Source organism: Ursus americanus, chromosome 4, assembly GCF_024610735.1.
Source record: "Ursus americanus isolate L20-20 chromosome 4, mUrsAme1.1.p, whole genome shotgun sequence".
Classification (NCBI taxonomy): Eukaryota; Metazoa; Chordata; class Mammalia; order Carnivora; family Ursidae; genus Ursus; species Ursus americanus.
Window position 1 is genome coordinate 32,094,253 of NC_142130.1, and position 496,094 is coordinate 32,590,346.

At 40.6% G+C, this 496,094-nt stretch overlaps 8 protein-coding genes, 1 long non-coding RNA gene and 3 pseudogenes across 29 annotated transcripts; 7 read left to right on the forward strand and 5 right to left on the reverse strand.

The window, feature by feature from the left end:
* Positions 1-1,385: 1,385 nt before the first annotated feature.
* MUC4 (mucin 4, cell surface associated) lies at positions 1,386-55,236 on the forward strand. The gene is made up of 24 exons (XM_087861378.1): positions 1,386-1,525; positions 22,588-31,260; positions 33,046-33,179; positions 34,083-34,247; positions 34,502-34,657; positions 35,653-35,783; positions 37,398-37,486; positions 39,234-39,413; positions 39,595-39,720; positions 40,516-40,635; positions 40,991-41,199; positions 41,641-41,731; positions 42,152-42,319; positions 42,872-42,973; positions 43,370-43,600; positions 44,844-44,981; positions 46,411-46,592; positions 48,309-48,468; positions 49,400-49,579; positions 50,009-50,082; positions 51,478-51,542; positions 51,626-51,864; positions 53,721-53,883; positions 54,731-55,236. Exons 1-24 carry the CDS (start codon positions 1,444-1,446, stop codon positions 54,924-54,926), a joined length of 12,054 nt encoding a protein of 4,017 aa, XP_087717504.1. The 5' UTR covers positions 1,386-1,443; the 3' UTR covers positions 54,927-55,236.
* Positions 55,237-63,643: 8,407 nt separating this feature from the next.
* Positions 63,644-72,588, reverse strand: MUC20 (mucin 20, cell surface associated). The gene is made up of 4 exons (XM_045812686.2): positions 72,395-72,588; positions 67,891-69,213; positions 65,813-65,904; positions 63,644-64,101 (listed from the first exon to the last, which is right to left on the reverse strand). The coding sequence occupies exons 1-4, from the start codon at positions 72,480-72,482 to the stop codon at positions 64,033-64,035; spliced, it is 1,572 nt and encodes a 523-aa protein (XP_045668642.2). The 5' UTR covers positions 72,483-72,588; the 3' UTR covers positions 63,644-64,032.
* An 18,322-nt stretch (positions 72,589-90,910) lies between these two features.
* Positions 90,911-91,483, forward strand: LOC123802114 (activated RNA polymerase II transcriptional coactivator p15-like; annotated as a pseudogene).
* Positions 91,484-96,095: 4,612 nt separating this feature from the next.
* On the forward strand, positions 96,096-97,915 carry LOC123802186 (uncharacterized). 2 transcript variants are annotated; one of them, XR_006782453.2, is made up of 3 exons: positions 96,096-96,160; positions 96,428-96,671; positions 97,747-97,915. It is a non-coding gene; the product is annotated as an uncharacterized LOC123802186 (long non-coding RNA). The 2 variants fall into 2 exon arrangements; XR_006782451.2 differs by lacking the exon at positions 96,096-96,160 and adding an exon at positions 96,183-96,297.
* A 16-nt stretch (positions 97,916-97,931) lies between these two features.
* Positions 97,932-156,896, reverse strand: RUBCN (rubicon autophagy regulator). 8 transcript variants are annotated; one of them, XM_045812566.2, is made up of 22 exons: positions 156,644-156,896; positions 140,446-140,599; positions 131,941-132,027; positions 130,434-130,593; positions 129,691-129,797; positions 128,497-128,653; positions 127,321-127,854; positions 125,956-126,000; positions 123,781-123,876; positions 122,978-123,093; positions 122,036-122,246; positions 121,421-121,522; positions 118,808-118,882; positions 112,499-112,559; positions 111,634-111,766; positions 110,667-110,812; positions 110,046-110,110; positions 109,329-109,567; positions 108,472-108,533; positions 107,852-108,005; positions 106,663-106,756; positions 97,932-106,435 (listed from the first exon to the last, which is right to left on the reverse strand). In XM_045812566.2, the coding sequence occupies exons 1-22, from the start codon at positions 156,706-156,708 to the stop codon at positions 106,257-106,259; spliced, it is 3,042 nt and encodes a 1,013-aa protein (XP_045668522.1). In that variant the 5' UTR covers positions 156,709-156,896; the 3' UTR covers positions 97,932-106,256. The 8 variants fall into 8 exon arrangements, with proteins under 8 accessions (XP_045668522.1, XP_087717680.1, XP_045668516.1 ...); XM_087861554.1 differs by having other exon boundaries at positions 121,421-121,525; XM_045812560.2 differs by lacking the exon at positions 125,956-126,000.
* An 11,066-nt stretch (positions 156,897-167,962) lies between these two features.
* FYTTD1 (forty-two-three domain containing 1) lies at positions 167,963-197,163 on the forward strand. Its single transcript, XM_045812612.2, has 9 exons — positions 167,963-168,216; positions 172,441-172,569; positions 182,824-182,972; positions 187,154-187,266; positions 189,084-189,180; positions 189,600-189,661; positions 191,182-191,256; positions 192,496-192,622; positions 194,754-197,163. Exons 1-9 carry the CDS (start codon positions 168,111-168,113, stop codon positions 194,850-194,852), a joined length of 957 nt encoding a protein of 318 aa, XP_045668568.1. The 5' UTR covers positions 167,963-168,110; the 3' UTR covers positions 194,853-197,163.
* Positions 197,164-197,317: 154 nt separating this feature from the next.
* On the forward strand, positions 197,318-323,118 carry LRCH3 (leucine rich repeats and calponin homology domain containing 3). 7 transcript variants are annotated; one of them, XM_045812673.2, is made up of 21 exons: positions 197,318-202,093; positions 251,319-251,463; positions 253,387-253,513; positions 256,263-256,368; positions 259,880-260,016; positions 261,287-261,396; positions 271,256-271,349; positions 272,356-272,476; positions 276,967-277,115; positions 280,095-280,171; positions 288,899-288,950; positions 289,360-289,509; positions 292,409-292,459; positions 293,970-294,023; positions 298,711-298,782; positions 302,557-302,605; positions 303,115-303,222; positions 304,754-304,872; positions 305,511-305,648; positions 313,690-313,767; positions 317,277-323,118. In XM_045812673.2, the coding sequence occupies exons 1-21, from the start codon at positions 201,832-201,834 to the stop codon at positions 317,475-317,477; spliced, it is 2,400 nt and encodes a 799-aa protein (XP_045668629.1). In that variant the 5' UTR covers positions 197,318-201,831; the 3' UTR covers positions 317,478-323,118. The 7 variants fall into 7 exon arrangements, with proteins under 7 accessions (XP_045668629.1, XP_045668623.1, XP_087717681.1 ...); XM_045812667.2 differs by having other exon boundaries at positions 320,160-323,118; XM_087861555.1 differs by lacking the exon at positions 298,711-298,782.
* On the reverse strand, positions 297,867-298,365 carry LOC123802171 (large ribosomal subunit protein uL11 pseudogene; annotated as a pseudogene).
* Positions 323,119-323,842: 724 nt separating the features above from the next.
* DRC9 (dynein regulatory complex subunit 9) lies at positions 323,843-369,242 on the reverse strand. Of its 3 annotated transcripts, XM_045812674.2 has the most exons (11): positions 369,064-369,242; positions 364,411-364,479; positions 362,895-363,165; positions 358,027-358,241; positions 355,635-355,763; positions 346,965-347,046; positions 336,678-336,839; positions 335,626-335,700; positions 326,757-326,888; positions 325,929-326,030; positions 323,843-324,316 (listed from the first exon to the last, which is right to left on the reverse strand). In XM_045812674.2, exons 2-11 carry the CDS (start codon positions 364,416-364,418, stop codon positions 324,179-324,181), a joined length of 1,314 nt encoding a protein of 437 aa, XP_045668630.2. In that variant the 5' UTR covers positions 364,419-364,479; positions 369,064-369,242; the 3' UTR covers positions 323,843-324,178. The 3 variants fall into 3 exon arrangements, with proteins under 3 accessions (XP_045668630.2, XP_045668631.2, XP_087717685.1); XM_045812675.2 differs by lacking the exon at positions 326,757-326,888; XM_087861559.1 differs by lacking the exons at positions 326,757-326,888; positions 335,626-335,700.
* Positions 369,243-369,473: 231 nt separating this feature from the next.
* On the forward strand, positions 369,474-372,916 carry LOC123802162 (large ribosomal subunit protein eL33). 3 transcript variants are annotated; one of them, XM_045812654.2, is made up of 5 exons: positions 369,474-369,539; positions 370,290-370,334; positions 370,541-370,693; positions 371,644-371,788; positions 372,846-372,916. In XM_045812654.2, the coding sequence occupies exons 2-5, from the start codon at positions 370,324-370,326 to the stop codon at positions 372,867-372,869; spliced, it is 333 nt and encodes a 110-aa protein (XP_045668610.1). In that variant the 5' UTR covers positions 369,474-369,539; positions 370,290-370,323; the 3' UTR covers positions 372,870-372,916. The 3 variants fall into 3 exon arrangements, with proteins under 3 accessions (XP_045668610.1, XP_045668608.1, XP_045668611.1); XM_045812652.2 differs by having other exon boundaries at positions 369,497-369,575; XM_045812655.2 differs by lacking the exon at positions 369,474-369,539 and adding an exon at positions 369,560-369,584.
* Positions 372,917-376,067: 3,151 nt separating this feature from the next.
* On the forward strand, positions 376,068-454,733 carry LMLN (leishmanolysin like peptidase). Of its 3 annotated transcripts, XM_045812583.2 has the most exons (17): positions 376,076-376,899; positions 391,733-391,830; positions 392,505-392,535; positions 393,641-393,723; positions 394,231-394,348; positions 396,948-397,126; positions 398,330-398,435; positions 401,328-401,422; positions 405,120-405,237; positions 406,900-407,007; positions 410,436-410,512; positions 423,750-423,860; positions 431,075-431,207; positions 432,854-433,013; positions 436,903-437,033; positions 441,109-441,319; positions 450,315-454,731. In XM_045812583.2, exons 1-17 carry the CDS (start codon positions 376,681-376,683, stop codon positions 450,413-450,415), a joined length of 2,079 nt encoding a protein of 692 aa, XP_045668539.1. In that variant the 5' UTR covers positions 376,076-376,680; the 3' UTR covers positions 450,416-454,731. The 3 variants fall into 3 exon arrangements, with proteins under 3 accessions (XP_045668540.1, XP_045668539.1, XP_045668541.1); XM_045812584.2 differs by lacking the exon at positions 406,900-407,007 and having other exon boundaries at positions 376,068-376,899; positions 450,315-454,733; XM_045812585.2 differs by lacking the exon at positions 376,076-376,899 and having other exon boundaries at positions 391,732-391,830; positions 391,915-392,535; positions 450,315-454,732.
* LOC123802120 (large ribosomal subunit protein uL15 pseudogene) lies at positions 427,570-428,006 on the reverse strand (annotated as a pseudogene).
* Positions 454,734-496,094: the final 41,361 nt, after the last annotated feature.

The following is a 496,094-nucleotide window of genomic DNA, read 5'->3' on the forward strand; positions in this document are numbered from 1 at the left end:
CTTCCTGGGCTGTACGGTGTCTGAGAGCCTGAGTTCCCTGCTTTGGGACCAATCACTCCACAGATCCCCATACTCAGGGAAGAAAGTCTTGAGGAACCAGAAGCCCAGGTTCATGCTGTGGCAAGGGGTGGGGAAGATCTCCACTGTTGTCCTTTGTGGAGCTACACCAACTATGTTCCCTTCAGAAATGGGCTCGGCACACTGTCTGGAGTTCCTGCCCCTTCTTGGTTGTGGGCAAGTCCCAATAAGTAAAAATGGGGTGACCTGAGCTCTAAGATCTCCAGGAGAATCCTGCAGTTCTTGTGGGGGCACTATGACTTCTCCCCAGGTTTTACCCTCAACCCCACTACCCATCCCAGATCCCTGAAGCCACTTTACCAGGTTGCCTTGGGCTCTCTGGACCTTGGCTCTGTGCTCCCTCTTGTAGAAAGAAGAGACCCACCATTTGGTGAGAATCTACCATGTGCCTGGTGCTGAGCAGATATTCTGAGCCTGACACCCCTTTCCAAAACTTTCATACAGGGCCTTTCTTTTCTTTCTTTCTTTCTTTCTTTCTTTCTTTCTTTCTTTCTTTCTTTCTTTCTTCTTTCTTCTTCTTCTTTTTTTTTATATTTTATCTATTTATTTGAGAGAGAGAGAGCGCATGCATGGGGGAGCAGAGAGGGAGGGAGAGAGAGAGGGAAAGAATCTCAAGCAGACTCTGTGCTGAGCACAGGGCTCGAAGTGAGGCTTGATGTGGGGCTCTATCTCATGACCCTGAGATCATGACCCTGAAATCATGACCTGAGCTGAAACCAAGAGTTGGAAGCTTAACCATAGAGCTACCCAGGACCCCTGCATACAGGGTATTCCTACCTCTCATCCCACATTGTTCCCGTCACTCCCCGTGTTTCTTAGGGTCTTCTCAAATCTCACTCTTCTCCAATTCGCATAGCCCCAGACTCACTCCCTCTTGGCCCCTTTGTTCTCCTTTCTCCCCTCCCCTTTCTTCTGAAACCACCAGCTGCCTCCCACTGTAGCAGTCTAAACCTCTGGCAGGACAGGGCAGTCTTTGGGGAGGGGGAGGGGAGGGCCCACTATTCCAGGCAGAAGGGTGGGCCACTCATTCCCAGTGTGCCCTGGTTTCTATCCCCCACATCCCCCTTCCATCCCTCCCCCTAACTGGCTCAGTCTGACCAGGCAGAGCAATAGGTGTATCAGTGTTTTCTTCTTTTCCTGGTGGGGGAAAGAGGTGGAGATTGAGGAAAGAAAAGACGGGGCAAGTATGATTGGCATGGGGCCCCGCCTTCTTTTGTCCTACTCCCTTGGTACTCTGGCCCCTCAGGGAAATACACCTGTTTCAGGCCAGCAGCCGGTGGGGACAAGTTCACCTCTATTCCTCACACCGCTGCTTCTGTGCTGAGGAGCTTTCCTGGGGGAGCCTGAGGGACTCTTTCTGGAGCCATGAGGAAGGCCTGGTGGAGAAGGGTCCCCTGGGTGTTCCTGAGCTGCTTATGCTCCTGCCTCCTTCGGCCAACGGTTCTGGGTAAGTGAGGCACCTGGGGCAGCCTTCTGGGGCAGGAAAAGGCTGACTTCAGGGAGTTGGGACTGTCATGGAGAGAGGCCGAGAGAGGTGAGGGGAGGGAGAAAGGGAAGGAGAATGAGCGAGGGAGAGAGAGGGAGGGAGGGAGAGGGAAGAGAGAGAACTGATGGGACAAAATGGGGGAGAGAGGTCGGAGAACACTAGAGAGAGAAAAGAGGAGAATGAGACAGTGCAAAGCAAAGAGGTGCATAGGGGGCATGATTTGGGGAAGGCCTGGTTTGGGGAAACCCATGGCGGGAAACAGGGGAGAAAGAGACAGGTAGGTGGGACTGCAGAAAGAGGGAGAGAGAGTTGAGGAGAGGGGCTGACAGAGAAAACAGAAAAGCTGGGTGACAGGACCTGAAGGAAAACTGACATAAAGATGCAGAGTCAGAGGAAAAGAGAGGTGAGAAGCAGATGAATCAAAGTGAGCGAGAGAGAGAGAGAGAGAGAGAGAGAGAGAATGGGGAAAAGGAGAAACTGAGGAGACACGAAGCCCTGACAGGGAGGAAGAGGAGACACAGACTGGCTTAGAAACAGGCAGGGACCTGAGGGCAGCTGAGGTGCCAGGCTGTTGGCTTCTTGCCCCTGGCCTGGGGTTGAAAAGCCTCCTCTTGGGCTAATGCTCTCAGGGCAGGGCTCGTAAGCCTGGGGTTGGCCTCGGCCTCCTCCACACAAACGCACTTCCCTTCTATGACTGGAGCTGGTGTGGGAGTGGAAGCAAGGCCTGTTGGAGAAGTCTGCCCTGCATCCCACAGGCCTCCACTGTCCAAACTGCCCCTCTCTGGCTCCAAAACCGGATATTATTCTCTATTTCTGGGTGTCTGCGTCTTCTGAGAGGCTCTGGGGGCCAGGAGAGGATGAAGGGTCCGAAGCCCAAACCAAAGAAATAATCACAGTTCTTTCCCCTGCTCGACGGGCCTGGGGAAGCTTTCAGCCAAGGGATCATTTCTTGGGAGTGGGTCAGAAGAAATATACTCTCTTATAGATAGTAAGAGACCCAGTACTGGTAAAGTGGAATGTTCTGCCTTCCTTGAAATGTGTACGGGCTTGGCTAAGAGCAAATGAAACAACTACCACCTCCCCAGCTCTCCAACCCTCCCACCACACACCCCCTTCACCCCCACAACCTACTCATCACATAGTAAGGACAAGGAGGACAGAAGGACCTCTAAAGCCTGCAGTGGCTGGTGACTTAGGAGTAAAAGAGAGGGATGTGGAAAAAAGGAGTGTCTGTGGGAGTCATGACTGTAGGCAATGGGGAGGAGGTGGCTTGGATTTAGGGGCCCTGGGGCCCAGAGTTGGCTTTGCCACTAACTGATCTGGTCACTATGTCCAGGTCTTCTTGTCCTCTCTCTCTCCAGGCCTCGGTTCCCCTATATAAAAGGTGGGGTAACGAATTGCATGACCTCTGGATTCCCAAGTTCTGAAGTTTTGATATTCTGTGATATAAAGTCAACAGATAAAGTGTTCAGTACCAGCTCTGCACCTAGCCCTACCTTAGGCGCCTCTTGCTCGGGGGAGTCAGGGAGTGTGTGGAGAAGAGCCCAGAGGGTGGGGGTGGGCAGGAAAAGCCATGGGAAGCCACGGGGTTTGAGCAAGAGAAGGAGGAAAGGACCATGAAGGTGAAGGCCTGGAAGAAGTACAGGGGTGTCCTGGAGTGCTGGGGTCTGTGCATTGTTGAGGGGACAAGATGGAGGCGGGCCTGAAAAGGAGGTGGGTGTGGGGTGGGAAGTGGTGCCCCAACCATCTGACTGAGCATTCAGAAGACATGGGAGGGAGAGACGGTCTCCACAGGACAGGTAGTTAGACCCCCAACATGTGCCTCAGGGAGCTTCTGGGCAAGCAGAAATGGGTCAGTCCCATTCCCTTGCATCGTTGAGGGTGACTGATGGGTGACCTGCCTGACAGAATCTAGGGCCCGTTTCCACACTTGCTGCCAGCACCCTCCCCCAGGGAGAGCCTCTGTGCCCAGCTGGAGGGAAAGCCCTGGGGTTTCCATGAAGGTGCTGTAGTAAGGGTTTCCTTAAGGAAAAGCTCTGGCTGTCAAAAGTCAAAGGGGAAAAGGAAGGTGGACAGAGGTGGGCTGGACAGGCAGCCAATGGAAGTAGGAGGTGATCAGTGGCTCCCGGCAAGAATGACTCAGAAAGAAGCCTGGCACCCCTGCTCCTATGCCCTACGGCAAGGAAACTGGGTTAGAATCAAACCCAGTCTCCAATCCTATCAATGTCCCAGTAATCGAGGGGCTGCCGCCCTGCCTGGGGCCACCATGGGGAGGTTACAGGCTGCCGCGAGCGCAGGCCAGAGGAGACCGTGTCACAGAAGGCCCCAGAGGGCTGGTCTCCTGCTCTCTCTCTCTCAGAGAACCTCCAGTTTGTCTGGGAGAGGCCTACCCAACTCGCCACCAAGGCCACAGGCCATCTGCTCCCACCCCCATGCCCTGCCTCTCGCTATGCCTGGGGACACGCAAAAGGAGAGAACCCCTGAACAAGAGGTCCTAACAAGAAAATAGATCAAATTTAGGCCGGTGGCTCAGCCAAAATGTACAGCAAAGAAAAGGAACTTCACGTCGGAAAACCTTGAGTGAATGTTGCCTCTTAGCCAGCCCCGGGGACATGAGAGGTGTCGCTCAAGCTTGGTGTCTCTATTGGCAGAATGAGTTAAATGTGAAGGGACTATTTCGCAGGGTTGTGGTGAGGATAAAATGAGGTTGTCTCTGGTATAAAGTAGAAGAGCCATAAAATTTTGTTTGAGGGAAGGGACTGCTCCCTTTTAGAGCTCGGGAGATTGGGGGTGAGGAGGGTGAAGCTGGGAATGGAATGGACATCGCTGTCGGTGCAGGCATTTCCATTCATCCAGGCATTTTTGAGCCTCTGAAAGGCCACCTCATCCTTTCTGTGGTTCGCAAGGGCTGGCTTGGCTCATTTAGAATCGGGCAAAGTCCCGACTAGAGCTGAGCCCACGGCTTCTCGGGGCCTTGCCCAGAGATCTCCCCACCCTTGATTTCTGGGCTTGGCTCTGGAGGCCGAGGCTGTCCTGGCACTGTCTGACGTGCGAGCGATTTATGCCTTTGTGACCAGGGGAGGCCAAGATGCAGTTGGCTCTTCATGTGCTCCAGCAAGTGGTTTTGCTGTCTATTCCCTGGTTTCGTGGCACCCCTAAATGCTTCGGACAGGCAACTACTGCAGCTCTCAGGGCCGCTTCTTCAAAGGCCAAGACTAAAGACTTTATAGGTATCTCTCCTCCTACTTCCAAACTTTCTCCTAGAATGTTCGTCTTTCCTTCTACTAGGCTGAATTCATGGCAAGCAGACCCTTGTCATCATTGTATGCCTATTCCCCAGCACAGTGCTGAGGAGTGGAGTTGAAATGAACTCGGTTTGTTGGCACTTTGTAGAGGTCCAAGTACTCAGCATCCTCCTTGAGACTCTGAAGAGGCCCCAGGAGCTGGGTGTCTGTGCTCGTGCATGAGGCCTCTGCAATCATGGCCCTGCTCAGACGGAGGGCACTGGCTTATGCTGTAGGCAGCTCAGTGTGCATTTTTAAGGCCTGCATCAATATCTATTCCCTACATAAATGCCCCCAACTAAAATAGCAACTTGAGTCCCAAAAGGCCTGTTGGCAATGGGCTTTGGGGACTTCAGGGTAGGAAAGAGCTTGGAGTTATTCATTCACTTGTTGAACTTCTACTCATGCCGACGACGCTAGACACAAAGATGAGTAAGTCATGTGTGGTTCCTGCCTGCAAAACTTTTTAAAGGTCACACAGCCAGTAAGTAGGGCCGCTGGGACTAGAATCCAAATTTCCTGACTCCTCATTTACTGGGTTTGCACTGCATAACAAAACCTGTTACAAACGAATCTCCAAACCAGCTCAGCCCATCAATGAGGACGAACTGAAGCACTTACAATGCCTGTTGAGATATTCATTCATTCATTCATTCATTCATTCATTCGTTCGTTCATTTGTTCATTCATCTGTTCATACATTCGTTAATTAAACAACTATTTAAGGAGTGCCTGACATTGTTCTAGGGCAGAACTGTGTGTACACAGTGAGAGAGGGGACAGACAGGACCCAGCCTCCTGGAGCAAAGATCTAGTACACAGAAAGAAATAAAATAATTACAGAAAAACCCCCAACTACCAATGCGGTGTTATGTTGAACAAGTGTTCCGACGAGAGTGAAATAGGGAGACTTCAGTTAGATTAGCAAGTCCAGGAAGGCCTCTCTGACCAAATGCTGCCCTTTGAGCTGAGACTGAGAAGGTGGAGTAGTAAGCCAGGTGGAGGCAGGGGGGTGGGGGGGAAAGAAGCACAAGCCAGGCAGGGGAAGACATGCAGAGGCAGGAAAGAGCTGACCGGGAAGGACTGGAAAGAGGTAGGCCTGGTCTAGATCATGCCGGACTTTGTGAGCCGTGAAATGGATTACAGATTTTAAGGAACTAGAAAGGGCAGACAGTGAGGGGTTTTAGGTAGCGGAGTGACATAGTCAAATTTGAATTTTGGAGTGATTACTCTGGATACAGTAGAGGAAAATGGATTGGAAGTGGACAAGGGTGAAATGGAGGACCGGTTAGTTGCTGGCTGCAGGAGTCTGGGCAGAAGGTGCTATGGCTTGCCTGATGGTAGCCTTGGCGATCTGGGAAGGGAATGGACAAGTGAAAACAGCAGCAGGCCGCAAGGACTGCTGCTTTCACCAGGATCTCAGAACTTTGTAATGACCAAGATAACAGGCAGCACAAAGTGCCATTTATTGAGCTTAGCTATGGAGCTAAGCATCTCACATGTAATGGGTATTACTGGTGTCTACCATCATCCCACTTTTACAGATAAGGACCTTGAGCCTCAGAGAGTTCAAGTAACTTGTCCAAGCCACACAGTGAATTTTGGTCAGTTTGACTCTAGAACCCACGCTTTTAACCACTCTGTGGCCTTGTCAGATTCTGCTGTTAATTGTCCATGTTGGGCTCAGAAAGGACCTAGTTAGGGGGTCAGAAGCACAGTGTCTGTGAGGAATCACAGCTAAACCAACCAAGTGACCACTAAATCACAGTAGTTATTACAATCTTGCTTTCTCGCTTCAGTTCCTTTTTCCCCAAGTCAAAGACCAGCTGACCTGTGTTCTGAGGTAACTGAGATATTGAAAAAGCCACTGGCATCATTACAGCTTCTTCAAGCATCTCCTTCCTTTTCCTCATTAGTAAATGGAGCCACCTCCTTTGAGCTGATCTCAAACATTTAGGTCAATCACACTGGAACAAAATTTAGAATCTGCCCTTCACAGTTGGCTCTGAGGCAAGAACTTTATCTTTCCTTTCCAACTATACCCGTTGAAGTCACACCACAAACAATGTCTATCGACTAGGCTTTCCTCACCTTGGATACCGTCACAGGTCATTTGACCTAACTTCTGCCAGCATGTGGGTAGCAGCAGCAAGGTTACACTGGTGAAAACCCCAGAAGTCAAGAAGTGTCAAAATCCAGTTTTGACCAGATGTTCACAAGCACAGCTCCGACTTCCTTTTCCCCACCCCTTCCTCTCCTCAGAAGTTCGATCTCCAGCCTCCATCATTTGGTTTTGGAGCTCATCACTCCCTGGCTCCCATCTGAGGCAGGCACATCCTCCTAGCCTAGAGTTGCCCTCAGGAGTTTGGCTACTTTCTGCTACAGTGGTGGTCATACATCTCAGGCTGCCGCCATTGTGTTTGCCTCCTCCTGGCCCCCGGACCACTGAGACAGTGACAGGAGAAACAGGTGCAGCCTTACACTCTCTCCGAACCTCAGCTGAAGGAACCAAAGACCAGGAGATGGAGACACATGAATTTATTTATTCAACAGATATCTATGAAGGGATCCCTGTATCCCAACCACCATTCTAGGTGCTGAAGATATCACAAGATCGGTAATCCTAAGGACATTCTGAGTTAGCGTCTTTCCTCATCTTGAATTCTAGGAACAATGGAGGAAAAATACTCAATGGATACAATACTGGTCACAGTTCCTGTTTCCTCTAAGATGAAAGTAGAAACACAAACCATAGCTACCACCTCCATTGTCACCTGTCACAGTCCCTTCAGCCATGGCCCCAACAGCCATTGTATCTATAATTTCACACCAACATAAGGTCCCTAAGGGGCAGTTCTGGGAACTCTCCAGCTCCCAAACCCTAACCACAGAGGGGCAGAAGCCTGAAATCACCCATAGCCCAGGAACTGTTCAGAAATTTCATTCTTTGGTCACCAAGAATTTCTGAGGGAATGACAGTCTTCAATCCTGAGAAGCACAGACCCAGCTATGTGTGAGCAACAGTTTCCATGACCCAGTTCTTCTTCTGTGAGAGGGGCTGAGGCAGCACACAAGCCCAGTTACCAGCATGAGGGTGAGAGCTGTGCTGATTCTGAGGCTGACACACACACAGATGGCCCTTGGCTCCCAAATACGGAGGTAAGACAGGCAGTCCTGACTTCCTGTGGCAACCTCTTGATAGCTTTCAGGGCACCTGCTGCCCATACATGAGTCCATTTTCTCTTCAAGACCATCCTCACAGTTGGGTGCTTCCTTAGCTCCCTACAGCCCCAGGCACAGCCTGGCAAAGAGCCCCACCAATCAGGAAATAGCAGCAGAAAAGTGAAACTTTGTGGGTGATATGGCTCATGGGTTCCTCACCTCCAATTCCAGGAATAACTCAAGACAAACAGACCAGGTACTAAGAATAAATCTCTACCCACAAGCACACACGTAAGACATAGGCTTTGTTTCTCTTCAAGGAGTGATTCACCACGTTGTGGGAATGTTATCTTCCACCAGCATCACCACTGCAGCCACCACTCCTTCAGCTGAGTCAACAACACACCCTTCACCTCCTCATACCTGTGGAGTCACCAGAGTGCCACAAAAGAGAAACAATGCCTATCAACACCATCAACCTCTGCTGTCCCTGTAGCCCTGAGAGGACTTACAAGTGTTAGAAACCTCCCCGCAGACACAGTTTAATAACTGCCTTGCTGAGAGCTCTTTCACTGCAGTGATAGCCAAGAAACCCAGGGAGGGTTCCAGGACTCTAAGGGAGGAATGTCCCACCTCAGTGCCAGCCCTGGTGCCCTCACTGGCTCTTGATTCAGGCTCCTCCTCTGAGAGAACTTCTTTTAAACTATCTGTTTTAGACAATATCACACTTGTGTCTTCTGACAGTTTGTCACCCCAAGGGGTCAACAACCATTGTAACTCACTGACATCATCACAGAAAAGGAGACACGAGGAAAATTGGCAGAAATAGCCTGGTTTCACATCATTTGCCCCTGAAAATGTGCTGAACTGCCCCCAGGGCTCAGAACACTCAGCTTGTGGCAGACTAAGAACTCAGGGACGGTCAGTCACCTTTTCTCCATCCCTTACTGCAGCTTTCCTGAGGAACGATTAGAAGAGCCCAAACTCTGGAGAGGCCGTGCCCTCAGTAACAGTTCCACAGCTGAACAATAGCTCACAATTTCCAAGCCTTGACTCTTACCTCTGAGCCTCCACCCTATCACTTACAAGGCATGTAGTGTTGGGCAAGTCACTCAGCCTCTCCAAATCTGTTTCCTCATCTATGAAATAAGGGTACTATTAACTAAAAGAAGCTATAAAGCACTATACAAATATGCAGTATCAACATTTTTACTATTTATAGAGTAAAAATGTACCTAGTGAGAGAGGTACAAAAGAAATCTCTATCCCAACTGTATGGACCAATTAACCACAAATCAGTTGACATTCAAGAACTCAAAGAGGAAACAATGTCTCCGACAGAAACATCTTGGTAATGGGCATTCCTTACAGAAACCACTCCGCAGTACAGACAGACCTACGGACAAGATTATTGAGCAGTGTTCTCAACCACAGGATCAGCCAGAACCAAATGGCCTCCCTCTAAGGACACATGCTTCAGGACCCTGATTTCCTTATCATAGCTGTGAGAGGATGACAGGAACAATTCCAGTCACCAGTCTCCATGACCCTGATAAGAACTAGACCCATGCCCTCAGGATCCAAGCAACTGCTTTCCATGGAGGGCAATACAGGCATTCTCTCAAAGATCCCTGCTAAGAAGGTGATGAGAAACTCTCCTTCCTAGTTCCCATAGCTGAAGATCAAGCCAGCAGTGGCTCAAGGTGGGGAGTGGAGCAATCAGGAGGAGCAGTTAGAGGCTGCTGTATTGGGGCGCCTGGGTAGCGCAGTCGTTAAGCGTCTGCCTTCCACTCAGGGTGTGATCCCGGTGTTCCGGGATCGAGTCCCACATCGGGCTCCTCCGCTGGGAGCCTGCTTCTTCCACTCCCACTCCCCTGTTGTGTTCCCTCTCTCGCTGGCTGTCTCTCTGTCACATAAATAAATAAAAAATCTTAAAAAAAAAAGAGGCTGCTGTATTGGTCAGAGTAACGAGGTTAACACAGCCAGGTGAACAAGAGACCATGATGGGAGCAATAATTCAGAGGAATAATAGTTGGCACCAAACTGTGATATTGGGGACAAGGAAGAGGAAAGAATCAAAGATGACTCAGGGGGTTTCTGTCCTGAGTACCTGGGGGACTGATGTTACAATTAACATTAGGAAGATAGAAGAAACGGTTTAAGGAAAAATTTCGCTTGGACATGTTGCATTTGACAGACCAGCCAGGAAATCACTGGAATGGTGAGTCTGGAAAAAGGGGTGTGAACCAGAGTAGAATTATAGATTTGTAAGGTGTGAAAGTAGATGTAGGCGAGCCAGAAAGAAAGTGCAGAAAGAAAGGGAAACGCTGGAGATGACACCCAGAAGACTGACTTCATCTGGAAGGTGAGAAGAGAAGAGAAATGGCCCGGGGAGCAGAAGGAATGGGGAGCGTATTGGACGAGCAGAATCATTCAGTTTAAGGAGGGCGATGCCATGCAAATATGAAGGGGACACTGGCTGAGGAGAGTCTTGATGCAGATGCTCAGTAAATACTTGCTGACCGGATGAGTGGATGGTGCCAGATTTCACAGAGACTAACGGGGGCTGAAGAACATTGGTTCTGGTGATTAGGAAGGAGGATTTTTTGGTGACTTTCCAGGGAAGTGTTTTTGGTGAGGTAACTGGGGCGGAAGGCAGAGTGTAAGGAGTAGATAGACGATAAAAAAGAGGTGGAGAGTATAGACCTGACTTTCAGGATGCTCATGGGTGAAACAAAAGAGAGGGGGGACACGAGATGGATGAAAGACTTATTTTAGGTCAAGAGAGACTTAAACCCATTTGTCAGCGGAAGAGAAGCAGACTCTCAGAGAGAGGTGAAGGGGTAAGCCACCTGAGGAGGGAGGAGGGGAGCAGACAGGACACCAAGTGTGTCTGTGTATGTCTCTCTGTAGCTTTTTGGTAGAGATTCAGTCTGTCTTCGGGGGCAGGATGTGGGACCTGGTGAAGGCAGAGACGTTTCCTGGTGGAGAGGGTTCTGGGACATAAGAGATCAAGTTAGATGGTCTTTTCAGTGAAGTAGAAGATGGATTGTCATAGAGAAAGGAAGGAGAGGAGAGGAAAAACCTGTTTCTCTGAAATATCAACTCTTCACACTCAAATCCCTAGCTCTCGGCTCTGCAAATATGTTATGTATTCGGCCAGGTCGAGAACAACAGGCTTCAGTTGTCTAACAATCTGATAGGAGCTAAAGAGCTGGGCTTGCATGCTGGTAAAAGAAAAGGTCTGTTGATTCCAGCAAAATTTGAACACCAAGAATAAGGCTGGGAATATTATCGAGAATCAACCTTGGTCAAGCCCCCAGATTTCAGTGCTTTACACCTTCAATAAGGTGGTTTTAGCTTACAAAAAAATCCTAAGAGCAGATACTATTATTTTATTTTAAGGTCAGTGTTCCTTAAAATGTGGTCCATAGATCATGGCTATCGAAATCACCCTGCACATGAGTTAAAGGCAGATTCCTGGACCCCACCCCACGTAGGGAATCAGACTCTGGTGGTGGGCCCCAGAATCCACTTCTGCAAGTTCCCCAGGGACTGAGATGCACCCTGTCTTCTGAGAACCACTTTCTTACCAAGAAGAGTTTCTTCTCTGGCTCTCTCCCCTACCAGGATTTCTTGCGGAGGAATAACCCACTCGAGTCAGCAAACTGTTTTCCTAAATTGCTGACTAATCCATTCAAGGAGTGGCTTAACATTTTTTGTTTAAATGGTGGTGACAGACAAATACGGTAGTGCAGTTTTGATATAACTAATGCTAATCTCTTCCTCCTAACGACAAGCCCGACAGATTTAGAGACTTGTTAAGACTGCGCCTCCTCCCCTGCAGGGTAGAACTGAGTTACCAGCCTGAAGGGGCTCACCCGCTTTCCCAGTCGCTGGAGCGAGGCTCTAGGCAACTCAGCCCAGGACTGGCAAGTCTTTTAAACAAGATTCAAAAGGAGGACACAGCCCTGTTTGACAAGATTTAAAATTGGTACTACCAAGTACAAATGTTTTCCAAAGGGAGAGAGTCCTGGAACACAGGTATTCTCTCAGATACTGCTAATGGGGCTGTAAATTAGCATGACTTCTCTGTCAAGAAATTTGGCAGTATGAATTAATGACGTGAAAGCTGTTATAACAGCATGAACCAGTAAGTCCACTTTCAGAAATTTATGTTAAGGAAATGAGCTGAAATCCTGAAAGCCAAACAAAATATTATACACAAAGATAGTCACCAAAGCATTGCTTATGATACCAACACATTGGAAATAGACTAACCGCCCACCCGTAAGTTAATTAGGGGCTGTCCCTATGATGGAATATTATTTAATGTATAAAAGTAACATCCAATATTCCATAGGGGCATGGACACACACACACACACACACACACACACACACACACTCCATCACACAGACCTACGAGCGACACATGGAACAAGCATTGAATAAGGTTTATTAGGGAAAAACTTACAAGCCAAGAATCAGTAGAGTGGGCATGATCCTTGAGCTCTCATTATCTCCAGAGGGGTGTTTGGAGCTAACTAAGCACAGGGAATTAAGTGCTCCAGGAGAGACACCTGCCCCCATGCTGCACCATTTGTAGGGAAATGGAAATGAGAATGGTGACAATGAAAGTTTTCTGTGGAGGGAATGACTTTGTTGGGAAAAGGGGTCTCCGGAGCTCAGCAAGGGAACTTTACATACAACACCCAAGATCTTGCTGTTGGGCTTAGCTGACCCAGTTCCCCCCCTGCCCCACCTCCATCCTCCCAGCCAGCACTGCCTTGCCTCCAAAAGGGAGGAAAGAAGGAACTACCATCCAAGGCATAAAAGATTTGTCTCTCCTCAGGCTGTGTTTAGAAAGAATAAATACACAAAGAGATGCTCATAATATCAGGTCAAGTTTTAAAAAAATGGATGTAAAGTTACATATGCTGGGTAAGTTAAACTATTATATATTTTTAAAACAGAAAAAAATGCTGGAAGGACACATAATAATGTGGTTGTCTATTTCTTAAATTCCACATATGAGTGAAATCATGGTAATTGTCTTTCTCTGATTGAGTTATTTTGTTTAGCTTAATACCCTCTAGTTCCATTCACATCATTGCAAATGGTAAGATTTCATTTTTTGATGGCTGAGTAATATTCCATTGTATAACAGTATCGTAGGGGAAGGGAAGGAAAAATAAAATAAAATGAAATTAGAGAGGGAGACAAATCGTAATGGACTCTTAACTATAGGAAACAGACTGAGGGTTGCTGGAGGGGAGGGGGGTGGGGAAATGGGGTAACTGGGTGATGGGCATTAAGGAGGGCACTTGATGTCATGAGCACCGGGTGTTATACGTAATTGATGAATTACTGAACTCTACCTCTGGAACTAATAATATATTATGTTAATTATTTGAATTTAAATAAATAAAAGTAAAATAGTAAAATAATGTGGTTGTCTGGGTTTAAATACATAAAAATAAAGCGATAAAATAATGTGGTTGTCTGGGTAGTGACATTATGGAGTGTGGATCTTTCAATTATCTCTGTTTTGGAATTTTAAAAGAATGAGTCAATCTTCTTTAATATATTGCAATGAAGTAGTATAACTTTGTCCACGAATATTAAGCACATCTCTTGTTAGATTTAGTCTTAGGTATTTTGTATTTGTCACTATCATAAACACTATCATTTAAAAATATTTTCTTTTGCTGATATATGAGAATAGAGTTATTTTTACGTTTTTGATCATATATGTAGAATTTTGCTAATAATTTGAAATTTGGGGGGGCTTTATATGTAAACAATTATATCATCTGCAAATGATCACAGGGTGTTTCTTCCTTTCCACACCAAAAAGAACTTCTCTATATCTTCACATCCTTGTTTATTTTTATTTTTTTGTCTTATTGCACTGGCTAGATCTCCATGTCAAATAGAAGTAATCAACATAGACTCATTACAAATTTTATTTTATTTTATTATTTTTTAATAATAATTTTTTATTATGTTATGTTAGTCACCATACGGTACATCCTTAAGATTCTGATGTAGTTTCCATGATTCATTGTTTGTGTATAACACCCAGCGCTCCATGCAATACGTGCCCTCATTACAAATTTTAAAGAAAATGTTTCCAATATTTTATCTTCAAGTATGACGTTTACTAACGATTTTTTATTGGCATCATTTGTCAGATTAATAGTTAATGTCTATTTTTAGTTTGCCAGGAGTTTTAACAGGATTGAGCGCTGAATTTGGTCATATGCTTTTCCTGCAACTGTTGTGATGATTATGTTTTCCCTTCCATTTTGTTTATACGGTGGCTATATTAATTTCATATTTTTGTATTTCTGGCTTAAACTCAGCTAGATCATGATAAATTTTTTTTTTATAAATCCAATGTTGAACTTGGCTTGCTAATATTTTATTGTGGACATTTTCATCTGTATTATTGCTGAGTTTTCCTTTCTTATACTGTCTTTGTTTGGTTTGGTATTAAAGTTATAACAACCTTGAGAAATTAGTTGTAGGGCATTCCCTCTTCTACTAAGCTCTGGAAGAGTTTGAATAAAATTGAAATTATCCAATTGCCTATAATATCATCTTGACCTACATTTTGTGAGAGTTGGGTTTATTTTTTAACTGCTGATTCAATTTAAAATAGTTTATATCAGGTTTCCATTTTTTTTCAATTCATCTTATTTTTTAATTATGGTAGAACACACATTTTTAAGTGTACAATCCTATGACGTTAAATACATTCATAATGTTTTACTATTGTCACCACCACACATCTCCAGAACCCTGTTTCATCTGTAAAACTGAAACTTCATACTCATTAAACAATAACTCATTATTTCCTTTTTTTCCCCAGCCTCTGGCAACCACCATTGTACTTTCTGTCTCTATGATTTTGACTATTCTAAGTGATTCATATAAGTGGCGTTTGTACAATATTTGTCTTTTTGTGACTGGTTTATTTCACTGAGCATAATGTCTTCAATCTTCATTCTTGCTGTAGCATATGTCGGAATTGTGTTCCTTCACTAAGGCTGAATCACATTCCATTGTATGTATTTACCACATTTTGCTTATCCATTCAATGGACATTTATCAATGAACACTTGGGTTTCTTTCATGTTTTAGCTATTATAAATAATGCTGCTATGAACATAGGTATACAAATACCTCTTCAAGGGCCTGACTTCATTCTTTTGCAAGTGGGTATCCAGTTTTCCCAGCACTGTTTATTTAAAAACAAACAAACTGTCCTTTTCTCATTGAATAGTCCTGGTTTTCTTGTCAAAAATCATTAGACAATACATGCAAGGGTTTCTTTCTGGGTCTCTATTCTATTTCACTGGTCTGTAAGCCTGTCCTTATGCCAGTACTGCAATGTTTTGATTACTGTAGCTTTGTAGTAAGCTTTGAAATCAGAAGTATGAGCCCTCTAGCTTTGTTCTTCTTTTTCAGTTGCTTTGGCTCTTCAGGGTCCTTGAGATTCCATATGAATTTTAGGATGAGTTTTTCTATTTCTATAAAAAATATCATTGGGATTTTGACAGGGATGGCGGCATTGAATCTGTAGGTCACGGTGGAATGTATTGACAACCTAATAATATTAGGTCTATTAAACTTGGGATCTGTTTTTATTTATTTATGCCTTCTTTAATGTCTTTCAGCAATATTTTGTAATTTTTATTGTACAAGTCTTTCAACCCTTTAATTAATTCCTAAGGTTTTTATTTTTATTTATTTATTTTTTTAAAGATTTTATTTATTTATTTGACAGAGGGAGAGCCAGCGAGAGAGGGAACACAAGCAGGGGGAGTGGGAGAGGAAGAAGCAGGCCCATAGCAGAGGAGCCTGATGTGGGGCTCGATCCCATAACGCCAGGATCACACCCTGAGCCGAAGGCAGACGCTCAACAACTGAGCCACCCAGGCGCCCCAAATTCCTAAGGTTTTTAAAAAAATTTTTGATGCTATTATAAACAGAATGGTTTTCTTTTCTTTTTTTTTTTAGGTTTTTTTAAAATTATTATTATGATATGTTAGTCACCATACAGCACATTGTTAGTTTCTGATGTAGTGTTCCATGATTCATTGTCTGCGTATAACACCCAGTGCTCCATGCAATACGTGCCCTCCTTAATAGCCATCACTGGGCTAGCCCATCCCCCCACCCCTCTCCCCTCTAAAACCCTCAGTTTGTTTCCCAGACTCCATAGTCTCTCATGGTTCATCTCCTCCTGTTTTCTCCACCCCCCACCTTCATTTTTCCCTTCCTTCTCCTAATGCCCTTCAACAGACGAATGGATAAAGAAGATGTGGTCCACATATACAATGGAATATTACTCAGCCATCAGAAGTGATGATTACCCAACATTTGCATTACCACCTGGAACTGGAGGAGATTATGCTAAGTAAAATAAGTCAAGCAGAGAAAGACAATTATCATATGGTTTCACTTATTGGTGGAACATAAGGAATAGTAGGGAGGACATCAGAATTGTTTTCTTAATTTCCTTTTTGGATTATTCATTATTAGTGTATAGAAATACAACTGATTTTTGTGTATTGACCTTGTATCCTACTAATCCTTCCATGATTTAGCTATTGTGGACAATGCTGATGGGTATTAAGAAGGGCACGTATTGCATGGTGCACTGGGTGTTATACCCAAGTAATGAATCATGGAAATTTACATCAAAAACTAGGGATGTACTGTATGGTGACTAACATAATATTAAAAAAATATTATTTAAAAAAGAAAAGAAAAGAAAAGGATGGTGTTAGTTCTTCATGAAGTGTTTGGTAGAGTTCCCCAGAAGCCATAAGGCCCAGGGCTTTTCTTTGTCAGGAGATTTTTGATCGCTGATTCAATCTCCTTACAAGTTATAGGTCTATTCAGATTTTTTTAAAAGATTTTATTTATTTATTTGACAGAGAGAGAGAGACAGCCAGTGAAAGAGGGAACACAAGCAGGGAGAGTGGGAGAGGAAGAAGCAGGCTCCCAGCAGAGCAGGGAGCCCGATGGGGCGCTGGATCCCAGGACCCGGGGATCATGCCCTGAGCCAAAGGCAGACGCTTAATGACTAAGCCACCCAGGTGCCCCATATTCAGATTTTCTATTTCTTTATGATTTAGTCTTGACAGGTTTTGTGTTTCTAGGAAACACATTGACCATTTCATGGAGGTTATCCAGTTTGTTGGTGTATAACTGTTCAAAGCTTGCTTAGAATCCTTTTATTTCTGTAGAATTGGTGGTAATGCCCTCACTTTCATTTCTGTTAGTAATTTAAGCCTTCTCTCTTTTTTTCTTAGTCCCCCTAGCTACACTTTCATCAATTTTGCTGGTCTTCTCAAAGAAGCAACTTCTGGTTTTATCAATTTTCTTTATTGTTTTTCTATTCTTTATTTCATGTATCTCTGCTCTAATCTTTATTATTTTCTTCCTTCTGCTGGCTTTGAGTTTAGTTTGCTCTTCTTTTTCTAGGTCCCTAAATTGCAAAGTTAAGTTCATTCCTAATAGTCTTTCTTTCTGTTATCTTCTTTTCTTTCTTTCTTTCTTTGTCTTAATTCACCTTGCCAGAAGTTTGTCTACTGTATCTTCAAAGAACCAACTTTTGGCTTTGTGGATTCTATTTTCAATCCTTTCTCTTTCATTATGTTATATTCTTTTCTTAATTAGATCCTTCATTCAGCTTTCTTTTCCTTTTTTCTTTCTTGATTTTTTTGTTCCCCTTTTCTCTGAGGGTTCCAGATTTATGCAGCAGATACTCAATTTACAGTGTCCTGACCTAAGAATGTGTCTCCTTTTCCTGTGGAGCCCTTAACACTCAACACTCTAGATTTCAGAGATTTGGGAATCCCACAGGAGCACTGACTTACCATCTCAGGTTTCAGTTCCTTCACTCCTGAGTGTTTCCCTTCCTTTCTTCTGACCTCAGTCAGCTGAGGTCATATTATCTGCCATTTGCAGGTTTTGTTGTTAAAGGCTTATCTCTTCTGCCATATTGCTGGAAACAGAGTTGTACCACTATTATAAACAAACAAAAATATTTGCTTAAAAGAATTGGACTATGCTATCATGAAACTTTTGCTGCTGATATTGATTGTAACAGAGATGATGCAGGTTCTGAAGATATATTAACTGCCAAGAATCTATAATAAATTTAGTAAGTTTGGCATGTCTATAGCTTCTGTCTGGTGGCTCAAAGTCAGATAATAGAACAATGTTCTTAGGAAAATGAAATAAGGTTGATAATAATTGTGTGGGGAATGTTTTCTAATCTAAACCTTATCTGGAGAAACCAAGTTTTGAAACTTTGTTGAAGAGAGTTCAGGCATAGAATTGGAAGTCCTATAAGCAAATCTACTCATCATTCTGAATAAAGGAAGTCTCCTTTTAAAGTTGGAGGAGACTCATTTGGGGGTTAAGTAGGGATGCAAGGACCTCCAAGTTCAGCTCTGCAGCTCAATCCATGCGTTTGTCCCCACCAGTTTAGAAGGGTGTCACCTGTCATTAATTACTATTAACAAAGCCCAGAAGCTTGCAAGCGAAACACTTATATTTTAATAAATTAGAGCTGACTCACAATCATTCTCACTAACCTGAAAGTCTAAATTGCTTTCTTAAGAAGAGAAAGTGGTAGAATTATAGTCAACTCCAGGGACTGCTCTCCAGCCTTCTTCTGTGGGAGTTCATCTCTGTGAACTTCGTCTGTTGGTTTACGTGCCTCCCGCGAGCTTCCCAGGTGCAGTGTGAAACTGGCCCCTGCACTCAGAGGGCAGAGAGAGACCCAAGGAAGAGGCAGGCCACTCCAGGTTGGTAGGTGGCAGTTCTAATAATAGCAAAGGGAACTTACTTACATACATACATACAAGCCTGTCTTGGGCAGCAGCAAGATGAACAGATCCCTGCACCTACCTGCCAAATCTTAAAAGTTTATAGAGAGGCCCTTATGGGACTCAGTCACATACACCCCGCAGGTGTTTCCAACACCCCATCACCATCTCAAGGCTGTCCTTGGAGCAGCCTCTGGAAGCGGGAAATGCAAACAGAATCCACATTCCAAGGATAAGGGAAGGGGTGAGGAGCCTGCAAGTGCCCAGGGTCCAGCTCTTGGGTCAAATGGGGGGTGGGGAGCGTGTCACGTCTTTTTGACGACGTTCACCAACATCATCCCTCCAACTAGTTATGAGCACCGAGGGTAAAAAAAAGTTGGAATACAGCTAGGGAGCTAATAAAAACCAAAAAGAATAAGGTCTTAAAAGAAAAAAAAAAAGACTCAATGTTTCTTGGTTTCTTCTTTGGTTTAAAAGACTCAAGGCCCTTAAAGATACTGAGGCTTTGTCGGTGACTAGTGGGAACACACTCAAATATCTTAAACCAAACAGGTTATTATTTAAATATTCTGCCTAACAAGTAAATTGGGGGAAAAAATAGGCATGACAGTTAAATTAACATCATGTGATAACATGATCAGGGATAGAGTATGTACACTCACTCCTTAAGTTTCTGCTAGATTGGAACAAATGTTAAAAATGAGGGGGGAAAGTAGACATTTAATTTGTTTGTTTGTTTGTTTGTTTAAAAAATATTATAGTTCAGGTTGCAAGAGCTAACATTTTCTCCCACCGGGGAGTTTAAAACAGTCTGGTAACCATTCTAGTCTAACCTTGCCCTCCTCTTCATAAGGAAGACTGCTGTGGGTTGTTATATTCCTGAGATATTTTATTTTGTAATAATCTGAGGCAGTCCTGATCAGGTGTCTTACTCTGTAGGGAATCCTGTACCTCCACTCCTTGGTCTTGTTGCAGAATTTTTCCTTTAAGTTTACCTGTAAGCATGTCTAAATCTCCAACCAGGAGCAGGTTTTATCATCCAGACCCAACCTCGGGCTCATTCAGCCTCAGTGCCACCTGGCTATTCGGGGATGTGCGCCTTGCTGTGGGACTGAGTGTCTTCCTTCCACATAGACGCTATTTCTTCTCCACAGGGAAGGAACTTGTCTTCATCTTTTTGGACCTCTCAGGGCTGTCTTAAGGGAAGAAATATTTGGCAACTTTGGCAAGAAAGACTGGCCACTTCAAATCAAATAAAAAATATGAAAGCTTAATTTTATTCTAAATTTCTTGAAAAAATTGATGATGTCTTTTTCATTTAAAAAGTACATTCACATTATAGGGTTTTCTTTTCTTTCTTTCTTTCTTTCTTTTTTTTTTTTTTTAAAGATTTTATTTATTTATTCGACAGAGATAGAGACAGCCAGTGAGAGAGGGAACACAAGCAGGGGAGTGGGAGAGGAAGAAGCAGGCTCATAGCAGAGGAGCCTGATGTGGGGCTCAATCCTACAATGCCGGGATCACGCCCTGAACTGAAGGCAGACGCTGAACTGCTGTGCCACCCAGGCGCCCTTCACATTATAGGGTTTTCTAAAAATTCACATATGTAGTTGACAAATTGACTGTTGGGACCCTGACTATATATGTCAGAGCCCTCAACCATCTAGAGAAGTTCTTTCTTCTAAATATTAATCTTACCAATGCTTTGAGTATTTTGAATTTAGCTACTCATGAAAAATCACCTTCTTCCAGGTAAGTATTTTTAAATTGGCTCTTGTCACTTTGGAGAAAAGAATTCTCTTCAAAGAAGGAGCAGTATCTTGGTCTTGATGTTCATAATACTTAAGAGAACAGCATCTCTTGGTAAATGGAAAAGGGTTTTCAGTAAAGAACCAAATACTTCAAATTTGTTGAAACCAGATTCATTGTTGTATCTCAACAACTGTATGGAGGAAACTAAAGATAGTTTTTGGAGAAAAAAACAATTCAAATTACTGAACTAATGCAAAATATTAAATGAAATTAGATTGTCATCAATGAACTTCTACTGTGATGCCTCTTTACCAATGGGTCCACCCTTTTGTTGAGACTGTCTGGATAAAGGGCCACACAATGACTTTCATGGACCCTAGACACTGTTGTCTTCCTGGGCTCCTCACTTTGTTAAAAAAAAATTAAAAACTATTTTACAACTGTGTTGGATTAAAGACAAACATGGCCAAAGATGGATTAATTATTGTATATTCACTAGTATCACATTGATATTTTTCCTTCTAATTGTTAAAAAAAATGAACATAAAAACAGTTTTGTTGATCCTAAAAGTAGTTTGGGCCCCAGGTCATGGCCCAGATGGCGATTCTAAGGTGGTGGTGTCTTTAGAAACAGCTTGCTGAGGTTTGTAGAAAGGGGGATGACCTGAGCTCAAGAACTCACATGATTTTGAAAATCAAACAGAGTTAATTTGACTTCTACTTAAAAAGAAAAAGTAAAGTAGGAAGGAAGAGTTCTGGATTGTAGGTAGAGGGACCACCCACAAGGAAGGTCCTCAGGGAGAGTGAAATGAAATAAACATAACTACCTGAAAAGAAAACAGAATACCCAGCCCCATGACAGAAACCCACACCATTCCAGAGAAGGAGTCACTTCAAACTTGACCCTCAAATTTTCTTGTATTACTGGGTGTACTTCCAAATGCTTAATACTGAATAAACAAGTTGTTTAAGCCAGTACAGGTGGTTGGCATGTTTGCTGTCAACAGTAAATGTATTTAGGCATGTCTAGGATTCAAACATATAAGCTCATGACTATTTGCCCATCCTTGCTCTCCAAAGAAGATTCTGATAGGCCAGTAAATTTTTTGTATGTTTCAGATGGGATAATAGAGAGAAATGAAGGAAGAAAAGAAGATCACAAGAATATCAGTAAGGGTGAAAACTGAAAAAGTTTTAATGGGATGAGGACACAGATTGAGAAGGAAACTGGAGGTAAAAACACTGGATTAAGGAGAAGAAAAAGAGTCTGTGGAAAGAAGAGAAGGCTACCCATCTCCTTTGCAGTGCTTGAGAAATATGTATAAAGGATACGTGACAATTTGAAATTTGTCGAGTACATGAACTGTGGGTAAATTTTAAATAAAACATATATCGAAAGTGAAGTACAAAGATAATGGCTTGTAATCCTTGTATGAGGAAAGTAGGAGGTAAACTCCACCATTTTCCATTACTACACTTCCAAACTAATTGCTAATGGAGACAAAATGCTACCACAAATATTCCTTACCATATTATTTAAGACTAGTTGTCACCTATGTGAATAGAAATCTTAGCCATGGTTAAATAAAAATTCCTTATATCCATTAATTCCTGACACTATGATACAGAGAGGGACATGTGCAAAAACAGTTATAAACTCATAGTATCAAGAAATAGAATCTCATATCTCAAGTCCTCCCATCTTATAGTAAAACGGTATGATACTCCAACCCCCACAGGTGAACATATTCTGCCAAATAGCATTTCTCACAGAAAATCCTATTCAACTGCCAGCCACACAATCTAACAATGTCAGAGAGCTAAGGGAAAGTAACTCAAAAAACAACACTGTAAGAAACACAACACACAAATCACAACGAGAAATGGAAGTTTTACTCCAGTCACCTCAAAACTTTCAATAAAAAATGGAAGAGAGGGACACTCAAAAGCACACTCTTCTTCTTCTATTCCAGGGAATACAGAATCTAAAGAAAACACTAGTCAGACCATGGAGACCAGCAGAGAATCGCAAACCAGCACTATCTCACCAGGGATCACATCAACTCCTTCATCGTCTGCAAGTGGATACACTCCTACGGATGACATTTCCCAGGACACAGCCACCTCTGCGACAGCAAGCACTCCATCTCCTTCCAGGGTCAGCCACAAGCCTTCCACATCGTCAGAAGTGCCCACGTCCTCAGCCTCCAAAGGTGACATTTCATCCTCTTCTACTGTAAGCAGCACACCTCCCATGACATCAGAGGTCCCCACAGCACCAACTACAACAGACACGCCAGGAGGAAACACAAAACACACGTCACAAACTGAAACGGGAAGTTTTAGTCCAGTCACCTCAGCAGTCTCCATGACAACTGAAGGAGAGGGCTCCTCAACAGCACACCCTTCCTTCACTTCCGCTCCAGAGACAACGGCATCATCTCAGCGCCACACGAGTCAGACCATGGAGACCAGCAGAGAATCGCAAACCAGCACTATCTCACCAGGGATCACATCAACCCCTTCATCCTCTGCAAGTGGATACACTCCTACGGACGACATTTCCCAGGACACAGCCACCTCTGCGACAGCAAGCACTCCATCTCCTTCCAGGGTCAGCCACAAGCCTTCCACATCGTCAGAAGTGCCCACGTCCTCAGCCTCCAAAGGTGACATTTCATCCTCTTCTACTGTAAGCAGCACACCTCCCATGACATCAGAGGTCCCCACAGCACCAACTACAACAGACACGCCAGGAGGAAACACAAAACACACGTCACAAACTGAAACGGGAAGTTTTAGTCCAGTCACCTCAGCAGTCTCCATGACAACTGAAGGAGAGGGCTCCTCAACAGCACACCCTTCCTTCACTTCCGCTCCAGAGACAACGGCATCATCTCAGCGCCACACGAGTCAGACCATGGAGACCAGCAGAGAATCGCAAACCAGCACTATCTCACCAGGGATCACATCAACCCCTTCATCCTCTGCAAGTGGATACACTCCTATGGACGACATTTCCCAGGACACAGCCACCTCTGCGACAGCAAGCACTCCATCTCTTTCCCGTGTCAGCCACAAGCCTTCCACATCGTCAGAAGTGCCCACGTCCTCAGCCTCCACAAGTGACATTTCATCCTCTTCTACTGTAAGCAGCACACCTCCCATGACATCAGAGGTCCCCACAGCACCAACTACAACAGACACGCCAGGAGGAAACACAAAACACACGTCACAAACTGAAACGGGAAGTTTTAGTCCAGTCACCTCAGCAGTCTCCATGACAACTGAAGGAGAGGGCTCCTCAACAGCACACCCTTCCTTCACTTCCGCTCCAGAGACAACGGCATCATCTCAGCGCCACACGAGTCAGACCATGGAGACCAGCAGAGAATCGCAAACCAGCACTATCTCACCAGGGATCACATCAACCCCTTCATCCTCTGCAAGTGGATACACTCCTTTGGACGACATTTCCCAGGACACAGCCACCTCTGCGACAGCAAGCACTCCATCTCCTTCCAGGGTCAGCCACAAGCCTTCCACATCGTCAGAAGTGCCCACGTCCTCAGCCTCCAAAGGTGACATTTCATCCTCTTCTACTGTAAGCAGCACACCTCCCATGACATCAGAGGTCCCCACAGCACCAACTACAACAGACACGCCAGGAGGAAACACAAAACACACGTCACAAACTGAAACGGGAAGTTTTAGTCCAGTCACCTCAGCAGTCTCCATGACAACTGAAGGAGAGGGCTCCTCAACAGCACACCCTTCCTTCACTTCCGCTCCAGAGACAACGGCATCATCTCAGCGCCACACGAGTCAGACCATGGAGACCAGCAGAGAATCGCAAACCAGCACTATCTCACCAGGGATCACATCAACCCCTTCATCCTCTGCAAGTGGATACACTCCTATGGACGACATTTCCCAGGACACAGCCACCTCTGCGACAGCAAGCACTCCATCTCTTTCCCGTGTCAGCCACAAGCCTTCCACATCGTCAGAAGTGCCCACGTCCTCAGCCTCCACAAGTGACATTTCATCCTCTTCTACTGTAAGCAGCACACCTCCCATGACATCAGAGGTCCCCACAGCACCAACTACAACAGACACGCCAGGAGGAAACACAAAACACACGTCACAAACTGAAACGGGAAGTTTTAGTCCAGTCACCTCAGCAGTCTCCATGACAACTGAAGGAGAGGGCTCCTCAACAGCACACCCTTCCTTCACTTCCGCTCCAGAGACAACGGCATCATCTCAGCGCCACACGAGTCAGACCATGGAGACCAGCAGAGAATCGCAAACCAGCACTATCTCACCAGGGATCACATCAACCCCTTCATCCTCTGCAAGTGGATACACTCCTATGGACGACATTTCCCAGGACACAGCCACCTCTGCGACAGCAAGCACTCCATCTCTTTCCCGTGTCAGCCACAAGCCTTCCACATCGTCAGAAGTGCCCACATCCTCAGCCTCCACAAGTGACATTTCATCCTCTTCTACTGTAAGCAGCACACCTCCCATGACATCAGAGGTCCCCACAGCACCAACTACAACAGACACGCCAGGAGGAAACACAAAACACACGTCACAAACTGAAATGGGAAGTTTTAGTCCAGTCACCTCAGCAGTCTCCATGACAACTGAAGGAGAGGGCTCCTCAAAAGCACACCCTTCCTTCACTTCCGCTCCAGAGACAACGGCATCATCTCAGCGCCACACGAGTCAGACCATGGAGACCAGCAGAGAATCGCAAACCAGCACTATCTCACCAGGGATCACATCAACCCCTTCATCCTCTGCAAGTGGATACACTCCTACGGACGACATTTCCCAGGACACAGCCACCTCTGCGACAGCAAGCACTCCATCTCCTTCCAGGGTCAGCCACAAGCCTTCCACATCGTCAGAAGTGCCCACGTCCTCAGCCTCCAAAGGTGACATTTCATCCTCTTCTACTGTAAGCAGCACACCTCCCATGACATCAGAGGTCCCCACAGCACCAACTACAACAGACACGCCAGGAGGAAACACAAAACACACGTCACAAACTGAAATGGGAAGTTTTAGTCCAGTCACCTCAGCAGTCTCCATGACAACTGAAGGAGAGGGCTCCTCAACAGCACACCCTTCCTTCACTTCCGCTCCAGAGACAACGGCATCATCTCAGCGCCACACGAGTCAGACCATGGAGACCAGCAGAGAATCGCAAACCAGCACTATCTCACCAGGGATCACATCAACCCCTTCATCCTCTGCAAGTGGATACACTCCTACGGACGACATTTCCCAGGACACAGCCACCTCTGCGACAGCAAGCAGTCCATCTCCTTCCAGTGTCAGCCACAAGCCTTCCACATCGTCAGAAGTGCCCACGTCCTCAGCCTCCACAGGTGACATTTCATCCTCTTCTACTGTAAGCAGCACACCTCCCATGACATCAGAGGTCCCCACAGCACCAACTACAACAGACACGCCAGGAGGAAACACAAAACACACGTCACAAACTGAAACGGGAAGTTTTAGTCCAGTCACCTCAGCAGTCTCCATGACAACTGAAGGAGAGGGCTCCTCAACAGCACACCCTTCCTTCACTTCCGCTCCAGAGACAACGGCATCATCTCAGCGCCACACGAGTCAGACCATGGAGACCAGCAGAGAATCGCAAACCAGCACTATCTCACCAGGGATCACATCAACCCCTTCATCCTCTGCAAGTGGATACACTCCTTTGGACGACATTTCCCAGGACACAGCCACCTCTGCGACAGCAAGCACTCCATCTCCTTCCAGGGTCAGCCACAAGCCTTCCACATCGTCAGAAGTGCCCACGTCCTCAGCCTCCAAAGGTGACATTTCATCCTCTTCTACTGTAAGCAGCACACCTCCCATGACATCAGAGGTCCCCACAGCACCAACTACAACAGACACGCCAGGAGGAAACACAAAACACACGTCACAAACTGAAACGGGAAGTTTTAGTCCAGTCACCTCAGCAGTCTCCATGACAACTGAAGGAGAGGGCTCCTCAACAGCACACCCTTCCTTCACTTCCGCTCCAGAGACAACGGCATCATCTCAGCGCCACACGAGTCAGACCATGGAGACCAGCAGAGAATCGCAAACCAGCACTATCTCACCAGGGATCACATCAACCCCTTCATCCTCTGCAAGTGGATACACTCCTATGGACGACATTTCCCAGGACACAGCCACCTCTGCGACAGCAAGCACTCCATCTCTTTCCCGTGTCAGCCACAAGCCTTCCACATCGTCAGAAGTGCCCACGTCCTCAGCCTCCACAAGTGACATTTCATCCTCTTCTACTGTAAGCAGCACACCTCCCATGACATCAGAGGTCCCCACAGCACCAACTACAACAGACACGCCAGGAGGAAACACAAAACACACGTCACAAACTGAAACGGGAAGTTTTAGTCCAGTCACCTCAGCAGTCTCCATGACAACTGAAGGAGAGGGCTCCTCAACAGCACACCCTTCCTTCACTTCCGCTCCAGAGACAACGGCATCATCTCAGCGCCACACGAGTCAGACCATGGAGACCAGCAGAGAATCGCAAACCAGCACTATCTCACCAGGGATCACATCAACCCCTTCATCCTCTGCAAGTGGATACACTCCTATGGACGACATTTCCCAGGACACAGCCACCTCTGCGACAGCAAGCACTCCATCTCTTTCCCGTGTCAGCCACAAGCCTTCCACATCGTCAGAAGTGCCCACATCCTCAGCCTCCACAAGTGACATTTCATCCTCTTCTACTGTAAGCAGCACACCTCCCATGACATCAGAGGTCCCCACAGCACCAACTACAACAGACACGCCAGGAGGAAACACAAAACACACGTCACAAACTGAAATGGGAAGTTTTAGTCCAGTCACCTCAGCAGTCTCCATGACAACTGAAGGAGAGGGCTCCTCAAAAGCACACCCTTCCTTCACTTCCGCTCCAGAGACAACGGCATCATCTCAGCGCCACACGAGTCAGACCATGGAGACCAGCAGAGAATCGCAAACCAGCACTATCTCACCAGGGATCACATCAACCCCTTCATCCTCTGCAAGTGGATACACTCCTACGGACGACATTTCCCAGGACACAGCCACCTCTGCGACAGCAAGCACTCCATCTCCTTCCAGGGTCAGCCACAAGCCTTCCACATCGTCAGAAGTGCCCACGTCCTCAGCCTCCAAAGGTGACATTTCATCCTCTTCTACTGTAAGCAGCACACCTCCCATGACATCAGAGGTCCCCACAGCACCAACTACAACAGACACGCCAGGAGGAAACACAAAACACACGTCACAAACTGAAATGGGAAGTTTTAGTCCAGTCACCTCAGCAGTCTCCATGACAACTGAAGGAGAGGGCTCCTCAACAGCACACCCTTCCTTCACTTCCGCTCCAGAGACAACGGCATCATCTCAGCGCCACACGAGTCAGACCATGGAGACCAGCAGAGAATCGCAAACCAGCACTATCTCACCAGGGATCACATCAACCCCTTCATCCTCTGCAAGTGGATACACTCCTACGGACGACATTTCCCAGGACACAGCCACCTCTGCGACAGCAAGCAGTCCATCTCCTTCCAGTGTCAGCCACAAGCCTTCCACATCGTCAGAAGTGCCCACGTCCTCAGCCTCCACAGGTGACATTTCATCCTCTTCTACTGTAAGCAGCACACCTCCCATGACATCAGAGGTCCCCACAGCACCAACTACAACAGACACGCCAGGAGGAAACACAAAACACACGTCACAAACTGAAACGGGAAGTTTTAGTCCAGTCACCTCAGCAGTCTCCATGACAACTGAAGGAGAGGGCTCCTCAACAGCACACCCTTCCTTCACTTCCGCTCCAGAGACAACGGCATCATCTCAGCGCCACACGAGTCAGACCATGGAGACCAGCAGAGAATCGCAAACCAGCACTATCTCACCAGGGATCACATCAACCCCTTCATCCTCTGCAAGTGGATACACTCCTATGGACGACATTTCCCAGGACACAGCCACCTCTGCGACAGCAAGCAGTCCATCTCTTTCCCGTGTCAGCCACAAGCCTTCCACATCGTCAGAAGTGCCCACATCCTCAGCCTCCACAAGTGACATTTCATCCTCTTCTACTGTAAGCAGCACACCTCCCATGACATCAGAGGTCCCCACAGCACCAACTACAACAGACACGCCAGGAGGAAACACAAAACACACGTCACAAACTGAAACGGGAAGTTTTAGTCCAGTCACCTCAGCAGTCTCCATGACAACTGAAGGAGAGGGCTCCTCAAAAGCACACCCTTCCTTCACTTCCGCTCCAGAGACAACGGCATCATCTCAGCGCCACACGAGTCAGACCATGGAGACCAGCAGAGAATCGCAAACCAGCACTATCTCACCAGGGATCACATCAACCCCTTCATCCTCTGCAAGTGGATGCACTCCTACGGACGACATTTCCCAGGACACAGCCACCTCTGCGACAGCAAGCACTCCATCTCCTTCCAGGGTCAGCCACAAGCCTTCCACATCGTCAGAAGTGCCCACGTCCTCAGCCTCCAAAGGTGACATTTCATCCTCTTCTACTGTAAGCAGCACACCTCCCATGACATCAGAGGTCCCCACAGCACCAACTACAACAGACACGCCAGGAGGAAACACAAAACACACGTCACAAACTGAAACGGGAAGTTTTAGTCCAGTCACCTCAGCAGTCTCCATGACAACTGAAGGAGAGGGCTCCTCAACAGCACACCCTTCCTTCACTTCCGCTCCAGAGACAACGGCATCATCTCAGCGCCACACGAGTCAGACCATGGAGACCAGCAGAGAATCGCAAACCAGCACTATCTCACCAGGGATCACATCAACCCCTTCATCCTCTGCAAGTGGATACACTCCTACGGACGACATTTCCCAGGACACAGCCACCTCTGCGACAGCAAGCACTCCATCTCCTTCCAGGGTCAGCCACAAGCCTTCCACATCGTCAGAAGTGCCCACGTCCTCAGCCTCCAAAGGTGACATTTCATCCTCTTCTACTGTAAGCAGCACACCTCCCATGACATCAGAGGTCCCCACAGCACCAACTACAACAGACACGCCAGGAGGAAACACAAAACACACGTCACAAACTGAAACGGGAAGTTTTAGTCCAGTCACCTCAGCAGTCTCCATGACAACTGAAGGAGAGGGCTCCTCAACAGCACACCCTTCCTTCACTTCCGCTCCAGAGACAACGGCATCATCTCAGCGCCACACGAGTCAGACCATGGAGACCAGCAGAGAATCGCAAACCAGCACTATCTCACCAGGGATCACATCAACCCCTTCATCCTCTGCAAGTGGATACACTCCTACGGACGACATTTCCCAGGACACAGCCACCTCTGCGACAGCAAGCACTCCATCTCCTTCCAGGGTCAGCCACAAGCCTTCCACATCGTCAGAAGTGCCCACGTCCTCAGCCTCCAAAGGTGACATTTCATCCTCTTCTACTGTAAGCAGCACACCTCCCATGACATCAGAGGTCCCCACAGCACCAACTACAACAGACACGCCAGGAGGAAACACAAAACACACGTCACAAACTGAAACGGGAAGTTTTAGTCCAGTCACCTCAGCAGTCTCCATGACAACTGAAGGAGAGGGCTCCTCAACAGCACACCCTTCCTTCACTTCCGCTCCAGAGACAACGGCATCATCTCAGCGCCACACGAGTCAGACCATGGAGACCAGCAGAGAATCGCAAACCAGCACTATCTCACCAGGGATCACATCAACCCCTTCATCCTCTGCAAGTGGATACACTCCTACGGACAACATTTCCCAGGACACAGCCACCTCTGTGACAGCAAGCACTCCATCTCCTTCCAGTGTCAGCCACAAGCCTTCCACATCGTCAGAAGTGCCCACGTCCTCAGCCTCCAAAGGTGACATTTCATCCTCTTCTACTGTAAGCAGCACACCTCCCATGACATCAGAGGTCCCCACAGCACCAACTACAACAGACACGCCAGGAGGAAACACAAAACACACGTCACAAACTGAAATGGGAAGTTTTAGTCCAGTCACCTCAGCAGTCTCCATGACAACTGAACGAGAGGGCTCCTCAACAGCACACCCTTCCTTCACTTCCGCTCCAGAGACAACGGCATCATCTCAGCGCCACACGAGTCAGACCATGGAGACCAGCAGAGAATCTCAAACTAGCCCTATGTTACCAGGAATCACATCAACTCCTTCTTCCTTTTTAAGTGGACACACTCCTACAGATGCCGTTTCCCAGGATACAGCCACCTCTGGGACAGCAAGCACTTCATTGCTTTCTGATATGAGCCACAAAACTTCACCTTGGTCTGATGGTGTACAGCCATCCAAATCCCATGCTTTCTCTGAGTCTACTTCCTCTGGTAATTTGGCCTCTGCTGAGACCACATCGAATTTCTATAGTTCAACTAGTAATTCTTCATTCACTCAATTAGCTCCTGTCTTTGTCGTCACTTGGAACTCCACCACCTTGTTCTCAGGTCCCTCTACTCCTCTGTCTATTACCAGCACCCTCCCACCATCCACAGCATCTTCAAGCTCCGCTGTGAAGACTCAGACATCAGGTAGGTGTGGTCTCCAGCATCTTGGTCTCTCAGGATGGCCCTATTGGCTCAATTCAGCCTAAGCAGTGCTTGAGAACGGATGGTGATTTAACATCACCAGGCTAGGATTAAGGACAGGTCCACAAGAAGATGAAGTGAATGGGAGTGTGGTGAGTGACAGATCACCTTTCCCTCTACCCCAGGAGACAGTTGCTTATGTGCAGGAAGCAGTTTGGGTGGGGCCAGAAGGTAGACAAGAGAGTTTCTGGCTGTCTCTCCCAGCTCCTAAAGTCTGTGACTCTCTTTGACTCTACTGCTTTCTGACTAGAAGACCCACTCCAGTTCTCTCTCCCTGCATGTCCAGGAACAATCACAACCTCACTGAGGATAGGCAGCCAGAGAAGGACAACACCATCAGTACCCTCAACAACCTTCCAGACCCATACAACCTTCTCACCTAGACCATCCATAGGCACACACTCAACAGCTGCTCCAATCCCTATCAAGCCCGAGAACAGTAAGTGAGTCTGTAGGTCTGGGGTCCCTCCACTCTGGGATGGAGAAAATTGAGCCAGATATGGATGCTGTAGTTATAGCAGCTTGATTAGATCTACCAGTGAGGGCCCTTTTGGGTAGCTGGGGGAGCTGGGTCTGTGGATCTCTCTACTGCCTCATCTGGGCCATGGGATGTCCAGCTGCTCCCATATCCCCTTTAGAGGATAATGTAACTGAATACTCAGTCTCAGCCTGCTTGCTCATAGACCGCTCTCTCAGGTCTAAGCTCTCACGGGGAAGTATGAGACAGCCTCAGAGTTGGGTGCTGAGGGCTGGCTTTGTACATGGCCCTGGGCTAGGAGGTGGAGATAAGAAATGATCCAGGTGCTGTTTGGTAGGAGACAGATCTCCTGCCTTGTTAGGTGCAATTAGAGGAATAAATGTAGGGTGTTAGACAAGGACAATGGAAGGCCCCTAGGGGATGTAGGGATGTGCTCAAGGTGAAGAGGAGGGTTCCTGGAAAGAAGGAATAGGAGCTGGGGCAGGGGAAGCATCCCAAGCAGGCAGGAGGGCTTGAAGAGCTGGAATAAAGGTGTAGACATGAAAAATAGTTCTAGTATTGCATGGGGAGGATATCCCCAAGGCGCTTGGGGGCGCTGGCAACAAGGTGAAGAGTATTGAGAAATGAAGCTGACATGTGAGGGAACCAGGGAGGACATGGTTAGATCTCTATTTATGAATGGTACTGTGGGGTTTGGGGTGTTGGATGAATTTTCAGGAGATCAGGAGAGCTGTATACAGATTGCTGTGGTTTTCCAAGCAAACCAGGGGAGGGCAGCCAGGAAAGAAAGGAGGAGACCCATTTGAGAAGTATTTAGGACAAGTTTTCTCAAACTAGAGCCCAAGGACTTCTAAGGGGTCCAAGGACAAATTCTGGGGGGTCCACCAGTGTATCTAGAGAAATACCGTCTTAGGAAACAAGTCTCATTCTATGAAATGGTATTTCAATTACTGATCTTCACAACACTGGAGGAGTTTGTCTTTGAACCCTTGAAAGAATTTTGAGAACCATAACAGATGCAGAATAACTTGGTATTCTGACAGCAGGACCTGTTTTTCTTCAAAATGGTAGGATGAGATTTCCCACTAAAGGGGTAAAATGAAGAGATGGGTTAAATGTAAGCAGACAGGGGGACAGAGGGTCCTTGAGGGGTCCCAGTTGGGTGGAGGAGCAGCTTGGGGAAGCTCTCTGTCAGCCCTAAAGAAGTCAAGGCCCTTGAGAATTTCCTGCCCTTCTTTGTACTGGCCCAGGTGTTTCCCTCTTCCCCTACGGGTCAAGTGTCGGAGACCGGGAGTTTGTCAAGAAGACCGTGGACTTCACTTCCCCACTCTTCAAGCCCCAGATTGGCTTCCCTCTTGGCTCCTCTCTCCGGGACTATCTCTATGTGAGTCCCCAGCTGCAGCTCAAAGGGCAGGACCCGTGACCTGTGTTCCCCAGACTCTGCTTCTTTCTCCAGGGGCTTGGAGATGGCCCTGTGACCATGACCCTGGCCCAGAGGAAGGGAGAATGCAGCAAGCAGCACTTGTGAGGCACCTACGGTGTCCCTGCCCTGGCGCAGTTTGCACGTACACTCTTTAATGCCCGGCTGCCGGCTGAGGACACTGGGAGCTAGGCCAGGCCCTCCTACCCTCATGGACAAAAGTGTGTTTACCTTAGTAGAGAGGTCTCGGGGCCCTGTAAGCTCTCCCCTGATCTCCGGGCCTTTATATGCGTAGGAAGCTCTACTTGGGAGACTGTCTTTTAATGCTGTTTCTATGAGTATCTCCTGGCTCCTTGGTCCAAGTACACCTTGTCTCCTGGCAGAGAGTTGGAATGGCAGTCGTGGCCCCTGTAGGTCTCTGTGGTGGGGGTGGGGGGCTGGGGCAAGACACACTAAGATAGGGCAACACAGCGTTGGGACTGAGGGTAGCAATCCTCTTAGCCTCGTCTGATGTGGATGGAGCCTCAGGATGGCTCTGCGGGGACTCACCCACAGGGCTCTGCTCTGTGATGGGACTGTCTATAGGTGGGAAGCAGGGCAAACCTACCATGTCAGGAAGGACTTAAAACAGAGGAGCGTCTGCAGGTGAGGAGCATTTGTGTGAGAACTGTGTAAAGGGGGCCCTCCCAGCTGGCAGCGAGATGAATGAGATGACCTTGCAGAAGTTGCTGACATCTCTACAGTTCTACCCAGAGAGGTCCTTGGGGGTCACACTTCTGAGGAGCTGGCCGAAGGCTGGGATGTTTTCTCCCTGCCCCCGTCCCTCCCTCCCTCCCTAAATACTAACCAGCGAACTTTTGTGTTCAGTTCACAGATAATGGCCAGATCATTTTCCCGAATTCAGAGTATCAGATTTTCTCCTACCCCAATCCCCCCCTTAGAGGCTTCAAAGGCTGGGACCCTGTGGCCATGGTGGCTCCATTCTGGGATGATGCTGATTTTTCCAGTGGCCGGGGAACCATATTTTACCAGGTGAGCCTTTCAAAGTCCAGCATTCAGGATCCCCCAGCATCCAGCAAGGAGAGACAAAGGGCTATGTGGAGGGTGTGCAAGTGCTCCTGCCGGCAGAGCCTGGGCTGTGTGGGCAGGGGGTGATGATTAAATATGAGGGTGGGGAAGAAGCAGAGCAGGACTGTTACATAGACTTGGGAATACTCTTTCACGACCATGAGAAGGCCTGCAGGTGGGACCTTCATTTCCTTGTCTTATCTGCTTTCCCTCCCTAGGAATATGAGACCCTCTATAATGAATACAACCCGCTAGTCTGGCAGGTGGAGTCTTGGATTAAAAAGTTCACATACACCTGGAACTATAAAGCCATGTGGACCCTAAAGGTCACGTGGGTCAATGCCCCTGCTTATCCCGCCCGGTGGACCTTCGGGGTAAGTGGACCAATGGATAGCTCCCTGTGAACCATCTGGAAGTCAGACAGCCTAGAACCCTGGGCAGGGGCCATTCTTCTAACATGCGCTCTGACTCAGGGATAGATTGTGAGTTATAGCACCTTCTCACCCCACCGTGTTTGCTGAGCACTCACCTAGTACTCATTGGGTTGGAACATAGGAAATGGAGTTTTGTAAGTCAATTTTGTAAGTCAAAAAATGGCTGGCTATTGGCAATTTTATATGGCTCAACCTGATATTATTACCCACATTTTAGAGATGAGGAAGACAATGGTTAGAGAGGTTAAGCAATCTGCTCAAGGTCACCCAGCTACCAAATGACAAAGCCAAGCTCGGAACTGAGGCTTTCTGACTTCCAACTCCGGCCCTCAGAAGCAAAGCCATCCAGTGGCAATTGTCATCCCACACAGTGTCCTCAGTCTTCCCCCCTGGGACTCAGCTCTTACAGCCCTTGTGTGTGGTCTAAGTCACTCACTTCTTCATTGGTTCAACAAGGTCATTGGTTACCTACTTGGTACAAGCCGTGCTTGGCATCTGCCTTCAGAGAACCTCCAGTCTCACCTCTGTGGTCCATCCACAATATTCAGGTTGAGGGGACATTTGAACAATGTCCTTAAAAAATTCCCAGAGGAAGTTAAATAGGCCTCTCTCAGCTCTCTGGGCGTGGTGGATAATCTTTCTGAGTCCTGAAGCTTTTTCACACAAACTGTCTTCTCACTGGATCCTAATCCAGGGCCCTTTATCACCCCTCCCTGGACTGAAGTCACAAAGAAGGCAAATCCCACCATGGTAGGTGCTTTGACCCCTACGGTGAAAGCTGCCCAAGTTTGGCACAATTCCAAACTTGCTCTGTGTAGGCCAGGAAACAATGATGTGTGTGTCCAGGCAGGATGGTGCCTGGGTGATGGGACATTGGGGAGGAGACCCCAGATCTCTCACAGGCATCCCTATGTTTGTCTCCAACCAACCTCCAGACCAACACTTACCAGGCCATCCTCTCCACGGATGGGAGCAGGTCCTACGCCCTGTTTCTTTACCAAAGTGGTGGTATGCAGTGGGACGTGACCCAGCGGCCAGGCAACCCAGTCCTCATGGGCTTCTCCAGGTAGGACGGGGATGGACAGTCAGCACCGAGCAGATACTAGAAAGTGGTGCAGCGTGGGGTTTTTGGTGCACACCCACTCCCCCCCCGCCAGGACAAGGTATGAATCCATCTTGCTGATGTCTCAGGCTCACACCAACTCCAGTTCCCACTCCTTGCTGTTTTACATTAAAAGATGCCCATTCACCCGGCCATTCTCTTTCCCAACTCAATCCCCATGCTTCATAATAATTCCCAGAACTTTGACTTCTCTGATTTCTACTGACATTGGCCAACCTCTCTTGACCTCTCAAGTATCATAATAATAACAGCCAACATTTATTACACTAACTACCTTAATATGCATTATTTCATTCAATTATCACAACAACCCATGAGGGAAATACTCTTTACCACTCATTCTACAGATAAGAAAACTGAGGTAAAAGTAGATCAGTAATTGCCCAAAGTCACAGAGATAGAAGTGGCAGAGAAGGAACTTGCACCTGGCCATTTGAGGCTGAAATCTGCCCTCCTGGCTTCTGCTGGGCTGAGCATGAGCCCCTCACCCAGGGGCACCAACAGCTTGTGTGGGGTCAGTGGGCAAGGCAGAGAGTGGAGGGAGGGAGCCATGGATGGGACTGTGGATTCCTGTGTGTGAAGGTGACTCGGTCTCTGACAACAGCTCTCAACCACAGTGTTTCCAGATGCTGGTTGTGAAGATGCAATCAGTTGTGAAGGTCACATAGCATTTGTTACTGGTCATTGCTGCAAATTCTCTTAGTTGGTGTTCAGGGTTGCCCCTATAATTCCATTCCCTCCCTTGCTTTTTGACGTGCTCAGAAAGAGATAGGAGTGGAATTATCCAACCAGCTAGAGATTTCCCAGCTTCCTGAGTAGCCCGTGGAAGGTGTCACACCTGTGTGCCTCACCTATCCTGTGGCAGAGAGGAGGAAAGGTCAGGAGTCACAGCTCGGAGGCACGTGCCCAGACTCCCCTTTTCCTGGAGCAGCGCCGTGAACCTCAACATCAAGGGGTGTTCTCCCATTGTATCAGGTCCTCGCTCAGTTCTGAGGGGTCTACAAATGTTACTGCATTTAATCCTCGCCATGCCGTGAGGCGGGTGCTACTGTTGTCTCTTTTCTACTGTTGTGACAACTGAGAACCAAGGAGATTAGGCAGTTTCCTCGTGGCTACTGTGCTACTGAGTGCTGGGACCAGGCATGGAATCCATGCCCGTCTAAATGCAGAGACCAGCTCTTAGCATCATGACGTACGCTCCCCTACACAGCCCTCTGTCCAATCCCCCACTGAAGAGAAACTCCTCAGAAGGAGGCCTGGACTCTGTTGTGTTCACGCCCCTGTCTCATGACCAGCTTCTCAGAGTTAGCGGTCAGATGTAGAATAAATCAGAGCCTTCCCACCCTTCGCCCCCCCCGTCTCTGCCCTCTCCGGCTTGCGGCTGGGGGCCAGAGATGCTGGCTGGCTGGCTGATGAACTGACTGGCTGACTGACTGGTATCGAATGACCACCTGGACCGAGTGACTGTCCAACCGGCTGGATGAATGTATAACTCGCCGCCTGAGGGGAGAGACCCCGTGTGTGACAGAGGCCTGCGATTCTTTCCTTTGCCCACAGTGGAGATGGGCATTTTGAAAACAGCCCACTGACATCCCAGCCAATGTGGCAGAAGTATCTACCAGACCAATTCCTGAATTCCAACTCAGGTAACAGTGCCACCTCTCCCCACATGAGCTGGACTCAAATCCTCTCTGTCCTCAGCTCCATGAGTCATGAAAGTCCTAGCGAGGCAGCCCTCTAACATCTCCAACACCCCAAAGGGTGTCCTTGCACAACGGACCCCCAAGGGTAATCAGGACTTGACACTATCCAGGTGCACCTGGTACCTTCGGTGCCCTCACAAAGTACAGTCCCAGGTGGGGCTATGTCTCCTCCCTGGGAGGAGCCAAACCCAAGTCTCTTGGTGGGGGCCCAGACCCTGGAAGTGAGGACAGGGCTATGGCAGGAGGTGGGGATATGAATGGACAGTGAAGACAGTACTCGAGGTGTCCTGTCCCAGAGCAGGAATGAGAACCCAGATGAGATCCCCGAAGGGAATCTACCGAGGGGAGGTCCAGAAGTCTGACATTCAGCCAGTCATCATTTATTGAGCACCTGCTGTGTGCTAAGAGCCAGAAATAGGAAGGGGGAGAAAAACGGAAAAAGACTGACTATGTTTGCTCTCAAATAGCTCTCACTCTGTTAAGAAGGCCAGTGCTTCAGTATCAGAAGGCCCCATGGGACATGACTCTATCTATTGTCCAGAGGCCCCAACGGGACAGAAATTATTGTTCCCAAAATGTGCCCCGAATGAAGGACGGTTTAGCATTAGAAATCAGCCATGTAGACTGTGAAGCATAAACCCACCTCTGTTTGCTCTGTGACAAGAACTTTTGGTAAACAGAAGCTAAGTCAAATCATGGGTGCCATCTTGTGGAGAGAGCTGCCCTGTCAGATTCAGGGCCCTTCTATCAAGATGCATCTGATACAATATGGGGACACAGTATGATAGTGTGTGTGTGTGTCTGTCTGTCTGTGTGTCTGTGTGTGTGTCTGTGTGTCTGTATGTGTGTTTTGGGGGAGAATACCTGATTTTTCAGGCCATTGTAGAGAAGATACGTGAACAGATAATCATAAACAATAATTATTTTTTTAAAAAACCTTAATAAATTGTAGTTATCTTGATAATTTCTTCTTTTGTGTGGGAACAGGGTCAAAATCTAATACATTATGTCCTGTTGTGCTTACTGGATGCTGGAGCCCCCTTCTCACTCCGGGCTATTGGGGCCGGCAGTATGTAACTTACAGTTAAAGGTCAATTTAGACTCAAACCTCTAGCAGGGTTTCTTCGCCCAGTTACTTCTCGCTTCCAAGGATGGCCTCCGGGCACAGAGGACGCTTCCTCAGCCTCATGGTGCTGGAGCAAGCCCCCAGCCGGCTGCTGGGCATCCGTCTCTGTCCTGGCTGCTTCGGCCAATGACATGTGTGCTGGGGGAGGGGAGGGTCGGGGATGAAAGCTAAGGGTCTGAGCTGGCGGCTGGAGGCGTCCCTTAGTGAGGTAGAGGATGCATGAGGAGGGACTGGTTTGGGGAGACTGGAAGGTACTGGTGGAGTTCAGAGCGGCAGATGGGAGGGTGGGGAATCAGTGGATTGAAGCTCAGAAATAGGGTCTGGCTCTGAGTGGGTGTGGGTGAGGCCTCCTTGCCCAGCATTTGTCCCAGGGTTTCCCACTAAGATCCAAGCTTTAAGGGCTTCTGGAGGTCACATAAAAGGGGCCAGTCTGAACTTTGTCCCACCCGGGGAATTGCTGTCCACAGTGGGGGAGGTGGCATACAGAGGGAGCGTTTATGAGTTTGGTTGCTAGAGCTTGCGGCCTAGGCCCTGGGATAACCCCTCCTTCCTTTGTTCCTCTAGGCCTCCGGGGCCTGCAGGTCTACAGCCTGCACAGGGAGGAAAGGCCCAACTACCGTCTCAGGTGCCTGCAGTGGTTGCACAGACAGCCTCAGTGGCCCACATGGGGCTGGAACCAGATCTCCTGCCCTTGCTCCTGGCAGCAGGGACTATGGGACTCACGCTTCCAACCCATCAGCATGGGTAACACCTCCTTCCCGTCTCTTGGGGCATCCCCACTGTCCCCCATAAGCCCAGCCACCTACCCTCTGCTCACACCTGACCTGTCCTTTCCAGGACACCCTGGGCCCCTCCCCAGAAACGCCCCCCATTCCCGCCCCCCCCCCCCCCACCTCTGGGCCTGAGTACTCTGTCCTTGTCGCAGGCTGGTGGGGCCTCGGCAGCAGGCAGCTGTGCAGCTTCTCTTCCTGGCGCGGGGGCGTGTGCTGCAGCTACGGGCCCTGGGGCGAGCTTCTCCAAGGCTGGAGAGTGCCCGCTCCTTGGCAGTTTGGTACGTGTGTCCACAGAGATCTCACCCCCACCTTCTCTGGAGCTCCCTACTCTTCTCTGTCGGAGACCAGGCCTGGGCTCCAAGCCAAGCAGTGGGACCCGAAGAAAGAAGCCTTTTGTCCCCATTCCCTCCCAACTGCCTCCCCTCTCTGGCCATTAATTTCCTGATCCTGGAACGTTGGGAAGCTTCCAACATCCCTTCCAGCTGACATCCTGGGGATTTACGATCGAGTGCCCCTTGCCCCATCTTCACCTGGCCCCATAGCCCCAGACAAGAGTGGGGGCATCTTTCGAGGGAAGGAGAGGGGACCAGTCTGACCCTGTCTCTCTGGATCCAGATTAGCGGGTTGTCCTCTCCCGCAGAGACCCTCCAGAGGAGCTAGAGAGCACAAGGTTGGGGGACCAGCGTAATGTGCCTCTTCCCTCCACCCCCTGCCACCCCCTACCCCCGACAATCACAGCAGTCCCCATAGTTCCTCAGACCATCAGTCACCCCCCCCCCACTACTGCATATTGAGAGCAGGGGGATTCAGCCCCACCCTTCAGGAAAGAAAGCTCTTGGGCCCCAGCCCTGAGCCCGGCCCACCTGGGGGCGTTGCCGCACACAGCTCCAGCAAGCCTGCAGGGGAGAAAGTCAATGGCCTGAGGCCACGGAGCAGGGCAGGATCTGCCCCGAGGTGTGCACGATTCCCAAGCCATGCCTTTGCTTACCCGCATCATCCTGCCCCACCAAAGCTTCCGGCAGGACCTTCTGCAGGTCCTCTGTCTCCTGGCAACGTGCTGCTCTTCTCCACAGATGAGGACCTGGAGCCACAGAACTGGTGCTGCCGCTGGAATGACAAGCCGTCCTTCTGCGCCCTGTACCAGCAAAGGCGGCCGCGCATCGGCTGTGCGGGGTACCTGCCCCCGCGGCCCGGTGAGGCTGCTGGGGCCGGGCAGCGCGGAAGCAGAGCAGCTGGGGAGGAGTAGCTTCTCGGGGCCTGGACCAGGCAGCACGAGCTTCCTGGGGCAGGGCTGCGGCCACGGGGTGGAGATGGTCCAGTGTGCGCCTATGGCAAAGGGAGGGGCTTTGTACATGGCGTTGGGGAAGGGCTGGGCGGGGCAGAGATAATGATGCGAATTTGGGTGGGGGCGAAAAAGTGCAAGGGGGCCTCCGGGGATGGTTCTATATTCCATGAACATCTCCCAGGCTTGAGTCGGCCTAGAGGGGTTGGGGGATCTCAGATCCTTCCCTGGCCTGCTGTGCCATCGTGGTCTCTCCTTTCTTCCAGCCTGGATGTTTGGGGACCCCCACATCACCACCTTGGATGGTGCCAATTTCACCTTCAATGGGCTGGGGGACTTCCAGCTGGTCCGGGCCTGGGATGGAAACTCCTCGTTTCTGCTGCAGGGCCGTACCGCCCAGACTGGCTCGGCCCAGGCCACCAACTTCATTGCCTTTGCAGCCAAATACGACACCAACAGCCTGAGCCCCATCACAGTGAGTGCGGCAGGGGCCCCAAGGAGGACAGGAAGAAGGAAGAAGGGAACAGGGCAGCAGGGAGGGAGGACGCACCTGGCCAGTGTAGTGGTTCGAGAGTCAACCCTGGAGAGTGGGATTTGGGTCAGGGCTCCATCAGCCACGTGATCCTGAAGAAATGACTGAACTTCCAGTGCCTCAGTTTTCTTATAGTGAAATGAGGATCATAATATTACCTACCTCACAGGGCCGTTGTGAGATTTAAATGAGATCATCTGAGAAATGTGTCTAGCTCCAGGCTGGCCCATGCTGAGCACCCTAAAGCCGTTAGCTAGCACAACCGCATCATCACCTCCACCTCCCTCTTCCTCGGGGCTCAGGTCCAAACTCCCTGCAGCCTCTTTTCTCAGCCCCTGGGCCCACCTGCAGGACAGGCTTAGACTTCCTCTAATTCCCTTCCAGGTCCGATGGCTCCTTGAGCCCAATGACATAATCCACGTGCAGGTCAATAACCAGACTGTGGCATTTGAGATTAACCGTGAAGACCCAGAAGGTAGGCTGGGGACAGCCGTCAGCCACTTTCTCCTGCTTCCCTGGGTCAGGCTTCAGAGGGGCACGCGCCTGGAAGCCGTGCGGAGGCAGCAGCAGTGGGGGTGGGGAGAGGGGCTTGGCACTCTGCTTCACCCCCTCTTCTTTCAGCAGCTGGGCCTGGGTAGCTTCTTCACTCAGGAGCCAGGCATTAGGCTTTCCCTCCTCACTTCTCTCCTTCCTCCAAGGCCGTGACAGCCTCACCCCTGTCTCTAGTCCCCAGGAAGGGCAGGGGATGTCCTGTGACTTTGGCTTTGGGCCACTGGAGAAGGCGTCCAGGCCACCCCGGAGCTGCTCTCAGAGTCTCCCCTCTGCACCTTGATCCTTCACTACTGCCAAGTCTTGGAATGCTGGTTTCTTCCTCCTCTGTCTCCCAACCTTCCAGGCCGGGAGATATTCAACACCACTGGCATCATAATGGCCCGCAATGGCTCCCTGGTGTCAGCCACCTTCGATGGGACTGTGACCATCTCAGTGATTGCCCTCTCCAACATCCTCCATGCCTCCTGCGGCCTCCCAGAGGAGTATCGAAACCGCACAGAAGGCCTCCTGGGTGAGAAGCAGACAGGACTCTGTGAGACAGCAGCAGGAGCAAGAGCTTGGGCCCCAGACCATGGGGTAGTTCCTCGTCCAGTTGGCCTGTGGGTGTCCCAGGCTGAGCTTCCCTTCCTCGGCCTACAGGGAACAGAACCCCGAGGGTGCGGAGAGGTGGGGAGGGACGAGGGACCTCTTCAGCTTCTTTCAAGCCTCACTTCTTGTCCTCCTAAAACTCCAGTTCCAGGGTAGCCAAGTGGGCTTTGAGGTTGGGCTCTGGGGAGGATAGAGCCAGCAGCTGCCCTTCCCCTCCCTCCAGCCCCCACTTCCCCTCTCTTCTTCCTCCATTTCCCCCTTCATTTTCCCCTCCTCCATCCTTGAGACAGAGGGGCGGGTGAGGTATGGTCCTCTCCCCTCCTCCAGAAGGACGGAACTGAGACTAGATGCAACTGGAAGAGGCTTCCCAGGCCCCCTCCTCCCCATCACATCTTGAGTGTGACTCATTCGGTGCTCCCCAGGGAAGGGGAGAGCCACAGTACCGGGGTGGCCGACCTCCTCCTCTGTTGCTTAGGAGTCTGGAATGACAATCCAGATGACGACTTCAGGATGCCCAATGGCTCGGCCATTCCCAGCAACAGCACCGAGGAGTTGCTTTTCCAGTACGGAATGACCTGTAAGTCAGGGCCTCCGAGTCCTCGGGGTAGACGTGGCCGGGCTGGGATGAAGGAAGCATTGTGTCCCTCAGCCTGTGGGAACCAGACCTCCACCCTCTGTGAGGGAGAGCTGGAAAGGCCAGGAGCAAATGCTGAGGATTCTGGTGCCTCCCCAGATTTGTCCCTTTCACCCCCATCGCACCTGCGTGTCTCTGCCTGGAAGAGAAGACAAGGGAGGGGGGGCCCTCACTCACTAGAGTAGGGCTTTCCAGCCTCAAAAGCCAGAGTCACACCATCCCTCCACATCACCCTCCCTCGCCCCAAGGCATGTGAAGTGAGGGGAAGGGGTGGACACGGCGGAAGTGTAGCTGGAGACCCATCCCTGATACCAGGCCATGGCCTCCCATGTGTTCTAGGGGAAATCAATGACACAAGACTCCTTGGCAAGAGAGATGGCCATCTGCCTGCCAACTTCACCCCTATCTTCCTTTCCCAACTGAAAAACAAAACCTTGGATGAAGAGCTGGTGGCCGAGTGTAATGGAGACATGCAGTGCCTCTATGACAGCTCTGTCACAGGAAACGCAAGCACGGGCCAGAGCACTAAGGTGCTCCTCCGCAGCTACCGGCGGCTGAACGCCACCCTCAGTGAGTGGCACGAGGCGCGGGGAGGCATTGCAGCGTCAGGTGGCAGATGAGGAGCCCCCCTTTCATGACAGTGAAGCCACGCATTTTAAAAATTTAACAGATGCTTTTTTTTTAAGATTTTATTTATTTATTAGAGAGAGAGAGAGAGCATGAGTGGGAGGGGGAGGGGCAGAGGGAGAAGCTGACTCCCCGCTGAGCGGGAAGCCCGATGCGGGGCTCCACGCAGGGCTCCCAGATCATGACCTGAGCCGAAGGCAGACGCTTAACCGACTGAGCCACCCGGCTGCTCAATTTAACAGATTCTTTTGCTCATGTCATTCCTCCCATGACTCCCCAGCTCACTCTGTGATGACCTTCGAAGCCCTTTCCAACCCGACCCCAGCATCTCTCAAACTCTTCCTCTACTTCTCGTCTCCCTGCTCCCTCCTCTCCAGCCCCACTGGCTTCTCTGTGTTCTTCCACCACACCAGGCTCACTCCCGACTCCGGACCCCACACATGCTGTTCTCCGCCCGGACGCCCTTCCTCTAGACAGCCCCACGCTCGCCCCTCACCTCCTTCAAGGCTCTACGCAAATAGAGTGCCCTTCTCAGCATGCCTTTGTCGGCTGGCCTGTCTAAAATTTCACATCTACCCATGCTTCCTATTCACCTTCCCTGCTTTCATTTTTCTCCTTACCACTTATAACTATCTAGCCTATTTTCTCATTTTCATAGACCTCTTTTTTTATTATTTGCTCACTGCCGTGTCCTACCTAGAACAGTGCCAGCCATATGGTAGGTGCTCAATCAATGTGTGAAGTGACTGACTGAAGGAACAATGAAATGGAAATAGCATTTCCACTGTATTCCTCTGTTTCCTGACAAATGCAATGCCTATCTGGAGATTAGCCTCACGGTGTCCAGCCCTCTTCCAAAGGCAAAACTCTGTGATGGTCTGAACAACCCTGTTCTCTGATTCACGTCGTACCGTGCCCAGCATAGCACTCTGATCAGGAAAGAACTGGACCTGATTCCTGTCTGGGGGGAAGATAAAGAGAAGCTTAAGGATTTGGCCAGGCGGGCAATAGAACCCCAGCTGCTTTACGGAGATCTGAAGGCAGGTACACAGAATAATTCCTGCTTCCAGAAGTGGGTCACAGCCCTGAGAACGCCTCACGCAAACCAGAGGACTAAACAGAGAGGAGGCCCGTGAGGCAAGAAAATGTCCTGCCCCAAGCCCCGAGTCCCCTCTTTGTGTTTCAGATAAGTACCCACCCTCTATCGAGGGTCAGCGTGTGGTGGAAGCCTACGTGGGGCAGACCAAGCAGATTCAGTACAGAAGCCACTCGGAGAAGGTCACATTCGCTCTGAGGCACAGCAGCGCTGACTTCAGGCTGTTTGGTAAGAGCTTGGCCGCAGGTGGGAAGGATGAGGTCAGAGTCAATCTTTAGGTAATTTTGCATCAGTATACACCGGACAGCTTCATGTCACTTTTCCTTCGGAATACCCAGGAGCAGCATTTCTTGGAATGATCGCTATGATTCCGGTAGGTGCCCGCGGTGAATAGCAGTGATGGCCTTATGGCAGTCCGGCCAGCGAGCCACACGGACTTGGGGCCCATACAACTGATTCAAAGGTCATTTCGCCTCAAATCCAATAACGTGCAATCATCTTTAACCAGCTTTATGCAATCATCAAATTTTTAGAATAAAGTATAACAACTAAAAAAAATTACTAATCTAAAGCATTCTCAAATCTCTTAAAAGAAGGATATCATATGGAGCAGGATTTAAAGATACAAATAGCTTCATTTGGTATGTTTCTCATTATTTTATGGTGGCCAACCATGTTTGCCTAACTTTGCCTCCCCTCCTTGCTTTTCTGCGCTGGGACCAAGCAAAGCCTCGTCTCTCCCTGTCCGTAGTGGTGGATAACCATGATCTGGGTCAAAAAGTCAAAGTCCACAGGATGCAGCTTGCTTTCTGTGGCTGGCACCATTTATGCTAGTGACTGATCTTTGCTAAACCAAAGCCATTAGGGACCTTATTTTGAGCTCAGAGCACCTCTCTCTGCCTTGTTTTCTTTCTCTGTGCATAAGAAGGGGCTTCTTTCTGTGCGCCCTTCGGCTCCATGTGGCATCCTCCCAGGTGCTAGCCAACAGCATCAGGAGAGTTTCTCCTCCCCTGGGCTCCTCTCCTGAAGAGGGATAGCCTGGAAGTGACTCTCATCTGTCCCCTACTATCAACAACTCTCAATCTGCTCTGTTAAGGAGAACTGCTTATTTTCCTGGACACTGTAAGATAGGTTTGGATCAGAAGAGTCCTTGCTGATAAGTAGCAATGTTTTCACCGTAGTCTGGTGTCTGGAGGTCAAAGGTCCATGAAGCGAGAGGGGTGCGCAAGAAATCGGGGCAAGAGATGGGGCTGCTGTGAAGGGGAAGCCTGTTTTGTCTGCAGTGTAGCCTGGGGAAGCATCCGGAAGATCCTGGCCTTATGGCCTTACTCTCTGTCCTTCCTGGATGTCCCATCCTGGTGCAGGCATAAGGAGATTCGCCCTTTGGGGTCTCTTCAGGGCGCAACTGCCTTCCCCTCTGTGGAGTTCCACCCTGCCATCACTTAGTGGGGTCATACTACCTCCAGCTTGGGGTGTAACTGAGATCATTCCAGAAAACCAGCCTCGCTCAAGGAAATGCCTGATGACATTTGAGGGGTGGTCTGAGAGAGGTGGAGGGAGGCCAACATAGCACTCGGGGTGTTAGATGCCAGGATGTGCCACACGGCACAACAGTCAAGTCTCCCAGCTCTCAGTGGTCTTATCTTCCCTGGGGCAGAGAATGGGACATTGCTATGGACACCAAAGTCGTTGGAACCATTCACTCTGGAGATTCTAGCAAGAAACGTCGAAGACAATTTGTCATCTGTACTCCAGCCAAAGACAGTGGTCTGTGCTTGCAAGGAAGAGAGCCAGTGTTTATACAATCAGACCAGCCGGGTGGGCAATTCCTCCCTGGAGGTGAGTGTTGGGAGGAGGGTCGGGGGGCGGTTTCCTTGTTAAGGGGAAAGGCAGTGGGAACTGAAGGGATGTCATGCTTCAGTCCCTCTGTGGTAGTGTGTGTATTGGGAGCTGGTAGGTGAGGAGAGTCAACACCAATCTCAGGCCATAAACTTATAAGAAACAGAACTTTCTTCACTGCTTATAGCTCAACTGAATTTTTGTCTCCTAGCTCCCATTCTGCCAGGCTGACAGGAGACATCCACCTCAGCGTTCCTTAAAGCTTCCCAGGGGTCCCCAGCTTCACAGTTCTAAAGACTTATTCATTTATTTGAGAGGAAGACAGAGAAAGCAAGTAGGGGGAGGCGAAGAAGGAGAGGGAGAGAATACGAAGCCGACTCCCCACTGAGCAGGGAGCCCAACGGGGGCCTCAATCTCACGACCCTGAGATCATGACCTGAGCCAAAATCAACAGTCGGGTGCTTAACCGACTGAGCCACCCAGCCACCACCCCTACCCCCCACCCCCAGCTCCGCGGTTCTAGAACAAGGCATAGAGAGATGGGGGCAGGAAGGCATCCTTGTGGTCCCTGTGCAGGAGCCTACGCAGATCACAGGCTCCATGCTCCCTCCTCTTCAGGCCCAGGAAGTTGCTCTGCGGCTTCCGTGCCTAAGGTCCCACCTGCCCAGAAGCACCACACAGCCGTTTCTCTCTGGGTTCTCATCATTGTGGTGTTGGGAAGAGAGGGGCAGGTCCCCTATGACGTTGACACCCCCAAACCCCTTTGTTTTCTCTTTTATTGTCTCTTTCCAGCTAAAAGAAGGATCTCTTCATTTTGGAGAAAATCTTTGTTCATGCAAGTTTTAACCAAGATATTTGGCCTTAGTCTATGAATCTTGCCCCTATTTGCTTTTAAAAAATTTTGTTTTGTTTTTGTTTTATTTTGTTTTGGTTGTAAAGCAGGAGCCATAAAAGAAAGTGTTTGGCTGCCAATACCCCACCCCCCCCAGCCCTTACACACACCGTTTTCCTGAAGCGTGAACAAAGAATTCCCACTGGGAAGGGGGAGAGGTAGAGGAGCCCAGGGGGTAGAAGATGGAAAAAGGTAGTTACTGGGAGAAATAGAGATTAAAATCAATATAATATTTTAGGTATCCCAAAATATCCATTCTTGGAAGTAGAAAGCGTTAGGGAGGTTCATTTTAGGGAGATTTTCAGAGTCATCTCTGTAGGGGTGTCAGAATAGAGAGACCAGGGGGCTTGGCAAGGTTTGGGGAATCGGTACCTCCCTGTGTCATTTTTCTGGTTGCTGTGCGTTCTCACTGTGCTTAGCAGTGAGGCTTCTTGGTTTGGGAGTCAGCAAGGAAAGATCCAGCAGGAAACTGAGCTTACGTAAGATCCAGCTTTCAAGGGGTAGTAAAATATTTATTTAGCCCCTGTCTTACTCTGTAAAGGGTTTCAGGCAAGGAGATATGGTGTAGCTGAGATCCCAGGGCTCGCACCAGACAGACGGGCGCTGGGGGAGGGGGGAAAGAACGGCCCGGGGAGCCCCGTCGGCTTGGCAAGAATGAACAGGAGCACAGCCTGGTCAAGAAGGTGCTCAAGTAGATGCTGGGAAAATTAAGACAAGGACTCGAGGTCCATGGGTTCTCAGACCAGAGGGGTCAGAACAGAAACACCCAGAAGCCTTTAATGGTTCAGCCTCCTGGCTACCCGGTAATCAGCAACCCATTCCAGGCGGCCGACTGCAAGTGTGACGGGAACAACTTTGGCCGCCACTGTGAAAGCTCCAAGAACCCCTGTGATGAGCCGTGCTTCGGGAATGTGCAGTGCTTTCCTGGGAAGGGCTGCGGGGCCTGCCCCCCAAACCTGACTGGGGATGGGCGTCACTGTGCCGGTGAGCTGGGGACAGGGCCCTGACAGGAGGAGGCTCGGGGGACGGTTGATACCTGGAGGGCCTAGGGCCTGGGGCAAACCATTTCTTTCCCCTTTCCTGCAAGTCTTTAGAATACTCAATACAGACGGCTATGGTGAGGGGGTCAGGACGTCTGGTGAGGTGTGAGGCTGAAGAAGAGATTGTGCAGGCACGGGGAGCGGCCAGGGCAGGGCAGGCTGACGCGCTGATGGGGAAAACTCAGGGCAAAAGACTGAAGATGGCCTGGGGACAGGGGCAGATGTCCAGCAGCCGCCAGGGAGCCAGAGGCAAGCTGAGGCCCTCAGGCTCCTCATGTGTCTTCAGAGACACAAAGCTCAGGGTTTCCACATCTCAGTTGGGACATCTGGGGGGCTGCCATGGGCATCTGGTGGCAGGGGCGAGTCCTCCCTTTGAGTCCTTCTTCCACCACCTGTTCTTGACCTCTGAGCAACTGGAGTCATGATGAGGGAGCTCACGGGAAGCCTTCACTAAGCCCCCTAGAGATCCTGAAGGAAATCTGGAGGCCACTGTGTCTTCTGAGCGGAGGCCAGAGCGCGTAGAACCACAGCTTTAATATGGTAGAAAAAGGGATGGAAGTGAGGAAAGCAGGCCGGCAGGCCCTGCTCCTGCCAGCCTTCTGGGTCCTTTCCTGATGCAGGGGGTCTGATAAACACGCCATTCCCTCAGCAGAAGTGGGAGCATACCGACCTGGCAGAAGAAAAAGTTTTCCCAGCAGAGAACTATCTGGAAAAGGGAGAGGATAGTTGGGTGTTCAGAGCGACTCAAGAGCAGAACGCAGACTGAGCGGGCTTTGAGGGTGAAAGAAACGAAGGCCATCCTAGAAGCTTTCTGGGGGCTGGGGCTCCCCACTGCTGCCCAGCCTGGTCTGCTGACCCCCCTGCTCCCCCTGCAGCCCTGGAGCCCTCTCTCCCCTGTCAGAACCGGTCCTGCCCTGTGAATTACTGCTACAACCAGGGCCACTGCTACATCTCCCAGGCTCTGGGCTGCCAGCCGGCCTGCACCTGCCCCCCAGCCTTCACCGACACCCGCTGCTTCGTGGCTGGGAACAACTTCACTCCAATCCTCCTTCAAGGTACCGTCAGATGCTCTCTGCCTCCGCATTTCTGTCACCCTGAGGGGAGATGAGGGACTCGGGGGAGAGGGGGCAGAGTGAAGTTCCTCAAACTCACGGAACTCCAAATCTCTCTGTGCTCATGGTAAGTGGCCGGCTGTGGGAGCGGGTGGGGGCAGCTGCCACAGCACGAGCCCCAGGCCCGAGCAGTCTGCTGAGGGAAGACTGAAGGGGGCCTCGTGGCCCAGAGAGACAAGGGTCAGGAAGCCTTGACCACAGTCGAATGGATGCTAGGGTGAGGGTCAGCAGACTCAGCCACTTCTCCTGATTTCTCTGGGGACTTTCTGTCACTGTAGAACGGGGCAGTCTCCCTGAGCTTCCCCAACGACCGTCTTGGGTAAGTCTATGAAAACAGTGAGGTGATTGTGAATCTGCTTCTCCCATTTCCAGAGCTTCCTGTAAGAAGCATCCAGCTCTGGCTCAGTGAGGAAGAAAATGCCTCCGTGACAGATGTCAATGCCTCGGTCAGTGCTGCAGGCCACCTCTGGGTGGGGAGGGGTCTTGGCAGGGTCAGGGCAGGGTCTCAGCCCTCATTTATGTGTTCTGCCTCTAGTCATCCATCTGGATTCAGTTGCCACAGGAGGCCGGAGCCTCCGGCCCCTGGTGAGGGTTGGGGGTGAGGAAGGCAGGAAGCCCCAGGACAGAGATCTCCAAGGGGACTGGAATAACCAGACTTGGGTCTGGGGGGCCAAGTCACCCCAGCCTCTCCTTCTGAGTGTCCCTAGAGACCTGCGCTTGGGTATTGCGTGGTAGAAACTCAAGAAGGCATTTCACCTCCAGGAAGCCTTCCCTGACTTCCCAGAGCGAACTGGCAGCTCCCTCTTTTTGGCTCCTATGCCCTTGTCCATTCCTCAACCACAGGCAAAGTCACACAGTAGTTGAATTACTGTGGTTCTAGAACCCTACATACCCGGGTTCAAATCATCGTTTTACCATTCTCTAGAGCAGGTGTAATCATTAGACAATTTGACGTCTCATCTGCAAAGCAGAAATAATAATAGTACCCATGTCAGTGGGTTGTGTCAAGGTCTAAATGATAATGTACATAAAGCATTCACCACGGTGCCTAAAATACAAGTGTTCAAAAATTATAATAAGAAGTATTATTACTACTGGGGCACCTGGGTGGCTCAGTCGTTAAGCGTCTGCCTTCGGCTCAGGGCGTGATCCCAGCGTTCTGGGATTGAGCCCCACATGGGGCTCCTCTGCTGGGAGCCTGCTTCTTCCTCTCCCACTGCCCCTGCTTGTGTTCCCTCTCTCGCTGGCTGTCAAACAAATAAATAAATAAAATCTTTAAAAAAACAAAAACAAAAACAAAGGTAGGTTTTCTGTTAAAAAAAAAAAAGTAGTATTATTACTATTGCTACCACCACAGCACTCCACACTCTGTAAGGTCAAGGCCGCTGATGCTTGTCAACTTCACCAGACTATGGGTGTTTGAGTATGGACTGTTCCCGAGTCAGCTTGACCCACACCCCCAGCACCTGACCATCCCCAAGGTCTGGCTACACATAATCAAGGTTCACTGTCCATGTGGGGAGAGAATGAGTGGGTGAACCAGGGAACAGGGGCAAAGGTAGGGGCCATTCGTCTCAGATTCTCCTGTTGTCATTGGAGGCAGGGAGGTAGGCCAAGTCCTTTACTCACCAACAAACTTTTACTAAGCAGGGACCCAGGGCCGGTCACCAGGCTAGGCTGGGGTGTGGGGATGCAGAATGAGGTGAGAAGCTCTCTGCAGGTCCTGGCACTCACGAGCAAAGAAGGAGCCAGACGGGGAGAAATAAATGCATTGAAGTGGGAGGGGTCTTCTCTTTGGACTGGACCTCACGGTCACCCGTCGCCCCCATCCTCTGCCCTAGGTGGCCTACAGACTGGGAAACCTGAACGTGCGGGCCTTTCTCCGGAACAGCCTAGTGACACAAAGGTAAGTGGGACTGTCCCCACCCGGTCCCCAGGTCTCACCCTCCGCCTCCACTCTTCGTCCCTCACTGTAACCCTCCCACACAGTGATTCTGGGACAACGCTGGCCTCCGGAAGTTTACTTAGACGCTGGAAGGTCATCTCGGAGTTCCAGTACCTCCCTCGCGGTCCTGTCATCGACTTCCTGAACACTCAGCTGCTGGATGCAGTGGTGGAAGCGTTCTTACCCCAGGCCTCGTGGAGGCGGTGGAACGGAAGTGAGGGGCCCAGGACCAACGTGAACTTCCACTCCATCTCCAGGGAAGACGTGGCCAGTTTGTCAGCTCGTGAGTTGCTGTCCTGGGGATTGTCACTGGGATAGCTGAAGGAGGAGGCAAATGGGGGAACCTATCACAGATCTTCAGCCCACACAAACCCATGGTGGGACGGTTTCTATGGAGGGCCACAGATAAGCCAAAAGCAAGTAATTTAGGCTTTTTGTTGGTCATTTTTGAGAGAGATTGTTAAACATTTTACCCACCAGCTTTCTAGATTTGAGAGTAGAGCACAAAATACTGCTTGAGGAATCCCCAGGGAGACAGCTTCACAGAACATTTACTCTTAATTGCCACCTTCCTGACCATGGCTGCTGACAGTTTTCTTTCTTTCAATAAAATTATTAACGATTTTGTTAAAATACCATTGCACTTTATAAACATCAACAGGGACTTCCCTTTTGCCTTTGCCCTCCCGCTAGAGGATATTAAGTAGTGATTGTCCCTGATTATCCTGGAAAGAGACTGAGATCAGTTGCTAAGTACTCTGGAGAAGGAAAGGAATGGACCACCCTATTTTGGGAGTGAGGCAGAGAACAGGGCAGTGACCACGCCAAACCCAGCAGAAGCCGCTCTGTGTGACTCGAGGGTGGGACCAAGCAAGAGCTGCTCGGATCCAGGCTGTGCCTCCTCCCTTCTCGGGGCAACAGTGTGCAATCCTCCAAACTACTTTGTGTGTGTGGTAGGGCGTTAGGGGTGGGGATAAGGGAACCACCCCAGACCTGACTATGAGTTTCGTTAAAGAAAACAAACCAAAAAACTCCACAATTTTTATTATACAAGTACAATATGTTTATTGTAGAAAGTTGAGGAAACACAAATTAACAAAAAGAAGAGAAAAAAATCACCTGTAATTCCAATCCCCAAAGACAAGTCTGTTTTGCACACATCCTTCTGAATTTTCTTCTATGCATAGGAATCTTCACTCATACCAGTATTTTTTATAATAAAGGGATCAAGCAGGGCAACCCTCTCAGGTCCCCTCCCTCTTCGGGAGCTTTGTATTAGCGCTCAATAAACCGCTTTGCAGCCCACCAAAAAAAAGGGGGGGGGGTCGAGTGGAACCTAATGTTTGATAACCTCATTACTTAAGCAGTTGTGAACATATTATCTTTTATATTGTGTATGTGTTCCCATTTGCTATATTATTAAACATTTTAATATAGTATACTGTATTCTATTTAAAGATTTATTTATTTATTTTAGAGAGGGGGGAGCAACAGAGGGAGAGGGAGAGAATCTCAAGCAGGCTGTGCACTGAGCATGAGCCCCATGAGGGGCTCAATCTCATGACTCTGCGATCATGACCTGAGCCAAAATCAAGAGTGGGACGCTTAACCGACTACGCCGCCCAGGCGCCCGTGGTGCGCTATATTTTAAACAGAAGGTTGTACCAATAGTGACCGTGTATTGATGCTTACTGTGTTAGGCAACGTCATGAATACTCCGTATATTTTATCTCCTTTAAAATTCGCAGCAAGGTAGGTACTATGAGTATCGTTTCCTTTTAAAGATAAGGAAACTGAGGCTGAAGGAGTAAAGGAATTTCCCCCAAAGCACACAACTAGTTAGTAGCAGAGTTTGAATTTCAGCTTAGGTCTGGTTTACTTCAAAGCATTTGCTCTTCACCAATGCATTTTCCATCCCATGGTGCTTCCTGGTTGCACAATATTCCTTGGTTAACAAACCCTGCCTATTGGACATGGCTGCTATTGTAACCGTGCTGCTCTGGACTCCGTGAACATACACATTTGTGTGAGGTTCCAGTGATCTCTCAGGATGGATGCCTGGGAACAGGAGCCTTGATGGGAAGGTATGGATTTGGTGTTCCTGATTGCTCTCCGTGTTCACTGTGTCCTTCCTGGCAGTGAACGTGAGCGTGCTGGGGGATTACTTCAACTGCAGCAGCTACAAGGACTACCGCCTGGTCTACAGCCCCCAGGGCGGCTTCACCTGCGTGTCCCCTTGCGCCGAGGGCTACTGTCAGCACGGAGGCCGGTGCCAGCACCTGCCCCAGGGGCCCCGCTGCAGGTGAGTGGGGAGACGGCAGGGAGAGCAGAGCTGGCGCATCCGAGCTGGGTGGGGAGACTGCAAGGGGGGCCCAGAAATGCCAGCATAACTTGTGGGGTCTGAAAGTTCGGATGGTTCTTTTATAACTGAGAGAACAGGGATCACGGAAAAGACATGAGTGCTTACTCTGTGCGGAGAAGAAAGACGCTATATTACCTCTAAAACTCAAACTCAGCTACGGGGTGGGTATTGGGACCATTTTAAAGAAGAGAGAGGTAAAGAGCCTGCTGCCCAAGGTAGCCAGGACCCTGTCGGGGGATGCGGGTTCCAAAGGCAGACTCTTCCACCCGATTTGGCTTCTGGGGTGAACATTCTGCTGTCTCTTTGTGGGAAAGGCACCCACTGCCTTGTGTCTAGGCCCGGCCCTGCCCCTCCTTAAGAGTACGGGTCAGGGGAGGCCCCCTCAAACTGGTGGCTTACGACCCCTGGTTCATCAGCAGTCTGAGGGGCTCCCGTGAGGGGAGTGCGTGGAGTCTGCAGGCCTGCTAAGGAGGAGAAGGGCAGCGCCTCCCCGGGGCCCTCGAGGCCCATCGGTGCCCTGTGTCTACCCTCGCACCCCCTGCCATCCCAGATCCCCCCAGCCCCTTCCCCTCCCAGGTCTGAGGAGGGCTGGGAGGAACCGGGGCTTCTGCCTGCACCTGCTCCCCGGCAGCCGGCCCCGCCCCGCTGGCCAGGTGGAGCTGAGCCCAGGTGAAGTCAGTAGCCACGCTTCAGCTCCGCCTCCTTCCCTAGAGGGGAGCCCAGACTGTCGTGGAAAACCTCCCGGGGCCGCCCCACTGTTGACCGTGTCCCCTCTCTCTGTGCGCAGCTGTGAGCCCTTCTCCATCTACGCGCCCTGGGGCGAGCGCTGTGAGCACCTGGGCCTGAAGCTCGGCGCCTTCTTCGGAATCCTCTTTGGAGCCCTGGGCTTCCTCCTGCTGCTGGGGGCCGCGGGGTTCGTGGTCCTGCGCTTCTGGTGCTACTCCGGGAACCACTACTCCTACCCCCTGGACTCAGAAAGCTGAGGCCTGGCCCCGACGGGGCAGCTGTGGCTTAGGATACCTCAGGACCCACCCCAGCCTCACCCACACACCTGCCCGAGGCGCCGTTCCCTGGAGGAGACTGGGAAAAAGAAGGTGCTTGAAGTCGACTCAGGATTCTTCAAGGCAATGAATCATAATAAAATCAGTAGACACAGAGACAGACAGGAAGGGGCCATAAAGACCACCTACTTAACGGATGGATTCTCTCACAAATGTACCCACAAGAAGGACATGCACACATCAGAGTTAATAATGGGGCGATGGCTCTAAGTTAAAAACCAGTTGTATAAAAAACCAAAAAACTCCAGTTTACTTCTAATTAAAATCTATTTAAGTAAAATCCTGACTTTTTGTGTTTCCAAAGCCATGGATTCCACTCGTGATTTTCCTCTGGTGGCTGGAGGGCTAGGCACAGGGAGTGGAGGAGCAAAGGCGGGCAGGACCCAGTCCTGCTTCGGCCCACAGCTGCTCTCCGCGGGGAAGCTTGTTGCTCTAGCCCAGGTGGACCCTTGCTTCAGCCTCCACACATCACTGTCTTCTCCCTCCCAGGGGAAGAAACACAGGCCAAAGCCTGGCCTTCCCAGGAGGATGGTGGAGACACCCCCACATGGAGTAGCCCAGACTCACCCAGGAACCCTTGCTGCCTTGCTGGTCTCTGTCCGTCAGTTCCAAGTGCCTTTACCTGTCAGGTTCTTGTCCCCACTGCCTGTGTTCCCTGGAGGAGGGATTAAACCATTCCAGCTCCCTTTCCAAGAACCAATTTGAGAAGCATGCCACGCACCCCCCTCCTTCGACCTGGAGTAGCCAATTCCTAATATACTTTCTGTCCTTTCCTGAGCCCCACTGGAGTCTTCTGAGCCTCTCCACCCCGCAGTCCCTTGGCCCCACTCTGCCCATTCCCAGCAACCTGACAAGTTTCCAACTCATCTTCTCTCCTAGCAGGCAGAACTTCACACCTCTCTGGTATAACGAGTCCAGTAAAAACTGGTCCACGACTCCTGGGTCTAGGATACCTTAATTCCAACTCTATGGAGAAACTGGGTAGCTGCCTCCTGGTCCTAAATCCCAAATCCCTGAAGGGAGAATCCGATTAGTCCAGCTTCTATCAATTGTTCATCACCGGTCCAGACAAGTGTAGGGTAGGACAGGAGGTCACATGATCTGAACCTGGCGCTCAGCCCACTCTCGAAGGTGAGCAACGGTGTTGGAGGAAGTTCAGGAGAAGAAACATGATCTCTCACCTGAGCAGAGACTCCAAACTGTCTGCTCTTCATAGAGAATGACTACTCCCAGTAGGCGAAACCCCTCCCGTATGTGCAAAGTTTTGGCTTTACCCTCAACTGCCCCAAAGAGTAATCAAACCTCCATATAAACCACATTTATTCAGGGTGCCTGGCTGGCTCAGTTGTGAGAGCATGCAGCTCTTGATCTTGGGGTCATGAGTTCAAGCCCCTTGCTGGGTGTGGAGTCTACTTAAAGCACACACACGCACATTTATTTAATCCTAGAGTTCATTATTTTTAAAAGCTTTTTTTAAAAAGATTTTATTTATTTATTCGTCAGAGAGAGAGAGCACAAGCAGGGGGAGCGGCAGGCAGAGGGAGAAGCAGGCTCCCCACTGAGCAAGGAGCCCCATTCAGAACTCGATCCCCGAACCCTGGGACGTTTAACCGACCGAGCCACCCAGGCGTCCCTAATCCTAGCATTCATTTAACAAGAATTAAGCTCATAGCCCAGATGGATTCACTGGTGAATTCTACCAAACATTCCAGGAAGAAATTCTACCAGTTCTCCATAATCTCTTTCAGAAGGCTGAAGCAGAGGGAATACCTCCTAACTCATTCTATGAGGCCAGCACTACCCTAATACCCAAACCAGAAAAAACAACAACAACAACAACAACAAAACTATACAGCAAGATCGCTCAGGAACATAGATGCAAAAATCTTCAACAAAACATTAGCAAGAAAAATCTGACAATGAATAAAAGGAATTATATGCCATGACCAAGTCGCATGTATTCCAGGTATGCAAGGCTGATTCAACATTCAAAAATCAATTAATGTAATCTGTCACATCAACAGAATAAACAAGAAAAATCATATGATTATACCAATAGTTGCAGAAAACACATTTGACAAATTCAAACACCAAAATTCTTAGCAAGCCAGGAATGGAGGGGAACTTCCTCAGGTTGATTTTTTTAAAAACCTTACAGCACAGGGCACCTGGATGGCTCAGTCAGTTAAGCTTCTGACTCTTGATTTCGGCTCAGTTCATGATCTAAGGGTCATGGGATCAAGGCCCGCACTGGGCTCCACACTGGGCATGGAGCCTGTCTGGGATTCTCTCTCCCCCTCTCCCTCTCCCTTTGCCCACCCCCTCCCTGACCTTGCTTATGTGTGCACGCACACAATCGATTTCTCTCTAAAAATAAAATTAAATTAAATTTAAAAAACCTACAGCTATCACACACTAGAGGAAAGGGGTGCTGAGGGGTGGGCAAAATGGGTGGAGATGAAGAGGTAGAAACTTCCACTTATAAAATAACTCACAGGGATGTAATGTACAGCATAGAGAATATAGATAATAATATTATATTAACTTTATATGGAGACAGATGGTAACTAGACTTACGGTGATCATTTCATAATATGTAAAATGTCGAATCACTATGTTGTACACCTGAGATTAATATAATATTGTATGTCAATTATACTTCGTGTTCAAAAAAGAAGAATGAACGCTAATGTAAACTGCTGACCTTGGGTGATAATGACGTGTCAGTGTAGGTTCATTGATTGTAACAATGCACTCCGGTGGGGGATGTTGATGGTGGGGAAGTTTGGGAGTGTGTGTGGGGGAAGGGGATATGTGGGAACTTCGTACTTTTAACTCAGTTAAAAGTTTCATTGTGACCATAAAAGTACTCCAAAAAATTAGGTTTATTAATTTAAAAGATTGTAAACATTTAAATAAAAAGAATTAAGCACATATGTCGCTAGAGAGAGATGGAGTGGGCTGGGGGGCAGTGTCCAGCAATTAGAAAAAAGGGGCTGAAGGAGCAAGGCAAGCATGGTGGACTGGTGAGACGGCCTTTGCCAGGACCATTGTAATCTCAAAACTAAGTTATGCAGTGAGGACTTTGTAACATGACTCAAGGTTTGGGAGGGGAAGGCTCGCTTTGAGCATAAGGTCCAAAAATTACATTTCATCCTCAACCCAGTGAGGACTCTTGGCAAGGGATTGACCCACGCTGTGCAAGACGTGGTTGGTATAGATACTGGGTATCCTCAAGCATGGGAAGAGGGAACCTAAAAGAAAAGCAAGATTGTAAATGGAGCAGCAAGACCACCCAAACCCAAAGTCCTTCTTCCCCCATCCATCTTCAGACATTAAGCTTCTTCTCCTCTCAGCGGGCAATGGTGGAGGGGTGGGGGTGTGGGAAGACAGAAGAAGTATGGCAGAAAACCCTGCCAGAGGCAGCAGAGACATCCAAAGCCTAAGAGAAGCTCAGGGGCTCACTGCAGAGAAGGAAGACCCCAGATTGGGAAAAAGAGGAGTGGGGACACTGGTTGAAGAGGAGGCCTTGCAAGTAAGGCTGTCAGATTTAGCAAATAAAAATACGGGAAGCTCAGTTAAATTTGAGTTTCAGAAAAATCACAACTAATTTTTTAGTATAAGATGTTCCATGAAGTGTGTGGGATACCCACATGTTTTAAAAAAGTATTCATAGTTTATCTGAAATTCTCATTTACCTGGGTGTCCTTTATTTTAACTGGTAACCTGGTCAAAATGGCTGAAGCACTGGGCATGTAGAGAAAGGGTGTCATGAAAAAGGAAGGAGGCTGGGGCGCCTGGGTGGCTCAGCGGTCCAGCATCCTACTCTTGGTTTTGGCTCCAGTCATGATCTCAGGGTCATGAGACTGAGCCCCACATCGGGGCTCTGCTTCTCTTCCTCTCCTCTCTCTCTGCCCCTCCCCTTGCTTGCGCGTGCACGCTCTCTCTCTCTCTCAAATAAATAAATAAATAAATAAATAAATCTTTAAAAAGAAAAAATAGGGAGTTGTCTGTGTGGCAAGGAAAGGCCACTTGGTGAGTGGTGCGGTCAGATACAGAACACGACTGCGCATTGTCATCAGCCCACCCGCCGGATCTGTGTGATTTGGATTCTGTCACTTATGCACCTGAAATAAAGAACTGATGGGCCCTTCTTCAGGGTTCCAGGCATGTGTTGGCTTGGCGGAAGGAGGAAGCCTCCACCCCCATTCCCAGCTGGCGGCAGGCCGCTGAGACACCCTCAGTGGGCGGGGGGCACCCTTAGAGGGAGCTGCCTGGCGAAATGCTTAGCCAGAAACACAGATTCCCTTGCCTATCCTTCCCTGCCCTTAAAGGAGCCTTCCAGAAACTCCCTCTGGGCTTAAGGCAAGCAGCTTTTAAGGACCAGATGGCAAACAATAGATAACTGGTATGATGTACCAACATAAGTATTTATTGATACCAAAATATGATGCCCACTCATTGGAATTTGGGGGACACCCATGGGATCAGTTAGCATTCACTGCTGTCCACTCACCTGTGGCCGGTCCCCCTCACAGAGGTTGAAGGAAGGACTGGCTGTGGCAGGAGCTTCAGCTGAAGTCTCTTGGGAATAGGGCCACCTCACGCTGTCCTCATCACAGCCTGTGTCTTTGCCTTCTGAGTCACAGGTGACTGTAGAGAGGCTATCTTGTTTGGGTCCACACCCACCTTTGTCTGCACGAAATACGTGCCATTTTCACCTCATAGACACACACCCTTTTTATTTTGTTTAAGATTTTATTTATTTATTTAAGAGAGAAAGACAGCCAACGAGAGGGGGAACACAAGCAGGGGAGTGGGAGAGGAAGAAGCAGGCTCCCAGCGGAGGAGCCTGACGTGGGGCTCGATCCCAGAACGCCGGGATCACGCCCTGAGCCAAAGGCAGACGCTTAACGACTGAACCACCCAGGCGCCCCAGACACACACCCTTGAGTCTTAAATAACTGGAGAATTTTCCCCAGGCCTTCTGGTTTGGAACATTACTTCTGCTAATTCTGATCATTTCCAGTAATTCTCTCCTCTCTCTCTCTCTCTCTCTCTCTCACACACACACACATGCAAGCGTATTTACACATTTTAATTCCCAAATGCTTCTAATTGCTATCGCCTATATTTTACGAACTTTGTGGCTTCCAAGAACGGTCATCAGATTTGCATGTACACGGGTGTCCTTATATGCATGTATTTAAGATTAATTATCTACTCTATCATGTATCCCTGATTCAAATAAATGCAAAGCAAGAAAAGAAAAGCTATTTAAGAATGGAATTTATGGGGGCGCCTGGGTGGCTCAGTCGTTAAGCATCTGCCTTCGGCTCAGGTCATGATCCCAGGGTCCTGGTATCGATCCCCACATCGGGCTCCCTGCTCAGTGGGAATGTTGCCTGCTTCTCCCTCTCCCACTCCCACTGCTTGTGTTCCCTCTTTCGCTGTGTCTTTCTCTGTCAAATAAATAAAATCTTAAAAAAAAAAAAGAATAGGATTTATGTAACAGGTATTACATACGCAAACTGCTCTCCGTTCATGCCTCATTATAGTGTAGCTTATTAATAATGATATCACTAGATTTGACTTCAACACTGAATACCATTTTCTCAACTTTCAGATCCCCGTGCCCATATTTCCGGGCCACCTGCTCACACGGCCCCTCCTCCGTTGTTCGGCAACAGTTGAGTGCCGTCCCTGTGCAGGACTCCACGCTAGGTTCTGTGGCTACCGCGATGAGTGCTACACGGCACTCGTCCTGAAGCATATAGGACTTCACAAACTTGTAAGCAAATAAAGCGGATGTAGCATGGTAAGACTAAGAAACTAGATCCTTCTCAGGGGATTTGAGGAGAGCCACCACAAGGAGGCACTGAAGGAACTGGCCTTCCAAGCATGGAGAGAAGTTTTCCAGATGAAGATACCAGGGAGTGGGTGGACCTTCCGGAGGTAAGAATCATGATGTGCAAATTCTGGATCAAAGCAGGTGTGACTGAGAAGTAGTGAGAAGTTTCCCGTGGAAGGAGCACAGGACATAGGAGAAGGGTCTATAGGACACAGAGCTGAGAAAGTTGGCCAAGACCATATTATGAAGACTCTTACATACAAAGCTAGGGGTTTTATTCCTTTGGTAGGAACAGGACTAGCTTTGATTTTGGAAAGGGAACCTCTAAAGATAGTATAAAAAGTATTTGGGAGCAATCACACACACACACACACACACACACACACACACACACACACACAACACTATTATTAACCAAATGACTACACTGGGATATCCTGTGTTTTGTCTTGTCTTTTTCCTTTATTGGCTATTACAAACAGTTCTGTAATGAACACATTTATTATTTCCACAGATTCTTAATTGTTTCCTTAAGATAAACCCTTTGGAATGAAATTGTTCAGGTAAAGGGATGCACATTTTTAAGTCTTTAGTCAAATTGTCCTCCGAAAGGCTGTACCAATTTCATTCACACCAACAGTGTTTAAGAGTGTTCTTCCCCCATACCTTCATCATGGAAATTATAATTTTTGTAAGTCCTTACCTATTGACATGCAATTAGCAGTATCTCACTGTATCAATTAACTTTTTTTGTTATGAAGTTTCTTTTTCATGGAAAACAGGCACTTATATTCCTGCTTCTGGACAACATTTATACTCCTACTTTCCTATGGGCATGTTTGCCTTGTTATTGCTTTGTAAGAGCTCTTTGTGTATGAAGGAGACTCTGGTTTTGCCATGTATGGTGTGAATAAGTTCTTTCAGTTTGTTTTTTCTGTACCCGTCTACCCTCCCCTGTTAAGTTTAGCCCCTGTGGGAAAGAGACCTCTTTGAATCCCCCACGGCACGCAACAATTCTTTGTTCTGGTGTAGGAACTCAGCAAACATGCTGGGAAGAATGTTTGAATTATTTTGTCCAACCTCCTTTATAAAACTCATTCTGCCTCCCTCTGCAAGAGGAAGGGGGTCAGTTGAATACACATACTCCCCTTGTTCACAGCAATATCAGAAGTTGTCTTGTGTCCTCATTCATTTCACAAATACTTACTGAGCACCTTTTCTGTGCCAGGCATTGTGCTAGATGCCAGGGATACTGGAGTGAGCGAACTCTTACATTCTAGTTGAGGGAGACAGATAATAGGACAAATAAATAAAATATGTATTATGTTAGGTTGTATGCAGCGTTAGGAAGAAAATCAAAGCAGAGGGGCTGGCCAGGTGGACCCCCCGAGACGGTGAAAGGGTAGAGGTGTTACCGAGTGGATACCTGCAGGAGAAACGCTCTGAGCGAACCAAGCAACGTGCTCCCCCGGCAGGAGCACGCTTGCAAGGCCCGATGGATTCCTGGAACAGCAAGAAGGTCAGCGTTCCTGGAGTGCTGGAGCAAGCTAAAGAGGCTGGGGAGGGGCATAGGTCGCACATAGCTTTGCGGGCCATTGTAGGACCTTTGCTTTCTATCTGAATGCGACGGGAGGGTTTGGAGCCAAGGAGTGGCAAGGTCTGCCTTTCGTTGCAGAGCCTCGGCCCTGGCTGGTGTGCCGGGACTACCGTGGGGGGTGGAGAGTAAAGGCAGAAACAGAGAGACCTGTTAGGTGGGTATGAGTAATGCTGGTGGGAGACCATGGCCGCTTGCGCCAGGTGAGAGCAGTGGAGACGGTGAGGAGGGGTCAGATTCCGGGCGTGTTTTGACAACAGTACAGGCAACAGCGTTCTCAGACGAGTTGGACAGTTGGCCGAGTTGGATGTAAAGTGAGTGTGAAGGAAATAGGGGACTAAAGACTGGTTTTGAGGATTCGGCTCGAGCAGCAGGAGGATGCAGCAGACATGATGGAGAAGAAGCAGGCAGAGCGGGTTTGGGGGAGATTAAGACCCTGACTTTGGAAATATTGAATGTAAGGTGTCTCAGACCAAGCAGAGAGGTTGCATAGCTATATATAAGAAGTGGGATTTTAGAAATGTTTTTCTTTCTCTTCCACTCCTCTTTCCATTTGTCTTTTTCTCTTGGTCCTTTTGAATTTTTCAAAATTGCAAAATCATAAGCAAGTTTTTTTTATAATAGGAAAAAAGATTAGCTACAGTTAGTTTTTTTTAGGGGCAGGGTAGGGGCAGAGAGAGAGAATCTTTAAGCAGGCTCCCCACCCAGCACTGAGCCTGAAGCGGGGCTCGATCTCACAGCCCTGAGATCATGACGTGAGCTGAAATCAAGAGTCGGACACTTAATCGACTGAGCCACCCAGGCGCCCCATAACCACATTTAATTTTTAAAAAATGATAACAACTTGACTTATGAGCTAGAGGGGAGGAATAATTGAGTACTGCAGACCTTCTTGTGATCTGCTGTGTCCAGAACTTGAAATTCAAGTCGATCCAACAAACATTCACTGATCCCACTACAGGCCAGGCACTCTGCTAGGTGCAGGGGATGCTGAGATAAATATGGGCCCTGCTCTGAAGGAGCTCAAGTTCAAAAGGCTCCAGGGCCAGCCTCAGTAAGTGCCGTAATCGAGGTCCAAACCAAGAACCAGGGGAGAATGAAGGAGGGAGGGAGTAGGGAGGTTGCACAAAATCCTTGTATCATAAAAATGTCAAAAAAACCCCGCCCCATATGAATCAAATAGCCTCTGGGCCACACTGTGTGTAATTTTAATGTCTGATAGAAGCACAAAGAAGGTGGACAGATAGGTGATCAGATCACTCTTTACTGAAACATAACACATGTGGCAAAGGAAGTCCAAGGACATCTTTGAACAAGGGAAGCCCCCACCCCCAACCATCTCTCTCTCTCTCTCTCTCTCTCTCACACACACACACACACACACACACACTGAGGCACATGGGAGCCAGGGTCCTGCTGCCATGTCTGGGGTAAGGGCTTAGGCCAGCTGACCTCCTGGAAGCTTCCAGGTGTATCTCAACACAGTAACGCAGCTCCAGTCTGTGCATGTGGACAGTGTCCCAGGCCTCAGGCAGCACTGCCTCCTCTGGCACACAGCCAAGCCTGGCTGCCGCGAACGTTCCTTAGCCCCTCCTGATGCGCAGCAGAGAGACGTGGATGGGAAGCACGTGGGTATGCAGTTCATGGCAGAGCTGGACGGCAAAAGGAGCGGGAGGTACTTCCAGGCCAAATCTGGCCCCTGAACTCACCACAGGCCAAGGACGGGAAGGGACAGTGGGAGAGGATGGACGAGGAGGCCAGCAACACTTCCCGAGCACCTGCCCCACCCCCCAGGCTGGGCATGGACTAGAGGCTTCATGCACATTATGTCATTTAACCTCACAATAACCTTATAAAGCAGGTAGTAGTAATTTCATTTTATAAGGGAGGAAAATAATATGGAATCGCTTACCCAATGTCACCGAGTTAGGAAGTGGAATTCACCCCAGATCTATATGGCTCAAAAGTTTGCTGTTTGTCTGAGCTCTGAACTCTGTGTCTGTGTCCCACTCCCAACAAGAGCTCATACCCGACACCTGCATCGTCTGCTTGCTGCCCCCCAGCTCCTGACCTGCTCCTTTCCCCCTGGCCTTTTTCTGACCCGGGAAATAGTTTCCAGTTTGAGGGCTCGGATCTGGCACCATTCTGGCTTCCCTCTTTTTTTTTTTTTTTTTTTTAAGATTTATTTATTTTAGAGAGAGAAAAAGAGAGAGGGAGGGGCAGAGGGAGAAGGGAGAGAGAGAATCTCAAGCAGACTCTGCACTGAGCACAGACCTCAATGGGCAGCTCGATCTCACAACCCTGAGATCGTGACCTGAGCTGAAACCAAGAGGCAGACCCTTAACCGACTGAGCCACGCAGCTGCCCTTCCGGCTTCCCTCTTCGAGCAGGACTCACACTTGCTACTTTGATTATCATGTGCAGCAAGCAGTTGTCATTTCTTTGGCTGTCGTGTTTCAACACCCACCCCCCCACAGGGAACTCCTTATTATGGGAGTCCTGATGGGCCCCTTTCCACTAAGAGAACTTCAAGGGCCCAGATATTCCCTCTTCTCATCCCCTGGCAGCAAGATGTGGGCACAAGAGCTAGGCTGAGCTGACCTAGTCTAACCTTCCAATGATTCACAGCATCCCCAAAAGCTCTGACCCCAGAATTCCACCACTGGGAAGCTTTGTCCAATGTTCTGGGTCTTAGGGGATTTTCCCAACTTATACAAATACATCCCAGTCTTGGTCCCCATCTAGAACATACATCTACGGAGTGTTTTCTGCCTAGCATTCCTAGTTCATGTGGGGCCTGTCCTTCTCATTCCATGTGGTTCAGTTTGAGCTGTCAGTCACGTTGGCCCTTGCAGGCCAGTAAGATGAGTCTTTCCTTAGTAGAATATGCAGATCTTGGGAGAGGGAAGTGCCTGTGACTCTGGGACTGTCACAGTCACCTTTCCTAACATATGGAGAGAGATTCTGAAGAACGAAGAGCTAAGAGAAGCAGAGAAAAAAAATCATGATGATCATATCTAAGCTGCTGGATCCAGCCATAACTGAAGCTAGCCCAGTCACTTCTAGATTTCTCAGCCAATACCTTGCTTTTCCTGTGTAAGCGACAATGAGTTGGGTTTCTGCTACTTGTAACCCAAAGTCCTGCCTATCTGCCCCTTAATATCATTGACCTTCTTCCAAGGGCTGGAAGGCCTGACCTTCCTAGGTCCTGAGGAAATTGGGGATGAGGGAAAGAATTTTTTTTACATAGCACAAAAGGGGAATTCCCACCTCAGGAAAAACAGGCAGAAGCCAAGCCAAGCAGATTAGATTTAGTCCCTAAAATTCTCCTCTACTTTCCTGGCCCAGAAAGTGCCCACTCACCTGCTGCATCAGCCTCTCTGCCACTCTGGGGTCAGTGAGGTCTTCTGGGGAGGCCACACTCAGCCGCAGGAGGAGAAAGCCTCCATCCCCACCTGCAAGTTTAGAAAAGCAGGAGATAAACGTATGGGTAAGTCAGTTCAGGAATCGTGACACGACCTGTGCTACCAGCCTCTGTCCCCACTTCTGCATCTCTGTGCCCACTCTCATGTGTAAATGTGTCCGCGCTCACATGGGATCTTACATTTACTCACCGCAAAGAGAAAAAGGATTCCCTCTTTCCATTAACTGGGCGCCTTGTAGTGTCTTCTCAACAAGAGTGAAGGAAAAGATGGCTCAAGGCCCCATGCACATTTAGAGAAGTTAAAAGAGCAGTGCGAGGAAAGAGAAATGAAAGTGAATCTAGAATGTTCTCAAGGCCTGGAGGTCCCAGATGGGCTGCTGGGAAAGGGTCCAGACAGGGAGAGTGCCAGAGAGAGGCCAGCTCTCGGAGGGGATGCCTCAGCCGAATCCAGCTCTAAGTTGCTAGAGGTTTCAATCCAGCCTTCCCGATCTAGTCGCTCTGGAGGCAGTTCTGCCTTCCGTGGAGCCCTGGCCTCCTTGCCTTCATGGCCACCTTCCAGTCATTTCTTCCTGGCAGAACACTGTTAGAATTGATCTAGTGATTGCACCTCTATATTTATAGAGATAGATATCAATATTGACACTGTATCGATATCAATATGTATCTTTCACCCTCCCTGTTTTTGCTGCCAAATACGTATTTCACGGCCGGAATAGTCACAAGGAAGTGACTTGGCCAGTTATGTGTAGAAAGAGAGCTGCACTGGGGAACAGCAGTGAGAGAAAGACGTTTTATGCTGACCCCTTTTGTACCTATTGAATTTTAAATCATGTCAAGGTATCATCTAATCAACAAATAATAAAGAAAAGCATGTTAAGATAAAAATATATTAATAAATTGAGCTTTAAAAATAAAAGCACGAGGGGAGATGATGAGATGGACTCAGCCTTCCTTTGGAGACCCACTGCTATCTTTTCCACCGTCTTTAAAGCTCTTTCCTCACTTGTCAGGACGGGTAAAAATAGCCACCCCATAAGGTCGTTTTGAAGGTTTAATTAGAAGAGAGAACACATGCAAAGCTCGTAGTTCACTGCCTGACGTCAGGGAGAACATTCAGCCCATTCCAATGCTGACCGGTTGTGAAATATTTTTATATCCCCTCTGCTGGGATACAAATGATATTCGGTACGGTGGGGTGTGGTTAACATTTTTATTTCGCCTCCGCATCAGGCAGGGCCAGCTGAGGCTACCACAGGGATGAGGCACGAGGACGGTGTCGGGAAGTGGAGGTGAAGGCTCCAGACTGAGCAGGAGCTGGGCTGACCCAGCAGCCTCTCACAAGCGGCTTCTTCCCTTGAGAACTGTTGTCTCAGACATGTAGCTTTACACCCCCAACCCGTCACCCAATTTGTTTGTGGGTTTGTTTCAAATCACTATGGCTCCAAGCCAAGCAAGCACATCCAGTAAGCCCCACTTTCATGGGGTCCCAGCTGCTCAGAGGGCAGCAGGTTGGGCCAGATGTTCATATGGTGCCCCCTGTGTGGCTCTAGCTATCCCAGAAGCTTCTAGAGTATGAGGACGGTGGCTTTTGAATAAAATTTGGGGCCCTACCTGGCACATAGTAGTTACTCAACTGTTAATGTCATGGAAGGGCAGAGCTGGAAAGGACCTCATTGTTCATCCATCACGACCCCCTCCGGTTACTGGTGGAGAAACTGAGGCCAGGGAGCAGAGAGGGAAAGGACCTGTCCTAGGTCACTAAGTTGTTAAGGGCAAAACCAGGATCTCAAACCCTTTCTCCAGATTTTTCGCCCCACGGTTTTTCCATACACCACCCTAACTCTGCTTTGTTTCTGACTGTGGTAAGAATCACTAGAAGATCATGAGGAGGCGACATCAGAGACTGGGCTCAGAATAGGCCCCAGATCCTTCCTTCCCCCCTACCCCTGAAGCACGTAGACATCCTGGCAACTCCAAACGCCACATCCCCCAGATCACAGCTGCGGGGGCCACTTACCTGCAGTAGCTTCTGTGGCCCACCTTGGCTGAGCAGTGGTGGGCAGAGCTGTTGGGGCCTTCCCTCCAGTCTTGCTGGCTAAGGCTGTGGTCTTGACTAAGGTGATGTTTGCCTCTCGGCTGCTGTTGGCCATAGTCAGATGGACAGAAGGAAAAGGGCTCCCGCTGATGGGCACAGACCCATTGGTTGTGCTATCTGTGGTAGAAGGCTGTGAGGGGTTGGAGTTCTTGCTGGTGGCTATGTGGGTATGGCTATAAGCTGTAGCTGAGGGCCCAACAGGGGAAGCCACTTTACCCACCGTTGACCCAGTCCCTGTGGAGATTGTAACCACTCCAGAGACCTCAGTATGGCTCATCGTCTCAACAGAGAGGACTGAAGTTTCTTCTAAGGGGCTGGTGCTGACAGTCACCAAAGTGCTGGGGGTCATGGGCTCGGCTGTTGTGAGTTCTCCTTCTGTGGTGCTATTAGCAGTTAGTGGGATCTCAACTGTGGTGTCAGGTGTGGCTGGTTCTGGGACACTGGTTGCTGATGAGGTCTCTGCAGATGTCATGGTCTCGGTGAGGTGCGATTCTGCTTCGGTGGAATCAGGCAAAGTTGACATCTCCGGGGGAGACAGGGCCTTTCCTCCTGTGGGGTCGAGATCTATGTCCGAAGTCCCAAGGGTGGTGGCAGTGGTTATTATTTCTATAATGCTGCAATTGGTAAACTCAGTGTCAGTGATGTTGTAGGCAAGCAAGTCTTTAGTCGAAGCGGCCTTGTCAGGTGCCAGGGACGGGGAGGTGGTGATGGCCAGAACTGAGCTGTCCGAGAAGGCGCTGCTGTCCGAGGCTGGGCCCGTGGCTTCTGCAGAGGTGTGAGCCAATGTCAAGACGTCAGTTATGATCCTCTTTTCCTTTTCTGAGCTGTCATCGGTGCAAAGGGTGTCAAAGACAGATTCCACAAGATCGCTGCCTGTAACAGTCTCAACTGTGGCCATTCCAGTTCCCATGGGGCTGCCACTGGTGGCTGATGCCTCCATAGGAGTGGTGATCACAACCATGAACTTGGACAGTGTCCTTTTTGTGAAGGCCCTGGTCTCTGTTGCAGGAAAAGTGGTCTTGGTTTCCCTGGTCTCTGCTTCTGAAAGGGTGCTGGACAGGATTAAGTTCCTATCAAAGGTCTGGGTGCTCAAGGTTTGAGTTTCCAAAGGGATGTGGCTTGGCACAGAGGTCTCAACAAGGTCAGTGGTCTGGAAGGCTCCCTCTGAATTTGTCCTGACCCCCGGAGTCATGGCAGGCTCTTCTCTGTGGTTTGTTGAAGGACCTGGTCTGCTGGTGCTGGGGCCTGTGTTGGGTAAGACCAACTCTGTAAGCCATGAGTCCCAGTGGACTAACTTCACACAAGCTCTTGTGTTTATGCCCTGGGTTCCCTGGGAGGAGGGTGGGGAGAGGAAGTTGCTTTTATGCCATTTTTCATCTAGACATTCAAGGAAGAAGGAGGTGGTATCATCAGGAAGACCAGTCCATGGAGCTGGGATCACATGACTAATGTCCTCTGATGACCCAGTGGAGGCAAGCAAGCCTCAGAATCTAGTTGATTATTGGTCTGAAGCCATCAGAGGGAATGCATGGGGCCAGGATCCAGCTTCAAGGAGGAGCAAAGAAGGCAGAAGTCCAAGTGAGCCAAGAAATACAGAGCAGGGACCACAACTCTCAGAACCTTCTGAAAGAACCTTTGTGACTTTCCCATCGATATGTTTCTCATCCAGCAGATGTTTCCCCATGGAAGTAAAAACCCTTCAAACCCAGGAAACATCTGTGGTTTTGTGTTTAGAGGCAGCTGGGAGGACTGGGGGAGAGGAACCTCCAGAGACAGAGTAGGTGATGGCAGCTGCAAAAGGGAAGGAGCAGGCAAAGTCCTTGGGAAAGGGGCAAGCTTTCCATCCCTGCTCATTGGACGTGGCAGGGATGGGACCCCAGAACTGCAGAAACGACGCACCAGCCATATTCCACAGGTAACAGGGAGCCAAGGGGGGCAAACTTCACTCTTACAGAGATGCTGCTAGCGTTTCTGCACAGGGCAGAGCATCTCTGCCCACTCGACAGACACTCGGAGGCTGTATGAGCGGGGGCTGGGTGGTGTCATTGCTTGGGGAGGCCCCAGCAGGATCTTCTCATGGGCAGACAAGCATGCCTCTCCCATCTACGGAGGGGGAAGGGCTCTCTCTGTAAGTGGGCCAAGGACTCTTCTGGGGAGGGTTGCCAGATTTAGCAATGAAAATACAGGATGCCCAGTTAAATTCTAATTTGAATTTCAGATAAACAGGGAATAATTTTAATGACAAATTATGTTTTTAGTACGTGTACTTCTCATGTAATATTTGAGACATACTTACAGAAAAAGCTTTGTTACTTGAAATTCAAATGTAAGTGGATGCCCTGTGTTTTATCCAGCAACCCTACTCTTAGAAGGAAAAGAATCAAAATATAAGCCCCCCTTTTTTGGGGTTCCGATGATTTGAGATAGTCTTTAATAGGTCTACTGGCTCAAAAGTCCCCAAGGACCCATGGAAGTACAGGACCATTTGGTCACCTCTACCCTGGCTGTCAGGATGGGGCCTCAGGTCCTCAGTTTGTCCTCTTGTGTCTCTCCCTGAACGATAATAGAGCACTGGGCCAGGAGGCAAAAGACGGTTCCAGCCCTAGGCCTGTTGCTGACTAGCTCTGGAGTCCAGGGATTGACTGGTTCAAATCCTGACTCTGTCTCCTAGCAGCCAGTCACCAGACCTCTCCGAGCCTCCCTTGTGAACGAGGGTTACCATACCTGCCTTGCTGTGGTGGTGAGGACCAGAGGAGAAGGGGGATGAGAAAGTCTTATATTCCAAAGCCTGCAGGGGGTCACTAGGAATCCCTCCCCAGCCTCGTCCTCTCCAAGAGGCGCTTGGGAGCACACAACCTTCTTTAATGCGGTGAGAATGTCAGGCTGTCCCCACATGCAGATCAGGTGAGTCACGGTATCGACTCTCATTAGTTGTTCACAAATCATGCTTTTACGGGAATATACTTTCTTCTCCACACTTCAAAGCCCACGGTACTTCTCTGAGCTTCCTCAGTCCCCACACGGTGGAATCAAAGTCTCTCTGCATCAACTCACCTGAGCACCAAACAGGTGCTCTTGGAGCCTGACCACCGACCTCCCCCGAAGTACTGTCTTCCTATTCCTGGAGCCCCCTGATATCACCCCGCTGTGAAACCTCCTTGTGCTTCCCAACCCATAGCCTCTTCACACCCCCCTGGGACTCGCACACCCCTCACCCAAGTCTCCTACCCACCAGCGGTCTTCTCAAACCCAGCAAAGCCTACCTGGCCCCGTACGGCTCTAGAATGTTGCCGCGCTCCTGGTCCATTCCTCTTATCAAACGGGCAGAGAGGAAGGTGTGTGTACTTCCGGCCCTGAGTTTGAGTCCCTGCTCTGTGCTTACCAGCCGTGTGACCCTGGCCAAGTCTCCTGGCTCCAAGCCCGCATGTTCTCATCTGTAAAATGGAGCTACGGGTACCTATTTCATAGGGTTGCGAAGATTAGATTAGACTAAACGTGAGAGTGCGGCACACGCCTGGCAGACCACGAACGCGTGCAGGAGACAACGGGGCCCAGAGGCTTCGCAGCCGAGTGGTTGAATCCTGGTGAGCCTCAGTCCCATCTCCTCTGGGGGCAGGGCTGGGTAGGAATGACTCCTGTCTCTCTCGTGGGGTTATCGCGAGGCTTAAAAAGACAGAGTGCGGGGGCGTATGGGACATCTCTGTACCTTCCTCTCAATTTTGCTGTGAAACTAAAATTGCTCTACCAATAATCTTTTTTAAAAAAGATAATGCAGGATGTTGCTAGAAGGGGAGACTATGTCAGGGGGTGGGGGTACAGAAGTCATATAGGAATCTGTACTTTCTGCTTAGTTTTGCTGTGAGCCCAAAACTGCTCTACAATAAACGTTTATTAAAAAAAAAAAAAAAAAAAGACAATGCATGTGGCCAGCTTGGCAGGTTCCTATTACACATCTACGTTAGTTCTCTTCTTTCATAAAAGCCCTGCCTCCCTCAGAACTCACCTCCCCAAGCAGTCTGTGGCAGTCAGACTTCTCACACACACAAACTGTTTCTTAAAGGAAATCTGGCCTGAGACACAAACTTGGAGGAGTTAGAACCTTGTCAAGCTACTTTCTTTGGCTTTAGTCCGATTTCTCCCCAGCGAGTACCCCCCTGGCCCCTTCCACTCCTCCACCTCACTTAGCCCCCTCCCCGACTCCCACGCAGAAAGACAAACCCACCGTCACGGCACCAGGACGTCACTCATTCTGTGGACCACGGCGTCAGACACGCGGCCGCTGACAGACTGCCATCTGCGTGCTGTTTATCAACAATAGTGATACTTCCGGTGTAGCTTTATGGCTAATTCTAACTAACCCAAGAGGCTGCAGGTACAGAAACTCACCCCCAGAGCTCTGTCAGGAGGGAAGCCCACAGCTCCTTACCTGCAGAGCTCCCAGCCTCCCAGCAGAAGAAAAGGGGCAGAGCCAAGCCCCAGAGAAAGCCCATCCTCAGGGGAGCTCCGGCCACCATCGCCCAGCACGTCTGCCCACCGCCTCGCACTGCCACCTTTTCCTGCTTCCTCAATCCAGGGACGAGGGGCGGGCCACCTGCCTTGGTGTGACTGGGTAGTTTCCAGAATGCAGCCAGGTAATCACAAACACACTGGCTGAGAGCTGGCAGCGCGCATGTCAAGGGCTGTCAGCAAGCTGACCCTCCTGCCCAGCCCCTGGCCCAGTGACCTCTCCTGTCTGGAGGTTCGGAGGAGTTTGACTGTAAGATAGGGAATCATTTCCACAGTGATATCCACCCCCTCAGTCCTGCAGCCAGGGAGGCCATGGAAGATGGTGTTTCGCATTTCCCCCCTTTCTACAACCCTTCTCCCTCCCCCACCCCTGTGCATGGGACTTAGGCTTTTAGTTCAGTAGACCTGGGTTTCATTTCTAATCGTAGCCTTTATTAGCTCTGTGACTAGGGCAAATTATCGAACCTTTCTGAAGCTCAACTTCCTGATCTGTAAAATGGGCATCACCCTTACCTTGCTGGGCTGTTTGGTGAGGATTATGCGGGGTAAAGCTCTTACACAGTGCCTGCTGCATACTTGTTGCTCATGGAATACGTATACAGCTGAGGTGCTCAATAAATGAGAGCCCTCGGGTCGTGATCTCCAGGTTATGAGATGGAGCCCACGTCAGGCTCAGCGCTCAGCGCAGAGTCTGCTCAGGACTGGCTCTCCCTCAGCCCCTCCCCTCGAAAATGAATAAATAAAATCTTAAAATAAATAAATAAATAGATGAGAGCCCTGACATCTACCCCGATCCTCAAGCAACAGAGAGAAGGGACAGCCCCCCAAGGTCTGCAGGAGACAGGATGTAGCAGGACTCTGATCTCTGACGTCTTTCCAATGAGTCCTGTGATTCTGCGTCCCTGTCAGAGTCAGGACCATGTCCAGAGCCAGACTGGAGTGCGGGACGGGGAAGGCACTAGAGGGGAGCAGGGAAACGAAAGGTGTGCAGGTCAGAGTCACAGGCCTGGGAGGAGGGAAGTGTGAGGGTGATGACTTAGGGAAGCTTACGGGATTTGACCACAAGAAGGGGAATGAGGCTGAAGAATATATTTCCAAATGCCCTAGAAAAAAATTTTTGCCCTACCGGGGGCCAAGGAATGAACTGTTATGGCCACGGCCAGCGGCGGGCAAAGTACCTTAGGGAGTTCAGGGCCAGGGTTTTGTGATGAAAGCCGCTCTAGAGTAGAGTGGAGCAGCGTCAAGAAATCACAAAATCCCACTGCTGGAAGGAAATTTGAAGTGCAGTCAGAAAACCTAAGTTCCGTTTCCAGCTCCTTCCTTAACTGTGGCCCAGGAACTGTGTGATTTTGGACAAGTTATTTGCCTCCTCTGGGCTTCCATCGACAAGGTCCTCCTGGCCACGCAGTCTGAGGTTCTGCATTTGGGTGCGAGACGCTGTCTTCTAGAACTCCGCCCTGCCTGGGATAAAGAACTCCACAGCCTGGATGAAGGAGGGAGTCATTCCAGAACACGGAGGGAGGAAGGCTCTGTGAGAAGAGGCTGAGGGGGTCCACTCGGGACACCACCTAGCACATGGAGGGGGAGACCTTGGACCCCAGTTCCAACCACACCACTGATCTGTAGAGTACTCCTGAAAGCTGAGCCCTTCCACCCTCCCATTCAACCTCAATCCTTCACTGTATCAAATGGGGGGATGGATTTCCCCTTGAGTGGTTTCCGAGGGCCACAGCAATGACCTGAATTCTGTTTGGCCTGTCTAGTAGCGTGCGTGCGATCCAGTGTGGGGCTTCCCCCTACAGAAGACGGAAGAAATTCCAGCAAAAACAAACTCTTAAATAAATACAGAGAACAAACTGGTGGTGGCCAGAGGAGAGGTAGATGGCGGTGTGGGTAAAGAAGGGAGTAAGAGATAAAAATGTCCAGTTATAAAATAAATAAGTCACGGGAATGAAGAAAGAAAGAAAGAAAGAAAGAAAGAAAGAAAGAAAGAAAGAAAGAAAGAAAGAAAGAAAGAAAGAAAGAAAGAAAGAAAGAAAGAGAAAGAGAAAGAGAAAGCAAGCAGCTCCTTTCTGCCACTTCCCTCCCCTCCTGGGCTGCCTCTCCGCCCCACCCCCCCACCCGGGCTGGGCGAGGGACTTCCTCATTCCAGTAGCCAGTGGCTTAATCCACAGACTGAAGTATTCCAGGTGCCTTTCTCATGCCCACCACAGACTTCTCCTCACCATTTCCTTTCTCTTGTCATCGTTTAAGTGATCAACAGCTCAGCTCCAGCCCAGTTGTCTATGATGGGATCTAACCAGGAACCCACTGGCGGCGAAGCCTGGCTGAATACTTCTCTGGGTTTGCTGAATTTTTCTGGTCCATCTTCCTCTACATCTGGGGGAATTTCCAAGCCTGAGCACATGACTGTTGGTCCTGGGGCCATAGTAATCAAATCCAGAAAGTTTCTGGACCTTTTTCCCCCCAGCCAAACTCAGCTCTCACCCTGAATGAGCATCGGAGGCTGGTTTCAACTTAACAAACATGTATGGGGGACCTACTATACGCCAGCGGCTGTTCTAGGCATTTGGAATATGTCACTGAGTAAAACGGATCCCCGACCTCATGGAACTAACTTCCTAGGTCAGAGAGATAGCAAACAGTGATTGAGGGCCTGCAAATTAATTGAGAACAGACAGATGAACTGGAGAAAAGACCAAGTTTATTGACATGGGCCCCAAGAAGTTGCTCAGTATTGAGTAACTCACTGAATAACTGGAGATCAAGGTGTACATACCAAAATTAATGGAGTGGGAGTGGAGAGTGGGGGGTTTAAGGCTTCCTGGAGAAGGTACGGAAGATTCTATTAGGCAGTCTGTCTCCATGGCAGCTGAATGGGTTAGAAAATCACTCAGAGGGAGATTAATGGCAGCTGTATTTTTGAAAAGTTCTGCTTTAGTCAGTTCAGAAGAGTTCAGATAACATTTCTTTCTACATCTTCTGTAGCTCAAATGTTTCTACTTTAAAATACCTTTATACTAACTCTGGGGGTCCAAATGCATCCCTACAAGTTCAAAATGTTGCGCATGCACAGATGGTTTAGATGAGATGCTGTCAGGCAGATTACCACAGAAAAGGTGGTGAGAATCATCCAAATTTGCAAGGACCTGAGAATGGGCCCTCCCCACCCTAACCCTATTCCTTGGGCTATAGTATAGGAAACTCCAGGGAGCGCTTGGTCCACCTGTTCATTCATCTCTTTATTAGGGAGTAACCCACATGCTGTAAACTACATCAATCCTGAGTAGCCTACAACTTGATGAATTTTTACATATGAAAACACTCAGGAGGTATCCACCACTCAAAACAGAGATAGAAGATATTTTCAGCATTTCAAAAGGCTCTTCATGTTCCCCTCCAGTCAATATCTCCCCCTCAAAAAATCATTCTTACCTCTATCACCATAGATGAGCTCTTCCTATTTTTTAACTTCTTACAAATGGAATTATGAATACACACTCTTTTGTGTCTGGCTTCTTTTTCTTAAAATTATGCCTGTGAAGCTCAGCTGTTGTTGTATGTGATAGTACTCCATTCTTGTTTGTTGTTAGATAGTATTCCATTGTAGAAAGTATGCCACAATTTATTTAACCATTTTTCTACTGATGGACGTTTGGATTGTTTCCAGTTTTTCACTATTCTTTTTTCTTTTTCTTTTTTAAATTTTTTAAAAGGTTTTATTTATTTATTTGAGAGAGAGAGTGAAAGAGAGATCATGAGCAGGGGGAAAGGGTAGAGGGAGAATCAGCAGACTCCCCCCACTGATCAGGGAGCCAGATGTGGGGCTCAATCCTAGGACCCCAGGATCATGACCTGAGCCAAAGGCAGAGGTTTAACCAACTGACCCACCCAGGGGCCCAGTTTTTCACTATTCTGAAGAAAGCTGCTACGAACAGTCTCGCATATGTTTTGGGTATACACACCTCAGAGTGGAACTGTTGAGTCATTGGGCATACATGTGTTTAGCTTTACTGTATTGTATCCAACAGTTTTCCAAATCAATTGTGCCAGCTTCCGCTACACCAGCAATGTATGAGAGTTCCAGTTTCTCCACATTCTCCTCAACACCTGGTATCATCTGTCCTTGTAATTTTAGACATTCTTACGAATGTGGATTTCATGTTCTAATTTTAAGCTGCATTACAGGCTGGGCTTGTAATGCAAGGCCTCTGTTTTCCCAGGACTTTTCCCAGGTGGTAGGCTGCTGCCAGGGAAATGACTTTCATAGGAGAGGCGTTTGGAAGACACAAGGAGGGAGGATGGAGGACCAAATAGAAATGAAATATGCATGCACATGTGCACACGCACACACACTCAACTAGAAAGGAATCTGTGCCAGTGTTGGCAAGTCTCAGAAACTGTCCCTTCAGTTTGGATAAACCTAACTATGGGCACCCTAGCTGGGATGAAGGGATGATGTAGGAGCGACAAGAGGAGATGGAGGTTTTGGACATTTGGAAGGAAAATCAGCACTGAGTGCAGAGAGGGAAAAGAGCCCACAGATCAGCATCTTTGCACTCTCTATGAGGCCCATGGGATGATCCCAACTGGAGATGCCACATTCCATGGAACCTCACCTGAAAAACACTTCCTAGCAAGGCAGGGAGATCCCAGGTTCTGGATGTATGAAGTACTTTCTTCCAAACAGGGCCCAGGACTGTTTCTTCCTCCAGGCTCTTCCGTCGCTGGGCAGTAGAAGAAATCTGTGGTTGGAAGAGCTGGAGCCATAAAGCCTGTGTTCCCAAAAGCCAGCAGGTGGAACACCTTTTGGGCACCATTGAAGTCCTTTTGGCCTCGCTTCCTACTCCAGCCACTGCTACAGTGACCAGCTTTCCAGGAGTGACAGGGCAGTGCCTTGTCATGTTCCATTTGTTCTCTCCCAGGTTTTCCCTGATGCCAAGCCTTGGGATGCTTCTGAGAGCTGCTCTGCTCTCACACACCAGCAACAAAGAACTGAGAGAATTAGCACCCAGCGGAGCAACCCATAAACCACGAGAATGGGAGGTGAGGGACAGACACTTCCTATTTCATCCCCAGGACAGATCGTTCTCTGAAACACTTCATAAGGCTGTTTAGAAGGTCCCACGGGATCAAGGAACCAGCCAGCCTTAGTGAGGCCAACCGAATAATGCGTCTTTGTGAAGGCTCTGCCTTATTCTCTGTGTCACTTCCCTTTTCCCTCACCCCTGCTCCTTGGAATTCTGTTCCCAAGTAAATTATTCAGTTTCTGCTTTCAGAGAAACTAAGCTAAAACAGAACCATTGGTGGATAACTGGGCTCTGACAGGGCTTCTTTTGCTATAAGCATTTACTTAGAAACCAGTGTTCGGATGAGCAAAAGCCTGGAGGGAGGCAGGAACAGGGATAATGGGTCATACCATTTAGTTGGAACATAGAAATGAGGAAGGGGACTAACAGGAGATAGAGCCAGAAATGTGCCTCGGGGCCCTGCTGTGGAGAACTTTGCAGCCATATGTGGGAGGTTAGCCTTTGTTTTGGAGACAAGGGGAAGCCAGTGATGGTTTTGAGAGAGGAATAGGCAACACCTGAGCTCTGCTCTGAGCAGTACAAGGTGGGCAGAGACCAGTCAGGGGAGACCCTGGGGCAAGACGACCAGTTAGGAAGCTATGACCTGGGACTTTGGCAGTGGGACTATTGGAGGAAGAGACATGAACCATGTGGTGAAGTAGAAGTAGAAAGACTTGGCACCTTGCAGAGGAAGGCCAGGGGCAAAGAGAACTAAAAGAAGATCCTGAGGCCCGGAGTGCAGGAAGCTGAAGGGCAGGGATCTATTCACGGAACAGGAGGAGGTGGAGGTCTGAGAGGGAAGGTAGGCGATGGGCTCAGCAGACCCCAAAGCCCCCTGGTGTCACCCTCCCGGAGCTTTGAAATCCTCACACAAGGAAACTCCCAGGAGGCCAGTCCCAACCCACCAGAGGAAGCTCCCCCTGCTTCTCTTTTCACCCTGGGAAGACAAGTGGGTGGGCACGAGGCTACAGGGCTTAGACCAGGCCATTTGGGGACTTACAGGCAGTGACATGGTCCCCGGAAAGGAATATTGAGGAAGGAGGCTAAGATCACTTAGCCGAAGGGGTGCAAGGTTCTCACTGGCCGCTTTCAAGAAATGTTTGCTATATTCATTGTAACCACCACAAACAATGAATTCCATGAGCCAGATTTATGTTTTATAATCTGTATGGCTGATTTAAATGTGTTTACAACAAGTGCAGACTGCTGTTTTCCTCTGTTTGAGCCAACAATGAAGGACGCAGGATAGAAGCCAAGAGACAGGCACCCTGGGTCCAGTGCTGCGGCCCCAGCAGGCCCGTCGGGGGCGGGGGAGGGGCAGGCAGGGAGGAGCTTCACCGGAGATGTCAGGCTCTCTTCTTGATTCCCTTCACGGAGATGGAGAGGGGCATCCCCGGGAGGCTGCTTTGGAGAAGGTGCTGGACCTAAGTGAGCAGGAAGAAAAGGCCTGTACCCTCTCCAGCTTCTTTGCATGGCCCCGAATAACAGCTAATGTCTGGTTGTACGTCGACCTTTTGCAACAGCTCCCCAAGGCAAGCTGTAGGACACAGGTGAGGACAGGGAAGAGGGAAGGAGGTGCTTCAGGTCACCCACGTAATAAGTGGTAGAGACAGGATTAGAACCCAGGTCTTTCTGGCTCCTGAGTCCATGCTCTTTCCATTGTACCATGCTGCCTTCCTTTCTGCCCAACGCTCACAATATACAAGTGGGGGCCAAGGCCTCTGCTGCAGCGCTGGGCAGAGAGCTCTGGACAAGTCAGGGCTGAAGTGAGGGCGCAGAAGAAAAACAGAGAAGGAAGGGTGATTTACAGATGATGCAGAGAGCAGCAAACCACAATCAGTGGGCCGTATCGGACTTCCTGCAGGTTCTTTGGTACCGATCACAAGTTAAGAATGTTTTTTACATTTTTAAGTGCTTGAAAAAAGTCAAAAGAATATTTCATGACACTTGAAAATTATATGAAATTCAAGTGTCAGTGTCCATGGTCAGGAAGCTTTGCTCCTAGCCCTAAAACCATGGTTGCCGTGGAGCTCTGCCCCAGGTCAGATCTCTTTACCTGCTTGGTGGTTGTTCCCTGACTTTGGGGCCTGGAGGCCAGGGAGGCAGGAGCAGGGTGTCGCCACCCCTTCTGGGGAACCTCTAGGGCACTCACTATGCTCTGCATCCAGCCTAGATGGCGTCTTGCAGGGCCTGGGGGCTTCTCCATCCTCAGCACCACCCGCAGCACCATCTTGGTATTCTGGGAAGCTGAGAAACACAAGGTGAAAGCTCGTGGCCTCATTCCTGACTCCCATAGCCCCTCCTGCTGCCTAACATCCTTAGCCCCTCTCTGTAGACTCCTGTGTTCCCTCAAAAGCCTACATGGGTCAGGTCAAGAAGCCTCTATATTGCTAGGGATGGAAGGGCAGTCAGGTGGAGCCCAATCACCCCACTTCCCACCATGATCCCCCACCACCAGCAGCTTAACCGCTCCCTTTGGGGATCTGGGAAAGTAGCTCAGAGGGGGAAAGCAGGTGGTCAGGAGCCGTGGGGAAACAAAGCTGGAAGGAACGTGTGGGCACTTGTGATCTGAAATGGACAAAATGCAAGGATCTCAGGATTGTCAGGGGAGCCATCCAGTTCACATCCTGGCCTTGGCCTGAGGTGCATGGAGGGGGCTTGCCTCCTCACAGCATCCAGCTCTGCCGGGGGTGGGAAGGAGCTTGCGTGCGAGTTACCCGGGTCGCAGAGGGCACGGTGGTCTGGGCAGCAGTCTGATGCCACATGGCAGAATTCATCACAGTAGCAGCTTCCTCTCTTGCAGTGGTGATCTGTCCCAAGGCAGCAGAGGGGCTGGGGCTGGGAGCAGCTGCCTGCAGAAAAAAGGACATTAAGAGACAGCTGTAGGGGTGCCTGGGGGGCTCAGTCAGTTGAGCATCCGACTCTTGATTTCAGCTCAGGTCATGATCTCAGGGTCATGAGATGGAGCCCCGCGTTGGGCTCCTCACTGAGCAGGAAGTCCGCTGGGATTCTCTCTCCCTCTGCCCCTCCCCCTGCTCTCTCTCTCTCTCAAATAAATAAATCTTAAAAGAAAATTAACTCAAAATGGATCACAGACCTGAATGTAAGAGTGAAAACTATAAAACTCTTAGGCGAACATAGATGTAAATCATCATGGCCTTAAGTAATAGTTTCCCAGATATGACACCAAAAGCACAAGCGATGCAAGAAAAAATATACTGGACTTGATTGAAATTTGAAAGTTTTGTACATCTAACGACAGTATCAAGAAAGTGAAAAGACAATCCATGGAATGGGAGAAAATATCTGCAAATCACACATGTGATATGAGAATATGTAAAGAACACTTACAACTCAACAAAAAAAGACACATAACCCAATTTTAAATGGGCAAAGAATATATCCAAAGAAGACAATCCCAATACCCAAAAGGCACATGAAAGGATCTCAACAACATTGGTCATCAAGGATATGCGAATCAAAACCACAGTGAGACATCACTTCACACCCATTAGGAAGCAAGCGTTGGTGACAAAGTGGAGAAACTAGATCCTCACAGATCGCTGGTGGAACTGAAGAATGGTGCAGCTACTCTGAAAACCAGAGAAAAACAGTTTGGCAGTTCCTTAGAATGTCTAACATAGAGTGAAAACTGTATGAGGCAGCAATCCCATGTCTGGGTATCTACTTAAGAGAATTGGAAATACGTGTTCCCATGAAACCTTATACATGAATGTTCATAGGAGCTTTATTCATAAGAACCCAACGTGGAAACAAATCAAATGTCTGTCAACTGATGAATGGATGAAACAAACTATGGTCCACCTACACGATGGGATATTATTCAGCCATACAAAGGAATGAGGTACGGATACATGCTACAACGTGGATGAACCTAGAAAACATTATGCTGAGTGAAAGATGTCAGTCACAAATGGCCACATATTATATGATTCCATTGACGCGAAATGTCTACAACAGGGAAGTCCATGGAGACAGGAAGTAGATTAATGGTGCCGGGGGCCAGGTGGTATGGGGAACAGGGAGGGACTGCTAATGGGTACGGGGCCACTTTGGGGAGTGAAGAAATGTCCTGAAATTAGACAATGGTGTTGTTTGCACGACTCTGAATACACTAGAAACCACTGAAGTGCACACTTTAAAAAGGTGAATTTTATGTTAGTGCATTATATCTCAGGAAAGCTGTTATTAAAAGAGAAGCACAAGAGTGAGACTGAGAGAAAGAGAGAAGAACGAGAGGGAAAATAGGAGGAGGCTGGCAGGGGTGGGGCAGCAAGGAAGAAAGAGAAGCAATAGAGAAAACAACAGACCGAAGTGTGAGAAGGACAGAGAAAAACCCCAGAGTTGGAGGAAGGTCTCCATGGTCCCTGTAGACAAAACAGTTTCATCAACCTTAATTCCGACCATTTTCTCAATGGCTCAATTCAATTATACCTGACCATTGCCTTTCCACTACACAGTGAGAGGGCTTATCTTCTTTAAGGGAAAGGCAAAGAGCAAGGCATTGGCAGGCAGGGATGTGGCTCAGGTTATCTGGTGAGTCAGTGGCTCCGGTGGGAATGAGCCCCAGGAGTTCTCACACCCAGGATTCTCAATGCTGTTCTTTCTCTACTTTACCTTGACCTACCCAATCACCTCCTGTTAGGTTAGCACCTGCGTGGGGCTTTGTTTAGGGTTAAACTTGAGGGCCTTCCACAGGTTGACAAGATCAACAGGGAGCAGGCCCCTGAGAGGATGGGGGCTGGGTGTGGCCAACCCAACCTGTTATGGAAACAGGCGCCAGCAGGTGTCTGGTGAAAGGGGAGCAGTGTCCTGGGAGGTCAGACCTCTCAAGGTGATGGTGGGCTAGGCTGAGGGGGTGGTCTCTGAATTTGGCCCAGCTTCTGCCTCTTGTTGAGGTAGAAGCCTCCTGTAAATGATTAGTTCCCCTTCTCACATCATCCCCTCTTCCCGAGTGCCTGGTTCAGTGTCAGGCTGTCACCAATACCAAGGATGGATCAAAGAGGGCTGGAGGTGAAAAAAAGCCCCAGAGACTATCCAAACAAGAATTATAGCCCATTTCTGAGTCAGAAATCAATTCAGTGGTCATGACCAGCATTTATTTTAATAAGATGGAATGGAATGGAATGGAATGGAACAGAACAGAATAGGATAGAAAAATCCACATACATTATATACATATAAGATGTTTGGAGTTCTTTTTGAAATTTTTGTTTGTTTTTATATGCATGTATTACATACTGAATCACCACGTAAAGTATATTTATTAGTGTAGATTGTGGCCAGAAAAGTTTGAAAGCCACTGACCTAGAAAAAGAAATTGTCCAAAGGTCATGCTTGAGTGGGTGACAGAGATGGGTGTAGAACCAGCAATCCTGATTTCTGCCCTGCTTTTCCCACCACACCATGCTTCTCGTTCGGAAAGCCTGCTGCGGCACTTGCTAGCAATCTCTGCCATTCTCTAAACACCTGCACGCTGCTGCTTCGGAGCCTTTGCTGAAGCTCTTTCCTCTGCGCAAAACGCCCTTCCCTCCCATAGCCACAAAAGAAAACATTCTTATCCTTCAAGGTCATGTCTAAATTCAACCTTCCCTGGGTTGCTAAGGAACAAGCTCATTATTCTGAAAATGAGAAATGAAGAATTAAACATTTAGGCAGCGCTTCCATACAAACCAAGAAATTGACAAGGGAGAAGTCTTTATAGAAGGACTCCAGCTAATAAATGCAGAAGGACTGATAGAATTAGAAGGCCAGCATTTGGCAACCCCTAATTTAAAAAAAAATGGATCTAAGCAACAATCGTCACTGGGGTTAAAGCCATTAGAGAGAGGTTGAGGGGGGATGTTTAGAATGACCTACGGCAGACGCATCTGGCTGATCAAGGCGAACACAGTGAAGTGGGGCCACGAGACTGCGGGTCTCGTTCAGGATGCAATAGGAAGCACACAGCCCCACGTAAGGTGTATTCTTGACAGACGATATGAACCTTAATTACCAGGTTTCAGGAAATGCAGGGGCCAGAGACACATCCACATGGGTTCAACCCGATGAATCCAGAGTGTAGGACATTCTATAGGACAAATGACCTGGTTTCTTCAATAAAAACCAGCATAAAAAAAGGAAAAAGGGACTGATAGCTTTGAAGAGGCTTAAGAAATATACCAGTTAGGGGGCGCCTGGGTGGCACAGCGGTTAAGCGTCTGCCTTTGGCTCAGGGCGTAATCCTGGCGTTCTGGGATCAAGGCCCACATCAGGCTCTTCTGCTATGAGCCTGCTTCTTCCTCTCCCACTCCCCTGCTTGTGTTCCCTCTCTCGTTGGCTGTCTCTATCTCTGCTGAATAAATAAATAAAATCTTTAAAAAAAAAAAAAAGAAATACACCAGTTAAATGTAATGTGTGGATCTTGTTTGGATCCTGATGGAATAAGCCAAATGCAAAAAGGTCTTTTTGAGAATTGGAGAAGTATGAATAGATATTAAATGGTAGTAAGTGGGGTGTCTGGGTGGTTCAGTCAGTTAAACAGCTGCCTTCCGCTCAGGTCATGATCCTGGGGTCCTGGAATAGAGCCCCGCATTGGGCTCCCTGCTCAATGAGAGTCTGCTTCTCCCTCTGCCTGTGCTGCTCCCCTTGATTGTGCTTTCGCTCTCTCTCCTGCTCTCTGTCAAATAAATAAACAAAATCTTTTTTAAAAAACGGTGGTAAGTAATTAAATTATTTCAGCTTTTATAAGGTATTGTGGTTATATTTTTATATGGTGGATAAGAATTTGGGCAAAATGTTGATTAGTCAATAAGAACATTGGGTTTATTATACTATTCTCTCTTTTTGTGTGTGTATGAGAATTTCCATAATAAAAATATTTTAAAATAAATTTGACCTATTCTGAGAGGCCTTCCTACATTCCCCCAACTGGAAGGGAAGGAATTAATTACATTTATTGGTATTAACTTGTTCCTTTTATTCTTGAAACCTATTGATTTTAGCTTTTAACACAGCATTAATCCCTGTCTGTTATTACAGCCTTCTTTCTGGAGGTGTGTATCTGCCTTCCCTACCAGCTCATCCAAGGTAAGAAATGCATCATTGTAGTACTGGTGTCCAATAATTTATTTTTTTCTAAGATTTTACTTATTTATTCGTCAGAGAGAGAGAGAGCACAAACAGGGAGAGTGGCAGGTAGAGGGAGAAAGAGGCTCCCTGCGGAGCAAGGAGACCAAAGTGGGACTCGATCCCAAGACCCTGGGATCACGATCTGAGCCAAAGGCAGCTGCTTAACCGAATGAGCCACCAAGGCATCCCTGGTGTCCAATAATTTTAATTTAATTTAATTTAAAAGATCTGAATTGAACTTGGGCTCCCACAGTGTCCAAGGTCAGGAGACAGTTATAGCTCGTAAGCAGTCTGACTGGTTCTATCATAACAATGACAGTATAATAAGAGACCAAGTACCCATTCATTCATTCATTCATTCATCCATCTATTTTATTCTATTGAGTGACTCTCTGAGCCAGGTACCATGGTGGATCATGGACATATATTCTCGTGCCCTGCCCCATGAGACCATGCAAAAAAACACCTTCCAGGATCTCAGTCTAGTGAACCGTGTTATCAAACTCTGAGTCACCAGAACATCGCCATGCTGTACAATTAGTGCTGTACCACAGGCAAGAGGAGAGAGCCATGGGATTTGGTGGAAGAGCAGAGACCCATCAGGAAAGGGCTTCCTATTGAGAAGGCAATAGTTCAAGTGACTCTGACCATCCTGTGGGCTTCAGACCAAGAGGCTAGTGAGAATGACAGGCTGTGGGGCCCAGACAGGAGTGGGTGAAGAGCCTAATAATAGAACCCGCTAAGAGTTTGTGTACTCCTGAAACATACCTGACAATTTTATAGAGAAGAGAGCAAGGGTGCTGAGGAAGGGTGTAGAAAGGGGACGCTGGGCAGCCTCTCTCTCCCCTCTACGGTTCCCAGTGATCCTGTTCCAGCCCCAAACTTGCAAATCCCTCTCAGCAAAACTGAAGCCCTGCCCTTCCCCAGAAGTCCTTCCCACAAAGCAATTTTATGACCTCTCTGTTGTTAATGCTTAGCACGCCCCTAGAGGCTCCCTTTCCCACAAAAAGGATTCCTACCAATAGCATTTAGTTTTCTCACAAAAGACATTCTAGTAAATACAACTTTTTCATCCCATCCCATTTCCAGGGATATTTTAGCAAAGCAAATCAGTTGGTGCCTGGCAGTTGCCCCTTGAGTCTGCCTATTTCTAGATCTAGGCTTGTTACAGCACCTCCCCTCTTGTCTCCCCCACGGTGCACATCCTAGAGCCCCATGCTGCCTCTTCTCACAGGAACCTCTTTTGGACACTCTTCTGGACTCCCCAACCAAAAGAGACCTTCCCAAGCTAATCACCCGAGGACATCTTATGTGTATGAAGGTGGATGGATGCCCAGAGAAGCTACATTAAGCACAAGTAGGTGCTGAGTAAATGAATTATTTAATTAATGAATTCATGAACATTAGCCCCCAGGAGGTGAATCATGCCAGGAACAAAAATTATTGAATGAATGAATGAATGAATGAATGAATGGAAGAGACTAGAGGCCAGGTTCCTTTGACCTGCTAGCCTGGCTCCTCACCTGTCTCCTGGTTTGGGGCCACAGGGCTCAGCCACAGCAGGAGGAGAACCAGACACATCGTTGCAGGCATTGAGCGGAGACAGAGTGTTTCAAGGACCAAGGCCGGGGCTTTTAATACGCACCCATTCCCGGAAGCTCATTTGGTGTCTGCATCCCTGGGGAGGGGCCAGCTCACACCTGGGCAGCCACTGGCAGAAGGCAGGGGTGTGGCACCAAAACAGTGGCAAAGGTGTCCCTCCTGCTTGGAATAGTTCGTACAAGCAGAGGTAACACAGGCAAGAAAAAAAATTATTTTTCCCATCTCCTGGGGGTTCCAGACCTGTGGGAGGAGAAGAATCAGAGAAAACAGAATGATATTGTTGTCAGGGATTTTGGGGATCATTAATCTGAATCACACACCCCCTCCCCCCATTTTATAGATAAGGATACTGAGGCCCAGAGAAGGCAAGAAGCACCACAAGTTCACACAGCTCAGTTATCGTAGAGCTGAGGTGAGAACCTTGACCTCCTGGCTCCTGGTCTAGTGTTCTTTCAGCCAGACTATAGTGGAGGTATTCCGAGATGCCCCCTGGGAGGTCCCATCAGCCAGGAGCATCAGCTGAGGAGCTCTACTGCTCAGAGTTGGTATAAGTTGTCTACACCACAGCGCTACTAGAATGCTGACAGAACAGAAGGTTGGGGCTAAAATTCTAAATTTAAGTGATGCCTGGGTGGCTCAGTCAGTTAAGTGGCCGACTCTTGATTTCGACTCAGGTCATGATCTCAGGGTTGTGAGATCGGCTCTGTGTCAAGTTCCGAGCGAGCTCAGCACTGACTCTGCTTGGGATTCTCTCTGCCCCTCTCCCTCCGCCCCTCTTCCCACTCACGCACTACCCTCCCCCAAAACAAAACAAAACAAAACAAAACAAAACAAAACAAAACAAAACAACACAAAACAACACAACACAACACAACACAACAGGAGAAGGTTGAGGAATAGAGATTCAAGGGGACTATCTACTACAGGAAAATGGGAAAAGTTAGTTGACCCAATAGGCCCGCTGGGAATGCCTCACTGCAGTCCGGAATGAGTTACCACCCTTGGCCCAACCAGATTTCTGTTGAATCCTTGCAAATGGCCCAGGGTCTGCGGTAAGAGCCAGTGAGTGCCTAAGACAGACTGAACAACCGTGCCTAACCACACCCTGTCACCTTCCACTATAGGGACAGGAAAGATTACATCTCACTTTCCAAACCTCCCTTCCCTTGGTCATCAGTGATACAGTTCTGGCCGGTAAAACACAGATGGAAATATACTGGAGAACTTCCGGAACCTAGCTTTCTTACAAAAGGGACAGGAGAGCTTGCTGGCACTCCCCATCTCCCTTCTTCCATTCCCCGGTGGCATGTGATGCCCGGAGCCGGGATGGCATTCCACGGCCATGAGGCAACAGTTGCACGAGGATGAAAAGGCAACACTTTGTGGATGGAAGAAGCCTGGGCCCCAGAGATATCACTGACAGCTGAGCCAGAGTCAGCCATTGCCTCCTTCGGGGCTTCTTGAGATTTGAGGACAATAAATCTCCATTTGTTTGTTGCTCTTCACTGGGGTTTCTGTAACATGTACATGAAAGCATAACCATGTGGTGGTCATCTTTGGAAGCACCCAGACCAGGCTGGAAAACCAGCGCTCAGGGAAGGCCTGGTGGAGACTGCACTTGGTGGGGGTTGGATACAATGACAGGCAGAAGTTCCTTCCATCTTAGAGATTCTGGACACTGTGAAATGGGGAATATTCTTTCCCCTTCTAACAGCTTCTGAATAGTGGCTGCTGGGGACATGTGTCTCGGGACACAGGGAAAGACTCAAGGGTTCTCGGGACTATAAATGCTTTCTGTCACTTTGTCATATCCTTAAAACTCATCAATTGATTTAATAGTACTATTTAAACAACTATACTAAGTCAACACTGGGGATTCAACAATGAACAAGGCAGACGCAGTTCTGCCTTCAAGAAGCTTCATTCTAGTGGTAAGAGACATGCAAATGGGCAATTACAATACAACATTACAATGAGAGGGAGAAGCAGAGGAGGGGGACCTAACGGGGGCCTGGGAAGTGGGGGTGGAAGGGAGTGTGCTGCAAAGACTCTCTCAGGATACTGCTTATGCCAAAACTTAGGAGAGGGGTAGGATATATCCAGGTGGAGCACTGAACAGCAAGGGAGAACGTTCTAAGAGGGAACGACGTGTGTAGAAGAGTTCATGCTATATAATTAATTCTTATCATTCATTTCAATCACTATATAGAATGGCATTATGAGAGGAATGTAACATAGTACAGCCACTGTGCAAAACAGTAGTGTGGTTCTTTAAAAAATAAAGAAAGAATTGCCATATGATGCAATTTCACTTTTAAGTATATACCAAAAGAACGGAAAGCAGGGACTCAAACAGATATTTGTACAATAATGCTCATAACAGTATCATTCACAATAGCCAAATTTCCATCAATAGTGAGTTGGTAAACAAAATGTGCTGTAAGCAGCACACAGTGGCATATTATTCAGTCTTAAAAGGATGGAAATTCTGATACATACTACAGTGTGGATGAACCTTGAAAACACCATGCTACTAGGGAAATACAAATCAAAACCACAAGGAGATACCACCTTACACCAGTCAGAATGGCCAAAATTAACGACTCAGGAAATGACAGATGTTGGCGAGGATGTGGAGAAAGGGGAACCCTCTTGCACTGTTGGTGGGAAGGCAAGCTGGTGCAGACACTCTGGAAAACAGTATGGAGGTTCCTCAAAAAGTTGAAAATAGAGCTACCCTACAACTGAGCAATTGCACTACTAAGTATTTACCCCAAAGACACAAACACAGTGATCTGAAGGGACACCTGCACCCCAATGTTTATAGCAGCGATGTCCACAATAGCCACACTGTGGCAAGAGCCCAGATGTCCATCGACGGATGAATGGATAAACAAGATGTGGTATACATACACAATGGAATACTACTCAGCTGTCAAAAAATGAAATCTTGCCATTTGCAACAATGTGGATGGAACTGGAGGGTATTATCCTAAGTGAAATAGGTCAATCAGAGATGATTACATGATTTCAATCATATGTGGAATTTAAAAGACAAAACAGAGGAGCCTGGGGGAAGGGAAGGAAAAATAAAACAAGACAAAATTAGAGAGGGAGACAAACCATAAGAGACTCTTAATCATAGGAAACAAACTGAGGGTTGCTGAGGAGAGAGGGGTGGGGGAATGGGGTAACTGGGTGATGGACATGAAGGAGGGCATGTGATGACATGAGCACTGGGTGTTATATAAGACTGATGAATCAGTGACCTCTACCTCTGAAACTAATAATACACTATATGTTCATTGAATTTAAATAAAAAAATAAAAGATATGACAACTAAAAGAAAGAAGACATCATGCTAAATGAAAGAACCACATACAAAAAAGCAAATATTGCATGACTCCACTTACACGAGGTACAAGGAATGGTTAAGTTAATAGAGAAAGAAGGTGGAGCCACAGTTATGAGGGGCTGGGGGCGGGGTAACAGAGAGCTACTGTTTAACGGGTACAGGGTTTCAGTATGGTGCAATGACAAAGTTCTGGAAATGGATAGTGGTGATGGTTCCAGAACAACGTGAATATACTTAGCGCAGGGAATATAGTCAAATATGTTGTATGGCAACAGACGGTGACTGCACTTAACTGTGGTGAGCATCTTGTAATGTATATACATGTGGAATCATTACGTCGTAAGCCTGAAACCAGTATGATACTGTATGCCAACCATACTTCAATTAAAAAACAAAAAATATGATAGAATGTTTATGTTATGTATTTGCTATCACAATAAAAATCTATTGCATTATGAGGGGTTTTTTTTAAAGGATTTTATTTATTTATTTGAGAGAGAGAGAGTGCACAGGGGAAAGGGCAGAGGGAGAGGGAGAGAGAGCATCTCAAGCAGACTCATGCTGAGCACAGAGCCCAACATGGGACTCCATCCCACGACCTCATTATCACGACCCCAGCCAAAACCAAGAGTCAGACACTTAACTGAGCCACCCACATGCCCCTGCATTACCAGTTTTCAACATTTAGCCATTCTCTTGTGGATGGACATTTATGCTGATTCCAGTTCTCCATAATTATACACCATGATGCTATAAACATTCCTGAACATTTCCCCTCCTCCACCATCTAGAAATGGAATTGTTCAGTCATAGCTTGTACACATCCGCAATACCCAAGTGCGATCAAAGATCCTGCAAGTGCTTATAGGGATCTATCTTCCCACAGGCAGTGCAGAAGGGTTTCTTGTTGTTCCATATTTTCATCAACACTTGATATTCTCACTTCCCCTTCCCCAACCCGATGGGTGTGACATCATAGCTAATTCTAGCTTTAATTTGCATTTCCATGATTACTACTAAGTTTGAGATTACTGACCATCTTCCAATTGCTTATTTGTAGCCTTTGCTCATTTTTATCACTTTGTTGTTATGAGTTTATATGAAGTTACCTTTTTCTTACTGAGAGTAAAACACTCCTTTATAAATTCCCGTCACTACCCCGCAGCAGGTTACAAGTGTTGTAAATATCTTCCTCCCGGTGTCTGGCTTGCCTTTTCCTCTTGTTTCTTTGCCGTGTAGAAGCTCTGTATTTTAATTTAAGGCAAATCTATCAGTCTTTTCTTTTGTGGCTTTTGCTTTCTGTGAATTATTTTAAGAAATCTTTGTCTAGGGGGCTCCCGTCGCTTCGGGGTCTCCTCTGTTAGCTGCGAGCGAGCGCGCAGAAGGCAGCTCGGAGGCAAGTGGGGGGCAATGCCCAAATCAAAGGACCCTGCTCCTTCAAGCTCTTCTGGCGGTGATTCTGATGGTGAGGTGAACCAAAAGTTAAAGAGGAAAAAGCAAGTTACTCCAAAAAAACCCATGAAGAAGCAAAACAGTGGTGAGACTTCCAGAGCCGTGTCATCCCCTGAGCAGAGCAGCACCATAGACACTAACATGCTTCAGAAGGGGCGGGGTGGGGGGGGAGCCGGGGGTTTTGGGGCAGGGGGGGGATGAGGTACATCAGCGTTTGGGACTTCAGAGGGGAAGTCCTGACTGATAGGAGAGACTATTGATGGATCCAGCAGGTGAAAAGAAACCTGGAAGAAAAGGTATTTCTTTAAATCCCGAGCAATGGAGCCCGCTGAAGGAGCAGACTCCTGACATTGATGATGCAGTAAGAAAACTATAACGTTAGTCACATAAAACCAATGCTGTTCTATTGTTTTAATGTCTTTCAACATTGCCTTTTGCTTTCAAAACGTTGTTTTCCACGCTGTTGTATGTTTGGATTGCAGAACAATCTGTAAGATGAAGACTTTTATTTCTATGTGCATTATCGAAAGTGTTCTGAGCGAAAAAAAAAATCTTTCTCTACCTCTAATTTTTTTTAAAACTGTATTTTCTACTAAAAGTATTTGTATTCATTACCTAAAGCTGCAGTAACACATTACCACAACGTCGGATGGCTTAGAACAAGAAAAATGTATTCTCTCAGTTCTGGAAGCTGGAAGTCTGAAACCAGGTCCTGGGAGGGCCATACCGTCTGAAGGTTCTAGGAACAGATCCTTCTTTGCCTCTTCCAGGTTGGTGGCAGTCCCTGGCCTTCCATGGTTTACAGGTTCATCATTCCAATCTCTGCTTCTGTCGTCACGTGGCTTTCTCCTGGTGGGTCTCTGTCTCTTCTCTTCTTCTCATAAGGACATCCGTCATATTGGACTTAGAGCCCCCTCCACTCTAAGGCAACCTCAATTGGACTGCATCTGCAAAGACCCTCTTCTCAAAAAGTCATATTTATAGGTACCAGGGGTTAGGATTGAACTCAAATACCCTTCTGGGGGACACAGTTTAAGCCACAACAGTATTAAAATTTTATTTTCCAAATTTAGGTCTTTAATCTATCTGGAATTAAGTTCTGTGTTGATTTGAGGTGTGGATCTAAATAATTTTTTTTCATATGGATAACCAGTATTAAACAGTCATGTACCAAATAATGTATCACTTCCCCATTAGTTTGTGATATATCAAAATGTCCTTACATGTATGGATCCATTTACGAACTTGCCATTTTGTTTCATTGTTCTAATTTGTCTGTCCTTCCCTATACAAGTGCCACACTATCTTAATTATGATAGGTTTAGAATACATTTTGATATCTGTTAGAGCAACCTTATTCTTCCTTAGAACTTCCTTGGCTATTTTGAGCTCTTTCTACTTGCATGTAAATTAATTTTGAATTCTCTTTCATATTGCTCTGGTCTGTAGCTGGGGGTGTGAATTTTCCCATTGCATCTGCTCATGCTCATAGCAGTTTATAATGTTAATTTGTTTCAATTAAATTTTTTTAAATTTTGAAATAACTGTAGATACACATGCAATTGTTAAGAAATAATACAGAGACAGTCCACGTACTTTCACCCAGTTTCCCCAGACAACATCTCGTGAAAATTTTTATACAATAGCACAAACAGGATATCAACTCTGAAAGAGTCAAGACACAGAACATTGCCATGGCAAAGATCTTTCATGTTGTCCTTTTATAGCCACATTCACTTCCCTCCAGCCCCCACCCCTCCTCAACCTCCGGCAACCACTAATCTTTCTCCGTTTCTGTAATTTCGTCATTTTTAAGAATGTCATATAAATGGAATCATGCAGAATGTAACCTTTGGAGGTTGGCTTTTTTCTTTTTTTCTTTTTAATATTTATTTATTTATTTTAGAGAGAGCACGCACAAGCTGGGGGGAGGGGCAGATGGAGAGGGAGAATACTTGAGGAGACTCCCCCACCAAGCAGGGAGACCCATGGGGGCTTGATCCCAGGACCATGAGATCATGACTTGAGCTGAAATCAAGAGTTGGTTGTTCAACCAACTGAGCCACCTAGGCGCCCCAGGATTGGCTTTTTTCACTCAGCATAGTAATTCTCTGGAGATTCATCCAGTTATTGTGTGTGTCAATAATTTATTCCTTCTGATTCGAAGTAGTATCCTGAAATATGGGTATACTATAGTTTGTTTTACCATTCAGCTGTAGAAGGATATCTGGGTTGTTTCCAGTTTTTGACTAATAACATCACCATCAGCATTCATGTACACATTTATGGGTGAGTATATGCTTTCGTTTCTTTGGGATAAATGTGCAAGGTTGAAATTGGTGGGTCGTATGGCAGTTGCATGTTTAGTCTTACAAAAAACTGACAAACTGTTTTCCAGATTGACTATACCATTTTATAGTCCCACCAGCAATGAATGAGTGATACAGTTCCTTTGCATTCTTGCCAACAATTAGAATTTTTACTATTTTCTATTTTAGTGATTCTGATAGATATGTAGTGATATCTTTTATGGCTTAGATTTTCATTTCCCTAATGATTAATTATATTGAATATCTTTCCATGTGCTTGTTTTTGCCATCTGTATACCTTTTTCAGTGAAATGTCTCTTATCTTTTGTTCATATTCTAATCGGATTGTTTATTTTATTACTGTTGAGTTTTTTCTTTAATTCTTTTCAATGGAGATGCAATGGACATACAACATTTACTGTAGAGTTTTGAGAGTATTTTCTAGATAGTAGCTCTTTGTTGAACGTGGGATTTGCAAATATTTTTTTTCCGATTTGCAGCTTGCCTTTTCATTCTTTTTAACAGGGTCTTTTGCAGATCAAAAATTTTTATTTTGATGGAGTTCAATTTATCAGTTTTTCCTTTTGTAAGTGATGTTTTTGGTGACAAATCTAAGAATTCTTTGCCTAGCCATAGATCTTGAGATTTTTTTTCCTAAAAGTTTTATAGTTTTACATTTAATTTTGAATTAATTTTTGTATAGGTGTGAGACTTGGGTCAAGGTTCATTTTTTATTTTTTTTTTTGGTTATGGATTTCCAATTGCTTCTGCACCATTTATTGAAAAGGCTATCTTTCTTCCATCGAATTGCTTTTGCATCTTTGTAAAAAATCAGTTGGGCAGATTTGCATGGGTCTTTTTCTGGGGTCTCTATTCTGTTCCATTACTCTACGTGTCTGACCCTCCACCAATACCACACAGTTGATTACTGTTCCTACAAAATAAGTCTTAAAATTGAGTAGACTGATTCCTACTTTATTCTTCTTTTTCAAAATTGTTTTAGTTATTCTTGTTTCTTTGTCTTTACATATACAATTTAGAATAATCTTGTTCATATAGACAAAAAATCTTGCTGGGGTTTTGATAGGACTTGCATCAAATCTATACATAAATTTGGAGAGAATTGACGTCTTCACTATGTTGAATCTTCCAATCCACGGACATATCTCTCCATTCATTTAGATCTTTGATTTCTTTCATCAGCAATTTGTACTTGCAGCATACAAATCCTGTACATATTTTGTTTGATTTACACCTAAGTGGTTTTTTTTATAAACTATAAATTTATAGTTTTGGTATTCATTGCTAGTATATAGAAATGAACTTAATTAAAAAAAAGAAATGCAATTGGGTTTTGTATGATTATTTTCTATCCCGCAATATTGCTAAACTCACTTATTTTTAAGATAGATTCCTTGGGATTTTCTACACATACTGAAATATGTACAGATAAAATAATATGATGTCTGAGATTTGCTTCAAAATAACCTTGATAAGAGTAGTGGGTGGGGATATAGATGAAACACAGTTGTGAGTTAATAATTGCTAAATCTGAATAATAGGTACATGGGGTTGAGTATACTATCCTCAAAATCTTTGTATGTGTTTGCAATTTTCTAACATAAGAAAAAAGTTCTCAGCTGCGTTTACCCTGTAAACATTGCAGGGTAAAGTCCTAGTGGTTGACATGTCATTCAAGGCTGTTGATGATCTGACCTTCCCCATCATTATCCAACTGTTCCTTGAACAATTAACAAAGAACTCTCTCTGTACATTTCACAGTTGTCTAAAGGCTATTTTTAGTCCCAGCTCCGTGTTTTCGCTCCTGCTGCACTGACTCTCCTCTCTTCCCCAGAGGCTCTTTCCTCTCCTCTCAACAAGAAATCCCACTCAGCCTAGGGAAGTCAGCTTCAGGACCAAGAGGCCCTCGAGGCCTCCCCTAATCACTCTGGCCATATTTATCTCCCCCCTTCTGACCTTCCAGAACTCCATCATTATCACTCATTCCAGCATAACACAGTGGTTAAGAGTTGGGTTTATGGAGCCAGGCTGCCAGTATTTGAGTCCCGTCTCCACTGTTTACTAGCAGTGTCACTTTGGGCAGCTTACTTAAACTCTCTGTGCCTTAATTACTTCTTCCATAGAATGTAAATGAGGATAGTAGCTACTGTATAGGGTAGTTGGGAGGATTAAATAGGTCATACATGTAAAGAATTCAGCAGAGTGCTCCGCACACAGTAAATATTCCATCTCCAATGATTTCATTCGTGCAGTCCTATTTTATAATGAAATTGTATATTCCTAAAGGGCAGGAACTGTGTTCAAGCACTGAGTTATATACATAGTAGATGAGAAGAATCACACAGTCATGATTTCGAACAGTTTAAATCAAAGTCAGTATTTGATTGCATAATTTGTGGATTATTCCAGTCATTGCCCTCTCTTTCACCCATTCACTGACTATACTAGGGTTCTTGGTCAGAAACAGAAACCTATTCCTGCTAACTTAAGAAACAAAGGGATATACTAAAAAGATTTGAAGGGAAGGCTACAGCACTAGATTCAGAACAGGACAAGAACCTGGCAGCCCCAGAGGCTGAGAGACAGACAGGACAGTCTCATAACCACGCTAGAATGAGCAAGTGCCAGCCCACTTCCTTGGTCTTTGGCTAACTTGTTCAAGGTTCAAAGTCTAGGGAAAGAATTCAGGCAATCCAGACTGAGCCAGGTGCCGACCCCTTGGTCAGAGGTTTAAAAACAAAAATCTGGTAAGGCTTTTGTGGGGAAAGATATTAACTAAGGATTAAAGAGAAGTCTTGTTCTGTCTATCTTTTCTCTGGGGCTCCTGAGTTGACGGGAACATTGTGGAAAGAATGCAGGCTGGATAAATATTTCTGTTTGGCTGGTAAATTCTTCATCTTTGGTTTTAAGTTTTAAGACTTTACTTCTACTTGGGTCCAAAGGGGGCATGGTATGGGCAAGTAAGTGCAAATGAAGGAGTAATTTCTGCTCATATTAGTTTTTGCTTATGACAGGAGCCCCATGCCAGAGTCAAATAGTGCTGTTTGGAGTCTTTGAAAAAGCTAGAATCTGAGAAGTCTCTGGAAAACTGGTTAGATGGAATCGCCTGGACCTTCCACTCTAAAACATGGCAGTCAAGAGAACTTATCTTGCATCCCACTGGTCCTGTCTCTGCCCCCACCCCACCCTGCCCCAGCCTTCCCAGGGACCCTAATTAATTGGAATGTACCCAGAATCCAGAGTTCCTCCAGGATGAAGGTAATGATGGGGACCCTACAAACACCAAGGATAGAAACCAAGGTTCCTAAGTCTGGATGTGCAAATCGTTTATGGGAACTCCAAGGTGTCTTCTTCCTCTGTGCTCTTGGGACAGAAAGCCTAGACAGAGACACCAGTTTTCAGAGGAACTGGGCACAAGGCTGGGAGATCAAGAAGGGAGGAGCCCTGGATATTTTCTGGCCAATTCGGGTCACCTTATCTTGTGCTAAAGGATGTTTAGGGAGTATTTTAGAGCAACAGCTGTCTTGCCTGTCTTTTAATATCTATATACTTTTTATACATTCCCTCTGCATTTCAAGGGAATTTTTTTTCCTTAAAACCAAACCAAACCAAAATTAGCTCTTTACACCCTAAAACATATGACCACTTTGCAGGTATTTCAATATGTACATAAAAAAGGAAAAACATTACCGCATAATCCCATCGTTTCAATAGAACCACACTTGTATTTCTTTCCTTCTCTTCCTCTATGTATTTTTTCTTTCCAGGGATATTTTTCTATCATTGTAATAATTATGTATATATACTTAAAATTTTTTTTATTCAAATTCCAGTTAGTTAACATACAGTGCAATATTCATTTCAGGTTGTACAATTTAGTGATTCAACATTTTCATACATCACCTGTTGCTCATCACAAGCGCACTCCTTATAGATATACTTTTTTATACATAAACTTCTCATTTTTGAATCATTTTAGACATACAGAAAGGTTGCAAAGATAGTGTGAGAGGTCTTGAAAATTTGTTTTCACTAATGTTACCATCTTAACATTTTTCAACACTAAGAAACCAACATTGGTACATTACATTTAATCAAACTTTAGATTTTATTCAGATTTAATAGTTTTGCTGCTAATGTCCTTTTTCTGTTCTGGAATCCAATTCAGGACGAAACATTGTATTTAATTATGTTTCTTCAGGCTCTTCTGGTGTGTGGCAGTTTTTCAGTCTTTCCTTGTTTTTCATGACCTTGCCAGTTTTGAGGAGTACTGGTCAGCTATTTTGTAGAAAGTCCTCAAATTGGATTTGTCTTATGTTTCTCTCATGATCAGACTGAGGTTATGGGTTTTTGGAAAGAACACCACAGAAGCGATGTGCCCTTCTCATCACATTCTGTCCAGGATGTATAACAGCCACATGACATCACTGGAATTAACCTCGATCACTTGCTTAAGGTAGTATTGGCCAGGTTTCTGCATGGTCAACTTGCTCTTTTCTCTTTCCATATTTTTTGGGGGGGGGGGGGAGTGCAAGTGGGGTGAGGGTGAGGGGCAGAGCGAAAGGGAGGGAGGGAGTCTCTAGCAGCCTCCACGCCCAGCACGGAGCCTGACCCTGGACTCAACCTCACAACCCTGAAATCATGACCAGAACTGAAATCAAGAGTTGGGCTGAGCCATCCAGACACCACCTTCCCCCCCCCCTTTGTAAGTAAACACTAATTCTAGTCTGTCTTCAAGGGGAGAGAGAATTAAGCTCCACCTCCTGGAGAGGAGGGAAGTTACAGATACTGTTTGAATTCTTCCGTAAGATTTGTCTCTTCTTATTTATTTATTCTATCATCTATTTATATCAGTAAAGATTCATATATACTTTACATATATTTTTCTCCTTTTGTTTCCATAAAACATTGTGTTTTAAGCTTTTTTTCTCTGTTACTATCATGGTCTTTGCAACCATCCTTTTAATGGCTGCATCTATTTTGGGGTGTGTTCCATTATTAACTTTGAACTCTTACAAATTATGCTGCAGCAAACACCTTTTGAAACAATGTTCTATGACTGTTTGTATTTCAGCTCTGGCACAATGTCTGGAAGACAGAAACACAGTAAGTTTATTTAGGATGTATGTATGTATGTATGTATATATGGACAGGCGGGTGGATGGATGGCTAGTCTGGCGTCCTTTTTTCCCCTGTTGAACAGTGTTTATGAGCTATGCCAATCTCAAGTCTACGTTGAATGTTGGGAAGAGAAGTTTGAGAACTTGCTGGCAATCAGGCTTTGACTTCGCGTGAACCCCAGCTAGTTTGTAACAATAAACTACGGTCCTTAGAACAAGGAAGATTTTGTACTGTAAGTTATTTTTCTATCTCTAGTTGGAAAATGTTTGGACATTTTAACAGCTTCAGCAGTTTTTCACGTGGCTTTATCATTCTTCTCTCAGCTTACCTTGTAGACATGAAGATTTCTAAATTCCTAGGGTGTTTTTAGGGCATCTAAATATCAGCATACCTCCCAGTTTAGTTCTTGGCAAGGAAAGGCTGCTGTTCGATAATAAAGCGAGTGAACGACATTTGGAATGTTACCTTCTCTGATAACGGCTACTGGACAAAACAGAAACGGTTGCACAGTAGCTGAGGGAAGAAAAGGGAGATGAGTATATTTTTATCACTTTAAGATTGAGGAAAGTAACTGTAGAGATTTGGTGCCAAGGAAAGAGATAAGAGAGCTAAAAGGGGTGGCAGAGGCAAAGTCAGGACAATCCCGTCCCTTGTCCCACAGTGTACTTCTGATCGTTCTTGATCCCATGGAGAACGGACAGTTCCTTACATTTGAAATGCCACCTGGCCATTCATGCATTCATCCCATTCATTCACTGTTTGTCTGTTGTGCTAGTAGAGAAAACGCTAAATAACAAGACCGTGTGAGAAGTGTCCTAACAGGAGGCACGCAGAATGCGCTAAGGGCTCCCAGAGGATGGGTAGAGAATAAGTCAGAGAAAGCCAGGATGGAGCTGAGTTAGCTCCTCGAAGGAAGAAGGATCAAGGCATAGTTAGGAAACCGCTAGTAGTTCAGGGAATGGCAGGAGGTGAAGTTAGAAGGTAAAGTGTGGCCATATATTGAAGATCCTGTATGTGCCAGGGGAAGGAACCAAGCTTTATCTTGTAGGAGAAATAGTGGTGCATTTTAGGCAAAGGAGTGTGACCTCACAGTAATGTTTTCCATCCTCTCTCCTGCCCCAACCTCCTCATCCCCACCATGGAGGGCAATTTGGCAGTATTTACCAAAATCACAAATGCACACACACTTTGTGCCAGTCATTCCACTTGGGAGAATTTATCCTACAGATACACTTGCACCCATATAAAATAATGTATGGCCAGGTTTTTCACTGCAGCACTGTTTGTATTAACAACAGATGGGAAACAACTTAAATGGCCATCAATAGGTAACTGGTTGAATCAAGTATTGTCCAATCATACAATGGAAAATGTGTTGCTATAAAAAATAAGGAAATTTTACTTGTACTGATACAGAACATTCTTGAAGATACTGTTCTTTTTAAAAAAAGCAAGGTACATAAGTATATATATAATATGCCAATTTTTTAAAAAGGGTTAAGAATAAGAAGTGTATATTTTGGGGGTGCCTGGGTGGCTCAGTCAGTTAAGCGTCTGCCTTCAGCTCAGGCCATGATCTCAGGGTCCTGGGATTGAGCCCCGAGTCCGGATCCCTGCTCAGTGGGGAGTCTTCTCCCTCTCCCACAGACCCTCCCCCCCAACCCTGCTCATGCTCTCTCTCTAATAAATAAATAAAACCTTTAAAAGAAGGATATATTTTGGTTTTTTAAAAAGATTTGTTTATTTGAGAGAGAGAGAGAAAGAGAGACGGAGGGGAGGGGCAGAGGGAAAGAATCTTCAGGCAGACTCCCCGCTTACAGTGGAGCCCAACGTGGGGCTCAATCTCAGCACCCTGAGATCATGACCTGAGCCAAAACCAAGAGTCAGACGCTTAACTGACTGAGCCACCTAGGAAACCCAGAATAAAAAGTATACATTACTTGCTTGGATTTCCATTAAGAAACTCTCTAAGGATAAATGGAAAAGTAATGAGGGGCTACCAAAGACGGTGAGGCAAAAACTGGGCACAGAAATGGGAGACTTTTCACCATATACTTTTTTGTGGACTTTAAGCATGTGAACGTATGAGAAACCAGATACTATTGAACAAACAAAAGAGAGAAAGAAGCAGCTCTCTCTCATTGCCTTTTCCTCTGCAGGCCTCGTTCCTGCTTTTCACCAGGTCAGGACCTCCCTGTAGTTCAATCTGCGGTTGTGGAGCTTCCAGTGGTTAAGGGAGAAATTACCAATCTTTTTAGTCCATTGCGCAGGGAGACCTGCTGTTGGCATCTAGGCTGAATTTCTTTCCTCAGATTTTAAGTGGCAAAGGCTAGGAGGTGAGGAGGGAAAGGAGAGAAAGGTGCCTTTCACTTGCTTGTTTCCCCCTCACCGCTGTGAGTGCTGAAGCCATTGGGGGCTTGCTGTGGAGACAGGGGTTTGGGGGAGAAGCTGGGAGGCTAGCTTCTGTTCCTGCTGTGGGCCAGTGGGGAGATAAAACCAGTGGAGAACTGCAAGCATTACTGTTTGAAAGGAAAACAAGTGAGAAATTCCCAGGGCAGTGAAAAAGACAGGATGTACCTAGGGTGACACGAGGTGCCAAAGGGTGTCAGGTCACCTGTGCTGCCCTGCCGTGTCGCACCCGTGCATCTTACTGCTCTGGGGCAGCCTCTCAGAAGGCTGGTCACCAAAGCTCCCACCCACCTAAAAGCCCCCCCACCATGCAAGATTTATTTTAACCCACTAATCCTCACCTTGCTGGTCTGGTAGTAAGATATTGTAACGATACTGGGATAAATGACAGAATCCATGGAAAATTAACAACTAAGTCTCTGCTGTCCCTCCAAAGCCCCCAGAAGCAGTTCACAGAAAAGACAGAGGCAAGGGTATAGGTAAAGCACAGCTGTGTGTTCACACTCCTAGAGGAGTAGTGCTAAGCAGATTCTCTTTCCTTTTTAATCACATTCATCTTTGATCCCCAGAACATCAAGCTCGCCGTGGGTAAGCGTGGGCCATCTGGCAGCTGCTATCCCTAAAATTTTAATAGCAAGCAGTTTGATATCCTGGAGACTGGGTATGGGAGAAGACTGTAGTCAGAGCCGAAGAGTCAGCAGGATAGTGTGGGCACAGTGATCCCCTTTCCCATACTCTAAGCCAGAAGTTCGTAGGAAAAAGGAAGCAGGCTTGGGCCTCACTTTAACCAAGACTATGCCTACTCTTTACACCGTTAGAGGGTATAGCAAATCTATACACGCTTGGGGCCCCAGCAAATGATGAATAACATAGTCAAGGCCACAACAGATGACTGCCCCACTCACAGCTCCCCTTTCTTTGGGGTGTGCCCTCCTACTTGGGGTGAGACCCCACACAGTCGTACTCTCCAGCCTGCCTCACTGGCAGCAGGCTCAAGAGGTCTGCAAATCCTGCAGCTGAGCTTCCTAGGGCTGTCCTGCTCTCTGCACTTCCTGACACTCAGCTGTTAATTTCTTGGGTTCTGTCATTTATCCCAATATTTCTCCAACATCTTGCCCCTCAGCCTTTCGTTTGCTGATTTAAAATGCCTGAGTCATTGTAGAACATTTGGAATGCATCTTGTTTTCAGGCCTGGGGTAATGAGCGGACAGTGATGACAAAATTCCACACCCTCGTCCAAATCAACGTAATTTCTCTCTTGAATCACTACAGCCAACCCTCTAGAAGATCCCGCTGCTTCTACTCTTGCTTTACTCTATTTATTTTCTGAAAAGTACACACTGACATTTTAACCAGATGAGTCACTCCTCTGACTAAAACTCTTCGGTGGCTTTCCAATGTTCTAAGAATAAAAGCTAAAATTTGCAGTTCCGTCCTTCTTGCAGTTCCTTGCCCAGACTCCTCCTGTATCGGCACCAACACGTATGCCAGTCCTCACCTGGAGTCCTTTCCTCCCTACTCTGCCTCACCAGGGGCCTAACTTGTCTCCAATCTAAATTATTATTATTTTTTTAATTTAGTAGCATCTACTCTTTTCCTTCATAGCTCTTATTACAGCTTGTAATTACATATTCATTTTGGTGACTTTTGGGCAATGCCTGTCTCCCCCTCAAGGCTCTAAGCGCCCTAAGGGTAGGGATTGCCTCCATTTTGCTCCCTGCCATAGCCACAGAACCTAACACAGAAACTGGCAGACAGCAAGTACCCAAATATTTGACGGATGATTAAATAGGAAGAGATTGGCATGGCTAGAGATGGCTGAGATGTAAGATAAGAACCTGAATTGGTGTGCTAATGATAGAAAGGGAACAGGGTAGATTTATTTTCAAGAGAAAAATCAACAGAATTTGATGAGAGGTTGTGGGAAAGAGATAATGCTTTATTAACTGAACATGCTACCTGACTCAGAGGAAGGAGTTGAAGACAACCAAATTCTCAAGTTGGCGTCACTAATGGTTAGGTTTGGGTAAATAGAATATTGATATTGGTTTTAGACATATCAGGGGCACATGACCTAACCGGGAGACATGACCTGACCAAGGGACGTCAAGGCAGAAATGTTCAGGGTGAAGCTGGAGTTCCAGAGGGTCAGGAGCGTAAGAGAGAAACTCGGAGCAAGTTGTTCACAGAAGTGAGAACCAAAGCATCTGATACAATTCAGATGCTGTAGAGAGAAAGATTTACCTCCCTTTATGTTTATTTTCTTTTAATCAAAGGTTTTTATTTTTAAGTACCCTCTGCACCCAACATGGAGCTTGAACTCACAACCCCGCGATCAAGAGCACGCTCCACCAACAGAGCCAGCCAGGTGCCCCCACCTCGCTTTAAAATAAGATACGTACCTCCAGAGAATGGGTAGGGGGCAAGCCTCGTGCACTGGTAACGACTAGTGCCCATATCTTTGATACAAGAAGAAAGAGAAATCCAGAGAAGCAAAGTGATCCACTCAAGGTCACACAGCAAGCCAGTGATGACACAGTCTCACACCTACTTTTCCTGACCCGGAAGGTCCGGTTTTCTTTGCATTGTAATTCAGAAACCTCCTGAGTTTTCAGACATGCCTGCTTTACAGCAGACAATACCATTTCCTGATAGTCAAGGCAGACAAATAAAAGGCAGGAATTTCATTTCCTTAGTTTATTAAAGATGACAATAAACTGTTAGGCTGTGTATGAATTACAGCGAGTAGAAATACAGTTCAGAATACGAGTTGTACATGAACAGAACACTCTATTTAGACTCTTGCTCCTTTTATGTTAATTCAACAAAAGCTCTAAAGCCTTGGCAGAGAAAGTCAATAACAGCCTCATTTAAGTGGAAAATATCTGCCTTCCACTCTTCTGCTATGTCTTGAACCTTGTCTCTACCTTGTAAGCAAACTTTTAACTTTTTCCCTTTATTTATAAAAAAGAACTTCTTCCCTCCCATTTCATTCAGAAGGAATGCTCTTCAGTGCATTCAATGCTTTCCCCCACAATAGCAGGGGGTTTTTAGATACTGCTATAAGTTGCAAAGTGCTTTCAAAACATCCTATACTCTTTCCTCTCTCTCTTTCCTCTCAAATAAATAAATAAATGGGTATTTGGACAGTGATGACAGCAGAGTGTCAGGGTCACTAAAACAGATATGCAATCTAAGGAGATGGAATGGGGAAGGTGGAGAAAAATGTGAAAAACCAGGAGCATGTAAGATTGTTGAGCTCAACTTTGGAAACTGTCAGCATTTTCCATCCTTTGGTCCTCTCCTAATACGAAACAGGCAGGACAATAATGACAGTGCATCTCTCCTCCAGTGTAGTGACTTAAGAGTAAGGAGCCAGATGTGTAATTTATACCAAAACTGGACACAGAGCTCACCATGTTTTTTACAACCCCTGAGTCTGAATCTGAGGCCTAACCCTTGGTAAAACTTGAATTGTGTGGGGCCCATTCCCAAAGCTCCTTGAAAGATAATGGAGCTCCTGGTTAGCCCCTCAAAACCGGGTTGGGCTGGAGGCCTTGGCTCTCAGAGCCTCCCTCATGAACTGACGGGAGAAGAGCCTCAGGGTCTTCCGGCCTAATCCTAAGTCTGAGGCACAGAGACCAAGGCCATGGGTCAATTCCTTCCTGCTCCCTCTGGCCCCGGTGAAGCCTCAGCTCTGGCCATTACCGTACTGCCCCTTCTACTTCCTGTGAGACTCCTGGTTGCCTCCAGCTTAGCCACTCATCTGCTTCCACCAACCATGTGCTACTTTCCATTCAGCTTCTTGGGGCAGTGTCCACACCAAGTTTTTTCGACTAGCAACCAATTATGGAAAGACAAGTATACAAGAAGTCAGTCCCAGAAAAAAAACGCTATGGGCTCTTGTTCACAGAGCTGCCAGCCCTCTGAACAGTGACGCTGACCAGTGTTATAGGCAGGGGTTGGGGTTACAGCAACATGAAAACCACAAACATATTCACGGTCCCATCAAAATGCACATTTTAAGAAAAGGTATGTGTGTGTTAAAATTAGTAACATGAAAAGAATGAATGAACATATAGCTATCACCAGGCTACAGAGTTCAGTGTATTCGTAGGCATAAAGGCTCTTGTTATCCCAAGGACAGAGGAATATTCACACTCACACTCACATCCACAAATTGCCAAGTTCTCTAACCCCACTAATACCAGAAATCTCCCCGCCCCCACTCTGACTTTAACAAAAGAAACTACGGTGAGAGTTCAGCCACCAGGGAGGGTCCCAGCTCTGCTGCAGGAAGGGGATGAGAATGGAGTGGGGCCATACTTTCACGCAGAGCCAAAATGACCATCGAACAGAGGACACAGTGGCAAGAGACCCACAAATAAGACGGTGGATAGAGTTTCTGTCTGCAGCTTAGGATGGCATCAGGGACTGGCCCGAGCTTGAAAGATCATGTCTGCACCAGAGCTAGGCTGACTAGAGACTTCATCACGTAAGAGGAGGCCAACAGCTCCTCTGACCGAATAAATGCTCTTGAAGCAATAGAGCTGCAGCCTTGTCTACGCTGGCGGAAGGCTATGAAGGGGCCTGGCTTAAGTATCAGTTCTGTTTCTTTGCTTCAAGCCCACCAGGGTAAAGAAAGTCAGTTTGTGACATCATCGATGCCTAGAGTATTTCAAACGAGGAGGTCATGGTGGCCTCCGTGAGGTCTCTGAGGATTCCAGGTAAGAATGCTGTTTTTATGGCCTCAAAAATACCTACACATGCTGGACAGAATGCCCACGATGTAGTCCAATTCTCTGCTGCTTCTCCTCAGAGCCCAGTGTGACTCCATTCCAGGACGGAGACAGAGAACTCCGTCCTCCTATTTCAGCAGCAAAGGAGAAGTGAGTTAGTTGTGAAAGGCCTGACTCAGAAGCTCCAGAACTAAAACAAAGTAAAACTGGAAATGATACTTGAAATGCAGCTGAAACCAGATCTGGTCCAAGTAGAGAAGGCCATGGATGTCAGAAGAGTTGGGTCTCACCGTCCATTCCTCTGACAGAGGCGCTAGAAGCTTCACATAAGGATTCATATGTCAGTTCTGATGGAAATACCTGGTACCTACAAATTGTCACAACAGAATGGACCCCAACAACCTAACAAAGGTTGATTTACATGGAGGTTAGACAAGTCATAAAAAAAATAATAATAATGATAATAATTATAGAAAAAAAAAAAAAACCAAGTGGGGAAAGTCCTTAAAAGGGTGGCTCAGTTCTGCATTACGTGTGACCCTGGCCCCTGGAAAGAGGGCTTAATGTGCTTTCTTCAGGTGGCCTCCAGGACAGTGGCCTCGAGGGCCAAGGCTTCGGTGGGTTCCTCCTCGTAGTCTGACATGTAAGACTCCAGGCTCTGTTTGGCCAGCAGTTCCCGCCGGGCCTGCAGCCGCTCACACCGGGGACAGCTTCCAGACTTGAAACAAGCTTTATGGTAACATGCTTTACACTCTATTCAGGTTGGGAGGGTGAGAGAAGAGAGAACAACTTGTATTATCTCAAGGTGAAAGCAAGTCACTGCCACAGCCCCTTCTCACCACCAAGGCTTGGTGCGCCCGGGCTGAAAACAGAGAGCTGCTGAGTCAAACTCAACTCTCGTTAACAGGGATGGCTGAGGGAAATAAATTAGCTTTGGGTTCAGTCTTGTTTGCCCACTCCACACCTGGCACCGTCCTTACCTTCACAGGTCCGGCACTTATGGAGCTCAAAAGGAAAGATGATGTCATCCTCATTCTGACAGAACTCACAGATGAAGCCCTTGGCTTGGCAGAGCTGGGGAGGAAAAGGACAGGCAGCAAAATCAGGGGCAGCATACCAGGAACCGGCACCAGGGGATGAACACAAGCGAGGGAAGGGGCAAAATATAAATCAGACTTTAGTGGGCTCTCAGGGGCTCTCGTGCCTTCTAGGAAGAGAGCCAGCTGGACTTAGGAGCATGACAGCCAAACTGGGGCCCGGACTGGGCAGTGTGAGACAGAGCTTTAAGGTGGGTACAAGAGAGTTTGAGAAGCTCTAACCACAAGAATGGTTTGCGATGCAGAGATTTTGAAAAGGAAGGAATGGTGCCACAAAGGGCTCCCTAAAGTCAAAACTCCAGTGTGGGTGATGATTCTATTTTGAAACAGGAACCACAGCAATTAAGATAAAATATGAAGACAAAAGTATTTCTCCAAAATAACACCCATCCTGAATCAGGTTAGAGCAAAGTCTTTCTGATTCTCCCTGCTACACAGGATCTCTACATATGCCCTGTTTTAAGCTCTAATTCTGGGACTGTCACAGGAACACAAACGGGGTATATTCTAAGATGCAAAATTCTAAAAATGGAACTTCTGAATTTCTGGCACATTGGGTATACCAAGGACAATAATAACTTGCATCTATAGAACAAAGCTTACAAAATGCTTTCACGTAAATTATTTCATCAATTCTCAAAAATCCTGAAAGGAAAGGACAAGGGTTATTATTATCTTCGTTTTAGAGACAAGAAAATTAAGGCTTACTGCAGAGAGGGCAAAGTATTTTCTTTGGTCACAGTGACTGAAAACGATGAAGCAGAGACCCTCTCCAGATTCTAACTCAGGGTTCTCCTCCCACATCAGGAGGATTCTATAGTGAAGGCCTGCTCAGTCCTGCCCGTTACCCAGGGGCTACGCCAGCAGCACATTCTCTTCGAATTTCAGGTTCTTCAGATCTGGATGTTTAGCTGTTCATCAACCCAAGGAAGAGCAGTCCTGCCCAGTTTCTGTCACAGTGCTGACAGACCATGTCAACTTTCTGGAATTGCATGGCAAGAACCCAGGCCCACCCCACTCTCCAGATCCCTAACCAAGAGCCCAGTCCCGTGCTAAAGAGAGACCGTCTCACCATGCATCGCTCTACGTGGGCAGCCCCCGCCCTGGTGAGCTCAGCAAGCCGGGGCCCCAACTCCCCCTTCCTGGTTGCAGTCAGGTCATTCAGTGAGTACAGGTGGAGATCCTCGGTCAGGTGGCCTGGAACTGTGTCAAAGGAATCCAGAAGCCTACAGGAAGTAAAGGGAAGTAAGCAGGTGCAGAAAATGAACGTTTTGTGCGGCACCTCAAAACAGAAGGATCTATATCCGGAAGCAGGATAGGGAAGAGAAGGGTCCCAGGCAGACGCAATGAGGGTGGGCAACACTCAGCCAGCCTAGGTGTTCCAGACCACCCCAGACACTCCCCACTACTAGGTGTCTGGACAGGAGAAGGGACTTTTATGCCCTTCTGCACAGTGATTCATGCCAGCTTGCAGAGAGTGTAGTCTGCGCTGGACAGAAAAACCAGAGATGGCCCCTTCCACGGAGAAGGATACAGACACAGTTACTGCTGCAGGCTTTTCATTTACCATTTCTGGAGTTTTCTGCAAATCTCTCTAGTTTCCCTCTTCACACAACAAGGGACGACTGCTGGGGCATGTCTCTTTCAGACATTAGTCCAGAAAGAGGCCTCTGGCCTGCACACACGACTTACTCTTTGGCCAGTCGGCACGTCTTGAACATGTTCTTCATGTGATACAGCTGGATTCGCAGCAGCTGAAGAGGAAGACATTGTGGTGGTTGAGTGGGGCGTAAGAGCAGGTAGGAAGAGGAGAGAAAAACCGTTGGAATGACCAGTACCCTTAAACCAGGGGGTCCAGAAGCTTTGCATGCAGCAGCCAGAGCCAAACTACCCCCTATATCTGTAACTCAACAACTTGCTTTAAAGTAACCTCCCTTCTTGGGGCGCCTGGGGGGCTCAGTTGTTAAGCGTCTGCCTTCAGCTCAGGTCATGATCCCAGGGACCTGGGATCGAGCCCCATATCGGGCTCCCTGCTCAGCGGGAGGCCTGCTTCTCCCTCTCCCACTCCTCCTGCTGGTGTTCCCTCTCTCGCTGTGTCTCTCTCTGTCCAATAAATAAATAAAATCTTTAAAAAAAAATGAAATTAAATAAAGTAACCTCCCTTCAGGGAGGGCCCCTCTGCTAGGTTGGGCTCCCAAATCACATACACAGCTGAGAGCCACTGAGAAATCCAGAATTTGAATTTCCCACCTGATACCCTCTTCTCCCTTCAGTATACGTTCAATGCAGGGAGAACTCCTATTTTTGTCACTGGGTGCCATCTATGGCTTCAGAGCTGCCATTGTCAGGTCTGAGGCTCCAACTAGACAGACAGGTGGGAAAGGGTGGGAGACGAAGAAAGTATGCAGAGAAAGCATGAGTGAGAAGACGGTTACAGGTCTGATATGATGACAGAGAGGAGTGCAGTGATCCTGGCAAAGCCTGTATGAACACAGGGAGGGATGAGGCGTGAGGAGGGTAATCTGGATGTGGCCTTTCAAGGCTCTTACCCGGACTTGATTGAGGAGCTTGACCTTCCTATAGAGGGCACTGTTGATGTCCTGCACATTGAAGAGAGGATCATTCCAGATCTTAATGAGCAAGTCCTTGGAGAAATTGCTGACATAGTACTTGCTGAAGTCCCACTTGCGCAGAACCCGGCTGGGGATGACCATCTGGGCATTTTCATGGCAGCACTGACAGAAGTACTTGCCCAAGTACTCACAGTACCGCAGCCGCTTGATATAATCTGGTAAAACCAGAAAGTCAAAGGTCAGATGTGGCTTTCCCATCTACAAGCCGGTGAGGCAGCACCCCTGTTCCTTTTCAAAGAGCAGGAAGGGATGGCCACCCAGCTCCATCCACCTCTGTATGCGCTCCCAAAGCTAGCAGAAACCCACAGAGTGGGGCCTGTGGTTTTTGTGTCCCCCACCGAAGGCCACTGAGGAAGCAAACCCTGCCAGAGATGGTAAGATCCAGCTTCCAAAACCTGGCTGAAAGTACCCAATCTTCCTCAGTACACAAGGCTGGTAACGTGCCCCCAGAAATAACTTCCCTCTGATTGCCAGTGATCTTGTCTAGCCCTACCTCTCGGATCCAGGCCCCTTCCTTCCCTTTCCCGCCTCTGCTATGTCGCCTCCTCTCACTACCTTTCTGACCAGCCCCTCTCCCGAGTGTGTGAGACAGTGCAGCCCCTGGAGGCGGTGGGGGCGGGAGAACATGCTCACCAGGGTCAGTCCGAATGCCACAGCCCGCACAGCGGTAATTCTGCTTGGCCACTGCGATCTTCCTCCTGAGGAGAGGGGAAGGAGAGGGCTTTGGCAGACACCAGCTGCACGAGGCCTCTGGCATGTCAAGGATAAGGAGGCAAACGCAGGGCTCCTGTTAAGTACGGGAAGAGGGGGAGCTCACCTGTGGTGTTTTAAAGTTGGACCAAACAAACCCATTGGGAGAACTAATTCAAACTGAGGATTCCTAGGTTAGAATTTAGGTCTAGGAAGGGACAGCCCCCAATAATGAACCACATCTCACAGAGATGAGAAATAGGACAGAGGAAAGCGTAAGAGGAAAGAAAAGCAACCATCCATCTTAAGAGAGGAAAAACCAGAAAGTCACAAAACTACTGGGAGGAAGGCAACAGATTGGGAAGGCCAGTGATAAAAGACCTCATTTCTGGTTATCTCTGGGAAGCAACAGGAGGATCGGGAGTAAGACTTGTGACAAGACGGATAATCTCCTCCCTCTGTCGTTAAGTGAACAGAACTGTGTGGGAGCTACGGGTGGAGGTGAGACAAGAAGGTGAGGAGACAGCCCTGACAACCCAGAGGACACAGACACTGGCTACTCACGTTGGGGCTGGATGAACATTAAAAATGATCTGAGGCCGGGGCGGGGCCCACTCCAGGTTGCCGCGAACACGAATCCGCAGCTTGTAGATGTCAGCATGCTGCCCATCATCTGGTGAGATGGGCAGGGAGTCAGGGATGGGCAGGAGCTGCAGCAGAAAAGCACAGGTGATCTAACACAGTCTGGAGGAACACATACTTGACCCTTTGGCCATCACAGAAAACAGTTCATGAAAGACGTTTCAAGAACACCTCACGTAATGGCTTGGAGGAACCTTGGCCCTCAAAACAAACCACTAAGGCACCAGGCTACTAGAAGTGAGGGCCTTGTGTTCCAAGAAGCAAAAGGAACAGAAATGGCATTCCGGTGTGGTGGCACCCATTGCTGATGCTATCCCTAAACCCACCCCAGGGCCCTTGCTATACTATATGCAACTGTAGAGAAAAGAAGAATATGAACAGTTCACTTTTTCAGTGTCTCAAAGGTGGTCACCACACAGGACTTCCACCTCTGGGAAGGTATTTTGACCATTGCTAGGGAAAACCCAAGCAAGCATGTATTCATTCATTCATTCACTCACTCACTCCACACATTTGTAACGAATGGCTTCTATGAGTAAGGAAGGAAACATACAGGTTAATTCTAGATGGGGGGCATGTGACAAAGGAGAACAGCATCAGAAAGGCTCATAGCCTCCTGGAGATGGACAGTGGGTGGCGAGAAAAAGCAGAAGAGGGGCGCCTGGGTGGCTCAGTCAGTTAAGCGTCTGCCTTCAGCTCAGGTCATGATCTCAGGGTCCTGGGATCAAGCCCCACATCGGGCTCCCTGCCCAGCAGGGAGTCTGCTTCTCCCTCTCCCTCTGCCTGCTGCTCCCCCGTTCGTACTCACTTTCTCTCTCAGTCAAATAAATAAAAACTCAAAAAAAAAAAAAGAAAAGAAAAGGAAAGAAACAAAGCTGACGAAATCTACCTTCTGAGGGGCATCATGCTCTGGAACTAGCCATTCTAGCTCGGAGGCAGCTGGCAGCTGCATGCCTTCGAACTGCTTCAGGAGTCCCATGGCCACTGCTTCCGCAGATGTGGAGTGAAGGAAGCAGTGAGAGCTGGAAAGGAGATTCAAGGAAGGCTGAGTGTAGAGAAAAGACAGGAAGATGGGAGCCTTCCCTCCAGGATCTGATATTACACCCTGTTACTTCTGGGCTGAGAACACTCTCAGCACCCCCAGTCAGCTTGGCTTCTCTTCTCATCATCTTCAGATACACGTAGAGAGGAAAATATATTCATTTTGTGGTCTGAAGACTCTGGCTCAAATCCCCCTTAAGAGCATTACATCGCACTGCTAGTTGGGGATTCTGTATCACTTCCCTTCTCTAAGCTTCAGTTTCTTTAACTGTAAAATGGGGGTTATAACACCTGGTTACAAAACAAATGGAGTAAAACTGCCTTGCAGACAACAAAGGACTACTTGTTGCTCCCAAATGAGCTACTATTTCCCTTAGCTGGATCTACAGTATGAAACCAGTTCAATTAGATTTCATAATCAGAAATCATGATCACCGTTGTCTCTTCTGGGACCTGATCTGCCGGGGGCCTCTGGTACCATCAGAGTCAGCAGAGAAGGAACAATCCATATGTGAGCTTTGTCTCCACCAGAGCACACCCCGACTGAACCAATGATCCCAGGGGCATGCCACTATCAGGCAGGCCCATCACTTTAACCTTGTCTTTTTGTGAATTTGGATGCTTGGTCTATGGCCTTTCCCATCCATATGCTAAGAACTGGGTTTGTTTCTCCACATACCCAAGGTTTTACTGGAAAAAAAAAAAGTACTTACAAGGACTGGGAGGAAGCGAAGGATTTGCTGTTTGAGGCTGTGCTCCTTCTGATGTCAGCATCTAAATGGAGACCAGAGATAAGGGGAGCAGGAAATGGGAAGGGAGGAGGTAAGGGATAATGGAAACCATTCCAAGCTTTTGCCAGCCCAGCACTCAGGGTAGCAACTACAAGCTACATTCTATGCAGGATAAGGAGCAGAGACCAGGTGAAGCTCTACAGGTAATTTATAGTTTGGCTCTGTTCAAGTCACAACGAGACTGAATTAGTGACATTATGCACAGCATGGAGACGGTCAAAATGGCTACAGATCCAGGTGGGAACACAAACTCAGATTTGGTGCAAAACAGTGAATGAGAAAAGGAAGCATCCTAAGGCACACAGGGACACACCCTCTATCAAGCAGAAACACAAAAAACTTACTCCAATCTCTCCTTCACTCTCTTAATCTCAAGCCCTCTTAAATGATAAACTCTCGGAGGTAAGAACTCTATCTCTTTTTTATATCAAAACCAGTACTTAACAAAGAACTTAGATCATGGAGGTAACTCATTAAATGTTACATGGAACTGGAACTTTGCTCTTAACATCTGACTACTACCACTATTGCTTCCGAATGGGAAAAGTCTTCTATATCCTTATGAAAACTTCATGGAAAGATTTCCTTTCTGTCTGGTGGAACAGGAAAGAACAGAACTTCTCTATGACATGGCAGCTCCCTGGAGACGCCTGGTAATCAACAAATGTTCATGGAGATACTCGACATGATCTTTTCTATAGAACTCTCAGGCATAATTACAGGAAACTATGGCAGACCTTCCAAAGCCTATTTCCGCTAAAGGATTTTGAAGAGGATTTCTAACAATGATATGCCTGAACTTCCAGAGACCTTGTGTTCCCAAATATGTTTGATGGGGAAAATGTGAAATATAGCACTCATGTTCAAGAAAGGCAGACGGAGTGTATTCAAGTCACGAAAACAAGACTATTGTGATAAGTCTCATCCCTCATTTCCTTTGATGTCCAGTGAAAAGACATTCCTTTCCTAATTAGAGCTACACAATGATCAATCTACTGCATTTGAGCCCCTCAATAGAGCACTGAAGTGTACATGACATCACTCGGCAACTGGCCATAAGTAGCTCAATTGTTCTTCACACTTCCTCTGTATATATATTTTTGTGTGTGCCACTAGATCATAAAATCTCCTTGTGAGGAAATGAGAGCATGTCTAATTCTTCTGCGTGGCCCAAAATACTGAATACAGGGCTCCGTATACAAGCCCTGTATACGCAAATAATATTCCTAACAAATCAATGTTTTCAAAGCTATACACGAGAGAACAGAATTGGTATGTCAATCAATTTTCATATGCTCTCTAAGCACCGAAAAATTTAAGACAGCAACAAAATTTTTGATTAGTAAATAGCAAATCCTATTTTTTTACTTACTTATTTTTTATTATGTTCAATTAGCCAACATATAGTACATCATTAGTTTTTGATGTGCAAATCCTATTTTATTTAACAAAGAAGTTCATGTGTATCATATTTTGTCTGAATTTGTACTACCAAAATCCAGATCTCAATACATTGCTAGTTGCCTATTCCATTCTAAATAGTACTAGTGAAGAAAAAAAAAATTCTAGGCAATAGTAGGCCTTCAGAGACCATTTGGTTAGTAGCATTTATATGAATAACACTTATACTGCCTTGGATGTGTACATAAGTCTTGTCTTGCCTTTATAACCCTGACTGTTTTGTACATAATAGGTTTTCAGAAAATATTTCCTAAATAAATGATTAATTGGCTAAAAGCAAAAAGCAAATATCAGCCTGTTGGGAGTGACAGAAAAAAAAAATGAGAGAAAATCTTAGCCAGATATCCTTGAATAAAGAACTAACCAATGTTGCTATTGTAGGACCAGACTCTTAAAAGAAAATTCTGCACATCAGAGAGAAGTGCTGATAATTCATGGTTGCTAAGGAAACCACTGTCTTCAAAAAACTATTTAGTAGTTCTTCAACCTCATAGAAAAGAAGTCATTTTTTCTTTGAGAGAAAAAAAAATCATTCTCTGCTCTTTGGAAAACATAGTCCAGTCACACTTTACCAAGTTTCCTCTTTTTTACCGGAGGTGCAATGACGTCCTAGCCAATCATGAATACTGCCAAGAGTGTGGGGGACCGCAGAGCCTTGGCTGTGATGATCTCACCCTGGGAGCGGAGAGGGAGGAGCGGCACCTGATATCAAGAGAGACATGCCACCTGACACTGGCCAGGTACCGTGAAGGCCCCGTGGACACTGGGCCTCTGCTGCCTTCTCCTGACTCTCTGATCAGTTCAAGCACATAACTAAGTTAATGAGGCTGGAACACCAGTCGAGGATCTGGATGAAAGTAGACCAGGGTCTAAGACAGAAAATTAACAAGTAAAGACAGAGGAGGAGGTCATTCAATTGGATGGAAGTTAACATAATTATGAAACTTTTAATTGATTCTTTGGCAAGTATCTTTTCCTAAGAGAACCAATTTCAAATGCTTCTGATGCCTTAAATAAGGCTATTACTACTGACTGAAAAAGATTCAAAAAGAAAAAAAAACCAATTACAAAATGACATGCTATAAGAAGAGTTTTTGCATGTCCACACACTGATACTGAGATGATCAGGGAAGAACAGGTTAAAATAGCAAAATCTACAAATTTTTAAACAAAGTGAGGCACAGGAAGAGAATCGACTGCAGAATTTACTGGCCAGTTTGACATCGGTTTCCTTCCTGCTTTCCTTCTAGCAGATAAGGTGATACCCAACGCATCTGGAGAGCTAACTCCAGTGCTGTAACTGCTGACTAGAGAGGAAACATTTTTAAATGGAGAATCACAATGACTCTGCTTTTTAAAAAAGAAAAAAAATGATTTAAAGGGGCAGTGTGGGGAGAAGCAACTGATTACCTTGAATTGGACATAATTTAAAAACTTGTCAGAAAACACAGTTTATGAACTTCTGTCTTTACATATTATGCCAGTTATCAATTTATTGCCTTTCCACGCCAGACCCGCCCTTCTTCTTGTCTGCTCTATGAGGATGGAGCTGCACTCATAGACAGTGGCCCTCTGCCAGACGGCACCATGTTAAGCTTTGTCAGTAGCCGGCACTGCAGGGACACTGGAGAGGAAGGGGTTCCTCTTGCTGAGTCTGGTGTGCTCCTCTAGGCAGACTCCGGTATGTAGGACATGTGACTTTCCCCTGGGGAAGCACACCTCTATGAAAGTGGCCTTCCAGCAGAGCGCCACTAGCGGAACTTCTCATAAGCAGCTTCCCCCGGCACCTCCTGGGAAAGCTTCAGGCAAGTGCCACAGGCCTGGCACCTCCCATGAACCACCTCCCCCAGCATCTCGAGACTTCTGAGCATCTCAGCAACTCCCTAGCGGCAGCTTCCACCAGCACCCCCCAGAAGGGTTTCCTGATGCTGTTGTTGGCCTGGTACCACTCATGGACAGCGTCCCCAGGCACTCTCTTCGGGTAGCTCTGCAGCCTTAGAGAACGTATCCACCTCTAGTGAGCCACGAGGTTTGGATCTCAGCCCTGGGGATGTGGTCATCTTCTACGTTTGTTCCTTCCTGGGTACTCTACGTCAGCCCCAGGGATACTGACTGCTACCTGTATCTGCTACTCCTGTATTCCTTAGAGTTCTTTTTACTCCTTATGAGCCAGTCTCCCATTACTCCAGTCCCCAGTGACACTTAATAATTCTTTATTTTTAAATTTTCCCTATTCAAATTACTCTGTGGTTTCTGTTTCCTGATTGGACCATGACTAGATACATGTATGTGGAAGACCGAAATTCTAGAAGAATCAACAAAGGAAGATAAAGAAAAACTAATAAAGCTGTAATAAAAGGGGAAGGAGGGGTGGAGAACAACAAAACCCTAAAGCTAAAGAAGCTGAAAAGACTGTCTGGGATTGGGAGCTTATGAATGATCTCATACCAGTTTGGCAGATACCATCAGAAGGAATTAACGAAGAAAGAACCCAGACACAAAAGATCACATATTGTATGATCCATTTATATCAAATGTCCAGAAAAGGCAAATCTATACAGACCAAAAGCAGATTAGCAGTGGACCGGGGCTGGGGTGGGAACAGAAATTAACTGTAAATGGGCACAAGTAATCTTACTGGGATGATGAAAATGTTTTAAAACTAGATTATGGTGATGGTAGCACAACTTGGTAAATTTACTAAAAATTACTGAAAGGAGTAGGTGTTGTTGAATACAAAGCTTTCTGTGATCACAAGGTTTATACCTACTTTATTGCTAGGAGGAAGTAATTTCCAAATCAATTTCCTTCAGAAACACTTCTGTTCCATATGGTCTGCTCAATGAGTCAGGATCTAAGACATGTGATGATATCAAGCAGAGTACTACGCTATGCAGAGTATTCGTCACAGATGAGGTCCATAATACAATGCTTAAGCACTTAACATTTTTCCAAGGGTGTTACAGATTTTATTGACCTTGCTCTGATAGTATCCTCAGAGGTTCTTCACTTTTTTTTTTTTTAAAGATTTTATTTATTTATTTGACAGAGATAGAGACAGCCAGCGAGAGAGGGAACACAAGCAGGGGGAGTGGGAGAGGAAGAAGCAGGCTCATAGCAGAGGAGCCTGATGTGGGGCTCGATCCCATAACGCCGGGATCACGCCCTGAGCCAAAGGCAGACGCTTAACCGCTGTGCCACCCAGGCACCCCTTCACTTTTTTTTTTTTTAAGATTTTATTTATTTATTTGTCAGAGAGAGAGAGAAAGAGAGCACAAGCAGGGGGAGCGGCAGGCAGAGGAAGAAGCAGGCTCCCCGCTGAACAAGGAGCCTGATGCAGGACTTGATCCCAGGACCCTGGGATTATGACCCGAGCCAAAGGCAGACACTTAACCAGCTGAGCCACCCAGATGTCCCCTCAGAGGTTCTTCAATAGCATAAATCACTTAAGATGATCAAAAAGTACATATCTGTAAACCTCTGGATATAATTAGAAAGACTGCTAATGAGAAGTATAATGATACTTTGTAGAAAGAATTTTGTACCATTAATAAACCAGAAACCAATGAAAATGAACAGAAAGCAATAAAGAAGTCTAGAGTAAAGAAAGAGGAAATGTAAACTATAATTTCATAAATAAGAATCTATATGTAGAAAGAAGGTAAAACAAGCTACTACTTTTGAAAGAACTTGTTCTGACTGCTTTCCCTCTAACTCCCATAACGTGTTAGGATTGTCGGTCACAAGAAAAAGTAGTTTTTTAGTTGAAAAATGTTTCATATATGTAAAATGTATAAATGTATAAAAATGTATAAAAAACTTTAAAGCTCTCGAAATGGGGGAAGAAAAGATGCCAGGAAGACCAAGTAAAAGTCTGCCTTATGCTTAAGGCAAACCGAATATGCTCTGACAGACAAATGGCCGGCAGTCAGTAAATGTACCCGCAAAAGGATTGTGGTTGTAAACACGTAAGAAACCAGTTAAAAAGTGATAGGATAATTACTTCTCAAGCAAGGAAAGATGATGTTAGAATAAATTACAACTGTTCGGGAACAGAGAAAAAGGAATGTAAACACTTTTATTTCTTCAAATCTTTATCTAATCTTACATAAATATTTCAAATTCTCATGGCTGACAACATTAACAGTTAAAATGGACTGTTTAATAAAAAGTCCTGAGTTTTGCTGGTATGTGTTTTAAAGCCAGTTGGAGTTGAAAATTGCTACTTTCAGTTAACCCCACCTACAGAAAGCCTACTGGTTTGAATCATAAAGCAATTACTAAAGCCAAACATTTGCAGCAGTAAACCCTAATTGTATACAAAATACCAAGAAGAGATAGCTTTCTGCAAACTGATTCTGCAAATTCAAAACTCTAAAGACACACTATGCTTTCACACCATTCTATCTGACTTTTGCTGTCTGACCCTGTAGCAGTAGCTTAGCTATTGGTTTGAACTAAAATCTCTTCACCTGACCATTGCTTTCTAAACTGTCTACTACCTCCATCAGCCACAATGACCACTCAGTCTAGAAGTATCACTGGAGGGAAGGATCAACAAGGACAATCTCAGCAAGGACGACTGTTGGGGGTCATATGAAGAAGAAAATGAGTATCTGAAATGTTCTTTGCTGGCTCAAGTCTGGTTTTTCCTAACTAGTTCTCTCAACCTTACAGACAGGTGTCACAAGATAAAGAACGTACAAAAGCTGATGCCAACATTCACACACATGCATGTGTGAGCACACCCACACTTCCAACACAGGCTACCTGAAAACATGGAGGCCATTGACACTGAGAGTCCGTTCTTTGACATGTGAGTCAGGTTAGATCCTTCGCTACCATCTGTGATAATGATTATAAAAGGGGGCCCTTTAGTATTCAGACAGGAGGCAAATCGATGAGAATGACAGTTCTATACCATACGTTCCTGGAGTCAGAACTTGACTTCGCTGCAAAAGACGAACTGCTTTTAAGACGTTACATCCACAGGTAGGTACTCAGTAGGTCTTGGGACATAGTTACTACTGCTTCCCCAAACCAGCCTGGCCTTAAAGACCTGTAAGGTAGTGCTTCTCAACCAGGGGAGATTTTGCACTCTTGTGGATATTTGGGTAGAGGCCAGGGATGAAGCTAAACATTCTACAATGCACTGGACAGTCTGTTACAACAAAGAATGATCTGGCCTAGAGGTTGAGAAACCCTCCCCTAAGGTTTTTTCCTTTAAGGATTTCCATCCTGAGCTGACTAGAGTTAGTTGACTTAACAGCTCCTCTGGGGCCACAGATGCAACAACAGTTTCCAGAGGAACGCATTTCATGCCCCTGCCAGGCAGGCTCTTTCAAATGTGGCTCCTTCCAGACCGAACAGCTTCCCCTGGCTCCTTGCTTTGCTGTGAGGAACACTGAGTAGTCGAGTGGACGGCTCCACATCCAATGAAGCAGCGCTCTGAACTTACCTTAATATCGCCCTCATGAGATTCTGTTCATCAGAGAGCTAGGGCGGAACCCTTTTATTTCCTTCTCATGTGGAGATCAAGTCAATCACATATTGCGGTATAATCAACAACATATAGTTGGTCTCGCCTAGTTTCTGGCAGAAAGCTCCTAAAACCTTCGCAATCTCCAGAGTGACAGGAATGTCTGTTATTCATAACGAGTCCCTTTCTGTTATATCTGATTTTATGCTAAAGAGGTGACACTTGGGGAGTATATCCAGATAACTTCAGGATGGGGCTGGTTGCCAGAAGAAAAACCAACCACCAGATGAGAGGATTAGAATTTTCAGCCCCTCCCCCAATCTCCCAAAAAGGGAGCGGGACCGCAGGTTGAGTTCAATCACCAATGGCCAATGATTTAAGCACTCATGCCTACCTATGAAATGAAACATTGATAAAACACTTACAATGGTGAGTTTTGGGCGAGCTACCTGGTTGGTGAACAGACTGTGGGCAGTGTAGCCCAACCTGACTGCATGGACACAGAGGTTCCTGTGCTCAGGAAAATTTGGGACCTTGCCCTAAGTACCTCTTCATGTGTCTGTTCATTTGTATCTTTTACAATAAAGTTATCTTAAGTATAGTGTTTTCCTGAGTTCTGTAAGTCATTCTAGCAAAAGTTGGGGGGGGTCATGGGAAACCCCTGAATTTGTAGTTGGCTGGGGAGAAGAGCAGGTAACCTGGCGATGACATTTGTGGTTGACATCTGCACTGGGAGTATCCTGTGGGATTGAGCCCCTAACCTGTAGGGTCTACACTAACTCCAGGAGTTAATGCCAGAACTGAATTGTCAAGATACTCAGTTGGTGTCAGAGAATTGGAGAAATGTTGTTGGAAAACCTCATATAAACAAACCAAAAAAAATGGAGTTTTAAGTGGCTGCTATTGTCATGAATAGATATCAGATATATTAAAGAGAACAAAGAAAGAAGACTTCCTAGAGACCTGGAAAAATATGTGTAAAAATTGTATTTCTGAATGGGGAAGAAATCCAGCTACCATCAGGTTTCGATTACTACTAGAAGTCTGTGCAGGTGAAAGGTGAATTACATCACTTCTCTAGATTGATATAAACAGATCTATAAAAAAAGATCTATTCATCATCATCTTACAATGAAGAATTACAGATACAATTCACCTCTATAAGAAAATAACTCATGGGGGAAAGCTTATGTCTCAAAACTGCTTTTCAGTTTGTTTGTTGCACTGATGGGAACTTAAAGAGATCTATGATTTGCAGGAATGGATTAATCCATTAATCATGGGTTAACCTGATTTAACACAACTGCCTTCCCAGATTAAAGCCCCTCCCCTTCTCTGTGCATATGCTTACAACTACAACAACAATTACGAAAACAAAGGTCTGTGATTCTGCTAAGCAAGTCAGCACTGATTGAACAGAATAAAGCTCTACTTTGTCAACTTCACTTTTCTTCCTGTTTTGCTTTTTTCCCCCCAATGACTCTTCTTGTCCTTTTCATTTAGGATTATAACAAAGCTCCTTTTAAACACTTTGAAACAATTTCGACTGTGTTATGGAACACAAGAGAACAGGATTCTAATTTCAAGCAGGTATGGGCCAGCCCTAGGCTGTGAGCAGGAGGAATTAGAGTGAAAATCCAAGAGAAAGGTGCAATTGAGACCCATCAAGGTGACTTCAACAGCCAGACCACTCCAAAGCACTTCCTTTCAATGTTCTTTTCTGCTTAAATTTCACTAACGGGGTTTTGTTTTTAGCAAGAGAGGCCATCTCTTACAATTACTAACAATGTTCCAAAATGGACCATATTAAAGATTCTCTAAACTTAAGGAAAGCTTCTCAGTCTATGACTTCAAATTGAAAGAAGCAGGCAATGAAAGTGGCTTGAAATAGTGTCGCTGCTTACCTTGGATTTCAAATTCATCAACCTCGTCAGCAGAGCCAGAGTCAGAGAACTGTGTTGAATCACGAGAACTAAACTGGGAGCTGCTAGAAGTGACCCGAAAGCCTGCTATGTTAAAAAAAAAAAAAAAGAAAGAAAGACAGAAAGGTAATAAGCAGGACAGAAAGAGGTCACCTACTCCTAGGTTCACAATGAAAGGGACCTGGTATGACTTCAACAGCAAAGTAAACAGAACCTTGGCTGGGAGCGATGCTGGGGGAAATGGAAACTAGCTCTTCGTGCTGGTTGTTCCCCATTTTATTCATGAAATTTTGAAAATTTCACATAAACAGAAGGTACTACTATCTGGGAAGTGACTCTGGGACCAGCAGCTTTAGTTCTCCTATCAGAAACCGATTTTTGGGAAGATATTTCTGAGGTGGGAAATGGATGAACTCTAGGACTCTAGGTCTGGTAGGAAAAAAATTAGGTCACCATAAAAAATCTTTCTGACAGCAGAGGAACCTCTGGCGTGGCTATAATATCTCAAAGTGGGCCCAAAAAGGAAGCGCACAAGGCCCCAAGTGTTATCCCGAAGCCCTGCAGAAGCGGAACTGAGGTGCTCGCGGCCCCACTCACTTCCGTGCTCCGTCTCCTGGTACACGGGGGGCAGGTTCTTGGTGCGGATCTGCTGGCGACGAAGGCGGATCTTCTGCTTCAGTTCCTGGATCTCCCTATCGCTGTCTTCCTCCTCTTCCTCCTCCTCTTCTAGGCCCTGGCTCATCATGTTGCACTTCATGAGCTCGATGGCAGCAATCAAGGACTCTGAGATGCTGAAGTGGGCATTCTCCTGGGGGAGGAGGCCCCAAAGGTGATTAGTGAGAGGCTAGATGTGTTGAACCCCTCACTGACTGTAATGCTGGAAAGTTGGGCTTCTAACACATGCACTGCTTTCATTCCAAACACTCAGGGGAAACGAACACTTCTGTTATAAGAAAAGCTGATGGCCAAAAAAACTGTTATACATCCTCTTTGCTCTCAAACCTGCCATGCCTGGTCTTCCTCCCCCCCTTTCTACATAAAATTATGATAGAGAAGTCCAGAATTTAATATCAGGGTCTTTCCTAAAGCCATACCCCTGTAGACAAAACATCAAGGTAAATGTAATAGCTCAGCATAAAGTGCTTTATAAGCTCTAAAATGCAACAGGGACATTATTTATTACAGATCTGAGCCTTAGAACAAAATAGAGAAGTTGATTCTGGAAATAACTTTTACCTGGGGTTCCGGGGTCAAGGAAACAATAACCACATGGCTAAAATTCAATACTTCTGTGCCCAAAGCGGGTTCTAACACAAAATCAATAATATTTTGGACTCAGTGAGGAGCAGATACTCCCTGAAAAGTGTTCTAGAGATTGAACTTGTTGAGCTTATCTTAACTCTGAATTTCCTCTTACCTGTGGTCTTTGCTCATGTTCCTGCTGTGTACCCAAAACTTCTTTAGAACAAATGGCCGCACAGCCCCTCAGGCCAGATGTCCCGACTCATGAGCTCTTCAGTAGCCCCTTAGATTCCTCACCTTTTCCAGGTCTGCACAGCTTCCAAAGTCTTGCTCAGACAGGTAGCTGATGAGGGACTGTCCTTCCGATGGTCTTCGGAACATGCCCTCCCCTGAGCACAGGTACTGACCACCCTCTGTGGGAAAACAGAATGTGGATGTGAAAAGCTCTGACTTGGAAAGCAAATCTGTAACAGACAAGCTTCTTGAGAAGTCTGATGATTTTACTGCTAGAGACAGGTAACAGGCTGGAAAGAAGATGTCTACCTTCTAAAGGAATTTCTCTGAATCTCAGAATCCCCAAGCACTAAGCCTCTTGGTTAAAGAACAGAATAAATGAATAGAGCCAGAGACAATCTTTTTGCCATCAAAATTCAAAGATGACATACTTGCCCTTCTACCCTACAAAAAAGGAAACAAAAAACCTGTGCTGAGAATCAGACAAGGGAACAAATAGCTTCCTCCTGCGGATGATTTCCATGTGGAGCTTATCTTCTGGTAATTCAGCCTCGACACTCAAAGGCTTCTTTTCAAGGTCCCTCTCACCCACTCAGAGAGCCATTCCATCTGGAGCGACGGACATCCATGGTGATAACACCCACAGCATAAGAGAGGGTGGGACCCCTAAGTCAGAAAGGAGCAAGAGAAATGGCGGGGCCGTGTGATTTCTATCATGGGGGCTGTAAATGATGAAAGGAAGGTTGAGACTGTATGGTGTGTACCCTCCACGGAGCCAACGTGAGCCAGACAGTTCAGAGCTTAGCAGGCACAAGGGGAGAGCAGAGGAAAGACACAGCTGCAGCCCTGGCCTTCCTAGTACTCACCATACTCCATGTACAGAGAGCTGGGTGTGCTGACTTCACTGCTTGGGCCAGAGTAGGGCAAGGGGCCTCTCAACTTCGACTTATCATTGCAGGATTCTAGTGTCATTGACCACCAGGGAGTAAAAACACACATACAAGGTGAGCAACACATACATTCCCAACTTCGGAGTTTCCACATTTAACTGCTCCCATTCCCAATGCCCTCCCAAACAGAAGAGAGGCGGCACACCAATGGGGAACAGTCCAAGAATGCAGGAACACATGGAAAGGAAATGGGGAGTCGGTATATTCTAAGAGGAAAAGAGAAAACATGATCCAGAATGCAGCAACACAAAGGTGAAAGAGAATCAAATCAAAATGGACTCATGAATTTAGTTCTCTCTTCTTCCATCTTCTTACCAAATGTTCTAGGAATATTGGCCAATTGTCAACCTCTTGACAAGAACTAATGTAGAAAACAGTCCTCACATGGTAAAACAAACATGGGCACACTGAAACTTTTCTGATACCTTGACACTGGGCTTTTAAACGATCTCGGAATCATTACACTCGGAAGACTAGGACACAGCCTCTCTTGAACCTGAAATGAATCTGAAATTTGTCATACCTACATATTTAACCTGCTTCTGAGTTAGCTGAAAAACAAAATAAAATCCAGCAACTTCCTTAAGAGAAACAAAAAGACCATGCTCGAGAAGCCAAGGACGATGGCCCTCTATCCAAAGGGCTTGTCCACAGGGCTTCATGCCCAGCCTTCCTGGAGAAGGAAGGGAGAGGTCTCAAGAGAAGCCTGACAAAGTAGGAAGTGGCTGGGTAGAAGTTTTTGAGGAACAATGAGAGTTAGGAGTAGAGAAATGGCATCAGGCAGGGCTCGCAGGAAATGAGAAACTGATATTCTCCAAAGGAAAACACAAAATTCCCAGTGCTACTCACAGAAGAGCAGGCAGAAGAGCAGGTGGGTGCCTGGGAATGAGCAGGGTGCTCTGGAGAGTGAATGGTCGCGCTGCATCCAACCCATATCCCCCACAGATGGCGGCAGCTCGTCAGCTGCTCCTCTCATTAAAAAAATGTTACTATGCAGTAAGAGATAACTGTGTTTTCCTTGGGTCTCCAAGATTTCACTGGTCCTGGCAGTGGGCTCTCCTCCTCACTGCTGAACTACAGATAAACCAACAGTCACCATGATGCCTTGGTAAGAAACTATGACTTGGAGGGGACCTTTGAGGTCCCCAGTCAAATTGAGTGCACAATACAAACTCCAACACCAGCGCCCTATTCCTTTACAACACGTAAAGGCCATCCGGCCTTCGCTTCCTGAGCTAACTACCTCCTGATGCTGTTCATTCGAATGAACAGCTCTAATTCTTAGATTTCCTCACACTCACTTGAGTCTTCTTAAATTTTTCATCTCCTTAAGAATAACAATGCTCTTCCAAACAGTGGTCCTGTCTACTTCCTCCTCTTTAACCTTCTCTTTCCAAGTTAACATACTCAGTGACTTCCGCCGGAGGCCACAGCTTTCAGTCTTTCCTCACCACTCTATCGTGCAGACACATTCTATTACTACTATCTCCATGAACCCAGAATTGAACACAATATTTAATTTGAACACCACCACGAAAACCAAAGAAACAGACTTCAGTCACTAGCCTGTGCAATGACTGGAATGGGGGTGGGATGGGACTTAGAGAGGAAGGAGGACAGGCCAAAGAAAAAGGAAATGGGACTCTGGGAAAGGCAGAAAACATGCATCCACATCCAAGACCACAGAAAGGGGAAAAAATACATTCTGGTGTTAATTCAAGGAAAATAAAGTGATCCACAGTAAGTACTCAGTTATTAAAAAAAAAAATCTGCCACTGATTCATCATGATGCCTTAGACAAATAGTGGGCTTCAGTTTCACCCTTGGGCAAAGCAGAATTGACAAATCTTGACTCTGCCTCCCAGAAGCTTTTGGGAGACTAAAGGAGGCATCTGGAAGTCACGGGCAGAAAACATAGGATGCAAAATATCGGTGCCATTTTAGACGCAGGTCCAAGAATCACAGCAGGATTAGCCAGCCTAGCCAGACTTGATTTGACACCAGAATGGAAAAGGAGGTGCTGAACTTAGCAAGATGGTCACAGAGGAGGAGGAGGAGGAGGAGGCAGACAGAAAGGACTGGCTCCCAAACCTGCAATGGGGTCTTCAACTATAATGGTGATATTCCTGGGGCCTCCTGTATGTAGACAGACAGGTGCAGAGGAGAGTCCAAACAGAGGAAATGAGAATAGAGTGAGAAAGAGTGTTCTTTTATCTAGCAGAGGTGGGGACTTAACTCCCAAGAGGGAACCCTAGTGCTGAAGTACTCAGCTACCGAACCGAGGTAGCTGACTCACGCGAGAAGCTACACACCACTCCCTCTCCCTCAGACACTTTTGCTGAGGTTTTCTCTGTCTCCCCTTTCCAACGCAGGTTACCGTGGTTTCTGGAATCCATGTGGATTCAAGAATGGGGGCAGGGAAGTTTTCCATGCTCAAAGACCAGTGGCCTGGACTACAGTAGACAGCAGGCCTGCGGCAGGAGATGTGAAGCAAGGAGCTAACCCGAGTACTCTTCACATCTAAGAAAGCTTGTGGGAAGACAGGCTTTGATTTGGACATTTTTTTTTTTTTTCCCTGAGAGAGTTCCAACAAGGCAAACCACATCTTGAATAGAAAACAGAAAATTTGTCACTCAGAAGTCTCAGATGAGGGCCTCAGCTCTCACCTTTCTAGAAATTACAAAGAGAAATTAATGGCAGCCCAGTTGCTAAAGGAAATCTTCCTCTTTTTTTTTTAAATTGTTTTATATTTTATTTCTGGGGCTTTCCTACCCAGAACTGGCTTTGAGCACAGAGATCCATGTTATACTTGCTGTTATGGAGGTTCTCCTACAAACGAAACCCAACCAAAGCCTGCCAGACACTAGCACCCCATGACAGAAGATGGCAGGGAGATGGCAAAAGCAATGAGCCCCACCTCTCCCATGCCAAGGGTGCCCTCTGCTAGCAGCTGGGGTTTGTGTGAGGAAGGTCTCGGTGGCCAGGGCCTCCTTATCAGGCTGCCTTCCAATCTGAATTAGTGGCACAGCAGTCAGCCACCCCGCACTGGTTTCTTGGGTCACATCATCCCACACTCATATATCCTAGTTTTAATGAGGAAACCCCAATATCACTTTGCCTCTCTCATACTTGTATTACACCTGACCGCACTTCTCAGGAATCACAGAAAGGGGAGGAATTTCATAGGATTATTTTCAAAGCTCGTTAGTATTTCCCCTCTGTCTGAGAGATACATTAAAAACTCGAACTATGACCAGTCCTACTATCCTCTGATGCTAAGGAACTGGTGGAAGAATCCAGGAAAACATTTACTATTTGGCAAACATAAATATTCTCAGAGAGATTTCCTGGGTATTCATATTACACCATAAACTTTCCTCTTTCATTATAAGCAGGACACCCTATCACGTCATCAGAAACATAACTTACTAAGTAGGGACTGGTGACTATCATTACCTGGGGCTCCTCTGGAGGCAATGTTGGTATCCGAATGGGAGCGAGTGTGGCTCTTCTTTGTTCCACTGGTGGCAGTGAGCGTCTGCCCCTCCGAGAAGCTGGACCTGCGAAGGACGCTGGACAGCTGGCTCTGCCCACCTCCTTCCTGCTCGCCTAGGGAAGAAGCAGCAGAATCTGGCTTCTGCGAGCTGCTGGAGGAGAACAAGTTGGAGCTGCTGCTCTCAGCATTGCTGCTGTGACTCTGACAGCTGGCAGTCCGGCCTCGGGGATCCAGGTTGCCAATGGCCAAGTACTCGGGCCCCTCACTGGCATCACTTGGGGAATCATTCTGGCTGCTGACCCAGGATGCTTCTAGGGGGCTGGTCAGAGTGCTAGAGCTCATCTCATTTGGGGTTGAGGGGGGATCCCTGGCTAATGCAGGGACTGAAAGCAGGGGGGCTTGGAAGGCTTGATCCTGCTCTGGTGAGACGTGCTCTCTGCTTTCTTGAGGTTTTCGGGCAGGGCCAGAGAGTGAAAAGGAAGTTGATCTTCTTTCTAGGATATAAAAAGAGGAGAAAAAGGTGAGCTAGAAATCTTTGGTACATATGAAGGGCTTCTCTACAACTAAAGACCAAACTCCTTATCATTACTGGGTGCCCAGGACTCATGGTATCATCTCAGAAAAGGTACGCCATGTGAAGTAAGCAAAAATTGCTTAGAAGCAGGTAAGCCAGGTAAGGTAAGGTAAGAGCGAAGGCTCTTGACACAGTGGCTTCATTGCTTATTAGTATAGATTTCTCATCAGTAAAAAAGCAATAATAATAACACCTACTGCATAGGACTGTTTTGAGGATCAAATGAAGTAATATGTATAAATTGATTATAACAGAGCCTGGCACACAGCAGGCCCTCAAGAAGTGTTAACTATTATTACTGAAATACCTTCTTGGCAATGTGGATTAGAAATCCAAGGGTATCTAAAACCATCTCTCTTTCCTCTATTACTTTCACGATTCTGCTGAATTATCTTAGGCTAATTACTATACAACTTTTTAAGATGTCCATTATTAAGACATGAAATTTGACAAACTGCACCAACCCACAGCTCTATCTATACCCTCCTGTGTGCACCCACAAAGTCCCCTACTTTCCAGGGCTGGGCATACATGTCATGACTACCCCTTCCTGCCCCCATACCTGAGCCGTGGTTGGGTACAGACTGGTGGAGGCTAGAGAAGGACCCAAAGTAGGAATGCTGAGCATAGCTGGTTGAAGGGGTGTATGTGGAACCAGGCAGAGCTGTCAGGCTCTGGCTCTTGGTTACCAGCAGTGGGCTCTCATGCTTTCTGGCAAACTACAAAAGAAACACGTGTCAGAGTTGAGGACGGAGGCCCTCAGGCCCTCAGGAACATTCGGCACTATAGAAATGCTAGTGGAACCTGACCTTTGGCAGCAGGCTTAGAACTGCAGCCAGAGCCTAGATACAGCACACAACTCTACTGCTCTATTAGAACATACAATTTTGGAAGCTTGAAGTCCTGTCATATACCAGAGCTTCTGAAACTGGAATCCTACGTGGGACACCAGCAGTGCTTTATCATAGAGGCGGTACAACAAAATTCTTAAGACTATGTATACAGAGTCAGAAATCAGGTAGATCAGTGTTCATATCCGGGCCCTACGACTTACAAACTTGGAGCAAGTGACTCCTCTACTCTGTCCCTCAGCTGGCTTCCTTTATAAAATGAAATTAATGTCTACCTTATAGAGTTGTGAGAATTAAATGAGATGATGCATGTATTATGCCTAGCACCAAGCCTGGCACATAGAAAGTATTTAATGGGTGGTAACTAAGAAACAAAATTGAAAAACCAAGAGAGATAGGGGATCCCTGCTGAAAAGGAGTTGGGACTGTGATTCCATTCTTGCTGCGGCACTGGCATTAGTGATGGGGTGAGTGAATTGGAGGGTTAACAATAAGCAATATCAAGCAACAGAATTTTCTTTATACTTCAAGGACGAAAATGATCCTGTGTCACACTAGGTATGACACTGTAAATCCTACTCCTGATTCAAAATCATCCTCTTTCCCCACCCCCCCAGCTTGTCAGGCCTGCCCTTAAGGAAGTACTTACTCAAGACTACGGATTTCAAAAAGGGATTTAAAAAAATAGACACCTCCCTCCTTAAGCAGACCTTAAGCTTAGACTTTTTACTTCAACAGATACTTAACGGTACATCCCCTTCTTTTCCAAGTTTTTTTTTTTTTTTTTTTAAATGAAAGCCTTTCAGTTCACAACTGCGTAAGCAAAGACAGTTTGCTACAGAGGATTATATGATGGTGAGGTCCAGGGGCCCAGCACAGACACAGATCATTCCCTGCCCCCTTACCATAGATGCATCAATCTGAGCCAGGAGGCGGGGGTTGTTCTGTTCCACGGCTTCCAGGCATTGGAGCATGGCCGTGACGTGGGCGTTGCTTAGCAGGAAAGCAGTATCTGGGGAGAGAAATGCTACTGCTGCGATGGAGCCCAACAGGGAACTCTTATCGTCCCTGTACAGCCTGGGAGAGGCTCAGGGAAGGAAAGAGACAAAAGGTGAAAATGACTTAAAGAGACTCATGCCACTGCAGAGAGAAGAGGAATCAGGGACATACAAGTATAAGAAAGGCTAAGTAACGTGCAGGATAATAGAGAGGCCACGACAAGAGGTTCAAAATCACAAAGTCCCAAATTGGAATCCTGGCTCTAGGTGATTTTGGCCAAGTCACGTAACCTCCTTGGGTTCTGCTTCCCTGACTGGAAAACAGGCGTATTAATACCCAGCTCTTAGGGCTGTTGGGAAGAGTATATGTATAAACAGCGTGTCACAGTGACTGGCACATAGGAAACTCTCAGTAAGTGGTGGTTATTCTTATCGGTTCGTACCTATGGGAGTAGGGGAAGACCTTCGCATCAAATTGGACTATGTTTTACACATAAAGGAGAAGGCTGGACACGTGCTTCGGATTGGAATCTCTATGGCACTGAGTGAAAGTATGGGGCCCGGGGTGAGAATCAGTCTATAAAGGAAGAGTAAAGTGGAAGAGATGAAGAAGTATGTGCAACGGTCCTGGCTAAGGGACCTCCACGTACCTGTGTAGAATTTTCTGATATACTGCCTGTCCCCAAGCAGAGGCCGGAGCTGGGCGGAGAGACAGTGGCACTGCAAGCTGTGCTGCAGCCACAGCTCGGCGACGGCACGCTCGCTCACACCATCGGCGCTGCTCTGGCCATTCTCGTGCAGGCTGATGAACTGGGAGGCAAAGAGGCATGGGTCAAAACATGCATCCTGGTAAAGACAGCAAGACTGAGGCCTAAGGACCTGAGAACTAAATGGAGACAGAGGAGAGGAGGCGATCAGAGGCATTTTTCCTCCAGGTAGCACTGAGAGGTTACTGAAGGAGGAGAGGGGAGGGAGGGATGAGTGGCCCCGCTGCTGGATGAGACCACTGGAGAGGAACGAAGCAGCTAAGACCTGATATGCGGCTCTAGGAGAGGACAAAGCTGCTACACCTGTCTATGTTCTAGCTCCAAAGAGACATCTAGCCGGGGATACTCAGAGGAAGAATAAACTTGACCTCTTGGCTTCTCTCACAGAGTCCACCATTTCAGTTGGCCTCCAGAAAATAATGCAACAAAAACCTGGGGGAAAGGATCTGGGAAGATGCCACCTAAGATCCTCCACCAAAGAGAAGCCATCTGAGTATCTCGTTTTGGCTCTGGTCACAGAATCCTCTATTTGGAACCCCCTTCTACTTGTCTGTTTCTGAAAGCAAGGTCTCATAGGCAGTTTCCAAAAAGAAACGACCGCAGCGACAGATTTTAGAAAAGGAAGCTAGCTGGAGGTGAAGGGGAGTGGTGGTAAGAGAAATTACATGAGAAGGACAAAGAGTCTACGTAAGAAAACCATTGGGCTCTGGACTTTTCTCACAAAAAAAGGCCAGCCTGACATCTTGTGAGTTGGTTCTGTGATCATTCAAAAACAAATAACTTCTCCTGACATCATGACTGCAATGAACCTGGCAGTGGTTGGGATATACATGAAACAAAACTGGCCAGGTATTGACAAGTATTGAAGACAGGTGATAGATATTTCAGGGTTCATTACACTACTCTCTTTAATTCTGTATTCATTTGAACCCTCCAATAATGAAGAGTTAAACAGATACATACGTTTGGCAGTGATTGATCTGGAACTAGCTGTGTAACTTTGGCCAAGTCACTAAACCCCACGAGCTGTTTCCCTGATTAGAAATCAGAGGTACTATATTGAGCCAAGCATCTCAGTCCTACTTCTCCAGCCACTTCAGGGAACCTCTTGACATTTTCCTAGGATTCTGAACAGCTTCATTCTGGTTCTAATATGCTGATCTTTCAAAAACTTTTTTACCTCCCTCCCCAGGGGAGAGAAAGTGGCCTGGAGCGATGGGTTTAACAAGGTTTATTTTTTAAAGCAAATAATCTTCCCTTCCAAATTAGTCCTACAGGAATAATTTCCTCAGTTAATAGGAAACTTGACACACACCATCCTTCTAGCCTAGGAGACTCTTCACACAGAACATCAAACAACAAAGCCTTGTGGTTACTTTTCACTCCTTACCTTCTCCACATGAAGGGCTGAGTGGGGACTGAGCCAGCGGATGTCCTTCACAAACTGCCAGTAATCGGTCTGGCGGCAACATACCTGCTGTAGGAACACATAAGGTGAAGAAATCACTACCACTTCAGACCAAATCTAGTTCTGGTGTTGACATTCAAAGGCAGGAGGGAAAAAAAGCCTAACTTTCCCCGCCTCAAAGAGGTTCTCAGCAGCATTCAAAAGGATATATACACATATTCACCCTTTTTAAGGATAATTGTTAGAAATTGTTTTAATTGTTCTTTTGAGCAGGTAATGCATGCGTATGACATAGAAGGTTACACAATGAAAATAATCTGATTGCTGCCTCATCTCTCCACCATTCAGCCCCAGAAGGTAAATCTTAAAACTGGTGAAGAGTTTAAGTTATTTGTTAAAAATCAGAGATACATGTCTTCAGTTCTTACTGCAAAATCAAGTAAGGGGAGACCTGCTTTTCCCATGCTACCAGGTCAGGAAAGGGCTGTATTTACAGTCAAAGAAATGATCAGTTCTAGATAAAATGTCTCACACTAGAGCAGGCCTGAACTGGAGAAGGCAAATGTTTACACTAGGAAAATCTAATTCTTATTTTTTGAGAATCCTTTCTGAGATTATGGGCACAGGTTAAAACTGAAATCTAAATAATTTTGAAGTACAGACCTAGCACAAGCATTAAGAGGCAGACTAACCAACACAACAAAATAAACAGCCTAGAAAGAGTCCTTAAATCGGCACTTAATACATGACCCAAAAAGCATCTCAAATGTCAGTGGGTTTCTCACCTAGACTGGTAAGGTAGAAGTGAGAATTAGAAGTGTCAGCTGTACAGGCTCTTTTGCCAACTGGAGTCATGAAGACCTTTAATATCTTGGCAGTGGTGTGTCAGTGTTTCTGATCTCTGTTCTGTGGCTTAGTGAGCAGTGAGTGGCCAGGGGTGGGCAGCAGTGAAATATCAACTCCAGCATGTCTCCTGGTTAGTTACAACTATGTGAATAGGATCTAAACTTGGTTTCCTTTCTTTAGGCAAAATTCTAGGCTAACTCAGAAATAAAATTGGGGACATCACTATAGATATCATGGACATTACAGAGGAATACTATAAACAACTCTATGCTCACTAGTGTGACAACCTAGGTGAAATGGATCAATTTCTTGAAAAACACAATTTGCCAAATCTCACCAAAAAGAAAGAGATAATCTGAGTAGGCCTGTATCTCCTAAGAAAAATGGAATCAACAATTAATAACTTTCCAAAACCAAAAGCACCAGGCCTAGATGGGTTCACTGATGAATTCTACTAACCATTTAATTATACCAATTCCCTATAATGCCTTTAAGAGGACAGAAGCAGAGGAAAATACTTCCCCAAATCATTCTATGAGGCCAGCATTATCCTAACACCAAAACCAGAAAAAAACATCACAAGAAAACTATGGACCAATATCTCTCATGAACATAGATGCAAAAATCCCCCCGAAATATTAGCAAATCAAATCCAACATTGTATAGAAAGAATTATACACCATGACCAAGTAGGATTTACACCAAGTATGCAAGGCTGGCTCAACATTCCAAAATCAACACGTCATATCACATCAATGGAATGTGATGGAATTCATCACATCAACAGCCAAATAAAAAAATCACATGATCATATCAATAGATTCAGAAAAAGCATCTGAGAAAACCCAACACCCATTCATAATAAAAACTCTCAGTAAACTAGGAATAGAGGGGAACTTCCTCAAATTGATAAAGAACGTCTACAAAAACCTACAGCTATCATCATACATAATGGTGAGAAGCTCAAAGCTTTCTCACTAAGATCAGGAACAAAGCAAAGATGTTTCCTCTTCCCACTACTTTTTAACATCTTACTGGAAGTCCTAGCTAATGCAATAAGAAAAAAAGGAAATAAAAGGCATACAGATTGGGAAGGGAGAAATAAAACTGTTTTTGTTCACAGATGACATGATCATCTAAGTAGAAAATTCTGAAAAATTAACAAAAAACGTTCCCGGAACTAGTAAGTGATTATAGCAAGGTCATAGGATACAAGGTTAATATAAAAAACCAACTACTTTCCATATATATTAGGAATGAGCAAGTGGAATTTGAAAATAAAAACACATTACCATTTACTCTAGCACTCCTGAAAATGAAATACTTAGATATAAATCTAACAAAATATGTACAAGACCTATATGAAGAAAACTGGCAAGTTATTTTTTGGATATCAACAAACTCATTCTAAAGTTTATATGGAGAAGCAAAAGACCCAGAATAGCTAAAACAATATTGAAAGACAAGAGCAAAGTTTTTCTTCAAAAAGGACTGACAGTATCTGACTTGAAGACTTACTATAAAGGCACAATTATCAAGGCAGTGTAGTACTGGGGAAAAAAATATACAAACAGATCAGAAACGGAATAGAGAGCTCAGAAACAGACACACTAAATAAAATCAACTAATCTTTGACAAAGGAGCAAAGGCAATACAATGGAGCAATGACAGTCTTTTCAACATGGTTTTGAAACACTGGACATCCACATGCAAAAAATGAATCTAGACACAGACCTTACACCTGTAACAAAAATTACGTCAAAATGAGTCATAGACCTAAATGTAAAATGCAAAACTATAAATCTCTTAAAAGATAACATAGGAGGAAACCTAGATGACCTTGGGTATGGTGATGACTTTTTGGATACAAGACCAAAAGAATGATCCATGAAACAAAGAACTGATAAGCTAGACTTCACTAAAAACTTTTGCTCTGTTACCAACAAGAGCAAAAGGACAGCAAAGAAATGATCAGTTCTTTCCTACCCAGAGAAGGAAAAGACAAACCACAAACTGGGAGAAAATATTTGCAAAGCCACGTATGATAAAGGAATGTTATCCAAAATATATGAAGAACTCTTAAAACACAACAATAAGAAAACAAACAATCTGATTTTAAAAACGGGCCAAAGACCTTAACAGACACCTCACCAAAGAAGATACACAGAAGACAAATAAGCACACGAAAAGATGTGCCACATCATATATCATCAGGGAGATGCAAATTAAAAAAACACAGCACCACTATATACCTATATTAGAACGGCCAAAATCCAAAACAATACCAACATTAAATGCTGGTGAGGATGTGGAGCAAAAGGAACTCTCATTCATTGCTGGTGACAATGCAAAATGCTATAGCTACTTTGGAAGACAGTTTGGCAGTTTCTTACAAAACTAAACATACTCTTACCATAGGATCCAGCAATCATATTCCTTGGTATTCACCCAAAGGAGCTGAAAATTTATGCCCACACAAAAACTGCTATAAAAACTTGATGTCAAATTATGCAGGGGCAAGACAACTTTCAGAGTTAGAAGGAAAAAAATCTAAAAATGTGGGTTTTATACTCATATTTACAGGATCTTTAAATTGTTAGTCCAGTATAAAGAAATTAAAACTGGAAGTCCTGTACCATGTATTATGGGTGCAATTTATTCAAGAACGATGATATGAAACTCCACCAGTGGATCCATACTCCCAGAAAAGGTTTTGGCCCTATATCCAAAGACTGTTGAACAAATGTAATTTTAGATGTTTTAAAATATAATAAAATGTTTGAATGACTCCTTAATTGCCCTCACTTAATCAGAAAATGACTCAGATCACATTGTATAAGGTTTTCCTGTCCTTATCCAAACTATGATGAAGCAGTTAAGGGGTAAATGAAATGGCAAATGCTGAATGTTGGGGGGAAAAATCAACAACCAAAGATGCCGTACAAGTGGGGGACTACTCCTACCATAATGAAAAGCTACAATAGTTAAAACTGAGTGGTGATGACACACAAATAGACAACAACAGACCATAATAAAAAGCCAGAAATAGATCTGTGTGCCAAGGGAATTAAGTATATTCAAAATAAATTACAGATGAAATGGTTTAAATGTAAAAAATTACGCCATTAATAGAAGAAACCATGAACAAATGTTTTTACTAATCATACAGTGGGGAAGTCCAGAAGCCCTGAGAGAAATGATCAATTTGACTTACTAAAAATCAGAGGGGTGCCTGGGTGGTTCAGCCAGTTAAGCGTCTAACTCTTGATTTCGGTTCAGGTTATGATCTCAGGGTTGTGAGATCAATCCCCGTGTGGGTCTCCATGCTCAGTGGGGAGTCTGCTTGAGATTCTCTCCCTCTGCACCTCCCCACCACGGGTGCACATGTGTGCTCTCTATCTAAATAAATAAATAAAAGATTCTCTCTCCCTCTCCCTCTGCCCCCCCAATCAGATATTTCTGCATATAAAAACCACCAAATGAAATGGCAAAAGACAAACTAAGAAAAAATATTTGCAATTCACATTACAGACAAAGGATTAATTCCATTAACAAAGAACATCTACAAATCCATAGGAAAAGACTAACAATCTAAGGAAAAGGGGGGGAAAGAGGAAAAAGTTCACAGAAAATAAGGCTCTCATAAACATCTTTCATGGTAAGAGAAATGTAACTTTTTATCTATCATATTGGTGATAGTTTACAGTTTAATAATACCCTATATTGGCATGGGTATGGAGAAGCAAATATTCTTATACATTGTTGGTGAGGGTGTAAATAGACATAACTTCCTGGAGGGCAATTTAGCACTATCCATCGTAATTGAAATGTACATACCCTTTAGCCTAAAAATTCTACTTCCAGAAATATCCTATGGTAAAGGGCAAAATAACCAATACACAAGGTTTATTCACTGCAGCACTAACTGCAAATGACTGCAAGTAATCTAAAAGTCCACTGCCAGGGACTGGTTAAACAAATTATGGTACATACATAGAGTGGAATTTTATAAAATGAAAGATGTAAAAAAGAAAAAGCACTTTATGTAATGACTTGCAATGAATCACAAGATCTATCAAGTGAAAAACACCAAGGTGCAGAATAGTAATTATAGCATGCTTTTATTTGTGTGAAAAGTCAGGAAGTATAGCAAAGAAAATTATTCATAAAATTCTATAAACATAAAAATTCCCTGGAAACAAACTGGTAAACGGTAGTTACCTATAGGACAGGAAAGAAACAAGATATTCACTGAATATAGTTATATGTTTTTTTTAACCATATAAATGTATTGTTTATTTTAAAAATTAAATATTTTAAAGCAAGTTACAGAATGATATATACAGTATAATCTTTATATTTTAAAAAGCACATAAATGCATAGAAACAAAAATAAGATCTACCAAAATGTTAAAGAGCAATAATACTCGGTGTTGAACTGAGGGTGATATTTACTCTCTTCAAATTCTTTTTTGGTATTTTCCAAATTTTCAACAAATAAAAATATATTACTTACATATTCAGAAAAAAAAATACACAGACGTCTTTTGTGTTGTTATTGTTATTTTTTAAACTGGGCTGCCTATATTGCCAGTAAGAGGTTTCTTCTTGGCGGTGGAAAAGAGGGGGATTTTTTCATTTCTCCTATTCAGCTAAGGAATCTTAGAGACTGAGTGTCTCCACATTTCTAAGCAGTAGAAAAGAAAAGATCAAATATGCCTTGCCTTATAGGAAAATTAAAAGGTAGCCCAGATGCAGGCTGTCAGGGAAAATGAGATCCCTCTAAAAATACGGTCATGATGTTATAGCTTTCATAAGGCACTGAGTGATTTAAAAAAAATAAAGTTCACATTCCATAACACATCCTTATGAAAGCACAGAATAGATATGACCAGCATGAATCACTGTATCCCTTCCCCCTCTCCAAGGGCACAACACCCAGAATAGCTTCCTGATGACGCAGCAGCCAGAAGCCTTTGAAAGCCTTAATCTTTAGGGAGGAAATGAAAGGGAAAAATAAGTCCTTGACACAGACATTAATTGTTAGGTCTTCACAAGGCAGAACAGAGCAGTAGTGAAACTGGTATGGATCTTCTGGTTATGATTCTCTCCATTACAGCCTGTAGTTGAAAAGTGTGTGTATGACAGATTTGCCTGGTTTACTCTGTTTTCACTTATTAACACTACTGCTATTTTTCAGATGACCATATACTTTAATATTTTCCAGTCTGATAACCACATGCTTTCACAGGTATCATTTATTAATATTTCTAACAAGATACATTAATTTTGTTTTGCATTTACCAAGCATCCTTCATTTGGAATCCCATTGACTTTACTACTTCATTATGACATTTTCTCTTTCTGGCACAGATGGGAAAACTGTCTTGTAATATGGTGAAGTGATTACTCTAGACGACAATGTAAAATTAGTAACAAGAGCCAAGAAAAGAACCTTTCTGCTATCAAGATGCAGTGTTTAACCACTAAATGGTAGCAACACGAATCTAGTAGTTATTTTGGTCATCAGCCTGGGAAACTTGTATTGAGTTTTTATACAACATGTGGCATGATTCCCAAGTTGCTGGCTTGGAAGACTGAGTGGCTGGCACTGCCACAAATTAGTGTTAAAAATAGGAGGAAGGGCAATCTCATGAGGAAAATCAGTTTGTTTTGGGTCATGTTGTGCCTGGCCTGTACGACAGACCGCTAGATGATAATGTATAGAGGACAGCTAGTCTTACAGATCTGGAGTTCAGCAGAGGTGCCTGAGCTGGGGGTCTTTAGCACACAGGTGGTAGGTAAAACAATGCAAGTGGATGAGGCTGTTTCAGGAAAATGTACAAAGTAATAAGAGATAAGGACATAGGACAGAATCCCGTTAAGTGCTAAAATCCAAAAAGAAGAGATTCCAGGGAAAGAAACTAAAAAGGAATGGTCACAGAGGTAGGAGGACTCTGGGACATTAGAAGATAATAATGCCGTACAAGTCAGGTGTGAGGATGGTCAACAGTGAAGAACATAAGACAGTGTTCAAAGGAAAAGAAATGTTCATGGATCTGGTAACATGGACATCATTTTACTTAAATTTCAGTAGCAAGATCACCAGTGGTATGGGCAAAAACCAGATTGCAGTGGGTTAACTTATTTGTTCTATAAATTCCAGCCTTCGTAGCTTTTTTCCCCCATAGGACTACATGTAACTTGAAACTTAAAAAATGAAAGAAACATCTATTATTTCCTATGTTGCACTAGGCAAATTTGTATGCTATTTCATTTAATCTTTCCATCAAACATTATATTAATAACATTATCCTCATTTTTATAGATGAGAAAAACAAGCCTCAAAAAAATTAATATTACCTAATAGCTACAATCAACTGTCAACTTACGTTTTTTAAAGCTTTTCATGTATATCATCTCATTTAATTCTCACAATAATCATATAAGGTAGGTACCAGTGTTATCTCATTTTACAAGTGAGTAAGCAGAGGCACAAAGCGGTAACTTACCCAATACCACATAGTGCTGAAGCTGAGATTAAAATATGAACAGTCCAACTCAGAAGTCTATAACGGTAACCATAACTTTTTCCCAAGGACCTGAGCAATGAGTCTGGATTTCAATCTAGGTTCTATCTGATTCCAAAGACTTTTATTAGTGTAATACACAATGCTGCCTCCAAATTCCTAGAATGGTGTTTGAATAACAATAACCATCAAGAAACTCTTTGCAAGAGCCTCACTTTCAGAACTTACTCTGAATAAAGAAAATCTAACCTAAGCCAACTTCCCCACTGAATTCTGAAAATACCCAACAGGAACATTAGTGTGAAGATACTGCTCAGAAGTAATATACACGTATTCTTAGAAGGGAAGGTAGCATATTAAATTCTATCAACTGTGAATACCTTAATGCCAATTATCAGATTAGCTCTTTTTCAATGTGACTGCTAGTCTAGTTGAGAACAAATTCTGATTAAAAAAGAAAAAAACAAGCTTGGCTCAAGGGAGAGAGCTCCAGGGAAGAATACTAGACCCTGACATGGGATGAGCATGAGTGTTCGGGAACACATGATCATGCACATATTTGTGAGGTCTGATTTTTTTTTAAGTAGGAGGATGCCAGAGCCAATGACTCACTTGTCAATTTTATCCAGATCTGAACCTTATTTAAAACACCACAAATGGAGTAATTGCCAAAGATGAAGCAAAAACCATTGAGTATTATTACATTCCACTCCTTATCAATACTCAAAGTTTATCAGAGTGCTTGAGGATATTACAGAAAATAAACTCAACATCAATAAAGTTTATATTTTTAAAAATTAAGCTATAACTAAAACTACCATTCCCAAGGATCAACCAGTTATCTACAAAATGATGCTCAGAGGATATTCTAAAAAGGATAATATTCTGTAAATACTTTTCAGATGTGTCCTAGGGTGGTCCTAAGAGAAAAATCCTAGCAATTCATCATCATTGCCCTTATTGTCCTCTTCCTCCTCATCATATAACAGATCTACCCTCAAGGGCTCACAGACTAATAGCCTTCATCTTCTCCCTGCCAACAACTTAATGCAACTGTTTCTTTCCAACAAGTGGTACAGTCAATCTGGCAAAAAAGAAGAGGTTTACATACCTGGTCATGGATGAGCCCATGATAGAGGATGCTCTGCATGTCCCTGCAAAGCCGCTCCAGGCCACCATACTTGGACCAGACATTGGGACTGTTGGCTGACACCAAACCCTCCACGGTAGTCTTCAAATTACCCAGCAGCTGCCAGTGCTCCCTCCTGCAAGGGCATCAATTATACCAATGGTTAGTTAACTTTGTTGTACTTGATCCTAACCATGTCAAAGAAAGTCTAAGCCAAGAAGCCTCCTGCCCTACGTCCTAACATTTTCTCCCCTACTAATTTTTTATTTGGGCATAAAACCCAATTCTGAGAGAACTTAAGTTGTAAAGAACACTAAGATTTAAAAAAAAAAAACACAAAACCTCACTCTTAATGTGGCATATTATGCATTGTAAGGTAATCTTCATCTATTATCTCATTTAATTCTCACATAAGTAACCTATAACCCTGTATTTCTAGGAGTGCGACCCATCAAGATCCTTTTCTGGAAAGGATAGTACATGAGAAACATATAAAGAGATGAGGGCATTTGCTCAAAACCAGAAATCTTTTTCCAAACAAAAAAGTCAAAAATGAATTTTTATTCACTATATTCACTATACAAATCACCCATAGTTTTTTAAGCTAAAATTAAGACAAAAATGTTTTGTTTACATTGAGCAACTTTGGGACATGCCCCCCAAATCAGTCAACTCTTGGCTTAATTCTTCTGAACCATCTGAAGTACTGAGAGGAAAAGTCTGAAAATTGTTGTACTGCACACTCTACCTTGCCCTTCCACTTCTTATTGGAATACTTACTACTCTTTATACTTTTCAAGGACAGTCATGGGAATAATTTTTTTCAGGGAACTTCCACCATACTATCTTATATTATTTAAATACCTATAGGGGTAGAAGTGTGCTAAATTGGAATCCTTTCTATCAGTATTCAAAACTAACTTATTTGTACATTTTCTGAGTCATTTTTAAAAGTGGATGAGTACAGTAAAGACAGATAAAATAAAATTAATGAAGCTAGGTCCAGTTATAGGAGTGTCATCTAAAAAGAGAAAGCCAGATGAATCTCAACCTGGTCTTCCGCTCTCAAGTCCTTAAAACCAAGAATTTATTCAAACTGGGAGACATCAGGCTTTCTTAACCTTACACCATTCAACATTCGAGTCACCAAACTCACTTGCTCCATTTCTTTCTTCCCCAATTTTACTGAGATATAATTGACATATTACTTTAAGGTGTATAACATAATGACCTGATATGCATATATATTATAAAATGATCACCACAATAAAATTAGTTAACATTCAACACCTAGCATATTTACAAAATTTTTCTTGTGATGAGAACATTTAGATCTACTCTCTTAGCAACTTTCAAATATACAACACCGTATTGTTAACTCTAGCCACCCGTGCTATACATTACATCCCCAGAATTTATGTATCTTATTACTGGAAGTTTGTACCTTTGGACCACCTTCACCCATTTCCCTCATTCCCCACACCCCCACCTCTAGCAAATACCAATCAATCTATTCTCTGTTTCTATGAGTTTGACTTTTTTAGACTCCACATATAAGTGAGAGCATGCAGTATCTGTCTTTCTGGCTGACTTATTTCACTTAACATAATGCTCTCAAGGTCCATCCATGTTGTCACAAATGGCAGGATTTCCTTTTTAAGGGCTGAATAATATTCCTGTGTGTGTGTGTGTGTGTGTGTGTGTGTGTCACTTTTTTTTTAATCCACTCATCTTCAGTGGATACTAAGGTTGTTTCTATTATAATTATAAATAATGCTGCAGTGAACACCGGGGTACAGATATCTCTTCAGCATCCTGTTTTTGTTTCCTTTGGTTACATACCCAGGAGTGAAATTGCTGGATCATTTGGTATTTCTTTTTTTAATTTTTGAGGAATCTCCATACTGTTTTCTACAGTGGCTGCACCACTCTATTCCCACCAAAAGTGCACAAGGGTTCCCTTTTCTCTACATTCTCACCAACACTTGTTATCGCTCATCTTTTTGATGACAGCCCTTCTAACAGGTGTGAAGTGATAACTCATTGCAGTTTGACTTGCGTTTCCCAGATCATTAATGATGCTGAGCACCTCTCTACGTACTTGTTGGCCACTGCCCTGTTCTATTTCCATACCAGTCCTTAGAGATATCTCAAGATAACTAAGATGCACATAGGACTTAAATGGACATTAAAATGCCATTTATTGTTATACTGTGAGAAACTGCCATCACAGGCCAGTTGACTGCCAACTTTTGCTTCAGTGATTCTCCATTTCCTATGCTTCCTTAGGGTAAATCTGGCCTGTTCAGATTGACAGTTTTCACATTTAGGTCTGAGAGGGTCTGAGAGCAGTTTGCTTACTAAACTGGTCTGAGAGCAGTTTGCTTACTAAAGTGATTCTGCATATCTATGGTCTGATTTATCCTTTTTTAAAAAATGTTTATCTAAATTCAATTTAGTTAACATACACTGTATTATTAAGTTTCAGGGGTAGAATTTAGTGATTTACCAGTTGCATGTAACACCCAGTGCTCATTACATCAAGTGCCCTCCTTAATGTCCATCACCCAATTAACCCATCCCCCCCCTCCCCATCCAGCCACCCTCAGTTTGCTTCCTAGACTTCAGCATCTTTTATGATTTGCCTCCATCTGTTTTCATCTTCTTTTATTTTCCCTTCCCTTCCCCTATAATCCTCTGTTTTGTTTCTTAAATTCCACATATGAGTGAAATCATATGGTATTTGTCTTTCACTGACTTATTTTGCTTAGCATAATACCCTCTAGTTCTATCCATGTCATTGTAAATGGCAAGATTTCAATCTTTTGATGGCTGAGCAATATTTCTGATTTATTCTTGATCTTACAAGGTTAACTGTCAAAGAACATCATGATAAATTCTGAAAGCAGACACCAAGTACCGCATCATCCTACCTAAGGCTGTGATTCCAAAATTATATAAAGAGTACTGAGATCCTAGAAACCTGAGCATTCAGATCTACTACCTACTTCTGGACAAAGCTAAGGAACTTTCCTTCCCCATACTATAGTGTCCCTAAGATATCAAAGCTACAAAAGAATGTGGCTCTTATTCTAAGATATACCAAATCATTTATATTTGGTATATGCTCAAACAAAAGTAAATGACACAGTTACCACTTTCAGAGAGTAGAAATGCTAAATTCAGTTGAAGCCCACACACAGTGGTTGGGTTGATCTATTCATACCTGAATCTTAGATGCAAGTAAACAGATCACCATGAGAAATCAGATACGCCTCTGCATTCTTGAACCACATTTGCAGCAAGTAAGATCAGTCTTTCTTGGGTTAAACCTGTTTGGTAACAATTATTTGAATAGTATCACCTTGGATTCATATGTAACCTTTATCTGGCCAAAGGTAAGGACTTTGAAGTATATTAGGTTCAAAGTAGTCCTTTGCAGAGCCACTTCTGCAAGTGCACACAGTGCTCTCCCTTAAGCACCATAAATTAAAAAGCAAGTCCTTCTAAGCATCTCACCCTGTGCCAAGGAAGAACCAGGCCTGAGTGGCAAGGGACAGCGTAATCCATCACTACCTGAATCACTTATAGCAACAACCTCAGAATAAAGTCCTACCTACTTTCTTTTGGGAGGATTTTGACTTCATTCCTCCTTTAAAGAGGAACAGAAATTGCTTAAGCAACTCAAATAAGGTTATTCAAGGAAAAAGTTTTCCTAAGTGCCAGCTTAGTCTCAAGCTTGCCAAGTCACAATCAGAAGTAACACTCAAGGGGCCAGCATTACCCTAATACTAAAACCAGATACACTACAAAAAAAAGAGAACTACAGGCCAATATCTCTGATGAACATGGATACAAAAATCTCAACAAAATATTAGCAAACCAAAAGCAACAATATATTAAAATAATCATTCACCACGGATCAAGTGGGATTTATTTCTGGGATCCAGGGGTGGTTCAATATTCACAAATCAGTCACTGTGGTACACCACATCAACAGAGGAAGAATTTAAAAAATTACATGATCATTTCAAAAGATGCAGAAAAAGCATTTGACAAAGTACAACACCCATTCATTACAAAAACCCTCAACAAAGTAGGTTTAGAGGGAACACATCTCAACATTATAGAGGTCACATATGAAAAACCCACAAAGAACATCACAGAGCTTTTCCCCTAAGATCAGGAATAAGACAAGGATGTCCACTCTCATCACTTCTATTCAACATAGTACTGGAAGTCCTAGCCACAGCAATCAGACAACAAAAAGAAATAAAAGGCATCCAAATTGGTTTAAAAAAAGGGGGGGAGTAAAACTTTCCATATTTGCAGATGACATGATACTATTTATAGAAAACCCTAAAGATTCCACCAAAACACTACTAGAAGTGATAAATTCAGTAAGATCACAGGATACAAAATCAATATACAGAAATTCATTGCATTTCTATATACTAATAATGAAGTAGCAGGAAGAGAAATTAAGAAAACAATCCTATTTACAATTACACCAAAATAATAAAATACCTAATAATAACCTAACAAAGTAGGTGAAAGATGTGTATTCTGAAAACTATAAAATACTGATGAAAGAAATTAAGACAACACAAACAAATGGAAAGATATTCCACACTCATGGATTGGAAGAACAAATACTGTTAAAATGTCCATACCACCCAGAGCAACCTACAGATTTAATGCAATCCCTAACAAAGTATCAACAGCATTCTTCACAGAACTAAAACAAATAATCCTAAAAATTGCATGGAAAGACCGCAAATGGCCAAAGCAATCTTGAAAAAGAAGAACAAAACTGGAAGTATCACAATCCCAGATTTCAAGATATACTACAAAGCTGAAGTAATCAAAGCAGTATGGTACAGGCACAAAAACAGGCATATACGTCAACAGAACAGAATGGAGAGCCCAGAAACAAACCCACGATTATATGGTTAATTAATTTATGACAAAGGAGGCAAGAAGATGTAACTGGAAAAAGTCTCTTCAAAAAATGGTGTTGTGAAAACTGGACAGCTACATGCTTTAAAAGAATGAAACTGGATCACTTTACATATATACAAAATAAGCTCAAAATGGATTATGGACCAACCATAAAAATCCTAGAAAAGAGCACAGGCAATAATTTCTCTGACATCAGCTGTAGCAGTGTTTTTCCTAAATATGTCTCCTGAGGCAAGGGAAACAAAAGCAAAAATCCAGTAATTCCACTACCCATATCCTTTGGGTAATATGAAAACACTACTTTGAAAAGATATATGCAACCCTATGTTTATTGCAGCATTATCTACAATAACCAAATTATGGAAGCAGCTCAAGTGTCCATTGATAGATGAATGGATACAGAAGAAATGGTTATATACACACACAATGGAACATTAGCTATAAATAAATAAAATCTTGCCATTTGTGATAACATGGATGGATCTAGAGAGTATAACACTAAGTGAAATAAGTCAGGAAGAGAAAGACAAATACCGTATGATTTCACTTGTATGTGGAATCTGAGAAACAAAACAAACAACAACAAAAACAGACAAATCAAAAAATAAACTCTTAACTGAGAACAAGCTGATGGTTACCAGAGGGGAGGTGAGTGGAGGGAATGGAAGAAATAAATGATGGGGATTAAGAGTGCACTTACCATGATGAGCACTGAGTAACCCATAGAATTGCTCAATCACTATATTGTATTCTTGAAATTAAAATAACACTGTATGTTAACTATACTGGAATTTTTTTTAAAAAGTGACACTCCAGGTGAAAACAGGAAAGTTACAAGCTAAAGTTATTTATGTATTTTTTTCATTTCAGAGAGAGAAAGAGAGTGCATGCACATGCAAGGGGAGGGGAGGTACAGAGGGAGAGGAAGACAGAATCCTAAGCAGGCTTTACACCCAGCACAGAGCTGGTGCGGGGCTGGATGTCATGACCCTGAGATCATGACCTGAGCTGAAATCAAGAGCTGGACACTTAACCAACTGAGCCACCCAGGTGCCCCACCAATGTTATTTTTTTAAAACAGTGTTATTGCCCAGGTGATATATGGAAGTGTCAAATCACTATATTGTACACCTGAAACTAATATTACACTATATAAGTAACTGGAATTTAGGGGCGCCTGGGTGGCTCAGTCTTTAAGCGTCTGCCTTTGGCTCAGGGTGTGATCCCAGCGTTCTGGGTTCAAGCCCCACATCCGGCTCCTCTGCTGGGAGCCTGCTTCTTCCTCTCCCACTCCCCCTGCTTGTGTTCCCTCTCTCGCTGGCTGTCTCTCTCACCGTCAAATAAATAAATAATCCAAAAAAAAAAAAAAAACTAACTGGAATTTAAATTAAAACATAAAAAATAAATAAAATAAAAAGTGCTATGCCATATAACTAATACATAATCACGAAAAACAAGTTAAATATATGACAAATAATAAATACATAATAATTGTAAAGTGAGATTCAATCCAAGAAAGATATATTGGCATATCTTGGATCCCCAGTGACCTTTTTAGGAAGGACATGGAGGAGCACCTGGGTGGCTCAGTCATTAAGAGTCTACCTTTGGCTCAGGGCGTGATCCCAGCATTCTGGGATCAAGCCCCACATCAGGGTCCTCCGCTGGGAGCCTGCTTCTTCCTCTCCCACTCCCCCTGCTTGTGTTCCCTCTCTCGCTGGCTGTCTCTCTCTCTGTGTCAAATAAATAAATAAAATCTTAAAAAAAAAAAAAAAAAGGAAGGACATGGAAATAGCTTCAACCTATTGGCATACCCCCTCCACAGTGTGCCATTTATCTGCAATGAATTGTGGTATCTGTCTGAAATCAAGACTGAAGGTCAGGTTGTCCCAAGTCAGATTATGATTTGGTCCCTGAAATGTGAAGAAAGGTATGTGATATCCAAATGATGGAATATCGTGAAACCAATCAAATTTTTGATTAGGAAAAGTTTCCAAAGTTAATGATATATTTAAGTATAAAAGGCAGAATATAAAATTATATTTATGATCTCAACATAAAAATACTGAGAGAAATGGAGATACGTAATAATGGTTACCTCTGGTTCTATGAGGGAAATACAGAGAAGAGAAACTGTTTAGTCCTTCCTTTTTTAAATTTTTTTTTATTTTTAAAGATTTTATTTATTTATTTGTCAGAGAGAGAGAGAGAGCACACACGAGCGTACACAAGCAAGCAAGCGGCAGGCAAAGGCAGAAGCAGGCTCCCCGCCAAGCAGGGAGCCTGATACGGGACTCGATCCCAGGACCCTGGGCTCATGACCTGAGCTGAAGGCAGACACTCAACCAGCGTCCCTGTTTAGCCCTTCCTAAACAGTTCTAGCAATTAATTAAAGATCACGAATCTGAACAAAGTTAGCAAACAAGAGGCTGGAAAGTACCATCAAGGATTTTTTAAATCCCGAAGTGTCAAGGGCATCTTATGCTGAAAGACTGTGGTCAGTGGTCAGGCAAACACCTGGGACTTTTAATACTAAAAAGAACTCCCTGAAAAGAAGTGATAGGTTCCTTCTTTAAACTAGAGGAAAACATAGTTAAGTGAAATTATTATTGGTAACGCTTAAGTAACAAGAGACTACCACATTTAATTTGTTTAATTTTCTTCTTATCTGGCTCCATATTTTCTGGTTTTAATTATATAGTATTAACTTGTAGAGTATGCAGTTAAATATTTAGGATGCTTTTAAGTAAATAATGTTTATATAAAAAACATGCTTGACTTTACTATAGTCTCTCAGCTCCGGGGCACCTAGGAGAACCCAACCATTGGCTAGTCCCATCTCTTTAATGGCTGACAGCAGAATCTTAATGTCTAGGGGGAAATAAGTAGTACTCCTAGGCATACCTGTAACTTCAAATTTATTCAACAAATGCCTCACCCATCACACTACATTTGAATGATATCAAATTTACTGAATGTCAACAATGAGCAGATTTACCAATAGGAAAATCCCTTGTAGAAACCTAAATACTGATGATATACAAACTCCTCGGTATGGAGTTCAAAAAGTCTCCATTATGTAGCCCCAATCTAAATACCAACTTTCCCTCTCAGGACTCCTCAATTTGAAAATAGTCTCTCTTCCTACCACACTCTATTATAAACATGCCAACCTCATACCTACTTGATTTTATTTATGCAGACTTTACCACTTAGAATGCTTCTCTTGCTTGTCTCATTCAGGGATTCAGGTTCAGCTCTAATTCAACCTTCTCCTAAGAAGTTCTAAATAATCTGACCAGCTCTAACTCTTTTGTTAGAAACCCCATAATATATGCTGTCAATATACCATTGCTCCTGATTATCCTTTAAAAAAAATTGCCACTTAATTGTTACTGTACGTGGTTTATTTCCTTAAGGACAGAGACCATGTCTTTTCTATGCCTTATGTGCTGTAATAACAAGGAGGGAGAAAATGTCATGCAGCAGAAAGAGAACAAGGTTCACAGTCAGGCCAATCTGAATTTGAATCCTGGCTCTCCACATACTAGCTACGCATCCTTGGGTAAGCCATTTAAATTCTTTAAGCTTCAGTTCCCCCAGTGTAATTGATAATCTACAGAAAGCACCATCATAGGGTAGATAATAATATTTCTCTTTTCTCTGTCCTTTTCTCTCTTTGAATTTCCACTGCATACATATAATAAATCCAACAACACCAGAAGGGGTACCTGAATAAAGTCTTACCCATTCTGCCTCAGAGAAAAATCTGCCAAAAACTATCGGGAATGGACAGTCTGCAACACAAATTAAGATCTATTACTGTGCTCTGCATCTAAAGAATATCTCAACTGATTTTCAACCAGGGTCAAATCACCTCTTAGTAAGCATAGATTCTAAGGCCTGATCACGCTCAGGGTACTCTTGCTTAAGCTAGAAAGCTAGGAAGACTTCCTCAGATTTGGAGGTACCTTGTATATAACAGAGACTCAAACCTGCTTTCTTATTAGAATGGTAGAAACATAAAGGTTTTATTGCAAAACAATAAAGTTAATTTCATGAGTCATAGAAGAAAGCCAATCTCATTACCTTACAGTCACATCTTACATTGTCTGGGTAGCAGAATGCTTTACAAGCAAGGAAGAGGCACACACCAACCCTTCGATAGCAAAGGCACAGGAGGAAAGACAGTGCTTCCACTGCCTCCAGTTTTAGGGATCCTATTTTAAAGTAAAAGCTAATCCTCGTTACAACTAAGACTAGATTATCTTAAATATCGCTGAGGCAAAGAAAAAGCAAAAGAACATTATAAAAAAATCATTTTTAAAAGATGACAGAATTAAGATAAAACAGATATGAAATAAAAATAAAAGTCAATGAAATAGACTCAACTATTTAAAACAAAACAGCCAATCAAGCAAAAAGGTAAGCAGAAATTATGATATTACAACAAGGATGCATTCAAGACAAGAATCATTTAAAAAGACAAAGAAGCCATAATGAAGATACAGTTCTCACTAATTTTATGTATCTAATAACATGGCCTCAAATATATAAAATAAGGGCCCCTGGGTGGCTCAGTCGGTTAAGTGGACGACTCTTGATTTCAACTCAGGTCATGATCTCAGGGTCATGAGATCCAGCCCCGCGTTGGGCTCTACTCTTCGCTCAGCAAGGAGTTGGCTTGAGATTCTCTCTCTCTCTCCCCCTCTGCTCCTCCCCATCCTGTGCACTCTCTCTCACACACACACACACACACACACACACACACACACTCTCTCTCTCTCTCTCTCTAAAATAAATAAATCTTTTTAAAAATTTTATATATATATATAAATTATATACATATAAAAAGAGAATTGAGGGGCACCTGGCTGGCTCAGTCAGTGGAGCATGAGATTCTTGATCTCAGGGCTGTGGGTTCAAGTCTCACCTTGGATGTAGAGATTACTTAAAAATAAAGTCTTAACAAAATGAAAATAGAAAAGAAAAAACAATGGTAATGGGAGATTAGTTTTCAGATAATGAAAACCAAAAGTAAAGATGTGATTAGAAGAGCTGAATAATATTATAATAATGTTGTTCTTTAAATCTAGAAAGCTACCTCCTAAAGAACACTTTTTTTTAAGCATAGGACATTCATAAAAACTAGCCTTGTACAAAGGTACACACAATAAAAAAAAGTCAATCAATCCACCAAAGCAGAAGTACAGGCATATTCTCTGGCCAGAAAGCAATAAGATAGTGAGCAAATAACAAAAGTAGAACAAATAGGGAAAAAAAACTTGGAAAATTTAAAACTCTCAAAGGACTCTTGAGGAGGCAAAAATAACGCCATGGTATTTTAGGGGATGAGGGAATGACGTTATGGTTCTTAATGCTTTCTTCGCAAAAGTATCCAAGTGAGAAAGCTCACAGGGAGACTGTCTTAGAATCTTTTAGAAATTATGGGATTCTGCTATTTTCCAGTAAAAAAAAAAAAAAAAAGTCAGTCACCTCACTCCTACAATCTAGCAGGATTTCTGTGAATTTCATAGCCCTACAAATTTTGAGGATAGTTTTCAAGTCCCTATTTAGTCACTAATAATTTATGATTTCCTTTAATAACCTTCTCTCCTCTCATCAAGTGTGGGTTAAACTTCAAGTGAGCCTGATGTAGAGGAACTAAAAACATGTAAGCATGACCTAGTTGCTTCCTGAAAAACTCAAAATTAAATCTACAACAGCACTGTTCAATTGAACTTTCTATGGTGCTGGAAATGTTCTATATGTGTGCTGTCCAATATGGCAGCCACTAGCCCCAGTGGCCATCAAGCACTTGAAATCTGGTTAGTGTGACTAAAGAATGAAATTTTAAATTTTATTTAATTTTCATTAATTTAAACTTAAATTGCCATATGTGGCTAGTGGCTATTATGTTGGACAGAGCTGGTCTATAACCACCCAGGTAGGTTGGTGAAATTTAGGGAGGAAGGATTACAAAACACACACAAAAAGATTCCATTAAATAAAAGAAGTGATAAAGCAGCTATAAAAAACAGAACAGGGGTGCCAAGGTGGTGCAGTCAGTTAAGCAGCCAACTCTTGGTTTTGGCTCAGGTCATGATCTCGGGATCCTGGGATCAAGCCCCATGTCAGGCTCCACACTTAGCACGACGTCTGCTTCAGGATTCTCTCTCTCTCTCTCTCTCTCTCTCTCTGCCCCTCCCCCAGTCTGCTTGTGTGCTCTCTCTCTCTAAAATAAATGGATAAATCTTAAAAAAAAAAAAAAAAGCAGACCAGTTGTGGGGAGGATAGACTGGGAAAAGCTTCAGCTTAGGGTCTCCGCTGTCTGCTGATAGGCCTCCCTCTCCTGGGCTCTGACAATAGCATCCCCCCCCCGCCAAAGCTTCAAGAGTATGTTGCGGGGGGAGAGGGGACAGTGAGCAATGGGGGTAGGTGTACTAATAACTGGACTAGTAGTATGGATTACTCAAAAATTATTTGATCCTCCTGCTTTACTAATAGTTTTACATAAACTGTCAACCCCTACCTTGGTCAAATAAAAAAGAGAAAGAAAGGGAAGAAAATAGAAAATGCAGATAAATATAATAAAGTGAAAATGAATAGGGAGAAAGGGGAAAAAGAGGCCCTTCCAAAGGCAACAGTACCACTGGCACCTGCCCAACTATAAGAGGCATGACCAAACTGTTAACATTTCCAGAAAATTCCTTGAATAAATACTCATTGAATGTCAATTATGTTAGGCACTGTGCTAGGCACTGAGCTTATGGTGGTTAAAGAGGAAGAGTCCCCATCTCTCAAGATATTCAGAATGAAATGGGGGAAATGGGCACTTACATAACTATGCTATGCAGAGAGAAGTGTTACAAAGAGAGATGGAAAAGGGCAGGTCAGAGATGCCTTCTAAAGGAGCATTATTTAAAAGATGACTAATAGCCCTCCAGGCAAAGAAGGAGGGACTGCAGGGAATGTGGAGAAGCAAGAATGAGAGTGGTGAGGAAGAACATGTAAGAGTGAGTGAATGCCATGGTTTTGAAACTGGGAACTTCGTAGGGATTAAAGTACAGATTAAATGTCAGGGACAAGTTTTGACTATTTTCTATTTTTCAACAAGAAAAGACTAAACATTTCTGAGCAAAATACTATAGTAACTTTGCTTCCGAAAAATTAAGGTGGTGGCTGTGTGGAGGCTGTCTGGAATTGGGGCCAGAGTTCAGATTGGAAGGTCAGTTAGGAGGCTACTGAGATAGTCCACAATTAGAGACAATAAGGGTCCTCGATGAATATATTGTTTATGTATTCCATGCCCGGAATTCATGTCCCTTTTTTTTGGTAACAGAACTCTCCTTTTCCACCGGGGAATCACCCCTCTCCCAATTACTCTGGTCCATGAAGTTCCAAGAAAGTATACCCTTGCCTCAGGATCCAGGGTTGGGCACGTAATTTAGGCCTGACTGAGCAGCATATTCCATACCCTGATTATAAGAAGGGGAACATAACTCAGGTCAATCCAAAAATAGCCAGCCTCTGAATTTTTGTTTTTGTTATACCTATTCAGATTGCTTTGTTTTATTTTGTTTTGTTTTTGTTGGGATTGCTTAGGGTAATCCTGTATAAAAGTCGGCCTTAGAATGAAGCCAACACATAGGGAAGAGGAGCCCATGGATAAGAACAAATTCTTGTTTAAGCATCTACATAAATTTGGCCATGCCTGAAGCAATACTACTCCCTGGATTTTTTAGTAATATAAGCAAATATATTTGGAAATGGAGAAAAAAATTAAGTTTTGAGGGAGAAAAATCAGGAACAAAATTCATAGGACCTGGAAACTGCCTGGATATGGGAAATGAAGAGCAAAGTACCAAATTTCACTTTGAGGCTTCTGGGTTTGCTGAGTGAAAAATGCTATTAACTGAGAGAGAGAAAAGAAGATGAAAAGGTTTTAACCAATGGATTGAGCTCAGTTTGAAGACACTAAAAAGTATTTTAATACTTGAATTTTGACTCCATCTGGATCACTGCACCAGGAAAACTTCATAGAGCTGGGTTCCAAGCTCAGACTGCATAGCCCAAAGCAGTCTAGGGTGACAGAGCAATGCTAGAAGAACCATTTCTTTCATTGTTTAGTAGTTTCACCAGACAATCTCCAAAAACTGGCACTTACTACCCAACTAAAGAAAGAGAAGCATTAACTCTAAGCAGTATGGCATTTTGCTAGAGTGATAACTAGCTAGATGAAAATGAAGGGAACCTATGAAACAACTACACTCCAAGGACAGAGTGAAAAGCTAGGCTAACACTCTGATCCTCGGTGTGCTGAACTCAAGAGGAGCCTTGGAAGGAGGAAGAACAAGCTGTACAATTGAGAACAGCCACCAGAAAAGCACATTCCCACCTTATTTCAAGAAAACTGGGGAGAAGACAGCAAGCAGACATTTTTTGCACTTAGCACATACCAGGCACTCCATGAAGAGTTTCATGCACATTATCTTAACAAAACCTTACAAGTTACCAGTCAGGAAGGCATTATTTTCCCCACTCAGATGGATGAGCCAAATTAAGCAGTAGAGATAGGATTCAAATGCAGGCCTATTTGGTTATAAAGCTTATGCACATTTCACTACATCTACCACTTCCAGAAAATATATTGATAAGTTTATCCTTTATATACAAAATATATATAAATATATAAAACACACACACATACACACACCCTTTATTTATTTTTTTTTAAGATTTTATTTATTTATTTGACAGAGACAGAGACAGCCAGCGAGAGAGGGAACACAAGCAGGGGGAGTGGGAGAGGAAGAAGCAGGCTCATAGTGGAGGAGCCTGATGTGGGGCTCGATCCCGGAACGCCGGGATCACGCCCTGAGCTGAAGGCAGGCGCTTAACCGCTGTGCCACTCAGGCGCCCCCATACACACACCCTTTATATATAAAACTGATGCCATCTTGGGACGCCTGGGTGTTCAGTCGGTTAAGCATCGGACTCTTGATTTCAGCTTGGGTCATGATCTCAGGGTCTTGGGATTGAGCCCTGTATTGGGCACTGTGCTCAGCACACAGTCTGCTTGTCCCTCTCTCTCTGCTCCTCCCCACTCATGCTCTCACTCTCTCCAATAAATAAGTAAATAAAATCTTTTTTAAAAAACGATGCTATCTCACCATGCAGATTTTTTCTGAATTGGGTATTTTATTGACGATAGAAAGTTAGATTAGCAGTGACCCAGCCACAATGCCTCAATTCTCAGGCACAAATTTGTACATGCCAGTTGTCTATTTGGAGCTAAGGAGGCCTTTGGTGCCATGAAACCTCATTAAACAACACATTCTGAGTTAACCAGCCACCAACAAAGAGTAGGCTATAGCAACAATACCAGTGACCTTGTGGGGATAGTCCCACTCCAGAAATTAAATTTTAACTAGAGTTGCTTGGTTAAGAGGCAAGCATTAAAGGGGCACCTGGGTGGCTCAGTTGGTTGAGCGACCAACTCAGGTTGTGGGATTGAGCCTAGTGTTGGGCTCCACACTCAGTGGGGAGTCTGCTTGGGATTCTCTCCCTCTCCCATTGCCCCTCCCCCTGCCCTCTCTCTCTCTCTCCGGTGAATAAATAAATCTTAAAAAAAAAAAAAAGAGAGAGGTAAGCATGGAAAAAAATAATAGAGAGAAAAATAAACCTGCAAAGGAGTTGTCCTACTGGCCTGAATGACAGGCAAAGAATGCCATAAAATTCATTATCTTATACATTTGTTACAGTATATTAGCATAATGAGAGGCAGCATAACATAAGTATAAAAAGTGCAGACTCTGGAGCCAAATTGCCTGGGCTTGAATCCCAGTTCCACCAGGATTCAATGCAGGAACTTGGCAAGTTATTTATCCTGTTCATGTCTCAGCTTCCTCATCTATTAAATGGGGATAATAATAATACCTGTCTCATACAGCTGTCATGAGAAGTAAATAAATTAATACTTGTAAGGCTCCTAAGTAGGGCCTGGCATGTGATACGTGTTTATTTAAATTCATTAAATAAATAACTAACCCAGCTAGATGGGGAGGAAATGTGAACTTGAATTTCCAACCCAGCCTCTCTCACATGATCTGGTAAAGGAAAAGAAAAATGAACCAAAAACTTTTTAAAATTCATATGAGACCTTTCACATGAAGCATTTCACGGACATCTGGAGGAAGAATAAATAGCCAAATATACACAAGCAGAAACTGAAACGTGGAAAAGGGAAGTAAGATATTCAGTTTCACTGAACTCATCATTCATACATCTCAGGCAGGAACCCAGTCTTGTTGGCCCACATTTCGTATACCAGGCCACAAGCTAACAGTGTAGATAAAAGACGTGTCAAACTTAAAAACAGCCAGGTCTTCACCTGGGCACAATATCTCATTAATTTCCCCCTGCTGATGTTTTCTCACTGAAGCAAATTCTAAATATGGGAAGCACCTATACATAGAATAAGTCACCATTTAGTCAAAGTAGTTTGTAAAATCTTAAATCCTCCATTTCTAAAGGGTATGAACTGGATGACAATAGTTCCATATAAATAAATGTGAAATTGCTTAATTGCATTGTGGGGAAGGAGAGAAAGGTTTGAAGATGAAAAGGAAATGACAGAAAGACCCTGCCACTCTGACAGAGACACGCACACAATTTCTAGTTTCATTAGCAAGCCCCCTCCCCCACACCATGGCCATTACAATCGTCCACTTTCATACACAGGCTCTCCTTCTCGTCTTCTTCCTCACACTTGTCCCCGCCAAAGCTTCTTTCTAGGCCAGTCATAATGCCTAACCTTTGCGCCCAGAAATTCTTACACCACCAATTTTAATACTGGTCCGACATGCTGTCACCGCAAGTTTCACTCGGGCCATCAACCTTGTGCCCTACTCCTATCTATAGACTCTGGCCTGTAAAATCTCACCCAGCACCTCTCAATATCCACCTCCTCTCCTGCTCCCCCTGCCCTCAGCATATTCTACCCACACTCATTAAACCCGTTCCCTCGTCCGTCCTATCCACGCCCTGCCAGTCCCTCTTCTCACAATTTCTTCCCAAACAAGTCGCCCAAAACAGTCGCCCTAAAGTCCATCAAGCCCAACACTTCTCCCGGTGCTCTCCGAGCCCTCCCAACCCTCCTGGTGGTTGGGTACATCCATCTGCCCCCGACTCTCCAGGCCCTTCCTTCCCAGCCCACCTGCTCTCCTCCGGCAGGCGCTCCTCGCAGCCGCCGAGCTCCATTCCCGCGCCCTCCGGCCGCATCCGGGGCTACGACGTCGCCTCTCTGAAAAGAGGCGTCCCTGCCACTTCGTCCCTCAGGACTCCCGAAGCCCCAGGGAACGGAGGAGGCACCCTCGGTGGGTGGGCTCAGGGTGATGCACTACACCCGGGTTGACAGCAGGCGCGGTGATTGCAGTCTCAGCTGCGGTTTCTATCCCTGCCACCCCCACTTCCGGCACCAAGAACTACAACTCCCAGCAAGCACTTCGAAGACTCGGCCGCTCCCGGCATGCTCCGCCCTGCCCAATCCAAGGCCGCGCTCGCGGCGGATGCAGGCCCTGGCTGCGTGCTCGCGGCCGTACACTAGGCAGGGAACACTAATGCTATATTCTGGAATGCGTAAGGGTGCGAAGCCTTACACACTCCCGTCACGCTGCACACTTGGGTCCCGACGGGATCAGAAGTCTAGACTAGGAATTAACGCTGGTCTTAATCCCGTACTGTTAACCCCACTTCAGCCTTCCCTGGCTTAACAGCTGTCGGTGATGTTTGGGGACCTCAAGCATTTAAATGAAGAGCTCACGAACTGAAGAGCACGGGTTGCTTTGGGATCACAAAGGAGAAGGAGGAGGGAAAAGGCTTTTGGGGAAGGTTTTCTGGAGAACTGATGTCAGAGCAGAGTTTTTAAGGATACGTATGAATTAGCCAGGAGAAGAGAAAGTGGAAACAGTGGCCCCCGCATAAGGAAGCATGCTGGTTTGGGAAGTACTGGTTCTGAGCAGTAATAAGAACTTGGGACGAGGTGGGGAACAGAATGGTGTTGGTGAACAGACACCCTAGATCATGAAGTGTCGTTCTAAAGATTCTGGATTTTATCCTTGGAACAATTACGAGCAAGTTAAGAATATGCAAATCAAGAAGTGATTTGACCAAACCTGCTTAGAAAACGACTTTTGACAATGTGGAGAGGGAATGGGGTGTGTACCATCCTGGAGGCAAGAGTGAAAGAACAGATATGAAAGGAGCTTGGAAATCCCTATAGAGGCCAAGCAGGTAATGCCAATGAGTGAAGTGAGCTGGTTGTAGCGGAATGGCAGAAACTCTCTGAACTGGAAAGCTCATCCAAAAAGGGAGGTCTCACCTTTTCTATAATTGAGTGTTGCAAAATGGGCATATAGGCCTAGAATTCCCCGATATGCTGATTTTGCAATAGAAGCTGGAGTCTGCATTTTTAAGTACACCTTCCAGTTTTTAAATATTGGTAACATTTTGTTGTTGTAAACATTACACAGGCCAAAAAGGAGTTTGTCTGTAGGCGAAATGTGCCTTTGGGTTACTAGTTTGCAAGTTCAGGCCTGAACTAGGGCAGTAGGGAACAAGGAGGTTGGGATTAGTGCAATGGTAAAGCAATAGAATCAGTACTACTCTCTGAGGGGGGGTATCTAGGTTAGTTCTGTGGAAAACTAGTTACTCTATTCAAAATAATATTTGACTTCCAGGAATTTTCAAACTTGAGAAAACTTCTGTGAATTAAAAGTGAAATGAAGGAGCTTTTTAACGCAAGTTATGACTTCCAACTTCCATTTATATAAAAAATATTCCGTTCAAATTTTCTCATATTTTCCTACTAAAGGGTTATACTTTTTTAGAAAGGAGCAGTGTTAATCATTGGGATTTCGCTTCTATCTCTACAAATGCATGAACTTCAGTTTTTGACATACAGTATGATCCCAAATTAATGCCACATGATGTTAGCATATTTACATGAAAGTCCGCTTTATCAGGAAATTCTAGAACTAAAGTTGTAGAAAGTCTCAGAGAATGCTATAGTAAAAGTTCTGGGAAAAGTTACACCCAAGTCTGGGTTTACACACATTTAAAGCAGTCAGTTAATAAATGTGATAACAACCTACATTAGCCATGTGTCCCCCTGTCCCATCCTTCTGCTTTCTCTCACCCCAGATGGCCCTATCCTGAATCCCTGCTTTATGATTACACTGCTTCCCTTTTTATGTAGTTTCTTTGTATCAATTTATATACCTATAAATTATTTTTTTTATTTTGTGTTTTGACTTTTAAAAAGGCTATTGAACTGTATTTATTCTTTGGGGCCTTAGCTTTTTACTTAATATTACATTGGTAAGATTTAGTCACATTACCGTATGTCACTGTAGTTCATTGATTTTGACTGCTATATAATAGTTCATTGTGTGAACACACCAGTTTATTCATGCTGTCTTTCATTGATAGGCATTTGGGTTGTTTCCAGGGTTTTGCTATTATAAACAGTGCTGCTATTAATACTCTTTTACATGTGCCCTCTTGTATATAAACAAAGGTTTCTCTTGGGTACATACCTAGAATTGGAATTGTTAGGTCATAGGTCTATTGTCTATCCTAGCGTTTGTTTTGAGTGGTGGCTTTGTAGGTGCACAGTTTTCAAAATAACTAATTAGTTACAATATCATAACTAACTATAATTGGTTATTTAAAATAACCAAAAAAATGAAATAATTAACTAACCAAATTAAAGTGGGCCATGCATGGAAAATGATGAGAGTATATCATGAATCAAGGCTTGTGATTAATCCAAGATTGTGCTTCTGAGACCCAAATGCAAAAATTGTCAAATACACAAAAATATCTAGCATGAGGCTTCAGTAAGTCACATAAATGTAATGGTCTTACTTAGGACTGCTTGCTGAAGTAATATTTTAAAAGTCAAAAAACCTGAAGAAGTTTGATATTGATCAATGTTTTTGTTTTCAAGATCACCAGGATTCTAGTTTTATTCAAACAGTAATAGGTCCTAGAGTACCAATGGCAAAAAGCTAAATTCACTTAAGAATCAGTTATTCAAATAATGGATTTTTAAAGCACCTTACATTTACCAATTTGCCAAAATTTGGTTTTAAGAAATAGTCTGTTTTTTATTTTTTGTTTAAATTCAATTTAGTTAACATATACTGTATATTAGTTTCAGGGGTAGAATTTAGTGATTCGTCAGTTGCATATAATACCCAGTGCTCATTACATCAAGTGCCCTCCTTAATGCCCATCACCCAATTACCCATTCCCCACACACCTCCCCTCTAGCAACCCTCAGTTTGTTTCCTAGAGTTAAGCATCTCTTACGGTTTGCCTCCCTCTTTGTTTTCATTTTACTTTATTTAACTAGTCTTCTTAAATATATTCAACCAACATCAATTATAGTCATGAATATGTTCTTTTTTTATTATATTCACTAAAATTACTCTTAGCAACGTTGTATAACATATTCAAATTTTAAAAGCTAAGAAATGGCTCTCACTGGCCAAGTCAAAAACAATTTGAGCATCAAAATGAGTTAATCCATGAAATGTATACGTATCTACACTATTTTCAAAGGCAAGCACAGTCCTTACACTCTTTACCACTTTGCTTTTCAAAAGAGAATTTTTGAACACAGGATGAGTCTGAATTTCTATGGAATTACATGCATATATAAATAAGTATGCAAATAATAAATAAATAGAAAAGGGAAGAAAGAAAGAGGAGAAGGGAAAACTGTTTTCCACAGTAAAATGTCAACTAATGTAGAGGAATGTTAGACTTAGAAAATCACTGTTTTGTAGCCACCACTAATAATCGATTCATGCAAGAATCATGAATGGATGCTAAAGCCATTAGTGAAATTTGTTCTGAAACAGGATATTTATACAGTCTCAAACTATCTCCCCACAGAGCATTTACTCATTAGAAATGGGAAAAAGACAAAAAAGAAAGGAAAGAAAGAAAAGAAAGGAAAGAAAGAAAAAAGAGGAAAAAGAGGTCCCTTTACAATGGAGAATCGAGAAAACTGGCAGACATGACCTTCATCAAGCGATCACCGATAAGAAAAAACGACATCATGTGCTTTCTAATGTTAAGTTCTGAGAAGGACACAACATCACTTACATAGTACTCATGACGGAAGTGAATAACCTGAATTTAATTACAGGCTAGCAATAAGACAAGAGTAAAAGTGGAGGACAGTCTATATAACAACAGCCTTCAATCCTCAAAAATATAAATATAAAAAACTAAGAAAAGCTGACAAATTTTATCATATTAAAGGAGACAAAAGAGGCAGGACAAAGAAATGCAACATGAGAACATGGATTCGATCCTAGATTGGAAAAAAAATGTATAAAGGATAATTATTTATTAGGATAATTGGCAAAATTTAAATATAGACTGTACATCAGAGAACAGAATTACATCAATGTTATTTTTTCTGAATTTGATCATTTTAGCATGGTTATGTAAAAGAATATACTTAGAGATATATTCTATATCACGATGTCTGCAATTTACTCTCAGATTGTCCAACAACAACAAATAAGAATTACAGCCATTTGGGGGCGTCTGGGTGGCTCGGTTGGTTAAGCATCTGCCTTAGGCTCCGGTCATGGTCTCAGGGTCCTGGGATGGAGCCCCGCCTCAGGCTCCCTGCTCAGCAGGGAGTCAGCTTCTCCCTCTGCCTCTCCCTTCCCTGCTCATGCTCTTTCTCAAATAAATAAAAAAGTTTTAAAAAAATACACGTAACTTACTGAACATCATAGCTTAGGCTACTTTAAAAATGCTCAGAACATGTCCATTATTAGCCTACAGTTGACCAACATCCTATAACACAAAGCCTATCTAATCATAAAGTGTTAAATATCTCATGTAATGTGTTGAATACTGAAAGTGAAAAACCAAATGGCTGTATGAGTGCAGAATAGATGTAAACGTATCAGTTGTTTACCGTCCAGGTCACCTGGCTAATGGAGCTGCACTGGCTGCTGCTGCCCCACGCCATGAGAGAGTATCTATGGAGTGTCACTAGCCTGGGAAAAGATCAAAACTTAGAATTCTAAGTTCAGTTTCAACTGAATGCATATCACTTTCATACTATCATAACATCAAAAAATTCTGTCAAACCATAAGTTGGGAATTGTCTGTATAGAGAAAGCAAATGTGGCAAAACTTTAATAACTGGTGAATCTTGGTGAAGGGTATAGGGGTTATTACACTATGTTTACAAAATTTTTCTAGATTTGAAAATAGGCAAGGATTTTAGTATGGTTTTGTTTTTCTCATGACTGCATCCTAAAATCAATGTAATGAAAATTTTAGTGTTTCACATGGAAATTTCTTCTTTTATAATGATTAATTTTTAATATATTTTAATTTCTGTTTTTTCCACAGTTTAGCATTTTAAGAAGTCTTTAGCCAATTTTGCCAAAACCAATTCACTGACTTTACCAAATTTACTGATTTACCAAAATTCTTTTTTTTTCCTTTTCTCTTCTTTTAATAAAGCTTATAGGGCTCCGTGGCTGGCTCTGTCAGTAGAGCATACTACTCTTGATCTCAGGGTTGTGAGTTCAAGCCCCCATTGGGTGTGGAGATTACTTTTTAAAAAATCGCATTTGATATGAACTGCTATAAGCTTTACTTTTTTAAAGATTTTATTTATTTTTTGGGGCTCCCTGCTCAGCAGGGAGCCTGCTTCTCCTTCTGCCTCTGCCGCTCCCCCTGCTTGTGTTCTCTCTCTCTCTCTTTCAAATAAATAAAAAAATGAAATCTTAAAAAAAAAAGATTTTATTTATTTTTTTAAAGTAATCTCTACACCCAACGGGGGGGTTGAACTCACAACCCTGAGGACAGGAGTCACATGTTCTACCATCTGAGCCAGCCAGGCACCCCTCAAGTGTGATAATTTTTAAAGCTTTTGAAGAATTCTGCCAGATCTTACTTGACTGGTTCTATTCTGTCTTTACAGCAACATTTCCACCCATTTTAAATATTTAGTATTAGTTCACTTATTCAATCATATGGGAAAGCTCATTGCCATCCATGGGTAATGCACAAAAATTCAGAAATTAAGAAGTTACAATGAAATTTTTAAAAATCTTATTTTGGGGCTAAGCAAATCCTTAACACATTTGAAGAATGTTCACTATGTCCTTGTCTCAGCTCTCTGAAACTCTAGCTAAATAAACCTGAGCCAAGAGAATGGATTCTCTCCTGAGGGAAAGAGAGAGATGAGAGTCCAGGCATGGCTCTTGATCCCAGAACAAGGAGGCCAAGGGGCAAAGAGAGAAGCAGCATGGGGAGAAGAAAAACTGCCTAAAGGCCCCATGACTCTGGAATCCTGGCTTTCCAGAACCTTCCTAGACCACCAAACTGTCTAATACAAATCAAGGATATATATTTTTTTAAAGGGAACCATGGTGTAAATAAGGAGAAACTGTGACTTACATAGATTTGTGTAGCTTTAGAAAATTCCACAATTAGTCATTCAGTGAATTGACTAGAATCCTTGGTTGACAGCACACCTACCCTGCCCAAAGAAGACAAAGCCTAATAAGAAGTGAACTAGAGATCCAACCTCTGAGTCCAGGAAGAATTCCCCTTCAAGTTCCTCTGTCCACACAGAGTAAGTTCTGTAGTCAGAGAAAACTGATGGTCAGGGACATGGAGACCAGTAATGCCTTCGGCTACGTCTGCACCCCTGCCTGTCATGTATCTGCTGCTATGTTCTGCTGTATCACTGCACTGTAGCAGTGGTCTGTACATAGTAGGAACTCAAACTCTAGTTGAACTAATAAATGAATGAATCCTAAGATTAAAAGGCAGAAGACTAGAACAGCTAGAGGAGCTTAGAACGAAGGAAAAGACAACACAAAGAGGAACACGAAGCTATAGCAAAGTGGCAAAGAAAAAGCCACTGCAGCAGAGATAGTGGCAAATGGGGTAGAATGAGAAGAACTGAGCAGCAAAGAGAAGAAAAACCGTACTGTGCATGCAAGTAACTTAAGAGAGTCAGGTACAATGATAATAGTTATACCTAACTAGGGGCGCCTGGGTGGCACAGCAGTTAAGCGTCTGCCTTAGGCTCAGGGCATGATCCCGGCGTGATCCCGGCGTGATCCCGGCATTGTGGGATCGAGCCCCACATCAGGCTCCTCCGCTATGAGCCTGCTTCTTCCTCTCCCACTCCCCGTGCTTGTGTTCCCTCTCTTGCTGGCTGTCTCTATCTCTGTCGAATAAATAAATAAAATCTTAAAAAAAATAGTTATACCTAACTAATACATACTATACCTACAGGTGATACAAATTATACCTAAATCCCTTTTTATATCAGTGTAATAGAAATTTTGCAAATTTACAGAAGTACAAAAATCCTCTTCTGTAAAGCAAGAGTTGATACCAAAATCAGACAGACATTATAAGGAATGGAAACTACACATCAATATCACTCATGAGGGGTGCCCAGGTGGCTCAGTTGGTTAAGTATCTGCCTTTGGCTCAGGTCATGATCCCAGGGTCCTGGGATTGAGCCCCTCAATAGGCTCCCTGCTCAGCGGGGTGTCTGCTCCTCTCTCTCCCTCTGCCCCTCCGTCTCTCACTGCTTGTGCTCTCTCTCTCTCTCTCAAATAAATAAATAAATATATAAAATCTTTTTTAAAAAATCACTCATGAAAAGAAAAAAAATATCCTTGACAAAGCATTAGCAAACCAAATCCAACGATGCATAAAAAAGATAATACACCATGACCAAGTAGGTTTCTCCTAGAAATGCAAGGGTAGTTCGACATTTGAAAAAAAGACATTTTTTTTAAACCCCATTTGGTCATCTCAATAGATGCAGAAAAATATTAGATAAAATTTGACATACACTCATGATTAAAACTCTCCACAAACCATGAGTAGAAGGAAACTTCTTCAACCTGATAAAGGGCATCTGCAAAAAAATCTAGCATAACAATGAAAGATAATGCTTTCCCCCTGGGGTTTGTCATAAGGGAAAGATCCTCACTTTCACCTCTCCTTTTAAATATGTACTGAAGGGGCACCTGGGTGGTTCAGTCGATTAAGCGTCTGCCTTCAGCTTAGGTCATGATCTCAGGGTCCTGGGATCAAGCCCTCATCGGGCCCCCTACTCAGTGGGAAGTCTGCCTCTCCCTCCCCCCAGCTCATTCTCTCTCTCTCTCTCTCAAATAAATAAATAAAATCTTAAAAAAATATATGGTACTGGAGTTCCCAGTCAGTGCAATCAGGCATGCAAAAGAATGAAAGGCATACAGATTGGAAACAATTACGCTGAGTGAAGTAATCCAGATAAAAAAAAAAAGAATATATACTGTATGATTCTACTTATATAAAATTCTAGAAAACGCAAATTAATCTGTAGGATCAGTGGTTGCTTATGTAGTGGCTGGGGAAAGGATTATAAAGGAGCACAGGAAAACTTCTGGGGATGATAGATATATTTATTATCCTCTTTATGGTGGTGTTTTTGCAGTCTATACACCATATGCCCATATAAACCGCACACTTTAAATATGTGTCTTTTATTGGCTATCAATTATACCTCAATAAAGCTGAAAAAAGAGGGACTTAGAAGAAATATCAAACTATTAAGTTAAGGGGTGAAATACATGAACTGTGCTTACCTCTGAAGAGAATGTAGATCTCTACGCACATTGTGCGAAGAGAGCCACAATGTGATGATAGAGAGGTATGATGTTAACGTTGCCAGATTTAGCAAAAGTAAAAATCTAAGACTCCCAGTTAAATTTGAATTTCAGATAAATAATGAGTAACTGTTTAATATAAATATATCCTAAATATCACATGCAACATCCTGTAGTAATTTGCTATTTATTCATTGTTTATCTACAATTCAAATGTAACCGATCTTGTCTTTTATCTGGCAATCCTAGACATTGTCTTATGTATACTGTATGAAATCAAGCTTCTAAAAAGGGCAGTTACTTGAATTCCGTGTTCATTCTGACTTGGACGAAGCTGCTGAACTATGGTACTCCAGACAATGGCTATATATTCAGTGTCCTGCTCAGTACTGTACTGAGTCACAGTAGGTGCTCAGAAAAAAAATTTTTTTTGCTCTGCAAGCTGTATGAAGATAGGGGCTGAATCCATCTTTACTCATCATTTAATCCCCAGAGCCTATTACAATGCCTGGTGCTCAATGACTATATAATTAAACGAATAATTGCCTCTCAGGCCCCTGAAAATGCGGGGTTGACTTTTTTACTCCAGCCCTTGTGGCTGGCAGATCCACTTCTTAGACAAGCCCCAGTTCTGATTTCTCAGTGTGTCTTCCACCTCACTTTTGCTGTATGTGTCTCAGGTTGCTGTTTTGTTTTCTACTGTTTTGTGTGTGCCTGACCTATCCTTACACAGTGGTTCTCGTTTCTTTGTTTTTCCCTTTGGAATCTGGGTGACTGCTCTAAGACTCAGAGCCTCAGCCTTTGGGGAAATCTCAAAGTCTGAAACACAACAGCTAGGATTGCTTAATGAAATATTGGGGCATATTCCCTTTAAAGTTAAGGAGATTTGGAGTTGAGCTTCAGTTTTGGGGAGAAGATCAGGATAAAAGGGAATCTTTATATATATTGGTGGTGGGTTGGATTTTATACATTTGGGATTTTTCTTATCTGTCCTATAAATAACTGAAGTACAAAATGCATCCAAACTCTAAATGCATTACTTTTCTTGCTGTAACATTAAGAACTTAACCTAATGTTCTTTCTTGTAGATTACTCCCACAAATAAGCAGAGATTATAGAAGTTATTTCTTTTTTTTTAAAAGATTTTATTTATTTATTAGACAGAGATAGAGACAGCCAGCGAGAGAGAGGGAACACAAGCAAGGGGAGTGGGAGAGGAAGAAGCAGGCTCATAGCGGAGGAACCTGACGTGGGGCTCGATCCCACAATGCCGGGATCACGCCCCGAGCCGAAGGCAGACGCCCAACCGCTGTGCCACCCAGGCGCCCCTATAGAAGTTATTTCTAAGGAGAGAATGATAATGTGAAGAAAAATGTTTCATGCATAGAAGGCTTTAGAACCATAAGAAATCCAAGAATAATTACGTATAATGTATTTAGTATAACTACTTCTTGTTTTGCAGATGAGTATGAGACCCAGACAGTCTCCCAAGTTCACACAGTGAATGACTGAAGTGAGTGAAAAAGGTACCACTCAGTAAAACCTAGGTCTCTCTCATACTTTTATCTCTATAACAAATCTCCCCTAGTTTTTAGCAGTCTGGAGAGAGGTGGTGGCTGTTGGGTTGAATAGTAATAAAATCAAGCACATTGTGCTGAGAGAATATATGCTACTCTCCTTGACATGCCAAATATGACACGTTCTTGGGTTCTTTTAGTCCAAACCTTCCTTTACCATTAAAGTTTCTTATACCCCTTCATAGGTGTGTTCTGGGCTGATTCACTCGTCTTCCATGGTTATATTTTTGTCTTGGGGGGAAAATTAATTACGTACAGGCTACTGTGGTTTCTAGATGCTTTAGGTCACTGGTTCCTCTCTATGCAAGAAGAAATTTTAGGAAGTGGACAGGAGGAAGGTGGCACAGATTTCTAAATGGACGGAATACCCGTCCTGGTTTTTTCCTTAGATGCAAACATCTCAGATACTTTTAATCTGTTATGAGGGTGATATAACCTAAATGCTTCCATACAAGCACAGTTGATTTGGAGGAGGAGAAAGAGGTAAGGAGAAAGAGAATATCATGTTTTGTAAATAGAGGGAAAAAAGTTATTATTCAGGAATTCATAAAATATTAAGAAGTTTTCCTACAAGGATGATTAGAAAGAAAAACGAATCCTATTAATTCCCAACGCAAATGAATTAGAGAAAAAGGCAACCAAAAAAAAAAAAAAAAGAGGTACTTACCCCTCTCCTAAGGGAAGATGAGGTGTTATTAAGGTAGCTAGTACCGTGTAAAATGTTTTGAGAGTGCCTGCTGAGAAGTGGTACAAATGCGGAAACGTTAGCATTTGCGTTTATCGGTAAGGTGACGCAACAGTTGTTACTGCAGCTTTTGCTCTGCATCCGAACGTGGCGACTCCGCCTGTTGCAGGTGGAGGAGCTGCCTGGGAGAGGGGAGCTGGGACGCAGTTCTGCGACCTAAGCTTTATAGGGTCTATCCTGCCTCTGAGGCTGCATTGCTGTGGGGTGTGAAAAGGTTCGTGTGTACCAAAGCTTAGGGGGCCCTTCTGAAGCAGGACAGAGTGGAAGGACACGGAGGAACACAATCTCATTTAAGGCATGCGATCCTGAGGTTCTCAGGGTCCAGCATCCCCCAATTTGGGCGGAAAGGCGAATAGCTAAAACAGCGGCCTTTGCAAGCGTCCAGAGCAGCAGGTGCAATGTTTCCTCCTGTCCGGCAAGGGCCGCTAGGAGCAAGCTTGGGCGCGGAGCCCCTCTCGCCGGCCGCTCGTCTCTGTAGCCCCTCCCCTCGTCCGCAGCCGCGGGTGGGAGAGCGAGGGTACCGCCAGCACGCGTGCGCGCTCCCTCGGTGCGGCTAGTCTGCGTGCGTGAGTGGGAGGTGGCAGGCCTCGGTCTGTGGCCTTCTCCGCTGACTGTTCCAGCGCGACGTCCCCAGCCATGAACCGGTTTGGTACCCGGTTAATGGGAGCTACGGCGACCCCACCGCCGCCGCCGCCGAAAGCCCGCAGCAATGAAAACCTTGACAAAATTGATATGTCTTTGGGTAAGGAGCCGAGTTGAACCGAGTTGGAGTGGGGGGAGGGTGTGGGTGGAACCAAGTACCGCGGTTTGTGGGGGAAGGGGCGGTTGGCCGCAGTTGTCGGTCGAGTTTTTCCTCGCGGGTGGGCGGAACCAAGTCCGGGCCCGCGGGGACAGGGGGAAGCGCCAGCTGGTGCGATGGTTGAGCCGGAGGGACCCGGGCGTCCCCTCGGCGGGGCTGTGTCTGAGGAGGGGCAGTGGGGGCTGGCGGCGCTGCGGGCTGGGGGGTTTGGAGGGTCGAGGAACGCTACCACTCGCGGACGATCCCGGCTCTTTGTGAGGAAAACTCTGCGGGTTTCCCCTCAAGCATGTTCGCTGTGGGCGGTGTCAGGGGAGCGAGGGGAGAGGTCCGACCGAGCCATCCTTGCTGAAGAAAGCCCTTTGAGAGCCCGGCTGGGTCTGCGTTCGGTTAAAGTCGCTGGTTCACGGGAGGGCTTGTTGGGCATTTTGTGCGGCCAGGCCTACGCCTGGCGCGGTGCGGGCAGCGCAGAGACGCCCCCGAGAGTTGGCCATCTCTGCCGGGCGCCAGACCTCGAGGCCCCGTCGGGGCACCCACCCTGGAGCGTTTGTCAGAAAATATCATCAGGCAAGGGCTTCATCAGATGGTGTTTTATTAGGAGGTGCCTAGGAAGGCGCACTCTCCTTATCTAGGCCTCAAAGTTAGCTGATAAGGAAAAAAGCAAAAACCGAGGGAGAGATTGACATGGATTAATGGGAAGCCGGGTGAAGCGTGGGGTCCAGCCCCTATAAGGAAGAGTGGGGTGTGTTGGTGAGGATTTTGCAAAAGTAGGAGGGTCGGTGATTCAGTTAAAAATTCATGCCTAACACTAGTGAGGCACTAGCCTCTGGATTAGCCGGTTCAAAAGTTACTTTTTTGGTAGAGATTCAAGTTACCGTTATCAGATGTGGTTCTGCCTGCTCTTTCTGTGGCCTATAGTTTTTCGGATAAGTGTTTGAGAAGTACCTGACAGGTGGCTACAGAGGTGTGTAACTTTTCCAAGGAAGGTATTTTTCTTTTTTGCTGTGGTTTTCCTGCAAAGTTTTTAGTCAAAAATCAAGAACTCTTGGATTGTTGTGATTACCGCACATCAGAATCTAATACGTGAGTTAAGTAAATCATCAGAAATAATAGGTTGGCCTCAAGTCTTGTCTTAGTGATAGTAGTGAACTCTAAAGAAATGAGAAATCTTTTCGGCTAAGGCCAAGAAGAATTTAATAACGGGTATTTATTGAGTGCTTACCACCTTGCAGGCACTGACCTAAACATTTTATGTGTGTTAACTCGGTTTAGCCTCATAATAACTCTATGAAGTTTGTGCTTCTAATGATAAAGAGCATGGAATCCAGAATCACACTGCCTTCAGTTCAGATCCTCTGCCACTTACTAGCCATGTGGTCACAGGCAAATTATTTCTCACTGCTTCATGCGTAAAATGTGGTAATAGTGCTTGTCTGTCTCAGAGGGTTGCTGTATTAAATGAGTCCATAGGCATATATAAACTGCCTCAGAACAGTACCTGGTACACAGTAAGCATTATATTTACATAAACACACTATGTAAACCATTGTTGTTATTCCTGTTTTACAAAAACTGAGGCATAGAGAAATAACTCGCCCCAAATCATATAGGTCAGAAAACCCTGTCTAGTTGCAGGAAGTGTTAAACCTGTATTATAATAACCAATGCATTTTTTTTAAGTTTCTAGGTTGTTTTTGTATGTGTTTTGTTTGGTGGTTAGGATGTTCAAGTGAAGAAAATGGAGGGATAATTCTCTTTGAAGGTAGAAACGGAGTGCTCTGATAGCTAAAATAGATGTTGGTTTCTTTTCTCTCCTCCAAGAATAGATAGGTTCAGGTTCCTTTTTTTTTTTAATTGAGAGTTTTACAGAAATGGGATGAAAAAATGGTACTTTTTTTTAAAAAGTTTATTTATTTTTTTAGTAGTCTCTATACCTGACCTGGGGCTCATTTTATGACCCTGAGATCAAGAGTTGCATGCTCTTCTGAGTCAACCAGGCACCCCGAGATGGTACCTATTTTAGACAATTATTATGCTTTGTGAATATTCCACTTTATCAGGTCTGCAGAGGTTTAGAATCTGATTTTTGTTTGTTAAATTGTGACTGTATGAATTATATGAATATTCTTATAGAATATCTTCCAAGGTTACCAATAGCTGGCCTCATTGCGGCTCAGTTTCTTAATTTGAAAATAGGTATTACAATACTTCATAGAATTGTTGTGAGAATTAAATGAATACTAGTGAGAACAATGCTTCTTGGTTACTGTCATGGAAGAAAATTTTTTTTTTCCCTGATACGTACCCTACCTACCTGAGTAGGAGAAAGCCATTTTCTTCTTTTAGATGGAAGAATCCACAATCATTTAACTTGAGGATTTAGATGATAAAACATTTAGATATAAAGCGATTTTATATTTTATATGTTTTTCTACTTTTAATTTTGTTATGTTTATACTTTCTAAAATGCTCTATTTTAAAATTAACCTAGTTAGTCAAAATTATGCTTCACCTTTTTTTTTTTTAATGATTCCCCAGCAAATTCATTTTTTGGTGTACTCTCGTGGCTCTGAGATTTCAGACTTCTGGTGAAGAATAAGTAGTACCTTGTTAAAGGAAAGTAGTGTTTCAAAAGTATTCCCTTTCTGTCCCCTGAGAATATAACATGTTCATGTATCTGATTTCATGAAACCTTTTTTTCTTTTTCTTTTTTTTTTAAGATTTTATTTCTGTGTATGAGAGAGCGAGAGAGCACGCACAAGTGGGGGTGAGGAGGGGCAAGACGGAGAGGGAGAAGCAGACTCCCCACTCAACAGAGAGCCCAATGCGGGACTGGGTCCCAGGACCCTGAGATCATGACCTGAGCTGTAGGCAGATGCTTAACCAACTGAGCCACCAGGGGCCCCGGAACCTTTTTATTTTAAAACAAATATTTTTGAGTGTCTTGTATGTGCATGAATTTATTTTAGAGGAAGGACTGACTTCAAGAAGATAACAAAGTACTTTGGAGAGATTTGAATTTTTTTAATGAATATTTGTGATTAAGAGTCTTAAAGATTACTGATGGGTTAGGTAGTGTAATATATAAGAAAGGATTTCCATAATATATAATTACTCCTTTTACTTCAGAAAAGACTAATTATATTAATATAGTTGTTAGGTTCTTGTATTTAGAGCAGTTTGGAAAAAATAATTGCAGTTAATTAGTTTTGTGAGATTTTATTAAGTTGTTGACCAGGTTTATTTGCTTTAACAATCATCAAAATTAATATTGGAGTTGGAACTGTGGACAAAGTATTTGGATATTTCTTAAATTAGTATTTTTGACTTCTAGTAATCTTTTAACATTTGTAGATAGAAATCTGAAGTACATTTAGCTTCCTGATCTTCATATTGTTGTGCTATGGTATTAGAGCAATGTGACGTTAGTAAATTACTTTGGGAAAGGTTGAAAGTGTTTTTGAGAACAATGAGGATTTGAAAGATCAGGTAGAAAGCAAAGTAAGGTAATCCTGAATTATTTTGCAAGAGGAGTGGAAAATTCATATTATTTTCTTTTTGTACTATACCTTTATTATGTACTTGTTTTATTTCATATTAGCTCTTGTTTGATTCTATCAGTAATTTTAAACTTAACTGAGAAAAGGAACCATATTTTACTTGTGTTTGTTTTCATTCTAGCACAGCCTGTCACTATGTTCATTGCACATAGTGTATGCTCAATAAATATTTGCTGAATTGAGGTGAACTTCTTTAGAAATATACTCTTTTAATTGAATGATTTTATTTTTTTTATGCCTATGGTTTTATTGGAAGGTGGTCATCTTTAAAAACTAGACATCTCTGTGATTATGAAAAGTAAATATGAATAATTTTTGTAAACAGGCTTATGCTTTTTTGTATGCATCAGGTTAAGAAATACTGTGGATAACAGAAATCTTCATTAATTGGTAGATCTGCTTTGGGCTAGTGAATTGAACTTTTCCTACAAAACTTCTTCAGTGCTGCAAGTATATTGACTGATTTGACTTTTTATTTTATCTTCTTACAAAAGTGCTTTCAAAGTAGCAAAGAAGTTAGGGACATAGGAAATCTATCAACTAGAAAATGAGACAGTAATTGAGTCATTAGGTTAAAATGAAAATAATCATCACATTTCGTATATCACAGATGATATCATCAAATTGAATCGAAAGGAAGGAAAAAAGCAGAATTTTCCGAGACTAAATAGAAAACTCCAGCAAAGTAGCGCTCGGCAATTCAGGATGAGAGTGCGATGGGGAATCCAACAGAATTCTGGTAAGTTTTACAAGTAAGGTTTAATAAAGAGCTATTACTTGTGGGTATGCTATCTTTAGTATATACTTAAAACATGGAGGAAATATATTAGTACCCTTTGTGATTTGTATTTTCTCTACTCTCAGGTTTTTGTTTAATCTTGAAATCTGGTAAACATTTTAAGTTGCTTTAAATAGGTGATAACCTTGTTTCTTAAAAACATTAGGTCATTTTTAAAGTACGTGAGTATATAAATAGCGTACGTTATATTTAGGCCTACAGTATTGTAAAGGATTTTACATATCATGAGGTTTTATCTCCTTCCCAGTTAGGTATTTCTTTAACAGTCTGTCCGGTGGGTAATTACATAACTCCAGCATATATCCAGTGAACGAGCATACTACTCCACAAGACAACTCCGTTATTGGAGACAACTCTGTTTACTAGGAAGTTTTCTTAATTTGAATTAAATCTTGCCCACCTGTTAACTCTACAGTTTCTTTTCTATATGAGAACTTTTTAAATATGTGGACACTATTCTGCATGGAAAATACTTGCAGACTCTTTGTATTATCATCTAGGGCTTTTAGGATTTGTTAAATACTCAAAAGGTAACACTCAGAATTAAGTGCCTTACATGTGACCTAATGATCTTGGAACTGTACATATACAGTTATTTTTGGCAATTTGGAAGCTTATTTATATACAGCCATCTTGTTCCAAAATGGATTTAAGGTGGTAACTGAACCCTGTTAATTTGATATGACTCATTAATTTTTTTAGCAGTTATATCAGTGTTTTAGAATAAACCTTTGTCCAAATTAAAAGACTCTAGATCTTTTTTTTACACATGTAACAAATGTTTGATGAACTAGCTCTTAAGTTGACTTTTATCCTGTGTGTTAAAAAACATAAAAAATAGGGGCGCCTGGGTGGCACAGATGTTAAGTGTCTGCCTTCGGCTCAGGGCGTGATCCCGGCGTTATGGGATCGAGCCCCACATCAGGCTCCTCCGCTATGAGCGTGCTTCTTCCTCTCCCACTCCCCCTGCTTGTGTTCCCTCTCTCGCTGGCTGTCTCTATCTCTCCGTCGAATAAATAAATAAAAAATCTTTAAAAAAATAATAAAAAATAATTATCTGAGGGCTGAGGATGATTATAATTAGTTCTATCTATATCTAACAGTTAGTATGCCATCATACCCTCAGAATAGTCTGTAACTGAGGTTAGACCCTACACAAAATTTTATTCTTTTCTAATTTTTTTTTTAAGATTTATCTATTCATTTTAGAGAGAGAGAGCACACACGCGAGTGTGTGTGTGCATGCACATGAGTGGGGCGAGGGGCAGAGGGAGCGAATCCCAAGCAGACTCCCCGCTGAGCACAGAGCCAGATGCAGAGCCTGACGAGGGACTCCACCCAGGGCTCAGCCCCATGACCCATGAGAGCACTACCTGAGCTGAAACCAAGAGTTGGACACTCAACTGACTGAACCACCCAAGCGCCCTTTCTCTAGTAATTTCTTAAACAGCTGAACCCAAGCGAGTAAATTTTGTGACAGATATTTAGCTATAGCAAATGAATGTTGAATTCCAGTGATGTATATTTAAAGATTCTTATAAATCTAACTCAGCATACCATATTTTATATGTGATTTGCTTTAAAATAATTTCAGAGTTCACAGAAGCCAGAAGTATATTTGTCAACACTAGCCACATGTTAAATACATGATAAATGCCCTGAAATGCCCAGGTTCTCAGGGTATTTAGAGATGTGATCTTTTACTTCAAGGAATTTCTAGTAACAGAGATAGGACAAAAAGCATGGAGTTGAGAAATGTCATGAGAGAAATTCCAATAGTACCATAGGACTTTGGATAGATTTTGTGCTAAGAAAATCAGTGGTGATTTAATGGATAAGGTAAAATAGGATCTGGTCCATGAAGGATAAGCAAAGCTTTCCTGTTATGGGGGTTATGATCTGAGCTTTAAGATAAATGATACCTAGGGGCAGCTTAGGATCTTATAAGATTGAACCTGTGCTTGTTTGTTCTCCAGTTACATGTGACAGAGCCTAAAATAGAACATCTGCTTCTGTCACTGAATGTGCAGAGAGACAGAAGATTGTCTCAGACTCTGATTGGTTAGAAGTTCAGATTTCCCCATTGTAATGTCAATGAGGATGTTAGCTTGGAAAACACATGAGATAGAGAGCCTTTGGCAGACTCTCAATAAATTATTTTTATTTATGTATTTTTTAAGATTTTATTTTTTTAAGTAATCTCTACAACCAACTTTGGGGCTTGAACTTCAACCCGGAGATGAAGAGTCACATGTTCTAGTGATTGAGCCAGCCAGGTGCCCCTCTGAATAAATTATTTTTGATGGCTGAACAAATAAGTGAATAAAATCTTCCTAATTCTTGGCCCAAAATATAATTTAGTCACTCATAAATATTTGTAAAAACAACCTGAATACTCTTCAGTGGTGGAATAGTATACAGCATCAGTTCTCAAAGTGTTGTCCAGGGGCCTGGGGAATCCCAACACTCAAGGGGTCCACAAGGTCAAAACTATTTTTGTAATAATACTAAGACATTAACTGTGTTTTCAGTGTTACCCTCTCACGAATGTTTTCCAGAGTCTACATGATGTGTAATAATAAAATTGAACGTGGTAGCAGATACGAGAATGTAGCTATCTTCTATTACCAAAGAGATTTGCAAAAATACAAAGCAGTGCTATCATTCCTTTTAAATAGTTTTGGGTTTTTTGGGGAATATAATTGTTGTTTTTCATTAAAAATATGTTATTTGCCCTATAGTGGGTTTATTATTGTTGTTTTAATGAAATAAATAGTTTTTAAATGTTTTAGTTTTCATTTCTAGTATGATAATATCAATAAACATAAACCCACAGAAACAAAAATTCTGGAGTTCTCAGTAATTAAGAGTATAAAGGAGTCCTGAGGGGCGACTGGTTGGCTCAGTCGGTTAAGCCTTTGGCTCAGGTCATAATCTCAGGGTACCGGGATCCAGCTCCACATCGGGCTCCCTGCTCAGTGGGGAGTCTCCTTCTCCCTCCCCCCACTTGTGCACTGTCTCTCTCTCTCACTCAGATAAATACATAAAATCTTAAGCAAACAAAACTGAGGTCCTGAGACCAAAAAGTTTGAGAATGGCATTTCTTTTAGAGGTAGAAGAGACAGGGGAATATTTGTATGTTGCTTTGGAAAGGAGCCAGTAATATGATTGCATTTGCTCTGTGAGTCGACATTTCCCAAAAACCCTTCAAATCTTTGTGTAAGTGATCAGACTCCAGAAAGTACTGAGGCAAGTTGATAGGTATATGAGAGAAATTCACGAAGGGAATGGGTTAAGGATTCAAACGTAAGATGAAAATTCCCATCTCTAGTTTTAATTGTTGTCAATCTTGGTCACGCCTGTGGAGCTTTATAAACTAGACTGATGCTCTGTATTTCTACTGAAGCAGAATCTGCCAAAGTTGAGCCTAGAGATATTTTTCTTAAGCTCCATATGTAGTTCTGGTACATGGCTAGGGTTAAACTGCTCTGGTACAGCTGAAAATGTGAAAGGATCTTTATAGAGGTAGTAGTCGAAGTACTAAGAATGAAGATACCCTGGAAAGATAGGAGAGAGCTTTCTAGAGGGGCTGGAACGGATGAAAACTAAGAAAAGATGGTGTGTCTGGCTGGCTGAGTCCGTAGAGCATGCGAATCTTGATTTTGGGGTTGTAAGTGCAAGCCCTGCGTTGGACGTAGAGCTTACTTTTTTAAAAAAAGAAAAAAGCTAAGGACTTACTATATTAGATGATGTCTTTAGTACCTCGTAATGCTTTTTGGAGTAAGGCACTTACAAAAGGTAAGAAGGAAGAGAATTGGGACGGTACATATAGGTCTTTCTTTCTTTATGAAATGTGACAATGAAAGGGTGAAAAATAGAACCGTTGCTAAAACTGAGGTACAGCTGATGAAGTTTGTTTAAAGGTATAAAGGGAGGAAGGAGGAATGGATGACCTAAGCTTGCTAGAAGGTAGAGAAGCCACTCATAGAAATAAAAGTGGAAAGAATAATGAGTATGGGGACGATGACTATAGCAGTCAGAAATAGAAAGTACCCAGGAATAGAATTCTATCTTACATTTCTCCTTTTAATCAGTTTTATTCTTGTTAATGAGACTTTTCTCATGAGTCTTTCTCATCTAAGCTTAAAACTTTGGTATAAGAATGGATTCCTTCTCTCTTTAATCTTTCTCTTTGCTAATTCATTCATTCTTTTGGAATACTTTCAAATTTCTTTGTTCCACTCCCCATCCTTTATCATTTCATGTTTGAGTACTACACTAGCATCTCAAGTGGTGTCATTGCCTTTTTCCTCCCTCTTTCATTCAAAGATACTCCGTCTAGACTGATGTAACATGATCATGAATTCTGTCACCCCTCATTCTTTGTCAAGTGTATTCTTTATCCCCACATAAAGCCCTTTGATTTGAGGCCACCACATTCATTTACTTCTTATTCTTTTTTTTTTTTTTAAAGATTTTATTTATTTATTTGACAGAGATAGAGACAGCCAGTGAGAGAGGGAACACAAGCAGGGGGAGTGGGAGAGGAAGAAGCAGGCTTCCCAGCGGAAGAGCCTGATGTGGGGCTCGATCCCGAATCGCCGGGATCACGCCCTGAGCTGAAGGCAGACGCTTAACCGCTGTGCCACCCAGGCGCCCCTCATTTACTTCTTAATCTTTCCCCATATCTCAATATGCTGTGGTTACCCAGGTCTTTGTACTTGTAAGTTTATGTTTATCTCCCTAATCAAATTTTGTCTGTTTTATAAAGCCTAGCTGAGAACCCACTTTTTCTGTAATAATTTTTTTTCTTTGGAAATGTATCCTAGATTATATTTTTTACCTTTTATTCTTTAGTTTTTATATTACAGTTTGGAAAGTTCAGTTTTTGGAGCCACACTAACTTGCACCTTGATTGATGGCTGTGCCATTTTCTTTTCTTTTTTTTTTTTTTTTTTAAAGATTTTTATTTATTTATTCGACAGATAGAGACAGCCAGCGAGAGAGGGAACACAAGCAGGGGGAGTGGGAAAGGAAAAAGCAGGCTCATAGTGGAGGAGCCTGATGTGGGGCTCGATCCCAGAACGCCGGGATCACACCCTGAGCCGAAGGCAGACGCTTAACCGCTGTGCCACCCAGGCGCCCCGGCTGTGCCATTTTCTAACTGTGACATCTGGGTAGTCACTGTTCTTTACCTCTTTTGCTCACCTGCAAAATTAAGATGTTAACATCAACCCCATCAAGTTCTCATTTAAAGTACTCAGCACAGTGTATTAACAGAGTTAATGGTATCTGTTTCATATTTAATACAAATAAAAATAACAAGTAGTTGTAGATTTAATTTAAATATACAGCTTCCCTCAACATGCTTAGTCTTTATTTGGTTGCAATTCTAGAAGAAAATCACACATAGAACAACAGTAATTTGGCTTCAAAGGGTACCTGGCTGGCTCGGTCAGAAGAGTGTGTGACTTTTTTTTTTTTTTTTTTTTTTAAGATTTTATTTATTTGACAGAGATAGAGACAGCCAGCGAGAGAGGGAACACAAACAGGGGGAGTGGGAAAGGAAAAAGCAGGCTCATAGTGGAGGAGCCTGATGTGGGGCTCGATCCCAGAACGCCGGGATCACACCCTGAGCCGAAGGCAGATGCTTAACCGCTGTGCCACCCAGGCGCCCCAGAAGAGTGTGTGACTCTTGATCATGAATTTGAGCCCCACATTGGGTGTAGAGATTACGTAAATAAATAAAACTTTAAAAAAACCCAATAATTTGATTTCACAGTTTAAACAGTTGTGTCTTTATTGCTTTTCCTCTGGTTGTAAAAGTAATCAGTACTTTAGGACTGAGGCAGAGTACCCAAGAAAGCAACAAATCTGGAAGAACTCCCTGTCACATGGAGTTGCCATTCTGGTGGAACCCACTAGGAAGCCACCTATGGGGGTGATGCAACTTTAATTCAATGGAGGATGAGTAGGGCCAGAACTATAGTGATGCCTAGGACTAGATCTGGGCAGATGCGTAGGGCCCAGCATTTAAGGTGTCACTCACTCAGATTTTGTGCCCTTGGTGCTTCTCTTGCCTCACCAATCTCAGCTTGCTGGGGAGGGGTGATGAGTACCACTAGGTGTTCTGTGCCCCAGAATAAGTCTTGAGGTGTACAATGGAACCTGAAAGTAAAAATCCTTTCTCTAGAGTCTCTCCAGTGTTCTCTACTTACCAAGCTTAACACTGTGCCAGATGGTAAGAGAAATGTTCCTGTAATAGAAGCAGGGCAGTAAAGAGTGAATTGGGAGCTGAAAGGCAATACGTTGGTAAATCGTTCAACCATTATAACAAGTTTTCCTGTCTTGTTGAGCTCTGTTCTCAAAATAGGTACACTACATAAAAGCATTCTGGAGTTAAGTAAGTTTGGGAATACATACACTATTATCCCCAACTTAGAAATTGATCACACACATTAGTCCTAAGACATCTTGTAGTGAAGAAAACTATTTTAACTTTTTTTAGTTTGGCCATGAAACTTTTCTGTTAGAAGACCTGTTACCATATTGCAGGTATGTAGTATTATACAGGATACCATTCTAAAGACGTTCCCCCCAAAATTAGAATTCCAAAGTAGAAATGCATAGGGCACCTGGGTGGCTCAGTCGGTTAAGCGTTTGGCTCAGGTCATGTTTGAGCCCTGTGCTGGGTTCCCTGCTCAGTGGGGAGTCTGCGTCTCTGTTTCCCTCTGCCTGCAGCTCCCTCTGCTTGGTTTCTCTGTGCCAGATAGATAGATAAAAACTTAAGAAAAAAAATAAAAATGCCCAGTATCACAATTGTAACTTAGCATGGTTCCCTGGAATTTCTGGCCATTGCAGTAAGAAATAGAAGAATTTGAGGTGCAATTAGAAAAAAGAAGACCATATCATTTATAGGTGATAATAGTTATTGCTCAGTAATCCCAAGAAAATAATTCGGGTTTTCCCCCCCCCCAAGAAAAAAATTTGAAAGACTATAGAACTAAAAATAAGTTCAGTGGGATGGCTGATTGAAAGGTATTAATTAAAAACCTCAGTAGCTTTTGGTAATCCCAGGAATGACAATATGAAAATTATTGTTAGAAAAGGGATCTTTTTTGTGATTGACAACAAAATATGTCAAATATGGAGTAATAAACTCAAAGATAAAGACTTACGTGAGGAAAAGTTTAAAGCTTTACTGAGTTTAGTGATAAGCCTTGAATAAGTGGCAAGACATACTGTGTTTATGAATATTGTAAAGATGTCAATTCTTAAAAAATTAATTGTAAATTTAATATAATTCTTTCAAAGTATCAAAGGATATGGGGGCACCTGGGTGGCTTAGTTGGTTGGGCATCTGCCTTTGGCTCAGGCCATGATCCCGAGGTCCTGAGATCAAGCCCGGCATCGAGCTCTCTGCTTAGCAGGGAGCCTATTTCTCCCTCTCCCTCTGCTTCTCCCCCTGCTTGTTCTCTCTCTCTCTGTCAAATAAATAAATAAATAAAATCTTTAAAAAAAACGTATCAAAGGATATTAAAACTTGATTCCAGGAAACCTACTTACAAACATGACAGTTCCTGAATGGAAGAATAGCAATAGCAAAAAACACATGGAAAATGTCCATTCTTCTAGTAAACTACCAAATAAGACAGGATTTTTTTTCAAATACTAAGTGATAAAGATTAAAAAGAATATTCGGCATTGTCAATGATATGGAAAAAGTGGCACCCTTATGTTCCTGGGAATATGAATAAATACAGTCATTCTAGAGGGGATTTTTTACAACATGAATCAAAATCCTTAATTTGCTCTACTATTTGATAAAGCATTTCAACTTCCAGAAATTTATATCTTTTTTTTTTTTTTTAGGATTTTATTTATTTATTGGGCAGAGAGAGACACAGCGAGAGAGGGAACACCAGCAGGGGGGACTGGGAGAGGGAGAAGCATGCTTCCCGCTGAGCAGAGAGCCTCATCCGGGGCTCGATCCCAGAACGCCGGGATCATGACCTGAGGTGAAGGCAGCTGCTTAACTACTGAGCCACCCAGGCGCCCCTAGAAATTTGTATCTTGAAGAAATGATCAGATGTATATGAAAATGTTATCTCTAGAAATCTAGAGAAATGTGAATTTGACTTGCTATTTATTTATTGATTAAACATATGTACTTGTAATATTCTTATTGCATATTACTGATACTTTGCAATTCTGTAAAATTAGAGGTAAATTTATATAATTGGTAGTTTTTTTTAATTGTGCAGTAGAAAAAAAATCCTGAAAATCATGCCCTTTTGCCCCCTGTAAGACATTTACCAGTTTTGTGTTTTAATGTAGCTATTTTATTTAAAGATTCCTTTTTTCTGCCACTGAATATAAAATCCAGCTTTTTCTGTTTGCAGTTTGGAAATGGATTTGTTTCCCTGCTATGCTCTTATTAATGAGTTAAAAAAAAGTTTGTTGCATCTTCACCTTCCCCCCCCCCCGAAAATGTTATTTATAATAATTTAACATTAGAAGTAAGTGAAGTGATCATTGTGAGATTTTTGGATCAAGTATGGCACATTAAAAAATAATACGATGAGGGGAACCTGGCTGGCTTAGTGGGTAGAGCGTGTGACTCGTGATCCTCAGGATCATGAGTTCAAGCTCCTCATTGGGCATGCAGCGTACTTAAAAAAATAATAATACAATGAACCGAATATTAAAGATTGGAAAATATTCACAATGCAGTGTTAATGCACACTTCAAAATAGTACATAGATTATGAAATATAGTTTCCAGGAAGATTGATTCAGTGCACCTTCTAGGCACTTGGTACTACAAAATTGTGAATTACCTCTCTGATAGTCTTGAGTTGTTTAAAAAACAGAAGTAAAAATGTTAACTTTTTAAATGTGTAGGAGTAAAAGAAAAGACTAGCAAAAGATGGAATGTTAGTGGTTATCCCAAGATGATGGGATGATGGGTAACTTTTATTTTCATTCAAACTTTATATTAAGATTTCTGCAGTGAACATATTCATTTTTTCATAATTAGAAAATATTTAGGGGTGCCTGTGTGGCTAAGTTGGTAAAGCATCTGCCTTTTCGGCTCAGGTCATGTTCCCAGGACCCTGGGGTCAAGCCTCACGTCGGGCTCTCTGCTCAGTGGGGAGCCTGCTTCTCCCTCTGTCCCTTGCTTGTCCTCTCTCTGGCTATCTCTCTCAAATAAATGAATAAAATCTTTAAAAAATATATTAAAATAAATAAGATACATAATGGGAAGGCAAAATCAAGTTATGTCATGTGCCACAGAGATTAAAATATATTCATTGGAGCTCAATAGGGTCTTTAGCAAAAGCAGTTTAAATACAGTAGAAATGAAACCAAATTGCAGCATAGTAAGTAAATGAGATAAGAGATAGTGACCCACTCAAGATGAGTGTCGTTCAGTAGAAATAAAATGTGAGCCACATATGAATAATATATGTTATTTAACCCAATATATCCAAAATATCTTTGCAGTGTATAATTAATACAAAGTTATTAATGAAATATTGTACTTTTTTGTTACATCTTAATTGGACTAGTCCCTTTTTCAAGCATTCAGTAACCACATGTTAGTGGGCACATTGCACAGGGAAAGTTGTTCATTGAGAAAATAATGCAAGAGAGAGGATAGCTACCAGGGAAACATGAGAATCTTAGAGTCCTTTGCAGTCCATTATAGCAACGGAACTTGCTGGTGCAGTTTGTTGCCTCTTTAAAAATGAAATAATACGTAATTTCAAAAGAAATACATATGAATAATGTAATGATAGTATGTCATAGTAATATAAGAAATATTATATGAATAATAATAAATGAAAAATAAAACCCTTGTACCTTCCACCCTGCTTAAGAAATAGAATACCCTGGGGGCGCCTGCATGGCTCAGTTGGTTAAGTGTCTGCCTTCAGCTCAGGTCATGATCCCAGGGTCCTGGGATTGAGCCCCATATCAGGCTCCTTGCTCCAAGGCGAGCCTGCTTCTCCTCCGTCTGCCTGCTGCTCCCCCTTCTTGTGCTCTCTTTCTCTCTCTGTCAAATAAATACATAAAAATCTTAAAAAAAAAAAAAAGAAAGAAAAATAGAATACCCTGTGACCGACCTGTGTGCCCTTCAGTTGCATTCTTAGATTGGTTTTCGTTTTTTTTTTTTTTAAATCCCCTACAGGTTTTGGCAAGAATAGTCTGAGCCGCAGAGGAAGAGTAATGCCTGGAAAAAGACGTCCTTATGGAGTTATCACTGGCCTTGCAGCTAGGAAAGCAACTGGAATTCGAAAAGGAATTAGTCCTATGAATCGACCACCTCTAAGTGATAAGGTAGGATGATGGCTTAATCCTGCGTCAGATACCCTTTTCCTTTACTTGTGCTAATGTTTCTGTGAATGAGTAGAATATTTTCGTTGAGGGAGTATTTTATTTGAATATTTTGATTTTTTTTAATGTAGTGCCTTGGAGCTTATGTAAAAAATAAATAAAAATTGTCATGCATGAAGAATACCTAAATTTCCACATTCTTATATAAAATTTATGTAAAATTTTTTTATAGGTTTCTGATTTCCTTTGCCTTTGTGTGTTTGTGTATGTACAGTTTTTAACAGGTTATTGATGTGTAATTTTATACTATAAAATTCATCTTTTTAAGTGTACAATTCAGTGAATTTTAGAAAATTTACAGAGTTGTACAATTATCACAACAATCTAATCTTAAAACAGTTCTATCAATCTAAAAAGAAATCTCATGTCCAAAGTTATACCTCATCATCTACCTCAGGCAACCACTAATGTACTTTCTGTAGATTTTCTGTAAATTTGCCTTTTCTGCACATTTCATATAAATAGAATCATATGATAATATGTGGTCTGGCATTTAGTTATGGTGTTTTTCTTTTTTTATTACTGAATAATATTCCATTATATGGGTATACCATATTTTGTTTATTCATTCACCAGTTGCTGGACATTTCAGTTATTTCCAATTTGGTATTATGAATAATGTTGCTGTGAACGTAAGTAAGTCTAGGTATAGGTTTTTATTTCTCTCGGGTAGGTATCAATTTTTAATTAGACTACAGTTATTTACCCATTATAAGTTAATGACTTTTCAAAGTTTAACTGAAGTTTTATTTACTTCTCAATGACTAATTTTTGAATTGGCTGATGCTTTCCTTTAAATAGTTTCACAGGTGGTTTTTCTTCTGATTCTTAAATTTAGTAAGTCCGAGCCACCAAGGAATTCCATGTTCTACTATTCTATTTTTTAATTTTTTTGGTTTCTCTGATTATTCAAGTAATACATACTTGTAAAAAAAAATTCAGGACTTCATTCTTTAAATTATGAATATGCGTATATTCTGGGTAAGAGCCACACCGTCTTAGATTCTGTAACTTTTACCACCAGTAGTTGTTTTTGCTTCTTAAACTTTATCACAGAACTTATTCTTTGTTAAAAATTGGAAAACAGGAAAACATTAATGAGATATGGATACTGGAAGGGAGGTTGGGTTTAACTGCTATCTAATTACTTGACCCAGTAAAAATATTAAACTACCACATGTGGTGGTCTTTTGATTTGTTTGAAAATAATGAAAATTGAAAATGTCAATTATAGAATGCTATGAATGTACTGAATAGTAAGATCCATTTATTCAAAGTGGAATGATTTTGGCAAAGGTAAGGTTTGAAAAGTGCTATTTCTTTTTTTTTTTTTTTAAAGATTTTATTTATTTATTCGACAGAGATAGAGACAGCCAGCGAGAGAGGGAACACAAGCAGGGGGAGCGGGAGAGGAAGAAGCAGGCTCATAGCGGAGAAGCCTGATGTGGGGCTCGATCCCGTAACGCCAGGATCACGCCCTGAGCCGAAGGCAGACGCTTAACCGCTGTGCCACCCAGGCGCCCCAGAAAAGTGCTATTTCTTAAAACCCTTTCCTCAACCTGAATACAGATTAATATTCTGAGTAGGACAAATATAGTATTTGTGAAGCAGATTATTTTCCAGCAAATTAGAAACCTAGTTACATATAAATAACTCATATTATATTTTTCTATTGATTAAGCAAGTTACCTAAATAACTTAATTGGTCTTGAATTGTTATATATACTTAGGAATTTTACATCTTTAAAAAAATGTTCTGACCATAATTAGATGTTGTTTCTTTATGTCTCACTTTCCATAGTTTATGTGAATTAGTGAGATTTTATTTGGGTAAAAGTGTACATTTTCTTACCCGTGAAGTGAATGACGGGGTGGGAAAGATAGCATACTCATTTACATAACTAGCGTTTACTGAGAGCAGGTGGCTGTGCTAACCGGGAAATGGTTGTCTTCAGGAATGAATTTTGGGTTTTTGGGGCTTTTTTGTTTGTTTGTTTGTTTTTGTTGTTTAGAGTCAGTTTAAAGTACCTGGCAGGTAAAAGTTGTGTTGAGGCTCTTTAGGGATTCTTCCAGTAACATATAATAACGTCAATATCATTCTAGAACTTTTTTCTTTCAGATTCAGAATTTCCCAAAGTTTGAGAGTATGTTAGGTTCCATAGAAATTTAAAAAAATTTTTTTAAATTTTTAAAAATATTTTATTTATTTGAGAGAGAGAGAGAGAAAACATAAGCATGGAGGAAGGGCAGAGGGAGAGGGAGAAACAGACTCCCTGCTGAGCAAGGAGCCCGCCATGGGGCTTGATCCCAGGACCCTGGGATCATGACCTGAGCTGAAGGCAGACACTTAACCAACAGAGCCACCCAGGTGCCCCTGTTCGATAGAACTTTTAACTTGACTTTGATAATGGTAAACCACTTAATACTTCTGTGAACTTAAAAAGTTGTGTTGCTGTTGTATATATATAGCAGTTATTTTCCACTAATGGTAGTGTTAATCACTTGTCTGATTTTAACAATAAAAATAAATGTCTCCATACTATGGAGTTCTGTTCAGCAATAAAAAAGGAATAAATTAATACATATGACAGCATGGATACACCTCAACACATCATGCTAAGCAAAAGGGAAACACAGTACTGTATGTTCTGTGTGATTCCATTTATTTGAAATTGTAGAAAATGCTAAACTGTAGTGACAGATCAGGCATTGCCTCGGGTGGGAGTCAGGTCAGGGAAAGGAATTGACTGCACAGGGGCACAAGGAAATGTTTTAGGGTGAGGGCACTGTTCTATATCTTGATTATGATCTGGTTGCATGATTATATGTAATTACTCAAATTCATCAAATTGTAAACCTAAAATTTTATTGTGTATAAATAATGTCTTAGTAAAATTAACATAAATACCTTCAAGTTTTTCCACTCAAAAATAATTTTTATATCAAAATTATTGTGAAAGAAAAACTTACCTTTACACTTTTTAAAACATTTATACATATATACAAACCTTAGATCCATGGAATACATTCAGCATGTATTATTGGATTGTTATTATCCTAGGCTATGTATCATTTAACTAATGTAATTGAATACTGACTATGTGCTAGATGTAAGGAATTCTGCAGTAACTCAATAGAAAATCCCTTGTGGAGAACTGAGATAAACAGTAAATAAATTATCATACAAATAATTGTATGGTTATAATATGGCAAAGTATTTTGAAGGAAAAAAACATGTGACAGCAGCATAGAGGGAACTTACATTTACCCATAAAATGATACTTGGTGTTATTATTAAAGGCAGAATACAAAGCTTGGAGTGGGTTATTAGTCTAATTTCATAGCATTTCCCTTATACTGTTGATATTCTTTATCCCTGTTTTTACATTTACTTCTTTTCCAAATGTTCATGAAAATGAAGACTTACAGTTTTGTGTTTTTTAGTCCGTTGATGTTTATGAAATACTTCTCATATGCTTAAAAAACATAAAGTAATCTGGATTAAGTTTAAGATATGATTTATATTGCCAAGAACATTTGAAAAAGCTTCATTGAAAATACAGAAATCTGAATTAGGCTTTAATGCTGGATTGAATTTATATATGTGAGCGAGAAAAAGTGGATTTTTCATACGCTTATTTTCTTGATTCCTTTTTTCCTCCGTAGCTCTCTACTCAGACTTCTTTGCTGTCATTACCTCCTCTTTTTCTCACACATTTGTTTTGGAGCTTGGCCCTCTTATTCCTTCACTTGATAATCAAAAATCATGGTTATATAAGTGATCCCCTAATTTACATTTCTGGATTCCTGATTCTTCTCTTGAGCTCCAGGACCATGTTTCCCCATAACCTGTGCATCCCCCAGAGTACCTCAAACTGAACATATCCAAAATAGAAAAAATTCATTTTTCTTTCTATTTGAATTCTCCTTTTGCTGGAAGTATTTTAAGTATGGTGTGGTTTCTGTCTTTTCAGTCACTTAGATTGGAGGTAGTTGAGTGATTTTAGCTTCTCCAGCATGCAAATCTAAGCAGTCTCTGTCCATTCTGCTTTCAGAAATGTTTATTGTAGTGGCGTATATAGCAAAAAGCAATCTGATTAACATAGTTTTTTGCCTTCTGAAAGAATATAGAACGATATTTTCCAGCATTAAAAAGGAAGGCCAACCTTCTGAGACAAAATGAAGTACAGAGAAAAGCAGTTGCAGTTCTCAAGAGACCTAACCAGTTAAATAGAAAGTAAGTACTCAAATATGATAATACTGTGTTATCCTGAATAAAGAAAGATACACTCCTTGCACTAAGTGATCAAATGAATGTATTTGTAGTGGTCATTTTCTTTTTTTTTTTAAATAGGTTTTTTTTTTTTTTTTTTTCAAGATTTTATTTATTTATTTGACAGAGAGAGAGACAGCCGGCGAGAGAGGGAACACAAGCAGGGGGAGTGGGAGAGGAAGAAGCAGGCTCCCAGCGGAGGAGCCTGATGTGGGGCTTGATCCCAGAACGCTGGGATCACGCCCTGAGCCAAAGGCGGACGCTTAACAACTGAGCCACCCAGGCGCCCCTGTAGCGGTCATTTCCAAGACAGATATTGGGGATGTCTATCTGAACATCCAACATGGAAGCATTTAGTAATTGCTTTCTTATTTCTTAGACCCAGTATTACTGATGAATTTAACAAATTGTAAACTTTTTTAAAAAGCATCACTGTACTTCATTATCTCTGTTTACATATAGAATAAAATTACAAAAGGTGATTGTTTAGGTAAAAACACCTCTGCAGGAATTATTCAAAATTGGGAATTCTGAAAGCTAAAATTGTTATTCAGTCTCAATTACTCTTAATAGAACAGTATATTTGTAGAAAAAACAAACTATAAAGAATTCTGCATGAATGCTTCCTAAGCTGAATTTTTTTTTAAGTAATCTCTGTGTGTAACGTGGGGCTGTCAAACACAACCTCAAGATCAAGATTACAGGCTCTATTGAGCCACCCAGGTGCTCCATAGCTGAGATTATTTTAATGTTAAATTGAAAGCAAACAGAAACTTAAAAATTATCACCTATTGTTATGGCATTCTGTTCTCTGTAAGGATAAAATGGGCGGAAAGGACATTGATAAACTGCTAAGTGTCTGTATTGGTTTCAAATACCATATATTCATCTCTTATAGAAGATAATTCAGAAACAAAAACTCTGAAATGAAGTTTTTTGTATAAGTGGAATGGCTGGAATTGCAGTTTTACTTAACTATCATCTCTTTCTTTTGGGAATCAGTTGGTGTAGTACCTTTTGGAAAATAGAAACTTCTCAAATAAGAACTTATCCATTACATGAGACATTAATGACCCATGTTAATTGGGCTAGCTAGGAAAATTTGAGTCTCTCTAAGATTAGAGGTAAGATTAGGCAATCTGTTACGTGTTTGTTTATAAAAAATAAATACCTAGATAAATATGAAAAATTTGTTTTCTCATATTTTACTGACTTCATATAGAACTTAGAAGGGAATTGGTGAAAGTCAAGTCAAACATAATCGAGAGTACATTGCTCTGTGTGAAAGAACAAACAGTTGAAGATTGTAAGTTTCTATGTGATTTATATTAATATATAAAGGTTTCTGAGTGAGAATGGAAGAGAAAACTGAAGATATTATTTTTCAAGATTTTCTCTTTAGTTTTGGGGCTTCAGCAGTTTGTGATGTGCCTAGGTGTGATTTTCTTTTTACTAATCCTGTAAATAAATCTGTACATACATGTTTTTCAACAAATTTAGGAAATAGCATTAAAAATGTTATTTTTAACGTCTTCAGAAGAGATCTTCTGTGTTGTAATATACAGAATTAACTAGGTTGTTATGTAGTGTGCCACAGAAAAATATTTATAAATTGAATCTCAATAGCTTTGTGTAAATAAGAAAATAATTCAGAATCTTTACGTTTAGTGTACCTCAAATGTCCAGCCTATGAATTTAACTATTTTCAGTTATTTTTTCCTGGATGTTTGGAAGTTGTTAAATGGCTGAGACTATTCACGGTGTATGTATTTTTGTTGCAGAAATAACATTCCAGCTAATTTTACCAGGAGTGGAAATAAATTAAGTCATCAGAAAGATACTCGTCAGGCAACTTTTCTTTTCAGAAGAGGCCTAAAGGTATTAAAAAACCCTTGTTTGTTGGTGGTTTCCTTTTACTCAAAGGATCTTGAACATCTATCTTTAGTAGTAATCCTCAATCATAGGCATGGCCCATGGTTGAGGTAGGGGTTGGGTTTGGGATATGGAGACCGTGACATTAGATTAGTTCTTTTTGTTGTTTATTTTTTCTGTTCTCTCTTGTTGTCATTAGTAGCAACATCTTATGAGTTTAACATGCTACTTAGGAATAAATTTGTTTTACCACTTGTTCTGAGATAGGAACCCCAACAAAGAAGAATGCCAGAATAGATACATGCCTCTCTTGCATTCATACACACACCACACTGGGTTATAAAGTTACAGAGCAGGATCGCTTCTTGGATTCAAATCCTCTGCTTTCTATGGGATCTACTGCTTTTTTTTTTTTTTCCCTTCAGGTTCAGGCCCAGTTGAACACAGAACAATTGCTAGACGATGTAGTAGCAAAGAGAACTCGTCAGTAAGTTTCAATTTGTTTTTCAAGATGTCATTTCAAAATTCCCAGAATACTAGCAACCCAGATTATTATGTGCTCTTGTCCAGAAGGAATTAAATGAGACCCAAAGTATATTAACCCTTGAGCCTAAAATAGATAAATCCATTTTGTTTTTTGTTTTTTTTCCCCGAAAGCCTTTTGCATTTTCACATCCGTGTTATGAATTTTAGCAACAAATACGTCTATTTAAAAAAAAAATAATGGCCTATTCCATTTTAATGAAACAGATCTTTATTTTCTGTAACTGCTTGTATATAAGTGAACCTATTCAGGGAATAAATAGAAGAAAATCCAATAGAGCTTTTAGAAAACTTATAAACCTTTAATTTTACAATAGGATGTTTTTTCTCTTCACATATTCTTTTTTTCCCCCAACCCCATAAAAGTTTTTAAAAAATATATCTTTTGTCTATTAGAATTGTGCTTCCAACATGTGAGTTGTAACATTCTAATTCCATTGAAAAGATCAGGTTTTGAGATTAAATTATTTAAAACCAGGACTACTTTTTGGAAAACAAAATATGTAAAACATGGTGTTGGTCCAGATGTGATGCCAGCTATAATTGAGCAGAGTGAAAGAAAAGACACTATTTGAACTTGATGTTGACAATACTCTTTTGCATGGGAGTCATGACATTAGAAACCATAAGGAAAGAAATAATCATAAGCTGTTTGCTTCTGCAATGAACAATGTTTATATAATTGTAATAATATAAATAATTGTTTGTCTTGAACTTTTGAGTATCAACCTACAGGGGGATAAAACACATAATACTTAATTTGGTTAACAGTATGGTGAAAATGTCAGATTTTGAGTAACTTGAATATAAAAGTAGAGCTGATTAAAAAAATGGGAGGTGCAAAGTGGGAGAAGAGGTGAAAGGAAGGAATAGAGGTACTACTGTCCTTTCATACAAAGTGGGAAGGGGATGGTGTTGAGAGAGATTGAAAGGAAGAGATTAAGAGACTGAAAGAGATTTAAGTATATTTGAAGTTATAGTGGAAGTAAAATAGTGATATATAGATATCAAAATGTTCAGAGGTAGGTAGGAAAACTAGAGTATAGTGTGATGAGCTAAAACTTTATCATTGCAAAATATTATTACATGAACATCTTGTATAGTGAACTGGAGGTAACTAGAAAGCAGTAAAAACAGGAAAGTTTAAAATTGCTGCCATTGGGGAGCAGGAAAGTTCTGCCTCTGGGGAGCAGAAACTGGGAGAGAAAACTGGGAACTGTTACTTTTCATTAGAAGCCTTTCTGTATAATTTAATGTACGTATATTTGTTACACTGAAAAATACTTAATAAATTGAAGTGTCTAGTTCCTATATCCAAGATGCTGATTAATTATGTTATCGTGGGGCTTAGTATTTTTTATAAGAAAAAGTGATGGCTACTTTAAAATGTATGTTTTTATGTGGAATACACTAGAGGTTTTATAAACTTTCACTTTAATGAAGTTTTTGGTTTTTTGAAACTAGATGGCGGACTTCTACCACAAATGGAGGAATTTTGACTGTCTCTATTGACAATCCTGGAGCAGTGCAGTGCCCAGTGTAAGTCCTTTTTTTATTCTGGAGAAATTATAACCTCTCCGTGTGATAGATAATAGAAAAGCATTGAACTTCTACTCGTGATGTCCAAGTTAAGATAAACTGAGACAAAGATAAAAGTAATACTTGTAGGGCAAGGTGGAAATAGTATATTAAAAAGTTAAAGTGAAAGCTCTCTTGATTCCTGGTTCTGTAGTCCCAAAGTAGCCACTTTTAACAGTTCCATGTTTTTATTTAAAAAAAAAAAAGGTGCATATATGCAAAGTACTATATACTTTTTTTTTTAATGTGTAGTAATAAATGAGGGAATGCTATATATGTACTTGCTCTTTTCTCCTCCACCCCCCGAGTGTATTTTGGACATCTTTACTTTTCAATACCTACAGATCTGCCTTTTTAACGGCTTCCTCATGTGTTCTTTTATCTGGATGACTTTAATTTAGTTAACCGTTCCATTATGTTTATTGCATTATAAACTCTCTAGGTTTGTGTAGTGTTTGATCTCTTCAGCCATTTTAATAAATGAAGAAAACAAGAGGATGAGTCTCCAATCATTCCAAATTGTTGAAAAGTTTATAGTTCTACTTAAAGAGGTATTCTGTGAGTGATTATAAATTTTAGTCTCTAGATTAGTCAAGAACCAGATACAGTAGTACCCCCTTGTCTGTGATTTCACTTTTCATGGTTTCAGTTACCCAGTCAACCGTGCTCTGGAAACAGATGGTCCTCCTTCTGATGTTTTGTCAGAAGGTCAGTAGTAGCCTAACAACTGCAGCACAATTCCTACCTCATTCACCTCACTTCATCTCATTATGTAGGCATTTTATCATCTCACATGGTGAGTAAAATAACATATTTTGAGAGAGGAAGGAAGAGAGACCAAATTCACATAACTTTTATTATAATATATTGCCACAGTTTTTCTGTTTTACTATTAGTTATCGTTAATTTCACACCATTCCTAATTTATAAACTAAACTTCATCATAGCTATGTATGTATAGGAAAAAACATACAGTATGTGTAGGGGTTCAGTACCGTCTGCAGTTTCAGGTATCTACTTACGGGCTGGGGAGCAGTCCAGGAATGTATAAAGGGGGGACTGTTGTACTTCTTTTGAGAACACAAAATAGCCCTATACGTTGGAACATGTGACAAGTCAAGATATCTTACGTACCAAATGATTTATTTTTCTTTTGATTATTAAGCTTGTCTGATTTCATTTTAATTTTTTTTCTAATAGAACGCAAAAGCCACGGTTAACTCGTACTGCTGTACCCTCATTCTTGACAAAACGGGAGCAGTCTGATGTAAAGAAAGTTCCTAAAGGTGTCCCCCTACAATTTGACATAAATAGTGTTGGAAAACAGGTAAATTTTTTTTTTTTAGTATTTCTGTGGGCCATTCATTGAGAATATTTTAATTAATTTAAAAAAATGTGTAATGAATTAAATAGGGTGTCGTAAGTCTCCTCAACCCTGGGAAGCCACTGATTGATCTACTTTCTGTTTTTTTTTTTTTTTAAGATTTTATTTTATTTTTATTATTTATTTGTCAGAGAGAGAGCACAAGTGGGGTGAGGGGCAAAGGGAGAAGCAGGCTCCCTGCTGAGCAAGGAGCCTGATGCGGGACTTGAGCCCGGAACCCTGGGATCATGACCTGAGTCGAAGGCAGACAGTCAACTGACTGAGCCACCCAGGCATCCCTACTTTCTGTTTCTGTAGATAAGCCTATTTTGGACATTTCATATGAATGGGCTCATACAATATGTGATCTTTTGTGGCTGGCTTCTTTTACTTAGCATAGTATTTTCAAGTTTAATCCATAGTGTGTGATCTTTTTATTGCTGAATAATGTTCCATCATATGGATATACCTATTTATTCATTCATCAGTTGATAGACATTTGGGCTGTTTCCATTCTGTGGCTGTTGTGAATAATGCTCATCTGCACATTCACGTACATGTCTTTTGTGTGAGTATGTGTTTCCATTTCCCCTGGATAAAAACCTACAAGTGGAATTGCTAGGTCATATCATCTATGAACTGACAGACTTGTTTTCCAAGGTGGCTGCACTGTTTACATTCCTTCCAGGATGTATGAGAGTTCTAAATTTCTCCACATCCTCATCTACACTTGTTATTATCTGTCATTTGATTATACCAAGTGCTTGTGAAGTGGTATATGTCACTGTGGTTTTGACAGTTTTTATATTATATCAACTTTGTGTCTTGTGATCTTGCTAAAATTCACTTAACTACTTTAGTAATTTTGTAGATTCCTAGGATTTTCTTTGTAAACAATGTCATCCTCCAAATTCCTTTCCAATCTTTAAACCTTTTCTTTTTCTTCTTTGTTGTGATGGCTAGAACCCTCAGTACATTGTTGAATAGAAGTGGTGAGAGCATGGTGTGCTTGCCTTGTTCCCAGACGTGAGGAGAAAGCATTAAATATTTCACCATTGAGTATGTTGTTAGCAGTAGGTTTTTAGTAGATTCTCTTTATCAGGTTGAGGGAGTTCCCTTTATTCATAGTTGAGAATTTTTATCATGAATGGATGTTGGATTTTGTCAGATGCTTTTTTTGGTATCCATTGATATAAGAATGTGTGGAATTGAAAGTATGAAGTATGGACATAAGTTTGACCAAGTTTGTTTTACTTCTTTTTATTTTATTTTGTCATGGTTTCTTTCAGAAATGGGGACATATAATTTGGGTGTGCTTTCTGTTGTCAGTCGAAAACCAGATGTTGATTTGAATTTGATTTGAATTTCTGTGAGGAACTCAGAGAAATCCAAGAACTCATAGAAATTCAAGAAAACATGTTCCCGGAATTCCTGAGTGGCTTAGTCGGTTAAGCATCTGCCTTCGGCTCAGGTCATGATCCTAAGGTTCTGGGATCAGTCCCACATTGGGCTCCTTGCTCAGCAGGGAGCCTGCTTCTCCCTCTGCCTGATGCTCCCCCTGCTTGTGTGGGCACGTGCGCTCGCTCTCTCTCCTTCTCTCTCTCCCTCTCTCTCTCTCTCTCCCCCCGCCCACAAATAAATAAAATCTTTTTTAAAAAGTAAATATGTTCCAAATTTTCACAACTGTAAATATGTCTTATGTTTATCAGAGACAGCACTAGAATTTGTGGCAGTGTTTGTAGAGTGTAAAAATAATTCAGGTAGAGAAACTCTTGGATGTATGACTTGTGGGCATTATAGTAATGTGTTTTATATAGTATATAACATAGGCATTTATAGTGGTTAGGAGATAGAGATTGTGAGACCACCAGGTTGAAATTCTGGAGCTGCAAGTAGGCAAGTTAACTAACTTCTGTAAACTTCACTAAAGTCCCCTATTTCGTATGGTTTTTGTTAAAGTTAAATGAGTTCATATGCATAAATATTTAGGAAATGTTGTTGCTTTGAATTACCATTATGATCACATTATTGTTCTTAAGCAAATATGGCTAACAGTCAAGTCGTTAATTTTTTTCTTTTGTTTTGTTTTCTCTAGACAGGGATGACTTTGAATGAGCGATTTGGGATCCTGAAGGAACAAAGAGCCACTCTCACGTTCAACAAAGGAGGAAGCCGTTTTGTAACAGTGGGATAGATCTGTGTCAAAGGGACTTTTGAGTGATGACTCTGTTTTAAAAGTTGAATTGCTTGAAGAGTTCATCACACAAATTCAAGAAACTTTATTTCAAAATATTCACAAGGCTAAATAACTCTTATTTTTATTTTTGAAGTTTTTTTTTTTTAAACATGTATAAATAACGCCCTGGAAGAATAACAGGGAATATACCTATCTGTTCTTAAGATTTCATGGTTGGCCCAGACAGAACAATTCTCTATTTGATGACTTTGGTTCCTCATGAAGCAGAAAGAAGACAGAAAGATAGAAATTGATTATTTTTATGATAGTGCTATTTAGGATCTCATCACTTTTGTCCGTTTTTTACACTTTGCCATGGTAAATCTTGGTCTTCAGAGATATGAGTAGGTCCCTTTGTTGCTGTCACCTATCCTTTAGTAGTGTTGATGTGTAGTTGACTTTTCTTCATTAGAGATATTAAAAAAAAAATCACTTGAATTCCAGTTTTGAGTTCTAAGATTTTTTGGAATATCTGGAATTTGGGTTACTTTTCAGATGACATTAGTTTAATCCTCCAGAGTTGTAAGTCTTTAATACTGAACTTTTAACAAGAAATGTGACTCTGAGCATTAGTCTTTGTTTAAAATGTTGATGTTTAAAGGATGTAAATAAATGTGTGTTTACAAAATTATCTTGGAAGAGAAAGTCCAATGGAAAAACCTGACAATTGTGTTTAGAAAATGAAGAAAGCAGGAGAGGAAGTAGCAGATTGAAGACAGGTAACTGAGGTGAAAAATTTCAAAACCCAGGACATCCATATACTGTTTGAATTTAATGTAGTCTTGAATCTAATGTCCATGAAGAATTCTTCAAATGATATTTAGAATAATTATAATTATCAAAATGGATTGAGTCCCTTAGATATTTTGATGGTAAAATCAATAGCCATAAAGTCCTAGACTACTTATTCAAAAAGTTAAATTTTATAAGCTTTTTAAGCTTGCTAATTAAACAGTATACAGCTTCAAAATCAAAAACATACTTGTATATGTCACAAAGAAAAAAAATCCAAAATGGTAGTAGAGTTACATTGTAATCTTATTTTATACCTTTCTTGTATAAAGTTCAGGCATTTATGGTGAGAGGGTTTTTTTTCCCCCCCCACACTGGAGGAGTGGGAGGAATTAATCTGTTGTGCCAAGCTAGTGCAGAAAGTCCTCAGATGGTTGTTTAAGTTACAGTATAATGCCAAATGCAGCAAAATATTCCAGCTACAAGTTCAGTCATTTTGAAGCTTAACCTTTTGGTTTGCTATAATGTTAAAACCTCTAAGTAGGTGTTAGTTTCCCTAGAGTGTACTGGTGTTGATTTTCCCTGTAAAACAAAACAAAACATTAAGGTATCACTCTTGCCTGCCTTGCATTGTATATTAGACGTCATTGTTTTCTCTCATGCTCCTTGGGTTACTTGGTTTATGCTAGCCACGGAAAAGTATCAATAACAGTTTCATGCTTATACCAAAGAATTAAATCTGATCCTTAATATCTGGTATCTTGCCAGTAAGTCTACCGATAAGGGATTATTGGAAGCCAGTCACACAATTTGAAAATAAACTCTAGTCTTCTTAGGCCAAGGACTCATTGCAAAACATTTTTGCAAGTACAAATGCTTAGATTTCATCCATTAACAGTCCATTTTATTTTAGACTGGTTTAGAATTACTGGTAGCTTATTTTAAAGCAAAGGAAAAACAACTGAGCACAAATTTGCTGTCTTTAGAACAGTTTGTGAAAATATGGTATAAAGATGCTTTCATTTTTATTTTAAATATTGTACAGAGCTATTATTAATGCCATTTTTCTTGAAAACCTTAAAAATTGTCCCAAATATTGACATTAATTGCATCAAACAACAAAGTGTCTTTGGTATATTAAACTTTTGCTCTTTGTGCATCTCTAATTTTTCTTTTTAAATATAAAATTTTGCCTTTGTTGTAACTAAATTAAAATTCTTGAGTGCTGACATGTTGTATATAAACAAAAGAATATGCTTTGTTGGAGGAAAATTTCCTTTCTTGGAATGTGGTTGTAGTCATCCTTTTTCAGTTCTTAAATTTTTTTTTTAAACAGGATACAACTTAAAATTTCCTTTGCATCAAGGTGTATGCAAAACATTGATGCAGTGCATCACAAAATGAAAGTTTGTATTTAATGAGGAGATGCTTTACACTGTACTTTTTGGTGTTTTTTGGAAAAGTTACAAATTTAGATCTATTCTGAAGCTGTTCATTTTTAACAAATAAAATGTTACAGGTCTCACATTTATTCTTAGCTATAAAGAATCACTCGTGGTTTTTAGATTGTTCTGTGTTCAAAGAACTTTGTAGTGTTTACATTTATAATTTTTAGGGTTTGAAAAACTACCTACCAATTAAATTGGTAAGTCAATCTAGACTCCTATTCTAACTGCTTTTTGACCATTTCATTCATAAGCTCCAACCAGGAAGTAAGCCAGGAGGAGTTTAAAATAATGAATCAAGTTTACTTAGAACGCAGGATTTCAAGCTAGATGAACCTTTCAGGATCATCCATTTCAACTTCTTTGTTTATATCTTAGTTAAGTGAGGCTCAACTTTTCAAGACTTCTATGTGGCAGAGTCACTTTTTGAGCTCAGGTGTTTTAATTCTCAGTTCATAATAAACTGCTTCTGTGACTTGAATACCCACAGAAAGTAGTGGAATGATGTTTGGCTAAAGTCAGATATTTAAGAAATGGTAATAGCCAGGCTTTAGCATTTGTAGCGTGGTAAGTAAATCTACTCTACCATAATTATTGAGACTTTATTACTTCGGTATTAAAGTTATGTAGATGTCTTAGAAAAGGCCAGTGTTCCTAATTAGACATTACGTATTTTTTTTCCCAATAGGCATAAATTTCACAATTTAAATTATAAACACATAATAAAATACTTTTAAGTATGAAGAAACTTATAGGCTGCATTGCCCAGTGATAGTTTTTTGTTAATATAGGTACGTATATCCTATTTTGCTGTCAGCTTTATAATTCACACAGTATACACAGTTTCATAAGATAATTTTTAATTTTAATTTTTTTTATTTTAGTCATCAGTACTTATCATGACACGAGCCCTCCTTAATTACCATCACCTATTTCACCCATCCCTCCACCCGCCTCCCCTGTGGTAACCATCAGGTTTTTCTTTATAGTTAAGAGTCTCTTTCTTGGTTTGTGTCTCTTTTTTCCTTTTGCTCCTTTGTTTTGTTTCTTAATGAGTCAGGGTAATTTTTGTCCTGATCTAGATTTACTACCATAAGGAGGTAAGAGAAAAAAATAGCTGACTTTGCACTACAAAGAATGAATACCATACATTCTGAATACAGGCAGTATCAGGGCAGAAAATGATTTCTTCATTTCTGATTTTTGAACTTTCTTCAGAATTATGGTTGTTCTATTGTCACTGTATATTAAAAAAGAAGTGATTTAATCTTCCTTTTAAAGACGGTTTTTACATAGATCAATTTGAAGTTATTCCCTTTTTAAAAGTGATAGAACAAACCCCAAGCATTTACAACAGGAATTTTACACTATTGTGGGTCATTTAATAGGGATTTAAGGATTTTCTTATAAATCGTTGACTTCTAACACCTCTTTTCCCCATCATTATGTTACTTCTATCAAATCTATTACCAAAAAGCTTGATGAAACAAGGAAGTAATAACATGCTGGAGCTGAAATTCCTTGTTCTGAATTGTATTTCAGATGAGGTTTACTGATGTTTAAAGATGAATAGGAAATTATTTCCCTAGTGTGTGTGTGTGATTTCTACTTCTATTTCCACTTTCTTTTAATGAGAAGAAAATCCTATTGTCTAAATTTTCTTGTATAAAGTTTTAAAAGTCAGTTATTAGCACTGTTTATTAAAGGAGCCAGAAAGGGAAGAACCAAACATTTATTGAATGTATTCAACAAGCCAGTTTCTGTGCTTTACATTTGAAGAGCATGAGATTGGTCAAGATTTTTTTTTTTTTTTTTAAGATTTTATTTATTTATTTGACAGACAGCCAGCGAGAGAGGGAACACAAGCGGGGAGAGTGGGAGAGAAAGAAGCAGGCTCCCAGCAGAGCATGGAGCCTGATGTGGGGCTTGATCCCAGGACCCTGGGATCACGCCCTGAGCTGAAGGCAGACGCTTAATGACTGAGCCACCCAGGCGCCCCTGGTCAAGATTTTAATCCCACTGCTTTGAGTTTATAAAAATGGAGTCTTAAAGGAGTGACCAAAACATATTTCTAGTGAGTAGAAGTGAGAAAGGACTATTTCTGCATGAGGCAGTGAGATACTAGACTGGAAAACTCTTGAGATTTGATGAAACTATTGCCCCTGGTATTCATTCAATGAGTTAACTTTCAGAGAAGCAGGAAGTTCTCTGTATCAATTCCTAACATTCAATAAACCTCACTGCCTATTTTTTTCAGCTCCTGCTTCCAGACCACAGAGCAGTTGTAGAATAAGTTATAGGCCTCTGTAGGCTTTTGCTCATAGCCTTTTTGCAACTCTCATCACCCTTATTCATTACTAGACACTGGTGAAATCCTCACAGTGATTCCATTTCCTGTATCTCATTCTCACAAGATGATCTTCTTACTTGTTTTATGGGGAAGACAGAGTAGGATGAATTCACTTATATTCTACCTTTGTAGATGAAAGCTGAAATCCTTAGAGGTCTTAAAAATTAGTACCTTGATCTACTTTTTTTCCAGCCTCTCTCAATCTAGGACTTGTTCTGATGGTATATATAGCATCTTCATTTCTCCTCCTTTCCACAGGCTTTTCTTTTGGACTTCAAATACCTATAGATTTATCTACTGTGTTCCAAAAAAAATATTTTTTTCTCTCCAACCAAGCTTTCTTTTTCATAGTAGTACGTAGCCTCTGCTGTTAGTACATAATCGTCTTCTGTGTCTGCTTCCATTCATCCTTAGCTCCTATTAAAATACTCAGCTCTGGGGTATGGAAGGTAATTAGAGAGTTTAACGAATTAATGACCTTAAAATCTAGTTTAATAGACAAAGTAACGTCAATCTATAAACTTGGTCAGAAGTTCAGAGACCAGGATTAGCATGGCATGTTGTAATTATGAGATACATGTGTAGGTAGGTAGAAAAAATGAGGACATTTTATGGAGAACTTGTTAGAAGAATTTAGTGTAAATGTAGAGGGTAATAGGTAATCAAATTCAGATGACATAATGGTACATTTTATAAAGATATCTGGTAACTTTAGCATTGTAGCATTAATATGGAGTATATGATTATGCTTTTAGTCACTGTAGTTGAAATATTTTTTTGAGGTTGAAATATTTCTTAAAAAAATACAAAATGAGGTCCTGCTCTTAAATAGCTTAAAATCTTTCTAAGAAGAACAAAACAAATTTAGAAAGATCAGAATAACAAAAAACAATTTATATATTGGATACATGTATTTTGAACTGACACATCACTTGCCATTGCAGTGACCCATGCTCATAATAGACATGATAGTCATGGAACTTGCTGCTGCAGAACCTAGAGTGTAGTATTAAGAGTTCATAGAACAACTAACTCTCTGAGCAACTGTTGCTAATCAACTTTGTCACTAAGATTAAATGTTTTTACAATCTCTTCCATCTAGTAGTTGGGGTAAGTGCTAATCAAAGTTTCATTGAAGAGTTGGGCTTTGAATGATAGGATCTCCAATCTTATTTTCTTTTGCTGGCTCATGAGCTTTTTGGCTTTGGCCTTAAATGTTCTCCCCATGGACCATTATAAATCATACCTGGGTGTGTTCATGCTGATACTCCTCCCAATCTGGAATATCACTTTCCTACTATTGCCTGTTTCATAGTCCTTCAGATTTTATTCAAAACCATTCATCCATGATAGATTCCTTTCTCTGAATTCTGATAGCTTAACCCCACTACCTCCACTCAGCTTTTTTTGTTGTTTTATTCTCTAATTGGTATATTTGTACTATTCTATTGTAATCTCCTAGGAAAAGGGCCCTGGGAGCCTCTTTATTTCCCACAAATACTAGATTGATTGTAGGGGAATTTACATCATGTAGCAGGAATGGCCTAAATGTGTGAAAAAATATGCTGGAGACTGGTTGCAGTGTAAATGAGGCCTAACTGGTTTAAAATGAAGTGGTATTTTCCAGTTTTTCAGTAACAGTGATTTTGCTTTTTATCATTTCTTCCATTCTATTTCTGATTCCCACATTTAGATTATGGTCAGATCATTTTCTTTTCCGCAATTTTGGTTCCAGACAAAAATTTTAGACTTTAATGCCGTTCATCTGATTTGTTCAATAAAATCTTGTCTGAAGGCTAAATACTATTTTAAATGTTTGTTTTATCTTTGTTAAGATCTATTTTATAAAAAGGAGGGAGGACCCAAAACATTCATGTAACCCTTTCAATAAGGATCATGAGTTTGGGAGCCAGGTTAGCACTTATTTTTCCCGCTGACAATGATTGTTCATAAATCCAGGACTCCATCTAGATCACTCCGTGTATAGAATGACAGCAGTTGGGAAAACGTGTTATAGGTCGTGTCCCAGGGTCCCCTCCTTCCGCTATGTTTCTGGTAGCAACAGTGTTGAGAAGCCTTAATTTAATGCTTAATCTAATCCTCTAGTACTGAGAGAGGAAGGCAGAGAAGTTTCTTGGAGGAGCGTTGTCTGAAAGATATTTTCGTAGAGGCATGTTAAAAATGCTACTGGGAGTCTAGAGGAGGGGGCTGCTCCAGATATGTGAGTTCCGTTTTAATTTCCCTTGAAAACCTCGATGTGGGCGGAGGCAAGCGCCTAATTGTGTGGAGGGGCACCGCAGCCCTGCCCATCAAGAGAACCGTCCGGGGTCTGTCTGCCCCTTTCCCCGCCCACCCATCAGTTCTGGCAGCGCATGCGCTGAGCCGTGGGCTGGAGAGTTGTCGGCTGGAAATGGCGGCTGCAGGCTTGGTTGCTGTGGCCACGGCTGCAGAGTACTCTGGCCCAGTAGCATCGGGAGGTAACCTCTCCGGTGTTAACTGTGGCCCAAGCTCCGGGACAGGCCCTGGTCCTGGCCCGGGTTCGTGGAGCCGCTCCCTCGATCGAGCGCTGGAGGAGGCGGCAGTGACCGGGGTGCTGAGCCTGAGCGGCCGGAAACTGAGGGAGTTTCCCCGGGGAGCGGCCAACCACGACCTGACGGACACCACCCGGGCGGGTGAGTGGGGCATGGGGCATCCTTGCCGACGAGGGGCCTGGGGCGCTGCGGGAGACCGCTCCAGCCGGTGGGAGGACTCGAGGGTAGTTACAGCAACCGGTCCTATAGCGCCTGGTTGAGACCCGGGTAACGGGGAGAAGCCGACTGCCCCAACCCGGCCAGCCCCCCGGGCCTACGGGCCAGACCCCGAGCCTGGGGCGAGGCGGCGGACTACAGCATCTCTCCGGGAAGAGGACCGTAGGGATAGACGGGTGGTGTTTTACTCTCCTAGAAAATTAACTTCTGCCGCTGCTGAGGTAGACCCTTACCCCGCCCCGGTTTCTGCAGGCCCTTTCAGATTTGGGATGCCAAATTGACTGCTAAGATTTGAGATTGTAGCGCTCTGGTAATAGATCAGAGCAGCATTGCACGCTGCGTTGCCGGGAAGCATTGATCTGAGCACTGACGTTTCTTCGAGAGTTGTTTTTAATGTGAACCCTAGGCTGTAACTTTTCTTTCTCTGCCTTTATCTAGTTGACTGACGCGAGTTACTTGTGAAAATAACTAGAGCCAACTTTCAGACTCATTACTTTTCTCTCTCCTCATGCGCTCCCAGAAAAGTTGAAGGAAGAAAAGATACATATATTGCCCACTGTATCTGTATTTAATGCTTTTTAAAAATAGACATTACATTGTTTTATACATATTTTTGAACACAGGAAAGGTAATAAGGAATTGGGTATTATTTGGTTTTCTTAGTTGTTTGTAGAGAACAATGTCTGGTGACTGAGGCGTTCAACGTAATATGTTTTTCTTGTGTTTAAAATATAGCTTCCTTAGGGAGTAGATTAAAAACTGAGTCTATTCATGTTTAACACAAAGGAGGGGAAAAATCCCTTATACAGGTTTGTATAGTATGATGTAGTTAAGTATTTGATTTTGATGTAGTGTTTTTTTGCAATGAAAGAATGTATAGTACTTTGTGTCTTACCTTTATTCCATTTTACTTTATTTTAAAATCTTTGATTTAATAATTTTCTATGTGTACTCATTAAAGACTGATGGGTATTACATATGATTCACTTGTGTTAGAAAAATAAACGGAACTGTTAAACTACTTCAAGAAACTTCTTTCCAGACAAACTTTCACTCTAGTGTAAAATGGAAGAAATTAAATGTCTAATTGTTTAATCTCTTTTTGGGAACAGTTGTACTGAAGATAGTTTGTATTTTTTAGTGAATGTTTTAAAAATTAAACTTTCTTGCTAAGGTAAATATGAACAGCCACTTGCCTTTTGCATATGTTCTGACAGACAACATCTAAAGTTGTCAGTCATACCCCAGATTTCCTGCTTCTGTTCAGAAGATGGCTATATGGCATATGATTGTTCAGGAGATGGGCAATATAGTGATTTTATATTGGTGTGAGTCATTTCAGTATTACTGCATTAAGCCTGAAGCTAAAGAGCAAGTTGATTACAGGCGTTTATCTGGTTCATTATCTCACCCGCTTTTAAATAGTTCTAGGACTAACATGTTTTGCTTTTAAGAAATATTTTATTAACTAACAAAGAAAACCCAAAGCTATTTATGAAGAAAATTAAGTGATCTCAATGAATTTTTCCCTTACTGTGCTCTGAATTATTTTATTTTTAAAAATTTTTAATTTTTTTATGTTTTATTTTTGGCGAGGGAGAGGGGGAGAGAGAATCTTAAGCAGGGTCCACACCCAGCATGGAGCAGACGGGCTGGATCTCACAACCCTGAGATCATGACCTGAGCCGAAATCAAGAGTTGGTTGCTTAACTGACTGAGCCACCCAGGCACCCCTTAAATATTTTATTTTTAAATAATCTCTACACCCAGTGTGGCCTCAAACTCACGACCTCGAGATCAAAAGTCACACACTCTTCTGACTGAACCAGTCAGGTGCCCCTCTGAATTATTTTAAACAGATAATTTAATGTGGATATCATCATTTATTGAGTATACACTGTTTGCTATTCATCGTTAGGTGTTTTAAAATACATTGCCTTGTTAAATGCTCAAAACAACCAATGGACTAAGCATTATTATCCCCCCTTTACATGTGAAGAGGCACTGGGAATTTACGGGTGAAGAATCACTCAGAGAAAGTCAGATAACTAGTATTAGTGGTAGAATTTCAGCCCAGGTCCACCTAACTCTTTTCCCTGTGCTATTACCACATAGCCCCTCCCTATGTACAGGTGGATATTAATATTTATGTATTTACAGATAGTGAAATCAGGATTTGGAGATGTTAGAGAATTTGCTGGAAGACCTGTAGCTAAAGGCCAGGAGAGGCAGTATTAGCCAGGATTTGAGCTAGTTTGAGATAACTCCAAAACCAGAGTGTACCTGTAATGTCAGGTACTTTGATGAATTCAGACACAACTTACGTTAGCTAAAATGCTTTGTTTAGATTCTTTAAAATTTAAAGCCAGGAAAATTATTTGAATATTATATCTATCTATCTATCTATCTATCTATCTATCTATCTATCTTTCTATCTATAATATAGGTAGATATTATAATATCTGTATTATAGATAATATATGAACTTATATTATCTATATATAATGTATATATCTGATATATGTGTATAATATATAGAGATATAGATATATATCAACGTTGCCATGCAGTCTGTTCTCTCATAATGTATCGAATGTATCTGGTAGAACTGCTGTCCTTCAAGAGTTTACATTCTAAGAAACAGCATATATTACCCATTACCATTTATAATTTGACATGATTAGAATTCATCAGGAACATTTTCTTAAGGTTTTCACTCTTGCTTGTTAAAAAAGGTAGATATTTAGGAAAAGGGAAATATTGATCCAGTGGACAAGGAAAATCTTAGAAGGAAATTACAGAAGACTTTTTGGGGCAGAAAGGATATTGCTTGGATTTAGGTAGGCAGAAATAAGAAGGAGAGCCATTGTAGGCAGTGGTGGACAACATGCAAAAAAAAATCCTAGAGTATATGGCACATAAGTTAATTTTGCCAGTCCATTACACATTCCCCTTTCATTTGATAACAATACTCCAGTTTTCCTGGGAAATCACCCTTCTCAGTTTTCTGGATGCCCTGTGCCAACAAAAGGGTGTGCACATGACAGGCAGGCCTCACCAATCAATGTAGTCCATCCTTCTGGCCACAGTGATTGTTCAGAGATGGGCACATGTCCAGTCAGCACACATGACTGTTAATTCTGTATTTTTTATTGGAGCTATTGAGAAAGAGGCATGCTTTGGATCCTGCAGTTGCTGAGAGAATACAGTGTGAGCCTGGAACTTCCCAATAAATGGAAGGCAGAGCCAAAGGATGGAAAGAGTGAAACTAAGTTCTGATGATCGTGTTTGAACCTTTGGATCAATAGCCAGGCCTTGAGTTAGTGCTGTCCTTGAACTTTCATATTATGCAAGTTAATAAATTCCCTTTTCTGCTTAATTTGAGCAGAATTTTTTGATACAAAATCAAGAGTCCTGATTAATACTGTGAGACTGCTCTTGATAATGTTGTGGTCAGGCCAGTTTGGTCAGAATAAATGGTTGGATTCAAGAGTATATGAGCTACGTTTTGCATATGTGGAAGCTGGATTGAGGATAGGTTTATTGGGATTGAGATAGGGAGACTAATCAACATTTATTCATTGAACAAACATTTGCTAAGGAATTTGGCAGGTGCAGATACACGAAGAGGACCAACACTTTCTGCCCTCAAAGAACTCAAGGAATCTAATGGAGGAATGAATCAATAAATGTAAGGATTACTTGACTCGTCTAGTAATAGCAAAACTTTTATGTGTAAGGCATTATACTAGCTAATATAAAGGGAAAAAATAAGAGCCTTTAACCTATAAGAATTAAGAAATCTAGTAATCTGGTTGGGTGGCTGCAATAATAATATAAATCTCTGAAGGAATAAAAAATAAAAATCATATTGGAAAATGAAAATGTACAAACCCTGATTGAATTTATTTTTTTGAAAAAAGGACAAAATGCCTCAAAAATGACTGAGCTGTTAAATCTGGAGAACTAGGAAGATGATGATGCTATTGATAATAATAGCTAACAGTTATTGAGTTGTTAGCATATCTCAGGTGTTGTTCCAAGCTATACATATAAAACATGCACATACAACAATGATATGAGTTGTAAGTACTATTTTAAACCCCATTTTACATATGAAAAAATGGAGACTGGACATTAATTTGATCAAGGTTACACAGTTAATAAGGGACAAAACTGGATTCAAATTCAGATACATCTAATCCTAAAACTTGGTTTTTGATCACTAAGCCATACTGACAAAGAAGTTTGCTACACATAATTTCTTTGGTTTGCTTGATACCTTTAAAGGGGTTGGTAGCACATCTAGTTAATCCTGTGCAATGAATAGAAATGTCAATCTGGAGCTTGCTTTTTCTTTCTTTTTTTTTTTTTTCAATCTTTAAGTAAACTCTGTGCCCAACGTGGGGCTTAAACTCATAATCCGGAGAAGGTCACATGCTCTACCGACTGAGCCAGCCAGGTGCCCCTAAATCTGGATCTTTAAGAGTGAAGTCCCGGTTACCCCATCCATTTCAGGGACTCATAATGAAGAGTTTATGAGATTCTCGGAGAAAAAGAGTACAGAAAGTGGAAAAGTTGGTCACTCTTAATCATGTGATACACCAGTATTTAAACAGGCAAGAAGTAGGGGCGCCTGGGTAGTGCAGTCGTTAAGCATCTGCCTTCGGCTCAGGGCGTGATCCCGGCGATCTGGGATCGAGCCCCACATCAGGCTCCTCCACTGGGAGCCTGCTTCTTTCTCTCCCACTCCCCCTGCTTGTGTTTCCTCTCTCACTGGCTGTCTCTCTGTCAAATAAATAAATAAAATCTTAAATAAATAAATAAACAGGCAAGAAGTAGAATCAGCCTGAGGAAAAAAATGGAAACAAAGTGCCATAACTAGACCTTTACTAGAATTCAGAGACTCCTAAAGCCAAAGGAACCATAATAACCATTTAAGTTATTTTACAGATGAGAAGCAGTCTCAGAGGTTAAATGATGTTTTTAAGGTTATATAGTGAGATGGTGCCATTTCACAGAAGGCAAATTGGGGTCATAGTTGAAGCTGTGAGAAATCTCTTCTGAGTAGAAGACAGAATACAAATTAAGGACTCAGCTTTGGGGAAAAGCCTGTAGTGGAAGGCAGGAGGGAGAGACTAAGATTACTCCAAAAAAGAAAACAAATTTTAGATGTAGTGGGTGAGCCAAGATAATGCAGTGTTACTAAAGCCACAAGAATTGAGACTTTCAAAAAGCAGATGCTTATTTCCTATGTAAAGAAGAATGATTGCTAAAAGGCTATTTAATTTTCCAAGGAAGCGGTCTATAGTTTTTCAAGGTAGCAATCTGTAAAATTGTGGTTTCGTTAGTTTTTGAAATATGCACTGGAGTGCAGGTCTTAAGTGGAAATCATATTGCTCTTGGATTCTTATGTATATTTTGTATCAACCACAATATATGTACTGTGAATTTTTCTAGAGTAGTGCTGTTCAGTTGGGTAGCTACTAGCTATAGGTGGTTATTATAGTTAAAATAAAATTAAAAATTTAGGGGCACCTGGATGGCTCAGTCGGTTAAGCATCTGCCTTCAGCTCAGGTCATGATCCCAGGGTCCTAGGATTGAGTCCCTGTGTCAGGCTCCCTCTCCCTCTGCCTCCTGCTCTCTGCATTTGTGCACTCTCTCTCTCTCTGTTGAATAGATAGATAAAATCTTTAAAATAAAATAAAGTTAAAAATTTTAAATTTGGTTCCTCAGTCACACTAGCCACATTTCAAGTGCTCAATAGCCACATGTGTCATATTGGACACAACATATTAGACAGATCCACTTCCTGTCATGTTGGACAGCACAGACAGTAGAACCTTTCCATCATCACAGGAAGTTATATTGGACAGTGGTGTTGGGGCATACTGGTTTAACTAGAATTGAAATTTGTTTTCCGTATTATTTATTTTCTAAATCATATTTCTTTTGGCAAGGTTTTTGTATATCTATGAAGACAGTAAGCCACCATGGTGTGTAGAGCTAAAAACATTGTACAATAGTGGTGAGAGGTCAGAGGCAGAGAGAGGAGGTGGTAGCAAATAGAGTCTAATCATAATTACATGATCCTTGGGAGTATCTCAGTGTTGGGGGGGATATAGAATTTTTTCTTTAATTTAATTAATTAATTAATTAATTTTTAAAAGATTTTATTTATTTATTTGACAGAGACAGCCAGCGAGAAAGGGAACACAAGCAGGGGGAGTGGGAGAGGAACAAGCAGGCTCCTAGAGGAGGAGCCTGATGTGGGGCTCGATCCCAGAACGCTGGGATCACGCCCTGAACCAAAGGCAGACGCTTAATGACTGCACAACGACTTTTTCAAATTTTTCATTATTGTAAATAACATTTTTCTTTTGGAAATAAAATCTTGGGTCATCTGGGTCGCTCAGTTGGTTTAGTGTCTGCCTTCGGCTCAGGTCATGATTCCAGGGCCCTAGGATCAAGCCCCGCATTGGGCTCCCCACTCAAGGGAGAGCCTGCTTCTCCCTCTCCCTCTGCCTGCTACTCCTCCTGCTTGTGCTCTCTTTCTCTGTCAAATAATAAATAAATCTTTAAAAAAAAGAAAAAATCTTGTTCATAGAGACTATCATTTTTAAGCATGTCATCTTTATTAATAGAGGCGTTACTATATATTTGACAGATTTGCCACTCACTGAGCATTAGGTGTTCAAATCAGGAAGAATATTCTAAGAGCCTCAGAAATGAGGAAAGAGTAAAAAACAATGAAACTAATTTTATTTGATTAATGAGACTGGTTCAGTTCAGTAGATTTTAAAAATAATTTCTTCTCATTTTGTAGTTTTACATGTTCATGGTGGTATGATGTTTTTAAAGAAGACATTAAAGATCATTCATGATTCCACTTACCAGAGATGAATTTAGTAGTGAACACTGGTTGGAAAGCTTCCATACATTTTCTTCATAAATGTACACATTCTTGAGCATTGGACTCTTGGTTTCAGCTGAGGTAATGATCTCCAGGGTTGTGGGGTGGAGCCCCACATATGGCTCTGCTCTCAGTAGTGGCGGGGGGGGGGGGGGGAGGGTGTCAGCTTGTCCCTCTTCTTCCCCTCTGCCCCTCCCCCTGCTCATGCTCACTGTCCCTCACTCTCTAGAATAAATAAAATCTTTTTAAAAAAAATGTATACATTCTTTTTAAAATATAAAAATGGGCATCACAGAAGGCTGTTTTATCATCTAACTTTTTTCACTATATGTGATACAATACCAGAAAATAGAGATCTGTAGCATAATTTTTATTTTTAAGGTTTTATTATTTATTAGAGAGAGAGAGCATGTGCACGCACACACAGGAGCAGGGGGAGGGGTGGAGGGAGAGAGAATCTTGAGCAGACTCTGCCCTGAGTGCCCTGAGTATGGAGCCAGCAGGATTGGATCTTACGACCCTGGGATCATGACCTGAGCCGAAATTAAGAGTCCCTCACTTAACTGTCTGAGTCACCCAGGTGCCCCCAGTAGCATAATTTTTAATGGTAGATACACTGTCATTTAATTTATCCTCTTGATGTACATTGTGATTATTTTCAACTTTCACTGTTAATATGGTATCCCTGAGAATAGCCTAGTAGGTATATATTTGCAAACTTGTCCAATTATTTTCTCAGGATAAATTCCTGGAAATAAAATTGATTGGCTAAAAGGTATGCACAATTTAGGGTTTTTTTTAATACACAGTGTAAAATTGTCCTTCTAGAAGAATTGTTCAGCTTAGATTTGTTTCAACAATGCATGCGTTGTCTTTACTTTGCACCTGCTGATCTTCTCATTCATTTTGGTCTGTGTCATTCTGATAGGCGAGAGATGATATCTCTTCATTCTGTACTCACTGCATCTTGAAGAATGTAGTTTTTTCTACAAGAGGAAAATAAATTCAGGGAGAAAAGATTTACTTTGTCTATTTCTACCTTGTGTTATAGAACCAGCTGGTAGCAAAGAATTGGGAACTCTTTGTGCTTATATATAACCCCTATATAATTTGAACTCTTTTATTATTATAAGAGTCATACATGTTTACTGTAGAAAATCTGATAAAACAATACACAAGGGAGAGAAAGGGAAAGAAGGGAATAGTACTACTGCATAGATAAGCACTGTGAACATTTTGACATATTCTTCCAGGCTTTTGTTTGTTTTTTCTTCCAGGGTTTTGTTTTTTTTTTTAATGTGTGTACATATGTATTGAAGAACATGATATCAGCTTTTTGTAGTTTACTTTTTTCCATCTTATAGCATATTAGAACTATTGTCATATCTGTTAACATCTTCTTATAAAAGAACTTTAATACCTGCAGAGCATTTAATTAAATCTTTGCACTTAGCCAGATCCTTTTTATTGGGCATTTAGGCTTTTTCAAATTTTTCATTATTGTAAATAACACAATGAACATTTTTAAATATAATTTTTTGCTTACATCTCTTATTATTTCCTTTCGTTAATTCCTAGAAGTAGAATTGTTCAAACAAATTGTATACAGTTTTAAAAACTTAAACAGTTTACAAACAAAATTTCAAAAGCAGTTCTTCATAGAAATAGTGTTACATATTATGTGCAGCCTGGCTAGGTTTGTAGGCTACACACAAAAACCTAGTATTTTTTTTCCTAAACATGAAAGTTGGCTTAACTTACATTTCAAACCTGTTTATACCTAACAGCTATGGTCTCCCATGTATCTCTCTCTGTATAAAGATTGGAGTACCTCTAACCTCAGAGAAGGTCTGGGGTGCAGAGCTTGAAATTGCCTCAGTAGGGAACTCGAAATTTGAAGTCTTGGAATTTTCTTAAGAATTCTACTCTATATTTTCATGCTTGTTTTAATAACAAATCTGTGGCTTCAAATTACCAGCTATTAGGACAAACCAAACCAAACTAGTTTCTGTAATGTTTATTCTGTTGGTTTTCTGTAACAATGCCCCCCCCCCCCGCCCACGAGTTCATATCCCAGTTTCAGAAGTATGGATATAATATTGTATATACTACTACTCTTTGTAACAAAGTTTCTATGAAAATATGCATGTTGAATTGGAATGTGGGATACTAAGAATACTTTTCAGGAAATAACGTTCATATCCCTCTTACAACTTTACCTCCATCTGAAATAAGAAATCCTATAGTTCTAATATATTCTCATCCACATGCTTCTTCCTTTCTCTTCTGCCTGACAAGCAGCACAATTCTTATATTGTACCAACACAATAGGGAAGACTGAGGGGGTGCCTGGGTGGCTCACTTGGTTACTCGTGGGACTCTTGGTTTCTGCTCAGGTCATGATCTCAGGGTCATGAAATTGAGCTTTGCATGGAGCTCTGTCCTCAGCATGGAGTCTGCTTGAGATTCTCTCCCTCTCCTTCCCCTTTTGCCCCTCCCCCTTGCTCACGGGGCATGTGCTCTTTCTCTCTTTATAAAATCTTAAAAAAAACGATAGGGAAGACTGAGGTAAAAAGACCTGTTATTTATCAACACATGCTCACATTCACACAGGCATGCGTGCTTTATATAGTTAGGCAGAGACCATGGGGAAATCATGGCTGTTGGTTATAAAGGCATCTGAAATAAGATTTAAATTTGTTTCAGGGGGAAATCTGGACTCAACTGTACTGGTATTTTTTTTAAATAGGAAGGGCGAATTGTAGGATGGCACCTTCAGGTGGGTCCAAAAGAGAAGTCTTGGATCACCACAAATCCATGTTGAGACTAGAGAAATGGCAGCAGTGTTGGGGCCAAGGATTTCTTAGGCTCTGTTTCTTTTTTATTGTGGTTGTATTTGTGGGCTGGATGGTTAATGTTATCAAATATTATAACATGAAATACAACTTTTGAGTAGTAGTATGCATGTTCATTATTTTTTTCACTTATGAAACAGTTATTCCACTCAAGCTTAGAAAAAAAATATGGTAAATATGGTAATTCACACAAAGGAACATTATTTTGAGTTCCTGAAGTAGCCAACAATATCAAATGCAATGTGACTAATTTTAGAATCATAGCTAGTCCTAAAAATTTAAGGTATTTCCTTATTCACTTCTAACTTTCTTCCTTGCTCTTTTAAATTTCTGGAGTTTTATTATTTGAAGAAAGTCTCTCCCCCACACACACTTTTTTTTTTTTTTTTTTTTAAGTAGGCTCCACACCCAGCATGGAGCCCATGCTGGGGCTTGAACTCATGATCCTGAGATCAAGACCTGAGCTGAAATCAGGAGTCAGATGTTTAACCGACTGAGCCACACAGGTGTCCTTGAAGAAAGTCTTAAACCAAGGATTCTAACTGATTTATTAAACTTATTTCTTGCAAAACTAAGTAATAGATTCTTTCCATTAAAACAGGTTTTAAACTTTTTTTTCTTAAGATTTTTATTTATTTATTTGAGAGAAAGAGAGAGAGAGAGAGAACATGAGCCGGGAAGGAGGAGCAGAAGGAGAAGCAGACTCCCCGCTGAACAGGGAGCCCAATGTGGGGCTCCATCCCAGGACTCCAGGATCACAACCTGAGCTGAAGGCAGATGTTTAATCAGCTGAGCCACCCAGGTGCCCCTAAATACAGGTTTTAAAAAATGATCTGCACATAATAGAGAGTGAGAAGATAAATCACAGAGTAAGCAAAAGATTTCGAGTAAACATACTAAATGATATCTAGAATATGTATAGAATTTCTACAAACAAGAAGACAACCCAATAGAAAACTGAGGAGACACTTAAACTAGTATTTACTAAAGAGGAATCCCAAATGACTGATAAAATGTGAAAAAGTACTCAACCTTATTGGTAATAAAAGGAATGGAAAATAAGACCAAAATGACATACTACTCAAAAAACTGACAATACCAAGTACTAGAAAAAGGTAAAGCATTGGGGACACACATTCAAGGCTGATGGGAATGTTAATTGATGCGTTGACTTTGGAAAATACTTAGCAAAATTGAAAATACACATACTCTATGACCCAGAAATTCCAGACTCTGAGATGTATACGCCAAAGAATACCTGTATATGCATACCAGGATATAGTAGCTTAAAACAACACCCATTTATTATCTTACAGTTTTATAGGTCAGAAGACTGGACTCAGCTGAGTTATCTACTCATGGTCTCACAAGGCCAAAATCAATGTGTTGGTCAATCTGGGGCCTATGGGGAAGGTATTTGCTTCCAGGATCATTCAGGGTTTGGCAGAATTCAGTTCCTTACAGTTACAAACCTGAAGTCTCCATTTTCTTGTTGGTTGTAGGCTTCAGGTCACTCTGGCATCTTGGAGGCTACCTGCATTCCTTACAGTGGCCCTCTCCTCCTTCAAGCCAGCAATGGTGTGTCAAATTATCATGCTTAGAATCATTGACTTTTGCTATCAGCCAGAGGGCTCATGTGATGAACTGGGTCTAGCCAGATTATCTCTCTCTAGTTTAATTCAAAGTCAATTGATTAGTAACTTTGATTATATCTGCAAAATCCCTTCTGCCATGTATGGAACAGAATCAGAGTATATTTCATATTTATAGTCCCAGGGATTCAGGTGGGAAACCTTGGGGAACCATTTTAGGATTCTTACCATAGAGATTTCTGTCTTTCTTTTTTTTTTTTTTTAAAGATGTTATTTATTTGACAGAGAGACAGGGACAGAGGGAACACAAGCAGGGGGAGTGGGAGAGGGAGAAGCAGGCTTCCCGCTGAGCAGGAAGCCTGATGTGGGGCTTGATCCCAGAACCCTGAGATCATGACCTGAGCTGAAGGCAGCTGCTTAATGACTGAGCCACCCAGGCGCTGCATGTCTTTTTTTGTTTTACAACACCTAGTACACTGTCAAATGCCCTTTGAGAATTTATTGAGTGGATGGATGGATGGATTAATGGATAAGTGAGTGAATGAGAGTGAAAAGAGGAATGATTTAGTCTATTCACTTTCTTAGCTTTGAAAATGACAACTGACTTCTGTGCGACTGGGTTTAGTGGACACCCTTAGGACTTCAGTGATAAAGTAGAATTCAATCAAAACATTCTCAAGGATAATACCAGTGAATATATTTCCCTTTGATGTCAAAAAGTCAAGCATTCAGACCCTCTTTAATTGGTGTCATAGAGGATAAGAGAGATGATGTTACATGTGCTAAAAGTCAATCCCTTGGGGCGCCTGGATGACTCAGTCAGTTAAGCATCTGCCTTTTGAATTCGGCTTCAGTCATGATCTAAGGGTCCTGGGATTGAGCTCCCTGTAGGGCTCTACTCAGTGGGGAATCTGCTTGAGGATTCTCTCTCCTTTCTCCCTATCCCTCTCCCCCTGCTCACGTGCTCTCTCTCTGCCTCTCAAATAAATAAATCTTTTAAAAAAATAATAAAAGTCAGTCCTTCAAAATATAACCAGTGGCAGTGAGAATTTCTAGGTCTGTGCAGAGTTTCAAAGTAGGATCTTGATTTGCTAATAAAAGAAATTTTAAACTCCTTGCAGTGAAATAGGCTTTCCATATATGTTCAGTGTTTATAACTTTGATAATTATGCAAGTCTCAATTGTCTAAGGAAAACCTTAGCCTAGTAACTATGTGATGCTTTTTCTTAGTAGCATTGTGATCTCTGGCCATCTCTTATCAAGTGACAAATCTCAAGGTGCTGGGATTGAGCCCGGGGTCAGGCTCCCTGCTCAGTGGGAGTCTCCTTCTCCCTCTGCTCCTCCCCCCATTTGTGCTTTCCCTCTCTCTCTCAAATAAATAAAATATTTAAAAAAGTTATTATTAATTGAAGTAAGTTGACATATATTGTATTAGTTTTAGGTGCATGCCATAGTGATTCAACAATTCTATACATTACTCAGTGCTCACAATGGTAAGTGTAGTCACCATCTGTCACCATACAACCTTATTACAATATTATTGACTATATTCCCTATGCTGTACTTTTCAACCCTGTGACTTATTTTGCCCATCGCTCCCCCCTCCTCCCCTCTGGCAACCACCAGGTGTTCTTTGTATTTTGGAGTGTGTTTCAGTTTTGTTTTTTCATTCCGTTTTTTAGATTTCACATATAAATGAAATCAAACCATTTTTATCTTCTCTGACTGACCTATTTGACGTAGTACAATATCATCGAGCTCCATTCATGTTGAAGCAAATGGCAAAATCTCATTCTTTTTTATAGCTGAGTAATTTATGTCCATGCATATCTTCTCTATCCATTAATTTATTGAAGGACACTTGGGTTGCTTGCATATCTTGGCTATTGTAAATAATGCTGCAGTGAACATAGGGGTGCATATCTTTTTCAGTTAGGGTTTTCATATTCTTAGGGTAAATACCCAGTAGTGGAATTACTGGGTTGTTTGGTATTTCTATTTTTGATTTTTGAGGAAACTCCATATTGTTCTCCATAATGGTTGTACCAATTTACATTCCTACTAACAGTGCACAAGGGTTCCCTTGCTTCTACATCCTTACCAATACTTATTATTTATCTTTTTGTTGCTGGCTATTCTGACTATGAAGTGATAGCTTATTGTGGTTTTGATTTGCATTTCCCTGATAATTAGTTATGTTGAGCATCTTTTCCTGTATCTGCTGACCATCTGTATGTCTTCCTTGAAAAAAAAAAATGTGTAGGGATGCCTGGGTGGCTCAGTTGGTTAAGTGTCTGCCTTCGGCTCAGGTCATGATCCCAGGATCCTGGGACCGAATCCCGCATCAGGCTCCTTGCTCAGTGGGGAGCCTGCTTCTCCCTCTGCCTGCTGCTCCCCCTGCTTGTGCTTGCTTTCTCTCTGTCTCTGATGAATAAATAAAATTTTAAAAAAGGAAAAAAAATGTGTATTCAGGTCCTCTGCCTGTTTTTTAAATTTATTTTTTAATTTAAATTCAGTTAATTAGCATATATTATGTGTTCCAGGGGTACAGGTCTGTGATTCGTCAGTCTTATATAATACTCAGTGCTGATTACAACACATACCCTCCCCAGTGTCCATCACGCAGCCACCCCAACCTTCTCACCCCTCTCCACTCCAGCAACCCTCAGTTCGTTTCCTGAGATTAAGAGTCTCTTATGGTTTGTCTCCCTCTCTGGTTTTGTCTTGTTTCATTTTTTCCTCTCTTCCCCTATGGTCCTCTGCCTTGTTTCTCAAATTCCACATATCAGTGAGATCATATGATAATTCTTACTCTGATTGAGTTATTTCATTTAGCTGTAGTGCTCTCTAGTTCTATACATGTTGTTGCAAACAGTAAGATTTTTTTGATGGCTGCATAATATTCCAGTGTGTGTGTGTGTGTGTGTGTGTGTGTGTGATATATCACATCTTTATCCACTCATCTGTCGATGGAGATCTGGGCTCTTTCCATAGTTTGGTTATTGTGGACATTGCTGCTGTAAACATTAGGGTGCAGGTGCCCCTTCAGATCACTACCTTAGTATCTTTGGGATAAATACCCAGTAGTGCAATTGCTGAGTCGTAGGGTAGTTCTATTTTCAACTTTTTGAGGAACCTCCATACTATTTTCCAGAGTGGCTGCACCAGTTTGCATTCCCACCAAGAGTGTAGGAGGGTTCCCCTTCTCCACATCCTCGCCAACATCTGTGTTCCTGACTTATTAATTTTAGCCATTCTGACTGGTATGAGGTGGTAATCTCATTGTGGTTTTGATTTGTATTTCCCTGATGCCGAGTGATGTTGAGCACTTTTTCATGTGTCTGTTGGCCATTTGTATGTCTTCTTTGCAGAAATGTCTGTTCATGTCTTCTGCCCATTTCTTGATTGGATTATTTGTTCTTTAGGTGTTGAGTTTGATAAGTTCTTGATAGATTTTGGATACTAGCTCTTTATCTGATATGTCATTTGTAAATATATTCTCCCATTCTTTTGGTTGTCTTTTGGTTTCGTTGACTGTTTCCTTTGCTGTGCAAAAGCTTTTTATCTTGATGAAGTCCCAATGGTTCATTTTTGCCTTTGTTTCCCTTCCCTTTGGAGAAGTGTCCAGCAAGAAGTTGCTGAAGCTGAGGTCACAGAGGTTGCTGCCTGTGTTCTCCTCAAGGATTTTGATGGATTCCATCTCACATTTAGGTCTTTCATCCATTTTTAGTCTATTTTTGTGTGTGGTGTAAGGAAATGGTCCAGTTTCATCCTTCTGCACTTGGCTGTTCAGTTTTCCCAACACCATTTGTTGAAGAGACTGTCCTTTTTCCATTGGATATTCCTTCCTGCTTTGTCAAAGATTAGTTGACCATAGAGTTGAGGGTCCATTTCTGGGTCTCTGTTCTATTGCATTCATCTATGTGTCTGTTTTTGTGCCAGTACCATACTGTTGAAGAATACAGCTTTGTAATAGAGCTTGAAGTCTGGGATTGTGATGCCATCAGCTTTGGTTTTCTTTTTCCTCTGCTCATTTTTAATCAGATTATTTGTTTTTTCAGTGTTGAGTTGTATAAGTTCTTTAAATATGGGTATTAACCCCTTATCAGATATCATTTGCAAATATCTTCTATTTAGTAGGTTGCCTGCTTGTTTTGTTTATGGTTTCCTTTTCTGTACAAAAGCTTTTTACTTTGGTGTTGTCCCCGTAGTTGATTTTTGCTTTTATTTCCCTTATGTGAGGAGACATCCATAAATATGGTGCTAAGGCCAGACATCCAGGAGATTACTGCCTATGTTTTCTTTTAGGAGTTTTATAGTTTCGGGTCTTAAACATTTAGATTTTTTCAGCCATTTTGAGTTTGTTTTTGTGTATGGTATAAGAAAGTAGTCCAATTTCCCTAGCACCATTTATTGAAGAGGCTTTTTCCCACTGTATATTCTTTCTTCCTTTGTCATAGATTAATTAACCATTTAAGTGTGGTTTATTTCTGGGCTCTCTGACCTGTTCCACTGATTTCTGTGTCTGTTTTTGTGCCATACTGTTTTGATTACTGTGGCTTTCTAGTATATCTTGAAATCTGGGATTGTGACACCTTCAGCTTTGTTCTTCTCTCAAGATTGCTTTGGCTAATTGGGGTCTTTTGTGGTTCCATACAAATTTTAAGATTATTTATTCTAGTTCTATGAAAAATACTATTGGTATTTTGATAGGGATTGTGTTGTATCTGTAGATTGCTTTGGCTAGTATGGACATTTTAACAATATTAATTCTTCCAATCCATGAGCATAGTATATCTTTCTGTTTGTTTGTGTCATCTTCAATTTCTTTCATCAGTGTCTTATAGTTTTCAGGGAACAGGTCTTTCACCTCCTTGCTTAAATGTATTCCTAGGTATTTTATTATTTTTGGTGCAATTATAAATAGGATTTTATTAATTTCTCTTCCTGCTACTTTGTTATTAGTGTATAGAAACACAACAGATTTCTGTATATTAATTTTGTATCCTGAAACTTTACTGAATTCATTTATTCTAGTAGGTTTTTTGAGAGTCTTTAGGGTTTTCTGTACATAAATATCATGTCATCTGTGAATAGTTAGTTTTACTTCTTCCTTACTGATATGGATGCCCCCCCCTTTTTTTGGTAATCTCCATATCCAACGTGGGGCTCAAACTCATCACCGCAAGATCAAGAGTCACGTGCTGTAGTGAATGACCCAGCCAGGAACCCCTGGCATGTAATTTTTCATAGTATTCTTTTAGAGTCCTTTATATTTACATTTCTATGGTGTTGGTTGTGTTTCTCCTCTTTTCATTTCTGATTTTCTTATTTGAGTCCTCTCTCTTTTTTTTCCCTGGTAAGTCTGGCTAAAAGTTTATCAGTTTTGTTTATTGTTTCAAAGAACTAGCTCTTGGTTTCACTGATTTTTTTTTTTATTGCATTTTTAGTCTCTATTTCATTTATTTTCACTCTATTCTTTATTATTTCCCTACTTCTACTAACTTTGGGCTTTGTTCTTCTTTTTCTCTTTCCTATAGGTATAAGGTTAGACTGGGATTTTTCTCATTTCTTGAGGTAGTTCTTTCTTGCTATAATGTCCCTCGTAGAACTGCTTTTGCTGCATCACAAAGATTTTGAACCATTGTGTTTTCCATTTTCATTTTTTTCATGTATTTTTTTATTTTCTCTTTGATTTTTTTTGAAAATTAATTTTTCTAAAAGTATAAAACACATCATTTTGCAAAATTGGGCACTTTGGGATAGAATAAATACTTGAAAGATTGGTTTGTTTTAGAGGAAGTGTCACTGAAAAACTGTTGTCAAAGTTATGAATAGATAACCAAATTACATGAAAAATAAACTATTAAAGTTGAGCATGTATGGTTACTTAGTGTTGTTAGTTACAAGCAACAGAAATCAGCTGTGGTTGTGAGTAGCCTACCAAATCTGTGGAAGGATTGAGGAACCAAGCTGGAAGGATAGGTAACAGAAATAATACCCAAATTAATATGGCAGAGCTTGGCCTTGGAAGACACCACTAGCACTACCACTGTGATAGATGCCTCAGTTTGCACCACCAACACCAAGGGTAATGGACAGACACTACACACCAGTACTGGAACTTTTGCTGCTGCTGCCTCTGGAAACTGGGATGTATTATTACTACTACTCTGCTTTCAATTCGAGGTTGGGCAAAGATGTGTCTGTTTGGGGGAACCTAGATTATGTACCCATACCTCTAGCCCTAAGAGAGGCTGAGAAAGCAACTCTACTGTGTGGCAGTTTTCAGCTTCTGTTGAGGAAAGAACTCTATTTCATAAAGTATTGGATTGCCCAAACATAATAATAGTGTTTAGAATCTGGGTAGCCTCTAAAAATGGCATGTGTCTACTACAAGTTGTATTTAATACTAAAATCAAGTAATCAAGTAAGCCTTTAGTAGAGTATGTAATTATTATAATGAACACTAAGCAAGCATTAAATGATAAGCAGTTTACTTTACGGACTATAATTATAATATTTTTTCTACAGACAGACTTTTTATTTCTTGGTCCAATTGGGAGAGGAGGAAAAGATTTAATAATTAGCTTTTTTTCTAGGAGTACCTTCAGTTTTTCTTTTCTTTTTTTATTTGGAGAGTATCCTGAATGTCTTTTTAGTCTGCATTAATTTGGAGAGACAGAAGATGAACAGTGTTGCCTAGCTCTTATCCTTTCAGATGTCTGCAGAGTCCCTATTCCCAATACCTGGGGATGGTATGCTATTGTCATTTTAGCCAGTGGTCCCTATAGTAAAATTTTTGCCAACAAATATGTATGTATGTGTGTGTGTATATATATAATATGCATAAAACATAAAACATAAAATTTTAAAGGAAAAATTAAATATAAATAGAAATGAAAGTTCTAATGTTTTTCCTTCATACTCCGGTGAATCATTTTGTGTATTCTCTGAATAGTAGTCTCACTCTTCTCCCTTGGAGACTACTGATTCAAATGGTGGTTAGCCTCTTACTGATCTTTAAGTAGGAAAAAGATTTGCTGTTAAGAATGTGAAAACATTGTAGGCTCTACTTTGAGGCAGTATGGAAAAGGGGAGACAGTCTGAGATACGGAGTCCAAGGATAGAGAGCTATAACCTGTTCGAAAGGAAAGGATATAAGAAGACAAAGATTGAAGAAATGGCCTGAAGCAATGCTGTACATGAGGAGAGACTACTTGCATAGCACATGTGAAACAAAACCAGTGTGTATATGAAGTGGGGGATGAGATATTTAGTAATGGCTGAGCTGCTCCCGTGGATTTGATGGGCTGGGGTGTGGTAGGGGTGACCTTACTTTGGAAATAAGGTGATTTAAGTGTTTTAGCCTTGATTCATTACTGTTAGTTGTTTGGTCTTTCTTATCTTTCCTCATTTAGAAAATAAAAAGGGTAGACTGGATTGGAGTTCTTAAGATTTAGGAGTCCTAGGGGTTTTGAGGAATCTCCTCAGGGGTTGTGCTTTGGCCTGGGTGTGAATTAAGTTGTGCCCTCTCCGCCAGACTGACTTCAGCTAGAGTCAATGTTGAATCTGTGGTATATTCATCCAACAAATAATTTTAGCCTAGACCTTGTGCCTGAGCTCCAGACTTAAGCATTTAGTTGCCTACTTGGTATTTCCGCTAGATGTTTTAAGAGGCCCTTCAGATTTTACCTTGAACAGAAAGGACTCTTGATTTGCTGCTCCTACTTTCTCCCCCACCAAAAAAACGAAAGAGAAAGAGATGGAGTGAAGAAACTAACATCAACACCCTTTTCTTCTTGTAAATGTCACTACTATCCATTTCTTGAAGGAGGAACTCATCTCAGTGAGTGTTACCACCATTTGTGCTCAGGCCCCGTCATCCTTTATTTTCTATTTCTCCCCCCCTCTTCAATCTATTAGCAAAGCATATTTACCTCAGTGGATCCTAAATCTGTCTACCTGTGTATCTCGCCTGCTGGAGCTTTAGCCCAAGCCCCATCACTGTTGCCATGAACTACCATAGTTGCCTCCTAACTAGACTTCCAGTTTCTACTCCAGTTTCTACTCTCACCTCTTGAAAGCACCCTCCATACAACAGCCAAAAATGATATTTTTTAAATGTCAGTCAGATCATGTCACTTCCCCATAAAATCAAACAAACAAAATTCCATAGTAGTTATCTACTGGCATTTGTACAAAATTCAAATGCCTTACCAGGGTCTAAAAGGCTTTATGTGTGACCTCTGCCTATTTCATAAGCCTTAACTTGACTCATGCTTGGGCCTAGCTCAGTATATTTTAGTTCACTTATACTTCTTTCTATTCATCAAACATATCAAACTTGTTTTCCTTCTGCGGCTTTTGTACTTGCTATCGTGTCTTCATGGAATGCCCTTCTTCCAAATCTTTTTGTGATTGGATATGCTTCTCATCCTTTAGATTTTAGCTCAAACATGAATAAGTACCTAAAAAACATTTAGAGTTAATTCTTAGCCCATAGTAAATGATCAATAAATATTATTAGCCCCTTTCCCCCCAAAACTCATCTCTTTGGAGAGGTTAATGATAAACCCTGTTCAAGTGTCCAGAACCACTTTCCCTCTAGTGCAACTCTTTATTTCCTTCTTAATATGTACCTATTTGTTGATTGCTTATTCCATTTTATAAGCTTCATTAGAATAACAGCCTTGTCTGTCTGTAGCCCCAGCATTTACAGTAGTGTGTGCCACACAGTAGACTTTTGAATAAATGAACGAATGACCCCTTACTTGATGTATCATAACCTTGTCTAGGTCTGCTGGCATTGAATTCATTCAGAATTTTTGTTTCTTTTTGTCTGAAAAATCATAATTTTCGTTTTTTTCGCTGGGTGGGTACCGAATTCTTGCTTGGCAGGATTTTCACCCATCCCCATTTCAGTACCTTAAAAGTATTAGTACAGGATGCCTGGGTGTCTCAGTTGGTTAAGCGTCTGCCTTAGGCTCAGGTCATGATCCCAGGGTCCTGGGATGAGTCCCGTATCAGGCTCCTTGCTCAGCAGGGAGCCTGCTTCTTCCTCTGCCTGCCACTCCCCCTGCTTGTGTGTGTACTCTTTCTCTCTCTGACAAATAAATAAATAAAATCTTAAAAAAGTATATTAGTACATTGTCTTCTGATTTCCATAATTTCTTTTTTTTTTTTTTTTTTAAGATTTTATTTTATTTATTTGGCAGAGACAGCCAGCGAGAGAGGGAACACAAGCAGGGGGAGTGGGAGAGTAAGAAGCAGGCTCCCAGCAGAGGAGCCTGATGTGGGGCTCGATCCCAGAACGCTGGGATCACGCCCTGGGCCAAAGGCAGACGCTTAACGACTGTGCCACCGAGGTGCCCCTGATTTCCATAATTTCTATTGAAAAATCAGCTCTCAGTTTATTTTGTTAATGATACATTTAAGATAACATATGTTTCTTCTCGGGCTGTTTTTAAGATTTTTTTTTCTTTGTGTTTATCCTACTTGAGGTTTGCTGAGCCTCTTGCATCTGTGGACTGAGTAATTCTTGGTCATTATTTGGTTTCAGTAGCAGGAGTTTTTCTGTTTTCTTGGTTGATAAATACTATTCGGGGTCATGATTATTCTTTTAAATTGTTCTGCCCTGCTTTTCCTAGGATACTACTACATAGCATTTTCTTTTGAAAATTTTAGGAAGCTCTGTGGTTCTGTGAAGTTTTGTTATTCAAAGTATGCTCTAAGGACCAGTGACATGGCATCACCTAGGATCTTACAAGAAATGCAGAATTTAGGAGCGCCTGGGTGGCTCTGTCGGTGGAGCATCCGACTCCTCATCTCAGCCCAGGTCTCGACCTCAGGATCATGAGTTCAAACCCTGAATTGGGCTCCATGCTGGGCGTGGAGCCTACTTAAAAAGAGAGAGAGAGAGAAATGCAGAATTTCAGACCCTACCGCAGAATTAGAATCTGCATTTTAATAAGATCCTCAGGTGATTCTAAGAACAGTACAGTTTGAGAAGCACTGCTCTAAAGTTAATCAGGTAATTGAGGTTGATCCCTTTTCCCAGAGGTTCTCTAATAGTTGACGCAGTTATTCTAACCCCATGCCACATAGACTGACCAAATTGAGCCCTTTAACACCAGTCTATTAAGAAAAAGAGAAAGGACTCTCTTGGGAAGTACAGTAGGCAGAGAAGAAAGTTATGACCCTAGTTACCTTTTCCTAGGATATGATACATATGCTTATCATCTGGTCATATCATGGATATGTATATGGCTAGAGTTAATTTTGATGGTATCAGCAAATCCTTTTGAACTGTGCCTTGGCTTATCTGGGCCCCTGCCAAAGTTATGCTGAAAAGGTAAAAAAGCCTTTGTATGTCATCTTAGTAGGTGGAAACATCCCAGCCTTTGTACAGAGCTCAATCCTCTTGTTATTTTGTCCTACTTCTATTATGAAAATTGGGGCTTTCTATCAAAATTGTTATACTGTAAGCAGGCCTTCAATTTTCATTGGTATATTTGTTTCTGATACTTGTTTAAAAAAATTTTTTTTAAAGATTTTATTTATTTATTTGAGAGAGAGGGAGAGAAAGCACAAGCAGGAGGAGCGGGAGAGGGAGAAGCAGTCTCTATCCTAGGACCCTGGGATCATGACCTGAGCCTAAGGCAGACACTTAACTGGCTGAGCCACCCAAGCTCCCTGATACTTGCTTTTTAGAAGTCTAATCATTACTAGCTCAATTGCTTATCATTGTTTAATAACAACAGGAACTAAACATTCCTGAGATGAACAGATCAACAATGATCAGCATAGGTTTATTAATTTTCTGTCTTATCATAGTACATGCTATTGTAAACACTTCCTTGTTTTCCAACATAAGATAATGACAAACAGAACTTAAAGATATTTTCTTTAGGATGTATGTCTTGATTATCCTCTCCTTTTGTCACAAAAGAAGGAAAATTTGTCATAATAAGTATTGATTTCTTCACAGCACCGTGCATGTTATATTTCCTTTTCAGGATCTTTATGGACTTAGGATTTCTTAGAGATTGAAGATGTTTACAAATGGCTGTCTCTAACTGTTGTATTCCATACTCATGTCGCTGCCTACATCCTTCGTGTGTGGGAACCCTCCTCTTGGACAGGCCTCTTTCCCTATGCCAGCCAGCACTGCTGCTGAGAACTTAAAACTTGCATTTCAGGAACAGAAAGATATTCTAGATCCATATTGTTTCCCCCTCCCCTAGGAAAGGCATTTATTATCCTTAAGGAGCTGCGGCTTGTTTTAGTGAACAGTAGGGTATGGGATTATAGCCTGTTTCCTGGAGGCTTGTTTTATATCATTTCACATGACAACTGATACCAGATAGGATGGCATCAGGGACAGCTTAGATAATTTATGTGAAGGACCAGGAGCCTTTCAAAGTCATGAATATGGACAATTTTAACCTTCATCTGACCAAATCGTCTTCTTACTGCAATGTTAAAGCTTTTCAGTTGATTCTTACTTAGGTTTTCATCTAAGTTAACAGCCTTTCCTCTCTTTCATACCCAGTATAGTCAAATTTTACTGTGTTAGTAAATAGTACTGCGTTACTATTTATTACTATACCAAACTGTATTTTGAATTAAAATACTATCAAAAGTTTTAGAGGAGCGCCTGGGTGGCTCAGTCCTTTAAGCATCTGCCTTCCCTCAGGTGATGATCCCAGGGTCTTAGGATCAAGCCTTGCATCTGCATCCCGGCTCCCTGCTCAGCAGGGAGCCTGCTTTTCCCTCTCCCTTTGCCCCTCCCCCATCTTGTGTTGTCGCACACTTTGCTCTCTCTCTCTCTCTCTCTATCAAATAAATAAATAACTAATCTTAAAAGTTTTAGAAATATCGACATCTAAATGCCAACTTGCGGCTGCTCATTTTCAATAAATCTCATTTATGTGATGCCATCGAAACTATATTTTTGAAGGTTCCTGAGTTTAATTTCCTTTCCTCGACACTAAGTCAAGTTTTATATGTGTATCCAGCAGTTTAATCAAGACCAATTTCATCAAAGATTTATTTTCTTTCTTTAAGGAAAAGGAATATTTATAGTCCATATGCATAATGACTTTATAGCAAAAGGTATTTAACAATAAGTAATTTAACAACTCTTACTTAAATTCAATATAAAATAATAATATTATCCAGAATAAATAGTATTGAGTTATTCCATATAATCTGTGCCTCTATGAGCAGTTATGCTTTTAGCAGATTACAGTATATTCTTTGCTATCTTACGTTATGCTGTCTTGTCCCAAAGGCAGTTTTTTACTCTGCCAGGTTCTTGGTATGACTCATAACTTTCCATTTTTTTCTAACTCGTTGTATTGCTATTATCATTAGAGTATCCAGAGTTTGAATTATTTTTATTCTCATATGTTTCTGACGTAAGAAACCTTACTGCCACATACTGTATCACATATACAGCTTTGTAATAATACAGTCAGTGTTCAAGTTTCTTAGTATATTTTCTAAATGTCGGCAAATACAGAAACAAATATATATCTTTTAGCTTTCTCAGAAAAGAAAAAGAAAAAAAACCTATTGCTCTTGGTTGCAAACATTCAAATTATTGTCTTGGGTTAGAAATTGGGTTCTAGGTCTGCTCCGCGAATACACAGTTCTGTTGGGCATACCCAAAGCTTACCAAAGAGTATGGGTTCTCAAAGTATGGTTCCTAGACCAGCAGCAACAGCATTAGCTGGGAAATTGTTAGAAATACATATTATTGAGTTTCATCCCAGAACTACATATACTAGGATTAAGTCGGTACATTGTATTGCCATGGTTCTGAATTGACATACCGTCCCCCCCAATATAGAAGGTAAGATGGTTGATTGCTAGCACTGGTAATTGGTATCATGTTTTCCCCAAGTTTTTTGTTAGTCATTTTTTATAATGTATGATTTAAATTCCTCCTGAATTGTACCTTAAGAGTTTTGTTTTACTTTTGTACTTTTTGATTATCATGTTAAGGTTTTCTTTTAAAACTTTTTTGGAGAAATTAATTATTTTAGTTATCTTTAGAATTTTCATTATTTAAAATGAGAAGTTATCAAATAGTAATTTTATGTTGGCAGCAAAGTTTCCATCATTAATAATGCCTTGTGTTTATAAAATAAATTTTTCTAAAAAACAGCGTTCTCATCTTTTTTCATTACCTAATTTCTACATTTCACAATAAAGTGACATGTGTATCATCCCTGTCCAGCATATGTCACCAACAAAACAGAAGTAGAACTCAGGTCTCCAGACTACAAGGATAGTTTTCTTAGCTAAATTAACGTAGTGTTCAAAGTTTGTTTTAATTTTTCATTCCTCTTGTTAAATTTTTTTAATATTTTTCTCACAGCCCAGCTTTAGAACTATGTACCACAATTTTGTCAGCCTACATGCATTTTTCAGCATCCCACTCTTCTAGGATATGTGAAAAACAAAACTGGAGGATAAAAGCTATTTTTTCCAAGTTATTCAGTGTACATTATTTTCCTGAATAAATGTATGTAAACTGATAAAGCATGATACATGGGCCTTCTTAGACTTAGACATCATTGATAGCTCTTCCAGTAAGCCTTTTTTCTTTTGTTTGTTTATTAAGCACTCAGCTCCAAACTTTGACTGCTCCCAGGCCTGGGGCTGGTGCATCCTCCAGATGGGGAACAGAAGTTGGATGGAAGGGTCCAAAGAAATATGATGCTTTGTGATGTTATAAAAATGAGACCTTTACTCTGGCAATAGGAATTCACATATCAGAAGCTAATGATTGTCAATCTGACCTAAAGATTTTATGAGCACGCAAAAATAGTTGCTTCTTTTAAAAACTTTCCATTTCTACATTTCTCCAAAAAAGACATCCAGATGGCCAATAGACACAGGAAAAGATGCTCAACATCATTCATCATCAGGGAACTGCAAATCAAAACTACAATGAGATATCACCTCATACCTGTCCAAAAGGTTAAGATAAAAAACACAAGAAACAACGAGTGTTGGTTGATGTAGAGAAAAAGGAACCCTTGTGTACTGTTGGTAGGAATGCAAATTGGTGCAGCCACTCTGGAAAACTATGGAGTTTCCTCAAAAAGTTAATAGAACTACCCTACCATCCAGTAATCACACACTGGGTATTTACCCCAAAAATACAAAACACCAGTTCAAAGGGATACATGCACCCCTATGTTTATTGCAACATTATTTACAATTGCCAAGATATGGAAGCAGCCAAAGTGTCCATTGAATGAAGAATGGGTAAATATATACTATGGAATATTATTTGGCCATAAAAAAGAATGAAGTCTTGCCATTTTCAGCAACATGGATAGAGCTAGAGAGTATAATGCTAAGCAAAATAAATTAGAGAAAGACAAATACCATATTATTTCACTCGTGTGGAATTTGAGAAACAAAACAAATGAGCAAAGGGGAAAAAGAGAGACAAATCAAGAAACAGATGCTTAATTATAGAGAACAAACTGGTGGTCGCCAGAAGGGACATAGTAGGGGGTTGGATGAAATAGATGATAGGGTTTAAGTACACTTGTTGTGATAAGCACTGGATGATGTATGGAGTTGTTGAATTGCTATATTGTACACCTGAAACTAATACAATACTATATGTTAACTATACTGGAATAAAAAGACAAAAAACTTGGCCAGTCAAGAAATGGGCAGAAGACATGAACAGACATTTCTCTAAAGAAGACATACAAATGGCCAACAGATGATGAAAAAATGCTCAACATCACTTGGCATCAGGGAAACACAAATCAAAACCACAATGAGATACCACCTCACACCAGTCAGAATGGCTAAAATGAACAACTCAGGAAACAACAGATGTTGGCGAGGATGTGGAGAAAGGGGAATCCTCTTACACGGTTGGTGAGAATGCAAACTGGTGCAGCCACTCTGGAAGACAGTATGCAGGTTCCTCAAAAAGCTAAAAATAGAGCTACCCTATGACCCAGCAATTGCACTACTAGGTGTTTATCCAAAAGATACAAATATAGTGGTTTGAAGGGGCACATGCACCCCAATGTTTATAGCAGCTGTGTCCACAATAGTCAAAATATTAAAATATTTTTAAATTCCAGGGCGCCTGGGTGGCTCAGTCGGTTATGCATCTGCCTTCGGCTTCGGTCATGATCCCAGGGTCCTGGGATCAAGCCCTGTGTCAGGCTCCCTGCTGAGCAGGGAGCCTGCTTCTCCCTTTCCCCTCCTCCCTGCTCGTGCTCACTTTTTCTCTCTCTCTCTCTGTCAAATAAATAAATAAAATCTTTAAAAAAAAATGAAGTTTTATTTTAAAATATTTTAAAATTCCAGTATAGTTAGCATACAATGTTACATTACTTTTGGGTATACAACAGAGTGATTCAACAAGTCTGTACATTATTTTATGCTCACCACAAGTGCAACTACCGTCTGTCACCATACAGCCATAATACTATTGACTGTATTCCTTGTGCTGTACATTTCATTCCTGTGATTTATTCATTCCACAACTGGAAGCCTCCCCTTTACCCATTTTCCTATCCCCCATCCCCTCCCTTCTGACAACCATCAGTTTATTCTCTGTATTTATGGGTCTGTTTCTGCTTTTTGTTTGTTTGCTTGTTTTGTTTTTTTAGAGTCCATGTAGATGTGAAATTATATGGTATTTGTCTGATTTATTTTGCTTAGCATTGTACCCTCTGTATCCCTGTTGTCACAAATGGCAAGATCGCATTCTTTTTTGTGGTTGAGTAATATTCCATCATATATATATGTGTGTGTGTGTGTGTGTGTGTGTGTGTGTGTGTGTATCTCAATCACATCTTCTTTATCCATTTGTCTGTCATTGGACACTTTGGTAGCTTCCCTATCTTGGCTGTTGTAAATAATGCTGCAGTAAACATAGGGGTGCATACATCTTTTCAAATTACAGTGTATTCACTTTCTTTGGGTAAATACCCAGTTGTGGAACTATGGGAATATATCGTATTTCTATTTTTAATTTTTTGAGGAACCTCCTTCTCTTTTCCACAGTGGCTACACCACTTTGCAATCCCACCATTGTGCACAAGGGTTCCTTTTTCTCCACATCCTCACCAACATTTATTGTTTCTTGTGTTTTATTTTGGCCATTCTTCCAGTTGTGGGGTGATATCTTACTGTCATTGATTTGCATTTTCCTGATGATCTGTGCTGTTAAAGCATCTTTTCATGTATCTATTGGCCAAGATCCTCAATTTGATTTCACAATTATATTATGAAGAAATCATTTCTGGAAAAACAATTAAAATTATAAAGAAGGTAATGATAATACATTTAGCCAAGATAGAAATGCTGCATACATTTCAGAGAGAGAGTTTTACATGAATGTCGTTCTAAACAAATGCTTATTTCATGCAGTAACAATAAATTTCAGCTAGGCATTGAAAACCAGGGTGGGGCGGGGGTGCGGGGCAAATATATGGTTCAAATTAAATACTATACCAGAATACTAATACCATTATGAAAGAAGGCTGATGATGTAATCTCAAGTACTGGACAGAAATTAATCCTATAACAGTAAATAATAAATTGAAAATTGAATTTCTTTCATTACACTGAAATTGCAAAAACATTTTTGCATAAAGTAGTGTGAAGTGAGAGTTAAAATATTTTCATTTTATGTTATTTGTTGAGGATGTAATATACCCAATAAGAAATTTCTGTGACATTAAGTGTAAATAAGGGACTTGAAAGTAGGTTTAAACATTTCATTAGAGATAAATCAAACCCTATGTACCTAAATATAATACCAGTTTATTGGAAATTCTTCCCTTTCTTACCTGTACTACTAACAATATACTAGTATCAGTATTTTAGATGAAAGTATACCATAAACAGAGCAAAGGGCACGGACTCTGTAGGTCAGAAATATTCCCAGCTTATGCTAGGAAAAAGACAGTATCACTAACAACAAAAGCCTGTTTCTTTTTTCTTTTCTTTTTTTTTTTTTAAGATTTTTTATTTATTTGAGAGAGAGAGTGAGCATGAGTGGGGGGAGGGGTTAGAGACAGGGGAGAGGGACAAGCAGACTCCCCACTGAGCAGGGAGCCCCATGCAAGGCTCCATGCGGGGGCCTGATCCCAGGATCCTGAGATCACGACCTCAGCTGAAGTCAGACACTTAACCGACTGAGCCATCCAGGTGCCCCACAAAAGCCTTTTTCTTAAGCAGACACGTAACCACAAACAGATTTCGCAAGTAATCTAGACACTTGGTCAGTCTTTATAACCAAAAAATATGCATTAGTCTTTAGTGAAAAAGGAATATGTAGAAATCCTTAGGTTCCTGTATTTTTACTTTTTCAGATGTACATGTACAAGTCATGTACTAATATTAATATTCACAAATATTTTAAAATGGGAGACAAGTTGCCTCTATTTTTCTGATAATATCTTACTCTGTTAAAAAGATTTGACAGTGGATTCATTTAATCTGATGATCTTAACCTCCACAAATACCTATTAACAACAAATTGAACCTCATTGCAAAGAAATTTTTGATAGTATCATGACCAGATTTTCTAATCCTAGCGAAGGCCACAGTGAAATAGCCCAGACTTACTGCCATTAATTTTTTGTGATGAGATTATAATAAATTTGTTCAAAGCATTCATAAAGTTCTAACTTCCGAGGTGCTGTTAAACATAAAACTATGTTATTGTATCATTTAAAAATATGACTGTTTTGATCATAAGATATACTTTTTGTTTTCCAAATGGTTAAAACCAAGACCTGCCTCATAATGAAGCACAATTTGGTATCTCTGTAAATACTGCTCATGAAAATAAAACAAGGAAGAGAAATTGTGATAGTTAAATTCATAGCTTTCATAGAAAAATAGATATTCCCTGAACTAGTCATATCAAGTGGTCATCATTCAGTATGAATTCCAATATTAAAAGTAAAGTAAGACATTAATGGATTTTCTCTAATTCCCTATTTCTGATAGTCTGCTTCAAAACTTAATTATCAGCATTTCCATCGTTGAATTCCTGAGTCCTACTTTAAGTTGTTTTTGACTTTTGTGGGTTATGAATTACAGGGACTAGATCTTTTTTTTTTTTTTAAAGATTTTATTTATTTATTTGACAGAGATAGAGACAGCCAGCGAGAGAGGGAACACAAGCAGGGGGAGTGGGAGAGGAAGAAGCAGGCTCATAGCAGAGGAGCCCGATGTGGGGCTCGATCCCATAACGCCGGGATCACGCCCTGAGCCAAAGGCAGACGCTTAACCGCTGTGCCACCCAGGCACCCCTAGATCTTGTTAATGTATTTGCTTCACTCAAAAGTCAAATAGGCTCAGTGGCGTTTTCTCTTGGAATGTGCCTCTCTCCTTTTTTTCCCCCTCTTATCTCAGTAATGACACCATAGTTGTGGTGGTCTGAATTTTTAAACTCAAATGCAGAACACTTAAAATTAGCATTAGGTTGAGATTTTGAAAAATTTTCAGCCCTTGACATTTTTGCTGCATACCCTATACACTCCCCATTCTTTTTTTCCTCTAAAGAATTGAGATTTCATCATGGCCCTTGCTTTCTGAAAAGGGATGGTAATGTTAGAAGAGGCCATTTATCTTTTCTTTCTGTCTCTTTAACTACTGGACAGTGGTCAAAGTCCTGACTTTACTAGTCCTCCTCTGACATTATGCCAGTAGGAAGGTGGAGGGTGCCTCATTACTGCTGAGTAGGGGTGGAAGTCCACATTCCCCATGTGGTCTCCACTGACTCTACACGGTGGGGAGGGGGACCACATGACCTTCTGGCAGCCATGAAAAGTCCCAGCTCCCTACCTGGCCTTTGACCACACCAGTGGAGACTAGGGAGGAGCCACAGAAGTGCTGAGTTACCTAGTCCTGCAAGGGTGGAAATTCAAAGTTTAGGCTCCCTACTCAGCCTTTTTTGGCATAAGTGGGGGTGAGGCCACAATTTTTTCTGGGGTATTTTGCTGGAGTAGGGCAGTTATTGTCTATAATTTGCCCCTTTCATGGTCCTTTGGCTGGAGAGAGTGGGCTTTTGTTGGGACTTTTTTTTTCTTCTTCTTTTTTGGGTCTCTGCCCATGGGTATTTCTGGGTTGCCAACTTGGAGACATCAACTCCAAGTCTAGGATAAATGAGGCAAAAAGAAAACCCAGGAAATTGATCACTATGTTGTTCCTTGGGTCCTGAAGTCCCTTGTTGTCTCTTTTAACCCTTTAGAGTCTTCTTATGTTTGTGTTAGATACAGTGGCCAGATACTTGCACTTAACAGGAGGAATAGGGAAAAATATATATGTTATCTTCCTGGAAGCAGAAATCTACTTAACATTTAAAATTGTATAAATATACTACCTTGATAAGAAATTAAAATTAAAAACAATTTAAAAAAAACCCATGAATTATGTACAAATATTGTGACTTTAGAATGAAAAGCATTAGAAAATACTCTCATTTATGAACTCCGTGGGTTACATAATTTTACTAATAGCTAAAATAAAATTTTTATTACATTCTCTCTCAACAAAATTTTCATGGGAATGACATAGTAGTTGAAAACATAAAGGAAATCCTTTATAGTATAAGGTGTTTTTGTTAATGTGGCAAATTTAAAGAGAAGGTTTCAAAAGTGTAACAAACTCTTTCAGGTATCACAGTATCTTTGATTAACGGGCAACTGTGTATTTCTCCTTGGTATTTGTTAGCCTGTGGGAAGCACCCTGAACAGTATCATTGTGGTTTGTTAAGTAGTTATCAAATCACATTTAAAATTAATACTTTTACGTAATTCTTTAGGGACTTGATCTTTTTATTTCCTCTTGAATGTGTATTTTAGAAGTTTTTCATAGTTTGTATTTACCATTTCTTTATATATTAAAGGATATTATTATATCCTTTTAAAGTTTACATTGTTCAGCATTAAAAATCTCTACAGAGAGGGGCGCCTGGGTGGCACAGCGGTTAAGTGTCTGCCTTCGGCTCAGGGCGTGATCCCGGCGATCTGGGATCGAGCCCCACATCAGGCTCTTCTGCTATGAGCCTGCTTCTTCCTCTCCCACTCCCCCTGCTTGTGTTCCCTCTCTCGCTGGCTGTCTCTCTCTCTGTCAAATAAATAAATAAAATCTTTAAAAAAAAAAAAATCTCTACAGAGAATATTTGTCATAATCTCGGTCCCTTTTAACATTCATCACAGTGACTGTTCTCATAGAAAGTGATAGTACTGTATATGTGGGTATTGCATAATGGGCTTTATCTGGTAAGGATGATGTCATTGCGTGGGATGGCCTGAAGGAATTATTAGAAGAACATAGGACTTTTGACTGCTAACATTTCTTAATAAATGCCATACTGTTGAAAACATTAGTTTGTGTTTGGACTAGAATGAACCTAGGTTTTCCTGGCTTGGTTCTAGAGATTTAAAGAAATAAATTTTGTCGTAATTACATAACTGAATACAATGAAATATTGGACATTTTTCTCTCTGGAAAGAGAAGTGGAATTAGGAAGGAAAGAAGTTAATAAACAACTGACATTCTTTGTTACACAGTTGTGAGACTAACTTTTGAGATTTGATGTTCAAGGATATTTGGAATTTTTGTTTCTGTCATTTCTGTATTATTTAGTTTATTGCTGAGGTATAAGATATTGTTATTAGAAAAGTTCATAATTTTAGGGTACCTGGGTGGCTCAGTTGGTTAAGCATCTGCCTTTGACTCAGGTCATGATCCCAGGGTCCCTACTCGGCAGGAAGCCTGCTTCTCCCTCTCCTCCTCTCCCTGCTTGTGCTCTGTCTCTCTCTCTCTCTATCTCTGTCAAATGAATAAATAAAATCTTTACTTCCCTACGAATTAAAAAAAAATGAAAAGTTCATAATTTTATAAAGAGATTTTTAAGGTACATACCATTAAATAGAGGCAGATTACATTGATTTTGTTACTTTGAGTACTACACATTCCATTTGTTTTTAGTGTAAGATATACGTAACATTAAATTTATTACTATCTTAACTATTTTTAAAAGGTACAGTTAAGTACATTCACATTGTTTTGCAACCGTCACTACTATAGCTACCTCTAGAACTTTTTCATCTTCCCAAACTGAAACTGTATCTGTTAAACAGTAACTATTACCTCCTCCTCCCAGCCCCTGGTAATCACCCTACTTTTCTGTCCCTATGAATTTGACTATTCTAGGTACCTTGTATAAGTGAAATCATACACTATTTGGCCTTTTGTGTCTAGCCTGTTTCACTTGGCACATACTTTCAAGGTTCATTTACATTGTAGCATGTATCAGAATTTCATTCCTCTTTAATGCTGAATATTATGCATCCATTGTATGCATTTACTACATTTTGTTTATCTGTGCATCTTTAATGGACATTTGAGTTGTTTCTACCTTTTGTCTCTTGTGAATAATGCTGATAACACTGGTTTGCAAATACCTGTTTGAGTCCCTGCTTTCAATTCTTTGGGATATATACTCAGAAATGTAATTGCTAGATAATTTTATGTTTAATTTTTTAAAGAACCACCATACTGTTTTTACAGCTGTACCATTTTACATTCTTACCAGCAAGAACAAGGGTTCCAGTTAACCCCATCCTCATCAATACTTGTTATTTTCTGGCTTTTAAAAAATATAATAGCTATCCTAATTGATACAAAGTGGAATTTCATTTTGGTTTGATTTGCATTTCTTTAGTGATTAGTGGTGTTGACTGTCTTTTCATGAGCTTATTGGCCGTTTGTGTATCTTCCATTCAAGTCCTTTGCCCAGTTTTTTAATTGGGTTGCTCTTTCGTTGTTGTTGAGTTTTAGGATTTTTTTTATAATGTATCCTGAATATTAATCTCTTATCAGATAACCCATTTATTTTTAAATCATGTTGCAGAGGGTTGGTGGTGATGTGGTTATAATCTGACCTGATTTGTAGGTATGTCTCCTGCATTTCCTCTACTAAGGATCCTTTCTTATGAATCCCTTCATGGAGCCCACATTTTAAAAATTAACTAATTACCTACCAAATAAATTTTTTATTAGAAACGATTAATTTTTCAGTTTTTAATAAAAAACAAAATAGCTAAGTAGAGATTTGTTCAGCATGAAATATCTGTTATTAGCATACTGAGTTACCTTATTTCTAGCAATTAAAATTGACCTTTTAATAATTCAGGTATTGTGTTAGATGCGAAAGACACAAGCTTTTGGTCTCAACTTAAAATCTAATGAAGAATTAACAATACCTGTGAATCTGTAGTGGGGTAATGGAACACAGTGATGGAATCCTTTGAGTGCCTAGACAAGTCAAGGGAAGTAAAATGAAATTATGTTTGAGGTGGCTCTTGAAGGAGGGACGGGAGTTACCAGAGTATAGAGACTGACGAGATCCCAAAGTTCAGTGATAACTTCCTTTGAGAGGGTCCTTAGGGTTAAGAATCACTGGAGGGAGGAAGAGCCAGCCCCTGTGAATGAGAGGAATTAAGAACATTGTGAACTAAGCAAATACCCTAAAAATGTCTTACTGTATGTATGTGTGGCTAATAAGCAGTACACAATGGCCAAAGCATCTACTTTTTAAAAATATTTTATTTATTTATTTGAGAGAGCGAGCATGAACAGAGGGGAGAGGAAGAGGAAGAAGCAGGCTCCCCACTGAGCAGGGAGCCCCATATGGGCCTCGATCCCAGGGTCCCAGGATCATGATCTGAGTGGAAGGCAGACACTTAACCAGCTGAGCCACCCAGGCACTCCCAAAGCATCTTTTTTAAAAGAGAAGTTTGGGAAAGATATTCCTTGGTCCCTTTTCCCTGTGTGTGTGTGTCTGTGTTTAAGATTTATTTATTTATTTGAGGGGAGCCTGGGTGGCTCAGTCAGTAAAGCATCTGCCTTCGGCGTGGTCATGGCCTGGGGTCCTGGGATCGAGCCCCACATCAGGCTCCCTGCTCAGTGAGTAGTCTGCTTCTCTCCCTCTGCCTCTGCTGTTCTCCCTGCTTGTGCTCACTCACTCGTTCTCTCTCTCTCTGTCAAATTAATGAATAAAATCTTTTAAAAAAATATTTATTTAAGAATCAACCGCTTAGGGTGCCTGGTGGCTCAGTTAGTTAAGCATATGCCTTCAGCTCAGGTCATGATTCCAGGGGCTTGGGATCCAGTCCCACATTGGGCTCCCTGCTCAGCAGAGAGTCTGCTTCTCCCTTTCTCTCTCCTCCTGCTTGTGCTCACTTGCTCTCACTCTCTCTGTCTCTCAAATAAATAAATAAAATCTTAAAAAAAAAAAAAAATCAACCACTTAACCCTCTGAGCCACCCAGGCACCTCTTGTTTTCCCTGCTTTAGGTAACCTGTTAATGCATAAGAGCATGATATAGAAAGACAGATAAAGAAAAAATCCTTTATAGAACTGAATAAGTTCAAGCTGATCTGTCATGATATGGAAAACTTAAGTTTAAATTCAGGATATTTGTATTAATTGATTCAGCTGAATTTAGCTTACTTTGGTTGTGATTCAGATATGCCACCACATTATTTCATCTGCTAGCTTACACGAGAATAGGGAGAAGAACAGAGGGGCAGAAGAGAGAGTGAATTAGATCTGGTGGGTCAGCGGAAGTGATCCCAGGTGGGTTAGTTATAGAAGTCAGACACTGGTCTGAGAAAAAAGAATGTTGTGTCAAGCTTTGGGCTGCTCTCGGAAGTATCCTCTGTGGAGAATGGCAATTGTAACTGTTTGAAAGAAGGGGCAAAACTGAGCAGATTCCTAAGAGCAGAGAAAGAATTTGTTGAACTAAACATTTGCAATACCACTTAGATGTTTATAATTGTTTTCTTTTAAGAGATTTAAGTTATTATTAACAAGTTTTTGTGTTATAAAGAGTTAGGGTTTTTTTCTTTTTTTCCTACCTTATCAGAAGTGAGCAATAAATACTATGTTAGTAAAATAATGATGTTCTTTTTTTCTGGATCTTGTGACTTTCACAGTCTCAAACGTTCTCATTTCACAGAAAAGGAAAGTTAATAAATTAGCTGGGAGGAAAATAAATAAATGTTTCATAAAAAACTTTTTTCAGGTTTAAGGAACCGTACTGCTGTTAGGTCTTTGGGCTCCAAGTTTGTGCCCTGAAAGTAGGAATCAACCACTTCTAATTCATAAAATCATAAAGTTCTTAAACAGATAATGGAAAAGATAGACTTGGGAAAAAGTGCCTCTTAGCATGCTACTTACCTGCAAAAAAGGGTAAAATAATTGAAAGCATCTCTGACACTGAAAGTGTTAAGAGTACGAGATTCTGAGATGTTCTGGAGATTAAGATGGTAATAAATTGTAGAACTAGGACTACAATCTGACTATATTATATGTCTCATTTAAGATAATAGTGTTTCTCTAAATTTTATTGTTTCTGGGTATGGTTTTAAAAACTTTTATTGGCAGAGTATGTGATAAACAATATTTCAAGATGAAAGCAAATGCACTTGAACAACATGGGGGTTAGGGGAACTAATCCCCAGCACAGTTGAAAATCTATGTCTAAGTTTTTACTCCTCCCAAGATTTAACTACTGTTGATGGAAAGCCTTACTGATAACATAAAGTCCATAACACATATTTTATATGTTATGTGTATTATATACTGTATTCTTAAAATAAATCTAGAGAAGAGAAAATGTTAAAATCATAAGAGAAAATACATTTACAACGCTGTATTGTAAAAAAAAAAATCTCCACATAAGTGGACCCACACAGTTCAAACCCATATTGTTCCAGGGTCAGCTGTATTGTACGAATTCAATCACAGTTAAGGATGGGCTTTATAGACTAAATAATTGAGTTTGTTTTCTAATATTATATGAAACTGAAATCCATTCTAGGCAGAAATTCATGTTCTTTCCTATGTGAGCAAAAGGATCTTTTAAGTTGATTAATGTTTTTTGCTTTCTCTACATTATTTGAAAAGGAAAAATGTGTAATATATTTCAATGATACCTAAAAATAAGAGAGGGAAATTAGAAAATTACAGGAATATATACGTGTATGTGTGTTGTAAATATATGTACACTCTTTCTCATTAAGATTTAATAATACTTATCTTTGTTGTCAAATGTTTCTTAACTTTAGCATGTTTCACTACAGATAGCCACATGTGTTTATGGTGATTTAAATCCATTAGGTGCCCTTTCTACCTATCAAATTATGACAGGTTCTAGTTTCTTTAATTGTTCTGCTGGGAGCAGAACTAGGGTGCCCTTTCCTTTAGCCTTTACTAGCATTTTTTTCACTGCCCTCCAGGCATCACTAACAGTCTCTGCGAGGCCCCTTAGGGCCACTGCCTGATGCCTTCTTTTAAGTCAATGCCAGATGTTTTAAGTTTTTGTTAGAGCAGCACTTCAGGTCCAGATGCCAATTTCTGTTTTGCTTGGTTATTGCTGTGTAACAGACCATCATAAAGCTTAGTGGCTTACAAAAAAACCCAACAATCATTTATTCTGAAAGTTTCCTATGGGTTGGCGGCTTTCCCTTCTGTCTCCTACCCCCATCCTCCAAATCTAACTTGCCACAGAAGTTTCTCTTACACAAGGGTGAGAGAGAAATAGCTGATTCAAGAACTGGGACATGGAAGGTTGCTAGATAAACCTGGAACATCTTGTGCCAGAATATGAGGAAATGCTCAAAAAAATGAAGATGGCATACCAGAAAGATACAGGAGTTCTCATAATCAAATCTGGGTCATAATGGATTATAAGCCTTTGAATAAAATGAAACTTTGAGTCCATGTAGCAAATAGGACTATAAATCAGCATTCATGTAATTCTTATAAATAGGAAGAAGGGGAATATCATAAATTAAAAACATTTTATATTTCAAAATGGAACAAAGGTCCAGTGTTATTATTTTATATGCCTTAAGCACTCTTTTACAGTTGTAACCTATTTCAGCTTTTTGTTAATTATAAAATATTTGGGGCACCTGGGTACCAGACTCTTGATTTCAGCTCAGGTCATGATCTCAGCGTCCTGGAATTGAGCCCCACGTCAGGCTCCACAGTCAGCCAGGAGTCTGCTTGAAGATTTCTCTCCCTCTCCCTTTGCCCTTCCCCCTGCTCTCTGTCTCTCTCAAATAAATAAATAAATCTAAAATATTTATCTATAGTTTGATATCCATAATAGTTTTTCCCTGAATAGTTGAATTTGATTCATTTTATGTAAGTACTTGTTTAGAAACAAATTATTTTCAATCCAGGTTATATAATACTTCTTAAAGCAGCAAAAAAATCATAAAGATAAAATTGTGATTTGGTGTTTTTTTAACTATGCTAATTATGTTACAGTCTTACTGTAGCTGAAGCACTATAGATAAAGGACAGGATTCTTACTCATTTCTGAGTCGACAGTTTTTGTTTTATCCATTTATTTGCTCATTTTTGAATGAATAATTTTCTTGAGCACCCAACTACGTGCAGTGGCACCACTAAGTGCCAAGTGTACAGAGTCAAACAAAGCAGACGTAGTCCCTTATAACATAAGAGACTCATTAATTATTTGCTGTATGAATCTAGATTCTTATATACCCCTTCCATTAATATTGAGGTTGCTTTTTACTATTTTTTAGGCTTTTTTCTTTAACATATTATTTTAAAACTTATCAGCATCTCTAAGGTGAATTTGACATTGAGGTTAAGATTTTTGTAAATGTGGAAAATAATTAGGTGTTTTATTGCAAACAATATGTCCTGGAACATTTTTTATTGAAACATTTATTTAGTTATTTTAGCTAATTGAGACTTCCATGATTTATCCCTTAGCCAAAAATTTTCTTATATTTTTATCAGGCCAAAATGCTTTTTATGCTTTGCTCAACTGAGTAATACATCCAAGGGCTGTGCCAAAGAGTGGTATAGTTGTTGGCTCATGTCACTAGCATTAGAAGAAAAGATAATGGCTGGTGAAAGACCAAGGCCACATTCAGGATATGATACATAGAAGTAACTTAATAGCTTAATTGCAAAGTTGTTTATTGTCCACTTTATGGCTTTTCACAGTACTTGGCAAATCTCAATTGAGTTTGCAGTCTAGAAAACAACCTAGGATTGAATACACAGATACAGAGATGGAAACTTAGTAGGTTTGTGTGACAGTAACTAGTCTTATGTGTATGTGTGAAATCAAAAGCTTACTCTAGTAACACAAAGATACACTAACCTTTGTGCTTATTTAACCTCACTGAAAGATAAGGAAGTTGTTTTAAACATTTTAATGTAAATCATTAAGTAAATGTTTTCTGCATTTTTGCCTTTTGGAAGTAGGGTCAACTGAATGCAACATTGCTTCTTTGTGGTGACCAAACATCCTAAATTATTGTATTGTACTCTGCTACATTTTATTACCTAGTACAATTCCATATAATTTTGGGAGTTTTGTTATTTGTTTTTGTTGTGTTGCCCTCAACCCTAGGAAGCTGGCTTTATGTGTGCCTCTTTGCGTTTTATAGTTTATGAAGTAATTTTCCAGGCATGGTTTTATTTGATTCTTAGATTAGGCAGTGACAAAGGAGATAAAGAGAAATGAGTGGGTTCAAGATACATTTGGACCAATAAACTGGCACTGTTTGTTGATAGGATTAGATTGGAAAAAAGAGAAAGGATGATTCCAGAATTCTGTCTTAATCAACTGGATAGACAGAAGCATTTCCATCATGAGATAGAAAATACTGGAAAAGTGATATATTTGCAAATATATAGCATTTCTTTGGCATTATTGTGTAAAGATAGTTCTCAAAGCTAAGAAGTCTCTTTTCTCTGTACAGAAAAACATGAGGTAATTTTGAAGCATTTGGTTTATATACAGGACTTAGGACACTGCCTATAAATGAGATTTTCCTATATTAGTTAGTCACTAAGTCAAATGTACTTAAATTCTGTATCCATATTTCACTAGTTTGAACTTGAGTGATTAAAAAAATTGGAAACTGTCAGTCTGTGGTCTAGCTGAGCACTTTACTATTTTGAACATAATTGAGATTCCAGTAGTAAAGAAAGAAAAGAGCATAGATAATCAAAGGGCTACATCTCTCAGAAATAACACAACCCTTTTAAAAATCTAAATACTCTGGGTAATTATGTTAAATATAGTGTTTCAGTTAAAAGATAAAGATTGTCAGGCAATAAAAAGAAAGCAAAATCTATGTGCTGTTTATAAGAGAAACATTCAAAACATAATGATCCAGAAGTGTTGAAATTAAAGAATAGAAAAAGATACTCTATAGATATATTAACTATATTAGTTTCCAGTGCTGTATAGTAAACCACAGACTTAGCAGCTTAAAGAACTTAATGGTTTCTTTGGCTCAGGAGTCCAGGCACAGCTTAGCTAGGTCTGCAGCAGGGCTTCAATCAAGGTGTCGACCAGGGCTGAGTTTTCATCTAGAGGCTTGACAGGGGAAGGGTCTGCTTCCAGGCTTCTTCAGGTTGTTGGCAGAATTTATTTCCTTTCAATGGTAGAATTCATGGTAGCTTGCTTCTTCAAAGATGCAATAGAGAGAGACAGACAGATATAACCACAGGAATGACATCACATCTTCTTTGCAACCTTCTGTTGGTTAAAGGCAAGTCTAACCAATAGAAGTACAGTTGATTTTTAACTAATTGGGTTTGAACTGCATGGGTCCACTTATATGCAGATTTTTTTATAGTATGGTACTGTAAATGTATTTTCCTTATGATTTTCTTAACATTTCTTTAGCTTACTTTATTGTAGAAATACAGTATATAATACATATAACATACAAAATGTATGTTAATTGACTGTTTCTTCTGTTGGTAAGGCTTCTGATCAACAGTAGACTACTAGGAGTTAAATTTTGAGGGAGTCAAAAGTTATACCCAGTTTTCGGGGCGCCTGGGTGGCACAGCGGTTAAGCGCCTGCCTTCGGCTCAGGGCGTGATCTCGGCGTTATGGGATCGAGCCCCACATCGGGCTCTTCAGCTATGAGCCTGCTTCTTCCTCTCCCACTCCCCCTGCTTGTGTTCCCTCTCTCGCTGGCTGTCTCTATCTCTGTCAAATAAATAAATAAAATCTTTAAAAAAAAAAAAAAAAGTTATACCCAGTTTTCAACTGTGTGGGGTTTGGCACTCCTAACTCCCCCACATTGTTCAAGGGTCAAATGTATATTGGTTACTTATGAAGTCCCTCCCACACTCAATTGGAGGGGGTGTTATACAAGGGCATGAATGGGCATCATGCGAGCCACATTAAAATCAGTCTGCCAAACTAACCAAATGAAGAGATTTCAAAGCAAAGAACAATACTAGGAATAAAAGTGGTAACTTAAGAATTACAAAAAATTGATTTACCAGAAAGATTTAACAATTTAAAATTTTGTAGGGACCTAATAACAAAATCCCAAAGTATATAAAGAAGAGGTTAAAGAATTACAGGGAGAAATAGACAAGATAGCAATAGTAATAGTAACAGAAGACTGTAACATACCCCTTTTAGGGGTTGTTACAAAAAAACTGACCAAAAAAAGTAAAGATGAGCCTTGAACAATGCAATCAAACAAATAGGACCTAACAGACATAACTAGAACATTATGTCCAATGTAGGATACACATTCTTTTTAGACTCACGCAGAATATTTATAAAGTTGGACCATATGCTGATCCATAAAGAAAATGCAGGCAAATATCAAAGGATTGAAATAACATAAAGAGTATTCTTTTACTATAGTGAAGTTATTAGAAATCAACAAAAAGGTAATTAGAGTATCCTTAAAAGTTCAGAAATTAAAGAATACATTTCTGACAGAATGAGACAAGTCATAATGGAAATTAGAAAATATTTCTAATCTAATATTCTTATGAAATATATATTCTCATGAGGTTCAACTAAAGCAGCACTTGGGAATTTTAAATTCTTTAAAATGTATAGCTTTAACTATGTATATATTTGAGGAGAACTGTCTAAAAATTAATAGGATAAGCATCCATCTCAGTAAATTAGGAAAAGAATAGTACAACACCTTCTCCAAATAAAAAGATGATAAAGATAGAAACAAATTAACACAGAAATTATACAATGAATAGGGATAACAAAGCCAAAGTTGATATTTTGTGGGGTTTTTTTATTTATTTATTATTTTTTAAATTTTATTTATTTATTTGACAGAGATAGAGATAGCCAGCAAGAGAGGGAACACACGCAGGGGGAGTGGGAGAGGAAGAAGCAGGCTCACAGCAGAGGAGCCTGATATGGGGCTCGATCCCATAACACCAGGATCACGCCCTGAGCCGAAGGCAGACGCTCAACCGCTGTGCCACCCAGGCGCCCCCAAAGTTGATATTTTTAAAACACTAATGATATTTTCAAATCATTGATGAGATCAAGAAAGAAGGTACAAAATCCAAAGTCAGAAAGGAAAATAGAAGGCATCCCTTCAGATGCTATAAACATTAAAAAAAGAGAAGAAAAGAGGATATTATAAATAGCTTTTTGCTAATGAAATTGAAAATTTTGATGAAAATAGCAAACTCCTAGACTCTAATAACTTAAAACGGATTCAGCAAGATTTATAAAACCTAAATATGGGTCGTCTGGGTGGCTCAGTCAGTTTGGGCATCCAACTCTTGATTTCAGCTCAGGTCATGATCTCAAGGTCCTGGGATTGAGCCCTGAGTCGGGCTCTGTGCTCAGCACAGTTTGGTTGTCCCTCTTCCGCTGCTCCTCCCCCTATTTGTGCTCTATCTCTAAAATAAACAAATAAAATATATTAAAAAAAGATTTATTTAACCTAAATAATTTTGTAAGTATTGAAGACATTCAGTCAGTTGTGAAAAATCTTTGTTTTAAGGGAAATTCCAGGACCAGATGGCTTCATCAATGAATTCTAACAAGCTTTTTAAAAAGAAATAATTTGAGGGGTGCCTGGCCTGCTTGGTTGGGAGAGCATGTGACTCTTGATCTCAGGGTCATGAGTTTGAGCCCCACATTGGGCACAGAGATTATTTAAAAAAAAAAAAAAAAGAATTTGAAATCTATATAAACTCTTTCCATCAAGAGAAAAAGAGGGAATATGCCCAAATTAAATTTTATGAGACCAGACAACCTTGATATCAAATCTTGACAAAGTTAGTATGAGAAAATAAATACTCCAGAGTATTATGAGTATTCATGATTATATATGCTAAAATCTTGAACCAAATATTAATGAAGTGAGTCCAGCTAATATAAAGGGTAAAACACCATGACTAAATTGAGTTTATCTCAGGAATGCAAGATTTAATGTTAGAAAGTCAGTTTAATTTCACAGTAATAGAATAAAGTTTTAATGAGAAGGACTAATCAGTTCTACACTAATGGAATAAAGGAACAGTGGAATAAAGGAGTGAAATTAATTCCATATTAATATAAGAAAAGATAAAAATACTATGATCATCTCAATAGATGAAGAAAAAGAGATTGATGAAAATTCAACATCTATTACTGATAAAAACTCTTAGTAAACTAGGAATAGAAAGGAATTTCAGGGATGCCTGGATGGCTAAGCTAAGAATCTGCCTTCAGCTCAGGTCATGCTCCCAGGGCCCTGAGATTGAGTCCCACATCAGGGTCCTTGCTCAGCAAGGAGTCTGCTTCTCCCTCTCCCTCTGCCTGCCACTCCCCCTGCTTGTGCTCTCTCTCTCCCCCTCTGTCTCTGACAAATAAATAAATCTTAAAAAAAAAAAAAAGGAATTTCATTAATCTGGTAAGGAGTATCTACGGAAAACCTTTGAAATTAAGAACAAGACAAAATACCTTCTATTACCACTTTTACTCAAAATTATACTGAAGATCCTAGCCAAAATTGTAAGGGAATTCAATAAGTAAGTAAGTAAGTAAGTAAATAAATAAGGATCAGAAAGAAAAAAAAGTTTTTAATATTCACATAACCATGTAATTATGGATTTAAAACTATGCAGAAGACTCTACAGATAAATTACATCAATGAAAAAAAAATGTTCAAGAACACCAGATATAAAATCAATATATAAAAATCAATTTTATTTCTGATAGTAACTAGTGGTTAGAAAATAGAGCTAAAATTATTATTTATAAAATAATAAAAACCGGGGATAAAGCAAGTAAACAATGTATAAAAGCCTTCTGAGGAAAATTACAAAATTTTATTAATAGATAAGTTAAAGGTGGCTTTTATTAATTAATGGAGATGTTCATGGATTGAAAGATTCAATATTTTAAATGTGTTATTTCTTCTCAAATTGATGTTTGATTTACTGCAATCTCCAGCAAGTGTTTTTATGAAATTAAACGAGCCCATTCTAAAGTTTATAAGGACATGCAGAGGACCTAGAAAGCCCAAGAAACAGTTGAAGAACCATGTGGTAGGAATACCTTAGCAGTTTAGGAACACATCACTCTGCTAGATGTCAAGAATTATTATAAAGCTATGGTAATTAAGATTGAGTAATATTGACATAAGGATGGACAAGTAGTGCAATGTATTAGAGAGCCATGGGTCAAATAGCCCCATACAAATATAGACACCTGGATGTGACAAAGGTGTTCTTGGCAAATAATAGGAGGGAAGATGGTCTTTTCAATAGCCATCACTGGGATATATGGGTATTCCTGTAGGAAAAATCGAAATTGGCCTCCTACTTCACATCATACTAGAAAGATCAATTTCTGGTATAGTAAATGTGATGGTCAAACTATAAAACTTTTAGAAGAATATATCGTTATAAACTTGGAATAGGGAAGGTTTTCTGTTAAAACTGTAAAAACCACTAACCATAAAGGAAAAGATTAATAAAACATTTTACTGTATTAAAGACTCATCAAAGATACCACAAAGACTGAAACTTCAAACCACAGAGTGGGGGAAGATATTTGCAACACGTATAATCGACACCAGATTCATATTCAGAATTTATAAAGATCTGCAACAAACCAAAAAACTTTACAAGAAAGGAAATCTATGCCCAATAAACATATGAAAAGGTGTAGTACCTCATTAATAATACAGGAAATGAAAATTAAAATCACAATGAAATGCCACTGTGTGAAAATCTTTAAACATAATAAACATATTAAGAAATCTCATAACAAGTATTGGCAAGGATGTGAAGCCACAAGAACTCTTCCACACTGCTGGTAGATGTGTAAATTGGTACAACCACTTTGGGAAACAGTTTGTTACTCTCTTGTGAAGTTGAAGATCCATATATCTTATTACACAGCATTTTCACTCCTAGATATTTATCTAGATCAATGTGTAATTGAAATGTTCATCAGTAGTAGAACAATCAAACCGTGGCTTGTTTATATATAAGAAAACTATGAAGACAGTGAAAATGAAGGAACTACTGCAGGATACAACTTACAAGAAAATAGAAGGAAACAGTCTCCCCTAAAATCTCTAGAAGGAATGCAGCCCTGCCAGCACACCTTGATTTTAGCCCCATGAGACTTATTTCTGACTTCTGACCTCCAGAAATGTAAAATAATGAAATTGTGTTATTTTTTTTAAAAGATTTTATTTATTTATTTGACAGAGACAGCCAGCAAGAGAGAGAGCACAGGCAGGGGGAGTGGGAGAGGAAGAAGCAGACTCCCAGCGGAGGAGCCTGATGTGGGGCTCGATCCCAGGACTCTGGGATCATGGCCTGAGCGGAAGGCAGACGCTTAACGACTGAGCCACCCAGGCGCCCTGAAATTGTGTTATTTTAAGCCACTGAATTTGTGGTAATTTGTTACAGCAACAATGGGTGGCTAATACTAAAAATTATAAAGTACTAAAACTATCAAGGAAGTGATTATCACTAAAATCAGTAGATTGGTTTCTCTTTTGGAGAGGGAAGAGGTTATCATCAGGAAGAGCTACATTGGAGCTTCTAGGGTACTGGCAATATTTTATTTATTTGAATACATATATGTTTTATGTAGTCTTCTGCATATACCAGGTTAGCATCATTGCTATTATAACCAGAAAGAGTTTTTTTTTTTTAAAGATTTTATTTATGTATTTGACAGAGAGAGACAGCCAGGGAGAGAGGGAGCACAAGCGGGGGAGTGGGAGAGGAAGAAGCAGGCTCCCAGCAGAGGAGCCTGATGTGGGGCTTGATCCCAGAGCACCAGGATCACGCCCCGAGCCGAAGGCAGATGCCCAACGACTGCGCCACCCAGGTGCCCCCGGAAAGAGTTTTAAGAATAACATACACCCATAATTTTTTGAACTGAAGGTTATTTCTTAAAGGCTTTTTAAATTTTTATTTATTTATTTATTTATTTGAGAGAGAGAGAGAGAGAGAGAGAGAGAGCACACAAGTGGGGGTAAGGGCAGAGGGAGAGAATCTTCAAGCGGACTCCGCACTGAGCCTGGACTGGATCTCACAACCCATGAGATCATGACCTGAACCGAAACCAAGAGTCAGACACTTAATGAACTGAGCCACCCAGGCGCCCCTAAAGGCTTTTTAAAATCACATTTCTTTGACTGTAAAATTATATTTCTTCCTTGAAGGGAGTATGACAAAAAATACTTTTTATAAACCGCTAGTAAGTTGCAGTATTTTTTGTCATATGATCAATGACCTAAATGACTCTTTCATGAATATATAGCATGTAAAAAAAATTACTCAGTTAACATAAGGAAGAAGCTACTTGTCTCCCCAAATTGAAATAAAAAATAAATTTAAGTGGAAGAACTTATAAGAACCCTTATCCAAAACTCTGATTTCAAAAATAGATTATGCCTTAAATTTGCTAAATATTAAAAAATTAAGGAGTACCCATTTGTTGAAATGCATCTAAGCCTAGTGTGTATCTTGCTGTTATTTTTTCCCCTGTTTTACATGGGGATAAAAAAATGTTGGAAGTTATTTGTTTCATTTTTCTAAATTTTAAGTTATTTATTTATTTATTTGAGAAAGGGTGAACATGAGTGGGGAGGAAGGGTGGAAGCAGATTCAGCAGACTCCCCGTTGAGCAGGGAGCCTGAGGTGGGGCTGTATCCCAGGACCTGACCTGAGCCAAAGGCAGATGCTTAACAGACTGAGCTTAAATCCTGTTTAAGGTATTAAGCATAATCCCTGCCTAAATTTAATTTGCTGCCTGGAGCTGTCATCTTGGAGGGTTAAATTTAAATAAGGAGCAGTTTGCAATGAATTTAATTTCTTTGATTTCTTCAACTTTTTTTTAAGTTTATGTATTTAAGTAATCTCTATACCCAACATGGGGCTCAAATTCATGACCCCAAGATCAAGAGCCACATGCTCCTCCGACTGAGCCAGACAGGCACCCCTCATTTCTTCAACTTTTAAAATTATTCTAATAAAATTTAAATAGGAATTGATAAAAATAATTTATAGTGTCATTCTGTAGGAAATTTTCAGTCTTAAGTACTTGATGGTCTTAACCAAGGCTTTAACTGTTTCCTAATGAGTACAATATGGGGAGGCATTTTGGCAAGGTAGTGATCTGTTTCCCAACTTCAGTTACTAACTACCACTTCAGAGTGAAACAGCTCTGAGGCTTGCAGGCCAGAGGAGCCTACAGGGAATATGTGAGCTTGGGGAATATACTGTGATCCAAATGAAAACAAGAGGCAAAAGCCTGTGGGGCAATTATCAAAATTTTTGAGTTCTCAGAACCGTGCCCCTGAGTGGAAGCTTACTTCCAGTGCATTGTAGAGACTGTTTCTGCTGTTTTGGTGTTAACTGCCTTTCAAAGCAGCTTGAAGGATGAGCTCCAAGGATGAGGCAAGCCATGAATTGGCAAAGGAAGATAATTCACTTAAAGGAACGCCAGCAGCCAGAGACAGGATGAACAAGGATTGCATCTAGAACAAGTGATTCCAGTGAAATAGAACAGAAATAGAAACTGGAAGAGATAGATAACAGATTTAACAGGCAAAACAAAATAAATTATCTTAGATTTTCAAGAGAAAGAGACACGCTTCTAATCATAGTGTAAAAGAAAACAAAAAGCGGGCAGCTTTTTTATATATTAATTTGTGAAAGGGGTGATTGTTGTTGAGACTCAAATTCCTGGTCTGGAATATTAAGTAGAAGAGTATACCAAAACGGGGCGGGGATATATATATATATATATAAAAGGAGAAAGAACAAATGGAGGAGATACAACAACTAAAGATAGAATAGGCAAGCATTTCTTTGGTTTAAAGAAAGATGGAAAGAGTGTGCTGAGTTCCAGATGAGTGTTGAGGATGGTGGGGAGACAAAAAAGCTGTTTACAAAGGAAAAATCATCAGATATGTGCCAGACTACTCAATGTGACACTGGAAGCTAGACGGGTAAAATAACATCTACAGGTTCCTAAGAAAAGAACTATACCTATACCTAGCCAACTATTATTCACATGTTAGGATGAAAGCAAGATACTTGTGAATATGCAGTAATACAGGTCCTCCAATTAGGAAAAGTTCTTAGTAGATGATTCTCACCAAATAATTGTCAACAGAGACTTTAAGATAGGGCAGAAGAAGAGAGAAAACAGTGGTAAGCAAGTGAATCTCACAGTATATTTAACTAGATCTAAATGGATAATGATGGAGTGACTTTTATTTCAGCACATTCTTTTGTCTTCTGCATTTCCTTAAAGGTTGCAAAAGCTTCATTAGACGCAGGTTCTGTCCCTCGGTCAAGACAGTAAGTGAGGTTCTGTTCTTCCAGAGGGAGGCAGACAATTTCTGATTGTCTTATTGTAAGGTTAGCTGTTAATACTCAATTTTAGATCCATTAATTCATTGAGGGTTGCAAAAATGGTGACATTCTATCATTTTTCATTTGTAGCAAGAACGCTTATACAGAGACACTGCTTTTCATTTGTTTGGTTACTCAGTGATACAGTTGATATAGGAAAGGCAAGTTAAATGTTTTCCCCTTACTTTATCAGTTTACAAGATAATGAATTGGTTCTCTATCATCTTTGGGGGGAAAGAGGGAGATGTCATTATAAATTAGTATAATTCAATATGTGTGATAGATTTGAGTCCTTTGCAATTATTGTCTTTATTGAAGCTCAGATTGTCTCATCTTTGGCCATTGGGAGCAAAAATGGTTCCTGACTCCTTTTGACATGACCCTGATAATCTTTGATAGTAAAGAAAGGGGCAGTATAATGGGGTGCCTGGGTGGCTCAGTTGGCTGAGCATCTGCTTTCGGCTCAGGTCATGATCCCAGGAGCCCTCATCCAGCTCCCAGCTCAGCAGAGAGTCTGCTTCTCCCTCTCCCTCTGACCCTTCCCCCTGCTCATGCTCTTGCTGGCTCTCTCTGTCTCTCTCAAATGAATAAATAAAAAATCTTAAAAAAAAAGGGGGCAGTATTTTTTTTAGTTTTGCTTTGCTTTTTTAAAAACCTCAGAATGTTGTCTGTGCTTTTGGGAAGTTAGATTTTAGGATCAGTTTGTTTCCTAGGATATTTGATACTTAGTATGATCTTTGGTGTAATTGTAGGCAGATATGCCTTAGAATTTGTGTTACTTGCAAAAAATACTGGTTTTATTTTTTAAGTATGTGTGGAGACTCAGAAAGAATGAATATTTCCCAGCAAAAAGATGGAGAGGTGTATTTTAAAATGGTTTTTTCAATTGATCAATACATTTGAATGTTTCCTCTGGACCATTCTTCACGATGGGAACTCTTAGGAATTCAGACAATTATGAAACCTGCTTGTTTAACTAACATTTCAATAAAATAAGATCTAAGGATCAACCCTAAACTTAATTTATTTTTTCTTTCAGATCTGTCACGAAATCGTCTCTCAGAAATTCCCATAGAAGCATGTCATTTTGTTTCTCTTGAGAATCTCAACTTATACCAAAATTGTATTCGGTATATACCAGAGGCAATTCTAAACCTACAGGCTCTAACATTCTTAAATATTAGGTAAGGATGTTGTTTCTTTTTAAAAAAAAATTAGTTTTATGTGGTATTTTCAGCTCTCTCTTCCCTTTCACTAAAATTTACATTATCTGTTCATATCTACAGTATCTATACATGTTCTTAGGCTGAATTAACAATATTTCCTATGTCCTCCTAGTTTCTCCCTTTGTCTTTAGCTTTGCAATAATTAACAAACTGTAAGGGTCATTGGCCTGATAGGCTTGCAATAGTCTTGTAAGCTATGATTCTCCAATTACATTTTCAAATAAGTTTTACCAAATGAGAATAGATCTGAAAGTACTTTCATTCTTGTGATTTTGTATTTTTGTGTACTAAGTTCTGAATGTGTAAATGCATTTGTTTAACTCCTTTCTATTTTTTCATATCTTGGAAGACTTCTTTCACTTTTTTTTTTCATTATAAAAGTTATAAATGTTCACTGGAGAAAATGAGCAAATGTAGAAAAGTATAAAGAAAATTCATCAAAATGTTGTATCTGAGTTATAATTACAGGTGATGTTTTCCTTTTTCTCCAGGCTTTCAATTAAATTTTTAAATGAGTTTTTCCCCTTGTCTTGAAGTACTCTTTTTGGAAATATTTTTATATGTAAACATTTTATTATACAGTTTATATACTTCTAAAACTCGTTTTCCCTCTCAGATATTTAGTTTATTTCAGTTTTTTGCCATGATAAATAAAATACTGGCAGAGACTCTTATATGTAAATGTTTATTTTTCTCTTTCCTTAAGGTAAATGTCTAGGAATAGAAATATTATTTTTTTTAAGATTTTATTTATTTGAGAGAGAGAGAGCAACAGAGATAGCGAGAGAAGGCATAAGGGGGGAAGAGAGGGAGAAGCAGGCTCCTTGCCTGGCAGAGAGCCCGACTCAGGACTTGATCCCAAGACCCTGGGATCTCTGAGCCAAAAGCAGACGCTTAACCAGCTGAGCCACCCAAGAGCCCCAGAACAGAATTATTACTGATTTTAAAAGTTTTAAAGTCTCATGATCTATATTAGTCAAATCAGCAAAAGGTCTTGGAAGTGGGGCCAATTGACCCTGGAGATTAAAAGGTTAGATCTATATAAGTAAAATTTTAACTTTTTTTTTTTTTTTTAAGATTTTATTTATTTATTTGACAGTGAGAGACAACCAGCGAGAGAGGGAACACAAGCAGGGGGAGTGGGAGAGGAAGAAGCAGGCTCATAGCAGAGGAGCCTGATGTGGGGCTCGATCCCAGAATACCAGGATCACGCCCTGAGCTGAAGGCAGACGCTTAACCGCTGTGCCACCCAGGCGCCCCTTAACTTATTTTTATCCTAATGATAGATGTGTACTTTTGGTTCTGATTTTCCATGTTTTTGTGTAAGTAAAAGATTCCATATCTATGTTTCAGCTGATGTGATATATTTGAAATCACAACCTGTCACTTGTTTTCCATAGAACTATATTTGGATCATTTATGTACGTTTGATTATAATGTCTGTAATGATGAGGGAAGTAGATTACAACTACATTTATGTTTATAACTCCTCTTTGGAAGACAAGGGGAGAGGATGATAGTCATCTACCATAGTTTTAAATCCCTTTATCGTACATAACATTAATAAAATAATATGTTGTGTTTATATAGCACAGCATTATTTACAAAAGAGTTTTATGGTACAGGGCCCTGTAGGATAGGTAGAGGAGGTATTAAAATCCTCAATTTTCAGATGAGGAATCTTTGTAAAAAGCAGATAATGCTATGCTCAAAAGCATGGTGATACGTGAGGAAATGAAGGCTAGAATCCAAATCTGATATCCTGTTTGTTCCTTCCAAGACTTACGTTTGTCACTTTACTGAGTATAGAATAAGAAAGATGGAAATTTTTTTCTTGAGTGGTGGGTTCTGACTCTTCTCTTTTTCTACTTACCCATTTAGTCGGAACCAACTGTCAACATTACCAGTGCACTTGTGTAATTTACCATTGAAAGTCTTAATTGCTAGTAATAACAAATTGGTGTCACTTCCAGAAGAAATTGGACATCTCAGACATTTAACAGAACTTGTAAGTTAATGTTTTACTTTTTTACTGTCCCACATGTATGTATATCCATAGCCGTACCATACTCTGTTATGTGGTAAAGACCCATTATTAAGGTGTGTTTTTGAGTTTTTTTCAAGTATGAATAGTGAAGTTTTGCTGGTTGATCAGTACTGAAGTGCTTCAGCACAGAGTTAAAGAACTGAAAGTACAAGTCTAATAGGCCCACATGGACTGGGAGAGTCATTGGAATTAAATTTAACCAATATTCAGTGATTTCTATGTTATTAAACTTTTGAGATATAAGTTAATAATGCATTTGAATTTTTCAAGTTAAATCTTGATAGCATCAGTGTTCTGATTTTTGGTTAGTCCCTATCAGGGAATGGGCACGTCAAAGATCAGGCTTATTTTTTTTCTCTTACATGCAATCTCTAGCACCCATCTCCCTCTCTAAAGTAAGCTTTACTGCCTTATGTTTTCTGAGAAGCTTAACTTTCATATACTACTCCTTGTTACTCTTTAGTACTAATGTTCTGGGTGTGGGAATGGGGCTTTTCCCATTTAATCACCACAGTAACATTATGAATTAGGTATTATAATTATCATCATATTACAGCTAAGGAAAGTAGCACTTAGATAGGTTAAGAAATTTGCACAAGGTTCCATAACCAAAATAGAATTTGAAACCAATCTACCTTAACTTCAGAGCCCACGTTTTATATTTCTGAAATGGTCAAATATAATTATATCCTTGAGATTTGGGAGGATAGTTTATGTAGGCTTATTAACAAAGATAGACATCATAAAAAAATGCACGTATAATTTAACTGAACCACACATTAGCTCTCTCTTTTTTTCAGGTGGATTATGAATATAAAAGGTCACATGTAAAAATATACAAATATATTAAATCTGGAGTCTAGATACTAAACCACTGTTTATTTAGAGACAATTAGATCTAGGGAATAAAGTCCAAAATATATGTTTGTTGGCATTTCTTCAGAACTTGGTTTATTAACATGAACTAATAGTAAATTTTACTTGGGATTCAGATTCTGATTTTCAAATAAACTTTCTGTTTCTGCTTATTGAATCATAAGTACCTAAAAGATAGCTGTGTCTTACAGAAGGAGCTTTTAGCTTTCTACAAAAGAGGTGAATTGATACCTTCAGTCATACAAATAGTTTGTGTCAGAGTAAGAATTAATAATCCCAAAGCTCCTGATTCCCACTTGATGGAACATGTTCTCACAACATCCTTATTGCTTTTTTCCTTTATTTCCTTTTTTTTTTTTTTAGTTTATTTATTTAAGTAGTCTGTACACCCAGTGTGAGGCTTGAACTAAAGACCCCAAGATCAAGAGTCACATGCTCCTCCAACTGAGCCAGCCAGGTGCCTCTATTTCTCTGTTTTTTTTTTTTTTTCTTAAGATTTTATCCATCTATTTGAGAGAGAGAGAGAGCACGAACAGGGGGAAGGGTAGAAGCAGAGGGACAAGCAGACTTCCCACCGAGCAGGGAGCCCCATGCAGGGCTCGATCCCAGGACCCTGAGATCAGGACCCGAGCTGAAGGCAGACGCTTAACCAATTGAGCCACCCAGGCGCCCCTTCCCTTTGTTTTTAAGTGAGAGTAAACTTCTGTCTTTCAAGATATACATTTTCCGAGAGAAATACTATAAATTACTGTTACCTTCTGGCTCAGGCTCAATTTTCCCTATCCTTTCAACTTCCTTTCCTTTTAACTTTGATGCCCAGAGCATTGGACTAAGAAGTATAGCTACTGATTCTACTTTAGTCATTAATTGGTAGGAAAAGTAGAAGTAATATTATTTTCTCTAAGAATGTTATGGGAAAATTTAAAAATAATGTTTGGAGATGATTGAAGTTTATTGGAGATTATTGAAGTTTTTGGTAAGTGATCTTTTCTAAGTCTATTAATATTGTCTTTTTACGCATCTTGGAGCTTTTATTAACCTAGACAGCTTCCTGCTGTTATGCATGGATTTATACTTTTTTCTGGCTCGTCGCAGAATTATGGAATACTGAATTTGTCAATCTTGGAATCTGTAGTCAGCCTCTTCTCAGAAGTAGCGGAATCAAGCTGTTGACCAAGATACCAGAAAGCCTACATAATACATGTATTGGTACCAGCTTGATCAGATGCCGATAGAGCAGTATCTGTTTTTTCCATGGCTTATGAGTTATGTGTACTTTATTACTTTTTCCCTCACTTTCGGTTTGATAAAGAAGTTTTTGAGTCATCTTCAATGCATTTTTATTTTATATTCTTGAGCAGGTGACCTGGTATTTTGAAAATAGGATTTCCTTTCAATTGATTTTATCACTATAATTTTTATCATTGTTTTGTTTTTTCTTCTAGTTTCATTACAACACTTATAAAATAAAATATTGTCCTAAATGGATCTGTTTTTATACTTTTTTCTAATTTACCTTCTCACTAGAATTTTCATTTGATTTGATCCTCGGCCTTCTGTCCACATCTCATCATTTAATTTTTGTTCTGCTCATAAAATTATTGTAGATCCATATAAAATGGATCAGAAGCCTATAAATCAGTCAGAAGCCTATAAGTTTTTAGAATTAAATGCTAATATAAACTGTGGTATTATTCTTGGACACAGAATAATAATTTTTTTTTACAGTTAAGATAGACCATAGGTATTATCTTATCTAACCTCATTTTACACATAGTTTAAAGCAGACAAGTTTATAATATTAGAACAATACTTTGTATCTTTTTTGAGATAGGATGTGAGCTGCAATGAAATTCAAACAATACCTTCCCAAATTGGTAATTTGGAGGCCTTGAGAGACCTTAATGTAAGAAGAAACCACTTAGTACGTTTGCCTGAAGGTAAGAAATTGTGAAGTAATTGTTTTATTATTGCTTGTTTTTTTTATCTTGAAGATCTCTCAGACTGATAGGTATAAGACAAAAATGTGTTAAGAGTTACAGGCAATGTTTGAGATACAGTGGTTCAGCTACTGTATGTTATCTGTTTCCTTGTGGATTTTAAAGTTAGAGTCTTCAGTAAAAAACTCCAATAACTATTAACCAGTGATTGTATTTTTAGATCTTGTCAGAATTAGTTAAAATTACTCAAGGTAGGGTCCCTGGAAGTTTCAGTAAGTGCAACTACTTGGGAGAAATAGATCATGTTTTTGATGAGGAAATAGTTTAGTGTAATGAAAAACATTCCTGCGATTTGCATTTGACTTAAAATGGACTTGCCCTGAACTTACTTTATCTTTCCCTGGAAATATTCAGATAGAGGCTAATTAATGGTTGGAGATGATGTGTAGAATGAAGAATGAATGGAATGGGAGACTGCACTGGGAGGCTGGTTATCTTAGGCTCACTACAGGCTCTGGTATATGTATCTAAATGATAAAAATGATTAAATAAATTAATTAAGTATAATTTATCAATCCTTCAAAATATGAATTCATGAAAGAAGCTGTAAAATGAAATGAAAATGGGGAGAACTTAGATCAGATTATGTATTTCTTTAATTTTATCATGGAAAATTTCATATATAAATGAGAGCATAGTAGTTATTAGCTCCTAGCAACTCCTGTGTCATCTGTACTCCCATCCACTTTCCCTTAATCTCTGTCCTTTAGAAGGTATTTTCATGACCATGATGCTCAGGTTCTTCTACAAAACATGACTTACGGAGTAAATATTGAATTAACTAATGAAGCTTTTGCTTCACTGTGGAATCCTAATGTTAACACCAGTATGATCTAGTATGCTTTTTAGTTCTAACATACACAGGTGTGACTTTGACATTTTGGATGTCAAAATGTCTCAATAAGTGACCTTTTAGTCCACTTTTATACACTTAGTGCAGTCAGACTAGCCAAAATCCTGCATACCTTTCCTCTCAGTCGCTTTTTATTTTTATTTTATTTTTTTTAAAAGATTTGATTTATTTATTTGACAGAGACAGCCAGTGAGAGAGAGAACACAAGCAGGGGGAGTGGAAGAGGAAGAAGCAGGCTCCTAGTGGAGGAGCCTGATGTGGGGCTCGATCCCAGAACGCCGGGACCACGCCTTGAGCCGAAGGCAGACGCTTAACGACTGTGCTACCCAGGCGCCCCTCAGTCGCTTTTTATTTTTAGAGCCCTTCCTCATTTCCTCCTGGGTCTGCTTTCTACCCCCTCAGGAAGGTGAATGAAGGCCCCCAGCAGAACTGACCCAAAATCATGGCACAGGCCTTATAACCCAAAATTTTTATCCAAGATTACCCTTCTACTCAGGACCCACCTACTGTGATTGATCTTTAAAGGCTTATTAATGTAATAATGTGGTCTTAATATAAAATCAGTTAATGAACACATTGGGATTTTAGTGAAAATGAAAATTTGGGGTTTTAGATGACAATTACAGTCTAATAGTTTTATCATCTGATTTATTTCTGTATCAGATTTTAAATGTGTGTTACCAAGAAAATGGTGAGTGACACAAACAGTTTTAAATGGTTTTCTACCAGCTTATCTTGTAATCTCAGCATATTCAGATAAACTGAGATGGCTACATAAGTTCATGTTCATTAATTGGTGGTCTCTAACATATTCCAATTTGGTAGATAAGATAGTATGTCTCTTATTGCCATTTTGATTTTAAATTTTATTGGTTATAAAGTAATACATTGCTCAGAAAGTCGAGTATAACAAGCTCAAAATCAATAATAGCATTCCCCTGCCTCAACCATTTCCCTCCCCAGTTGGTTTTTTTTTTTTTTTAAGATTTATGTATTTATTAGAGTGTGTGTGCGCACACATGCTCATGGGAGAGGGGAAAAGGGGAAGAGAGTTTGAGATAATCTCAGGCAGACTCCCTGATGAGTGAGGAAGCAGTGTGGGACTTGATCTCATGACCCTGAGATCATGACCTGAGCTGAAATCAAGAGTCAGACCCTTAACCAACTAAGCCACCCAGGCAGCCCTCCTCCTCCCCAGTTTTAATATGTAGAAGCATCTACTTTCTCCGCCTTTGACTCTTTCCACTGGCATTTGCTGGCATATTTCTAAATGACGGGCTTTAATAAGCTTTGCTGGTTTTATCAGTCTTGACACTTATGTCAGCTTCCTGTTATGGTAGATGACTATTTTATTTATTTTTATTTTTTAAGATTTTATTTGTTTATTAGAGAGAGAGAGAGAGAGACAGTGTACGCAAGTAGGCAGGGTGGAAGGCAGAGGGAGAGGGAGAAGCAGGCTACCCACTGAATAGAGAGCTCGATGAGGGCTCAATCCCAGGATCCTGGGATCATGACCTGAGCCAAAGGCAGATGCTTAACTGACTGAGCCACCCTGGCGGCCTAGTAGATGACGATTTAACTTTCTTAAACACTATCACGATCATACCTCTACTTCCCTCCTGCTGTCTTCCCAGTGTAGTTTTATCACAACTTTTGATCAAAGTGTTACTGTTTATGTTATTACAACTATATAAATTTTGTTCCCTGCCAATTCAGTTGATACACTCTGATTTTCTTATTTATACATCTTATTTTTGTTGTTGTTTTTGTCTTTTTTTATTGCTTGGTTTTTTATGTACAAATGGCTAATTCCTCCCACCTTTTCTAGCAGAGAGAGAGAGACCACATTCATGTAATCTTTATTACACTATCTATTATAACCGTTCTATTTTATTAGTTATTGTTGTTAATTTCTTACCATGCCTAATTTATAAATTAAACTTTATCATGTATATGTATACAGGTATGTATGTATAGGAAAAATCACAGTATATATTGGGTTTGGTACTGTCTGCAGTTTCTGCATCCCCTGGGGGTTTTGGAACATATCCCCCATGGGTAAGAGGGGACTGACTACTGGCATTCAAGAGCTGGGGAGGGGGTGGGTTGGGTAAGAAAGTGACTGAGGTCCCGTCACTGTGTAGACTTCCTCTTAAATCCTCCATTTGCAACTGGCAACTCATCCTGACTTTCCACTGTGCCTAAGATTCCTGAATTCAAAATCTTTTGATTCGGTTTCACTAGAAAATAACTTGTTGACCCCTGTGGGGATTGGAGAAGCGTAGGGCAGCATGAGTTGAGGTTGGGGACTTAGGCATTTAACTTGTTCTTTGTACAGACTATCATCTAATCCCTTGGGTTATGCCTACGTTTCTGTGGTATCAGGCCTCTGGTTTCTGTAGTTCTGTGAGGGGTCAGACAGCTTGCTTCTCACTAGTATTCCCATCTGTAAGCAACTAGAGTTCATTTTACAATATCAGTTCATCATTAAGAAAGGAGATACATATGTTAAATTCACTGTATTTAGCTAGAAGCTCCTGTGAAAATTGTCTAGTTTGAAATATATGAATTGTTCGTTTCCGTTTTGTCACCCTGCAGAGCTGGCGGAGTTGCCTCTGATACGGTTAGACTTCTCCTGCAATAAGATTACAGCAATCCCTGTTTGTTACCGGAACCTCAGGCACCTGCAGATGATCACCCTAGACAACAATCCCCTGCAGTCTCCTCCTGCGCAGGTAAACTCTAGGGATCTGAAGGGCGTTGGGAACTTTTGACAAAGGGTGAATTTAAAAACTGAAGTTCTATGCATTTATCTTTTTGTTGAAAATGAAGTTCTTTTAAAATAAATGCACACACGTATGCATTCTTTAGAAGCCCTGAATAAGTGGGATGAAGGACAGGTAATATTTCCAGAAGTGTTTTTCCTTTCACTAAATTGGCTTACTTTTCAAGTTGAGAGGCTCTTCTTGAATTTTTTCTAATACAATTTGAGTTAATTTCTTTCTAATAAAACTTGAATGTAAGCAACATAAACACGAGAGACAAAAATACTTGGCTCTCAGAATTAAAAATTATCAGTGTGTTTCTTCTGACCATCGTTTTTGTACCTATTTATTTTCTAAAATCTTAAGTTCATCTTTTAGTCAGTTTGGTCATTTGTTTATCAGTGACTGATATGAAACTATTTAATAATAAAGTAATTATAAGGTAACTTTACATATAGATTCTAGCCATCCCATAATCTGAAAAATTTTACCAGCCTTTATTTTTCTTTTTTTAATTTAATTTTTTTATTTTGTTCAGTTAGCCAACATATAGTACATCATTATTTTTTGATGTAGTGTTCAACGATTCATTAGTTGCATATAACACCCAGTACTCATCACAACATGTGCCAGCCTGTATTTTTCACTGTAGCATCTGAACTCTGCAGTTGATGATAGTCTTGTTCAAGCCTCTGGGTGGCAACTATAAAACTTTATGAGTTAACTTCATAACTATAGAAGGATCTCATAACCCTAAAGAATTTATATTTTGCCTTCTGTCAATGGAATATAACTTTAATATTTAATCATTTCCTGCCTTTCTCTCATATAGAAAGTAGGATTCAGAACATAATGTACATGATTGTTGGATTTCTAAAAGCAAAAGTTGCTGATGTAATCCATGGGGAACAATGCTTTAAATCCCTGACTGTGCCCAGCTAATCAGTGTGATAAATTTATTAGGTATTCTGTCAGTGTTCATAGTCATAAATTATTTATTTTATATGTTACTGAAATTTATTCTTGACTAGAAAACAAAAATCTGTATTTATTACCACTTAAACACATAAAATAACATGTTATAAGGAGTATTTGATTCTTAATATCGCTGTATGTAGTTGATAGAAATGCCTTGTTTCTAATATATAATAAGTAAAAAGCTGATTGTGATTATTAACAAGGAACACATATATTTCAGATGAGTAATAATTTGGTTGCATTTATATGTTACTTTCTTTAGATATGTATAAAAGGCAAAATCCACATATTTAAGTACCTGAACATACAGGCTTGTAAGATTGCTCCAGATCTGCCAGATTATGATAGGAGACCCTTGGGTTTTGGCTCCTGGTGAGTGTATTTTATTTTTTTATTTAACGTATTTCGTCTCATAGGGAATCAAACTGGACCCTTAAATCTGCCTCAATGTTTAAAGAGAAATAACCTATTTGGACACTGTTTTTCTCAGAATGTTTGTATTAAGTAAACAGTCGATCTGACAAAGTGTAGTTCTGCGTTAGGGATTCTTCACCTCAGCACTATTGATATTTTGGGCAAGATAACTCTTTGTTGTGGGAAGCTGTCCTGTACGTCAGAAGATGTTTATCAGTAGTACCTTCCCAGCGAGACAAACAAACACGGCTCCAGACGTTGCCAAATACCCCCTGGGGGTCCCTACTTGAAAACCACTGGTCTGAGTGACTTGAATGCTAACCTTGGCTCTGCCTGCCGTTAATTCTGTGACTTAAAGCAAGTCATTCAAACTTTTGGGGGTTCATTTTTCTTTAGGGAGTGAAGAGGTTGGATTTGATGACCATTAATGTCACTTCAGGATCTTTTAGTTTATGAATCCTTCAGCTGCATAACACCTGGATTACAGGGCTATCTCCTTGGCATTCCCAACCATCTGGAATGTTCTTAAGCAGCCGTAATAAAATTCAAAAGGCCTTTTAACAGGCAAAATAGATGTCTCGTGAAGGTGCCCTAATGCATGTAGGCCTTATTCAAAAGAGAACCCCTCTGGCCTTCTTTTAGGACCTGTCACATTTGACATAAAAGCACAGTCCTAATGAGCTAGCTTCTCAGTATCCTAGTCTAAAACAGATTGACAAATTTCTATTTTGGTAGAGTTTCTGAAAGCAGACATATTAAAAGTACACAAAAGGTAATTAAGAAAAAATAAAATTATAAAAAGCAGACACATATTAAAAAATTCAAGTTGGTGCTTAACTCTGAGAGGAAGGAAGAGTCATTGTGAAAGAGGTATAAGGGGGCTTTAAAGATATTAATGTCTCATGTTTTAAATTTTTTTTTTAAGATTTTATTTATTTATTTGACAGAGAGAGAGATAGCCAGTGATACAGGGAACACAAGCAGAGGGAGTGGGAGAGGAAGAAGCAGGCTCCCAGCAGAGGAGCCTGACATGGGATTCGATCCCAGAACGCTGGGATCACGCCCTGAGCCAAAGGCAGACCCTTAATGACTGTGCCACCCAGGCGCCCCAATGTCTCATGTTTTAAAAGCTATGTCTGTTATATTCATTTTTTATCTATATGACATATTTCATAATTTTAACAAGATATTTAAAAGCAGTAACACTAAAAACATAGCACCTTGATGCCATTAGGCATGTATGCAAAGAACTCTCCATAATTCAGTAATATTTTAAGCTATTGCCATGTTAGAGCACAGTACCATAATTGATGCTCATCAAGAAAATGCTAAGGTATATTAGATACATCATTTCTAGTAAAGGGAAATATGCATTAAGTTTAAATTTTAAGTACAGTTTAATTTTAAATACAGTAAATTTTTTTCATCAGAAATTATTAGAATTAAGTAAGCGTTTATGGTGTAAAGGAGTAATCTCAAGCTATCTAAAAATACAGAACCTGATTTTTTTTTTTAAGATTTTATTTATTAGAGAGAGAGAGTGAGCACGAGCTGGGGGAGGGGCAGAGAGAGAAGCAGACTCCCCCCTGAGCAGGAAGCCCAATGCAGGGCTCTACCCCAGGACTCTGTGAGCCAAAGGCAGATGCTTAACTGACTGAGCCACCCACGTGCCCCCAGAAACTGATTTCTTAAGTAAATTAAGTATTACTCCAAAGTGACTTGACTTCTGCCCTTTGCCACAGACTGTGGCTTCCTTCTCCATCACTGTATCCCTGGTTCAGCTGAGTGGCACACACAGTAGATACTCAGCAAGTATTTATTAAAGGAATGAACAGTCAATTTGGTCACACAAATGTTATTTCCCTCCTAACTTTCCTCTGCTTAAAGTTATCAGAACAACTTTGTAAAGACATTCTGGGGGTTTTTTTGGTCACACAAATGTTATTTCCTCCAGATTTTCCTCTGCTTAAAGTTATCAGAGCAACTTTGTTATGACATTCTGGGATTTTTTTGGTCTGGCTGTTAGATTGAAGAGTTTCATAGACATTATGCTCTAATCTGGTGGCTTAAGCATACAAGTTTTAGTACATTTGTACAAATACTCAAGGAGAAATTAACCAATGTCATACATACCTATAAAAGATTCCTACAAGAACATCTCAGTCCTAACACTTTTAACTCTGAGAAGACTGAAAGCAGGTATGTAATGTTAAGTTTAAGGCATAAGACATAGAAGGTTTTGACAGATGGTAGGGATTAGGTCTGGCATACTCTGCTAGATCTAGGCCTCTCGGAGAAAGGACTTTGACAGTAGGGAGAATATGAAAGGACGCAGACCATTATTGCCAAGAATTTTTAAATTTTCTCCATTCATTATATCCTTTTCTTTCTTCAATTGCTTATAATATAGAACTCTTGTCTTATTTGTTGAAAAAAGTTCTGTTTTTCCTATTCAGAATTTTCATTAAATGTGTTCTAGTCCTGTACTCTTGAAAGATGTACAACAAATAAACATAGGGGCCCTAGGTGGCTTAGTTGGTTAAGCGTCTGCCTTTGGCTCAGGTCATGATCTCAGGGTCCTGGAATTGAGCCCCGCATCAGGCTCCCTGCTCAGCGGGGAGTCTGCTTCTCCCACTGCCTGCCATTGCCCCTGCTTGTACTCACTCTCTCTCTCTCTCTGTCAAATAAATAAATAAAATCTTTAACAAAAATAAAAATAATAATCTAGCTTTTATTTTACATCTACACTAATTAATTTTCCCCCTTGGAGTTAATAATCTTTGTTAAGAAAAAGTTTTCGTCTCCTGAAAGAGCAGAGTAGGAACATAAACTGCTACTGCTGCCTCTGAGATTTGAGTGTCCGGCAGTTAAAGATGACTACTGGGGACATGTATGTGAGGGTATGTCTGAAGATTGAGGAGGAAGCATCAGCCCCTATAGGAAGAGTGAGCTTTGATTGAGGCTTGTGATGCAAATTGCAGAACCTGTTTCTCTCTGTCATTCTGTCCTTAGTCTGGAGGACTAATTGGTCTTGGCCTAATTTTTTTTTAATATAGAAATCCTCATCATAATACTTTAAAAATATAAAACTTCTCAAAAAAAAACCTGGCAGGAGACATGTGTGGTTTTGCCAAGGAAAAAAGAAGGCTTGAATCCATGGAGAAATGTATCCTAAATGGAAAGTCTAAATAGCATAAACATGTTGTGTCCCTTCAAAGGGATTAGTAATTATAGATCTGATGTCTTCCAGTCCCTATAATAATCCCTCACCATGTTCACTAGATTTATTTGTATTCTATATTTTCCATTTCTTCTGGAGTTTTGTTACTTTATTTGTAATTGTTTTAGAATGTCCTAGATAATATTTTTATATGTAATATAAATAAAATATTTCCTTCAATCCTCATGCAGTGGTGAATGGGGTATTGTACCTTCATGTCTTTTTTACTGAGGTATGGATTAGTGAAACTGCATTGTAGTTGGCAGTACCTTTATTCAAAATGCCACTGTAGAGTGAGAATGTTTGTACTACTGGGCAGTTGACTTAACCTCTCTGGACTTCAGTTTCTTCAACATGATCTTTATTTACCCCAGTTATACCCTAACAATAGTTTGAGGGTTGAATGACCTGTTTCTGAAAGTGCTTGGTTGACCATAAAGTCCTATGTAAATATTAGGCATTCTAGTTACTAGCTATCTACTGTGATCTAGGACCAGTTTAGTCCTAAGAGTCCTGTCTTGCTAAAGAGAATTTTTATTAATCCTGGCGCTCTTCAGGGATTCAGTACAAATTAGACACTGTAGTACTTTTCTTTGAATCCTTACATATAACTTTCTAACTACTTTTGTATAATATATAAACTACAACCAATCTTCCTTAAGTCATTTTATAAAGGTCACAAATGTTTTATTTATTTCTAGATGTAAATGTTTCCAACTCCTTTAGCAAGTTGCACTGTTGCGGTAACTTTTAAGTTTTATACAATGGCACATACATTTTTCAGTAGTGATCTATAGTGACCTATGCTTTTTTGCTGACCAGCTTTATATTACAGACTAAATATATTTATGTATAGTAATGTGGCAGTGAACCAAAACTGAGGAAAGACTAAGCCACTGGTAAGAAATGTCCTGCTTCTGCAACCCGAGTAACAGAATTCTCTCCAACAAGCCTGAGCTTGTGAAAGCAATGATCATCCTTTATTCATATTTGTATTCTTAGTATCGGAACACTGTGTGACATTCAATAAATGGTTGGTGAACTAAACCCAAATGAAGCAGATGTAGTGACTTGTTGTAACAGCAAATGCTCTCTTAAGGGTACATTCTTCATAGAAACAATAATAATAACTTTTATTTCGTACTTTGTAATAGGATTTGTGCAAATCCTTAGCCTATGTTTTCTCAGTCTTTACAGCAAATCTGTGAGGTAGATGTTGTTAATCTTTTTTTTCTTTAACTTACAAGGAAACAAGTTGAGAGAAGTTAAGCAAGTTAATTGAAGTCACACAGCTAGTAAATGATGGTGTCATGTTGTCAGTCCAGATCTGTTAAACTATAAAAATAGCCATGTTTTATGCTCCTCACTGTACTCTGCTGACTCATAGTTCAAGTTCCTGCTTCAGAGAAGGCACTTACACGTCTGAGTCCATGTTATGCTAGGTAGTTTATTAAGGAGATTGGACTTTCTGACAGGGCATAGCTGGAGCCTGGCTGGCAGAACTCTGCCAGGCCTCCTGAAGGCCATATTTCTTCGTTGGGTGACCATCTGTCCTGGTTTGCTTGTAGCTAAGGGTTTTCCTGGAACACAGGCCTATAAGTTCTAAAACCAAGAAAATCTTGAGGAAGCCCAGGAGTTGGCAAACCTGTATGCCTCACTTTAATCTTATCAGTTTCAACTCTGAGCAAGAGTGAGTATGTGGAGAAGCTAAAGGTAACAAATAAAGGAGATAAATAAAATGATAGCTTAATGCAGAGAATCTTAATTCTGTTTATGTTGAAAAATATCACAGTAAATTTAGGCTTATCTCAATTGGCCACTTGATAGAATAAACATATAGAACAATATCCTCTAGAAATCAGAAAATCTTTACTTGAAAAAAATACATAATATTTTAAAATATTTTTCAGTAAATCTTGAAATATACGTACTTCTTTTGGCAGCTGCAGGATTTTTTAAGTGTGGCTTAATGTATAATTTCATTAGAAAGCTTTTAAAATCGGGCACCTCAGCCTGACTTTGCTGTCATAAAACATATATGGTGCCTTATGTGTAAGATCTGGACTCTAAAACAAGCATAAAAGCAGACCTATCACATAGACGATATAAATAAGACATTTTACTTAAATACTGACAGTTCGGGGATATAGATGAAGAGCAAATGGATATTCATCGTATTACTCTCCTGACTCTTGTGTAGATATGAATTTTTCCAAAGTAAAAAGTTGGGAGAAATTAACTACTTTTCTCTTAGAAAAGTAAATTTTTTTAGTTTTTTTAGTTTATTTATTTATTTATTTATTTATTTATTTTATTTTTTTTTTTTAAAGATTTTATTTATTTATTTGACAGAGAGAGAGACAGCCAGCGAGAGAGGGAACACAAGCAGGGGGAGTGGGAGAGGAAGAAGCAGGCTCATAGCAGAAGAGCCTGATGTGGGGCTCGATCCCAGATCGCCGGGATCACGCCCTGAGCCAAAGGCAGACGCCCAACCGCTGTGCCACCCAGGCGCCCCTATTTATTTATTTTTTAAGTAATATCTGCATCCAACATGGGGCTCAAACTCACGACCCCGAGATCAAGGGTCATATGCTTTTCCAATTAAGCCAGCCAGGCACTGCTAGAAAAGTAATTTTAGAATTCTGCTGAGAGAATTTTTTTTTTGCTAACTATTTTTTTTTAAGATTATTTATTTATTTATTTGACAGAGATAGACAGTCAGCGAGAGAGGGAACACAAGCAGGCGGAGTGGGAGAGGAAGAAGCAGGTTCCCAGCGGAGGAGCCCGATGTGGGACTCGATCCCATAACGCTGGGATCACACCCTGAGCCGAAGGCAGACGCCTAACAACTGTGCTACCCAGGCGCCCCTTTTTTGCTAACTATTTTGATGGGGGATGGTGGGAAAATGAGGACGATAGCTAGAATGTACCTGTATGTTTAGATCTTCATAATCAGAACATATTTAATACATTGGACAAATAGATCTGTATAATAATTACTACAAAGTAAAATCTTTATCAAAAAATAAACAGTAAGGGGCTCCTGGGTGGCACAGCGGTTGAGCGTCTGCCTTCGGCTCAGGGCGTGATCCCGGCGTTCTGGGATCGAGCCCCACATCAGGCTCCTCCGCTATGAGCCTGCTTCTTCCTCTCCCACTCCCCCTGCTTGTGTTCCCTCTCTCGCTGGCTGTCTCTATCTCTGTCGAATAAATAAATAAAATCTTTAAAAAAAAATAAACGGTAAGTTCCAAAGACTGTGTTTTGTTCACATAAGGTTTTTTGTTTGTTTGTTTTGTTTTGTTAAGATTTTATTTATTCATTTGACAGAGAAATAGAACCATAGAGCACAAGTGGGGGGAATGGCTGAGGGAGAAGCAGGCTCCCCACTAAGCAGGGAGCCCGAAGCAGGGCTCAATTCCAGGACCCTGGGATTGTGACCTGAGCTGAAGGCAGATGCTTAACTGACTGAGCCACCCAGGTGCCTGTTTTGTTTTGTCTTTAATTGACATAAAGCTTTCACTTTATGTAAAGACATATGCGTAGAAATGGTTAACCTCATTTTACAGAAATTAAAGTTATGTGCATGAACTATGTGAGAATATATGGAATACAAAATTCAGCACTAGAAGAACACTATTTTAAATCTGTACCATTGAAAGTTGCTTTTCAACCCCATGCTTATTAAATAAAATGCTAATAGACCATTTTTTAAAAATAAGCCTTGTCATGTTTTAGATTTCTAATTAAGCTAACTTTTAAAAAGTTTCTTTAAGAACAAACAAAAAATACAGCTATAAAACTTTTTGAAGGAAGTGTAGAAGAATATCTTTGTGACATGGGATAGACAATGATTTCTAAGGACGCAGAAAGCAATAACCATAAAAAAAAAAGACATGATCAATTAGGTTTCAGCAAAATGAAAAGCATCTCCTCATGAAAAGAAAATACTAAGAAAATGAATATGCAAACCACAGACTGGGAGAAAATATTTGAGATATATATATATATATATGAATGACAAAGGACTTATGTGACAGAGGACTTATATCCAAACTATAAGGGGTATCTGCAACTTAATGTTAAAAAGACAAACCAGTTAAAAATTGGACAAAAGACTTGATTAGATATTTGACAAAGAAAGATATACAAATGACCAAAAGGACCCCAGAGTGCTCAACATTGTTAATCATCGTGGAAATGTAGATTAAGGCACAAGATATTATTACGCACCTACTAGAATGACTAAAATTAAAAGTGACAACACCAAATGTTTAGTGGGGTTGTGAAGCACCCAGTGCTCTCACACACTGCTTACAGAATTGTAAAATGGGACGTCGACTTTGACAAAAGAATTTGGCAGATTTTTTAACAGCTTTATTGAAATGTAATTTACAAATCATAACATTTATCTGTTTTAAGTATGCAGTTTGGTGAATTTTGGTAAATGATGGTAGTAGTCATGAAACTACCAACGCAATCAAGACAGATAGCGTTTCCATCACTCGTGTGCCCCTTTACACTGGATACGTCCTTTCCCCTTCACTGAGCCCCAGGCAGCTACTGATCTGCTCTCAGTCAGTATACTTTTGCCTTTTCTAGAGTTTCGTATAAATGAAATCAGGCTTTATGTAGTGTTTTGTGTCTGGCTTCTTAGCAAACTATTTTTGAGATTACTGATGTATTTAGAAATGGGCAAAAGAATGGACCTTTCGCAAAAAGAAGATAAATGGTCAATACCCACACAAAATGATACTCAGTATCATTAGTCATCAGAAAAATACTTATTAAAACGACAGTGAGATACCACTTTTCACTCACCAGAAGAGCTGAAATGAAAGACTGACAATGCAAGTGTTGGCAACTGGAGCTCAGATACATTCTGGTGTGAGTGCAAAATGGCAGAGCTACTTTCAAAAACAGGTTGGCAGGTTGTTGGGTTTTTTTTTTAAGTTAAGCCTACACTTAACAAATAATGTATCCATTCTACTTGAAGTATTAAAACCATGAAGAGTTTCCCTGACATGGTGCTCAGCAAAAAAAGCCAGATAAAAAAATTACATATGATTCCATTTTTTGAGTTCCAGAATAAGCAAAATTAATTGTATTGCTTTTTTATTGCTGCCATAACTTACCACAAACTTAGATTTTTAAACACAAATTTATTATCTTATGGTTTTGAAGGTCAGAAGTCTAAGTCTTGGTCTCATTGGCTAAAATCAAGATGCTGGCAGAGCTTTGTTCTTTTCTGTAGGCTCTGAGTAGGATACATTTCCTTGCCTTTTTCAACTTCTAGAGAGAAGCTGTCCACATTCCTGGACTCTTAACCAAAAGTCATCTGCAAGCCAGCATTGCATCCCACTGACCTCTTCTGCCTCCCTCTTCCACTTTTAAGGACCCTTTTTACTACATGTGTCCATTCAGATAATTTACAATAATTTCCCTATTTTAAGATCAGCTGACTAGCAACCTTATTTTTACTTTCAACCTTAATTCCCCTTTGTCATGTAAAGAAACATATTTATAGTTTCCAGGATTAGATCTTAGACATCTTTGGGGACTGTTATTCTGCCTTTCATACTAACTTAAGGTGAGAAAATCAGAATAGTGGTTATCTCTTAAGAGCACACTGTAGGGGCGCCTGGGTGGCTCAGTCGTTAAGCCTCTGCCTTTGGCTCAGGGCGTGATCCCAGCGTTCTGGGATCGAGCCCCACATCAGGCTCCTCCGCTGGGAGCCTGCTTCTTCCCCTCCCACTCCCCCTGCTTGTGTTCCCTCTCTCGCTGGCTGTCTCTCTCTCTGTCAAAACACACACACACACACACACACACACACACACACACACACACACACTGTAGCATGGTGAGGGGAATTGCCTGGGAATGAGATGTGTGGGAATTCTCAGGCAAAGTAGAAATGTCCTACATCATGAGAGAGGTATCTATTACAAATGATGTGTTCATTTGTCAAGTATATAGGTAAGGTGTATGCATTTCAGTGTATATGAATTTTACCTTTAAAAAGTACTATTGGAGGTGCCTGGGTGGTTCAGTCAGTTAAGCGTCTCTTGATTTCAGCTCAGGTCATGATCTCAGGGTCATGAGATTGAGCCCTTTGTTGGGTTCCATGCTGGGTGCGGAGCCTGCTTAAGATTCTCTGTCTCCCTCTCCCCCTCCCCACTCCCTCTCTCTCTCTTAAAAAAAGAAAAAAATTGAGGGAGGTGCCTGAGTGGTCAGTCCGTTAAGTGTCCGACTCTTGATTTCAGCTCAGGTCTCTATCTCTGGGCGGTGAGTTCAAGCCCTGTGTTGGGGGGCGGCATGGTAAATGGGTTAGAAGCATAGATGAAACAAGAATGGCAGTGTTGACATTTTTGAAACTGGATGAGTGCTGTTCCATTAGTATACTAGTATACATTATACTGTTTATTTTAGTTTGGAATTTTTCATATTAAAAAGTCAAAAGGATATCCATTTAATTCTAAATAAGTTAAATCACTAAATGCCATGATAATATTTATTAGTAAAATTGCATTTAATTTATTTTAAATGTTAATTTTTAAAACCTCAAACTACCTAGTAACAACTAGAGTCTCTCTTTGGTAGCCATGAAGAACTGTACTCAGGTCGCCCTTATGGAGCCCTTGATTCAGGTTTCAATAGTGTGGACAGTGGTGATAAGAGATGGTCAGGGAATGAGGTAAGTGTTTCTTTATTCTGCATGTTGTAATGTCTGATTAAGAGACAATAAAATGATGAAAATGGAAAGTATCTTAATTAGATTCAATTTCTTGTTACATAAAATATAGAAAAGCCAAGGAAGAGGTAAAAATCCCACAGAGTACTGCCATCCAGAAATGATATTCTGTTTTTTTGCCATCTTTTTACCATATGTTTTACATGTTTGTTACCTTATTGTCTTGTATAAATAGTTTAATATCCTAGAAAGCCAAATGGGAATTGAGCCAATTACAACTGAAGCCTAAAGTTTGCAGGGCTGGGTGACCTTGAGCAGAGGTTGCAGAAGGGTGCTACAAGGTGAGAAAATAGGACTATAGGCTGATGGGTAATGAGATAGGAACCTTAGGAAGACTACTAACATGCTCAAGATAAATAATTTTTCTTAACTAATTTTGTCTTTTTTCTCTTGTGTTTAATTATTATTTTGCTTTCTGTCTTTTTTTAAGTTAGGAGGTAGAATATTTTAGCTCTCAATTGGGTTAAATGATGGAATAAGCTTTTACTAGTAAGACTGATAATCTCCCACTTGTAGCATTACTTCATTCATTCCAAAACAAATTAACTTTAGACCACAGCCCATTTGTAATTTGGAATTGCTTGTGTATGTACAAGGGGGTGTGTACATAATCATATCTGTATCCATGCAGATACATATATGTAGATATTTTAAATTCATGTTTATTTATAGAGTGATGTATAACCTTCCATCTTTTTTTTTAATTGTAGTAAAATAAATATACATAACATAAAATGTACCATTTTAACCATTCTTAAGTGTACATTTCAGTGACATTAAGTACATGCACATTGTTGAGAAACTCTCATTACTATTCATGTCCAGAACTTTTTTGCTATTTCTTCTTAAATATAAATTTTAGTGAGTTTATATTATATCTGTGCTTTCAATATTATGTTGTCTAAAGTTTGAAATGATGTTTTTAAATGTTACTGCTATTTTTTTTTAGCCTACAGATGAATTCTCAGATCTGCCTCTTCGAGTAGCAGAAATCACTAAGGAACAAAGACTGCGAAGAGAAAGCCAGTACCAGGAGACTCGCAGCAGTTTAGTAGTAACAAATGGTGGAGGTGAGCGGGACTCCCACCACAGCCAGAGTCTTTACAGTCACTCTGGTGTTTTTAAGTGGTCGTTTTCACATTCGCTCCTTTTGTTTGTGTATCTGTAACTTCTCCAACTCTTATCTTTTTTCTTTCCTTTTCTTTTCTTTTCCTTTCTTTTCTTTCCTCTGAGAGAGGGGGAGGAGCTGAGGGAGAGAGAGAAGCAGACTCCCCACTGAGAAGGGAGCCCAATGTGGGGCTTGATCCAGACCCCCAAGAGCATGACCTAAGCTGAAAGCAGATGCTTAACAGACTGAGCCACCCAGATACTCCTCCAGCTCTTCTTTTAAAGACTTCTTCTTCTCATATAATTGGAAAAAAGTTGTTTTCCATTGGGATTAAATTTTAATTTCTTTAAGTTCTCGGGCTTGCAGTTAAAATACCGTGTTTCTCTCTTACTTTTATTTTGGAAGGAAACTTCATTAAAGACTGTTTACCTGGAATGGATCTTTGTTAATCTTGATTTCATCATGATTTTCTTTTGAGGTATTATTCTCCTTTTTTAAGATTCTCCCTGTAGTCATTACTTGACCACTTCCAGGAATTATATGCATTTCTTGACATTCACCTTTTCATTCATCTTGGATTGTATTCTTCAAGGGCATCTAAATCTAAGTTTTCTTTATTTTGGTATTTAAAAATGTATAAATTTAAAAATTGTTTTAGTTTATAATTTTTTTATGCTTCATTAACAGGCAGGGTTATTTCTGCTGCTTTGGGCTTCTGAGGCAGACTCCTGATTGTAACATTCTATTCAATCTTGCTTTAGTTCGAATTCCCAAATCCTATCTATCTATCTATCTATCTATCTATCTATCTATCTATCTATCTATCTATTTAATGTTGGGTGTGGAGCCCAACATAGGGCTTGAGCTCATGACCTTGAGATCAAGACCTGAGCTGAGATCAAGAGTTGGATACTTAACTGACTAAGCCACCCAGGTGCCCCCCCAAATCCTAATGTTTAAATATTGAGGGCCAACTGTAAGGGAAATATTACTTTGATTTTCTAGAAGTCTGTCTGACAAGAGCTTTCATTTTTTAAAAAAATTTTTATTTTAATTCCAGTTAGTTAACATACAGTATTTAATTTCAGATGTATAATATTAGTAATTCAACACTTCCATACATCACCCTATCCTCATCACAAGGCGCATACCTTTAATCCCCAGCACCTATTTAACCCATCCCCCTATCCAACCTTCCCTCTGGTAACCATCAATTTGTTCTCTATAGTTAAGAGTCTTTTTCTTGGGGCACCTGAGTGGCTCAGTTGGTTACGTGTCTGCCTTCAGCTTGGGCCATGATCTCGGGGTCCTGGGATTGAGCCCCACATTGGGCTCTCTGCTCAGCGGGAGTCTGTTTCTCCCTCTCCCTCTTCCTCTGTACGCTCCCTCTGTCTCTCTCAAATAAATAAAAATAAAGTCTTTTTTAAGAAAGCGTCTTTTTCTTTATTTTTCTTTCTCTTTTTCCCTTGGCTTGTTTTGTTTCTTAAATTCCACATCTGAGTGAAATCATATGGTGTTTGTCCTTCCCTGACTTCGCTTAGCATTATGCTCTGTAGCTCCTTCCATGTCGTTGCAAATGGCAAGATTTTATTCTTTTAATGGCTGAATAATATTCCATTATATATTTATTAATACATACACCACATCTTCTTTATCCATTCATCTGTTGATGGACACTTGGCTGCTTCCATATCTTGGCAATTGTAAATAATGCTGCTACAAACATAGGGGTGCATGTGTCCCTTTGACTTAGTATTTTTGTAATCTTTGGGTAAATACCTAGTAGTGCGATTGTGGGATCGTAAGGTAGTTCTATTTTTAACTTTTTGATGAATCACCATACTGTTTTCCACAGTGACCATACCAGTTTGCATTCCCACCAATCGTGCATGAGTGTTCCTTTTTCTCCACATCCTCGCCAACACCTGTTGTTTCTTATGTTGTTGATTTTAACCATTCCGACAGGTGTGAGGTGATATCTTACTGTAGTTTTGATATGCATTTCCATGATGATGAGCATCTTTCCATGTGTCTCTTGACCATCTGGATGTCTTCTTAAGAGCTTTCTTCCTGGAATGATGATTTCAATTAAGTGGCTTGCTCTCTTTTTTCCCTAAGGATTTTATATTCTTTTATACTCCTGTTACTTACCATTTCATTCACATTTTAGTGGTTTTCTTTTTAATCTTGATTTCATATGAGATATCTTTCCCTTTAGTTCATTTCAGACTTGAAATATTTTTGTCTTGATCTGTGCTATCCATTATGGTAGCCACTAGCCACGTGTGGTTATTGAGCATTTCAAATGAGGCCTTTCTAACTTTTTTTTTTTAAGTTTTCTGTAAGTAATCTTTACACCTGACATGGGGCTCAAACTCACAACCCTGAGATCAAGAGTCGCATGCGCTTCCTCCTGAGCCAGCCAGGTGCCCCTGAAATGAGGCCTTTCTAAGTTAAGATGTACTATAACTATAAAATATGCATTGGGTTTTGAAGCCTTTATGTGGTGGAAAAAAAAGAATGTAAAATTTCAGTAATAGTTTATATTAATTATATTCTATAATGACACTATGTTAGATATATTAAGCAAAGTAAAATATACTATTAAAATTAATGTTACCTTTTGACTTTTTTTTAATGTGGCTACTAGATGATTTTCAATTACTTAATATGGTTCACTTTTATCGCTTGCATTCTATTTCTCTTGGACTATATTGATCTAGATAGTATGAAAAGGTGATGTTGCTCTCTTGAGAAGTAGTCATAAAATGAACCATTTATTTAGTCACACAAATTGTATCTCATTGAAAAGAATGCATTTATGTGCCTGGTTTCTAATGTGGGTATAGACTTAACAACCTTTCCATCTTTTTACCTGTTATTATAACTCTAGTAACCCAAAATTCATTTTCATATTAATGACCATTATGCAATTATTTAGAAGTAAGTGAATCTCAGGGGCCTAGGTACCTCAATCTGTTAGGTGTCCAGCTCGATTTCAGCTCAGGTCATGATCTCAGGGTTGTGAGATTGAGCCTCTCATCAGGCTCTGCTCCAAGCGTGGAGTCTGCTTGAGGTTCTTTCTCTCCCTCTCCCTCTTCCTCTCTCCTTGTTCTCTCTCTCTCAAATAAGTAAAAGCCTTTTTTAAAAAGGAAAGAAATAATTGAATCTGAAAACAGAGAAATAGACTTCTCTGAGTTCATTATTCCCAGCAACTGCAACTTTTAGGTCGTCTGTAGAACATCATACAATAATGGTTGGGGTTTAGTCTCTGGAGAAACCTTCAAAAGCTTAGTAGCAAGTTTTTTTCTGCCCTAGTATGCCATTTTAACCAGCTTTTAAATGTAGTTTCTTTGGGGGGCACCTGGCAGCCTCAGTTGATGTAGAATGCAACTCCTGATCTCAGGGTTGTGGGTTCGAGCCCCAGGTTGAGTGTAGAGATTGCTTAAAACTAAAATCTTAAAAAAAAAAAAAAAAAGTTACTTTATAAACTTAAAATAATGGGCCACTCCCAAACTTAGAATAAATAACGATGGGGCTGTATCTTACTCATATGCCTCTCACCCCAAAGCATTTTGAATGATTCCCTTCCATCCCCAAACTGCTACAAAATATCCGCACTGCTGACCTCTAGAAAATAAATTTCTTTTTTTTTTTTTTTTAAAGATTTTATTTATTTATTTGACAGAGAGAGAGACAGCCAGCGAGAGAGGGAACACAAGCAGGGGGAGTGGGAGAGGAAGAAGCAGGCTCACAGCGGAGGAGCCTGACGTGGGACTCGATCCCGGAACGCCGGGATCACGCCCTGAGCAGAAGGCAGGCGCTCAACCGCTGTGCCACCCAGGCGCCCCTAGAAAATAAATTTCTAAATAAGAAAATCATTGTTCTAATTGTGGACAACAGTTACAAGAAGAGAAACAGTGATCAGCAGCTGTTTCTTTATCTCTGAGTCCACTTTCCTCCTATCCTTTCTCTTTCATTTTGATTTGACTGTGTTAGGTTTTCTGCTTCCCAGTTCCTCGAAGAGATAGGATTAAGCCCTCAAGCTAAAACGGGGTGGGGGGGAATCTAAAAGAAGATGTACCTCCCAATGTTTAAAAATTGTTCTTCCTCTCTGTCTCACAAACTCAAACTGTCTTGTTTAAAACAGTGAAGAGCTATCCAGAGAAAAAAGAAATATTAGAGGTCTATAATCCCATAATTACTATCAGTTACTGCATTCTTTAGTGAATTAGGACTAAGATTTTTCTGGAATCTACTTTTGTGAGTGGCCTTGGACCTAAAAAGAAAGTCTTACCTAATTTACACTTCTCATTTCTCACACTTTCCGAATAAAAAAATGTTAGGGAAAAGGAAAGAATGCAACTGAATGTGTTTATTGGCTATTGAATTTGACTGTTCTTTCTTGGTGTGTGTGTGTGTGTGTGTGTGTGTGTGTGTGTGTGTGGACAGTGGAACATGATCTAGACCAGATCGACTACATTGACAGCTGTACTGCCGAGGAGGAAGAGGATGAGATGAGAGCGCCCAAGGGCCTGGAACCAGACAGCCTCAGTTCCCAGTTTATGGCCTATATTGAACAACGGCGAATTTCTCATGAGGTAGTGCACACTTTCAAGCCTAAATACATTGCTGTCCCCTAGTAAAAACAGTTCATGATGGTATAAATTTCTGTCATATTAGTGATTTATTGGTTCAGGCCTAATTATTTGTTTTATAATGTTCAGTCCCAATTTCATGATTGAATTTTTCAGATTTATTGTAAAAAATCAGACAGTATTCTCAAGTAGGGTTTAGCTTTATTTTTCAAATAAAAAGACAGATTTCAGAATTTTGAAGAAGGAATAAGAAAAGTCCTAAGAGTATCCTGTGCTTTTGAAGAAAAATTCAAGTGAATGTAATGCTTTTCATCCATTGTTGTAAGCTTTTTTATTGTTACTAACTGGTACATCATAGCTGGATTAGTAATTGTAAGAATCGAACCAAACTGCAGACTTTGGAGCAACGTACAAACTTAACCACAGAATTTTTATAATGCACTCTTAAGTATATTGGAGCTTTTATGCTAAGTCACAGAGTATAAATTGTTTGCCATTATAGTTCTCGGGTGTCTCTTATAGTGGAGCATTGAGTTGCCTTAGAAAACAAATGAGCATTCAACCCACTGTAGAATTGCTGCCAATCCCCCACGGGGCTCCAGTGGAAATTGCATTCTTCAGCATATCTAGTCAGCATAATGAAATGGCTCCACTTCAGTGTGTGTGATGTTCATGTCTGGAGTTGGTCCCAGGCTCTGAGCAGGGGTTATTTGAGAAACACTTGGGGCCTTTTTGCAGAGTGATGTATTTAGCCTTTTAGAAATAGAGGGTAATCACTCAAGTGGGATGTGTTGTGGAGCGATATTATCATTCTTAAAAACAAATCCTTCAGTTTTCCTGTCTGAAGTCTTTGAACACAGTATTTTTTGTTGGTGTTCAGAAGACACTCTTGTATTTAAAGTTGGATAAAGATATTTAAATCAAAGTCCTAGAGCCCAGAAATAGCAGTGTACCGGGAGATTAATGAAACTACATGTGATTCAGGATATGAACATTCTTACTCGAACAAAGGGTAACTACTTTGCAAAAAAATGAAAATTAACAATGCGCATTGTAATGTTAAAGGGAGTCTTTTTCCTTGTGGTCTTTCTCTGATCATTTTGTGGATAGTTAGACTGTATAGATGAGGTATTTATACTAAAAGTAAAAAGGCCTGTTACACTACTATTGGAAATTGTATCATTTTTTAAATCCATCGTATTTGCTATTTTGTAGTTTTTTTAAACTCCAGCTATACTTGTGTGGTAGTCTTTATGATTCTATGTCATATTGCTCTTTGTGACTTCTGTGTCATAAGGTTTTCTAAAATTTGGCATCTATAAAAATGTGATGGAGCAGTATTATTTTAGATGGTTTAACAACCACCTAAAGTGTTATATTCTTGAATACTACCTAAGAATGGGTTGTTTAAAAAAAGAATCTATTTGAGATTTTGAACACTCTGCTATTGTTTAATTCTAATACTTCTCATACATAGAGGTATTATGACAAAATAGGGTATAGCTTATAGGGTATAGCTTATATTTATAGGGTATTGCATTTACTTTTAAAATTAAACCAATGTCACATTCGTCATGAAAATTTCATGTACCTCTTGCAATAATTTTAGATAGTTGCAGTCTTGTAAAACCAATGTGTTAAGTCACTGATGTTAACATACTTAGGAGAGATTTTTGTTTATTTTAAAAAGTCATATTCACTTAAATTAGAATAATTATTCTTTAATCAGGATTCTAGGATTATATTTCATTTTGTATGATCCTCATGCCCAGACTTGAAAAGAGTCTTCTTTGCAGTAACTCACCAAAGATTTTCTAGTTCTATGTGATTACCTATTTCTTGAAGATAGACTATAAATAATAGTTTTACATTTGATTTTTATTTTTCATTTTTTTAAAGATTTTATTTATTTGTCAGAGAGAGAGAGAAAGAGCGCAAGCAGGGGGAGCAGCAGGCAGAGGAGGGAAGGAGGCTGAGCAGGCTGAGCAGGGAGCCTGATGCGGGACTTGATCCCAGGACCCTAAGATCATGACCTGAGCCGAAGGCCAACAGACGCTTAACGAACTGAGCCACCCAGGCATCCCTTACATTTGATTTTTTTAAAATACCCTTTTTGAATAAGTTGTTTTCTTTCCCTTAAAGAATACCCGTTTTAACGATTAGTTTTGGTGTTGAAATCAGATTGTATTCCTTCTATAGATTCTCATTGACAAAATAAATGTTGTGATAACCTATAAGCCTCTACCTTTGATTTATAATTTTATTTCACAATATGTGGTCCATATCACTGAGGCCAGTTCAGTTTTCCTCAGTAATGTTTTTTTGAAATGACCTTTACTCTTTAGTTTATAAATAAATTAAATTATCAATATTCTTCTTTTAGTTAACACCATATTTTTTACCATAAATAGAAAATTACTTTTTGCTTTATCTTAATAGTCCACCAGTATTCCCAGGACTATTTGTATCACTAACATAAGTAACAATTTGTGATGATGAAGAAGTAAAGAAATGTAATCTGTCCGGGGCGCCTCGGTGGCTTATTGGTGTAACCTGTCCAATGATCTCCTTATTGCTAGAAATACACGAGAGAGGCTGAGCACAAGTCAGGGTAGGGCAGGTGGGAATTCCTGTTCTGGATGGAAATTTATACCAGATGACCCCTAAGATCCTCTCAAGCTCTAACATCTTACCATTTAGTAAATATTACTGTATGTTCAGTGTAATTTATATAATACAGTGAGAAGGAAATCTACTTTTTTTAAGAGTATTATGGGATTATGAATAGTATTTTGTTTACCAAAGCAGTAATATAGCCTATAAGAATAATTTTAAACATAAAAATTCACATTTGAAGATTTTGTTAAAATATTTTTTAGTGTAAATTATAGATCCCTAAATGCCAAGTCGAATGTGGACTGAGCAGTCACAGTGTTGTGGATACATCTGTTAAATTGATTTATTTCTGCTTTTTTGGCCTAGGGTTCACCCATAAAGCCAGTACCTCTGAGGGAGTTTCAAAAAACAGAGGACATGAGAAGATATTCACATCAAAACAGGTTTGAAAAAAGCCAGTTCTCCTCATTTGTTTCTGTCTTTAAAAGTCATTAGTAAGAGCATGAAGTGGTTTTGGTTTTGTGCAGACCTATGTATGATGAAGATATTTAGACACTGTGTTTAAGATACCATGTATTTAGAGCTGAATGACAGTGTACTTTGTGCTCATGTAATAGAAAAAGAAGCAAAATCGACTTATTGATTGTAAATTCAGATTGTCTAAACCATTACCTGTATAATTATTTGATTTGAAGATACTTAATGGCAGTGAGATTTTATGGTGATGTATCTGGATTTATGCATAAAGAAGGCTAAATGAATTTCAGGAGTCCAGACTTTTTTTTTTTTTTTTGCTTAAACTTTTGACTAGAAACAGGGAGCTAGACAGAGACAGCAATATGTATCCTCCTTCCTGTCTCAATTCATATGATTTTTTGACTACACTTAGTGCCGCACAGAATATTTCTAAAATTAACTTGACTACTTAGAGCACTGCTGCTTATTCTTAAATTCCAAAAGTTTCTTGCCATACAGTATATCACAATAGTTGAAAAATTCACAGCCTTTGGGTCTTTGCTTCCTCCCTGTTTTTATGAAGTCTTAAATCAGTAGACTTAATAAACTTGGTCTTAAACAACAGTAAATTTCCTTTGTAGAAAGTGTCGTACATAGATCTTTACTTCTACTTGATAGGATATTAAAGTTGTTTAGGGAATTGAGGTATAGATGGGTAAAGAAAATGTGGGGAGAATAGTGAAAAAAAAAATCTCATAATTGGCCTTTTATAATCTCATCAGTTAGTTCTTAGGGATTTAGTTTAATTTCATATCTTTGAAATTTATTTCAGAATGTCTTTTTAGTTGAAGATACGGTCTTCTGAGATTCTAGTTTTGCGCAGGGGTTTGCTGTTGTGTTTTTCCACTCTCGGTGGGCCCATGCTTTATCTCCTGTCCCTCTTACCTCCTGTGTCCATTATAAGTAAAGCTCAAGATCTTTAGAATTTAATAGAAACTTTCAAGGTGAAAGCCAGCTTTCTTTTTCCCTCAGTTACCTTATGTATTAGTTTTCTAATGCTCATGTCACAAATTACCACAAATTTAGTGGCTTAAAACAATATCTCAGTTTATAATATCTCAGTTCCGTAGGATAGAAATGTGGGCAGGCCTTCATTCTTGCCTTCCCCTTAGTTTCCCCTTAGGGTCTCGTAAGCCAAAGTCACGGCACTGGCTGGCCTAGATTCTTACCTCCAGACCGGGGGGAGAACCCACTTCCAGGCTCATCCAGGTTGTTGGCACAATTCAATTTCACACAGTTATAGCACTGAGGTCCCTGTTACTTTGCTGGCTATCAGCTGGGACTCATTTTTAGCTTCTGGAGTCTACTCACATTCCTTGGTTCATGGCTCCCTCCATTTTCAAGTCAGCAATGGCAGGCCATTTTGAATCTCTTCTCACATTTTCAGTCTCTCTGATTTCCCTTTCTGTCACATCCCAAAACTCTCTTGCCTTCCTCTTCTGTTTTTTCCCCCAGCTTTATTGAGAAGTAATTGACTTAAGTCACTGCATAAGTTTAAGGCATACAGCATGATAGTTTGATTTACATATATTATGAAATGATCACCACAATAGTTTTAGTTAACAGCCATCATCTCATATAAATACAATTAAAAAAAAAAGAGGGGGGCTTTAAATGACACGCTGGACCAGATGGACTTCACAGGTATATTCAGAACATTCCATCCAAAGCTACAGAATACACATTCTTCTCTAGTGCACATGGAACATTCTCCAGAATAGATCACATCCTGGGTCATGAATCAGATCTCAACCGGTACCAAAAGATTGGGATCATTCCCTGCATATTTTCGGACCACAGTGCTTTGAAACTCAAACTCAATCACAAGAGGAAAGTTGGAAAGAACTCAAATACATGGAGGCTAAAGAGCATCCTACTAAAGAATGAATGGGTCAACCAGGAAATTAAAGAATTTAAAAAATTCATGGAAACAAATGAAAATGAAAACACAACTCTTCAAACCCTTTGGGATGCAACAAAAGCGGTCCTAAGAGGGAAGTATATAGCAATACAAGCCTTTCTCAAGAAACAAGAACGGTCTCAAATACACAACCTAACCCTACACCTTAAGGAGCTGGAGAAAGAACAGCAAATAAAACCTAAACCCACCAGGAGAAGAGAAATAATAAAGATCAGAGCAGAAATCAATGAAATAGAAACCAAAAGAACAGTAGAACAGATCAATGAAACTAGGAGCTGGTTCTTTGACAGAATTAATAAGATTGGTAAACCCCTGACCAGACTTATCAAAAAGAAAAGAGAAAGGACCCAAATAAATAAAATCATGAATGATACAGGAGAGATTACAACCAACACCGAAGAAATATAAACAATTTTAAGAACAGATTATGAGCAACTAATGCCAATAAATTAGACAATCTGGAAGAAACGGATGCATTCCTAGAGACGTATAAACTACCAAAACCGAACCAGAAAGAAATAGAAAACCTGAACAGACCCATAACCAGCAAGGAGATTGAAGCAGTAATCAAAACTCTCCCAACAAACGAGAGCCCAGGGCCAGATGGCTTCCCAGGGGAATTGTACCAAACATTTAAAGAAGAATTAATACCTATTCTTCTGAAGCTCTTCCAAAAAATAGAAATGGAAGGAAAACTTCCAAACTCATTTTATGAGGCCAGCATTACCTTGATCCTAAAACCAGACAAGGACCCCACCAAAAAGGAGAATTACAGGCCAATATCCCTGATGAACATGGATGCAAAAATTCTCACCAAAATACTAGCCAGTAGGCTGCAACAGTACATTAAAAGGATTATTCACCACGACCAAGTGGGATTTATTCCTGGGCTGCAAGGTTGGTTCAACATCTACAAATCAATCAGTGTGATACACTACATTAATAAAAGAAAGGACAAGAACCATATGATCCTCTCAATAGATGCAGAAAAGGCATTTGACAAAGCACAGCATCCTTTCTTGATTAAAATTCTTCACAATGTAGGGACAGAGGGTACATACCTCAATGTCATAAAAGCTATCTGTGAAAAACCCACAGCAAATATCATTCTCAATGGGGAAAAACTGAGAACTTTTCCCCTAAGGTCAGGAACATGGCAGGGATGTCCACTATCACCACTGCTGTTCAACATAGTACTAGAAGTCCTAGCCTCAGCAATCAGACAACAAAAAGAAATAAAAGGAAATCAGCAAAGAAGAAGTCATTAACTCTCACTCTTTGCAGATGACATGATACTGTATGTGGAAAACCCAAAAGACTCCACCCCAAAACTGCTAGAACTCATACAGGATTCAGTAAAGTAGCAGCATATAAAATCAATGCACAGAAGTCAGTTGCATTTCTATGCACCAACAACGAGATAGAAGAAACAGAAATTAAGGAATTGATCCCATTTACTATTGCACCAAAAACCATAAGATACCTAGGAATAAATCTAACCAAAGAGGCAAAGGATCTATACTCAGGAAACTAGAATACTCATGAAAGAAATCGAGGAAGACACAAGGAAATGGAAAAACGTTCCATGCTCATGGATTGGAAGAACAAATATTGTGAAATGTCTTGCTACCTAGAGCAGTCTACACATTCAATGCAATCCCTATCAAAATACCATCAACTTTTTTCACAGAGCTAGAATAAATAATCCTAAGATTTGTATGGAACCAGAAAAGACCCCAAATAGCCAAAGGAATGTTAAAAAAGAAAACCAAAGCTGGTGGCATCACAATTCCAGACTTCAAGCTCTATTACAAAGCTGTAATTATCAAGACAGTATGGTACTGGCACAAAAACTGACACATAGATCGATGGAACAGAATAAAGAACTCATAAATGGACCCTCAACTCCGTGGTCAACGAATCTTCGACAAAGCAGGAAAGAATATCCAATGGAAAAAGACAGTCTCTTCAACAAATGGTGTTGGGAAAATTGGACAGCCACATGCAGAAGAATGAAACTGGACTATTTCCTTATACCATACACAAAAATAGACTCAAAATGGATGAAAGACCTAAATGTGAGACAGAAATCCATCAAAATCCTTGAGGAGAACATAGGCAGCAACCTCTTCAGCCTCAGCCACAACAACTTCTTCCTAGACACATCACCAAAGGCAAGGGAAACAAAGGCAAAAATGAACTATTGGGACTTCATCAAGATAAAAATCTTTTGCACAGCAAAGGGAACAGTCAACAAAACCAAAAGACAACCAAAAGAATGGGAGAAGATATTTGCAAATGACATATCAGATAAAGGGCTAATATCCAAAATCTATCAAGACCTTACAAACTCAACACCCATAGAACAAATAATCCAATCAAGAAATGGGCAGAAGACATGAACAGACATTTCTGCAAAGAAGACATACAAATGGCCAACAGACACATGAAAAAGTGCTCAACATCACTCAGCATCAGGGAAATACAAATCAAAACCACAATGTGATACCACCTCCACACCAGTCAGAATGGCTGCAATTAACAAGTCAGGAAACACAGATGTTGGCAAGAATGCAGAGAAAGGGGAACCCTCCTACACTCTTGGTGGGAATGCAAACTGGTGCAGCCACTCTGGAAAATAGTATGGAGGTTCCTCAAAAAGTTGAAAATAGAGCTACCCTACAACTTAGCAATTGCACTACTGGGTATTTATCCCAAAGATACTAAGGTAGTGATCTGAAGGGTCACCTGCACCCCAATGTTTATAGCAGCAATGTCCACAATAACCAAACTATGGAAAGAGCCCAGATCTCCATCGACAGATGAATGGATAAAGATGTGATATAACACGTACACACGCACACACACACAGTGGAATATTATGCAGCCATCAAAAAATCTTACTGTTTGCAATGACATGGATAGAACTAGAGAGCATTATGGCTAAACGAAATAAGTCAATCAGAGAAAGAATTATCATATGATCTCACTGATATGTGGAATTTTGAGAAACAAGGCAGAGGACCATAGGGGAAGAGAGGAAAAAATGAAACAAGACGAAACCAGAGAGGGAGACAAACCGTAAGAGTCTCTTAATCTCAGGAAACGAACTGAGGGTTGCTGGAGTGGAGAGGGGTGAGAAGGTTGGGGTGGCTGGGTGATGGACATTGGGGAGGGTATGTGTTTTGGTAAGTGCTCTGTTTTATGTAAGACTGATCAATCACAGACCTGTGCCCCTGAAACAAATAATATATTATATGTTAATAATAAAAACAAAATGAAAGAAAAGCAAATAAAAGACATCCAAATGGGAAAAAAAATTTTTTTTTCTTCTTGTGATAAGAACTCTTAGGGTTTACTCTCTTAACAACTTTCCTGTATATCACACAGCAATGCTAACTATAGTCATCATGTTGAACATTACATCCTAGTATTTATTTATCTTATAGCTGAAGTTTGTAGCTTTGATCACCTCCCTCCAGTCGCCCCCCCCCCACCCTGCCCTCTTCTGCTTTTAAGGTTCCCATGATTCCATTAGACCCACCTGGATAATTTTCCCATTTCAAGGCCAACCAGTTAGTAACCTTAATTTCATCTGCAAAGTCCTTTTTGACATGTAACATATTTACTGGAGTAATACCAGGAGGTGGAGATCATAGGGACCAAAAATCTGCCTACCTAATCTTAACCCGGCGTTCCTGTTTTTACTACCTTTTTAGAAATTCTTGCTCTGCCAGCACTGAGGGAATCTTCTCTTATTGGAGCCTGTTCTTTCAGACCAAGTAGTTTTCTGTTTATATTCAGAGTCACCCACTATTAATTGACAGACCCTGGTGGCGCCTGGGTGACTCAGTCGGTTAAGTGTCTGCCTTTGGCATAGGTCATGATCCCAGGGTCCTGGAATTGAGCCCCACAGGAAGTCTGCTTCTCCCTCTCTCTCCTACCCTCCCCCCTGCTTGTGCTCTCTCTCTCTCTCTCTCTCAAATAAACAAATAAAATCTTTTAAAAAATTTAAAAAAAATTTTTTTTAAAGTGACAGACCCTGGATTCAAACTCAGTTATGACTAATTCTAAAGTCCATAACTTTAACCACTATGCCATAGCTATAAGATAAATAAGTACTGAGTAGGAGTGCTAATAAGATAAAGATTGGGAATGATGAGTAAAAAATTTAAGGAAGTTTTTTTTTTTTTTTCAAGCTTCAGTGTTATTTTAAATCTTGTCTTAAGGAGTTATTAAGTAATTTTTTCTATACCTTTAAAAAATTATAATTTATTCTGTCAAAACTTTTAGGGGGTGGTATTTTAATTATTTAGTAAAGGTAAGAAATATGGCTTTACTCTCGAAGTCATATAAAACAGGTTTTTTTAAATGTATTTTTCGATGCCTAGAAATTAAAAAAAAGGATTTTGTGAATACTTCAAGGATGTGGAAACAATATAAGAAAAGAAATGTGAAAAGAAAGAGAACAAGAGTGTGGCTTAAGTTTTGCTTTTTTACATATTACCTTTTTTTAAAATTAGGAAAGTATATGGGGGGGGTCTGGGTGGCTCAGTCGTTAAGCATCTGTCTTCGGCTCAGGGCGTGATCCCAGGGCCTGGGATTGAGCCCCACATCGGGCTCCTCTGCTGGGAGCCTGCTTCCTCTCCCACTCCCCCTGCCTGTGTTCCCTCTTTCGCTGGCTGTCTCTCTCTCTGTCAAATCAATAAATAAAATCTTAAAAAAAAAAAGGAAAGTATAAGGTAGGCCAGGGTTTCCCAATAGGTTGTAGCACCACTCTTCAATGGATATTTGAAATGTGCTTGATTTGGGAATTGGTTGTCAAAATGGTTATAGGTGTTAATGGTAGGCGTTAAGGCTAAACTACCTATAATGTGCAGGACAATCTTGTACAACAAAAAAATTATCTGAAATGTTGGGACAGTCCTATTGAGAAACATACTCATAGATGAAATGGCCATACGACATGAAGTAACATGGTGGCACCAAGGAGCTGCTAAGCTGTGATGGGCCCCCGTTAGCACCTGGTGATTGGCTTGAGGGAGCTGTCCATTCTCAGACATCTTCTTCCCTACCACTGTTATTCTCTCATATGCTATGCTTCACTCTTTGCCTCCATCTTTAACTTTTCACACATACAGAAAACGATTACCTGCAATGGCAAAAACTAAGCTGTGAAAAGGGAAGTGTGGTATAATAGAAGCCACTAATCTCCAAGTCAGGAGGCTTGAATTCTAATCTAGGCTGTAGCCCTGGTAGCTGTCATTGAACTTCTGAGGGCCTTAGTTTTCTCTCTTGTAAAGTTAGTGGCATGAACTCCATGATTTCTGAAGTACCTCCAGTTCTCATAGACTGCATACCTAGAAGATGAGAAAGTAGACTACCACTGAGTCAGATAAGATTTCAGATCAGATAGGTAAGGATTACTGGCTGCATCACCTTGGGAAAGTTACTTAACTTCCATGCCTCAGCTTCTCAACTGTAAATTGATTATAATAGTTCTTACTCCTAAGATTGCATGAAGAATAATTGAGAAACACTGTGTATAAAATACTTCACAGGGCATATGTAGTACATGGTAGGATCTCAAAGATTGTTAGTTTCTATATGCCTTTGAATAATGTTGCCCAAAAAAAGAACACAAATCGTAGTCGATAAATGCGGAAGTATTGATTACACATGTGCATCAAGAGGAAAAGTCCCAATTTTAAAGAACAAGAAGATTCTAAAAAAGACCTTTTCTAAGAAGATCTCTGTAGGTTGGAATCTGTAGAAAAGCCTTGAAGTAAGAAATCAATATATGATAACTGAAGAGATCTTGCTAGAGAAAAGATTCCATAGTGGGTATGTTTCTAAAATGAGGTAAGAGTCCTGAAAGCCAGATTGAAGAATTCTTATTATTATTAGTTGGTAATAAGAAACTTCTGGAGCTTTGGGGGATTTGTTTTTATTTTCCTAGTAACACACTGATTTAATGCATTTACATCAACCTGGTAGGCTAATAATCATGGTTTAAAATTTCAGGTCCTAAATGTCACAGCGTCACTGTTCCCAACATTGTTAGGTGAGACACAAATGAGTAACAGACTCTGGAAACATTAAATCCAATTCAGGAAAAAGATAAATACCAAACTGTAAGATTTAGCACTGATAAAACTGAGAAGCAACTTTTACTGGTTTTTTTAAGAATTAAATCAGGTGTCATCTCTTTCTTAAAAATCAACATAGTCTTTACTTTTATTATTCAAATTGCTATATTAGTTGAAAACGGGAGTAGGAGTGCTTTACAAGTTTCTGTCATATTCCAGATTTCTGTTGATAAAATGACTTTATATATAAAATTATCTCATTTAGATGTATCTTGTTTCAGTCATGGTGATAAAGAAGATAATAATTATGTATGCTATAAAGAAGTGATACTGTTTGAAAAGTAATCTCAAATATCTGTCTGGTCAGCACTGGCTAACATAGACCATTGTTAGCTATCTGCAGTTTGATCAGTGATACCGTCACATGAAATGTGAGTTGGAGACATCAGGTTTTCCTGGGGCCTAATTTAATGACTTGGGCTCAGGTTTACAAAATGCAGTCAGTCTTTCATTGCTGACCAGTTTGCCTGTTGATTAATAGCAGGCTACATTTAACAATAAAATTGTACTTATCTTTTATATATCTGCCTATCTTATCAAAGAATTTTTTGTTTTTTGTTTTTTTTTTTCCTTTTTTGGGTCAGGGTTCCAGTCGAGCCATCTTCTGTCATGTCACTATCACCAAGTCACATTCAGGTAAAAAAAAAAAAAAATTTTTTTTTTCTGTTTTAGTGTTGATTTTTTTTTAAGTAAGATGATTTTCTATTTTTATAACACTTAAATTACCATTAATTGCCAGATATGTGTAAATTCACTGCCTGTCTCCTCCAAAATACAGTTAATATAACATGTGCACCTGCTACTTGCTAATGGTGTTTTTAGACACCAGACAGAAATTAAATCTTTACTGACATAATGGCTCTATAGCACCTACAGGCACACAGGGCAAAGACGGGACACGCTGAGCAATGAACACGTTTAAAGAAATGCTAGGTGACTGCAAAGTAGAAATTGCTTGGGTCAGCAGTAGTTTCCTGAACTGATGAGGAATATTGACAAGTTGACCTTTCTCCCCACTTGCATGTGCAAAATACTTTTGTTCCAGTTATCACATACAGACTTGGAACTTCATCGGAGAAGAGAGCAGTTAGTAGAGCGAACTCGGAGAGAGGCACAGCTTGCCGCCCTACAGTATGAGGAGGAGAAAATAAGGACCAAGCAGATTCAGAGAGATGCTGTCCTGGACTTTGTCAAGGTGAGATTTTTGCCATATTTCATTGAAATTCCGAAAGTGTTTTAGAAGTAAGTGCTTATTTGTTTTGCTGAGGCTACCAGGGCTTGTGGTAAAGTGTCAGCTTTCTTGTGTGTCACTCTAAGGAATCTTGAGTAAGTCGTGGAACTGTCTCCTACTTGTGTTTAGATGGATTGTCCTCTTGTAGGTAGGCTGAGAAGTGACCATCTTGTTCTTGGGACAGTAGTCTCTCCCTCTTCTTTAGCAGTCTGTCTTTAGACATCTCACTTTACTGTCCAGCTGCCATTTCCTCAATCTCTAGTACATTAACAAAGACCAGTAAGACCATGAAAATGCCACATAAACCTAAAGTACCATGCACATGGGAACCGTTGTTACCCGAGCCCGTCTCCAACTTCCGCACTCAGCTGAGCACCAGACTTTTGCAAGGTTAACAGGCTTAATACTTCAGAGTCATCTTTGAGTCTTTCCTTTCTGTTGCCTCCACACCTACTCAGGTGACAACGCTGTTAAAACCTCTTCTTTCTTTTTTTAAATTTACAGCCTCTACAGTTGCATCTAAGCCTGTTTCTTCTTTCTTTCTTTCTTTTTCTTTTTCTTTTCTTTTCTTTTCTTTTTTTTTTTTTTTTGGTGCCTGTATCACTCAAAGTCTTTTTATTCGGAAATCACCTTGGATTTTTCTCTTCATAATTAAATAACTCTTCCTATTTTTGTCTGTTTGTTATCTTTCTCTCCCACTTATCTGTAAACCCCATGAAAACAGGGAGTACGTCTGTCTTGTTTATTCACTGCTCTATCCCTAGATCTTAGCAGGTCTTAGCCCATAGTAAAGCTCGGTAAATATTTGTTAAAGAAATGACTGAATGAATCAATCGCTCTTGTCCTCTAAAGCTTTCTCTCTTGTGTTTCATAACTCTGGACAAAGACCATCATCTTTAAGTACCATACACATGATAAAATCTTTTTTTTTTTTTTTTTCAAATGTATCAAACCCTGGATGAAGATCTCTGATGCTCGGAGAGGATGACAGTTTGCCATGTTAAATACTCAGCTAGTTACAGGCAGAGCACAGGTTCTGATCAAGACAGGTTGAACAGAAAATGGAAGTAAGATTGGCAGAAAATAAAGTTTCTTTAAAAAAAAAATGCTGGCTCCAAACCCTAATCTGTGACCACAGGTCAATATTGACTGTCAGTAAATAATGACGGCTAACACAAACTATCCTAAGCACTGTTCTGTGCATTCTGCTTTAATTAATTCATTTAGCTTGTGTTCTGTAGAAGCCACATAGCTAGTAAGAGACAATCACAGTGTAGATGGTCCTGATTAAATGCTAAATTAGAGTTTGATCTTGATCTGTTAGGTGAAAGAGAACAATTAGAAGTTCTAAAGCAGGAGAAAAACATGAGAGGAAAGATACTTCCGAAAAACTAATCTGCTCATGGTAGAATATATTAGAATGAAAGAGATAAGGAAAATGAAATAGAGAGTAATTGCAGTAATTAGACTGGGGTGCAAAATGACGGCATAGAACCAGATGATTTCTGAGGTTCCTAAAGAGAGGCAGTGTTACACAGTCGTAAGAGCTTAGCCTCAGAAATAATCTGAATTTGAATCCAGCTTAGCTACTCATTATTGTGCTCGACTTTGAGAAAATTACTGATCATTCTGTGCCTTTAATTTCCCCGTAGGTATAGTATTGAATTGTTAAATATTAACTCAGAATTATTATAGGTGCACCTAATACTTTTACTGGTGTGGTGAGCCCCCCCCCCCGCCCAGCACCACAATGGACTTTATAAATTAGAAATTTGAAGAGAAGCATCTTTATGTTTTATACATAAATGTAGTGAGTGTTGAATAAATCATTGAAGATGAGTGACAAAAAGAAGATCCCAAGGCAAGATTTTGAGGCTAAAAGAACAGTTTCAACAGGAGGCTAGCTTTGTGGAAAGAATATAGGATTCAGAGTCAGAAGATGCAGGAACAAATCTCGGTTATGCTACTGACCAGTTTCATGACCTTGCACATATCATTTAACCTTTCTTGTCCTCAATTCTTCTATCTTTAAATAAATATGTTATGATTTTCATTTATCTCCGAGAGTAAAAAGAATCACTTAAGATAATGTGTATAAGTACACATTGTAGGGGCGCCTGGGTGGCTCAGTCCTTAAGCGTCTGCCTTCGGCTCAGGGCATGATCCCGGCGTTCTGGGATTCAGCCCCACATCAGGCTCCTCCGCTGGGAGCCTGCTCCTTCGTCTCCCACTTCCCCTGCTTGTATTCCCTCTCTCGCTGGCTGTCTCTCTCTCTTTCAAATAAATAAATAAAAAAATCTTCAAAAAAAAAAATACATTGTAAAGCAGTGACTATAGAAATGGTTTAATATTATCATTTGACATAATAACAGAAATTAGCAAATTGCAGAAAAAAGCCAGTTAGTATGGGAATTTGCGGATTTGCTTTTGAACATGTTGAACAAAAGGTGACAGTGAGTTTTCAAATAGGCCGTTGAAAATGCAAACCTGGAAATTGGCTGAGAGGATGTTAACACCAGACAGAGAGAATGATTTCACTGAGAGAATATAGTGAGAGATCACCATTCTGGTTGTGAATATATGTGTGTGCATGTACATACAAAAAACATACTTTTTATATTTCTATTTATAGATGCTTCTAGACCTCTGAAATACTGTCTGTCAGTTTATTGCCTTCCTCGTTTAAATTGTAAGCTGTTTAAGGGAAAGGGTGGCATCTTCTAACCAGTAAATCTAGAAAAGTACTGCACACGAGTGATACAGAAATTAATGTGGGTGATTATCTTGGTATATAGAACTTATCATTTCCAGTGTTCCAGATTCTAACCAACTTCCCTTTCTTGGGGGGCTTGGGGATGTATAGCACAAAGCGTCACAAAGTCCACAAAAACAACAGCCCCCCTTAGATGGTGAGGTAAGTCTATATAATCACCTTTTCTTTGGAATTTTTTATTATCGCAATGGAAATGAAATGTTTGTATGCGATTATCATGTGTTTTCAGTGATCAGAATATTGCCATTTCCTTTTCCCTCACGAGATTCTCCTTATTCAGGAAAAGATGACACAGGCCAGGGAGTTGATCCAAGTCTATAGATCATAATCTATACTAATCCGTGTGGAGATTATTTATTTCCTTCCCTTACCCCCACCAGAAGTATCATCTCCCTCATCCATTTCAAAGCAGAGTGTGTCGTGAGAGGGAGTCCTGAGAGCTGTATGTGACAGGGGTAAATGGTGTTGGTATTGAACTAAAAGATACTGCATATATTTCAGCTCCAAGGCTCGCTTCTTGAGTATGTATGTTATTGATTATATGGCATACAGAGTAGTTTTATCATATGAAGTAGTACATTTTCATTACAAGTAAACATGTAAAATTGATTGCTTAACCTTTTTAAAAAATGCACCTGTTGTGATCTGTTAAAATGAAACTTACTAAGTATTTTTATTGTACTTGGCTTTTTTATTAAAAGCCATTTTTCGTTATCTTTGCCTTCTCATTTTTTTCAATTTACGATCATTGCTTCCTTAAAAATGCACAAAGGCATTGTTTCATGTGAATTTTGAATCTGCTTTCCATAAAGTAAATTACTTAAAAACCTAACACGGGGCTTTACAAGCATCACGTTTCAGCACAGAGGTTTTAAAGCACAGTGTTTCTGGAATGGTAAAATGCATTTTTTGAAATGTTGTAAATTATCCGTTATAAAGGTTTTTTTCTTTATCTCAGTGGACATATAATCAGTACTTCTGGTTTATCTAAGACCTTACTGAAAGAGTACTGAAAGAGTACCTGAGTTACCTGAAAGAGTAACTCAGCTTTTTCAGTTGTCTTTTCTTCACAAGGTCATAATAAAGATAAAACAGGCAAAGTTAATACCATCTTCTTTTTTTACCCCCAGATTTCCTTCTTAATGGTCATTCTGGAGTAAATTCATTATTTAAAAATTAAAACTTCTCAAGAAAATAACGTGTACAGTTTTTAAGTTTCCAGTTGTACTCTTGTTTTGTCTGAGAAAGGTAATGAAGAAATGCGTAGACTAGAATTCATGACTCTTGGGTTTATGGTTTTTAATTTGTTACTGACTCATTAAATGACCACAAATTCTTTGTTACTACTACATCTGTATTTCAGCTTTCTCCTCTGTGAATAGAGAATAATCCCTGTTCTCTCCTTGCTTTAGTCAGTTTTTAAGCAATAAGATCATATTTGAAATTATTTAAGCTCTTTAGCAGAAAATCATGACTCAGAGTCAACTTATTAGCTATTACGATACGTGAGTCCAAAAGGATTGTGAATGTGGTTCCATATGTTAGCATCTTCAGTGCGTCTCAATATATCGCTTTGCTTGTGTATTTGTGAAATGTCATGTGTGTGCATAGTTTGTTTTTGACATTGCTCCATTTCTCTCTGCCTCTCCAGTGTCCCTTCCCATCCAGAAGGTCTCAGCACACTGATGATAGTGCCTTGTTAGTGGTAAGAGCCTTGCACGAAAATAGTTATATATTGCTGTGTCTAGAGATTGGAGAACAGTTATCATACTTCTCATTCAGAAAGTATCTAAATATCCTAAAACATGATGAGCATCATTACTCAGTGCTTTACAGACAGCTAGAACGTTTCCCACATACTGTTCATGATTTACCCAGTGTTCCAGCGGTCTGCGCCAGGATTCAGATACCTTTGTTAGTGTTTCCAAAAGTAAAACGTTGACATTGTGATCCATATTGGCTTTGTATGTGGGTTAGGAGGAGAGGGAATAATTCGTTTTTTAAATGTCATTTCTAATTTCAGGTGCATTTACTTAATAATCATTAATTTGGCTGGTGAGTCACCTGTGTGTTAAATGAATTTCCTTACTCCATGACTAATCGTACAATTGTATATTCGCCATCTTATTTCATTATCTATTTAAAGCTACTGAAAATCCCGAGGTTTTAAAAAATACTTACATCTCAAGATTATCCCTCCATGTCCCTTCTTTAAACTCTGGGAAACATTAACTTGGAATGTTACCTACTGATCATTTTTAACACTGGTTTACTTTTCGTGCCTTTCATCTGCTGAAAATGAGTATAACAATAAGAGCTATTGAAAATCTTAGTAAGTTTTGTCAGCCTTGCAAGAGAATTCTAACATTTACAAAATTGCTTTTCCCATCATGTTTTATGATATTTTGTACAGTGTGTTGAAAACTAGCAGTTCAAAAGTGCAGTGTGTGTAGCAATTCCTGTCGTCCGTGCTGGTCCCTGCTGCCATTGTGCGCGCTGCCTCATGGACTGCAGACTTCAGTGTGGGCGTCTTCTCACGTAGACTTCCGCTGTCAACGCTTCTGTGTGTTCTGCAATGATCACTTCCTTTGAGATGGATAAAGCACATTTTAACAGGGGAGTCTGACAGAAAAATAAAACCACCACTCTCTGGGGTTTAGTGGAAATTAATTGGCATGAGAAATAAATAAATTAATGCAGAAAAATATTGAGAGCCTGTGATGATCCAGACACTACCACAATTATCTCATTTACTCTCACAGCCATCTTAACAGTTAAGGTTACACGTGTCACCATTTTACAAACGATTACTGAGGCACGGAATGTTTTGTCCGGAATGTGATTTGTCCAAGGTCACATAGCTTAAGTGCGTGCAACATTGGGTTCAAATCTAATTCTGGCTGACTTAATTAAACACCATAGTTTATTGCCTCTCAGTCTATAATTGAAAACAACTTAGGAGACTGAGGTTAGATTTAATACCATGTATAGGAAGTGATAGAAGTCTGAGTGCCCACACTTCTTTGTCAAGGAAAAAGTGGAATTTGGAAAAGCAACAAAATTCTCTCAGTGTAAAATTTGAAATGGCTTTTAGCCATTTTCGAAACACATGCACTTGTATTTTACTCATCAGTATTCATGTTTGACCTAAATGAGATGCCCTTGAAAAGAGAGGACCACGTCTCACATATTTTTGTATGCCAAATAGTGTCCAACGCTGTGCAGAAAGGGCCTGTTTTAAATCATACCTCTGATTTTTTGGACTACTGTCCAATGGCTTCATATATAACTTTTATTTTTTTAGGAAAGGGAGTGGGGAAGGAACAGAGAGAGAGTGAGAGAGAGAATCTTAAGCCGACTCCACTAGCACAGAGCCCACCGTGGGCCTCGACACAGGGCTCGATCTCATGACTCTGAGATCTGACGTGAGCTGAAATCAAGACTTAGACACTTAACTGACTGAGACACCCAGGCACCCCAACTCCTGACGTCTTAACACGGCCTACAAGCTCCTCGGAATAAAATCCAAACTTCTTAACATGGCCTACAAGCTCCTGCACACCCTGTCTCATATCTCTGGGCTCATGCTATGCCAGCATTTTTTCAGCTTTTCAAATAAGGCAAGCCTGTTTTTACCTCACAACCTTTTGCAGATGTGGTTTCTCTCAGCATGGAATGCATCTCCCTCCCTGCATATACCCCTTGGCTAATTCCTACTCATCTATCATGTATCAGCTTAAATGTCACACCTTTAAAATGGCTTTTCTACAACCCGAGACTCCCAAATCAAATTTGTCTCCACTGTCATTTTTCTCATCCTAGTACTTTGAGGTGGGCGTTCGTTGTTTTACATCTCCTCCCTGTTAGACTGCGGGCTGGAAGCTTCGTGGGCACAGGGATATTCTCTGTTACAATTGCCTGTGTATACTCAGTCCCTGTCATTGTCCCTGGGATATTAAGTGCTCAGTATTTCCTGAATGAACACATAAATGCTGTGTATGTAATAATCCCTCATTAAATTGTTTCACGGTGAAAAGGTCTAATGATACAGCGAGGTGTAAATGTTGGATTTGATTTAAAGACCTTGAAGTATAGGATTTGAAATAACTATTAGTGGTGTTTAATATCCGTGAGGGCTGCCCTGAAGGATCTGTTGCTTTCATCTGTATCCCATCTCCATCTTTGTTTCATCTCAGAAACTAGAGACTCTGTAAGCTCATCTCACTTCCTCTTCCCTCCACTCCTTTTGTCCTCCTTTCACAGTGTAGGGGCTTTTAGCCTTTTTATGTTTGAGATTGACAGTAATTCCAGTACATTTGGTTATAAAGAGGCCCAGGAAGACTGAAGAGGTGAAGCACACACAGGGTATGACTGTTGTCACAGTCTTGTTCTGGTACATTTCCTTCACTTTTTTCTGCCTTAAGATAGAGTAGGTTGCAGTGTTACTTTATTTATTTATTTATTTATTGCCCACCCCCCACAAGAGAAAGAGAAACATTGCTGTTCATCAACTGTATTTAAAAATAATTGTATCTGGGGCGCCTGGGTGGCGCAGTCGTTGAACGTCTGCCTTCGGCTCAGGGCGTGATCCCGGGATCCTGGGATCGAGCCCCACATCAGGCTCCTCTGCTGGGGCCTGCTTCTTCCTCTCCCACTCCCCCTGCTTGTGTTCCCTTTCTCGCTGGCTGTCTCTCTGTCAACTAAATAAATAAATAAATCTTTGAAGGAAAAAAAATAAAAATAAAAAAATAAAAATAGTTGTATCTATTTTATTGATCATCTGCACACCTTTTTCTAAGCATACATATGTGTTTAAGTTCATTTATTCCATGATTCACATATTTGTGATCCTAGTTTACATTTTTCAAAGTTATGTACATTATAATATATGTACATTAATATATTTAAGCCCTTGGCAATTTTTTTAATTGGTACAGTCTTATCCATTGCCCTTTGTAAAAGTCCTGTCTTCTCTGATTTTTACTCTTTACCAAATTAAAAAATTGTCATGTTTTGAGCAGTTTTATCTGTAGTCAGAATTCTGTACAGTAGATTCTAATAGCATTGTCTCTGATTATACTTCTAATTTACCTAATAGATACAGCTAATTATTTCTAGTTGTATGTAGGTTAGTGAAAAGATGAAGGGTTCAAAGAAAAGGAAAATTCCACTCACCCTCTTATAGGTCATTTGGTCACAGAGGCAGAAATGAAATTCATCCTTAAGGTGTGGCACAGAATCCTCATATCCTGTTTTCTTACATCAGAGCTGTTACATCGAATTATATTAATCTAATTTGGATTAATATTGAAAAAATGTAGTTCTTACTCATGCCAGTTCTGCTCAGTTAAAATGAGCTCTTTGACTGGATTTGTTTTCCCATCATAGAAAGAGCACAGGACTTACTGGTTTAGTTTCTAAGGTGATTATTCCAAAAAATTTTGATGTTCTCAGTTTTAGTTCTGCATAAAATCACTTTTAATAAATCATGCCTGCTTTTTTGTTGTTGTCACATGATCATTTATGAAAATATTTTCCTTTGTAGTTCTTAACTAGCTGAACATTTCACTGCACCACTGTTGATGTCATCTATGATGTCATGAGGGTGGCGGCCATCAACACTGCAGCCCAGAGACTGGGCAGTCCCCAGGATCTCTTTAATGGTTCCAGAGAGTTCTGTAGCTAAAGATCGGTGCCACATCGGCCAGGCAGTGTTGACAGTCTCATCAAAAGTGATACCCACTGTGCTTTATATTATTCTACTTGTTTCTGTCTCTTGATGGTTCTTTGAGGGCTTTAATAATCAGGGCAGAGGCAAAGGGTACCGCTTCAGTCTGAGCCCATCTGTCCTGAATGTTGGTCAGTTGCGCTGTAATCCTCAGACCCTTCCAGTTCCTGGTTGCCTTGGCATTGTCATCACCAACATTTTTTGGAGACAGACTCAGAGGGCTGCCCTTGGGGGCCAGGGTAGACGGGGCACTGACTTCCTTACCAGTGTACCTCAGGTATCCAACTTTGATGTCCTTGGGGTCGAGCTTAGGCGGCATGGAGGAAGCAGCTGGTGTCGGATGAACCCAGATTCGAGATGACCAAAAAGAGTTGCGCCTTGGCCTCCTCCGAGCCGACAGCCAAAAGCCCTTTCATTTCTTGATTAATGTGGTGTGAGGTACTGAAATAGTTTAAATTATACAAGTGGGAAAACTGTTTTGTGTTAGGGGTTTTTCCCCCAACTATTCTTTCTGCCCTATCAATATCTTAGTAAACGATTTGAAAGTTTGTCCATGACCTTTCCTTTTCTAATTTCATCGACCAGATCTGCCCTGCCTGCCTGACATTTTGCTAATAACATAAATGCTGCCTTCTGTTTCTTCTCTTTCTCTTTTAAAATTTAGTCGCTGTCAGGGTTGAATCAAGTGGGCTGTGCTGCTCCCCTGCCTCATTCTTCTGCCTTCGTGCCTATTAAGGTATCTCTTGTTACTGTAATGCACCAGGAGCTTTGGGGAGGGGTTGTGCATGGGAGGTCTTAAATTTTCCAGTATTGGTCCAATGGCAATGTAAAACCTAGGAGTGCATGAAATATCTGTAAGCTTATTAAACTATTTGTGAGTTTAACATTAATTTTACTTGAAATTTTTGAAAGATTTACCGTGCTAGAAGCACTCACAGAGCCTGCATTAATTCTTTATATTGAGATTCTGTTGGAAATGTCACTCTAATTTTCCTATCAAAGGTTATTTTGTGGTCATGAGTGGAGTTATTTTACTTTGGCTGATAAATAACGTCAAATTAACTCTGTTGTCTGATGTGCATGCACAATAACTCAGTCCCAGTCCCCAAGAGTGTCACTGCTGAAGCCCTCCTGTAGTAGAGGTCAGCAAGCTGTGGCCCCCAGGCCACCTGTTTCTGTAAATAGTTTTATTGGCACAGTCACTCCCATTTGCTCATGTATGGTCCAGGGCCCAGAAGCCTAAATAAAGAGCTTGTGGTTTTTTATTTTTTGAAGGCCTGTAGGAATGGTAATTCCATATTTGTGATCATATGATATATAAGGAATTATTAATAATCTTCACTGTTAGAAGGGTCTTCCCTTGTCTAACTTAGATCTGCCCCCTGTGTTGTACACGTATTTCTTCTTTTCTTTCCAGTGTGGAGATATTCTAGTTATTTAGCAATCTTGATATAAGAATCTTTAAATTTGAAAACTATTACGATGCTGCCCTTGTCTTCTCACTATATAAATTCTGGTCATTTTATGTGCCTTTTTCAGTCTGAATCCTTTGGAGCTTTCTCAAGTTCTCTGTCTTCCGTTTTGGCTCCGCAGTCCCCAACCAGAAACACAGCCTTCACTCAAGCCCACCTGGCGCTGAGCATGAAACAAGCGTTTTCACATCTTACTCTGAGCATTAAGTTGGCTTTTCTCATTTTGCTCAGTATCTACTGTAATTCTCAGATGTTTCAGTTATACTCCTAAATGATCATTAATTTCCACATCTTGTATCTTGTTTTTCTAAATACTTGATTTTGCTTTTTTTTGTTGTTGTTGTTAAAGATTTTATTTATTTATTTGACAGGGAGAGAGACAGCCAGCGAGAGAGGGAACACAAGCAGGGGGAGTGGGAGAGGAAGCAGGCTCTCAGCGGAGGAGCCTGATGAGGGGCTCGATCCCAGGACTCCGGGATCACGCCCTGAACCGAAGGCAGACGCTTAATGACTGAGCCACCCAGGCGCCCCTTGATTTTGCTTTTTGAACATTTTTACTTCTCTGATTTACCAGAATACTTTCAGATTCTTGCATCATGTTCTTCTAAATGCTGGCCCCAACTTTATAACATCTGTAAACCTGATAAACCTTCTCTGTAGTCCTTATTGAAGATGCTACACATATCTGGAAGACTTCTGAAGAAACTGTAATTCTCTTCTACGTTGACCCTTTATTAGCTTTTCCCAGCTAGGCTTTTTATTTGAATGACAGAATAGGAAATTGAGGGATTATTCTCAAAATTCTCTCAAGGAAGATGTATAATTAGTATAGGAGATGTCTAGGAGAGAAGCTATTTCATTACACTCAATGGATACCTTAGGGCATTGGGGCGTTATTCTCTCCCAGAATCATAGTTGAAAAAGTCCAAATCTGAATGTGCCAACCATTGTATGGTAAGTCTGACTTTGTCTGTCAAGACCTGCTGCAGTGTAAATGATTAGTTTGAAAAGACTATATTTTTTGTATCCCAGTTACTTTACATCAGGTAAAGTATTTATATATATTTAGGCATGGATTTATTTCTTTTATCCCTTAACCAGACAAGTAAAAGTCGAGTTCCTGTCGATTTCTGTTTTTTGCTCCAGTTCTCCAAGAGTTCTCAAATATAGTTCATGGCCACACTGATTCTGAATGATTTGAACTAATTATCTTCATATCCTAGAAAGCAAGTCACTTAGATTTCTAGTTTCAATAAAAGTACATTTTAAAAATCATTCTACAAGTCGCCTCTATTCTGGCTTTTTCATTACACCCAACTGTGTGTTATCTTTTGGTGTTTCTAGAGGTGGACAACATTTGCTGCCATTCAGTGGAATTTATTCCAGCTCTTTCTCCCCATCTAATAGCATTGCCTATTAACTTTATTGTTTTTTGCATATTAAATTTCTAGTCTAACTCTTCTTCGGTCTTTTAATTAAATATATATATATATTGTTCCTCTGTATCTGAAGTAATCTCTACTGTTTATGTTTTCCTGTTGGTACCATATGGTCCTTGACCATAGGTCTCTATTTAGCTAACTAGCTTTCTCCTTCCTATCTCCTACTCCTTGAAAATAAGGATACTCTTTTATTTCCTTGTAAAGATATCCTTTTGCCTTATTTCCCTGTTCGTCCTTTTTATTAGTTCTTGTTGCTCTTATTTTAAATTTGTTATTTAAATTTTGGTTTCTTCTCAACATCCTAAAGTTATTTTACTCACATCTATAAACTTGATGAATGTATCTTTTTTCACTACTGAAGATATAATATATTGCTTCACTCAACAGCTCAGCTTATTGTTTAGATCTTAATTCTCAGCCTAAGAGTATCAGACCAAGGAATTGTTACCACAAAATTGTCTTCCACATCAGTCCAAGAATCTTAGCAACAGCATGGTTTCTGCTTATGTATGTATGTATGAATGTTAGCAGTTAAAATTCCATCTTCATTAATTTCACCTGCCCACCTCCCAACTAGAGATGAGATAAAAGATTTCTGAAAATATTAAGATGAAACCGGAGAAAAGACCATGGGAGCAGATGTATGTACCTATGTGTTTTAAAATTATTCTGTTAGTGGGATGCCTGGGTGGCTCAGTCTGTTACGCTTCTGCCTTTGGCTCAGGTCATGATCTCAGGGTCCTGGGATCGAGCTCCTTGATCAGCGGGGAGCCTGCTTCTTCCTCTGCCTGCCGCTCTCCCTGCTTATGCTCTTTCTCTCCTCTCTCAATTAAATAAATCTTTAAAAAAAAATCATTCTGTCAGTTAAAAAATGTATCTTAGTTATATCATAAAGTTATGTTTAATTTATTGATTCTAGACGTCAAGGCCTGGAAAATTGTTACTCTAGCTTTTCTTGATTCTACTCCCCTTCCAAGCCTTCAATATTGTTAGCGCATCCAGCCAACACTTCTTTTTAAATTAGGTTAATTACATTTCTCTTTTTTATGGTAAACTCGATACGTGTTGAGCTAGCTCTTCCTCCTTTTTGTAGTTCCCTTTTTGGTCAGGAAGTAAAAACATCTTGGACTCCGATGCTAGCCTGAAAATACAGCTATCCGTCATCTTTAAACACCTTATTTCCTAACTGAAATGAAGAGACCTGCATCACTTTTTCTTAATACATTAAATTTTCCCCTAGGGGGAGAAAAATAATTCAGAAACTGTACCAGAAAATGAAATTATAAAATGAAATTACTCTCCCCTACACATTTCCCAATAAAATTTTCTGCCCTAGGATGATCATTTTTCATAGTCCTAGGAAAGACCTATTAGACTATCTTTAGAGAATGCATTACATGCACCTTGTATCCTGTAGAAGTAAATGAAAAGTTTGGCCTTAAAGAAATGTACAAAATTAATCCTTAATTCTGATTTCTAGACTTAATTTTGAAGGAGAGTTGAATGATTTTCTTCTTTTATCCCAGGTAATCATAAATGTGGAAAGTACCCTTTCTTGAATAATAATAATTGATATATATCTCTGTTTCTCTGCAGAATGATGACAGATCTAATGCTGTAACAAGTTCACCTACAACAGAAACAGGTAATAGACAACAAAGGTATAATTAACCACATCAAGAATAATTCTTTACCGGGACTTTCTTGATAAATTACCTCTTAGCTAGCTGTGGCTTCCTTTTCTGAGAGGAGAAACCAGACCCTGAATTGATAACTTCCTGCACATTTTCCATTTTTTAATTCAACTGGTTGTTCAACTGCTCAGCCATTTGATATGAACATGCGAGCGTGAGCTAGCAGGGCTATAGGGTCATAAGAGAATCTATTCAATATAGTAACATTCATTCTGCCTTTATTGTTATAGCAAAAATAGCATGACAGTTAAAAATACATACAAGCAGCCTTCCTGATTTCGAGGTTACTCTTCTGTACCAGAGTTTGTATTAATAAACAAAATTATCATCTTATCTCATTACCAGGTTTAATTTGATCTTTGTACCATTTATTGAACTTTTATGACATGTGTGTCTGTTATTATGTTTAATTTTTTTTCCATCTCCTTTAATCTTATTTTGCTTTTCCATGCTGATGTAGTTCATCATTCCCCTGCATATTCTTTTCCTGCCGCTATTCAGAGAAACCAGGCCCAGCGCCCTGAAAGCTTCCTTTTCCGAGCAGCTGTCAGGGCAGAAGCAAATAAAGGTAGGTCACAGTGACCAAAAACCGGGGGGTACTTTATACAATGACATTAACTATTTTATGCTTTTCAACTTCTACCCTGAGACGTCACTTTGACAAAAGCTTTCAACTCTGCATTTATCTGTGATCTCACTAACATTAAAGCAGGAGAATCTTGTTTAAATTTAACTAGTTTCTTAATACCACCCAAAAGAGGTTATAGGTTTGAACAAATAAAATAGTCTTTCAAGGCTTTAGGGAATGTTCCTCTTCCTGTAATGAGCTCTTTTTCAGATTTTTCTGTTAATAAAAGCTGTTTTATGTATTCTTAAAAAATATGAGTCAGTAATTCTTTTTTTTTTTTTAACATTTTATTTATTTTTTGAGAGAGACAGACAGATGACGAGCAGGGGGAGGGGCTGAGGGAGAGGGACAAGCAGACTCCCTGCTCAGTGGGGAGCCTGAAATGGGGCTCAATCCCAGGACCCTGAGATCATGACCTGAGCCGAAGGCAGACACTTAGCTGATTGAGCCACCCAGGCACCCAAGTAATTCTTTTTTTAAAAAAGCTACTCAGTCTAATGTTTTTTAGTTAATATGACATACATCTGCGTGGTCTCCAAAGAAGTTACCTGGAAATAGAAACAAACATTTCAAGTCAAAAATAGCGACTTTTAGTGCAACTGATAGATGCCCTCGTAGTGAGATTTAAAATCGCACCAGAGTTGCACTGCATGTGGGATTGTAAATTAGTATGGAAAACTGTTTACGTTATCTAATAATGTTGACATTTGTATATCCTGTGACCAGCAGTTTTGCTTTCTGAAATATGTAAACACGTATACCAGAAGATACGTACAAAAATATTTATAGCAACATTATTCATAATAGCCCCAAACAGTGTCCATTAGTGATACAGTGGATAAATAATTGTGGCATATCTGTATAATGGGATACCATATAAGCAGTAAAAGTGAACAAATTAATATATGCAATATGGATAAATACGGATAAATCTTATAACAGTGTCAATCAGAAGAAGCCAAGCACAGAAATATACATACATACCGTATAGCTTCATTTATAGAAAGTTCAAAACTAGACAAAAACTAATCTATGGTATTACAAGTCAAGTACATAGTTAAAACCTGTGTCGTTAGAAGTAACCTTTAGGTACTGAGGGGCAGGGAGCATGAGAGGGACTTCTGGATATTGGTAATGTTGCATTTATTGACCTGATTGTGTCCATTTTGTAATAATAATTTATTGAGCTGTTTGCTTATGATTTGCATAATTTTCTGTATGTATTTTTTAATAAGAACATTTTTAATCAAACAAAACTAGTTGAACTAAATGGTAATGGACATTTGGTCATTTTTAACACAATTCTCCCTATAATTATGTATATTTGAAACTTTTCATAATAAAGCCTTTTTTAAGAGTCCATAAATGGGAAGTGCTGTACTCGTGAGGAACCTGTGACCAGGTGGGTCTAATAAGTATCTTTCCGGCACGAGCAGTCGCCTTTCTGTCTTACATATTCATGTTTTTTTAGGTCATGCTTCACCCCTTCTTTCATCTTCTGCACCTACCACTGATTCTGCAGATCCCATAACGAGACCGAACTCAAGACAGAGAGAAGAAGAGCTGGAATTAATAGATCAACTACGGAAAGTGTGTATATCGCCTCTGAACTACACTTTTGCAGTGTTATCGCTAGAGCCCATAACCCTGCAATCACTTGTTCATTTGGCTTACAATTTTTAATAGAATCAACAAATTGTGTACAAGTTGTATACTGTGTTGCCCATTGTGTGATAAGCATAAAAGAGATTTTGCTATTAAGGACATTCTTTTCAGCTTTTACTAGGAAGATGAGATGCGTTTTTCTATAAAGCTCTGTCCTTGGCCCTACGCATTTAAAAAATTTTTTCTGCCTCATGTAAGAAAATCTTGTAAGAGTATTAATAATATATACATGTGGACACAAGTACATATACATATAACATCACATGTAGTGATTGTTTTGTTTTGGAATTGAAAGAGAATCTAGTTCTGTTGTATTTTTAATTAGAAAATTGTAAGTGAATTTCTCATGTATTTTGCATATACTGTGGCCTGGCTGCCATATGTATGTATTAGAGCTCCTTAAGTTATTGATTCGAGATAGAAGGATAAGATAGGAATTGTAGTACTTAAGTTATTTGCTTTTTATCTTGATTCCTAATTAAATATATTTCACTGTAACTCCATTATGTCCTCTGTGTCAGCCACTCTTCAGTTAACGTGTTCCACATTTTCCTGTATTTTAGCATATTGAGTACCGGCTGAAAGTATCACTGCCTTGTGATCTTGGAGCAGCTCTAACTGATGGTGTTGTTCTTTGCCATTTGGCCAATCACGTGCGGCCTCGATCTGTCCCGAGCATCCACGTCCCCTCACCAGCTGTAGTAAGTATATCATGCTTAAAAAAACAAACAAACAAACAAAAAAAAGAAACTGGCTATTCATTAGACTTTTATTATGTACAATGGCAGGCATTATGCAGAATGCTAGGGATACAAATATGAATAGTCCAGTCCCCGTCTTCCCAGGTCTCACTTCTACTACAGAAAAAATCGGCATGGAAACAACGATTAATAACAGTTGTTATAAGAGAGCTATGTAAGAGGTTGCTACAAAAAAGGGACCACTTAACTCTGCCTGGAGAGTTCAGGCAAGCCTGCCCAGAGGAGGTAAAATTTGAACTACTTCTTAAAGTATGAATAGGAATTTGCCAGCATAGGGGTGCCTCACTGGCTTAGTCAGTAGAGCATGCAACTCTTGATCCTGGGGTCGTGAGTTCGACCCCCACGTTGGGCATAATGGTATTGAGAAAATTGGACAGCAACATGCAGAATAAAAAAACTGGACCACTTTCTTACAGCATACATAAAAATAAACTCAAAATGGATGAAAGATCTGAATGTGGGACAGGAATCCATCAGAATCCTAGAGGAGAACCCAGGCAGCAACCTCTGTGACCTTGGCTACAGCAGCTTCTTACTAGACACGGCTCCACAGGCAAGGGAAACAAAAGCAAAAATGAACTCTTGGGACTTCGTCAAGCTAGAGGTTACTTTCTAAAAAATAAATAAAATGACTCAGAAGATTATTTATTAATTTTTTAAAAGATTTTATGTATTTATTTGACAGAGAGAGTGAGCAAGAGCACAAGCAGGGGGAGCGGTAGGCAGAGGGAGAAGCAGGCTCCCCGCTGAGCAGGGATTCCCCATGCGGGACTCGATCCCAGGACCCTGAGATCATGACCTGAGCTGAAGGCAGACGGTTTAACCAACTGAGCCACCCAGGTGTCCCTCAGAAGATTATTTAAAAAAAAAAAAAAAAGGAATTTGCCAGCATAACAGAAAGGGGGTAAAAGCATCCTAGGCATAATATGCTCAGATTCAAAAAATAGGGACAATCATGGCATAGTCAAGAAATTTTTTTTTTTTTAAGATTTTATTTATTTATTTGACAGAGAGAGAGACAGCCAGCGAGAGAGGGAACACAAGCAGGGGGAGTGGGAGAGGAAGAAGCAGGCTCCCAGCGGAGCAGGGAACCCGATGCAGGGCTCGATCCCAGGACCCTGGGATCACACCCTGAGCCGAAGGCAGACGCTTAACAACTGAGCCACCCAGGCGCCCCAAGAAATTCTTCAGTTGTTTAGAATAGGTGATGCCCAAGGTATGGTTACGAATGGTAGGAGAGGTAGCTGAAGAGGTAAGCCAAGGGCCATGTGATAAGGACGGTATGTACAATGTCAGCGAGTGGGAAGTTTATCTTAGTGTAGATAATGAAGAAACAATGAAAGAATTTGAGGGGGGAAATGTGATTATAATTGCAGTTTAGAGTGTTGAATCTATTTTGAGGGTGGAATTTGACCTGATCTAGTGACCAACCTGGGGTAAAAAAATGAGGGAGAATATGCATTCAGGATGACTGGCAGGTTTTCTTTAGACTGCTGGTCAGATCTAGAAGTCAGTATCAGCATGGTAACCCACAAAAGAAGGAGCAAGTTTGGGGTTGACACACTCTCCTTTTTTTTCCCTTCAAATTTTCATTATAAAAATTTCAAACCGCCAGAAAAGTTGAAAGAATAATCCGAGGAACACTCTTAAAGCATCTACTTAGATCTGACACTTAATTGCTTTTTGCAATCTTGCTTTGTGTGTGTATGTGTGTGGTGTGTGTTTCAGTTGTACTATTTAAAAGTTGCAGATAGGGACACCTGGGTGGCTTAGTTGGTTAAATATCTACTTTTGACTCAGGTCATGACCCCAGGGTCCTGGGATCGAGCCCCGCATCGGGTTCCCTGCTCAGAGAGCCTGCTTCACCCTCTACCTGCCACTCCCCCTGCTGTGCTCTCTCTCTCTCTCTCTCTCTGACAAATAAATTAATAAATAATATCTTTAAAAAGATAAAAAATAAAAGTTGCAGATAATATAAAACTTTGTCCCCTAAATATTTCAGAGAATTGTTCTAGGTAGCCTATAGCCAATGTCTGACTGACTTGGGGACTGAGTCCTCCTGCCTAGAGGTGGGAGTGAGGTGTTGATTAACACTACAGTGCTTCCTGGGGGATCAGGCTGAAAGAGGAGGGCATACAGCAAGCCACTAGCGGCCAGCGGGAGTGGGGTAAAAAGTAAGGATGGATCCACAGGCTGAAGTGTTACTGGGTAAAGCATCCACAGCTCTTTAAGCCATATTCACATTTCCCCAGTTCTAAGAATATCTTTCATAGCTGTGCTCCCTCCTTTTCCCCAACCCAGCACACACACACACACACACACACACACACACACACACACACAACCAGAATATAACCAAGGTTCCCGAGGATGCTGTTCATTTGTAACATGCTTAAAACATTGTCTATGGGGCACCTGGGTGGCGCAGTGGGGCGCCTGGGTGGCGCAGTCGTTAAGCGTCTGCCTTCGGCTCAGGGCGTGATCCCAGCGTTCTGGGATCGAGTCCCACATCGGGCTCTTCCGCTGGGAGCCTGCTTCTTCCTCTCCCACTCCCCCTGCCTGTGTTCTCTCTCTCGCTGGCTGTCTCTATCTCTGTCGAATAAATAAATAAAATCTTTTAAAAAAAAAAATGTCTAACCTTTCAGAAGGTTTGACCTCATTGCATTTTCCGGTCATTTGCTATTATTTAGCAGGCACTTCCTGTTACAAATTCCTTACTCAAATTGCAGTTGTAGCTAGGCCTATGGATGGCCACTTTTGGACATTCAACTTGCTACCTCTCTAGATACAAATCATCTGTCCCTCCCGAGGACCTCGTGTTCTTCTAATTATAAAAGCTGCTTTGTTACCGAAGCCCCAAGGGTGGTGATGTGCCCTATCCCCTCTGGCACATCCACAAATAGAGGGCTCCATTCGCTTCTAAAGGAAATTGGTAGCCACTTTTCATTTAGTGACCTCTGAAAACAGGCCTTCAGTTTTGTGTAGGAGGGGTGGAGAGGAACAGTAGCCTTACCAAAGTCACTTGTGCTCCCAGAGACTGGAAGGACTTGGTCTCGGTCCTAAAGGTGGTGATTTAGAGAATAGAAGTTGACGTGCTATTTGGCAACACCAGTGAGAAAAGGGCTTATTCATACTTTGCATTCTTCCCCATTTCTATCAACTGAGTTAAGGGGGAAAAATTGTTTTAATATTTGAAAAAAGGACAAATGTGTCATTTTTCATTTCCAAAGGGAATGCATAGGAAGTAGCGAACAGCTAATATAGAAAGTGGAATTTGAGAGTAAGGGTGACTGAGGTTCTTTACGTTGATTACTGGAAAACAGTGCCTTCCATGTAAGAATGTAAAATACATATAAGGAAAAATAAAACTACTTTACAAATACTTAACTGCCTAAAGAAATGAAACATGGAAAAATGGATCTTCTTGTTAGTCAAAGAAATATGGGTATAACATGAGATGAGAGAATTTAAAACTAGCCGGTGAAATCAACAACAAAACTTCTAACTCATATTCGTGAGCATATATCCAGTGCCAGGCATTCGGCCAGGACAGGAGGTACAGAGATGAGTTACAAGCAGTCCAGTCTCTCAAGAACATTAATTTCTCTTTTAAAAACCAAAAAACAAGAGAAGTCTTTCATGAAATATCTTTGACATTTAAAAGCAAGGAGGCCTGGCTGGCTCAGTCAGTAAAGCATACAATCTTGATCTCGGGTTATGAGTTCAAGACCCACAATGGGTGTAGAGATTTAAAAAAAAAGAAAAACTCAAGTAGGCCTATTAAATAAAACTGTTTAAGAGAAGATCTTTTTGATTAATGACATACACAGTTAAGAGAAACATAAATATTAACACTTCCCAAATTATAATATTTGGAGGTAAAAAAGAAATGGACTTGGAGTCAACCAGTTGAAAATTGCTAATTAAGAGGGGGAAAAAAAACCCAGACCAAAAACCCTACTTTCAAATTGTGATAATGATTTATAAATAACTCAATATTGTTAATGGGCTTCTGTTCCAGCACTTAATTTCAGTATAAATAGTTACATCTACTTTTCCTTCCTATGCATTGCCTTCCTTTGTATTAGACTATATTGCTTCTCTTATTTTGTTCTTCTGACCATACAGAGAGCTTTGTAACGTACTTTCTTAGTAGAAGTTTTTTTGTGAGGAGAATATAAAGTTAAAACCACATATAAATGAAAAGCCATAGCAGTTTCTTTATGGCTGCATTAAAGCATGGTGATTTATTGTAATTCTTTGAAAAGTGGCTAATTACAACTCTGAGTATATAACTTTAAAAAACACTTTATTGATATGTTGTAAGATCCAGGATTTCTTTCCCTCAATTCAAAAAAAAATGACCCCTCATTATAAGGAGAGGTCTTGTGTCCAAGCATTTCAAAAGAAACTCAGAAAGGCATGTGTGTTTGCAAATAATAGGTTATAATTCATCTTTCTTTGTTATTTTGGGAGGGCCAATGATGTTTGTTAAACTGTTGTTTGGTTTAATAGACATAGGTGTCATGTAGTACAGTTCACATTCTTAGAAATGTACTAGTGAATCGTCAGAAATCATTACAAATATTGTAATATAACAACTCACTGAATGAACCATATCACCAAGGTAGATGACCTGAAAAACTTCTGAATCATTTCAAATTTCAGAATAGAGGGAAATTGTTTATTTCTTATTCCTTTTGGTATAGATTATGCTCTTGTTGAAATTACTTTGTTCTCCAAAACCTGCATAAGATTTCTTACTCAGATCAGCCTGCACATTAAAGAATTAGAACAGGCTATACGCAGCTCTCCAAAACCGTAGATGATGTCATTGAAACTTCTGGAAAAGCTTTTGGGGATAGCAGCTTCTATGAGACTTAAGGCAAAATCCTGAGTCCTTCTGAACTCCAGAGTGATAGGGAGTCTATGGTGTGAGTCCTTTGGGACTAGCCATTCTGTTGGAAACATTTGTAGCCTGGGATCAAGCATTCCCAGCGCTTCTCGGGCTCCACGAACTCCCTAATTTGCGTGCGTGTGTATTTTTCTCAAGAGCAGATTCACAACTTTCACCAGACTGTAAGGAGTTTGATTCCATTTGTGAAATACTGTCCTACATCCCTGGAATTTGGATAAATGCTAAAGGAAGAAATGACTGGGGAGAAAGCTGATTGTTCCTCCTTCCTCTTCATCTTCATCAGTCAGAACCCTGCTATCTACAGGGGAAATCTCAAAGGACATTTTTCTCTTTTGCTGCCCCCCCACGACCTCACCCCCAGCAAACACAGAGACATCTTTTATGTCGTGGGGTGCTAGTAGCCTTCATGGAGGTAATGTTGAGTTAGTTTCCATGATCATTATCCTGATCCTTTTTTTTTTCTGAGATGGTAGTGATTCCTGGACCAGTTTTAACTTAGCAACATGAACTCCATCCTTTTAGCCTTTCTTTTGCATAGAAACCAAGTTGTTTTTCTACCTATGTGGTCAGACCTATTTCACCTCCCCTCCCATAGATGTTGGCATCCGAATGGTAGAGTTTCAGAAATTCAGGGGTCCTCCTTCTGTAGAATGAAATGCCCAGTCCCTTTCTTTTGCTAAAGTCCATGGTGCCCTATTCACACACCCCCAACCTTCTCTCCCAAACTCAGATCAACATCCTGGTTTGCTTAGCTAAGGTCCCTTAGTAATTAGAGAAGCTTATTACCTATTAAGAGAAGTTACATTGTTTCTATGTCCATTTTTATAGGCAGAAAGGGAAACTGGTATAGGGAGAGGGTATTTCTAGCCAATGGAAAACTCTCCTAAGTAAAAAACAGTTGTCTTGTTTATTTGCCCAACTTCCCTTAAAGTTAAGCCCTTGTCCTAATAGCTTTCACCACAGTGACTGTTCCTTTATGCCTCAGTTTACCTTATATCTCCCTCTTTAGCCAGGAGTTGAGAAGACCACAGCATCACTTGTCCAGTGTATACCCTGCTCTTTCACATGTAAAAAGTAGAAGAGAAGGAGCCCAGGTCCAGTGTGAATTAGCCAGTGTGAACCCCTGTGGTGTTTTTTTTCCTGTTAAGTAGATCATGATTCTGGGGCGCCTGGGTGGCACAGCAGTTAAGCGTCTCCCTTCGGCTCAGGGCATGATCCCGGCGTTGTGGGATCGAGCCCCACATCAGGCTCCTCCGCTATGAGCCTGCTTCTTCCTCTCCCACTCCCCCTGCTTGTGTTCCCTCTCTCGCTGGCTGTCTCTATCTCTGTCGAATAAATAAAATCTTTAAAAAAAAAAAAAGTAGATCATGATTCTACCATTTATGTTTCACTCTCTTAAAAAAAAAAACACAATAACAACAAAACAACTTTCTTACCTCAGTGATGAAACAATTTGGCAGAGGCAAGAATGGGTACTCCTAGAAACCTAATTCCTGTCTTCTTTCTGGACCTTTTTGAAAGTTTTTCAATTTGAAATTTAAAAATTATTATTGGGGGTGCCTGGCTGGCTCAGTCAGTGGAGCGAGCAACTCTTGATCTCACGATTGTGAGTTCAGGCCCCACGTTGGGTGTAGAGATTACCTAGAAATAAAATCTTTAAAAAAATTGTTTTAAATTTATTTTCAGTTAAACTTTTTTTTAAAGATTTGTTTATTTTAGAGAGGGGGTGGATGAAAGCAGGGCAGGGGGGAGGGGCAGAGAGAGAGGGAGAGAGAATCTCAAGCAGACTGCCTTCTGAGTACAGAGCCCGATGCAGGGCTTGATCTCGTGACCCTGTGAGATCATGACCTGAGCCAAAATCAAGAGTCGGCCGCTTAAACTGAATGAGCCACCCAGACACCACTTTAAAAAAATTTTTTTTAATTATTTTCCTTTCATCCCACCTTTTTATTTTTTCTAATAAAGCCAATCCTAGCCCCTGCTACCTTTCTCAGGCCGAGATTATAGTTCCTCAAACACTACTATATGTTTATCTCATTTCCCCCCTCATGATGGAGTATCATATTCCATTTTTGAAGACAACCCAGGTATTCACAAGTGAGCCTTTGTTTTCTGGAGGTGGTACAGTAGGCTTCCATCTGCTTACCTGTGTAAAACTCTAAGTTTTACAGGAACACAGAGTTCGTGCAGACATTTGGCTTCCATGCCTAATGCTTAAACTTACTGTAAACCAGCCGCTGAATTTGAACACTTGAATTTGTTAATCATTCTGGGAAATGGAATTCATATTTCCTCCTTACATTATAACCCATACATAACCCACTAGGTGAAAAACTTTTCCACAGCTTTAGGTCATGTGATATAACTGTTGTTCGTAAGAGACCTTTTCAGAAAAACAAGCTAGTTTACTAATTAGAAGTTAGGGAAATTTCCTATGGGAAATTTGGACCCTTTGAAAAACAGTTCTTTAATCCAATCTTTTAAAATTCAAATGTTTAAAAACATTTCGGTATTACCTCTGAGTAGAGACATGATGCATCTGTAGTATATTTATGAGCAAAAGCTGTTGATTTTTTTTAAACATTATCTTCTTTAATAAAGACTGCAAGGAAATAAACTGAAGTGTTGACTGTGATTATATTTGAATGATAGGGTTGTGGGTAATTTCTTTCCTATCACTACACATTTTCTTCAGTGTATATTTTTTTTAAATGGATAAAAAAATTTAAACAACTATCTCTCTACAATTTCTCTGTATTTTGCACTGTCTTACAAAAATTAAAGTAAAATGTCTGAAGTAGGGAGTGGCAAACTATGGCCCAAGGCCGGCACCTGTTTTTGTAAATGAAGTTTTACTGGAATACCTATTTGCTTATATATTGTCTGTGGTTGCTTTCAAGCTCTTAGTAGATCACACGTGGCCCTAAAGACTAACATATTTATTATCTGATCCTTTAAGAAGAAGTTTGCTGAACCCGTGTTCTAGAATGTTGAATTTACAAAGCAATGGGCAAGAGTATTTTCAAACTTTGGTAGTAACACCACATTTTCCTTCCTTTGTAGCCTAAATTAACAATGGCAAAATGCAGGCGGAATGTGGAGAATTTCCTAGAAGCTTGCAGAAAAATTGGTGTACCTCAGGTAACAAATTTATCATTTCTTATGTTGCCTAAATAGACTTGGGTATTATTTTTCTAAAGTTTTTTAGAAGTGCAAGCATCTAAAATCTTATAGGACTTGCTTTAAACGAAGTTGGTAATTACTATCATGATGTCGTGTTACTAGAGTCAGTGTACTTCTGAGCAGTTTTCCTTAATTATTTCCAAGGACCAAGCAAAGAAATAATACACATATAAACTTAAATATATTATAATACTTAAAGCGAAGTAATCAAAAAGTTATTTTGACATTGTCCTAAACTTTCCTACTTGCTGTCTGACTCATATACATCTTCATACATAAGAGGCTGGGCTTCAAAATCAGTGCATCTCAGACCGAGAATGCTTCCGTTGGTTTCAGGTTTTTTAACATTTACTTTAAAACTTTTTAAAAATGATTATTTTGAAATAATTTTAGACTTAGAAAAATGCTGCAAAAATAGCACAGATCTATAATAGTAACTCTGTGCTGCTGTGTACTCGTGACCCGGTTCCGGTACTGCTAACACTGCCTACATAAACATAGTGTGTCGTCCAGACTGACACACACTGGGACGGTGCCATTCACCAAATCACAGACCGTGCTCAGATCTCACTCGTTTTTCCGCTACGCTCTGATACTTTGGAATTTAGCACACAGGAGGCCGTTTCTAGGCATTCGTCCGGCTCTTGAGATTTGTTTCCAGGTCCCGCAGTTAACGGCTTTCTTGCCCTCTAATGTACAAATAGTTCAACTTCATAGATGTGATTAAGAGACGTGAACTTGATAACACTTTTATTTGGTTATCCTTTTAAAAACAATTATGTTAAACCAACTAAGCGTGGTACTCTTAAAAAATACTATATTTAATGACATGAGACACAGAAACACTTAGAGAAATAATAACTTGGTGCTATTTGATACTTTGTTTCATTAACCATAACCCTTACAGTTCCTGTCATATTTGATGTCCAGCCTTTAAGAAGGAAAACATGACTCTTTTCTATCACCTTCTTAATTCTCTATCACCTTCCTGTCAGAGCCCCAGGATTGGCCCCTGGACTCAACCCCAACGTTTGTCTTGAACTTAAGCCCTTGTCCTAACAGCTTTCACGACAGTGGCCCTCCCTTTACGTGGCTCCCTGGTCCTTGCTGTCAGCTAACCTTGCGCTGAGGAGGTCACAGCACCACTCGTCCCGAGGGCCGCCTGCCCTTCTCAGCTCTTGTCCGGGCCGCAAGGTGGAAGGGAATGAGTCCGGCTCTGCGGAGCACCTGCGTGAGCCGCGGTGAAGTCCCACGGTTATTTTTTCCCCTTTTATTAAATAGGTTGCAATTCTATTTATTTTTCAATGTTTTCTTTGTGTGTTTTTTTAACCTGAGTTATAAAAAGAAAATTTACATTTGTGGTAGTTAGCAAGGACCTTTTTTTGTTCCTGTGGACAAATTCAAAGCAGATTTTTCATTTTTATTTCCTACTATTTTCTAAAGGCTCATCATTTCTTTTAGAACAAACCATTTTTAAATAGTCAGCCTTAGTAAGGCTTCTAGTCAAATAGCATGCATCTCCTCTGTATTAATAAGCAGGCTCTGATATTGACAGGTACACACGAGCAGTCAGTGCTTCCTTCTGTCTCTCGAAGACGCGCCTACCTGATCACATCGCACAAGCGTGCCCACGACCCGCCCCAGTGCCACGTCACCATGTCTTGACACAAAAGAATGTAGCACAGGTTAGTGTAGGGAATGGGAGCCAGAGAAAAGAGAAGAGTCCAAAGAGGCAGTGTGGACCGAGAGAGGAGAGTGCTGAAAACATCCCCAACGGCAGCCGTGCGAGCAGACCCGGTCAGAGTACTGTTTACCGGCTCTACCGTCTTGGGCTGTACAGTGGCTTCAGAGAGCCGTCATCTGTCTCAGATTTAAAGTCCATACACTGAAATTCTTTCCGAATATTCCTGCCAACAGTCAGCAAAATACAGTCCTTAAAATGTGCATTTGGGTCAGCATTTGCCAAGCAGTGGTTAACAGGATCGGTTGTGGGCCAGCTTCCCTTTTCCTACCAGAGCTGTGCTATTTGAAGGCAGGAAACAGAAAAAAAGACAAATTTAAGAGACTGGGTATTTTTCTAGGGTGGTTACACTGGGGTTCTTAACACATCCTTCCTCCCTCTCAGTCTCCCTGATCCGAAAGAGGAAGTGGGCAATCCCGGGAGGCCCCTTCATCCTCCCCTCTGCCTTCCACCGAGTCTCTACTGCCGTCACCATCACCACCACCACTTTTAGACAGTTCCTCGTATGCTGCTGCTTCTGCTAAAAGATTAGTTATTTGCTTAGAACAAAGTGAGGGCATATGAATAAATACATCAACTCATAGGTTCGCAGAACCCTTCTCGGGTCCCTCTGCCCCAGGAGGAAAGCAGAAACCTGTCCCTCCTTCTCTTTGTTCTCCCCGACCCTTGGGCATTCTGACCTTTACCTAAACACCCCACTTCTGTTTGACTTGTAAAGAAAATCAGGGATATAATAATGGTCACTTTTGAAAATGTGTAACTTAATATTGTAAATATGTCAGAATTCTGTCTAGAGATTAAAAAGGTGAACAATTTCCCTTCTCAGTACAAGTTTTGAGGTGTTTATAAGTTCTGAACGAAACACTAAAGAATAAGATGACTCTTGAAAACCTCTGATAAGGCTGGGCATGTGGGTATTCTCTTTATTATTATGCTTTTATTAAGTATGTTACATTCAGAAAACTATACTGGGTGATAAAAATGTCTGAGTCTAGCATCTTACGTCCAGAGTTACGTGTTATGTGTTGAAGAATATTTTCCTGTTCTCCAGTCCAGTTGTGTTTTTATTTACTTATTTAATTTCTTCGTCTATGAGCTGGAGGGTCTGAATGATCTATAAGGCCCCTTACCACTCTAGACTCATTTCGTACATATTAGTAACCTGGACTTGAAGATGGGCTCAACGTGATTTTGAGAGAAACATCAAATCGGTCAGTACACCTGGCCTCCAGGTAGTAAGTTTCCTTGATCCTTAGGCTCTCCTCATTCTGTGACCCTCCCTGATTTACCTGGTTTTCTCCAAACACTTCCCTCTCTTCAGCCCACCCCCAGGTTTGGTCCTGCTTTCTGGCCCTTTCTTTTTTTGTTAATAGTGAAGAATGAGCCGGGAAAGAGGTTGTTGCCTGGCACAGACCTCACCTCTTGTAGGCCTCCCACCCGCCTAGGCCAGCACCCAGTTCCGTTCACTGCACCCTGAGTGTTTGCACTGGTCACCAACAAGCAAGTTTATTCTGTTTAGTAGTAAAATCAAGATCAGCACATGGAGGAGTCTTTGTAGTTTTGTTTTTCAGCATTTTATTTTCATTCCTCGTAGTAAAAAAGGTTACTGCGATGTGTTTCTCTGAGTATGACTGAAATGATCATGTTGAATTCTGTACTCAAATCTGTATTTCTGATCCACTAACTTTGTTTTTCTGTTTTCCTTTCCTGCTCACACTTTGGACAGGACAATCTTTGTTCCCCTTCTGACATCCTTCAGCTAAACCTCCGCGTTAAAAGAACTGTTGAAACACTACTTTCTTTTGGGGCACATTCAGAAGAATCCAGTTTTGTCTCTCTGTCTATCCAGCTTTTGGGTTTTGTGGCATTTTATTGTACTTTAATGTTAACGCTCTGTCTGCTTTATTACTGGATCTTCCCCCACTAGCTGAAAGATCGTACTCCAGTGATCTTCCACCTCATTCCTGTGCTTGGTGAAGGAGTTTTGTCTCTCGTTACGAAGTATTTACGTATGTGCTTCTTTTTTTCTGGCCATCAAAGAGCTAACCAGTAAAGTAGATAAATCCTGCCCTCATGCGTCCAGATGAACAGCCCATCCCATTAGTAAGCCTTGGTGACTGCTCACAAAGAGTAAAAGACCAGCATTTGTTCTCCTGGTCATTTGTCCGTTCTCCTGGCCTGCGGCCTTGTTTCTCTTACCGTAAGTGCTAAGGTGTCTCGGATACAATCCTGAACCTGTTCTTAGAATATGATTTAGAACTTCATTTCCAAATGACGTAATAAAATTCCCATGTGGCCATTTTCCAACCTTTTCAACAGCTGCTCGTAAGGAAAGAAATAGTTGTAACCTTTCTGGTTGGGGAGGCACCTGGTCACCTAGATCACCGCATTGAGCTGTGCCCTAAAATCTCCCTGTACCGGTAGGGACAGGCCCACCTAAGCATTTACTGTCTGCACATCTGGAAGCACTGGCCATTTATTCTTAATAATTTTAATTTGATCAGAATGTTCAGTGCAAAGATCAGGTAGGTTCCCTAGATTGCTACTCCGAGCCCAGTGTGTGCATTAAAATAGTCCACCGCAAGCAGACGGTCTGGAGCTGCCCTTTCAGGAGGAGGCGCCTGTCCAGATTTACCGCGCTTGTTATCATTAACTGCACTGCACTTCTAGAATCCTATTTAGAATTAGATAGAAATTTATGTCATTTCCAGTATACTCAAACCATCTTAGTAGGTGAGCTGGTATTGAATTAGGCCGTCTAGGAGGCTCTGTCTGAACAGTAGTGGCAGGTAAAAGGTATCAGGCAGCAGTCTCTGTTCTGTACCCAAGGCAGCGAGCGGGTGTTGTCTTCTTCAGAATGTTCAGTATTGAAGCTGCTAGCCTTAATACTTGAAACTACTTCGTGATTGCATTCAGATTCTAGTTCTCATAAATAGGGTTTTGGAACATTCAGGAATCTACTGAACTCAAATACGAAGGGAAGTTGCAGGGAACGTAACACCCTGTTGTAGGAGTGATCGGCCTGAGGGTCTGATTGCTTTGGTTTTCTTCCATATCAAATGGGACAATTATTTAACACATTAAAAACCTTTTTCCTATTAATGCTGAAACATTGAACTCTGTGTTGAAAGTCAGTTTTATACAGTAGTAGTACCTTCCAGAGTTTGGGAGGTGTGCTTTGTTTTGATTTTAAGATGTTTTGAGTCAAAGATCATTCAGTTTTGTGGAGTTTTGTCCCCTTAGAAAATAAAAAAACACGTGGTCTTGCGTGTGGTTTGGGGGAGTAGTTGCACGTTCTCTTCAGAGCACACGGCGTTCCCTGTACGCTGCCTGGAAGGTAAGCATGCATCTGGAAAGCATGAGCCTGGGGGGAGTGGCTAAGCCACACGCAGCACAGGGCGCTCTGGAGAAGAGATCAGGGAATGGGCCTCAGAAAATATGCCTCTCCCAAGAGCAAAACACCCTGCGGGTTCATTTTAGAATAGGTCATCTGTACTGACAGTGGTACTCAAAGTATTTGTACAAAGTTGCTAGTTTTATAAGGTCAAAAGATCCCCAATTACCTTGTTTTATCAAGATAAGTATTAAAATTTTGAGTAAGAAGCACAAGTACCAATAACTGTTCAAAATAAATGTTATATTTTTTATTGCAACTAATTTGTAAAACTTCCTAATAATACAGTAAAGTGCCAATGAAAAGTCCAGCTGTCTTCCTTAATAAACATGTGTAGTCTCCTTTTTAGTGGAACCAGAATTCTGCTTTCTGTCCTTTGTGAGCAGTGTCCTTTTTTCTGAATATTTAGTGTTAAAAGAAAAACCAATGATAGGTGCTATTCTTAAGCAATGCCTTTTTCTCTTTCAAGAAAGGATTAACCAAACATTAATGAGGCAAACATGATAGAAGTATTTTAACTTCCTTTAGGAAACATATAAACACCTTTCAAATATACGGTAATTAAGACGTTCCTGACTAAACTAACGTCATCGTCCTCCAGCATAATTTAATCCATTCAGTACCAGGATATGAAATAGTGGTTTCCTCCCGTGTTCCCTGCCTGGTACGAGAGCCCCGATTTTCACAATCAGGATTATAATGCAGCTGGTGGGCCTCCCTCCCTCACGCAGTCTGGCTTATGGCATGAACCCATCTTGCATTCCCATGGTATGTAATTTCTGGAGCACTTTTCTCTGGCAATGTTAGATCTTTCGGGCTTGAGCTGTCTGGTAACTTGGAACTGCTTTTCTGTTTTCCCTGCCTTGTTTTACTGCTCTGCATTGCTCTTTTATTTATCGGGGATGAAGGATGTTGCTTCGACTCCATAGTATTCTGTTATCCTCTGTTGTATGTATTAAGTGTCTGTAACTCGTCCTTATTCCAGTTTTCAAAATGACCTGTATGTATGTTTAGTTGTTTGAATAAAGTGACAGTGTCAGATGCCATCTCTGCAGAACTCATATGAACAGAGGTCAGTTCCCCAGGTGCTGACCTGTCTTATCTCAGTTGACTGTGAGGAGGGAGAGAAGAGGGGCTTATTTTTTCTTTTCAGTTCGTTGATGTTCATCCTGTTTTCTTTTTTGTTTCTGTTTATGTTACGTTGTCCCATTTCAGGAGCAATTATGTTTGCCTCTGCACATTTTAGAAGAGAAAGGTTTGAGCCAGGTCGCAGTGACGGTGCGGGCTCTCCTGGAGCTTGCCCCCCCCAAGCAGCAGCACCACTTGTCTGCTGCGTAAGGAGCCCCAGCACCTGGGCGCTGGCCCGGCCAACCGGAGCAGGACGTGACTGCTGCTGCCAGCCGGCTGCTGACGCAAAGCTCTTACGTGTTCTTAAAAGGGACTGCTTCCATGATTCCTAACAGGAATAGTTTGCTTCATTTCTCCATTTTAGGGGAGGTTATATCTGTTTCCATTGAATTGTTTTAGGAAGACATGGTTGGTTTTCGCAAATGAAACTTAATTCTGTCATTCCTGAGAACCCGACACCGAGGCCTGAGCTGGCTGTGCTTTCCTTGAGAGCAGGCTTGTGTCCCGTACCAGAAAGGAAGCTGCTGAGAAGGATATTTAGCTTTCCTGAAAGCACAGACCAGCTGTTATCTTTACCTGTTTCCTGTTTCTGGAACCCGCTGGTTTCCAAAACTGGTTGTGCATTAGACTCTCCTGGAGCATTTGTTAAAATGTAGATTCTCATTCCAGTACATCTAGAGCGAGGCCTGGATATCTGCATTTTCAACAGACGTAGTGAGACCCCTTTCCCAAGCTGGGCATTTTTTGTATAATGCGGGGAGTAGCGACTCCACTGTGTTTGTCAGCCACATGTAAAGTCAGGAGCTGTATTATGATTACTTGGAACTGTCTGTCCAGGGCAAAACAGAAATAACAGAACTGGGTTTTTTTGGACAAAAAAACTTATGTCTAAGGCAAAACAAATATAAATGTAGAAGGCCTAGATTTTTGCATAAGTAAAGCAATGAGAGAGGTTAAGTTGTATTTAAGGCCACTGTCCTAGGCCTTCCCCTAACTTCTGCCCACCACCACCTAAAGCTTGCTTCTCATAGGTGACATTCTGCCTGAACATGAGAAACAAGTACTCCACACACAGGTTCCAGAACCTTAGGGGGTGACATGCATTACTCAGCATCATTTGCATTGAACGCCCCCTCCGCCTCCCCGCACGCTGCTCCCAGGATGCCGGGACCTGCCACTCACGGCAGATACACTTCCAGCTCCCTGACTAATGGAAGATTATGAAAACAGAGCAAAAGGAGTAAAAGAAAAACCAGGTTTCTAAATTTCTTTCAAGTAACTGCCAGTTTCCATGGCTGAATTAAGGCACTTGTGGCATCTTGAAAACCCGAGTGCTGTCTCGGTATCCACCTCATCGACCTCTACTGCTGGTGCCTTCTTCACTCAACTGTAGGCCAAGGAAGAGGGCCCAAGGGCTCGTGGAACACAAAGCCGGGAGCCTTTGTTCAACTTTAAACCACTATGGTCTTTCTTACCCTATATTTTGGCCCCCTTTTAGTTGTCAGCGCATCTTTTGGTATTCACTGCCTGCGTAAACCAAGCACACAGAGTAAGTGGCGATACTGAGGTTTGGGGTTGTGAACGGTACTGGACTTGCCAGTGCATGCATTGCAGCAAAATGTTCACTCTTTGTCATGTAAATGCGACATCTAAAAGTAACTGCGTAAAATCATGTTGAGTACGGTCAAAATAATGTTTTCTCCCTGTTCTCATAGGGAAACAAGTTCAGCACAACATTACCACTTTGTCAAAGTTTAAAATTAAAGAACATAGAACATCTGCTCTCAAAGCCCACTGACCCTCACTGACCTTACAGAATAAAAGTAAAATGTTTTTTAAGTGCTTAGAGCCAGACCCCATTATAGTTACAGTTCTACCCAGACCCACCAATCAGAGCGCCTTGTTCAGAATTCAGCTGTGTGCATTTTTAAACTATGGGTATTTCTCTTTCTAGTCAACATTAAACCTCAGTATAATTTCCAAATAGTAGAAGCCATTTGAAATGAAGCTCAGCAAAGAACAGGACTGTTTGGCACCTATTCTGCAAGGAATAGTCCCAGAAGACACACATAATGCACCATTTGGAACATTTGCAACTCATTATCCCATAGGAATAAGTGGAAATTTCCACTTATTTCACATCTTACACATAACCTGCAACCCTATTAATGTATTTTTACCAAACTAATGCGAATTTATATTTGAACTACTAGAAAAAAATTGTGTACAGTTTTGGTTGATAATGAGAAAAATATCAAATATATTCAGTTTCTTTTCTAAGTCAAGATGCAAAAACATTTTGTGATGTTTTTGCTAGAAAAATTTTGTATTCAGTGTTCTGTAAGTACTTTTTTTTTTTTTTTTTATAAACTGGAAAGAACATTTAACATGTAGCCTCGTTAGACTCCAGTGTAAGACGAAGATGCTGTAACAGGCCTACCTGCCCATTTCTGAGCTTTCTACTGAAACAGTGGCCGGCTGGATGCCCACCCCCCAGGGCCCCTGCCAGCTGTGGACACTGTAAGTCAGCAGGTGCTCTGGAAGCAGCGTCGGGGCAGAGGGGCCTTTGTTTGGCTAGAAGAGAATAGGGGGCTTATTAGGAGGTCACTCTGTAGCTTTTTAAAGTACAGCCTCATAGCTAATCAAGGAGTCTGTGATTTCTCTTACTTGCTACAGCTCAGCAGTGACTAATGACGTGTGACTATGCTGATGAGTAGGACAAATTTTTTAACAACTAAGTGCTTAAAATGGCTGTAGAAATGAAGGAAAACATGGATATTTAGAAACCTTTTTATATATGTATTGCAGTGAGATGGTTTACAGCAGATTTTATTTCTGAAAATGTTGTAAACATGTAATTAGTAAAGATTTTGTAAAACATTGTCCTATATTTGTATGTCTGTAAATATAATGCATAAGTTCTAAGTATAAATATGTCAATATCATGTATGTTATTTTAAATTTCCTGTATGCCACCTTACATGTCGACATTAAAATAAAAGCCAACACTTCAATCGCATGAAATAAAGGCTGATTTGAAAATGTTCATACCTAAAGCATGATTTCCTTGACAAAAATGAAAGGTTATTTATTGAGTTCCCTGAAGGAACATCGGTAGAAACTGGGTGCTCGTAACAGACCCTTCAGTCTTTTTGGTGTTTTGTTTCACTTTGCTAAAGAAGTAGAGATAGCAGTATTGCCCTGTATTTGGAATTACATATAAGGCTTAATTCGTGAAATACATGTGATGTATTTGGACACTTTTCTCTCAGAAATTGCCAGCTGTGCAATAGGGAAAGCTTTAGCGTCCGTTCTGCTTGGATCATCTTTACTCTTTTAGTGAAAGATCCTGCGAGGCGAGAATTGTTGAGGAAGCAAAGCAGGCACAGACCCCGGTGTCTCACTGACCAGCACTCTCTGCAGGCTCGTCTTCCAGCAGCCTGCGTCCCCACCTGTACTGTGGGTGGGTTGTACCCTAACACTGCTGTTTATTCTAATTCATTATTTTTTAAAATTTATATCCCTACCTATTTTCCAGAAAAGGGGCTGAAGCAACTTATAATAAGATACACATTCCATGCCCCCACCACCCCAACAAAAACACTAAAGTGATAATAAGTCTAAAAGGCAGGAAGGAACCAACTTTTGGAACTTTACTGTGTCCATATTATGCCAGACACTTTATAAATATCATCTTGTAATCCCGAACGCTTTACTTTCGCTCAAGAGTTTTTTCACTGTAGACAAATGATAGAATCCAAGACATTACAGAAATTCCTGAAGTTTTAATGCATCACAATAACTAATAAGCCCAGGAACTTTTCTTCTGGTAAAAAAGCCAGAGGAATCTTTACAAGGCTCCTAGAGATGCTTCTTCCCAGCAAAAGGTTTTCAAAACATGAAGCAGCCCTAAGTTGACGGTATACCCCTAATTCAGGGTTTGAAAACTAATACAACAGGCAAAGGGAAAGAACCAGGCAGCAGCTGGGAAATGTCCAAATAAGGAGCAACCTGTAGATGCAAGCTATCTGTGCTGCTAAAATGTTCCTTCCTCCCTTCAAGTCCTCCCCATCTCCAGAAGACCAGAGGAAAAGACGAGAACTCCATCACTTTTTCTTGCCTCTCCGCTTGTCCTTGTCTTTGCCTTTACCTTTAGAATCCTTGCCATCATCTTTGTCCTTCTTAGGCAGTCTGAAACCACCAGTTTCCTTCCGCACCATAGTGCCTCGCCACCAGGCCTGGAGCTGGAAGAGAAGGGGGCGGTGAGTACAATTCAGAGTAGGCCTGCCCAGCTGCACCTTTCCTGCATAAGGGAGTTGTCCTGTCATAAAGTAACTTCTGTCTGAAGAGTGGTGTGTGTCTGAAACACGGAAGCGGCCAAGCACGCTCTCCCTCCAGCAACGCTCCCCTGTTGTGCGGATCCAGAGCTGAAGCCACGGACTCCAGCGTGAAGTTCTCAAAGAGTAAACGTAAAAGGAATCGGATTAGGCCAATCTTTTCTTTACACTTAGAAACCTGGTTCCCATATACTGCTTCTCTTTATGAATGTCCAACTTCCCCACATCCAAACTATTGCATCCAAAACGGCTGTTAGTGAGCTAGGCCAGCCGGCACGCGGCCAAAAATGTGCAGATTAATTTTGATGACTTCAGGAGGCTTCCCGGTGCATTTCATGGCTTTAAAGATTGATTAAAGGATCAGTACTCCTTTTCAAAAAGGATTTTGATAGCTCTCTTAAATATCTTAGTCATTAGACACAACTGTTCGGAATACAGTCTGGGCTACTTTAAAGTCCGACTAAGCCCTAAAGACTGGGAGCAAATCCATTAGTGAAAACAAAAGTGCTTTTCAGCTAGTCCTTACATTTCTGCTCTAAGTCAAGGAATCCTGCCAAACAGAAAATGCCGCAGAAGCGCGATAAATCCTTGCTAACTATACATCTGCCTCTCCTAATAGAAAGCCCATGTTTCGGTTTGGATACCTGGTTTAAATGTACGTTAAAGCTTTCTTAATCTACCCCATAGTACACATCACCAGCTACTGAGCAGACACTCCTCTTTCAGAAAGAAAGGCAGTCCTCTAAACAACAGTAGTGGTCCAGCTGATGTGATTTTTGCTTGAAAATATTTCCCAGAATCTGACCTACCGGTTTCAACATGACTAATACAAGTTCATATAAAATTAAAATATCTTATTTTTTTTCTAAACTGCTTATCCCCTCCACCTTTTTTTGAAAACAGCTCTCATCAGAACCTAGCAGATAGCCTGGTTCTTATATAAATAGGAATTTGAGAAGCTCCTCCTGGGGTGCCTGAGTGGCTCAGTCGGCTGGGTGTCTTTCTGCTTGGGTCATGACCTTAGAGTCCTGCGATGGAGCCCCGCATCAGGTTCCCTGCTCAGCAGGGAATCGGCTTTCCCCTCTCTCTCTGCCCCTCCCCCCCCCCCGTTCATGCTCGCTTTCTCTCAAATAAATAAAAAATAAAATCTTAAAAAAATCTTGGGGTCATGAGTTCAAGCCCCATGTCGAGGGTAGAGTTACTTAAAAAAAAAAAAAAAGCACAGCTGTTCTGATTATAAATAATATTCTTAAATTTGACCTTTGGGCACAAGTTCTAGGTCCTGCTTCCCCTGCTTACCCCCACTTTCCCCTGGATTAAGAGTTGGGGACACGTCCTTGCCATGTGAACTATCTCCCTGCACCGAGGACTGCAGGCAAATTCCAGTAATAACAACAGGCCACCCTTCCTTACAGATCTCCTGTTCCAGGCTTCACAGTAAATGAGAGGCCTTGCGTTCCTCGGTGGTAGTCAGCTGCTGAATTGAAGGTGCCCTGAGATGCCAATGCTGGCTTTCTACCTTTATGATGCTCTTTAACTCCAAGTCATCCTGTTCTATCTTCTTCCTGATCTTCTCCTTTTCTATCCGATCTTCAACGATGACCTGTTCATACTCCCTTATCTATAAAAGCAAACATGAATCCTAGGTTATAAGACTGTCTTGGCAAGGTGTGGCCCAGCCAACCCTGCACTTTTAATATAAAATTTGAAAATAAAGCATGCAAATCTAAAGATAAATGAAAGAAAAGAAAAAACTAAGTGGATTCCTATGTTGTAAATATTCATATATTAACCATATAAAAATTTTTGTTTGGATTATTCAAATTTGCTATAAAATTTTCCATAAAAATGAACTAGTAATTTGATGTGTAATTAATGACCTCAAAGTAATGTAATTTTTTTTTTTTTTTTTTTTACCTCATAGAAAGTACACATACAAATAGCAGTCATCTTTTAAAAGAGAAATTTGGGAAGTTTTACAGTTATTCAATGATGAAACCATAATCAGAAGCTTTTTAAAAATCATAATTTACAGATTATCTTCAGAGACCATAAAGTAGAAATAATAACAGAATCTATCTCAAGAGGTTGTGAGGGTGAAGTAAGTTCTTTGTGTGGAATGCTAGCAAAGTGCCTGGGACAGAGCGAGCACCGTGGAGGTGTGTCAGCTGCTATTACTGTCCCCATCATGGATGTCGTCGTCATCATCATCATGGGAGAAGACGCTCAGTGGGTTACAGGTACACCTCCACTTTGTCACCAGAAACGGCGTTACCCAGCTACCGTAGTTCAGCCACCACCCCTTCCTCGGGTGCTCGGCCTTCCACTGTGGAGACTGCTTCCTTACCGTCTTCGCAAGGTCTTGAAGGTGTGCTAAGTCACTGGCCCTAGCAGCTTTGAGAGCGTTTAGTTCATTCTGTTTCATTTCTGTGTCCTTATCAAATTTCTCCATCCAGAACTCTAGCTTTTCCTCAAGTTTCTGTTTGGAAAGAACATTAATGGGTTCCACCAGACACAAAGCCTTATATACTGTATGAAATCATTTATACAAGGTTCAAAAACAAACAAAACTTCTCCATAGTGATAAAAGAATCGTGGCTCCCTCTATTGGATGGGTTGCTTTATTTGATCAGGAAGGGACACGAGGGAGACTTCTGGGATGTTGTAAATGTGTTCTCTATCTCTGCGTGGGTGGCGTTTTCAGAGTCCTGGGACAGAGCCGGCATCAGGAGCCCTGCTCAGCAGGGAATCTGCTTTTCCCTCTCCCTCTGCCCTTCCCCCCCGCCCCCGCCCCGTTCATGCTCTCTTTCTCTCCAATAAATAAAATCTTTAAAAAAAATAACAGCAAATACCAGCTGAGAAGGGTACAACGTCTTCAAAATCCTTAAAAATAATAATGTGAGTCTAAGATTCTATACTTGGCTAACCTGGCGTTCAGATGTGAGAGAAAGACTATACCTGGTCTTTCTAAAAGAGTTACTCAAGAGTGTATTTTAGCAACGAAATTTAAAATTTCATTTCAGAGACAGTATGTGTGAGAAACAATAAAATATATATTTAAGCTACAGAATATACTTTTTAAAAATAAATTATAACCTGGAACTAAAATCACAAGTTAGGCAGTATAGTCTCCTGGAAGGAGCCCAGACAGGCTCTGAAGGCAGAATGCCTACGCTGAGCTCCCAACTCTGGCACTCATATAAGTCACCTCAAATTCCTTAAGCCTCAGTTCCCTTGTTTATAAAATGGAAATAGGTAGTGAATGATTTCAACATGGGATGTAGGAGAGGAAGAGAAGAGGTAAAACTTCGCTTTAATAAAGACAAGAAGATATAAGTATTGATTAAGTCTAGCCTTAAGAGGAAGAACAAAATATAAATATCTATGTTAAAATGTGAAGGGTTACCACGCTAAGAACATGATGCGTAACTTCCGAACTCCTAGATCACGTACCTCAAGAATGAGAAATCAAGAGGAGTCTCTAGCCTCTAACTCTGAAACTAATACGTTATGTGTTAATTAACTGAACTTAAATTTTAAAAAATAGAACAAGTGGAATATCAAAAAAAAAAAAACAGCAGCATAACACAATGAAAACAACACCAGCTTCAGAGCCTATCAGAGCCTTGTTCAAATCTCACCTCTCCCATTTTCTAGTTGTATATATTGAACATGCTAATTAATACCTCTGGGGCTTTGTTTCTTCTTTTGTAAATTGGGAATAATGTTACCTATGTCCTAGGATTATTATGAGGAATAGATATAATGTATATGGTGCCTGGCACTAAAAGGCTTTCCGTAAATGGTGCTTATTTTAATTATCAATCAATCAATCAATCAATCAATAAAAACTTTTTAAAAAAGAGGAGTCTTTAGGTGGTATATTGACATGGTGTTTTTTAAAATGTGATTCAATTAATCATTCTAATCATGTTAAAGAGAATATATCAGTTTGGTGCAATCATGTCTTTAAAATCTTTCTAACTCTTGTTAACATTTTTTTCTTAATCTCCAGGCAGGTAAGAAGAACTGGCTAAAATGTAATACCATCATATGATATTTATTGAATTTCTATTTATATTAATTTCTATTTAATGGCAAATGATGCTGGTTTTTCTTTTATAGTAATGATATAAAAGTCTTAATTTTGTTGTTTAGGTGAGTAATTATGTACAAAATAGTAATGACAGGTGGTATGCTGATATTACAAAACTATGAGAGTGGTACGCAAATAAAGAGTTTGCACTAGACACCAAGAAATCGAACAATATGGGATACCCGGGTGGCTCAATCGCTTAAGCATCCACCTTCATCTTAGGTCATGATCTCAGGGTCTTGGGATTGAGCCCTGCATCAGGCTCCCTGCTAAGTGGGGAGTCTGCTTCTCCCTCCCTCTGCCTGCAGCTCTGCCTACTTGTGTTCTCTGCTCTCTCTCGTGCTCTCTCTCAAATAAATAAAATCTTTTTTTTAAAGAAAATACACTTTTAAATAACTCATGGATTAAGGAAATAATAAATTATAAACTACAAATTATAATGCCTATAATTAATTTAAAGGCATGAAAAAGGTAAGATGGATTAATGGAGGAGGGATGTATAGAAATGTGATGAGGGGGCGCGTGGGTGGCACAGCGGTTGGGTGTCTGCCTTCAGCTCAGGGCGTGATCCCGGCGTTATGGGATCGAGCCCCACATCAGGCTCCTCCCCTGTGAAATTGCTTCTTCCTCTCCCACTCCCCCTGCTTGTGTTCCCTCTCTCGCTGGCTGTCTCTTTCTCTGTCAATTAAATAAATAAAATCTTAAAAAAAAAAAAAAAAGAAATGTGATGAAGCAAAAATAAAAAAATTTTAAAGTTAGAATCTACCAGTAGATGGTATGGTGTTCACTGTAAAATTCTTCCAACTCTGTGTATGTTTGGAAGCGCTCATAATAAAATGTTGGGGTGAAATAAATAAATTAGAAATTATTTGAAAGGAATGACAACATAGGGGCATCTAGGTGGCTCAGTGAGTTAAGCATCTTCCTTCGGCTCAGGTCATGATCCCGAGGTCCAGGGATCGAGCCCCTGCTCCGTGGGGAGTCTGCTTCTCCCTCATCCCCCCGCTTGTGCTCTCTCTTCCTCTCTCTCTCATGTTCTCTCTCCCAATAAATAAAAATCTTTAAAATTAAAAAAAAAAGGAATGACAACATAAGCACTACGTATCAAAACCTGTATACTGCAGCCAAACAGGACTCAGAAAATATGTTGTGTTACATGCATAGTAGAAAATAATAAAATTTTAAAATAAGCTAGAACATTTAAAAAACTAGACAAAGATTAGCAACATAAGCTCAAAAGAAGTATAAGAAAATAATTACTCAAAATTAAAGCAAAAACCAACGTGAAAAGGGAAAAAAAAAAAAAATCTGCTCAATATAGCCAAAAGATGGTTTTTGCAAAGACCAATAAAATGGTCAAAACTTTGACAAATCTTAGCAAGAAAAAGGGAAAGACACAAATTTTTAAAAAAGTAAAGATGAAAAAGATAACTACAGAAATAAAGGAAACTTTTAAATTGTGACAGACTATGGAGCACACACCTTTACACTAATAAATTTGAAATGAATGTTTTAGATGAAATGGGTTCTTTCTGGAAAGAAATTACCAAAAATGACTCAAAAAGAGATTCTTTAAGTGAAGACGTCAATAATCATCTAAAAAACTGAAAAGGTAGCTAACCATCTCCCCTGGAAAATGGTACCCAGACAAGACTGTCTACGACTAAATTTTAGCAAAGTTTCAAGGAACAGATAATAATCTATTATCTATTAGTATTTTTAGGTTTTGGAACATAAAAAGATGGAAAGCTTCCCAACTTAAGCTGCTAAGCTAGCACAACTGATAGCAATACAAAGAGCACCAAAAAATAAATCTATAGGTTACTCTTGTTTATGGAATATATAAACACAAAATAAAAATCTGCAAATCAATCTAGCACTCTGGTAAAAGAATAATAATATATTATGAACAAATAGGATTTATCCCAAGAATTTAAAGATGATTTGACATCAATAAATCTATTAATGTATTTTACTTTATTAGCATATTAAAAAAGAAAAAGCCCATATCATCTCAATGGATGGAAAAAATCCATCTCATAAAACATGAATACTCATTCCAGATTAAAAAGGAAAAAAAAAACAAAACAAAACTCAGTAAGACCAAAAGGAAACTTACTTAACTTGATAAAAGTTTATCTACCATAAACCTACGGAGTAAACCTCATACAATCCCTATTCGTGCCAGTTATCAATTTATTATCTCTCAACTCTAAATGCATCCTTCACCAGACAGCTTTGTCAACCTGGATAGCTCGCTTAACTAGTTCTTTTGCCAGCTGGCATGACGATGAGCTTTGTCAGTAGAGGGCGCTGGAGGCACATGACAAGAGAGCTTCTCCCCTTGGTTCCAGTGTCCATCTTTTGTTCCTGGGGCAGGGCTGACAGTGGCATGTGTGTGGGACACTGATCCCACTTATTCACCAACAAGTTTTGCTGACACAACAGGAGGATTCTTGCTCACCAAAGAGCCCACCATTCCCAGTCTGCCCACTTTATCCCATTACCTATGAACCCGCTCTGACCCAGGGCAACAAAGCAAACATCTCCATTTATCCCTGCCTTGGATACTATCCTTCAACCGTAGGATGTTCTTTTAGAGTTCTCTTCTAGCCTTTCTTCATAGCCAATCCCTTATTATAATGATACTTGTGTTAAATGTTCCCTGCTGAAACTACTGGTATGTCTTCTGTCACCTAACTGAACCGTGATTCAAAACTGTCACCAAAAATAGCTTCTGTCCCACCTTCTCATTCATGTCTTACTAAGGCATCCAAAGCCCTGCTACGTCCTGTTCCTCAGATAGCATCAACATAATGCAGGAGACTACTGCAGAGTTTTGTACAAAGTCAAAGCAAGCAGTATCTCTGCAGGCCAGACCGTGGCAGAGAACAGACCTGACACGGTCCTGATGTGAGCCTGTGAGCGTGCACTGTTGGCCCTGCCAGGGAAAAGCAAACTGCTTCTGGAGGCTCTTCCACACTGGTTTGGAGACACAGGCTTTGGTCAGCTTAAGGTAATAGCTGCCTACCAAGTGCCAGTGGCCTTCGAATCATTTCTCCAGTCAAGATACTACACCTGGAACTGTAGCTGCCCCTGAAGTCGACTGTCACCTGATCGCATTTACAACAGTCCACAGTCATTATCCAAGATCATTCGACTCAGCAGGCCATGCAGCTGAGTTAAAGGGGGCTGTGGGAAGTAGCATGCCTCTGCTGCTTGCTTTCTCCTCAGCACGAATTTCTGCAGTTGCAGCAGGGGTGCCGCATTTGCTTATGGTTTACTATGCTGGTAGGAAGGGGAAGTTCCAGAGACTTCTACTTGGCCCTTACTACCATGATGGCCCTCACTCCATAGGTCAGAGAGCCAATGTGGAAATTCTCTCTGTTGCCGAGTGTGTCTATTCCAATAATATGTTCACTAATGGGAATTAACTACAGGGCAGATCCACAGAACAAGTGGAGTAAATCACACTTAAGACTCCACGTATCACCCGAGCACCATAATCCCTCATTTTGAGTAGGGATCGCAGTGTTGTTTTGGGTCCCCAGGATTAATATCAAATTAGAGCCAGTGTTAAGTCATCTGAAAAAGTCTGGATATTTTCTGTTTTCCAGTATATAGTAACTCTAATAAATAGCCACAGGTCCCCTTGAGGAGACTTAGGGGAAGATTCACAGTCTATGCCTGCAGTAATGCTGCAGAGTTCATCCTCAGGGGGACCTGGCCCTTTCAGTGAAGGGGCTTTGGTCTTTGAATTGACTCAGTTCTGGAAACTGAAGGAGAAATAATGACTCTTCATTGTGGTGACTCAGGATCAGGGTTTTGGCTTCTAGACCTGGACTTTCTTCTGTTTTATACACCAAGTAATTCTTTATCAGGCTGCTCATCAGTTTTGTTCATAGGGATACCATGATTAATTAGCCACTGCCAAATACCCCTATGGGCAGAGGCGTTCTGATTTCCAGTACATCCCTGCTGCCCTTCATGGAAAATGCGGTCACCTGTCTTCGGCAGTTAAGTGCTGCCCCATGTCCTCAGGCTCTCCAGGATCCCAACATCACCACTGAAACCAGGGAAGCTATTTCAGTGATGATACCAGCCATGATCTTACCTGGCCTACACAGGAAAGCAACCTTTCGAGGATGCGGGTGCTTTCCTCACTAACGTATTTCTCAATGTCTTAGTATAGGAGTGTCTTCTGGTAAGAAATGTCTCACAGAAACTCATTACATGTAGGTGTTCCGTGGCAAATCTGGAGGGCACACAAATTCACTCTGATATTCCTATTCCCCTAAGTCTTCGCATTCTCTCCTCCAGCTCATGGCAGGTAGCTCTGGATCTCTACCTCATTAAATGGGCGCCACCTTGAGTCGCTGAGACCAGGTTTCAAGCAAACTGTGAGGGTCACCTCCAGCTTCACAAGCTATCACATGAAATCCAGAATCTCTAGTAAATATATCCGTATCAATGAACGTGACTCAATCTAGTGTTATATCCCACCCTCGCTGGTCTAACGCCCTTAGACTCCATTCCCATACATGTCTCCCAATGTCAAGCAAAGCCTTGTCATTCTTTAGGTTTATAAAGTATTTCCCTCTGAGCTATAGTTATCTGAGTTATCTGTACCCGGGACTCGCTGAGATTTGACTCGAGTTATAGATCCAGGGGCAAGAGGAGTGAGCATCTGACTCAGATGAAGTTATTACTATGGCATTTTCAGGGAAAATAAGACTAATCTCCTCAGCCCCTGAAGGGCGTACTAATTCCATAGGCAAGGGAGGCTCAGAGTTACTTGGGGCTTCAAGATTATCAATTACTTCTGAATCCACCAAGATATTCCTTTTCTGAGTTTCAGGGTTCATTACTTCCCAATGAATGCCGTACCTTGCACATGAGAAATTGGGCATGACTATGAATTCATGTGTAATACTGACTGAAATACTATTATTTCAGTGCCCCATTGTCACTACTTCTGATCAACGTTACATTGACATTGAAGCTATAAGCCACAAAATGGAAATAGACATATAAATAGCAAAAGGAAAATATAAAATTATTGTTTGCAGTCAATAAGATTTTCTATCTAGAAAATCTAAATGAACCAACTGAAAAACCATTAAAACTAACAGGAGAAGATATAAGGCATCGACAGCGATATGCAAAACTGAACAGCTTTTCCACAGACCGTGCACTTAGAGACATATCTAAGAATGTTTAGCACTGTTACACCAGCAAAACTTGGAAACAACCTGAATGTCCACTAGTAGAAGAATGTTTAACTAAATTTTGGTATATCCCCTTTATGGAATATTATACAGCAGTTGTACTGCTATAGGAAACATTAAGACAAAGTAAATTAAAAAAAAGTCTGGAACAATATATATAGTATGAGTCCATTTATGTCACAAATATTAATAAATAAACATAAATAGATGGATAGATAAATACTGAAAACATAAGTATTTAGGTACATATAGAAGTATGTACATCAAAGAAAAAGATGTGGAAGAAATTTTGGAACAATTTGGAGTGATTAAGAGAACTTTCATTTTTTTCACTTTTTAAACTCAATGTATTTCTGTGCTGTTTCAAATTTTTAATTGAAAAATGTTTACGTATTGCTGCGTTACTGAGCTGAAGAGCTAGGAGACAGACTTTATCCACCCATTACCCATTTACCCGCCAACTCATCTGACTGTTATTAAACACATGCTAACTCTGCGTCTAACACTTGAACAGGTAACATGGCACATTATCCCTAAACTGCCTGGGTATAAGACCCTGCTCCGAACAGCCTACCAGATTTTTTTTTTTTCAGTAAAGCCCTGTAAGATAGCATCTATTAATTCTTTTCATTAACCACAAATTTGGAATTGTTTACTGAAAATTCATTAGCTTTCTCAAAAGTGGACTGAATCATAAGCTGGAAATTTTTTCCCTATTCATCCAACAGGGATATTGTTTTTAAAACTCCACTCAGCTTCGTTTCTTATTAGTTTTAGAAATACTAATTAAACAATTTCAATCACATAGAATTCACACAAGAATAAATAAGATGAATAAAAAAAATAAAAAAATGGTCAATTTTTCAATTCTATTAGCAAAAAAAAAAAAAAAGAAGCAAAATAAAACAACTCATTAAATTAGCACCTTAAAAATATCTAAGATGCCTAGCATGGTTGATGATACCTTGAAATTAGTGTCAGCAATTTACATTGTTGATGGTAGTGTAGATTAGAAAGTATTAGCAGTATTTATCAGGAGTCACAAAATACCAGTCTCTCTGACATAAAACTGTCATGCTTCAGATTTACTTTTGGTAAATAATTGCAATGAAAGAAAACAGTTTTTTGGGCAAAGCTTTCATTACTGAATTACTTATAATAACAAAACCTTGGAAATAATCTAAATATCCAAAATAAAGGGTAACAAGCAAACTATGGCATGGTCATTCAATAGAACATAAAACTATTTTAAATTATTTTATGAAGGCACTGTAATAACATGAAAAAAAATGAGTAAAAAAGCAATTGACAACTAAAAAAAAAATCTTCCCTCAACTAAGAGTATGTTATTTTAATAATTTTAAAAATCAGTGAATTCTATTTTAAAATTAGGACTATAAGGAATATAGGAGCAATGGGACGTCTGGGTGGCTCAGTCAGTTAAGAGTTTGCCTTTGGCTCAGGTCATGATCCCAGGGTCCTGGGATCGAGCCCCACATGGGGCTCCTTGCTCAGCGGGGAGCCTGCTTCTCCCTCTGCCTGCTGCTCCCCCAGCTTGTGCTCTTTCTCTCTCCCTCTCTCTAACAAATAAATAAAATCTTTTTAAAAAACCCAAACAAACAGGAATATAGGCGCAAGAACAGTTTCTTATATAATGTTGAATGATAGAGGCAGAAAACAAAATTTCACCTGTACTCAAATTATAAAATATTCATTCAGATGGATAACTGTGAGCAAGACATGGGCTACAGCTCATTCATTAGGCTAGCAGAATTATGGTTGATTTTTTACCCCTCAAAAAATGTCTTTCCTTACAATTTTTTTTGCCGTCCTTGGTATCTTGTAAGTGGAACACAAGCCCGTCGGAGGGCAGAGAAGTTCTGGTGACCCACCTGCTGCTCCTTTCTAAGGAACATTTCAATCTCCATATGAATCCTGTTCTCTTCTTCGGTTTTCAACCTCAGTTTCTGTGACAACAAGAAACCAGTATCGGGAATTCTTGCCAGCAGGGTGCAGAATGAGACGTTCTCAAGATTAGAGGTGTAGCTGTGACTGTATCTCAGTTTTCCTTACCAGCTGGAATCCCAAGAATCCTCCCGAAGCAAATCATTCCCTTCAACCCACTTTGTGTTCACGAACATTGCTGAGCCCTGTGTCGGGCACTGTGCCGGACACATGCCGGTGCCCACGACAAAAGAACCATGATCCGGTTGCCTGGATGAAGTGATGTCAATTTAAGGAGAGAAACAATGCTTCAAGGCCACAAGGTTCTTAGGCCTGGAAAAGGAAATTCCCGAGTGCAAGGAAAGTTTGTAGTCAGAGTCGTATGACAAACCCAGGGGAGTAAGCTTTCAAATAAGTGGGGTCCAGAGAAAGCAGTCCTCCTCCCCACGGATGACACTACTCATGTTTGCTCCTTCCCACCTACCTACTGTTCGCTTAGCCATTGTAGCCTTCCTTTTCTAATGAGGGTCTACCCTTTTATTTCTCCGGATATTTTCCACTGTGACTTTCCATCTTCATAAATTTAGGTTTGAATGAAGTTCAGCTCTCTTGATTTTATATTTCTTAATGGAGGGATAAAAGGTACCAGTTGGGCAGCAGCAAAATCCCACACGTAATATGTATCTTGTTTTGCCGTAATTACTAGGAGAAATGGCAAGTGGTTTTATAAAATAAGGATAAAGTGACCAAGGGAAGATGATTTTCAAAGTCATCACAAAAAACAGTGGATGTAGGCTACAGCCCATCAGAATCTCTGCCTGCAAATACGCAAGACCTCATTCTGTTTTTAATTCTAATCTCAAATGTGAGAGCTGCAGGAGAGATGGAGCAAAGATCAAGAAAATCTCCCCCTCCTTCCTCCTCTGTTAGCTGAGGCAATATGAAGAGTGACAACTCAAATGCCATGGACTGTGTTCATTCCTAATGTAGCAGTGATTACCTCGATCTCTTCGAGCAAGAGCTCCTCAGTTCTGTTACATTTCTTCTGGGTCTGGGCGATCTGCAGCTCAGTGTTTTTCTTCATATAGCGATTTTCCATGTTGGTTTTTGCTTTCATCTCTTGCAACTGGTCCTTGAGGTGAGCAATATATTCATTCCGACTCTGTAGAGATAAGACCAGGTTTCTAAATTAAAATACATTCAGGGGGCGCCTGGGTGGCTCATGTCGTTGGGCGTCCGACTCTTGATTTTGGCTCGGGTCCTGATATCAGGGTCATAAAATGGAGCCTGGCATCAGGCTCTCCGCTCAGCAGGCAATCTGCTTGAAATTCTCTTTCTCCCTCTCCTTTTCCCTCTGCCCTTCCCCTAAGCCTCTCTCTCTCTAAAATAAATAAATCATTTTTAAAATAATAAACAAAATAATAAAATAAATAAAATACACATACTCCATTCAGTTCAGCCAATGGCCAAAGCCTATCTTTTGTATTTATAAATCAATAAGAAACTGGATCTATTTTCCTATTATTGCATTATAGGAAAGTTGGCCAATAATCATGGATAGTATACATGAAAATGAAGGAAAAGTAGTTCTAAGCATCAGGAATGGGAGTTTCTTTCCTAGGTACACTATTTGGGCAGTCGGTATGCACAAAGATTTCCTATTGCTATCTCACTTTGGTAGAAAGAGCACTGGTCTAAATGATCAAAAGACCTGTTTTCCCACCCAAGCCCCCAACAGCTGTGTTTACCTGGCCAAGTCAGTTAAACTCTCCCAGTCTTACCTTCTATAAAATAAAAATATTAATAATCTGCCCTACCTGGAATATCTCAGCAAGTGATTATAAGGAATTAATTGAGAATATGTGAAAACTCTTTGCAGGTCACAAAGTGCTTGGCAATTTTAAGGTTTCAATATTCATTTAAAAAAACATTCATTCCGTACCATACTAAGTTAAACAGTAGAAACCTGATAGACGTGGTCCTTGCCCTCGAGAGACAACTTACAATCTGGTGACAGAGAAGTGATTAAAATCAAACAAACTTTTTGGGGCACCTGACTGGTTCAGTTGGTGGAATGTGTGCCTCTTGATCTCAGGGTTATGAGTTCAAGCCCATGTTGAGTGTAGAGATTACTTTAAAATCTTAAGGGACGCCTGGGTGGCTCAGTCAGTTGGGCAGCTGACTCTTGACTTCAGCTCAGGTCCTGAGCTCAGGGTCATGAGATCCAGCCCCATGTTGGGCTCCCTGCTCAGCGGGGAATCTGCTTCAGGACTCTCTCCCTCTGCCCTTCTGCCTGCTTGCTCCCTTGCTCTCACTTGCTCTCTCTCAAATAAATAAATCTTCAAAAAAATAAATAAAATCTTAAAAAAGACAGCAAACTTTTTTAAGGTGCAAAACACTATTAAAGAATAGGACACCAGGCCACGGGAGAGAGTAACAAGGGAGGCCCACATTAGATCAGTAGTCTATAAAGGATTCTCTGAAAAAGGAATGTTAAATCTGACACCCGAACAATAAGTATGTACATCACATGAAAGTGGGGTCAAAGAGGAGTTTAAGAAAAAGGAAGAATAAGTGCCTAAGTCCCGAGGCAGCAAAAACCTGGATACATTCTGGGAACTGAAAGAAAACTCCGGAGACTATCCCAGTGAGGGCTGAGGGTGGGACAAGATGAGGTTGGAGAGGGCGGTAGGACGGACCATGCAGGACCTCAGAGGCACTAGTATGGAGTCTGAATTGTAATCCAAGGGCTATGGGAAGCCTCGGAAGGGTTTTAGTCAGGGAGGTAACATTTGATTGTTTGAGAACAATCAGACACAGCATGAGTAATTTCATAGCTGACAGCACGACAAGCAAACACAATTAATAATGCAAATGCATTGCTTTAGTCAGAGATTTCCGTTTCTCTAAATAGCAACCACCTTTAGTTTCACCATGTAAGCAGGGTGGAGTTAGTTCTAAGCATTAGAAGAAGAAACAAAGCAGAAATCGGTCAAGATCATCCACGATGAAAAACAAACATGGTTTAAAGGATCAGAGGCCACTAAAATTAATCAGAAAGGTCTTTTTTGGCTCAGTTTTCCCCCCCTCCCTTCTTTCTACACTCTTCTCCCTTTTCCCGTCTCTTCCCATGTTGCTTCCCTCCCCTCTTCTAATTCAAGCTGTATGGCAGTCAGCGATGAAGTCTGGATTTCCAGGAAGACTTGAGTTAGAGCGAAATGTGATGGCTTCACTTCCTCATTGGCCAGAATCTTTATACCTATTTAACCACTTAGTCTTTCTTCAAGGCCCTGCTTTTACACCACGTAAGTCCAGAAAACCTTTTCTAGAAAACCTCAGCCCATATAAATATCTGTAGTATTGTTTCTCACAGAATCTAATGGTATTGAATGGTGAGGTATTCATTAAATAGCATCAATACAAAGATGCACTCTGAAAAACTCAAGAAAATGTTCTGGTCAGCTTTCTTTATCAAACCGAATACTGAGTCTTTTAGAGTAAAAATATGAAGATCAGAAATGCAGAGTTAAGACTCTAGGAGTTTCTGTCTATGGCAAGCAAAAGGTATTGTTATGTAACTTAATAAGGTCATAAGACATTGGTCTACAATTACCCTGTGCCAAGCCAAAGGCATGTGGTTTCAGTGCTGTTGCCATGGGCTTTAGATTATTCCCAACTGTACTGCTCTTCACAACTTGTGGCCTCCTATGGTGACCGTGTGGGGACAGAGGAAGAGAGAAAATACTGGCAGGCTACTGATGGTAAAATCACGATCAAGGCATACTAAATTCACTGCAGTAGCATTCCATATCTTCATCTTCCCAGTCTGCAAAAAAAAGGCGGCCTAGAAGCAGCGGGGTACAGGCCAAGGGTCATCGTGGGTTGTATGAATTTCTTTTAAGATTCTCACTACGAAAAGATCTGCCCTCACCACAAACCACCAGCATAACCCCAGTCATCCAGGGTGTCTGCAGCCTTCCCCATGATCAAGGTCTGTGGACTGATGCAGCATATTTGTGGGTTTTTGAAGCAGACCAAACTTGACTTAACAAATCCCTGAACTGCTTTCAGATCTGTACTTGTTATTTGAATTCAGAGGAGCATGATTTAGTAATGGAAACAAGCAGTCAACCAATTATAGTTAATAAGGCTCTGATGGCTGCCACAAAGTGTGAGCCAAAGGATTTTAATGGTAGTGTCCATTTTCGTAGTTGAACACAACGTAGAGATGAGGGTTTGGTTGGATGGAAAAAGGAAAATGGGAATGTGGTCCATTAAAGTGACAAAAGCCACAAGAAAAAATACCATTCTGTATTAAGGTAACATCTGTATTTGTCTGTCTATGACTAAGAATAGTGGTTCATTCTAGAACAGTCTCTGAATAAACCCTGAGCTACACAGTCACCCATTCTAAGATGCAGATGAAACAGGTCCAAACTTCTAAAGTTTTGGGCTCCAATTCCACGGATTGCTTCATTTCCATTTGAACTATTCCCGTTTCAATTGTACCAATTTCCTCTTTTCTTTCCTTTTGTAATAAAGTTTCCATACACCTCACTGTCTTGACTGATGATCTCTGAGTAAACTTTAAATGTAATGCCTGAAACTACACACAATATTATAAATGTCTAACTATAACAGAGGACAGGGGAGTATTTTTTTCCCTGTTGTACAAAAACTATGCTGGGCCACAAACTGCAGTAATCAAAACAAAGAGGAAGCACTTCAAACGCTTTTCACAAGACTGGTCATGGTTGTCAGGGTTCTGAGGACAATCCAGCAGCAGCAGCACTGTAAAAGGAAGACTCTGCGAAGTCTACAGAAGACGGGAAGGCAGGCACCTCTGAAAAATGCTGTTACTACAGAGCGCCTGGGTGAATCAGTCAGTTAAGCGTCTCACTTTGGCTCAGGTCATGATCTCAGGGTCCTGGGATGGGGCTTCACACTAAGTGGGGAATCTGCTTGCCCTCTGCCCCTCCCCCTGCTTGTGCTCACTCTCCCTCTCTCTCTTTTCCTTGCTTTCAAATAAATATTTTTTTTTAAATGCCGTTACTACCACAAAAAGTGGTTAAGACAGGGATTCATGTTAGAACCTGGCTAAGCCTCTAATAGGACTATTGAAGACAAGTCAGGTCTTCACAACTCTCAACTTACAAAAGTCTTCTAAACAAAATTAGGCCTTTCATTTCACTTTTGCATCCTCCCGGAGTCAGTTCAGTGTTCTAAAAATCAACAGGGTTTTGTATTCTGATGTCTATTACTTATCATACACCAGCTTTGAGTTCCTTACAAATTAGCAAGCATGTCTTTTATATTTTCATTTACTTCTTTAATCCATTTTGGAGCCCAGAGATCATCAGAGTCATCTCAGCTATTTTTGAATTCTCTTTGGTACTCACTCTATATCTAGACCCCTCCCAAAAAGGAAATTAGAGTCATCAAAGAGTACAAAAACCTGAGGGGCTAAGTGAAGAAAAGAACTATGTAACATGCAAAAGTTAGTAATAATGTGGCCAGAGAAAAACCAAAGTATGGTTTGGCGAATGGAGTAATTCAGGCCTGTTTTAAAACGGGATGCGGGGCCCCTGGCGGCTCTGTCGGTTAGGTGCTCGACTCTTGATTTCAGCTCAGGTCCTGATCCCCAGGTCATGATATTGAGCCCGAGTCAGGTTCTGTGCTCAGCAGGGAGTCTGTTTGAGATTCTCTCTCTCCCTCTGCCCCTCCCCCCACCCCACACACATGTGCGCACACACTCTCTCTCTCAAATAAATAAATCTTTAAAAAAAACAAAATATGATGCAAAGCTTCTGCATAGCACTGAGCTTTCCAAAGTACAGTCCATGACCATGGATGGCAATGGGGTTGCTGAGTAACGAACCAAAAACTGAGGAATCAGTAGTGCTACGGTTGGCTTAGGGCCACCCAGTCTGGACATTCATGTGAATCCAGATCTAAGAAACGTTAGGGCTGCAAGACATCCCGCTTTGCGCCCTTTGGCTCCTTCTGTAACCAGTCGAAATGAATAGGAGTGGGTTCACATCCTTCACTGTTACTACATTTAACCTCAATAATCAGGGCAAAGCTGAAATAAGCGAAGGACTCTTCCTTATCTGCCAACCTTCTCCTTGAAGGCATATACATACATACATAGAGATATATGTATATAGATAGATAGATAGATATAGATATATTATTGTATACAAATATATATATAAATTTAAGGAAATGAGAAGCCCTAGGCCCAGGAGAAAAATAAATCCTCCTTGGCATCCTGTTCTGCGAATATCTCCCAATGCGAAATAGCTCAGCGGCAGCCCCAGCACCGGAGAGGTTAATCGTACGTGCTTAAAGAGACTCCGGGTCAGCCTAAAGCCAGGCTCTGAAGCAGATTAGATCTAGCCCTAAGAAGCACAACAACAAAGATTACAGAGCCAGAATTTCGACATGGTCCAAACCCTGACCCCCTGGGACGAGACAGATTTCTTACATGATGAGCCTCCCCCGCCTACACGGCACCCCTTGATGATGTTTGCCCAGAGAAGCGTAGCTTAGAAGGCCCTCCATTACCTGTTCCCTGTCTCCCATTCTAGGTTCATCTATGTTATTCTCTCCCTTTCTCTCCAAACTTCAGCAGCTAAACTGGCCTTCTTTTAGTTCCTTATATACCCCAGGTTCTCTCTCCTAACTGAGTATTTAGAAGTTCAACTCTCACTATTGCCAATAAGCTCCAGTAAGTGTGACCCTCATACAGTTAATAATTATGAACTCTAGACTCAAAACAAAAGGAAGTTACATAAAAACATTGGAGTGTACAAAAATCAGGCAGATTGTGGAGGGAGAAGACACTTGTAAGACGGGTGCAGCATGTGGTGAGTTTCCAACTTGCTATGACCTTGATTAGACCACAGTCGGCACTATGGGATGGGTTGTGGTGGTGGCGTGTGTGAAGCAGTGAAAACTCTGATTCAAAACACTGTAGTCTTTTTAGACTGAAGAACCAGAAAACAGATTTTGGACAACCACAGCCAAATAATTTTCAATAATGTTGAAAAGGAGAAAGGAAGCTTCACGTTTGGTGTATAAACTCTGTCCAAATCTTTGGCTGATTCCTGAGGCACACAGGTGCCAGGAGGAATGCAGCCAGCCCTGCTAAGGATAAAAGAAAGTGAACTGACATGAGCTACTGCCCAGTGTAGGTGAGAGTTTTTAGTTTTAATTTAGCCAAGTTAACTGACCACTAAAACAAAAGTGTCATACACTTTGGGGATTAGAACAGAATAGTAATTATTGGGGTGCCTGGCTGGCTCAGTCAGTAGAGCATGTGATCCTTAATCTCAGGGTCATGAGTTCAAGCCCCACATTGGGCATGGAGCCTACTTTTTAAAAAAAGAAAGAAAAAGAAAAAAAGAAAAAGAAAAAGTACATAAAAACGAATGTATATCTCAGTTATCATAAAGTAAACCCCATACAACCTCTCAGGGTAAGAAACAGATCTGACATGAGCTCCCCCGTGTAGCCTTTCTCAATCACTAAACTCTTTCTCGTCCCCAAAAGTATCTACTATTTTTAATTTCATGGTAACTTTCTTTATAGTTTTTTAATCTAAGCATTTATCCTTACATGTAATAGTTTAGCTTTTTGAACTTCCTGAAAATGGAATCATACAGTATGTCTTTTTTGTGTCTGGACTATTTTGCTCCACATTAAGCTTATGATTTGGTAGCTACACTTCATTAATTTTTAACTTTAGTATTCCAGTGAATGAATATATCATAATGTGTAATAACCATTTTGGGAGCATCTGGGTGGCTCAGTCAGTTAAGCGTCGGCCTTCAGCTCGGGTCAGGATCCCAGGGTTCTGGGACTGAGAACTGTGTCTGGGTCCCTGCACAGCGGGGAGTCTGCTTCTCCCTCTCCCTCTGTCTCTCCACCCTGTTCACGCTCGCTCTCTCTCTTGCTTTCTCTCTCAAATAAATAAAATCTTTCAATGAATAAATAAGTAAATAAATACTCAGCGTATTAGAAATCCCATTACTCTACATTGTCACCATTTGGTATGAGAAATCATTATAATACCAGATATAATACCAATAAAATAGAATTAGCTCTTCTCATGGGAAGATAACTGCCTCCTTGTGGTTTCAATTTGCATTTCTCTGATGACAACATTTTCATATGTTCGTGGGCCAGTTGGATACCTCTTTTTGAAAGTGCCTCTTTACCTTCTTGATTAGTTTTCCATTAGGTGGCTATCTTGCTTTCATTAATTTGTAGAAGCTCTGTTCATACTCTGGATATAAGCCCTTGTTGGTTATGCACTGAATCTTCTCCTATCTGTGGCTTGTTCTCTCTCTTACTGGTGTCTTTTGATGAAGAGAAGTTTTAAATTTAATGTAGTCAAATTCTTCAAACTTTCCCTTTGTAACTTTACCTTTTGTGCCTTAAGAAATCTTTCCCCACCCAAGGTCAAGATAATGGTCTCTTATATTATCTAGAAATATTACGCTTTAGTCTCTCACATTTAGATCTATGATCACGTGGAACTGACTTTTATATATGGTGTCAGGTCAGAGTAAAGTTTAATTTTTTCCAGATAGGTACCTAATTTCTTCAACATCATTTATTAAAACACCCCTTGCTACTGCTTTGTGATACCACACTTGTCATAAATATGTAATTGTTCTCCTCATTTTCCGTGCCATTGCTCTATTTTTCAATCCTTGCACCAATATAGATAGTTTTAAGTCAGGAAAGCAAGTTCTTCTGCTTTGTTCCTCTTTAATATTCTCTTGATTACTTTTGATCCTTCACATTTCAATATGAATTTTGCAATCAGTTTGACAAATTTCACAAAAATAAGTGAATAAATAAATTAAATCCAATCAGGATTCTGATTGGTATTGAATTCAATTTTGATAAAATTGACATTTTTATCACATTGAGCCTTCCAATCCATAAATACAGTGTATCCTTTCACTTACTTATTAATTTTTCAATAGTGCTTTATAGTCTCCTGCAAAGAAGTCTTGCACATTTTGTTGTTGTTCTTAAATTCAATGCTATTCATTGATTTTTTTAAAAGATTTTTTTATTTATTTGAGAGAGAGCATGCAAGCGGGGAGGGATAGAGGGGGAAAGAGAGAATCAAAGCTAATTCCACACTGTGCACAGAGCCCAATTTGGGGCTTGATCCCATAACCATGAGACCATGACATGAGCCAAAACCAAGAGATAGACCCCTAACTGACCGGGCTAACCATGCACCCCCTATTCATTGATATTTTTGATGCTATTTTATATATATATTTCCATCTCCTTTTCTAAGTCTGCTTCTAATGTAGGAAACAGATAAACTGGTTTTACCATATTTACCTTGGTTCTCTCTTCTTTCCCCATCAGCTTCATGAAAATGCTGCTCTACTGTTATCTTGCTTTGTATGCTGATATTCAGAAATCTGAGGGCAACTTGGTTTTTTTTTTTCTTTTCTTTTATGACTATCTTTTCGCCTGGGGACCCAGGAGGAAGCTTTCTATCTAAGGCAATTGATCTCTCACACTCCAGTAACCACCATATATACTTTCACATACACAAACCTACCATCCTAATTGTTGGCATAATTTTTGACTCATCAGTCTCTAGTATCTGTGTCTTTCCTAACTGTCTTCTTGTTTTCCAACCTTGACTTGACCACTGCTTTTTCAGTAACTCTAGGGATTTAACTTGATTCCTTCTTGATAGCTTTTCGGTCCAAGGTTTGGATCTGCTAGTCTTGGTTTATTCCTCTGTTGATGATCAAAATACCTGAATAATATTGTTTTAGTTTTACTTTGCTTGAATGGAATGGCTGAGATAACATCCAAGAGGATAAGTTTCATAAACAAGTATTAGATGTTGCCTCGAAAATTCTACTTCATCAACAAGTGTTTAAAGAAAGAGAAAAAAAAAAAGTGGTTGTAATAGTAACAGCAGGGAGTTAACCGGTAGAGTGCCAAGCCTGAGATTTCTTTTGATACTGATTTGGATGCTAAAAGGAAATTAACATAAATATCTTCTATTTTAATAGTCAAGAAATACAAGAGGAATTTTTAAATAATGGGAGAATTTTTCAGGAAAAAAGCTAAGAAACCTCTGAAAAAGTCTATTCATTAGAAAGAAAACCTAAGCGCACACTAGGTTTTGTGAAACTCTCTAGAAAAGAAAAATGTTTCTCAAGAAATGTAAGCAATAAGCAGAGGGTTAATACAGATAATGATGCAAAAATCATTAGCAAAGGTACTTTGTAATTAGTAAGTAGAAAATAGGAGAGGATGCTAAGCAATTTGTTCAGAAGACCTAAAAGATAGTGTCTTGGAAAAAAGGCTAGTGACCCTTTTTTAGACAGTTCTTCCAAATATATTTTTTAAATAGTCCTGAATTTCTGGGGCACCTGGGTGGCTCAGTCAGTTAAGCGTCTGCCTTTGGCTCAGGTCATGATCTCGGGGTCCTGGGATCGAGCCCATCGGGCTCCCTGCTCAGCGGGGAGCCTGCTTCTCCCTCTCCCTCTGCCACTCCTCCTGCTCATGCTCTCTCTCTCTCAAATAAATAAAATCTTAAAAAAAAAAAAAAAGTCTTCTAACTTCTATATAGGGAATAATGAAGACTCCCTGACCTGAAGCATAAACTTGTCCAAGTAGCTAGGCAAAAGCTGATATTAGGCCATATTTTGTGACTTTCTAAACTGCTAACAGTGTTAGAAATCCTAATAGAACTAATTTCTAACTGCCTACACTGTAGCCCAAGCATTGTTTTGCAAGGTTATTGCTTAAAACTTGGGATGCATTTTCTCATAGAGGTAAATTAGATATAAGCTTAGGTCCTAATGACCATAAAAGCCCATTAAATCCACTCTATACTTGAACTACAATACAGATGACATTATCAGACCTAACCATCATGTATAAGGAGGTTTGTAATGCACTTCATGTCCCATCTGGGATGCTGGAATACAAGAGACCGTCTGAGATAAGGTCTCCAGGGAAGGGGTAGGTGGTATGATTGAGTGGGATGGGAGGAATAAGAACAGACTAAGAGTTCCAGAGGGTTGGGGGCTCCCCAAATTCTATTCTGGACTTACTTATATATCCCAGGCAACGCTCTAGTTACTCTCTTTATATATACTCTCTTTAGAAAAGGCATCCCAGGAGAAACAACAATTTCTCATATGTAATTTTTCTTTGCTTAAGAAAGATGGCTTCTACGTGGCTGCTTTAGCTCAGTAACTTTCGGTGTTGGCCCCGTGATTCTTACCTGTACTTCAGCTTGCCGTTCTCTTTTGACATTAAGTAGCTGTTTTTGAAGAGATCTTATCTGTTTTTTTCCTTTTTCCTCCCTAGAAGAAATAAGAATGATTTGTTTAGAGGAGTGCTTCTCAAACTCTAGTGTGCACAAGGTTCACCCCCAATGTTCAAAAACAGATTCCTGGGCTCTACCTCAGAGATTCTGACTCAGTAGGTCTGGGATGGGGCCCTGGAATTCACATGTCCAATAAATTCTCTGATGTTGCTAATGGTGCTGGTCCATGGAACACACTTTCAGTCACAGTTTCTAGAACACTGCGATTTTGTTTTAGTAAACCAGAAGAGGAGTTTTCGGTTTATGTGTTGTTATGTAAAACAGCTGTTGCTGCGAAAAAGCTAAGAGGAGGAGGAACAGGAAGAGAAAAAAGGAAGGGCAGGCATTCTCGTCCACCTAACCTTCCCTCTCCTTCACTTGGGGTCAGTTCAACATTGAGTCCAAAGGCTCCCTCCACATTTTCTCTCACACAAGTGTTTCCCCTGATGAATAATCTCATCTCGGCATCTCTCAGATGACATGACTTAACACACCTGTCATGGTCATACAAACAGTAAATGACAAAGTAGGATTCAAATTCAGGACTATCTGAATGATAATTCTATTTACCTCTAGTAATCCCATTATCTAGGTTTAAAGAAAAACAAAATAACAAAACAATATAATAAATAAAACAATGTAAGAATAAACAAAACAAAATAAAAACTGTCCTAGCTCAGGCTGCCATTACAAAAATATCAGATTGGGTGGATTATAAGTAACAGAATTCATTTCTCACAGTTTGGAGGCTGTGAAGTCCAAGATCTAGGCACCATCAGATTCAGTGTCTGGTGAGAAACTGTTTCCTGGTTCACAGATGGTCATTTTCACTTGCATCTTTATATGATGGAAGGGGAGAAGCAGCTCTTTGGGGTCTCTTTAATATGGGCATTAATCTCATTCATGAGGCCTCTACCCTCATGACCTAATCACTTCCCAAAAGTCCCACTTTCTAATATCATCATATTGAAGGTTAAGATTTCAACAAATAAATTAGGGGCGGGCAGGGGTGGGGTACGCAAACATTCATCTATAGCAACAATCAAAACACCTTACCACTAAATAGCATCTAGATAAGTGTTGCTATTCAGGAATGTTTAGTAAGCATGTGCTTAACTAGAATCTTGAGATTGAGACTGTCATTGCGGAACTATAGATTATGTAATTCCCTTTCATAGATGACAAGAAACAGATAAGAAAGATGCAAAATATTTATCTCTAATAATAAATTCAGAACCCTAGGGTTCAGTTAAATTCAGTTAAATAAATGTCATTCACAATGGAAACTAGAAATTAGTGCAGTATTGCCTTCAAAATTATGAGAGATGATTTTCAATCTAAAAATCTGTACCTAGTCGAATTACTAATAAAGCGTGAGGGCAGAAAAAGATATTTTCAGACATGTAGATCTTAATATATTTAACTTTCATGCACCCTTTGTTCAATAAGTTACATAAAGACATGCTCCAACAAAATGAAGGAGTCACACAAAAAAAGAGGAAGAATGGGGGTCTAGAAAACAGGATCAAAAGGACATCTCAGGAGATGAGGGAAGGCCCAGGACCATAGCAATGCTGCAGGTCCTAGGAACAACAGCAACAAATAGGAGAAAAAGAACAGAAGAAAGTCGCAAAAGGAGAAAGAAAGAAAGAAAGAAAGAAAGAAAGAAAGAAAGAAAGAAAGAAAGAAAGAAAGAAGACGACTTAGTATGTATGACTACACTTAAAGGGCTTCAGGGCTCTGGTGAAGAGTTGGGTGCTGGATTTGGAACAGAAATGCCAAAACAAGCAAACAAACAAAAACTCTAGGAGGAAAAAAAAGCTGTTCAAGAAGGAAAATTTAATCGTTATATATACTGTATGTCCCATCTGTGAACTATTAACACATAATAATCATCATCAAAATACTAAGTATTAACTTAACCAAAAATGGTGCTCTAACTATTCTAGGGGCATGGAAAAACCCAATAGAGTATATCTAAAACTATATTCCCACTACTGTTGTTTGTCATTAGGAAGAAAACTGGCCAGTGGGGAAAATGAAAAATGGTATACTATTAATTTTTTTTAAAGATTTTATTTATTCATTTGCACAAGCAGGGGGAGCAGCTGGCAGAGGGAGAAGCAGACTCCCTGCTGAGCAAGGAGCACGATATGGGCCTCGATCCCAGTACCCTGGGATCATAACCTGAGCTGAAAGCAGACACTTAACCCACTGAGCCACACAGGTATCCCAGTATACTATTGATTTGAAGATAAACATTTCTTATATGTTTATTGGCCCACTATGTGTCCCCTTCAGTAAACTGTGTTGTCCTATCATTTTTAGATATGCCAAATCAAAGGATGTCTCATCTCTCTGGATCGGACTACACTTTGATTCATCATCACTAAAGAAAGGAAATTTCAGCATACTAAGAGATAAAGACCAGTCAGCCCACTTTTTATTCTCTATCAAAAGCAATGCCCAATTAAAACAGCAATGAGGCCACTAGACACGACCGAATAGAATGGCAGAAATCCAAAGGACTGACACCACCAAATGCTGCCAAGGATGTGGGGCAACAGGAACTCTCACTCACTGTTGGTGAGAATGCAAAAGTCAGTTTGGCAGCTTCTTATAAAACTATGCATACTCTTACCATAACAACCTAGCAACTATGCTCCTCGGTATTTCCTCAAATGAGTTAAAAATTTACGTCCACACAAAACCCTGTACATAGAGGGGTGCCTGGGTGGTACGGCGCAGGCAGTTAAAGCGTCTGACTCTTGGTTTTGGCTCAGGACTGACTGCAGGGTCATGAGACTGAGCCACGCATCATGCTCCACACTCAATGTAGAGTCCGCTTGAGTTTCTCTCTCCCTCGCCCTCTGCCCCCTCCTCCCGGCTCTCTCTCTAATAAATAAATAAACCTTTTTTAAAAAAGAACCCTATACATAGATATTTAAAGTAGTTTCATTCAATAATTGCCAAAACTTGGAAGCAAACAAGTTGTCCTACAGTATGTGAATAGATACATCCAGACAATAAAATATTATTCTGTGCTAACAAAGAAATGAGCTGGCAAGCATGAAAAGACACAGAGGAACCTTAAACGCATAATACTAAGAGAAAGAAACCAATCTGGAAAACATATGTACTGTATGATTCCAACTACATGACATTCTGAAGAAGGTAAAACTATAAAGACAGAAAAAAAAAAAATCAGTGCTTGCCAGGGACTCAGAGGGAGGGCAGGAGGCATGAACAGGTAGAACACAGAGAATTTTTAGGGCAGTGAAACTATCTGTATAAAACTGGAATGGTGGGGACGTCCGGGTGGCTCAGTCAGTGAAGTGTCTGCCTTCGGCTCGGGTCATGACCCTAGGGTCCGGGAATCGAGTCCTGCATCGAGCTCCTGGCTCAGCAGAGAGCCTGCTGCTCCCTCTGCTTGTGCTCTCTCTCTGACAAATAAATAAATAAAATCTTTAAAAATAAAAATAAATAAAACTGGAATGGTGAATGCATGTCACCAAACGTTTGTCAAAACCCATAGAATGTGTAACACAAAAAGTGATACCCAGTGTAAACTATGAACGTTCGTTACTAATAATGTATCAGTACTGGCTCATCGATGACAACAAATGCACTGCTTTAATGTAAGATGTTAATAAGGGTATATAGGAACTCTATTTTCTGCTCAATTTTTCTATAAACCTAAAACTGAAGTCTATAAAAAAAAAAAAAAAGCAATGCCCAAACAATACTCACATAGTATTTAAGTTACGTACACCTTTCTGCCACAAACGGGAAGAGTGCCGGTGTCGTCTGCACATTTTTAGTGACCTATATTCTACAGATGAGTTCCAATAAGGAGCATCCAGGTTACGGCTTCAGCAAGGGGAGGGGCTGTTCCGGCTCCTTTTGTTTGCCTTTCTAGAGTAGAGACTGAGTGACCACGATGAAATTAATACCTCATACATCTCCACCTTCTGACCAAAACCTCAAAAGCCTTAAAACCTGACAAATTTTCTTTCTTTTGCTTTGAAAAACTACATGGTCTGTCACCCCTGAATAATACTGAAGTGGGATACATATTAAAAAATAACCGAGGGGTGGCTGGCTGGCTCAGTCAGAAGAGCATACCATTCTTGATCTCGAGGTTGTGAGTTTGAGCCCCACGTTGGATATAGAGATGACTTAAAAAAAAAAAAAGTGAGAATGATTCTTAACCAAACGGGGCTTAAGCAGAGGATTTTTACATGTTATTAATTCTTACTCAGGGGCAGATATGTACGCATCTCACAGGTAGAATGCATACTTTAAGCATGTCCTTCACATCCTCCACTCCTGGAAGAAGGAAAAATCATTTCATGGCAGGCCCTCGGGGCTTTCCCCAAGACTCACTCATCACACTTATCTTTTACCCATTTTTCTATTTACATACTGGTACTTTTCTTATTATTTTGTAAGACTTTATTGTTAGTGAAGATCATTACCACCAAGAGAATCCTCATTTAAAACTAAACAGAGGAGCTGAGAAGAGATGGATGGAGAGTGAATACTGATGAGTACAGGCTTTCTTTTTTTGGAATAATGAGGATGTTCTGGAAATAGATAGTAGTGATGATTACACAACTGTGAATATACCAAAACACACCAAATTGTACACTTTAAAAGGATGAATGTTATGGTATTGACAAAGACTCTCTCCTTGACCAAACTAATCAGGCTCCTCTGAGCCGCCTTCTCTACTAGGCATGACCTTGGCCCCTGTCCCTGCCTTCAGCCTGCATAGCCCAGTTTAGCAAGATTTCTATTAAGTCAGTTTAGAGAGAATCCCCCACCCTTGACATCTGATCACCCTGGATATCTGACCAAATTCCTCATCCCCCATCCTTGATGTCTAAGCCTTTGGTCTGCTTTCAGCAAGAATCCTGTTAAATTTGTTTACAAAGAATCCTCCACTCTTTATGTCTCTTAGTAATTTTCCATCCACTGACCCTCTCACTGTTCTCACTGGCTAGAAATCCTCAGCTGCCTTTACTATATTCAGAGTTGAGCCTAATCTCTCTCCCTATTAAAGCAGTCCTGAATAAAGCCTTCCTTACCATTTTAACAGGTCTGAATAATTTCTTTAACAGTATACACATTTTATCTCATAAAGCTCTTATTCAGGAACTAAATAGACAATCTTGTCTATCTTATATCTAACACTAGGTATGTGATTTTAAAAGTGCCAATTACACAATACTTAAAATACTAAACAATTTGTTACTGATTTGTCCAAATCTAGATATAATTTTCCAACTTAAATAAGTCTAAATTGATGCCTATCTATTTAGAAGAAAAATTAAAAGAAGAAATTATCATACATAATGACATATGTAAAATAAATCATTGGAAAACTGTCTACATTATTTTCTCCCTTCCAAATAGTGGTACATATATTTCTTTTTTATTTTTCTTACTTGATTAGCTTTTTTTGAAATTACTAAGTAACAAAATGTGCTCACAATGTTAAATCTATAATAGTAGCTATTATTATTATTAGACACTATGCGCCAGGAACTATCCTAAATGCTTTACACGTATTAATCAATCTCGCCATCAAAATATCCCTAGTACAGAATTTATTACCAATTCTAAGGGACAAAGGAAGAGAAAATAACTCAAGGAAAAACAATTCCTGTGCAAACAAGATAAACACGCTCATCTGAGTATTCAGGGTTCATATACAAAAATTTATCTTGGTCCCCACATCATTTGATTGCGTTCAATTTCTTAGAGTATGAAAATCTTTGGAATTAGTTGAAAGGCTCTGGAAAAGAAAACTTCCCTTGGCATGCTTTTTATTATCACCTGCTATCAGGGATTTTCAGTGAATTCAGTCTTAAGAAAGATTACTATAAAGGTATCCAAATCAGTAAGGAAGAAGTAAAACTTCCACATTTGCAGATGACATGATACCATATATATATATATATATATATATATATATATATATATATATATATATATATATATATATGGTATGTATCTCAAACCCAAAGATTCCACCAAAAAACTGCTAAAATTGCTAAGCAAATTTAGTGAAGTTGCAGAATACAAAATCAGTGTACAGAAATCTATTGCATTTTTAGACACCAATAATGAAGTAACAGAAACAGAAATTAAGAAAACAATCCCATTTACAATTGCACCAAAAATAACAGACCTAGGAATAAACCTAACAAAGAGATGAAAAACCTGTACTCTGAAAACTATAAAACACTGAAGACGGAAACTGAAGACAATAACAAGAAATAGAAAGACATTCCATGCTCATGGATTGGAAGAACAAATCTTGTGAAAATGTCTCTACTACCCAAAGCAATCTACATATTTAATGCAATCCCTATCAAAATACCAACAGCATTTTTCATAGAACTAGAACAAATAATCCCAAAATTTGTATGGAATCACACAAGTCCCCAAATAACCACAGCAATCTTGAAAAAGAAAAGCAAAGCTGGAATCATGACAGAGCTGTAGTGATCAAAATAGTACGGTACTGGCACAAAAACAGACACATAGATCAATGGAACAGAACAGAAAATCCAGAAATAAATCCATAATTATATGGTCAATCAATCTTCAACAAAGCAGGAAAGAATACCCAATGGGAAAAAGTTTCTTCAACGAATGTTGGGAAAACTGGGCAGTAACATGCAGAAGGAAGAAACTGGACCGCTTTCTTACACCATCTATAAAAATAAATTCAAAATGGATTAAAGACCTAAATATAAGGCCTGAAATCATAAAAATCCTAGAAGAAAACATAGGCAGTAACTTCTTTGACATTGGCTGTGGCAACTTTTTCTAGATAGGTCCCTTGAGGCAAGGGAAAAACCAAAAATAAACTATTGGGACGGCATTAAAAAAAAAAAAAAAGCTACTTCACAGTGATGGAAACAATCAAGAAAACTAAAAGGCAACCTACAGAATGGAAGAGATATCTGCAAATGACATATCTGATAAAAGGTTGGTGCCCAAAATAAAGAACTTCTAAAACTCAAAACCCAAAATAATCCAGTTAAAAAATGGGCAGAAGACATGAACAGACATTTCTCCAAAGACATACAGATGGCCAACAGACACATGAAAAGATGTTCATCAAAACTTACCATCCGTGAAATGCAAATCAAAACTACAATGAGGGGGCGCCTGGGTGGCACAGTGGTTAAAGCGTCTGCCTTCGGCTCAGGGCGTGATCCTGGCGTTGTGGGATCGAGCCCCACATCAGGCTCCTCTGCTGTGAGGCTGCTTCTTCCCCTCCCACTCCCCCTGCTTGTGTTCCCTCTCTCGCTGGCTGTCTCTCTCTCTGTCAAATAGATAAATAAAATCTTAAAAAAAAAAAAAAAACTACAATGAGGTATCACTTCACACCTGACAGAATGGCTAAAATCAACAACACAAGAAACAACAGGTGTTGGTTGAGGATGTGGAGAAAAAAGGGACCATTTGCACTCTTGGTGGGAATGTAAACTGATGCAGCTACTGTAGAAAACAATATGGAGGTTCCTCAAAAAGTTAAAAATAGAACTACCCTATGATCTAGGAATTGCACTACTAGGTATTTACGCAAAGAACACAAAAACACTAATTCAGAGGGATACATGCCCCTCTATGTTTATAGCAACATTATTTACAATAGCCAAGATATGGAAGCAGCCCAAGTATCCATCGATTGAAGAATGGATAAAGATGTTATATACACAACGGACTATTATTTGGCCATAAAAAAGAATGAAATCTTGGCATTTGCTACAACATGGATGGAGCTAGACAGTATTATGCTAAGCAAAATAAGTCAGAGAAAGACAAATACCGTATTTCATTCATTCATATGTGGAATTTAAGAAATAAAACAAGCAAGCAAAAGAAAAAAAAAGAGAGAGAGACAAACTAAGACACAGACTCTTAACTAAAGAGAACAAACCCATGGTTACCAGAGCGGGGCAGGTATGGGTTAAAAAGACGATGAGGATTAAGGAGTGCACTTGTCATGATGAGCAGGTGTTGGAGAGAAGTGCCGAATCACTGTATTGTACACCTGAAACTAATATCACACTGTATGTTAACTAACCAGAATTAACATTAAAAAAAAAGATTACTGTACAATAGGAAGAATATTCTTGACATATTGTAGATACACATAACTGAAGCCCAGAAATCTTAATTATTGTCCCAGCAGAACTAGGATTAGCACCTAAATTTCTGAGGTCTATTTATCTTCCCTGGGAAGCACAAATTTGATTTGCTTTAGAAATCAAGAACCTCTGGTAAAAGTTTTATGGCACTTTAAAATACCACACAGCAGGGGCGCCTGGGTCTGCCTTCAGCTCAGGTCATGATCCCAGAGTCCTAGGAGTGAGCCCCACGTTGGCTCCCTGCTCAAAGAGGAGTCCGCTTCTCCCTCTGCCCCATCCCCGCTTGTGTGTACGCTCTCTCGCTTGCTTGCTCTCTCACTCTCTCTCTCAATCTCTTGCTCACTCTCCCTCTCAAATAAATAAAAATCTTACCAAAAAAATACAACACAGCAAATAAACCTAATATTACTCGCACCTGGCAATGATATCATAGAAATGCATTTTGTTTTCCCTCTCTTTGCCCAGGGCTTTCAGGAGACTGGTGAAAGTGCCTGACTCTTCCAACTCCTGCATGGTATTTGTAATTATATCACTGAAAAATTGCCTGTAAGGAGACACAAAAAGGATGAGTTAATAAGGTATATTTTCTTACATTTACAAAGGGCTACAGAAGTCACACAGGTTAAGATGCGGGATGAAAATCATAACTAAGTCGGAATGACTCCTGGAATGCAAGAATAGTTTAGCATTAGAAAGTCTATATTCAACACATAAACAAAAGCAAAGGGGAAAAACCATATGGCCATCACAACAGATGCAGAAAAGACATTTGGCAAAATTCAATATCCACTCATTTGAAAATAAACAACAAAAACTCTAAGCAAACTAGAAATAAAAGAGAACTTCCTTAACCTAACAAAGTTTACATACCAAGAACTAACAAACATTGAATGTACAGTATGATATTATGTATATAATATTTAAAAACATATAAAACTGTATTGTTTAAATAAAACACATACATACCTAACAAAAGTATCACAAGAGAATGTAAGAGAATAACACCAATTCAGAAGAGAGTTTGTCTTTGGGGGAAGAGTGAGGGAGCTAGCATCAGAGGCTCCAATTGCATCTTAAATATTTTATTAAAAAAAAACCTCTAAAGTAATCATGGTAAAATGTTAAGATTTGGTGGTTCCACACAGAAGTATTCATTATTTCATTCTTCATATTTTTCTGCATTTTAAAAATATTTCATAATTTTGCAAAAGTTAAGTCATTTTAAAAAAAATTTAAAGAGCTAATGGGGCACCTGGGTGGCTCAGCTGGTTAAGCATCTGCCTTCAGCTCAGGTCATGATCTCAGGGTCCTGGGATGGAGCCCTGCATCAAGCTCCCTACTCAGTGGGGAGTCTGCTTCTCCTTCTGCCACTGCCCCCCCCCCAGAAATAAATAAAATCTTTAAAAAAATAAAAGAGCTAATAAACCACTCACATTTTAGAGATGAGTAACCCAGGCTCAGGAAGGTTAAATGACTTGCCCAAGGTCACATAACTAAATTGAGAAAAAGGTAGAACTATATAATCCAGGCTTCCTGACTGTCTGTTGCTTTTTATTTTATTTTTTAAAGATTTGTATTTATTTATTTGAGAGAGAGAGCAAGAGAGCACAAGCAGGGGGAGCAGCGGAGGGAGAGGGAGAAGCAGGCTCCCTGCTGAGCAGGGAGCCCCACTCAGGGCTCAGTCCCAGGACCCTGGGATCATGACCTGAGCCAAAGGCAGATGCTTAACCAACTGAGCTACCTAACTGCCCCATCCATTACTTTTTATAATATCCTCATAGGTACAGAATTTTAAAAACTACTATTTAATGTTTTCATATAGAGTCACTAAGAATTACACTCACTATTTTACATAATAATTTATTGGCAATAGTTCAAACAGAAAGATTCAATAACTATATCAAGAAAAAAGTTAAGTACACCAAAGTAAAAAAAAACAATTGAAAAGATACGAGCCATCTCACAGAGAATGAAAAAGACATGAACTAGATTGGTGTTTATAAGCAGGACACCTTTCTGTCATGTATACAAATCTGAGCCAGACTGATTTCACAAGAAACATTACCCCTCTGATGCAGGGGTTAGCAAACTTTTCCTATAAAGGGGGAAATGGTAAGTATTTTTGGCTTTGCAGGCCACAAATTCTCTGTTGCAACTACTCAGCTTTGCTACTCAGGAAAGCAGCAAGAAACAATATGTAAACAAATGGGCAATGCTGTATTGTAATAAAATTTATTTTCAAAAACAGACTACAGGCTGGATATGGCTAGTGGCCCCAGGTAATTTCTATAAATATTCATTTACCAATTCTTACCATAACATTACATCGTCTTTTAAACTTATCAGGCTTCCTTGTCAGCAAGCCTGACAAAAAACTGAATAATGAGACAATGGAAACCGAGACTGCTTTAAGAAATTCTCAGGATTAAAACTCAGCTTAAAAGTTGGCTACCTGGATGGTGTCTCTTACTCATGGATAACGCATCACAACAGCTACCAATTTGTGCCAAGCACTTGGCTGCAGCCCTGTTTTTAATCCTCACACTGATGTTGCAAAGTTGCCAAAATTATTTTCACTTGTAAAAACTGGAAACAAAGGCTCAACAACTTGCCCATGATCATATAGCCACCATACTTTCAAATGTACCACACTTTCTCTAGGCAGTCTTAGCTAATCCCACTATCAGCAGTATCTTTGCATCTAATGACCAATCCCTAAGAGAAGACAGCAGTCAGCCACGCTTGCACCCATTTTTCATCCATAATGAATATACTATTACATTTCTGAATATGCTCTCCTTCTTTACCTATCCATCTGAATTTTCTTCAGTATTTCCGTAGACATTATGGTCTGTCTTGTAGGTGTTTTGAAGACAGGATCTTGCATTTTGTTAAACTCGTCGGTATATTGGCTTTCTTTTTGGATTTCTGGCAACTTGGTTTCTTCTTTAGGTAAGAATGGACTGGATATTTTTGAGATTCTTGAGGTCTCTGAAAGTTTTTCTAAGCTGTTGTTTTTCTTCTAAAAACAAGAAATGATGTTTTATGTAAGACAGATTTTAAAAGAGTAAAGAAACAATGCTACACCAGGGCTTCTGCCTACATTTTTCAACCTCACCTCTGCCACTTATATTCAACACACAAGAAAACTACCCTTTTCTTCAGCCACGTAAATCATGTCCTGCTATTTTGTTCCTTCCTGCCTTTAGACAACATTCCTCTCATCTTCTTTCCTCAACTTACAGCGGGGAAACATTAAGACTAAGATTAAAGGTAAAGTTATTTGTGAAATATCTCTATTAGCAGATATTTACCACGGTGAAATTATTTCTATAAATGTCTCCATTAGACTGTAAATTCTATGAGGGAAGGGACAGCGTCTTAGAGATCTTGGTTCACCTCAAATTCTTTTTGGAACAAGACTGCATAATAAATGGAGCCATCTTTATAGTCTCATTGCTTAGAACAATGTCTAGGGCATAGAAAACTCAAATGTTCATTGAACAAATGAATATGAAATATAAAGAATGAAAGGAATATCATAGCAAAGAGCATAATTTGGTAAAATTAGTGGTGTGGTATACATTTCGAAGGTCATTGGGGAAAAGCCAAAATAATTCATTTTTCAGACCCAAACTTGAACACTAAGGGGTAGGCATCAACCAGAGGAATAGCGTATGTCTTTTAATTGATAATTCCTATTTAATCTGTTGCTAAAAGCTTCAGCTTTTAGTGATTATACCTATGGACTCTGAAACCAAACTTCCTTATTTAAATCCTGGCTTGCTTTCTTACTAAACCATACTGACTTAGACAATGGTTTAATATCTCTATGCCTCCATTTTCCCACTGGTAAAATAGGGATTATAATACCTGCCCTCACAGAGTTAGAGGATTAAATAAATTAATATACATAAAGCATTTAGAACAGCACACAGAACTACGTAAGTGCTGCACTTGTTATGATTACTTGAATTCTTGTGCCGATCCTATGCACAGAAGAAAGGTTTATCTGCATATTGATACATAAAGCCTAGGTCCTCCTTAGCTAACTTCAACTAGCCCAGAAATGTTAAAAAATGATCCATGAATGGTTAATAAACACAGACTCAACTACATTTTTCTTTACATCAACAATAAGCAAAGATTCAGATCTGAGGAAAACATTTGTAGGCAAGAACAAAACAAAATGCTGCCTTAATTAAGAATTAAATGTTAAGGGGCGCCTGGGGGGGCTCAGTCGGTTAAGTGACTGCCTTCAGCTCAGGTCATGATCCTGGAGTCCCAGGACCAAGCCCTGCATCAGGCTCCCTGCTCAGTGGGGAGTCTGCTTCTCCCTGTAACCCTCCCCCCCTCTTGTGCTCCCTCTCTCTCTCAAATAAATAAATAAAATCTTAAAAAAAAAAAGAATTAAATTTTAAAATGTTCCTTTAAATTAAAATTAATTTGACTGGCTACAAAGAGAACAGAAAAGTAGCATTTTCAACAGTTAAACTGAAACTTACCTGGACTTAAGGAAAACCTTAAGGATGGTTATTATTTTAGATCTCGCCTAGATAGGAAAGGGGAAAGTGTAAGGTCTAGGAAGCTCCTTCTTTTTCCCTATTTTTCCTCTACCTTTATGCTTGGGCATCTGGAAAAGGAGGCAACTGTGTCAAGCAGCCTGATTTACTGATTACTACAAATAACATGAATTTTTTAAAGAGAGAACCTAAAGGAACTAGCTAAATGTTTTAGTCCATTCACTAAAATATATATATATATATTTTTTAAAGATTTTATTTATTTATTTGACAGAGAGAGACAGCCAGCAAGAAAGGGAACACAAGCAAGGGGAGTGGGAGAGGAAGAAGCAGGCTCCCAGCAGAGGAGCCTGATGCGGGGCTCGATCCCAGAATGCTGGGATCACGCCCTGAGCCAAAGGCAGAAGCTTAACAACTGCGCCACCCAGGCGCCCCTCACTAAAAAATACTTTTATGCAGCACACACTATGTACAAGGAGGGTATTAAACCCTAAGGGAAAAGATAAGAGAAACAGTATCCCTGCAGGGGAGCTCTTCCCAAATTTTGGCCCAATTGCTCCCACTTCTGGTAGAATCTGGTACATTAGTATATTTTTAATCATTCTATTCCATGATTTTACCAATGAAAATCTATTTGGAGATGTCCTTAGCTATAAAAATAGCTATAAAGGAGGGATAACGCTAACTAACCTTTCATCCCAAGGTTGTTCGAAGGCTAAACAATATGAATGAAGCCTTTGGAGAAAGAAAACATGCACATACATACTAAGGATTTAAGATATATATTTAAGATATATATCCCTTAGAGAGCAATGGCATTGAAAAATTTGTAAGTTAGAACCACTAGTATTATGAAGTAAAAAAACAAAAAATTATTTTAAAAGACTCGCAATTTTGTGAAATTGTGGAACTAACTTATACTGAGGAAAGAGCTGTTAAGCTTCTATTAATCAAGAGTGGAAAGGGGGTAAAAAAAAAAGATAAGAGTGTAAGCCTTTATTATATACACTATTGTGAAATCATAAGCAGGGCCTCTGTTAAGTCAGAAAATCTTGTGGGTGAAGATCACTATCATAAACCAGAATAAAATAGTGCAAAAGTTTTGTTCTTTAATTTATTGAAGTGGTGACCACTGCTGAATTGTTTATAAATTTGGGTTTTCCATCCTCTCTTGAGTTTCTACGATGGCCAATTACCCTTTTTTAGCCTGACACAGTAAGTATCATTGATAAGTATCATAAGACTTTATCTTATTAACTAAATACCTTTTTATTTTTGATTCTTACTGAAGTATACAATGAAGAGGAAGGAATCCCTAGACTCTTCTTTACTATTTATTAACTAGATTAATGTATGAATTAGACTTTTATTTTAAATGCATTAAAAGGCTTAGTTCTTGGGTTTCCAATCTCTTTACCTTTCATAAATTGATTAAAAAATTAATTTGTTACAAAATTCTTGATATACCCATTAATGTCATTTTAAAACTACCCCAAAATTCATAGAATGTTAGCATTGGCGGGGATGATATGGATCATTTAGTTAAAACTCCATTACACGTTAGGAGCCCCTGGTTTGCACAGTCAGTGAAGCATGCGACTCTTGATCTTGGGGTTGTGAGTTCAAGTCCCATGCTGGGTGTGGAGGTTACTTAAAAAGAAAATCTTAAAAAAAAAAAACGCAAAAAGCTCCATCACATTTTACAAATGAGAACATAAAGACCAAGAAAGTGAAATGAACTGTTCATAGTACACAACTAAACCACAAAGATCTTCTGACTCCAAATCCAGTGTCCTATTAAAATTTTGTTTAACTTTTAAACTTTAATAAAAGCTTTACAAAGCCAGACTATACATATAATAATAATAATAATAATAATAACAACAACAACAACAACAATTTAAAAATGGTAAGGTGCAATGAGAGGGAAATTTAATTATCTAGTTACAATAAATACGAACTTTTCTGTTAGATGTAGCAAGCAATTTACTCTGTTGTTTATACAGCAATTTTCATTTGTTAAGAGATTCAGAAATAATGTATGCCGTACAAATTATATAATATAATTTTGCTGAACATAATAAATGTGTATTTGTACTTACAAGTTTTTTTCCTGGGGCGCCTGGGTGGCTCAGTCAGTTAAGCATCTGATTCTTGATTTCAGCTCAGTCATGATCTCAGGGTTGTGAGATAAAGCCCCATGTCCAGCTCTGCGCTGGGAATGAAGCCTGCTCGGGATTCTCCCTCTCCCTCTCCTGCCCCTCACCCCCCACCCCCACTTGCTCTCACGTTCTCTCTCTTTAAATAAATAAATAAGTTCTTTTCATTTTATATCTATAACCTAAGTTATTAAAATTTACAAGAGCTTGGGGTGCCTGGGTGGTTCAGTCAATTGAGGGACAGACTCTTGGTTTTGGCTCAGGTCATGATCTCAGGGTCCTGGGATGGAGCCTGCGTAGGTCTCTGTGCTCAGCGGGGAATCTGCCTGAGGATTCTCTCTGTCCCTTTCCCTTTGCCCCTCCCACGGCTCATGTGCTCTCTCTCTCTCTCAAATAAATACATATATCTTCAAAAAAAAAATTTTAAAGAACTTAAGAATTTATAAAGATTTTGCTCACTACCGAGTTTTTTGATAACTCAAATAGCATTTTGAGAAGGAGTCTATAACATCACTGAAAATGTAATGGCTGACATAATGACCTGGCTAGATATTCACAAAAGCAGGCTGCAACATATTCAACAATACAACAAAGTCTTCTTAGAATAAAGAAACATTGAGAAAGTCCAACTGAATCTCCTCCCGGGAGGGTTCAGTTAGCTTTCAGCAGCTAAGAAATATAAGATAGGCGGGGCAATTCAGTAAATTGGCTACTCTCAGTATATATACTGTATTTATACTGATTTACTATAGGCCTTTTTGAATAACACCAACATAATGGAAGAAAAGGATATTCTGACTGGAAATGTATCTTGAGCTAGAGTTATTTCACTCCATCAATTCAGAGTATATATCTCAGGTAATTATTATAGCCCTTTTTATCTGAGATAAAAAGGTGCTATTTCCCATATTAAATTTGATAGCATAAGTACTATAAGTGATAGAGAAGTAAAAAGGAAAGAAAGCAAAATTACATAATGGTGAGTGCATATACCATGCTGATACTTTGTCTTCTTTCATACTGAACTGGCATGATATAGTTTAGAATAGAGAGCTGGGCTGTGGTATCATCCAGAACTGCGGAGATCCTCAGCACATCTAGAATGGAAAATGGCTCTGTGATTTCTGGGATGACTTCTCTGTCTGCTTCCTCAGCTGTTTCTTCTTCTTCTTCTTCTACAGCACTGGGTGGCTTGCCTGTCACTGACACTGTCACCTCAGAATGCCAGACTTTTGATGGAAGATTTGAGGCTTCTATTTGGCCTCTAAAAAAAAAGAAAGAAAGAAAAAATAAGTCAGCCACCATATGTTTAAAAATTGCTTCAACTCAAAAGCATAGGCAGCATATAGATTGGCTCCTATGAAGTCCATATCGTCATATAACCAAGATAAAGAATGAGAGTAGGAGTTGACATGTGGTTCTACTAAATATCTCCCTGTGACATCCTGACCAACCAAAGGCAAGCCACTTACTGTTCAATGACTCTATGTAACCCATACTATGGGTTAACCAATTTGAATTTGAGGGGCGCCTGGGTGGCTTAGTCGTTAAGTGTCTGCCTTCGGCTCAAGGCGTGATCCTGGCGTTATGGGATCGAGCCCCACATCAGGCTCCTCCGCTATGAGCCTGCTTCTTCCTCTCTCACTCCCCCTGCTTGTGTTCCCTCTCTCACTGGCTGTCTCTCTGTCAAATAAATAAATAAAATATTAAAAAAAAAAACAATTTGAATTTGAGCCCAACTTTTTTTCTGCAGCATCTTTAAATGCTAATCAAGTGTCTCATGATTAATGAAAAACAGAATGTGGCAGGAGTGCCTGGCTGGCTCAGTCGGTGGAGCATGTGACTCCTGATCTTGGGGTTGTGAGTTCAAACCCCTCATCAGGCATAGAGCTCACTTAAAAAAATAAGTACATTAAAAACAAAAACAGTATGTAGTAGCCAATCTCCCAAATGGTCTTTATGATTCTTATCTTCTTGTATTCTTTATTAGCGTGTCCCCCACATTAATAGAACCAACTAATCTATGTAACCAGGAAGATACTGTGGGTTCTAAGGTTAAGTGATAAAAAACATTGCAGCTTCTGCCTTACTCTCTCTATCTCTCACTCTGTAAGAAGTCAGCTGCCTTGTCATGAGGACACTTAAGCAGCTCTTTGGAGAAGTTTGTGAGGGTGTGGAATAAGGCCTCTTGCCAACAGCCAGCATTAACTTCCCAGCTCTGTAAATGAGCCATGTTGGAAGTAGACCTTCCTGCCCCAAATTTTCAGATGCCTGCAGCCCTGGCCAACTTCAATCTTATGACGGACCCTGGGCCAGAACCATCCAGCAAAGCTGTTCCCAAATTCCTGACCCACAGAACCAATGTGAAATAATAAAAGTTGATATTTTAAGTTACCAAGCTTTGGGGTAATTTGTTCACAGCAATAGATAAATAAATAAATTTAACATAAGGCATAAACAGATAAGCAAATAAATATGTATACAAAATCAACTGGAATTTTGAACATACTCTTCCATTCTTTTTAAATTAATTGTAACTTCCGTGGTACATTTACAATCTCACAAAAAATGCAGTCACCTAAAATGGGAAGAAAACATTGAGATTAGTTTAAGGGAGTGTTGAATGACAATTAAATTACTTCTATACCCTTTTAATAACAGAAAATTAAAGAATTACAAGAGTGGCAGCTTATCCCTTCTTTTTGCTTATTAGAGCACACCCAGAGATGGAAGAACCCCTGACATCATGTGATGCAGGACTATTAAGTAGTCAGCTTAATTACTGACAAAAGCAATTATTGATAAATGCAATCTTTGAGTCTCTTCTTATGGCAAATTAACATACAACATGGTTTTTGTATTTTTATTATATTCTGATTTTTAACTGGCAATATCTATATAATAGAATTACTTTTCTGTTATTCTGATTCCTAAATTATTTAATTTGATCATTCCACCTCACTGATCTGCCAGTTAAAAAAATTTATTGCACCTGGACTTAGAAGAACACTGAAGATTGTATTTAGAAAAGCTGTATTTCTCCTGAAAATCAGTTCACTACTACTATCAAGATGTTACCCCTCCATAAGCCAAAATCCTTTCTGCTTAAACAAGCTTTACAAGAACACCCCATGGAGGATTTTGCTCTATGCTAAATCAGTAATAAATGATAAGTTTCCAGTATGATTTTGTCCACAACAAAGTGATCCTAAGAAGGGGGATACAAATATATCTCATACAATAGAAGTCTCATACATAAGAATGAAAACATATAAAACAGAATCTTTATGTAAATTGAAAAAAAGATACTCCAAACTAGCCAAATTTTCTGGTACAAGGGCAGTCTTAAGAGGAAGTATCATGGTGTAAAGAAGATTTTGTTCTTTTGATGTGCTGTTGTTGTTTCTCTATTTTTCCTTTTTTTGGGCTTGGGGCATACATAAATGTGCTTCATGCAGGTAGGATAGGGCTATGCTGATGCAGTAGCCAGTGTGTTTGTGCTGTTCTGGCTTCTCATTCCTCAATGCTAGAAATCTGGGAGTCATGCCTCCTTCATCTTTTTAAATTTTTTTTCTTAAGACTTTATTTCTTTATTTGAGAGAGAGAGAAGGAGCAAGGGGAGGGGCAGACGGAGAGGGAAAAGCAGACTCCCTGCTGAGCACATAGCCCAATGTGGGGCTGGGATCATGACCTGAGCCAAAAGGCAGGGGCTCAATTGATTGCACCGCCCAGGCGCCCCCATTCCTCCTTCATCTTGACACAAGCATTTCCCAATCCAAACCATCACAAAGTCCTGAGGGTTTTTTCTTCTATTTCCATGTCCCCCAATACCATGCTGGACCTGACAGCTGTTTCTTGCTTGAACAACTCTAATAGTCCCCAAATTGGAAATGATCTTTTTTCTTTTTAAAGAATGATTATATATTATTTTTTATTTTGCAAATGGAAATACAAGTGAGGATGTAAAGCATCCGGGGGTAAGTTCTAAAGAAGGAGCAAGAGTTACCTATGACAATGAACAGGAAGGCCCAGCAAATAGCATTTCACAGAAAGCAAGTTTCTTATGGTCCAGAAGATGGAAGAATAAAATTTTGTTGTTGTTTGTTTGTTTTTTAAGGAAATGGCTGGTGTACCAATACCTAAAACAGATAGCTCATTATTTAATCTAGAGTATTCCATCTCTAACTTTGTAATGGGCCCTTAGGCTTCTCATGATTCTTAGAAAAACTGTCATTCCCCAAATATGCAATTACCTTGCTATCCTCTTCTAAAAGTCAGTATTAAAAACAACAACAACAACAACAACTATTACTTTAAAGGGAAAAACATGTAATCAAATTTCCAAATGTTTCATTTTAGTCTATGTTTAAATATTTTGCATGTTTAAACTGAAATTACACTTCTAATGGTTTTCATTTCTCTTCAATCCAGCCCAAATTGCATTTTCCTTTTTTAAAATTTAAATTCAATTAATTAACATATAATGTATTATTGGTTTCTGAGGTAGGGCTCAGTGATTCATCAGTCTTATGTAATACCCAGTGCTCATTACATCACATGCCCTCCTTAATGTCCTCACCCAGTTACCCCATCCCTCCACTCCCCTCCCCTCCAGCAAACCTCAGTTTGTTTCATATGGTTAAGAGTCTCTTATGGTTTGTCTCCCTCTCTGATTTTATCCTGTTTTATTTTTTAAATGAAAAATTGAAAATCAAATTTTTAAAACTGAAAATCTAATCATGTCTTTCCTTAGAACCCTTCCATGGTTTCCCATTGCCTTAGGCCAAAAGCTAAAATTCTGAACTTGGCCCATAAGGCCTCCATGATCTGGCCTGCTCTGCTCCTCTTCAGATATCCACTTGGCACTGCCCTTTTCTTGCTCTCATGGCTCCAGACTCAATGGACTTCTTTCAGTTCTTCTACGGAATCATGCCCCCTTCCAACTCAGGGTCTTTGCACATGCTATTCCTTCTATTTGAACCAGTCTTCCCCTCACTCTTTACCTTGTAAAGTCCCACTGATCCACCAGGTACCAGCCTAAATCAGTGGCATTTAGCTAGGTATCTGTCTTTTGCTCTAAATCCAATCTCCACCATTCCTTACGCCCTGAGAGACTGACCCCTATGGAGCGCATCGACAGGAGATTCCGTAAGTGTGGGAGAGTGAGATCGAGTGTTTATTCTCTCAGCTCCCTCCCTGCCATATCACCACTGGTTGGATATGTTTCTCTATCAAAGGCCATGGCACCTGTCAGGCAATCCTCTCTACTTTGCTGTTCCTTGGGGGCTTGGGTAACTATTTCTGTCCCATGTCCCTGGAGACTATGTCATCCCTTATAGTTTCACTCCTGCCTACACTTTTATAAGCAGACCCTTCATGAAATTCTGAACTCTTCACTGTTTCCATCCAGGGTAACACTGACTGATGTAATGAACTATATACATAGATTTTTATATATAGTGTGCACACACATACATAATATAAATATACATATATGCAAATAACTGAAACAAGTTTCATATAACAACTTATCCTTAATATGTGTGATAATCTGATACTTTTGATTCTATCATATTTTGCCTATAATCACAATCTACTATTGGGTCGTCATCTGCAGTTTGGAAAATGCCCTAAATGACACTTCTGCAAATGACACTTTCCCTGACTCATCAGGCTGGATCAGGACTCCACTGTTCAAATACTCATTGCACTCTGCACTCACTGCAGAGCTCTCTTCACAATGTGTTAACATTCCCATTTTCCCCCACTAAACTGGTAACTGTCATGAAAGCAGGAACATGATAGTGACACTGTGCTCAAGAAGTATTTGCAGAGGGGACACCTGGGTGGCTCAGTCGTTAAGCGTCTGCCTTCGGCTCAGGGAGTGATCCCAGAGTCCTGGGATCCTGCTCCTCTGGGAGCCTGCTTCTTCCTCTCCCACTCCCCCTGTTTGTGTTTCCTCTCTTGCTGGCTGTCTCTCTCTCTGTCAAATAAATAAATAATATCTTAAAAAAAAAAAGTATTTGTAGAGTGAATGAAAGAACAAAGAAAGGAAACTCACATTTAATGCGTTATTCCTCCCAGGACTACTTACACTTGGATTTCCAGTACATTTAATGGTGGGATTTTTAGGGTATTTCTGGGACAGAGAAAACTGGATAGAAGTAGTGGGTTATAAAGTATAAACATTCTATCCTGATGTATTTAAAAGAGGATTAAATACAATTTATAGATATCTATTTCATAAAACTTGGAGTCACCCTTTACTCCTCTCTCCCATTCCTTATCCATCAGCAAATCCTGTCAGGGTTACATTTAAAATATATTCAGAATTCCAGTACTTCACACCCCTTTCTACATGCCATCATCTATCAGGTTCATTACAAGAGCCTCCTAATCGATCTCCCTGGTGTTCTTGCTTCCCTTCAGTCTAAAAGAGTGACCCTGCTAAAATTGAAGTCAGATTTAATCACTCCTCCATACAGAACCCTCAAATGGTTTCTCATCTCAGAGTAAAAAACTTCTTTATAGTGGCCTCCCTGCTTAATTTTTTTTCTCCGTAGAGAAAATTTTTCTCATGTTACCTTCTAATGTGCCACATATTTTACTTGCTTTTTTTTTTGGTGGGCAGCAAAGTTTATTGAGCGATAGCACCAAGCTCCCAAAGAGAGAGGGGACCCCAAAGGGTTGCCCTTTTACTTGTTTATTGTCTTGCTCCCCCTACTAGGATGTAAGCTCTATGTGGGCAGAGACTTCTGTGGTTTCCTTTACTGCAGTGTCCTCCCAGCCAAGAACAAAGCTTGGTACATAGTAGTTATTAAATAAACTGCTGAATAAATGAATGAACCCGGAGAGAAACCCAAATAAATGTGCAATAATTAAGCAACGTAAATCTCTGTTATCCACTACTTCATTCTCATCTGCAAGTATTTACTGAAGACCCATTTCGTGTAGGCACGGAGCTGAGCGCCCCGCGAGTTTGCCTGGCAGCGGAATAAGTTATCTTTAAAAGGCAATAAGGCCTTTTCAGGGCACTCCTACTCACTCTGGATTCAAAACAAAGGATGCAGGTAAGACCTTAGGTCATTTCTTAAAAGAGAGAAAGGAGTAGGAGGAAAGGAGTAAGGGGGAAAAACGTAAGACAAGGAAGAGCTCCTCCTGCCTTCGTGCTCCTGGCCTTTCTCTTCCACGCCAGGATCCGAGAGTCTCCGTTCCCCCTACTCCTCTGTAGCAGGAGGGAAAGATACCCTCATGTTGGCGAATCAAATCTGGGACACCCGAGGCAGGGAGATACCCTGTACCTTCAGAAACCAAGCTCTGGGTTTCTCTGACAACGCTCAGCTTTGGGGGACCTTTTCTTCTCCTCCTCTAGCTGGCTACCATCTTGCCTTCCTCTGTTTCAAAATAATACACTTTACAGCTCACAAAGATGAAAGGACTTAGAGAAAGAACTGTAAGAGTGCCTTGGATGTGGTTTATTTCGGTCAAAGACAACAGCTGAGGCTTTTTTTTTTTCCCCCTTCCCCCGGCGGTTGTGGAAGATGCCTAAACTGGGGGCGGGGCTGAGAGCTGTTTATCCCACAAGGCCACGCGGCGGGGCTTCGCCTTTCTCTTTCCGCCATCTTGGAGCCTGTGGAGGTGAGGGAAATTCTTGTTGCCGAACTTTGGGTGCAAGTAAGTGCGGTGAGCTCAACCATATGCCTCGGCAGGGCACTGGTGCAGCTCGGAGGCTGTGCCAGCCTGTGATTTTTATGGATTCCAGCAACAGGGAGGACAGGATTGAGGAGATGTAGGACTGATTGTGCTGGTTCCCGCACGCCCGGAGAACGGGCGCTCCCGTCATCGGTGTTGCTTCCTCGGCCTTAGCGGAGTAATAGATGCATTTTGCCGGTATATAGTTCCCTCTTTGAGGCAGTGGCTCCTTTAAGATGAGTTCTTTTTTTCTATGCTCCCACTCCAGACCTGGCTATGTCTACAATCTCCGTTTCCTGAGCATTTGCTTTCCCATTCAATGCTTCAGTCTTACTTTCTGTGGGCTTCTCTGATTCCTCGCTCTTCATTTTGTTCCTACTGATCGTGGTATGAATTTTCTCAGGGCTTCCTTTCGGAGTTTCCAGGAGCTGCTTCTTTTACTGTGGAGTCTTGACACTTTCGTTGTGGTTTTCATTTTGGAGTTGGCTCAGTTACCAGGCTTTCTCTGAGATTGGAAGTCTTGCCCTACTGTGCTTCATGTAGATGTCATGGTATAATTACGTTTCCCCGTACTCCCTAACTTCACTGAAATGCAGAGCAAAAAGGAATGTGCCTGACAGGTTTAGGAAACGAAAAGGACCGGGTGGGAAACGTGCGTTCCAAGGTTTTAAACCGCTTGTTTTTGTTTGTTTTAAGGCTTGCTGGGAACAGGACTCTGTAACGCCAAATAATGTCTGGAAGGTACGGGTTTTAAATAGAATTGCTTTGTATTTGTAGTTTTTTGTCTATCAAGCATGAACAGAAACGTGAGCTTAAAACTGGTGGGGGGGGAAATTAGATGTTTGGTATAGGTAACTTTTGAGTAGAGTTTATTACAGGTCAGGTCTTACCAGAGAAGTGAAACGAGATCTTTTAACAATTTATGGTTACTATGTATCTTGTCTTAGGCTGTGGTCCAAGGCCATTTTTGCTGGCTATAAGCGGGGTCTCCGGAACCAGAGGGAGCACACAGCTCTTCTTAAAATCGAAGGTGTTTATGCTCGAGATGAAACTGAATTCTATCTAGGCAAGAGATGTGCTTATGTGTACAAAGCAAAAAAGTAAGTTTATAGTATTAATGCCTTTTACAGTTTTAGTTGAGATTTGTCTCATTTTCCTATTCAGGGAAGAATAATCAAAAGATGTTGATAAAGTAATTGGTACTGTTGTGTTTTCTACTTTGGATCTTTAAGGAACTTTGTGGGAGGTTATAGAAGGATGCTACTTGTCTAGGTAGTGTTGGATTTAGGTATCCTGCACTTAGAAATATTACAGCTGTTAATTGTTTCAAGGAAGGAACCAATTCCTTATATTATGCTCCTCTTAAGGTGTTAAAGAGCAGTTTTTCATGTGCTTTAATTCATTTTGTTGCTTTCTTGAAATTGTGTTGTATACATGCATAAAAATGTGTCTAGATTATTGATTCTTAAACTCATTAAACCATTTAAAATCTCTGGGGACATGGCCTTCATCTTTGCTCCCCATTCCTCCTGCAACAAGGATGATCCTTTAAAATTATAACTCAGATCACCTGTCCGTTGCTCAGATACCAACTTTCCCCCATCTTTGGTAAAACCAAAGGTCATTAAGGAGGCTTTAACACCCTATTCATTCAGGGCTCCCTGTTTCTGCTCTTAGCCCAACTAGGATTCACTCCATGATACCTTCTGCCTTTCTGTATTTTTTTTAAATATTGCAGATTTTATCACCTGACATTTAATATATTTTATTTACTATTTGGTCATCTGAAAGGGATTTGTTTTATAAACTGCAGTTTTGTATTTTAGAAAGTTATAAAAAATACATTTATAGAAGTGTCTGGCATACCATAGGTACTCAAATATTTGTTGAATGAGTGATGCCCCCCCAGACTTTTTATTTTCTCAGGTGACTTCGTGGTTAACTACAGTTGTGAGTTGGTGGCCACTGATACAGAAGTCACCTTGAATTTGTATCACACTACACTCCTTGCCCAGGTTCTTATATCTCTTCTATCCCCTTTTAAAACCAGCAACACAGTGACTCCTGGTGGCAAACCAAACAAAACCAGAGTAATCTGGGGAAAAGTAACTCGTGCTCATGGAAACAGTGGCATGGTTCGTGCCAAATTCCGAAGCAACCTTCCTGCTAAAGCCATTGGCCACAGAATCCGCGTGGTAAGTACCATTATGAGCAGTATGACACTCTGGGGTCAAACTAAGCTCGGGTTTGGGCTCTGACCTCTATAAAGACGATTGTGATTTTAAAATGTCACCCATAAGTTCTGCTTCAAAATCATCTGCTGCTGTGTAGATGTATTATGGAATATCAGATTCCTGGCATTAGAAGGAAGGTGAAGGCAAAGTGTTCAAATGGATTGTATCTGGATTTCAGATTTTGCTAAAGCTTGGGGTGAGGGGGGATAGTATTTAAATGAAGGATTTTCTGGCAAAGATTTACTGGACACAGAAGTGATTGTTAGAAAAGAAAAAATTCACCTTTTCTGGTATAATTCATGATATTCCCATCTCTTCATTGTGACAGTCTTGTTGGAATGGGTGTTTAAGAAAACTGATGCTCATGTTTCCAGGTCCCAGGACTTAAGCTCAAGTCTTTTGGGTCCAGATACTGTGGTTTTTTCTAAAATAGCTCCTGTTTTCCTTTAGTTAGTATTCATTTTTAGTAGATAGGGCTATATTCTTGGGATCACAGGGTACTTTTGAAACCTGAGCCATTGAGATTTTTCTTCAGAAGGGTTTTACTCTGTTCTTGGAAGAAGCAAAATTAAATGGATTTTCTGTGCTCCCTGTACTGGTTCTTGAAGTGTGTTCATCTAGATGCTTTAAGAACTTAGTTTTCTCTTGGGGCACCTGGGTGGCACAGCGGTTGAGTGTCTGCCTTCGGCTCAGGGCATGATCCCGGCGTTGTGGGATCGAGCCCCACATCAGGCTCCTCCGCTATGAGCCTGCTTCTTCCTCTCCCACTCCCCCTGCCTGTGTTCCCTCTCTCGCTGGCTGTCTCTATCTCTGTCGAATAAATAAATAAAATCTTAAAAAAAAAAAAAAAGAACTTAGTTTTCTCCCTGCTAGGGTGCAAGTAGTCATTGGATCCCTTTTAGAGATGAGTAATGGGACAGTGGGAGGAAATTTATCCATATTGTTGTACTCAGCTGACATTTACAAATTTGTATATAACATGCATCTAATTACACCATGTTTTCTTTTTTCTTCCTAGATGCTGTACCCCTCAAGGATTTAAATTTAATGAAAAGTAAATAAATAAAGGTGTAGATTTGTTCTCTTGTATTTTTGTTAAATGGCTTACCATTTTCTTTTTCCTAAGTTCAAGTTGCTGTATTTAAATGGTGGCGATTATCCAGCATTTTCAGAGTACAAGGAAGCCAGGGAGCTATATGTAATGGCAATTACAGAGATATAGACAATAGGAGGGTTTTAATGAGGATAGGGAGGATAGAGTATCTTAACACAAAGCCTTACGTGATGGGGGAGGGAAATAAACTTTGATTGGAGGCAGTGGGAAGGAGTATGTTGAAAGTTTTAAAGTGAGGGAGCACATGTTCTCTGAAAAGCTTTTGTACAAATGGAGACTACATATTCCAGGAAGGACAGAACCCAGAAATATTAGCCAGTACAGATAATACCATAACACTTTCCCCTGTTTCCACATCAGAATGGATCTATAATTCAGTATGTTTATTTCAACTTTGGTGCTGTGGTTACATATGTAACTGTCTTCCTCATTAGATTGAGAGTCAGTGAAAGAAACTTGAAATTATCTTGCCGGCCTCCTTAATTACCTTGCAGTGTATGCACTTGTTATAGGTTGGTTGGGAAACTTGTGACTTAAAAGTGATAGTTGGAAGAAGTTAAAGTGAGGATTATATTGATGGTATTTGGCAGCTTGTTTAGATAGGCAAGGATAAGATATCCTTGGGATGTGTGACTGGACAAAGCATGCCAGTATATAACACTTGACTTTTAATAATGTGTAAGTTGAAAATACCAAAATAATACATGCCTCAAGAAAAAGTACTTTTAGTGAGTAGGGGGTAGGGGGATGTTGCCTAGACAGTGTAGCTTTGTTCCATGTTTTAATTTATAAAGTCTAGGATTGAGATATTTTAGTATAAGATGAAACTAAAGCAGGGCTGCAGGGTATTTCAAGTCTCTGAATTGTTGAAATAAAGTTTGTACCAGAGGCTCCTGGGTGGCGCAGTCATTAAGCGTCTGCCTTCGGCTCAGGGCGTGATCCCGGCGTGCTGGGATCGAGCCCCACATCAGGCTTCTCCACTAGGAGACTGCTTCTTCCTCTCCCACTCCCCCTGCTTGTGTTCCCTCTCTCGCTGGCTGTCTCTATCTCTGTCAAATAAATTAATTTAAAAAGTTTGAACCAACGCATCAGTTTGCAGTATGGCGGCTGTGGATACTTGATTGTTGCAGTAGCAGCCAGCTAGTCCTTTGTTCACCAAATCTTGACACGCCACTGAAAATACCAACAAGAAACTTGGGAATTGGTCAAACTGAGCCCCTTTTGCAGTTTTTAATTATACTTGGAGTAGCATATGGCAGTTCTAAGAATGGTGTGATTAGCCCAATGGTGGTCTTCAAGCCAAAGTTGCTGTTGGAAGGAAAAATACCACGTTTCACAGAAATGGCCTTGTGTTTGTACTGCCAGTCTCATTTGGGCTTATTTGGGAAGAATGGCTTCAAGGCAACAAGAGGTGGATGGGTCAGATGCAGCTTTGGTCCAGTGTTAATCATGTTTTCTTCACAAGATCTAAGTGTATTTCATGGCCACAGTTTGGTTATTAAAACCCTAAGGAAATTGACATTGAAAAATCGGGTCAGCTGCAAGAAGTACCAATCTCAGACCTACTCCAGTGGGATTTAGTTGTTGAAAACATGACCTAAAAGTACCTACTCTGTCGTTTAAGTAGATGTATCAGTACTTTTTTTGAATTTGAGAGTGTGTGAGTGGGGAGGGGCAGAGGGAAAGAATCTCAAGCAGACTCCCCACAGAGCTTGTAGCTGGATGTGGGGCCCCATCTCACGACCCTGAGACCTTGACCTGAAGCAAAATCAAGTGAGCTGCTTAACCAACGGCCACCCAGGTGCCCCAAAGATGTAGCAGTACTTTTGGAGTGGTTAGGAATAGAGGAAGAAATGCTTGGGGAGGTATTTCATAAAAACTGACCTTTAGGCTTTGTGTGAAAGCAGAAGGCATTTGAGTTACTCTTCAACTGGGTTGTGTAGCGTAACTGAAACCTAATTGTGGGCAATAATTGGAAAATAAATAGAAAACTAAGAAATGGCCAGATTATGCCAGGTTTTTTGTGCTGTACTAAGGAATAAGAGAATTCAGAGACCAATTGAGTCCTTAAAGGTAACATTCCTAGCTTTGGTTGTGCAGTGGTTAATAGTGCATTTATTAAGTTGGAGAACCAGATCATCATTCTGGGGGTGGGGGAATGTTGAGTTTGAGGAAGCTATAGGATACTCAGTTGTGAACATGTCCATGAAGGTAGCTGGATATTTATGTCTGGATTAGGTTTACAGAAGAGGAAACCTCATAAACCCTGTCACCTTTGTAGGAGTTAAGTGAATATGGTATTCTGAGTAGGATGATGGTAGAGTAATGGAGGTGGATAAACAAGAAGTGGTAGACATTTGAGCAAAGAAGTCTGAGAATCCCTAGGAAGACCTGATGTAGTGGCAGTACAACCTTGCATACAAATTCGTGCACTTCGACTGATTTAATAATACAGCACTTGTAATTATGAGAGGGTGCTTTATGCATTTCTGTTCCCATAATGAGATTTGGTGAGTACAAAGATAGTCCTCAAGCCAAAGCTACCATTGGAGGAATCCTGTGTTTCAGAGAAAGCATGAATAGCTAGCAGTTTGTTGGCTGGATCACTGAAACAGCCTCTCCCCAGCATGATATAACTTAAAAACTAGCAACTTGATGTTGACTGGTGCTATTCTCCGTTCACAATTCAGTTTAAAGTCTTCATAGTCTTGTAGTGGAAAAAGCACATGTCCTGAAAGTGATAAATTTGGTTTGGAGTCCCAATTTCCACTAGTTGTGGGATGATAGACTCATTATGTAATGAGCTTTTACTGGTAGAATGCCCCACCCTTGAATTTGAGTACATGATCTTTACCAATGAATTGTACAATCTTGGGGGCTATTCTTTCTTTCCTATCCCCAGTTCCTAGTATAGTAATTTACAGTATTCAGTTCTGGTTAAATGACTGTTCCAGTTCAGTGCTTCCAGTTACCAGTTTTGTTTAATGGGCTTTGGGGGAAATATCCCAATTTACAATTTTTTATAGTTACTCATGGTGTAGATTGAAGGTAGAGTTTGCATAATGGCAAGGATCCACTTGGTCTCTTCCTGGGTTAAATGCAGTTACAATTTTTGTGTTCTTTTTGCAGTTTTTGTGTTTTTTGTTTTGTTTTTTTAAGTAGGCTCCACACCCAATGTGGGGCTTGAACTCACTACCCAGGGATCAAGAGCCACATGCTGTACTGACTGGGACAGCCAGGCGCCCCTAATTCTTGCTTTGTTTTGTTTTATAGAAGTTAAGGGATGGGGTTGAATAGGAACGAACATACTGATTTTATAAGAAATGACTAGTTAAGAGATGGTCCTAAAATTGGTGACTGAGGATAAAAAGTAAAAATGAAAATTATATTCCATTCATCTTTTATACAGAGGGCTAAGCCATTAAAGGTTCTGCATCAGTTTGTTTGTTTAAGCCACCAGCCACCCAGTGTGGATGTCTATCTTTAGGGTGAGTAACTGAATTAAAGAGCAACGGCCTCATATCAACATCTCCTTACTATTCCCACTGGTCTTCTACAGCCCAACTCACGTGGCCCGCTAAACGGCATTTATTGGCAGGCTTCCCGCATTGAGACGCGACGACCGTGATGCAGTTCTCATCCGCGGCGAACTGGTGGGTGATGCTAGCCAATCAAAAATTGTCTTTTCGCCGGCGGCCAGGGGCGGGGCTGGCGCCAGGGTGGAGACGTCACGTACTCCATGGTAACGACGCTCGGCCCAAAGATGGCGACCGAGTGGGATGGAGTTGCAGGTTCCTACGGTTCAGGCCCTGCCCCTAGCCAGTGGCTCTGGAGCAGGTCTTTATGGGTCCGAGGCGTTTTACTCCTGTTGGCCGGCCTCTGGGCAAGCTCCGCATCAATTCCTGTCTCCTTGGACAGTTCCCCTCCCTGCCGGCACCACGTCCCCTCTGAGACTGAGGTAGGGCGACGGAGGGGCGGGAGCGGGCTCTGTGAGGGTAAAGTAACACGGGAGGCGAAGATGTAGAGGGTAGTTGTTGGAACGAGGTGTGTTGGAGAAGAAAGCGAAATTGGGCCAGAAACTGAACTCTTGGGGGGCTGGACCTGCTGTTGTTGCCAGGTGGACCTTGGGTCCTGAGGCCTTGACCTACCCCTGCAAAAGATGTCGCTGGAGGCTCTTGGTCAGCCAGGAGAAAGAGTTCAAGGACAGACAACACAGTAGATAAGCAGTACAAGCAGGAAAGTTTCTTAAAGTCAAAGTACACTCTAGAGATGTGAGAGCGGGTGCGCTCAAGGTAGTTTTGAGCCCACTGGGTTTGGATTTCTGTTATTGACCCCAGAAACAAAGGGGTGGGATATTCATTACTTGAAGTGAGGATCTCTTAGAAGCAAGGTGGTCTCTTCCAGGAATATAGGTTATACCCCTTTTCTTGCCTTATTTGCCCCATAAGGAACTCTCGTGGAGATTTCGGAGGTGGAGCTCCTTCAAAACCGCAATGCTTATGATATAACAACTGTATAATGAGCTTAGGTCACTTAAGCGGTCAAGATGGCAGTCCCTTGTGGTTTTCTTTTGGAGGGCTTCCAGGACAGGTCCCTTCCTCATTAGTTGGCCATGATTTCCTCTTTGCTGGCCTGGCAGCATCTTGTTAGAACTTAACTAACTGCCTACTCTAACAGTGTTAACTCTTTCTTCACCCAGCAAAGTGGCTGAGTTAGGCACTCAGAACACGATGGCTTTCTTGTGCTGAGACTTGTAGTTAGGTAGTTGTAGAGTGGTGGTTTTCAACTTGAGAGTGCATCAGAATCACCTAAAGGATTTGTTAAAACACAGTTTGCTGGCCTACTCCCCCACTTTCTGGCTCATTAGGTCTGGGATGGTACCCCAAGTTTGCAATTCAAGTTGCCAGATGGTTGATGATGATACTTGTCCAAAGACCACACTTTGGGAACTACTTACCTAAAGGTTTTGGAAGACGTTGATAGGAGAACTAAAGGCGTTGGAAGGATATTGGGGGTTCTCTGTAGACAAAATTCAGGCTTATTTTCAAGTTACTTCACCACATTGCTTGCTTTACCCTGTTCTCCTACCCCGCAAGTGCCTGCCTCATTCACACTCTTTTTCTTTCTCTACATTCTTTTTTTTTCTTTTTTTAAAAGATTTTTATTTATTTATTTGACAGAGAGAGAGCACAAGCAGGAGGAGCAGGAGAGGGAGAAGCGGCTCCCCGATGAGCAGGGAGCCTGATGTAGGGCTTGGTCCCAGGACCCTGGGATCATGACCCGAGCTGAAGGGAGACCCTTAACCGACTAAGGCACCCAGCACCCCTCTCTCTACATTCTTTTAATCCTAGTTAAAGTTCCCTGAGTTCAAGACAGTCAGCTGAAACCACTCCAGCAAAATGCTTTTTCCATTTCATAGCATCTTTTATCCAAGTACTGCTGTGTGGAGAAGGTTTATTTCTCAGGCACTTCTTTGTAGTTTTGCTTTTGTAGTTAAATTTTAAGGTTCCTTCGAATGAGGTTTATGTCTTTGATTCCTCCACAGTGCTTAGAGAGCCCACAATAATCACTGTTCTTTGAGGAAAAGAGATAGAGTACCTGGGGCAGGGCGGCATGTTATGATTGATTCTATAATTTGTCTTATTACTTTATCAAGAAATACTGATCTAGAAATTTTCAGTTCAGCCCAGAAATCTAAGACCACTCATTTTTGTGGTAATTTCCAAAAAGTTCTATGCATATTGTTCATAACCATATGTGCCAAAATACTAAGTTTGGGGCTTGTAGCTATAGTCCAGCTTTTATCATGACACTGCATTTTGGCTGAATTTTATTTATGTTTTAGTCTCTTAGCAACTTTTAAGTTTATAATACAGTATTGTCGACTGTAGTCACTATTATTTATTTATGAGTTGCAAGGTTGTACCCTTAAATAATATATCCCCAACTTTCCCACCCCCAATGAATTCTTTAAAAAAACATAAAACAAAAACAAAAAACCATGCATGTATAACCCTGTGCTTCTTTCTTTGAATTTAGATTACAGTAAGAGAAAGCTGTTCAAAGAACTGTAAAATCTCTCCACTAGAGGGAACCTAAATAGGTGTTTCTTCTAGTGATTGTTGTCCAGTGTTCAAAACTCCCAATTTATATTTGAACATCTCCGTGAATAGGGAGATTATCTCCAGAGGCAGCCCCTCGGCTTTTTGGAGATCACCAGTATAAAGGTCTTCTTTTTATAGAGCTGAAAACTCTTCCTGAAATTTCCACCCGCTATTCCTGTTTATGCCTCTTGGCTAAACAAACTCAATTGTGATAGTGCTTCAGATATTAAAAGCAAGCTATTAAGTTCTTTTTGAGACTTCTCATCATTAAGAAATTTTCCTAGTTCTTCATAGACTATGTAATAACAAGTTCTCCTAACCATTGTCTTAGCTTTAACCTAGACATAAAGTATAGGCAAGAATTATTCATTATACTCATGCTGGCTCAGTTGGTAAAGTGTGAGATTCTTGATCTCTGAGTTCAAGCCCCATGTTGGGTATAGAACCAACTCAAAAAAAATTTTTTTGACACATTTAACTTGTTTTCAACTAAAACCTCTAAGTTTCATTTTTTAATTATGTAAATTAAAGCCAAAAAAACCGAAATAGTGTAATGAACTCCCATGGACCCATCACCCAGCTTTAACTCTTACCATATTCTCACATTCTTGTTTCATATACTTCCACCCATCCCCCATCCTCTCACTTGTTGTTACTTTTAAAAGTTTGTTGTTGGGGCACCTGGGAGGCTCAGTCGGTTAAGCATCTGACTCCTGATTTCTGCTCAGGTCATGGTGTCAGGGTTGTGAGATCAAGCTCCATGTGGAGCTCGGTGCTGGGAGTGGAGCCTCCTTGGGATTCTCCCTCTCTCTCTGCCCCTCCCTGCCCTTAAAAAAAAAAAAAGAAATATTATTTTAAACTTTTTTATTTTATTTTATTTATTTTTTTTTTAAAGATTTTATTTATTTATTTGACAGAGATAGAGACAGCCAGCGAGAGAGGGAACACAAGCAGGGAGAATGGGAGAGGAAGAAGCAGGCTCATAGCAGAGGAGCCTGATGTGGGGCTCGATCCCATAATGCCGGGATCACGCCCTGAGCCGAAGGCAGACGCTTAACCGCTGTGCCACCCAGGCGCCCCTATTTTAAACTTTTTAAAAAAAAATAATCTCTGTGCCCAGCATGGGGCTCAAACCCCAAGATCAAGAGTGGCACGCTCGGGGCGCCTGGGTGGCACAGCGGTTAAGCGCCTGCCTTCGGCTCAGGGCGTGATTCCGGCGTTATGGGATCGAGCCCCACATCATGCTCCTCTGCTGGGAGCCTGCTCTTCCTCTCCCACTCCCCCTGCTTGTGTTCCCTCTCTCGCTGGCTGTCTCTATCTCTGTCAAATAAATAAATAAAATCTTTAAAAAAAAAAAAAAAAAGAGTGGCATGCTCTACCAACTGAGCCAGCCAGGTGCTCCTAAAAGTTTTCTGGTAAAATTTACATATATTGAAATGCAATAAATGCAATCATGTCCTTCACATGAAACTTGTAATCATATGATATAGAACATTTCCATGTCTCCAGAAAGATCCCCACCCCATCTTGTGCCAGTTGGTCTCCCCCATCCAGATACCCCAGGCAACAGTTGTTCTCTCTTTTTTTCTCTTTTTTTCTTTTTTTTTCCACATGAGATTAGTTTTGTCTCAGGAACCCTGGGTGGCTCAATCAGTTAAGCAACTGCCTTCAGCTCAGGGCATGATCCCAGGGTCCTGGGATTGAGTTCTGCATGGTGGTCCTTGCTCAGCAGGGAGCCTGCTTCTCCCTCTGCCTGCCACTCTCCCTGCTTGTGCTCTCTCTCTCTCTGACAAATACATAAATAAAATCTTAAAAAAAAAAGAAAATTAATTTTGTCTCTTCTAGAGCTTAGTTTACACAGATGGAATTATGTAAAATATTTTGTTATATTATAGAATACATTGACTACATTGAATTTTCCAGTAGTAAATAATGTAAATAGCAATTGCTTTTTGTGATAGACCCTATTTAGTCTTAACTTAAGGATGTATTATCCTTTTAATATACCTCTGAATTCAGTTTGTTAATAGATTGTTAAAGATTTTTGCATCTATGTTTATGAGAAATGTTGGTTTATAATTTTTTTTTTAAGTGAAGTTTTTGTTCATTCTTTTTAAAGATTTTGTCTATTTGAGAGACATCCCTTTGTTCATTTTCGATACCAGAATTATACTGGCCTCACATAATGAGTTGGGAAGTGTTCCATCTTCTTGTATTTTCTAAAAGAGTTTGTATAAAATTGAAATAATTTCTTCCTTAAATGTTTAGTATAATTCATAATTGAGACCGTCTGGGTGGACCTGCCATTTTCTTTGTAGAAAGTTTTTAAGGTACTCTTACTGAGGGATGCCTGGGTGGCTCAGTGGTTAGGCGTCTGCCTTCAGCTTGGGTCATGATCCCAGGGTTCTGGGATTGGTCCCACATCAGGCTCCTTGCTCGGTGAGGAGCCTGCTTCTCCCTCTGCCTGCTACTCCCCCTGCTTGTGCTCTCTCTCTCTCTCTTTGACAAATAAATAAAATCTTAAAAAAAAAAAAAGGTACTCTTACTGAGCTATAATTTATATAACATAAAATTCACCCACTTAAATGTCCAATTCAATGATTTTTAATAAGTTTACAGAATTGTGCAGCTATCAGCACAATCCAGTTTTAGAATATTTCCATCAGCTTAAAAAGATCCATTATGACCATTTATAGTCAATCCCTGGGGCATCTGGCTGGCTCAGTCAACAGATCATGCAACTCTTGATCTCAGGGTCATGAGTTTGAGCCCCATGTTGGATATAGAGATTACTAAAAATCTATCTGTCGATCTACCCTATCTATCTATCTATCTATCTATCTATCTATCTGTCTGTCTGTCTGTCTGTCTGTCTATCTATCTATCTATCCATCCATCCATCCATCCATCCATCATCCATCTCTATCTGTTTATTTGTCTATCTATCTGTCTATCTAGTCAATCCCTGTTTTTACCTCTGGCCCCAAGCAACCACTATGTAGAAAAGCTTAGATAAATCCAATTTCTCTGATACAAGTCTGTTCATACTTTCTATTTGATTCTGTGCCAGTCTTTGTAGCTTGTGTTTTTTGAGGATTTTATTTCATCTGAATTGTTAAATTTTTTGGCATAAAGATGTCCATAATAATTTATCCTATTGATGTCTGTACAGTCTATAGTGATATCTACTCTTTCATTTCTAATATAGTAGTTTGTGTTTATAGTTTCATCCTAGTCCAGTCTTGCTAGGAGTTATTAATTTTATTAATCATTTTAAATAACCAAGTGTTAGCTTTGGTAATTTAATGATTTTTTTTTAAAGATTTTATTTATTTATTTGACAGAGAGCCAGCGAGAGAGGGAACACAGGCAGGGGGAGTGGGAGAGGAAGAAGCAGGCTCCCAGCGGAGGAGCCTGATGTGGGGCTCAATCCCAGGACTCTGGGATCATGCCCTGAGCCGAAGGCAGACGCTTAACAACTGAGCCACCCAGGCACCCCTAATGATTATTTTTTATTTCACTGTTTCCTGTTCTTTATTATTTCTCTTTTCTACTTACTGTGGATTTACTTTGCTCATATTGTTAGGTGGAAGCAGATCATTACTTTAAGCCTTTTTTCCTTTCCAATATAAACGTTCAAAGATACAGATTTCTCTCTAAGTATGACTTTAGCTGCACTCTGCAGATTTTGACACATTGTATTTTAATTACTGTTCAGTTCAAAGTGTTTTTATTTTCCCTGGTAATTTTTTCTTTAATCTATGGGTTATTAAAAATGTTTGAATACAGTTTCTAAATATTAGGTCATTTTCTAGATCTTATTGTTGCTGATTTCTAATTTAGAGTGTCTTCTGTAAGAATTTAGTCCTTTGAAATTTGAGATTGTTTTATTTATACCTCAACATATGCTATATCCTGTTTAACTTTTCATGTGTACTTGCAATGGATATATATTCTCTAGTTATTGACTGTAGCTTTTCGTACATGTCAGTAAGGTAAAGTGATTGATGGTATATTAAACATTTTCTATATTCTTACAAATTTTTGTCTAATTGTTAAGGTCTTAAAGATCTCTTAAGATTGTAAATTTCTTCTTTCTCCCTTTACTTCTATCACTTTTTGCTTTGTAGACTTTGAATCTGTTGTTATTAGATACATTCATATTTATAATTCCTGATGTATTAACCCTTTATCATTATAAAATATTACTCTTTTTTTTCTGGTAATACTCCCTGTCTTAAAGTCTATTTTGTCTGATATTCATATAGCCACTTCAGCTTTTTTAGAGTGTGTTAGATATATCACATAGAGCTTATGTGATATATCTCTTTCATTCTTTTACTTTTAACCTATCTGTGTGTGTGTGTGTGTGTGTGTGTATTTGCTTTAGGGATTACAATATGTATCTTTGGCTTATTACAAATATTTAACGTTAGTATTGCTTTATCGTACTGACTATGACCTCCTATATGACGTTGAATAAGAATGGTGAGGGTAGATTTTCTTGCATTGTTCCTGATCTTAGGAAAGCATTCAGTCTTCTATTAGTTATAGGAGCACCTGAGTGGCTCTGTCAGTTAAGTGTCTGCCTTCAGCTCAGGTCAGGATCCCAGCTCAGGTCATGATCCCAGGTCCTGGAATTGACACCATCCCGCCTCCCCTTCAGGCTCCCTGCTCAGCAGAGAGTTGGCTTTTCCCTCTCCCTCTGCCCCTCCCCCTCTGCTCCTGCTCTGTCTGTCGCTTTTCTCTCTCAAATAAATAAATAAAATCTTTTTAAAAAAGGAATCTTAGTTGTAGATATTATTAAATCTTAAATATTAAAATCTTTTTTTTAAAGAGCCCTTAAAAAAAAAGAATATTGGTAGATTTTTTTGTAGATGTGCTTTACCATGTGGAGAAAATTACTTTCTATTCCTAGTTTTTATCCAGGATGGATGTTGAATTTTTTTTTTAAGATCTTTTATTCGTTTCAGAGAGGGAGAGAGTGAGCAACAGCACAAGCAGGGACGAGGATAAGAGGGAGAGTGAGAAGCAGACTTCCTGCTAAGCAGGGAGCTGGTCAGGGTTTGATCCCAGGACCCTGGGATCATAACCTGAGCTGAAAGCAGATGCTTAACCAACTGAGACACCTCTGAATTTTATTAAATGTCTTTTCTACATCAAGTAATATATTTATGTAGTTATTCTTCTTTACTACTCTGATATCATGAATTACATCTGTTGATTTTTTTAATGATAAACTAGTATTGCATTTCTGAGATTAAAAGTCCACTTGGGTATGATGTATTACCCTTTTCACATTTTGCTGCATTTGACTTGCTAATATCGTTGATAATTTTGCATGTATATTCATGAAGGATATTGGTCTGTAGGTTGGTTTTTTTTTTTTTCTTCAATAACTGTTGGGCTTGGTGTTAGGGTAATGTTGGCCTCATAGAATGAGCTTGGAAATATTCCTTCTCCTTCCATTTTAAGGAAGAGCTTGCATACAGTCACTACTGTTTCTTCCTTAAATGTTTAGTAGTATTCATGAATGAAGCCATCTCTACCTGAATTTTCTTTATTGGAGAGTTATAAACTCTGAACTTATTTTCTTTAATAGATAATGGACTATTCAGGTTATTCCTTCTTGATTGTGTTTTGATTAAGTTATGTCTTTCAGAGAATTTCATTTCATTGAAGTTGTCAAATTTATGGACATAAGTTTTTCTTAATATTTTCTTTTGATCTTTTAAATGTCTGTGAAGGGTTCTGGTACCAATTTCAGTGTGGGGGGGGTTTTCCACACACCGCCAAGTAACTCTCCTACACAAACTGAAACTCAGTTCTGACGCTGTCTACCCAGTGATAGCATCAGATTCCACAGTTCTACAAGACTCGCCCCTACCCCACCGTATCAGATCCAGTTATAAGTCCAGACTGTCACCTGAGCTTCTGACCAAATGACTACAGATTGGAGTTTCCAACAACCCCTTCCTTGGGTTGGATTAATTTGCTAGAGCAGCTCACAGAACTCAGAGAAAAAATTTACTGGTAGATTACTGGTTTATTATAAAAAAGTATAACTCAGGAACAACTAGGTGGAAGAGATGCATAGGGCAAGGTATAGAGAAAGGGCAAGGAGTTTCCCCCATCAGAGCATTCCATTCTCCAGGAATCTCTTTCATATTGTGTGAAAATTAATAAAAGGGGAAACCTCATTTAGGATGGAGCTGGGAAGCCAGAAAGAGGGAGCTCTCATGCCCTGCCACTCATACTGTGAATTGCAGACCTAACAGGAAGTGATGCACATTGCATGTGGATACTACTTTACTGTCCCAGCAGGAGGAAGAATGTTTTTGCTCCTTGCCTGACAATAGCCCAGCCAATGAGAGACTGTCACAACTTGGCCAGTGAAAAACCATTATACTTCAAACTCCCAGTTTATTCCAATAGACATTTTTCTTATAACAGCCCTCCCAGTTCCCTTTTTTTCTCTATAAAAGAGTATTATTCCTCTCCTTTGTGCTTCAGACTTTCCTATGGTTTTGTTGTAGCGTGCTTGTCCTGGATTGCAATTCTCTGCTATTCCCAAATCCATTTTTGCTGGAAAAATAACCAGCAGTTTTATTTTTGAAAAAAAATTTTTTTTAAAGATTTTATTTATTTATTTGACAGAGAGAGAGACAGCCAGCGAGAGAGGGAACACAAGCAGGGGGAGTGGGAGAGGAAGAAGCAGGCTCCCAGCAGAGAAGCCCCATGAGGGGCTTGATCCCAGAATACCGGGATCATGCCCTGAGCTGAAGGCAGACGCTTAAGGACGGCGCCACCCAGGCGCCACAGCAGTTTTATTTTTAACATTAACAGTGTTCACCAACAGGAAACTCCAACCCCATCCTTTTGGGTTTTATAGAGGTTTCATTACATAGACATAATTGATTAAATCATCAGCCATTAGGGCTTGTACCCAATCTGCAGCCCCTCTCTCTTCATCAGAGATGGAGTGGGTGGAGACTGAAAGTTTCAACCCTCTAATCACATGGTTGGCTCCACTGGCAATCAGTCCCCATCCTTGGGTGCTTTCCCAAAGTCACCTCATTAACATAACAAAAGACACCTTTATCACTCTCTTCACTTAGGAAATTCCAAGAGTTTAAGAACTCTGTGCCAGTAATGGGACAAAAACCAAATACTTACAATATTTCCTATTATAAGTCACAGTATCACAGTTATAAAGTGTGTAGTAATGTCTCCTGTTTCATTCTTGACATTGGTAATTGCTGTTCTCTTTCTCTTGTCAGTCTGCTTAGAGGTTAATCAGTTATATTAGTCTTCTCAAAGAATCAGCTCTTAGTTTTATTGATTTCTGTGTTATTTTTGTTTTCCATTTAATTGATTTTTGCTCTTTATTATCTTTCTTCTTTGAATTTAATTTGCTCTTTTTCTAGTTTCTTTCTTTTTTTTTTTTTTAAGATTTATTTATTTGAGAAAAAAAGAGAGCACGAGCAGGGGGAGTGGCATAGAGAGAGGGAAAAGCAGGCTCTCCGCTGAGCAGGGATCCCAACACAAGGCTCCATCCCAGGACCCTGGGATCATAACCTGAGTCGAAGGCAGACGCTTAACTGACTGAGCCACCCAGGTGCCCCCTTTTTCTAGTTTCTTAAAATAGAAGCTTAGATAATTAATTTGAGGGTTTTTTTTTCCTAAGGTAGGTATGTAAAGCTATAAATTTTCATCTAAACACTGCTTTAGCTGTATCCTACAAATATCAATGTGCTGTAATTTTATTTTCATTCAACTAAAAGTGTTTTCTAGGGACACCTGGCTGGCTCAGTTGGTAGAGCATTGGGGCTCTTGATCTTGGGGTTGTGAGTTCCCACCTTGTGTGTAGAGATTATTTAAAAATAAGATCTTTATAAAAGTATTTAGCAATCTCTTTTACTTCCTCTTCAACCTAGAGATTATTTGTTGTTTGATTTTCAAATATCAGGGGATTTCACAGTTTTCTTTCTGTAATTGCATTCTAATTTAATTTTGTTATGGATAGAGAACATCATTTGTATGATTCAGGTTTTTCTTTATATTTCTTAAGATTTGTTTTATAGCCAAAAATTTGATCTAAGTGAATGTTGCATGTACACTTGAGAAGAATGTACATTCTGCTATTGTTGGGGCAAGTGTTCTATAAATGTCAATTTGGTTAAATTAGTTGTAGTGCCACATAGGTCTCCTATATCCTTACTGATTTTGTCTACTGGTCTGCACTGATTACTTGAGATGAGAGTGTTGAAGCCTCCAGTTATAATTGTGGATTTGTCTATTTTTTCAGTTTTCAGTTTTTGCTTCATGTATTTTGAAACTGTGCTGTTAGATGTTTACACATTTTAGATTGTTATGTTTTCTTGTTGGTTGACCCATTTAGCACTATGTATTGTCCCTCTTTTTATCCCTGGTAATATTCCTTGTTTTGAAATATACTTTGTCTAATACTAGTATAGCCACTCTGGCTTTCTTTTTATCATTGTTTACATAATATATATTTTTCCATTCTTATACTTTCAACCCCTTTAGGTCTTTATAGTTAAAATAGGTTTCTTGTAAATAGCAAATAGTTGGATCTTGTCCTTTTACTTAGTCTGACAATCTCTGCTTTTTAATGGGAATGTTTAGTCTTTTTACATTTAATGAGATTGTTGACATATTTGGATTTGGGTATGCAATTTAGCTATTTATTTTCTGTTTCACTTTTTTGTTTGTTTCTTCTGTTCTCCTTTAATATTATATTTTTGTTCTTTTGTTGACTTTTTAGCTATGTCTTTTTGCTTTACTCTGTAAATTGAGGTGTAATTAAACTACAATAAAATGCAATATATTTTTGAGTATTTGCACTAGTGATTACAATATGTATCTTGTTTTTATGACATATACTTAAAGTTAATATTCATATTAAATGTAGGAACTTTAAAATACTATAGTTTTATTTGAATCCAAGTCATTTGCTTTTTTTTTTTTTTTCTTTCAAGATTTTTGTTTAAGTTATCTCTGCACTCAATGTGGGGCTTGAACTCAACAGCTGTGAGATTAAGAGTCGTATGCTGTACCAACTGAACCAGCCAGGCACCCCCTTTTAATTTAAGTATAGTTGACATACAGTGTTAGATTAGTTTCGGATGTGCAACATAGTGATTCAACAAGTTTATACCTTATGCTAAGCTGACCACAAGTGTACCTACCATCTGTCACCATACAACACTATTACAATATCATTGACTATATTTCCTATGCTGTACCTTTATTCTTGTGGCTTATAGATTCCATAACTGGAAGCCTATATCTCCCACTCCTCTTCACCCATTTTGCCCATCCCTTCACCCCCTTTCCTTCTGGCAGCAATCAGTTTCCTGTATTTATATGTCTGATCCTGCTTTTTGTTTGTTTATTCATTTGTTTTTTTGTTAGATTTCACCATTTTGCTATTGTTATGTATTACCTCTACATATATGATAAATCTCACAATTAAAATTTTCCAATATTAACTTTAAACAGTTAATGTCTCTTAACAAATAAAAATAAAATTTATATGTGTATAATTGTGTTGAGGGTCTCCAGGACCACCTCAGGTTTAACGATTTGCTAGAGGACTCACGGGACTTAGCATATAGTTGTACTCAAGCTAAGATTTATTACAGTGAAAGGATACAAAGCATAGTCAGCAAAGAGAAAAGGCTCATAGAGCAAAGACTGGAGGAAACCAGGCACAAGCTTACAGGAATCCTCTCCTAGGGAAGTTACATAGGATGTGCTTAATTCCTTTGGCTGTAACTTGTAACAACAAGCACAAAATGTTGTCTGACAGGGAAGCTCATCTGAGAGTATGAGACCAGGGTTTTTGTTTGAGGTTGGTCATATAGGCACAATTTTAGTCACTAAAATTTCAGACTCTGAGGAGTAAACAAGTGTTCAGCATAAACTCTATTGTTTACAATGAGCCTACCTTATTTAGGAAAATTTTGTATCAGTGTAGGAAACTGATTACTGTTCAGGTTCCCAGACCTGGAAAAGACTGAATGTTTGTGTCCCCTCCAAAATTTATATGTTGAAATCCTAACTCCCATTGTGTTGGTTAGGAGGTGGTGTCTTTTGTAGGTGATTAGGTCATGATAGCAGAGCCATAATGAACGGAATTAATACCCTTATGAAAGAGACCCCAGAGAGTTCCTCTGCCTCTTACGTGGAAGGACACAGTAATATGGGCTTATGAAACGAGAAGGGGGCCATCACCAGACACCCAGTCTTCAAACACCTTGATCTTGGACTTAATAGTCTCCAAAATTGTGAGAAATAAATTTCCATGTTTATAAGCCACCCCAGCTTATGGTATTTTGTTATAGCAGCCTGAACTAACTGATACAAGATCAAGATACCATCTGGTATCATTTGCCTGACCATGAAGAACTTCCTTTAGAATTCCTGTAGTGCAGGAAATGAATGTAGTACTGGTGATGAATTCTGTTAATTTTTGTTTGTCTGAAATATTTATGTCATCTTTATTTTTGAAGGGTAATTTCATTGTATATGGACTTCTTTTAGCACTTTATTTGTTCCATTGTCTTCTGGTCTCCCCCCCCCCCCCTTTTTTTTAAATTAAAGACTACTTCTTAGAGCAGTTTTAGTTTTACTGCAGAACTGAGAAGAAGGTACAGAGATTTCCCAAATACCTTATTTCCCCTCACATGCATAGATTCCCCCATTATCAACATCCCCAGCCAGAGTGGTACTTTTGTTACAATTGATGAACCTACACTGGCACATTATAATCTCCTAGAATTCATAGTTCACATTACAATTTGCTCTTGATGGGGTACATTTCATGGGTTTGGACAAATGTATAATGAAATGTGTTCATTATTATAGTATCATACAGGGTATTTTTACTGCACTAAAAATCCTCTGTGTTCCGTCTATTCACCTCATTTCTCACCCCTACCCTCTCGCAAACACCGATCTTTTTACTGTGCCCATAGTTTTCCTTTTCCCAGAATGTCATATATTCAGAATCATACAGTATGTAACTTTTTCAGATTGGCTTCTTTCATTTAGTATTATGTGTTTAAGGTTTCTCCATCTCTTTTCATGGCTTGACATTTCATCTTTTGAGCTTTAAGTAATATTCTGTCATCTGGAGGTACCACCCCGGTTTATCTGCTAGCATACTGAGGAACATCTTGGCTATTTCTAAGTTGTAGCAGTTATGAATAAAGCTGCTATAAATATCTGTGTACAGGTTTTCTGTGTACAAACATCTTTGTACATAATTTTTTTTTAAAAGAATGGTCCTTTTTTATTTTTTAATTTATTTTTTTTTTTTTTTTAGATTTTATTTATTTGACAGAGACAGAGACAGCCAGCGAGGGACCCAGGCACCCCACTTAGTGTTGTATCTAAAAAGTCATTGCCATACCCAAGGTTGTCTAGGTTTTCTCTTATAATATCTTCTAAGAGTTTTATGTTTTGCATTTTACATTTGGATGTATAATCCATCTTGAGTTAGTTTTTGTGAAGGACATAAGGTCTGTCTCCAGGTTCTTTTTTAATTTTTATTGTAATTGTCCAGTTATTCCAATAGCATTTGTTGAAAAGACTTTCTTTGCTCATTGTATTACCTTTGCTTCTTTGTTAAAGATCAGTTGACTGTATTCATGGTGGGCTTATTTTTGGGCTCTCTTTTCTGTTCCATTGATCTGTTGGTCTGTTTTTTCCTTTTTTAAAATTTGTAATTGAAGTATAGTTGACATATAATATTAGTTTTAGGTGTACAAGTGAGTTGACAATTACATACATTACAACATGCTTACTACAATAAGTGTAGTTACTATCTGTCACTATAAAATGTTATTACAATATTGTTGACTATATTCCCTATGCTGTACTTTTCACCCCTGTGACTTGTTTATTTTATAACTGTAAGTCTGTATCTCTTTATCCCCTTCATCTATTTTGCCTTCCCCATCTCCCTCTCCTCCGGCAATTACTAGTTTGTTCTCTGTGTTTGTGAGTCTGTTTTTTGTTTTTTGCTTGTTCATTTTTGTTTTTTTAGATTCTACATATAAGTAAAATCATGTTGTCTTTCTCTGACTTATTTTGCTTAGCATGATACCCTCCAGATCTATGTATGTTGTCATGAAGGGCAAGATTTCATTCTTTTTTATGGCTGAGTAATATTCCATTGTGTAATACCACATCTTCTTTATCCATTTATCTGTCAATAGGCATTTAGGCTGCTTCTTTATCTTGGCTATTTTAAATAATGCTGCAATAAATATTTGTCTCTTTTGTTAGTATCACATGTTTTGATCACTGTAGTTCATAGTAAATCTTGAAGTCAGGTAGTGTTAGTCTTCCAACGTTGTTCTTCTCCTTTGACATTGTGTTGGCTATTCTGGGTCTTTTGCCTTTCCATGTAAACTTTAGAATCAATTTGTTTGGTGTCCTCAATATAACTTCCTGGGATTCTAATTGGAATTGCATTGATTCTATAGATTAAAATGGGAAGAACTGACATCCTGACAATATTGAATCTTCCTGTCCATGAACATGAAACATCTCTTTATTTATTTAGTTCTTTATCTTTTTTTCTGGTTAGAATCTCAATTGGCTAATCTATACAACACACTTTAAAATTTTTTTCAAATCTATTCTTCTTTTCAGGTCATAAATAAGGTTCATCTTAAGTCAAATCATGTTGTAAAAAGAGATGTTGATGAACATTTAAGAATCAAGACTGTCTATGATAAAAGTATTGATGAGTAAGTACACCATTATTTTGTCTTTTTAAAATTAAGAATCAAAAGAATCAAAGTATTAAAGATATTTCCATCTGTTACCTGAAGATCATAGATGGAGCTACATGCTAATGCACCTTCAAGATGGAATTAAACTACAAATGCTTTTTAGTCGGGAAAGATGAAGACCATGGGATATGATTAAAATCTGTACATCATAAACAGGTTAAACAGAGCAAGTATGAATCTACTTGGATGTGGTCATAACATACCTGTAAGGCACCTCCTCAATAAGTACTTAGAGGAAAAATAAAAGGAAGTACTAATATATACAATAAGAACATTTACAAAATTATTAGCCAGAGAGATAATAGTCTAATCTTTCATTTAGTTTAAGAAGGGTTCCGAAAATAGATAAATTATGAATCTATAGTCGTGTATGAAGAGCTATTAGGAGTAATTGATGTCTTTTCCTCTCCTTAATTTCCCAGAAGAATGAGATAACATGATCATGCCTAGGGTTGTGCTTTCATACAGAGTAAACTTAAATGTTTATTGAGGTAAATTGAGATTTAGGGGACTAATACTAGATCCTTCCACAAAGCATTCCTTGGGGATCCTGCCAGTTATATTCTGAACAAATGAGACAGTGCTGTGCGCATGGTAGCAATTCTTATGTTTTATGTCTTCGTTTTCAGATTGCTCCCTGAGAAAAGATACCTTGTAAAGGTATGTGATAAGTACTCATGGCTTGAATTTGATACTTAAAATGGGTACACTTTATTATATATAAATTGTACCTCAATAAAGAAAATATATACATGACTGTTTAGCGAATGAATGAATAAAAGGTGTTGGTAATGACTGTATTTATCATTTTCTTCGAAGGCGTTTCTGGGATGCACTCACCAAAACTGTGTCCTTATTTGATGCTAAATTAGTCTTCTCATTTTACAATTTAATAGTTAATCAGTCTTCTTGTTTTCTTACTTGTTCTCTTATGTTTTGTGGGAGCAGGACATGCTAAAGATAGGGTGAAAAAGACAATTTTTGAAATACAGTGAGACCACTGTTGTCTTGTGGAAATACTCATTCTCCTGAAGATGGACATATCTGATTATATGATAAGCCAAAGTTGTTTACAGAGGTGCTAACTTCAACAGTTTCTTAGCTGTCACAGAGTCACACATGCACGTTAAGCCAATTCATTATGGGTCACAGAAATTGGTGAGATTAAAGTAGATCCTCTTTTTGTTTTGAATGTTATTTTTTAAAAAGATTTTATTTATTTATTTGACAGAGAGACAGCGAGAGAAGAAACACAAGCAGGGGGAGTGGAAGAGGGAGAAGCAGGCTTCTGGCTGAGCAGGGAGCCAGATGGAGGGCTCAATCCCACGACCCTGGGATCATGACCTGAGCCAAAGGCAGACGCTCAACAACTGAGCCACCCTGGCGCCCCTAAAGTAGCTCTTCTAAACATAAGATTTTCTTAACACAAATTACCTTAATGTTGGAATCATCTAATTTAGTCCCAAATTTGAAGTAATTTAGATTAGTTGAGATTTATGTATTCTAAATTCTGTTTAAGTGGAGATAGGGAGAAAATTTTTCACTGAGTTTTCTTTCCCCAAACTCAACTAAGAAAATAAGGAAATTCCTTTGCTCCTAGACTCATTCTCTTGCCACACAACCTTTGACTAACTAGCGTCTGTATTCCAGAATTGTAAAGTGTTCCCCTTTTTTCCCCTCAGACATTAATATCCTGTGCTTACTTGTTTTAAATATATTTGTCCTTTAACTATAATTCTGACTTTTTTTTTTAACTTTTGTTTAGAACAAACTTTTTCCACAAGCTATTTCTTACTTAGAGAAGACTTTTCAGGTTCGTAGACCTGCGGGCACTATCTTACTTAGCAGGTATGTCACATTCAATACAGGTCATTTTCTTCAGTTGTTTAATACTCTGACCTCCCTATTCTGCCAGTATGACAGATTACAAAACTCATACTAGAATATTTTATTATGTTTGTCCTTAGAGACCAAACTGCAAGGTATTTAAAAGGAATAAGAAAGCACCTGTTAGGTAATCATTCTTTCCCTGATTTTCCACTATGAGCTAACCTGCTAGATCTTTTCCTGGGTTGTAGTCACCTGTTCCCCACGTCCCCTTCCTCCCTCATGTGTCTACAGCAGAGGCTTATGAAATATTTGGGAGTCTGAAAACCTTAGGAGAATTTCACTTGAAACCAAAATTCTTTCTTAGTCCACTTTCTAACAAAAATAGTAATGATTATTTATGAACTAATATAGTAGCTGCTAGGTTTTTTAAAGGTTTTTAACTGCTGTGAACTACTTTTCTTTCTTTTTCTTTTTCCTTTTTTTTTTTTTTTTGTAATTAAATTTTGATGTACAAATGAACTGAAGACAACGTGCAACAAACCGATACTTACAGAAGGAAAATGATCCCCATAGATACTGTACTGGGGAATTTGCAGAGCATACAAAATGCGGCCCTGTTATAGTGCCCGAGGAGCACCTCCAGGTAATTCATCCTACTCGTAGTAGTGTTTTTACTCTTTAGGATAAACTGAGGGAGGTAGATTTTGAATCTGTGAGTGTCACTAAGAGGTTCTTATAGACTTAAGTTCAAAAGCTTCATTTTTCTATCGAAAGTAATCTTAGTTAGCTCATTTTATTCTTTCATTTGTTCTCAAATGGATTTGATGATACTTTCTTCCCTTTTTTTTTTTGGTTTTTTCTTTTTTCAATGTATCTCTGGGGCTGCTGAATCATTTCAGCTTAGAACTCTATCTTTGTCTTCCAAAACATCTTTTAGCAGGTATATACTCAGTATTTTTGAAGGGCAATTTGACATTATCTCTTAAAATAAAAAATATGTATGGTATGCTTCAACCCAATTTGGAAATGTGTTCCATAAAAATTCTTATAACTCTGCAATAGATGTTCAAGGGTATTCTTTGCAAAACTATAAATATGTTTATATTAGTATTAAATTATGGTATGATCCGATAAAGGAATGCTATGCAGTTGTTAAAGAATGAAGTAGATTGTTATATACTGACTTGGAAAGACATTTAAGCTCTTAAATTAAAAAAAAAAGTTGGAAATCAGTATGTGTAGTTAGCCTATTTTATTTAAGAATTATAATCAATAATTCAACTTAATAAAACTGAAATAAAAACATAAAAAATAAAAAAGTGTATGTCCATACGCAATAAAAAATTATGGAGCAGTCTAGAGGTATATACATACTAAAGAATCTGGAGCCATACCAAAATATTAATAGTTTTCTTTAAGAGTTGGGGGGGGGCTCTTCTTTGGTAAGTTATGTGTTTTTTGTAATGTTCTGATTTTTCATATTAAGCATGTATTACTTATCCGTAAAAAGATAAAAATTTTAAATGTGTATACCAGAAAACCAATTTATTATACATATACATTTAAAAATATGATTGCCTTAACTGTTTTTCTCTATTGAACTGTGTTCTCTGGTTACTTGTAGAAAATGAATATATTACTGAACATTTACTTCGTAACCAAAATTAAGCATATTTACTTTGTAATTTTTTTAATTAAGTTATATGAAGCTCAGTAAGGCTTTTAGAGCCCTATATATTGGCACTAATACAACTAACTTACTTAGCTTTCATTTCTTTTCTCAGATTTCTTGGGTATGTATAAAAGGTTTTAGGGACACGTTTAAAAATTAAAACAACTTGTTAATTAATTACATATCCAGCTCTTTCCCAAGAAATTTAGAGGCATTTTGTAGACATTTTAAGACACATTCCTTTGGGGACATGGTTGGATCAGTCAAAAGAGCATGCAAATCAATCTCTGGGTCATGAGTTTGAGCCCCTCACTGGGTGTAGAGATTACTTAAAAATAAAATCTTAAGGGGCACCTGGGTAGTGCAGTCGTTAAGCGTCTGCCTTCGGCTCAGGGCATGATCCCCGCGTTCTGGGATCGAGTCCCACATTGGGCTCCTCCACTAGGAGCCTGCTTCTTCCTCTCCCACTCCCCTGCTGTGTTCCCTCTCTCGCTGGCTGTCTCTCTGTCACATAAATAAATAAAATCTTTAAAAAAAAAAAATCTTAGAAAAAAGAAAAAGATATTTCTTTGCTTTTTTCCTAAGGTATTTTTTGTTTTTAACTTTCTTGGCTTCTCTAAATTCTGCTTCTTCCTTCTTGATGGTTTTGGGGGGGGGATCCTGATTTTTTTTTTTTTAGTACATGAGTGGTCATGGAAAAGAATGTTTAAAAATGACAACTTTTTTTAACACTATTAATAGGTTAAAGTAATTGAACTGAAAAATTATATGTATTAGAGAAACAAAACTAAACAATGTAATGAAATGGGAATTTCTGTTTCTCTATAAAAGCATCACTTACACCTAAAAAAATCACTATTTACTGATTTTTTAATTTGTAATTTGGAGATTATAATTGGGAGCTTGGAGAGAAGAAGAAGTTCTCTAAAAAGCAGATGTTACAAGGGCAAAGATTTGATTAGAAAACTAGAAATAAGAATGATGTTGAGGTGACTTTACCCTTTAAACTTATCTTTAAAAAGTAAAGATGACTTTAACTTTACTTTGTATATGCTTGTATTATATGAATTCTTAACAAGATACGTGGATTACTTTATGATTGAAAATACATTTCCATTAGATACAAAGCTTTTTATTAATTGATTTTGAAATAGGTAGATTCACAGGAATATGCAATATATGTGTGTGTGTGTATATATATATGTATATATACACACACACACAGAAAAAGGTCCACTGTAATTTTCACCTAGTTTTAAAGTTTAAAAAGTTTAAAATCTTTTCCATTTCTGTCTTTTTTTGCATCCTGGTTGGCTGCCCTTAAAAATAACAATTGATTGTTTTAATTAAGATTATATATTTAAAATCATTTATAAAGGAGAAATTTTAGTAAAATGAATTCAGAATTAGAGATAGGAATTGGGTAGAGGTAGGAATGGATTTTGATAAAAGTTGAAGGGTAATAAAAGTTAAATCATGTGAATTTAGAATCTAGATTCACTATAAAATAAAAGTCCCTACAGCTAACCTTGTCTCTGGTCTGATTTTCTGTTGCCCACCATGGGCACAGCGATGCAGGGTCTGCCGTGGGGGTAAGTGGTCCTGTGTAGCAGTGGGTGTGCAAGACCAAGAGGGCGTCCGGGATGCAGACTTTGTTCTGTATGTTGGTGCTCTGGCCACCGAGAGGTGCAGCCATGAAAACATCATCTCTTATGCAGCCTATTGTCAGCAGGAAGCAAAAATGGACAGGTAAACTTTCCCCTGAGACTTATTTTCCAAGAGCTAATATGGGAACTCTTAAAAACAAATCCTAAGTGTTTAGAGTACAGGATGTTTGCATTTTCCAGATTGCCTCCAGTAATAAGAAACTACACTGCTTGGATGGGGGAGTGGAGTGGGGGGATGGTAGGGCTTGGGGGGTGGGGGAGAATGTCAGGTGATAGAACTGTTATTCATATGGTAATGTCAGTACCACCTCCAAAGAAAAAGTCTACTGTGGAGACATTCTTTGGAAGTAAATACCTCTCTCAGGAAACAATTTTAACTTTAATTTTAGCACCTCTGTGCTAAATCTGTAAGATGTTAAAAATAACTGGTCATCCAATTGTATTATTTGCTATGTCCTTCACTTAGATAAATTATCACTTAAAATATTTAGAGGCTCTTTTTTATTTACAAAAGATTTTTAGAAAATTTCCCAGTGAAGCAGGCTTGAAATGAAATGTTATTATGTTTACAGAAGATTGCCTGTCACACTCCATACAAATCAAAGGTATTAAAAATTGCCATGTCTCAGGATAGGTTGTAACATTCTCAAATCTAGGAGAGTTAATGTGACCGGTTCATGTGTATATTAGGACCATTGCTGAGGTCTTAAACATTCATCTATCTGTCAAGACTAGCTGACTTTAAAGAGCCGTTTCATTTCCATTGATGTATAGTTCATTTGACAAAAAAAAAATGGAATTATTAGTTGAACCAAGTAGGCAGTACAAAAGAAACACTGGTATATGTTTACCTAAAGGTGGTAAAGATATGGTCAAAATCAGCATCATGGTTTATGAAAAACAGTCCGTTACTGTGATGCTATGTAACTGATGATCTATGAAATCTCCCCAGAAATCTTTAGCTTCTAAATGTTGGGAATGCTTAGAGTCAAATGATTGAATGTATTACTGAAAAATAAATATACAGAGGTATATGTCTTGAAAGTATAAGATAGTGAGTTAGATGTTATGGTACAAAATGACATTTGATATTTACCAAAGACTTTTCTTACCTTTGTCAATGTTTTATAGAAAAATATAGGTTAGCACCTGAAATTAATATGCACTGTATGTTAACTAACTGAAATTTAAATAAAAACTTGGGAAAAAGATAAAAGTATAAGTTAGTAAATATAATACATATTTTTCTGGAATATAATAAAAAATTCAATGTCTATTTTAACAGGCCAATAGCAGGATATGCTAACCTGTGTCCAAATATGATCTCTACCCAGCCTCAGGAGTTTATTGGGATGCTGTCCACAGTAAAACATGAGATTATTCATGCCCTGGTAAATTTTGCTGTTAACTAGTGTTCTTTTCTTTGTGCTTTGATTTTCTCTTTATTATGCTCTCATGTTGATGTATATGTTAAATTTTGGATTCTTAGATTTACGTCAATAAAACCTGTATGATTAGGCCTCTGCCAGTAGAGAATTTTTAATGATTAAGATAGTGGCTAGGTTGAGTTATACTATCTAAAATAAGTAAACAAGTAAATTCACTGGCAAACAGGAGTTTTAAGAAAATGATTACTGTTCTTAAAAGAAAAAAAAATTTAGTAATTTAGAAAAATTCACTTTCCTCTCAAGTGCTAATTGATAATGCTAATTGTAGATCTTATCTTTTTCAGAGATCTGATTTCAAAAGTCCTCTTGAGCTGCTTAGGCTTTCTGAAATTTAAATATACTAAATGATTCAGAACCTTTCCATCCTTTTCCCCAATTTGTCCAAAATAGTGAACTTTTATGGTATGTCCCGAAAATTAAAGTTATCTAGGGCCCTAGGAAATGTTCTCTTGATGCCATTTGTGTATTTACAAAATAGACGGTAGTAAAATGCAGTAATTGAGAGAGAATAGATCATATAGATTTTGGTGTGAATCTTCTTAACTCTACCCCTGAAAATCTTTGGGATCTTGTGTAAATTATTCAGGCTTTGTAAGCCTCAGTTTCATTTGTTAAAATGAAGATAAGAGTAGTATATACTAGAGTGGATTTTTTTTTCTTGGAGATTAAATAAGATAAAACAGAAATGCCCTAGCACCATGCTATAAACAGTAAGGTGTTATAAAATTAGTGACAATTATTTATCAGTCCTACTTAGTGAGCTGTCATGTATGACCTTGAAAAGCAAGCCTGTGTTTAATTCAGCGTTGAATACCTCAGTGAAACTCCAGTGTAACCAGACAGCATTTATGTCCTTCAAGTAAGGGGATTCTAAAATGAATCATTTCTTTTTCTTTTATTTAAAAAAGTAAGCCAAACCTGCTAATTGAGGTGAAAGACAAGGATTATTCTAAGTATGATCTAAAAACTATAGATACTTGATGTTGAGAGAAACAAAGAAAAACAACAGATTTTAAGTGTAGTACATAAGTCAACATGAATGCAGAGGTCCTGGGCATGAGATAAATTAGGTTATGAACAAGCAATTCACAAAAGAAAAAATCCAATTGACTGAAAAATGTATGAGAAGGTATTCAGACTTACCTTAGCAGTCAAGGAAATCTCAGATTAAAGCTAGATGCCATTGACTATAAAAGCATGTATGAGAAGTTAGGCACATTGACTTCAAGGTAGTGGTTACTTCTAGGAAGAGAAGGAGGAAAAAAGGTTAGGTAATGGGGCTTCAGCTATATTTACTCTGCAGTGTTTTATGTCTTAAAAGTTTGAAGAAAATATGGTAAAACTAACATCTTAAATACCCTTAGAGAAGATGTATAAGTGGGTTTTTTTTTGTTTTTTTACTTTTTGTATATTTGAATTATTTTAAAGACTGTAAAAACCTATGAAGTTTTAAATATTAGCGTAAGTCTAAAAACCATCCTGAACGATGGTAAGAATTAAATGTTTAACAGAGATTCCCTGTAAGTTGTACGTGCTTGTAGCTATCAATTACAGTTACCTGTGGTGCCTTGAATACCTAATAAGTCTTCTGAGATGTGAGTGTTTAGAAACATTTTCAACCTGATAGAGTGGGAAAAAATGTGTATTTAGAATATTATAAAAGATGAGGCAAATTATACTATTACATTTTAAGCTTTGTATAACTTAAGTGAATTGTATATTAAGAACTATTCACATTTTCTTAGCTGACTCAATTAAGTGTCCTTTGCATCTTCAGAGATTAAAAAAGAAGAAATGCAGGAATAAAAGAATAATCTGGATTCCATTAATCATTTTGGCAAGCCTTGAATGACACAGAGGCCCCAGTTGTGTAAGCAAAGAAATTTGCCAAAGAAATTGGTTAATTAAATGATCATTTGTGATCGTACTTATTTAGATATGAGCTATAGCATATTCTCAATGTACAGAACATACATAAATAAGTAGTTACAAAAGTGCTTTGTTTTAGTTACTAGATTAGGAAACACAGCAAGAAAGGAAATCTCACTAATGAAATAGGAGAAATCAAATGGCAATAATTTTTTTGTGTGTGTGCCCATTTTCTCATCTATTTTGGGAGGAGAAGGATAGAGAATGGGAACCTTATGTGGAGTATCTATTATCTCATTAAAATTGAAGATGTCTTAAAAATAGTATTTAAATTGTGACTGTAAATATAACAAATTCACATTGCAAAAAAATTGGGGGAATGTGAGTGATTTTACACATTACCCTATCATCAAAAGAACCACAGCTAACATTTTGAGATATGTTTCCATTATTTTTTCCTAAGTGTACACACACACACATACACATTTCCAGTCTTGTTAAGTACAGATATATATTACATGTGGACTTTAGGATCAGAGACTGAATTTTTACAAGTGTGCTTAATTGCCCACCCCTACTCTAAACTATATTGTTAGTTGTTCTCAGTGGTAACATTCCCTGGATGCAGTTGTAGACTTATGTAATAAGTTTGTGTGAAGAGGATAAACTGTGATAAATACATTCTTAAACACATATATTTCTTCTTTATACCAGTACCAAAGAATATTGTCACTATTACTTTGGATTTCTTTACTTACAGTTACCTCAGGTAATTGAAATTTAAAATTCATAAGATGGAATACTGAATTTTTTTCCAGTTCCAATGTATGTCAACTTCCTGTAGAAGTATTGGCCGTGTGCTTTTATGAGGTTCTATCAGTATTCTCTTTTGATAGTAGCGTGTTATGATGTGTATAATCAGACTTGATATTTTTCACTTTGAGTCATTTTGAACTTTTTTTATAGGGTTTCTCTGCTGGCCTATTTGCATTTTACCATGATAAAGATGGAAATCCTCTAACTTCAAGATTTGCAGATGGTCTCCCACCTTTTAATTACAGGTATTTGTTATTTTTGTTCTTGTTCTTCTTTGAGAAGGGCTCTAAGACTAGAATCTGAGAATCATGGCATGTTAGGTGCCACAAATAATAGTGGCTTCATGGCTAGCCTAAAAAAACTGTAACTATTAAAACAGGATAAAAGAGGTCATTTAGCATTACCCTTTCATTTTAGAGATGAAGCAGTTAAGATGCAGAAAACTTAAGTGACTTGGCCAAAGAGTCAGGACTCTTCTTGCCAGCAGAGCTCTTTTTCACCACATTGTAACTTGTATTACTATATAGTATGGTTAGGCCATAGGAAAATGTGGTTTGGTTATATTTTGGTTTATTAATAATTATTGCCTATCATGGCAATATTTGCATGTGATGTGACATTGTATTTAGTACAGCATATTAGCAATCTATAGGTTCAGGGCCTAAAATAAATAATATTAAAAAACACTAAAAAAATTTTATTGAGAATATTTTATAGCAGGTCAATCACAGAACTGTAACTATTTGCATACATTTATATAAAACACAAATCTCTACATTAAGAGGATGTCCACAAAAAGACATGCACAAGAATGTTCCTGGCAGTTTTGTAATTAATTGCCAAAAAATAGAAACTACCCGAAAATCCATCAATAGAAGAATGGATAGATAAGTTATGATGTATCCATATAATTGAAAGCTATAAGGCACTAAAAAAGAACATACTGTTGTTACATGCAGTAATATATATGAATATCACAGATACAGTGTTGAGCAAAAGAAGTCAGATAGTCTGTTCGTATGGAGTTTAAAAAAGAGCAATGATAAAAGGCAGGTAAGTGGTTTTACCTGAAGGGCCAAGCTGTTAAATGGCATATAAGTTGAGTATGGATTGGGAAAGGGCACAAGGAAACCTAGGGGTACTGACAATGTTCCCTATCTTTATCAGATTAGTAGTATATGGATGTGAAATAAACAGTTAAACCTTACACTTAAAATTTGTTCACTGTGCATATATTTTGCTTTAATTACAGCATCTCTTAAAATAGCTAGAATTAAATACGGAAGCGGGTAATATTTTATTCATCATAATATTTTTAGAGTACACGTGAAGAAACAAATTCTAATTGGAAATAGATATTTTCCTTCTTAGATAGTTTGTGTTCATTTGGTGGTGAAGGAGGAGTCTGGTCTTTCCTAAGAATTGTGGTCTTTATGGGAAACATAAGTGGTGAGATAGGCATCATCTCCATAGTGATGTAGGTAAGGAGGAGAGAGATAGCCACACATAAGAACTATTGTTAAGCCGATAATTTGCAGTGCCTTCTTGTATTCAGGATATTCCTCAAAAGCAGGAAATCTTACAATATAAATGGAGATAATACAATATAAATGAATAGGAAATTCATTTGATAAACTTCTGAAGAGTTGGATTTGTCTCTGCCATATCTATTTGGAGAAATTATTTGTCTTGAAATGTAGATAGTGAAGAGGATATTGGGAGTTATTAATAAGGTAAAAGCTGTTTATTTTCTTGCTGCCTTTGATCACTATGGATGGTTAAAAATTACTTTGCCATGGAAAAAAGATAAAAGGAATTAAGAAACAGTACAGAGGATCATAGGGGAAGGGAGGGAAAACTGAATGGGAAGTCATCATAAAGGGAAAAAACCACGAGAGACTCTTAACTATAGGAAACAAACTGAGGGTTGCTGGAGGGGGGGTGGGTGGGGGGATGGGCATTAAGGAGGGCTTGTGATGTGATGAGCACTGGGTGTTACATGCAACTGATGAATTATTGAACACTACATCTGAAACTAATGATGTAGTGTGTGTTGGCTAATTGAATTTAAATTAAATAAATAAACTAATAAAGAAAAAAAAGAATAACATCTTCAAGGCATGGGTAGATGAACAGATATATGATACAGCAAATATAACAAAATATTAATTGGAGAATCAAAGTGATGGTTATCGGTTATGCAGGTGTTCTCTTTACAATTCTGTCAACACTGTGTTTAAAATTTCCATAAAATAATAGTGGGAAAAATATAGCTTCTTTGTTTTATTGGTAAAAATGAGAGATTCATAGGATTAATGATAGAAGTAATCTACAAAAAAAAGCCAGAAAAAAATGATATGGATTATAGGGAAAGACAAAATTGATGTCCATTATAATTGATGTCATTATATCCTACCAATGATGTATGAACGCTTACCTTACCAGTGCTGGATAGTACAGATCTTTTTTTTAGGCCAATCTGGTAAAAGATGATATCTTGTGTTTCTAGGACTGCTACTAAGGTTTCAGCCATTTGAATTTTCTCTGAATATAGCCTATTTATGTTTTTTGGCCAGTCTTAGGTTATTTTCCCTCTTCTAATGATTTTGTTAGAGTACTTTATAATTTAGGAATATTAATCCTTTTTTGGGTTTGTTGCAAATATTTATCCCATTTATTTATTTCATTTATCATATTTTTCCATACAAAAAATTTGAAAATTTTATCATTAAATTCATCTGTTTTTTTCTTCTGTTGCTTAAGAAATTTCTGCCCTCCAATGTTATAAAAATATTCTCCTCAGTGTTTTCTAGTAAAATATTATTTGAATTTTTTACATTCATAGCTTTAATTCATTCAGAATTTATTTTTGCTTCATGTATTTTGGGGTTCTTTTGTAAGATATGTATATGTTTATAACTTATATCTTCTTGATGGATTGACCCTTTCATTGTTATAAAATGTCCTCTTTGTCTTTACTAACAATTTTTGTTTTAAGGTCTATTGTGTCTGAAATTGGTATAGCCGTTCCAGCTTTCTTTTGAGTACTGTTTGCATGGTACATTAATTCTTTTACATTCAACCTATTTGTGTCCTTGAGTCTGAAGTGTGTTTCATGGAGACATAGCTTGATATGGGGTTTTTAAAAAATGCGTTCTTCCAGTCAACCACGTTCTGCCCCTTCTATAATGGCTGCCAGGTTGCTGGTTTACACCATGATTGTGGGCTCTTAGTTTTGAGTGCTGCTGCATAACTGGAGAGAGGGCATGGGAAAATGCCACAAACCTTGCTGTTCTTACTGAATTTATCCATTTTTGAAAAAAATAAATGCTTCCTAGATTGCTGCCAGTCTTTAGTTAATTTCCAAAGTTCTGAAAAAGTTGATTAGGCGTTTTGCCACTTTCTTCATTGCTTTCATAAACAGAGAATTTTCAGAGGTCTGCCATTTTTGCTGACATCTTCCTGGAATTTATTTCTGTATATGGGATGAAATTCAAGGATTTAACTTTTTTCCTAAATGGATAACCAGTTTTATAGCACAGTTATTAAGTAAATTATACTTTCCCACTAAATTAAAATGCCATTTTTTGTTGTTATTAAGTTTCCTTATATACTTGGATACGTCTCTGGACTTGCTTTGTTTTATCCAATAAATTTGTTAAAAGGAAGTAATTTATTGTCATCTGAACCAAGTATTAGCTATGTGAACTTGAGCAAGTTACTTCATCTCTCCAAACTTCTGTCTCTTTATCTGCAAAATAGTAATGATAATCTCATAAGGTTGTTGAAAAGATTAAATTTAGAAAATGTTAGGTACTTTGCAAGGACTTGGTACATAGTAAACGCAAATATTTTAATTTCATATTGATGTTCATAAACACTTTTACTACTTAAAGTTGTAATGAATTTGCAAAATGACTGTCTTTTATTCTTTAATTGCAGTCTTGGATTATATCAATGGAGTGATAAAGTAGTTCGAAAAGTGGAGAGATTATGGAATGTTCGAGATAATAAGATCGTTTCTCACACTGTGTATCTTCTAGTAACACCTCGTGTTGTCGTACGTATTAACCCAACTTCTTCATATTTCCTGACCCATCTGCTCTTTTCCTTTCTTATAATTCTTTCTTTATACTAATCATTACTTTTTTTTTAAAGAATTTTGTTTATTTCTTTGAGAGAGAGAGAGAGCACAAGCAGGGGGAAGGGTTGAGGGAGAAGCAGACGCCCTGCCAAGCAGGGAGCCTGACACAGGACTGGATCCCGGACGCCGGGATCACGTCCCAAGCTGAAGGCAGACACTTAACCAACTGAGCCACCCAGGTACCCACTAATCATTATTGTTTAAGAATTTAAGATTAGGGGCACCTGGGTGGCTCAGTTGGTTGAGTGTCTTGGTTTTAGCTCAGGTCACGATCTAAGAGTTGTGGGATTGAGCCCCACATAGGGCTTTGTGCTCAGCGTAGAGTCTGCTTGAGATTCTCTCTCCCTCTGCCCTTCCTCCCAGTTGTGCATGCACACTCTCTCTCTAAAAAATAAAAAAGAACTTAAGATTAAATTTCAGTACCTGCATAAGAAAAATAATATAAAGGCAGCACAGTAAAGCTACAAGCCAATAGAAATCTGAAGAAATGGAAATTTGGCAATAACTTTCATGGCTCCATTTCTTCTCATTGCTTTAAACTGGTGCTCCTCTACTGTAATATGTCAGACCTCTTAGGACCACTGGTACTGTTTGCGTAATTGCTGATCATTTTATGTGCAGTCTATATTAGTCAGGGTCGTCCAGAGAAACAGAACCAACAGAATGTGTTGACTGAGAAAGGCAGGGGAGAAATAGAGGAAGGGAGGAAGGAAATTTATTTTAAGAAAATGGCTCATGCAGTTATGGAGGTTTGGAGAGCTCAAACTCTGACGGTGTGCGCTGGCAGGCAGAATTCCTTCTTGCTTGGACAAAGTCATTCTTGTTCTTTTAGGCCTTCAACTGATTGGATGAGGCCTGTCTATATTATGGAAGGTAATCTGCTTTACTTAAAGTAATTTAAGTGTTAATCTCATCCAAAAACACCCTACTGAAACATTCAGAATAATGTTTGATCAAATATCTGGGCACTGTGGCCTAGCCAAGTTGACATGTAAAATTAACCATCCCACCCTCTTATTTTTAAAATAAGCTCTACCGCCAAAATGGGCCCAGGATCAAGAGTCACATGCTCTACTGACTGAGCCATTCAGCATCCCTGCCTTCTGAACTTTTGCACTGCTTTTGGGATATTTCCCATCACTAGAAATTTCTAACTAAAGGACAGAAAAAACCAAATGGGCAAAATTGTATTCTAATGAAGAACTTATTTTTGTTTCAAAGACTGTATCTATACTAAGAGCAGTTTATACCTTCATTAAAAACATTGTTGATGTTATAGTTACAAATGGCAATCATGTTAGTCTGCAGCCTTTTTGAAATATATGTGACTTAAAGCCAAAATCTTCAAATAGAGGAAAAAATATTAAGAGAAATAGTATTTACTAGCAAAGAAGAGTGTAATAGTATCAAAATATTTTATTTAGTTATATTAAAAACCATATTTTTGAAAGATGTTCTCACTTCTCACCAAAGTAATTCTTTAATGGCTACTTTTTATATTTAGATTAGATTAGATAAAGAATCTGTCATTATCATACTTCTGTAGAGGTTTTTTTTTTTTTTTTTTCTGATTCTTAGGATGAAGCACGAAAGCATTTTAACTGTCCGATTCTGGAGGGAATGGAACTAGAAAATCAAGGTGGTATGGGCACTGAGCTCAATCATTGGGAAAAGCGGTTATTAGAGGTCAGTTTGTTTTTAAATTTTGCTAAACATATTTTTTAATAAAAGTAATTCTCTTGGGGTGCCTGGGTGGCTCAGCCATTAAGCCTCTGCCTTTGGTTCAGGTCATGATCCCAGGGTCCTGGGATCGAGCCCCACATCGGGCTCCCTGCTCTGCAGGAAGCCTGCTTCTCCCTCTCACACTTCCCTTGCTCGTGTTCCCTCTCTCGCTGTCTCTCTCTGTCAAATAAATAAACAAAATCTTAAAAAAAAAATAGTAATTCTCTTTTTAATGAAAATAATTCTTATTCAAGTTATTCAAACAGTATAATGGGTTATAAAGTAAAATTATTTATTTTTCTTTTTTTTCTGTTTTTCTTTTTCTTCTTTTTTCCCCCCTCTTAACAAGCAGTTTCTCATTAATACATTCAGGTCAGTAGTGAACTAGAATGAATCTTAACTGACCTCCTTGCTTATTGTTTGTTTGTTAACTCCCTTCCACTTTTTAAAACTCCAGTGTTTGATAGGCAGCCATTAAAAATAAGTCTTCCTCCTCTTTTCCACTCACTTGCCTTTCTTTTCCATAAGATGGACCCTATGTAAACCTAAAAACATATGGTGACTTAAAGTTCCTTTTCCCCTTAGCGCTCTAGATCCACTTTTAGATGTAATCACTATTTAAGTTTTTTGTATATCCTTCTGGAAATGCTGTATATATGTAGAGATACACATGCCAACACACAGTTTGTTTTTCCTAATGGATTCACACGTTTGTGCAACTATTTCCCACTTAACAATGTGTCTTAGACATCTTCCTGAGCAGTACAGGGCTCCTGCTGTAATGCAAGTATGCTTTCCTAAAAAACCTCTCTCTTCAAGATTGGACACTAAAAATAACAAGACTCGTGGGAAAAACAAATAACATACCACTAACAAAAGCAGTGAGTCATAATAAAAGTACTAGCTCAATTTTAAACATATTTCCAGTAAATAAGCTCCTGTATTTACTATAATTTTTCTTTACCTTAAACAACAACAAAAAGCAATGGTAGTTGGAAGGGAAACTATAAATTGAGTAATGGGGGCAAGAGTAAAATGTATAAAATTAGAGGGAGTCATACAATAACCACTTTTAAAACAGAGCCTCTGCCCATATTGAACCAAGTAGAAGAACGTGGAGTGAATGGTCATCGTGTGCATTCCTCTGTCACTGTGTTTAGCTGTCTTAGTGTACTTTATATTTAGCTGCTATTGCTCCATTGCAAAAATATGAAAATCTAGGGAAAAGTCATTATAAACCAACATGATTTAACAGCTACATGGTATTATATGAATGTAACAACAGTCCTGTGTTAATGAACAACTATGTTTTAAATTTTTTATTTTATTTTTATTTAATTTTATTCTATTTTATTTCTAAGATTTTATTTTTAAGTAATCTCTACACCCAACGTGGGGCTTGAACTTACAGCTGTACTGACTGAGCCAGCCAGGCGCCCCTCACACAAAAATGTTGTGATGGGTCACCGGGGTGGCTCTGTCAGTTAAGCATCTGCCTTTAGCTCAGGTCACGATCCCAGGATCCTGAGATTGAGTTCCGCGTCAGGCTCTTTGCTCAGTGGGAACGCTGTTTCTCCCCTCCTTCTGCCCTTCCCCGCTGCTCGTGCTCTCTCTCACACGCTCTCAAATAAATAAAATCTTTTTAAAAAATAAAAATTAAAAAATTAAAATGTTATGATGAGCATTTATTTATATCTGTGATACAAATATATCTGTGGCATTCCAGCAGGTATTCTTAGGTTCAAGCTCACAAGACCTAACGGGCCACACTGAAAAAAGATTCACTTGGAAGGATACAAGAAAGAATGTGCAACATGGCAGCATGGCAGAAGTCAGGCATTTCTCTTGTGCTCCACACAGCAGACTAGGCGCTATCATCCATGCTTCTCCCACACCCCACTCCAGCTCAAATACGGGAGCATAAGGCCATAACAGGGGCGTAAGAATCAGCCCAGCTTAGAAGAATCAGCCCAGCTTAGATGTCCCAAATAGTAACTAATATATGTTTTTTTTTAACAGTTCCATAGACATAACTTCCAGATCTCTGTTGGGGACATCCCCATAAGAGTCAGTGCACATGGGGAAGTTTTAAACTGTGGCTTACAAAAGAGTGAAATTAATGCTTGTGCTGACTATTCTTATCCAGGTGTCCACAAAGCAATAGTGATGGAAACTTAACGAAAGACACATTATATTTGTTTCTGCCGTGGGAATTTCAGTTTTTAAATTTTCCTTAAGCAGTTTTCCCAAGTGATTCCCATTAGAAAACCGTAGATTAGTCACACATGAAAATTTATTTACTCTGCAGTAGATACTTGAGAGTATTAATACCATTAACAGCTCCCTTTCTCTGAAATCAGCTTTGTGTTCTTGAACTACTTTTTTTTAAAAAGATTTTATTTATTTATTTGAGAGAGAGCGCTCAAGTGGGGGGTGGGGAGAGGAAGACACAGGCCCCCCACTGAGCTGGGAGCCCGATGTGGGGCTCGATCCCAGGACCCCAGGATCATGAGCCACAGGCAGACACCCTAACCACAGGCAGACACTTAACCGACTGAGCCACCCAGGTGCCCCCTTAAACTACTTTTTTAAATGATATTAAAGTACTTGAGGTGACCATCCAGCATTCAGCATAAGGATTTGAAGATTAATCAGAGCTGTTGTAGGAATTTTAGGATATGAATTAAAAGACTGAGTAGATAATAGACCTCAATGACATTTTAGGTCCTTCATGTAACTCCTTTGATTCTATGATTCTGTGATACTTGTTTTACATATTAATGTATATTTTTGTGATCATAAGATTGAGGGTTATAAGAGAATTTTTTTTTTTAATTCGGCAAATAACCATCTCTTCCAATATTTTATGGGCATCTGTCTCAACCACTCATTTTACTTTGTCTATGTAGCATAATAGTTTTACATATTTTTCCATATACTTATCTTCATTTTCATCAGAGTTCTAAATGCTGGTTGTCTGCCATTTTAGGAAATTGTACACAATATAGATGTTTAAGGCAGAAAGCAGATCTTTCTTTAAGCTTCATTGTTGTCATTCTAAAGAAGGCTTATGGGATGCCTGAGTGGCTCAGTCAGTTAAGCGTCTGCCTTCAGCTCAGGTCATGATCCCGGGGTCCTGGGATTGAGTTCTGCATCTGGCTCCCTGCTCCACTGGGAGCGTGCTTTTCCCTCTGCCTACTGCCCCCCCCCTGCTTGTGCTCTCTCTCTCAAATAAAATCTTAAAAAAAAAAAAAAAAAAAGGCTTATGTATTTCACTACTTAAAGTGAATAAGTCAGCCTCTCACACTTGAGACATTTTATATATACATCAAAATAATCATGGAAATTGTTGGAAGTTTCTGTCTTCTAATTTAAAATCTGTTGATTTTCAGAATGAAGCAATGACTGGTTCTCACACCCAGAACCGAGTCTTCTCTCGAATCACTCTGGCATTAATGGAAGACACTGGGTAAGACAGCTGTGAGAATATTATATGCATTGTTTGTTAAAATGAGAAGAATATTAAGTTTAATATTAAGATGAAATGATTATTAGCTTAAGAAAATACATTTTATACTGAAGTAAAATATTGGAATTTTGTGCAGTTGTCTATCTTTACCTGTACCAAATCCATTCATTCATTCAATAAATCTTTGAGGCCCTGAGGTATAGTAATGTATAGATCAAAATTCCAGGCATTGTAAGATTTATTTTCTAATGAGTAGAGGCCGTGCTAATATAAAGGAAAGACTAATCTAAACAAGTTTTTAAACTTGTAAATGAAATTGATGATGTGTAGATTCTTGGTTTTTAAAGCAGTAGAACTTTCTGGTAAAGCAGTAGAATACTGTTTTTAGATGACTCCAATGGGAGTCTTTTTCTTTGTGGGCACCTGAGTCTTTTTGACAAGACTCACTAGTTTTTGATAGCTTCCTTCCTTCCTTTTTTTGGTATAGCAGGATGTACCAGGTTGATGGGCATACACCCTATCCTAGATCTGGGCGTCAGCCAGTCTTCCAAGGATCACTGGTTCCATTTAGTGGAGAATAGCTTTTGGAACCACAACCTATGGGTGTCTGGGTGGCTCAGTTGATTAAGTGGTTGACTCTTGATCTCAGCTCAGATCTTGATCTCAGAGTCATGAGTTCAAGCCCCGTGTTGGGCTCCATGCTGGGCATGGCGCCTACCTATAAACAAAACAAAACAAAACAAAACAAAAACCACAACCTAGGCACTGTGTTCATTGCTACTAGGTTATCATTGCTTCTCATAGCTTTTAGTGGACCAAGTTGGGAAATTCGTATTTTTGAAAAGAAAGAAGAAAACACTGGATTTCTTTTAGTAATGGTATAACTCTTCCCACTTATTCTTGGGCAAGTGATGGCCAGCAAAAGTGGTCCTGCTGCTCTGTTTAACAATCTATTTATAGCCCTTTTATAAACAATGCTCGTTTCTTTAAGACACCAGTAGGTTACAGAAGCACTGTGGAATGTGTGAGTTGCTAGTGAAATCATGGCACTGGTGATTTTTATAGTATTTTTCCATTTTCTGGGGCAACACAACAGTAACATGGCCAGATGTTTCTAAATAACTGCATGGAAATTAACTTTCATAAATCCACAAGACTTAACTGTAGGTTAACTAAGTTGCTTCTCCCAGTAAAAAACATTATTATTTATCCATCCAGAAACCTGGGAATCACCCTTGACAACTCCCTCTTCCCACCTCTTACATCCAGTCAATCAAAAGTCTTCCATGACTTTTAGCTCTTTGATATCCCTGAATTCTGTCTACCCTTTGGTTACCACTGCCTTTATCAAAGCAGCCATTATTTTTGGCTGGATTACTATAGTAGTTTTTTTCTTATCTGTCTCAGTGCATTTTAAATGGTCCTTTCTGTTGCCCAAAGGCTTTTCACAAATGTTCTTTAGAAGTTTTTTTTTCATACAGCATCTCACACAGTAAGAAAGGTACATATCATGACCAAAGTACACACATACATATATAATGGTTAAGAGCAAAGACATTGATATGGGTATTAAGACCATTCAATGATGAAAGAATATTTTTTTCAACAAATGGTGCTGGGACAACTGGATATCCACATGCAAAAGAATAAATTCCTACTACATATGATGTACAAAGATTACCTCAAAATGGATCAGAGACCTAAATATAAGACCTAAAACTATAAAACCCTTAGAATCAAAGAGTCCAGGAATAGGAGACCTGATTTTTGTTCTAGGAGTTCAGCTAGATAGCTATCAAATCATTCTGAACACCTGTGAACTCAACTGGAGATCTAAGAAAAGAATTGCTGCAGTTCTACAAATAGAAAAGTGACCACTTTCTGTAAGAATGACAAGATGGAAAAACTCACCTCAAGAAAAGTGAACAAGAGGCATTACTGACTGCCAGGGACCTAATAAGTATGGACATAAGTAAGATATCAAAACTAGAGTTCAGAATAACAATTATAAAGATACTAGCTGGGCTTGAAAAAAGCATAGCAGACACTAGAGAATCCCTTTCTGGAGAAAAAAAAACTAAAATCTAATCAAGTCAAAATCAAAAAGGCTACTAATGAGATGCAATAAAAAATGGAGACTCTAACTGCTAGGATAAATGAGGCAGAAGAGAGAATTAGTGATATAGAAGACAAAATAATGGTGAATAAAGAGGCTGAAAAAAAGAGAGATAAACAACTACTGGATCACGGAGGGGGGGGAGGTGAGAGAGAAGTGATACTGTAAAGCAAAACAATATTAGAAAAATTGGGATTCCAGAAGAAGAGGAATGGGGAGGGACAGAAGGTGTATATTGGAGCAAATTATAGCTGAGAACTTCCCTAATCTGGGGAAGGAAACAGGCATTAAAGTCCAGGAGGCACAGAGAATGCCCCTCAAAATCAATAAAAATAGGTCAACACCTCAAGCTATAATAGTGACACTTGCAAATCTCAGAGAAAAGGGGCTATCCTGAAAGCAGCTCAGGATAAGAGGTCCATAACCTACAAGGGTAGAAACGTTAGACTGGCAGCAGACCTAGCCACAGAGACCTAGTAGGCCAGAAAGGACTGGCATGATATATTCAGGGTGCTAAATGAGAAAAATATGCAGCGAAAGATACTTTATCTGGCAAGGCTGTCATTCAAAATAGGAGAGATAAAAAGCTTCCAGGACAAACAGAAATTGAAAGAATTTGTGATCACCAAACCAGCCCTGCAAAAAATATTAAAGCGGATCCTTTAAGCGAAGAGAGAACCCAAAAGTAACATAGACCAGAAAGGAACAGAGACAATATACAGAAACAGTAACTTTATAGGTAATACAATGACACTAAATTCATATCTTTAAATAGTTACTCTGATGGGGCGCCTGGGTGGCTCAGTCGTTAAGCGTCTGCCTTTGGCTCAGGGCGTGATCCTGGCATTCTGGGATCGAGCCACATCAGACTCCTCCGCTGGGAGCCAGCTTCTTTCTCTCCCACTCCCCCTGCTTGTGTTCCCTCTCTCACTGGCTGTCTCTCTCTCTGTCAAATAAATAAATAAAATCTTTAAAATAAATAAATAAATAGTTACTCTGAGTGTAAACGGGCTAAATACCCCAATCAAAAGACACAGGATATCAGATTGGATAAAAAAAGCAAGACCCATCAATATGCTGTCTGCAAGAGGTTCATTTTAGACCCAGAGACACCTCCAGATTGAAAGCGAGGGGAGTGGAAAACCATTTATCATGCTAATGGACATCAAAAGAAAGCTGGCGTAGCAATCCTTATATCAGACAAATTAGATTTCAAACCAAAGACTGGAGGGCACCCGGGTGGCTCAGTCAGTTAAGCATCTGCCTTCGGCTCAGAACATGGTCCTGAGGTCCTGAGATTGACTGCTGATATTGATCCTGCTTCTCCTTCTCCTCTGCCTGCTACTCTCCCCTCTCCCTCTGCCTGTGCTCACACTCTCTCTCTGTCAAATAAGTAAATAAAATCTTTAAATAAATAAATTCAAAGATTGTAGTAAGAGATGAGGAAGGACATTATTGTCATAATTGAAGGGTCTGTCCAATAAAATCTAACAATTATAAATATTTATGCCCCTAACATGGGAGCAGCCAATTATATAAACCAACTAATAACAAAATTAAACACATTGATACTAATACAGTAATAGTAGGCGATTTTAACACCCCACTTACTGCAATGGACAGATCATCTAAGCAAAAGGTCAACAAGGAAACAAGGGCTTTGAATGATACACCGGATCAGATGGACCTCACAGATATATACAGAGCATTCCACTCTAAAGCAACAGAATACACATTGTTCTCAAGTGCGCATGAAACATTCTCCAGAAGAGATCGCATCCTGGGTCACAAATCAGGTCTCAGGTGGTACCAAAAGATTGGGATCATTCCTTGCATATTTTGAGACCACATTGCTTTGAAACTTGAACTCAATCACAAGAGAAAATATGGAAAGAACTCAAATACATGGAGGCTAAAAGAGCATCCTACTCAAATATGAATGGCTTGCAAAGAACAAATAATCCAATCAAGAAATGGGCAGAAGACATGAACAGACATTTCTCCATAGAAGACATCCAAATGGCCAACAGACACATGAAAAAATGCTCAATATTACTTGGCATCAGGGAAATTCAAATCAAAACCACAGTGAGATACCACCTCACACCGGTCAGAATGGCTAAAATGAACAAGTTAGGAAACAACAGATGTTGGTAAGGATGTGGAGAAAGGGGAACCCTCTTACACTGTTGATGAGAATGCGAGCTGGTGCAGCCACTCTGGAAAACAGTATGGAGGTTCCTCAAAAAATTGAAAATAGAGCTACCCTACGACCCAGCAATTGAACTACTGGGTATTTATCCCAAAGATACAAATGTAGTGACCCAAAGGGGCACCTGCACCACAATATTTATAACAGCTTTGTCCACGATAGCCAAACTATGGAAAGAGCCCAGATGTCCATCATTGAATGGATGGATAAAGAACATGTGGTGTATATATACAATGGAATACTACTCAGCCATCAAAAAATGAAATCTTGCCATTTGCAGCAATGTGGATGGAACTAGAGGGTATTATGCTAAGGGAAAGAAGTCAACCCAAGAAAGACAATTATTGTATGATCTCACTCATACATGGAATTTAAGAAACAAAACAGAGGATCATAGGGGAAGAGAGGAAAAAATAAAACAAGATGAAATCAGAGAGGGAGACAAACCATAAGAGACTCTTAATCTGCAAGTCATAACCTTTTTCCTGTTGGAGGGTCTTGCCTTGATGTTGATTGTTGCTGGCTGTTGAGGGTGGTGGGTGGTAAAGGTTAGGGTGGTTGTGACAATTTCTTAAAAGAAGACAATGAAGTATGTCACACTGTTTAACCCTTCCTTTAATGAATGACTTCTCTGTAGCATGCGATCCTGTTTGTAGCATTTTTACCCACAGTAGAATTTCTTTCAGAATTGGAAGCAATCCTCTCAAACCCTGCCGCTGTTTCATCAACTATAGGTTTAGGTAATATTCTAAATCCTTTGTTGTCATTTTAACAGTCTTCACTGCATCTGCACCAGGAGTAGTTTCCATCTCAGTAAAGTACTTTCTGTCTTCATCCATAAGAAGCACCTCCTCATCCATTCAAGTTTTATCATGAGATGGCAGCAATTCACTCACATCTTCAGGCTCCACTTCTAATTCTAGTTCTCTTGCTGTTTCCCCCACATCTGCACTTACTTCCTCCCCTGGAGTCATGGACCCTCAAAGTCATCCATGAGGGTTGGAATCAACTTCTTCCAAACTGCTGATGTTGCTATTCTGACTTCTTCCCATGAATCACAGATGTTCTTAATGACACATAGAATGTTGAATCCTTTCCAAAAGTTTTCAACTTACTTTGCCAAGATCCATCTGAGGAATTGCTATATATGGCAGCTGTAGCCTATGAGATGTATTTCCTAAGTAATAAGACTTGAAAGTCAATTACTTCTTGATCTGTGGGCTGCAGAATGAAAACATTCACCTTGTTGTCCACCTCCATCAGAGCTCTCAGGTTCTCAGGTGACCAGGTGCATTGACAGTGAGCAGTACTATTTTGAAAGGAATCTTTTTTTTTTTTTTAATGTAGGCTCCATGCCCAGCATGGGACTTGAACTCATAACCCTGAGATTAAGAGTCATGTGCTCTACCAACTGAGCCAGCCAGGCACCCCAGGAATCTTTTTTTTATTTCTTTCTGTGCAGCAAGTCTCAACAGTGGGCTTAAAATATTCAGTAAACCATACTGCAAACAGATAATGCTGTCATCCAGGCTTTGTTGTTCGATTTACAGAACAAAGGCAGAGTAGATTTGGTGTAATTCTTAAGAGCCCTAGGATTTTCAGAATGGTCAGTGAGCACTGGCTTCAACTTCAAGTCACCAGCTGCATTAGCCCCTAACAAGAGAGACAGCCTTCCTCTGGAATATTTGAAGCTAGGTATTGACTACTCTCCAGGTGTGAAAGTCCTAAGTGGCATCTTCCAACAGAAGCTTCATCTACATTGAAGATCTGTTGTTTAGTGTAGCCACTTCACTATTTGTCTGAGCTAGATCTTCTGGATAACTTGGTGTAGCTAATACAACAGTGCCTGCTACTCTCCCTTACACTTTTATGTTATGGAGACATCTTTCCTTAAACCTCATGAAACAACCTCTGCTAGCTTCCAGCTTTTCTTCTGCAGCTTCCTCACTTCTATTGGCCTTCATAAAATAGAGTTAGGGCCTTGCTCTGGATTAGGCTTTGGCTTAAGAGAATGTTGTGGTTAATTTGATCTTCTAACCAGGCCACTCAAACTTTCTTCATTATCAGCAGTAAGGCTGTTTCACTTTCTTTATTATTCATGTATTCACTGTAATATCACTTTTCATTTCCTTCAAGAACTTTTCCTTTGCATTCACAACTTGGCTAACTGGTGTAAGAGGCCTGGCTTTTGGTCTATCTCAGCTTTTGACCTGCCTTCCTCATTAAGCTAAATCATTTCTAGCTTTTGATTTAGTGAGAGACTTGTGACTCTTCCTTTCACTTGAACACTTAAAGTCCACCATGGGGTATTTTTTTTTTCAAGATTTATTTACTTATTTGAGAGAGAAGAGCACGAGTGGAGGGAGGAGAAGAGGCAGAGGGAGAAGCAGACTCTGCGCTGAGTCCGGAATCTGACACAGAGCTTAATCCCAGAACCCTGAGATCATGACCTGAGCCAAAATCAAGAGTCAGACACTTAACCAACTGAGCCACCCAGCCGCCCCCACTGGAGGGTATTAATTGGCCTAATTTCAATATTGTTGTATCTCAGGGAATAGGAAGGCCTGAGGAAAGGGAGAGAGACAGGAACAGTCAGTGGAACAGTCAGAATACACATATTTATTGTTGTATGGGTATGGTTCCTGGTGCCCCAAAACAATTACAATAGTAACATGAAAGATCACTGATCACAGATCACCATTACAAATATAATAATCATGAAAAAGTTGAAAATATTGTGAAAATTACCAACATATGACACAGACAGGAAGATAGCAAATGCTGTTGGAAAAATGGTGCCAATAGATTTGTTTGACACAAGGTTGCCACAAACCTTCAATTTGTAACAAAAAAGGCAGTATCTGCAAAGTGTAATAAAGTGGAATGTAAGAAAATGAGATATGCCTATAGTGGTAATGCTTGTACAACTCTGTGAATATACAAAAACATTGAATTATACACATTATAAGGGTGAATTTTTTAGGATATAAATTGTTTCAGTTTTTTATAAAGCACACTGACATTGAAGCCAGAATCCTAGATTCAAAGCCCATCTTTGCTATTTACTTGCTGTATCTTTTCCTCAGTTCTCTCTTCCATAAAATAAGGATAAAATGTGATACCTACCTCATAGAGTTTTGTGAGGGCTCTAATGAGTTAATACATGTAAAGTCCTTAGCAAAGTGTTTGGCAGATGTAGGTGCCAACTCAGGTATTAGCTATTGTATACGAAACTGAGCCAAAGTTCTTAGAAATATATTTACCTTACTACCAGCAATGCAATCCTTTTTTTCTATTCTATTGATTTAAAAGAAAGAGAAATGAATGTTAAGATACAGTAAATTGATTTCACAACTTTCTAATGCGACTGAGAAACTCTGTTTCCAATGCTTCCCCTGCTCCCTCAGCTAACTTGTGCTCGTCCTTTGGGTTTAGCTTAAAGTTGCCTCCTCGAACAAATCTTTCCTAATTCCCCAGACTAATTTAGATTTTCCTATTAATGTGCTGCTATTAGCACCTTATATGTAACCTCTATAGCACTCATCCCAGTTGTAATTTTTTTAAACATCTGTCTTCCCCGCTAGATTATAATCTTCATGAAGGAAGGACCTGTGTCTATTTATTCACTGGTGTGGCCTTACCATTAAAAAAAGTGCCTACCGGGGCGCCTGGGTGGCTCAGTCGTTGAGCGTCTGCCTTCGGCTCAGGGCATGATCCTGGAGTTCTGGGATCGAGCCCCACGTCAGGCTCTTCTGCTGGGAGCCTTCTTTCTTTCCCACTCCTCCTGCTTGTGTTCCCTCTCTCACTGGCTGTCTCTCTGTCAAATAAATAAATAAAATCTTAAAAAAAAATTTTTTTTAAAAAGTGCCTACCATATAAGAAGTGCTTAATAACGAGGCGCCTGGGTGGCTCAGTCATTAAGCGTCTGCCTTCGGCTCAGGGCGTGATCCCGGCGTTCTGGGATCGAGCCCCACATCAGGCTCCTCCGCTGGAAGCCCGCTCGTTCCTCTCCCACTCTCCCTGCTTGTGTTCCCTCTCTCACTGGCTGTCTCTCTCTCTGTCAAATAAATAAATAAAATCTTAAAAAAAAAAAAAAGAAGTGCTTAATAACTGTTGACTCATAGTATAGGAAGAGCTGCAAAGAAGGTATCAGAAAGATTTCAAGAAATGTAGCTGGAGTGCCTACCTGGTGATTGAGTGACATGGTGCTGATACTATGCTCTATACTCAGTCTGTACTAGATATGATAATTCTCAAGGGAATCTTATTACTTTACATTTTATCCGTAGGGAGAAGGACTGCCTAACTTAGGCACTACTAAAATGACTGCTAATGTGCAATGAGGCATCTGGTACTATCTGGACAACTTGACCTGCTGTGATACTACCTTAGCTGATTAACATAAGTCACATTATAGCTGCAGAGGTTGCTGGCATTTTGGTTATTGGAGAGCTGAGATTCATGTCTTCAGTTTCTGTCTCCGAGAGTTCTGTCCTTTAAAAAAAAAAAAAAGGAGAAGGTTTTTTTGGCCTGGGGGGGTGGTGCACCTGACTGGCTCAGTCAGTTAAATGTTCACCTTTGGCTCAGGTCATGATCCCAGGGTCCTGGGATCAAGCCCTGCCTCACGCTCTCTGCTCAGGGAGGTTCTGCCTCTCCCTCTCACCCTGCTCCTGCTCTCTCTCAAATTAATAAATAAAATCTTTGAAAAATTAAAGTTAAAAAAGGAGAAGGTTTTGAAGATGCTGGATCACATATTTCTATTTGTGTTTGATTTTGTGGGAAGGTGGCTGGAATGTAGGGAATAATTCTTGTCATTCCCTGGGCCTTTGAGCCTCTGTTTTTATTTACTGATTTGGTAATGCTAAAGGAACAAGATATAATACATAAAGGTTAGAAACTGGGGCACCTCGGTGGCTCAGTCAGTTAAGCATCGACTCTTGGTTTCACCTCAGGTCATGATCTCAGGGGTGTGAGATCGACCCCCACTTCGGGCTCACACCAAGTCTGCTTAAGATTCTTCCCCCCTTCTTTCCCTCCCTCTCTGCTCCTGGCGCGCACATGCGCACTTGCTTGCTTGCTTCCTCGCTCTCCAGTAAATAAAGAAATACATAAATAAAATATTTTTTAAAAGGTAAGAAATTATTTTTTGTAATTTTATAATTTTTGTAAGCTAATCTTGTTATTAAGAACAAAGAAGAACTAAGCAATCTGGAAGAGATGGAATCCTTCCTGGAAACCTATAAACTACCAAGATTGAAACCGGAAGAAATTGATTCCTTAAACAGGCCAATTAATTATGAAGAAATTGAATCAGTGATAAACAACCTTCCAAATAACAAAACTCCAGGCCCGGATGGTTTTCCTGGGGAATTCTACCAAACATTCAAAGAAGAAATAATACCTATTCTCCTAAAGCTATTTCAAAAAATAGAAACAGAAGGAAAGCTACCAAACTCATTCTATGAGGCCAATATTACCTTGATCCCCAAACCAGGCAAAGACCCCATCAAAAAGGAGAATTACAGACCGATTTCCCTAATGAATATGGACGCCAAAATCCTCAACAAGATACTTGCTAATAGAATCCAACAGTACATTAAAAGGATTATCCATCACGATCAAGTGGGATTCATACCTGGGATGCAAGCGTGGTTCAATATTCGCAAATCAATCAGCGTGATACATCATATCAACAAGAAAAGACTCAGGAACCATATGATCCTCTCAATCGATGCCGAAAAAGCATTTGACAAAATACAGCATCCTTTCCTGATTAAAACCCTTCAGAGTGTAGGAATAGAAGGTACATTTCTCAATCTCATAAACGCCATCTATGAAAAGCCTACTGCAAATATTATTCTCAATGGGGAAAAGCTGGAAGCCTTTCCCTTAAGATCAGGAACTCGACAAGGATGCCCACTCTCGCCACTATTATTCAACATAGTACTAGAAGTCCTTGCAACAGCAATCAGACGACAAAAAGGGATCAAAGGTATTCAAATTGGCAAAGAAGAAGTCAAAATGTCTCTCTTTGCAGACGACATGATACTCTATATGGAAAACCCAAAAGAAGCCACTCCCAAACTATTAGAAGTTATAGAGCAATTCAGTAACGTGGCAGGATACAAAATAAATGCTCAGAAATCAGTTGCATTTCTATACACGAATAACGAGACCGAAGAAAGAGAAATTAGGGAATCCATCCCATTTACAATAGCACCAAAAACCATACGTTACCTTGGAATTAACTTAACCAGAGACGTAAAGGACCTATATTCTAGAAACTATAAATCACTCTTAAAAGACATTGAGGAAGACATAAAAAGATGGAAAGATATTCCATGCTCATGGATCGGAAGAATTAACATAGTTAAAATGTCCATGCTACCCAGAGCAATCTACACTTTCAATGCTATCCCGATCAAAATACCAAGGACATTTTTCAAAGAACTGGAACAAACAGTCCTTAAATTTGTATGGAAACAGAAAAGGCCCCGAATCTCCAAGGAACTGTTGAAAAGGAAAAACAAAGCTGGGGGCATCACAATGCCGGATTTCGAGCTGTACTACAAAGCTGTGATCACAAAGACAGCATGGTACTGGCACAAAAACAGACACACAGACCAATGGAACAGAATAGAGAGCCCAGAAATGGACCCTCGGCTCTTTGGGCAACTAATATTTGATAAAGCAGGAAAAAACATCCGGTGGGAAAAAGACAGTCTCTTCAATAAATGGTGCTGGGAAAATTGGACAGCTACATGCAAGAGAATGAAACTTGACCAATCTCTCACACCATACACAAAAATAAACTCCAAATGGATGAAAGACCTCGATGTGAGACAGGAATCCATCAAAATTCTAGAGGAGAACATAGGCAACAACCTCTACGACATCGGCCAAAGCAACCTTTTTCATGACACATCCCCAAAGGCAAGAGAAACAAAAGATAAAATGAATTTATGGGACTTCATCAAGATTAAAAGTTTCTGCACAGCCAAGGAAACAGTCAGAAAAACTAAGAGGCAGCCCACGGAATGGGAGAATATATTTGCAAATGACACTACAGATAAAGGACTGGTATCCAAGATCTACAAAGAACTTCTCAAACTCAATACACGAGAAACAAATAAACAAATCAAAAAATGGGCAGAAGATATGAACAGACACTTTTCCAATGAAGACATACAAATGGCTAACAGACACATGAAAAAATGTTCAAAATCATTAGCCATCAAGGAAATTCAAATCAAAACCACACTGAGATACCACCTTACGCCAATTAGAATGGCAAAAATAGACAAGGCAAGAAACAACAATTGTTGGAGAGGATGTGGAGAAAGGGGATCCCTCCTACATAGTTGGTGGGAATGCAAGTTGGTACAGCCACTCTGGAAAACAGTGTGGAGGTCCCTTAAAAAGTTAAAAATTGAGCTACCCTATGATCCAGCCATTGCACTACTGGGTATTTACCCCAAAGATACAGACGTAGTGAAGAGAAGGGCCATATGCACCCCAATGTTCATAGCAGCAATGTCCACAATAGCTAAATCGTGGAAGGAGCCGAGATGCCCTTCAACAGATGACTGGATTAAGAAGTTGTGGTCCATATATACAATGGAATATTACTCAGCTATCAGAAAGAACGAGTTCTCAACATTTGCTACAACACGGACAGCACTGGAGGAGATAATGCTAAGTGAAATAAGTCAAGCAGAGAAAGACAACTATCATATGATTTCTCTCATCTATGGAACATAAGAACTAGGATGATCAGTAGGGGAAGAAAGGGATAAAGAAAGGGGGGGTAATCAGAAGGGGGAATGAAACATGAGAGACTATGGACTATGAGAAACAAACTGAGGACTTCAGAGGGGAGGGGGGAGGGGGAATGGGATAGACCGGTGATGGGTAGTAAGGAGGGCACGTATTGCATGGTGCACTGGGTGTTATACACAACTAATGAATCATCGAGCCTTACATCGGAAACTGGGGATGTACTGTATGGTGACTAACATAATATAATAAAAAATCATTAAAAAAAAAAAAAAAAAGAACAAAGAAGAAAAGGGTGCCTGGGTGGCTCAATCAGTTAAGTGTTTGCCTTCAGCTCATGAACCTAGGGTCCTGGGATCTAGTCCCACATCGGGCCCCCTGCTCAGTGGGGAACCTGCTCCACCCTCTCCCTCTGCTGCTCCCCCTGCTTGTGCTCTCTCTTGTGTGTTCTCTCCCTCTCAAATATATAAAATTAAAAAAAAAAAAAAGAGGAAGAAAAAAGAAAACCCAATAAAAGTAGGCTCCTAGGCTTTGATTAAATTTGCCAGGAAACCAAATCTATGTGGGTTTTCTTTTTCTGAAATTAGAATGTTTTTAAAGTATTAGACAAAGTATTTACATGTCTTATTATAATAGAGTAATTTTTAGTCACAGGCAAAACCTGTATTGATGGAATATCACAAATTCAAGTCCAGAGAAGCAAGAAACTAGGGCCAACTGAATCAGATTAGGTAATGTTTATCTAACTAGTAATTCCACTATTTCTTCCTCAGTTTACTCTCGTCTTTTTCTCTCATTCTCTTTTTGTTTCTTTCGCCCTTAATCCCTTTGTCTCACACCTTAACCATTTTCTACTCTGTGACTTCTCTCATCTTTGAAAATTACAGTGACAACATATTTTGGTTTTGATTTTTTTTCCCCCAAATATGACAGTACCCTCACCCTAAGACAAGTTTCCCTGTCCTTGTTACGGTGATTCTGTGCAGCAGTTCCTGTGTACAAGGGCTTCGCTTGTAAATGCTCCTCTATCTTGAGGTCCTAGTTTGCTCATTGTCGAGATTTGTAATTGGTATGCTGGAGTTGTTTTTAAAATGACAGTGATAAAAAGTGCTTTATTTGAATTATTTCCACAGCTGGTATAAGGCTAATTACAGCATGGCCGAGAAGTTAGACTGGGGCCGAGGAATGGGCTGTGACTTTGTCAGGAAGAGCTGTAAATTCTGGATTGACCAGCAGAAACAAAAGTAAGAACACATTTCCTCACTATGTCTTTGATAACATGGTTGATTTCTGATTTTGTTCTTTATCCTGAACCTCAAATGTCACTATTTTGAAAATGTGGTCTAAACAGTTCAACTTCAAAATGTACAGAAGAATATCTATGGTGCTTCATGATAATAGAATAAGTAGCTACATTATTGTTTTAAATCATATATGAAAAGAATCTACAATGTGGGAGCGAGAACCATAAGCATTTCTGTTTAGTTTATAATTAATAAATTATATATTATAAAATTTTTGCATATGCTATCATTCTTACTGTTTTCTTCAGAGAATGCACTCGTAAACATAGATGCAGCTGTTGATTCAGTATCCAAAAACATGAAGATACTTTGAATAATAGTTCTCAAATCTGGGTGAATATCAAAATGACCTAGCAAACTTTTTAAAAATACATTCTTCAAGTTCGGGGAATACACATACACACACATTCATATGTTTATGCATATATATTTATGTATTTTTAAGTAGCTCTATGTCTGAGGTGGAGCTCGAACTCATAACCCTGAGATCAAGAGCCTCATGCTTCATGGACTGAGCCAGCAAGGTGCCCCATTAATATATATTTTTTAACTTTTTATTTTGAGATAATCATAGATTCACATGCAGTTTTGAAGAAATATACAAAGATTCCACGTACACTTTATCCAGTTTTCTTGATCAGTAACATCTCGTAAAAACTATAGTTCAATAACACAGCCAAGATACATAGCACATTTCAGTTACTACAAGAATCCTTCATGTTGCCATTTTATAGACATACCCTCTTCCCTCCCACTCCAGCCCCTCCTAAGCCCCTGGAAACCACTGATCTCTTCTTCATTTCTATAATTTTTCCATTTAAAGAATGTTATATAAATTGATTCATAGTGAATATAACCTTCTGGGATTGGCTTTTTTCATTCCACATAATTTTCTGGAGAGTCATCTAGGTTGTTGTGTATATCAGAGTTTGCTCAAGTTAATGGCTGAATAATATTCCATGATACGGATGTACCACAGTTCGTTTAAGCATTCATATGGATTTATTTGAGAGAGATAGTGAGAGAGAGAGAGATCACGAGCATGGGGGAGGGGTACAGGGAGAAGCAGGCTCCCTGCTGAGCAGGGAGCCCAACTGCGGGACTTGATCCCGGGACCCTGGGATCATGACCTGAGTTGAAGGCAGCTGCTTAACAGACTGAGCCACCCAGGTACCCTAAGCATTCACATGTTGAAGGATATCTAGGTTGTTTCCAGTTTGGGGCTCATATGAATAAAGCTGCTGTAAACATTTGTGTACAGGTTTTTGTGTAAACATAAATCTTCATATCTCCAAAATAAATGCCAGGGAGTGTAATTGCTGGGTCATATGGTAGTTGCAAGTTTAGTTCTCTAAGAAACTGATAAACTCTTTTCCAGAATGACTATACCGTTTTATATTCTACCAGCAATGTATGAGTGATAACAGTTTCTTTACATCTTTGTCAGCATTTGATGTCACTATTTTTTATTTTAGTTATTCTGAAAGATAGTAGTGATATCTCATTGTGGTTTTAATTTGCATTTCCCTAACGGCTAATGATGTTAAATATCTTTTCATGTTTTTATTTGATGTTTGTATATCCTCTTTAATGAGATAACTCTTCATGTCTTATGCCAATTTTCTCATTGGATTGTTTGCTTTTGTTTATGTTTGTTTGTTTTTTTTACTGTTGAGTTTTGAAAGTTCTTTATATATTCAAAATACTAGTCCTTTGTCAGATATGTGGTTTGCACACATTTTCTCCGAACTGTAGCTTTTCTTTTTATTCTCTTAATAGGGTTTTTGTAGAGCAAAAGTTTTTAACTTTGGCGAAGTCCAAATTATCAGTATGTACTTTTGTGAGTCGTACTTTCAATGTCAAGGCAATGCGAAGCCCTAAATCTCAAAGCTATTCTTTTTTTTTTTTTTTTAAGATTTTATTTATTTATTTGACAGAGAGAGACAGCCAGCAAGAGAGGGAACACAAGCAGGGGGAGTAGGAGAGGAAGAAGCAGGCTGCTAGCAGAGGAGCCTGATGCGGGGCTCAATCAGGGGCTCAATCAGGGCGTTCTGGATCATGCCCTGAGCTGAAGGCAGATTCTTAACGACTGCGCCACCTAGGCGCCCCTCAAAGATATTCTTGTATTTTTTTTTCAAAAATTAATTAAAAATTAATTGCTTTATGTACTATATTGCAGTCTGGGATCCATTTTGAGTTAATTTTTGTATCAAGTGGGAGACTTAGGTCAGGTTCATTTTTTCGTGTATGGATGTCCAATTGCCCCAGCACCATTCAGGCTGTCTTTCTTTTCTTGAATTGCTTTCTTCCATTTGTCAAAGAGTCAGTTGGGTGTATTTATATGGGTCTATTTCTGGGTTCTCGCTTCTGTTCCATTGATCTATGTGTCTGTCACTCCATTAATACTGCACAGTCCTTGATTACTGTGGCTATACTATGTCTTAAAATTGGGTAAACTGATTCTTCCCACTTTATTGTTTTTCAAAATCGTCTTAGCTGTTCTAGTTCCTTTGCCTTTCATAAAAGTTTCAGAATAACCTTGTCTACAAAAAAATCTTGCTGGGATTTTTCTATGAATTGTGTTAAACCTATATATCAATTTTAGCACAATTAACATTTTGGCTCTGTTGAGTTTTTAAAGCCATGACCACAATGGAGGGGGAGACATTCAGTTTTTCACCATTAAGTATAATGTTAGTTGTAGGTGTTTTGTAGATGCTCCTTTTCAAGTTGAAGTTCCTCTCTTTTCCTATTTTTCTGAGAGTTTTTCTCACGAATGGATGTTGACTTTTGCCAAATGCTTTTTCTACTTTGGTTGATATATTCATGTGATTTTTTTTTTCTTTAGCCTGTTAATATGATGGATTACACTGATTGATTTTCAAATATTAAACCAGCCCTGCATTGCTAGAATAAGCCCCACTTAGTCATGGTATATAATTATTTCTATATATTGCTGAATTCCATGTACTTATATTTTAGCAGGGATTTTTCTGTATATATTCCTGAAGAATATGATACTGGCTTTGTTACTTTTTTGTACTGTCTTTGTTTTTTCTATCAGGGTAATATTAGCTTCATAAAATGAATTGGGAAGTATTTCCTCCTCCTATTTTCTGGAAGAGTTTGTGTACAACTGGTGTTAATTCTTCTTTAAGTATTTGGTAGAATTCTCCAGTGGAACCATCTGGGACTATAGATTTCTCTTTCAGGAATTTCTAAAGTATTAATTCAACTTCCTTAATATTTTCAGGGATATTAATATTTATCTATTTCATATTGGATGAATTGTGGTAATTTGTATCATTGAGGTATTCGTCCATTTTGTCTAAGTTATTAGATTTATGTGTACAGAGTAGTTTGTAGGAGTTCTTACTATTGTTTTAATGTCTGTAAAATGTGTAGTGAGGGGAAAAAAGTGTGTAGTGAGATCCTATTTCATTCCTGATCTTAGTAATTTGCATCTTTTCCATTTCTTTTTCAGTTTTCTAGAGGTTTGTCAACTTCATTGATCTTTATAAAGAGCTAGCTTTTGGTTTCGTTGATTTCTTTTATTGTTTTTCTCTTTTCCAATTAAATTTTTTTTTTAATTTTTTAGAAAAGCACTTGTTAGTGTTTAATGAACCTCCCCCAACATGGCTTCAAGCTACTAGAATGTAGGTGTCCTCCCAACACCCTTAATCTTCTCCTCTCCTCTTCTACTGAAGAATTTGGCCTTCAAGATGACAGGCTGTTTTGGGAGTTTTCCCTTTCCCAAAACTTTGTAGTAGCCCGATTGTACCCCATCAATGATAGGAGCAGCTCCAGGCTTGCTTTTGGTGGCATTTTCCTGGGTCTGCTCACTAAGGTCCACAGTTTATCAAGGTTGACAGCTGGACAGAAGCTTTGGTTCCTCTTTAAGTGGTCATGCCTCATACCAGCTTATCGAAAGTAATCTGGGTGATATTTGTCAAAGTTGACCCTGTGGTGATGTGTGCCACCAGCATGACCCCGGCCTCCTGGGTGCTTCTGGTGCTTGCCAATGCGGCCGTGGCCGTGGCTCCCGTGGCCCCAAAGTTTCCCGGTCTTCCTCAGTCTGGGTGACATGTCAGCAACCCAGATGGAAAAGCTAATTTATTAATTTCTGTTCTTTATGATAGCCTTCCTTATGCTTGTTTTTTTTTTTTATTTTTCTCTAGGTTCTTGATTATTGATTTGAGATGTTATATCTTCCTAACATATGTATTTAATGCTATAAATTTCCCTCTCAGCCTTTCTTTAGCTGTGTGCCACAAATTTCAATGCTGTTCATTTTGCTGGTAATTGAGAAGTTTAAGACAAGTGACTCGCCTAGAGTTATATAGCTGATGAGGGACTTTAGCTTCTTTCCAAGTCCAGTGCCTTGTCCACTAAGTCAGGGGTTCTTCTTGTGAAAATGTTATTTGTATCTTTTCTCCCCTGGGTTAGGTCTGGAAGCAGTTTAAGTCAGTTTCTACTAAGGAGTCTGACATCTGAGTTATAATCCTGCTGTAAAAAGAGCTGCTAATAAACAGTATCAGGAAGCACCTGCAGCCACTTTGGGGGCAGCTCATTACATCCAGCACTACAACTTGTCTGCTAGTGTAGTACTTCCCAAATTTTGCTATGCAATAGAGTCATCTAGAGATTTTTCTTAAATCTCCATGCCCACATTACAGCCCATCCCAATTAAACCAGAGTGTCTGGAAGTGGGAACCAAGCGTTGGTATTGTTTTTAGAGATCCCTGGGTGATTTCACTTTGCAGCAAAGTTTGGGAATTGCTGTTCCATGGTGTTAAAGGAAGCATATAATTAACATTGCAGCTGCAAGAGCTTAGAGATTTTTTCTTTTAACAGCTGCAACTGTTCCCCTGTAGGTCCCGATTATAGGATCGCCTAAAACCAAAAACAGAAGGGAATTTCCTCTTCTCCATTCTTCAAAACTAAAACTTTTGGTCCCCTGAATTCTGTCCTTTCAGCCATAAGCCAGAGGTTGGCAGACTTTTCTGTAAAGGGCCAATTAACAAATATTTTGTGCACACAAAATAAGGTTCTTCCTATGTTTTGAGACAAGTGGTGCATTATTATCTACTCATCTTCCTGGTTTTTCAGAGTCTTACAGTCTCTGTTATAGCTACTCAACTCTGCTTTCACATAGCAGCAGCAGCCATAGACAAAATGAATGCGCATGGCCCTGTTCCAGTAATACTTGATTTACAAAAACAGTTGTAGGAGAAACATAGAAACCAAAAGCTCAGCTATGGGCAGGATTTGACCCAAGAGTTAAAGTTTGCTAATCCCTGTCATAAGCATTCAAATGTCCCACTTTTGAAACATCGACATCCAGAAGTCCTTACAGCACAGAAGCCAACTTCTGGCACCATAGGCCCAGTCTGGCTATATCCCTGAGTTATCTTAGATTCCAGTGTGACCATTATTGAGCACAGGGGCTGGTGCTTAACTCCAGCTGTGACACCTCTCCTTCTTCATTGTTGGGTGACTGGTGTGAGAAAGAACAGTTGAGCATAGGCAGAGCCTTACTCGTTTGAATCACTTAAATCTATGTAACCACAAAATAAGGTTCTTTCTATGGTACCACTAGCCACATGTGGCTATATAAATTTATATTTAAATTAATTAAAGTTAAATAAAATGTAAAATTCAGTTCTTCAGTTGCACTAGTCATATTTCAAGTGGTTAATAGCCACTGTATGATTAGACGTATTGGACAACACAGCTACACTGCAGAAAGTTCTATTAGGCTGTGCTGCTGTAGAATTATATGCCATGAATCTGGAATAACTCTAACTTTGGAGCTTTTTAAATCAGTATTTTTTAAGTTCCTTAGTCCTCTTTATCCATTTAGCCAAAACTCATATTTTAATTAATTTAAGGTAAATATTATGTATTTTATTTTAGAGAAGAAATAAATTTCATGGTATTGAGAAAGTGACTTCGTAAGAACTACTGTCATATTCATTGGAAACTTTATCATAGAAAGTTATAAAATTGCCTTATGTAAAGATTTTATAAAAGTGGTGTGGACAGTGAAAAAACATTTATTGAGTAACTTCTATGTGCTAGATACCAAGTGCTTTATAGTTGAAGCTCAGGAAAATTAAGTAAACATCAAATAAGCTGGTATTTGAAACCAAGCCTGTGTGAAGACTTCTAGACCTTTGTTTTCCTATTACACTGTACTGCTTCACATTTACCAAAGACTGTGCTAGGTCTTTAACACATTTTATCTTAAGAAGCTGTAATTCCCCTAGAAATGTTTTGTTGCTATACTGTGTTAAATGAAGCAAGTTATCAATTTTCCTTGAAATAAGAAATCTAACCTAGGCTTTTTTCCCCAACAGGCATGTAGGAGAAGAGGAAAAATAGCAGTAATCCTATTACAATTTGGCAACCAATCTTAAGAATACTGGAATTTCATTAATTACATTATTGTTATGACATTAATATAATTTGTATTATAATTATCAATAAGGCAACTAATTTGAAGATTATTTTTACAGAACAATGCAATAGATTCCAGTGTCTTTGGAAAATTACAAGACATCTTTTTCCAAATTGTACTTTCAAGATTAGATTTAACAGAACAGAACAACTTGTAATAATTAGGAGTATTCACACAGTCTTCGTTTTGCACATGAAAACAGGATGTCTTGTGAATGTGTTCAGTTTAACAAACTGTCAAACAAGAGTCTTTGAACTAGATTATGGCATAGAAAAAATTTCACTCTTTGTAGCTGCAGGACAGAAGGGCATCATCTCTGTCTCTTTCTGAGACTCCATTATATTAGTTATGAAGATTTGCATTTCCAAGCAGGATCAGGAATTTCATTATTTGTGATTAAACATGCAGATCAGGTCTGCAGAACTCCATTTTACTGGCAAAAGTGGAAAAAGAGATAAATAGAATTGTGTTTAATAATGGTGGAATAATGTTACAGTGCATATAATATTAATCTTTCATATCTACATTAAGCATTACTTTTTACCCTTTTAAAAATAACTTCATAATCTGATTCAGCATTTAGTATTGAACTATTAAAGTATACTGAAATGATAATAGAATAGATGAGATCTAAAAACGGATTCATTGTATTTTCTTTAGAGTTTGATACCGTGGTGTTTATCTTTGTGTGCAGGAGGCAGGTGCTGAGCCCTTTCTGTGATACACTCAGAAGTAATCCATTGCAGTTAACTTGCAGACAGGACCAGAGAGCAGTAGCAGTGTGTAATTTGCAGAAGTTTTCAAAACCTTTACCTCAAGAGTACCAGGTAATACTTGTTTTGGGCACAATTTTAGAAATCAACTCAACTTTTTAAAAAGAAGTCTCCATTTTGAATTAGAAGAGTGAATTCTCTTAATTTTTTCAACTTATGAAAGGCCCCATTTGTTTTCTATAAGTTAGAAGAAAATGAAGAATTCTTACAATTCTTTAAAGCCCATGTGCTAATCAACAACAAGTAATATCTAGCAATGCCTTGTAGTAATGGTAAAAGGCATTTAGAATATTTATCAGATCTATTTTTAAGTGGTTTGTATTTTTTTCTAATTGTTTCCAAAGTCTTCATGTTTAATTTCCTCTAATTTATACAGAAAACAAGGTTCTTCAAAGAAAGTAACTGAGGTACTCTAATCCAATTAATTAGAAGTCTTGGAAGTTCTACTTTAGAAAAGGTTTGACACACGGGATCTAAAAGGTGAAGGAGAGGTGCCTGTGTGGCTCAGTCAGTTAAGCGTCTCACTCTTGATTTCATCACAGGTTATGATCTCAGAGTTGTGAGATTCAGCCCAGTATAGGGCTCCACTCTGGGCATGGAGCCTGCTTAAGATTCTCTCTCTCCCTCTCTGTCTGCCTGTCCTCTCTCTCAAAAAAGGAAAGAAAAAAGAAAGGTGAAGGAAATGGTCCCACATATTCAGTCTGAATCTCTGATTGGACCGTGAAGTTTGTTGTTGCAGTGGCCATCTCTAAAACACCTCAGTTCTGCCTGCCATTTACAAAGGATTGTGTACTCAGAAGTGGTATCTCAGAAGATAATTTAATTTAGATTGCTGCTAAATTTTGAGCTTCCTGCATATGTTTATGACCCCACTGAATGCTTCAGATACCATAAGATGGCAACTGTATTTCCAGTCATAGTAATATAATTCAGGGAGTTGGTGTAAATGTAAAATCTTCAAAATTTATCTGCTGCCTTATTCCTTTGGTGTTCAAAGTATTTTTTTTTAAGATTGTATTTATTTATTTGAGAGAGAGTGAGAGAGTGTGTATGCATGAGTGGGAGTGGGGGGGGAGGCAGAGGGAGAGGGAGAAGCAGACACCACCCACCCACCCAGTTCCACCCCTCCTCACCCCCCGCTGCCCCATGCAGGAAGCCAGAGGCAGGGCTTGATCCCAGGACCCCAAGATCATGACCTGAGCCAAAGGTAGACGCTTAACTGACTGAGTCACCCAAGTGGTCCTCAAAGTATTTCATACAAATATGATCTCATTCATATTATCACAGTTTTATTTTTTCAAGTTTGTCAAAGCAACACATAAATTAAGTCTTCTATAAACACTTCAAGTACATTATATTTAAGATATCTTAATTCTCTGGATTAGTTTTGTGTTTTGTCAACTCTTAAAACTCTTCTTATTCATCTTTTTAAAACATTAGTCAAATTTGTCATGTAATAAAAGAACTTAGACTAATATACTTACCTTGCTTATTTCTAAAACTACAACAACCTTGAAATACCCCTCAGGTAGTATATTACTGTCTTTATATTCTATTATATATGAAGAAAAGTACAGTGATATCTTTTTTATATTATGCAGCATTAAAGGATTGCTGTAAAATGCCTGTGAACTTTGTTTTGATTATATAGAATGTTTCTTACTTTCCTGCCTTCCTAATAATTTTTTTTTTTTTTGTAGTACTTCGATGAACTAAGTGGAATACCTGCAGAAGATTTGCCTTATTATGGTGGTTCAGTAGAAATTGCTGACTACTGCCCTTTTAGTCAGGAATTCAGTTGGCATTTAAGTGGTGAATATCAGCGCAGCTCAGATTGTAGAATATTGGAAAATCAACCAGGTTAGTAGCCTAGTGAAATGAAATGTTGCGTATATATTAAAATTACATATGAGCAATATAAAATAGGGATTAAGGGCATAGACCCAGAAGCCAGACTATCTGAATTTGTATTATGGTTCCACTGGTATTTATTTGTTAGAAGTAACTTAACTTCTCCGTTCCTCAGTTTCCTTCTGTGTATCAAGGGGATAATAATACCTATCTTATAGAGTACTTGTGAGAACTAAATGAATTCACATAGTAAATGCTTAGAACTAGGACACATTGGGGCACCTGGGTGGCACAGTCATTAAGCGTCTGCCTTCAGCTCAGGGCATGATCCCGGCGTTATGGGATCGAGCCCCACGTCAGGCTCCTCCGCTATGAGCCTGCTTCTTCCTCTCCCACTCCCCCTGCTTGTGTTCCCTCTCTCACTGGCTGTCTCTATCTCTGTTAAATAAATAAATAAAATCTTTAAAAAAAAAAAAAAAGAACTAGGACACATAACAAGGATTGTTAGTTGTTTAGATACATTTGCACATGTGTGCACCCTACTTTTTTGTTTTACCCTATATCTGCATGACATTTTCATTTGCAAAGCGCTTCATTTTTATCATTTCATTTTATTCTCCTAAAAACCTGTTGAGAGAGACAGGAAACATATTATTGAATTTCACAGGTGAACAAAGAGACACTAAATAATACAACTAATTGGTGCCAGTGTAAGATCCTCCAATTCAGAGCTCTTTTCATTAAGTCATATTAGGTATCCTATTTTTTTTTCTCTTCTGAGGAGTGTGCATTTTACATAATTTAGAAGTAACATGTCATTTTCCAGATATCAGAAAAACACGATTGTCCCATGGCTATTAAGATATATTGCCATATTATTTATTCCCTTTTAATACACATAAAGAGTATGATAATTGAGTATCCACCTTTGTAAACAAAATATTATCACATCTGATATGTTAAAGAGCAATAGGTAGTTTTTCACTCTGTGGTCATCAAAATTTCTAACCTGGTCCTTTTTTTTTTTAATTTAAATTCAATTAATTAACATATAATGTATTATTTGTTTCAGGGGTACCAGTTTGTGATTCGTCAGTCTTATATAATACCCAGTGCTCATTACAACACATACCCTTCCCAGTGTCCATCACCCAGTTACTCCAAAACCTCATCTTTTTTTTTTTTTAATGATTTTTTATTATATTATGTTAGTCACCATACAGTACATCTCCGGTTTCCGATGTAAGGCTCGATGATTCATTAGTTGCGTGTAACACCCAGTGCACCATGCAATACGTGCCCTCCTTACTACCCATCACCGGTCTATCCCATTCCCCCACTCCCCTCCCCTCTGAGGCCCTCAGTTTGTTTCTCATAGTCCATAGTCTCTCATGCTTCATTCCCCCTTCTGATTACCCCCCCTTCTTTATCCCTTTCTTCCCCTACTGATCATCCTAGTTCTTATGTTCCATAGATGAGAGAAATCATATGATAGTTGTCTTTCTCTGCTTGACTTATTTCACTTAGCATTATCTCCTCCAGTGCCGTCCATGTTGCAGCAAATGTTGAGAATTCGTTCTTTCTGATAGCTGAGTAATATTCCATTGTATATATGGACCACAACTTCTTAATCCAGTCATCTGTTGAAGGGCATCTCGGCTCCTTCCACGATTTAGCTATTGTGGACATTGCTGCTATGAACATTGGGGTGCATATGGCCCTTCTCTTCACTACGTCTGTGTCTTTGGGGTAAACACCCTGTAGTGCAATGGCTGGATCATAGGGTAGCTCAATTTTTAACTTTTTAAGGGACCTCCACACTTGTTTTCCAGAGTGGCTGTACCAACTTGCATTCCCACCAACTATGTAGGAGGGATCCCCTTTCTCCACATCCTCTCCAACAATTGTTGTCTCTTGCCTTGTCTATTTTTGCCATTCTAATTGGCGTAAGGTGGTATCTCAGTGTGGTTTTGATTTGAATTTCCTTGATGGCTAATGATTTTGAACATTTTTTCATGTGTCTGTTAGCCATTTGTATGTCTTCATTGGAAAAGTGTCTGTTCATATCTTCTGCCCATTTTTTGATTTGTTTATTTGTTTCTCGTGTATTGAGTTTGAGAAGTTCTTTGTAGATCTTGGATACCAGTCCTTTATCTGTAGTGTCATTTGCAAATATATTCTCCCATTCCGTGGGCTGCCTCTTAGTTTTTTTGACTGTTTCCTTGGCTGTGCAGAAGCTTTTTATCTTGATGAAGTCCCACTTGTTCATTTTATCTTTTGTTTCTCTTGCCTTTGGAGATGTGTCATGAAAAAGGTTGCTTTGGCTGATGTCGTAGAGATTGCTGCCTATGTTCTCCTCTAGAATTTTGATGGATTCCTGTCTCACATCGAGGTCTTTCATCCATTTGGAGTTTATTTTTGTGTATGGTGTGAGAGATTGGTCAAGTTTCATTCTCTTGCATGTAGCTGTCCAATTTTCCCAGCACCATTTATTGAAGAGACTGTCTTTTTCCCACCGGATGTTTTTTCCTGCTTTATCAAATATTAGTTGCCCAAAGAGCCGAGGGTCCATTTCTGGGTTCTCTATTCTGTTCCATTGAAAACCTCGTCTTTTTTATCCCCAGTTATTCCATGCTTTATTACAGACTCTGTTATTTACATTTTAAATTTCTATGATGGTTTTTCCTTTTATTTTTAAACCTGGTAGATTGAACTAGATACGTATAGTCATGTTTTTTATCACTCGCCTATTTAATAAATGTCTAAAAACGTATAACTATTCAGCAGTTCCACGTTAAAGCCGAGAAATGCAGAGATCTGTCACTTATGGGTTTGCTGATAATATGGTATCACATTTTGTTGTTTTAGAGCTGGAGTTGGCAAACATTTATTGTAAAGAGAAAGATACTAAATATTTTATTTTATTTTTATTTTTTTCAAGAAAAATAGCAAATATTTTACTATTTACTATTTACGGTCATGCAGTCTCTGTTGCAATTACTGAACTCTGCTGTTACAGTGTGAAAGCAGTTATAGAAAATGTGTAAATTAATGGCAGTGTTCCATAAAACTTTATTTATATAAACCCTCAGGTAGCCTTGAGGATTTGGCCTGAGGGCTGTAGTTTGCTGACCAGCCCCTTTTCTTTTTTTGACACTGATCACTTTGTTTTTCAAGGACTTTGAAATATTCATAAGTACCAAAAAAAAAATGTTCTCTTTCATTCTGTTTTACATTTTCTTTCTTGGCTTATATAATTAAGATTTTTCGCAACTGATGTAAAATACCTATCTTTAAGAACTCTGCTTTCAAAAGATGAAACTTGTATTAAGTGTAAAGAGAACAAATTATTGCAAGGGCTTAAGACCCTCATTCCTTTGTCCATTAGCTATTTAGAGGTCATTTAATCCACCCTATGTCTCTGCATGCTTGTGCTCAGTCTGAGACTAGATCAGCATGTTATATATGGACCTCCAGGAGATAGCATACGATGAAAATACAAGAAAACTTTGCAAAAAAGTTTTTGCAGCACCCCAAAAAAAGCCTTCATTAGATAAATCACTTGGCTTTATCTATCATGGGTCATCTGGGAGGTGACCCCTATTTAGACTACCAGTAAAGAGGATTCTTAGTGCCATTTTCTCTATATATCTAATTTAGATACTTTAGGCCCACTTCTATCTCCTGTTTTTGATATAATAATTTCCTCCCACTAAGTCCTTTATTGAGAACCCAGCTTAATTTTGGAGGCTGTTTCTCTTGATTTTTTAATTGAAAATTTCCATTAAACATGTTCGATTTTTAAAGCAACTTTGAACCATAAGAATGGAATGCTTTAGCTTCTTGTTCTTTGAGCCAAAAGTCAATTTTTAAAGAGAAGTTCTCTGATTTGCTTCAGATCTTTTTAAAAACTATGGTGCTGAAAAGTATGGACCTCATTCAGTTTGTCTAATTCAGAAATCAGCATTTGTCATGGAGAAGTGTGAGAGGAAGCTGAGTTACCCAGACTGGGGGAGTGGATGTTATCAGGTAAACTATATGATTGTTAATAATTATTATCAAATATTATATAATTTTGTGTTGTTATCAGTGGTTTTTATATTTTTAAATATATTTTATATTTTGTATAAAATGTACTGATTAATACTTTTAATTTATTTATGTAAATATTAGTTTGGATGCTTATGTTTCGTGAAAATATTGTCACTTCTCTCAGAGAGATTACCTTTTTGCATTTGTTTAAAAACACATACAATTGTTACATATCAGCAAGTTTTATAGTAATTTACTTTGAGCATATATCCCAAGGAAATAATGGAATATATGTAATTTTGTTTTTGAACAAGTATTACTTTGTAATGGAAAAAGTTTGCAATTTTATTTCATAAGATCTGAGGAAAGTGTGGATTTAAGAATTAATAAATCTATCATAATAAAAAAAATTTTTAATTAAAAAAGAATTAATAAATCAACTACAGATTAATACTAGGTTTTTCTCTTCTATAATTAGAAATCCAAAGGTAGAAAACTACTTTTTTCTTAATTGTTTCATTTGCACATCTGATTTTAAATGACTGCATCACCTTATTAAAAACTTATTAAGAGGGGCACCTGGGTGACTCAGTCAACTAAGTGTCTGCCTTCAGCTCAGGTCATGATCCCAGGGTCCTGGGATCGAGCCCCTGCATCGGCTTCTTGCTCAGTGGGGAGTCTGCTTCTCCCTCTCCCTGTGCCTGCTGCTCCCCCTGCTTGTGCTCTCTCTCTCTGTCAAATAAATAAATAAAATTAAAAAAAAATAAACTTATTAAGATACAGGCATTCTGTAACTTAGGAGCATCCAACTTAAAGAGTATTACATACTCTATTAATGGATATCAAAGAGGAAAGTGTGATCCTGAGAATTGAAAAATAAGAATTCTTTGTACCATTTCAGCTGCAAAATCTAAATGGACTTCGGTAGCTGGCAATTTAATTATTACTTTTAAAGTTATTTATAAAATTAACTTTTTTTTAACAGCTTTATTGAGATATAATTCACATATCATCTAATTCATATAAACTTATCTTTGAAATCTTACAAAACATAATTCAGAATAAGAACTTTTCAGCTATAATCTGACAGCTATAATCGTGCTACCATTTTCTGATAAATTCTATTGCAGATTTATGTATTTATTAAATTCATAGTTTTGACCTGTTTGTAATCATAGTACAAAATTTTGTTTTACTGCCTTCACTTAGTGTGGAGCAAAACACCTTTTCCTAATTTTTCCAGTAATAAAAATTACTATTCTTTCTGTTTGTTTGTTTTTTAAGTAAATTCTTCCCACAATGTGGGGCTTGAACTCACAAACCTGAAATCAAGAGTCACATGCTCTATTCACTGAGCCAGCCAGGTGCCCCAATAATTACTATTCTTTAAGACCATAAGACATTACATCTTTTTTTTTTAAGATTTTATTTATTTATTTGACAGAGCACAAGCAGGGGGAGCAGCAGAGGGTGAGGGAGAAGCAGGCTGTCTGCTGAGCAGGGAGCCCGATATGGGGCTTGATCCCAGGACCCTGGGATCATGACCTGAGCCGAAGGCAGATGCTCAACCAGTTGACTGAGCCACCCAGGTGCCCCGACATTATATCTTTTTAAGGTATCATAATTAAGGAAGTCATTTCCTTGTTATATATTGAGTTTTTACTTTTCATGATAAAAATATTCTTTTATAAGCACATTTATGCAAGATGTAAGATGTAAATTGAAATAAATTCCCTTAAGTGAAAAATATTATAGGGGATAAAGCTAGAACAGTGGCAACTATAATAGGAGAATGATCTCTTCAAGTTATTTTATTTTATTATATTTTTTTTATGTATTAAGTAAGCTCTACACCCAACGTGGGAGCAGCAGGCAAAAGCAGAGGAAGAAGCAGACTCCCCACTGAGCAAGAAGCCTAACACAGGGCTTGATCCTAGGGCCCTGGGATCATGACCTGAGCCGAAGGCAGACGCCTAACCAACTGAGCACCTCGGCATCCCACTTTGTGTATTTCTTATACACAAGGACATCCCCCTACCTATATTAACTTAATGTTAGTCAGTTTAGTCAACTACCTCTACTGGATTTGGTTCTGTGCAACTTTTGGGTATTTCTAAAAATTACATTAACTTGCTAAGTAAAAATTTGCCACCATCAAACATATTCGGAATCACACACTTGGTTTGAAGATAGGCCCAGGAGAGAAGTTCCAGAAATATTTAAAGTGAAGTAGCATAATTGAAATTAATGTGAAGTCTTTTTAGCAAACAACTTTGAGGGACGCCTGGGTGGCTCAGTCGGTTAAATGTCTGCCTTCGGTTCAGGTCATGGATCCCAGGGTCCTGGGATTGAGTCCTGCATCGGGCTTCTTGCTTCTCTCTCTGCCTGCTGCTCGCCCTACTTGTACGCTCTCTCTTCCACTCTCTCTCTCTCTCTGACAAATAAATAAATAAAATATTTAAAAAAATACTTTGAAGAACACATATTTAAAATTGTTTAAAAGTTAGTTTTAGTAGGGTCACCTGGGTGGTTCAATCAGTTAAGCGGCCAACTCTTGGTTTTGGCTCAGGTCATGATTTCATGGTCATGAGACTGAGACTTGCGTAGCGCTTCAGATTCTCTGTCCTTCCCCTTCTGTCCCTACCCCCACTTGTGCACCCCCCCAAATAAATAAATAAATAAAATCTTTTTTTTTTTTAAGATTTTATTTATTTATTTGATAGCACAAGTAGACAGAGTGGTAGGCAGAGGGAGAGGCAGGCTCCCTGCTGAGCAGAGGGCCTGATGAGGAACTTGATCCTAGGACCGATGAGGAATCATGACCTGAGCCAAAGGCAGACACTTAACCGACTGAGCCACGCAGGCACCCCAAATAAATAAAATCTTTTTTTAAAAAGTTAGCTTTAGGGGCGCCTGGGTAGCGCAGTCGTTGGGTGTCCGCCTTTGGCTCAGGGCGTGATCCTGGTGTGCCGGGATCGGGTCCCACATCAGGCTCCTCCGCTGGGAGCCTGCTTCTTCCTCTCCCGCTCCCCTGCTGTGTTCCCTCTCTCGCTGGCTGTCTCTCTGTCAAATAAATAAATAAAATCTTTAAAAAATAATAAAAAATAAAAAATAAAAAAAAAATAAAAAGTTAGCTTTGATGTGTTTGCTTTTTAAAATTGGCTTTATTAGTTACTCCTTGTAGGTAAGGGGTGAGTCCTACCTTTAAAGATGTTACCAGTCCACGTAAAATCACTAGGACCCTTTTTACACCTGAGCAGAGGATCTATGATAGTGAAAAAGAATAAAAAAACTTTTACTATGTACATTTCTATGCTGTATTACTTTTTTTAACAATGAGCCTATATTTTTGCAATTTAAGATAACTAATAAAAATTTGATATACAAAATATGCGACTTGTGGAGAAAATGACATGAGTATGGCTCTTTGACAAAGGTTTAAGCTGAAGTATTATGAGGATACTATAATTACAGAAATGTTATTCTTTTTTAAAAGATTTTATTATTATTTTTAAAGTTTTATTTATTTAAATAATCTCTACACTGAACATGGGGCTCGAACTCAGGACCCTGAGATCAAGAGTTGCATGCTATTCTGACTGAGACAGCCAGGTGCCCCTAAGATTTGATTTTTTAAAAATAATCTCTACACCCATTGTGGGGCTCAGACTCACAACCCCGAGATCAAGAATTGCATGCTCCACAGACTACACCAGCTAGGTGCCCCTACAGAAATGTTATTCTTGACAACTTGTCTTCAGGGTATATAAATCCAAATTGTAGGTAAAGTTGTGTGTTGTATATTTAAAGCAAAGTGTCTGTGTCTTTCCTCAGATTTTTTTGAAAGTACTAAACTAAAAGTTTTAAGAACTACTACCACAGAGTGGAAATTCTTTAGAACCTGAATAATTTAGCTATCATTATATGAGATTAAAGATATGCCTATATCCCAAATTGTGTTTTATAGTCAGTATTTTTAGTAAATTCTAATGTATTTTCCTGTAGGTGAAAAAGGCTCATATATCCTATATGAGAATCTTATTGATCTGATTTTTTTTCTTCCTATTTGAAGGTTTCTTGTTCTTCTCAAGGTCTGACAGTTTGGGTTCAGAACACTTCATATTTGTGTAGTCGAGCTGGGCAGGTCCTCCCTGTCAGTATTCAGATGAATGGCTGGATTCATGATGGTAACCTGCTCTGCCCATCATGTTGGGACTTCTGTGAGCTCTGTCCTCCAGAAACAGATCCTCCAGCTGCTAACTTGACCCGAGCTCTACCACTGGGTGAGTAGTCTCTGTGGTTGGAGTAAAGACAAGGACTTTTCTTATATAATGTTGGAAATTCCATTCCAGGAAACTCTAAGACAGGTGGAGCATCTTCTCTTCTAATTGTAGTTTTATGGGAAAGCCTCCTTCCCACCATTGTTAGAAACTGAAGGTGAGTAAACATGACACTTCCGTTTAGTAAGAGCAAGGATAAGGAGCCCTTCTAAAGGTTCTTTCTAAAGACCCTCCAATTTGGAAAAAAAAAAAAAATCAAGGTTACAAAAAGTGAATACTCCAACCATTCATTTTGAAATTAAGTGTAAAGAAAATTCTGCTCATTAAACACAAAAAGCAATTAAATGTATTTCAGTTATACAGGCATACCTCATTTTATTCTGCTTTACTTTATTGCACTTCACAGATACTGCATTTTTTACAAATGGAAGGTTTGTGCCAACTGTGTCAGCAACTCTGCCAGCACCCCTTTTCCAACAGCATTGATTCAGTTCATGTCTCTGTGTCACACTTTGAGAATTCTCACAATATTTTAAGCTTTTTAATTATTATTATATTTGTTATAGTGATCTATGATCAGTGATCTTTGATTTTACTATTGTAATTTTGTTGTTTTGGGGCGCCAGGAACCACACTCATTAGAAAGTGAACTTAACTGGTAATTGTGTGTGTTCTGACTGCTCCACCAACGATTCCCATTTCCCTCCATTTCCTCGGGCCTCCCTATTCCCTGAGACACAAGAATACTGAAATTAGACCAATTAATAACCCTACCATGTCCTCTAAGTGTTCAAGTAAAAGGAAGAGTCACATATCTGTCACTTTAAATCAAAAGATAGAAATGATTCATTTTAGTGAAGAAAGCATGTCAAAAACTAGTTGTGTCAGTTAGCCAAGTTGTAAATGCAAAGGAAAAGTTCTTGAAGGAAATGAAAAGTGATATTACAGTGAATACATGAATGATAAAAAAAAAAAAAAGTGAAACATCCTTATTGCTGATATGGAGAAACTCTGGGTGGTCTGAATAAATAGTGGAAGTGGCTACACTAAACAACAGATCTTTTTTTTTTTTTTTTTTTTTTTTTTTTAAGATTTTATTTATTTATTTGACAGAGACAGCCAGCGAGAGAGGGAACACAGCAGGGGGAGTGGGAGAGGAAGAAGCAGGCTCCTAGCGGAGGAGCCTGATGTGGGGCTCGATCCCAGAACCCCGGGATCACGCCCTGAGCCGAAGGCAGACGCTTAACGACTGCGCCACCCAGGCGCCCCCTTTTTTTTTTTTTTTTAAAGATTTTATTTATTTATTTGACAGAGATAGAGACAGCCAGCGAGAGAGGGAACACAAGCAGGGGGAGTGGGAGAGGAAGAAGCAGGCTCATAGCAGAAGAGCCTGATGTGGGGCTTGATCCGATAACGCTAGGATCACGCCCTGAGCCGAAGGCAGACGCCCAACCGCTGTGCCACTCAGGCGCCCCTAAACAACAGATCTTCAATGTAGATGAAGCTTCCATTGGAAGAAGATGCCATTGAGGACATTTGTAGCTAGAGAGGAGAAGTCAATGCCTGGCTTCAAAGCTTCCAAGGACAGGCTGGCTCTCGTTAGGGGTGAATGCAGCTGATGACTTGAAGTTGAAGCCAGTGCTGATTTACCATTCTGAAAATCTCAGGGCCCTTCAGATTTATACCAAATCTACCCTGCCTTTGCTCTGTAAGTGGAACAACAAAGCCTGGATGACAGCACATCTGTTTGCAGCATGGTTTTTACTATTTTAAGCCCAGTGCTGAGACTTACTTCTCAGAAAAAAATGATTCCTTTTAAAATAACTGCTCATTGTGAATCCACCTGGTCATCCAAGAGCTCCGATGGAAATGAACAATGAGATTCATGTTGTTTTCATACCTGCTATTATAGCATCCATTCTGCAGCCCACAGATCAAGGGGTAATTTTGACTTTTGAGTCTTATTATTTAAGAAATATATTTTATAAGGCTATAGCTGCCATAGATAGTGACTCCTCTGATGCATTAGAGCAAAGTAAATTGAAAACCTTCTCACAAGGATTCACCATTCTAGATATCATTAAGAACATTCCTGTTCCAGGTGCTTGGGTGACTCAGTCGATTAAGCATATGCGTTCGGCTCAGGTCATGATCTCAGGGTCCTGGGATCGAGCCCCGCTTCTGGCTCACTGCTCAGTGGGGAGTCTGCTTCTCCCTCTGCCTGCTGCTCCCCTTGTTTGTGTTCTCTATCTCTCTCTGGCAAATAAATAAGTAAATAAAATCTTAAAAAAAAAAAAAAAAGAAGAAGAACATATGTGTTTCATGGGAAGAAGTCAAAATACCCACATTCACGGGAGTTTAGAAGAAGTTGATTCCACCCTCATGGATGACTTCGAGGGTCCAAGACTCCAGGGGAGGAAGTAAGTGCTGGTATGGGGGGAATTAGCAAGAGAACTAGAATTAGAAGTGGAGCCTGAAGATGTAACTGGATTGCAGCAATCTCTTGATAAAACTTGAATGGATGAGGAGTTGCTTCTTATGGATGAGCAAAGAAGGTGATTTCTTGAGATGGAAACTACTCCTGGTGCAGATGCTGTGAAGACTGTTGAAAGGACAACAAAGGATGTACAGTATGACATAAACTTAGTTGATAAAACATCGGCGGGGTTTGAGAGAATTGACTCCAATTTTGAAAGAAGTTCTACTGTGGGTAAAATGCTATCAAACAGCATCCCATGCTACAGAGAAATCGTTTGTGAGAGGAAGAGTCAATCAATGTGACAGGATTCATTTTTGTCTTATTTTAAGAAATTTCCACAGCCATCCTGATCTTCAACAGCCACCACCCTAACCAGTCAGCAGCCACCAACATCAAGGCAAAACCCTCCACCAGCAAAAAAGATGATAACTTGCAGGGAGTCACTAGCATTTTTGAACAACAAAGTACTTTTAAGGTCTGTACATTTTTTTAGACATACGCTATTGCACACTTAATAGACTGCAGTACAGCGTAAACACAACTTTTAAAGGCACCAGGAAACAAAAAAAGTCATTTGACTTGCTGTATTGCAATACTTGCCTAATTGTGGTGGTCTGGAACCGAATCCGCAGTATCTCCGAGGTATGCCTGTGTTATGAGTAGGTGAGGTAAAAGAAAGGGAAAGATGCTGGAAAAGGTGCTTAAAGAAGGGATTGACATACCCACAAAGAAGAGAAGGGTGCAAGGACACACAAATATGCACAAAGCGAGATAGAAAGACAGGCTAGTAGAGACAAAGTGGTTTTCACGGAGCTGTATTTTTCTCATTCTGATAGACTCCAAAGAGTAAAATTTGGAACAACGGAACAAAGTCATAGGGAGAGAGATTCCAGTTAAATATTTCTGATCCTTAGTCCCAGAGAGGAATGGAAAGAACTGCCTTGAGAAAAATCCATCTCCCATTACTGAAGATGGGTAGACTGAGACTGAGGACCCATTTCTGAGAGTTATAAAAGCAAAACTCATGAATTCTCAAAGCTCTGACCTGAGGTCTATGAGATTTTAATTAAATGACCTATGTGATTTTTATGGCAGTTTGACATTTTAGAATATGAATAATAAAGATCTTATGCACTGTTTCATTTTTTCAGTTGGAGGTATTTTTTAAATGGAACTGTGTACCCCTTTGCCTGTTCCATGGTCTGGTTGAAAATGGAGGGCTGCATTCATTTATACTTCAGAGTTTCTCCACCTCTAAAATTTAGTTTCCTTTCTTTCCCAAATCCTGGGGGCTTTCTGCAAATATGAACTGTTAGGTAGAGTGTGAGTTTTAGAAGACTGGTACTTATTGGGGTGCCTGGGACCACCTCCAGGTTTGGTGATTCTCTAGGACTCACAGGACTCAACCTGTAGTTGTACTTATGGCTAAGATTTGTTAAAGTGAAGACATAACAAAACAGAATCAGCAAAGAGAAAGGGGGCAATAGGGTGAAGTCTGGTGGAAACCTGTTCTCAGACACCAGCTAAACCATCCTTGCAAGCACGACTTTCAAAGGATGGCAGTCTCAGGCCTGCTATGTTAACTTTTTTCTGAACAGAACTCTAGGGAGTCAGACATATTTTGCAGTTATAATAGTAATGACACAATGAATTGTTTGAAATGATGTAAGATCTTAGGTCCTGGGGTGCCTGGGTGGCTCAGTTGGTTAGGTGTCTGCCTTTGGCTCAGGTAGTAATCCCAGGGTCCTGGGATCGAGCCCCACATGGGGCTCCCCACTCAGTGGGGAGTTTGCTTCTCCCTTTCCCTCTGCCCCTCCCCCCAGCTTATTCTCTCTCTCTCTCTCTCTCTCTCAAATAAATAAATAAAGTCTTTTAAAAGAAAGAGATCTTAGGGACACCTGGGTGGTTCAGTCAGTTAAGCGTCTGCCTTTGGCTCAGGTCGTGATCTCATGGTCCTGGAATGAAGTCCCACATTGGGCTTCTTGCTCAGCAGGGAGCCTGCTTCTCCCTCTGCCTGCCACTCCCCCTGCTTGTGCTCTCTCTCTCTGACAAATAAATAAAATCTTAAAAAAAAAAAAAGGTCTTAGGTCCTTTGGTGTGGTAAATAGTATAAGTAGTGTTAAATACTCTTAGTTAACTTTTACTTTTAATATGAAGCTGGTAGGATGACTTAATTTTGTTGTTACTGTTAAATTGCTTTGGCTAGAATAAGAGGGCTTCTGAGCCACAAGTTAGGTGGTTCTGATGGAGTTCCCATCCTCAGGCCTAATCTCAGTTAGCTATAACAGTCTGTCACCATTTCATTGTCCAAGATGTGAGCAAGGATTGAACCATTGGCAGAGTTGAAATAGTTATTCCAGCTGGTTCATGGGTAAGAATCTTAGGAGTATAGTAGAAGAATGTCTAGGAATGAGAGAAAATCCAAACCAGGTCAAGGGGCTATGAGATGATTATTTCCTGTCCTTGGAGCATGACAAAGACAAGTGAGTCTATTAAAAGGAGGTGGGGGTAGAGATTGCAAATCACCTGCCCCCTCCACCTGCACAGTCTGCACCTTAGACTCTGCTTATCCTACTCCTTCTCTATCAGTCACCCTTCTGAAATGGTGTTGCTATAATGTGATTGATTTCTCTGTTAACTTGCCCATTTCTATGAGGAAGCATGCTCAAAAGAGCGTTGCAAGCACCAAATCACTACTACAATTTTGAAAAATACGTGAATATTACAAGAATAGATACATTTTAGGCATTGTTTTTTAAATATACACATTACTGTTGAAATTCTAAAATATCCTGACTTAACCATATTTGTCAATGTGTTCACTGAGCATATTGAGCCTTTATTGAAAATTTATTGAACTATGTGCCAGAAACCATGACAAATGTTTCTTTCAGGTAAATAGTTTGTTTCTGTTTAATACTTTTTTATGTCCCACTAAACTTGTAAAAATATTATGATGCTTTAAATGTACTTGTGTGAGAAATACTTAATTAGAATTAATCTATGATGAACCTTATTAAACAAATGACTGCCCGTAATCTGTCTTAGGAAAGTATTTTTTTAGGTTTTTAAGCATGCCTATAAAACATTAAAAATGCTAATATTCTGGAGAAAGTGTAAAAGATATTCTCCCTAAATTCTTCTGATTTTTGTTATTGTTGTTCTTAGGTGTTAGTTCGCATAGCCTTTTCTTTTTCTTTTTTTTTAAGATTTTACTTAATTATTTGACAGAGAGAGAGAGACAACCAGCGAGAGGGAACACAAGCAGGGGGAGTGGGAGAGGAAGAAGTAGGCTCCCAGCACAGGAGCCTGATGCGGGGCTCGATCCCAGAACGCCGGGATCACGCCCTGAGCCGAAGGCAGACACTTAAGGACTGAGCCACCCAGGCGCCCCTAGCCTTTTCTTATATTTGTAATTTCTTTTAGAATGTAAAACTCTGGGGGCGCCTGGTGGCTCAGTCAGTTAAGTGTCTGCCTTCGGCTCAGGTCATGATCTTGGGGTCCTGGGATGGAGCCCCTGCATTGGGCTCCCTGCTCAGCGGGGAGCCTGCTTCTCTCTCTGCCTACCCCTCCCCCTGCTCGTGCTCTCCCCCCCACCTCCTCCTCCTTGCTCTCTCTCTCAAATGGGTGGGTAGAAATCTTAAAAAAAAAAAAAAAAAAAAAAAGAATATAAAACTCTGACTTTCTTTTCTCCTTTTTTCTAGTTGTCACTTCTAAATGCTAGAGTGTGGTTAGATAGTTGCTCTATATTGCCTAAAATAGTTTCCATTAGTGACTATGAAAGATTTATTTCTGAATTCTTTCAAGTCTCTTCAGATTGTAAGGGTTGTTTTTGTTTCCATTTATTGAATGCTAGACACTTTGCCAAGTGCTTTATGTCTGTATCATTGCATTTAACCATCACAAAACCTAATGAGGTAGGAATTATTGTTTTACACATGAGAAAACTAAGGTATAAAGAGATTTAGTAATGTATTATCCATGAACTAATAAATAATGATGTTCAGATAAAAACCCAGATCTTATTGTCTCTAATTCATTTTGAAACCCTCTTTTTGAATCTTTTCATTTTAATTAGTACTAGTACTAAAAGTGCAATGTTTTTGAAGAACAGATGTTCCAGAACTGCCATTAATGTTTTAATTGCTTGTTAAATTTTAGTACCAACAGTAGATAAACAGTGCCTACTTCTCCTGTTTCCTTTGGGCCGAATTAAAAATCAGGAGATAAAGGGATATGCCTATGTTATTAGGCACTCCAGGGTCTATTCCTTAATGCAGCCCAGACCGCTCTGCAACAACTCTGGGTTGATGGAAATGTTCCATAGTTTTCACTGTCCAGTACAATAGTCATTAGTCACATATGACTGTTGAGCATGTAAAATGTAGTTAATGTGAGAAACTATTTTATTTTAATTAATTTAGATTTAAATAGCACATATAGCTATGGCTGCCATATTAGATAGCGCAGTCCTAGGTCAGAAGTTCTCAAACTTTAGCATACATCAGAATCATGTTAAAATCCAGAGTTTCAGGTTCAAAGGATCTGGGTTGGAGCCTGAGAATTTGCATTTTTAACAAGTTCCCAGGTGATGCTGATATTGTTGACACAAGGACTACACTTTGAGAAGAACCATTCTTAGCTAAGTGGGATTTTTTTTTTAAGATATAACGAATACCAGCATGATTCCATTGTGGAAGCATAGATGTTCCCCGTGGTTTACCTGGCTTACAGGCAGTAAAATAATTTTTTTTAAATACTTGTTCCACACTGCATAGTGCTCAAAAGTGCAAGATGCAGTGCCATGACATTATCATTCTATTCATTCTATAGCTGAAGATCAGTCCTATTTAAGCAAGTCAGACTTGAAGACTTGGTTGGTTTTTTATTGATCAAGATACTTGACAACTTATTCTAAAATAAAGTCAGGTTGGGGCGCCTGGGTGGCTCAGTCGTTGGGCGTCTGCCTTCGGCTCAGGGCATGATCCCGGCGTTCTGGGATCAAGCCCCACGTCAGGCTCCTCCGCTGGGAGCCTGCTTCTTCCTCTCCCACTCCCCCTGCTTGTGTTCCCTCTCTGGCTGCCTGTCTCTCTCAAATGAATAAATAAAATCTTAAAATAAAATAAATAAAATAAAATAAAATAAAATAAAATAAAATAAAATAAAATAAAATAAAATAAAATAAAATAAAATAAAAAATAAAAAAGTCAGGTTGACCTGGTCTCTTGACTGCAATAAAAATGTTTTCCATTCTGAGAATTGTTTTGGGAAGTCATTTTAGCCTGGAGAACCACTCATGGCTAAATTAAAATATATTCCTAGTGCCCAAAGCCCATAGAATCTTTTGCCATTTCTTTCTTTCTTTTTCTTCCTTCCTTCCTTCCTTTCTTTCTTTCTTTCTTTCTTTCTTTCTTTTTTTTAAGATTTTATTCATTTATTTGAGAGAGAGAGCACAAGCAGGGGAAGTGGCAGGCAGAGGGAGAGGGAGAAGCAGACTACCCACTGAGCAGAGAGCCCAATGCAGGACTCGATCCCAGGACCCTGGCATCATGACCTGAGCTGAAGGCAGATGCTCAACCGACTGAGCCACCCAGGCACCCCTCTTCTGCCATTTCCATATCAGCCTGGGATACTATGGATAGATGGGTAGATATTTAGAGATCAGGGACCATATGTCCTGGTTTACCTGGGACAGTCCATGTACCTGTGGTCTTGGTATAATTATTAATAGCATTCCCCATGTGTTAATCAGAACAATTTAGTCGATCTAAGCAAATTTTATTCCACACTTCATAAAGCAGGCAGTCTCCTTCTCAAGAGTACAGAGAACTGCAAAATAAGGGAAAAGGACTGCAAGCAGGAAACAAGGAAGAAGTACTCAGGTTAAGTTGATTTGCTGGGGTGGCATATCTGACCTTATTTAGAAAGATGAAAGGAAAAGGAAATACGTGCGGGTCCCAGAGTTGGCTTGGCAGTTGAAGGTTAGCTTACTTGTTATACTGTGTTTCTGGTCAAGTGGAGGGACACAGAAGTTATCTAAGTTTCAGTTTGCTGACGCAGTACCACAGGTACGAGTGGCTCCATCTTGGGAAATTTATTGCAACACTTGTCTCAAAATGCCCTGATTTGGAATGATGAATTATAAGGTCACCCTACTTAGAAAGGACAAGAGAGAATAGAGGAAGAAGGTCCTGCATCCCATGTCAGAATAGCAAGATATTAATTTACTTTCCTGTGTAGCACCTTGAGCTTTGTCAGGATACTTCCTGAAGACACTTCTTTCTTTTGGGGTGCTGCTTTTAACCTTGATATGGTGGGTACATCATCTTTTCTTCCTGCATAAAGTATTTTGTTCTGTTTCCATAAGTGTATAAAAAATGACTTTGCGTATCTAGGTTTCAAGAAGTTATTCTTGATTCTACCTTTTAATAGTCACCTGTACTCATCTGTCAATTTTTAGTTGGTATGATTTATTCCAAAAATGTCTCCAGAAAGTCAATTTCTTGTTTTCAACCCTAGATCTCTGTTCCCGTTCCTCTAGCCTGGTGGTCACCCTCTGGCTTCTGCTAGGCAATCTATTTCCTCTGTTGGCTGGATTTCTTCTTTGTGTATGGCACTAGGAATGGAAAAGTGGATTCTCAAGACATTCCTTTGTGTCACGTTCATCTGAACAAAGCACAAAACCTGGGAGAGTGCCAGCCTAGGCAGATGGCAGAAGTGGCGTTCCTGACTTTGGCTTGGAAGCATTGACCACAGTCAGATTTTGAAGCAGAACTTCACAACAGTCACTGTTCAGCAGCGCTACAGCCTCAGAGCTTGGAGGAGGAGAAGGAATTCTAAATCACACGTCTTTGTCAGGATATATAACCTGCCTGAAGTTTACCTTTGGAAATGGGATAATTGGTGAAATTTTCAGAGTAATTACATACCCCAGCATTTCATTAACCTAAAATGATGGGAAAGCTCATCATACTGCAGTAATTTAAAAAATGGTTATTACAAGATTATAAATTGTGGATCCTGTTCTCAAAAGTATTAATTGTCTTTTGACTTACAGAAAGTAATTGAATTGGGTTTCTACATCACTATTATACCTATATTGAGTTTAATGACTGTGCATGGTACACTTAAATCATTGTTCTCAATCTTCTAAAAGGTTTTTTTTTTTTTAATTATGTTTTGCTTAATCTATGATTTAACCGTGCTTGCCTTTTTTAAACCAGTTGTGTGGCAGTTTGCTATTGAACCTTCACAGGTTGGTAACCCTCCCAGTCGTATTCTCCAGTAGTTTAATCATGACTTGAAAAACTGTGGGAGCAGAGAAAGAAAAATACTCTGCCCTGTAAAAACATTGAAGACATGCAAACAGAAGAAAACATAACTCTATGTTTTTCACATAATAATTATGATAACCGTAATCCAGCAAAAGTAGAACCATTCCTTTTTGACCAACGAAGATAAAAAGAAATTATGGCACTGCGCATAGAGAGATAGGCAGTTATTTTCAACTGGACTAAGAAATTGTTACAGAAGAATTTCTACTATCTGAAAATTATATATAAGAAGAAAAATACAAGTCAAAACAAGGTGGTTTGAGTTGTTTACTAATAGCAAAGTGTAGGTTTGGTGTAGAGCCAATTCAGTAGGGCTCCCTTTACCCACAACGTAAGGCTCAGTCCACAGAGGTCAGAAAATTGCCTGTGCTTTAAAAGGAGGTGGTGTTCTTGACTCAATGTGATTTCTGCCCAGTGCTCTGAATGTCAAAGTGAAGAAGTTCAGTGAAGTGCAGGTAAATGGCAAGTAACTATGACTTTCTTAAGGTAGCCAAATGCCTGGTCATCTAATTAGTAATGCACATGAATGGATGAAGGAGATTCCCACTGTCCCTACCTACTATCCAGAGAAACCACAGACAAGGGAATGGGTTTGGCAAACAAAAAACAAAACAAACCATAAAAGGAGGTGATGTTTTTTGCTTCCTGTTTTTGACACTCCTCCTGTTACCATGTAATCCCAATTTGAAATTTTTTAATGATGAGTAATGCCCAGTTGTTCTCTCTAAAACTAATGAAGTCCTGCGGCGTTATAAACATAACTCCTGGACAAGATTTTTTCATTCACTCATTCATTTATTCATTCATTCATTGGCCTTTTAATTCAGCACTCCATTTAAGAGATTGTGCTAAGTGAGCAAGCAGTATAGTTACCAAAAAGTAATTCCAACTCACTGTTTGGTATTGGAGCCAAACTGCAAACCCAGCATAGAGGAAAGACATCTTTTTCTAATTCATAAATTCTAAATATGTGTTTGCATGCAGTTTTAAATTGGAGGTATTTGTCATTGTAAAAAAAAGCTGGGGGTCTCTAGCATAGCTGACTTCAGCTAAAGAGAAATTAATAGTAATGGTGTCAGGCCAGTCCTCAGTTTTCTGCCTTTGTCACACATTACTTTAGAGGTCAGAGAAAAGTATAGAGTATATTTTTTAAGAAAATTATAAAACTCTAAACTTATATATCAATTGTGATTATAAATCATCCTGCAAAGTTGTATAAAGAATTTCACCAAAAATATGATGGATAATATATTCGAGATTCACAGGGGTAGGTTCAGTTATATTTTGACTGTTGTGCAGTAATGCCATTTAGGTAGTATTGTTTCCGAGCATGGTGCTTTTTATACTTGAAATATATTTTTGCTTTATTTTTTATTGATATAATTATATTTGCACTAATGACTTTCTGGAGAAAATATTATAGATGACATTTTTTCTATATATATATTTATTAAGCTTGGAATCTGATACCCTAGTGTTTTCTCTGCACAAATAAGGAACTTGATAAGGTATGAGGCTAAGAAATCTTGAGTTTCTGAGGGTAACTAATGCTCCTCTTCAACAAGTCCTGAGAGTGGTTCTTATCGCTGATTCTTCCTAGTGTACTCTGTGGAGACTTAGAAGGCCACTGTACCTGTAAGAAATGTTAAGAGGAACATTTGAGTCACTTAGAATATGACCGTATTCTAAAAACAGACTTAAAATCTGAGATTCCAATGCAGAATTAGTGGGATAGAACTCAGCTTTGAACTGAAGAATTCGGAATGGCCTAAATGTTGGTATCCTGTGGCAGGATGCCTTTTCTGTTAACAAAAGCAGTTCACTGAGAAGACTAGCAGACTGCAGCCGTGGTGGAAGTGAGGTGGGGCACGGAAGGAGAATGAGGAGGAGCCGATTTGGGGACAGTAGATTGGAGTCTTTCTGACTCAAAAAGTGTGGAGTGCATATAAAAACGGACTAGACTACCTCAGTTTTCAGTTCAGATTTAGGTTCATTTTGATAGTATTAAGGTCCCAGTTGTCAAAAATAACAACTGAATTTGTCTATCAGGTTTTCAAGAACAGAATTTACAGGAAGGCAGCAGAAGCCATGTCAACAGACTTGAGCTGACAGCTTTAAAGAAACTGGGAAGCAGTTAGGGTAGTCTTAAGGTAGGCCTCTCTAATATTCTCCTGAAGAACATCTTTTTCCCTTACTTATTTCTTAAGGATATTTATTTTTGTTAAGACCAAATAGGCATTCTTAAAATGTTATAAATTATGCTTGAAATTAGTTTCAGCCTAGTATGTTGGCTTAGAGTTTATCAATATTTGAAGATGAAACATAAATTAATGAAGTTTAAATGGCTTTAGGAAGATACATAAATAAACACATCTGAGTATTCCATAAAATTTTATCAATATTCTCCTCAATATTAGAAGACCAACTGTAAAATGACTAGCTGCTTTCTCAGATTCTTTTAGCTCTAATATTCTATGACTAACGCTCATCCAGACTCGGTAGGTCACTGCTGGCTCTGATCTGCGTCCTGGAGTATGCCAGCTTTCACGTCATGGTCATTATAGTGTCTTGTGCTCAGTGTCGTAGCGCTGTCCATGTCCTTGGACACTGAATGGAGAGAGGAGCCATCTCTGAGGGCATTTGAGCTGTCCTGGTAAAGGAGGTGGACTTTAGTCATAGCCCCACAGACCCATTTCATAGTGGGCATTAGTCATTCATGCCATGTCCTTGCAGCCCTGGAGGACGAATATATTTTAATGAAGTCTGTACTAATTCTGAGGAAAGAACTTACCTGAATGGACGATGTCTTTTTTTTTTTTATTCAGTCAGGATAAGGAAGGAAGTGATGAATTATTTTCTTTTATGTTTACATTTTTGGTAAATAGGAAATTTAAGAACTAATCTTTATTTGTGTTTTTGAACTTCAAGTGTAATATATTCCTTAGTAAAAAAATCTCCAACTTTAATAAAAATGTAAACTAATCTGTATCTTGTCTTTACTTATCATCAGTTTTTAAAACCTGGATGAAGAACACAAGCCATGTGCATTGTTTGGGGAACACAAGGTGTTAATTGTGAAATAATTCAATTTCTACTTTAACTGGACTAGAATTGTCCTACTTAAAGAATGGGGACAGGTCTTATGTAAAACTATAGGGAGTAGCCCTCCTCAAAGAGTTATGTAGGAAAGAGAGCAGTCAAAAACAATTCAGGGCAAGCTCCTCTGGCTGCAGATTATCCCAGTCCCTTTTGTTTTACGCTGTGGGCCACGAGTCTCGTTGCATGAGCACCTGGCACAGTCATGTACCACACTCTGTGCAGTAGCAGCAAGTAGACAGTGACTGTAGTCTTGCGGTGTGAGTTCTCTTCATAACCTGAGTGTAGTTTGAGAAAGGATATCCTGGACATGCCTTCACCATGTGCCCTTGGAGCCATTCTGCCCTGTGGCATGGACCCAAGCACTTTGTGACCTAATTGCTAAGCTGAGATCTTTGTGGGAAATTTTAATAATAATATTTAGATTTTTAAAGGTTTGAATATTTCATAAAAGTAGCTGAAACTATATGTAATTAATTACTTCAGGTAATTGATTAAGCCAATATTAATTGCATAGCATACTGAAAATGAAGCTGTCTTATAATAAACATATATAACACTGTTTACCTTTTGGTATGTTCATCAAATATAGTTTATTTAGTAGGCCTATTCATAAGCTGTCTTTTGTCTACAACCACTCTGATAGATTTGCCTAATTGGAGGGGTTTATTTAAGTCAGCTTAGTTAAGTGTTTGCCCAGAAGTTCATTCTTTAACATTTAAATTAAATTGGACATATTTGGAGATGGTAGTCCAAATATGTGCTCTGATGTTCTAGTAGATAGCCACTATTTCCATTCTATATAGAAATGGGGTTTTTTTTTCTGCCTATAGACATTAATATATCTTAGGTTCAATGCCACTTTAACACTCAATGCCACTAATAGTCAGTTTTTTCAATTTAGAAACAGTGACTCAACAACCTTCTGACATTATCACATTTGGAAATACTCAAATCACAGTACCTGAACACCTCCTGGCTTCCTCTTGCTCACCCCATTAGGTTTCGTAGTGACATTTTAAGAAGGCTACAATCATTTTCACATGCGTTCACGCATATGGTTGTTCTTGAATGTGTATACAGTGAAGGTTTTGATGTATTTGGCTGAGGTCATGAAAATTTAATGTGAGTGAGATAACCACGAAGAATAGAGTTTACTCTATTGTCACACGCCTCAGCACAGTTTGCCACCCCAGTCTCCAGAGTCTTAAACAGATTATGCCACTATACTAAAGTGATTTGGGGGGCGCCCTGGGTAGCTCAGTCAGTTAAGCATCCAACTGTTTTTCTTTTTTTAATTTTAATTTTTTTTTTTTAAGTAGGTTCCACACCCAGCGTGGAGCCCAACATAGGGCTCGAACTCACAACCCTGAGGTCAAGACCTGAACTGAAATCAAGAGTTGGTTGCTTAGGGGCGCCTGGGTGGCTCAGTCATTAAGCATATGCCTTCAGCTCAGGGCGTGATCCCGGAGTTCTGGGATTGAGCCCCGCATCAGGCTCCTCCACGGGAAGCCTGCTTCTTCCTCTCCCACTTCCCCTGCTTGTGTTCCCTCTCTCTGGCTGTCTCTCTCTCTCTGTCAAATGCTTAACTGAGCCACACAGGTGCCCCAAGCATCCAATTCTTTTTATTTTTAAGATTTTATTTATTCATTTGACAGAGAGACAGCCAGCGAGAGAGGGAACACAAGCAGGGGGAGTGGGAGAGGAAGAAGCAGGCTCCCAGTGCAGGAGCCTGATGTGGGGCTCGATCCCAGAACACCGGGATCACGCCCTGAGCCGAAGGCAGACGCTTAACGACTGAGCCACACAGGCGCCCCCCCAAGCATCCAATTCTTGATCTTAGCCCAGGTCTTAATCTCAGGCTCATGAGGCCCAGCCTGGAGCCTACTTAAAAAAAAATAAATGATTTGGTCAGTTGTGAAGTTTTATGTTTGCTATTAAGTAAATAAAATCTGCATTTCTTGTAATAGGCTTGACAAAGGAGTGAAGAGGGAGCCAGTAAGTGCTATATAGGTGTTAAATAACCCTTACGGATAAGTATCTTCACAGTGAAAAAAAAAAAAGAAATGTCTGAAGCAAGTCACTGCTCAGACTGAGGTGAGTTCGTGGCTTTGCCACACTGGGATTTCGCCCCAGAGCCCCTGTACCAGTACTGTGCACCATGCTGAATCTCCAGAGATGGGAGGTTTTCTCTGTTTTTGTCTCATTTATCCTCTCACTCCACCCCAGGCTGTGGTCATGCCTCCTGCTTCCCCATAATCAGTTTAAAACAGCCCAGTTTTCTCAAGTGTATGTACGTAATCTATTTGGTGGCATCATTGCCTGGGAGTGGTGTGGGGGATCCTATCCATCCATCATTTCTCAAAGACTGATACAGAGGGAGGGAACCAACAGCTCTCACTAATCCAGTAGAAACCAGAAACTCCCATGCCCCTTCAGTCTGCTCCTGCTGTTTTATAATTTCCATACCACGTGACATTCAGTTTCTGGGTCGGGAATGACGGTGTCTGGTGTGGCTGCCCATGCACCATGGCCCAAGGGGGCCTGGTAGTGAAAATGAGTAGGCTGGAGTCTACGGAGCTGAGGAACACAGTGGGTCAACTCCAGGGTGGATAGGTACCACCTGGGTGTGGCTGTCAGATGCTAAAAAAGCCAAAAGCATAGATGCAGAAATCATTTAGTCCAGAAGCAGAAACAGTGAAGGTGAATCTATATACAGGGGAAAAAGAAGTCCTAGAATTAGTCAAAGTTTAGGCTAACGGGACCAAAGAAACAAGAGTGAATCCAGAATGACCAGACTACATTCTCTTGGATTGGGAAGCGTCTGCCTTTTGTTCTGGACTCCCACATCTTAAGTGCACCGAGAGTGCCTTCTGATACTTAGCACAGTGGAGATACTGAATCTAGTGATTTAACACTGGAATAGTCTTTGTTGGGTATTTATTATATTCAACATGTATTTAGCATCAACTCTGTCAGCCACTCTACTGGGCCTTCGCATGGTCCACAAGAAACCAACAGACCTGGTCTTTGTCCTGGAGCCAGTGAAGGATGGGGACAATTGCACAAGCATTTACAGTAAAGTACAGACTTGAAGTTGGTAAGATGAAATGTATAGCATGGGAAATAGTGGAGAGAGCAAGGCTGAAGATACAAGAGACTGAGTCGCCCAATAAAGTCAGGCTCTGAGAAGATAGGAACAGGGCATGGAGAATGGGCCACACCATCCACTGTAAGTTAGGACATGGAGGGAAGCAGGAGCACATTTGTTAAGTCTGCTGGCTAGAAGCTAAGTTCCTGGCTCTGGAAAGGAAGTCGTCATTGTTTGCCGTGAATGGGGTTTGATTTGAAGAATATTGAAAGTCGAAGCTTTTGCAAAGATGATAGATAGATAGGGGCACCTGGGTGGCGCAGTCGTTAAGCATCTGCCTTTGGCTCAGGGCGTGATCCCAGCGTTCTGGGATCGAGCCCCACATCAGGCTTCTCCGCTAGGAGCCTGCTTCTTCCTCTCCCACTCCCCCTGCTTGTGTTCCCTCTCTCGCTGGCTGTCTCTCTCTGTCAAATAAATAAAAATCTTAAAAAAAAAAAAGATAGATAGATAGATAGATAGATAGATAGATAGATAGATAGATAGATGGATGGATGATAGGGGTTTTTTGAGGAGGGGGTTGGTTTTGTTTTGTTTTGTTTTTTGGTGATTGTTCTGAGTCCATTTTTCCTGGAAGACAGTATGTGCCTTTTCAGTCCACATATTCAAATCTTTTATTTCACATAAGTTTTTTGAATTTCATCTTTATTTACTGTTTTCAGTTTTTCTCTTTAGGAATGCCAATTATGTATATGTTTGTCTTCAATTATTATCACTTTCTCTCCACTCCTTAATTTTTTATTTCCTCATCTTTTTCTCATTTCTGCCCACTGTGTTTTTTATGGTGTTGTCAACAACATCTCTTGTCCCTTATACTCCTCTCATTTTTGTTCTCTTTTCTGTGGTTTTACTTTTCTGTGGTGTCTTTCCTGAGCCCACAGCTGCCTTCAGTATCCACAACGCGGATGATTGGACGCTGGAACTCTGGGCATGGCTGCAGCTCCCCGTAAAGACTTAGGTCTCCATAATCTTGGTTTTTAATAGCAGCAGCAGCAGAAAGATGGGCTCTGCTTCACACCTGCTTCTAAATATTGTGAGAGTGCATCTGACTGGCAGAACATAATTTACACCCAGAATCCTAACTGCAAGGGAATCTCAGAAATGTAGTTTTAAGCTTTATACACTCTATACACAGAAGGATGAAGAAATGGTGGTTGAGTGAGCTAATTCACAGTATTTACCCCAATGTCCTATGTTGCAAATAATTTTTACAAGTTTATTGTTTGTTAGACGAAAGTTTTAGCTCTTTAAATAATTTCCCCTGTGGTTTTCATCTTTGGTGTTATGCTTAGAAAAACTTCCTTACCCCCATTATCTATTTTTTTCACTTTTAAAAGATTGTTTAAATTTTTTCTTCAGAGAATTCCTGAACACAAATAATAGAAATAATTTATAGTTCTACCACTCTAAAGTATTATGTGGAGAAAGAAGTAAAAGTCCTCCTGCTTCGTCTGGGCCCCTCCACTTCTATCCCTCCAGAGGTAACCTAGAGAGGCCCCAGTTCGGTACATATTCTTTGTTAAATAACAAAATTCAAGGGGCACCTGGCTGGCTCAGTCAGTGGAGCATGCAACTCTTGATCTCAGGGTTGTGAGTTCAAGCCCCACGTTGGGTGTAGAGATTACATTTAAAAAAAAAATCTGAAACAAAACAAAATTCAGCTGAGTAAATTTGAAGATCTAATTGGCTTTATTCAAAGATTCAAGAATCAGGCAACATCCCATCTAGCAAATAAAAAAGAAGCTCTAAGAAGCTGTGTAAAATGGAGGGCTTTATAGACAGAAGGAGGCAGGAAAGGACATTTCTAGCAAAGAATGGATTGTTTCAGGCAAGGTCATCATGCTTTGGGGAAAGGTGGGAGTCTATCAGGTAGATTACCTCACTCCTGCTGACCAGGTAATTTAAATGGACTAATTGGTTATAGTCCTGGGAGAGGCTGAAACAGCAGTTAGGTTAGGTTGGTATTAAGTCTTGGTTTGTTGATATGGGGCTTAGCACAAAGTACTCCATTTTTGACCTGTTGTTTCTTTTCTAACACTTTTCAAACTTGACTATTATATATGTGTGTGTATATATACACACATAAATATAGATTAGGTATACAATTATTAAAAATAAAAGTGGTATCCCTCTACTCAGTGTTTGGTATCTTGTAGTTATTGCTTACAGGTTCAACAGAGTCATCTTTCTAGGTCTGTAAACTTAGATTTACCTCGTAGTTTGTAATGATTTTATGATACTCATTATGAATATGGCATCATTTATTTATCCATTCCCCTACTGCCCCTACTTACGTTATTTCCAGTTTAACTATTCACCTATATTTTATTCTGGTTCTTTTAATTTTTACATTTTATTCTTTAATATGGCAGGAAGGAATTTTTTTATTTTTTATTTTTATTTATTTATTCATTTTAGAGAGAGTGTGGGGGGGAGGACAAAACGAGAGAGAGCGAGTATCTTAAGCAGGCTCCACGCCTAGCATGGAGCCCAACGTGGAGCTTGATCTCACAACCCTGAGATCATGACCTGAGCCGAAATCAAGAGTCAGACGTTTAACCGTCTGAGCCATCCAGGCACCCCAATTTTCTTAGTAATTTTACTCTCAGAGTCACACTTTTTCCCTGCAAAAAGAAATTATTTCCCCCAAGTATAAAAATAAAATGCTCGTTGTAAAAATTTAAATAATTAAGGAAAGAGGAACACCTGGCTAGCTCAGTAGACAGAGCATGCAACTCTTAATCTCAGCATAATGAGTTCAAGCCCCACATTGGGTGTGGAGCCTACTTAAAAAAAGGGGGGGAGGGGGATAAAGAAAACAAAAACTCCACCACTCAAAAAACTCAATTTGCCAAACATCCCTTCAGATATTGTTCTAAATCTACACACATATATACACATATATACACAACTTTCTATAATGGGGTCATGGGATCCTATTTTTATCAACTACTTTTAATTTTTATTTTATTGTTATGTTTAATAGTTTTGCTCAGAAAGGGCACATCAGAGTAGTTTAAAAGATTTATTACATTTAATAAAAAGTAAATGCTAATATTTCCAAATGCATATGATTTGATTTATCATCATTCAATAATAAAATTCATGTACAATTTTCATTTACATATACTAGAACTTTATATTATAGGCTAAAATAGAATAAAAACATCTTTCAAGTAAAATTTACGTTGATGTATAGATTTAAAAGTATGCCTACTATTTGTAAAATGTATAGAAGTGAGAGTATTCACAGAATATGCTTGGGAAGTAAACAGACGGGTCTTAGGTGGTCAAAAAGGAGCCAAGATTTTACAAAACTCAAGCTTAACTTTGATATTTCCTTTTTAAAAAAGCAGTATATATCTCTTCTATTGAACAGAGGTATTTATCCATTTTTTTTCAAAAATTTTATTTATTTGAGAAAGAGAGCTCGAGAGAGAGCACAAGTGGAGGGAGAGGGAGAAGCAGATTCCCCACTGAGCAGGGAGCCCAATACAGGGCTGGATCCCAGGATCCTGGGATCATGACCTGAGCCAAAGACAGAAGCTCAACTGACTGAGCCACTCAGACGCCCTTGTATTTTTAACAAAACTATGACATTCCCTCCCAGACAGATATGATTTGTTGCCATTATAATAATGTTATAATGAGATAACATTATTTTCCTGATTATACTGTACCAACATGGGAAGAAATGTATTCTAAGTCAATTAAAGACTATATAACTAACCCATGCACATTAAAGAATATTGCAACATCACCATCTGTTATAACTCGCTCAAATTCTAATACACGACAATAGATGTAGAGGAGAGGAGAATATTTCTAGTGAACCGATGTGATACAATCGCTATCATATTACTTCAGAAGTAGATTTTTTAAAAAGTTTTAGTTATTTTTTAGTAATCTCTACCACCAACATGGGGCTTGAACCCATGACCCTGAGATCGAGAGTCACAAACTCTTCCAACTGAGCCAGCCAGATGCCCCTGTATTATTTCTGATTGTATTTCAGACAACAAACAGGTGAGACATTCTACTTTGCATAGCCAGATACATTTGGAAATTTTACTCATCTATGCCAAAGGGACAATATATTTCCTAATCAAGTGAAACAAGACATTGCCTCAACTGGGGATCTGAGTATTTATTTTTCTCTGGAAATGAAGTACAACAGACACACACACAGTTTTATATAATGGAGTCATGATATTCTATTTTTATCATCTTTGTCCTGTTTTCTTGATAGTGTACATAATCAACACCATAATATTTACTGACTGCTTTGTGTTGCATTGTACACGAGCACATATTTATTTTACCAATTCCTTATTGATGGATATGTGGGTTGTTTCTACTGGGAACATCCTTGTACGTGTATGTTTTTCACATTTCTCTGATTATCTCCTTAGGATAAATTCTTGGAAGAGCAATTACTGAAATAAAATCAAAAATCATATTAAAATGTGAACATGGGGGGAATGGAGAGTTATTGTTTAATGAGTAGAGTTTCAGTTTGAGATGGTAAAAAATGTTCTAGAGATGGTGGTGATGTTTGCACAACAGTGTCAGTGTGCTTAATGCCACTGAACTGGATACTTAAAAGAGTTAAATGCTAAATTTTATGTTATGTATATTTTACCACAATAAAAAGGTAAACGTGAATACATACAGGCAAACTGCCCTCTACTGGAGTAAATTACTCATTTCTCCACAATAACCACTAACAATGAATGTTATCTAAAAAAAATTTTTGATCTTTTTTTCACATGCTGATTATTCACCTGTATTTCTTCTTTTGACATGCATATTCCATTTTGACCATTTGTCCCCTAGAGATGTTTCCCTTGTTCTTACTGATTTGCAAGTAAGTGCATTATCCGTATTAGGAATAGGAACACTTTGCCTATAATTGCTATTTGCCTTTAGGGATTTCCTCTTCTGGGAGCTCCTCAGCCCTAACCCCAGTCACCCCAATATCCCCTTGCGCTATGTTCTGTACCCTCTTAGAGTTCTATCCACTGTGCTAGTCTTCTATCATGGTGATTTCAAAGCCAGGGGTTTGAACAGTTCCTTAAAGTTACCCTTCTCTCCCCAGAGAAGAATGTGGAAAATCAGAGTAAATTTGAGATAAGATTAATAATTTCCACTTCTCCTTCTCCTCCCCATTCCCCCAACTTCACCTTTCCTGGCTTTCCAGACCAGCCTTCCTTTATGCCTCCAAAGTGGAAGTGTCCCTTCCTGATTTCAGAAATATAATCATAACAGAGACAAATACAGAGCTTAGGCCTAGACTGTTAGTGTTTACTGGCAAGTACCCTCATCTGAAAAAGGAGGATGATTTACCAATCTCATGGGTTTGTGAAAGGGAAGGACTGACTTAGATGATATATATGACACAGCATAGGGTCTGGCATATGGTAGCTATCACTGTCACTACTGTGTTATTCCTATGATGATTATGATGATGATGTTGATGTTGGTGATGGTTCTCGCTACCTTGCCAGGCCATTGAAAGGAGATATGCAGAAGGAAAAAACAGCATGGGTAATAAAGCACAGAATCAAAAATGACAACCCTGCACCCGTATACTCATAGCCCTCAATTTGGAGATTTTGTTCTCTGTAGTGTACTTTTAAGTAGGATGAGTACATGAAACATGATCCAATACTCTCAGAACGCACAATTTAGATGACAAGATTCTATTCATCTTCCCTACTGTTCTCCTTCATCACTCAGTCCCTCTGGGATAACTCTCTGAGGCAGTTAGCCCCTTTACTTTCCCAACCTTTGTCTATTTGTACTTCTCTTACCTCTGTGCAGTTAGCTTTCTTTGGGTTTTGCTTTTCGCTTTGTGTATTCTGGTTTTTTGTGCATTGTGCTCTTTGCATGTCCTCCTTTGCCTCTCCCCCCTCTTGTTTTCTTGCCTCTCATCCTCTCTTCCTGCCGGTCTCTGTGTGGGATGTTGTTACCTTGTGATCTTGTGACCTTCACTTCAATACCTCTCTGGTTAATATTGCCTCCATCAGTGCATCTGTTTTAATGCCCAGCTTCCCGTAGGTCACACTAGACACCAGTGTCATGACACCAGAGTATTCAAAAATTCCCTGGTTAGAAGGGAGGCAGATGCCAGTATTAGGAAAGGACAGGGGCAGTACATACATAGCCCCAAATTAGAGAGCAAAGAACAGATTGAAGGAACACAACCCCCACCTCCTCAAAGTCACCATCAAAGTGTTGTGTATTAATTGGTATCATTGTAAACTCACAGTCACTATCCTCAAAGGGATTCTGCTCTACAGTCATCTTTCCCCAATCACTTTCTCTTCCACTCTTAGCGTTGCCAAAATTAGCAAACAAAAAAACAAAAAACCAGGATGCCCACTCCAATGTGAAATACAGAGAAACATACACTAAAAAATTGTTTGTTCTTTATCCGAAATTCACATTTGACTGAACATCCTATATTCTTATTTGCTAAGTCTGGCAACCCTAACTAGGAGGTGTATATAATTAGCAGGCAGGCAGGGGGAAGAGAAGCTGGATCTGAGGTGGAAGAGAGCAAGCTCATGCTGGAGCCAAATGATGAAACAGTGTCAGTCCTTGTTGCTGCCAGCTGTGATGGTACAGATGTCCCGCAGAAGCTGGGACCCTTCATCAGAGTGCTAACCACACACACCCAGCCCAGAAGCCGGAGGTGCTGGAGGAGGACACAGGGGACGCTGGAGCAGTTTTAGGCCTGGCTGCTTCCTCACAGCAGAAGATGAGTCCACAAATGAATGACAATGTGCGTAAGCTACAAAATGGCTGTTCCTTCACTTCTGCCCTCAGTCTTGAGAATCTGCCCCAAGAATCTCTCATGGATCATCCTAACTGGAAACACACATGGAAAGGAATTGGGAAAAGTAGCTCAACCTGAGCCAAGTGATACATTATAATCTACCACACCCATTCTCCATTTTGAAAGGAGGCCCAAGGAGCACCTGGCTGGCCCAGTCAGTAGAGCATGTGACTCTGGATCTTGGGGTTGTGAGTTCGAGCTTCACATTGGGTGTATAGATTACTTCTAAACAAAACCTTTGAAAAAAAATTTTTTTGGTAATTAAATAAAAAGAGGCTCAATGTTGAGTGCCAAAGACAAATGAATAACTTACATAGAAAGAAATAGCTATCCTTTGTTGAATGCTTACTTCTTAAGCATTTCTCATATATACTCTCTACGTATACTTTACTTACATAGATATATGAATATACCCATTACAAACGCAATCTCATTTAGTCCTTGTAACAATACTACAAAATTGGTATTACTCATACCATTTTATAGACAAAGAAACTAAAGGTAGAAAGGTGGAGAAATTTTCCCATGAACACACAACATGCAAGGGGCAAATTTATGATTTGAAGTCAGATCTCTTTACAGCCTGTGTTCCTAACCATTAAGCCCTGTGCTCACCCAGCCTCCCAACAGACTGTAGACTTTATTTCATAAGCACTAAATCTGCACTCCGTCTACAGTCAACCTTGGAAACCTTTTGCACTAATGCTCCTCAGTGATTCATACTTGACCCCATAGATTTGGGAACAAGTTCTTGAGGCTCTCATCACACTCCCTGAGAATTCACCTGAATTGGAGTCCCAGCCCTTTCACTTAGTGGTTCAGTGGGCAAGTTACTTAAAGATTATCAGCCTCACCCTCCTCATGAGGGTTGGGATTCCTACCTTACAAAATTGTGAAAACCAGATGATATCAACACCGGGAAACTGTCTGGCACACGCTGATCATCCTTGTCCTCCACAAATGGGAGTTTCCCCCCTTCCTCATTGGATTCACTACCACTGCCTCCATCTAGGCTGAAGACTCTTTATACCTACAAGTCCTCATCTCTTCTCCCGTCAGGTCTGTATTTCCCGTTTCCCACCAGGAAACACAACCACCCCCAAATTATCTTACATCTGAACCACTACACACAGTTGTTCAATACCATCTTTCCAGTCCTCAAGCTCACTGCCTTAAAATCACTTACATTTTTGTCTCCTGCTGCCTTGTTCAGACATTGTGCGTGCAGCATAACTACTCTTTCCTGAGGAAATAAGCTTCCAGTTCCTGGTGCCGTATTTAAAAGTGTATCGGCAAACTTGAGTAAATCAGAGCAGAATGATCAGGATGATGGAAGCCTGGAAAGTGGCCGAGTAGAATGAGCATATGTATACATAAAGGAAATAGGGATTTTTCTCCTTTAGGGCAGAAGCCTAAGGGTTGTCATTGGGAAGAGAAGGTCATTTCTCTGTGGGCTTTAAAATGCAGACTTGATCTATAGGAAGGGGATTTCTCCTGAATATAAGGACATTTTGAGGATTAGAGTTTTTGCCATTGGTATGGGTGCAGTCACTTGGGGTTCTCTGTCCCTGTTTTATCTACTTGCTCTTTCCATTCTCATTCCTGCCAAGAGGGTGAGGATTTCAGCAAAAAGATATATTCAACTGCTGTTTGAATCTTAGGGAAACAGCTTACTAAGCTTCAAGTATGTACATACCAGCACCTCTGTTGAATGACCCCTGGACCCACTGGAGTCATTTGCTACCCATTTTGGACTTGTTTGAAACCTGGTTTCCCAGCACCAGTAACCTGAAAACTAAAGGTTGCCAATGGCAAACAGGAGTTTATAATTCCCCTCTGAGCCAACCAGAGGCCTGAACTCATAATACTGCCTTAAATAATAGTATACTTCTTCGGTGTATCTAGCACTTTCATTTTCAGCCTGGAGAGCCTCTGTTTCAGACTATTTGGGTCCTCATTTACTTTCCTTCTAACCAAGGTAAGCAATATTAGCAAGACAGGCTTATCTTTTATTGTCTTTAAAAAAAGATTTATTTATTTATTTTTGCGGGAGAGAGAGGGAGAGAGCGTGTACTCTCTCACACAAGAAGGTGGGGAGGGGCAGAGGGAGAGGGAGAAGACGACTCCCTGCTGAGCAGGGAGCTGGATGTAGGACCCGGGATCATACCTGAGGTGAAAGCAGACGCTTAACCGACTGAGCCACCCAGGTGCCCAGAGGCTTATCTTTTAAAATGGCCTTTCTGCTCTTAGTAATCTGAGGACCAGGATAAAGAGACTTGGCAATGTCAGACATGAGGGGCAGATGGCCCCTGCTGGCCTGACTACAGATAGTGTGGTAGGATGGAGCTGGGTGGGCTCCTGAGGTTGGGCATGGGATGAAGGGTAGGATAAGAGGTGCCTAGTCACCCAAAAAGAAACTGCATAGGAACAGAAAGAAATATTTTATCTGTTGTTTAGACTCTGAATGTGTTCACTGGGGTGCACGAATGGGGGGACGTGGGAGCAGAAGTATATAGGGCTGTTGGGCTCTGAAAGTACACATACCAAAGAGAAAGTCAAACTGCTTGATGCTGGTGTGCAGGTGTTGGAGCACATGCCTAGGTTCTGATCCAGTTTCCACCCCTCACCATCTGCCCCCTCAGGCAGGCTAACCGCTATTGCCTCACCTGCAAACAGGGGCCCTAATGTCCCCGGGACTCTGCAGGGGATTAAAAGACTTACATTCAAGGCAGTTAGAACACCCTAACATGAAGGAAGTCCTCAAAAATGTTAGTAATCATTTTCTTTAGATGGGAAGTTGACTGGGTGGCTTCCAAAGTCCTTCATGCTGTGAGATGTTTTTGTTAATCTTGTGATTTTTCCCCTTCATTTGGGTCTGCCTTTTCCTATCCATTTCGATAGCTATTCCCCAGTCCAGGATTGTATCCTTGTGCTGGTTGGGGTGAAACAAAAGGGAGCTTCCCATTGTTCCCATGGACCACCAGCCCTTCCTCTTCACCTCTGCTCTCAGCTCCTTCAACTCTCTTACTGCATGGTTCTGCACAACAGTGAAGAAAATATCAAGGAACCAAATCAAGATTAGGCAGGTAAACTCCCACCACAGCCTCTTGACTCCGGTCAGAATCCAGGGCGTGACTCAGCACCTAGGCTGGGGCAGCTGGGGCAGCATCTGTCCTGGGTTTTGCCTTTGCTTCCATCCCCAGTGATGGCCCTAAGAAGCAAGGTTCTCCTAAATTCTCCAGGCTTTCTCTTTTGGTTCAGACCAGAGTGAAATCCAGGAGCCCCAGAACTCCGGACAAACATTTTGAGAAAGGGGTCTCTCTACCCTGCCTCTAGGTCAGCCCTCCAAAACCATACTTTATCCTGACCTCCCCTGACTGCTCCACTTTCTGACAGTTTCCTTTTATTGCATTCAGTTTCCTTCTCTCAACTCAGCATGCAGTCTACACAACAAATCCTGACTGGGATGGTAGAGTGTGGGTGCATCAGCGAGCCTCACGGGTCAAATTTGAGCCCATCTGAACCCAACCTGACAGGTTGTGCCTCTTCTGCATGCCTGTCCCCACGTCCTGCCATCCAAAGTGCACAAATCAGCGGTACCTCTTTCTCTAAACAGTAGTTGAAATATGTCCCATCTCAGCTTCAGTTCCCTCTGGCTTGAAATGGCATCTCTTATTGTGTTGAAACTGTTTTTATGTATATTTTGCCTCTCCATCTTTGCCTTTATCGTCCGTCTCAGTCCATTCGGGCTGTTATAGCAAAGTACCACAGGCTAGGTGGCTTACACAGCAGAAATGTATTTCTCACAGTGCTGGAGGCTGGCAGTCTGAGCGCAGGGTGCCAGCCTGTTAGGGTGAGGACCCTCTTCCAGGTCACAGATTTCTCTTTGTAACCTCAAAGGGCAGAAGAGATGAGGGATCTCTCTGGGATCTCTTTTATGAGAGTGCTAATCCCAATCATGAGGGCTCCACCCTCGTGACCTAAGGATTTCCCAAAGGATACCTCCTAATACCATCACTTCAGGCATTAGGATTTTCAACAAATTAATTTGGGGATAACACAAACATTCAAACCATAGCATCTTCTATGTCTTTCTCAGTATGGCCCTGCTCAGGCTCTGAGCATAGCCAGGTGTGTTGGCTTCTTATCACCACATGTGCTGCATGGGTCTCCACTTTTCTGTCCTCATGAATGTCATTTCCCCAGCCTAAACTAACCTGCCTCCCACTAGGTCACCCCACCAAATTCAGTCCAAAAGATGCTTTAGCCTTGGTACTTCAGATTTACCTTTAGCTTTGCAATTCACAGCTACAAACGTGCAAGCATCTCACAAATATGAGGCTTATTATAAGTGACTTTATATTTAGTGGTAGCCTATGGATTAATAATTAATGTGGCATCACATACATGCTCCAACATGGATGAACCTTGAAGAGATTATGTTAAGTGAAGTAAGTCAGTTACAAAAAGACAGTATTATATTATTCCACTTCTATGAGATACCGAGAGTAGTCAAATACATAGAGACAGAAACTAAAATAGTGGTTACCAGGATCTGGAGGAAGGGGAGAAATGGAGAGTTGTTGTTTAATGGGTACAGAGTTTCTGTATGGGAAAGTGAAAAAGTCCTGGAGATGGATAGTGGTGATGGCTTCACAACAGTGTAAATGTATTTAATGCCACTGAACTGTACATTCAAAATGTTATGTGGGGTGTCTGGGTGGCTTAGTCAGTTGGGAGTCCTACTCAGCTCAGGTCATGATTTTGGGGTCGTGGACTGAGCCCCACATTGGGCTCTGTCCTTGGCACAGAGTCTGCTTGTCCCTCTCCCTTTGCTCCTCCCCCTACTCGTGCTTGTTCTCTCTCTCTCTTTAAAATAAGAAAATAAATCTTTTTTAAAATGTTATATGTATTTTACCACAATAAAACAATTTTTGAGTCATATATGGTAATTATAGAACTTACAGAAAATATAAGTAAAAAAGAAGAAAATAAAAATACACTTGCAAGATTTTTCACTTAATATATTATAAACCTTGGGGCACCTGGGTGGCTCAGTCGTTTGGGCATCTGACTCTTGATTTTGGCTCAGGTCATGATCTCAGGGTCATGGGATCAAGCCCTGTGTCTGTCCTCCCAACCCCACTCATGTTCTCTGTCTCTGTCTCTCTCTCAAAAAAAAGTATATACATATATACACCTCTTCGTAAGTCACTGGATAATGTGCTATAAAACTTAAAGTTTGCATGTTATTTTATTTTATGAATATACATTAATTAATGTAATCAGCATCTTATTAGCAAATATTGAAGTTATTCCTTTTTTAATTTATTCTTTTTTTAAAGATTTTATTTATTTGTTTGAGAGAGAGAGAGAGATCACAAGCAGGGGAAGAGAAGAGGCAGAGGGAGAGGGAGAAGCAGACTACCTGCTGAGTAGGGAGCCCAACATAGGGCTTGATTGAGGACCCCAGGATCGTTACACGAGCCGAAGGCAGCTGCTTAATTGACTGAGCCACCCAGGTGCCTCCATTTATTTTAGAGAGAGAGAGAGTGTGTGCGCAATTGGGGCAGGGGGAGAGGAGGAAGGAGACAGAATCTGAAACAGACTCCACGCTGAGTGTGGAACCTGTTGTAGGGCTCGATCTTATCACCGCAAGATCATGACCTGAGCATAGACCAAGAGTTGGACGCTTAACTACCTGAGCCTCAAAGTTACTTCATTTTTTTAACTATTAAAAGGATAACTGCAAGAAACATCCTTACAACTAAATTTTTATGACATTGTGAAGTAGGTGTGGTTATAAAACAGCAAAATGATACAACTTTATGGTGATAGAATTGTTCTGTATCTTGACTAGTGATGGACACACAAACCTATACAATGTGATAAAACTGTATAAATAAATACACACACATATACATATGCGTAAATGAGCATGAGTAAAACAGGTTATCTGAACAAGATCTGTGGATTATATTGATGTCAGAATCCTGGTTGTGATATTATGCTATAGTTTGCAAGACATTACCGTTGGGGGAAGGAAACTGGGTAGGGGGTATATGAGCTCTATTATTTCTTACTGCATGTGAATCTATAATTATCTCAAAATAAATGGCTTAATTTTTCTAAAAGGGAACAAATGTATGCACACCAATGATTAGTTTATTAATATGAAATTTCAAATGAATTACTGAATTAAAAGCATAATTTTAAAGGCTTTTGGTACACATTGCTATTTATGCTTATGCCAATAGTATAAGACTTCTACCTCATAACACTGAATATTATTATTATAAACACCCTTTAATTCAATCAACAAAATTATTTCTCACCAGCAGTTAATTCCTTCAAGGTTTTAACATAGCAACACATTGTCATTTCTCCATATTTAACTAAGTAATTCTTTCTTTTTTGTTAGGTGAGCAACTTCCCTTTAGGGGAGGGACTAAGAATTCACTTCTTTCTGTACTTTTCATAAAGATCACCAGGGAGTCCTGGGAACCGCACTTAGAGGAGCAAACAAGGTACAGAATCCTTCATCTTACAGGTGGTGACCTTGGAGTTCTATGATTTGTGCAAATCCACTTTGAGTAGTATCAGCTGAGCATTTGTTAGAAATGCATATTCTTTGACCCCACCTCAAACCTACTGAATCAGTTTCTGGGCCTGAAGTCCAGCAATCTGTTTCAATGAGCTCACCAGGCAACTGGACTACACACTAGAATCTAAAAAGTGCTATTTGTAGAAGACATTGACGAGCATCATTATTTTTTCTCCCTTCCCACACCCCTCAATAGCACATCAGTTGCATGAAGAAAGGTCCATTATCCATTAAAGTTCACCCTTACATCCTGAGTACCTAAACCGTGAGTGCTTAATAAATAATAATTCAAGATATAATTTAGTAATTAACCCAACTCTGCTCCCTGAAGTCTGTGTCTTCACTGTGGACTGGGCAGCCACACTCTCAGGGTGGCCTCTGGTAGCTGTTTACATTACAAGGGGGAGGCATGGGGGGCATGCAAGACCCCATGCCAAGCTGATTTCTTGGTTCAGCTTTGCAAATGCAAGGAGAGTGACCAGAAGTCTGGCAGTGTTGGTTGGCCCATAAGCTTGTAAAATGTTGGCCATATGAGGCTTCAAACCCTAAACCCATCAGTCAAAATGGAGCTTGTGTCAGTCTTTGTGAGACAGTGCTATTCAAACACTGTGAACAATAAGCAGAGAAAGAAAAGAAAAGAAAAGAAAAGAAAAGAAAAGAAAAGAGAAGAGAAGAGAAGAGAAGAGAAGAGAAGAGAAGAGAAGAGAAGAGAAAAGAAAAGAAAAGAAAAGAAAAGAAAAGAAAAGAAAAGAAAAGAAAAGAAAAGAAAAGAAAAGAAAAGCATAGGATGCTAGATGATGCAGGTTGACCAGCTTCAAGGATCCAGAAGAGGTACCACAGGATGAGCCAAGAGGGTCCTTGGCTTTGCACAGGATAGAAATCAAGCATGAGGTGAGAAGTGAGAGTTGAGTTTATTGAAGACACGTAGAGAGTGCTGGTACAGTGTCCAGGAGACCTTGAAATGAAAAGTGAGTCTCATCTTTGCTTGGGGTCTGGGGATTTTATTGAGGATTGTGGTCGGGGCACATATCTTCTCATGCATCCAGGAACAAAGGAGTGTTTAAGTGTTCTTCCTAAGTCACTTACGCCCTGGAGCCAGGGGTCTTGATGAGTCAGTGGTCTTGGAAAACATTTATGACAACCCCACCCAGTCACTCCTTAGATATTATCTATTGTTCTGGAAGACTCCAAAGAGATCATTAACTCCTTGACCTTTACAAGTTCATAATGTTATCTGTTCTATAAGGCATGTATAAGGCAGGGGTGTAGGTCCTAGCAAGAACAGAAGCAGGTAAAGGAGTGAAGAAAGCCATTTTTCATAGGGTTCCTTTAGTTTCCCTGTCTCACTAGACAACTGGACTTGTGCATAATCTCAGACCCACAGTAGCCCTTCTCCATTATATTAATGAAAGATTGTGAGAAGAAAGGCAGGCAGGGGCAAGGGGCCCCCACCCTAAGAGGAAACTACACTTAACAGGATTTTACACCACCCTGGAAGGAACCAACCACCCTTTCCCACGTGAACGGCTACCTGATAGGTAGATGGGCGCGTAGACAAAAACCTGATTGGGTGACCGGCGCATGGAGAGTTAATGATTAAAACCGAGGGCCAACATTCTCATAAAAACCCCCTAGACTTAGAAACTCTGGAGGCAACCCTGGCAGAGTCTCCTCGCTGTTTGGGAGCTTTGTACTATGGCCCAATAAACTTTGCTTTGCTGCCCACCACTCTTCCTCTGGTCTACCTCTTCATTCTTTGAAGCGTTGTGACCAAGAACCCAAGCACTAAGGAAAAGAAATCCTGAAGCATAGAAAACTCTTAGTCATGAGATGCAGAGAGTGTATTAGTGGGCCCTATGTTTAGAGGATGATTACATATTTGGCGTGGTGGGACAGGTAGAGATAAAGGAAGTTCCCAAAGGGATTTTTACAGGATCCTGGAGGTCAGGCTAACATCAAGCCAAGGTTGCCTAATACTAGCAAAGTATTAATTTTGAGATGGCTAAACTCCTCGAGGAAGGTCATTCTGCCTGTCTCAAGTACTTGTCATTGGGTTGTAAGCTGTAAAGAAATTTAATTTTTTTTCTTTTGCCTTTGTTCTCCACATCAGAGAGGACTTTGCTCAAAAAGGCCTTGCTAGGTTCCTCCCTGTCTACTATACCTTGTTCACATCATAATGTAGTTATCTATGCTCTCTTCCTGGAGCAGGTGTTCTATCTAAATTCTTTTTAAACAGTTGTGGGGGGAGGGGGGAGGGATAAAGAACTTTACCAGAATCTGGTGGGTCTTGATGGTTGTTTTTTAAGTAGGCTCCACACCCAACATGGGACTCAAACTCACAACCCTGCTAAGCCAGACAGGTGACCTGTCTTGATTGCTTTTAACTCAAAATAATCTTTATGCTAAAGCAGCCCATCTTGGAGTGGCCTGCCCTTGGCCCTACAAATCCAAGAGAAATACTGAGACATCTCCATTACCAGAGATCCCCAGAGTCATTTTTATTTTACTACCAAGGACATTTTATATAGTGTACAAGTTTATGGACTCGTTTTACTTATTTATATTCCCTTTTTTCCCCACATAACTAAAATTCTTCCTGGAAATGTTACCATTTGCCTTAGTGCCCCAGTGAGCAGAGAGTTTTAAGTCCGGTTCAATTCTCTATCATGATTCTCTGAGGGCTCCTGCCCCCAAATCAATGACATCTGTCAGAAAGTCTTGAGCCTCTCTGTTTTTCTTTCTTCATGCACTGCCCCCTTAGGGCAAGCTTGATCTGTTTTTCCTATGAATGTTTTGGTTACTGCATACCACATTACATCTTTACTTCCTCCTCCTGTATTTATGGGCATTAGTAATGTTCTAAGCATGAGGGACTCAGCTATAAATAAGCAGACACAATCCCAAGCTTACAGTCCCGCCCTTGTTTTGCCTAAATTTTCTACAAAAATACAGTGTACTGTAGCTGGGGCGCCCAGGGTACAGGAGCACCTGCTCTGGGGGTCTCAAACAGACTAGGTTTGGCCACTTGCTGCTGACAAAATCCAAAAGCAGAAAGACAAGTGGTGGTGAAACAAGAAAGGAACTTACCTCAGTGAGGCCAACACTAGGAAGACCATGGACCAGCGTCTCAAAGACTGCAAGATGCAGAAAATTGTTCCAAGTTTATATAAGGAAAATGTGAGACAAAGGTTGCTGGGTGGTGCAGGTGGGCAGTGAAGGTCAAACGGATCATTGTCACGGGCGGGGTCTTGCTGGCTCAGGGCAGTCCTTATTGCCAAGGGGTAGTTTCGGTTCCCATCAGGAAATGCTTTGCCTTCAGAGTCTTTTGCCTGAATTGAGATAAGCTGGAAAGAAGAACTGAATTAGAAAGTTAGAGGTCAAAATGGAGGAAGTTGAGGGGTGCCTGGGTGGCTCAGTCGCTAAAGCATCTGTTTTCGGGTCAGGTCATGATCCCCGGGTTCTGGGATCAAGCCCCATTTAGGGACTATCTATGTCTCTCTCAAATAAATACATAAAATATTTTTAAAAATATTAAAGAAAATAAAAATTCCTTTGGAAATTTCCTTTCTCTCTAAACCCTCCCAAGATATGTGCTGGCAATCATCCCCCAAGCATATGACCCATCATTAAACATCTGAAGGGTCTAATGATTAAAGTTTTATTAGATGGTAATAAATGACCTTTTCCTAACAATAGCTAGCCCCCTCAAGGTCCTGGAAATCTTGTTTCCAAAATTCCTTAGAGACTTACACTATCCGTAAACCCCTCCCAACTTGAAGGTATATAATCACCACCCCTTATGACCCCATTGCAACTCTTTCTGCCCACAGGTCCTGTCCCCATGCTTTAATATAACCACCTTTTTGCACCATCTTTTTGCAAAGTCATCTCAAGAATTCTTTCTTGGCCATCAACTTTGAACCCTAACGTCTTTCCTACGTCATATACTTAGGAATGGAATCGCTGAGTAATATGGGAATTCTGTGTTTAACTTTTTGATAATTACCAAACTGTCTTCCACAACGGCGCTACCACTTTATATTCCCACCTGCAATGTATGAGGGTTCCAGGTTCTCCATATCCTTGCCAACACTTCTTTCTTTCTTTCTTTCTTTCTTTCTTTCTTTCTTTCTTTCTTTCTTTCTTTCTTTCTTTCTTTCTTTCTTTCTTTCCTTATCCCCCCATCAAGGACACCGCCATGGTGGGCAGAAATCAGCAGTCTGACTCTGTGCTCCGTCCCCTGTAGCTATGTGACTTGGGACAAGTTACTTCATCACACTGAGACTCGTTTTCCATGTCTATAAAATGGGGATAGCAATGTTTGACTCACAAAGTTGTGAATATTAGAAACTATGTGAAACAGTTGGGGTAGAGGAGGCTCTTAGTAAGTGGAAGCTATAATTCTTGCCATCACTATTTTGTTTTTAAAGCTTTCCTCTAATTAGGCAAGAAGATGGGAGACCAGAGACACAGACCCCATTTAGAAACAGGATGTTGGAAGGGGAGGGGTTACAAAATGCTTAGGTGGAAGTAGTTAAGGGAGGTTCTATTCTGTGGAACCAGACAGCAGCTCTGGCTATCCTTTCTCTCTCCCTTCTACTCTCAGTGGTGTGATCCTGCTCTTCAACCTTCAGGTTTCACACTCAAGATTTCTCTTGGCCCTATCTCCTTTATCCCCATCAAGCCTTGCTTCTTTTTCTCCATCCCGTCTCATCCAGAAGCCAGGCCCCTGTTTTGTTTATCCTTCTCAGTCATGACTCCAGTCATTTTGGTTATATTTGCTCACATGTGGTTATTTTTGCTTTCTTTATGCAGCATTGATACCCAGTCTAGATTGGGTCTCCAGTTCTTGGTCATAAATTGTAATGATTGTGTCTTCCATGCTTACAATGGACAGGCTCCAGCGGTCGTGTATGCCTATGCATCTCATTTCTACTGGCTGTAATAGCTCATTGGCTCCAGATGGACAATTGCCCAAATAGAAATTGGGATTTGTGACCTAGACTTCCCCAACTCAGAAATGATTTGAATCAGGGCGCCTGGGTGGCACAGCAGTTAAGCATCTGCCTTTGGCTCAGGGCGTGATCCCAGCGTTGTAGGATCGAGCCCCACATCAGGCTCCTCCGCTATGAGCCTGCTTCTTCCTCTCCCACTCCCCCTGCTTGTGTTCCCTCTCTCGCTGGCTGTCTCTATCTCTGTCGAATAAATAAATAAAATCTTAAAAAAAAAAAAAAGAAGTGGTTTGAATCATAAGCATCAATCACTTTCTCAGGATGCTGATTAACAGCCATATTCCACCAGGGGAGGGGAGGAGAGGAGAGAAGAACCCAACAGGGGAGGCAGGGAGATGTCCCAATAGCGTTGCAATTCCCTGTTCTAGCCCTTTCCTGCAGCTCTACTGTATTTTTGTATTCCAATTTCATGAGATAGCCCTATACATATCCTTACACATAATTTACATACATAGAGTACACATATATGTGAATATGTAAGTAGAATATACATGTACATGTTGAGATAAATTTCTAGGCCCAAGATGGAGCTGCTCCTGGCCAGGGTGCCATGTCAGCAAAAGGAATATAGGTAACTTTCCTGTCTCTATAAATGTTCCGCATGACCATAAACACAGTATATCCAATCAGCTGATTTCCAAACACCAAGTCAACTCTGGGCTCTATGCTTATTTCCTTGTTCTTTCTAACCCTAAGTGAGGTTGATTATGTGGTCACAACCAATCATATACTTTCTATTTTTTTCTGCTTTTTCTTTATTCTTTATCTTATAAAAGTTTCCTGCCTTCCTCCCATTTTTCCGTTCTCCAGACCCTTGGGAATGGAGATTGCTTGTTTCATGAAGCGTTAAATAATGTTTGTTTGTATCACTTAAATTGTCTTCTTTAATCATTTTTAACATAGATATACATAAAATTCTCAATTTTCCCCTCAGCCAACTTTAATTGAATTTTGTTATGGCAACCAAACGGCTTCAGCCAGTTTATAAATAAAGATCTTCAGGAATAGCAAGCTCCATCCAGTATTAACATTAGAGGAAAACCATTTAATATGAATGCTGCCTTGTGCCCTCATCTCATTTTATTGCTGAGCCAGAGGCCTGAAAATCTTGATGACCAAAGTCCTCTATCATCAAACACCTTCATCCGGGAGAAAGTCTATGAAAAACTATACCACGTGATCATTGCCAACATCAAGTACTGAAAGAAGCATCATATCCTCTCTTGAAATGTATCCAAAGAAAAGATGAGTACAGGATGTCCACAGCCATGGCCAACTAATCTTAATTTCTCTTCATGTTAAAAAAAAAAAAGGCAATAAAAATGATGTCCTTGGGCTTTCTTTCTTTCTTTCTTTCTTTCTTTCTTTCTTTCTTTCTTTCTTTCTTTCTTTCTTTTTTCTTTCTTTCTTTCTCCCTTTCTTTCTTTCTCCCTCTCTTTGTCTCTCTCTCTCTCTCCTCCTCCTCCTCCTCCTTCTCTCATAGGCCCACCTTCGCCTGAAAAAAGGCACTTTTGAGTGAAGATTCTCTCAATGGATGTACACATTAATGTTCCAAATGACTTGATGACTTGTGGGTTTTCTTGTTCCCACTAGGCTAACCGACCAAAGCAGGTGGGTCCTACCAGATGTTTTGGTGGCCAGTATCCTGCTAGGAAAGACCCAGAGAATGGGAGGGACTAATGGATGATGAGTGCCTGCTTTGGGCCAGGCATCTGGCTTCTCCTCATTCCTCATAGTCATCTGATAAAGTGGGTAGTATTTTTCCCATTCGACAGATAAAGAGCTGGGATTCAGAGAGGTCAAGTATCTTGTCCAGGTAAAATGTGATGGGTTCTATCTCAGTCCAGAGCCTGCAATTTTTGCTATACCAAGCACAACCTTCAACTGAGAAGTTCCTCATTCCCAGGGAAAAAGTTGTAGAGTTTTCCCAGTAGGCCTGAGAGAAAATTCACACTGCAGCCTGTGTCAGAAAATGATTTGAATATTCACCCAGTGGGCTTTCTGCAGTTCTGTTACTGTGGATTCAGGGGTCCACACTTGGTTGATCCATAACCACCTTCTGAGGTCGTCAGTAAGAACATGAAAGGTAGTTAGATGGACAGGGCCTTAGATTTGGGGGGCCAACCAACCCAGTGTTGGGTCTACACCTCTGCTTCTGACTCTTATTCCTTTGTTCCCAGGTCTATAATATGGGACTAATAATTCCAGTCCATTCCACCTCACAAAGGACAAAGAGGAGATGAATGCACTGCCGAGGGCAAGTCTGCAGGTGAGCCAAAACACTGCAGTGATCCACCCTAAGTCCCCTCTCACCCTTCACAACATCCCTGTGATGGCAAGAGAAATAGCAGATTTGGAGGCACCTGGGTGGCTCAGTTGGTTGGGCAGACTTGATTTTGGCTCAGGTCATGATCTCAGAGTCATGAGATCAAGCCCCACATGGGGCTCTGTGCTTTTGGTGGGAGTCTACTTGAGATTCTCTCTCTCTGCCCCTCCCCTGCCTTGTGTGCATGTGTTCTCTCTCAAATAAGTAAATAAATCTTAAAAAAAAAAAAAGAAGAAGAAGAAATAGCAGATTGGAAACTCATGCAGGTGCCTCCTCCTGGTGTCAAGGCTCCTCACCTACCTATATACCAAAAGAACTGCCCTTCCCTGGGGCAGGGGAGGGACCTGGCAAGACAAGCCAAACTGCGCAAGACTTATCTAGGTCACCTTGAAGCAGAATAAGCAAAACTCCATCCAACCCTGGATTAAGTAGCAGGGAAACATTCATTATCCCCCACCCTGAGGCCTCACACAGCACACTGCTGTCACTATCTTATCATTTTTTTCTTTCCATGCTTGTCTTTCCCTGACCGCCTGTGAGTGACTTGTAGTCAGGGATCTTTCCCAGTTACAGAAGAAAAATACAAATTCATTTTCCTTGTTAAATAACAATAAAAACATCCTAGAGAAGACTGAAGTCCTCTTTGACCCTTTTGGTTCCAACATCTCTGATCCCAGTCCACACCCAGTCCACACTCTATCAGTGGAATGAATGTAGATACTTTTTCTGTGTATTTCACTGAATGGTGTCATGTAAGTACTTACACAAATTCAGTTTTAGCCAAAACAAAACGAGACAAGACTCCGAGGGAGAAATAGCAATTTAAGAGTACCATTCCACACACTGAGTCAATCAATGGCCTGGAGAAATGTAGGGCGAAGGACATAATCCCTCAGTTAAAACCCAGGTCCCTCAATTGTCCTGTGCTTCTCAGAGTGGGACCATTTCACTATCCATGGGGATGATTTAAAATATTTTCAAAGATAATTCTGATAATACTTGATTTTTGTTCTAAACATTAACTTTTGAACCCAACTCCTATTAAAAAGTACTGTATACACCCACTCCGGCTCCATGACATTACCATGATGCCCAGTGCAAATCCTGAAATATAGTGATAAAGTCAATTTACATATTGGGATCCACAAAATGGAGGCTGCCCCCGTGGCCCAGCACACCTGAGTCAATCTGCAAGTAGGGAAACACTTCACTATTTAAAAAACCTAATGCCAATCACAATCTTCCAACTCAGCTTTCACTCCTAGCCTATTTCCTCAGTGTCTCTTCTAAACACCCTGTACAATTCACTCTTGCCCAAAATCCCTTGGGAAGAGCACTTCACTACTTGTGAGGCCCCGTACCCCCCCTCCCCCAGTTCATGGATTGCCTTCTTTTGACTAAGGACATCAAACTCATTACTAAATTTAATTCTGTCATTTAACATAGGAAAGCTCTGAGGGGTGCCTCAGGGTTTAGTTGGTTTGATGTAGTTTTGGAATGTAGGTGAGGTTTGGTGGGGTGAGGCCCGGAGCGCAGGGCCAAGAAAGAATTCTTGAGACTTCTTTGGTGCAAAATGGTGGTTTTATTAAGGCACGGTGTTATAGGACTTTTTTTTGTCAGTCCTTGCGGTTCTTGGTCATGCTGCTTTGAAGAACGGAGAGGGAGACCAGAAGAGTGGTGGGCAGTAAAGTAAGACTTGTTGAGCCTTAGCAAAGGGAGAGTGCAAAGCTCCCAAAGAGAGTTTTTATGGGCTCATTGGCGAGCTGTTTTAATCTGGTTAACCCTCCCTGCGCCTATCCTCCAATCAGGTTTTTGTCACCTGTCTGTCATATGGGAAAGGGTGGAGGGCTCCTTCCAGGGGTGGTGTAAAATCCTTGTAAGGGTGGTTTCCTCTTGGGGAAGGGGGGTTTGTCCCTGCTGGCCTGCCTTCCAACTACCCTTCATCACAGGGACAGGACCTCTGGGCAGAAAGAGCTGCACTGGGGTTCTGAGGAGCAACTAATTATATACTAAGGGGTTGGAGGAGGTAAGGAACAAGGGAGGTGTCAAGGATTTTTGTGTGCTAAAGACGACCCTCCGGATACTGGAGGCCTTGCTATTATCAAACCTAGGTTGTTTTTCCCTCTAGCAAAGAATTAACATTAAGATAGTTGGAAGTTTCCTGGAAGAATGTCCCTCCTGTCCCACCTGTCCCACCCAGGTGTGTGGGGGAGGGGGAGGTTGCAGGGTGTCAGCTTCTGTATCAGGTTAAGCGTCTGGCTCTTAATCTCTGCTCTGGTCTTGATCTCAGGGTTGCTAGTTCAAGCCCCACTTTGGGCTCTACGCTGGCCATGGAGCCTACTTAAAACAACTGGGATTGAGCCCTTCATTGGGCTCCCTGCTTCTCCCTTTCCCACTCCCCCTGCTTGTGCTCTCTCTCTGTCAAATGAATAAATAAAATCTTTAAAACAAACAAAACAATAGGAACGTTCTGTAATGTTTTAGGGCAGAGGAAAGGAAAGAAGGAAGGATCCTGGACTGGGTGGACCTTTCACACGAAGCAAATCTTGGCTACAGATTATGCTGAGTTGGTATTTCTGACTTTGCTGAGATGATATTCAGAGGGAAACACCACTCTGCCTGTGTGTAATATAGGCCTTCAGTGGTGGCCATCTGGGGGCTGTCCTTTGGCCCAGAGTGGGCTTTCTGCTCTGAATGTGGCATCATGCTAACAGGAACTCCGTCAGAAGGAATGGGCTGACCCCTTTCCACATGAACTCCATGATACCAAATTCTGACTTGAGCCAGACATACTCTGTTTTCCACAGATGCACTTTAAAGGGAATGGGCCTGGCTATATATTCTCTCAAAACCAGGAGAACTTGGGGCCTTACTCCCCTTACTACATTCTTGGGTATATGGTCTCCCTACAGGTACTTGGCATTTTCATAGTCCTGACTGATGATTGCTATCAAATCTCTCCTCCCACAAAGCTCTTTCTTAACTCAAAGTTTCACTTTATGCCACATCTATTGTTTTTTGGACATTCTGAACAATGATTTTGCAATGGTGAATGCCTTGCAAAGGAGGAGAGGAAAAGTGGATGACTGATTCTTACAATGTTAAAAGTCATCCTGGAGTTGGCACATCAGCTCGGAATTCCAGATAATTCTGCTTCAGATCTAACTATCTGACAGAAACAACCATGTTAAAAGAAGGTCCAAGCTCTTGCCCAGCTGTTCCTGGGGTGGGTTGCTAAGTACCCATTGTGTGAGCTTTTAGCCCCAGCAAAGGCTTCAAAGCCAGGGTTGTTCAGCCCTTGAAGCAGGATAGAAAGTTGGGATTAGCAAGGCTGTTAGAAATAATCTTTTTTTTTTTAAGATTTTATTTATTTATTTGTCAGAGAGAGAGCGAGCATAAGCAGGGGGAGCTGCAGGGAGAGGGAGAGGGAGAGGGAGAAGCAGGCTCCCCACTGAGCAAGGAGTCGGATGTGGAACTTGATCCCAGGATTCTGGGATCTTGACCTGACCTGAAGGCAGCGGCTCAATTGAGCCACCCAGGTGTCCCTGTTAGAAATAATCTAATCCACCCATGTCATTTAGATTTTCATTTTCTATTTTTTCAATTTACAAATGAGGAATTTGAGGCTGCAAAAGGGGAAGTGTCTGGTTTGAGATCACACATTTGCATTAGTGAAAAAGGGGAAATGAGAACGCAGACCTTCTCACTTCTATTCAGTGTTCCTTCTTCAACACTGTGCTTTGGAAGTGCTGGGTGAAACAAAATTAAACCATGTTTGTTATCACCAGACTTTTGAGTCTTTAATATGCTCATACGTAACATTTCTTTCTTCAAGGGGAATATAATTTTCAGACATTCCCAAACTTTTCTGACCAGATTACTTTTCTAATACGGTGTCTATTTACATTCTCCAAAAGAGGATTAAAGGATTCTCCATGACAGTTTAGGAAATACTGCCCTATGCCATGCTGTTATTGTTAAGTGCTACACACAAAAAATTACGTACACATAATCCCTACAACCTGTGTTATGCAGCACTGATGCTGAGACCCAGGATGCTCAGCTGCTGGCAAACATCACCTATCATTCTAAATATCAGCAATGAGGGGCGCCTGGGTGGCGCAGTCGTTAGCGTCTGCCTTTGGCTCAGGGCGTGATCCCAGCATTCTGGGATCGAGCCCCACATCAGGCTCCTCCGCTGGAAGCCTGCTTCTTCCTCTCCCACTCCCCCTGCTTGTGTTCCCTCTCTCCCTGGCTGTCTCTCTCTGTGTCAAATAAATAAAATATTTAATAAATAAATAAATAAATAAACAAACAAACAAATAAATAAATAAATATCAGCAATGAGCTCTGCATCTCAAAATACAGAAGTGGCGGGGGGGGGAACGTCGGCAGGCAAGGGCTAATGGTCAGCTCTTCTCTGACTCATTTCAACATATCTGGGGTTTAGGGCTGGTCAGCCTTCACTCAATATACAATGATTGTGCTTCTGTGATATGTCCTAGATTCTTGCCTTCAAGGACATCACAGTCTAGTAGGAGAACAAGCACATACAGGAGTAAGCACTGTGGTAGATGCAATGGCAGGAACATGTACGAGGCAAAAGTAAAGGGAAGAGAAGGGACAGAATGAAAAGTTAGGTCTTTGAGAAGGGGATGGGGACAGTGGCTAGGATCACTTCCCAGAGGGATCCCTTCCATTGGGTGTTAAGGCCCAGTAGGAATTTACTAGATGGCAGAATGGGCTGAGGAAGAGAGAACAACATATATGAGGGCAGAGAAGGGGAAAACAGCATGGTGCTTGGGGTCAGTGTCGGAAATTGGGTTGTTTTGGGGGTTTTTTGGTTTTGTTTTGAGATTGAGTATTGTTGGTGGGAAGGGGAGAGTCACAGGGTTAATTGGCAGGGATCTGAGGGTGACGAGCCTTCTGCACTAGGCTGAGGTGTTTGAACTTCATCTGTGAGTTGGCCCAGTCTGCCTCCATAAATACCCGCCATTCTATGACCGTGTGAGGGTCAGCCATCTTCCTCAGGTCAACTAAGATTCCAAACCGCCATGTCAACAGACTGCATTTTGAGGTATGGGGCTTCAGAGAGAGAGACTGGCTGGCACTGAATTTCACAATAGCCTCTTCTCCACATACAATTTAAGAATGGAACCATAATGCCCACCTGTAGCCAAAGAAGCCACACAGTTCGAGATGGAAGAATTTAGAGACAAATCCATCCTCATAATTCTTTTTGCAGTTAAGATAACTTAGACTCTGAGTAGTGAGGTGATATAGCAAAACGTATCAGCAGCAGAACCAGGATGAGACACCATGTCTCCTACGCCCAGGAACAGACTTTTTAAAAATTTGCTTAAGTTATCCAAGCCAAGGAAAACATCATCAAGCTTGTGCCCATTCATTCAGCATACATTTATTCATTCTCTTCTATAAATTTGGTTTTAGGAACTGAGGATTCCTGGATGACAAAATCTGGTATCTGTCCTAGAGGAGCCCAACTCAAGAGGTAAGGACACAACACCATGGTGACTCTGGGGACTGAGAGCATGCTGGGTGAAATGGCGTGGTCCCAACCATAGCTTTAGATGATCGTTGTCTGAATATTGGCTCAAGGTTGCCTCCTTAAGAATTTTTTTGAGAGGCCAGAAATGTTTTTGAGGAAAACATTCTGATTTTTAAAACACTGTAAGGCCAGGGTGCCTGGGTGGCTCAGTTGGTTAAGCATCTGCCTTTGGCTCAGGTCATGATTTTGGGGTCCTGGGAGCAAACGCATAAGGCTTCCTGCTCAGTAGGGAGTCTGCTTCTCCCTCTCCCTCTCCCTCTGCCACTCCCCCTGCTTGTGCTTTCTCACTCTCTCTCTCTATGTCAAATAAATAAATAAAATTGAAAGAAAGAAAGAAAGAAAGAAAGAAAGAAAGAAAGAAAGAAAGAAAGAAAGAAAGAAAGAAAGAAAAGAAAGAAAAAGAAAATACTCTAAGGCCCAAACAAAATATATCTGCAAGTGAATTTGACTTACTGCTGCCATTTTGTGATTCCTGTTCTAGGCAATTGTTCTTGCTGTATTGCTCAAAGATCTCCCAGGGGACTTGTTAAAAATACAAAACTTGGCTACATCCCAGGACATTTGGAATCAGTAGGGCTGGGTTGGGATCCTTGAATCTCTACTTAACATAAACACTTCCAGTGCAGGTGGTCCACAGACCACACTTTGAGAAACCCTGATCAAGCTGTGTGTTTCCTACTTAGAAGCTTTCATCTCATCCTCTCTTAATCCTGGGTCTCCAGCAACGGATTTAAATAGCTGACTCAATGGCACTGTAGTTCAGTTAGGAAACACTGTTCTGGAGGTCAAGACTCATACATTTTGTTCATCTCAGTGTTGACAGGCATTCCATGCACACTCAAAGAAGGAACAGCAAAGACAAACACAGGGAAAGGGCAGAAATGCATAGGTAGGGGCGCCTGGGTGGCACAGCGGTTAAGCATCTGCCTTCGGCTCAGGGCGTGATCCCGGCGTTCTGGGATCGAGCCCCACATCAGGCTCCTCCACTGGGAGCCTGCTTCTTCCTCTCCCACTCCCCCTGCTTGTGTTCCCTCTCTCGCTGGCTGTCTCTATCTCTGTCGAATAAATAAATAAAAATCTTTAAAAAAAAAAAAAAAGAAATGCATAGGTAGTTTGTAGGAGGCTGGAGACAGGGAGAAAACCAGAATGGAAGAATCAAGGGGGACTCAGGAAGTTGAAGTTAACCACTGCATTCAGTGGGGGTGTAGGCTTCAGAAGACTCACCCACTATTACACGCTGACTGTAATCCTTGTTCCTAGCTTTCAGCTACTTGTGTAGTTAAATACTTCGTCCATTAGGAGATGGTCCAGGAGCCTATTAGAGATAAAACGATTTTCTGGGTTGCAGAAACAGGTCTTCCTCCCTCTGAGTAGACTACCTGATTTATCTTTTTTAAAAGATTTTATTTATTTATTAGAGAGAGAGAGCATGCATGAGAAAAAGAGAGAGAGAGATTGAGAGAGCAGGGGCAGAGGGAGAGGGAGAAGCAGACTCCCTGCTGAGCAGGGAGCCCAACAGGTGGGGCTGTATCCCAGGACCCTGGGATCATGACCTGAACTGAAGGCAGACACTTAACAATTGAGCCACCCAGGTGCCCCTAGACTACCCGATTTAAATCTTCACCTAAGAGTAACTGTTCAGGGCCATTTTTGGATTCTCAGCTGGGCACAGCCATCTTCTTCTTCTTCAAAAATTTATTATTTTATTTTATTATTATATTATTTTATTATATTTTTAAATTTTTATTTATTATTTTTTAAATTAACATATAATGTATTATTTGTTTCAGGGGTAGAGGCCTGTGATTCATCAGTCTTACACAATTCATAGCACTCACCATAGCACATACCTTCCCTAATGTCAGTCACCCAGCCACCCCATCCCTCTCACCCCTTATTCATTTATTTTAGAGAGAGAAAGCACATGAGCAGGGGCAGGAGCACAGGGAGAGGGAGAGAATCTTGAGAAGACTCCCTGCTGAGCACAGACCCCCTACTCAGGGCTCAATCTCAAGACCCTGATCTCATGACCTGAGCTGAAACCAGGAGTCGGATTCTTAACCGACTGAGCCATCCAGGCATCCCACAGTCTTCTTTTTCATAGGGCATAGGCTACAAGGAGAAGGGTGTAGGTCACTGGTAAAACACAACTACAAGGATTGCCTTGGACTGGCCCCTGCCAACTACACCAGCCCCATCTCCATGCCTATACTGTTCCAATAATCCCCAGCTGTGTGGTTTTCACAGTCACAATACTGCTTCTCATCTCCACACCTTTGCTTGTGCTGCCCTTTCCCGATGTTTGGGATGCAATCTATCCCTTTTCAACCCTCCTTCACTAGCTAAATGCTTCCTCAACATCTAAGATCCATTTAGGGGCCATCTCTTCCAGATGAGTTATTTCTAAACTCTCCTGAGTGCCAGGCTGGTCAAGTTCACCATCTGTGCTTCCATGATGCCCTTTCCATAGTTACGACTCCTTCACTGCATCTAATTCTATAACTTGTTTGGAGATCCGACCTTGTATTTGGACTATAAGCTCTTGTGTGCAGGGCTGCTTCTTATTTATTTCAGTATTTCTAGAGTTTATTCCAGTGCCTGGCACATAGCAGGGGCTCAGTAAACATTTATTGAATAGATGAGGTTTAACCACGTGGAAGCTATGCAGCCTTGGTCAATCATGTAATCTCCTAGAGTCTTAAGATTTCCTTTTCTGCATAAGAAGGTATTGATACCTCCTCGGTAAGGCTGTTAAGATAACTAAATGAGATAATGTATGTAGAAGCATTTAGCATAGCACCTGGCTGATAGGACATGATCAGTAATTTTTTTTTAGAGCTAAAAAAGGGTTTGAGAAGTTATCTGTCCCAGCCTCCTGCTTTCATCATCAAAAACAATTAAGCCAGTCTCCTCGTGCTCCAGGATCAAATACCATTTTAGATTTAAGGAAGAAGATGGCAGCAACATGGGGCGCCTGGGTGGCACAGCGGTTGAGCGTCTGCCTTCAGCTCAGGGCGTGATCCCGGCATTATGGGATCGAGCCCCACATCAGGCTCCTCCACTATGAGCCTGCTTCTTCCTCTCCCACTCCCCCTGCTTGTGTTCCCTCTCTCGCTGGCTGTCTCTATCTCTGTCAAATAAATAAATAAAATCTTTAAAAAAAAAAAAAAGATGGCAGCAACATGCCTCTTTCTGGGGATGCACAGTGGATGGGATTTCAGTCCAAAGAAACCACCCTCTGAAGGGCAAGTCTCCAGAGTGCACTCTGCCTGGGCTGCACCTAAGTGGGTGCGAAGAGTTTGCATATGAAAGTCACGTGCTCTCTTTCTCCAGACTCTCATGAAATAATAAACACTCCAGTGTTGCGCCACTCTCTAAATCAGGAAAGAGGGGGCACCTGGCTGGCTCAGTCAGTAGAGCAGGTGACTCTTGATCTCAGGGTTGTGAGTTTGAGCCCCATGTTGGGTGTGGAGCCTGCTGAAAAGAGAAAAAAGAACAGAGAATTTATTAAGTAAATAAATCAGTAAAGAAAAATGAAACAGAATCAGTGGTCCCAGACTGATTCTGTTTCAAGGAGAGGATGTTATTTCTAAACTCTCACCCATTGAGGCATCTGGGTGGCTCGGTCGGTTGAGTGTCTGCCTTTGGCTCAGGTCATGATCCCAGAGTCCTGGGATCCAGTCCCACATCAGGATCCCTGCTCAGTGGGGAGTCTGTTTCTCCCTCTGCCTCCCCACTGCTTATGCTCTTTCTCTCTCTGTCAAATAAATAAATAAATAAATAAATAAATAAATAAATAAATAAATAAAATCTTTAAAAATAAATAAATAAACTCTCACCCATCAATCCTTTTTAGTTCTTCCCCTTAAGGTAATATCCATTTGCTGTTGTAATTGGCCATAGAGGAGGAGCGCGTAGGCACAACAGAGAGGAGGATAGGTTGGGTAAATTGGCTGTTGTTTCACTGTAATGACTCAAGTAAACTCTAATCAAGATGTCACATTGGTATCCTTCTTACGCTAAATTTGTCCTTGAAATAAGAATGGAAGCCATAAAGATCTTAAAATCTGGACATCTGAGCCTCCCCAAGTCTCATTTAAGGACTAGACATTTGCCTTCTTAAGGCAAACCAAAGGAAGCTGTCCAAACCCAGAGCATAGAGGACCAATCCTTGGGGGCAAGTCTCTGTACGCCTCCATTCAGTGTAGTTCACGTATTTCCTGCCTGCTTTGGGCAAGGCGCTGTGCTGAGAGCTGGGGAGACACGTAACAAGAGGACACGGTGCCTGCCCTACAGGAGCTCCCTGGGTGGGGTCCTCTTCTTAACTGACGCTCAGGTCTACCAGTGGATGTGCTGAGTGGGGGTGACACAGCCCCTTCTGTGCCCACAGGAGCTGCTGCCTCAGTGCCCATACTCTTTCCCATTCAGCGCCAACGCAGTCGCTGATTGTTCTCAGCACAGCACATCTGATTGATCAGCTGGCCAAGGGCGGAACCTGTCCCTGCAGTTGGTGGTGTATGGGATTTGGAGACAGCTCTCAATTCAACCCCACTCACTGTGCTGTCTTGGGAAAACCCCTTATGCTGCTGGTATTCTTGAGCTTCCATTCCCTCCCCTGTAGAATGGGACCATCTTCACAATGACACTACAAGGTTGGTACTATTACTATCCCCATTTTACAGTATGAAGTGTTTTTTTGTGTGCTTTTTTAAAAAAGATTTTGTTTATTTATTTATTTATCAGAGAGAGAGAGACAGACAGACAGAACACAAGCAGGGGGAGGGGCAGGCTGAGCAGAGAGCCTAATATGGGACTCAATCCCAGGACTCCAGGATCATGACCTGGGCCAAAGGTAGACACTTAACCAACTGAGCCACCCAGGTGCCCCATGTTTGTTTGTACTGAAGTCATCTCTACACTCTACATGGGGCTCGAACTCACGACCCTGAGATCAGGAGTCGCACGCTTTTCCGACTGAGCCAGCCAGGTGCCCTATTATCCCCATTTTAAAAATGAGAAAAACTGAGGCACATACAGGGCAAGCAACTTGCCCAAGATCATAAGATAGAAAGAGGGAGAGCCAGAATTCAAAGCCAGAGGTCTATTTTTCAGAGCCCATTCTAATAACTGCTAAGCTATTCTCCTCTTAGGCTGGTCAAATGCTGTCTAGGAGCTAACAAGCACAAAACTGCCAGACTCAGATGACATATTTAATAGAGAGTTTATTAAGAGACATATTCCATTGGCTGACACTTTAGCTCTGGCTAGAGACAGTTTATTTTGTCTTAAAATAAGAAAAGCTGTGGTAGAAAGATCTGCTGGATTTGAGCGTATAAAATCTCACGTCATATTCAAACTATTTGGCCAAGAATCTGGCTCTTGAAAGCAACTCCTCTGATAATGGAAATATGAGAGTCAGAGATCACCTGACTAAGCAGCCCAAACTCCTCTGAATAAAAAATGTACCATGAGGGAATGTTGCTAAAGGCATCATCGATTGCCAAGATGATTGCATAGTGACTGAGACACAGGTTAAAAGAAGATAAATTGTAACTTAAGACTGAGCCATTTTAAGTGGGCTAATATTTGTAGAACTCTTAGCACAATGCCTGGCACCTAGTAAACAGAACTTAGAAGTTTTGCAAATAAATAAAATATAGCCAAGTGGGTATGGGAGGAGACCTACTTAGAAGCAGCCATGCTGGGGTGCCAGTTGAACTTCTTTTCACATCCTCTCCCCCACCCCCACTGGCCTTAGAAAAACCATTTCAGTTCTGAAACTCAGTTTTCCTGTCTGTTAAATAAAAATCATGAAAATAACTGACTCAAGGGGATGGTTTTAAGAACCAAAGAGACAGTGAGATGTTAGGGATGAAAATGAGTCATTTATAAGCTATAAAGCACTATACAAACATCATTACTATTCCTAATATCCCTTATTCGGAATTCCTGTGAGCAAAAGGACTGGAGAGATGTCCTGAGGCAGAGAATCAGATTTCTGGTGCTGGTGCCCAGGATTGTCTGCCCTTCTCCCAGCCCCCTCCCTGGCACAGCCCCACCCCTAGCCGTGGGCCCAGCCAAGTAGGGAGTAGAGGAGGGATGTATGTCCCCAGCACCCAGAATCGGAACACAGAGTGCTCTCTCTCCCTCGTTTGCAGAATCAAGGCTGTACAGAGTTCTTGAGTTAGGCGAACAGCACGTCTAGTGTGCCAGGTCGGCCACATTCGGGATTAGATAGACTTTTGGGGACTGCCCTGAGAACCTGATGACCCAACATAACCTCATTTCTCTGGGCACTGGCATTGAGTTTTACACAACTGGCTTTATAAATACACTTTGGAATACAGAGCCTATGCTAAAAGTGGGGACTGCTTGTACAGAACCAAATCCAACTGCTTGAACTATGGTGTGTCCTGAAAAGAATATAAAAACATGGCATTACTATAAACTGTGAGATATTACCCCAAAGAGGATTCCCTTTTTCTTTTTCTTTTTCTCTTTCTTTCTTTTCTTTCTTTCTTTCTTTCTTTCTTTCTTTCTTTCTTTCTTTCTTTTTTTTAATTTTCTTTTACTGTTTGGGAGAGAGCCATAGTTACTTATGGATTTGTGTCTACGATTCAATCCAGGGGGAAAACCAAAGTGACTTGATAAGAATACGTGAAAGATAAGATTCCAGGGATGCTGTGTGTAGGAATCACCTGCCACAAGGGGTATAAAGCAATATAAAACCACCAAGGAAGGGTGCAACGAACAGGTAATGAAGAGTGGCTGGCTGGCTGGCTGGCTCAGTTAGTAGAGAGTGCGACTTCATCTCAGGTTGTGAGTTTGAGTCCCATGTTGGGTGTAGAGGTTACTTAAAAATGTTTTTAAAAAATAAAAGGTAGTAAGGGAAAAGGTTTCTTAAGGAACATGAGTTCAAAGGGGAGCAGAAACCTATAGGCTCATGGGAACCCTTTACAAATATAACTTTTAATCAACTTCCCAGTATGCCATCAATAGCAGAGATCAAATGATTTCTGTCTAGAAATATTTAGACCAGATTTTTTTTTTACCGGAAATAATTGAGGTTTTTGTTGTTGTTGTTTTGTGGGTTTTTTTTTTTTTTTTGGTAAGCAGGCTCCACACCCAGCATGGTGCCCAACACGGGGCTCAAACCCATGACCCTGAGATCAAGACCTGAGCTGAGATAGAGTCAGACACTTAACTGACTGAGCCTTCCAGGTGCCCCTAATGTGAGAAATTAATTGACATCAGATGTTGTTTTCTTTTCATTCCTTGTAACTCTAGCAGGTAAGTATTCATAACTCATAATAGATTAGAGAACTGATCTGTAGAGATGGGATGTAGTTTGCTCAGGGTGGAGCAACTACAGAAGTGTGGAGCAAGGATTCAGACTCAGAATTGTCTGACTTTATTAGTCCATGGTCTTTCCACAGCACCGTGTCATCTCCACCACACAGCTCCATGAAAGAGCCATGCTACTGAACTCACAAAAGGTAGAAAGGAAGAGAATCAGTCTAGAAAGTAGAATAGAATTTGGTTCTCATAGATTTAATAGGGGAGACCTTAGAATGATACTTTCACCTGTCTGACAACTGATGGACATTTTATCTAGGAGACGCTGGTCTTTCTGGTCCTCTTATTCATAGAAGAATCATCCTATAGTCAACATGTATTTATTGTGCCATACATTTTTCTAGGCAGTAGGGCTAGAAAGACAAGAAATAGTGCTATGCTCCATAACTTACATGTATGAGATATATATATCAATCTATCTCATATTTTCTATGTATCAAAGAAACCTAGCTGTCCTGTGGCGCTTACTTTCCAGTGGGGCTGTAGGGGACCAATTATAAGTGCACTATAGGTGCTGTTCTAGAAGCATGGAGGACATCAAGAGATCAGTGCTTTGGTCAGCATCAGCTATTATTCCTTTTTTTTTTTTAAGATAGTAGAATACCATTTATTTTTTCTTTTTTAAAAAGATTTTATGTATTTATTTGTCAGAGAGAGAGAGAGCACAAGCAGGGGGAGGGAGAAGCAGGCTCCCTGCTGAACAAGGAGCCCAGTGCAGGGCTCGAAACCTGGACCCTGAGATCATGACCTGAGCTGAAGGCAGCCGCTTAGCCGAGTGAGCCACCCCGGCGTCCCGATCAGCTATTATTCCTAAAGCAAATGTACACACATATGCAGACAAGGCATTCTAGGGGAACTAATTTTCATCATGCTTGGAACACTTTCATATTTCAAAATTATCTTGGAAACAGATTTATACAATAGGACCCCGATACTTGTGCCAGCCTGGGGTGAAAACTAAGTAAGAAAGGAGTGACTGAAATTGGGCTCAAATCCTGAGATGATTCTGATCTCCCGAAGACATAGGATATCCCAGCTGAAGTACCCAGATGTGTTCCAAATGTCACACAAGATCTCGTGGAACTGAGGACTGTGGATGGGCTTTATTATTGTGAGCAGGGCCATCCTTCGGAGGGGTTGAGCCTGAGACAGAGCATGGGACCTCTCTTCCCCTAGCCCAACATTTTCATATATGTGAATGTGGTTTAAAAGATCAAGTACAGGGGCGCCTGGGTGGCTCAGTCGTTAAGCGGCTGCCTTCAGCTCAGGGTGTGATCCCGGAGTCCTGGGATCGAGCCCCACATCAGGCTCCTCTGCTGGGAGCCTGCTTCTTCCTCTCCCACTCCCCCTCCTGTGTTCCCTCTCTCCCTGGCTGTCTCTCTCTCTGTCAAATAAATAAATAAAATCTTAAAAAAAAATAAATAAATAAAAATAAAAGATCAAGTACAGCCTAAAATAAACGGGAACTGATCAATGTAAGCATTAGAAGAATTGTACACTTGTTCAGACAGTACTTTATTCATTCATCCGTTCAGTATTTAGCATCCAATAGGGCCTGTGCGTCAGTGGGAAATATGAGATGAATACACCTCTCCGCTCTCAAGAACGTGCATTCTCTTTGGGCAGACAGGTGTGAACATAGCTTTGTGCAGAGCATCCTAAGAGCCCGTACAGGCTGTTGGAACAAGCAGGCTTAAATATTCTGAGGGTAAAGAGGGATGGCGATGCTCAAATTTGATTTTGAGAAAAAGGCGGAGGTACTGAAAGCAGAGAGCAGACTAAGTGCAAAGTCACGCAGCAGTGAAAGGACCTGCTGGGTTCAGGGGACTGATAGAAGTCACATGTGGCTGGAAAGCAGCATTCAGGCCCGGGAGCTAAGGCTGCAGAGAGCAGGGGAGATCATGAGGGCTACTACACATGCCAAGGAGCTTGGCACTTAATGAATAGACGATGAGGAACAAACCATAAGAAAGCTTTAATTCTCAAAGTGCCATGATCATATTTGCATTTTTGATAATCACTGAGAAAGTAATGAGAATCATTATAAAAGGCAAGAACAAAGGAAAGAGACTACTTGGAAGTCCTTAGTGATAGCTTGACACAAGTAAAATGAAAGCATTTTCACTATCCAAAATTTAAATAATACAGAATCTACTCCAGGAACAATACATTTCCCAATAATGGATATTTAGGTTTTTTCTATTTTTTTTATTATTTATGAATATGCTTGTACAGGTGTTCAATAAATTGCTTATGAAAAGATTACTTCTCAAAATAGTCTTTTAAAAACCTAGATGCCCATCTTCTTGGCATAGTTAAATAGATTTTTGGAGCATTAAAGTATGGATAAGATGGTAAGATAACTCTAACGTTACTTTAGGTCCAATTAATATCAGCCAAAATATGAGTGAGCCCAAGACTACAGAGAATAACACTAGTCTATCAGAATCCAGTCAGAGATGGGGAAAGACCCCTCACAGCTCTTGTTCTGGACTCAATGTTTATGTCCCCCCAAAATTCATATGTTGAAAGCCTAACTCCCAATGTGATGGTATCAAGAGGTAAGGACTTTGGGAGGTGATTAGGTCATGAGGGTGTAGCCCTCATGCATGGGTTAGTGTTCTTTTTTCTTTTTTTTAAGATTTTATTTATTTATTTGACACAGAGAGAGACAGCCAGCAAGAGAGGGAACACAAGCAGGGGGAGTGGGAGAGGAAGAAGCAGGCTCCCAGCAGAGCAGGGAGCCCAATGCGGGGCTCGATCCCAGGACCCTGGGATCACGCCCTGAGCTGAAGGCAGACGCTTAACAACTGAGCCACCCAGGCGCCCTATGGGTTAGTGTTCTTATAAAAGGGGCAGCTCTCTTCTGCCAAGTGAGGACACAGTGAGAAGATGGTTGTTTATGAACCAGGAAGCAGACTCTCACTGGACACTGAATCTGCCAGTGCCTTGATTTGGACTTCTAGGCTCCAAACCTGTGAGAAATAAGTGGTGTTTAAGCCGCCCAGTCTTTATTATTTTATCAGAGCAGCCCAAAGGGATTAAGACACCTCTCATGGATATACTTGAGAAGGGAAGTCACACATGATGGAAATGTGATATATTTTTCCTGGGAAGGCTTGCACCTAAAGAGGAATCTGGTGATAAAGGGGAGAAATCGGGCTAAGTGGAAAAGCCTTTCAGAGCAACACAGCACATGAAGCTGATGGTCCAGGCAGCATCCAGGAGGTTGTGTCCCACCAAATGACCACCATTGCTACTGTTGGTTGACTATAATCATTGGTCCTAGGAGGTCATTGACTTACAACAAGGCCCTCCACTTCCCCCCCTCCCGTGGCAGCTCTCTTACTAGTGGTCTTTTAATCATTAAAAAAACTGAAACCCTAGGGGTGCCTGGGTGGCTCAGTTGGTTAAGTGTCTGACTCTTGATTTCCGCTCAGGTCGTGATCTCAGGATTCTGGGACTGGAGCCCCACGTTGAGCCTTGCATTGGTTTCCACACTCAGCAGGGAGTCTGTTTGAGGACTCTCTTCCTCGTCTTCTACCCCCCGCCACTTGTACACACGTGTTCTCTTTCTCTACAATAAATAAGTAAATCGTAAAAGAAAAACAACTGAAACCCTTATAAGGTCTAAGGTCAGATTTGCTTGGGGTCACACCTTCCTTAGGTGTTGTACGAACTCCATCTCTCACAGATTGGTGTTAATTCTCTGCCTAAGCCCTACAACAGGGTGGAAAATCCCCGGTATCTTCCTTATAGACTCATCTTAGGGTTCCCCATACTTATGTAGGCAGGGATATACCGCATTATCTTCCACCTAAAGCTGAGCTTGGTTTTCTTGGCTCAACTCTTAAAGACAAGAATAAGGACAGGAAGTCAACTGTGATATTAGAGTTATGACATCACAGACTGTGGAACTCAAGACTGGCATAGAAGCTTTTGAGCATTGGACCAGACTAGAACTGTCTGCAAAGCTTCATATCTAGCAGGTTAGTATGTGCAGATTTAATAATGGCTAGTTCTCCTGATTAGTCACATAATTAAAAAATTCTCTTACCTGAGAAAACAGAAGATTCTTAAGAAGTATCTTAAAACCATAGTAGGGGGATACATGTTTGACTGTTTCAAATGACTACCAGCCCATACTCAAAGAAGATATATATTTTTTAAGATTTATTTATTTATTTATTTATTTAAAAGATTTTATTTATTTATTCGACAGAGAGAGACAGCCAGCGAGAGAGGGAACACAAGCAGGGGGAGTGGGAGAGGAAGAAGCAGGCTCACAGCGGAAGAGCCTGACGTGGGGCTCGATCCCATAACGCTGGGATCACGCCCTGAGCCAAAGGCAGACGCTTAACCGCTGTGCCACCCAGGCGCCCCTTAAGATTTATTTTTAAGTCATCTCTATACCCAGCATGGGGCTCAAACCCACAATCCCGAGATCAAGAGTTGCATGCTATACAGACTGAGCCATCCAGAGGCCCCAAGAAGATATTATTATCTTTAATTTGCAGAAGAGAAAAATCGTGGGAAAGGACAACAGCATGCTCAAAGCAGATTTAGCCATAGAGATTTTAATCTACCTGCAACTATGTTCTCACAGACAGGTCACTCTAAAAGCCTCCCTTCTCATATCCGTTTTTCTCTCGACTGATGGAGAAGAGAAGAGCCCAGTCCTTTTGACTGTGTTCCAGTTGTCTGTCTCTCATATCTCCAAATAGGCTGGGATACTTGGGACAGCAGAGACTCTACTGTTTCAGTTCAGCCACTGACTTGTTGGATGAGTATTTAAAATTAAGGCTGCTAGACCATGGGGTAGGGAAAGGCTACAGCCCTGGGATTTCAGCCAAATCTCTAAAAACATCCTTCTGAAATAGGTGGAGAAATACAAACTGGGTGAGAATGGAGATCACCTGCCACACCAGAGTTCTGATGGACTGGATCCATGTGAATCCAGAGGACAGACTCTACTCAGGCTCAGTCCTGGTCAAAATTTTGCCCATGACTTGA

What these genes read in the sequence shown, in the direction of transcription:
- DRC9 (XM_045812674.2), bottom strand. An exon ending in TCCTTAGAAAGGAGCAGCAG is followed by an intron (nt 326,889 to 335,625) that starts GTGGGTCACCAG and finishes CTTTCCAAACAG; the next exon opens with AAACTTGAGGAAAAGCTAGA. An exon ending in AGTTAAAGAGCATCATAAAG is followed by an intron (nt 324,317 to 325,928) that starts GTAGAAAGCCAG and finishes CTTCTCTTCCAG; the next exon opens with CTCCAGGCCTGGTGGCGAGG.
- MUC20 (XM_045812686.2), bottom strand. Translation starts at nt 72,482, where the DNA reads ATGGTGGCCGGAGCTCCCCTGAGGATGGGCTTTCTCTGGGGCTTGGCT. An exon ending in GGCCACAGAAGCTACTGCAG is followed by an intron (nt 65,905 to 67,890) that starts GTAAGTGGCCCC and finishes CTAAACTTGCAG; the next exon opens with GTGGGGATGGAGGCTTTCTC. An exon ending in CAGAGAGGCTGATGCAGCAG is followed by an intron (nt 64,102 to 65,812) that starts GTGAGTGGGCAC and finishes TTTGCCGTCCAG; the next exon opens with CTCTGCCATGAACTGCATAC.
- LMLN (XM_045812583.2), top strand. Translation starts at nt 376,681, where the DNA reads ATGGTAACGACGCTCGGCCCAAAGATGGCGACCGAGTGGGATGGAGTT. An exon ending in GCATTAATGGAAGACACTGG is followed by an intron (nt 410,513 to 423,749) that starts GTAAGACAGCTG and finishes TTATTTCCACAG; the next exon opens with CTGGTATAAGGCTAATTACA. An exon ending in GGGGGAGTGGATGTTATCAG is followed by an intron (nt 437,034 to 441,108) that starts GTAAACTATATG and finishes TCCTATTTGAAG; the next exon opens with GTTTCTTGTTCTTCTCAAGG.
- MUC4 (XM_087861378.1), top strand. Translation starts at nt 1,444, where the DNA reads ATGAGGAAGGCCTGGTGGAGAAGGGTCCCCTGGGTGTTCCTGAGCTGC. An exon ending in ATTCCTGAATTCCAACTCAG is followed by an intron (nt 37,487 to 39,233) that starts GTAACAGTGCCA and finishes TTGTTCCTCTAG; the next exon opens with GCCTCCGGGGCCTGCAGGTC. An exon ending in GCGGCTGAACGCCACCCTCA is followed by an intron (nt 43,601 to 44,843) that starts GTGAGTGGCACG and finishes TTTGTGTTTCAG; the next exon opens with ATAAGTACCCACCCTCTATC.
- LOC123802162 (XM_045812654.2), top strand. An exon ending in TATGTGTACAAAGCAAAAAA is followed by an intron (nt 370,694 to 371,643) that starts GTAAGTTTATAG and finishes TTTTAAAACCAG; the next exon opens with CAACACAGTGACTCCTGGTG. An exon ending in TTGGCCACAGAATCCGCGTG is followed by an intron (nt 371,789 to 372,845) that starts GTAAGTACCATT and finishes TTTTCTTCCTAG; the next exon opens with ATGCTGTACCCCTCAAGGAT.
- FYTTD1 (XM_045812612.2), top strand. Translation starts at nt 168,111, where the DNA reads ATGAACCGGTTTGGTACCCGGTTAATGGGAGCTACGGCGACCCCACCG. An exon ending in GTAGCAAAGAGAACTCGTCA is followed by an intron (nt 189,662 to 191,181) that starts GTAAGTTTCAAT and finishes TTTTGAAACTAG; the next exon opens with ATGGCGGACTTCTACCACAA. An exon ending in GGAGCAGTGCAGTGCCCAGT is followed by an intron (nt 191,257 to 192,495) that starts GTAAGTCCTTTT and finishes TTTTTCTAATAG; the next exon opens with AACGCAAAAGCCACGGTTAA.
- LRCH3 (XM_045812673.2), top strand. Translation starts at nt 201,832, where the DNA reads ATGGCGGCTGCAGGCTTGGTTGCTGTGGCCACGGCTGCAGAGTACTCT. An exon ending in GACGGACACCACCCGGGCGG is followed by an intron (nt 202,094 to 251,318) that starts GTGAGTGGGGCA and finishes TTTTTCTTTCAG; the next exon opens with ATCTGTCACGAAATCGTCTC. An exon ending in GAAAAATTGGTGTACCTCAG is followed by an intron (nt 313,768 to 317,276) that starts GTAACAAATTTA and finishes CACTTTGGACAG; the next exon opens with GACAATCTTTGTTCCCCTTC.
- RUBCN (XM_087861554.1), bottom strand. Translation starts at nt 156,708, where the DNA reads ATGCGGCCGGAGGGCGCGGGAATGGAGCTCGGCGGCTGCGAGGAGCGC. An exon ending in AGTTGAAGACCCCATTGCAG is followed by an intron (nt 123,877 to 125,955) that starts GTTTGGGAGCCA and finishes CAATGACACTAG; the next exon opens with AATCCTGCAATGATAAGTCG. An exon ending in AGCTCCTCAATCAAGTCCGG is followed by an intron (nt 108,534 to 109,328) that starts GTAAGAGCCTTG and finishes CTTCCTCTTCAG; the next exon opens with CTGCTGCGAATCCAGCTGTA.